This window comes from Sceloporus occidentalis, unplaced genomic scaffold (assembly GCF_023333645.1).
Source record: "Sceloporus occidentalis isolate IW3139 unplaced genomic scaffold, rSceOcc1.0.p SCAF_3, whole genome shotgun sequence".
NCBI classification, from domain to species: domain Eukaryota; kingdom Metazoa; phylum Chordata; class Lepidosauria; order Squamata; family Phrynosomatidae; genus Sceloporus; species Sceloporus occidentalis.
The window spans coordinates 234,490,844-235,067,559 of record NW_028316983.1 but is presented as its reverse complement, the minus strand read 5'-3'; the positions used below and the strand labels follow the sequence as shown (position 1 = coordinate 235,067,559).

The window sequence follows — 576,716 nt, the reverse complement described above, 5'->3', positions numbered from 1 at the left end:
AGAGATCCACCACTATTAGAATAGGGGTCAGCAATAAGACGCCCCTGAATCAAGTCCAGTCCTCTAAACTATATAAATTTCAACTGACCATCCCTGTTTCTCCCTCTTTTTCCTACTGTGCTTTCTGAAATGGCTCCATGGAACAAATGGGGTATGAAGAGAATACAGAGAGCAGCAAAGAAACAGCCCAAAGGAACAAATCTTTGTTTCTGTCATGGCTAATGGGGACCATGGAGAGGGAAATCAAGAAACTGGTAGTCATTCACCCATAAATCTGTCACCTCCAGAATGTTCTGGACTACATGGCAATTGGGGAAGTTGGGAACTGTACTCCAAAATGTATGTGAGGCACCAGGTCAGTGAAGGCTGATAATAATAATAATAATAATAATAATAATAAAAAATTATTTATTTATATCCCGCCCAATCACGAAGAATCCGGGCAGGTTACAGCAGTAAGAAAAATACATCACAATAACAATAGAATAAAAATAACATAACAAATTACAATAATAATAAATAGCAAGAAGAATGCATAGCAAATAACAACAATAATAAAAACTGCATAACAATTGACAGATAAATCAATACAACTCAAGATTAATCCCCAGAATACATAGCAAATAACAATAACAAAAATAACAACAAATCATAATAGCAATAATAGCAAAAACTGATAATGTCTAACTCCATCCTGGCAGCAGAAATACAATACAATGCAAAATGCAAGACAACAGTAACAACAAAAGACTGGTCCTTAATACTCCTTCAGGCATTAACTGATAATAACATTCCTCTCAGGCTGGAGCAGTCTTCTGGAGGACTGGGGAGCCGGCGTTAAGTTGCTGGCCTGGTGTCTCTCAGCCTCAGTAGCTGGTTTGGTATCTCTCAGCCATCGTTGCTGGCCTGGTGTCTCTCAGCCTCAGTAGCTGGTTTGGTATCTCTCAGCCATCATTGCTGGCCTGGTGTCTCTCAGCCTCAGTGGCTGGCCTGGTGTTTCTAGGGGTGGAGCAGCTTTATATAGTGCTGCTCCATGCCACGCCCTGGTCGCTGTGCCTCTGCTGCTGAGTCCTGGCAGATGTTAATGGAGACAGATACCTTCCCAGCCTGGCAGATGTTAATGGAGACAGGTACCTTCCCAGCCTGGTGTTTCTCAGCCTCGGTGGCTGGCCCTGTCAACATACAACCTTGTCCTCCTTGGAAGATTACTGTCTATTCATTCCTGCCTCCCCATCCCAAAAAAAGGAAAAGAAAAGATATCACTGAAAAAAGAGGACAGCAGGATTATTATTATTATTATTATTATTATTATTATTATTTCTATACTGCTTTTCCGCAGTGATCAAAGCGGTGTACATAGTAAAATTATTAAAACAACATAAAATTAAAACCACATTGCATTAATTACAATATACAATTAAAATCCAATTCATAGGTGTATGTAAGTGAGAGGGAGAAAGGGGGGATCGAACATAGCTTCAGTGAACATGGGTGAATGCTTGGTTAAAGAGAAAGCTTTTAAGTCTCTTTTTAAACAGGATACATACATCTGCAAAAGACTTTAAACACTGCTGATTTATATGTCAGGATGCTAGTATATTTTTATTGTAATTTATTTTTTCTTTCAGTTTTTACCAAAATCAGTGGCGCACTGAATCCATCCTTGGTTTTACTATGAACTTAGTAAGAGCTATTCTGGTGCTGAATTCTAGCCCCATATTAGGTTCAGCACCTTGGATAGCCCATTTCAAGTTCAGGCTAAAATCCAATGTAGAATCACTACCCCACAAACATGGAAGCCACCACAATTAAACACAAAACCCAAACAATATAAAATAAAGATCCAAAAAGTGGAATCCTTACCAAATGTACAGTGGACTCTCCATATTTGTGGCTTTGATTTTTGTAGACATGATTATTCACGAATTTAATATGTTCTCTCCAGGACTCTTTCAGTCCCCCCAGTGTGACTATAGCCAACCTTTGCCAGAAGGTGTGTTGGAGGATCTAGAGATTTCTAGAGAGAACACTTTGTTTGCAGGTTCTCTAGGCATTTGTTGGTCCTCCAACACAAGTTTATGATCAACTATCCAGGCAATAGATGGGTCAAATTCAAGCCTCCTGTTCTTTCTCTTTCTGAGTCTTTCTCTTTCAATTGCACTTAGCCGGGAGAACACTTAAAGGATGTCTTCAAATGTAGGACTCCTCTCTGTTAAGCAGACACATAGCTACGCTACCTCTTTCTCTTATTCACATGCAATTCTATTTTAGATTGTTTCTTTTGTGTATATGTCGGTCTTGGGAGTGGTGCAGATACCTTTCCTTTTTTGCTTAGGAATGCATCATGTACATTGAGAGGACTGCATAAATAATGAGTCATCCCATTTTAGTGATGAAGATGCCTGACTCAGATGCTTCTCCCTATTAGATATACGCTTGGTAGCAAACTCAGTTTCTCTCTGTGTATTGTGCAAAAGGCACTTTATTTCATGGGAACAAGAATGTGACACTTCACTCTAGAGCTTCTGTTTCAATAACAGTGCTTGGAGGAATTCTGTTGGGAAATTCTGTTAATGACAAACATGTGCTGAAGTGAGGCTTACACATCCATATGCCTGCATTTGGACAGGAAGCTATTCTGTCGGCCTTCGATCACCATCCAAAACCTACCTGGCAACGGTCAAGTCCTTTCACACTACACAGGCCCGGTACAGAGTGCCCAAAAAGAGCGGTCTGCCGGCACCCTGGTTTGCTCCACAAGGAAGCTGCACCGGACAAACTGCACGGTCCCCTCGTGGAGCAAAAAGAACCCGTGAAAAGCAGGTTCTTTTTGTGGCACCATAATGATGCCGCAGTGCGCCAATAGTGCACTCATGACATCATTATGGCACCGCAACATGCAGATGCTAGGCGTCTGTCGTGTCAAAATGGTGGTGCCCATGTGTATGTGCTAGGGTTGAGGCACATGTAGGCGCAGCACTCTCGGCCAACCCCTAGCATGTGACAAGGGCACCCTATAGCCCCATCTGGACCGGTCCACAGTTATAGCACTATGATTCTACTTTAACTGCCAAGGCAACATCCTCTGGAACCTTGGGGTTTGTGGTTTGGTGAGGGAGTAGAACTCTTTGCCTGGGAATTCTAAGTACCCCTCCCTCAACTGCAAATCTCAGGATTTCATGGGATGTTTCCATGAAAGAAATTTTTTCCAAAAAGAAAAAAAATTAAAGAAGAATAAAACCCTGTAATTGTGCAATGTGAAAGAGTCAGCAGTTTCAAGGATATTTTTCTCTGCAGTTCCTTTGCCATTGCTATGTACCACCATAAAATGTGCTTACACCAGTGAAACAGATTATTTCTCTAACATAAGTCACCAATATGCTGACCATCTTTAGCTTCTTCCTTTGGAGGATAAAAAAACCATTCCCTGCATCTGTAATTTGTTTCAAGACCACTGTGTAATTGGTCCTTCACCATTTGGAACTAAAATCCCCCCACCCAGCCTCAAACTGCAAAATGAGACTCATCTTTAATCGGCATCCTATTTCTTTATATCTTTCCCACAGCAGTTTATCTATCTGCATATCTATGATCTTTCCCTCATCTCATCAAAATATTATTGCTGAGGATGACCTACCTTTGATATCATTGCAAGCTGCCTCCCTTTGGCTGAGGACCCTTGCTGTACTGTTATTTATTTTTTTAGCAAATTCTAGTAATCAATAGTTCATTGTGGTTTATTATTCCTCCCCTCCCCCCCCCACATGTTCTTTTAGATGGCAATATTTGTTTCTCCTTCATTCTGCTGACTGATTACTTCTTGTTGCAATATTGCACAAGTTGGCAAATAGAAACACCCTGCTGACTTTCTCCATGCCATTCATTATTTTGTAGAGCTCTGTTGTTTCCCTCTCTAAAGCACATACCCTAATCTCTTCCTCTGTATTTGAAACTATGTTGCCATGGGTTCTTTCCACAGGTTTGTTTGCCACTTCCCAGTGTCTTATCTCTCTTTTTCTTTATTTTCCTTTTCCTTTTTCCTATTCTTTAACAAAGTTAATTTTTTGTGTTCTATTGAAGGCACAAGTCTAATCTCAGAAGCTAAGCAAGGTCAGACCTAGTTAGTACTGGACTAGGATGGGGGATCACCAGGAAATACTAGGTCCTGTGGGATATATTTATAGGAAGGGAATGGTAAACCAGCCCTGAGTATTCCTTGTCTTTAAAAAAAACTATAAAAGTAATGGGGTTGCCATAAATCAGCAGGTGAATTGAAGACACAGTACTACTTGTTGTTAAGTGTCCTAAAGGTGCTTCTGGATTATGGTGACCCTGTGAAAAGAAAATCTTACAAAGAAAAGCCTGTAATAGGTGCACCTTAGGGTTACCATAAGTCATAAACAACTTGAAGATACATAACAACAAAAAGTAGTATGCACCCTGGTGGTTCCTCCATCCAGGTACTAACCAGGCTTGACACTGCTTAGCTTTTGAGAACAGACTAGATTTGATGCCTCCAACAGAACACAAAACTTACTGCATTAACAGTAAACCTACCATGTGTTTTTCTTGGCAGGATTTGTTCACAGGGGTTTTGCCCCATTAAGGCATAGATAGTATGACTTGCCCAAAGGCAGCCAGTGGATTTCCATAGCTGAGAGGGGTTCATACTGTGACCTCCTAATGTCCTAATTAAAGACTCAAACCCCCATTCCATGGTGAATCTCTCATACTACTACTCTATACTTAGTCTCTACTAGAGTTAGATCCACCAACTCAGTTGTTTAATGGTGGATCAATAGTCAGCTGATAATAGTGGACACTATGCTTAATCTTACTCAAAAGGCCAAGAAAGTCTTAGAAGATGGCTGGAATCCTCTTGGCCTTTTTTGTACATGTAACCTCCCTTATACACATACAAGTTCCCTTATGAGAGCTACCATGGTGGTTTGAGCGTTGGACTATGAGAGCAGAATTGGAATCCCACTCAGCTATGTAGCCCACTGAGTGACCTTTGCCAAGTCACACTCTCTCAGTCTCAGAGGACAGCAATAGTAAACCCCCTCTGAAAAAACTTGCTAAAAAACACTGTGATAGGTTCGCAACATCTTGAAGGCTCACAACAAGAAGTTCAGCTCATAGTTGTGCATGTTGTGTAAGTAACTTCTACAAGAAATATTGTTGCACCTACAATTGTGTATTCTTGATACACTGGAATGGTGGAAACATCCCATTGTACATTGGGACAATAAGCAAGCACATTCACAGATATGCAATTGGTCATATAATGTTGCAATTCACCATTTATGAATGGCTCAACCACTACTTAACTATCTGAGTCTATATTTGCACTGTGCAAGCATGACGCAGGATCTTGGCTTTTGTCAAGATACAACATCAAAAAACCAAACTATGGAAAACAGTTTCTACCATTAGCAATATATTTGCATTATTGTTTCCCCACCCACCCAAGATATGTCGCTCAGACATATGTGTGTGGGTTTGCTGTTTTCCCCCTCCCTTGTACACAAGGCTGCTACTGCTGTAGCAGCATTTTCTTCTGGGAGCCCAAGTTTTTATCAACTTGGTGGTGTAGGTCTCTTCAAATGTTCTAGTCAAGACTACTTGAATTGACCGAGAGAGTCCATATCCTTTAACATTTTGCAGATGAAAATCAGGACATGTGTGGCCATGCAACATCAGAGGACAAAAGTTAGGAATGAAGAAGCACAGACAAACTAGGAAAGACGTGAAGCAGTTTGCTTTTTCCCGAGCCTGCTAGGAATGGCAAAATTCCACCACCTCATCTCCTCTCCCTTCTATTGAGTTAATTAACTGCAAACCACTTTTGTACTCTGAAATCAGTTTGCAACAACTGAAATAAGATAAGGAGAAAGGGAGAAGGTGGGAGAAGAAGAGAGAAACTGGGACATTTAAAAAGCAGCTGAAAAGTGGGAAGACAGAAGGTTGATCAGGACTGACCCTGCTAACTTGGGACAATTGAAGTATATGTGAGGATTGATGGGAGTTACAGTCTGGCAACCTCATCTGGAAAACTGCGTCCAGTTCTGGGCACAACCATTCAAGAGCGATATTGAGAAACTGGATTGATCAAGACTGCCAAATCAGTACAGTTGGAGGATATGAGAATCCAAAAGTGGCTAGTCTCATGATTCAATCCTGCCCATTACTTTCCACTTGGACTGACAGTAAGTACTCACACAGGATCCTTCCCCCAGTTCTACCTCCTACTTAAGGTGGCATGATCAGGACTCAAGCTTGGGACCTTCTACATAGGAAAATAAGGAAGAGTCCATCTCTTTCAACATTCAAGGGAAGCCCAAAAGGAGTACATGAATGCAACCATAGCCTACTGATTGTGGTCCCCAGTATGTGACACTAAGACATAATGTCTCTAAAGGGAATATATATCCAGCATGACTAGTAGCCACTAGCATATGTCGGCCAGCCTCTTATATCCTCTGTCACTGAGCTATTGGCCTTTCCCTTATGGAAAGGCTCTACTAAACTTTTGCTTTCTGGGAACTGAACAATATGAATAAGTGTGAGCTTGCGAACCTCCCAGCCTGCCCTTTCGATAGAGACTGCTCTCTGAAAAGCTTTCCAGCTGATGAGTATAAGGAACTTTTCTCAGATATATTCCTTTTTAATCTTCAGGAAATCATTACTGACAGCTGTGCTTGCATTTCTGCATCTTTCCATTCCTAGACAATAATTTTTGTTTACAGGGGTTATGAGCCATACACGCTTCATAAATTCTTATTGAAGTCCTAGTCACTGAATTTGGGTTTACAGTCCAGGAAGCAGTTGCAGTGAACTGAGTTGTGCTTTCTTTGAAGCCCAATCTGGGGTTTACTCATGAGTAGCCATGCCTGGAATTGAATTGTGCCTATATGCTTGGTGGGAAAATATCCCAACTGGTTAGAATTGGTAAGAGAGCTAATGTGGTATAGTGAGTTGAGTGCTGGACTAGGTTTCTGGGAGAAGAGGGTTAAATTCCTTGCTCAGCCATGGAAATCCATTGAGTGGCCTTGGAGCAAACCAGACTCTCTCAGCCTCAGAGGGAGACAATGAAAAAGTTTCTGAACAAATTTTGCCCCACCGCCCCAAAACATCCTTAGATTTGCTATAAGTAAGAAATGACTCAAAGGCACACAACAAGAAGAAGGATTGGTATCTGGCCACAACCATTTTGCTTTGGCCTCACCTATTCTGTCCTTGGCTCCAACCCACTTCTGGAATTCAGCCCCTGCAGGCCCTGTAAATGGAAACCCTGGGGCCAGATGCAAATCCCCAAGATTTCTTTCGTGGCCCACAGTTTCCTGACTGCTCCACCCACCTTTCGTCTGGCCAAAAAACGTACTGCACTGCCTTTTCTGCCTTTCCTGGCAGAAGTTACAGGGCCTGTTTGCACTATTTTAACATCGTAAAATACTCATTTTTAAAAAAACCAGAAGTGGACTTCCACCCATTTCTGGTTCTGCAGTTTTCTCTGGGGGCATTTTTAGGATTCCATACAGCCTTCACAGGACTGACCTGCTGTATTTATTCACCTTGGCTGTAAATGGTAAAGTTGTAGCCTGCTTTACCCAACAAACTATGTGGTTGTTTTTGTTCCTTTCTCCTCCTCTCTTTCCATGTGCCCTTAGCCCCAAGGATAGGGATGGGGAAAGTTTGACCCTATGTCCACACATGGCTTTCCAACACTGTTTTTCCAGCCCTTGGCTCCTCCACACTCCCCATAGTGAACTTTCTGTCATTCCTCAAAAGACTGAATTAACTCATGTGAAAGCCTCTAGGAGTTGGAATTCATCTTTTAAATAGGTAGCAGGGGTCTCTGTACTTCTTGATTTGTACCTTCATGTCTTTTCTGACTTAAGGTGACCCTAAAAGGAACCTATCACAGCATTTCCTGGGCAGGATTTGTCCAGAATGGTTTTGTCTTTGCCATCCTCAGAGGCTGAGAGGGTGTGAGTTTCCCATGGTCACCCAGTGGGTTTCCATGACTGAGTGAGGATTCAAATCCTAGTCTTACCTGCATGGAGCAAAAGTCCCATTTGCTCCCTGTCCTGGTGTCATCCCCTTTGGATGACACATGGCCCAACCCCCAGTTCTGGTGTGAGCAGTCTGGATGATGTCTGGCATGTTCCACACCAGAACCAGGATACACTCCTCTCCTAACATGAAGTAGAATATGTTTTCTGTTACTCAGAGTCTTCCACTGCCTCAGTGCAAGAACAGAGGCTGAAGTAAGAGGTAATAAGTGGAAGCCAGTGCAGATAACAGTCAAACCACTACACCATGCTAGTTTTCTCCTGTGCTATTAATCATAAAACAATATTCTTGTCCCTCCACATTCACTGGGTCTAGGGGCACAGGACCCCCGTGTATGTGGAAGAACTGCAAATAACAAAAACACTATGTTTTTACCTGAGAGAACACCTCTTTAGCAATCTCTAGTGCAGCTCTGTAGTCAACATCTGCCAGACATTGACCATAGAACTGCACTGGAAGAGCTTCAAATGCATAGTGGAGTGTTCTCTCTAAGAATCTCTAGGCCCTTCAGTGTGACTTTTGGTTAAAGTTGACCATAGAATTGCGCTGGAGGACTAGATATTTCTAAAGAGAACATATTAATAAAATCAGTGAATAATCAAAGCCCCAAAAATCAATACTGCAAATGTGGAGGAACAAGTGTACAACTGTTTTTCAAAACCAGAAATAGACTTCTGCCCACTTTTGGTTTTGTTTACTTCTATTGGGGAGCATGTTTGGCAATTTATGCACCCTTATGCCTTGAGCCTACCTTGTCCCACCCTAGGAGCAAACGACGTACACTACCTATATACATCTGCTTTTCTATCTGAAGCCATGAGGGATAGAAACCTTGGTTTTTAAATGCAAATGGCTTGTAGTACCTTTGAGACTAACTATGTAGAAGAAGTTGTAGCATATGTTTTTGTAGACTTGCTCTACTTCCTCAGGTGCATTTTTAAAACAGAGAACTCCGAGAAGACCATATTGCATGTCATTTGCCTGACTCCATGTTGGCACTAGAGTACCATGTGGTGCCTGTATTGTCCATTGGTGGAATGTTTCTTGCTCCATGGGAAATAAGGAAACCAGCTCAGTTTTGAAAGCATTTGAAAGAGACACTGGACTCTGAGCAAGTTGTCACACTCTGCTTACCACATAATTACAGCCAGCCAGTGTCGTAATCTGCCCTCAAATGGCACTTCATGGCCTTCATGTGAAACCATGTCTGTCTCTGTTTGCAACGTAGGTGGATCAGAAACTTTGCAACAGAGAAAAGTGAAGCCATAATTTGTGGTATTTCCCCCCCTTCCATTTTTAAAAAATGTCATTTGCTGTTTTACCCAGAAAAACCCTGATCCTAGCATATTAAGCCACCTCCCCCCCGCCCGGCCTCCTGCACCACCCTCTCCAGTCCTCATACACATCAAGGCCATAGTAGATAGCTTAGTATGCATTCATTTCTGCAATGCCATTTTGCATTTGGATGTAAGCAAATGAAGTGGAGTAATGTCCCCGTTAGGAAACACAGCAGCCTTTTGAAATGTCATCTTTCACATTAAGATAAGATAGTGATGACAGCTCTCAGAAAGAGGATGGTGAATTTTAATTGGAAAAACATTATGAAGAAAGAGGGTGTTAAAAAAACCTTCCCACAGAACCATGGCGCTGAATTCAACACCTTTTGAAAAACCAAGGCCCATACACACTACAGAATTGCAGCACTATTGTTCCACTTTTAACTTCCACAGTTCCATCCTGTGGAATTCTGGGATTAGCAGATTAGTGAGAGGCCGTTAGAATTCTCAGACAGAGTGTTTTAGTGACTCACCAAACTACAAATCCCAGGATTAAACCATGGCAGTGGGATAATAGTGCTATAATTCAGTAGTGTGAATGGGCCCATGGTATTTAAGAAATTACTCCACGCAGATTTTAAACCATGATTAGACCTTGAAAAAAGCAACTCTGGCTATACATATTGTATGATGACACCTCCAATCCATAGCTGCTGTGCCACCAAAGCATGGTTAAGCCATCCCTTTTCATAGACAAGGGATACCCTTCAATGCTCTCCCCATCAAGCTAATTCCTATGTGTGAAATATTGTTGCCAGAACAGTTATGTTATTGGCAGTCATGTGGTGTCAGTGTCCCATTGTCTTTCCCTAAAGCCCCTCTCCCTCACTATTCCCAAGCAACATGATTACCTTTGTTTTATTTCTTTTTTTATTTTATTTTTTAAAAAACCAACCTTTAAATTGTAGTAGCAGAGCTCTGGAATTCAACGAAAAAGTGAAAATAAAAATAAATAAATATTTTAAAAAATTAAACCCTGAAAGGCATGTTGGGTAGGGCATAGGGCAGACAGTCAGGGTTAAGGGTGAATCAGAAAGAGAGCGCAATGGTAACAGCAGCCCCAGTTGTGTGATTGTGAAGATGTGGATGGCTATTTCACAAACAGGTACAATTTTTTTTTTATGGACAAGTGCAATTGCAGAAAAAATGACCTTGTGAGGTAAAGGCCTTAGTTTGTCCACCTCTACCCCCAAGTCAAGTCTGCAAGGTTCATTTTCAAAAGATGACATGTGGTGTATTTTTTGTAAGAAAATGTTCTTTTAGTGTTATTTAGGTTGAGGAAGTAGCAAGCAAGAAAATACACAAACATGTAGTGCTAGGCCAAATGTACATTGCCAACTTTTACAACCACCAACTTTTAAAATACTTGCTGCCTAATCAAATCCAGATTGTGACTCATGTTCAAGGCTAGACAAACCAGTTTCAAAGGTCTACAGGTGATTCAGGTAAACTCCTGTTCTGAGTTTCTATATGTTAGTAGATGGAACCTTCACAAGGCAAACCAGAGGCTGTGGATAACAGGATAACATGGTCCATAACAACCCTCTGGATAGTGTTCTGATTTGCTTGGGGTGATATTACATGACTTTCTACTGCCCTATTTTAGGTCACAACCAGAGTTGGAGAATATTATGCTTGTCCTTCTTTGTGGCAACTTTGGAAATTCCAGCTCTGTGCAGTATCTGCCCTTTGTCACCGTTTTTTTCCTCATGGCATTTTTCAGGAGGTTTCAAAATAAAGTATTTATAAAAATAACTAAGCTTAATCCTAAATTTTGAAACTTTTTTATATTTTATATTTGATTACATACATTAATTGCTTTTATAATAATGTACTTTACCTGCATAATTTGTTATAATTGCTGGATAGTTTTATATTTTATTATTCCTTAGATTGTATGCCACAGGCAGAATTTAATATTTGAAATTGATTGCATCTGTAAAGCGCCGTGTAAATTTATGGTGCTATACAAATAAAAAATGATAATAATAATAATTACAATTGTATGAATCCCCCAGGCAATGGCCATGGTGGCTGTTGGGTTCTGGGACCTTTCATTCAACAAAGTAACTTTCCAAACTGCTGATCAAAAAAGCTAAGTGGCAGAAATTTGCTCATGTTTAGCAGGTTCAGTACATGAAACTATAATCTTCCCATCGCAGATCTAAAACCTTTAGCTTTACCTTCACTCTGGTTAAGTAGCAGCCCTTTAAAAACAGCTCCAACATTATGAATTCCATGCACAGATGGCCATTTCCAGGTATGAAACCATATGGCATCCATTGTCATGTCAGAAAACTTTCCTTGGGTGTGCTTTACATAGGAGACACATAAAGGAAAATACATATGTACCCAAACTTACACATGATAATCTAGTAATAGTTTCTGTTTTCCAGAGTTTGGCAAAATTACATTTTTTAATTACTGCAGCTCTCAAAATCCACATGGCAGCATGGCTGCTTGCCCTGTCAGGTGGGACATTCTCAGACATGTAATCTAAAGAATGTAGTTCTTCCAAGCTCTGGTGTCTCCCCAGTCTTTGATGTGATGGAACACCTTTCATCATGAATTTACTGATATTTGAGCCCATAACATGTTTTGGGGGCAGATATTGTTTTATAGTATATGTTATTTTCATTAGCCAAAATTCTAGATCAGCTACTTAGTTAAGCACTTAATTAAGTATAATATAAGTAGTTTCTCCTTTCCTGACCTCTGCAATCCTGACTTACTGAGCAGCAACTGCTACAAGCACTGACACCACATGACTGTTAATATTGGAACTGCAATGGCAGTGATGTTTCACACCTGAGGACTAATAGGAGTGAAGCATGATTGGGAGCTTATTGACAGGTTTTGCCTGTCAGTGAAAAGGGATGCCCTAACCCTGCTTTGGACACACAGCAGCTACTGGTAAGGGGCAACATTGTGTGATAAGTATCACCAAAGGAAATATTTTATAGCAGTAATTGCAGTTTAAAAGCCTTGTGTGATAATCTCCAACAAATCAGTTACAGATGTGTAATTCTAGCTTACTCAACCATTGTGAATTCCAGCCATTAGTTTTAAATTTTGTATATATTATCAGTAAGATTATAAGAGTATTTTCAAACACATTTAATTATCTGAACGAGGCTTGTGACATACACAGAACTTAACTTCAATCACTTACATGATAAATTTAACATGGCCTTCTTAGTCATGGCACCACACTTGTACTCTCTCCAGGGAAGTTCATCCAACGCCTGCATTTATGTCATTTAGATGCCAGGCAAAGACTTATTTTGTTTTCCCAAGCCTTTTGGTTTAAACTGGTTTATGGCTGTGAGACTGTTGAACTACTCCTTTAAAACTTTAGTACCTCTGGCTTACACACTAGCCATTATACCATCTGGGCCCTCAGTAAAGAGGGGTGCAATCAAAATGGTGAAAGGTCTGGAACACGTTGCCTACAAGGGAACTGGGTATGTTTAGCCTGGGGAAGTGAAAGTTAAGGGGTGGCATGATAGCCATGTTTAAATATTTGAATGGATGTTATACTGAGGATGGAGTACACTCATTTTCTGCTGCTCCAGAGACTAGGACCTGGAGCAATGGATGCAAGCTACAGGAAAAGAGATTCCACCTCAACATTAGGAGGAACTTCCTGACAGTAAGGGTTGTGCAACAGTAGAACACACTCCCTCGGGAATATGAAGGGATGTCATATTGAAGATGGAGTAAGCTTGGTTTCTGCTGCTCCAGAGACTAGGACACAGAGCAGTGGATTCAATCTACAGGAAGAGACATTCCACCTAAACATTAGAAAGAATTTTCTGACAGCAATAGCTGACAGTGGTATACACTGCCTCAAGGTGTAGTGGTGTCTCCTTCTTTGAAAGTTTTTAAACAGAGGCTGGATGGCCATCTGTCAGGAGTGCTTTGATTATATATTCATGCATGGTAGGGGTTAAACTGGATGGCCCTTGTGGTCTCTTCCAACGCTAGGATTCTATGATTCTGTTAAAGTTTTTACAAGCTTCCTTAAATTGTACTTCAGTTTTTGTATGCTACCCTGGGTACTTTTTTATTATTGGGTGGCATGCGGGTTCCTGGAATAAATAAAATAACTGGTGGAGAGAAGGGGAGATCTGGAACTTTGTATTGTAATGTTAATTTTTTTTGACACAGTGCAATCAGTTTAGGAATATAGAGAGCCTAGTAGTATATATATTCATGAAACTAGGTTTTGTCATCAGCTGTTCAACAAAAGTGCTGATCACTCAATGGGAAAAGTTGTGCAATGCATTCATTGCCCTAAAATTTTTAACTATAGTCTGCCAGTGGACAAGATTCAACATCAGGTTTGCATAGTATCAGTTGCCACACAAGGTTGCAAAGGTAATGCATGCTATGCAACTCTTGTATTGAATGGCAACACAGTGCAGTTGAACCAAGACACCAAATGTGGCAATTGAATGCACAACCAGCTCTACACCTGCATTTATGAGCATCCATCCACTTTGCACACCTATGTCTAATGTGCATCTGCTACTGCCTGCCCCACCTTACTACCAAGACTTAAGGGAATGCAGCCATTCATCACTGAACAAAATTGCCCAACTACTTATATAAGGGAACTTCCATATGCATTAGCTACCAATAGGATTCCAGTCATAGTGGGAGTCTACTTTTTTAAATAGTGCAAAAAGTAAATAAAAACAGGTGCCATCCATTTTCCACATTTGACAGTAAAACCATTATGAAACTTATACTGTATGTCTTTGTAGCAAAGATTAACATGATGATTATTTATTTTTCATGAAAACTGGTGTCAGCAATCAGCAGAGCCCTAATGGAGCTACAGTTTCAATTTCAGCTTACAGAACCAGAGCTGGGAAACATTGAGTTGCTCTTGTTGATGATTTACGTTACTACTCCCGTAATCATGCTCCCTGTGGGATTCTACGAGTTGTAACTCCCAAAAAAGTAACTTTCCCCAGCTCTGTGTGAGCTGAGGGAAGATCTGCACCATTGAAAAACTTACTTTGCAACACTGAAAACCCATAATTGAAAACCCTACTAGGAAGGACAGATGAGAACATGAAGGCAAGGGTTGGGTCAACAGGGAAAGTCCTATTTTCCTACATGTGAACTGGAAGGAGCTCAGGTGGTTATCAATGAACAGAGGTAATACCTACAGAGACCTAAATATCACAAGGGGAGAGGAATGCATCACTGTTCCAATGTACAGGTTTTAGCTGAAACTTTAAAAGAGTTATTGAAAGGGCTGACTCTATCTGGAGGTTCAACACGTTGGATAGCTCCTTTAACGTTTGGACTAAAACCCAGAGCAGATTCACTGTTCCACTGACGTAGGAGCTACTGTCCACCACTGAGCATTGCCTGATGCTCCTGCACAGTAAGAGGTTTCCCAATTACTGTATTGTCATTGTCTGCAGCTGCATTAAAAATAGCTCTTATGCAATGCAGGAGCTGATTCTGAAATTCTGACATTATTGGGTCTTCCCCTCTTAGTCACCCATGTTTCAACTCTTTTCCATGCTGCCAGGAGAACTTCAAGCAGAGAGGGGGAAGAATAAACCTGAAAGAGGAACCGAGGCAGGATTTGGAAACCCTATTACCGTGGGTCATCATTTCTTTGCAAAGACATGATGAGGAAAGCTCACAGCTGTTATTCTTTCTGTAAGAAGTGAAATATGCCCACTCAACAAAAAAGGAAGAACAGACTCTTTAATGTTCCCAATGTGTTTCAAGGAGGGGGGATCTTTTTGGTTTTCTTATGACTCAGGGAGGGCAAGTGATTAGTTGAAAGGGGTTCCATCAGCCATTCTATGCTAGCATTCTCCCAGAAGCAGAACAAATTTTTCTGGAATGAGGGATGCCCCTAACTTTGAAGTGTTTATAGCTCTGGAAGTTCTCCAAGGTCCAAGACTACTCTTTCTGAAATCCAGGGCAAAGGCATTCTGACCTTTGATATCACAAGAAAACTCCACAAGCTTTGAAATGAAATGCTTCTCTCTAACGTCCAAGGGGGAGAGGAAATGTTACGAGGAAATACCACTAGCTATTATGGAAATAACTGTTGCCTTGTGTTGGTGGAACTTCCCTGCTACACTAAGTGCCAATGTAAGCATTATTGTCTTCTCCTCATCAACTACTGGTAACACTGCTCTTACCTCCTGACTGATTTATTTAATTAATCTACTTACAGCACACCATTGATCTATTTGTAGAATCTTTGCTTACTCATATATAGGTCTACTCATAAGGAAGCACTCCAGCTCACCATGGCACTCTGCAGATTGGTGCTCCTATGAGGGAGCCAAGAGGTGATGGATATGAACAAGTAATTAGCAAGCCCCATCGGGATAGATAAGAAAAGTGTGGTGTGTGCGTGTGGTCAAGATCCCAGATCAGAGTTGTGTAGTGTATACTTCTGCATTGTTGTGCTACACAATCTTTTTCCTGCAGGATTGCTTTCTCTCATATAATCTGCCCCATACACTCAGGTCAAGGGACATTTACCCCACTCAGCCAGAAGTAGGTTGGCAACTGTCGCCCAGAGGACGTTTTCTTCATCAGCCCCTAGACTATGAAATGACCTGCCAAAAGAGATTCGAAAGCTGAGTACACTTGTCTGAATTTAAAACATTATTAAATACCAGTCTCTTCCTGCAGGCCTATCCAATTGATCTGAAAATGTGAATTTTAAATTGTGAATTTAAAACTATGGGTTGGTTGTTTTGATATATATTGGTCTTATTTGTTCTTTTAAATTGATGTTATGTGTTTTAGCCAGTTTATGCATTTTTAACTGATGTTGTGTTTTTGACAGATGCTATATGTTGTGTGTTGATCTGTTGTTGTTCTCTCCCTTAATCCATTCTTCTTCTTATTATTATTATTATTATTATTATTAGTGTCAAATGGTAGCACTGTGTAGTCAAATGCACAGCTGAATGAACAACTGAGTGCACAACCCAATGTGCATGGGGATGGCCAATGGCACTTCTTCTACAATCCTGAACTGAATGTTGATGTTCCACATTGGACCAACATTTCCAGCTGCTTCACAAAACTTTATCTTTTCCTCCCAAAACCCTGTGAGAAGATGTTGTTGACAGTAATAGCTGGAAGCTGCAACTCTTTGCAATTTTGTCCCCAGAGGGGCAGTACCAGTTAGATTCATTTATGCATCTTGCTCTTGAGTTCTAGAAAAGGGGATGTTGGGAATTCAGCATTTGATAATGCCACCAGCCTCATCTTTGATGTCTGAGGATTCTCTTGGTACTTCAGAGGAGAGCAGAACTTGATAAATTTACTTTTCTAGACAATCCAGAAAATTTTATATTGTGTTGGCAGAATGCAATGCTCCACCTGTACAATTCCTTGTCCTTCCCCACAAGCTGGATGTCACTGTTCAAGGGTTAGAATACATTGCCACAGCCACTTAGTAGCTGGGAGAGGTCTTCAAGCAACATCCAGCTGCAGTTCTACATCATCTCTCTCCTCTCAGATGTAAAATAGCAGTTGAATCCTGCTCAGGTGCATTTCTGCACGCACACACAAGTAAATAACCTTGACAGCACACTCCAATGCTTGAAAACTGCCTGCTGGGGGAAAGAGGACTGTTGGGCAAGGAGACACTGAATACTTTCTTTGACAACTTCCAGCAAAGGCATATACTCACAAAACCTCAGGTTATATAAGCAAGTGCCCATGCTGACAGGTGGATTCTGAGAGTTGTAGTTTTACCAAGTTTGAAGTGTTGGAAAATGCATTCTATTCTCTCTTCTTGGGATACTTTCACCTAACGTGACTACATTTATTAAAATCTGCAGTGGGAAGAGGAATTGGGAGGGAGAAGAAATGCTCCCAATAATATTTTCCCTAATCTTTAATTTTTTTACTATATGTTATTCTCTTTGGCCTCTGCTTTGGCAGCTGTTCCACTGCATTAGGAAGGAAGGAAGGAAGGAAGGAAGGAAGGAAGGAAGGAAGGAAGGAAGGAATCCAGGGATAAGCAGGATGATAACATAATAGTGACATATAGGCAATCAGGTTTACCAACATTAATATCATTAAGACAAAGTGAGAATAATGCCTCCTGCCTTCACTCTGAATGGGGAACACTTTATCCCATTTTGCCATCCCTTCCTGTCACTGCAAAACTAGGGAAGGGATATTTTTGCAAGATTTTCTTCACAACACATAAGACCCCTCCATTTTCACTCATTCTCGAAGATCTTGATTTAAAACAATCCTGTACAGTGATAAACCCATAATGGAATCCCATAATCCCAGACAGTATTAATCCCATAATGGAATATGGTGCAAAAATCAGATTGAACATCAAAAGCCATCTTTCTGCATTTTCAGCCAGGGACTTCCTGTTTATGGGAAGTCTTGTTCTTTAGCCAATAAATAACCCAAGCTCTACTATACAAAAAAATCCTTAGATACTGTTGGACTGAAGCTATGACTGAGGAAGATTTTAATCAGGGACTTCCATCCTAGCCAACCTAGCTCAACCTCTTGGCGACTGAGGTTTGAAAACAGATGCCTAGCTGAGCCTGGTGAGCAACAGTATGATTTAGACCCTGTGTGTTATGAGTAAATGAGCGTCAGTCTGCAGCATTTCTAGCAGCATCACAACTGCTAAATTCCATCTCAGAGGCATGTTTGACAGGGACATTAGGCGGACCTTCTCAGGGCTGGCTCAAAGGCTCAGAAACTTCCTTTTTATTCAGGTAGGGCTTCAAGCAAAGGACTTGAAGTTGAGAAAGGTGCTTTAAACAAATGAATGTTTTAATGTGTTTTGCTTTTTAATTCATTCATGTTTTACTAATATAATTTGGTGCTCTAACACTACAACTTTTGCATTTTATATTGCTGCCAATTTTTCATCTTGTTGTTAGCCACCTTCAGTCCCAGTTCTCAGAGAAAAATGGTATAACAGTTCAATCTATCGATAAATCTTGCAAGGTCTGATCAGACATCCTGTCTCCCTAAAAATAGTTAGGTATGGGGTAAACTATCTGATTGTTCTGGATCATTCTAGCACAGTACAGTGAAAGGTGCCAGAGCAGGAAATGGATAACCTGCTAGATAGCATGTGAAGAGCAAACTCCACATCTTGGGTTGATTCATTACTCCTTTGTGAACTTTATAGAATGATACCAGCACCAACTACACAAGATATACTGGTAGTGTTGGCACCACACTGGCTGGCAAACCTCCTAAGTGGGTTCTTTCATGCTGGTGAGTGGGACACTGAAAGATAGCATGTCCAACCTCCTTCTGCTAATTATCAGCAGTACCCCAGGCAGAAGCAGGGACCCCGTTGGGTCCTGTCACAACTCATTGGCACATGGCTGATTGCTGGCAGAAGGGGGCTGGATATGGCATTCTTCAGCACCTCACTCACCAGTGCTGCAGAACTCCATCCCTCAGTGTAGCTGGCAGGATTTCAAGGTGGGTTTCCGGAGCATTTGTGATCATGGCAATGGTACCACGATCATAAGTGTGAATAGGAAACAGGCCATAAGCCTAGCCTGCAACTTCATAGCTGACTAACATAATATCAATCAATGTTTTTAAAAAGCCAAGTATGAAGGTCAGTATAATTACACACAGACTTACATATTAATAGTAGGAGCACTGTTGTCAAAAACATTATTGTGTTTCTCAATATAGAGCAGTGTTGTGTCTTGCACTGTGTTTTGTTCACCACCAAGCTATGCAAACAGACATACTCTACAATATTTGCTACTATTGTCATGATAACAGAAGACAATCTAGTTATCTATTCTTGCATAAAAAGTATCGTCCACTTTTTCTCCACGATAGGAGAAAGATCAACATGAAACACCTGTTGCAGCATTTTGCATTCAGCAGTGGCTAGCCAGGTGCTTCTGGATAATTTATATGCAAGGAATCTGCAAATATACAACATTTTCTGGAATTCAATCATTTTTAAACCTGCAGAATTCCTGACAATATCTTAAATCACTGATAATGCTGCAATATGTAAAAGGTTTAAGGTGCAGGGATGCAAGGTTTTAAGCAGATGTCATCGTTGTCGTCATTGTCGTCAAATTCAAGAATGTGCCTCTTCAGATGTCAGGCTAAAATTGTGATCATCCCTTAGCAGCATAGGGCATGATGGGAGTTACAATTTAACTACATTTGGGGTGTCATACATCATCCATCTGTCATATAACAGATGTTAGTTGCAAAGCCTACATGGCTCATGTATGGATTAACTGAAGGACCCTATCTCCCTTCATGCTCCTGCCAATGTATTGAGATCTTTAGAGGCTTTTCTCTCTGCCCCACCAATCTCACTGGTACATCTGGAGGGAAAACATGAGAAAGCCTTCTTGATGACTGGTTCTAGGCTCTGGAACCTCCTTCCCAGGAAGAATAGACTGGCGCACTACTTGCTATCTTTCCAAAAACATATGACAGTCATTTTGTTTTTAAAAGTTTTTGAGGGCTATTTAAATAATAATTGTATATATATATGTTCATACATAGGTTTAGTTTACAATTTAAAGGAGAAGATAAAATAATGCTAAGAACTAGTTTTTACTGTAGGAAGACTAAGATTTTGTTTAGCCAAGAGTCTCTGAGAACAAAGGAAGTGACTACGAAGAGGCATTTTAGCTGACAATTAAAGGTTATGTTAGATAAGAAACCAAATACATATGGACAGTGTAATTACTATCATTAGGAATTAATTCAAGGTGCATGTAAATGTAACACACCTCTCTTAGTTCATGAGAAGACTATATATATATATATATATATATATATATATATATGATTATTTGTATTAAGTGTACACATGTTTCTACTGTATTCTTTTTTGCTGTATTTCAAAATTAATAAACAAATTTAAAAAAAGTTTTTCAGGGCTGATTGCTCAGGATGAAAAGGGGGACTTTCATAATGTTAAGTATGTGTATTTAAGTGTGTGTGTGTATATATATATATATGCCTTCAAGTTGCCTGTCAAAGTATGGCAACCCCTTGAATTTTTCATAGGGTTTTCTTAGGCAAGGAATACTCAGATGTGACTCTACTCTTAGCCAATGCATTCCCTTCCTAGTTGAAAAGAGTCTTTCTAATGCCAGTGTGCCTTTTCAGGGTGGGAGGTTTACTGAATTTCAGGTTAAGCGATGAGAAGAAGAAGCAGCCATTTTAGATATCTCTTGCTGTGTCTCCACTGTGCAAAAAAAGGAAAAGGACTGGGGATTGTCCCCTCTCAGGATTTAAGGATGCGGTATTCTCTGCTCATTTAGAAAATCCTCCTGGTTCCTACGCCTTCCTGAATGCCAAAAAGCCTCAGATGTTCTCTGAGCAGTTCACCATGTCTCAAAAAGGTTTAATGCAATCATGTATTTTAAACAGAAATCCGTAGTCGGTGTACAAATGCCCCCTGTGGAGGCAGTCAATGTCAAACCAGCCAGGTCAAAGGAAAAAAGGAAGAAAGAGGTAAGAGGTTGTGAAGTAACTGGTTTTCAAGAGAACATTGCCCCATTATCACACTGTAACATGTGGAGCACCCACCCACTCCATTATTTCCATTCACGGTTAGGTTGGCAAATCATTTTTAACAGGAAAGGCTGAAGAATTAAACAAACACTGGCAGCTAGTGGCTTCCTTGTGACTGTGGGGCTGCTCATCCACTCTGGGTTTTAATTTGAACTTTAAGGGAGCCAGGGAAGGTGCTGAAACTATGGTGAGAAAAGGGATCTATCAGTCTATCTGTCCATCCATCCATCCATCCATCTAGCTTATAAATCTTCCAGGGAGATTTCAGGCTTAATCTTTTCGAGGACCCAGTTGTTTGTCTTTTTGCCTGTCAATGGTGTCCTCAGCACTCTTCTCCAGCACCACATCTCAAATGAACCTATTTTCTTCTTGTCCACTTTCTTCACTTTCCAGCTCTCACATCCTGTGTATCACATTCTCCCAAAATGAGATTCAAGGCTGCCGTGGGATTCAAGGCAGCTTCCCCACATTGGATAATGAAGACTAAAACCTGGAAAGGATTTACTACCCTGTTAAAAAGAAGCCACCAGCCACTGCTGCTAGCAACACAAATGGCTTGCCAAGGTTGGATTTCACTGGTTAGAAGTAGTAAAGGGTGGCACCTCTCGTCAAACTCATAAGCCCCGCCCACTGACAGGTGCCCCGCCCCGGAAGTCCCGCCTTAACAGGAAGTCCCGCCTTAACCGGATATCCGGCCTCCTGCCGGAAGTCCCGCCCTCCCCGGATATCCGGCCTTCTGCCGGAAGTCCTGCCCTCCCCGGATATCCGGCCACGCCCCCCGCTTGTGGCCCCACCCCAGCATGAAACCCCGCCTGTAGGTGGAGCGTCTGAAGGGACTCATGTGACCATGATGATTCAAAAGGGCCAATCAGAAGACTGTTTTAGCAACGCTACAGGAAGCCTTTGGGCAAGCCCAGACATGTTCAGGGAAGACAGCATGGAGTCAACCACCGCTATTCCAAGCTCTGGCGGTTTTTCCAGGCCATCTGCAGCAAGAAAAAAGCAACCTGCAAGGAAGGCCGCCCCTAGATTCACCTCTTTCCCCCCGCTACTGCCAGGACCTATGGGTTTTTCCAAACCCCCGGTACCCTTGCTTAAGGAAGGCTGGGCAGAATTTACGAAGCCTCTCTCGCTAACTCCTGCAGACCTGAAAACCCGTGCTGGTAAGAAAAAGACCACCGTGAAGGATTCCCCCGTGTTTGTTTTTTCAGCAGGCCAAGAGGCTGGGGCTAAAACCATGAGCTCGCCGGACGGGGGTATAGATGGCCTTGATAATGGATCTGACCTAGAGTGTGATTGCGGTTGTGATCTGAAAGCACTTTTCCCGAAGAGGGAAAGACCTCTGATTTCTGATCCAGAAGAGCTAGATGGCAGTGTGTTTAGTAAAGCAGCCCCACAGAAGATTGAGAGCTCTGTGGGAGAGCCTGACACAGCTGGATCGGCTAACCAATCACTCCTTGATGACCTGATGGAGGCTGCCTTGGGGGACAACTCTGAAAAGACAGATGCAGTTTATGACAGCTTACCGGTAAGAGTTTTTTGTATTGAGTGGCTGTTTTTTTTTAAAGAAAGAGAGAGGTGGGGGGTGCATTGCATGCAGAGGTTTTTTACTAAAAGATGTTTTAAATGTTTTTGCCAACAGGAGGCTGGTGTGCATGAAAGTGACGTGAAGAATCTTCAGTTCGGAAACTCTCAGAATGTAAACATATCCTGTGTTTCATGTGTTTCCTTCAAGCCTGAAGATTAGATATGCTCTGTGTAATTTGCAATAAAAATGGTTTGATCTATACCTGCGTGTTCATATTTACAGCAGCTGACAAAATGTCAGAACATGAAAAAATCCTAAAGAAAATATACTACGACCCTGAAGAAGTTGGAAGCTTTGGCGGTGTTCATCCCCTCTTTCTAGAGGCCAAAAAGCAGAACAAAACCATCCGGAAGGGGGAGGTTGTTGGATGGCTTTCCAAACAGGACAGTTATACACTACATAGGCCAGCCAGGGTCCGTTTTAAAAGAAACAAGACTGTTGTATCTAAAGTGGATTCTCAATGGCAGGCTGATTTAGTTGACATGCAACAATTTTCTAAGTATAATCGGGGTTACAAGTACATTTTAACCGTGATAGATATCCTTTCAAAATATGCCTGGGCTGTGGCTCTGAAGGATAAGTCAGGTAGAGAAGTGTCAGGAGCCTTTAATACTATTTTCTCAGAAAATAACAGAAAACCTGTTAAGTTACAGACAGATCGTGGCTCCGAGTTCTTAAACAAGCCTGTAAGTAGCCTTTTAAAACAACATGGGGTATATCACTTTGTCACCAATAATGAAGTTAAAGCTGCAGTTGTGGAGCGGTTTAACAGAACTTTAAAAACAAAAATGTGGAGGTACTTCACAGCCAATAACACCTTCACCTATATTGATGCCCTCCCATTGTTTATAAAAAGTTATAATCATAGTTTTCACCGTACTATCAAAGCAAGGCCTGTTGATGTCAATGATTCCAATGACCTAGCAGTGTGGAAAACAGTTTATGGGACCCCTGTCAAAAGAAAACAGGAAGTGCCAGTGCTCAGAAAAGGAGACCACGTTAGGATTTCTAAAAGCAAGGGAATATTTGCTAAGGGCTATGAACAGAATTTTACTACAGAGGTATTCATTGTGGACCATGTCATCAGAAAAGCAGAAAGGCCTGTGTTTCTTCTGAAAGATTATGATGGTGAAACTGTGGTTGGCAGCTTTTATCCTGAAGAATTACAAAAGATTAACACTGCAGAGGACCAGGTATACAGGATTGAGAAAATTCTAGCTACAAAAGGGAAGGGTAGAAAGAAGCATTACCTAGTGAAATGGCTAGGATGGCCAAGCAAATTCAACAGTTGGGTTCTTGCTTCTGAAGTTGGCAAACCTGTGTAATAGCTGCTGGTGAAGAGGTGGAACAATGGGGGATGGTAGCTTTTATGTTGTACTTCCAAGTAATGCCTGTGCAGATGTTTTTCCAGAGAACACGATCTCAAGTTTTACTATCTCTGTCGCAAGACCTCTGGAGCTTCCTGGGGAGTGGGAGGTAGGCCTGGCCGAGATACAGTACCCTCATAGTTGGAACACTGTAACTTCTGATGTGTGGTTTGAAATTGCAAACGGGAAAAGGCGGTGGCGTTACCTTCTACAACGGGGCTATTATTCAAGTATCCCTGAACTACTTGCACACATGAACAGCCTTATAAAAACACACAATGATCCCCCAGAAGTGGTTCTGCGGTATGACCAAGTGTCCAGAAAGGTTTGGCTTGAAACAGATGGCACATACACACTGATGGTTGGTGCAGAATTATCCTACATATTAGGGCTGTTTCCCAACCATCATGTCAAAATCCTGCCTTTCGCAGCAGACATCACTGGGGGTTTCACCAGTTTATATGTTTACACAGATATTGTGGAGCACCAGATAGTTGGGGACGTCTATGTGCCTTTGCTACGCTGCGTACCTGTGCAAGGACAGAATAATGAGCGTGTCAATATTTGTTATGACAAGCCTCACTACATTCCTGTAAGCAAGCACCATGTTGACACCATCACTGTTGAGATAAAGACAGATCAGAACAAAAAAGTCCCATTTCGCTTTGGAAAGGTGATTGTGAAGCTTCACTTCCGGCCCAGGAGAACTCTGCATCTTTAAAAAAAAAAAAATGGTGATCGTAAAATCATATGGGGACCCAGCCCTTTACAGAAATTATTACAGAGCCCAGGCTGGAAATGGCCTTCCTGGATATCAGGGTGTCCCCCAAATGTATGGGGCAGGGCTTGGTGGGATTTTCAGAGGCCTTTTTCGAAAAGCTGTACCGCTTTTAAGAAGAGGCCTGGACATTATTAAACCTCACGCAAAAACAGCTTTTCGTAATATTGCCAAAGATGTTGCTGGCAAGGTGACTGAGGCAGTTCTAAATAGAGTGACACCTCCAAATCTGCAAGAAGGATCGGGCCTGATGTACATTAAAAGAAGGAAGGGGTTAAAAAGAAAAGCATCACAGGCGAGGCTGACAGGCCCTCCCCACCCCCTTAAAAGAAAAGTCCCACAAGAAAAGAAAACTCAGAAGCGGAGAGCTGTGCGAAAGCGACAGAGGGCTCTGGCTAAGAGGGACATCTTTTAAACCAGCATCATGGCCTTTATCCATTGTGGCTCTGAAGAGTGCACTAAATCTGAATTAGATTTATTCCACATTGGGCCTACTCAGACCAGTATTGAGAGAAGTGTGTTTATTGAGGTTCCCCCACTGACTGCTCTTACAGAATCTGCCCCACTTGACTTTTTCATTGCCGGGAATGGTGAGGACTATATGGATCTGAACAACACGCTCCTCTATTTGACCTGTAAAATAGTGAATGAAGATGGGTCAAACCTTGCAGAAGATGCCAAGGTAGGGCTGGTGAATTATCCAATAGCCTCCATTTTCAGTCAGGTTGATATTACTATAGCAGATCGTCTCGTCAGCCAGAGTAATAACTGTTATCCTTACCGATCATTCATTGAATCTGTGTTAAACTACAGCGATGACACTCTAGCAACTCAATTTTCTGCAGGCCTGTTTTATAAAGATACAGCTGGAGAGCATGAATCAGCTGAGCTGGATGGGGATAATGAAGGTTTTGTTAAAAGAGCAGCCCTGACGGCTGCAAGTAGAAAGATAGACTTGCTGGGCCATCTCCATGCTGACCTGTTTTTTCAAGAAAAGCTTTTGCTAAATGGCGTTGATGTGAAAATTAAACTCACCCGCAACAAAGATGCTTTCTGCTTAATGAGCGATGCTGCAGACAGGCAGTACAAACTGCAAATTCTATCAGCCTCCCTTTTTGTCAAAAAGGTGAGGGTGTCCCCTGGTGTCCGCCTGGGACACGCCGAAGGACTGTTGACTTCCAATGCCAAATATCCTGTGGATCGTGTGAGTATGAAAGTGTTCAGCATCCCGAGAGGCAGCCGCGTCTCTAATCAGGAGAACCTGTTTCTGGGACAATTACCTAAACAGGTGGTTATAGGCCTGGTGGACAATGATGCCTTTAGCGGTATTTACAACAAAAATCCGTTTAACTTTAAACATTATGATATTAATTTTGCGGCCCTTTACCTGGATGGAGAACAGAATCCAATGAAACCGTTTCAGCCCGATTTTCAAGAGGGAAACTGTGTGCGAGAGTATATGAGTTTGGTACAAACGGCGGGCAAGCATATGAAAGACAGGTCTCTTTTAATTAACCGTGAAGAATATGCAAGAGGTTACACACTTTTTGCATTTGACCTGACTCCAGATCAAGAAGGAGGTGACCACTACTCTTTGATTAAAACTGGAAACCTGAGGGCAGAGCTGCGTTTTGCCAGGCCCCTGCCAACCACGGTCAATATGGTTGTTTATGGAGTTTTTGACAATGTGATAGAAATAAATCAACGAAGAAATGTCTTGTTTGATTATATGTAACATGGATAGCCTGCAGTTAACCCGCATACTGACTTCTGACCCCTATACTCGGAAGAGTTTCTATGGAGTCTTCCCCTGTGACATGCTCCCCAGAAAGAAACTGCTGCAAAGGCCCCTGAGCTTGGTCATAAACACCCATCCTCACAACCTTCCAGGAGAACATTGGCTTGCTATATACTTGACAGAAGAAAAAAATGGCGAATTTTTTGACTCCTACGGACACCCTCCAGACCACCCTCTGTTTCCTAAAACAATCATGAATTTTTTAAGAAAAAATGGCTACAAAACTGTGTTTCAGGGTCATCCAGTACAAGCCCCAGACTCTGTGGTTTGTGGATATCATTGTGTGTTTTTTCTGCAACAGCGCGGCAAGGGGCTGACATTTAAAAATATTCAAGACCTATATTCTCACAATTTGGAAAAAAACGATGAGATGGTTGTACAGTTTGTGAAAAAGAAGAAGAACTTGCCCGGACTTGTCTCAGACATGTTCCAGACTACTCAGGGATGTGTATCCTGTAATGAATTTCACCACCGCATTTCCTAATAAACACACCCCCTCAGAGGGTTTTATTAAAACATAATCTGTGTCCTGGCTTTTATTTTCATTTTAAAAAAAACACTCACAGACTATCAAATAGTTTAAAAAGAAGACTTTTATTTCTATTTCTTTTTCTAAAAAATAGCGGCGTTATAAAGTGAGCCAGGTACAAGCAGCATGCCGTTGTTTTTTAAAAGATCTGTGTGACAGTACAGGTGTAAGTGACAAAGAATCTTCAGGGTTCTTTAAACGGTTCAAAAGTTCTCTATTGGCAGTGTTACCTACCACAGAAGTTGGAGCGTTTATTTCAGCCATGGCCCTCAAAAAAACATCCCAGCCTTTGGGGAGGCGTTTGGTTGGTAAAGCATGAGGCTGTATTATACTTTTGACTAAGTCCAATATATTAGATCCAGTTACAGATTCTCCTTTATACACAAAGACGCCCTTGTCATCCCACGAAGAAACATTTTTGTTTTGACTCATTTTGTTTAGTAACAATCTTGCATTATTTTTGTACCTGACAGGCAGATTGTCCAACACTTCTTGAATCATGCCATCAGGGGAGTTCATCACAACTTCTTCAGAAGGGGATTCGGGTAGAAACAAATTTAAACTTTGTTTCTCTGCCTCCTTCTGTTTTACATGAGTTAGATATTTTTGGAGTAAAGCATCATAACGTCTGGCTTTCTCATATTCAGTTAAGTCGGTCCTACGTAGAATTGCCTGCATTTCAGTATCTAAGGAAGAGATTGCTGTAGTTCTGATGTTTTCATCTTTAGAAGCTGGGCCCTTTAATTGTTCTAGCTGATGGCTGGGGACCAAATACATTTTTTCAGCATATTCCATCACTGTTTAGTTAAAAGGCCTGTTATTAGAGGAACTGCGAAACTTAGCAGTGGCCCCAAAAAGCCCCCAGACTGCTTCACAAGGTACTTCTTTTTTCTCAGGGACAATTTACTGTTACCCAGAGTTTTAATAAGGGTGCGTCTTTTTTTTAATACACGCACCTGCTGTGGGGATAAAGGAATGTTGCCTTTTAAAGTATTGAGGGCTATTTCTGAAATGGCTGCAACAAGGTCATCCGAAGCTGAACACAAAATGGCCTTTCTTTGACGAGGAGGCACTGTAATAAGCAGTTTTAAAAGTGCCAGGTTTCTCTTTACGCGACTGGACATGTTTCCCCATGGAGGAGCAGACAACAACAGAGCCCTGGATTGTTAAAACCGGGCCCTTTTGTGATGGGAATGGTTTTTCTTCATTATATATACCACAGGCAAATCTGGAGGGAAAAGGCAAGTTCTTAGCCTGTAAGAATCAGGGGTGTTAGCATTCAGATCCAGCACTAAATACCCATGAGGTTTGTTTGTAGCATCAGCAAACACCTCCATGAAGAAATTGACATTTCCCGGATACATCTGTCGAGCCAAAGTAGCAATTTGTAATTTGTCCCGAGGATTTTTAAAGAGCACCATATATTTAGCGTTAAGGCTGATGGTCCGGCTACTTTTTCCTTTGCAAAAAATATTTTGGGTAACGAAAAATACACTCAGATTCCTATGATGTACAAATTGGGTGAAAACCCGCTCAAGATCTCTATTTTCAGAACCATGAATCATCAAATCATCTATAACCAAAAGATTTACTTTATTGGGGGGTAACAGTTCATCATCATCAAATTTATCAGGCATCCCCTGTACAAACTGAATAATAGGGTATTTACATTGGAGTTCTTTGTACAAATGTTGCCAACAACTGTAACACCAGACAATATTTTCAGGCATTTCTGAGAACACACTACCAGCATGATCCAGCATACTTTTTATAAACAACGTCTTCCCACAGCCACTAGGTCCAGCGAGAATAGCTGAGAATGGGTGTTGCCAGCGTGTTTCCATTTTAGTAGCCATAAGGAAGTGTCCTAAATCCTTCAGTAATGACCCTTTTATCAAAAACAACTTTTTGTGTTTTTTTTGAGATTTCTAGTGTGAAGTGTCCAATGCTGCTTATTTCTTACAATACCTGGCTGCTGTACCACAATTTCATGAGGTGTGGAACCTTTCTTGTCTGAGACGTAGGAGAATACCAGGTCTTTGAGACTGTCAAAATTAATTTTTTCACAGTTAGCGCTGTTCAATGTAATCCCCTTGACCTTCATGCAGGCTGTGCCGTTAGACAACTTATAACCGTAGGTCTTAGGCCCTGCTGACACAAACTCTGTAATGGTCTGATCTGCAGGAACCTCACTTGTGAGATCCCCGAGAAAATCTCCGAGAGGAGGATCCCACTCTCCTTCCCGACTCACAAATATGACACTGTCTGTGTCATGGTACAAAACACGTCTCCCAAGCTTGTCTAAGAGTGCATAAAGTTCCAAACGTGCATAGGCCGTTGTAAAACAGGCAAGGAATTCGTTTTTTCTACCCGAGGTTGTCACCCGGTCGTCGGAATATTTCCAGGAGACACAAACAGCCTCATCGTCAACAAATTCAAACATTGAAACCTTGTAAGCATCAGAAAAAAGCAGCTGAAAGAATTCATCGGGGTCTCTCAACACCTGAGTGTGAGGGAGGTTTGTTCTCTGCCCAAACTTCCCCCACAAAGAATTTAAAAACAGCTTTGCAATCTGGCGCTTTGCAGGGTTCACAGCGATCTGATCTTTGCGCAAAAGCACCCCCTCCCTCATATGATATTCCTTTATATACTTGTTTTTGTCCTCATCGGTAACACACCAGTGAGGATAGCCTGAAGCTTCCTGCTTCTGTCGTAGGTGCATCTCGATGTATTTTGAAAACAACACAGAAGACCTGCGTGCAAAGTGCCATACCTCATAGATTTCCACAACCCTGTACCCCTTCTCTAGAGCCACATTTAACTCAACGGAGCACCACGTCCCCTTTAAGGCTCTTTGTTCATCTGTATGTTTGCACGGGTCCAACTGCCGCTGTTCTGCACAGGTTGAACACAGCACAAACATAAGTTTTCCAGAGATCCTGGAAGGCAAAACTGGAAAATAGAGTTTTCTGGGAGGAATAACTTTTGCCTTCACTATGCCAAAATAGTTTGTGACCGGTTCAAAGTCCTTATAAATGACTTTGGGATGCCCCAGAGGGTATTGTTTGGTTTTGTTAACATAAGGGTACAGGCTGGTGAAATCGTAGTATTTCACTGTCTCCCCACTTTTAGGTTTATAGTAGAGACAGATGGCATTTGTACGACCCCCAAAGAGAGCATCTCTGGGGTGTAGGGGTTCTGGAACGCGGGATGAAGCAAGAAACGTTTGGAGTTTCACATCTGTTTTTACCATATTATCCCATTCGTGTTGCCAAATCGTTCTCAAATCAAAACCCCGGCTTTTGAGTTCAGCTGCTTTTTTCTGTGTGGAATTGTAGAGAAATTCATAAGATTTCCCCACCACAGGGTTTTTCTCCTGGGGAGGATAACACAGGACACATCCACGATAAAAGCAACCATTAAATTCAAAGGCTATTTTCCTATTACCTACAGCGGCATACCCGTCAAGAAAATAATCTCCAACTTTAACCTCTCCACCATTTAAGGCATGCTGAATCTCAAGCTTTTCCTCATGTTCAATATACAAAAGCCATTGAATAGACGGTGTGGAGTATCGCTTAAACTGATTGTGGTAATTTACAAAACTTGGAATTGCAATGGTGTTTTCTTGCAGAAACTTAAATCTATACATCGCAAGAGAGACACTTGCAAGGGTGGGGAATTGGAGGGGGTCTATAGCAAACCACTCCTCATATTCTTTTTTCCCTTTCTTCCCTTTCTTCCCTTTCTCCACTAACTTCTTTTCTTTTGTCAGTTCTACAATTTCATGCCTGTACTTGGTACAGGCCTCTACTAAAATTTCAACATCCTTTTTGCAGTAAAACACAAGCTCTTTCTGCATGTCAAAGATTTTATCCTGATTCTCTGAATACCATGCTAAAAAGGCTTCCTTTTCACCAGGCATCATATATTTTACACCAAAATCTTCAGCTGAGGGCATTGGGCCTACATAATCCCAATGCTCAGGTGTGTTAAAGTAATGGGGAAAATACCCCTTATAGCTCTCAAAGCCTAGAGCTTTGGGTAGTTTAGAGAGGGCCATAGGGAGGTGACTCAGGGAGTCAATAAATTTTATATTCAATTTTTCCACTGTAACAGAAATCAGTTTCCCACCCTGAGCGATAATTTTTACATCAAGTTTTTCTTTCACCAGCTGATTCAGCACCAGGTAACCATCATAACCCTTAGAGTTATGTGCTAAGAATGTGCAGTCAGAAAACTGGCGATCTATAAATGTTGTAATAAAGTCAGATAAACATGTCTCCCCTTTAAATTCCCAACTTTTGCCAGCAAGGGGCCACTCATAATCTTCATCCTCATCATCGCTGTCATACTGCTTTTTAGCCCCTCTCTTATACCTCCGCTTTCTTTTGTTACCATTTTTAAAGCACTCTACAGTTTCCCCTGGAAATGCTTTTACAAAGCAGTAATTAGGGACATGTACACCAGTTGCTTGGTGACACTCGAAATCGTAAAATAGATACTGTACAGAAACCTCAGGGGTTTTTAGGGGCTGCATGAAGCATTTATGTTCATCATCTTTTGTGATGAACCCCCAACAGACTGTGCACTGCCGGCCTTTACACTCTTCCTCATCATGGTAACTTTTCTGGTAATGCGAGCATTTAGGACAATAGCTCCTGCTTTCACAGCGTACCTTTCCCTCTGAGACCAGCTGCCTGTGTATTTTTAAGCACTCTTTAGACCTACAATTCAGCTTACAGTCAAAACACCTAGCCTGTTGATCTACCACAACCGCACAATCTTTTCTCAAGCAGAGGCGACAGAAATATAAGCAGGTGTGATTGTTATGGTTATATAGGCTCTGGCAAAATATGCAAAAATTTCGTACCCCGAATAAGGCTTTTACATTGATTACCCCATAGAAGTGTTCGTCATGCAGAAGCAGCGTGTATGTTTTTTGATATTGAGGGCCTTGGGTTTTAAACAGACTCCACCCCTTCTTAGAATAATGTGCCACATGAATATTAATTTTTAAGTGGTTTTCAGCATGTGAAATATCACTTAAGGTCACTTTTTTCTGATCAGACCAGCCAAGCTCCTTATACAGTTGCCTGGCTGCTGTCAGCAGTTTTGCATCTGTGGGAATCTTTTCACTCATGACAGCAATCAGGCCACCGCCAAAACAGAGGTTAGTGCCTGTATAATTTAAATCAACCAAATGTTTTCTTTTTCTGGCAACTATTTCACTAGAGGGGATGGAGCCTATTGATCTATGCCCTCCGCCCCCTGGGGGTTTCACAATCGTAATTATGAGACGAAAACTGGAATGGGCACAGATTTCCATGTTGCTTTGCAACAGGTTACTCAACTGTGATAGAAAATCCTCAGCATTTAAAAGGTCCTTACTTTTTTTAACAGAATACAGAGGATTTCTTAGGCCATCAGCCTCCAGTCTAATTTGAACACAATCTCCCAGACTAATTCGCTGGTTAAGATCGTCTAGAATATTTTGTATTGAGTTGTGTAATGCGTGTATAGCTTGCGTGTACGATGTTACATGCTCTAAGTTTCTGAATCGGAACTCCTCACCAATACGCACTGTACGATACAACCTGTGGGTCCACTGCCATGAGCGTACACGCTCTGCATACACGGCAGGGGGGCCCTCATCATCTGGGGAGCCTGGGATGTTTGCAGGTAGGGGCTGGCTCTCATCCCTGGATGATTCAGAAGACTCCAAATCATTCTGAGGTTCTGCACTGGAATAAGAAGGCTGGTTATTATCAGAAACAGAGTCACAGGGGTTTTGGTTCTCAGCCCTGGATGGGTCAGAGGCCACGGAAGAAGGGGTGCTGGAACAAGAAGGCTGGTTATTATCAACACTATGTTTAGTGTTTTTTACCAGGCTCCTCGAGTTCAGGCCCCCTTTACATTTCCTATTATTTTTCCGAGTGTGGAGTACTTTTTTTGATCTGTTAATCAGGGTGGTTACTCTTCTTCTCCAGTACAGTTTACCATTGGCAGGTTTCTTCCAGTACCCCGCCACCCTGCACCATTTACCATTCCGGCCTTTCTTGATCCTTGGTTGTAGTTTACCTCTGCCTATCTGCCGATGTTCAAGGGACCTGTCCACCATGTACTCGTTATATTTTTTAATACTCTCGTAAAAAGCATCCATATGAGCTTGTGTTACTGGATTGTCCCACATATAATTCAAATGGGCTTCATAGCCCTTGGCCCGTCTAAGGATCGCGCAACCTTTCGCTACCATTTTCTGCATCTCCACAAAGCAGGCCGATAACGTTGCAGCTTTCTTTCTGCGGGCTTCAAAGCGTTGTAAGAGATTTCCGTCAATCACCATCACCTGCTCATTATTTTTTGGCTTCTTAGAAGCCTGGGGTGTAGCATCGTGGGGTTCTTCTCTGTTACGTTTCAGAGATTTGTCTAAAAGCAAACAAAATAAGAAGTATTATAGCTCACTCACTCACTCATTACCCCCCCAGCCCTTAAATACCACAACACACACACACACACACACACACTGTACCTCCACTTTTATTTGTTGTCACTGGAGTTTCAGGTGCCGCATTGCCTTCGTGGCTGCCTTCAGCAAACATCAATTCTGTAAAGAAAAGGCACTAATTTCAGAAAGAACAAACCCACAAAATAACACATTTAATGTTGTTAGCCCCCACCTCTAAATTATTTTTTTTTTGACCCACAAAGCAGTGCTAATATTGTTAAGCACAAATTTTACCTAATTCTTCATCTGTTGGGTGTGTCAGGTTTGGGGCCTGTGTTTTAGCCAGCCCTCCTGTGCCCTGTGCAGTCTCCTCTGAAGGAACGTTTTGGACCTGTTTTTCCATGGCTTGCAGGGGCTATGAAGTACCAGCTGTGCCTGATGAACACAAACATGTTGAGACATGCCCACTAAACCCACCCCTCGCATATCAGAAAACCCCACAGAATTATACTGTTGAGACTGAGCTGCCACATTTCTGCTTCTGACAAGAAATGGAGAGGCAGACATTCAGCATTGTTCATGTTTACTTAAATCTAGTATGTGACCAAGTTCCAGATGAACAAATAGATGAAAAAATATACCACACTTTACAAAAATTGGCCAATTCAACTCAGAAGCACGTGGAAGAAAAAATGGAACCCTTAATAACACAGTTGGAAATTCCAAATATTTCTCGTGCTTGTGAAATAATCCATTTAGTTATGAGGTCTCAATTTTCTGATGGAAAAATCAACTGGGGAAGAATTGTGATGACTCTCTTATTTGGAGGTTTTATTGCCAAAAAGCTGAAGACCAGAGGTGTGCCTCTCACAACAGGAAATGTACAGCAAATTACCAATTGCATTGCCGGCTATTTGATAATGGAGAAACACATCTGGATGAAGGAAAATGGCAGCTGGGTAAGTTTAACACATATTCTTTAGGAAACCCTATGGAACCAGTGATCAATTGAGAAAAATGTGTTGCCCTAACAGTTTTTTTCTTTTCATTATTTCAGGAAAACGGCTTAATAATGACGCATGAAGTTACACCCAGAAATATGAGAACAGCTGTTTTTAACCGTCTGTACAATATTTTATATCTAAAGTGGTTGTTATTTCCGGCATAAGCTCTTGTATGCTAATGTCCTATAACAAAGCTATCCACCCAATAAAATCTTTTGAAATTACCTAGTCACCATCAATTCCTAACCCCTACACACACACAAAGCAATGCTCAAAGCAATGGTAGTTAACAGGCTTATTTAAGAAAAACTGGCAAAAAAAAAGTTTTAAACAGAATAAAAAGATTTCCAAATGGGCACTTATTTGAGAAAAACCAAAAAAAAAGAGCTTTTAAAACAGGCACATTAGACAATTTAAAACCTAAAAAAGAACTTTTTGGGGGAAAATGGCAAAAAGAAGTTTTCCAAATAGGCTTATTTAACAATTAAATGAACTTTTAGCACCAACAAGCCAAAAGTTAACAATACAAAAGGCTGTAACTCTGCTGCGTATGAGTAATCAGCTCTTGACCATAAACCCATTAACACCTCTGGAGCTTTGTTTTCTACCCCCATCAAATCTTCCCCACAAAGTCTCCAGAATACTCTTAAAAAAAAAGCTTATAAAGCATTTTAAACCTTGTTTCACAAAAAGAGAGCTTTTTAAAATAATATTTGACAAAATTTTTAAAAATGTACCAAGCACATGTTTTGCATGTGGAAACAGGGGCCAGACTTTTTAATACACATCTTTCTTAATCCCATCAAACATACCCAGCAGTAAGCAAAGCAAAGTTTTTTTAAAAAAGGCTTCTAAAGCATTTTAAACCTTGTTTCATAAATACCAAAAAGAGCTTTGTTAAAAATATATATTTAACAAAAAAAAAAAATTTAAAACAGTGCTGAGCACATGTTTCCAAGTGAAACCATTTGCCAGACATTTTAAAAACCCGTATATCCTAATCCACACATTTCTACTTTCAGTAAGCTTTGAAAAGTATTTTTTAAAAAGGCTGCTAAAACATTTGTAGCACATGTAAAATTTCTTTCTAACAGAACTACATGCTAACAATTAAAAACATTTAACAGGAAAATGCATAAATACCAATGTTTTTATGGCCCAAAGCCCCAGATTTTAGATGAAGTCCATGGAAAAAGAGAAAGCCGCATGTTATGCTTGTAATTTTAAAGCTGCTCAGTTTTCCCCCCCAAATTAATGGACATTCATCAAATATTTATTCTTTAGTGAGGGAAAAGGCCCACAACAGCCCATTTTGAATAAAGTTTAAAAATGGGGAAAAGGCAATAGTTATAAAGGCCTTCTTTTAAAAAACAATGCTATGGAATATACAGGAAAAAACTTACCAAGAACCAGAGAGTCTCACACAGGTATGGCAGCCAGAAAAGGACAGACCCCCTTCGCTGCAGAACTTTTATACGTCAGGTAACCAGTCTGTGATTGGCTCTTGAGACCTGCCCCCACCCACCCCTAAGAAAAAGGGTAGGTTGGATCTATCCCCCCTCCCCCAAAAGGTGGTCCTTGGAGGTGGATCTATGACCCAAAGGTGGTCCTTGGGGGTGGATCTATGTCCCTCCACCCCCCCTAAGGTGGTCCTTGGGGGTGGATCTATGACCCAAAGGTGGTCCTTGGGGGTGGATCTATGTCCGTCCATCCCCCTAAGGTGGCCCCCCACCCCTAAGGTGTACATGTTGCAGGGCACATAGCCATGTGGTAAGCCACCCCCCTCCCCTTTTCTCTTTTTAAAAAACTTTTTGCAGAGGGCCCCACCAGGGAAATATAGTGTCTGTTTAAAACTTCAACCATGCTTTTTGTTTCTGTGTTTAGGAGACATTGGGAGGGGGCCTTGGGGGGTTGCAAAAAATGATTTTCAACCCTCTACATTATTTAAGAGCCATCCTGATTTCTGCTTTTTGTTTGAAGTGGGGGGGTTGGAGAGGTAGCTGTACAGCTTAATTGTAAGAATCTCTCCTTTGCTTTATTTCTGTTTTTAGGCTAAGGAGGGTCAGGAAGTTTGGAGGGTTTCTGTAAGAAGGCTTCCCCCCACCCCCTCTTCATTGTTTAATTTAAAGAGCCATCTCCACCCTCCACCCCTCCATTTTGTATCCCCCACACCACCAAAGCCTCATGTTTTCTAGGGAGATTGAGTGGTGCATGAATACTGATACCCCCCTCCCCCCATTGTAAATACTCATTATGAGCCAGCTCTAGAGTAGTCACTTTTTTGAAAAGAAAATCACAAACACCTTTTTTAAAATAAACTCTTTTTTATTTTATAACCTTTTAACAAACATTTTTTAAAAATATCAAAGCAGCCAACAGTTTTCAAACAAACTTCTAGTCAGTCTTTATGGATCAGATGGTCTGTTAATAGTTGTTAGAAATGTTTTATAAGATCTATTTTTAATCACTTTTAACACATGCTCCAAAATAGGCTTATCCCTGGGTTTCAAAATGTTATTTAATTCCTTCAGTGAATTTTCAGATCTCTCTACTTTAGTTACAAGTTGCAAGATTTGGTCTACAGTCTCATTTGTTATCAATAGGCCATTGAAACTGTAAGCTACAAGAATATATACGTGTAACACGTTTTTAAAATCTATTTGCCCACATAACCAGCTCAGTTTTCTACACAGATAACGTTTTGACCACAACAGACAGTCATGGGAATTTTGAGCAGGGGCAGAGATTACACAGCCAACACAGGATTCATAGCGATATTGCTGCAAACAATGGGTGATGATTCCATAACACACGGCTCTGATTGTTGACCGCATGAGAACTTTCAATTCTCTGGGAGAAAAATTTAATGGTTCTTTTGGAACATCTAGTCCAAGAATTTCAGCCATGACCACAGGGCTAGGTTGAGCTGTAGACATCTCGACGAAATCCTAAAAAAGAAAAAAGATAGATTACCTTTAAAATGCATTTTTAAAACACACACACTTAATACCAAAATCCCCTTCTAAAAGATGACTTACTGGAATATCATTCCAGCCTATGCTTGCAAACCTCCACAGAGCTATAGGTAATGTGTTGCCTCCACATGCTTCAGCACACTTCTCTGCAGAACTGCTACTGGCCTGAGGTTGCTAAAATATAAAGAAAATAGTCTTTTTTTTTTTTTTAGAGGAGAGGTGGGGAGCCGACTTTGTAAGGCTAGTCAAAACCCTTTAAAAATAAAAAAAACCCACTTTTTTACCTGCATTACAGCTGGTTCTGCTGAAACGGTATCCACCAGGCGGTTCCATGCTTTGCAAATCTCATCAGCTTCTTCGCTAGCCAGGTCAGCATAGGTAGAAAGCCCATCATCTGAACTATTGCTAGGATAACGCTTTCTGCTTTTTGGCTTCACATCCCCTGTTTCTTGCTCTGTAGAGTTTGCAGAAGTAGTGGGGGCCTCCATGTTGTCTTCTCTGAACATGTCTGGGCTTGCCCAAAGGCTTCCTGTAGCGTTGCTAAAACCGTCTTCTGATTGGCCCTTTTGAATCATCATGGTCACATGAGCCCCTTCAGACGCTCCACCTACAGGCGGGGTTTCATGCTGGGGTGGGGCCACAAGCGGGGGGCGTGGCCGGATATCCGGGGAGGGCAGGACTTCCGACAGAAGGCCGGATATCCGGGGAGGGCGGGACTTCCGGCAGGAGGCCGGATATCCGGTTAAGGCGGGACTTCCTGTTAAGGCGGGACTTCTGGGGCGGGGCACCTGTCAGTGGGCGGGGCTTATGAGTTTGACGAGAGGTGCCACCCTTTACTACTGTTAGAGCCCTGGAGCAACTCCACAGAAAGGGTGTCCTTTGTACAAGCGTGCAAGCTCCAAAGCTCATTACAGAACTCAGTTATAGCATTATGATTCCAATTTGACAGCCATGGTTCCATCCTATGGAATCCTGGGATTGGCAGTGTAGGAAGGGGCATTTCAAATTCTCAGCCAGAGAAGTCCAGTGCTCTACAAGACGACAAGCCCCAGGATTCCATAGGATGGAACAATAGTAGTTAAAGTGCACTAATAGAGCTGCAGTTCCTTAATGTGAATGAATCCCTTTGTTATTGTTGTTAACCATCCTTGAGTCAATCCTGATTCCTGGCTCATGGCAACCCTGTGGATGAGACATATCCAAGATTCCCTATCTTCCACAAATTTTTGTAGTTCATGTAGATTCATACCCATGACTTCCTTAATAGAGTCCATCCATCTAAGCATGTAGTCTTCCTTTCTTTCTGCTGTTCTCCAGCTTTCCTAGCATTATTATTTTTCCTAATGAGTGGTGTCTTCTCATGATGTGGCCAAAGAATGTAAATCTCAGTTTAATCATCTAGGCTTCCTGGGAGATTTCAGGCTTAATCTTTTCAAGGACCCATTTGTTTGCCCATAGTATCCTCAGCACTTTTCTCCAGCACCACATCTCAAATTAATTGATTTTCTTCCTGTCTGCTTTCTTCACTGTCCAGCTCGCACATCCCTACATGGTGATGGGGAATACAATGGCTTCTATGATTCAGACTTTAGTGCTTAGTTGTACAGTCGGCCCTCTGTTTTTGCAGGGGATCCATTCCGAGAGTCGCCGATATTCAAGCGCATTGAAATTAATGGAGGTCGTCTCTCCATGAATATTCAAGACCACGGATCTCAAGAACAGAGGAACGACTATATACTGTATTTTCTGGCGTATAAGACTACTTTTTAACCCAGGAAAATCTTCTCAAAAGTCGGGGGTCGTCTTATATGCCAGGTGTCATCTTATAGGGCAGGTGCTGAAACCTCTGAGCTGGACTGGAGAATCTGTGGTCGCTGCATATGGTGGGGGGAGCTCAAAAACAGCCGCGGCTGCATCTCCACCGTATGCAATGATCGTATGAAAGCAGCTACCGCTCTGATAGTCTTGGAGACAGGGAGGGCTGGGCAAGCAGGGAGAGCTGACTAATCCAAGCAGGCTTTGTATACAACAAGGTTTCCTGCTAAGTACCTGCATGTCATTTGAATTAAAAATTATCATATTGAAATCAAATCTGATGGTTTTTTAACTTGTATTTGGTGTGCTTTGGAAGAGGGGTAGTCTTAAACGGTGAGTATATTCCCAAACTCTATATTTTAACTGGAAAAGTTGGGGGTCGTCTTATACGGCCAGTCGCCTTATACACCGGAAAATACGGTATCTACTTTTTAGGATCTTTTCTAGTTCTTTCATTGCTTCCCCTCTTATTACTAGTCTTTTTTTTTTTATTTCTTGACTGCAGTTTCCTTCCTGGTCAAGATATGGGAATTCTTTTACTATTGCGGTTTCCTCACTGTTTAGGCTGAATGTATGAAGGTCCGTTGTGGTTATTGTTTTTGTTTTGTTTTATCTTCGTGGCACTTACAAGGACTTTTTATCCTCACTCTCCAAGACAGTCAAACTTAAACCAGTATTACCCAAAATGAAAAGCATCTCTTCAAGCAGTATGTTTATGTCATCCTAGAGCTAGTTAAGAAATTTTGGATTCCATAGGATTCAACAGCAAGCCAGCAGCTTCAAAAGTGATCAAGTGTGGGAAAGAGGAACAGCAGATTCAGCAGCAATCAAGTGAGGGAAAGAAGAATGCTAGCAATAACCTAAAATGATGGTTGAATTACAACTCTGGAGACCAGGGTTTGATTCTCAGCTCAGCCATGAAACTCACCGGGTGATCTTGGACATGTCACATGCTCTCAGCCTCAGGGCAACGCAGTGGCAAACTTTCTCTGAACAAATCTTGCCAGGAAAAACCTATTATAGGTTTGCCTTAGGGTCTCTATAAGTCGGAAACTACTTGAAGGCACACAACAGACACACATTACTTGTTTCCACATCTTCACATCAGTCATGAGTTCTTCTCCCCCCACCTCCATTTCCTCTTTGCACATTTCACATTTTGCCTATCTTGCCTTATGCATGTTTCCTTTGAAGACAACACCTATCACAAGGTGGGGGTATTTGCAACATTTTGTTGCAAGCTTCATTAGGTAACCTTGATTGTGTCTGATGGAACTATCTTGAGTAAACAGCATCTTGTGTACATGGCTACTTGCTCAAGAGGCCAAACGTTACATTACCAATTTGCACATGGAGTGTTTTAAAAATAAAAATAAAAAAACAAACAAACAAACAAACAACTGCCTTATCAGATAATGTCAGGTCAACCCACAGACTGAGTCTGTACTGAAAATCTAATCTGATTCCCATCCCTTCCAACATTTTATAGTTGAAAGGTAAGATGCATGTGACCAGGCAACATCAGAGTGAGGTCAAAAAGTCACAAAAGTATTAATGAGGGGAAACTGGCAAACTAGGAGATATTACAGGAGTTTGCTTTTGCCTGTGTGTACTGGGAAGGGCAAGATTTCACTCCACTCAACTCCTCTTCCTCCTCACTAAGTTAACTGAGTGTAAACCACTCCTGTACTTTGAACTTAGTTTGCAGCAAATGAAATAAGCTGAGGATCAAAGACAAAAGTGGGAGTGAAAAACTGAGACTTTTTAAAATCAGCTGAAAAAGTGGAATGATGGAGGGTTAATTAGGACTGTCCCTGATAAATCCCTGACAAATGGAGAGTATGGGTTCCTAAATAATAAACTGAGAACCACATGGTTATGATTTGGAACCCAAATCCTTCTAATAGTCCTCATGAGAGTAGACTTTTTCAAGCAGATGCTGAATAGTAATTTGATACATGCAAATCTCACTGATTCATTCAATCCACTTTGGTTGGAACTAGTAAATGGAATTAGGCTTAATTCTGGGCTTCTTAGTACCTCTTTAGGGAAATAGTACCTCTTTGGGGAAATAGTGACACACAGATCCAGCTGACTATGTAATTCGTCTACAAAGGGAACAAGTATGCAGAATCTCCATACCATTATACCAGACCCAGTGGCAACTTACACTAGCACACACCCCAGTCACCCTTCTCCACCAGCCAAGCAACCTTTGCTCTGGTGCAAGTGGAGGGCCCCAGCTGCCCAGCACCCTTTTATTGGACTGGTCTAGCTGCTGGGTGACCGTGACAAGGATGTAACCCACTTTCCCACTAGGCCAGCAGCCAGACCTGGAAGGCAGCTCCTTCCTACCAGTGGCAGCTAAAGGGGGTGGGCTATTCCTGCCAGCCAGCATGCTTTTTCAAGCCTGACATGACTGCTGGGTGAGCAAGGAAGGGAAGTGAAATGCTTCCCACCTGGCCAACAGACCTTAGAAGGGAACCCTTTCCCACCAGCAGCTGCTGTTGTGGGTGAGCTGCTCCTGTCACATGGCTGGTTTTTTTCCACTTGGCCACCAGACCGCCAGACCTGGAAATAGCTGCCAGGCACCACCTCCACCAGCGACCACAGCCGATGACTGCCCCACAGGGTGTTTACCCCTCTCTGATGAATCACCATGTGAGGTGCACACATCCCTTAGCCTCCTAGAAATGCTTCTGACCAGCTCTAATCTTAGAGTTTATCACTTTAACAAATAACCTGGTTTACCTATTCTGGCTTGAATTCAGGATCCAGGATGCCCCCAGATGTTATCATACCTAAATCGCCACCGATCTAGCTGGGATGCCACCACCCAGATGCATCCTGGGTCGAAGTCTCACTCTGCCGGACAAGTTTTGAAGTTGGAAGCTCCCCAACTGAAAAAGTGTTGGCTGAGTGAGGCTTTGACCCGGGATGCATCTGGGTGGTGGCATCCTGGCTAGATTGGTGGCGATTTAGGTATGATAACATCCAGGGGCATCCCAGATCCTGATTTCAAGCTGGAAGGGGTACAACAGCTTATTTGTTAATGCGATAAGCTTCCTAATTTCAGAAGCTGAGCAGAGTTAAGCTTGATTTATACTTGAATGACAGATCACCAGGTAATACCCAGGATCTACTGGAATGGCAAGAAAGGAATCTGACCTGAAATCAAGAGAGCCATGGCAGCCACTCACCACTGACATTACCAGGCTACAGGGACTGAAAATCTGACTCAGTTTCTTATCTGCCTATCTTCCTTATCTGATTTCTAAAAGAGCAGTCCAGAACCTTTTGAGGAAAAAGTCAGGTCAAGAAGTAAACAGCTCTAAAGCCTATGTTTGTGTCTTGAGGAGAGTTTTGAGAAGGCAGGTCTGCCTTTTCCATCACAGTGAAAAACAGTGGGGTTATGCCAGCACTTCCCACAACAAACACATGAAGCAAACACATGAAACTCAAGACACTTATGTGCTCCCACAAGTTAACCTCCAATGTCCTTGTATTCAGAAAACCCAGGGTAGTGAGAGCTGTTCTGGCTTTATCCCCACTCTTATACTCTCCAACTCTCCCAATTTGGCTGGGCCAGGCCTGATTTAATCCTTTATCATCCCACTTTTTCATCTGCTATTAAAATGTTCCAGTTTCCCTCTCACTTTCCCCCTTTGTCCTCAGCATACTTCCATTGGTGCAAACTGAGTTCAGAGTGCAAAGCAGGGAAGAAGGAGGAATTTTGCCCTTCTGTGTTGGCTTAGGCAAAAGCAAACTGCTGTAGCCTCTCCTAGCTTGTGTGCCTTTCCTCATTAATAACTTTTGCCATCTTAACCAAACTCTGGTATTGCTAGGCCACATGTGTCCTGGTTTTCATCTGTGAAATGTTGGAGGGCATATACTTTTGCAAGGCAGACAGGCCCCATTTCACAGGTTCCCTCAATAAGTTTGTCTCTGACCCCTTTCAGATCTCTAGTTTTTCACATATGTTCACTCTGCATGATCATAAAATAAGGTTTTAGTATTATATGGCTGTAGGCACTTCATAAATAATATTGTTTTGCACATATGAGCTCACACCTTTCCTTTTTCATGTTTATTAGTTTTCTCCAATATTCTAAGCCCAGGCATGTTCCATCATCATTTTGTCTGTTTTCTCTCTTCAAAGGCCTGTCTTGTTGCCAGAATTGTGCAGTTTGTTTATGTTCTGCTCATTAATCCTAACTAATAAAGTTATAGTATGCAAAGGCATTCTGTAGCATCTTTGTGACTAACTGAAAGAAAAAGACACGAGCTTTTCTAGAATTCAAAGATATAGCTGTGTCTTTGGATTCTAATAAAGTTACAATTACAGTGCTCAGAAGGGCAGCAAATCTTTCTGATTTGGATCCTTGCAAGAAAAAGAAGAAGTTAAGTTGTTTGGGCAAAATAATAGTTCGTACAAAAACAGTGGCTTACATATTAAAGATTTTGGTATAGTCTTGATAGCTAGAAATGTCTTAGGGGCAGATAGTGTTTGACAGTGTAAAACATATGAGTTCTTTGAATTTACAAAGCCCCTAATTCCCTTTCTGTATAAATTTTTCTTCATCAAGACAGGGCATTGTAGTCCACCATAGGCTCACCTCACTGCACAACCCATATATAGTTGGCCCTCCATATTTGCAGCTTTGAATTTTGCAAATTCAATTATTTGCGGTTTTGATTAACATATCTAGCGATCTCTAGGTTCTACAGTGCAACTCTGCCAGAAGTTGACCACAGAGTTGTGCTGGAGAACCTAGAAGTTTCTAGGGAAAACACTTATCTAGGCATTTGTAGGTCCTTCAGCATAATTCTGTGATCACCTTCTGACAGATGTTGAAGTTGCCCTGAAAGACCGGGAGATTCCTAGAGAGATGTTCTCTTAGTTATAAAGAATAATGTTGTTTTTTCATTTGTGGTTTTTCCACATTCATGGGAGTCCTTCACACCTAACCCCAGCAAATGTGATGGGACCACTGTAGTCCTAAAATATAGGCATTCTGCAACATTGTCACCTGAAGAGTTGTAAACAATGGTACAGATCATATTTGATGCTGGCACAGTATAAACATCCATCAGTGTACGTACTTAAGATGATAGTCCAGGAGGGCAAAGGTTGACCCTTTTCTCCTGTACAACAGCATCCATATAGGCCAACTAGGGGAAAAAGTGACTCCCTTTTGCATTATTCTCCTCTGAGGTGACTTTACCAACAGCTGCGGCACCTGCGCACCCTCTGGCCTCTGAGGCGTGCTTTCCCCCAGTCAGGTAAGAAGAGAGGCAGAAAGGGCGCACCCGGTTCCCTCTCTTTTTGTGCACGACGTGGCCATCTGTGTGTGTGTGTGTGTGTGTGTGTGTGTGTTATTTTGAGGCAAGGGTCGTGTTTGCGTGCCTCAGTGTGTTGCTTTTCCACAGGACCTTTCTCCCTCCTAAAAAAAGGACCCAGCCCACCTCACCTGCTGCAGGTGGCTCTGAGGAGCTGCTTTGGACACTTTTTACTCTTGTAAAAAAAGAAATACTTTAAACTTGTGTCAAAGATAATTTTATAGTTTTCAAACACAATTTAGATAGTAGGGAAATATATTTATGTTCCAATAACAGCATTTTTTTACTTCTATTGTTTTTAAGTTTAAGTAATAAAACCGATCTCAAATTACAATTAAAAAGACCAAACCTTTATTGCTATATAAATGGACAATAAGTGGGCTACTTATCTCACCTGTGCATGGCCAATGGGGATTATGACAGGGGGAACAAGCATGATCCCTTATCTCACACATTTTCTCATCCAGTTTTTGGAATGACTGGATAGGGTTAGTGATCATAATATACCACTAACATGGCTGCACTGATTCCCCAGCAAACTCAATATTTTGACTTAAAGAATAAAGGGCTAGAAAAACTTTTTTTTCCAAACAAAAGAAGAACAAACAAATGTTCCAAACAAATGTTGATTTGGAGATAGTTGGTTGGAGACCACATGAGTTCCATGGACCTTGGGCCAAAGTTAAAAAGGTAATGACCAAAGCCAAACTGGGATAGTGCCATTATCATTCCCTGCCACAGTCTCTCTCACCCATACATCTCTAGATTAATACATTTTATACAGCATTTTAAAAAGAACTAAAAAAAAAAGGGGGGGGAATAGATATATACACACAAATGCACAAAATTTAGTTTACTACAACAGAACGCCCCCTCCCCCTTAAAAAAGCCTCTTCTCTTTAAATGTGACCTATAACTATCACCTATCATCCCCTCAAACCCTTGTTACATTCTCTTATTAATCAAAATTAATCATTATCAATAATCTACATCTCCTTCATATACACAAATTAAATTTAACTTAACTCTAATTACTAAATATCAAACCCCATAGTATTGGTAACCCCTCCTGTTTGTTTCATATACTCCATATAAGGTTTCCATATTTTTTAAAAAATGATCCTTTGGGTTTCTTTTTATTAAATTTAATTTAATAAAAAATTAACACACATTAACTCTTGAAGCACCATCATCCTCAGCTCCCCCTTCTTCCTACTGGGGGACATAGACTGCTCTCACTTGAGAGCAGTTCCTGTCCTTATTAGATCATTGCCATCTGACACCATTTTAACTGCCATGGCTCAATGCTATGGAATTCTGGGATTTGGAGTTTGTTGTGGCACCAATGCACTCTTACAGAAAAGGCTAGATGTCTCACAAAACTACAGTTCCCAGAATTTCATAGCATTGAGCCATGGCAGTAAAGTGATGTCAACCGGGATTATTTCTGCAATGTGGACACAGCCTATGAGGCACAAATTGACCAACACTGATGGAACATCATGAAATCAACATAAATAAGAGACTGCCTTCTCATCACTGAGTCAGCAGAAAAAACCAGCTCATCCAGTGGTAAGGTTTTTCACCATGGATTTGCTCAGTCATCTGTACTGAAAGAATGCAAAGGTTGAAGAATTTTAGAGTTTTTTTTTCCTGCTATACTTTCTAATGTGTTGTAATGACTCAGGGCTTTACCAAGTGGTTAAACTTTGGGGGAAATTATCATCTGGATTAGCCATCTATGGCACTTGACATTAAGCAGCGCACTCCCCTGCATAACAGTTTTATGGTGAACATGATTTTTTAAGCCACGGGCTTGTTTTCCTTGTTTTCTTTGGTCATAATTTTCATTCTTGTAAGAGGCCTAATTTCTCCAAGGTTATACACATAAACACAAACACAGAGACCTAAAGTTTATTTAAAGTGTTTTTAAATGTTCACTACAATGTTGGTGCATTTTGATGAGTGTTATGGATGATCTTGGAAATAGTGAGCTACAAGTTATTTGGTTACCTCTGACTTGTTTCCCTTTCCTGTAATAAGGAGGTTATAAAGTTATATTGCAAAAGTAAAATAATCAGTGAGGAAAATATTACTTTTAAAGGTAATTATTAAGGACATTTTAGAGCCATTTTAGGGGCACTGTGAGTAGAATTTTTCAATCTGTATGCTTTTTTTAAAATCACTTCTACTTTTTTGTTAAAGCCAACAAAAATAATGAGTAACAAAAGTCTGTTGTAATAACGGCAGCAAATTAAGGTGGGATGGTCCAATAAGTTACATAACATATTTTTACTTTCTAAACCTTGGTTTACTGGTGGCATAAACTCCGCAGAAAGAAGAAAAAAGGCTTAAGGGTGGAATCTTGCTCCAGCCCATAATAAGCTCTAAAATTAACTGTTTTATGGGCAAATTCCTGTACTGTGTATGAGGGTTTATCATTGTGGTGGTTGTTATTAAAGTAAATTACTGTTAAAGTTACAGCTCTATGCATGCTGTGTGATGACTAGGTTGGGTGAGGTCTTGTATGTATGAGATTAATGTTGATTTTAAGGTGCGAAATTACACACAATCAATGGCTTTGTGTCTTTAAAAGCAACCCAATCTTCACATTTGTCAGAATTATTTCCCCCTAAGAGATAGCGTAGAATCCCAAGAGAGAAGGAAATGTTTTAAAGACCTATTTAAAGCAACACCATTATCTGCATGGATAAACATTTTAAGACTATGAGAACAATCAGAGTATCTATTTCCTTTCTTAAAAGAACCAGGAAATAGTGACAAAATACTGAAGTGATACATGGAGCGGCAGGTTCCTTATATCCAAAGATGTCAGCAACTATGGGGCTGAACAGGCTGCCCCTTTTAGCACCAGATTGGGGATGCAGCAACTACATGCCATGCCCCCGATCTGGCCTTTCCACGATGCAAAAAGGAGCCACAAAAAGTGGGTCCTTTTTGCGCTGCAGAAAGGGTGCCATAGCTGCCAGCACTGCCATTTTTGTCGCTCCTTTGGTGCTGCATCATCTGTATGCAGCACCAGAGGAGCACCGTGACACTGCCCGCCATGGGTTGGGGCGTGTGCCATCATGCCACCCTGGAGTTGGAGTTGGGGCATGCATCATGCAGACACCACACCCCCACTCCACCACGATGTCGGCCATTATGGTTGGTCTGTCGAGGCTCTAAGAGTGGAACAACTACCACAGAATAAGGCAGCTCTTCTGTAGTATTCTATACTGATTTGCTTCACCATACTTTTAAGTTTACATTACACAATTATAGTACAATGATTTCACTAACTGCTGTGGCAACATCCTATGGAATCCTGGAGTTTATCATTTGGTGACACAGTAGAACTCTCTGGTTAAGGTTGCCAAGTGAAGTAAGAGACAGAGCTCCTGTCCCTTTCATGGCTGCATAAAAGAGGGAATTTTAGTGGGTGTTGTTTGCATGAAAACACTTGATAAAATTCCTGCTTCTACACCAATAGTCCTACTTCATCTGACAACCTTCTCTCTGGCTGAATAGTAACTGCTCTTTCCTAAACTACAAATCCCAGGATTCTAGAGGATGTTGCCATGGCAGCTAAAGTAGAATCATAGCATTATTATAACTGCATACTGTGATAGGAAACCATAGACCTGGTACACACCGTCAGGACGCGAAGTCCTGGCGGCGATAGTAGGGCTCAGGACTGCGCACCAACTGCATGGTTCTGAGCCCTGCTACATGCGGCCAGCACCATTACAGCGCCACCCTGCCCACATGGTGTGTGTGTGCATGACGTGTGGGCATCGCAGCTCCCACATGTCATGCAAAGGAAGAGACGTTGTAAAGGCTGCAACATGGCCCTTACAACATCCCAAAAAGGAGCAGCTCTAGGTAGCTCCTTTTTTGTCTGCAGCATTGCCGGGGAGTTTGATTGCTACGGCAATGCTGCGGACCAAAAACGGGTACCTACAGACCTCCCTGAAAGAGGTGGTCTGTACTGCCCCTTAGTAAATTAATTCTCTCTGTCCTATGGGTCATCACAGTTGCTCCAACAGAGCAATATAGGGTTGACATAGTGGTGTCATATTCCATTTCCCCAAATCCATATGTCTAATTTGTATATTATGCCAATTATTCAAATTATTCAAATTCACTTCATTACACTCATGCCTCCACATTTGCAGCTTTTACTTTTGCGGATTTGATTATTCATGGATTTTATTAATGTGTTCTCTCTAGGAATATCTAGGTCCTCTAGTGCAACTCTATGGTCAACTTTAACCAATAGTCACACTGAAGGACCTAGAGAGAACACTCTGCTAGGCATTTGTAGCTCTTCCTGTGCAATTCTATGGTCAATGTCTGGCAGATGATGACCACAGAGTTACAATGGAGGACCTAGAGATTTCTAGAGGGGTGTTCTCTCAGGTAAAAACATAGTGTTTTTGTTATTTGCACTTTTCCACATTCACAGGGATCCTGTGCCCCTAACCCCAGCAAATGTGGAGGGACGAGTGTAATAATTGTATTTCTATTTTCTACTATATTTCAACCTTCACACCAGTTTTGCAATTATGACCGATTCGAGAGAGTCAGGATAGATTAATGTTTAAAGTGCAGGACTTTTGAACAAATTTCTGCTTGGTCATGGAATTTACCAAGTGACATTTGACCACCACTACCTCTCAGCAAACCTACCTTACAAAGTTGTTGAGGGTATTAATGGGGAGAGGGGGACCATGTAAAATGTCAATATACATTGCTAGTGGAGCACAAAGAAAAGAAAAACCACAGTGATGTTAATATTTTGTCATGTACAGACATTTTCAAAGGTATCCTCATCATATCACTCTTTATGTATTTGTCATAGGTTTTTCAGTATATCTCTGATGTACTATGATGAATAAGTCTCCCCCTACCCCAATAGCATGATCTCAGGGCCTGTCTCTTCTTCTCCAGGTCACAGGATGAAAAGAAAAGAAATTATCCATCCAATCTCCTGATGTGCCCCAATGCTGAAGTCTTCCCCTAAAGGACTGTGTTTGTAGCTTGGGGGTACTCCTCGATTCGTCGCTTCACCTGTCATCCCAGGTTGACGCGACAGCCAGGAGTGCCTGTTATCAGCTTCGGCTGATACGCCAGTTACGCCCCTTCCTGGAACAGGAAAACCTTGAAAAGGTTGTACACTCCCTGGTAACCTCTCGTCTCGATTTCTGCAATGCGCTCTACATGGGGCTACCCTTATGCCACGTTCAGAAGCTGCAACTGGTCCAAAACATGGCAGCCAGATTGGTGACTGGGAGTTCCAAGTTTGATTCTATCACACCCATTCTAAAATCCCTTCACTGGCTACCTATTAGCTTCCAGGCACAGTATAAGGTGTTGGTTATTACCTATAAAACCCTACATGGCCTGGGCCCAGCTTACCTGAGGAAATGCCTACTCCTGCACTCTCAAGTCCTCAGGGAAGAACCTTCTACAGTCACAGAGAATTAGACTGGTAACTACTTCCCAGAGGAAGTTTTCTGCTGCCGCTCCAAAAATCTGGAACAATCTGCTGGACGAGATCTGCCAACTAACATCTTTCAAGGTCTTTAAGAAGGCAATAAAAACAGATCTCTTCTGGCAGGTCTTCTCAAATTGATCCCCTAATTTCACTCTCCATGTGCCTAAATTGTTCTCTTCGGACTGATTCGAATGCCTTTGACATTATTGTTTTTCTCTTTTTATATGCTGTTACCTGCCTTTATCCAACACAGGGAGAGGCGGGTTATAAATAAATACTATTATTATTATTATTATTATTATTATTATTATTATTATTATTTGGAGTAGCTGCTATAGAAATATCTTCCTCACCCTCCTTTGCCTCATATCTTAAGACTTTGTGACTTGCTTGCTTGAATGAATTATAAACTTCCAGCAACTGTGGCTAATACTTATTGAATATGACACCACCAGGCCCTGCTGCTGGAACATTAACAGTGGGGCCTGGCTTCCCAGAATCACTTTCCTACTTCTCAGTTACAGCACTTTGATCCCACTTTAACTGCCAAGGCATCCTCTGAAATCCTGGGATTTGTAGTTTATGGAGGTATTGTGAATTCTCTGTCAGAGAGTTCTAGTGCTTCACTGAATAACAAATCTCAGGACTCCATATGAAGCAGGGATGGTCATGAAAGTGTTATTGTAGTGCTATAATTGTGTGATGTGAGAAAGGCCTAGATCTTATTTTGGGCTGTGCAATTTCAGGACCTGGGATACTCCAGCCCTGGCAGTCCTATTCACAGGATAGTTATAGCAGGAGCAAGTACATTTCTATACCACTTATTGGTGCACGTAAGCACTCCCTAAGCAGTTTACAGTGTGTAAGCTAATTGCCCCCAACAAGCTGTGTACTCATTTTAGCAACACTGGAAGGATACCAGGCTGAGTCGACCCTGAGCCCCTGGCTGGTATTGAAGTCACAACCTGTGGTTTATGAAAGGCTGCAGTACAGACATTTAACCACTGTGCCCCAGGGCTCTTCACCAAGATGAAAGAATGCTGGTGCTTCTCTCTTATTACTTAACATCATGTAATAGCATTCCTGTCACCTCCATTGCTCAGCGGGGGTTTGCTTAATCCTGGGAACAGGGTGACCAGATGTCCTAACTGCAAAGAAGGACAAGGCACTGTAAAATGTAGGACATTCTAGAAAAATGTAATCACTACTAAATAAAAGCTAAAGACACCCCTATAAAAATAAATCTATACTGTACTTCTCAGCTATGCTCAAAATGGAGGACATTTTGGAATTCCTCCTGGACAGGAGGTTGAAATGTAAGACATGTGTTGGAAAAGGAAGACATCTTTTCACCCTGTCCTGGGAAGCAAGTAGGTATATAATTTCAGTGCCCAAGCTGCCAAATGATGCCATGGTCTGGGACCACAGCCATACAGCGAGCTTTCAGAAATTGTCTCTCTGAGTCAAATTCATCCTCACAATCATGATCATTTCTTCCCGAAGGAATTTTCTCAAGCTGTGTGCAATATATACCATTATCATCATCCACGTGGCCTCCTTTTTGACAACTGCTTTCTGGGAACCAATACGCCCTGCCTTAATCTTCCTTGTAGTCACCCTCCTTGCCACAAGGAGAGTGAGCAATCTGTATGTTCAGTTTTCCAAAGAATAAAATAACATGATATTACCCAACCCACCAAAGACATCCCTGGTTGGGTGGAGGCACAATTGTGAGTCACAATGCAATGTCAAAAAAGTAAAAGATGTATCACTGCCAACCTCTTACTTTCATGAAGGGGTGAATAAGGATTTTTATTTTTATGTTTGTTACTGCCATTGGGTTGTGAGTTGAATTCCCAGATCTCCAGGCCTGCCTTGAGTTTCAGGCCCTAGTCCTTGTTCTCCAGTGTTCAGGATGAGGAGGAAGAATTTTGGCACATAATCCTAGTTGTAAAAGACCATAAGGGCCACCTAGTCCAACCTCCTGCCATGCAGGAACACACAATCAAAGCACTTCTGACAGGTGGCCATCCAGTTTCTGTTTGAAAACCTCCAAAGAAGGAGATTCCACCACATTATGAGGCAGTGTGTGCTACTATCAAACAGCTCTTACCATCCAGAGGTATTTCTTTTTCTATAGCTTTAATCCATTGCTCCAGGTCCTAATCTCTGGAGCAACAGAAATAATAATAATAAATAAATCGTTTATTTATAGCCCGCCTTTCCTTGAGATCAAGGCAGGTCATGGGAATAACAAACGATGAATATACACAATACTGTACAATAAAAAAACAGAATCAAGGATTAAAAACAGAATTAAAAACACAGATTAAAACCGTACAAAAAACTAGCCAAAGTGCAGATGCAGAAAGGAGGGGGGCGAAGAGGCGTTACAATAACTGGGGAAAGCTTATTCGAAGAGAAAAGTTTTGAGTCTCTTTTGAGTCAAAAAGCTTGCTCCATCCATCCTGAACATGACATCCCTTCAAATATTTCAACATGGCTATCGTGTCACCTCTTAACCTCCTCTTCCCCAGGCTAAACATACCCAGCTCCCTAAGTTGCTCCTCATAAGGCACGGTTGCAGACCTTTTACCATTTTGGTCACCCTCTTCTGGATACACTCCAGCTTGTCCACCTACTTCTTGAATTGTGATGCCCAGAACTGGACACAGTATTTCAGGTGAGGGTTGACTAAAGCAGAACAGAACACTGCCTTGAAGTGTGTATGTGAATGTTCTCCTTTCTTAAACCTGGGTTTTATTTTCTGTCTATATGAATGACACACTCTGACCCAACTCTGTTTGATGCTTAATCTATCATGCCAAATGACATAACCAGGGCCTGAGTTCCATGACATCGTCACTAGGGCTGCATCTGCACTGCAAAAATAATGCAGTTGGCAATAATGCCATTGGCAATGATCTTTGAGAACTCCTGGAGAACAGGAGAAGTCCCAGCAGACTGGAGGAGGGCAAACGTTGTTCCCATCTTCAAAAAGGGGAAAAAAGAGTATCCCAACAATTATTGTCCAGTTAGTCTGACATCGATACCAGGAAAGATTCTAGAGCAGATCATTAAAAAGAGAGTCTGTGAACATCTAGAAGGCAATTCCATAATCACAAAAAGTCAACACGGGTTTCAGAGAAAGAAGTCATGCCAGACAAACCTGATCTCTTTTTTTGATAAAATTACCAGCTTGTTAGATGAAGGGAATGCTGTGGATATCATATATCTTGATTTCAGTAAGGCTTTTGACAAAGTTTCCCATGACATTCTTGTTAACAAGCTTATAAAATGTGGGATAGACAAGGCAACTGTTACATGGATTTGTAATTGGTTGACTGACTGAACGCAAAGGGTGCTCAACAATGGCTCCTTTTCATCCTGGAGAGAAGTGACCAGTGGGGTCCCACAGGGTTCTGTCCTGGGCCCATTGCTATTCAACATCTTTATCAATGACTTGGATGACAGAATTGGAAGCATTCTTATCAAATTTGCAGATGACACCAAATTAGGAGGAGTAGCTAACACTCCAGAGGACAGGATCAACATTCAAGATGACCTGAATAAACTAGAAAGTTGGGCTACAGCTAACAAAATGAACTTCAACAGGGAGAAATGCAAGGTACTGCACTTAGGGCAGAAAAATAAAATGCACAGATATAGGATGGGAGACACATGGCTGAATGAGACTACGTGTGAAAGGGATCTGGGAGTCCAAGTAGACCACAAGCTGAACATGAGTGAACAGTGTGATGCGGCAGCTAAAAAGGCCAATGCAATTTTAGGCTGCATCAGTAAGAGTATTGTATCTAGATCAAGGGAAGTAATAGTGCCACTCTATTCTGCTTTGGTCAGGCCCCACCTGGAATATTGTGTCCAGTTCTGGGCGCCACAATTCAAAAAGGATGTTGAAAAACTGGAACGTGTCCAAAGGAGGGCAACTAAAATGGTGAAAGGTCTAGAAACCATGTCCTATGAGGAACGACTTAAGGAGCTGGGGATGTTTAGCCTGGAGAAGAGAAGGTTAAGAGGTGATATGATAGCCCTGTTTAAATACTTGAAGGGATGCCATACTGAGGAGGGAGCTGACTTGTTTTCACTTGCTCCAGAGACTAGGACCCGGAGCAATGGATGCAAGCTACAAGGAAAGAGATTCCACCTCAACATTAGGAAGAACTTCCTGACAGTAAGGGCTGTCCGACAGTGGAATACACTTCCTCGGAGTGTAGTGGAGTCTCCTTCCTTGGAGGTCTTTAAACAGAGGCTAGATGGCCATCTGTCGAAGATGATTTGATTTGGATTCCTGCATGGCAGGGGGTTAGACTGGATGGCCCTTGCAGTCTCTTCCAACTCTATGATTCTATGATTCTATGATTCTATGCAGTTTAATGCCACTTTAACTCTCTTTGGAAAGTACAAAATCTACTGCAGGGATTAGGTGTGTGCCTTAGCTGGTGAGTGACATCATGCTATGGAATCCTGGGATTTGTAGTTATGTGAACTATTTAGCCTTCTCTTCAGAGAACTCTGGTGCCCCCAACAAGCTACATATCCCACGATTCCATAGAACGGAACCATGTCCATTAAAGTGATGCCAAACTGCATTAATCCTGCAGTGCAGATGCAGCCTAGGTCTGGTTTTGGCCTAGAAATCTCAGAGCCTGATATGGTACTCACCTGGCAATTCTATTTTTTAGTCTTTCAAAAATTCAAAAAGTTCTTCATAAACTGGATAGAAAGAATTTGGAATTTTTAAAAACTGTGTTGGATTTTGCAAGTCATACATTTGCCTATCCAGGATTGGAATGCTTAGGACTTTAAAGGCTGGCTTTGAATCCTTGCCTACCCTCCATATCTATCATGTTAAACGGGGGTGAGTCATTATGGTGTAGTGGTTGAGCGTTGGGCTGCAACTCTGGAGACCAAGGTTCAGATCCCTTCTCGGTCATGGAAACCCACTGGATAATAATAATAATAATAATAATAATAATAATAATAATAAATAATTTAATTTATTTCTATACCGCTATTCCAGGGATCACAGCAGTGTACAACAGCAAGTAAAACATACATCATATCATAAAAATACAATTAACAATTAAAAACAATTAAAATCCTACAAAACAACCCCATACAAATGGCTGGATAGATGGAATCTGCCAATTACATTGCCAGGGGAGAAAAGATGACAACAGGCTCATGGGGGATGATCTTGAGCAAACCACACTCTCTCAGCCTCTGAGCAAGGCAAAGCAAAAATCCCTCTGAACAAATTTTGCCAAGAAAACCCTGTGATCAGGTCACCTTAAGGTTGTCGTAAGTCAGAAATGGCTTGAAGCACACAACAACAGATTAGGGTGGCTGCCTCTTTTCTTTTCTAGCAGACTTTTAATCTTTAAAAGTTAACCAACTTTTAAAGGTCACTCATCTTTTTTAAATATTATACTCCCTTTCCGATGAAATGGAGTAAACATTTAGCAATAAAAACAGGATCTAAAAGTTAAAGACAGGAAAAGGGGCTATTTTTATAAAAGATATTTGCATAACAAATGGAAAGGCAGGTGTAAGACAAACCTTTCACAAATACTGTGCCTATTTAATTTGGCAAGTGCAGGTGACCAGTTCCCTTTTTCTTAGAATCATAGAATCATACAATCATAGAGTTGGAAGAGACTTTCTTCTTTTCTCTTGTTTTTAGGGAAAGCTTGCCAAAATTTGCCAGAAAATGTATGTCTTCATAAATCTGAAACAAAAAAAAAAGATGTCTTTAAAAAAAAAATTCAATGTGAAATAAAATGAAATTGACCTATTTACATTTGTGTCATGGGTCCAAAATGGACCAGATGGAGAAAGCTTCATGGTATCAGAACTGTACCTTCTGGAGTTTTTGAATTTATTTTTTTTTAAATAAACTCCCTTTTTAAAGGTCACACATCAAAATGCACTGAAGTAAAATCCATTAAACGCTTCTCTTTTTGGGTGTTGCATATTTATTGCACTTGTTCTTTGAGCCATTGCAGATGGCTAAGGTAAGTGTTGGCAGAGCAAGCTCTTCCGCTTTCTTACAGTTAATGTCAGGAGGGATCTGCATACTGCAGCTGACTTTCCCACTGAAGTGGAGATATACATGCCAATCAAGCGAATGCTGATTCAGCCACCAGCCTTGTCCCCTCCCTCCACCCACACCCACCACCCAGTTCAGGTGGGCTGACTGCTCCCTTTATTTTTTAAAATAGCACCATGAATATTCATGCATTAATCATGTCATTTGTTGCTTTATTTTTTACTCCCTTTGGAAAGTGCAAGATCTACTGTAGGGATTAGGTGCATGCCTTTTAGCTGATGAGTGACATCATGAGGACCTAGAACTTGGAAGGTCATCTTGATGGGCTGTGCTCATGAAGAACAGATTGAGGTGATTTGGTACATGAAGCAAATCCAGAGAGAGAGCCTTCTTTGTACAGGTGTGCAAGCTCTGGTGTTGACTGTTAGCTTCAAGCTGTCAAGAATCATAGAATCCTGCAGTTGGGAGAGATTCCCCAAGGGCTATCTAGTTCAAACCCCTGCCATGCAGATAGACATAATCAAAGCACTCCTGATAGATGGCCATTCAGCCTCTGTTTAAAAACCTCCAAAGTAGGAAACACCACCACTCTCCAAGGCAGCGTGTTCCACTGTCAAATAGCAATTACCATCCAGAAGGTCTTCTTAATGTTTAGGTGGAATCTCTTTTCCTGTAGCTTGCATCCATTGTTCTGGGTTGCTCCTTTTTTCATGTGACATCCTTTCAAATATTTGAAAGTCCCAATTAGGCCTGAGGGAGGAGTGGCTTTGGACACCCCATCCCTCAGCTTGGCATGACCAAGGCCAGAGTCTCAAAGGCAAGAACACCAATGCGACAACCATTCCCATTCGTACCTGGAAAACAAGGCCAGAGAGGTTGATAGATTCTACGAATCCTTCAGTAGGATGAGGAAAGAGATTCAGACACCCTCCCTGCTGCTGCTTCTTCTTCTTTTTTTTTTTCCTTCTTTATTTATTTATTTATTTATTTATTTATTGGTCTATTCTTATCCTCTGGTATCATATTTTCTGTTAAAGAAATAATGCCCAGGAATATATCTATTGCATTAACTGAGGTGTACCTGCATTGCTAGACCCACAAAACCATCTCTTGTAAAGTGCCTTCCCAAGCACTCTACCTGACATCTTCATTAGAGGCATTTAGAGACTTCATTAGAGGCATTTAGTCCTTAGGATCATAGAGTCAGAGAGTTGGACGGAACCTCAGGGACCATATAGTCCAAGCCCCTGTCATACAGGAATCCACAGCTACAGTGCTTCAGAGATTTGCCATCCAAATTCTGTTTTAAAACTAACAATTAAGAAGAGTCCAGCACCTTTTTGAGGTGTTGTACTCCTTGATTTTGATTTTTGATTTTTGATCTTGCTATTTAAGTTTTATTGCTGACTCTAATATTATAAACACTGTAATAGTTTAGCATTATGGCCCGGATCCCATTGAATTCATTGTTGAGTGGCAAGCCAATACACAGCTGAACAGCAGCAAAAGCAAATTGTTCTGTCTGGATTCCTCTCTTCAAGGTCTACCTTATTTTCACAGCTTGTTTATTAGTTCTAGAGCCTCTTTCCACCTAAATATATGTCCACTTGATGCTACTTGTACAGTCTCTGGGGTTTTGATCTGCAGAGTATCTGGAGAGCCATCAGCACTGAGTAAATGCACAGTTGAATGAGATAGTTGTAGTAAAAATAATTTATTTATACCCTACTCTTCTGCCCACACACAGAGTGACTTCACAAGACACACATATACACACAAGTGTGTGTGTGTGAGTGAGTGAGTGAGTGAGAGAGAGAGAGAGAGAGAGAGAGAGAGAAGCAAAACTACATGTTTAAAACAGTACCAAAAATAAATTTTAAAACAGTGTGGGGGGGGGGGGGGACCTAGCAGCTGTAAAACATGATGCAACAGCAATTATCCCTGACACAAATGCTGCTCGCGTCAATTTCACACATGATGGTGTGCATATCTTTTCCTGGAGAGTCCCTCTATGCCCTGCCTTGTGCATGAAGCAGCCGTAAATTGAATACCGTTGTCAGTTGCACCATCAGACGTATCACCTGAGGACAGAAGCAGTCATCATTCTTCTGAAACCCTAACAGGCAATGAGTAATTCTTAATCCCTCAAACGGGCCCCGTACCTGCTTGCAAAATCAGGTTCTTTGGTATGAAAAAATGTGAGCTAAAATTGGCCACAAGTCATCCTGACATCTTTTTCCCCCTCTCTTTCGAGTTGGGGTAGGACTGAGAAATGCTTTCACCATAAGGTGATGTGTTGAGGCCTGAGGTAAGAACATGAGCATTATAACCAACAAAGCCTTTACACTTGATTACATTTATAGTTTCTCTGTGACTCATCTTAACTTTCTTGGATTTGTCATCACTCGATTATGCATTTATTTCTGAAACTTATGTGCCACTTTTCGGCATAGCACCATGAATCTGAACAGCTTTCTTCATCCTCATGGCCTCAGAATGTGGTGGACTACAACTCTTCTTTCAGTGCACATTGATTGTGCTAGGTGGGATTGATGGGGGCAAGAGTCCAAAACATTTGGAGGACTAATCTAAAAATGATTGAGATCCTACACTGCATGTGAATTTAATTGTGTGATGTTTTAATTTGACACAAGAGCTATGTAGCACAATCGGTGCATAACTCCACCTATGGATATTTACATTACATAACTCTTGAGTTGAATGGAAATGATGTGCAGCTGAATATATACCCAAATGTGCAAGCACATGCACATCAAATACACATTTATGTATGTGTCTGCATAAGAACTGCAACTGCATTCACAACTCCACTTTCACAACTTTGAACTGAATGCAAATAGAGTTCAAAGACATGGCCATGTTAATCTGGAAAATTAGCATGCAAAGGGATCTTGTAATACATTTGAGATTAATTGAAAGAAAGAAGCTGGTAGCATGAGCTTTTGTAGACTTGAGCCTACTTCCTCCTGCTATGCTGAGGACATGTTGGATTGCAGCCTGTCAGTCTGCACAGGTCAAATAAACCAGTCATTCTCCATCCTCTCAATGGGAACTCCAGACAGCACAGGTCCCAATCCCCAAGTCTGGTGCAAACAGTCCAGACAACATCCAGTCCGTTCAGTGCCAATCCACCCTTATAATGGTGTAAAATAACTCCCTGTTTGTTCTGGAGCCTCCTGGAAGATCTGGAGCCCTCCATTCCAACACCAGGTGACTATTCAAAACGCTTCCCACTGTGCTGCCCATCAAGGCTGCTTCCATGGTGAGTAACTCACTTCTAAGGTCAGAATGAGATGCCCATCATCCGTCACATGGATGGGTGCTTTGTTCTGACCTCAGAGTGAGCAATGCATGGCAGTGCTAGCTGTGCTGAGAAGCGCAGGAGGACATGTATGCAAACAGCTGCCCAGCATTGGAACAGACGGCTGAAATAATGTGGGGGTGTCATGGTGGCTCAAGGGTCAGGATACTCCAGGCTGGCCCCAGAGTATCCTGGCCAGTGCAGTGGCATCACTAGAGTTAGGATCATGCTAGTCCCCCCACCATCACAATTCCCATTGGCCCTGCACATGTGGAACATGACAGTGGTGTCACTAGGTTTGACATCACCCAATTCGGTAACTCAAGGTGTCACCCCCCACTTGACCTTCTCCCAGACCACACCATATGGAATCCTTAGTAATGTTGTTTGGTCTAATGTTCCTCATAAATCGTAATTCCCATATATCACTAAATATAATGTTAATAGTTGTAACATAAACAACTAGCAAAATTATTATTACCTTCCTATACAATATCATTCATGCAGCCAAAATGTATTTACATGTATACAGTTTCAAGTGGTTAAAGTGAAAATTTGGTAAGATGTAATGTTTTTAAAGAAAAATTTAAAATAATATTTTTAAAAAATTTTAAATTTTAAATTTTAGATAGTTTAAAAAAACCTGGAGACTCTCCTTTCTCCTCCCACTGAGCCTCACCACACTGACACCATCTGTTCAGCATTTTAAAGATATGTAGGGAACTGACACAGCCTGTTTCTGCCAAAAGGCAGATATATGGGGGGCAATAATAATGATAATGATAATGATAATAGGATTTATTTATATCTCGCCCAATCACTGGGAATCTGGGTGGCTTACAACAGTAGGGATAATACAAAGCAATAACAATAAACAATGTTTACAATGTGTTACCCCCTTCTAGGGTGTTACCTGCTACAGCCTGAACCCCCTGCAACCCCAGAGTGATGACAGAAATGCAGAATGCAGAAATCACACTAGTTAATGTGAAGACGTGGGTTTTAGGGTCTAACTACTTTAAAGGCAAGTCTAGTAGGGACATCTTTTCACCCTTCACTCAAAACTAAGCATGGGAGACTCGTTCATAGTGGGACACTGTCATGTGGTGTGAGCTGAGTGACTGATCTATGGTTTAACTTTTTGCTGTAGTCCCAGTTCATACTGGAATTATCTTCCCATGCCTGCATTGAGTATTGCTAAGAACACCAAAAGAAAGCACTTCCCACCATCAGATTGCACAATTCTTTACAGCAAAAGACCATGTTATTGAAGAGAAACTGAGCTGCTTCCTTAGGCAACAGGAGGGTCACTCCTCATGGTGACCAGGGCTATATTTGACTTCTTAAGCAATCTCAGCATTTGCATGCTAAATTCCCTGGCCAGTAGCCGAGAGCAATGTGTAATTCTTTAGGCACTCTGTTGTTGCTTAATCCTTTCCTAGTCTGAAATTTGTGCAACAGCAGCAACAACCAAAAAATCCAACAACAAAACCCAAGAAACCCACAACTCTACGCAATTGCTAATCATTTATCAAACACTAAACTTGGTTGTTATTGTTGTAACTGATGGCTGGAGACACTAGTTCCTGGAAACGAAGGCTTTCCTGTGATGCAAATGTGAAAGTAAGGAACAGGGACCAGTTCCTAGCATTTAATCTCTCTTTATTCTGGAGAGGCTAAAGTACAAAAAACAAAAGCATGTGTGCCATTCATATCCTCCACAGGGGTTATAAACCACTCAGAAAGAGAGTTGTACTAGTCAGTTTCAGGATAAAAATGAGTCTTGCAACACCTTAAATTACAGACTTTATGCAAGTTAACACCAGTTTAACCACCGTGGTTCCATCCTATGGAATCCTAGGGTTTGTAGTTTGGTGGGGCACCAGAGCTCTCAGACATAAAAGATCATATGTCTCCCAAAATTACAAATTCCAGAAATTCCATAACATTGAGCCATGGCAGTTAAAGCAATGTCAAACTGCATTAATTCCGTAGTGTAGATGCCACCTTAAACTACCCAATTTATTTTGACACAAGTTTTGTGGTGTTCAGCCCTGGGCAGATGCCTCTGAAGAAATGGGCCGCAGTCTATGGAAGGTTATGCTGAAATAAATAAGTTGGTCTTTACTGTGCCACAAGGTGCCTTCTTTTCATAGCCTACAAAGGTTGCCTTCAGTTTTTTCCAAGGCAGAATCCACCTTTAACTCCAACATACAAATTGGGATTCCTGTTTATCTCTTCTTTTAACTGAAAGATATATAACTCATTCTCCTTGTCTTGCTTTCCGTGTAACCTTTATTCTCCATCTATATATTTTTTTAATCTTATATAAAGCAATAAGTGATGGATGCTACTAGTATGGCCCACTATAACTAATGTATTACAAAATGAGTAGCAAGGAGATAAGTTATTAAAGCAAAATATTTCATAATTGCCTTTCTTCTCCAATTCCACAAATTTGCAAGTTGATCCCCAAGACTTTCACTTGGAATCATGTCTCCTAGATTTCAGTGGCATCTTTTCCCAAGTAAATGTTGGTGTCGCTTGCTGTTTGGGGCCAGGGAGGGGGGGTAGGTTGGCTAGTAGCCAAGGTACTAAAATTACTATTTAAAAATACCCCCAAATCACAAAATCACTCATATAAAAAATTCCACACATCTGTTAACAAAATTCCATTGGTCTTAATAAATGCCACTTGTGCCTTGTCTGACGTCAATTTAATAAATAGCAGCTCTTTTCATTGTCCTGGAGTCATTACCGGAATGCAAATAATTTCTCTTATGAAGGACCCTTCAGCACATGGCTTTCAGCAAGTCAGCAAGATATTTTGCTCTTACATGCCACATCAGTCAGCGAAGTAGCAAGGGAGATCTTCATCTTGATTGCATAAGAACAGAGACCTAAGTAATATGGACTCTTAAGGTCAAATTAGACATTAAGATGAATGTGTGTTCTCTACAATTAACCCATTTTCCCTCCCACAATGGGATTTCTTCATAGATATGTGCTGCACAAACTAGACTTGCAAATTAAGTCTGTGATTACCTATCAATGTCCGGTCATGAAACAAGCATTCTTGTTGCAAAAAACCCACATAAAAAACCCTCAGATGAAAACAAATCATGTGCTACAACAAACCGACATCTCTTACCACTTATGGGACCAACTCATCTAAATACATAGTAATTAATTAGATAATCTATTACCTACTTAAAACTGTAGATGGCATCCATTGAAATTTTGTTGATGTTTTTCTTTTTTTTTTTCTATTTAATTTTTTATTGAATGTTTTACAAACATTTACATAATGGTTCAGTTTTATTTTGCTCCCTAGTCCCCCACCTTCCCACCCTCCCTCTTAATATACATAGGGTAAATCCATATATCACTTCATGATCCATTTTACATAGTATGGATCCAAATCATATTGGTTATTCCCCTATATTTCTCTATATCCCCTCTCCCCAATACATTAACTTTTTTAATCAACATTTTCCATTTATTGGTCCAAGATTCAAAAATTCTATTGAAGTGTGCCTTCAAGTCATTTCCAACTTATGGTGAGCCTAAAGCAAACCTATCATGGAGTTTTCGAGGGCTGAGAGTGTGTGACTTAACCAAGGTCACCCAATTTTCCATGGCCCAGTGAGAAATCAAATCCTAAACTCCAGAGTTATAGTCCAACACCCAAGTCTTACCAATTTGATAGATCCTTCCAGAGTTTGCCCTCTGCTGTCATAGCCCTCAATAAAGCAAGATCACCTCCATATCATAATGAAGTGGAAGAACAGGACATTGTGGAGGTAATACCAAGTATCGCAATTAGCTTCACTGTTCCAGTTGGACTGAAAAGAGAGGATACTGTAATTTTGCACTGTACTAAAATTATATATACAGTACTGATACTAATACTTGGTGACACTGAGATTAAAGATGCTTCTCTGGTTATTCATCTGCTCCTTAACCAATTCACTGGTTGATTTAATTACTCTGAACTGGAATGTGCTAAGTGACTTTGTGGGGGTGGTTATGGTAAAACTGTTGACAGTGATTCGTTAACTGGGAAACAAACTGGATATGTAGACGGCCGCATCTCATGTTTTAATGTGGAACTTCCCAAATCATATGTAATACTGGGAGGGTGGTTGGTCTGATTTTTTTGTACCAAAAGAGATATGCATGTGAAAAACACAGAATGTTTTCTACCTCTGTTGTAAACCATTCCACAGTTTTTTTCTTGATCCAATATTTGGTTAATGTTTTATAATCTGCCCTGTACACTCAGGTCCTCTGGGGGACATTTACTTTATTTAGCCACCAACTAGGTTGGCAACAGGATTTCTTCTTCACCCACTCCTAGACTGTGGAATGACCTGCTGGGAGAGATTTGACAGCTGAATATATTGTCTGAATTTAAGACTGAATAAAAAATCCAGTCTCTTCCAGTAGACCTATCCAGATAATGTTTAAATTATGGATTTTAATTTATGAAATTTTAAATTTGGATTAATTATTTTGATGTATAGTTGTCTTACTTGTTCTTTTAAATTGATGTTGTGTGTTTCTAACTGAAGTTGCATGTTTTATATTAATCCTTTGTTCTTCTGGCTTCAATCCATGGGGAGAGGTGGGTTACAAATTTTCATATTATTATTAAAGAAACAAGGGCTGGCATCCAACTGCTTCACATACTCATTTGTAAACATGGCACTATTGCCATGAATGCAAATAAACCCAAAACCCAGCTTAAAAGCCAGCTAAGCACCCCAAGTGAAGAAGATCTGTGTTGCTAGTGAGCAGGACATTGCAGGAAGACACAACCACCATCCCTCCTAGGATCTCCATTGCTTGGGATGACTGGCTGGTTTTTAAAGTGGGCTTCAGGGATCAGATGGTCAAATAAAGCATAGCCATGACAACATGCAGTATTTTAACCATAAATTGTGTTGTCTACTGTCTTCTTGAAAAGGCAGACCCAGAAGACTAGTTCAAATCCGATACAAAACCACCAAAAATACAACATATTCCATAATTCAATACAAAACATAAACAAATTTCTATGTACTTAACAAGGTACCAATGCAGGACTTACTTGCAAAATATTCAAGATATGCCAGTCAGTCAAAGGTAAAACCTTCAAGCCCTAAATAAATATAGAAGGTAGATACAAATGCATAAAGCTACTATGAGGAATCTATCCTTCCATTCCATGCTACACCTATCAATTAAAACTATACAACAAAATAAAGATGACACAGGTCTAATTCTTACTCAATGGCAATCAGAGTTGCATACTCTATAGCACTGAAACTTTAGGTAATCCATTCCTTAAGATTTCTTCAACCCCTGGGCCAAGCCATTAATGCAAGGGCTTGCAGTACTAGCAAGCATAGCCAGTGGTGAGGAATGCTAGAAGTTGTAGTCTAATATCATCTGGAAGGCTACACGATTCTCACTTCTGAAATAAACCTACTCTACCAAGCCCTATAAGAGAAACAGAGGGCGATTTTTCAGCTTAGATGAGTAGTTAGTGAGAGCATTTGGTCTTCATACCCAGCTCTCCCAATTTGGTGGGGACTGTCCCAATTAATTCTCTGTCATCCAACTTTTTCATTTGCTTTTAAAATGTCCCTTTTTTCTCTTCCTCCCACTTAATTCCTTCTTAAAGCATTTGAAGTGCGATCAAACTACTACAGTTGTACAGTATGGATACACTCTTTGCTTGTCATGGTTGAAAAAGCACCAGTATTTACTTTGCTATAATTGTATATTTTCTATTTAAGAAGAGAAAGAAGTGCAACCTTTGGCACAATAATGCCACAAGAACTTGACTGGCTTTGGGAACAATGTACCTTAATTTGGGGAATGTGGGGAGATGTGCTACATGCTGTCTTAGGTAGGAAATTGTTTTAAGCCAGTTCTGCCGATAGACACAAAGGGGAGGGATGTCTGCCTGCATTTCACACATGAAAACCAGTACACTTGTGGCCAAACAACATCAGAGGGTGGTAAGGTGGCAAATATTGAGGAAAACCAAACAAGCTAGGAAAGGCTGCTACAGTTTGCTTTTGCCTGAGCCTACAGGGAAAGGCAAGATTCCATCTCCTCCTCTCTTCCTTCTATTTGAATTGACTGAGTGCAAATTACTTTTGCACTTTGAACTTAGGACATTATCACATGAGCCTTGTTCTCATAGCAATTGCGTTAATAAAGGAAAATGAAAACATACCAATTTGAAAGCTTTCCTTATCCCACATCTCCACAATAGCGTGATTGGGATTGTTTCTGCCACTGACAGTCTCTCACACTGTCTTCTGCACTCCTTCTTAACCCTGCCCTTTCCTGCCCTATGCCTTCCTTTACCCTGCCCTTTCAAGATGATGGTGATGATGATTTGTAATGTAATTTATCAGTTATGGCAATGGGGTTTGCTAAAAGAAAAGAAATAAACGAAAAGAAAAGAAAAGAAAGTGTGTGGGGGGGGGGAGAAAATTAGCCTGTTTAAGAAGAGTAAGGGGGAGGAAGAAAAGGAGACTAAAACTACATGACTGCTCAGTATTGGAACTACAGTACTTATCACACATCAGGGCTAATGGGACAGCCGTATCCACACTGCACAGTTATATTACTTTGATCACACTTTAGCCATCTTAGTTCCATCCTATAGAATCCTAGGATTTGTAATGTGATGGGGTATTTGGAATTTGCCTAGCGTGCGCCAGTGAATTATCACATACAGTATCTGGCAGAGAATTCCAAGTACTTCACAAATTTTCAGATCCCAAGATTCCCTAGTACAAAGCCTTGGCATCAAACTGCTATTAATGCTTACTATGGAATATCCTGATTCAGCCAGCTCTCAATTAAACCTAGGGAACAGAAGAGTGAGGGAAGAGGCCATCAGATGCCATGGCCTAAACCGTTCTGACCCTTGAGAGAAGAAACCTGAGTAGACATTTCTAAGGAAGCAGAAGAGACAGAATGCTGAAAGGGCAACAGGGAAGAGTGTTGGGAGAATGGGTTATTCATAGAATGATGGTAGGATTATTTAGTACCTATATCAAGCCAAGTGCAGTGTAGCCCCAGTGCAATATGGGCTTGTGGTATTAAAACAGGAGAAAATACTCTGAATACTCTTGTAAGGAAAACTTACATTTATTGTTTCAGAAAATTCATCTTGGGGTAGTAAAGGAGATAGATGAAAGAGGATTAAATAAGTTTCAGTATAAGAGCCCCCAAAATTGGCTCTCAGACATGGATCTAAGATATCCTGAGGTGGGAGCCTCATGGACACTCCCTTCCAAGACAAAAGGAGTCAAAGGACTAACTTTTGGAAGAATCACAGAATCAGAGTTGGAAGAGACCCCAAGGGCCATCCAGCCTAACCCCCTGCCATGCAGTAATTCACAATCAAAGCACTCCCAACAGATGGCCATCCCGACCCTATTTTAAAAAACCTCCAAAGAAAGAGACTCCGCCACTCTCCAAGGCAGCATATTCCACTGTGGAACAGCTCTTACTGTCAGGAAGTCCATCCTAATGTTTAGATGGAATCTCTTTTCCTGTAGCTTGCATCCACTGCTCTATGCCTTATAGTCTCCAGAACAACAGAAAACAAGCTTGTTCCATCATCAATATGCCATCCGTTCAAATATTTAAACATGGCTATCATATCATCACTTAACTGTCTCTTCTCCCTAAGCCTTTCCTCATAGGGCATGGTTCCAGACCTTTCACTCTTTTGGTCACTCTTCTCTGGGCAGGCTCCAGCTTCACATCCTTCTTGAATTGTGGTGCCCAGAACTGGACACAATATTCCACGTAAGGTCTGACCAAAACAGAACAGAGAGGTACTTCCTGTGATCTAGACACTATGATCCTATTGATCCAGGAAGAAGTGACCTCTCCAGGCAACAAGGAAGCAGCCAAAGGGCTTGAGTCAAAGGAGATTATCAGACGAGGGGGAAAACCAGAAGTAAAAAGCATACTTCTGACATAATCGCACGATCGTGTTCACCCAGGATTTATCCCATGAAGATCCAAGAATGCTCCCTGCTAAACTATTCCCAGGACTTTGCCATGAATGGTTTGCTGCTGGAGCATTCCTGGATCTTCATGGATGAGTCCTGGATGAGCACAACATTGTCTGAAAATCTTCAGTGCAATTGTATGATTATGCTGGGAGTAGGCCTTTTACTCCTGATAATCTTCAGAGAAAGAAACTGAGAGGTGAAACAAAAAGGCAGGGAGGCATGATGTCTAGAATTCACCCTCACTAACTATTTTATACAAGTGTTGGTGCTTCCAGCATGTGTATAAAGTAGTTATACGCTTTATGAAGAGGAAAAGCATTGGTTGGAGTGAGGCCCGTGTGGAAAAGAAATGTGGGAAAACCAATGAGCAGAAAGCTGTATGATGAGAAACTAGAGAGGCAAGGACACCTGATGGTTATACGTTGATTTGGAAGCAACCTGCCCGATCTTTAATCTGCAAGGCTATGGAGTCCTGGGGTTTGTAGCTTTGTGCTGTATTTAGCCCTCTGTGGCTGCATCTACACTGCAACTAATTCAATTTGACACCGCTTTAACTGCCATGGCTTCTGGGGTTTGTAGTGTAGTAAGATATTTAGCCCTCTCTGTCAGAGAGCTCTGGTGCCACAACAAACTACAAATCTCAGGATTCCATAGGATAGAATTGTAACTGTTAAAGCAATGTCAAACTGCATTATTTCTGTATTGTGGCAGCAGCCTCAGTCAGAGAGCTCTCATGCCACACCAAATTACAAATCTCAGGATTCTGTAGGAAAAGAGCCATGGAGGTAAAACAGTGTTGGACTGCTTCAATGGAGACACTCTGAGTTGTACTTTTTTATCCCACACAAGCTGGTGAACAGCCTAACAGAGTATACTTGAGAACTTCCCAAAAAGTGGTTTTGCCTCTTCTCTTGTTAGAAAATTATTGTTCTTCTGTCTTTCTGGGAAGTGCCTAAAGAACTCTAAGCCACCTGACCCAACAAATTTGGCCCATATCCTATGAGACATTGATAACATTTTAATGTCACAAGAAACACTAGGTTATCCTGTATCCAAATCCAGACATCCACGATTCCTCTCTCTCTCAGGCAAAGACCCAGGACATGCAAAGAATGCACTTGTCTTTCCATCTCCTCCATCTTGGAGTTGTGAGGAGTGTTACCTCTTGCTCTGTGAATTCTATTTATTTTGGTCTTCTCTGCATTGCTTGCCGTTGTTAGGAGCATGATTGCTTCACGTAGTTATGCTAATGTTTGCACTTCGTAGAACGTAATTGATACTCCTGCTGCTTCCACGCCAAATATGGAAGCAAAGTCCTGCGGATCAGGCTTGTTTTGCTCCTTCAATACTGTAAATAAAGGACAGAGTCAAGTTGTGTGTGTGTGTGTGTGTGTGTGTGTTTTTAATACACCTTCTTTTTAAAAAGTCAGTGCTCGTACCGTCATTTAAAAAAAACACTCGCCTCCATTCCTCTCCTCCTCCCCCTCGTTCCTTGAAAATTATGGGTATAGTATGTAGCCAGTGGGCCATAATTGAATTTCATGCTGTGAGCAAATTGTTTTCAGGTTGTGCAAAACCATAACCTTATAGCTTGCTCTTTTACAACATCAGGTTGCTGTATTTGGACATAAGGCTGGTCATCCAGTTGAAGTCCATAGAACCAACCTTTTAATCCAAGCCTAGGCAAAGTGTTTTAAAACTTTTTAATCCAAGCCTGGGCCCCCTACAACATTTCTGTATCCTGAGGGGAGCATTTTCACCACGTTTTTGTCCCCTCCTCCATATCATTTTACTCAGGAAAGGCCTTTTTAAAAAGAAAGACACTAACATGGACTGTGGTGACTCCAACATGGTAAAAATGCTCCCCATGCCCCCTTGAAAGCATGGAGGGAGATATATTTTTGCAGGGGGTACAGTGACAGGTGTCACCCTCCAGTGTCTTCTGGAGAGCTAATAGAGCCCTTTTACTTCCTATCACTGCTCTATCCATCACAGTAACTAGAGAGTGGTAGGTCTGCAGAGTGAGGCAATGTCCTCAGGAAGCAGACGGGGGTGTTGAGGGTTGCAGCCTTTGAATTGCAGTGAGTCGATAGACTCAAGTTGGACTCAAGTCACTTCAATGACTTGACTTGGACTCGACTCAGCAATAAATGACATACTGACTTGACTTTACTAACTCAACTCATGAATTGTACATTTTTAGTGACCAACTTACTGGCCTAACTTTATCCAGAAACAGCAAATGCATTAGGGAATAGGGTTGAGGGCTACTCAGCAGCCTCTCTCTGCTACAGATAGGAGGAGCCTTCTAAAGCTTTTGAAAAGCTTTAGAAGGATCCTTCCATTTCAAACCCTTTGCTTAATACATTTGCTGTTCCCACTTTGAGAAACATGCCCTGTCAACCCACGTCATGGGGACGAGTCTCCTCCTATTTGCAAAGGCTCCTCTGATTTGCAATGGCGACAGGCTGATGAGTAAGTAGACCTTATTTTTCTAAAATGCAATCTTGATAAATTGCCTATGATAATTTATTTTTTAACCTAACTTTGTGCCCATTGTCTTGATTTTCTAGTAACTGAAATTCTACCCCCCCTCTCTCTCTCTCTCTCTCTCTCTCACACACACACACACACACACACACACATCATCATCATCATCATCATCACTTCCTCTTTTTCTATTAAAGGTGACTTTATCTTGCAAGGACTTTGTGTCTCGGCTTGAAAGCAGAGCTGGAAAAGATACATTGCTAGACTATAGTTCACAGATTTCCCACAGCCTGCCCTACCAGCAGCTTTCTCAAATTCTGTGCTAGAGTACTGCTGCGCTGCTATTGAGAGCCAAAATAAAACACATCCTAAAGAAATCAGGACATGGAGGACATTGCTCCAGCGATTAGGATGGGAACTCAATATACAGAGCTGCCATTCAAGTGACAGGCCTGTGGTTTTTTTCCGTCTCTTTCCTGTCTCAGCTGTCAGCCATCTTGCACTGTAAACAAATGTAGAGAAATCAAACATTGTTTTCATGTGTGTGAACAAGCTCACAACAGACTAATGCAAAAATGTCAACAACTCTTCACAAAAGCTGTTTTGTTTTGTTTTGTTTTTTGTCTCCACATTATTATGGAGATGCACTACACTACCCATCTTGGAAGCAGCGATTCCTAATGTTCAGTCACCTGAGATGTTGCTGAACTAGAATGTCCATAATCCTCAGCCAGCTGGAGCACCAATGAAGCCACAAGGAGTATCAGGAAAAAGCAGGCGTTGTTGTTGTTGTTGTTGTTTCTTACCCATCTCTCCCCCTGGATCAAGTTCATCACATCTCTTTTCTGGTTCCTACAGTATATTCCAGCACTCCCACCACCTTCCATGTGGTGATCCCTTTGGCTTTAGGCAACATCCTTCATCCTGCCTTTGTCTCCTAACAACCAACATTAAAACTGAACTTGTCACCTCATTACCTTACACACAAGTTTTGCATTTCTATTGCTATTTTCTCACACATCCTGCTTATATAGGTCTGCCCCCTCCTCCACTCCATGCATCTCAGAAAAGAGACTCAAATCATCAAAAGCTCATGTTATCAGCTTTTCCCCTTCAGTTAGTCTCAAAGGTGGTACAAGAGCCCTTCACATACCTAGTTTATAGGATTAGTGACATCATAGTCTATCTTGAGATAAATTACAATTGTCCCTCCTTATCCACAGATTTTTTTATCCATGGATTCAAGCATCCATGGCTTGAAAAATATTCCAAAAAAGTATAAATTCCAAATAGCAAACCTTGATTTACCATTTTATATAAAGGACACCATTTTGCTCTGCTATTATATTTAATGGGACGTGAGCATCCACAGACTTTGTTATCCACCGGGGATCCTAGAACCAAACCCCAGCGGATAACAAGGTCCCACTGTACTTACTTGCTGAAATGATTATTAGCATTCAGAATGCCACACATTCCCCTCCCTCCAGTCTGAAAGTGATGAATTAAAAAAGAAATCCTGGATCATATCTGTCTCCTCAATCCAGTCTAACAACAGTCAGGCCTATAGGCCAAAATTCTTAGTTAGGGAGAACACAACTCCCTTCTTACAACAGATCCTCCGGCTGACAGGCTGTTTGGGGGCATATTTGAAAGTGTTGGTTATGATCCATAAAAGCCTATTTAAGGGGTTAGTAAACTATGGCCTGTGGACCATATGCAGCTCACAGGACTATTTATGTATCCTCCAGAGGTAAAATGCTCCAAAATGCCTCCAGAATGGCCACTAGGAGATGTGGACAGCATTTCCACCATGTTTGAAGCCCCCCTCGATCCCTCCAGAGGTCAACACAATTTTCTTTTTCTTCGTAATGCCACAAAACACCTACACAAATACCAGGAAGGGAAGAAACAGGGTGAGAATGCCCAAATGTCTTCTACAGGCATTGGGCGGGGGAGGGGGGTATTTGAATATTTATTTATTTGTTTGTTTGTTTGTTTGCAAAGCAGGCACAATGGGAGGTGCACCCTTCCACAGTTGCCCATCCCCTGCCCTATATGGCTCAGATGCAGATTAGCATCTCCCTATATGAGCCTGCCTATGTTCCAGGATCTGCCTGGGAAGCCCTTCTCTCTGTCCCATGACTCCCACTGGTGCATGTGGTGAGAATGTGGGAGACAAGACCTTTTCTATAGTTGTGCCCAGGTTCTGGAATTCCCTCCCTAGAGAGATTAAACTGGCACCCTCCTTGCTGTCTTTCCATGGGCAAGTGAAGTTTTGGCAGGCCTTAGTTTCAGGGGAATGGACCTTGCACAATGTGCTGTGTCATCAATTTGATGTTTTCTTTTTAACGGCTCTGTTTTAATGGATTTTAATTTTATTGGTAATTTAATTGCATTTTTAACTTTTGTGTGAGGAAATTTTTTAGCTATCTTTGTTTTAAAGCCATGAGGCATCGAGTCCTGAATTGGGAGAAAGGTGGGATATTAGTGGTAGTATCAGCAGCAGTAATAATTCCAACTAGAATAGACCCATTGAATCAGTGAGAATTTGTTAAGCAACAATTATGTCGATTCAGTTTCTCTTCTATAGTTAGGACTAACATCTGGATTTGGGTTAGAGTATGCCTGCAGGCATTCTTAATTCAAGTATATTTAAAAATATGTAATTGTACTACACCTACACACATATTGGTGGATTCATATTAGTGTTTTATGCAAACCTAAGTTCCCTTGCATGTACAGATGTGCTTTTTTTTTGGCCTTTGTATAACATCAGTATCCAGTTCACAGTTGCATATTGGACTTGATGAAGTGTAGCCATTTCACATGCTGTTGTGCATTCTTAGATGGCATGTAAACTATTTGCCAGTATGTTCAGTATACCACTGTCTTCAGTGGGGTTGTAGAACAGGCCACTTTGCATTCATCACTGCACAGTGGAACAATAAGCAGCCACAGTAGTAGACACACAATATATTTCAAAATGTTGCTATTCAGCAGAGGGGTGATATAGTAGAACCAACACTCAGCTACTGTATTGTATAAGTGTAGATTTACACTACACAACCGCAATGGAGAATGTTGCCTCACCATTCAGCGGTGGCTTCAGTGGGTTGACTCTTGTTGAGACTCACCAATAGGATCCCGACCATAATATTTAAATATTAGACTATTTTAAAACCCTGTAATATAGTTCTTGAGTTTGATTTTACTATTTTATATCTTCAGAAAGCAGGAACATCTTACTTACTTACTAACTTACCAATTAATTTATCTCATTTGCATGGCACTATTCTCCTGGAGTGGGACCCAAGGCAGCTCACACAAAGAATAGATTAAAAATCTAACAATATTTTTAAAAAATTAAAAATCATCACATTCATCGTCATCATGTCTCAGCTTGATTTCTAAAAGAGGACCCCAGGCAGATCTCTCTTGGGAAGGCATTGCACATGTTCAGCTCTATGGGGTCCACCTTGATTTTCTATGCAACACAGCTGATTTCTTGTGCTAGGAATACTTTCCAAAGTTGTGCATTCTTAGATGGTGCATAACTATTTGTCAGTGCCTTTAATATAGCACTTGATTTTGGTGGGTTACAGAAACAGCCACTGTTCATTCCCTGTTGCACAATCGGACAATAAGCAGACATATTGGCAGATACACAACTGGTTGCACAATGCTACTATTGAGCAGAAGGGTGGTGTAGCGCAATCACCACTTAGCTATGTGAGTATGGATTTGCACTGCACAAGCACAATGTAGGATCTTGGCCAATATAAATATATTACAATCCATAATTTATATTTTAGATAGATATCCATACATAATTTAACCTCATAATTTATGTTGTGGGTTTCCAAAACCTATCTCTTGTAAATTATCCCAATACCTTTGCAGCTTTGAAACTGGAAGACAGGAGCAACTTTACTTCTTAGTGAGCACCTGAGTAGAGTGTAACACTTTGCTTTTTCTTTACAAGTCAATGAGCTGAGGAAGGAAGGAAGGAAGGAAGGAAGGAAGGAAGGAAGGAAGGACGGACTTAGGCAATTTCAAGTGGTCCCAACATGAATGAACACAACTGTAAGCAATGTCCTTTGGGCATGCACTTGGTGCAGATATACTGGATGTGGTTTTCATGGAACTGGCTGTGTTTGTATATGTATGTTTAAATATAGATAGGAAAGGATATTCCTTTCTGTAATAGTTAAGGGGAAGCTTTTCTATCAGCCAACAATACACATGCAAATCACTCCTGCCTTTCCAGATCACACAATATATATAGCCAAGTCCTTTCCAGGCAAACATTCTCTGAAGATGCCAGCCACAGATGCTGGCGAAACATCAGAAAGAAACTCTGCTAGAACATGGCCACATAGCCCGAAAAACCCACAAAAAACTATTACAGAGCATTAATTGGGACTGTCCCTGCCCTATTTGGGACAGTTGGAGGGTATGAAACTATTGTTCCAGGAGTCTTTGGGAGAAAAGCCTAAAATGGGTAGTCATGCTGAAAAACCAATCACTTTTTTTTAATGCTTTTGCAGTTCCACTGGGTTGGATATCTCTCTGTTTATGTAAAAACACAAGGCTTTCACAATTTTAATAAACCCTGCCTTGAAGTTTACATTCAAAACATGACTTGTGCTTGGGTGTGGGTAACCTAATCAGACTACCTGGGTAGCCTGTATATGTATACAACACCAACCAAGATAACTTCAGGGAAGTAATTTGAGATAGGATGGCGTCGGACATCCACTTTGCAAGTTCATGGAAACTATGCTCGCTTGCCCCGTGTGGTAACACCCTTAGAATAGCAAATGAAAGGTGCAGTTAAGGTGAAGGAAGTCTTTCTGTTGTTTTGATCAGCTCCACTTCCTTCAGCCTTTTTCTTCTCAAGAGCCACCTTCCTAAAAGGAAACAGGCAGGAAAGACTGCTCAAACTCTTCCCAGAATGAGACCTTTTACACAAATCTTTCTTGCAACTATTACAGCCACATTTTTTATACATTCTTTCCAGGCTGATGGAACTAGGAGGGAAATAAACTGGAAGGATATGTTGTTTGAGCATTTTTGCCCCTTGTAAAGTCCATGCCATTTTGGTGAAGATGCTGACAGCATAACTTCCTTCCTCACAACTATTCAGTGGCAGGATAATAATATCTTCTTTCCCTGTTTGAGCTGAACTTTCCAGTGTTGACACATCAAAGATTAACAGAATTATTTATTACATGATCTCTAAGTATCTGAGTCTGAGATCTCATGTGAGTGGCAAAGCTATATGAGGATGCATATGTTTTAAGGTTGCTGTTGTTGTTGCTGCTGTTGTCGTGGGCCTTCAGGTCATTTTTTACTTATGGCAAACCTATTATGGGGTTTTCTTGGTGAGACTTGTTCAGCTGGGGTTCCATCTTTACCTTTCTCTGAGCATGAGATTGGTTGAGAAGGCTGGAATGGAGGATGTGTCCTGGAAAAGGAGGATAGTCTAGTCAGCTCAGCCTGGACTTACATTGACTCTAAGGTGAACCTATCACAGGGTTTTCTTAGCAAGGTTTCTTCAGAGGGGAGGTTGCCTTTGCCATCCTCTGAGGCTGAGAGAGTGTGACTTGCCCAAGATTACCCAGTGAGTTTCCATGGCTGAGCAGCAATTCAAACCCTGATCTCCAGTGTCATAGTCTAATGCTCCATGTAATGGGGTTAATATATTTCTGTGTGAATAAAAGCCATGATGTTAAATGCATATATACATATCAAATTGACATGGTTGGATGTGCAATCTGGCCTCTTTTGTCAACAGTAACTAGAATGGCTAGACTTGGTGGGAAGTAGGGTTGCCATCATCAGCCAAGACATAGACTCCTGAGGCCTGCCTTGAAAGAATAAGTTCTGGAGAGGAATTTTGGAATTATCCATGTGGAAATATAGTGAGCCCTTGGCATCCACTGAGGTTTGGTTCCAGGATCCCCTTTAGACACCAAAACCCATGGATGCTCAAGTCCCATTAAATACAATGGCATAGTAAAATGATGTCCTTTATATAAAATGGCAAAAATCAAGTTTTGCTTTTTTGGATAGTTTTAAACAATATATTTTGAAGTCATGGATGCAGAATCCATGGATATGGAGGGCCAACTGTACAGCTAAATAGACTGTCATCAGGTATAGTGTTCTGTTAGTATAAGCCATTGGTGTATGGACCCACAAGAACTGTGCACCAGGGCAGCAGCAGCCAAAAACACATCTCAGCATCCATTTCTTACCCAGAAAGCTGGGGTTCACAGGGGAGGCACCCACAATTTAATATGATTTAGGGGGAATTTTAATAGGTCAAATAAGAATACTTTGGCTGGGGCAATGTTCCGTCTTGGATGTTTGTTTTATTTTATTTAACTGTATTTCATTTGTATACGATCTTTCTCCCCGGAGGGATCCAAGGCAGCTCACAGAGAAAACATTTAAAATCTTTTCCCCTTTTGTACATCAGTTCTAAATCACACAGAACTCCAGAGGCAATTCCAAATAGGTTTTGTAGTTTATTAACAAAGTCATCAACACACACACACACACACACACACACACACACACACACACGAACTAAGCAAAGGTGGGAGAAGGTAAAAAGTGGAGGCCTTATTAATGGTAATACTGTATCTTGAAGCTTGGCTCCAATCTAGGGGTGTCCGGAATGGTAGTGGTACATATACTCAAAACCATGTCCAGAGGAAGCCATTTGGGGATGAATGGATCACCTCATTGCTAAATGGTTTTCCCAAGAAAGACAAATGTTTGGGCAATTGACATGAATATCTCAGACAAAGGAAAACTATTACTACTGGAGAAGAATCCTTTGTCTGTGTATGCACAGCCACCTTCTTGGGCCAGAATCCCATCATCATCATTCACAGACAAAGGCTTTATGCTGATGTCTTTGGGTGATCTCATTGTGGTGAGTGCTTTTGCTTCCTCTCATGCTGCAGCCATCCATATTTTCAAATATGGTATGGCCAGTTCTCCACAGTGTGGTTACCTTTCCAGGTGACCCACCTCGGCATCCCTTTTAATATTAAAGTGATATCACAATTGAGAGTGGTGAATGGGGGCCTGGACTTGGGTAACACACTCATATACAGCGTACCCCCATCCTACAGCAACCTTTAATAGGATCAGAAGGTTACACCAGCTCCAGACTACCAGTTGTGCACCCGACACATGCATGTTACGTCTTCAAGTGACCCTATCATAGAGTTTTCTAGCAAGATTTATACAGAGGATAAAGCAGAGGATGAAGTGCCTTCGTCTAAGGCTGAGAGAGTGTAACTTGCTAAAAGATCACCCTGTGGACTTTCATGACTGAACTGTGATTCAAGCCCTGGTCTCCTGGAGCCCTAGCACAACACAAGAACCGCTACTCCACACTGTCTCCTGTACACATGCATACTACAATCTAAAATAGTGGTGTACCACTGATGGTACAAATATCAAAAAGTTTGTTTAAAAAAACACCTGAAATCTTGTTCTTGCTTACTATGAATGAGCTTTGCTTGATTATTTCCTTGTTGTGTGGCTTTGAGGCATTTCTGACTTATGGCAACCCTAAGGCAACCTCAATCTTGGCAAGATTTCATAGAATCATAAGAGTTGGAGGGGGCCTCATGGCCCGTCAAGTCCAATCCCCTGCTCAGTGCAGGATCTTCCACGGATAGCTGTCCAGCTTGTTTTTTAAGATGTCCTGAGAAGGCTATCCCACCACCTCTGTAGGCAATTGGTTCCATTGCCAGACCATTATTACTGTCAAGAAGTTCCTTCTAATGTTCAGTTGAAATCTACCCTCCTGGAACTTCAAACCGTTAGACCTAGAATCACAGAATTGGAAGAGACCACAAAAGCCATCCAGTTCAGCCTCTTTCCATTCTACCCTCGAGCTACAAAGAACTGCCCACTCCTGTTCAGAGGAAGTTTGTCATTGCTCTCCTCTAAAAGTGTGTGACTTTCCCTACACCACCCAATGTGTTTTCATGGCTGAGCAGAGATTTGAATTCTGGTCTTCCAGACTCCTAGTCTAACATTCAAACCATGCTGTCTCCTAAAAATGACTTTCTACCGGCTCCTAAAAGAGAACTACAAAATTTGGAAATATGTTTTGTCATCTTAAAATGGGTCCAGTTAGACAGGACAACACAAAACGGTCATGATGCTAAAATTGAAATATATTAAATCATTGCAAATTTCATATTCTTTAATCCAGAAGTTGGACTACATGCCTATTAGGGAAGTTACCGCTCAACAGAATGTGGAAGATTGCACAGTTCCTACTCCTTCTTTAGTCTTATTTCCATAACTACCAAAGTAGGACCTTAGTCTTAGCTCAGCAGGTAAGAAGCCAGGTTGGGGGGTGGGGGGAGTAAGATTACATATATGAACTCTCCAGGATGTGCAACTCCCTGCATTACTTCACTCACTGACTGATCTAACCTGGCGTCACTCAGCAGTTAAAAGTGGTGTGATGTTTCTCACATGACCGTTGCCTCCAAGCATGCCAAACAACTTGCTTTCACAACAAGAGACTGGGCACCGGCTATAGCAGATACGGCCTTACCATCATTGAGAGGCACAGTCCACCCACAGGCACAGCTTGCATATTGTTTACTAATTGCATTTGACTACAGTTGTTGTGCAACTTTATGCAATAATGGGAATTTACCACCACTAGGTTGTTTTTATAAGAAGGCTTTTTTTTTTCTTTTATGAGTTTATTTTTTAACTAGAGTTATAAGCAATGATTTTTATTCAACTGCCAGTATTGAAGGGAGAGAAGAGTCAGGCACAGCTCCATCATGCCTAGGACCAGAAGGAGATGAAAGTCTCTCTCCAATGACAGTGGCAGTTGGGACACTGCCACCATCCTTGGAGAGAGAGAAGAAAAAAAAACAGCTCCACCATGCCTGGCCCCAGAAGCAGATAAGGCCCTGCCTTCATCCCAACTGTCACTGCTCTGGCCTTAGAGAAAAAGAAGGGACAGGCATGGCTCCATCATGCCTGGGCCCAGCGGCAGATGAAAGGCCCTCCATCTGTCCCAACCACCACTGCCCTGGCCTCAGAGGGAGAGAAGAAGAGGCTGTATCTGCTGGACATAATCCCCTCCCACAGTGCCACCCCTTTTCTTTGTGTGTCTTATTTAGATTGTAAACCTGAATGCAGGGAACTGCCAAATTAAAAATTTGTAAGCCACTCTGAGAGCCCTTGTGGCTGAAGAGGGAGAGAGGGTGGGCAGGCAGGCAGACAGGCAGCTGGAAAGAAAGACTTCCTTCTAAAAGTTCTCCCCCACACACGTGCTTTCAGAAATGAGAATGTCCATTTCCTATAGCGGCAGGCACTGCCATCCCCTACCCTATCTGAGTTGTTGGGCGGGTGTGCATTTTGCTCCTGCCTCATTACATTTGCTAAGTTGTGACAGAGATCTAGCCATCTTCCTTTGTGGCCTAGGAAGAATCTTGAGACAAAGGTGGGGTATATCAATTGTTAAGGAGCAGAAGACAAGGCAGACGTTTCTCCTTCTTGACTCTAAAAATAAATTGAAACGCCATCCATCCTTCAGTTTAAAAAGACAAAAAGCCAAGATGCTACATTGGCTTTAGTTAGCACAAATCCCCCATGCAGAGTTATGCATTGACTGAAGTGTGCAACCCTTGTATTGAATAACAATGATATGCATCTTAACCAAGTCACCAGCTGGGCAGTCAAAGGCACATGTGCATCCATACAAACTGACACTGTTTGTGCAACTTCACTTCTGCAATCCTGAAATGAATACAGCCTTTCCACATAAAAGTTATACAAGTGTAGCGAAATGGCTGAGATCTGCAATGCATAGCTTTATGATGATAGAACTATTTCAGTGACATACTATACAACCATGTCAAGTAAAGGGGGATGAGGCACAACGGCACATTACACAAATGTCCTGTTGTGCAGCAGATGCTCCCACCAGTTAACAGGGCACTGTATAAGTAGGGGGGCATTTTTCCAGGTGGGTGTTAGACACCCTTGACTTTCCACCACCTTCTGTTCTGGATCACCAGTACATGGCTCAGTTGGGGGGGTCATTGCTCCCACCATGCACTGTCATTGTGCAAGGACATGATGCCACAGTCTTCAGCACTGGAACCATTGCACAACAGCCACACTGTTTCTTTCACTTGTGTAATGAACTTGATAGTGCAGCTCTGACAATGCTCCCCTCCTTGGAATAGGAGCATTGCATAACACCACATTTCTAAACTGTACAATTATAAGTTGGTTTACAACATTGTAAATTCCCAACAGGATGCCAGCTGATAACTTTAAAGTGATGTCTGAATGGAGAGCCCTATTCCATACAGTCTAAATGCAAATAATGAGGAAATATCTCCATCCCAAAAGATAGCAGCTGAGAATATAGCCATATCACTCCAGACTGTCCTGCACAGTCCAATGCCTCTATTGAGGCTTTTTCAACACTGGCAATATGTTTGTGAAAGAATCTGCCTGACCTCATGCATTCCTACAGGAACAGTCCTTGGTTTTCTTTATGCTTCTGACATAAAGAACAACTTCAAACCCAATCTGGCCTTGTGGAATTTCCCAGATGGCCACAAACCTCACCATGATACCACCACCAAATAATTCCCTAGCTTTTGTATGGCTTTCTATCCATCCTCCCCTCCTTGCCACCAATTGGGATCTCTTCTTCTTGTCATCAGGAGGTTTAAGCTGAAATAGGCTGGCATTTTGGCCACATTCTTTTGGTTTTAATTTTAATGCCCCCCCTCCAAGAATTTCCCTAAAGCTGAACTTGGCCTTTGGGGTGAATGAGGATGCCACTCTTGTTCTAATGCTTGCTTCCCTTTCCCTTATGCATGCTGTAACAAAAGGCTCTCATGAGTCTCAGAACCAACTAGGGAAAGTTGGGATGGAATCAGTGCTGAAAAGTTTCAAATGTAAGGAGAATGAAAACATACAGCTATTAGGAGCCCTGGTGGTGCAGTGATTAAATGCTAGTACTGCAGCCACAAGGTTGTGAGTTCAATCTCAGGACTCCAAGATTGACTCAGCCTTCCAGCCTTTTGTAGGTCAGTAAAATGAGTGCCCAGCTTGTTGGAGGCAATTGGCTTACAGACTGTAAACCGCTTAGAGAGTGCTGAGTTGACTGATAAATGGTATAGAAATATAAAATGCTATTGCCAAATGCCATTACCACCATGTTTACCTCACCCATTTCATTTCAAATTTATGGCTCCCATGTCATTGGGGCAGTCAACTCACTTTGGGTTTTACTCCAAACTATAACAGAAGTATCCAAGCAGCTAACACTATTACCAAAATAGATTCAGCACACTGGATAGCTCCCTTAAATTCACTGCCCCATGGAAACCACCAACAATCAGTGAGCAAAGCCAGCTAAGCTGAAGGTTTCCACAGCCTGTTGCCATCTCTTCATAGTTTTTCTGCAATGGAAAGACTCAAACTCAAGGAGACAGAAATGAAGTCATTTGTTATGAAACCAGATTTATTAAACTTTTTGTACAGGAATTTTGTACAGGAATTTTACAACTTCATCATAACAATTTCCAAATATGTACATATTTACAAAACATCCAACATAGTGTTAAGCCAGCGTTCCACCTACCAATATATACAGATTCATCGGCAGGTCTGAAGAGAACCTTTACAAAAAACAAAACAAAACAAAAACCTCCAACTGTATCACAGATACAAATATATTAAAGCAATCACAAGAGCTTTAGTGCAATCAAGGTGAAAAATAAACTTTTACCTCTAATTCTCTTGATTATATCAAGTTAGTATTGCCAGCCATAATTCACATTTAAACGGCTCTTTGACATCTCGGGGTTTTAGGACACACACACAACACAGCCTTTTGAAAAAAAGAAACACTCCTATGGTAAAACATCATGTAGAAAGTAGATAGCAGATGAGGTATGCAAAGCTCTCTCAAGTACACAATGGCTCTGCCCTTCTGACAGAGATAGGCCAGGTGGTGTATCCTTAAAAAGAATTATTTTTCTTTTCTTTTTTCCCTCTTGTTACACATGCACTCAACCTTGCCAGCACATTCACCATGATATTAGTCCACAAGAATGCTTGTTTGCCTACTGCACACCCACTTTCAATCTGGGGCAAATAAGCAGAGAAATAAACAGAAAAAAGAAAGCCAAAAACATTTCCTCTGGCAACCTAGACAAACTTTTAAAACTGAATTTACCAGGACAAATGCTTATTTTCACTAACTGGAACAGCCACCTTTGTCAGGAAGCTCCCTACCTCATCCAGAAATCTGAGGCTTCTTTGGGTCTGTGGATTATCCAGCATGACTTTGAAACTCATCACAGCCCAGAGATACACAAAAGAAATTTCTACAGGTACATTATAATCAAACAGAAACATTTGGATATTTTTGTGGCTATCATAAGTTTTCCCCCCTAATTGTTATTATTTTGTACAAAAGATACAGAAAAGCTCTTTTTTTTTAGTCTCCAGATCCCAGAATCCCCATGCAAGTAAAGAGCTGCTGTCCAAAAATTAGATTCCCCCCTACAAATTCTGTAAAAAAGTGACACAATGCTTTGAAAAGCAAAGCCCACACAAAAAGGCCAAACCCATTTCAGTATATGTAACAAGATAAGGCTTATCTGTGCCTCTCAGGCTTGGAGGCCCCACCCCTGACTGATGGGTTTTGGCATTTGGGTACATGATGGTATTTTCTGAGCAACTACACCCAGCTCCACTGATGCAGGAGCCCAGCAAGTTCAAATAACAGGCCATATGGATCACTTGCTGGGGGGAGGGGGGAAGCTGTGCTTCAAACATAATGCTAGTTTGCAGAAGATTCACCCCTGAGACCAGACATAAGGTTTACACATGCATCCAACGAGGCCTTGTTCTTGCATCGACTCTATGACACACCCCAATACCATATTGCCCAGTATTTTCACAATACTGTGGACTAACAACAGTTCTGCAAGGGCTGGAACAAATAAAGGGGAATTACTATGGAACCTTATGAATACAATGTAAGCATCTCTCTAGCTCTGCCTTATTTAAAGATACCAGCAGAGGCCCATTCACACTGCAGAATTATAGTGCTACTATTCCACTTTAACGGCCATGGTTCTGTCCTACAGAATCCTGGGACAGGCAGTTTAAAGAAGGGCATTTAGAGTTATTTGCCAGAGAGCTCCAGTGCCTCACCAAACTACAAACCAGAATTTCAGAGGATGCTGGCATGACAGTTAAAATGGAATAACTGTATAATGTGAATGGCCCCCTGAAGATGCATGACTGAGGAGCAGGGGAGACAAGAGATCAGGTTGAAGCCTTGGACCTGTTAATCTCCATCTGCTTCAGCATCCCTTCATAGAGCAAGACTGACCTAAAAGATGTGCATCACTTTTGGGGGTTGTGCACACATGTATCAATTTTACTGCTAAAACAAGTGTAGCAAATGTTTCAGAGACAGTTGGCTGTTTTGCCTTTCGAAATGCATGACATCTTACAATAAGCATAGGGGCAATGATAAGGAAGAAGACCTGCAAAGGTCTACTAACTGCAACTGTAGTTAGCTTGGGAAGCATATCTTAAGAAATGAAGGAAAGAAACTTGATGAAAAGCTGTTCCAAATTCAGACATAGACCAGCCTGTTAGCTGGAATCACACAACCACACCAATGAAAGGTGGAATATTTCTTGTTCCACATTTCAGTCCAACTATACTAGATGGAATTTCAACAGACATGCTAAGGATTTGAGGATGGCAATAGATCTGTACTCCACTGAAGCCAATGGCAAAATTCCTGTTTGTTTCAAATGGTTCTGATCTCTCATTCAAAGTAATTTCAGAGCAACTGTAGAACAATAGTGAGATTTTGTCAGCTTAGAAACTATTTTTCCACATACATGCACAACTCTCAGAACCCTTCAGGCAGCATGGCCAATGGTAGCCCAAAGCCAGTCTAAAACCAATCACTCTACCAAGTTCTAAGGGTTCCTACATGTTGGAAGATCCAGTCTGAAGTCAAATATACAAGCACAGCTTTCTGAGAGAGAATACGATTAGCTTCTGGACTGTGACTATCACATGCCCCACCTGGCACCAGAAGTAGCATGCCTGTATTCTCTCTCTTACATCACCAGTAAGAGGATTCTGTAATCAAAGCCCAGCTGACAGCCTTGTCATTTTTTATGATGTACGAGAGACACAGGAGAACCCAGCTGGCTCTTCTGTAGCAGCTCTAACAGTATAAACCTGCTAAATGTAGCAAGACCATGTGAATCTGAAGACAAGATAAAGAGCCAAGTAACTCCCAAGCTGTTTTGTTCTAGAAAAGGAATTAAGGCTGCAGTTTTAGATTGCTAACTCCAAATGAGTAAATCTGTCTCCCATTGAAGTCCAGAATAGGCTACTGCCTTTTCTCCCCTTCAGAATTGAAGTTCAAATGTCCTAGGTCTAAAGATGCATACACACCCTTGTATGGGCAGGTCCATTTGCTCCAGACAGTTGTCCTAGAGCAATCCCATAGAGTTCAATGGGAAAGATTAATCCTAGGTTAAGCAGACTAGGTTAAGCAGACTAACCTTTTTCTCCCCCCCCCCCCCCCCCCAAAGGACTGGTTTGGTCAGACTGCAAACTTCCTTGGAAAGAAGAAGAAACAGACAGGAATTCTATTCATGAATTAAATGTGCTGAAGATAACAATTGCCATCCTGAGGACAGAAGGATTTTGGAAAGCTATGCGTTTACAATACAGAAAATGAATAGAACAAAAACAAATGTAAGGACTGTGTAGAAGGGTGAGGTGTCTCTTTCATTCTCCCCGAGGCAAAAATAAAAAATAAAAAATTCTGAGCTAACAAAAGAATGAACTGATATCGTCATCCTCTCTTAACTTCTCTGGAACAACCTGATCAAAGGCTCTTGTGTCCTGGTCAGCATAACCTGATTCCAAAACAGCATCAAACCAAGGATGGAGCAAAATTTCTGAGGCCGTTAGTCTTTCCGAGGGCTCCCGCCTGAGGAGGCTACGGATGAGGCACCGTGCTTTGGGAGAGACATGGTCAGGGATACAGAACTGTCCACGTCGGATTTTTGAAAATAGGGTTGTTGGGTCTGAGTCATGGAAGGGATAGCGTCCCACTAGGAGGGTATATAGCATTACACCTAAGCTCCAAACATCAGCTGACTTCCCTGAATAGGTCCCCGTTGTGTTTAAGATCTCTGGACTGACATATGCTGGGCAGCCATGCTTGTCTGACAATGCATCATCTTCCCCTTTGATGATGTGCGTGTCTTCCAAGCTTTCCAGTCTCAGCTGTGACCTGGAGAAGAGAAAAAGCCAACATATTAGTTACTATGTCATGCTAAGGAGCCACACAAAGAAGTCAATTTCACAAAAATACACAACCTAGAAATGCTACTTTTTTGGATTACAATTCCCAGAATGCCACAGCCAGCATTTGGTTAACATGAGAGCATGAGACCCAGTGTGGCATAGTGGTTTGAGTGCTGGACTACGATTCTGGAGACCAGGGTTTGATTCTCAGCTCGGCCATGAAACCAACTGGGTGACTTAGGGCAAGTCACATGTTCTCAGCCTCTGGGGAAGGCAATGGCAATCCTCCTCTGAACAAATTGTGCTACGAAAACCCCATGATAGGGTCATCATAAGTTACAAAAGACTTGGAGGCACACAATAACAAACAAATGACAAAGTAAAAGAGATACGTATAAGAAAAAAGAATTCTGTGGCACCTTGAAAGTTCACAAATTTACTATAGTATGAACTTTGGGGGAGTACAGCCCACTTCATCAGCAGTTGATGATACTACTGAGAAGCGTTATGAAATTTCAAGTGTTAAGAGTGAGCCATCACACATCAAATGCAAAAGGTGGAACTTCGGTTATCATTCACTGAATGACAACTCAAACCAAAGGCTTTTAAACTGAGACAGCTCACACCCTGAGCGGAGACTCACCCACTGACAAGGGATCAAGTGATGTACCTGTATGTGCCAGCTGGTATAAAAACCACCCCACTCAACTCAGTGAGGCAGCTGCTGGAAATAGCAGTTAATACAGCCTGGGTCACAATCTTACTCATACTTGTGTGGTGTATTTTTCTGGTCAGTGCTTAATTCCAGTGTAAATGAAGGGCTTTTTGTTTTTAGGATTTAGCATGCTTCACAAAGTCATGCTTTGATGACTGCAATAACTACTAATAACAAGGAGAGGAGGTAAAATAAAACACCACTGCAGACCGAGTATCTCTCACACATTTTTCAGGGGGTTCCATTCAGACATGCAACTGCTGGCAACTATCAAACAGGCCACAATGAAGCAACATACACAAAAACAGGAACCATCCCTTCAAGCTCCAGTACAACAAAGTCAGATTCATTGGGCAGAAAGTTTGGATTGAAACTGGTTTTGTCCTGGTGACGTCAAGCCTTAACTGGCTCGTGGATCACTGCCAAAACCCATGTCCCTTTTGTTCCTGTAACAGTCATACATACATTCCCTCCCCCCCCCCCCGCCCCCCAAATGCACAAACTTGCCTTGCAGGTTAAGCAGCTTTGGGTGAATATCCTATTCTAAAAGATTTATGCTATTGAGGAGTTATTAGTTTTTTTAAAAAAAAAACATTAGTCGATTAGATACTCCCAGTTCCTAACAGCTCTGTGGCCACTTTTCTTAGTACTTTATCAGCCAGTGAAATGCACTGCCTGCTTGCTGTCCTCAGGGTGACCTTCCTGTCCTAAAGCGAGATCTCTCCCAGCAACCCCCCCTCTCAAGTCATCAGTTGGTTCAGTAAATGGAAAATATGACTCAACCAACCCTGCCTGCCCTTCGCCTGGCGGAGGCAGCAGACAAACTCTGCACCTGTGCTTGCTAGGCTAACGTCTTGCCTGGCATTGCTTAACCCTCTGGTTACCAAATGCAATGCATACAACAACCAGCCCTGTGCAATGCCAAGTTTCCACATTAACAGCACCAGTTGCAATCTGCTATTTCAGCAACTGGGTTCAGTTTATCAGAGGCACACAAACAACCATTTCCCTTCAAAGAATTACTGTTGTTAATAGCTCTGCAGATCCTTTCCCCTACAATAAAAACCAAAAGTGCCAGTGGAAAAAAAGGGAGGGGGGGTAGGGGATGACTGTTTTGCTACAGGCTCCCACTTTGACTTCTACTAATACTGGATGTGATTCACACCTGAATGCCCTTCATAAGATTACTGAGTTACTGGTGACTTGTAGTTGAATGTGTGAATTGACTCTACTGAGAAAACATTTAGTAGAGGACACTGATCTTTGAGAAGCCAATCAGGGTCAGTTTCTGGTTAGCTCTTGGATAGAAGACCACCAATGAATGCCAGGTGCTGTAGTCTATCTTTCAGATGAAGGAACTGGCAAAACCACCTCTGAGAATTCCTTGCTTAAGAAAACCCTATGGAATTCAAGGGGTCGCAATAAGTTGACGGGCGACTTAAAAGCACATACACAGACAGAGTGGGTGAAAGGGGAAGCCATAGTTTGACTGTTCGATCATTTCAGTACCTGGAACCTTTCTGAAATTTCCACCATCAGCACTTCCAGTGTGGGCTCATCTTGAGTATCCCTTTGCACATGGGAGAATGGAAAGTTTGTTTTTAATCACAATCTGCTACTGATATGCACAAGTGATGGCCTTCTCCACAATCTGCAGACTCACTTCCTGGGGTAAACATCACCCCAAGCCACCCCCTTTATTACCTCAGCTTTTCACCTTCCCCTTTCCACTCCTATTTATTATAATAGGAGTTGCACCTCCATATCTATTTGTTTATACACCCAATTAAATATGGTCCAATTTTGGTTTAAACCCCCTCACATCTCAAAACTCCTTGTTCTACAACTTCCTATCACCAACTCAAGCATACTAGATGACATTTACTGGGAGCATCTGTACAAATTCAGCATTACACATACAAAACTCTCCTTGTGGTAGAATTCAAAAACATAGCCATGTTAGTCTGTAGAATCAGTATGTAGAGAGATCGTGTAGCATCTGAGACTAACTGAAAGAAAGAAGTTTGCAGCATGACCTTTCGTAGACTTAAGTCTACTTCCTCCAAATGCATCTGAGGAAGTAAACTTAAGTATACGAAAGCTTATGCTGCCAACTTCTTTCTTTCAGTTTGTCTCAAAGGTGCAACAAGATCTCTCTACATATCAAAACTCTCTTTGTTGGATCAGACCAGAAGATCAGCAAGGTCTAGATCCTGTTTTCAACAGTGACCAGCCAAATGCTTCCATGAAGCGAGCCACACAGAGCTGTCCCCTTCTGGCCTTCCTCCATAATTTATTTCCTGCCTCTGCTATTCAGAATTTCTAAATCTGTTAAGGGGGAGCAATGAAAAGCAAAGGAATTACACATAATTGCTAAGGCAGCAATGGAGGTGAATGTGAGGAAAACTCTACTACCTCTCCCAGTATTCCAGAGTACAAATTTTCTAATCTGTTTGGAGGCTACTGTGCAGACTGAGATGCAGATCAGTTAACACCCTGCTATGCTGGGAACCAATGAACTATGAGCACAATCCAGAACAACTGTGATATACATAGCCAACTGCTACGTTAATTACTGAAATTAAGTATAACAGGATGTTCCCCCCTGCCCCAAATTAAAAACATCAGCAAAGAGGTTAAAGTTTGCACAGTACAGCCTCCCTGTAATCCACAGGCAACTATGGTATCACTTCAAAGTAATGCGTGGATTGCAGGACTCAAGTGTAAAATTGTTTCTGCTGATGTCAGAAGCAGAACTCCTACAGAGTTCAAACGAGTTAGATTTTTCACACCTATTCAGGGCTGCCCACATGTAACCCAACCACAGTTATCTCATAGATGAGTTTTGCAAAATCCACGTTAACATTTTGCTGTCCTCCTCCTCTGCGCCTCTAATTATATACACACACACTTACTCAGTTCCTCTCATGTTTCATGCTTCTCACAGCAGCATTAACAGCTGACCCCTCCTTTGGCTCATAGACAGCCCAAACTCCATTGGTCTTATGGACAGTATAATTGCAGACATGTTCCAATAAAAGAAAGAAAAGTAGCCAGGCACTATTTACAGAAGGAGTGGGAATTATACAGCCCATAGAAGCAATGAGAACCTCCAGACCTTTCCCGAAGCTCCCACCACTGCAAAAAAGAAAATAAAAGAAGGGAACAGAATTACATCTGCAGAAGCTGCCATGGAGTGCAATTCTCAGTTAAAACAAAGTGCTCCCCATCCACAGCTTTGTGTCTTGAAAGGGTGGGAAATGGGATGACTGCATCCAAGACCTTCTTTGGCTGCGTACCCCCATAAGCAAGGTTGACACACACCCTTTGGTTTTACATGGTTAAGATGCTTCTTACAGGCCACCTGTTCAAATGATGACCTATGGAATTTGTAGTATGTTTGTCCAAAGAAAAGCACACCTTGAAAGCCAAGAGCCAGTCTCACAAGCATGTGTTTCCTCCCCTCTCCATCATGAACCCCTTTCACTCACCCCAAGAACAGAGATTTAAAGAACCTACCCTCCCACACACACATGTAGACAAATGCACACAATGAGGTTACTAAATAACCAACATACAGTGGCATGCTACAACTGTCACAACATGATTAATATTAACATTAGCATAATACAATGTGAATCCATGTTTCAGGAAAAGAGAGGGGAAATTGTGTTGGACTGAACTGGAATCAAGGCTTGTCCCAAGGTGTCTTTGGGAGTTAGCTTTGTTCTGCATTCAGAGCTAAATGATTCAGAACACATAGCTTGAAATATGAAGACCTGCATGTGGATTTTAGGAAACATTCAGCCCTTGTGAGATGAATGGCAAATACACACATTTGTTTATAGAACAAATTTCAAGTGCAGGTCATAAAGCTGGACACTCATTCCACCAAAAACACCACAGTCACATCCAATGTATGTGTTCCTTGGTGAATCAGTATCACTTTTATTTAGGTTCTGCTATACCAATCTCCAAATGAAACAGTTCTCACTTGAAGCCTATGCCCAAATATAATTATTCAAACATGTGATGCCTAATACTGCAGCAGCCTAACTTTGTTATCTAACTAGGACTGAAACCACACAGGACCAATGCAGTCTGCAAATCAGTTAAGCCAGTGTCCCCATGCTTGAGCCAATTAACCATCCAGATCCTCAACACAGTCAAGATGAGGTATTTTGTATCTGAAACCATGTAATTGCTAGGACTGTGAAGAACCTCCATTCATTTAATTCAGAGTATTCTACCTGCAAATTTAGCTTTCAATCCTGTTCCATATAAAACCTCTTCACTTGCAAATACAGCAGCTTAAGAACTACTTAATACAGGACAGCCTACCTGCTAATGGGTATCAGAGGAAGCACATCATGTACAATTCCCACAAGGCTTAGTTTAATCATGTGTATACATCCTGGACAGCCTGGATTGGACAAGCAAGTTCCCAGTTCATAAATGGTTGGAAAAACAAAACCAAGTACCATTTCTACATAAGACTGTTGTTTTTTTAAAATTTATTCCCTACACCTATACAGGTAATATGTGTAAAAACAGACATCTAAAGCTGGGACTCAACACACATAGACTTGTGTTGTTTTTTTTTGTTTGTTTGTTTTGTTTTTTTGTTTTGTTTTGTTTTGTTTTTGCAGCTTCTCCTATTTCCTTAAGGGGAAATTAAAAAAAAAAACAGAAATTCATCGTTTCAGAAGAGAAAGTAAGAGCAGCACCAATCAGGAGAACACCATCACTAAGGGCTCAAGAAGATCCAAAGAACCGCTCAAGTAGCGTGTGGTACAAAAGGGAATTTCAGCATGAAAACTGAATGGAATTTTCAAAAGCTGTTTGCAATGTAACATGGGTGTGTCTGTCTGTTCTTTGGTAAGCAAAGCCAAGTGTCCCACTGGGCACATGTACATTCTTGAGTATATTAGATTGTTTGGAGCCAAGCCAGAAGGAAAGCAGATGTTTATATAACATGAGTAATGGAGCCCAGCACAGAAGTAGCTGGGATTTGAACCAGGAAGTCCTAGTTCACATCTTGTGTCTGCCATAAACACAGCACATATCCTTTGTAATGCTACCCCACCCATGTCCCTAACTGCCTTATGGGTATGATACTATAAAATGACCATGATGCACACACATATTTTACATATCATATATCGATTATACTTATATTGTTATTTTTAGGGACTGTGCATACAAGAGGCGGCCGGGGGGGGGGGGGGGGGGGAGGATCCAAAACTCTACCAAACAAAACCTATGCAAGTCTAACATTGCAGCTAGCTTCTAAACTTGGCTGGTTTTTCTCCTATTCTAAAGGTGCATGCTTGCTAATATGGGAATCACGTGTGTCTTCCAGACGCTGTTGGACTGCAATTCCTAATGGTGAAGAAAGCTGGAAGTTGCAAACCAACAACATCTGGAGGCCCCTATGATTCCCACCCCAATTGATGCCATATAGAGCACCAACATGGTTTTCAAGAGAAGTTAGCCACTAGCAGCCCACAGGCCAAATCTGGGCTTGCAACTATCAACCCCAGTTGGATAAGTATCACGAGTGGGAAAAGAAACTTGGGAGATAACATGCAGATTTCCACTCTCCAACCTAGATCCACTTGTCAAAGTGGCATCTTGAACGAAGTTGTAAAGGTATTTCCCCGCAAAGCACACTTAGCAGAGGCCAATCCCAAATCCCTACTCACCTTTCTTCACTAGAGAAAACGAATTTCCTGAGTTTAAGGTCCCCCAGAACGATGGCCGACTGGTGGCAGTGAGCGACAGCTGAAACAATCTGCTTGAAGAGTCGGGCAGCCTCTTGCTCCGGCAGACGCTTGCAGCTCCTCACATAGGAATGCATGTCTCCAAAGTCCTTGTCAAAGAAGACATAGGCCTTGGTCTCGCCAAGAATTACTTCCACAATCCCAGTGATGTTTCTGTGGGACGGCAGCTGGATGTAAGGCCGAATTTTGTCCTGGTAGTGTTTGAGGGGAAAAACCTGGAAACAAGACCAAAAGGAAGAAGAGAAAAATTGAGATTAATCAATTTTTAATTGCAAGAAAAGAGAAGGAAAGACAGACTGGATGGTTTTGCTCACTTACAACCAGAGGTGTTTTTGGCCTTTTTTAATGTGCAGTTCGAAAGTTGACAAATTTGCAGCTGTAAAATTGGGGGTGATGAACGACACAGTAATTCATTATTTTTTATCCAGCCTTTCTTATGGAACAGGTGACTTACAACAAATTAAAGTACAGCTTAAACCTATTAGTTGTTGTTATTTGTGCTTTCAAGTCTTTTCTGATGTATGACAACTCTAAAGTGGGCCTATCACAGGGTTTCCTTGACCAGATTTGTTCAGAGGTGGCTTGCCCTTGCCTTCCTCTGAGGCTGAGAGTGTGTGACTTACCCAAGGCCTCCTAGTGGGTTTCCACAGCTAAGCAGGATTCAAACCTTGGTCTCCAGAGTTGTAGACCAACACTAAACCACTACACCACTCTGGCGCTCAGCAAAACAATTAATTTTTTTAAAAAACCATTTCATTAAGAACACTAAATTAAAATTATTTAAAATGCATTAAAACATAGTAAAAGAAAGATGAATGCATAATATTAAAAGACCTTCCCAGAAAAGGAAGTTAGGAGCCAAAGTAGTGCCTAAATAAAAAGATCTTTGCTAGCTGTAGGAAAGAACAGAGAGAGACCAACCAAGCCTCCCACGGGAGGGAATTCCACAACTTGGGAACAGCCAAGACGTTTCTCTTCCTTGTGCTCACTAAATCCACCTGTGATTATTAAGCCCTTAAATGACAGTGTTTGTCTTGCCAAAATGACAGTGTTTATCAGGCACTCATGGTGAAAACTGGAGGAGCCAAGTTTTGGAGAGGTGCAAATTTTGGCAAGATAGATTAGATGAGGCAGCAGGAATGGTTCTTGCAGGGGTGGAAGTGTCAGTGAGTGAAGAGGTACACTGTTGTAGGCACTACTGCAATGACCTGTTAACTGTAAACGTAAATGAATTGTTGCTGTATAGTTTTTGTTGTTGTTGTGTGCCTTCACGTTGTTTTTGACTATAGCGACACTAAGGTGAACCTATCATGGGGTTCTCTTAGCCAGTTTCTTCAGAGGTGTTTGCCATTGCCATCCTCTGAGGCTAAGAGAGTGTGACTTGCCTGGAGTCATCCAGTGGGTTTACATGTGGGGATTCAAACTCAAACAACTATACCATGGTGGCTCTCACACTGCTGTATAGTAGCGGAGAGTATCTGATTCCTGTGGTAAATCTGCCACAGATACAGGACATAAGCAAGGACCAAAGCATTCTTTATGTCCAGCCTTTCTTTATTTTTCTTCATTTTAGTGTGAGGGAATTGCTGCAGTTTCAACATCTGTTTTTAAAAGCCATGAATCCTTGTGAAAAGGTTTATAATAAACCAGTCTTAGGTATGTTTCATGAGAGTATCCATTAAATCATGGATCAAGAAGCTGCAAAACAGGAAGAATAAAGCACTGGCTAAAACATGGCAAATAAAATGTGAAAGGGGGCAGACATTTAAAGTTTTTAGCCTATAAACTGCCCTCCCATGCATTGTATTTAGAACCAGGGCTGGGAAGTATATACACTCAAGGGAGATGATATGTTGATTTACAGCTACCAGTCAGAACAGCTAAAATGTATCTCCATATACTGAGATAGTACAGTCAGCCCTCTATATTCACAGATTCAATCATCCACAGTTTGAAAATATTTTTAAAATATATAAATTCTAACATGAGGGGCAGGCCTCTTCCTCAATAATAATTTACTGTATCTCCATGTACAATGACCAAAGCTTGATTTTGTCATTTTATATAAAGGGCACCATCTTACTGTGCTATTGTATTTAATAGGACTTGCATATCTATGGAATAAATGCCCACAAAATCAGATACTTGGGACCAAAAGAAAGGCTTACATACCCCAGTCAGGACCAGACCAGAGGCATCTGACTGGCTACTGATGGAAACTGAATGGAAACTAGTCAGACCTTGGTCTGAGCCAATTCCTACATGCATCACCACCCTGGTTACTTTTCTCCAAAGCCAAGTGCATAAACATCACACCCTTTCACTCTACGTCAGCCTGGAATGCCTGCCAATTCCTGACTCCACGCTTAACATGATTACAGTGAGAAAACAAACCCACTGCCTCACTAGGCATGTGGCGCTTATGACATCCTCTCCCACCCCAGTGCCCGCTAGATGGAATCTGGGGTGATGGGAACTGTAGTCCAAACTGTAGTGAGGGCACTGGGGTGGAGAAGTCTGGTCTATCCTGGGTGGCACCTACCCATAGGATCCTCCAGGAAGAAAGGCAATGAGGAAAGCCCTGTTTACAAACACAGCTTATGCACATGTTGCTGTTGTTAACTGCCCTTGAGTAGATCTCAACCCATGGCAACCTTGTGAATGAGACATTTCCAAGACTCCCTGTCCTCCACTGCTCTGCTTTGTTCCTGTAAACTCATTCACCTGATCTCCTTAATAAAGTCCATCCATCTAGCATGCAGCCTTCCTCTCTTTCTACTCTCCTAGAATGACCACCAGGGATTCACTAACTATAGAGTTTCTCATACTGGGGTTAATTTTGGCATTAGAGAGAGATTAAAGCACATTTAAAGCATCCCATGAACAAAGCGAAAATAGAAGGTAATTGCACGAATGATCATCGCATGCAATTGTGCAAATAAAGTGATATCAGAAATGCATTATCGCTGAAATCCCAAAACTAAAAAGATATGTGATAATGCTTCTTTGTGACCACTTTATTGGCGGGTTTTGTGTGATGTCCTGTGAAATCATTTCATGTAATTACACAATTTTTACAGTATATTCCTGGGCTAAACTCCCAATCTCCTTTCTGTGATAAACTCCTATGTGAGTAAAGCACTTCTCAGGTAGGATATGGAAGAAAAGGAGCAGGGGGGAAATGGTCTATTTAAAGCCAGTGAAGCATTCGCCCTTTGAGTTTGTCTGGAATGATTCAGACCAAGGTGCTCCATTTCAGAGCGTGCCAAACCATTTAAGCAAGGGAAGAAGAGGATTAAAGAACTCTCATGTTTTATTCACCGAGGTTTTGCAAGACTCCAGTCATGTTCTCCTAATGACCTGCAAGGCTCTGCTAGGTTACTCACATCCTCGGCCTGACTGGAAGCCGTGACATACAGAGAATGTCACCATTCCCATTCATTCAGCCCAGCAACACTCCTACAGAGAAAACAAACGCAAGGCCCAATCATCCTCTCCTCTGTCTCACTGACTTTTGGCTCCTTGCCCTTCTCTCCCAGTGCATGTCTTTTTAAAGCCTCCATTTCTGGAAGTCTTGCAAATAAAAAGTCTACAAAAGTTACCATTCCATCACAGGTTTTTTTTTTAAGAGCAAGCAGACCTACAACTGTTCTCCAAAAGCATGTAGGACTGGCAAGAAACTATTCTATTGGAGCAAAATTTCCCCAGCAGACAGAAGAGCGGTCCTCCTAACCTGAAAGCCTGAAAGCAATATCCTTGCAGCCCTCTCTTTGAATGATCATCTCAACTCACAGTTGGGAAATTTAGCCTAGATTTGCAAGAAGTATCAAGTGAACTAAGGGTGACAAAGTGAACACTGACTTGGATCCCCTGGAAACCTTTGGCACAATCCTTTCACTAGCCAATGTATTGGGGGTATAGACAAACTCCTGCCTTGATTCATGGGGAGAGGTGGGTAAGAAATAATAATAATAATAATAATAATGAACTGGAAACCCCACAACCCCTAGCTAGTCAAATGGGAAAGGATTTGGGGAGTTGTAGTTCAAAAGGATTGGAAAGCCAACCTTTGGGTAAGTAAGCTTTAACTGAAAAACAGATATCCTTTGCCAAATTAGCTCTCTGGCCCTTCTCTCCCCTGCCTCCACCGGCTGCCCTGTGCCGAACTTTAGACTCTAAGTTCATCGGAGCAGAGAACTGCTATTTAGCAAAACATACTGGGTGCAACATAACACTTTTCAGATACACCTGAAGGGAAGGATCCCCACAATCCCAAAACTGATGTTCGCTGTTTTCAAGAGACTAGGGCTGCATGTGCATCTCGGGGAAAAAATGCAGTTTGGTGCCACTTTAACTGCCAGGGCTCAATGCTATGGAATCTGGGAATTGTAGTTTGTTGTGGCACCACAGCTACAAACTACAGTTCCCAGAATTCCATAGCATTGAGCCCTGACAGTTAAAGTGGTGTCGAACCAGACTATTCCTGCAGTGCAGATGCAACCTAGATGCAGCATTTTTAAAAAGAAGTAATGTCCCTAATTCCAAGTTTCACAGCTCCTGAAGAAGCTACACACAGAGCAAGCCAGCGCAGTTCTGAAATACATCCTGTGTCTTGCCATGGGTCCCCTGCAGGGAAAAAATGCACCCAAGAAGGCAGCCAAGTTTCTGAAAGCATGCCATGCAAAAGGGTGCAGTCAGTAGATGGCAGCATTATCCTTGGCCTCCCCAAAGAGTGCCCTCCCTGCTCTAAGAAGTAGGAAAACAGGCCAGGGGTGTGTGTGTGTGTGTGTGTGTGTGTGTGTGTGTGTGTGTGTGTGTGTAAGAGTGTGCTTTATTTGAAGAACTGAGGACACCTCATGGAAAACTTGGAAAGCTAGGCTAGTGGGAGCCAAGTCCTGCTTGCGTCTTTTCTGCAGAAGGAGAGCGGAAAACAACAGAGGATGACGGAAGAGGAGAGGGACTTCGCCCGTTGCTTGACTGGGGAGGGAGGGAGGGCTTTCAACCAGAAATTCAGTCCCTGGTTGCTCTAGGTAGGAAACCTACTCCTCACAATCGATTTTGCACACGACTGGGTCCAAAATAGATATGGGCATCTCTGTGTGTGTGTGTGTGTCCCTTCAGACCTGAAATTGGCACTGGAGAGAGCCGATAAGATAGATAGCTAGAGATACACGGAGATAACATAGAAGGATAGATAGATCTACCTATATATACATCTATACACTCCCCATGTCCATCAGGTTTTGCAGCCCTGAGATCCCTAGGGATGGATCCCGGGTCCCCTTCCAGGAGAAAGGCGGCATATTAAATAAATGCCCTCCAAGAGGCAATACGTTAACAAACAAACAAACAAACACCCTCCAAGAGGCAATCAATAAATCAATAAATCTCTTCCCAGATACAATAAATCGATGACCTCCAAGGCTGCGTCTGCACTGCAGAAACAATCCGGTTTGGCACCACTTTCACTGCCCCATGGCTCAATGCTATGGCAAAGCTCTAGTGCCCCAACAAAGGATATCTCCCAGAATTCCACAGGAATGAGCCATAGCAGTTAAAAGTGGTGTCAACCCGGATTATTTCTGCAGTGTGGACGCAGCCTGGCTTGCGCTTTAAAGACCAGATATGGCCCTTCTGCACTTTTTTACACAGAGGAGCCAAGTTTGGACAGATGCTGCTCCTTGGTGGCTTTTGGTGGCTGCACTTCAGAGCCAGCCTCGGACTAGGGCTCGGGGGAGACCAGGGTTCAAGTGCCCGCTCAGCCATGGCAAGTCACTGGCAAACCTCCTCGGAACAAGCCTTGCCCAGAAGGCCCCAGGAGAGGCTTGCCTTAGGGTCGCCAGAGGTCAGAAATGACCAGAAAACACACAACAACAACAACAACAACAACAACAACCACCGATATAGTGGAAATCCAGCGCGATGTTGTGTGTCTGAGCCTTGGACTAGGACCCGAGTTCGAGTCCTGACTCCGCCATAGAAACCCACTGGGTGACCTTGGGCAAGTGCCACTCTCTCAGCCTCCCAGGGAAGCCACGGCAAGCTCCTCTCGGAAGGAACCTTGCCCAGAAGGCCCCAGGAGAGCGTCCTCTTAGGAGCCTCCACCAGTCGGGAACCACCCCAAGGGCCTCCTGGCTCCCCCTGAGAAGGAAGGCCACAAGAGACCCCTCGGGAGGGGCCTTTCCCTGAAGTCGGAGGCAACCCAGGCACCCAAAGGGCCTCCTCCCCGGACCCTTGGGCGGGTCACACTCTCTCAGCCTCATCACCGGGAGGGAAGCCCTAACCAACTCCTCTCTCTCTCTCTCTCTCTCTCTCTCTAGGAAGCTTGCCAAGAAAACCCCGGGAGGGGAGTTCCCCGTCAGTCGGAAACAGCCCCAAGGCCTCCTTCCTCTTTCTCTGGGCTCACCTTGCAGCGCAGCTCCCGGCCGCTGTTGACCTCCAGGGCCTGGGAGAGGTGCTCCCGGTCGGGGAGAGGCAGCAGAAGGTATCCGGCCAGGAGGCTGGGTCCGGGTCCTGCTCCTCCGGGGCTGGAAAGGGAAGGAGCCCCGAGGGGGGAGCCGGGGGCGCTGAAGCAGTCCTGAGACGGAGGGGGAGCCGGGGGAGCAGGAGCCGCTCTTGCAGCCGCGCCGGGAGCCTCGACGGCGGCGGAGAGCCGGGCGCATTTGGCTGCGCTGGGGGCCTCCTCGACGGCGGGGGAAGCAGCAGCAGCGGCGGCGGCGGCGGCGGGAGCAGCGTGGCTGGCGTCCTGCAGGAGGAGGCGCTTGGCCGGGGGGGCCCTCCTGCGGAGGAGGCCCGAGGGGCTGCGGGGCTCCAGCTGGCGGCTCATGGGGCTTGGGGAGCCGCGGCGTCGGGGGAGAGGAGCCAAGGCGGGCCCTGAGAAGCCGGAGGGGGCTGCGGGGGATGGGGCTAAGGGGCTCTGGAGTCCTCCTTGCCTGCCTGCCCTAAGCCTCAGAGGGAGGAAGGCAAGGCTGGGGCCGAGCCGTCCAGGCTGAAGGCATCTCCGCTTTCTCCCCTTCCTTCCTTCCTTCCTTCTGAGCTGCCAGCCGCATCTGCCGCCGCTTCTGCCCAACTCCCGGGAGCTCATCAAAGTTCCCCCTGACGTCACAGGAAAGGGGCGGGGCCTCGACAGGGAGGGGGGAATGTGTGTGTGTGTGTGTGTGTCAGCCCTTGGCTCTGATTGGACGCTCCCCAAGCTCCATTCAGAAAGAGGATGGAGAGGGGAGGAGCCATTAGAAGATGGAACCCCTAAAGTCATTCCCAAATGCAGCTCTCTGTCAGATGCTTTGGACCGCAGCAGTTTCCTGATGACTGGGGCTCAGGAGTGGCATCACTAGGGTTGGAGTCACACACAAACACAAACACACAGCCCTCCTCCATTGACTTCCTCCCATTTCACTTTTCATTTCATTTATTACAGCAAATAGCCAGCATCACCCGCATGATAGGATCCTTAGTAATGGTTTTTGGGTACTAATGTCACTCATAAATCCTAATTCCTATCTTGGTTCTCCAGCTCCCAGAAGCCTCAGCCATCTTGGCCAACCATCGGGGCTTCTGAAAAGACCCATGTTTGAGTTTCCACAATGGTTTCCAAACTTTGCTGACTTCCAGGATTCCTGACCGTTGGCCAAGCTGGCTGGGGCTTCTGGGAACTGGAGTCCAAAACACCTGGCACACCCAAGTTTAAGAACCACCGCTTTAAGGGGTGTGTCTGTGTGACACCCAAACACCTGCACTTTGGCAGAAACTGGCTGTGGCGTTCACCTTAGGGGCATCAGGAGAGGAGTGCGGGGATGTCGTCTGCACCAGGTGGCACCCAAAGAGGAGGTGAAAGCATTGCTCTCAGACATTGCCTTTGGGCAGAAATGGGCCGTGGTGTTTGCCTCAGGGGCGGGTGTGGGGGTAACAGGCCAGGTGGCACCTAAAGGGCAGGTATGTGACACCACTGCTCCCCAAACACCTGCATTTTGCAGGACAAGGGATGTGGTGGTGGGGGGGGGGAGACGCCAGTTGACATCCTAAGGGGTTGTGTGCTCCAGAAACATTGACATTTTGGCAGGAAAAGGCTGTGGCGTTCTCCTCAGGGGTGTCACCAGGGCACCCTAAAAGGGAGGTGACAACGTTGCACCCCAAACATCTGCTTTTTGACAGAAAGCCTGTGGCATTCACCTCAGGACCATCATTGGCAGGGGAGGGGGGAATAACACCACTGCTCCCCAAACATCTGCCTTTAGGCAAACATGGTTTATGGCATTCACCTCAAGGGGTATGGGGGGTTCAGACTGCGCCAGGTGACTCTAAGGGGTTGTGTGATACCATTGCTCCCCAAACATCTGCATGTTAGCAGAAACAGGCTGTGGCATTCACCTCAGGAGCCTGAAAGTAATTTTATACTATGTTTTTGAACATGAAACAAAGTCTGTGTACACTACACTATCAGAAAGCAGCAGCATCACTATCTCAGCCACCCATGAAAAATGTTTTGGGGTTTTGGAATAGTTTGGATTTTGGAAATCCAGATAAGAGAGACTCAACCTATACTGGGGTTGCATTATAGCAACCATACAATTTCCCTGCTACAGTTGGCTCCATATCTGTGGATACTTTATTCACAGGTTCAAGTATCCACGACTTGTATATATCTATATATATATATCTATATAGATATAGATATTCCAAAAAGCAAACCTTGAATTTGCTATTTTATATAAGGGTGATCATTTCACTCCATTGTATTTAGTGGGACTTGAATATCCACAGAGTGTGGTATCCATGGGAGGTCCTGGGACCAAACCTCAGTGGATATCAAGAGACCACTGTACAACAGTTCCCTATGTGCCTGCCTTTTTCCAGGCACAATGCAAAGTGCTGGTTACAACTGATAAAGCCCTGTATTGCTTAGGCCCAGACTGGCACATTAAAATAATCCAGTCTGACACCACTTTAACTGCCATGGTTCCATCCTATGGAATCATGGGATTTGTAGTTTGTTGTGGCACCAGAGCTCTCAGACAAAGAAGGTTAAATGTATCACAGAAATATAGTTTCCAGAATCCCATAGTACTAAGCCATGGCAACTAAAGTGGTGTCAAACTGGATTATTTCTGCAGAGCAGGTGCAGCCTATATCTCCCTATATGAATTTGCCTGGCTCCTGAGACCCTCAGGAGAGAGAGACCCTTCTCTCAGTCCCAGGCACAGGTGGTAGGGACACAAGACAGGGCCTTCTCTATGGCTTCTCTGTGGGATGGCTTGCTTCTTTAGGTCATCAGTCCAGGGCTGCATCCACACTTCAAAAATAATTCAGCATGACACCACTTTAACTGCTGAGGCTCAATGCTATGGAAAACTTGGAACTGTAGTTTGTTGTGGCACCAGAGCTTTTCTGCACTTTGCTCTGCTCTGGTGCCCCAACAAACTACAGTTCTGACTTCCATAGCATTGAGTCAAGCCCGTTAAAGTGGTGCCACACTGCATTATTTCTGCAGTGTGGACGCAGCCAAAGACTTTCTTATGGTGACAGACTTTTGGAAGAGAAGGTTTGAAAAGAATGGGCTTTTAGGAGGCTTTCAAAAGGGTGCAGTATTGTTTTTTGGTGAGCTGTTTTTCACAGCTTCTTATCTTTTAAAGTTGATCTTGTTTTACTACTGTAAATAATTTAGTTCTGTTTTCATGTTCACCTTTTGAATATTTTTTTACCTCTACCATATTTATTTTAAATTGTAAGCTGCCTTGATGAGGATGATGAAGAGGATGAGGATGCAAACACACACAAACACACACAGTTTTCCGCAAGAGTGAGGCTTGGATAGCAAACAGCTCATCTGCTCCACAGAACATACATTTGGTTACCACAACTGGCATCAGCAATTAGTACCATCTGGCGAGCCTGAAGGCAGATTTTCTGCTCCCCAAGGTCACCATCTGCAAAGGCTGGGCTGTGTGAACACAGGTAGATTTGTTGAGAGATCTCAAACAGATCCATTCATGGCCCAGCAATGGCCTGCGTACATGCCATCAGCAGTTCTCAAGAGTATTTTAAGAAGCACATGAAACTCCTTGTGCTCGAAGGATGACTCATAGCATATCAGGCCCATTAATGCAGCTGAACATAAAAGGCCTGCATCTGCTCAAAAGGGATATCCCAGGGGTTCCATTTGCAGCGTTCGTACAAAGGTTGTGCAAATGCTTTTTCAGCAATTCCCCATGTTTCTCAAATGGCATAAACTGGGGGGGGGGGAGGTGTCTTCTTAGCCCCAGGGTGGGCAACTTTGGTGGGCCTGGAAGCCTATTTGATTGCAAACCCACCACTCCCAGACAGCATTAGCACTGTGTGTGGGATTTTCTCCTTTCTGTGTATGGAGGGGCAAATCAGCAAAGCCTTTGCTTGTATAGATCATGAAAAGCTATGAATCACTCTTAAGGAAACAGCTGTGCCACAGCATTTGACTGTCCTGATGTGCAACCTGTATCCAGGACAAGAGACTATTGTTAGGGCAGAATATGGAGAAACAGAATTGGTAAGGTGGTCGGACAGGGCTGCATTTTATCACCCTATTTGTTTAACCTGTACACCAAATTTATCATATGTGAAGCAGGAGTAGATCTGGAGGAAAGAGGGAGGCATGAAAATTGAGTGAAGATATAAGTAGCCTCAGGCATTAGAATTTGCACAGAAAGTTGGAGCGACATATATTCACAGATTCAGATTCAAGTGACTGTGTTGCAGAAACTTGGGATGGAATGGGGGGAAATCTCCCATGAAAGGGGCTCAGTTGCAGTCCTTTCCATTCAACCAATAGGCCACAATCTGCTGTGCTGATACAAGATGTGGGCAGCTGCTGTCACCATGTTGCTATTATTTGACAGGCTCTCCGTTTGTCATAGCTTCACCAAATGCTTTGTCTTGTTTGACCTCATAACCACCCAGTGAGTAATCCACAACTCCTATTTGTATGTTTACAGCACAAGCAAATGTGCTAGGAGAAGAGAGTACATATGCACACAGATCTCCCTGTCTTCTCTGACTTTGCGCATATGAATAAATCCAGGCAGCTCTCGCCTTTTCAGATGGAATGATGTTGGGTTATAAGCTCCCTCTAAGCGGATGTAGAACTGTTGAGTTTGGAGAAGGTTTGAAAGGACTGAGCCTGTAAGAGACCAGCAAGCTCTGGCCAAAGGGAGAAACATTTAGAAGACTTGTCATCACTGGCCACAGACATCTTCCTCCTTGCTTTTTTTCCCCTTTTGCCTTTGTGCATCACTCTGTCCTTCAGGCCACAGCAATCAGGAACTCACCAATAATTCCAGCCTGCAAGCATGAAAAAAGTCAGCCCAAGACATGTTGGTGCTTGTGATGAGGAGCAAGATAGCACCCCTCTCATTCTATGTATCAAAATTGACAGGATTGACAGTTGAATCTAATGTTCAAAGCTGAGAGTAGAAGAATGTCCTCCATCACATTGCCATCCTCTGAGGCTGAGAGAGTGTGATTTGCCCAAGGTCACCCAAAGCATTTCCATGGCAGGGATTCAGATCCTGGTCTCCACAGTCATAGGCCAACACTCAAAGCATTACACCACACTGGCTCTCTTAGAGGACTGTTTGTTGCTGTTGTTATTGCATGCCTTCAAGTTGTTTCCAATTTATGGCAACCCTAAGGCAAACCTATCATGGGGTTTTCTTGGCAAGTTTCTTCAGAGGGGGTTTGCCATTGCCATCCTCTGAGGCTGAGAGAATGTGACTTGCCCAAGGTCACTCAGGAGGTTTACATGGCCATGCAGGGATTCAGACCCTTGCCTACATCACAGTCCAGCTCTCAAACCACTACACCACAGTCCTACTAGAGGACTGTAGCCCATGTAAAATGAAACAGCAAGATTAAATGATAAAAATGAAATTACCTTTAGTGGTATGAGGATTTTGCAATGATGGGCCAAAGGACACAAACAAGGTTCATGAAAAGATGCTTGGTATGGAGAAAGTATATACTGAGAATCCCGCATCCCCTTCAAAAGGTTAGCATTCTGGGTCATCCAAAGAAACGGAATAACAGTAAGCTTCAGGAGAGACGAAAGAAAATTTGTTATAGCCCTTCGAAGTCTGAAAGTGGTAACTCTCCCAAGTAACTTCTCCAAATTCTATAAAATTCATGTACAAACAGGGTGACTAGATATCATAACTGCAAAGGAAGACAAGGCACCATGAAATGTAGGGACACTCGAGAAAAAAGCAGGACATTGCAAAATGAAAGCTAAAAACACTAATATAAATTCATGTTTCTTAGTAAAATTCAGAATGGAGGACATTTTGAAATTGAAGGTTGAAATGTAGGACTTCTGGTCAGCCTGTGCCCACAAGGCTTGCTTATTGACATTTAAATGGCTTTTAAAGCAAGGAGAACACACATACAACAGCAATAAATCCATCAAAGGTTATTTATGTCAGGGATGATGGGAGTTGTTGCACTTCACCTCAGGCTGTAACTCACCACCAGGTTAATGAAGCTGAGCTGACCAGTTTTGGCCAGTGATAATTGCTTTCTTCCAAAGCAGCAGAGTTTCTGAGAATAAGCAGAAGTCCCTGACAAACCTCTTCAGGCTTTCTCACTCTTCTTCCTCTGATGTCTCCAACACCATCAGGATTTGCTGACTCTTGTTGTTTTCACTCAAGACACCAAACGACTTTGTAGTCTTAAACAAAAGTACTATTTTATTCTACTATACACTATGTACAGTTACAATTCTTGCTCTCAGAATATGCCCAACTATCCTACCACAGTTCTACCAATCAACCACAACAATCCACAACAACCAGCATCACATTAACAAAACTGGCAATTATTATAGCTATTGTTAGGTGCCACCCACTGGGTGTGTACATTCACATGATTGGTTGACTTTGTTCACCCCAGACTCAAGTCCAACCCATGAATATGATCTGATTATCTTGTCCATGAAACAAGTCTCAGGTGTTGCCAATATTCATCCCAAAATTTGTCCTTGGCTCTCAAGACTTCCAAATTAGATCACCTTTTACACCTGTGTGATTTCTCTGTCTATACATGCTTAGTCATTTTGCTTCTCACATACATATTTTATTTCTATAACTGCATATCCCATGTTGCATTTCTTGACAATTTAGGCCTCTTCCACACTGAGCCATTTCCCAGTCATGCCTCCCTCCTGGGATTTATAGCTTCAGTAGAATTCTGTTGCCCTTCCAAATCAAGGGGGAATTGAATCCAAGGCAAGTCACGTGATGCAGATTCAAGCAAAGTGGAGTGAGTGCAAATTGTATTACCACACTGGTGGGATTCAACGATTCGAATCAGCACCCTTGCACATGCTCAGTGGGGGTCTGAACGCATTGTGACCTTGTATGTTTCTGGGGTGAAAAGGGGCACAAGTTCTTGTTCCTCGTTTCGCGTAATTGTATGATTGCATGAATATTTGCCTCGTGGATATTTCTTTGTCTTCTTCATCCCCCTTTTTAATTTTCCCTTCCATTTCAGCAATTTCAACACAGAGACTGACAGACAGACAGATATACATATCTGTATATTCACATTCACGCACATACACACATATATAAATTCCCAAAAAATGATTTGCCCTTAAAGTTGCCCTGAAAGTGAAAGGACCACTGAAAGGAAATGGGGGAAAATTACAGTACTGCATCATGGGAAATTTACAACTGGGGGGGGTGTGTGTGTGGTGGTGTACCAGAGCAGAAGCAAAGTTGCATTCCACACCAGACCAATTTGGAGTGAAATCAAAGTGAGCTTGGAAGCGATTTCTGTGAATTCACTTGTTACCGATTTCACCAAAATGAGGGGTCACTTTGGAATCACTGCAGAAGCACCACGGAAGGAGCCCCCATAGAAAATAATTGCATATGATAACACATCACGTTATTGCATGAATTTGCATCGTTGAACGCGCCACAGTCACATCGGATTTGAGCTGCAAAAAGCTGCAAAAACCTCTGTGTGATAGTGTGTTTCAACGGTGTGGTGTGAAAGAGTTATTACAGTGGGAACCTCCATATTCAGACACAGTATACCATTGCATCCCAGTTGCTAAAGAGCTACAGCAGAACACAGCTATGCCTTTATGTCCCCATTGTGAGATTCCTATGGGCACTTGCTTGGTCACTGCAGGAATGCGATTCTGATCTAGATAAGCTCCAGTTGGTTTTATCCTGCAAGGTATTTTTTCATGTCCTTAGAATGCAAAAGAAGAGATGGGAATATGGAGTGCACTGGATGATGCTGGACTGCAGTTCCCATCATCTTTGACCACTGACTATGTTGGCTGAAGTTACTGGGAGTTGCAGTGCCACAACATGTGGAGTGTAACATGTTCCCCATCCCTGCAGTACAATGAGCTAGCGTGGTGCAGTGGTTTGAGTGTAGACTAGGACTCTGGAGACCGGGGTTCAATTCCTAACTCAGCCATGAAACCCCACTGGGTGACCTTGGGCAAGTCACACTCTCTCAGCCTCAGGGGAAGGCAATGGCAAAACCTCCTCTTGCCAAGAAAGCCCCGCCTTAGGGTCGCCATGTCAGAAATGACTTGAAGGCACGCAACAACAACAACAACAACAACAACAAAAACAATACAATTACGGACCTTAGCTCAGGATGCGGCCCATCTGTTGATGACCATCCACCTTAAGCACTCTTAAAACTCAACTGGGGTGTTTTAGTGCAAATATGGGCCAGGCACGGATGTGAGAGCTGGACAATTAAGAAACAAGACAGGAAGAAAATCAGTTCATTTGAGATGTGGTGCTGGAGAGGCGTGCTGACAGCCAAAAAGACAAACAAGTGGATTCTAGAGCAGATCAAGCCAGAAATCTCCCTGGAAGCCAAGATGACAAAACTGAGGTTGTTGTACTTTGGCCACATGATGAGAAGGCACGACTCATTGGCAAAAACAATAATGCTAGAAAAGGTGGAGGGAAGTAGAAAGAAAGACTGTGTGATAGATGGATGAATAGGGAGATCACAGGTAGGACTTTGCAGGACCTAAGCAGAGCAGTGGAGGGGAGGGGATCATGGAAATGTCTCATTCATGGGGTCGCCATAAGTCAGGATCAACTTGAAGGCAGTTAACAAAAACAAATGGGGGAGGGCCAAAGGGCAGAAAAGTTCCTTTTGTCTGCTATACTATAGCAACTCCCAGAATCTCCCAGCCAGTATAAGCAACTGTGAATCGGGGGATAGAGTCGCATGGATGGGCCACTGAGACTCACCACGCATAGGTGGAGGCGGGAGTCATGTGAAAATGTTCTCACTCCTTCCGCCATATGGTCTTCTCCAAATCCAATTCCCCCCACAGCCATTTCACAAACTTCCCTAGAAGTGGGTGTTGAAGTTCCTACAGAATGAACTCCACTTGAGCAATGACTGTTTGGGTGTCAGCTGGCAAACATGTTGAGGGTGACAAAAACCCGTCTCTGTGCTTGGGTGGTAGTGAGGAAGCCTGACGGCAGAATACTACTAGCATGACTCACTGTGGGAAGAATTCAAAGACATGTGCAGAGGGAGGGGGGTGACAGTGGCGGGAGGAAAGAGACATATTCAATAGCAGTGCCGGAAAAGAAAATAAGATTTCCTCCCCCCACAAAAAAATGCTGCCTTGTCATTGTTTTTATGATGGCTTTAGACATCATTTTGGCATTTCAAATGTGGCATAATGAGGGCTGGGGTTCACCAAGAGGTAGACCTTTGTAACTTTAGTCAAGAGACTAGAAAAGTGATGAATCCTTGCCTTTTTCCCAGGAACTTGGGAAGAAAAGAGGCTTTCACACAGATGTGTCACAACTGCAGAATTACAAGGTGGTGAGAAAAATGCACCCAGTTGCACATTTCTTCCAAGGAAGGAAAAAATGCTGTTTATATGATGGGAAACAAAATAAACCCCTTACCCTTGTGTGTGTGTGTGTGTGTGTGTGTGTGTGTGTGTTTGTAGACACAAATAGCAAATTTGCCCTAGAAAAAGAAATGACCAGTTATGGTCATGGCTTACTAGCATTTCCAGTAGCAAAGATGTATTTGCAGACCACTTTGCAATGACACTTCATTCATAAAATTGTTATCAGTGTGTGCTGCAAAGGTTGCAAAGCTAACTCTGCCCAGGGTTTGCCAAAATAATTTCACGGGGACTTGGTTGTTGTGTGCTTCCCAGTCATTTCTGTCTTATGACGAACCTAATGTGAGCCTATCATGGGGTTTTGTTGGCAAGATTTGTTCAGAGGGGTTTGCCCTTGCCTTCCTTTGAGGCTGAGAGATTGTGGCTTGCTTGAGGTCCAGTGGAGAAATCCTGGTCTCCAGTCATAGTCCACCATTCAAACCACTACACCTGCTGGTTCTTTTGGAGAGAGGACTACTCATAAATCCCATGGCCAAGCTGGATGGGGGTTTCTGGGAGTTGAAGTCAAAAGAGTAACATTCCCCAGCTCTGACTCTGTTACATTCCTACTCACCACATCCCTGTTGTTATTAGTATCCTTCCATTTCTGAAGGTATGAACGCTCTCCCTCCACAAGGCATTTAAGGCCTTGCATTTTCAGACTATGAAGATGAACTTTATTGAAGGCAGATACAAGAATACCCCAGAAAAGAAAATGTCTCTGTATTTGTGGAAACCAAGTGGTTGAGGACACTGTATGTGTTACATTGATAAGTTACATGAAATTCCAAGAGATAGATACTTGGTAAGATGTTTAGAGCCTGTATCTAACTTTAATGGCAGGTTGCTCCCTAGTTGTATTAAGTTGGTGCTAGTTCATGTATCTAGATTTGAAAGGAAAGCAGCCCATCACAGAATTGCCCAGGGGAATAACAAAGGGTAATTGCTTTCTGTATGATACACACACACACACACCAAAGTGAGGGTCATCCAAGCTACTGTATTCCTCATCACCATGTACAGATGTGAGAGCTGAACAGTGAAGAAAGCCAATACAAAGAAAACCAACTCTTTTGAAATGTGGTGCTGAAGAAGAGTGCTGAGGATACCATGGACAGGCAAAAAGACAAATGGGTTCTATTACAGTTCAAGCCTGAATGCTCCCTGGAAGAAGACTGTGGGGCCATTCACATTACAATTTACCCCGGTTCTGAAATTGATTCTTGCACGTGAAGTTCATATTCACCCCGAATCCCCCACAAGCAAATCAGAGGCTTGCACACCCGTTCCGTGGCAAATGCCCCTTAGAGCGGGTTAAAAGAAATCGACGCAAATAGCGTTTCTTTTGAGAAACCCCAGGTTCTGTGGAATATGAACTTGCGCCTGATCATGACCGGGGCAAATTGAGGGAGGGATTTAGGTCAGAGGGTGGGCAAAGGGCAGGGCATTCCCTCCCATCATCAGAAGGGAGGGAGGAGGATGAGGAAGAGGAGGAAAGAGCCAAAAAAAAGGGAATCTGGATGTAAAGGGGTGACTTTTGGGCTGCAGAGGACTGTCAGAGAGAGGTGGGGGTGGAGAAAGTGATGAAGAAGGAGGAGGAAGAGGAGGAGAAGGATGAAGGAGCTGGGAGAAAGAGTCAATGGGCATCCCTGAGGAAGGAGAGGGTCTGAAGGAAGGAGGAGGAGGAGGAGGATTTCCAGGAGGAATTGGGTTGCGGGGTTACACTGGGGCATGTAGGGAAATCCAGCTGCAGCAGAAGCAGCCTCTTCTATTTCTGATAATTTCCCTTTGATGTGTATTTTTTTAAAAATTATTTTTGGCAAAAAATGTGCATGTTCTTGGCAATAGATAGATAGATAGTGAGCAGGAGCAAGGGTCATTTCAGGGCAGGTGGGGGGGGCAGAGCAAGACAAGCCTCTCCTATCCATCAGGGACCTTTTCCCTTTGATGTGTATTCTTTTAAAATTATTTTTCTCTGTCTTTTCTATGCGCATAGTCTTTCCTTTGGAATGACAGCTGGATTGTGAATGAATGTTACAAACCGAATATAATGTTGCAACTTGGCAAATTGATACAGCTTTTGCTAGGGCAGGTTTTTATTTCCTTTGGAATGACTGCTGGATGAATGTTACCAACTGAATGTAATGCTTCTCTTTCCAATTATGTAAATTGACAAACTGATACAGCTTTTGCTAGGAATTCAGGGGTAGCCTAGAGAGAGCAAAAAAAAAAAAAAAAAAATGCATCCTTTTCTGGCATTCCGAGGTGAGGAATTAATATTATTGACATTATTATTATGATTACCTGTGTATGAGGCATTCTGGGGTGGCAAGGAATGGGGGATACTGGATGCATTAACTTGCATTTGGGGGTTGAAAATGGGGCCAGGGGGAGATCATAACCTGCACCCTCCCCACACACACAAAGAGGTTTATTTGACAAAAGGTGCGCACTTTGGGGCATCTTGTGCATGGCTCTTTTAAAAAAAGGAGGGGGAAGGACCCTTCCAATGCCCCAGCAAATGTCACCTATGACGATTGCTTGATTGACAGCAGGCGCCCTCAAGTTAAACCCGATAAGGCATTCGGGTTAAAATGCCCCTCAGTCATAGTGGGCACTCGCTCATGGAGATATTTGGGGGAGGGGCATCCGGATCTACCCAGTTCCACCCACGTTAACTGGGCCAGTGGGAATGGGGCCTCAATTGAGGCTGTTGTACTTTGGCCACATCTTGAGAAGGCATGACTCATTAGGAAAGACAATGATGCTAGGAAAGGTGGAGGGCAGCAGAAGGAGAGGAAAGCCACATGCCAGATGAATGGATTGAATCATAGGCCATGGGCTGCAGGTCCTGAGTGGAGCAGTGGAGGGCAGGGGGTCTTGGAGATGTCTCATCCACAGGGTCGCCATGAGTTGAGGTTGACTTGGGGCCAGTTAACAACAACAAGGTGTGTAACTTCTTCAGAGTCATCCAGTTACTTTCCATGGCTGAGCAGGAATTCGAACCCTGGTCTCCCAGACCAGTAGTCCAAAACTCAAACCACTCCAGCACTCTGGCTTTCACGCCTTTCTTTCTTTACTTCAAAATATAGTAAGCCAGCCCTGCTCTGCATTCTGAGACCCTTACCATTCTTTCTGCCAAGTCCCACCCTGATATTGTGTGTTGCACCATTATTTAGGAATCCTCCCTATACAATCTTTTGTCCTCCACACTCCCTTCTCTCTGCTGTTGGAGGAAACATTTTGGGCAGATCCAGTGACAGGAAGCGGCTGCAATCCCCAGAGGGTGCATGACTGCTCCCATGCTCCATCGAAGGAGGCACCTCAGTTCTTAAGGCTGGAGGGCATCATTAGCCCCAGCGAAAGAGACGAGGGTTCGTGCCAACACACCAAAGGACTCCAGCCAAATGTCTCATGAACACCCAACTCCTGACTTTGCTCCTTTCCAATCTGAAGAGCATGAAAGCTCCCTTTGTTGTTGTTATAGGAAATTTGCAAACCAGAGAGCTAGGCTCTCAAACTCCCATTCAACCTTTTTCTCCACCCCCACCCCCCACCATTGCCCCAGAAGATGATTGCACAAATGAAAACACTTGAGTCAGTGTCTTTCAATTCCTCTCTCCTTGGTTTTTATTTTTGGGGGCAGGCAAATATTATTCATGCGCCATGAGTGAGTGCATGAGTTTTACTGGGGAAATGTTCTGTGCCCTCAAGAATCCCCAAACACATGTTTTCCATGATTTGCCCAAATTAAGATAATATATTGTATTTTTTATTGATAATGTATGTTTAACAATTATATTCTGCCTTTTGTCCCATTAGCTCAAGAAAAAGTTCATGATTCCTTTTCCCAGCACTTTCTGATTACAACAGACCTGTAGGGTAGTCACCTTGAAAGGGAATGCCTGGCCTAAGGTCACCTAGGCTGCCTCTGCACTGCTGAAATAATGTAATTTGACCCTGCTTTAACTACCATGGCTCAATGCTATGGAATCATGGGATTTGTAGTTTGTGTGACCCCAACACTCTCTGACAGAGGAGGCTAAATATCTCACAAAACTACCAATTCCAGAATTCCATTGCATTGAGCCATGGCAGTTAAGGCAGGGTCAAATTACATTATTTCTGTAGTGCAGATGAGGCCATTGACACCCCTAGATGAAAGTATATTATGTAAGAGAAAAGGGAAAGAATTGTGCTCAAACCCGGAAAGAAGCAGTCTATACCAACATACACGTCTAGAAAGGCCATTTGCTTTACTCTTTCTAAGGTAGCTTCATCTTTGTAGGACATTTTTGGGAGTCGTAGTCCAAAAGTAACTTTTCAAAGTTCTACAAAGGACTCAGTTTATTTAAACAAATACATCTGTAACCAGTTCAAAGGGGACAACTGGAGGTCTTACAGTTAAGCATGCACTATTTGTTATCGATGGATGGTGTGATTTTAATTTCCTCTTTTATTTTGGAAATTTGACCATCTGAGTTACTGTTGTTGTGATTTGTGTGTCAGATGATTATTATCAGTTCTTCCTGCACAGACATGTGATGATCTTATCAAGTATAATTTGAGGACATATGCTGTCTACAGGGTTCTTGGGGTTTTTTTTAAATCAAAAACCAACCAACGAAAATAAGTTACATTTTACTGATAGAATTTCATCAACAGAAAAAGGGGGGCACAGTGAGAATCTTCCAGTAACTCTGGCGTTTATCACACGGAGGTTTTTGGGGATTCTTGGAGCTCAGATCCGGGGTGACTGCGGGTCCACGATGCGGATTCACATCATAACGTGTTATTAGATGAGATTTCTTTCTATGGCCGCTCCTCAGCGTCCAGACCCCCACTGAGCATGTGTAAGGGTCCCAATTCGAATCGTTGAATCCACTTGGTATGCACTGGTGTGGTAATACAATTTGCACTCACTCCGCTTTGCATGAATCTGCATCACGTGACTTGCCTTGGATTCAATTCCCCCTCGATTTGGAAGGGCAAGCAGGTGTGATAAAACACTCACATTATGATGTGATTCGCATAGCTGAACTAGGAGTCACCCCGGATCTGAGCTGCAAAAAGCCCCGTGTGATATACTCCTCTGTTAAGGATGATGGCCATTACAGATCTGGTGTCCCATACTGTTGTTGTTGTTGTTGTTGTTGTTATTATTATTTATACAATACTATTAGTGAATCTGATGCTTTATATACTAAGGAGCTTACAGTAAACTTCAACAGTGGAGGAAGGAATAGTAAGGCAATGATAAGCACAAGCTTTAAAGAACCATGTCAATCATGTCAAGGAGTTCAGAATCAGAAGAAGGTGGAATCTCTTTCATTTCACTGTCTGCTCTCCAACATCTCAGGGAGAACTATGGTACTGCGGAAGCGTAAATACCATCACCACAATGCCCAAAAGCCTACACCATGCTACTGTAATGTAAATCTAACTCAACATTGTTAAGGGGTGGCTTTGGTACCCAGCCTTTTGCTGAACCTTGTGCAACCAATTGTGTATCTGCCAGTGTGTTTGCTTGTGGACCGAGGAATACACAATAGCCGTCCCTGCAATCCCAGGGAATCAAGTGTTACATTGAAAGCATGGATGAAGAGTTATGCACCATCCAAGAATGCATAACTGCACTTGCAGAACTCTAGCTACACAGGTATGAACTGAATATGAACATTACACAATGGCCAAAACTGTGTGCCAGTAGTGCATAAGAGATGCATAAAACACCAACAGGATTCCAGCCGTCATTTGCCTCTGTTTGATGGCTGGAGTTCCTTTATGCAAGCAGATGCCTTTTTTTTAGTTTGTATCATCCTGCATGGGGAACGCAAGGGACAATTCCCTCTAGGCAAAGGTCCCACAAAACAGCAACAGATTCCAGGCTAAGAGAAGAAGAATGATTCTTACAGGGAATTGAGTCAAAGGAGGCAGCAGATGGTGGGCATGTCTTCTCAGCAGCTAACCGAGAAAGTTACTGGAATCTAGTTCAGGTAGGAGTGAAGGCTATTAGCCTTCCATAAACTGCTTCTGAAAATAAATGTAGTGGAGGTAGTGATGAAGAAAGTATATAAAGATGGAGTAGGGAACCTGTGGCTTTCCAGATTTTGTTGTACTACAAAACACCAGATCCTGTCTGATTTCTGGAAGCTAAGCAGGGTCAGTCCTGGTTTGTATTTGGACTGCCAATGAATACTAGGAGCTGTTAGCTATATTTCAGAGGAAGAAACTGGCAAAACCACACATCTGTGTATTCTTTGCCTAAGACAACCCTAGAAACCATGCTGCCTTGAGCTGGTAGGAACTAGGATCTATAGGGCTATAGGTTTTCTACTTCTGCTGTAGGAGATGGAGGAAAAAGCTAGGATGGAAGAAGCTCCTAAGTGATAGCACCACAATAACAACAAGGAGGAACATAATCATGATCGCAAAGCACAATCATGGAAGGTAATCCTCCATCATCTCTCCTTCTGTAGTCTTGTGCAACCTGTTGGGGCTGTCTGGAAAGAGAGCCTTCAGAGTCCCTCTGGGGACAGGCGAATTGGCCCTCTTCAATCTTCCATATGACAGCAATGATCGTCAGCATTTGTCTTGATGGGTCACCAGTTGTGCAGGCCCGCAGCACAATGTGAAATGGCTTTAATAAAACAAACCCCCAAATCCTCTTGCCTAATTGCTTTCGTCTCTTGTTTATACATTGAGTTTGCCCTTTGGGTCTCACGCCTTCTTCAGGTGTTGCTTAAGTGGGGCCAGGGGATGAAGGAAAGGTAAAACAACTCCATATGTGGCAATAGTTTCCAGCTACCACACCGGACAATAGATGCAATGGCCCCTATGCTCCCCCCCAACCCTTTAAAATGCTGCACTACAACTTTTCTGGCATTCCTCCAGCACACCCTCACCATTCGTCATGCTCCAGAGAAGCTAGAAACACACACCTGCAATGTGGAGGGGCTTGCTCCCCCTGGGAGTTATACTTTAAGCATGTGTTGTGCAAGTATGAAGCAAGTGGACTTCATGTGGAAAACAGCTCTAAGAACAAGAACTGCGAGCAGTGAACATGCCAGCTGGTTACATCCAAAAGGGGACATTAGACATCAAGATTGGATCTGCTGGATTGGCTGGAACTGGCTACCATTTGGGTCCTCCCTTTGTAGAACTGCTTCCTTCAGCAGCCATTGAGTCTGACTAAAAACACAAGATGTGGAAACAAAGAGAGGCCTCCATTACCTCAAGTGGGTCCAATCACCATGCGATTCCTGTCTCTGTCATTGTCGGTTCCATCAGCTTATTCTATAACTTTCTGTAACTGTGGCTTCATCTGCACTGCAAAAGTAATGCAGCTCAACACCGCGTTAACTGTCTTGACTCTATCCTCTGGAATATTGTGATTTGTAGTTTCTTGTGGCACCAGAGCTCTCTGATAGAGGAGGCAAAATATCTCAAAAATTGCAAATCCGAGACTTCCATAGCACTGAGCCATGGCAGTGAAATAGGTATCAAACTACATCGTTTATGTAGTGCTGATACAGCCGAAAGCTCATTCTATAATTTCATTACGCTCTCTACTGAAAAGTTTGCTTTTCAGTATTTTCTTAGAATCATAGTGTTGGAAGAAACCACAGGGGCCATCCAGTCCAACCCCATTCTGCCATGCAGGAACTCTCAATCAAAGCATCCCCGACAGATGGCTGTCCAGCCTCTGTTTAAAGACCTCCAAGGAAGGAGACGCCACCACTTTCTGAGGGAACAATGTATTCCACTGTCGAACAGCCCTTACTGTCAGGAAGTTCCTCCTAATGCTGAGGTGGAATCTCTTTTCCTGAAGCTTGCATCCATTGTTCCGTGTTCTAGTCTCTGGAACAGCAGAAAACAAGCTTGCTCCATCCTCAATGTGACACTCCTTCAAATACTTAAACAGGGCTGTCATATCACCTCTTGACCATCTCTTCTCCAGGCTGAACATACCCAGCTCCCTAAGTCTCTCTTTATAAGGCATGGTTTCTAGACCCTTCACCATTTTGGTGGAGCTCCTTTGATACGCTCCAATTTGTGAACATCCTTTTTGAATTGTGGTGCCCAGAACTGGACACAGTATTCCAGTTGGGGCCTGACCAAGGCAAAATAGAGTGGCACTACTACTTCCTTTGATCTAGACACTATACTTGTACTGATGCAGTCTAGAATCGCATTGGCCTTTTTAGCTGCTGCATCACACTGTTAACTCATGTTCAACTTGTGGTCTACTAGGATTCCTAGATCCCTTTCACACGTAGTCTCATTCAGCCAGGTGTCCCCATCCTATATCTACGCATTCCATTTTTTTTCTATCTAAGGCAGTGTACAGACTGGCGCTTTGTGCCAGCCTGCACATGTACTAGGGTTACCTTAGGGTGTCCTTTCCAGACGCCCCGCAACCCTAGTATGTTGTAATGGTGGTGCCCATTCTACATGGGCACCGCCATTACAACGTTATGGCCACGCCGCCTCCAAATGGGGCGGCACGTACGTGACATCCTGGCGACATGGAAGGGCACCTTGGCGCCCTTTCCCTGGCACTGGAAGGAGCTCCATTTTGGAGCTCCTTCCTGGGTTTGTGTTGCTGGCGCAGCTTTTACATGGCTGCATCAGCGACACAAAAGAGAAAGGGGCCGAGCGGCCCCTTTCTCTTTTTCCCCGCTGCTGTCGGGTGTCCTTGGGGCATGAAGCCCCAAGGACACCCCTTTCCAGGCTGTGGGGAAGCGGCCTTTTGCTGCTTCCCCTCAGCCTCGAAAAGCGGCGGATTGGGGCCTCGGGGCTGCCGCTGTGGCAGCTGAGGCCCCAATCCATCGGGGAAAGGGGCGGTCTGTACACCGCCTAAGAGCAGTATCTTACATTTCTCCCTGTTGACGTTCATTTTGTTACTTTGGCTCAGTTTTCCAATCTGTTAAGGTTATTTTGAAGTTTGATCCTGTCCTCTTTTTCCTGCCTCATTCATTTCCCCCCATTTTTGTCTCTGGAATCCTACTGCAACACGCAAACCATTACAGCTTGCTGGTTTTGCACACCAAGGTTAATTCCTTTTTTATAAAGATTTGTGGTGGTGCTTAGAGAGCTCCAGTCTGTACTTAACATTTCAGATGTAGATTAAGTACTGGCAAGCCTTTGTTTTGGACTAAAACTCTCAATATTTTGGGCTACAACTTCCAAAGTCCTTTACCATTGGCCATGCCACCTGGGGATTCTGGGAGGTGAAGTCCAAAACCTCTAGAGGGCAGACAAGCAATGGGTGTGTCAGTCTTCTCCCTCCCTTCCTTATTCTCCATCTCACTTTCTCTAGAGAACAGCATCTACAATTAGGCTTTGCTTTGGGCTGCTTTTTTCAGTTTCTACCATTCTGTGGTTGGAATCACATGAGATATGTGGCTAGAACCTTCTATTATGAGCGTGTCCAAAGGAGGGTGACTAAAATGGTGAAGGGTCTGGAAACCATGTACTATGAGGAATGACTTAGGAAATTGGGGGTGTTTAGCCTGACGAAGAGAAGCTTAAGCGCTGATATGATAGCCCTGTTTAAATATTTGAAGGGATGTCATATTGAGGAGGGAACAAGCTTGTTTTCTGCTGCTCCAGAGACTAGGACCCGGAACAATGGATGTAAGCTCCAGCCTCCAGGAAAAGAGATTCCACCCCAACATTAGGAGGAACTTCCTGACAGTAAGGGCTGTTCGACAGTGGAACATACTCCCTTGGAGTGTAGTGGAGTCTCCTTCCTTAGAGGTCTTTAAGCAGAGGCTTGATGGCCATTTGTTGGGGATGCTTTGATTTAGATTTCCTGCATGGCAGGGGGTTGGACTGGATGGCCCTTGCAATCTCTTTCAACTCTACGATTCTATGAGACACAGTGGCTTAAGATACTTTGCTGCATCTAATGGATTTGAAATGTTATTGCATATCTTTTATTGACTTTTGTCCCCAGTCCCCACAAGAAGGGGAGAGGGCTCTCCCTGCATTGTGATCCCTCCAGACCATCTTAACTGACAAAAGAAGTAACACCTGAGACAAAATGTTGGCCTGTGACTCGTACTTCTGTATGATTTTTAACCTCTTTGCATGAGCCAGCATGGCATAGTGGTTTAAGATTTGGAGTATGACTCTGGAGATCAGGGTTCAATTCCCAGCTTGGCCATAAAATCCATTGGGTGACCTTAGGCAAGTCACACTCTCTCAGCCTCAGGGCAAGCCAATGTCAAACCCCCTCTGAACAAATCTTGCCAAGAAAATCCTGTGATGGATTTGGCTTAGGGTTGCCATACTTTGGAAACTACTTGAAGGCACACAACAACAACAACTGATCTTTAACCTCTTTGCCTGATGAAGAAGCCAATGAAGCTCTGAAAGCTTGCATGATGTGTATTTTGTGCTTTTTAGTTAAAGATGACTTTCGGCTATCTTTTGTGGGTTTTGTGGCTGAAACAGGCTATCTTTACCTCACCGATGTGGGAGAAGGGATAGAGTGTATGACTTGGACCAGGAGATGCAAGTTTGAATCCTTGCTGAGTCATATAGCTGGTTGGGCTGCAATCCTACTGTATATGCACTCATCTGGGAGGAAACCACCTTGAAATCAATAGAACTTGCTTCTAAATAGACATGCACAGGATTGAACTGTGATAAGACTCAGAAAAATTGCCCTTTTTCTTAGCCCAAATGACTTCTTAGGGGTGTTGACAATAATGCATATAGCATGGACCTCCTTGAGAAAAATTTGAGACAAAACTGTCATAAATAAAAAACTGAATTCTGGCTGAAGGATTCTGTGAACTGCAGTCCAAAAAAACACCCCCCCCCCCAAAAAAAAAAAAAACCCAACTTTTCTGATCTGGGCAGTAGATAGCTGGACCCATGGCTAGATGTTCCAGTGGGGTTTCATAATGCAAATCTTACATACAGATAGAACCTTACCATCTTGAACACTGTTTTCTGGGAGAAAGGCAGTATATACATTTAATAATATATATCTAGGTAACATGTGCTAGTATGGCCCTTCTAGATATTTCTGGACTGCAACTCCCAGCATTTTTACTCACTGGCTATGCCGGCTAGGACTGCGGGGAGTTGCAGTCCAGGTACATCCGGACAACTACCTGATTCCTATCCCCTGATTCAGGGAGGACCATGCAATGTAATGTGAAGAATGTTTTCAGCAGGAAAAAAGCTCCTTTTCTTGACTGTAACTCCCAGAATCCTGGGAGTCATAGTCAAAAACAGTTATTTTTTCAGAGCAAAAGGAGAAGAAGGTGAGGAAGAGAATGATGAAGAAGACAATTACAGTGGATCTTTCATTTTTATTTACAAAATGTGGGGTTTCAATGCAGGACAAAACATTTTAAAAGAAAAGGAAAACAAGGATCTTACACTTGTCAGTCTCTAAGGAGCAAGGAGGATACCTTCAGAGAGAGGTCAGACCTTCAACTTTGCCTGCAATTGGAATACTTGGAATAACAATCTGTTACACAAGCACCTGACAATCAGCAACATATCTCAAGTCATCTCTTCTAACATCACATTTTCTTTGTCGCAACATCCACTGGAGCCCTGATTGACTTCTACTGTGTTGACTGGCTGTGTTTACTCTGACTGTCAATTGTTCTTTTAAGGACTTCATCAGGCACCAGGTCAGATTTCTTGACTTGGCGGTTGTTGCACCCAACCGTGGGGCAGCTGTAAAGAAGGAAAAAGAGGTTCAAGCAGACAGAACTAACAACCATCCAAATCAACATAATGGGACTCCTCATTCTGTTGTTCTCTTGGATCCACAGCTGTCGTTCTGGCTAGCTATTTAGAAGGGATGTGAAATCAAACACAAACAGAAGTGTTAATCTCTCTATTTTTCCAGTACACACTCCACTAGCAAAACACAGTCAATGGAGCACATCCTGTTAGTGACATACACAAGTGTGTTTAAGTCCACCTACGTCCATGCATGTCTCTCTTTTTTTTTTGGTAGTTGCAGAGGTTGGCATTCTTTTCCACCCTCTGGAATTACCAAAGGCAATTGAGCAATTCACAGTTTTGCTGTGATAGTTGCTCTGAACAGCCATTCTGTAGCTGATGGAGAGCACAGGAGATTAGAGATATGTCTGGCTATGCTGCATAGTCACACGCACATCAATGAGATCACCCATCAATAATGGCAGATCTTGGTGGAAGTTGATACCAGTCTGCTTCTGGCCATGGGACATAGGCAGAAGGGCACAGGACATAGTCAGATTTCTTGACTTGGCAGTTGTTGCACCCAACTTTGGGGCAGCTGTACGGACGGGGAAAAAGAAGCTCTGGTGGACAAAACTAACGACCATCCAAATCAACACAATGGAGCTCCTCATTTTGCTGTTCTCTTGGATCCACAGCTGTGGAGCCAGATACGTCTTCAATCCCTCTCTCACTCTCCACTAGCTGCAAAATGGTCATTTCAGGGGGTTTACTGCAGCAAAACTGTGATCTTTATGGTAATGACTGGGGAACCTTAGCAGAAGATGCAGGATCTGAACTAATGTCTTATTCTCTAAAGCGTGTTGCACATCCTGAAATTCAGAAGTTATTTGTCGTATATACTCGACTATTAGTAGACTTCATGTATAAATTGAGGGCAGATTTTGAGGCCAGAATTATGGATTTTGATATGACCCATAGATAAGTTGAGGGTAAAACTTAGGTGTATGTAAGAAAGGATGTAAAGGATGAAGCAAAGGAAAACTAATGCCAGAAAACTTACAAAATTCCAGTAAGCATAATAGTTTGTGCTAATCCTAAAGGCTGGACAAAAGAGAAGGGAATGACGTAAAATCATGACTATGTGATGTGTGGGGAAGATGCCCAGGCAAAGGTGGGGCTAGGAAAACAGACAAATGTCAAAATGAATGAAAAGGCAAAGCAAAAAACATGGTGACTATGTTGGCAGTGATTATAGCCTTTAACTTTAATGTGATAACTTTGCCTGACTTTAAACCAGAAAAGCTACAAACATACACAAATGTCTTATTCAGATCCTTCAATGCCTGATTCCTCTGATGGGATGAACTAAGCTCCTGTCTTTCACCACTCCACTCAGAGAAGGGGTGGTTCTGTTTTTAATAAGGCACAATACTTACATTGACCCATAGATTAATCAACACATTTTTGTGTCAATTTTTTTAAACTAAAAGTCATAGAATCATAGAGTTGGAAGAGACCACAAGGGCTATCCAGTCCAATCCCCTGCCATGCAGGAACTCTCAATAAAAGCATCCCCGACAGATGGCCATCCAGCCAATGTTTGAAGATCTCCAAGGAGGGAGACTTCACTACACTTCGAGGGAGTTTGTTCCACTGTCGAACAGCCCTTACTGTCAGGAAGTTCCTCCTAACGTTGAGGTGGAATCTCTTTTCCTGGAGCTTGAATCCATTGCTCTGGGTCCTAGTCTCTGGAGCAGCAGAAAAAAAGCTTGTTCCCTCCTCAATATGACATCCCTTCACATATTTAAATAGAGCTATCATATCACCTCTTAACCTTCTCTTCTCCCTGCTAAACATCCCAAGCTCCTTAAGTCATTCTTCATAGGACATGGTTTCCAGATCCTTCGCCATTTTAGTTGCCCTCCTTTGGACACACTCCAGTTTCTCAATGTCCTTTTTGAATTGTGGTACCCAGAACTGCACAATATTCCAGGTGGGGTCTGACCAAAGCAAAATAGAGTTGCACTATTACTTCTCTTGATCTAGACACTATACCTTTATTGATGCAACCTAAAATTGCATTGGCCTTTTTAACTGCCGCATCATACTGTTGACTCATGTTCAACTTGTGGTCTACTTGGACTCCTAGATCCCTTTCACACATAGGCGCGTTACAGACGAGCCAATGAGACGCTGTCGTTACACGCAAGGGGCGGCGCTTCCTGACGCGCCTTGCCCCTCGCACGTAATGAGTATGTCAAAATGGCGGCAGTGCCACATACAGATGGGCGCTGTCATTTTGACATCGCGGACGCACAGCGTCCGGATGTCATGCACCAGAAGTGGCACTGCGAGTGTGCGCCTCGCACCTTGGGCTGCCACTTCCGGGGCACAGGAAGAAGCCCCATTTTGGCCCTTCTTTCTTTCTGCGCCCGGGACCCGCGCGGTTTGGCTGCTGCGGTTCCTGGACGCAGCAACCGGCAGCGGCACGAGACCGCCCATTTTGGGCGGTTTGTAACGTGCCATAGCTTCGTTCAGATAGGTGTCCCCCATTCTATATCTGTGCATTTCATTTTTCTGCCCTAAGTGGAGTACCTTACATTTCTCCATGTTGAATTTCATTTTGTTAGTTTTGGCCCAGATTTCTAGTCTATTCAGGTCATTTTGAATTTTAATCCTGTCCTCTGGAGTATTTGCTACTCCTCCTAATTTGGTGTCATCTGCAAATTTGATGAGTATGCCCCCAGTTCTGTCATCCAAGTCACTGATAAAGATGTTGAATAGCACTGGGCCCAGGACAGAGCCCTATGGGACCCCACTGGTCACTTTTCTCCAGGATGAAAAGGAGCCAATGTTGAGCACCCTTTGGGTTTGGCTGGACAACCAATTACAAATCCATGTAACAGTCGCCTTGTCTACCTCACATTTTACAAGCTTTTTTGCAAGAATGTCATGGAGAACCTTGCCAAAGGCCTTACTGAAATCAGGATATACTATATCAACAGCATTCCCTTCATCTACCAAGTTGTTAATTTTATCAAAGAAAGAGATAAGTATTGTGTGGCATTACTTGTTTCTCTGAAACCCATGCTGACTTTTGGTGATTATGGAATTGCCTTATAGATGTTCACAGACTCTCTGTTTAATGTTCTGCTCTAGAATCTTTCCTGGTATTGAGGTAAGACTAACTAACTGGACGATAATTGTTGGGATCCTCTTTTTTTCCCTTTTTGAAGATGGGGACAACATTTGCGCTCCTCCAGTCTGCTGATTTCTCCTGTTCTCCAGGAGTTCTCAAAGATTATTGCCAATGGCTCTGATATTACATTTGCCAGTTCTTTTAATACTCTTGGATGTAGTTCATCTGCTCTTGGAGACTTATATTCATTTAGATTAACCAGGTATTCCTATACTATCTGTTTACTTATTCTGTGCTGAATTTCCCCTATTCTTTCTTCTGCTCCAATTTCCTCAGGTTGAGCACCCTTTGCCTTTTCTGAAAACACAGAGGCAAAGAAGGGGTTGAGTAATTCTGCCTTTTCTCTGTCTTCTGTTAGCATTTTGCCATCTTCTCCACAGAGTGGCCCTACCATTTCCTTTTTCTTCCTTTTGCTGCAGACATATCCAGAAAAGCCCTTTTTATTGTTCTTATCCTCTCTAGCAAGCCTGAGTTCATCCTGTGCTTTAGCTTTTCTGACTTTATCCCTACACATGCTCACTATTTGTTTGAATTCCCCTTTGGTGATTTCCCCATTTTTCCATTTCTTATACATGTTCTGTTTAAAAGTTAGCCCAGTTGAAAGTTCCTTAGTCTTCCATCCTGGTTGTTTGAGACACCTCCCATTTTTCTTCCTCACTGGAACTGTTTGAAATTGTGCCTTCAGTATCTCCCTTTTGAGAAACTCCCATCCGTCCTGAACTCCCATCTCTTTTAGTATTCCTGACCATGGGATTAACCCCAGTATTTCTCTACATTTTCTCAAATCAGCTCTCCTAAAGTTTAGAATGCATGTCTGACTATGCCTGCCTTCTCTTTTCCATTGTATAACAAACTCCAGGAGAACATGGTCACTTCCACCTAAGGATCCCAACACTTGCACCCCATTAACCAAGTCATCCTTGTTGGTTAGGATCAGATCTAAAATAGCTGATCCCCTTGTTGCCTCTACCACCTTTTGGACAATGAAATTATCTTCGAGGCAAGTGAGGAATTTGCTAGACCTTGAGGATTTGGCTGAGTTTGGCTTCTAGCAAATATCAGGATAGTTGAAGTCACCCATCACTACTACATCTCTCCTTTCTGAGTGTGTGGTCATCTGTTCTAGAAAGATATCATCCAGTTCCTCAGTCTGACTTGGGGGTCTGTAGTAGACTCCCACCATAACATCCTTGTTGTTTCCCTCCCTTTTAATTTTTGTCCAGATGCTCTCCACCTGGCTTCCATGATTGATATCCTGGATCTCTTCACTGGTGTGAATATCTCTGACATATAGTACTATTCCTACTCCTTTCCTGTTTGGCCTATATCTCTTACAAAGGTTATACCCCTCTATTTCTACATTCCAGTTCTGAGACTCATCCCACCAGGTTTCAGTGATGCCTTTTATATTTGCTTTGTTGTACTAGGAGTTCCAGTTCATCTTGCTTATTTCCCATGCTCTGTGCATTAATGTAGAGACATCAAAGACCATGGGTCCTCTTTACTTGCTGCCTGTGCAAGTTTTTTTTGCCTCCCACTGTTGGGTCCTTGCACTATTTGTCTTGTTTCCTCTATGTCAGTTTGACTATTTTCTCCATCCCCTTTGCCTTCCATAATATTGTCTCCCTCCCCCATGTAACTCAGGTTAAAGGCCTCCTGACCAAATTCTTGAGACTGTTGGCAAAACATTTCTTCCAACTGCCTTACATAACTAACTTGGCCCTACATATCAATTAGACAGAATGGGCCCAGCATAATATACTTACCGGTCAGAATGATATACCTTTGTACATTTCTACAAAACTGCAAAAGTTAAAAGCCTTTCAAATCATGCTTTGAGGATCTGTGCTAGACACATGTAAGAATGTTTGGAAGGGTTTTCAGGCTTTTCACCATTTGTTTTATTTATTGTAAACTGCAATGCAGTCCCTTCTTTAATCCATATTAGAGGATCACAGCATTCTTTTTTTAAACGGAGAGAAGAGAACATTATGTATTTTATTGGGACTCTCTTTCCCTACAATCTGCTGGATGATGTGCTTTCATTATGACTTTTGTGGCTAGGTAGCACATACCTGTTTTGGGGAGACACACGGCAGGGAATGTAATTAGCTAAACAGGTGGGAATGAATGGCCTTGGGGAGAATGAGTGTACTGAGATAGATGAATGTTCCTGCTTCTAGATGTGTCTTAAGTGGAGCACAATTTGCCCATGGTGGTAATAATAGGTAATAGCGTTAGAGACTGCAATCTTTGCATATTGTTTGATGGCTTCAAAGAACTGTACAAATGATAACTTCTACTTTCTCTTCCCACAGATGCCTGCTTATGAGTTTGAAGAGACAGGGGAACAGATAAGACAATTTAAGTGGTTTGCCTTGAGCCACACTGAGAAACTGCAGCAAAGCAAATGCCATGGGAAATAATCAATTCTTAACATGAGCACAGAAAAACTCCAGCTCCATGCCTTCAACTGAGCCAGATCTGTATCTCTTCCCGCAGTGCAAGCAAACACTGCTCAAGCATAAAACTTGCTACACTGTACAGAATTTTCTTTCCTGAATCTGACAATTTTTCATTTAAAGAGTCCCAAGCTTCTAGCCCTCATGATCTGAGAAACAAGTAAATATGGCAAAATCTGAAAAAACCAAAAGAGAGGAAGTTTAAAACAGATCTTGGAAAATTAACTACAATTTCCAGAATCCCCCAACCAGTATGGCTATGCTCTAACTGACAGATAAAAGATAGACAAGCCATATAGTCAGAGGTTTTAACTGAGCCTTTTCCATGATTTTCTAAGCATTCCCCCCCCTCCAGGTTGTGCAAAGTAAGCCTGTATAGGGGGTAGAGCTTGGAAAAATCCCCTTTTTGGAATACTGTGCCTAGGATCTCCCAGCCATTTCTGGCCCCATTATCTCTGGCCATGCTGGATGTGAGATTCTGGAAATTATAGTCCAAAAAAGAAACTTTTTCAAGCTCTGGTTTAAGGAAAAAATATTTTCCATCATGGCTAGCAATATGGATTTAAATCCACTTTTCCACACCTCTTCCAGGCTTTCTCTTTCAGATCCCCTAATTTTGCTCCCAGTATTTCCATCTTTACATTTCACATCCTCCAAGGCTTCATCTTGTTCCCTCTTCATCTGCTGCCCTGGTCTGTCTTTTAAAAAAGCAAAATAGAATCCATATCACAGAAGTAGAATTATGCAAAGTAACTGCAGTATGCTCCAGCCACACAATCAGAATATGAGCAGTCCTTGGCTTATTTGTTTCCATTTGCAATCCAAACTATGCAGAAGACCTAGAGGCTGAGGATACATCATTGAAAATGGAGAGCAAATGCTGATTTTGACAGTCAAATAAGTCATTATTTGTCCTAGCCAAGAGTGATGAAGATGACTCGTAACATCAGTTACTATTTTGTGTGCATGGCCAGCAACAAAGCGTTTGGGAAAGAATCCAAGGGAGTAGATGCACAAATCCTCTCTAGGTAAAACATAAGGATCTGGCTCAGTCTTTTGTGCTGCTGTGTTGGCACACTGGTTTGTAAGATGCCATGCCAGACATCTGCTCTTTCCAGCTCAGTGTTGGCAATACTTAGTTTCTCTAACATTGCACAACAGTGCCACAGACCACTGTGACAGTGAGATGATGAGACCAGTGACACCTTTACACAACTTCTCCACAGACTATCAAAACTTGTGGGGAGGTTGCTGAATCCCATTGCTTGCTTTCTTAAGAGCACAAGCGGCAGGCTGAAAAATGCCAGACAACCCTAAAAAGGGCATGTTGGCATAAACAAGTGACACACTGAGAATTTCAGTTGCCATTTACATCGGGATCGGGCTGGAGAGAAGGAGCCTCCATCTGCTCACCAGGAAAGTCATTCCAGCTTTTAAAGCAAATTTAATGAATACTGGGGAAATGCCAAGGCATTTCATATTCAGGCTGCATCTACCCTGCAGAATTAATGCAATTTGGCATCACTTTAACTGCCACGGCCCAATGCTATGGAATTCTGAGATTTGTACTTTTGTGAGATATATAGCCTTCTCTGTCAGAGAGCTCTGGTGCCACAACAAAACTACAAATCCCAGGATTCCATAGAATGGAGCCATGGCAGTTCAAACAGTGTGGAACTGTGTTAATTCTATAGTGTGGCGCCAGCCTCATTTGCAAAAAATGACTCCCATTTTCTTCCCTTTCCTATTCCAAATCAAAAAAAGCTCTCCCTTGAGGAAAGGGAGTGGTGCAGTTAGAAGTCTGACCTTCAGTGAAAACAACTCATGGCATCCTGTTTCTTGCTAGGAGAATTATGGGACATGAAAGTTTGAAAACTAGACAATCCATTACAATCCTTGGTAAGAAACCACAATTATAGTGTCACTTACAGTGGCAGAGAAGAACATGTGGCCCAAGAGAGGCTGTGGTGTTGTAATTCCCACTATTTGTGCATGGGGACAGAGTCCCCCCTGCAACACAAGTTGGCCACCTCTGATTTTAGACCAAAGGAGAAGCCTTGCAGGGTAGACCACATCAAAAATGGAGCCACACATTTCAAATGGGCTGGGTAAAGATGCTGACACCCCATCCCATACCAGAGGTCACACCATTCCTCTCACTTATAGGGTTGCTACTGACCACGATAGCATTGGACTATAATAAGGAATAAGAAAATTGTTATTGAAATCTATAAAATTGCTTGTGCCACACACAACCATGAGAAACCTAAGATGAGTCTTGATGGATCAGACTCAAAGTCCCTTTAATTTAACATTCTGCTGAAACAGTGGCCAATCAGTTGCCTACAGGAAGCTTACTAGCAGAACATGAATGCAACTGCACCTTCCATTTGACGTTTCCCAGCGACTAATACAAAGAGGCACATTGCCTCTAATAAGAGCCAGTGTGGTACAATGGCTTGAGTGTTGCACCAGGTTCAAATCTCCCGCTCACTCATGGAAACTAAGCGAGTCACCTTGGGCAAGCTACACTCTCTCAGCCTCAGAGGAAGGCAATGGCAAACCTCCTCTGAATAAATTATGCCAAGAAAACCCTACAGCAGGTTTGCCGTAAATCAGTTTCATTGAACACCCATCATAACAACAACAACAGCATCAACAACAAAATCTGTTGTGAGTCACCTTGGGTCCAATTTGGGAGAAAGGTGGCATATAAATAGAATAAACAAACAAACAAACAAACAACAATGATTGCCTCTGATTCTGGAAGTGATACAGTCAGCCCTCCATAGCCATTAATTTTTATTTTATTTATTTATTTATTTATTTATTTATTTATTTATTTTTATATCCCGCTCTTTTCCCAGGACTGGGACTCAGAGCGGCTTCACAGCAATTAAAAAACAAACAAACAAACAAAAAGTACAATTAAAACATTTTAAAAATAAATAGATAAATGACATGCATTAAACAGAATGATGAAACTAGTCCAACATTCCTGCCTGTTCTTATAGTGATTCCTTAAATGCCTGTTTGAACAGGTAGGTCTTCACCTGCCGTCAGAAAGCCATCAAGGAGGGAGCCGTTCTTATCTCCATGGGCAGGGAGTTCCAGAGTCTAGGGGCAGCCACTGAGAAGGCCCTCTCTCGTGTCCCCACCAAATGTGTTTGTGAAGGTGTTGGGATGGAGAGAAGGGCTTCTCCAGAGGATTTCAGAGTCCGGGCAGGTTTATACCAGGAGAAACGGTCTGCCAAATAATGTGGACCTGAGCCATGTAGGGCTTTGTAGGATATAACCAGTACCTTGAATTGTGCCCGGGAACGAACTGGCAGCCAATGAAGCTGTTTCAACAGGGAATTTTTATTTTTATTTTTATCCACGGATTCAAGCATCCACAGTTTGAAAATATTTTAAAATATATAAATTCCAAAAAGCAAACCTTGATTTTGCCATTTTATACAAGTGACACCATCTTACTATGGCATTGTATTTAATGGGACTTGAGCATCCAAAGATTTTGGTCTCCATGGGGGATCCCGGAACCAAACCCCAGCGAATACCATAGACAGCCATCATGACTAATAGCCATTGATGATCCAAACCTCCATTAATTTATATAAGCTCCTTTTAAAGCTACATTTGCAGCCATCGTTACATCTTGTGGGAATGAGCCCCATAGTTTAACTAAGCATTATATGAAGTTCTTTCTTTTATTTGCTTTATAGTTCTGAATGGTGCATAGTGCAAAAAAAATAATAATAATGAGAAAAGAAATCAAACGTTTGTACTGTACCACAGTTAGAGAAGCACCGCTGACACCATTTGAGGCCCTTTCCCTCAAAAGAGACACATTCTGCCTGGGAAGGCATTTTGCTTGAGACTCAGCATTCAGAGATGGGAGTCAGCATTCATTATGCCTTTTCTTCTCTGCTGTGTCTCCTGCTTGTTGTGTTTGCCCTGGGCAAACTGTGGAGTCTCACAGTTTGGGTTTTTTCCCTCCCCCCCTCCTTTCCCTCCCAGTCTACAAAGAGGGTTAGGATAATTATTATTTATCTGGCACATGTTTTTGCCAGAATTAATTAATTCTGGTAAAGTGCCTTGAAAAGCCTCAAGTCAAAAGCGATCTGGATGACACAGAACCAGTGATGCTTCCTCAGCATGCAGATTATTCTCAGCTGTTCAAAACCTGCCAAGGAGGACGCTCAAAGGAGTTATTTACAGAGGACAAACAGGAGTCTGAGCTGAAAACAATCACAGGTTTAGAGAAATACACTGGACCAAAGTAAACAGACTCAGAATACATTTTGTTGTTGCTGTTGTGGTTGTTATGTGCCTTTACATTGATTCTAACTTACGCAAACCCCTTCCTAGGCTCTTCTTGTCAAGATTTGCCACTGCCTCCCTCTTAGGCTGAGAGAATGTCTTGCCAGGGTTATCCAGTGGGTTTCTGTGGTGGAGCTGGGATTCCAAAACTGGAGTCTTAGTCCAGTACTCAAACCACAGAAACCACACTGGCACTACAGTACTTTTATTTATAAAATATAAAATATTTTATTATATTTATAAAATATAAAATTTAAATACTTGCTGTCTGTCTGTCTGTCTGTCTGTCTGTCTATTGCAGGCACAGGTATTTAAATTTTACTGAGAATCTTGCCAATCTGGGAGATGTTCAGAGTTGTTATTCAGAAACAAACTTGGAACAGTTACTAAGGAAAGTTAAAGTGCAAAGGCAGTTTAATGCTGAACATTAAAAAAATAATGACTGCAGGGGATTTACATAAATTCAGTCCAGACAATGAAGAAATAGAAATAGTCAAAGATTTCTCATGCTTTGGCTCCATCATTGACCAGGACAGAGCTTGCAGTCAAAAAATAAGAAGATTAGGACTGGGAAGGGCAGTCCTATAAAAGAACTAGACAAAATTCTAAAGTGTAAAGATATAGAACTGAACACTTAGAACTGTCCAAGCCACAGTATTCCCTATTACCACGTATGGATATAAGAGCTGGAAATTGAAGGAAGAGGATAGGAAGAATATAAACTCATTTGAGATGTGGTGCTGGAGACGAGTGCTCAGGATACCATGGATGGCTAAAAAGACAAACAAATGGGTCCTAGAACAGATCAAGCCAGAACTCTGCCTGGAAGCCAAGATGATCAAACTGAGGCTGTCATACTTTGGCCTCGTCTGCTTATTTTCCTCCAAATTCTAGTTGAATGTTTTTATATTTTTACAGTCTTTAATGCTTTTATTCTATGATTGTTTAATCCTGTTTTAGAATGGGGGTGGGTATGGGGATTGTTTTCTTCTTGGATTTTATTGTAACTTTGATGTATTTTACTGTTGTAAACTGCCCGGATTCTCTGTTATAGGGCGGGCTAGAAATAAATCTTTATTATTATTATTATTATTATTATTATTATTATTATCATGAGAAGGCATGACACACTGGAAAAAACCAATAATGCTAGGAAAGGTGGAAGGTAGCAGAAAGAGAGGGAAGGCCATATATTAGATGGATAGAGTCAATCAAGGAAATTATGGCACTGAGCCTGCAAGAGCTGAGCAGAGCAGTTGAGGACAGGGGGGCTTGGAGGTTACTCATTCATGAGGTTGCTATGAGTCAAAGTCAACTAGAAGGCAGTTAACAACAACAACAATCTACTCCAGAAAAGTAGGTTTTCGAAGCTTTGACCTGTATACAGAGGAACACTGAAATCTCATGAGGAGCTAGTCTGCACAGCTTATAGGAAGAATGATGTGACTCTTACAAGCAGCAAAGACTGTTGTGTCACAGAGAAGGCTAACTTAAAATGTTGCTGCCCACTGATCTATCTCATCTGTTTTTATGTTATGTTAGACTGAAATTTAAGCAGAGTGAAGAATTCAGTCAAATGAAAATTCTAGGGATAGATATATCATTGTATTCTAAAGCTTGGAAGAATTACCGTTGGGACTATACAAATACATTTTAAAAAAGGTTACTCTTCCAAGCACTCCTCCATTATCAGTCTATGACCGTTATGTATATGTTCAATCCTAAACACTGTTTTCTGTGATTCTTTTAAAAAATGAACATTCTCATCTCCATTGCATGCATTAACCCTCAAATTGTGCATTTTTGTACACAACAGCTAAAGCTGAGAATTGCCATCAGAAAATTCAAAAAGTCAGCCTGCAAGGTAAATGGAACCCAGATCCAGGTATGAGTTGGAGGAAGACAAATTAGGAATTTCATTCACTTTAAAAATGAATGAAATTTATTTGGACTGACTAATTTAATTCCTAGTAAAGCTCAAAGGTGATGTAGTTCAGTTCAATCACTTGTTTATCACCACAATGAAGAACTAGGTTCAGGTACTACGACAAATCCAGAGCTTCAAAACATTACTTATAGGATTATAGATTTTTTCTGGAGCCATTCTGGCTTGACAGTTGAAATCCATAACTTTTCCAAGCTCACGAAATATCTTATCTTTGGTGTAAGCTGTTTTGGCCCAGGGGTGTAGCTATGGGGAGTAGCAAGCAAAATGAGGGCACTGACCTATATATGAATTATCCCCTCTGCAATGAAATTTTACATCATTTGCCAAATTTTCAGCATTGCATTAAATTAAAATTTCAGTTGAACATTTAGTAATAGAATTCAAAGACATAGCCATGTTAGTCTGGAAAAATCAGTATGCAAAGGGATTTTGTAGCACCTTTGAGACTAACTGAAAGAAAGAAGACGGTAGCATGTGCTTTTATAGAATTGAGCCTATTTCCTCAGACAAGTAGGCTCAAGTCAATGAAAGCTCATGCTACCAACTTCTTTTTTTCAGTTAGTTCATCTCAAAGATTCCTTTGGATACTGATTTAGTAATAAAGTTTAGGGATGCAAAGAGAAGACATTGGCAAAGTTAACAAAAGAGTGTGGTGTAGTGGATTGACTGCTGGACTAGGACTCCAGGAGACCAAGATTTGAATCCCATCTCAGCCATTGAAAGCCACTGGGTGACTTTTGGCAAATCATACTTCTCAGCCTCAGAGGATGGCCATGACAAACACCCTGTGAAGAAATTTTGCCAAGAAAACCCCATGCTAGGTCCCCCTTAGGTCACCATAAGTTGGATATGACTTGAAGACACACACACCACCAGCATCAACAGCAGCAACACTAAGGGAATGTGAGCACTGCAATGCTAGAAATTTGGATGATTTCATGGGGGAGGGGAGGGCTCTATTTTGGAAGGGCAATGGTTTCATTTTGTCCCTCTACCTTATGTGGCTACTTTCTTGTGTTGGCTGACTCAGAAATGAAAATTTGAATAATACTATTAACATCAAATAGTGGACACAAGAAGTGTGATTTCACACATAAGCAGCTTTCAGTGGGTCAGGGCTGGGCTGGGAGAAAGTGTTTCTCTGGAGGGAATTTCCTTATACAAGCCCATTTATTTGCTCCAGAGTAAATTTCGGAACGTTCCCAAAAACGAGTCAGAACACAGCCTTCTCCTAATCGGTGCAGTACAGATATTCTATCTGTATCCTCATTTGACTCACTTTAATTTTGTACTTGGTACTAATTACACCTCAAGACATACAATATAAGTTGCATCAGCTGCTGTGGCTGGACAGGAGGAAGACAGGATGAAAGGGGACATTATTGTATCAGCTAGCAAATAAATCAGACCCCTATCTTAGCTGTGTTTAAGGCCATCCTGATTTGATTCATCCTCACATGGTAAACCTTCAAAAATCTTCTCCTCAACATAAAATCATAGAATCTTAACAGCTGGAAGAGCCATCCAGTCTAATCTCCTACCATGATGGAAAACACAACTGAAGCACTCCTGAGAGATGTCCATTGAACCTCTGCTTAACCACCCTCTTATGCAGCCAATTCCACTACTGAATATTTCTTGCATTAATGAGGGAAATGTTCTGGTGGAATCTCTTTTCTTGTCAAGTGAATCAACTGGAACATGTTCCAGTCTTTGCAACAGCAGAAAACAAGCTTCTTTCATCTTCTGCATGGCATCCCTTTATAGACAGCTATCAGATCATTGACAGCCAACTGATTTAGTGATTAGTGTGTTGGATTACAACAGTAGAAATGGGATCTGAATTCACATTCAGCCATGGAAACCCACTGGGTGACCTTGGGCAAGTCACACTCTTTCAGCCTCAGAGGAAGATAATGGCAAACCTTCTGTGAACAAATCTTGCTAAGAAAAACTCATGAAAACCTCATCAAAATTGTTAGGGTTGCCATAAGTCAGAAATTGCTTGAAGGCACACAACAATATTTTAATACAACAAAGAAGCAAACTGTTGCCTTTTTGCATGCACAGATGAAGAACAGTAACACTGGATGGTTTGCTCATATTTTGCATGTGCTGTACTTAGCTTCATAAAAGAAAATGACATAGGTCTAAATCCTCTCGCTTGTCTCAGCTGGGGTAGATCTATTGAATCAATATGATTTACCTAAGTAGTGACTTACCACAGAGTAAATGATTTAATGGATCTGGTTGGGCTTACCAACAGGATTCAGGTCCATAATTCTGGGCCTAAACAGGAGGTTTATGCAAATTACAGTTTGCGCACACAGCAAAAAAAAAAAGAATGCAACAAAACAAACAGTTCTGGCATCTTCACTGCATACCAGACCTGAGATCTCTTGAGGAGACTGGAGAATCCTAAGCACCTGGTTTGCCATGTTTGCACAGCCAGGCTCAGCTCAGAATGTCAGCAACAGTAGTTCAAAAAGATAGCTTCACATCCTTATCCAAAATCTGGGGTTAAAATGCAGACAGATCAACAGGATGGAAGCTGTTAGCATGCCACGTGTTTTTTTGGTTTTCCAATTGCCTTTTCATGCTGGTACTCTAAATGACCTCTACTTCCTCAGAGTACCTCCTGAACATTTTCTTACACAACCATATGCTTTTTGTGTACTTTTTAACCCCAGCCAGCCATGCATGGTCACATGAAAACTATGTCCTAGCTAACTGTGCCATGTATAAACTGCACTGGTTCTGGTAATGAATGCTTGCTCTTCAGAAAAAGTATGTTATGCTTGTGTTCTTCTGAAGCTTTGAAATAAATAAATCAGACTTATGAAAAACCTGTAAGACACCTATAATGATCACGGAAAGAGAATTCTCACCAAACTTCTGGAAATAAACAAAAAGCAAAACCATATTTTGGCCAAAAAGGAGAATCTAGCTATAAGGCAGATACTTCAAAATAGCTGTTTCTCTCTTCAGTATCAAATGAAAGGGTAGAGTTATGTTGTACAAATTTTTGTCAGCCCAGAAGCCATTCCCATATATTGTGTACACAACCAGAAAAATTCAGGTACACATACAGTAGGAATACACAGCTTACTGAATCAGGGGATTGCACTAGGCATTTCATACCCTCAACATTTCTTGGCTGAAAACTGGGACATGTTTGGTGTTATCCAAAGAACAGGTGAGGCGATATTTCAGTGATATTTCAAATGCTGGGGAAATTAGCTTTTCAAGAGGCTTAGATAACCTTTGGACCATGTGTACTCCAGGTTCTTTATCGATTAAAGAAAGGTTTTATTTAGAAAAATGTAGAGTGAAATTCCCACTCCCCCCCCCCCCCCCCCACACACACACACAATATAGAAATTAAAACAAACACAGTATACAGAGCTAGCTGAAATGGAAACATGGAAGGGAATAGCAGAATTTTTAGGGGTTATAATTACCTGTACGAGGAGAAGACCGTGGAAAGCTGGAGTGGCTCAGACTGGGAGGTCTGAGGGTGACACAGAATATACACGGAGTGCAAGTGTGTATCCAGGCTGGGCTGTGCCAGCTGTATGCGCAGAACTTAGGTTTTGAAATTTATACCTTAAAACAAGCCCTAGGTGATGGGCTATCTGGTTGATGGTTTTAACTGTAGTGTACCAAAAACAGTGACTGGATCTGGATATCCTTGATGTGGATGGATGGAGACGTTTGGCTGGGGACACAACAGGGGAAGGCAGACAGAGAGACTGGCTATTTTAGATCTGATCCTATCCAACAGGGATGACCTAGTTAATGGCGTGCAAGTGGTGGGATCTTTAGATGGAAGTGACCATGTTCTCCTGGAGTTTGTTATACAATGGAAAGGAGAAGCCAGGCATAGTCAGACATGCATTCTAGACTTTAGGAAAGCTGATTTTAGTAAACTTAGAGAAATACTGAGGGTGATCCCATGGTCAAGAATACTATAAGAGAAGGGAGTTCAAGATGGATGGGAGTTTCTCAAAAAGGAGATATTGAAGGCACAAATTCAAACAGTTCCAATGAGGAAGAAAAATGGGAGGTGTCTCAAGAAACCAGGATGGAAGACTAAGGAACTTTCAACTGAGCTAAGTGTTAAATGGAACATGTATAAGAAATGGAAAAACGGAGAAATCACCAAAGAGGAAATCAAACAAATAGTGAGCATGTGTAGGGATAAAGTCAGAAAAGCTAAAGCACAAAATGAACTCAGGCTTGCCAGAGAGGTTAAGAAAAACAAAAAGGACTTTTGGGGGTATGTCCGCAGCAAAAGGAAGAAGAAGGAAATGGTAGGGCCACCACGTGGAGAAGATGGCAAAATGCTAACAGGGGACAGACAGAGAAAAGGCAGAATTACTCAACCTCTTCTCTGCTTCTGTGTTCTCAGAAAAGGAAAAGGGTGCTCAACCTCAGGAAAATGGAGCAGAGGACAGAACAGGGGAAATTCAGCACAGAATAAGCAAAGAGATAGTACAGGAATACCTGTTTAATCTAAACAAATATAAGCCTCCATGACCAGATGAACTACATCCAAGTGTATTAAAAGAAATGGCAAATGCAATGTTGGGGCCATTGGCAATAATCTTTGAAAATTCCTGGAGAACAGGAGAAATCCCAGCAGACTGGAGGAGGGCAAACGTTGTCCCCATCTTCAAAAAGGGGAAAAAAGAGGATCCCAACAATGATCATCCAGTTAGTCTGACATCAGTACCAGGGAAGATTCTAGAGCAGATCATTAAACAGAGAGTCTCTGAACATCTAGAAAGCTATGCCACAATCACAAAAAGTCAACATGGGTTTCAGAGAAAGAAGTCATGCCAAACAAATCTAATCTCTCTTTTTTTGTGTGATAAAATTACCAGCTTGATAGATGAAGGGAATGCTGTGGATATAATATAGCTTGATTTCATTAAGGCCTTTGACAGGGTTCCCCATAACATTCTTGCAAACAAACTAGTGAAATATGGGCTAGAACAATGTAACTGTTACATGGATTTGTAACTGGTTGATCAGCCGAACCCAAAGGGTGCTCAACAATGGCTCCTTTTCATCCTGGAGAAAAGTGACCAGTGGGATCTCACAGGGGTCTGACCTATTCAACATCTTTATCAATGACTTGGATGACAGAATTGGGGGTATACTTATCAAATTTGCAGATGACACCAAATTAGGCAAAGCAGCTAATACCCCAGAGCACAGGATCAAAATTCAAAATGACCTGAATAGACTAAAAAGCTGGGCCAAAGCTAACAAAATGAATTTCAACACGGAGAAATGCAAGGTACTGTACTTAGGGCAGAAAAATGAAATGAACAGATATAGGATGAGTGACACCTGGCTGAATGAGACTACGTGTGAAAGGGATCTATCTGGGAGCCCAAGCAGACCACAAATTGAACATGAGTCAACAATGCGATGCAGCAGCTAAAAAGGCCAATGTGATTTTAGGCTGCATCAATAGAAGTATAGTGTCTAGATCAAGGGAAGTAATAGTGCCACTCTATTCTGCGCTGGTCAGGCCCCACCTAGAATATTGTGTCCAGTTCTGGGCACCACAATTCAAAAAGGACATTGAGAAACTGGAGCATGTCCAAAGGAGGGTGACTAAAATGGTGAAGGGTCTGAAAGCCATGCCCTATGAGGAATGACTTAGGGAGCTGGGGATGTTTAGCCTGGAGAAAAGAAGGTTAAGAGGTGATAAGATAATCCTGTTATATACTTGAAGGGATATCATATTGAGGAGGGAGCTAGCTTGTTTTCTGCTGCTCCAGAGAACAGGACCCGGAGCAATGGATGCAAGCTGCAGGAAAAGAGATTCCACCTCAACATTAGGAGGAACTTCCTGACAGTAAGGGCTGTTCGACAGTGGAACAAACTCCCTTAGAGTGTAGTGGAGTCTCCTTCCTTAGAGGTCTTTAAATAGAGGCTGGATGGCCATCTGTCGGGGATGCTTTGGTTTAGATTTTCTGCATGGCAGGGAGTTGGATTGGATGGCCCTTGTGGTCTCTTCCAACTCTATGATTCTATGATTCTATGCAATTGTGCAGAATGCCCAAGGGGAGTTTGCACATGTGGAATCTTGAAGAGTTCCTTGACATGTGTAAAAGTCTGAATGTGCTATGTGCCTTTCTGTGTATATGTGTGTGTTAAGAAGGGTGGGGTAAACAAGTGACAGTTTCTCTCTCGGACCCACTGTAATGGGTGATTCTTGAAAACGTAGTCCATAAAGCAATTCTCCCAAGCATTGTTCTAGATTAAACAGAATCCTTTCTCCACACGCATGTGGTTACTTACCAGGCTTTCTTCTTACGTTGCTCTTTAGTTCGAATAAGTTCTAGTATGGCATCTTTTTCATAGGTGTGACCACAGACTTTATTCTTGACTGGTTTCCTCATCTCTTCCTGCAATAATTAATTAATTAAACTGTCCAAATGGAATGCTACAAAAGGGCTTATTACTATGGGTAGCTAACTTATTCATCCCTGTCAATGAATATAATGAATTACAATATAAGATAAGCATCGATAGAATCATGTACACAGACCTCTGCCCCAAAGAGCTTGCATTCTAGAGCAAGAGAAGAGAATACCAAGACTGAAGAGGCAAAGTGAAGAGGGCAAGATATGGGGCAGGGGTAAGATAAAGTTAGAAAAAACAAATGAGCATACTACTGTACATTCATAAGTGGCCATATCTTCTTTTCTTACACTTAATTATTAGCTCTGGCAAGAGTGGGAAGAGGGACAGGATACAGAAGGACTCCACTTTTAAAGGAGGGTTTTAAAGTGGGGGCAGAGAGGTACTGTTACTACCTTTTTTCCCAGAGGAAAATTCTAAAATACAGAAAATCTATGTATAGCCTCCTTAGCACTGCAGTTTCCATACGTAGAGGTTAAAGATGAGGACCCAATGTTAAAGATGAGGACCAGGATTTAGATATCTAGGTTAGCTGATCAGGCAGTTTTGTCTATCCCCCTTTCCTCAAGCACAAGCTTTTCCTTTTTGTAGGTGACTCTTGAATTTATAATGAAACTTGGCATGTTCCCAAACATACTTTCTAAACCCTGATTATACACTGGAATTTTAGAAATACTCCTGGGGGCTAATTTTAAAATTAGATTGTCCCCTCAGGTATGAAATGAGGGGACAATCTGTCCCTAGCAGCAGAGAAACATGGGGATGAACTTGCAACTTTTTCTATAAACTGGATGTATCTACATCATGCACAAATCTTCTGAGGATAAATATTATACCAGACCAAAAACTGGAGTGCTATTTATCTCCAAGATTTGGGTAAAATGGTTTCTCTCATGTTCTGGTGGCTAATAGTATTCATGTTGGGCCAGGTGTGTGTGAGAGAGCAGTGAACTGACTCCGGGTTTTAATATAACATTTAAAGGAGCTATCCAACGTGCTGAATTTATTTTGGAAATAAGATTTCAGCCTCTTCGGACAGTTCCTTCAAAATTTAGAAAAAAACTTTAGAATGGATTCACGAGCTCACTGATATGGGTACCACCATGTCCCACTGCTTTCATAGTTTAGGATGGTAAATCTCCACAATCTCCACAGTGACTATTTTATGTAAAATTATGTAATCTGTAGCGCTATACATGTCACTGGATGACAACTCCCATCATTCATGACCAGTGGTCATGCTTGCTAAAGTGGATAATATATGGAGAGCCACAGGGTCCCCACCCCTGCAAAGGATGAAAGCTCAAAAACTCAAGACACATTAGTGGAGGATGAAGGCTCAGAAACTCACGTCAAGTTTTGAACCTGTGACACACTGCATTTACTTATTCAGAATATGTCCAAGTAGTTATATGTGGAATAAACCAGGAATGAGCAGGAGGTAGACTTGGATGAGCAGCAGGGGTGAGCTGGAGAAGCCCACTAGTGGCCACTAGCCAGTTTCTGGGCATCCACCAATCACTTGCTGGTTGCTGGGATTCTTGTCTCAGGTAGCAGATGCAAGGAGGCACAGATTGTTTGGGAGCAACAACATCCTTCAGCTGTTCATCCTGACTCACTGCCTGAATAAGTGAATGCAGTGCCTTATGGCCTGTTCTGTGCCACCTCAGCTAGTCTGCTGCCTTTGGACATGGTATGGAATGCTATATAAGCCACTAACATCCAAATCAGATACAAGTCTAGTGGGCTTCTGAATACAGAATGGCAAAACACTACCTTTGTCTCATGGGGCAAAATGGCTTGGAACACCCTGGCAAAACTTTTGAAAACCCTTGAAGCTTTTAAGAGGACCTTGAAGACCTTCCTCTTCCGCCAGGCTTTTCCCCCATGATCCTTTTTTTTTCTTTTCTTTTTGACTGACTCTTCCCCCCTTTTAGTGATGTTTTAGGCATTTTATCTTGTCACTGGTATTCTTATTGTATTGCTGCTATTTGTATTGGGGGTTTTATGACGTTTTAACTGTTTTATATTGTATAATTGGGGGGTTGGAGGGGCCTTGTTGTTTTACACTGTTTTTATATTTTTGTACACCACTATGATCTCCAAGGAATAGCGGTATAAAAATTATATATATATATATATATATATATATATATATATATATATATATAAAATGTTCTTCTTATGGTTTTACACAAGACAGCATACTCAGGATCATTTACAACAGAATTATTGTGTTAAAGGGCTGAAAAATCCTGGATATACATACTTGACTTTCAGATATAAAGGATATTGATGGACCACCAACAATTTAATACCAAAAATCTAGACCAGAAAATATGTATTCTGTCCACCTCTATGCTCTATGTAATCATTCCTGGGTGCATCGTTCTGATCTCCAAAGCAAGTGACCCACCATGGCGGTGGCAGATGTGCTAGGCAGTTTGGTAAGATTCCTGTGCAGGCAGCTGCCACTGTGTGGAAATGGAGGCTGAGGTAACAGGGTTAGGTCAGGGCAGTTGTGGGGCCAGGATATTCCTGGCTGCTCCAGGAGTACCCTGGCCATGCAGAAAAGGCCTCAGAAAGTTGAAAAAAGATGACTTTATTATTAAAGCAGATTATCAGTTGATTAGTTGCCAGGCATAAACTTTGGAAACAGTCCTTTGGGAATCCTTGAATTCTAAAATTAAGAAATTTAAAGTTGTATTTCCTTGAAGAAGGTCAGAAAAATATTTTCAGCCTGAAATACACTGAACTATTTTTAAGAATTAAATCAACTCTTTTTCAATGCCCTGAGACTTTAATAAATTAATAAATTGTTCATTTATTAACCGCTTTCCCATTGATCAAAGCGGTGTACAGAAATTGTTAAAAACAGACAATAAAAACAGTAGAAACCACATCTTAAAAGTACATAATTAAAATAGATTAAATGCGACCAAAATTTAAAAACATCCAATGACATTATTAAAATCAAGAATCATAGATACTATACATCAATAGGGGAATATATTCTTAAACGGAATTAGGAGGGAAGGCCTGAAGGAAGAGATGAGTTTTTAAAGCCTTCTTAAAGGCTTCCACTGATCCACTAAGGCGGATCCCTTCAGGTAAGGCATTCCATAGAGAGGGCGCCACGGCCGGGTTTTGGCGGGTTACAGACAGTCGAAAAGCGGTGGCCTGCACCCGCCCGTTTCCCCGCCGGATCGGGGCCTCAGTGGCCAGAGCGGCAGCCGCTGAGGCCCCAATCTGCCACTTTCCAGGCCGCGGGGAAGTGGCAAAACGCCGCTTCCCTGCTGCCTGGAAAGGGGTGTCCTTGGGGCTCCAAGCCCCAAGGACACCCCGCGACGGCAGGGAGGAGGAGAAAGGGGCCGCTTGGCCCCTTTCTCCTCTGCGTCGCTGGGTGCAGCCGTCTGAAGGCTGCGCCCAGCGATGCAAAGCCAGGAAGGAGCTCCGAAACGGAGCTCCTTCTGGGGTTGGGGAAAGGGCGCCCTAGGCACCCTGACGCGGCCCCAATACGTCACAACCACGCCGCCTCGTTTCGAGGCGGCATGGTCGTGACGTAGTGATGGCAGTGGCCATGTGGAACAGCCACCGCCATTTTCTACGCACAGAGCACGTACTAGGTTTAGGGGCGTCCAGAAAGGATGCCCCTTTCTAACCCTAGTACGTGCTCATCGTGTACTTAAAGGTCCGTTTGTAACGGGCCTAAGTCTCTTTTTTTTACTCCTCATCTACTGGGAGTTTGCTTTGTAAAATGATTGATAAAACATTTAGTGGGAATGAAGATTAGTAATATACGTATGTCTCAGCCACATATATTTCATGCTGCAAAATATGAAGATAATAAGTTATGAGAAGTCATGACATCACCAATGATTATTCCCTTAGAGCTGGTTCCAGCGTGTGGGGCCTACCTGTGTGATGGGGCAGATGAAATTGATTTGACTCTGTGTCACTGCAATATCCTCATCAACCTGTTCAAGATCTGGGATCTGTTCTGGATCAGATTGGACACTAACTGCAATATAAAAAGATGGGGAAAAGGCCATTCAGCAAAGGTGTGGTTGCTATCATGAAATTAGTCAGTGCTGTTATAGAACACATTCCTGCCTGTTGGTCTAAATGCAGATTTCTCTTGTTCTACAGAGCCATCAAGAAACACAGTGAGCATGATTTAGATATGTGTCAGTTTGCCTGTTTCTGGACACATGAATCAATTTGTCTGTCTGATTTATATCCTACTTTCTTCCCAAAATTGAGGCTTACTCTGACGCTTGATAAGATTAACTAAAATGGTACAGAAACACCAAAAACAGTAATATTAAGACACAATTGATAATATGAAAATACAAATCAGTGTAGAGAAAAGTGGGATATAAACTGAAAACAAAACAAACAAATATATATGCAAATCCCATTGAGTCTGAATAGATCTTATAGATCAACAGTTTGATAAAGTTTCTGAACCAGCTTGTGTGCAAACTAGTTGAGATTTAACAATTGGATATAGGCCAGTGTTTCTCAAGTTATCTGATGTGTGGGACAAGCAATTTTTCTCCCAATATTCCAGGGACTGGTACCACATTTGTGCCCATTGGTTTCAACTGTTCCTTTATTTCCTGAAAACTCTCCAGGGACTAGCTACTGATATCTCACTGACTGACACTGGTTCACAAATCACCACTTGAAGTAGTACTAGTTTAGACCATGGTCATTCTGATAGCCTGGACTCAAGGTGCATAGGGTTTACGAAATCATAACAAATATTTTGAATTAAGCCTGTAAACGAAGTGAAAAGTGGTGAATCTGTTTAATGGAGGAACAGCATACTCATTGTAACCAGCCCCTGTCAACAGTATGGCCACAGCATTTTGCACCAGCTGAAGTTTAGGTTTCTAAACATTTTTCAAAATGAGCCCTACACAGATCACATTACAATGAGACAGATGGCACCAGCTCTACCTTCAAAAATCTTAGAAGTTGCCATATAGAAAGTGAAGCAGATTCATTCTCTGTTGCTTCAGAAGGCAACCCTGCAATCAGGAGGTAAATGTTGGAAAGAAACAGTTTTTCCGCTGCACATTAGTTGATAAATTCTAATACTGCAAACTGTTCGATATCTACTTCAGAAGGAGAGAGTTCTCTTTCACTGGAGGCATTTCAACTGAGATGGGATGACCATCTTGCAGGAAGGCTGGAGTTGCATACTGTATTGAGGAGGGGCTGTACTGGAAGATCTCTAAGATCCCTTTGTTGTGGTTGTTACATGCCACCAAATGGATTCCAACTGATGGTGGCCCCAACTTAGGGTTTTCTTGGCAAGATTTATTCTGACAAAGTTTGCTATCTGAGGCTAAGAGAATCTGAGTTGCCCAAGGCCAGCCAATGGGTTTCCATGGCCAAGAGGGGATTCAAACCCTGGTTTTTCAGAGTCCTGGACCAACACTCAAACTACTACACTATAGTTTTTTTGTGGGTTTTTTGGACTATGTGACCATGTTCCAGAAAACTACACTATGCTGGCTCTCTCTATAATACAAGAAATTGTATCCAAATGTTGTCATATTTAAAGGGGTTCCACTGAAGCTGATGGGATTTGAAGCTAACATGATTAGCTGACATCCCACTGATTTCAACAGAAAGGATCCAACTCTATAATATCATAATCAGGTGTTGAAAAGGGGAACAAAATCTGCCTTTCTTGTCTGTCTTCTAAATAGGTGATAGAGCTTCTGACCCAGCTTTTGTCCATACAGTACCAGCTGTTCACATGTTCACAGTTCTATCTGTGCAAATAATTCCACATAAAAACAAGGCAAAGCTCAAAAAGTTCCCTTTTTTTAGTAGGGCATGGTTGGGCAACATGTGCAGAGAGAGAAGCTTCAGCTCTGTCCTAAGTATAACACCATCCATATGTTACTGACATTATAATTAGTCCCTCTGGATTCATACACGGGGACCTTTTTGGCTGCTCACTATATGGAGGCAGCCCTAGATTAAACCAAAGATATCTGTGTCATCTCCCTTCCACAATTTTTATGATAATTTTATCCTCAGAATAGCTCCATATAATGCACTACTAAATGGAGCAATGGAAACTTCCAGGACTGTCACAGTAGGTCCTAAATAAAGGCACAAGAACCTACAAAGTATTCTGGCTATCAGCAGAACTGAAACACCATTCCCTTTCTTTTAGGTTTTATTGATACATTATTTTGTAAAAGTTTGTAAATGGTTATTCGTCCAGTAGCAAATTAAGAATTGAATCGGGTGGTCCACCAGAAAAGTTGGGTGGAAATCTGAGTCAACCCTTTCAGGGGTTCAATTATCAAAGAGCATGGAAAGTTTACTATTTGTGACCTCCCCTCCCTCCTTCCAATTGTCATCTTCTGGCCTTAGAGGGAGTGAAAGGACAGGCCCAACGCCATCGGGCCTGAAGAGGAAGAGCCCTCCCCTCCCTCCTTCCAACTGTCATCTTCTGGCCTGGGAAGGAGTAAAAGGACAGGTCCAACGCCATCGGGCCCAGCCTTGATTAAGAAAAAGAGCCCTTCCTCCAGTCCATCTGCCTTGGTCCAGGCCTCAGAGGGAGAGAAGAATGCTGGACCTGATCCCCTTCCCGACCACCATTCCCTTCTCCTTTTGTGTCGTGTCTTTTTAGATTGTAAGCCTGAGGGCAGGGAACCGTCTATTATCCCCTCTGTTGTAAGCTGCCCGGATTCCCAGTGATTGGGCGGCATATAAATAAATCCTATTATTATTTTTATTATTATTATCCAGCAGCATGACCAGCTTTGGGAATTACAGTCCAGAAAAGTAATGTTTTCAAGTCTATCACAAATAACAGCATGGGTAAAACAAAATCCACAGTCCAAAAAAAAAAAGTGATTCCTTTATTGGCCAACCAAAATGCACAAAACATATGCAAGCTTTTGAAGTTCCACTGGCTTCTTCATCAGGCATACAATATTTTAAAAAACATACAGGGGAAGAAAAGTGACAGTGTTAGAATCACAGGCCTGTTCATCAGAGGTAGGTCTTGAAAACTGAGGCTGAGATCATACATTGCTTCAGTATAGGTAAATATCTACCAGTGAAGTTATGCTACACAACTCCTACAGTGAATATCATTTTAGCTCAATCTATGTGGATCAGTGGTCAATGTGCATGACTGACAGTTGTACAACTTCAATAAACAATCCGCAAAGGCAATACACAGAGGCAATGTATATCCACAATGGTCCCAAATGCCCACCTCCACTTCCACCTCTGTCAGCTGGATATCACCATTTCTGCATTGTCCAAAAAAAAAAAAATCTCTCTGCAAACACAGTGCAACTTATACATGCGTATGAAACTAACAGGATGCCAGACAGAAAACCCTGTGTGCGTATGTGTGTGTTTCTAGCTACTTCTATGATCAAGCATACCTCAGTTAACAAAGTAGAGAGATCTTGTAGCACCTGTGAGACTAACTGAAAAAAGGAATTTGACAGCATGAGCTTTCGAAGACTTAAGTCTACTTTCTCAGGTGCATTCCCCAAATGCATCTGATGAAGTAGATTTAAGTCTATGAAGGCTCATGCTGCCAACTTCTTTTTTTCAGTGAGTCTCAAAGCCGCTACAAAATCTCTCTACATACTCTATCTCTCTTTACAGAATAACATGGCAATATCTTTGAATTCTACCTCACTTTTTTTTTTATTTATATACCGCTATTCCAAAGATCATAGCGGTGAACAGCAAGTAAGCTAATTAGCAAGAAAGCTAATTTGCCCCCAACAGTCTGGGTACTCATTTTAGCGACCTCAGAAGGATGCAAGCCCGAGTCGAGCTTGGGCCCTTTTGCTGGTCTTGAACTCGCAACCTTGTGGTTTTGAGTGAATGGCTGCAGTACAGGCATTTAACCACTGCGCCACCAGGGCTCCACTTAGCAAAGCCTTGGACAAAGCAGCTCCTTCTTACAGTCTTTTACACCAACTTCCCCATTTTTTGGTTGTCCTTTATCTAGCTGGAAGGTTGTGTTTTTTTAAACAGCATTGATACTGATAGGATGGTGGAGAACTGGAGAAACACAGATTTTTGGTGCTGATTTGCAGCAGAATGTCTGCACTAAACAATGCAATAAAACTCAAGCTGAAAAAGAATGATGTTCAATTCCAGTCAATCCCACTGTGCCTCAGTGTGCCTGCCTACAGCAAAGTAAACAGCAGCTGCCTCCAGAATTCTTTATTGATAGACATGAACAATATAAAGAAAAGGGAAAATAATGTATGCCTTCCTAACCAGAATGTTTTTTTTAAAGCAGATCTTTGGCCCCCAAAATGGAACATATAAGAAAAGTAGATGGTAGTGAAAGAAAGAAAAAACATCTCCTGATGCAGTTTAGATGTTTTCAAATAGTCTCTACAAGGTTCAGAATGTTTCTGTTTACTTATGACCAACTGGTTTCATTTTACATGTGCATATTCTTAGTTTGGAATAAAAAGTTTGCTGAAACATATTGAAATGGTCTTTTTGTTGTTGTTTTATAGGAACCTATCCCTATTTGTTCCATGTTATTTCTGTACCAAATTTTCTTTTAGAGAGATGTTGCCTATGAACATATCGACTTTGTTCACTGACATATACCTGCACTTACTTGTCAGTATGGTGTTGTAGGAGGGGGAGATTAGTGGGTCTTGAGCAAAGCCTCCCAGAAACTGGGCTCTGATATCCTATTTCCTGCTCTGCCAAAACCATGTTTACACTGAAAGCCTTTCTGGCTGAATTTTGTATTAAAATAAAGGGTTGTAATCCTGAACAGGTTACAGTCATTTGATGATTAAAGCCATTTCTATGGGGATGCCATGCTTTGTTGCTCCAGCCTAAGCCCATTCCATCTGTCAGGGAAGAAATGGCAAACAATAATGGCTTCTGCAGAACACAGCTTTGCAGGTGGAATAGGATGGAACAGTACCAAGTCTGTTATGCAACATCTTTCATTTGGAGAATCATCCTTCCTTCCCCTGGGTTGAATAAATCAATTTCTCTCATTTCCTCATAATCCAGTGTAGCCAAACACCTTTGAGACAGAAACTCTGACAGCTGCTGGCTAACCAAAAGTTTACAGAGAGAGTATTAAACAAAGCAAATAATACATAGCACGTGAAGATTCCAGGATACATTGAGGATTGTGGGTCTGTCAAGTGGAAAAAATGAAGCATGTGATAGCAGTGCAGGTGTCATCTTTCACAGAATTTCAGTTCTTGCTTTAAAACACATGGAGAGACTTGAATTCCAGTTGCATGAGCCACAAAGCTTACTGGTTTTCTCTCACTCTAACCAGAACTCAGTAAAATAGTTTTTTTGGCTCAGTTAACCTGGGCACTAAAGGGACCATAAGAACTATACTCCAAAAAAGTGACCTTTCCAAGCTCTGAGCATAATTTAACCCCACAGGGTTGTTGTTAGGATAACTGGGAAAGGAGGAAGGGGGAACCTTGTATGGCTCTTGGAGTAAGCATGAGATGAAAAAAATACTATATAAACAAAACAATGCAAATGATCCATATATTGAAGAACAAGACAACAGAATATGTGTGTTTGTATGTTGTCAACACCAGCTTCCATAGTGGCCAACAAAAACATTGCAGTTTGCCCCTTTTTAATTAATTAATTAATATCCTGCCTTCTCCCTGTATGGGTTTCAAAATCCTAAGCTGCTTTGAATCCCATTTAGTTTAGAGGGAAAAGTAGGATATAAATAAAACAAGTACAGTAGGCCCTTGGTATCCATTGGGGTTTGGTTCTAGGACCCTCATGGATACCAAAACCCATGGATGCTCAAGTCTTTTTATATACAATGGCATAGCGAAATGACATCCCTTATATAAATGGCAAAATCAAAGTTTGCTTTTTAGAATTTAGATCTTTTGGGAATATTTGCAAGCCATGGATGGTTGAATTCACGAATAAAGAATTTGTGAATACAGAGGGCTGGCTGTAAATAATAAAGTTGACATACAACCATTTACAAACACAGTAAGACTTTAACCTCTCCATTGATGCCCCCTTGTCATGGAGGAGAGGCTTGTGTACCCTAATGAAATGGTGAGCTATGCTGGCGGTGGTATAATAGCCTCCCATGCCAGACAGGTCACAACCGAAGGGTCTGACCAAGAGCGCCAAAGGGCAGGATGGGCTCTCTAGCCTAGGCAACCATCCTAGGAGAAGGAAAACTCTAATCCCAAACCCAGGAAGATGGTGCTCATCTAACCCTGTAAAGTCAACCATCTAAGAGAAGGAAACTCTAATCAAACCTACGACCCGAGGACCTCGCTGCCACTGTCCATGCTTGTCAAGGCCTCAGCAGACAAACCTCTGGTTTAAAGGGTGAGGCCAGTTCTGTGCACGCTGCACTCCACCAGAAAAATCCATTGCACAGGCTTGAAGGATACATCCAACTTCCGAAAAAGCCCTGTAGCGATAGGCAAGGGATGAAATGGCAGGTGTAAAGATGCACTGGAAGCTGCAGTCCCAACCTTGCATGCAGGCGGTTCAGGACTTTGGTCACTTGAGACTGACCCAGGGGATGACAGTCTTGTTCGGCAGCATCCTGAATGACCAAGCAGCTTTTTTAAAGGAGAGCACTGCTTGTTCCCTATAGAGAGGGGCCTAGAAAAGGTGGACTAACAACAACTCATTCCCATCTACCCGGTTGGCTAGCCATGGCCAATGGGCATCTTCAAACAAAGACAAAGAAACAAAGTCACACACCAGCCTCCAAAGGTGCAAATAGACTAACGCTTGCATGCTGGAACATCAGAACCATGCAAGATTCTGCAGATAGTGGACGTCCTGAGCGTCGTTCTGCTCTAATAGCCCATAAACTGTCATGACTTAACACTGACATCGCTGCTCTTAGTGAAGTTCGTCTCCACGATGAAGGCAGCCTTAAAGAGGACAGGTTGCTCACCTGTAACTGTGTTTCTTCGAGTGGTCATCTGCGAATTCACACAATGGGTTATTTCTGCGCATGCGCAGCAAACTCGGAAACTTCTAGAATCTCTGGGCAGAAAGTCATGTAACTTTCTGCAGGCTTTGCTACTTTTTTGGCGGTAGCCCCGCCCATCCCGTATAAAAGGCCCCTGGTGGCCCGCTCCTCTTCAGTTCCGAATGAGCCGCTAATCAGCGTGACAACAAGCGTAAATAATTGAGGAGACACTGAGGGGATGGATGGGCGGGATTGTGTGAATTCGCAGATGACCACTCGAAGAAACACAGTTACAGGTGAGCAACCTGTCCTTCTTCTTCGTGGTCTCTGCGAATCACACAATGGGTTAGACTAGCGAGCTGAAGTCAGTGGAGGAGGGAGTGTCAACAATTAACAAAATAGACAGGCAATAAAGTATGTAAACCAAACAACTGTGTTATTTATTAACAGCAGAACAAGTCAATGCATGGCAGAGAGTAACACTGCCCTCCCAAAGGCTGCATCCTGTCTGGCCCTAGCATCCAGCCTGTAATGCTTTATGAATGTCAACGGCTGGGACCAAACAGCAGCCCTGCACACATCCTCGAGTGAGATCCCCGTTAGGAAGGCTGAGGATGCTGCTACCGCCCTAGTTGAATGGGCTCTAACCCGACCAGGTAGGGGCTTACCGGCCAGTTCGTAACAGAGACGGATGGTGTTGGCCACCCACTTGGAAAATCTCTGTGGTGAAACCGGTAGCCCTCTTTTGGCTGCAGAGTAACACACAAAAAGTCTCTCTGAGCGCCTAGAGGCAGCTGTCCTGTCCAAGTAGAACGCCAGTGCCCTTCTAACATCTAGGGCATGGAGTTGGCGCTCAGAGTCCGTGGTCGGATTAGGAGCCAGAGTCGGTAAAACAATGTCCTGGTTAATATGAAAGGCAGACACCACCTTTGGCAAAAAGGAAATGTCCGTACGGAGGACCACTTTGTCCTTGTGAAAACGGAGAAAGGGTTGATCCACCCTAAGGGCACATAATTCACCAGCCCTACGAGCTGATGTGATAGCTACCAGGAAGGCTGTCTTCCACGTTAGGAGCCTTAAGTCAGTGGTAGCCAAGGGTTCAAAGGGTTTAGAGACTAAATAATTGAGAACAGTGTCTAAACTCCACTGAGGAGGGGGATCAAGAGCCGGTGGATGTAAGTTGTTAAATCCCTTAAGGAACCTCTTTATAAGTGGGTCTCGAAACAATGAAGGCTTGTCCTGCATCAAATAGTGGGACGAGATGGCAGACAGGTAACACTTTATGGAACTCAAAGAGAGGCCTGATTCAGTTAGTGTTAATAAAAAATCCAGGACTATAGGGATGGAGACACGGGATGGTGGGACCTCCTTGGCTTGTAAAAAGGAAAGGAACTTGTCCCACTTATAAGCATAGGCTCTCCGAGTAGACGGTCTTTGAGCTGCTCTGATTATGTCCTGTACTCCGGATGGAAGAGAGCTCAGGATCGAATCCTCCATGCCACCAATGGGAGGGACTGCATCTCGGGATGGTGGACTTGGCCGTTGTGAAGCGAGAGCAGATCGGGCCGGTACCTGAGGCGAAGGTGGTCTTGTGCTCTCTGTAGAAGGGGGCCGAACCACGGCTGTCTCGGCCACCACGGGGTGATGATTATCACATCTGATGAGTCCGTCCCTATCTTTGCCAGCACCCTGGTGATCAGTGGAAAGGGGGGAAAAACGTAAAGGAAGCAATCTGTCCATTGAAACTGGAACGCGTTTCCCAGAGCATCGGCTACACGGGCCCGTGAGCAGTATCTGGGAAGATGAGCATTTTCGGGGGACGCAAATAAGTCCACCTCTGGCGTGCCCCATCGGTGAAAAAGAAGGGAGACCACTTCTGGGTGTAGCCTCCATTCGTGGCATGTCGTCTGGGACCTGCTTAGCTGATCCGCAAGGCCGTTGTCGTCGCCTGGAAGGTGGATGCACTGGAGCAAAATCTTGTGTTGGATGCACCAGTCCCAAATACGGAGAGTGATCTTTAGGAGAGTCTCTGATTTGGTGCCCCCCTGTTTGTTGAGGTAATACATGGTGGTTGTGTTGTCTGTTAGGAGAAGCACCACCTTGTCGGAGAGAAGGCCTTGGAATGCCCTGAGAGCTTTTTCCACCGCCAGCATCTCCAACGCATTGATGTGGAGACCTGATTCCGTGGGGGCCCATTTGTCCTTGACAGTCAATCCCAATGTATGGGCGCCCCAACCCTGTAGAGACGCGTCCGTCGTCAGGGTAAGTTCTGGTTGTGGAAGGGCAAACGGCATGCCTGAACAGACGTTGTCTGGATGGAGCCACCAACGCAGTGAGTTCTGAACCTTCCTTGGAATGGTGAGCGTCTTGTCGGGACGGTCCTTTACGGGATCGAAGACGGAAAGGAACCAGGACTGTACCGGTCTGAGTCTTAGCCTTGCCCATCGCGTAACGAAGGTGGTCGACGCCAAGTGGCCCATTGCCACCTGTATCACACGGGCTGGAAGATGTCTGCGGCTGAGGCAAGCCCGTACCGCCGACGAAAGAGCTAGAAACCTGGATCGTGGAAGGAAGGCCATGGCCGTCTCCGAGTCCAGAGCTGTTCCTATGAACTCTATCTGCCTGGTCGGGTTCAGGTTTGACTTGTCCTGGTTGATCCGTAGACCCAGTGACAACAATAGGTTCTGGGCGAAGACCATATGGTGCGCCAAGTCCTCCTGTGACGGGGCGCTGAACAGCCAGTCGTCTAGGTAAGGAAAGACTACAATTCCGTTCTGGCGAAGGAAGGCGACAACAGGAGCCATGCATTTCGTAAAAACTCTTGGTGCTGAGGAAAGGCCAAAGGGAAGGACCTTGTACTGGTAGGCGTCCGATCCCACTGCGAAGGCAAGAAACCTGCGGTGGTCGTCCCTTATGCCGACATGGAAGTAGGCGTCCTTTAGGTCCAACGTGGCAAACCAGGCGTCCTTCTGCAAGAGTGGCAGAATAGAGGCAAGCGTTATCATTCTAAAGCGTCTATAAACCAAAAAGGAGTTTAATGCTCGTAAGTCCAAGATGGGTCTAAGCCCATCTGGCCTTTTAGGTACTATAAAATATTTGGAAAAAAAGCAGCGGTGTCTGTTGGAAGGATGGACAGGCTCAATGGCATCCTTGTCCAAGAGGGAGCGCACTTCGTCGAGGAGGGTGTCCGAGGGGACGGTGGTAATAACGGCTCCGGTGACGGGGAGCTCGGAAAACTCTAGGGCATAACCCTCTCGGACTATTTTGAGAACCCAAGAGTCAGAGGTAATAGTGGCCCAGGTGTTAATGAAGGGCCCTAAGGTGTTAGAGAGAGAGGGAACGAAGTGCGCAGAAGGGTATCAGAACCTCTTCTTGCCTCGCGTGTCTTTCTTTTTGTAGCCTTGCTGATAACGGCCTTGGGATGGTTGACGCCGATCCTGGTGTGATGGAGACCTGGGGCGTCCTGCTTGGTGGCTCTGGTCCTGAGGCTGGAACTGGCGCTCGGGCTGGTGGAACCGCTGTTGCCCATGGTGGAACCAACTCTTCTGACCCGAGTAGCGCTGTCTGGATGGTCTAGACGCGGAGGCCGACATGCCATGTTTCTTGGCAGCTGTCTTCATCCTGTAGCGGAAGTTCAGCTTCTCGTCGGTCTCTTTATTGAATAGGCCGGAATTGTCAAATGGCATATCCTCTATGGCAGATTTGGCCTGTGGGGTCAGGTCTGACGAGCGCAGCCAAGCATACCGTCGGAGGGCCACCGATCCAGAGAGTATCTTTGAGGCACAATCCGTAGAGTGACGTGCTGATATGATCTGTTGACCACCAACAAGATGGACCTCATTGCGGATGGCAGTCATAACTCTCTTTTTGTCATCTGGGAGCTCATTAATGACAGGATCCATTCTTTCCATCAACAGCTGGACGTAAGCTCCCATGCATGCTGCATAATTAGCAATTTTAATGTCCAGCGCAGCAGAGGCATAGAACTTCTTTGCCAGGCCGTCGATCTTCCTACTCTCCTTATCCACTGGGGAAGAAGAAGGCCGGGCGGCGAAGGAAGTCTGCGAACCTTCGACGATGGCTGAGTTAGGCTTGGGATGATTGAACAGCCACGAGGGTCCAGATGGAGTGACCCTGTAGAGGTTTTCGATCTTTCTGGAGGTGGAGGCAATGGTAGCCGGTGCATCCCAGGATCGTCTGGCAATCTTCTCTAAGGAAGGCAAGAAGGCCAGGGAAGGTGGTGCAGGGGCACAGCCGTGGATCCTGCGCTCTACTGGGTCGAGGGCGTCCTCCTCGGGGTGGGCGACCTCCAACTTCAAGGCGTCAGCCATCCTGATGACTCTATCCGAGAAGGAACGGACGTCGTCAGATGGTGATGGGGCATCTGGCTCACCGAAGGTCAGAGGTTGGTCCTCTAGGATCTGAAGCGACGGGGAAGCTGAACGGGAGCGTGATGTGGAGCGAGATCTGCTCTCCGTACGGTCTACAGGAGAGATTTCTCTACTAAGAGAGCGGCGTCTTCCACGACCTTCCCTACTGGGAGACGGACGCCTGTCCCGGTCCGAAGTTCCAGAGTGAGAGGCTCTAAGTAGTGGAGAGCGAGGCCTCACTCCCCTTTGGCTAGGGACATTACGACGCAGGTGGTCAACGTCCACCGGCAACAAATATTGTCCAGTGTGGCGGTCGTACATCAAGTCCGGGTAGGTGTCAAAAAGATCACTGTCCGGTGGTTCTCCATCCAGTGGGGAACGATCACGGCGGTCCCTATCCAGGGCCTCGTCTGCCTCAGTTCCCAGAACGCCTCGGTCTCTCCGGAGTGGTGAAACTCTGTCTCGCACAGGACGGTCCGGTGATCGAGGGAGTTGAGTCTGTCTCCGTGGGGAACGGGACCGTGAGCGAGGGGGTTGCCTCTGTCTCTGTGGAGACGGTGGGACATCCGAGTCTGGGATCTCACCCTCAGACTCGGAGGAGTCGCCTAGTTGGACTATGTCCAAATCCTTTTGATGGACAGCCAAGTTGGAGGAGATGAGCACCCTCGGTTCCAAGGGTGGAGGCGCCGAAACAGAAACGGACTCCGGTATAGGAGTTGGTACAGGCCGCGGTTCTGCCGGGGGCACTGAAATGGTGCTTGGGGGCCCCTTGCGTCTGGTCTTCGGTGGAGGGGAGGCCGACCTGGCCCTCCTCGATTCTCGCCCTTCCTTGGCCTTAGAGGGCTTTGGCTTGTCTCCGTGAGCCCTCTTGGGAGCCTTGTCGGCCTTGGCCTTGGAAGTGTCCGACGTGGACGCTTGGGCTTCGGCCGGGGCGGGATGAAAAACCTTGTCATACAGGGAGGCCTTAAGCTTCTGATCCCTGTTCTTTAAGGCTTGGGCGGTCATCGCCTTGCAATGTCTGCAGGACCCCGTGATGTGGCCCTCGCCAAGGCAGAGGACGCATTTGTCATGCCCATCGGACATTGGAATCTTGACCCCACATTTGGTGCACTGCTTAAAGGAAGCCATTGGGGCAAGGACCTGCGTTACCCGCGTTGAGGAAATAGAGTCGACGGTGTAGAAATCGTGACCGAAGAATAGTGAAGTCCAGTCCAAGTCGATAGCCAGTAATGGTCAGTCAGTATAGAGATCCTACAAGCTGCTGGAGCGAAGTTCCTCGAGCTGCAAACGCGGCGGAATGAAGGAACTGAAGAGGAGCGGGCCACCAGGGGCCTTTTATACGGGATGGGCGGGGCTACCGCCAAAAAAGTAGCAAAGCCTGCAGAAAGTTACATGACTTTCTGCCCAGAGATTCTAGAAGTTTCCGAGTTTGCTGCGCATGCGCAGAAATAACCCATTGTGTGATTCGCAGAGACCACGAAGAAGAAACATGGTGCCGGCTACACACTCTACTGGTCTGGCAAGCCCAAAACTGAAAAACATCTTTCAGGTGTAGGCTTTATGATCAAAAACTCCATTGCCTCCAAACTTGAAACCTTGCCAACAGGACACTCTGACTGCATTATCTCCTTACGCCTCCCACATGTTGTTCTCTTCAGTATATATGCCCCAACTATGCAAGCCGACCCTGTGGAGAAAGACAAATTCTACTCAGACCTACCCCACCTTATACAAAAAGTCCCTGCAGAAGACAAAATCATTATCCTTGGTGACTTCAATGCCAGAGTAGGAAAGAACTTGGAAGTCTGGACAAGTGTTTTAGGTAAGCATGGTGTTGGAAACTGTAATGATAACGGATGCCTCCTGCTAGAGTTTTGTGCAGAACAGCAGCTGACTATTACAAACACCATCTTTCAGCAGAAAGATAGCGTGAAGACAACCTGGATGCATCCCCGATCCAAACACTGGCACCTCATTGACTATATCCTAGTGTGCCAGAGAAATATTCGTGATGTCCGTCATACCCGAGTGATGCCCAGTGCAGAATGTCAAACAGATCATCACCTCATAAGATGTAAACTAAATCTTCATTTTAAGTTTCAACCTAAGAGGGGTGGCATCCTAAAGAGGAGACTCCAAGTCAACAATCTTCATCAAGCTGCAATGAGAGACAACTTCCAGGCAAATTTGCAAACAAAACTTGAAGACCATCCTGTAGACTCTTCTCCTACAGTGCTTTGGCAACATATCAAAAACAGCATCATGCAATCTGCGCAAGAATCCTTAGGATTCTCCCTCAAGAAAAATCAAGACTGGTTTGATGAAAACAACCAAGAGATCCAGGAGCTGTTGGCAAAGAATAGAACTGCTCACCAGGCACACCTCGCCCAGCCATCCTGCCAAGTCAAAAAAGCAGCCTGTCGCCTCACATGTAGTCAACTCCAACAAAAACTCAGAGACATTCAGAACAAGTGGTTGGGTCAACTTAACAGAAAAGACACAATGTTGTGCAGATCTGGGTCATTCCAGAAGATTTTACAAAGCTCTTAAAGCAGTGTTTGGACCTACATATCATATCTACTAATCACAGATAAAGCTTCCATTCTGAACCGATGGGCTGAACATTTCCAAAGCCTCTTTAGTGCCAACTGAGTAGTCCAAGACTCAGCTATTCAACATATGACACAACAACCGATGAAAAATGAATTGGACATAGCTCCCACTTTGGAAGAGACTCTTATGGCCATACAACAAATGAAAAATGGCAAGGCAGACAGGATTGATGGAATTCCACCTGAAGCTTGGAAACACAGAGGTCATGTACTCCATGCTAAACTCCACGAGCTCCTTCTGAGTTGCTGGGAAAAGGGTGAACTGCCATCAGATCTCCAAGATGCAGTCATCATCACCCTGTAAAAGAAAAAATTAGCAAAATCGGATTGCTCAAACTATTGAGGTATAACACTGCTCTCCATTGCTGGAAAAATCCTTGCAAAGCTACTCCTGAACAGATTAGTTCCTGCTATTGCAGAAGAACTTATCTCTGAAAGCCAATGCAGCTTTAGAGTTAATAGGAGCACTATAGATATGGTATTTGCCCTTAGACAACTGCAAGAGAAATGTAGAGATCAGAACGAAGGACTCTATGGCGCGTTACAGATGGCCCAGAAGGGGCCGTCTCGCACCACCGCTGGATGCAGCGTCCGGGAACCACAGCAGTCAAATGGCACGGTTCCCGGACGCTGCGAAGAAGGAGCGTGAAAATCGCGCTCCTTCTTGCTCCCCGGAAGAGACGCCGCGAGCCACTAGTCGCGCACTCGCAGCATCATTTCCGGGGCGCGACGTGCGGACGCAGAGCATCCATTACATCAAGATGGTGGCGGCCGTGTGGAACGGCCGCCGCTATTTGTTACAGACAGAGTCCGTAACAGGAGTAGGGGTGTCTAGAAGAGACGCCCCTTTTTTAAACTGGGACGTCCTGAGGACGTCCTACATGGCAGTATGTAAACCGCCTATGTAACATTTGTCGACCTCACCAAAGCCTCCGACACTGTGAGTAGAAAAGGTCTGTGGCAAATCCTGGAATGACTAGGATGCCCCCCTCCCCCCAAATTCCTCAAAATGATCATCCTGCTACATGAAGGCCAGCAAAGTCAAGTCAGATATTGCGATGCTCTCTCGGAGCCCTTTCTAATAACTAATGGTGTGAAACAAGGTTGTGTTCTCACTCCAACCCTATTTACAATCTTCTTCAGCACGATGCTCCAAAGGGCTACAGCAGATCTCGAAGAAGAAGACGGCATTTATATACGCTACTGTACTGATGGTAGCCTGTTTTACTTAAGCCGTCTGAGGGCTCGCACTAAGACTCTAACTTATCTAGTCTGTGAGTTGCTTTTTGCTGATGATGCTGCCCTCGTTGCCCATACAGAAGCAGCTCTGCAGCGCCTAACATCCTGCTTTGCAACAGCTGCAGAGCTCTTTGGACTGTAAGCCAGCCTGAAGAAAACGGAAGTTCTCTACCAGCCGGCACCTCAGGAAGAACACTACCATCCCCACATCACTGTAGGCAAATCTGTGCTTATGTCCGTTCAGCAGTTCACCTACCTGGGAAGCATCATTGCCTCAGACGCCAAGATTGATAAAGAGATCGATCACAGACTAGCAAAGGCATATAGTGCATTCAGAAGGCTTCACAAAAGAGTCTGGAGTAACAAACACTTGAGGCGAAGCACAAAAATCAGTGTGTATAGAGCCATTGTACTGTCTATTCTCCTTTATGGGTCTGAAACATGGGTCACCTATCGCCAACACCTACGACTCCTTGAACACTTTCATCAGTGCTGTTTACGCACAATTCTAAATATACACTGGACTGACTATGTGACAAATGTTGCTGTCCTTGAGCAAGGAGGGACCACCAGCAATGAGGCCATGCTATTGAGGATGCAGCTGCACTGGGCAGGACACATTTCTAGGATGAAGGACCATCGCCTCCCAAAAATAGTATTCTATGGTGAACTCGCCATGGGTCAGCGTAAGAGGGGCGCTCCAAAGAAGAGATACAAGGACTCCCTGAAACAACATTTCAGGCTCGGCCAAATTGATCACCAACAATGGTCCGCCCTGGCCTCGCATCGGTAGGCATGGAGACGCACTATCCATGATGCTGCATGATGCTGCTGAACGAGTCTCGAAGAGAAACGACAACGCAGAAAGAACCACAACCCGGAAACATCACCCAAGGAGACTCTCTGCTGTGCTTTCTGCAACCGGACTTGTTTATCTCAGATTGGCCTTTTTAGTCATCAACGCGCTTGTAGAAAGCTTGGGATGAGTCCTTCCTGAATCTTTGTTCACGAAGTAAAGCCAGAGAGAGAGAAGACTTTAAAAAAATCTATTAATACAAAAGTTAAAACACAACTAAAGTAGACTTCTATCTAGAAACCGCAAGATAAAAATGCAAGTTAAAAGCAGTTTTAAGAACCCATTTAAACACAATAAAACTCTACGCCCCCATTAAAATCTCCATCTGCGGCAACATATAAAAAAACTAAAGGCCACTCTAGAATAAAAATATCTTTACCTGCCAGTAGAAAGACATCAGGGAGGGGACGAACTGCATTTCCCAAGGAAAGGAATGTATACAACTTGGGAGCAGCCACCAAGAAAGCAGTCTCCCATGTCCTCATCAAATGTGCCAGTGGCGAGACCAAGAGAGAGTCCTACCCCACAGATCTTAAAGCTTGGGTTTTAAGGGAGATAAGTTTTTTGCAGACAGTCTGGACCAAAGCCATGTAGGGCTTTAAAGGACATAACAAGCACTTTGAATTCTGCCCAAGAATGGATCAGCAACCAGTGGACCTATTTCAGCAAGGGACTTATATGGTACTTATAACCTCCTTAAGTCAGCAACCTGAATTCCAATAAAGGTTTCAATTAAATTGGAACAAGAAATAGGGTTTCACTAGCTGACCTTGACTGAAATCTTCTTGGGTCTTTACACAAGCATAATCACAACACCACCACAGATAGATAGATAGATAGATAGATAGATAGATAGATAGATAGACAGACAGACTGCTGTTTTTGTGTGCCTTCAAGTATTTTCTAATTTATGGCGACTTTAAGTAGAACTTTTACAGGGTTTTCTTGGCAAAGTTTGTTCAGAGGGGGTTTGTCACTTCTCTCCTTTGTCACTGTAATCATATATATAGTCTGCCTTGAGTCCCTTCTGGGATAAAGGTGGCATACAAGTGAAGTAAATAAATAAATAATATTATGCTAGTCTAACTAGCGGTGACTTTCCAGAGATTCAGACAAGATTCTTTCCTAATACTTTATGGAGATCTGTGGTATTTCTTCATGGTGGTGCTATCCATTTACTGAACAGGTCTGACTAGAGACATGAAGGCCCAGGTAAAAACTAGAAAAGGTGGGTGGGGAGGCTTTCTCCCCCCCCCCCCAAGCCTTTTCTCCAGAAAAAAATTTAAAAGGAAGATTTTTGGATATTTCCTTTTAGTTTGATGAATAAATGTTTAAGGCAAGATATTCTTATATTTGCTTCCCCAAACAGGAAGACTTTTATGTAAAACAATGTACAGTGTTTGATCAATGCAATTCCTGGTATTCTTTTCTCAGTTTTTTCTATGGGAATAAAAGCTGTATGTCTGCTTGACGCTACGGAACATCAGAGGAGACAAAGTCATGTTCTCTCTTTTACTAATATTGATAGTTTCTTCTGCTCTTATTGCTTTTGCCTGCTTCAAAGTTGCAAAACCAAAGAGATTTAGGACCTTGCAGCTCCATTTCTAGTAAAAGTTTAAACAGGGAAATCAGTTTGTAACAATTATTTTACTGAACTGTACTTTTAGTGTCAAACATGGTAATGTTATGCCAAACAAGATTGTACTATTGTATCAGTTGATATAATATTATTTATTCTGATGGAAGTTGACCATACAGTCATGCTGGAAGACCTTCAGATGCCTAGATAACCTCTCACCTCTCTAGGCATCTGGATGTCCTCCAGCACAACTCTGTGGTCAGCTTCTGCCAAAAATATACCATTTGCTGTTAACCACGGCTTCACTTATCAATGATAACACTGGGAATGGGTCCCCTATGGATAGGGAGTCATACTATAGTTGATGTATTTATTGCATATTCATTTTCTGAAGACCTCAAAGCAGCCATGTCTTTTTGATTAGCAGCACTCAGAGCTATCCATTTGGAAGAATCCTCTAATTTGAGTGACAACATGAGTAAAACACATTAAATCAATGAACACTTCATCCCTCCCACACATCTAGAGGTGAGCTCAGGGTTTTGCCAGACAGCAGGTACAGAGTTTCAGGCAGCCTTCATTAGAAGATATGTCAAGCCTTCTGTTTCTGTGTGAGTGTGTTTTAAAAATCACCTTATCATTTGGAAAAAAAAAACTTGTTTATAGTTATAGGACAGTCATCCCATTGCTTCAAACAAGAGCCTGCATACGAAATATGAATCAACTTGTCTTCCTGGGAAACGAATCATAATGGGGAAGTCTGCTATGCAATGGGCTATGAATGAAAGGGAAAGGCCTGACTTTTTATTACCTAGTTTCTACAGTGTAGGTGTGATCACTGGCAGAGAGAAAAATGTCCTAGAGGCAGCTACATAAAAATAGCTGGGAGAGGGAACATCTGCCTAGGGAAAAAAACAAACGCCTACGCCACAAAGGGCTGCCACTTTTTTTTTCTGTCAGAAGCTGGTCAACAGGCAGAAATTCAACAGGTAGAGCATCGTTCACTCTTTTTATTTTCATGGTAGGAAAAGAGGATTTCTACCTATCTGGGGAGTTACCTATAAAGTCGTCGTGGACAACTGTGTAAGGACAAGAGGCCAGTTCTCCCCCTCCCCTCAACCTTTGGGCTAGCACAAATACCCCCATTTTCCTCTCAAAATAGCATCAGGAAGTGACTACAGTCATCCCTCCACATTTGCAGGGGTTAGGGGCACAACACCCCCACAAATGTGGAAAAAACACACATAACTCTCCCTTTCCATGAGCAAGGCAGTAAACGGGATGAGGGTGCAGAGAACAGGAGCAGGAGTGCATGCTCCTCTTCTTCCTCCACCCATGTCCCTTTAACTGGCTCCATGCCCCTTTCTTGGGGGTGGATGGATGCCAGGGAAGACAGGCACCCATCTGTCTGGGAAAGAGGACATAGATCCACCCTTCCCAAGCCCCTTTCTTGGGTGGAAGGATACAGGATTAGTGCGCACATTCTTCTCAGCTGCTCCCTCTTGAATGTCAAAGCCACGAATGCGGAGGGACAACTGTAGATTACTATTGCACAGAAGGCAATACTGGCCTTCAATACAATAGCAAAACATTAAGGAGTAGAGTTCTGTCTGTCAGGGTGGGGGGTGGGGGTGGAGACAAAGGGCCACACAACAAAAATGGGATCAGTTTTCCTGTTCGTGGTTAAAGGTTCTTTTTAAAAGTAGACAAAATGGAATATGTAGATACCAGAAGGTGTTTGCAACTGTTCAATTGCAATTTTATTTGGAAACATTTTGGTCGCGTAATTTTGCTCTCTTTTGCAATTCTTTATGTTCCCACACAACGAAATGATTCAACGAGACAGAAAGTGTGAATTGGTCATACCAGAACTAGTTAGGAAATGAGCCATATGAGATACAGGGTTTCTCCAAGACCAAAATATGCTAAGTGAAAATCAGAGCTGCTAACTAAAACATCAGTTACAGTAGGCCCTTCACATCTACTGGGGTTATAGGATATAGGACCCCCGGTGAAAGTGGAAAGCCACAAATACAACACCACTATTTTTTTATCTCTCTGGGAATTTCTAGGACCTCCTGAATAACTCTGTGGTCATCCACTAGACACTGACCACAGAATTGCACTGGAGAATCTACAAACGCCTAGAGAAGTTGGCCATAGAATCACTCTGGAGGATCTAGAGATTCCTAGAGAGAGCATATTAATCAAATCTGCAAAAGTCAAAGACGCAAATGTGGAGGGCAGACTACATATGCTTACATTGCTCCAGAAAGCTCTGAGCCCTCATATCAGTACAGTTACAAGAAAATTCACAAAGAACAGATTCCCCCTAAACATTAGGAACAGACTGATAATAAGACCCAACCAACAGAGGAATAGACTGCCCTGGAGGTTGGTGGACTCTGTTTCTTGGAGGACTTTTAAACAGAGCTTGGATGCCCAACTCTATTCAGCTGCATAATTAACTGTGGATTTCTGCATCAACAAGAAGCTGGCCTAGGTGGCCCTTGAGGTACCTCCCAACTCTATGATTCTAGACTCTAGAAGTTAACTGAATTCTAGAACAGCTTCATACTAGCATCCCTTACATCCTGAGCCATTTGGGAATAGGAATGAAATTACTTTCACAATTCTGTTCAGCATGTGTCAAGCTGACCTAGTGAATAAGTGTGGTAAAAGCAGTGAAACAATGTCAAACAGAGCTCCTCCCTTGTGTCAGCATAGATGTGCATGATACATTACCTTCAAGATCAGACTTGTAATTCCTTACATTGGTTGCCTCAGGTGAGTAAGAATCATGTAGAAGTGACCAGGGGAGGCAGCTGTGTTTTGTGCCACCAATAACTAATACAGATATGATTGTGGTCAAATATTTTTGTGAGTCAGTAACTTGGGTGAATGCTCAAGTCTTGAGTGCCAAGAGTTAGCTCATAACAGAAAATAGATTCCCCTGCTATTAACATGTACATTTCATTATCAGAAAACACAACGTTGGTCAATATTTAAAAGCAATTTAAAATAGGATCAACACATTCATGGAGAAATTGACTATTAATAGTGGAACTAGGAAAAGTTACTTGTTGAGATAAAAACCACCTCCAGTCCCACAGCTAGCATCGCTATGCCAACTGGGAGATTCTGGGAGTTGTATTTAGAAGATGGGGAAAAAACTTATTCAAGGTCTATGAATTAAGCTGGCCTCATAACTATATTTTAAACTCTCTGTGCATGTGTGTGCGCCGTCAAGTTTCCTGTCAACCATCCAATTACTAACCAGGGCTGTCCCTGCCAAGATCAGATTGGATCTGATGCTTTTAAGGTATTTATGCCCTCCTATATTTTAAAAGTAATTTTAATTCAGTATTTTTAAAAACCTAAAAAAAAGGCGTACCAAGCAATTCTTCTGAACGCTTAGCTCAACTTCTGGAGTTGCACAGTGGAAAATACCACTAAATAGCATCTCATTCCCCTGCTGCTCTTTGTTCTACAAGTTCCTATTCACTAAACATCACCATTGATCCCATAGCTCTTTAAAAGTGAAGGAAACATTTGGACACAACAATTTTCACACTACAACAAATCTCCAGCTTTGATATCAGAGCGTATGTTAGGGAAGATAGATTGTTTTTACAATGTAATATTGGAAACAATCATAATGAGCATCTAAGAATGCTTTGTGGTTTCTTCTGAATACTGTATGCCAAGTAAGGTTCCTAGTTGATCCAAAACATTGCCAAATTCATTGTGAAACAGTTGGGGTATACCTTTTAATATCAGAAGACACAGTGGTAAACAATAATCTAAACAATTTGACAACAATTAACAAATTTATGGAGGATTTGTCTATTAATAGCTGACTTTGGAAAAGTTTTTTTTTTTTGGGGGGGGGGGACAAAAAACACCCAAATTCCTCCTTGGAAGTGACATGTGTTTGACTTGAAAACCAGTCTCATAATTTCAGGAGATGTGTGTTTATTTAAATGAAATACTACATCACAATCTATTTTTGTAACTTTATGGATCTGCAACTATGTTGCAGAAATGTAGTGAAACCCTATTAATGAATTGTGAAGATGTGTATCCAGGCACCAGAAAGAATTTTCCAATGTGCATCAGGCACTTCAGATGCTCTTCGGACACCTCTAATGCACATCGGGCACTTCTGATGTGTATTGGGCACACCTGTTGTGCTCTGGAACTTCCTAGCCAGTGTCCGAATACATACTGGAAGTGCTGTGATGTGTATCAGTGCACATTGTACCTCAGGGTGATGGCGCATCAGTCACTCCACTGGTTATCATTGTGCAACAGACACCCATTACTGTAATGTCACAGATAAATATGGATGCTACGAAACTACTCAATTCTATTTTGTGTGCACCAGTCCAATTACAAAGAAACAACTCCTGCACTGATTTCCTGCCTAGTTTTTTAGCAATAGCAATAGCAAGTACATTTCTATACTGCTTATCAGTGCACTCCCTAAATGTGTAAGCTAATTGCCCCCAATAAGTTGGGTACTTGTTTTAGCAACCTACATAAGGATGCCAGGCTGAATTGACCCTGGAGCCCTGGGATCAAACTCACAATCTTGTGGCTATGAACGGTTGCTGTACAGGCATTTAACCACTGTGCCACCATTGCTCCCTTTTGGCTGCAGACCTATTTTTTGCTCATGTTACTCTGAAAAAAAAAACTATGGTAGAGTAAAATAACCACCATTACAACCATCATGATAATCACTTGGAGCCTTATTTCATGAGAAAAGAAAGCCAAAATGCAGTGGGAGAGTAGTGGTTTTCTCCATGCCTCTTTGCACGGCGTCAGAGCACTTCTGTTCTCTTCCTGAGGGAGATGGTCATAAAAGCGTGCCTTTTCTCAGGCTGACAAAATCTGTTTGTCAAAAGGCATGCTTTTACAACTGTCTCCCTCAGGAAGAGAACAGAAGCGCTTCAACAGTATGTGGAGGGTCACAGAGATAGCCACTACTCTCCTTCTTAGTTTGGGCTCTATTTTCTCATGTAACGAGGCTATTGGAAAAGTTGCTTTTTTGGAATTCAGTTCTAGAATTCAAAATATCTGTGCTATACATGAGACTGCACTTGAAAACTGGTCAGAGGTTCAGAAGTTACAGTTGTTACAAAATGGGGCAACCAGATGTCTGCTAGTATCACAAAGTTATACAAGTGATGTAAGACAAAGGGAACAAATTTGCCTAAACAGAAATCTTTTTTATTTAAAGCATTTTGATTTTAAAAAATCTCAAATTTTATACCATTCTAATCACTTAAAGCTTTTTTTTAAAAAAAAATAGACAATAGAAAAGCATCCTGTATAACAAGCAAAGGTAATCAATGACTTTTAAAAAAGAATTTCCCAAGCTCTCATATACATGTACACATCAAAGGCTAATTTTTTGGTCCTGTGCAGAGCGGCCTTAAAGTCTGGGTTGGGGGCGGAGTTGGGGCGTTGCATCTATATGTTGCATGCCCCGGCTTTGCCCCCAGGGCAGTGTGATGCTACATACTGCATGGCGCACAGCGTCATGGAGCTCCTCTGGTGCTGCATCCGCACGACGCAGCACCAAAGGAATACCATAAAGCCACAGTGCTGCGGTTATTGCGCCCTCGATAGGCTAGATCAGGGCTGCAGTATGAGGTTGCCGCGGCCCCGATGTGGCTGTAAATCAGGCGGCTAGACTCCGCTACTTTGGGGATGTCTACCCAGCCCCTTTGTGAACCTTAAAGCCGTATCACCTTGCCTTCTTTGTAACCTAATGAACTTCCAAAGACCTTGTTAGACTGCAGTATCAAAAACAGCAGTCTTGTGACACCTTAAATTTAAGACTAGCAGATTTTTTTTATGGCATAAGCTTTTGTGGACTGAAGTTCAGTCTATCAGATAGAGAGAAGAAAAAAATAAGGCTGATAAGGTGGACTCCACCCTGGCAAAGTTTTTTATGTTGTTGTTGTGTGCCTTCAATGCAATTCTGGCTTATGGCAACCCTACCATAAGGTTTTCTTGATAGGATTTATGGTTTGCCATTGTCTTCTTCTAAGAGAGAGGATGTGTGACTTGCCCAAAGTAACCCAGTGGAGTACCATGGCTAAGGAGGGGATTCAAACTTTGGTCTCCTAAATTCCTAGTCCAATACTCAAACCACTATACTACAATGTGCAGACGTTGTTGTTGTTATTGTTGTTGTTGTGTTCCTTCAAGTTGTTCCTAACTTATGGTGATCCTATCATGGGGTTTTCTTGGTAAGACTGCAGCATAATAAATCTGTTAGACTGTAATTCTCTTGCAGCTTTACACTAGTGCAGCTGTGGATGACTGTGTCAGACCTAAGGGCCAATATTCTGCTTCTGGGATCTTTTGAGGGCCACATGGATTGGAAAAAAGGAGAGGAAAAAAACAGGACGTGGCTAGAAATCCACTTTTGGTTTTGAAAAAAAGAATTTTTAATAAGTCTTAAATGAGTGCAGGAGGCTGCTGAGGCATACTTAAAAGGTCAATTGATGCTCCTTGTGGTTTCCAGCAGACATAATTCACCCTTTCAGTGCCAGAAAAGGGGGAGTCTATGGGGGACAAAGGACATAGAAATATTGGTGGGGGGGGTCTGCATTTCGTACCAGAACTTCTCTTTGCTCACCCCTGAGCTAGCACAACCACTTTTTCTGATGTTGTGTAAGGTAGTTCCATGTACCTTCTTACACAACAGTTTTGCCAATGCGAGCAATGGCTATTGGATGGTAACTGAGCACAATTTCATTTCTTGACTCAAATTGCCAATGACAAACCAAGGCAATGGTTCCCAAACTTTGCTCCTCCAGATGTTTTAGATTTCAGCTCCCAGAATTCTCAATGGTTGGCAAGCTGACTGGGGCTTGTGGGAGTTGAAGTCCAAAATACCTGGAGGACTAAAGTTTGGTTACCACTGAACCAAAGAATAAACTAGAAGGCTGGCTCATACCAGTACCAAGCTGGTTGCCTTCATCCTCCCTGACCTCCATCTAAGAATGTTAATGGAACTTTACACTCTGTCAGCTACAAATAGGCCTTAGTCTATAAGGTGCCAAAATGCTCTGTTCTTTAAGCCAATTAAGCATCTGCCCTGATTTTTTAACCTTCATTTCACGATGAACGGTGGGAGGAGGTGAATCTGAAGACTCGTCCTAGAATACGAAGCCCTGCTACAAATTTCTTTTTCATATCCAGAGAGTCAAGCACAGAGAGTAAAAACCGAGATTTCTAGACAGTGCTTGCTCCAAGGTGAACAGAGATAGAGGGACCTTTGTTCTCTAATCCACCTGAAAAGAACAGAAGCCCATTTTTATAGAGCTATACACCAATATTTGGATTTGCAGAAGTGAATCACCTATTTGGACTACTCACAGATAAAGGAGTGAAATTTAAAAATAAACTTTACACCAGGGACCACACCCCTCTGAACAATTAAGGTTTCACAATGCAAATGTACAGTGAGCAATGATGGACATAGCTGCTCCTCCTAAAGCAGTAAACAGCCCTTAGAGTGAAAGAACTTATAGGTGATTATTCAGGGCAGTTCAGTCAGAGGTCAGTGTCCCAAGGATGTGAGATAGTCTTGGTTCTTTTCAACCTTTGCCATCAAAGTAATCACAATGTGATTCAGGCAGCAGTTGCCCAGGTAGAAAAGTAGCCTTGTGTTGGGGAAATGGGCCATGGGTTTTTCCATTCAGAGTCTAGGTCCCAGCCTGTTTTTTTTTCCCCTTTTTAATAGAGGAGTATGCAAAAAATGCAAATGATTACTATCAGAAGACTGGAACAAATGGGAGAGGGTAAGAAGGAAAGAATTAACAAAGGAACACAGAGAGGGAAGGGACATAAATACAATGGCAACTGATGGAAACCAAACAATAGATATCAATGAGAAAGTCTCTCAATCCTACGTTTTGGGAGTTTTTTCCATCATACAAAACCAAGTATCTCTTAATGCTGAAGCAAGATCAATAACTCCAAAGAACACCTCTTAATAGGTTCATTCATGATATCAGCATATGCAACAAAAAGGTATCAACATCAACCATCAACAATACCGAAAGCATTAATACTAAACTGCAGTGTTATGTTGCATCAATGTAAATAAATAGTGGTAAACAGCCAACGCATTTCAAAACCTCACATGTGCTTAACACCTAACCTGAAATCATATTTTTAAAAATTATGGTTAAGTCTTAAATTATTTCAGTATTATATCAGAATATTATGTAGTCAGCCAGCATGGCATAGTGGTTTGAATGTTGTCCTAGGAGCCTGGGAGACCAGGATTCAAATCCTCACTCAGCCATCAATAAACTAGGTGATCGTGGGCAACTCTCTCAACCTCAGAGGAAGGCAAGGACAACCTTCTCTGAACATATTCTGCCAAGAAAAACCTATGATAGGTTCACCTTAGGGTTGCTATAAGTCAGAAATGACTTGAATGCACACAACATCAACATCATATAAAGTACTGTTGGGTCAAAGTTTTTGGCCCATACATTTTCATTGATCGCTTGGCAAGGCCAGTGCAAACTTATTAAGAAAGTGATTGTTTTATACTGCAAAGGAATTTATCTCTTGAAGGGTTGTTTTTGTTGCTGTTGTGTGCTGTCAAGTCATTTCTGACTTATGGCAGCCCAAAGGTGAACCTATCATGGGGTTTTCTTGGCAAGATTTGTTCAGAGCGGGATTTGCCTTTGCCTCCCTCTGAGGTTGAGAGAGTATGACTTGCCTAAGGTCACCCAGTGGGCTTCCATGTTGAGCAGGGATTCAAACCCTGGTCTCCAGACCAGGGTTCAACACTCAAACTACTATACCACACTGGCTTTCTTTGAAGGGATGAGGGGCTTACTATTATTTATATTCCCCCTTCTTTGACTGGGAGAGAAAGGCCCAATTCAGATGGGAACTTTGTGGCGTGGCGGTGGTGATACTAGGGTTAGGGACCACGCACCAACTGCATGGTCCCTAACCCCAGTATGGACTGGTGGCGTACTAATAGTGGCATGCCGTGTATACGGGTGCCGCCATTGCAACATAAGCGCTACACAGTGTCCGCATAGCATGTGCATTGCTTACGTCGCAAGTGCACCAGTGGCACACTAGTGACATCACTCCAGTGCTATAAAAAGAACCCAGAAATACACACGGTTTGGCAGCTGCGGCTTCTCTCCAGAGGGAAATAAGCAGCCGGCAGGCCACCCTTTTAGGGCAGTCTGTACTGTGCCAAAGATAACTCTTTGCTGTTAGTTCAGACAATGGTGGAGCCATTCAATCATTCCAGTAGCTTTCATAATTTCTGCATACTGGCCAAATAAGAATGGCACTATTTCACTCCCAGAGATGATGGTGGGAGTAAGGAAATACAGTGCTCCCCATTCTCTTCTTCATGACCATAAGGATTTACTTTCACTTTTGAAACAACCATAATTGGTGACCTCCATGTCAGTCAGTAGGGCAGTAAACATGCTCTGGGTTTTAGCCTGAATTTGAAGAAGCTATCCCAGGTGTTAGACCTATTTTGGGCATAGAACACACTAAAATTTAAAGTTTCCTTTAATGTTCAGCATTTTCAATAGCATCTTTAAAATCTGGACTAAAACCCGGAGCACATTTTCTGCCCCACCACCATGAAAAGCATAATCTGCCACTGACCAGTTTACTGCTAGGTCTGAATGCAGGGAGCCTGTGGGTTGTTCAGAATGTGATTAGTTACATCAAGCAAATAATCAAAAGCTTGTCATAGTCCTTATCAGATACTAAATAGTTCCAGATTTATTCAAACTTAATGTGTGGCAACCATTAAAGGAAAATGTCTTCTAAAGTTACCCTATCAATGATATGTAACTCTCAGGAGATTATCACACGAGGGCCAATTCAGCAATAATCATGGCAATGAAAGCAAAAAGCAACAGTAGCGCTATAGTGCTCAATAGTTTCACACGTTCGCTTTCGTATGATTCTAAAACTTAAAAGCCAAAGAATAGCGTGATTAGTTTTTTTGCAGATACCCGTGTATGAACCATTAGTACATTGACACTGATCATTTTGCCCATGCATCCTTGCCACCCACAGTCCCTTTAAACCTGGGTTGCTTCCTGAAGTCCCTTTGAAGTTTAAAGACCCTGGTTGTTTGTTTATTACAGTTCCTTTTTAAATGTGCTAAATGTGTTGTAAAGGTGCTGCGTCTCAAAAATAAGCTTCACAAAAATCGGCTTTTGCTTTTGCTTTAACAAACCTCCACCTCCATTCCCCCTCATATTTATTTTCCCCCAGCTAAATGGAAGGGAAGGGGAGGGGGATCAAGGCAGTGACAGAAAATACATAAGAGGTAAGACTGTAACTAAAAGGGACATTTAAACAGGTGTTTAAAATTGAAAGTGTTCAGGCCCTTTAAAGTCTAAAGATCCTGGCTTGCTTCCCACAGTCCCTTTAAGGTTTAAAGATGCCAGGTTGCTTCCTGTGGTCCCTTTAAATTTTAAAGATCCTGGGTTGCTTCCTGTAGCCCACTGAAATTTTAAAGATCCCACATTGCTTCCCCAATAGTGTGAATGAAATGTGACTAGCTTTCACACACTCTCAATGGTTTGTTGCTTGAGCATTGCTTGTTATTCCCGGGAGAAGTCTCGATTCAGGGCAGCAGCATCTGAAAATCATCCGTGCAATCATGTGATTATCCTGGCATTTTGCCTTTTCCTTCCCTCTCCCCCCCCCCCCCCCCCATGTGATAATTTCCACAGTTGGCATCTTATCTATTGACTTACTTTCTAGGAGATATTTGGCAGTACATGCATAACAGTTCTTTTCTTATATATGTTTCGATCACGTCCTGAGATGCTAACGTTTGGATAGATAGTTATTCTAAGAAAGTACAGGATATGATATGCTGCTTGAACCTAAAAGAGTATTACTATGTTGTTTTAATAATTATGTTTATCTTACAGATAAAGATTGAGTAACAAAAACTGTTAGCCCTCACAAAGATAGTTCCTGTGGCCTTTTGGAAAAACATTTCAGCACCATCCTTTGCAGACCGGTTTAAGATGATTTGGAATACTGCCTTTATTATTATATTGACCTATTTCACAAGATGTTATCTTAGACAACAGATTCGTGGAAAAATTGGATACTCTTTATTGTGTTTTGGAACAGTACGTTTTACGATAACATTCAGCCTTATCTCGGTTTTTCCTCCAAGTTTCACATGCACACTGTATGTGTATGTATCATTGTAGACATTAAGATTCTATGAAATAAAAAAAGATACAAGAATGCATGTGGGTCAAACAGTTTTAAAAAGACAATGATAACAGAAGCAAGGATGTTTAAGGCCTAGTTTGGAAAATGGGTGGGATCAGAGAATAAATCAAGAGTAGGAAAAACAGTGCGCCCGTGTCATATGCAGGCGCATTATACACTGCTTTCAGCATATGCTGAAAGCAGCTGTGGAAGAAGCGGCACCGTGTGCCGGAAGGAGCAATAGCATGCGTGCAAGCATGAGCCTCATTACTTCTTTTTTATTATTATTAATTTTTATTAACTTTTGAAACATATATAAAAATATTTATCATTCAGACAAAATATCACATATCATACAAAACATTGTTACAAACAGTAGATACAATAACAAAAACATATTATTCACATTCTCCATTCGTTACTTCCAAACTATCAAGCTAACTTTTGTTGTTATTGCATTTACTCTTAGATTATCTGTTAATAAATGTATATTTATTGTTCAACTTATACTTATCTTTACAAACCAATTATTTACTCATGCAGGCCTCATTTAAGTTAGATAGATAATACAAAATCGCTTTAAATGAATTAAACTGAACATCATTGGAGTTTATACCTCTCCTCATATTTCTGATTTCCAACTGATACAAATCTTTGGACAAAACAAGCCCCATTACTTCTAATGGGGCTCAAGTATACACAGAATTTCTTTTACGCGGGGGTCTGGAACGGATTCCCCCATGTAAAAGAAGAGACCACTGTATAAGGCATTCCAAATATTTATGTACTGCAACTCCCATTAGCCCTAACAAATGACCATATCTGTGAGAGATGTAACCCAACAACATCCAGAGCAGGATTGGCCAACTTCAAGGAGTCTGAGAGGGTCAAATCCTCCTGGTAACCTGCCTTAGGCTGTGCCCCTGCCAGTACCATTGCACCACCAAAGTTTAATTGCTGTTCCTTTCACACAGCACAGTTATAGTGCTATGATTTCACTTTAACTTCCATGACCCCATCCTAGGGAATACTGGGATCTGTGGTTTAGTAACCAGGGCTTTCTTGCCAAGAATTCTAAATACTCTTCCTTACACTAAAAATCCTAGGATTCCATAGTAGTAAAAGTGAGATCATAGCACCATAAATGTAGATTGTAAGAAAGCCTCAGTTCTAAGCACTACAGCAGGGGTAGGCAACCTTTTTGAGCCAGGGGCCGGGTTGCTGTCCCTCAGACAACTGGGGGGCCGAAGCAAAAAATAATAATAATAATAATTAAATATATATATATTTTTAAAAAAATTAAATATATAAATAAACCAGGACAAATGTAGGACAAAATTTTCAAATGGAAGACACTTTTTTTTAAAAAATGGAGGACACGTGAAAAAATTTGCTGATTTTTTAAAAAAATGTTAATATAAATGCATGTTTCTGAGGCTTCTATAGACAATTGCCTCCCAAAGGCCCCGGCGGCAATCGGTGGCAGGACCGGGTTGGGGCCGGTCCCAAGGCCTTGCCGGACCGCATCCGGCCCGTGGGCCGCAGGTTGCCTACCCCTGCACTACAGTTTCAAGAACTGCAACCGCAAGCTGAAATGTGTCTACAGTAGTGGTTCCCAAATTTTGATCATCCAATTTTTAGGACTTCAGCTCCCAGAATTCCTGATTGTTGGCCAAGGGGTTCTGGGAACTGAAGTCCAAAACATCTGGGGGAACCATTGTTTTGGAACCACTGGTCTAGAGGAAGGCAACCAAGAAGGCAAAAGTTCTGGAAGCTGAGCTCTATTAGGAATGGTTGAGGAAGCAGCAGCCCTATTTACTGGGACTACTGAGATTCAGTTTCCTGGACAGAAAATGGTTTGAGATTTGGTTCAGAATTTTCTGATGTTTGAGTCTGAAGAAGACCTTAAGAGTACACCTAGGTCAAAGCATGACAGGCTTTTCTACTAATAAACAACCATCCTTTGAGCATCCTGAGATGTGTTTCTTACTCCTTTTGTGATTTTCATTGGACACTCCTCAGTTTTTGCTTCTTTTACAACAGAAGCACATTACCTGCATCAGAGAGAAGTAGACCCAGCGACCTTTGGGGGCCTTTCCAGTGCCATAAGTCTGTGGATTTCTGTAAATTTTGTTTAAAGCCACCTAATCTGATGACCATTACCACTTCTTGTCATAGTCATGAAATTAAATTCTTTTAAACATCTCAGGTAGCCACAGACACTAAATATTCATTGGAATAGGTTGGAGTGAGAACACCAGAAGATGCACAGGAAGACAAAATGGATGTTACTGGGTGCTGTTCACTCGTAATATTGGAACCAACAACTATCCACACTCTCTGCACAAAAGATAAGCAACCTGACCTGCCAGTTGTTGTTTGACTGTCTCCCTCATCACTCTTAGCCTGTGTAATGAATGACACAAGTGTGCAGTTCAAAAACATCAGGAAGGCTACAACTTGCTCATCACTGCTCTACTCCCTTCCCCAACCTTCTCTCATAATTCTAGAAAGTAAAGTTGCTAATGTATATCAGGTGACAGTGTCTCCTCTAGCCTAGTCTTTGCTGCACTTATGCCAATTTCAGTGAATAATTACTTATTTAATTTTCATCCTATCTCTCCTCTAATGAGCTCCAGGTGGCATACATGAGTCTCTTCTCCACTTTTTGTTTCACAACAATTTTGTGAGGTAGTTCATATGGAAAGGTTACTTCATGAGTTTCATGACCAAGTGGTGATTTGAGCATAGATTTTCTTAGTTTGAGTCCAACAGTCTACTCCCTATAACATTCCAGCGCTCACTGGATGGTCCACAGTTCTAGTAAGAAAAAGGTTGTATCTCTGCCTAAATCTATGGTTTAAAAAACTAATTGTATGCCTAGTAAACACATAAAGAAAACTGTAGAGCACTGAACAACCCTACTAATCTAACCTAACAACTTAAACTTAAATGAATATAATTGCCAGTCAGAGCCAGTCATAAGTAACATCCAACAGAAATGAAAGGAAATAGTTTTAATGAGTTGGAAACCTCAGGGGATTATGTTTCTAATGATTTTCTATGTCTGCATGTTTGCAATTATTATGGGAGGCATAAGCAACCACATCACACAGTATCAGCACCATGTTAATTTGTTTGCCCCATCTTGCCTACTGCTATGCATATCAACGGAAAAAAATGCCATGACACAAGAGAGATTGGTTACTTGCGACTTTTGGTATTTCAATGGCCATCTGTACATTCACACAGGGTACAGATATAAACTCACATGTGTGATGGACAGACACTTTGAAGAAGAATGCTTTCTGTAGGAAAATTTTGGACATATCTGGATTACGTACAGAAATACCTTTTACTAAAGGTAAAGGTAGTACCTTGACATGAATGTCTACTCGTAAGCTACTGTACTGGGCGGTGCTCATCTCCGTTATTAATCCAAAGAGCCAATGTTGTTTAAGGACTACTCTGGTGGTCATGTGGCCGGCATGGCTGCACCGAACACTACTACCTTCAATCTGAAGTGGTAACTATTTATCTACTTGCATTTGCATGCTTTCGAACTGCTAGGTTGGCAGAACCTGGGACTAGCGATGGAAACTCACTCCATCATGCAGCACTTGGGCCTCAAATTGCCAACTTTCCAATCTTCTGATCATCAGAATTGGTGTCTTAACCACTAAGCCAATGCTTATTACTTTTGTCCAAGGGAACAAAAGTTTGACTTCTATGGGAAAGAAGCAAGAATGGCCAACAGAGAATCTCTAACATCTGTTTCAGGAATGTGGTGGCTGGAAAAAAAGCATTTAATACTCCTAATAATAATCATGTTCATTATCATCCTAAAACTACAATCCTTAGAGTAGTTTGGGAGAAATCACTGCAGTTAACATTTGCAAAAAAATGTTAAAGAAATTTCCAATATCTTATATGTGGAAAACATCAGTGATAGATTTCTAGTGAATAAATCATTTGAAGAAGGACTCCTTGTGTCGCTCCATCCTAGAGATGTAGCATCCAATTATGAAAAAAAATTAAAATAAAGGCACAAGATCCATTTAAGGAAGGGGAAAAAAGCACCCAGCAGAATCTGTAGGCTTTGCAGGGAATGGACAGCAGTACATATTCCAAAGAGATTTAAAGCGTGGATCAGCAGTAAAACCGTTGAGTCACAATGAGGCCACTTTGTATATAGGGAGACTGTTTTTTTCAGTGAAAAACTTCCTCCTAACAAGGTGCTTTTGCTACTCACATAAGCACTCACTCTCTCCCATTTCCCCACACCCAACGATGTTAAGAAATAGAAAGCCAAGTCATCAGCAAGTCAGCAGTGTTCCCTAAGAGGCACTATTATATGGGATTACACATTCCTGGATGACTACACACTTGCCCAAGGTTTATGTAGTACACATGGTCATTAAAACTGATAGCTTAGCCATCACTGCCAAAGACAATCAGGCATTACAAGGAAAAGGTTGCACTAGCTCCAGAAAAACTCTTGGCTTTCTGAAGATGGAGTAACTCCACCAGACTATGACAGTATTCTGAAGTATTTCAAGAACTGCTTAAGAGCCGGGGCTGGAGAAATTCATAGATTGCCTGATGCCACCTGAATAAACAGTGGGGATCAGAGAGAAGGATATGAAAGGGCAGAAGAGCCAGTACACAAACATCTTTCCAAAGACCTAATTGTGAAGCCAAACACTGTGCTAAAAAAAAGCAGTGGTTCTCTGCTATGGCTGCAAACTATTGCACAGTGTACAAATTTATCAAATTTTCATTTGGGGTTAAGTTGGGGATGGAGAAGGGTTATACAGATCACATATGGCCTAATTCTTGTAGAAGGTGCCAAATACCTTTGAAATGTAAGACTCCATCAGGGCTAGCCTGAAGAAAGAGGCTTCTCCCTCCTTATCTTCCAGCCTGTGAGGGAGAGAATAGGCTGGCCCAGCTCCATCAGGGCTAGCCTGAAGATAGAGCGCCCTCCCTCCATTATTATTATTATTATTATTATTATTATTATTATTATTAAGCTTTATTTATATAGCGCTGTAAATTTACACAGCACTGAACATACGATCTTTTAATTAGACGGTTCCCTGCCCTCAGGCTTACAATCTAAGAAGACACGACACAAAAGGAGAAGGGAATGGTTGTGGGGAAGGGGATCAGTTCATCTTTCCCTCTGAGGCCTGGACCAAGGCAGATGGACTGGAGGGAAGGCTCTGTTTCTTAAGGATAGGCCCGATGGCACTGGGGATGCCTGGTGGGATTGGCCTACCTTCTCTTCCCTCAGAGGCCAGGATGGAGCCAGATGCCTTCTGGGAAGGGCTCAGTGTCTTTGGGGAGGCCAGGTGGGATTGGCTTACCTTCTCTTCCCTCATCCTTCAGCCTGTGAGGGAGAGAATAGGCTGGCCCAGCTCCATCAGGGCTAGCCTGAAGAAGAAGAGCCCTCCCTCCAGTCCATCTGCCTTGGTCCAGGCCTCAGAGGGAGAGAAGAATGCTGGACCTCATCCTCCCTGCCCTCACCATTCCCTTCTCCTTTTGTGTCATGTCTTTTAGATTGTAAGCCTGAGGGCAAGGAACCGTCTATTATCCCTTCTGTTGTAAGCCACCCGGATTCCCAGTGATTGGGCAGTATAAAAATAAATCCTATTATTATTGTTGTTGTTATTATTATTAAATAACAACAACAATTACTACTATTATTTTTTATCCTTCTCTTTCTATACATTGAAAAGGGGAAAACAATCAATTAGACACATAATACTAGTTAAAAGAACACACAGAACCAAAACATATTAAAAACAATAAATGCAATATACAGGTTAAAGACAGAAGGTCTGTTTGAATAAGATCTTTGTCTGCTAATAAAAAGAGACCAGAGAAAGGGCGAAGCAAGTTCCATAGTTTAGAAGAAGTCATAGGCCCTATTCACACTGAGCTATTTGCCCTGGATGTAACTGGACAGATTCGGGGAGCCCCCTCCCGAATCTCTCCATAAGCAAGTGCCCACGACAAATCAGGGGCATTTTAACCCGAATGCCCTCTTAGAGAAATTGAGTTGAAAATGAAGTTGCTTAGCTGTCAACCAAATTATTTCCGCAATCATCATAGGTGACGTTTGCAGCACTCATTGGGGCATCGGAAGTGTGCTTCCCCCCTCCTTTTTTTAAAAAGAGCCAGGCTCCAGAATGCGCAGATTCTGTCAAATTAAAAACCTTGTGTGTGTGTGTGTGTGTGTGTGTGTGTGTGTGTTGTGGGCATTTGGGTCAGTGCAGGTTATGATCTTCCCTTGGCCCCATTTTCAACCCCAAAATGCAAGCTCTGCATCCTGTATCCCCCTTCCTTGCCACCCCAGAATGCCTCATACACATGTAATAAATAAATAAATAAATAAATAAATAAATAAATAAATAAATAAATTCCTCACCTCAGAATGCCAGAAAAGGATGCGAGGCCATGCATTCTTTTTTGCTTTCCCTAGGCTACCCCTGAATTACTTAGAGACAGTAGCAAAAACATGTATCAATTTGCCAATTTGCCAAATTGGAAAGAGAAACATTGTAACATTTGCATTGTAGCATTCATTCGCAGAGGAAAAAAAGTTTTTTGCAAAGTACTCTTTGCAACATTTCCCCTTTCCTGGAAGCGAGGAGATAAAAGGGAAAGTGAACAAGCAGCTAGCCACATTCTATCTATCTATCTATCTATCTATCTATCTATCTAAAGCAAAAAGCATGCACATTTTTTGCCAAAAATAATTTTTAAAAATATTTTTAAAAAGGGGGGGGGGAGGTGCCTGATGGGAGCTCCGTTCATGCCCTGCCTCTGACCTGAATTGACCCTTTTCCTCCTGCTTACATTCTCTTCAGAGGAGGCTTGCCATTGCCTTCCACTGAGGCTGAGAGAGAGAGTGACCTGTCAGTTCCAACTAAAGTAGATCCATGGAATCAACTGGAAATAAAAGGGAAATATAGCACAGACATTCTGACTGTAGCATCCACATATAACACAAATAATAATAATAATAATAATAATAATAATAATAATAATGGCTCTTAAGTTCCAGGAGCAAGAGGAAATGAAAGTAGCACAAGCAAGCACACACACATTCTATGTCACCAAAAAAATCATGCGCATAGATTGTCAAAAATAAAAAGAGATAGGTGCTTCTTCCTCAGCCTGATTTCCCTACATCCCTCCTCCGGCTTGGCTCCGCATCCCAATTTCCCTTGGCAATCTTCCTCCTCCTCCTTCCTTCCAACTCTCCCCTCCCTCTGAGCTCCCCTGGCTCCTTCATCCTCCTCCTCCTGCTCCATTATAGAATGCTCTCCATGGCCCCCTTCTTCCCCCATCTCCTCCTCTTCCTCTTCTGTCACTTTCTCCAGCCCCCCCTGCCCTCCCTCTGACAGCCCTTTGTAGCCCCCATCAGTCACCCTGATTTCCCCTTTTAGCCTCCTGTCATCCTGCCTCCTGTCAGATTCCCCTTTTTGCATCCAGGCCCTTTCCTCCTCCTCCGATGAAGGGGAGGGAATGCTCTGCCCTCTGACCTAAATCCCTCCCTGAATTTGCCCCAATCATGATCGGGGGCAAGTTCATATTCAGCAGAACCCGGTTTTTTTCAAAAGAAACGGCAAATGCTCCGCGCTAAGGGGCATTTGACACGAAACGGGTGTGCAAGCCTCTGATTCACTTGGGGGGGGGGGAGTTCAAGGTGAATATGAACTTCACATGCAAGAATCGACTCCTGATCTGGGGTAAAAGGTAGTCTGAATGGGCCCATAGAGAATGCTCTCTTCCATGTCTTCACCAGATAAGCCTGGAGAGAAGGCCTTCCTCCAACGATTGTAAGTCTTGGGCAAGCTCATGGGGGCTTTTAAATAGTCTGGACCTATGCTGTACAAGCCTTTTATAGGTAATAACCAGCAATTTGAATTGTTCTTGGAAACAGACTGGTCAGCACTCCAGCATTAGCATTTTGTTTCCACTAAAGTTTCCAAAAAGAAACCATGCAGAGTGCATTATAGCAATCCAAACAGGATGTAATCACACTATGTATTACTGTGTCAAAATTTGACATCTCCAGGAATGGGTACAACTAGCACACAACTTTTAATTGTGCAAGTGCACAATTTATCGGATTTATAAGATGATCTGGCCAAAAAATGGCACAAAATAAGATTGTATGGAATATCTGTGCTCTGCAATCCTACTGGAGAGGCCATTCTTCTTGATAAAATTACTCATTTTCAAGGTATTCACTTTCAGAAATGGTCCTATTTCAATATGCCACTTATGCTTTACAAGAATCACATTTGAATGAAATGAAGTTATGGTCCGTAAGGGATTGACATACTTTGGACTGCCTTGGTGGATAACCCATTCTGGAAACCGTCTCTGTTGGCTCTTCTAGATCTCTCAGTGCCTTCCAATAACATCAACCATAGTTTCTTTTTGGGCCACTTCACTGGGGTGGGACTTGGAGGCGCTGTTTTACAGCGGCTCTGTTCTTTTCTGGAGGGGAAAGATATATAGGTGGTGCTGGAAGATTCCTGTTCGATTCCTTGGCCACTGTGGAGTGTTTCAAAGTTCTTTGCTGCTTCCCATAATAATTAATATATACTTGAAACTGCTGGGAGAGGCTGCCTGGAGGTTTGGGGGCCAGATGTCACCAGTATGCTGATGACATCCAGCTCTATTACTCATTTCCATCTAATTCTATGAAAGCTGTTTCTCTGCTAAACTAACACAAATTGAACAAGTTGAAACTTAATCCAGATAAGAGAAGAGATGCTCCTGGTAATCCGAAAGGAAGAGAAATAATGATTCAGTTTGGGCTGGATGAAATTACACTCTCTCAGAAGATGTAGGTTCATAATTCATAGTGGTGCTTCTGGATTCAGTTCTGGCACTGGAGGCTGAGGTTCCTGGGTGGCCAGGAATGGATTTGCACAACTAAAGCTAGTGCAATAGCTGTGCCTATTCCTGGAAATGTCTGATAAGGCCATGGTGACACATGCCTTAGTTACATCCCATTTGAATTACTTTAATGTGCTCAGTGTGAGACTGCCATTGAAAAGTGCTGACAAAATTCAGTTGGGCCAAAGAATAGGAGACAAAATGTTAATTGGGTCTCACTGCAGGAAGCACACAACTCTTTTTGCAACAGCTCCACTGGCTGGTGGTTTGCTTTTGGGCACAATTTAAAGTGCTGCTTATGACCTATAAAACTATGAGTGTGCTTGGGCTCTAAGATATTCAGGAGAAGCCTTTCTCTCACTTTTACCACCGTTTCAGGTTCATTTGATAGGAATTTTAGAGGTCTTCTTGGTGGCTCCTCCCAGACTTTGGAGTTTATCAGACAAGGGAAATTGGAAGTATAATCCAATGGCAATCTGAACGCAATCATGGGGTTTAACGTTATTGCGTGATAACCTACTACATGCAAATTCGGGCAATGGGAAGTCAGTCCGAACCAATCATGTGGTTTCATGTTATTGCATGATAGACTGGCACATGCAAATTCGGGCAATGGCATGCTATTTTCAGGCAATGGGAAGCCAGTTCGAACGCAATGCGCTCTCGATTGGATTTCTGCAATGCGCTCTACATGGGGCAACCCTTGTACCATACCCGGAAGCTACAAATGGTACAGAACATGGCAGCCAGTCATATTACACCTGTACTTAAAGATCTGCACTGGCTGCCTATTCGCTTCTGGGCGCAATACAAGGTGTTGGTTATAACCTATAAAGCCCTACATGGCTTGGGCCCAGGATACCTAGAGGACCGCCTCTCCCCATACAATCCGCCCCGCACCCTCAGAACATCTGGGCAGCAGCTACTGAGGGTCCACATCAAGGAGGTCATTTACCATCATCGCCCCGACCCTCTGGAATATGCTGCCCATTGAGCTCCGCTCGGCCACCTCCCTGGCCCAGTTCAGGAAGGAATTAAAGACCTTCCTGTTCCAGTTAGCATTCCCGGACACAAGTCCCAGTTAGTCTCCCCCCCCCTCTCTGACAGCAGTGGCAGGCTGGCCAGAATGGGGTTTTTTAATGTGGGTTTTTAATTGTATTTTTATTATGACTGTTGATATGCTGTACACCGCCCTGATTATAAGAAGGGCGGTATAAAAATAAAACTTTTATTATTTATTATTATTATTCACATAATTGTGCTAAACTAGAGACTTTAAGTGAATGCATTCTAGCCCCACTTTCTTTTCATTCAAATTTAAGAGAAATTCCTCCCATTTGATAAACTCCTTTGAAACACTCTCCACAGGGAAGTGAGGATGGCTCCCTTGTTGTTCTAATAAGAATTTTTCTGTTCCAACAGGCTTTAAGAAATTGCCTGTGAGAGCTTTTTAATGGTGTGCTGTGGATGCTGTGTTTTGCTGATTTGTATCTTTTGTCTATTACTGGATCTATTTTAAAGGGTTTTAATTCTGTTTAATTGTGTTTTAATAACTTTAAAATATGTTTTTTTTCTTCTCCTTTTGTAACATTTTAATATTGCATTTGTTTTCATTTCTGTAAGCTGCTTTGGGTCCTGATATTGGAGAAAAGGCTGGATAGAAATTAATACAACAACAAAATACCACATCATTTAAAAAGTAATTTTGGTCCATAAAATGGTCATTCTGCATTGCTTTTTAAACAGTTTTTAATTTGTTGTCATTTGGGTGAAAATTTTTTTTAAAAAAAATTCATTACTGTTCCTTGAATAAATTGCTGTTAGTGTAGTCAGTCCTACTGCTCAATTTTAAAGAGGAAGCATTGTGGTTTTAAGTGGATAATTATTTTGTTTGCCATAAGTAAATGATTGCAATGGAATCCTGCACATTGCCTTTGTATCCTGAAACACAGACAGTAAAATCAAGTAATAAATACAATAAAGTAACAAACTGGCATTTCTTTCACAGTATTTTATACCAATGATTTGTTTTATGACTTTGATGTAGTATATACTCCCTGGAAAACATTGTTTGAAGTGAAGAAACTGGGATACTAAAAAAAGAAGGAAAAAAACAACCATAGCAATTTGTGGCTGCAAGTTTTAACTGATAAGAAAACACATTTTTTCTTAATGAAGAGATGGCCATCTTCCTCTGCCATGGGGAAGGCACAGATCTTTTACAGGGAAGCTACTCTGGGTACAAATATGCCCCTCCAGTGGCCCTGGAGTTTCTAGACCAGTGATTCCCAAACTTTGCCCCTCCAGATGTTTTGGACTTCAGTTCCAAGAATTCCTGACAGTTAGTCATGCTGGCTGGGGCTTCTGAGAGCTGAAGTCCAAAACACCTGGAAGACCAAAGTTTGGGAACTATTCCAGACCAAAGAAGTTCCTCTATTTATTTATTTATTTTGCCAGTGGATGCCATTTGTGTCAGAAAATGGGATACTGATTTTATCTCCTTCCAGAATAAGGTGCAATCTCTAATGTCCCAATGGAAGGGCCATCTGGTAGCCTGTTAGCAGCAGAACATGGGGAAAGCATTTCTCTTAGGACTTTATCATACAGGGACAATGGGAACTATAAACGGTGCTTATCCTGTGAAATTTGCACATTCGTGATTAAGCTTTTCACATGACATTGCGATCAAAGTGCCATTATCCAAGGAATATCCTGTGAAAATCGTACGATGGCAATAAAGGTTTTCATACAACATCATGATGAAAAGCAGTTAAAGTACCATTATCCCGGGAATAATCAAGCAATAAACAGCAACCAATCATTCACGGGAAAATGCGGTGAATGATTTGTTTCTGTTTATTGCCTGTTTATTCCCGGGATAATAGGTCTTTTATCGCACTGTGTATGAAAATGTTCATCGCGTTTTAATCACAATTGCATGATTTTCATGGGATAATCACCATTTAAACTACCCTCCGTCTGATAAAGTCCTTAGTCTTTTCAGCAATGCCTGTGTCCGCAATGCAGAAATAATTCAGGTGGCTACCACTTTATCTCTCATAGTTCAATGCTGTGGAATTATGGGAATTGTAGTTTGTTGTGACACTACAGCTCTCTGACAGAGAAGGCTAAATGTTCACAAAACTACAATTTCCAGAATCGCATAGCTCTGAGCCACGGAAGTTAAAGTGGTGTCCACCTGGATTATTTTTGCAGTGTGGATGCAACCCTAGTCTAGCACTCTTTCCTAGTGAAAACATTTCTGAGAGTGATATGGTCTCAGTCAAAGTTGGGAAACCGCTTTCAGGCTGAGGGTCAAATTCAATTTCAGGAATGTTTTTGGAGGCCAACGTTACAGATGTAAGTGTTGCAAAATACAAAAGGGTGAGATTTTTAAAAAAACAAACCAAAAACCAACAACCCAGAAATGTATTTTAGCTTAAAGGTCTCAGTCCCAGTAACTAAAGCTTTGGGGAAGCATGGTTAGAATGGAAGTAATCCATACAAAATCTGGGGAAACTCTTAAGAGATGCTTTCATGGAGAACGGAGTGGCCACCTGAAGAACCTCAGAAGGGCTGCATTGAGATCACAGGAAGGCATGATTCAGGCTCCCCTTTTTGGTTAAGGCCAGAAATTCCTGCATCCTATCTGATTGATATCTCTTCTAGTGAGAAACAAGAGCTAATTTTCTAGTGGTGGTTGGTTTCCACGAGAGAAGCGGCACTGTACAAGGGCTGGGTAGATAAAGGGTGGGAAGAGAAGTCTGCATTTTGCCAGGGTTGGTTGGCTTAAAACATGGTTTCAACCAAATGACTTACTTTTTTTAAAAACCACTCCTTTTTCATATATATTTTTGAAATACTGTACTATACTCCATGTATAGGATTAATCTGAAATCAAGGGATGGCAAATACGTTGATCAATAAGCAAGATAGTATGTGGCTTTCAGGCTCCTGCATTTCAAAACCTTCCTTCACTATGTGCAACTGCCCTTCATTGCTTTTAGAGAACCTCCTTCTAGGTACTGATGGATCCACTGGAACATCCTATCTAAAGCCAAGTACTATCAGAGATCTTTGCTTGATAAAGTTGGCTGGAAACCAGATCTCAACTTGCTAGAAACCTTTGGAACCAAACCCTGAGACTCTCTTGGCTAATACTGTACTTCCCACACTGGCAAAAGGCAGAAAACCCATGAAACCTATCCAGTCCTGTCCTGAATCCTATCCAATGAAATACAGATCTATAGGGATTAATAGGGGCTACATAGTAAGGTTGGCTGGTTTAAATGAAGTTGGTTTAAACCAAATTATTTTTAAAAAATACTCCTGGTTTTTAAAATTAATTATTGATACTTTTTTTAAAAAAATCAGGCTAAAAAATCAGACTGGAATGACGATGACAGAATTTAAACATTTTAATTTTCACTGTTTATGAGCAGTTGTTCATTGTTAGACCAGTATCCAGTTATAAGTTGCTTCTTTTTAATCTCTTTATTTTATAGTGCAAGAAATGGTTTCAGAAACAAATCCTTCAGATAACTTAATTTCAGCCTAAACAACTTGTTAGGAGAAGAGCAACATGGAAGAAGTAAATTTCTGGGAAAGATTTTATAGAAGGGTAAGTGCAGTTGATCTCACCTAATTTCCCAAAAGGCACCAGGTCCTGTCTGATCTTGGAAGCTAAGCAGGATTAGCCCTGCTTAGTACTTGGATGGGAAATTCCCAATGAGTGTTGTAGGCTGTATTCCAGGGGAAGAAACTGGCAAAGACACCTCTGAGTATTCCTTGCCTAAGAAAACCCTATGAAATTCATGGAGTTGAGGCCGGCGGTGTGGACATTAACTTTAATCACACTGGGGCAATAAACTTCCTATTTTTGGTGGATATCAGGGTTGCCATAAGTACACACACACACACACACACACACACACACACACACACAGAGTTGGTAGTTCTTTGCTGGACAGTGAAGAAAGTGGAGAGAAAGAAAGTCAACTCATTTGAGAAGTGGTGCTGGAGAAGAATGCTGAGGATACCACGGATGGCCAAAAAGACAACCAAATGGATCCTTGAGAAGAACAAGCCTGAATTCTCCCTGGAAGCCAAGGTGATCAAGTTGAGGCTGTCATACTTTGGCCACTTCATGAGAAAGCACAACTCATTAGAAAAGACAATAGTGCCAGGAAAGGTTGAGGGTAGTAGAAAGAGAGAAACACCACATGCCAGATGGCTAGACTCTATTAGGGAAGTCATAGGTATGAATTTACAGGACCTAAGCAGAGCAGTGGTGGATAGGGGATCTTGGAGATGTCTCATCCAAAGATTCGCCATGAGTTGGGACTCAGGTGTGGTTAACAACAACAACAGTTCTCTACTGTTTGTCACATCCTTCTGGCAGTGTCTCAAAGGGATGCCAAAAATCACAGGAATTGAGGGCAATAAAACAGGAACCTTACACTGTGCATTACAGTACATTGCTTATTAAATCCCCCCCCCCCATCAGTCCTCTTGCTCACACTATCTGTGCTAGACGTACTCTTGTTATCCCCTCCTTTTTCCTTGAAGCTTTGGTTCCATAATTGGTTGAATTCTTGACTATCTTGTGTTTGAAATGCTTCAGGGCAAAGGGAAGTTCCACACACTTAGAGGTGTTTTTTTAAATAAAAAAACTGTAACACCACTTTTATGACACCATATAAATTATCATATTGGCACTCTGAACACACAGAAAAGATTCCCAAGAGATCTAGCTTCAGCACATATGCAACACCATCTCAGGCTAATGGGTTCTTTAGCAATAAATAAATAAATTACGGGAAAGAACGTTAATTTAAAAGAGATTGCTTAAGATTTTGAGGTGGAGGTGGCATTGTACATTCAGAAATGGTAAGGAAAGGGTGGAGGTGGAGAGGAGGAGAGAACTGAAAATGTATGCCTGTACACAGAAACTTGTCAAAAGATAGTATCAAGGATGTGATGGGTGGTGGGAACCCAAGGCACTTACTCCCCCCCCCCTCCAATCTGCCACGCTGGAGGGGGGGAAATCACACCCAAGAAAGCTATGCTTGATTATGAGATGAAATGTGCAAATTGTTCTATCGCTTGGATCATGTAGTCAGAATAGGAATGGGGAAAACCCCAGTACAAAAGTCACTTCAAGGAATATGTGTCCATTCCATGGCAATATTCCGCAGGTCCCAGCCCCAGTCTCTTGACCTACAAAATGGGTCCAAATCATCTTGGTTCACCTTACAAGGTGGAAGCAAGAATGGCTGAATACATGAGCTATGAAGAGTGCTCTAGAAACTGAAAATGTGATGTGCACAGGGTTGCCAGGTCAGGATTTTTCCTGGTCCTAAGGTTTCCAGCCCCCGGTGATGGAGGAAACGAACTACCTACGTAAATACAAAGACCCTCTGGAGAGTCTTTTCATGTTGCAGCAAGAAATCAATTAAGCTCTGCAAACTAGAGCAAACTGCTGCTTTAACAGCTAAGAACACAGTGCTTCCCTTTTGCTTGCAGCTGAGCCCACCAAAAATAGAGAATACACACCCTTGTCTCCTGCACAGAGATAGACTCATAGAGTTGGAAGAGGGCCATCCAGTCCAAATCCCTGCCATCCAGGAATACACCATCAAAACATTCCTGACAAATGGCCTTGGAAACCTCCAAAGGAGGAGACTCTGCCACACTCCAAGGCAGCATGTTCCATTGTCAAACAGCTTTTACAACTTAGATGAACCATGAAAACTGGAAACTTGTGGCTGGATCTTGAGATCTGGCAACCCTAGATATACAGATGTTGAACGACAACCACAACTGTTTTAAAGAATGTAGCCTCTGTTCTATACCAAAAAAGGTGGATGGAAGTGGAAAGAGTAATTCAGAGTAAACATCAGCAACAATCACAAAGAATTTAGAGTCCTACTAGATCAGCAGTCTGCATTTGCAGACAAATATTGTTGGGTTACAACTCCCATGAGTACTAACCAGTGAAGACAATGTTGCGATATTACAGGAGGTGCTGTTCAAAAACATCTGGAGGGGCAGATTTGCCTACCCTTGCAGTTGCCCAACATTTTTCTGATGGCAAAGTGGGCCTTTGTGAAGTGGAGACACCAACATCTGTGAGGGGAGCCAGAGCTTCTGTCCGTGAATGAGCATCTTTCATTTTGTCAGCAGCAAAGTGTTAACACATCCGCACCCTGCCCCTTGTGATAATTAACAAAGATGGGGCCATCTGTGATTTATATTATGCAAGCCTTGCAGTTCCCTGGGAATATTCCCACAAAGATTCTGTAACATGCTATAGTCGATTTCACTCTAAGGAACCATTCTGACTCAGCCGACAATGAGAGGAATGGCTTCTTATGTTTGGTCTACAGCGTGGTTCCAACACTACGCCTCTAAAATCAAGATTAAGACAGAGCAAACTAAATAACAAGAGATGGAGACAAATGTCCTCACTATGTGGGAAAGATGATAGAAAGGAGTTGAGGGCCAGGGAACCTGGGAATGTGTAATGGGCCCATTCATACTACACAAATATAGCACTATATCCCACCTTAATCGCTATGGCAACCTTTCATGGAATCTTGGGATTGGTAGTTTAGGGAGAGGTATTTAGAATTCTCAGCCACAGAAACCTAGTGCCTCACTAAACTACAAGTCCCAGGATTCCACAGAATGTTGCCATGGCACTTGAAGTGGATGATAGCACTTTATTTGTGTAGAATCATAGAATTATAGATTTGGAAGAGCCCGCAAGGGCCATCCAGTCCAACATCCTACCATGCAAGAAAGCACAATCAGACCACTTCTAACAGATGGCCATCCAGGCTCTGTTTAAAAATCTCCAAAGAAGGACACCCCACCACCCTTTGAGGGAGCATGTTCCACTGTAGAACAGCTCTGGAACAGAAAACAAACTTGTTCCATCTCCAGTAAGACATCCTTTCAAATATTTAAACATGGCTATCTTATCAGCACTTAACTGTCTCTTCCCCAGGCTAAACATACCCTTCTCCCCAAATTGCTCCTCATAAGACATGCTTTCCAAACCTTTCACCATTTTGGTTGTCCTCCTCTGGACACACTCCTGCTTGTCAACATCCTTTTTGAATTGTGGTACTCAAAAGTGGACACAGCATCCCAGATGAGGCCTGACCAAAGCAGAATAACAGAGCGGTACTATTACTTTCCTAGATCTAGACATGATACAACTATTGATGCAGCCTAGAATTGCACTGGCTTTTTTAGCTTCCAGGTCACACTGCTGACTCATGTTCAACTTGTGGCCTACTAGGATTCCTAGATCCCTTTCACATGTACTGTTGTCAAGCCTGTTTAATATGAATGGGCCTATAGTATGTGCCCCACATCCTCCTTCACCATTTCCAACAGTCTCTTCTGTTTAGAGGATGATTTTCTGAAGAGAATAATGTCCATGGAATTTCTTCATGCCAATTTTCCAGGAGTCCAAAGAGAGCCTTCACTAAGAGAAGGGGCTTGGTGCTCCTTCCTGCATGTTTCCTGAACATAGAGTAGCCCTGCCCAGTGTTTCCCTGAACATTCATATGGCTAAAATTGGAGGTAGGGATGTGAGTATGTACATAAGGCCTGTCTCTCAATATCCCTGAGTACTGAGAAGTAGGTTAAACCTTTGCATGTTGAGTACAAAGGTTGGATGAAGGATCAGTAACCACATTCAGCTGAATGTGGTTGCAAAGCTCCTGTACCCTGAGTTCCCACTCAAGGAAGATTTGTTACCATGTTCGGATGAAAACCATTACAGAGCTCTCTCTAGACCTTTGTGCTCGTTGTTCAAAGGACAAATGTGCTTCTGGGTTATCAGGGACATTTGGGTTGGAGTTTACATGGCACTTGTGTCTCTGTCCTCAGTTTTAGCTCTATGTACATTCAACCTAATGCCTGAGCAGAGGGCTCATGTGTTTGCCTGGAGTGGACTACAGTGACTACAGTTGATGTTCCAGTTATATACCACTGCATCAGGACACTGTATTATTTTCAGTACTCTCTCCTACGTATAACACATTGCATTCATATATTTAAGTTACTGCCTAGGTGCTGATAGAGCAATGTGCCTTCCATCACTAGCTATTTTGGAATGTCACCGTTCTTTTCGCTAACAACCCCTTCTTGTATCAAAAATAAGCATGCTATACCTACCCCTATTCCATTTTTGAGGGTCTGATGAAATGATTGTATGCAACACCAATGAAGAAATGGCCCATGGTTTTGTGTGTGTGTATGTGTGCATGTTTTTTTTAAGTCACACTTGGGAATTTTAATGTAATACACAATGTCCCAGTTCATATTACTAACACTCTGAGGGCACAGTGAAGCAATCAGAGGTCTGTTTTTACCATAAGCCCACTGTAATATGGGTCGAAGTCAACTCGTATATCCCTATCGAGAAAGTGTTTTAGTGGAGTCCACTCTGAATACTTCAATTAACTTGCCTGACTATTATGGTAATAACTATGATTGACTACAAAATCTATTGAAAATGTCCAGTTATCAGCCCAACATTTTTATGAAGCTTTCTACATTTACAGTTCCTTGCTTCCATGAAGGGGTCTCTCAGTTAGGAAACCACTTCACTTCATTTTGAATCAGACAAAGTGGACTAAAGTCCATGAAAGTTTACACTAGAAATTTCTTCTTCCTTGTTAGTCTCAAGAAGTGCAACTGGATTTCTTTATGTCTTTACATGCTAAAATACACAAACATGGCTGTCTCTTTGAATTTTAATTTAGTGCCACTCAAAGCCCAACTAGACATAGAGATAATGCTGTCTTCCTCTTTTCCTGCTGCCTTCTACCTTGCCAAGTATTATATTACCTTTTCTAGTGAGTCATGTTTTTGCATGATAAATGAAGGCATTGCACCCAGAAATAAGAATTCTGCTTTCCTATGAAGTGTTCCTTTAGTCTTCAAATTTCTAGCATCGCAGTTTAGCATTCAGAAATATAAGTCAGGAATCTCCCTCTGCCCCAAGATATGGTAGAGTCTTGCAAATCCCCAATGAACTTAAACATGTGTACACTTGTGTGTGTACTTTTTCATGCATGTTAGTTTGTATACTGCAAGACTCAGCTGGGTGCATCTACTGCTGCATGAGTAAATTTATTCTCAACATTGACACATGTGCTGACACCATACTGCCATTCAACTATTCATCAGAGTACATCAAATTTCATAATCTTGGCTTTTGAAAGTAATATATTTGAAGGAAATTCAAGTGGATAGTTCTCGCCAAGATTTCAGAGAAATCATGGCACACTACACCTTACCAGCAGTTCGGATGATTATAGCAGAATGATTTGCACAATATGTATTTACTTCCTAGTCACTGTGTGGGCAGAATTCTTATTTGGGGTGGCACTGACTCAAGACAGCTTGCAATTAAGCAGGATAATCACAGTTACAAACATCAACTGAATAAAAACATGGGAAACTAATTAAAACACAATTTGAAAACATACCAATAAAAGAAAATACAGTTGGACCTCCATATCCACAGATTCATCCATCCACAGATGCAACCATCCATGGCTTGAAAATATTCCAAAATCATCATTATCATCCAAAAGCAAACCTTGATTTTATCTTTTTATATAAGGGACACTTTTTTTTTTACTATCTCATTGTATATAATGGCACTTGAGCATCCACAGATTTTGATACTCATGGGGGTGGTCCTGGAATCAAACCCCAGTGGATACTAATGGCCCAAAGTACAGCATTCCCTTCCCCCAAAGTGAGGGCAATTTCAAAAAGCTGTCAGAAAATAAGGAGGGAGGGAGCCAGCCTTGGCTGTGGTATGTGTGGCTTGAGGACCGGCTGTGGCCCTTTGGGCTTCAAAGTGCAGCCCCTAGAGCCCACATTGAGACCCCCAGAACCAACAATTTTATTTTGTTCATCCCCCAAATGGCTGAAAATAAGTCAAAACTACTGAAAAGCAACACAAAAGAGTAGTCTCCCTTGTTTCCCCCTTTTCTCCCAACCTTGAAAAAAAAATAAAAATCAAGCAAAATTTTGAAACCAGAACTGATGTGATGGTATTTCCAGTTGTGTTGGGCATGGTAGTGTGGCCTGCTGTAGGGTATAAGGTCCGAAAATGGCACCTACAGTAACTGTTCCAGAGCCTTGGAGCATCCACCAAGAAGGCCTTGTAATTATGTTGCATAATGCACACTAAGCCTAATTCAGATCACTTGAGATACAGCAAACACATGCCACAACTCTGAACATACCTAATGATACATGGCCACTAGGATGCCCAGTTTTGGAAGGCTGATGGAGATTATCACCTCATTTCAAAGAGAGCACATCAACACTATCACAACTCCACTGTTGATCCCTTGAAGCTGGCCAAAACACAGTTTTATAGAAAATGAAGTTTGACTTATCTGTAGCCAACGAGAAACAAAGTTGTGTAACAGGAGGGGATTTCACAAGTTAATTGGTAGGAAAAAAAACTGCTGAGAGTCATTAGCACTTGGGAAATTGCACTTCAGGAAAGTGAAACCTTATAATCAAAACATTTTACAATTTGGACTGAAATACTTTAAAAAATGAAAAAAGGTCTGTGTTCAGACAGGCCTTAGGAGTTTCCCCTTCCTTAAAAAGAAGAGGAGAGGGGGAGAGGAAAAGAAAAAGTAGAAGATGAAGTCTCAGTATTGCATGGGTGGGTGGGTGGGTCTCCCTGTGAGATGAATCAGACTTTTCATTCAGTTTTATAAGAAGCCTTGCTTCAAGCAGGGACTATAATTACCTTCTGTTGCAAATCGGATGTGCAGTAATTACAGAGTGGTTAGAATCCAATACAATTTATGGAACTCAGCTAATGATGTGGTGATTATGCTAGTCTTCTCTTTGTGCTTGCACAGGTCAAAATCTAGGTCTCTCTTCCTCTATTTCATACTTTGTGGACACATGTTTATAAGTACACAAACCAATACTAGTAGCTTACTAGTATTTATTTATCAGTATAAACCACATATCAAGAAAATCCCATGATAGGTTCACTTTATGGTCACCATAAATCAAGAATGACTTCAAGACCCAAACAACAACAATATTGTCACCATTTGGGTATATGTCTGTCCCAAATCTCCGATCATTGAGTGTCAGAGGATGACCACAAATCTTAGAATTATGATAGAAAGAGAATGTTTCTCTCGATCCACATTACCTATACTGCATATAATTTTATGCATTTCCACCATGTTTCCTTCTTGGTGAAATTTCCTCCTGTCCCCAAATTTATAGTATTTAGAAATATTCCTGTTTGGCAGGGCAATTTCCTTATTTTGCCTCCCATGCCCGTAGCTATGTCCCTGCTTTGGAGCAACAGCCCTGAGACACAATTAAATTATTATTAATCCAATAATTTGCACTAATACATTTTTTTACCCCAAATTATTGGATGTGGGGAAGGGGGAGTGAGATGGGGAAATGTAGCCTTGGTAATCCCCTGGACTGGTTGGTCAGGGAAGACCAAACTTCCCATAACACTGCCTTCTTCCTGCACATTGCTTCTGTAAGCTGCAAGGAAAGGAAGGCAGCTGCAACACTTGCCCTCCTTTAGAGGTTTCGTAAGGCTGCGCCTGTGACATACTAGTGATTCATATGCTGACATGAGTAAGAACTTTAAAAGAAATCTGAGTCTGCTTATAGATTTGATAAAATAAGGATGAATGTGAGCTCCACAGTCCCTTCACAGTCTCCAAATGAAATGGTCTGGAGAGTGTGTGATTCTGTTCAGATTGTTCCCCAATTAGCTAATTTCATTGCTAATTTGTCTCCTCCTCTTGCTCCTTCTAACATGCCCAGAAAACCATTTCCATGCATCTTCATCAGGCCAGCTGCTTCTCCCCCTTTCAAATCCAAAAAACCTTTTCCTAGAATAGTGTTTATTTATAAAGGATGGATACCTGGATCTTAAACAATACAAAGACAAGTACGTTACAGACCGCCCCTTTGGGGCGGCCTGTAGGCGCACCTTTCCCCGCCGGATCGGGGCCTCAGTGGCCAGAGCGGCAGCCGCTGAAGCCCCGATCCGCCGCTTTCCGGGCTGCGTGGAAGCGGCAAAAGGCCCCTTCCCAGCAGCCTGGAAAGGGGTGTCCTTGGGGCTTCAAGCCCCAAGGACACTCCGCGGCGGCGGGGAGAAGGAGAAAGGGGCCGCTTGGCCCCTTTCTCCTTTGGTCCACTGAGTGCAGCCATCTGAAGGCTGCGCCCAGTGGACCAAACCAGGAAGGAGCTCCGAAACGGAGCTCCTTCTGGGGTCGCGGAAAGGGCGCCCTAGGCGCCCTGCCACGACCCCAATACGTCACAACCGCGCCGCCTTGTTTGGAGGCGGCGCAGCTGTGACGTATCGATGACGGCAGCCGTGTGGAACGGCCACTGCCATTTTGTGCGCGCATAGCGCACACTAGGGTTAGGGCGGTGCGGAAGCACCGCCCCGCCTTAACCCTAGTACGCGCTCTGCGCGTACTTTCCTGCCCGTGTGTAACAGGCCATAAAAAGACCACCTCTAAATTAGGCTAGAGCCAGTGTGGTGTAGTGGTTTGAGTGTTGGACTATGATCCTGGAGACCAGGATTTGAATCGCCACTTGGCCTTGGAAACCCACTGGGTGACCTTGGGCAAGTCACACACTCTCAGCCTCATAGGAAGGGGAAAGCAAACCTGCTCCAATCAAATATTACCAAGAAAATGCCATGATAGGGTTGTCTTAGGGTTGCCATACATCAGAGATTACTTGAAGGCATACAACAACAACAACAACAACAACAACAACAACATTATGCTGCTGAAAAAAAGAAAGCAGGACAAGTAAAATTCATGGCAATGACAGCAGATTTGAAGGCCTAATCAGCTCAAAAACAGCTCCTGAAAGAAAAACTCTTTAACTATAGAGGTATATATTTCACATTAGGCTCTGATTGGTGAATCTAGTTCTCATTAAATAAATAAAAAGTAGACTCCACAAGTCTGCTCGCTCCTTTGCTAAAAGACAGTAGCTTCATCTTCTCTAGCTTTTCTGCCCTAAAGAACAGCAGTAGGATCTTATAGATCCTTCTCAAAAGAGGTTATAAAAAAAAGCCTGAAAGAGGACTGGGAGGCAGACTCTTAAAGAAGACCAAAATAGATGTTTTGGGAACTATGGAGTCTGTCCCATTTCAGGGGGAGCTCTGGAATCCTAGATACCCACACCCAGGACTCATGATTCCAACTATCTGTGAATAGAAGAGGATAATGTATTAGCCAGTTACATTAGGGACTTTTTATCATTTTACTGACTTGGTTGAAGATGATCTAGGCTAATCTGAAACTTCTGACTTTCGTGAGTGTGCATGAAGGGAAGATGGCCCTTCATTAAGAAAGATGCCTTTTGCTAATGAAGATTTCTTGCTGAGAATAAAGTATTTCCTTTTCGCTCTTCACTTTTCTCTCGCACAGTCCTTTCACATACTTTTTGCTTGGTTTCATCTTCTCACCAGGGCTGGGAGAAGAGGAAAGTCTCTGCACTGTCAAGGGTGGAAAGCTCAGTACAGAATACTAGCAACATCCCCCTGTGTTGATGTACAAGGGGGAATGTACAAATGAATGGGTGGTGACAGTTAGGGCCCATTCCCACTACCTAAAGCCTCAAATCCAAAATCAAGTTAGGCCCCAGTTCCCACTGAAAATTGATTCATATCCTCATCTGATCAATTCCAGTTGGAAAAAATGGGATAAATGCAAAAAAGCCAGGGTATTTCGTTAGCAGTTTTTTGTGGTCCCTTTGGTAAGAATCGATCCCAACCCGCGTCCAACATGTAGGAATGTCAGATTGGGATCGATTCTTTTCAGAAGGAGGTGTGTGAGTCATCCATCCAGAGATGTCACACGCACCCCCAGTGCTGCCGTTTCGGGTCCTTTTTTGTAAATTAAAGCTAATCGCATAAGCAATAGATCATCTTAGCAGCTGGGCCTATCTATCACTTATGTGATTACTTTTGGGAAAAAGGGAAAAAAGGACCCAACCCTCCCCCCATCCTCCTTCTCTTTTTCCCAGCTCCCTTTCTTCCTATCGCTGGTGCTTCTGTCCCTTTCTTCTTTCCCTCCCCTCCCCTCCCCTCCCCTCCCTTCCCTCCCTTCCCCATCCCTTCCCCTTCTTCTTCTTTTTCTTCCTACTTTTTCTGCTGGGCATCTGCCGCTTCCCCGGGACTGGCGGGGCTGCTGGCGCTTTAGTCGGGCACCCACCGCTTCCCCGGGGCTGGCAGTGCTTCTGGTGCTGCTGCTGCTGCACTGCCACTGCTTGCCCCGTGCTGGCTGGCATGGCAGCAGCGCCAGCAGCCCTGCCAGCCCTGGGGAAATGTCGGAGGCCTGGCAGAGGAAGTAGGAAGAAGAAGAAGGTAGGATGGGGGAAGAAGAAGAAAGGGGGAGGGAGGGGTGAGGGAGGGGGGAAAGAAAGGGAGAGAGTGGGTCCAGTGGAGGGCCATTTGTCTTCCCCAGCTCCAATGGGAATGACAAGCATGCCCTCCCAAAGAATCAATTCCAAAGAGGCCCCATTTTCATAGTGGGAACATGGGGCCTTTTGGAATCAATTACAATAGTGAGGAAGACTCAAATCAGGATGCGGGTTATTCCTTCAATGGGAATGGGCCCTTAGATAGGTGGACTCTGGAAGTCCCATTCTGCTTAGCAGGAGGAGGAGGAGGGAACCTCAGAAACATCACAGGCATGTCGTGTGGGTATGTGATGTGGAAACCACATAGAGCTTAACCAGGTTTGGGTCAGGAAGAATGGGAGACTACATGGCAGCAATATGAGCACTATCTAGAGTTCTACTATTAGGGGGTGGCAAATGGAATATAAAAAGGAACAGCAACTACACCTCTGGGTTCAGTCTCTCCCTGCACTTATTTCTGTGTAACACTCTGAAAATGACAAAACAGGAAAATTTAAAATGATTGATGATGATGACTATGAAGATGTCAATGCTAGTCCTGATGATTATACATTTATTCCATTTTTATGTCCCAGTGAACATTAAAGATGGTTTGAAAAATAACATACAATTAAACATTTTGGAACAAGACTTGTCATCTCTTTTTTAAAGTCATCTCTTTCTTTTTTTTTAAGTCAGCAAAGTGTTCTCAAAAAGTCTGGAATAATGTAAAATGCTAACCAATTTCCTAAAGGCTGAGAGACAATGGCCAAAATCTTCTTGGTGAATTACAATGTCATAAATCGAATGTATGCCACTGCAACTCGTTTTTCCAAAATTCTTTAACGGCCATTCAACAGTTAAAATCTCCCTCCAAATTCACCCTTGAAGTGATGCAGCCCCCACACGCAACATAGCCATTTCCATGTTGCTTGAAAATCAGGGTGGTCTGGCTATTTTCTTTTTGCTGGATGTGCAGCTAAAAACTCTGGAAGACCACCTGAAGTCCTTGTCAATGCCTGTTGCAGCATGTGCAGCTAAAAAAAAATATAGACATTTCTCTGCTAATCCTCTCACTTACAACAACATGGAAATGTCCATGATTTGTGTGTGGGGGGGGCGGGGGGGGGGGGACTACATGACTTAAATGGTGGGTTTGAGGGGGAAGCACCAGGAAATGTAGCTATGGAGACTGTGGACACATCTACACTGCAGAACAATTGCAGTTTGACATCACTTTAACTTTTATGCCATCCTATAAAATCCTGGGATTTGTACCTTATGTGACACACCATCATTCGTTGGCAGAGAAAGCTAAAGACCATGTAAAACTATAAACCCCAGAATACCATAGGATCTCCACCACAGCTCTTAAAGTAGTGTCAAAGTGAATTATTTGTAGAGTGTAGATGCACCCTACATGGCTTATATGTGCTTCCCTATGCAGTATTTCAGCCTGTGTTGAAAAATACCTTTTATACAGAGAATCCCTTGGAAAAAGTATATACACAATTTCATTTACACATCAGCTTAACAGAGGTTATAGATGAATAATTTAATTGAATAAGTCTCTAAACCACTCAAGCTTGCTTGAACACCATGAACTCTTTTAAAATTATTTATGACTGTGGTACCATTAGCACAGTCACAACAGCTTACAGGAAGAGAATCAATTTGAAGTATGGTGCTGGAGGAGAGGAACTATGGGGCTGGAGGTGCCTGTGGATACCCTGGACTGTCAAAAGACAAATAAATGGGTCCAAGATTAAATCAAACCTGTACTGTCCCTAGAAGCCAAGATGATTAGAATCACAGAAATGAATCATAGAGCTGGAAGAGTCCCCAGGGGCATGTAGTCCAAGCCCTGACATGCAGGAATACACAATCAAAGCACCCTCGACAGATGGCCATCCAGCCTCTGTTTAAAAACCTCAGAAGGAGCCTCCACCACACTCCGAGGCATTGTATTCCACTGTCAAACAGCTCTTATTGTCATGAAGTTTGTCCTAATGTTGAGATGGAATCCCTTTTTCTGTAGTTTGGCTGAATTGAGACTGTTGTACTTTGACCATAATGTGAGAAGACATGACTCACTAGAAAAGACAATGATGCTAGGAAAAGTAGAAGCAGTACAAAATTCACAACACAGCAATTCATAACAACAAACCATTAATTCATTGAGATTACTTCATTTCATTTTAAAATTTCCTTTCTGATTAAACATTCAGTTTTCCGTTTTTCTTTCCCTTTTCCCCCTTTTCACTCTGGCAGAGTAAAACCACAACCAGACACTTAAGCATCTGGTTTCAGAGAACCATCTGCATCGTAAATGTCCTCATTTTCTGGGTAAAATAGTGAAGCCATCTGCTAGTATCTGCCATGTGTCCCTTCCAGAAAACATGGGGGAAATCCAAGATTCTTCTGTTAAGCACCCAAAGGCTGTCCAATTGCTGCTTACAGAAAGCACCATATTTTACAGGAATGAAAAGGGAAATCCCCAGGTTGTCTTTTTAAAAAAAAGCATTGAATCATCCACCTATACAACACATATCTAGATAAGTTATTGCAATATAAAAGCCCATAAATTTTGTTGGGGGGATGCTGTGATCCAAATTAACCATAGCAGCATGATCTGTATAATAGTGATACTAGAAAAATCCTCTTGTGTAAAGAAGAGCTCCGGAAACTGCTGAGTGGCCAACTTTTAGCAATGAAGAAATATCCTAGTTTTAAAATCCCCACAAAACTAAGCTGTTATCAAGCATTCTGTGTGCAATTAGTTTGTACGCCACCCTTTCATCAAATATAAGGAAGGCTGGCTTTTAAAATGCTTTGATAAGAAAACAGCACATGAAATAACAATAATTACAGTTCTTAAGAATACCTTGAAGCAGGAATAAGCCTTTGTTTTCATTTTCCGAAAGCTGCATTGTACTGAGTCAGTTGCAATTCCAAAAGGAACACAACAAGCAGGGTTAAGCTACTTAATTGATCTAAGGCAAGGGCAGACAACTGTAGGAGGATAGGGGGCTGTATTAGTCACCAAGGGAACTTTGGAGAATTGCAGTTTTTTAAAATCACGTTGTTTGTTGTTGTTGTTGTTGTTGAAAACACCATCTTTTTTCCATTTTTGTCATGTTTTGAGAAAATGGGAAATGGCCTAGGGTCATTTTCTTGACCTCTGGGTCCCCATGAAGGCTATAAAATGGTACCAGGAGATAGCTTGTGGCTCATGAGCTGCATTTTGCCAACCTTGAGTAACATGTTTTAGCTACATTTAAAGGATATTTAAAGATATTTAGAAGTTTCTTGATGGGGCTTATTCAAACTTTCTGTCATTCTTGTACCAATCGTACTTTGTTGTTTTTTTAATAACAAAAAGTGCCAAAAAAATAACAAGAAACTCTCCCATGGTGGGTGGCCATTGCTGTGGCAATGCCCTCCATTTAAGTGCCCTCCCTTTCAAGGCCATATTGGTACTGATGCTGCTGTCAATCCAGTGCTAAGCAAGAACAGGGCCATTTTCTGGGGCATGATTGATTTCATCTAAATATTCACATGTGAGTGTTTTTAAATTGTTTTTAACTGCTTTAAAACAGTCCTGTTTTAAGCATTAAATGATTTAATATGCTTTTAGCATTAAAATTATTTTTATTTGTTTAAACCAAGGGTGGGCAAAGTGATCCAAAATGTCCCAAAATGATCTCTAAGGGAGTGCAGAGGACATTTGCATATGTTTGGAGCCCTCCCCCCAACCCCTAGAAATCAAAACAAACATTTGCGATTTAAAAAAATAAAATCGAAAATGCCTCATTATGTTCCCAAATGCCCTCTAGTGGTCCCCCAAATACCCAAAAATATTCTCCCATGTCCTATAAAGGGTGTCTCAGGGGGAAAATGTAATTTTCTTTTTTTGCAGAGGCATGTGAGTCCTTCTAAGTTCAACTGGAGGGCTAATACAGCCCCTCTAGTCTTCCCCAATTGCCCATCCCTGATTTAAACTGTTCTGTTTAATTTTATTGTATGTCTCCCTAAGATCCTTGGATATAGGGAAGGGTATAAATATTGTCTATGTTGTCTAGGATTGCTGGTTGTTGCAGTTCAACAACATTTTGGGGATCACACAACTGCCATCCCAGAATGTCATCAGCCATCCATTTGCTATGACCTGCGAAGCGCTTGACATTTTCCCACTGCTGCAATCTCAAACTTGGAGAAGTTTATCCATTCTCTATTAAACTACTATACACAGCCAGAGAGCTCTTTTCATCTTGGAGTGTTATAAACAGACCTGCTTTACAACCATTGTGAAATGAGGGGAAAACATCAGCATTTCAGCATCGTTTTCAAAAATGCAAAAAATATTATGAAGTCTTTGGTATGGATGCAAAAGATGAGATAGTGAAGAAAGCTGACAGGGAGAAAATCAACACATTTGAAACTTGATGTCAGAGGAGAGTTTTATGGATACTGTGGACCATCTAAAAGAGAAATAAAATGGGTTCTAGAGAAAATCAGGTTTTCACTTTCACTAAAAGCCAAAATGAATGGCTGTGGTGCTTCAGACATATGAGATGAAGTGATTCACGAGAAAAAAACGATAATGCTTGGCAAAGTGATAAGCAGTAGGAAAAGAGAGAGACCATGCTATATAGATGAATAGACTCTACAAAGAAAGCCAAGGACTTTAGTTTGCAAGCCCTGAGCTGGGCAGATGATGATCAGGCTCTCAGAGATCTTTCTTTCACAGGATCATCATAAGCTGAAATCAACTTGATAGCAAATAATAACTTAGTAAAAGTGCTTGATGATTACATTACAAAAGTGCTTGACCACACCACCATTACAGATTCCCACTACAAATTCTTGGAAATAGGCTTTGAAATGTTTTCTGCACCTCCAGAAAAAAAGTCTGATTCCAAGAATTTGCAAAATGGCATGTTTACATTAAGCAAAACAGGATGAGTAAATGGCACATGATGAAGCATTTGACTACTCTGCTTGCCTCAGAGTTAAAGGAAAGAAAGTCATTGCCATTGTAATATTTCAAGGCAACAATATTGCTTCCTATTTGCATTTCTTCTGCATTGTGCAGAAAGTCTGAGCAAATGTATGTGCAACAATGTCAATTGCCCAACAACCATGACATGATTAAAAACTTACTATTTTGGACTACAGTGACTAAGTTGTCTGGGGGGCTCTGTGAGTTTTAGCTGAGGGGGGAAAAAACCCCAAACCTTTCCAAACTCTAATATATTATTACTGCTTCTTCCAGTCTTCTTTTTTCTCCTTCTCTTCCTACTAATGGGTCACATTTGCCCATATGAGTTCTGTGGGAAAGATGCTTTTTGTGGTTCCACTATCATCACAGATACATCTGGAAGGGATGTGTGACAGCGCTTTCTTGGTGGCTGCTTCAAGTTGCTGGAAAGCTAGATGATCCCTCCTTGTTTTCTTTCTGTCAGCAAGACTTTTTAATTATGCCAGAATTTCAAGAGCAGAATGTTTTTAAAGAAAGGGCTTTTAACAGAGTCTCGATTTACTGTATGTCTGGGTTGTGTTCCTCGACTTGCTATGTAAAACTTAAAACGGGGAATGCCAGTTCCACGGGGAGACCATTGGAGACCAAGGGGATGGGGAAAGACATGGTGGAAAAGTAAATGGAGAACAAAAATGTCCTTGTTTTACTTTAATGTACCTAAGCTTGATGGCTGTAGAGAATGCAGACAAAAAATTCATGGAAAAGGTAGGTTTTGTGCAGCAGATGATATATATGAAAAAGACAAGAAATGAAAAATCTTAACATAGGAGCTTCAGGCTTTAAGTCATATGATTTTGATACATCTCGCCCACCACAGTGGAGAGGAAGAGGCACCATCTGTCTGACTCCATCCTACCAATGCACTGGTACTTGAAATAACTTTTACATTGTATAGCCTTAACACAAGACAGATATCTAGTGAAGATTAAGCATTGTGATGCTCACTTTAGGAAAGAGATGGACACTGTGTAGCCTTTCTGATTCTGCCCATTACAATTCCCAGGAGTCTTAGAGCCTCTACAGACCAACGTTACATGCTGGTGTGGGGGCAGCATGGGGGAGTGGTGTATGCATGCCAGCCACCCCCACGCTGCCTCCACACCAGTGTCACACCACGTGGCGAACTGCACGGTGGGGGCATCATGCCAAATGAGTGCTGAAAAGCTGCTGCTAGGACGCCCTTTCCTCACAGCCAATGTTAGAATTTGTTTGGGTGCCCAGTTTGCATTGGTTGTGAGGGGATGCTGAACCACACCAGCAAAAGGACTGAAATGCTCCTGTGTATCACTTGCCACATCATTTACCACCAATAATCTAATTCAGTCCCCATTGCTGGATATCTGGGGACCCCTGGTTGCCACATAGCCTGAGGTTGATGGAGGAGAGACTTTGAAGGGTCATAAAGTGTACATCTTCCATGAGAACTGCACAGCCCTGCACAAACATAATACAATTGGCCCTCTGTATCCACAGATTTTTACATCCATAGCGTCAACCATCCATGGTTTGAAAATGTTAATATATACAAAAAAGACATCAGACTCAAAATCCCTGCCCTTTATCATTTTTATAATATCTTAATTAATATTCTTAGAGGTAAAATGTCCCTAACAAACAAGCTTCAAAATATTGCTTTTAGGAACTGTTATTGTTGCGTACCTTCAAGTTGTTTCCGACTTATGATGACCCCAAAACGAATGTATCATGGGGTTTTCTTGGCAAGATTCATTCAGAGGAGATTTGCCATTGCCTTCCCCTAAGGCTGGGAGCATGTGATTTGTCCAAGGTCACCCAGTGAGTTTCCATGGACGAGTGTAGAATCGAACCCTGGTCTCCAGAATCACAGTCCAACACTCACACCACTACACCATACTAGTGCATATCTATTTACTTACAAGAACATAAATAAGTGTTTTCAACATATCATAAAAATACTATGAAGGTACTGTCAACTGGTTCTTGTCAGTTCTTCTCAGTGGACAACTGACAAGATGTTTGTATTGATGTGCAAAAATTCTGATCCAATATCAGTCATATTTAGAGCAACTAAGGATCTCAGGTGAGGGTGCACATGCTCCATCCACATTAAATGTACACGTCAAAGACACTGATGAGCATACTGGTGTGCATCTGGCTATATCTCAAAGAAAACTAGGGATAACAAAAATGTGCACAAAAAGTGTGAAAAACTGAAGCAGCTGTTCACTGAAAGTCAGATGTTAACTGCTCTTTTGCAATATGGATGGTGTTTTTCCCTTGGAATATGTGCAAGATGGAAGATGTAGCAAGTGAAAGAAACAGAATCTCACTTCACTGAATAACGTTCCCTGTGCTTCATCACTCTCGACTCCTCCAAATTAGGTAATAGAGATTTAAGATGCCAAGAAAGTTGTCAGACTTCTTAGATTAAGTTCATTATCATTTTCCCTTCTCAGGAAATGTATGATTGAGTGATTAGATGTGGGGCAACCTTATTAAGGAGTGCACCTTTTGATGGATGTCATGTGTAAGTATTAAGTTAAATCACTCATGTGGCCAGATTTAAAAATAGATTTCTTACAAGGAAGCATAACTGAATTCTGCTGCCTCCAATGAGTTTGGACAGTTGAAGCTGAACTGACGAAAAATGGGTCTCTTCACTTCTCTAAAAAAAGGCCCTTTCACCCTTTCATACTGTATAAGTCTAACACTGTGATTCCATTTTAACTGCCATGGTTCTATCCCATGGATTCCTGATATTTGCAGTTTAGGAAAAAGATGTGTCAAATTCCCAGCCAGAGAGCTCTAGGGTTTCACCAAACTATAAACTGCAGGACCCCCCAATATGCAGTCATGGCAGTTAAAGCAGAATCATAGTGCTATTACTTGGTATTATGAACAAGACCCCAATGATAGAAAACCCTGTTTATTAGATACTCTGTTTGCTTGTTGGATTACTTTTGTGAAGAAGTACAGTCAGGTTAGAATCGTCCAAGGGTCACCATAAGTTGGAAATGACTTCCAAGGGTATTTCCTATTACCCCATTACCATATGTAGATGTGAGATCTGGACAGTGAAGAAAGATAGGAAGCAGATAGAAAGAAAATTAATTTATTTGTGGTGCTGGAGAAGAATGCCAAGGATACAAAGGATGGCCAAGAAGACAAACAAATGGGTCCTAGAACAAATCAAGCCTGAACTCTGGGAAAGATTTTAAAGAACAAGGGTAAGTGGAGCTGATCTGGCTTAAATTTCCTAAAGTCTTGTCTGATCTTGGAAACTAAGCAGGATCAGCCTGGTCAGTATGTACTTGGATGGGAGACTGCCAATAAATACCAGGGCTGTATTTAAGAGAAGGAACCAACAAAGTCACAACAACAACATAAATGGATCCAATAGTAAATCAAGCCTAAACTCCCCCTAGAAGCCCAAATGACTAAAGTGAGGCTATTGCACTTTGGACATATCATGAGAAAACACAAGTCATTCGAAAAGTCAATGATGCTTAGTAAAGGTGAAATAGTGGATTGACCCAATCAAGGAAGTCATGACTCTGCTTTTTCAAGAAAAGGAAAAAGGGAATATAAGTTCTGAATCACAAACTAATCTAAAGCAAACAAATTGTAACAGATTTATTATTACTAATCTTAATAGTTATTGATTGTAACAGATTAGAACTTTCTAATAGTTATTTATTACATATCTATTTATTCATTTCCAAACCTTGCATTTTCAAAATCTGATCAGAACTGATATCAGGAACAATTCAAGCTCTCTCATTTACAGGATAACCATACGTCAAAACAAACTTGAAGGCAATTAACAACAACAAAACCAATCCTTAAAACAGTATCACAAAGTAGGTCTCATTTTGCCCATGTTGTAGATTGGGTGCCTCTAGCTCAGTGGTTTCCAAACATTGGTCCTCCACATGTTTTGAACTTAAGCTCCCAGAAGCACCAGCCAGCTTGGTGAACAGTCAGGAATTCTAGGAGCTGAAGTCCAAAACATGTGAAGAACCATAGTTTGGGAACCACTGCTCTGGCTGAAAGACAACTTGGCCTTACTGAAGGCTGCTTAGTGAGTTCCTTGCAAGATGAGATTTGAACCCAGGACTCTGTTTCTTAGCCACTATCCTTCTCCAGTTCTCATCTGGGAATATAATTTGAGAACCCTTTCTTAGAAAGAAATACTCCTAACTGCGATAATAGAGGACATCTGGATAACCATTCTATCATCCATAAATGGATGATATTGCTGGAAATACACAGAGAATTTATTGCTTTGAAATGAAGTAAGCATGGTGTCTTAAGTTTGTTTTAGCGATACTGTATGTATGTGTTGCTTAATATATTACTGTTTAAGAACTTAAAAAGAAAAAAAATTGTCATAGAGACCTTGTTGAAGTCAGTTAATCTGTGCAAACAAAACTGAGAGATCATAAAAAAAAAAACCTTTCTGTTCTTGTAGACGAAGTGTGTGAAGATGCAGGGATGAGGTTTTCAGAGGGGCTTTCCATTATTATTATTATTATTAACCTTTATTTATAAAGCGCTGTAAATTTACACAGCTCTGTACATACAATCTTTTAGTTAAACAGTTCCCTGCCCTCAGGCTTACAATCTAAGAAGACACGACACAAAAGGAGAAGGGAATGGTGGTGGGGAATGGGATCAGGTCCAGCAGTTCTTCTCCACCTCCAAGGCCTGGACCAAGGCAGATGGACTGGAGGAAGTGCTTGGCTTCTTAATTAATGGTTAAAAGGAGGCTTCCTGGGTCAGAGAGGGGCTAGCCTCTGGGAATGCTTCTCTAAACAATATAGTCTTTAACTCAGTTTTGAAACTGGGTAGAGAAGTGATGAGGTGTGCATGTGGGGGAAGAAGGTTCCAGGAGTAAGGGACAGCAAGCGAGAAGGGACGAATTCGGGAGGGGGCAGTGGTAGTCCTACACTGTGACAGGAGACCTTGACTACAAGAGTGGAGGGTGCGAGTAGGAATGTAAGGAGAAAGAAGGTCAGATAAGTAAGGAGGGGCCAATCCATGGAGGGCTTTGAAAGTCAATAATAAAAGCTCGTACCGGATGCGGAAGGGGAAGGGGAGCCAATGAAGGGAGGATAAAAGAGGTGAAACATGGTCAAAGCGGCGAGCGGGTGTGACAATACGGGCAGCTGAATACTGGACAGAGATTAGTGGAAGAAAGCACAGAATATTCATCATTTGCATTATAATGGACTAAATTTCAACGAAGAGAAAAGGTAAAATATATGGTTGGTTCTGTGGAATTATGAAGCTGTAATTCTAAGATGTGCAATTTAATAAAATAAGCCTACAGTTCCTTATTAGAAAGTGTAGCCATTTTCAGTACTATATATGCTCATGTATGTCTATAATTTTAATAAAAAAATTGACCCCCAAAAACCTGAGTTGACTTATCCATGAGTCAATGTAAATACTGGAGCTCAACAGCCATTCTCAATTTTCTTATGACAAGAGGAGGCCAATTATATATCAGCAGCACTCAAACTGTTCAAAGCCAAATCGGTTGCATAACTACTTTATGGATGCCAGCTGGGACCCCTTCCCAACTATGCACCACTAGAACTTGTGCAATCCAAATTTCTAAGATCAGCATTTCAAGCTCCAAATCTAATGCAATTCTGAGACTGGAGCCAGGCTTTATGAAAATGGAGATCAGGGTCTGGGTGACTATACTCAGCTACTGGCTCAGACTATCCTTCTTTCCCACTGGCCTTGCTGCACTTAACCTGACTGATGAATTCCAGTCTACATGGAAACAGACAGTGATTACTTAAAATTTCTTCACTGGGTTTCTCTCAAGATCCTTTGAAAAGGCTAAAGCAATCATCAAACAATGGGTGATCGATGTAGAGCAACAGCTAGACAAAGCTAGCGCCCCAACTTTTATTGTTAGTGACTCCAACAGATACCTGGCATCATCTAGGGCATACTTAGCAAAAGTTGAAGTACCTAAACACCAGCAAGCCTTTACTTTGGTATGATGCCATGCCCGCCCCCTAGCTTTTCTTGAAGGCCGATATAAGAAGATCACCTTTTCAGACAGACTATGCTCCTATGACTTTGGCCAAACAGAGACAACAGAGCACATATTAGTGAAGTGCTCATACTAAAGGGACATCAGACTCAGCCTTATCCCACCTCTATTGTATAAACATCAAGGACACACCAGTCAATTTTACATTTCTTTCCTGTTTTTGGACACCAATCCGGATATAACATATAACATTGCCAGATTCCGTGCAGCTGCGTTTAAAATACGTCAGGCAATGACCTCTGCAGTAGGCTAGTATTAATCTTGCCCTGCCACACTGGATTTTAAAAGGATATTCTAAATACTGTTTTTAACCTGTGTTTTCCCCTTGTTTTTACCATTTACTTCTTTTATTCTGTATCCCCCTTTTACTTGTGCTGGTCTATGACCATAATAAAGAAGAACTTTTAACTTGGAAAAAAAAATCTAAGTACTTTAACTTTTTTTTAAAGGAACCAACCCCTGGTGAAAGGCAGCAGTGTAATGTGTCCTGGAAGTACTGACCCCCAACTATTTTCTTATCCATCCAACATTTAGGCTGAACACAACCAGGTTCTTTGGCATTGTTTTCCTTTGCTTCATCCTTTAGATCTTTTGTTACATACTGCTAAGTTTATCCTCGATTTATCCACTATCTAAATCTGTAATTTTGCCCTCAAAACCTGCCTTCAGCTAATACATGAGGTCAACGTATAGTTAAGGATATATCGTATTTTCTTTCTTCTGTGCTTACTACTTAGAACTGGAAATAATAATACTGTAGAATCACAGAGTTGGAAGACACCACAAGGGCCATCCATGCAGGAAGACAAAATCAAAGCACTCCCAGCAAATGGCCATCTGGCTTCCAAAGAAAATTTATTTACTGTTCTGCAATTCTAAAGAATAGGATCTAGAGCAATGGAGATATATATATATAGAGAGATGGATAGTTGGAAGAATGCAAGAGAAAGGACTAAAAAATTCACTAAATGTCAAAACCTCCGGGAAAATTATTGGAAAATGGAACACAGATGGTACTTAATGCCGAGTAAGATAACAAAAATTTACAAAACAGGCCCGGGTCTATGTTGGAAATGTGAAAAGGCACCAGGAACTTGGTTCCATGTTTGGTGGAAATGCCCAAAACTAAAGTTGTACTGGAAAAACATACACAGAGAAACTGAAAGCATTTTTCAACTGAATTTTGAAATGAGACCAGAAATATATTTACTGAATATGTTAGATAAAGCTCCTGCGCAAATCAAAACTAAACATGAGAGAACAATACTATATTTAATAACTGCCACCAGAATTATATTAGCTCAATATTGGAAAAGCCAAATAATACCTGATTTGGATCTTTGGTGGGTAAAAATCCATGAATTTCGAGAGATGGACATTCTCACTGGCCGTTTATCTAATAAAGATGCTACACTAATAGAGGAAGAGTGGGACCAGATAATGAAAAATAGCAGGTTAGAGACATAAGAATGCAGACACGATAACCTATAAGCAACTTATTTGTAATATAACATTTAAGAAATTGTACGATTTGGGGGAATATACTTCGAGGTAACAGGAAGTAAAAAGAGAAACTGATATAAAAAAAGAGAATATTGAAATGTATGGGTATAGTGTTTGGGAATTGTTTTTAAAGTGACTTTGGAAGTACTGATCTGTGAACTTCAATATATTTTCTGATACTATGTAGTAACTTGAAGCTTTTTTATTGTTTTTGTATATAAAATGCTTTTATAAATAAAAAACTGGAAATAATAATACTGTAGAATCACAGAGTTGGAAGACACCACAAGGGCCATCCATGCAGGAAGACAAAATCAAAGCACTCCCAGCAAATGGCCATCTGGCTTCCAAAGAAAATTTATTTACTCTTCTGCAGTTCTAAAGAATAGGATCCAGAGCAATGGATTCAAACTACAGATAAAGAGATTCCAGCTAAACAACAGGAAGAACTTTCTGACAGTAGGAGCTGTTTGACAATGGAACACACTCCCTTGAAATGTGGTAGAGTCTCCTTCTTTGGAGGTTTTAAAGCAGAGGGTGGATTGAAAATCTTCAGGAGCAGCAATTCGCCTTTTAAATTGATTGCAGAGATGGAAAGTAAAATGTAATACAACATTTGGAACTTTATGGCTAGTTTCAGAGCAGTGACAGCAACTGGTTGTCTTAAAATATACAATTTTATCCAGTTTGAGACTGTGTTAATTTCCCTGGCTCAATGCTAGAGAATTCTGGGAATTGTAGTTTTGTGTGACATTTAACCTTCTCTGACAGAGAGCTCTGGTGTCACAATATACTACAATTCCCCAGGATTCACTAGGACAGAGCCAGGGCAGTTAAAGAGGTCTCAAACTGGATTATTTCTGCAGTTTGTTTTGGACCTTAGAACAGCCTTCTCCAACCTGGTTCTTCCAGATATATTGTATTACAATTTATATCTTGAGTATCAGCTTCACGCCACATGATTGACACATCTACAGCTCAGTATTTCTCTCACTTCCTAGAATCTTATAGATGTGGCAATTAGTGTGGAGATTTTTACAAAAAAAGTTTTGTGTGGGTAGCATCATACTGGAATTAGCAGGTCTGCAAACAGCAGCCATTTTTAGAGCTATGTTTCTATGAGGTTTTTATGGTGTTGGGGTGAAGATCCTGCAGCTTTTTCAATTCCACTTAAATCTGTTGCAATGACTACACTTAGCATCTCATTGGTGTTTAGGTACTGGAGCAGTTGGAGAGCCTGACACACATGCTTAACTTGTTAAGTCAGCCACTATGTTATTGTACATCAGGCCATGTCCAGTCCAAAGGCTGACGAGACTTTTTAAACAGACACCTCCCAAGAGTTGCATTCAGACATCTCATTGATTCTGTTGATAGCCAATGATAAATGTGCTCTGTGACATTTTGCTGACATCACCCTATTAAGGGACTAAAATGATGCAACGTTTGGTCCTCACACAATAAAATTTATTAGTGTACAAACAGTGTGGGAAGAATGGGCAGAGAAGAGGTGCATGCACAGGAATAGTCCTGCTGGTTCAGATCAGTCAACTCATAAGACCACAAGTAGGGCATTGGGCTACAGTTCCCAAAATAACTGGCCACTGGCCAGATTGGATAAAGCTGTTGGATGAAGCTGCTGAACTCCAACAATATCTAGAGAACAAAGTTTGGGAAACACTGTTCTTGTTTTATCTTCCCCCACACGTTACCCTCCAAATAGGCTTCACTACATGTCCTACCATTCTCAGCCAACCAAGTCATGGGTCAGACATACTAATCACTCCAACACATTGGCTTTCAGATAAAGTCTGAGAATCAACATGTTACATTTAATTAAAATGCCTGAAAAATTAGGTTTGGACCCAGACTTGGTATTGTTTAGACTCTAAATTTTGAGCTGCAGATTTAATTATTCAGGGGTTCCCCAAAATGCAAAAATTATTTCAAGGGTTCCTTCATGTTCCTTCAAGGCTCTGAAAATAATAATAATAATAATAATAATAATAATAATAATAATTTATATTTCCCACTTCTCACTGTGGATCGAGGCAGGATTACATCTGATAAAGGTTGCTCTAAACATTATTATTATTAAATCTGCAGCTCAAAGATTTTCTCAGTCATGGTTTTATGTGGAACTTCAATTACCTCTTTTGGTACTTAGATGAAATATTCTAGTAAACACATTGAAATCAGTGGGATTCCAGTTCACCACACCAAACATAAGTCTCATTGATTTCTGTGGGTCTACTCTAGGAGTAATTCCAGATCCAGTCCTTACAAATAAAAATAGATAAACACAGAACACTCAACTCATAAAGGTAAAAATTATTTTCTAAGCTTGGACTAAGACATAAACCAACACTGTCAGATTTGACATGAAAAATGTAGATTTATGCTTGCAGAGCATGTTTCAGAAACCTGGAACACATTAGGTGAGGGCTGGTGATAATACAGATTTTCCAGGATCACCTTCTTTTCCTTAATAAAGCCAGTGGAGCTTTGAAAGCTTGTGAAATATATCTTTTGCTTTTCGGTTGGTATCACTGTTTTGTGGAGTTTGGATGGTATTGTACTTTTTTGCTATATGGCCAACACAGCTAACCCTGGATATGTTTCATAACATGTTTATTAGAGCTTAAACATTGTTCATAAATACTCTAACATACCCTAAAAGCACAAATTCCCATCTGATCTTGGAAGCTAAGCAGGGTCAGCTCTGGTTACTACTTGGATGGGAGACAGTTAATGAATAACAGGTGCTGTAGGTTATATTTCATAGAATCACAGAGTTGGAAGAGACCGCAAGGGCCATCCAGACCAACCCCCTGCCATGTAGGAACTCAGTCAAAGCATACCTGACAGATGGCCATCCAGCATCTGCTTAAAAACCTCTAAGGAAGGAGACTCCACTACACTCCAAGGGAGTTTGTTTCACTTTTGAACAGCCCTTACTGTCAGGAAGATCCTCCTAATGTTGAGGTGAAATCTCTTTTCCTGTAGCTTGCACCCATTGTTCCTGGTCCTGTTCTCTGGAGCAGCAGAAAACAAGCTTGCTCCCTCCTCAATATTACATCCCTTCAAATATTTAAAAAGGGCTATCACATCACCTCTTAATCTTCTCTTCTCTAGACTAAACATCCCCAGCTCCCTGAGTCTTTCTTCATAGGGCATGGTTTCCAGATCCTTCACCATTTTAGTCGCCTTCCTTTGGACACGCTCCAGTTTCTCAATGTCCTTTTTGAATTGTGGCGCCCAGAACTGGACATAATATTCAAGGTGGGGCCTGACCAGAGCAGAATAGTGGCACTATTACTTCCCTTGATCTAGACACTATACTTTTATTGATGCAGCCTAAAATTGCATTGGCCTTTTTAGCTGCCGCATCGCACTGTTGACTCATGTTCAATTTGTGGTCTACTTGGATTCCTCGACCCCTTTCACGCGTAGTTTCATTCAGCCAGGTGTACCCAATCCTATATCTGTGCATTTCATTTTTCCGCCCTAAGTGCAGTACCTTACATTTTTCTCTGTTGAAGTTCATTTTGTTAGCTTTGGCCCAACTTTCTAGTCTATTCAGGTCATTTTGAATTTTAATCCTGTCCTCTGGGGTGTTAGCTACTCCCCCTAGTTTGGTGTCATCTGCAAATTTGATAAGTATGCTCCAAATTCTGTCATCCAAGTCATTGATAAAGATGTGGAATAGCACTGGGCCCAGGACAGAACCCTGTGGGACCCCACTGGTCACTTCTCTCCAGGATGAAAAGGAGTCATTGTTGAGCACCCTTTGGGTTCGGCCGGTCAACCAATTACAAATCCATGTAACTATTACTTTGTCTAGTCCACATTTCACAAGCTTGTTTGCAAGAATGTCATTGGGAACTTTGTCAAAAGCCTTACTGAAATCAAGATATACTATATCCACAGCATTCCATTCATCTACCAAGCTGGTAATTTATTCAAGAAAGAGATAAGATTTGTCTTGCATGACTTCTTTCTCTGAAACCCATATTTCAAAGGAAGGAACTGGCAAAACCACCTGTGAGTATTCCTTGTCTAAGAAAACCCTATCAAATAAGTCTACAGGCAACCTGAAGGCACAAACATTGTTAACAGCAAAGACATCTAAACAAGAGGTACTAAACTGTTAACATTTACAAGGCTGAAAAAAGATGATTATTTATGTTTCTGCAAAATATATACAAAAACATACACTGAATTTTAAAATTTAAACAATGTAATGTCAGAAGTAATCCCAGAACATTAAAAAATTTAAAATATCTGTGGTAAATGAAGCTTAGTCCAGCCATCAAGCCTTCCTAAATAAAATCCTTTTTAATGTGCTGGCAAAACAAATATAAAGATGGAACTTGGCCCCACTCCCAAGGTAAGGAGGAGAATGCTAACATCAGCACTGCAATCCTGACCCTCTTGGGTCTAATTAGGAAGAAGAAGGCATGCAGCACAAGGCCCCCGCTGCTGATCTGAAGCTAGGAAGTACCAATGAGAAGAGGTACTTGCAAAGAGTTTTGCAAAGCCCCTGCAGAGTACTTTTTTAAAAGATAAGTACCTTGAGCTACGGTAGGTCTGACACAATTAACAGTGTCCAAAGCAGGTGCATTTAAATCAACATTACATGTTATATCTATCTATTTATTTATCTAGCTATCAACTTTGCAGCATATATTTCAAAAAATTAAAAAGAGTTACAGTAGAATCTACAACAAGATTGTTAACTCCGTGTATTGGGAGAAACGCAGGATATAAGAAAATAGTACAATTTTGTACAATATTGCCAAAATCCGACCATATCTCTCCGCCTCTACTGCCAAGATCCTGGTCCATGCCCTAGTGATCTCACGACTTGATTACTGTAACGTCCTCCTGGCTGGGCTTCCTCTTTCTCACCTCCATCCTTTAATCTCTGTCCAGCATTCAGCTGCACGCATTATCACTTCCACCCACCGCTCTGACCACATCTCTCCTGTGTTGGCATCCCTTCACTGGCTCCCTCTCCCTTTCCGCATTCAGTATAAGCTCCTGCTGTCGACATTCAAAGCCCTCCATGGACTGGCCCCTCCTTACTTATCAGACCTTCTTTCTCCTCACCTTCCCACTCGGGCCCTCCGTTCTGGTAGTCAAGGGTTCCTGTCTCAGCCCAGGATTTCCTCTGCCCCATCCCGGATTCGCCCCTTTTCACTTGCTGCCCCTCACTCCTGGAACCTTCTTCCCCCACAAGCAAGATCCATCACTTCTTTAACTAGCTTCAAAACGGAGTTGAAAACCATCCTGTTCAGAGAAGCCTTCCCAGGCATTGCATAATTGTCGCTTACTATCTGATGTTCTTTTGTTGCCTGTTTATCGAACCATTTCCTGTATTGCTATTTACTGTATTTGTATTATCCTACTTGAGAGTATGTATTTTCCCTGGATGAAGATTAACCTTCCATTTTGAAGCCAAGCCCTCCCTCCAGTCCATCTGCCTTGGTCCAGGCCTCGGAGGTAGAGAGGAACTGCTGGACCTCTTACCCTTTCCCTCCACCACTCCCTTCTCCTTCTGTGTCATGTCTTTTTAGATTGTAAGCCCAAGGGCAGGGAACCGTCTAACTAAAAAGATTATATGTACAGCGCTGTGTAAATTTACAGTGCTTCATAAATAAAGGTTAATAATAATAATAATAATAATAATAATAAGATTGTCAGGACCCACATTTTTCCAGACTAATACAAGAACTAGAGCTAAACAATGAAGCATAGCCCATAAAAACCCAAAGAGATGTAAAGATGTGTATTTGGCATCACATTTGGGTTTTGTACCAAATTTGGACTGTGAAAAATACATTAAAATAGTATGTGCATGTGTGTTAAACTGATGACTGCAACAGAACAAGTATAGAAAAGACTTATGAAAAAGCACAAACAAAATGGACAGACTGCAAATAGACAGATCCATTTCTCCTTACAGGTGACTTTCTTATCACTTGAAGCTTCTCAACTATCTTCAAGTAGAATTTCATCTAAACTACATTGCAGATAATGACACATTTACACTGTACTTTCTCAAAGAATTACTGTTTATGTAGCCGAAGACAGACATATTGGCAGGAATGGGAGATTCCCCAGTTTTGCAGTAGTAACTTGGACTATGACTCTGGAAACCAGGGTTTGAGTGCCCACTTGGCCATGGACAACTACTGGATGACCTTGGACAAGTCACATTCTCTCAACCTCAGAGGAAGGCAAAGGCAAACCCCATCTGAACAAATCTTGCCAAAAATCCTCTTAGAGTCACCATAAGTTAGAAATTACTTGATGGCACATAACAACAGTATATTGGATGTTAAAAATTGTGAAAACTCTGTATTTTAATCAATGCTTATATATCTTTACAAAAACTGCCTTATTTAAAGGTGTGCAAATTTTGATATTTTATCAGCGTTCAGTGTAAAAATTGAGAGAAGCAAATGTTATAAGGGTAAATTTTGCTGATACCAGCAAATGGCTGGATCATTAACTTCCAAAATACACTAGTGCAAGAAAAATTAGAAATAGCTGATGAGGGGAAAACCTAAAATAATTTAATTTCCTAGTCTTGAGTGGTACATCATTACTCTGATTTGATCTCAACATGAAATGCGGACTGTGCAAACTTATCAGCTAGGGAAAATGTTTTATAACATATGCAACACATGAAGTTTTCCGATGGGAATGGCATGGCTGAGAGATGCCTAAGTCTTAAAAACTCTTATTGCATTACCTCTGTAGAAATCTTTTGAAACACAGAGACAAAGTCTGCGCCAGCTGCTTCATCTCAGTGGCATAACGCGAGAGAAGCATCTCAACTTTCTCATGGTTGGAAGCAAACCATCAATGTGCCCTATTGGCAATGTCCTCCACTTGTTTCTTCATACCCAGGTAATGAATTTGCAGGTCCTGATTGGGAAAGAACCACACTGATTCATATCAGCAACATGTTAATGGGCTTTTGCTCTACGTATAGTATTAATCTGAAATCAAGGGATAGCAAACATGTTGAGCAATAAGCAAGATAGTAAGTGGCCTTCAGGCTCCTGCATTTCAAAACCTTCCTTCACTATGTGCAACTGCCCTTCATTGCTTTTAGAGAACCTCCTTCTAGGTACTGTGGATCCACTGGAATATCCTACCTGTAGCCAAGTACTATCAGAGATCTTCTGCTTGATAAAAATGGCTAGCAACCAGACCTCTACTTGCTAGAAGCCTCTGGAACAAACCCTGAGCATCTCTTGGCCAAACAATTCCAAAATGTAGAACACCCATGAAACCTATTCAGTCCAGTCTTGAATCTTTTCCAATGAAACTGTAGGGATTTATAAGAGCTACAAAGCAAGGTTGACTGGCTTAAACCAGATTGGTTTAAACCAAATGATTTTAAAAAATAATCTTGGTTTTTTCAAATTGAATATTCACACACACACACACACACACACACAAAATCTGGCCATTGTTACTATTTTCCAACCCTCATATTGGAACAACAATTACTGTTTCAATTTAGACATTTTAACTTTAACAGTTTATTAGCAGTTGTTCATTGTTAGACCAATATCCAGTTCAGTTGCTTCTTTTTAATCACTTCATTTTATAGTTCAAAAAATATTGAGGCTGATGCAAGCTTGTTTTTTGCTACTGCAGAGACTTGGACATAGAGTCATGGATTCAAGCTATAGGAAAAGAGATTTCACCTAAACATTAGGAAGAATGGCCTGACAGTAAGAACTGTTCAACAGTGAAACAAGCTGCTTCAGAGAGTGGTGGAGTCTCCTTTCACAAATACTCATCTTCTCCTATAGCAAGGATTCAGAGAAGAGAGAAAGAGAGATATTGAGACAGGAGAATTTGTTGTTGTTGTTATGTGCCTTCAGGTCGATTCCAACTTATGGTGATCCTATCATAGAGTTTCTTCTCAATGTCTCCCAGTAAGTTTCCATGGCCAAGTAGGAATTCAAACTATGGTCTCCTGGAGTCCTAGTCCAACACTCAAATCACTATACCACACTGGGTCAGGAAAGGAGGATAGATAAATCTATTGCCTTTGACTGCACATTATTAGAATGAATCAGGCATTTTCATATAGTGATTTCTCCACAGACCTAAAATCTAGTGGAGACATAATGCTGTCAGTCATGAAATCAAGTAAGCTGGGCTTCCCCTGCCTAGAAACATTTTTTTCTTGGACATTATATATTGTTGTTTTTTAAAAACAACAACAAAAACAACCACTGCATTTTGTCCAAAATACGTACAACTTTTGGAGCAAAAAATGATCCTCTCCCTCTCTTTAACAGGATAAATAAATATCTCATGGTGGTGTGCAATTTGTTTTTCAATTCTTTCTCTTGAATAAGAAAATTTGCAACTATTTTACATCCCCATGATTTATTTCCTTCTAATGCTACAATAGGCTTTTTAAAATGAACATTTTAAGTAAAGGTTTGCTGTTCAGATGGAGATTAATGGAGAGAAACCATAGGCTGACTGTAGGAGAATAGTCTAGAAAATAGGAATGGGGGCAATGCGTTGTCATGCTCTCTTCCATGTAGGTTCTGCATTTTCTTAAAGAGTGCTTCATGGTGACGCAATGAATTTTGACATTGTTCCACTTGTCAAGTCAGATGCTTTCCTGGGTGCTTTGGAAGTTTTCTTGGTCCTCATTTGAAAACAGAACCATGTGATAAAACCTGGATGCCAAATCTGTTCATGGAATCTCTTTACCCCAGGACAAGCCCTTTCTTGACTTGCAGCATGTTTCTCAGGGATGAGCTGTAAAATATTCACACAGCCTGAAGCAGTTTCACACTTGCTCAAAGCAACTGGCAAATTAGAGATCTGTGAAATATCAGAATGAGTAGATGATCTCTCTCCTTCTCCCCAACAGGAAAGCCAATGTTGTGGAAGGGGAATTATTATTATTATTAACCTTTATTTATGAAGCGCTGTAAATTTACACAGCGCTGTACATACAATCTTTTTAGTTAGATGGTTCCCTGCCCTCAGGCTTACCATCTAAAAAGACATGACACAGAAGGAGAAGGGAGTGGTGGAGGGAAAGGGTAAGAGGTCCAGCAGTTCCTCTCTACCTCCGAGGCCTGGACCAAGGCAGATGGACTGGAGGGAGGGCTTGGCTTCATAATGGATGGTTAATCTTCTTCCAGGGAAAATACATACTCTCAAGTAGGATAATACAAATACAGTAAATAGCAATACAGGAAATGGTTTGATAAACAGGCAACAAAAGAACATCAAATAGTAAGTGACAATTATGCAATGCCTGGGAAGGCTTCTCTGAACAGGATGGTTTTCAACTCCGTTTTGAAGCTGGTTAAAGAAGTGATGGCTCTTGTTTGTGGGGGAAGAAGGTTCCAGGAGTGAGGGGCAGCAAGTGAAAAGGGGCGAATCCAGGATGGGGCAGAGGAAATCCTGGGCTGAGACAGCAGAGCTTGACTACCAGAACGGAGGCCCCTAGTGGGAAGGTGAGGAGAAAGAAGATCTGATAAGTAAGGAGGGGCCAGTCCATGGAGGGCTTTAAATGTCAACAGCAGGAGCTTGTACTGAATACGGAAAGGGAGGGGGAGCCAGTGAAGGCATGCCGACACAGGAGAGATGTGGTCAGAGCGGTGGGTGGAAGTGCAGCTATCAGAGAGGAAGAGGGGAAGCCTGTTAAGATTCACAGAAACATAGGATTGGAAGGGATTTCAAGGATCCTGTCATGCACAATTGAAACACTCCTGACCATCAACTTCCAGTGAAGTTCTAATGAAGCACTTATTGTCAGGAGGTCCTTCCTAATGTTTATGTGGAATCTTTTTTCTTGCAATTTCAATCCAATTTCAGGTTCAGGTCTTTACTCTCTGGAGCAGCAGAAAACACACTTGCTCCATCTTCTACATGACATTCCTTCACATATTTAAAGATAATTATGTCACCTCTCAATCTTCTATTCTTCAAGATAAACATACCCAGCTTCCTAAGCTGTTCTTCCTATGGACTGGTTTCCAGATCTTTTACCATGTTGGTTACCTTCTTGTAAACAAATACCACCTTGTAATAGCCTTCTTTGGCTGTGGTGCCCAGAACATGGCACAGCTCTCCAGGTAAGATCTGACAAAAATAGAGCAGAGTGCATTATTATTACTGCTTCTGATTCTGCTGAACTCTTTAGGAAAGCCATTTATTGTGTTCTGTGGTGAAGGGTTTATATCTCCATGGTAGAGGACATGCATTGCATGAAAAGATCTTACACTTGAGCCTAAAGATACACTTATAAACATTTTGGAAAACCCTCCACATGGGGGCCTGGAGAGCTTCCACCAGGAACATAGGATGCTTGTTTAGGCTTTATGAAGCCATAACACAATCTCATGTAAAACATCTTCATAGACAATAAATGCACTGAGTAAGAGCTTGAAAAAGTCCCCCCACCTCCATCCCAGACTTTAGCTTCTAAACAGCAAGGCCACCATGAGCTGTAAAAGTAAAACATTTCAATGTTCTGCATGGAAAACAGAAGTGAGGACAAAGATCTTCCATAAAATAGTTAGCTGAAGTGAGTTGTATAGTTTTCTGCTGTTGCTCAAAATTCCAGGTTTGCTCCCTGCCTCCTTTTTCTGTCCTCTCCCATCTTGCCAGAGATGCAAAGATTGCAAAGCAGGGACATACTAGTCCATCAGCTCAATATAAGGAGGTTGTGAGAAGAACATTAGTATTACCTTACTGGCTGAGATCAAAAAGTTGGTTTCTAACAGAAGCTTTCAGCGATGTCATGGAAGGGATAGATTTCTCTTGTGTCTGTCCCCATCACCTGCTTCTGAGGAGTGTACTCAAAAGCTTAAAAAGCTCAAAATTGATTTTTCTATTTCTGGATGCCTCTGGAATTATGGTTTTGTGATACAACAGATTTCAGCAACCTACCCCCACTATCTCCTCTACTGAAGCCAGAAATGTACCTCTGGTCACTCTCATGTTTGACATTGTTTCCTTGGTCGGGTCATGAAGGCAAAAAATTGTCCCCCTTGCTTGTTTGCCTACCCATGCAAGGTGTTTGCTCTATCACTGCGCTTCCTCTGGACAATTAACAACAATGACACATGGAACACTTTTGCCAAATTACAAACCAACATAATCCAATAGCTACTGAGAAGAATCTCCAAAAATATGCAAATAACAAAGATTGCCAAGCTTGTCAGTGGTAGATGCATAACAAGCCTATATGGGATACATAATATGTTATATATATATGTATATTACCTTATTTCACCTAACATGTTCTAGTTTACATAATGCGATAAAAATGCTTCCTCAATTACTCAACAAGAAAGACATTTACTTTGCTACTTATCTGTTTCTGTTGTGGCTTTTGTTTAGCTAACAAATATGAGGCCCAGAGGATTAATAAACCAGGGTGGAGAGTGCTGGCAATGATAAATTGAACACTCTTATTACCTTGTCAAGAACTGGACTTCAAACACTAGTCTTACTGTTTTATCTCTTTCTCTCTTTTTTTAATCATGCAAAGATAACATTTTGCCCAGGAATGCTTATAAACTGGAATAATTTCCATTCTATTTACATAGCCATTTAAACGTGGACTAAGAAGCTGCATGCCACAGGTATTAAATGACCTAACGCATGAACAAAGAACAAATGCACATGGCCTGACAACTACATGACCAGATACTGGGGAAATTATCCAATCTGCCAGCACCCACATGATTTGGTCATTTAAACATTACTCAAGCCATGTAGAAATCATTTGGGGAAAATCAGTCCCCATGGACTAAGGCAGTGTTTAAAGGATTCCCTTCAGAAGCGGGGTACAATCCATGGAAATACATGCCAGACAAAACTTGTGGGCCTTTAAGGTATCACAAGACTCCTTTTTTCTGCTTCATGTACACACACACACACACACACACACACCATGCACAACTCGTACTTTGGAGTTCTTTTGGCATTTATTAATATCTTCGATACTAAACATGATAAATGTGAAGTCTACAATTATCTGTCCTGTTCTTTGTTGGCTGCCCAGAACTAATTTTGCATGTGCTTCTTAGAAGCAGCTGGTGATTACTTTTAAAAAATTCATAAGTATATTAATTTCATATATAATCTATGCATATAGCATGTTCACTAGTATGCAGTGTAAATGTGATCTATTCAACTGAACTAAACCTCTTGCTGCTGGCACAGTCTATCCAACCTGTCTAGCTAAAAAAAATCAGTGGTTGGGCATGGGCACATACACATATATCACATGCAATTGCTACTTTGTCCCTTTGGCAAGTCGGGTTCTTTATGGCACAATCACATCAAAGAACTGGCAAAGGATTGTTCTGACTGACACTCTGTAAGAAACAAGCAGCCCTCCTACAGTAAACATGAATGCATAACTGTGAATGAGCTGCAAGGTGTGAGCAGATGCATATTCAGATAAATATTTCATGGAGTTTAAAATGTGTCCATTTTGGCAGACAGGTTAGATATATTTAATATATTAAAATATATTTAAAAGTAATCCACAGATGACAGAGCGGAATGCTTGAACAAGGCAACCACTGCAGGTTATAGAATGGAATGAGGAACATCCATCAATCACTTAAAAGGAAGTAGGAGCTTTCCAGTTTGTCTATGGATGTACATGTAACAATAAAAAAGCACTTTCAGTGACAAAAATGAAGCATGCCCTTCCACTTAAGACTATTCAGGATCTTTATGAAATTCAGAACAGATAGCTCAAGGTTACACAGAAACATATGAAGCTGCTTTATTGAATGTGTTTAGGGTGTGGTTATGGTGATACTACAGTTCTCCCACAATAGTATATAGAAATTTTAGAGGGAGTGGAACATTAAGGCTGTGACAGAGAATATTAAGATCACTGCAAGATATTGGTTGAGATACTGGCTGAGATCCTATGCCAGGATTGAGTAATGTAAACCTATGCATGTGGAGTTATCGGTTAATGATGCTTTGCAATCCCCATATTGAATGGCAACAGTGCACAGCTGAACTGCACAACCAAATATGTAGGTGCCTCCATGTGAAATGCACATGTACACACAATGTGCATCATGAACAATGACACTTCATGCACAACTCCTCTTCTGCAATCTTGAGCTGTTCTGCATCAGGGAAAAATGTTCAGCCCCTTCTGCAAAAGAATTTATGCTTGCGTAAGACACCAAAAAGAATCCAGAGAAGATATTTTCCCTGCCAAGTTCACAGAATATATTTGCGGCTGATTGAGGATTTGTAGCTTTACAAGGTCTTTAGCCTTCTCTGCCTCACAAAACTACAAATCCCAGGACTGTGTAGGATGGAGCCATGGAAACTAATGTTTTGTCACATTATTTCTACAGTGTAGATGCAACCTTTTGTTTACATTACCCTCTCTTTTAGTTCCACTCACTTGATCCCAGTACTATCACCACCCAACCAAATCTGATTGGCTTCACAGCATTATGAATATCCCAGTAGGACCTGCCTAGGACAGGAATTTCAGAGACCCTATGCAAATCCTCAATGCTCCTGCTCCTCTTTGTTCTTCTTGCAACTTTAAATGCAATTAATTATCAGCATAGTTGGATGCTGTGTGCCTTTCTTGTAATGAAAAGACTTATATTCCATGATTGGAAAGGTAAGCACTCACCATCCATCATTCAACAGCCAAGAGGATCTTCTTGTTTTACTGTATTTAGCTGGACATATGCTCAGTTTATAGTAACTTACATGCCTAGCCCACGATTATAACCTACATTGTTTTATTCTTCTCCCCTTTCCTTCGTTCTTTCCCCACTCTCTTTTCTTTCCCCTTTTGATATTTACAGTCAAAAGCTCAATGCTGTTTGATTTCAACAGTTAAGAATTAAGCACTTAAAACAATTAAACATTTCAAAAATGGCTATATATTCTCTCCAAGTGGGCATGCAACAAGAAGAAACAGTGACTTCCTGATAGTTTAAAACTAGATAGAGCAGACTAAGCCCAAAGAGAGCAGCAACTGAAAAGGGAGGGCAAAACTAATAAACAGGAAAAGGAGAAGGAACAATGGTAGGATGGGAACCTGTAGTGATCACTGCAAAATTTGGATCTTGCATAAGGCATTTTTTATGTCAGAGTTCGGCATCTGCTGAGGGTTGGGGTCTACCCTGCTCCTACCTTGGGAACATGGAGGGCTGTATCCCTAACCACTCAACCTTGAATTCTTCTTTCCATTTTTGCCTCCCAATAGTCAAAAGCACCCATGAGCATCTGAAGAACACATCTGGTCATGTTGCTACATTTTGGAGTACAGGTTAAGTCTCCATTACCCGGAATTACAAAATATTCCAAAATCTAAAACTGTACACTTGGATGGTGGAGATAGTGACAGCTCTGCTTTTGGATGGGTTGATGTACACAGATTTTGTTTCATGCCTAAATTTTAAAAAAGTATATATAAAATTACCTCCAGTGTATAGCGAGCCAACATTGCATAGTGGGTTTAGTGTTGGAGTGTGACTCTGGAAACCAGGGTTCAATTCCCAGTTTGGCCATGAAACCCACTGGGATACTTTGGGGAAGTCACACCCTCTCAGCCCCAGAAGATGGCAATGGCAAACCCCCTCTGAAGAAACTTGCCAAGAAAACCCCGTGATAGGTTCATCTTAGGGTTGCCAGAAGTCGGAAACTACTTGGAAGGTACACATAAACGAATTTCATGTTTAGCCTTGGGTCCCATCTACAAGAAATCTCATTATGTATGTGGAAATAATCCAAATTCTGAAAAACTCACATTTCTAAAACATATCCGAAGCATTTTGGATAAGGTAGACTCATCCTGTATTTCATAGTCCTTCTCCTTTTTTCAAGGACCACATAGGCCTCCCTTTCTGCAAGGCTGCATCCACATGGCAGAAATAATCCAGTTTGACATCACTTTAACTGGACTATTTCTGCTGTGTGCATGCAGTCTCAGACTTTTTTCAAACCAGAAAGTGGTTTCTGCTCTTAAGAAAGACCAGAGGAAGGCCTCTACAGGCCTAAAAAGGTGATGGTCCCATGTCCCAAAATGACCAATAGCATGCCCCTAGGAATGCTCCTTATTCCTGTTTTGGGGCAAATCTCGCCCTTCAACATTTTGGAAGAGTTGGGAGGATATGGGAGCTGCATGCAGCTCATGGGGCATATTTTGCTTGCTTCTGTTGACCTGATAATATTCTGGCATCCAGGCTTTTTTTACAGAACAGTTCTAAGAGACTTCCGCCAAGTTTGATGGGTTTTAGTGATTGTCAAGAACACTTAGGTTTGTGCTTTTCACAGATATTCCAAGACTCCTATTTGCCAGGCATTCTTTATGAAAGGTCAGCTAAGGTAAAATTAAACTATGGCCAATCCTGTTGGGCAAGTTAACTGTTACTTAGTTCACTTGATCTGAGGTCAGTTTTGCTACAAGGACTCTTCTCATTTACATCAATGTACAAGGCAGGACAATGTTGTCCATTGTATCTGTGTGAGGTATTCATGCCCGCCCCACCCCCCTCATACCACAGCTTCACAAACTGTACAACACCTACTATGGCTATCAGATATGCATCCCATTTTAGGATTTCAAGCCTCAACTAAATGCTTCCATTGTTCCTAACAGGAGCAAAACTTTCAGGGGTCATATAAAATGTGTCCTTAAAAGTCCTTCTGCAGAATAATTGAGGAAGGGGGAGCAGCGCTTTTCTCTGTAATTAAAAACAAAAACAAAAAACCCATTCACACTCCATTTGTAATTTATCTGGGAAAAAGAAGTAATGTTGTGGGCTGGGGGAATAATAGAAGAATAGTCACTTTTTATTAATGCATTCTCTTTCTTTCAACATACAACTAAGTTGTGTGTGTGTACTCACTCCATAAAATGATGTAGCATTGCATGTCATTTGCATAATGCGCCTTACACATTTTGAGATTTTCTTCTCATTTGGTATCTCACTGGGAGGCAGATGAGTTTTAGGGACTTAAGTCCCATCTGCAAATTACAAGAACTATTTGCTGTGCCAGTGGTCATGCTATCTGGGGCAGTCTGGAAACTGTAGTCCAAAACAGCAATTTTTCTACACTAATTCTTTGATTTCTAAAACTTCAGGAGGCATTGACAGAAATTTTCGTAATCTCCAACTGTCCCAATTTGGCAGGGACAGTCCTGATTAATTGGTCAATATTTTTGGCCAGATAACTGGGAATAGGAGAGTCAGCATGAAGTAGTGGTTTGAGTGTTGGGACTGTGACTCTGGAGACCAGGGTTCGAATCCCTGCTAACCTTCAGCAAGCCACACACACTCAGCCTCAGAGGATGGCAATGGCAAACCCCCTCTGAAGAAACTTGCCAAGAAAACCCTGTGATAGGTTCACGTTAGGGTCACCACAAGTCGGAAACAACTTGAAAATACACAACACCACCAACAACAACAACAGTTCGGAATGTAGGCCATGACAGGATGGGGCAGCCCTCCAATCACTATACTTTCCAACTGCTATATTCTGCAACTTTTCCAATTTGGCACTGACATTCAATTAATCCTCTGTCGTCCTTTTTTTTCCAGCTACTTTTAAAATGTCCCAGTTTCTCTCTTACTTTTCCCTTTTGTCCCCATGATAGGGTCACTGTAAGTCGAAAACTACTTGAAGTCACACACAACAAGAAAAACTTCACCTTGGTTCAACTGCTACAAACTGAGTTCAAAGAGCAAAAGTAGCTTGTACACAATTAACTCACCAAAAGGGAGAGGATAGAAGGAATTTTGCCCTTCGCTTTAAGCGCAGGCAAAAGGAAGTGCAGGAAAGGAGGAGGAATAGCACTATATGTCAGAGATATTTACACCAGTGAAGAGATCCAGGACATCAGTACTGGCAACCAGCTGGAGAGGATCTGGATAAAAATTAAAGGGGAGGGAAACAACAAGGATGTTATGGTGAGAGTCTACTACAGACCCCCCCAGTCAGATGGAGGAATTGGATGATGCCTTTATAGAACAGATGATTGTATGTACAGCGCTGTGTAAATTTACAGCGCTTTATAAATAAAGGTTAATAATAATAATTATAATAATGAATACACACTCAGAAAGGAGAGATGTAGTATTGATGGGTAACTTCAACTATCCTGATATTTGCTGGAAGTCAAATTCAGCCAAATCGTCAAGATCTAGCAAATTCCTCACTTGCCTGGAAGACAATTTCATGGTCCAAAAGGTGGAAGAGGCAACAAGGGGGCCAGCTATTTTAGATCAGATCCTAACCAACAAGGATGACTTGGTTAATGGGGTGCAAGTGGTGGGATCATTAGGTGGAAGTGACCATGTTCTCCAGGAGTTTGTTATACAGTGGAAAGGAGAAGCCAGGCATAGTCAGACACGCATTCCAGACTTTAGGAGAGCAGGTTTCAATAAAGTTAGAGAAATACTGGGGGTGATCCCATGGTCAGGAATACTAAAAGAGATGGGAGTTCAGGACGGATGGGAGTTTCTCAAAAGGGAGATACTGAAGGCACAATGTCAAACAGGTCCAGTGAGAAAGAAAAAAATGGGAGATGTCTAAAGAAACCAGGATGGATGACTAAGGAACTTTCAACTGAACTAAGTTTTAAACGGAACATGTATAAGAAATGGCAAAAGGGGGAAATCACAAAAAAGGAATTCAGACAAATAGCGAGCACATGTAGGGGTAAAATCAGAAAAGCTAAAGCACAGAATGAACTCAGGCTTGCTAGAGAGGTTAAAAACAATAAAAAGGGCTTTTATGGATATGTCTGCAGCAAAAGGAAGAAGAAGGAAATAGTAGGGCCACTACGTGGAGAAGATGGCAAAATGCTAACAGGGGACAGAGAAAAGGCAGAATTACTCAACACCTTCTTTGCCTCAGCCTTCTCAGAAAAGGAAAAGGGTGCTCAACCTGAGCATAATGGAGCAGAGGACAGAAAAGAGGAATTTCAGCACAGAATAACTAAGGAGACAGTACAGGAATATCTGGTTAATCCAAACGAATATAAGTCTCCAGGACCAGATGAACTACATCCAAGGGTATTAAAAGAACTGGCAAATGTAATATTGGAGTCACTGGCAATAATCTTTGAAAACTCCTGGAGAACAGGAAGTCCCAGTAGACTGGAGGAGGGCAAACATTGTCCCCATCTTTAAAAAGGGAAAAAAAGAGAATCCCAACAATTATCATCCAGTTAGTCTTACCTCAATACCAGGAAAGATTCTAGAGCAGATCATTAAACAGAGAGTCTGTGAACATCTAGAAAGCAATTCCAAAATCACAAAAACTCAACATGGGTTTCAGAGAAACAAGTCATGCGAGACAAACCTGATCTCCTTCTTTGATAAAATTACCAGCTTGGTAGATGAAGGGAATGCTGTGGATATAGTATATCTTGATTTCAGTAAAGCTTTTGACAAGGTTTCCCATGACATTCTTGAAAACAAGCTTGTAAAATGTGGGCTAGACAAGGCAACTGTTACATGGATTTGTAATTGGTTGACTGGCCGAAGCCAAAGGGTGCTCAACAATGGCTTCTTTTCAGCCTGGATAGAAATGACCAGTGGGGTCCCACAGGGCTCTGTCCTGGGCCCAGTGCTATTCAACATCTTTATCAATGACTTGGATGACAGAATTGGGGGCATATTCATCAAATTTGCAGATGACACCAAATTAGGAGGAGTAGCTAATACCCCAGAGGACAGGATCAAAATTCAAAATGCCCTGAATACACTAGAAAGCTGGGCCAAAACTAACAAAATGAAATTCAACAGGGAGAAATGTAAGGTACTACACTTGGGCAGAAAAATGAAATGCACAGATATACGATGGGGAACACCTGGCTGAATGAGACTTCATGTGAAAGGGATCTAGGAGTCCAAGTAGACCACAAGTTGAACATGAGTCAACAGTGTGATGCGGCAGCTAAAAAGGCCAATGCAATTTTAGGCTGCATCAATAAAAGTAGTGTCTAGATCAAGAAAAGTAATAGTGCCACTGTATTCTGCTTTGGTCAGGCCCCACCTGGAATATTGTGTCCAGTTCTGGGCACCACAATTCAAAAAGGACATTGAGAAACTGGAACGTGTCCAAGGGAGGGTGACTAAAATGGTGAAAGGTCTGGAAGCCATGCCCTACGAGGAACGACTTAGGGAGCTGGAGATGTTTAGCCTGGAAAAAAGAAGGTTAAGAGGTGATATGATAGCCCTGTTATATACTTGAAGGGATGTGCTATTGAGGAGGGAGCAAGCTTGTTTTCTGTAGCTCCAGAGAACAGGACCCGGAGCAATGGATGCAAGCTGCAGGAAAAGAGATTCTACCTCAACATTAAGAGGAACTTCCTGACAGTAAGGGCTGTTTGACAGTGGAACACAGTTCCTCGGAGTGTAGTGAATACTATGTTACTTTCCGTCACATAACCACCATTCTGCATCAGCTGAAACATCTTCACCATCTTCTAGAACATATCTACCTAGGAGTGTAGTGGAGTCTCCTTCCTTAGAGGTCTTTAAGCAGAGGCTGGATGGCCATCTGTCGGGTATGCTTTGATTGGGATTTCCTGCATGGCAGGGGGTTGGACTGGATGGTCCTTGTGGTCTCTTCCAACTCTACAATTCTATGATTCTATGAAAAGCACAACTAGGACACATGTGGCCAAGCAATACTGGAGTGTGGTCAAGATGACACTTATTAAACAGTTCCAAAAGACCTATTAAAACAAAAAGGTTTTCACCTACTGCCAGAAAGGACATCATGTAAGGGTGCAATCTAGCATCTCTAGGAAGGAAGTTCTAGAGCCTGGAAGAAGCCACCAAGTAGACCTTCTCCTCTGTCTCCACCACACATACCCATGAGAGTAGTCAGACCAAGAGTATTTCTGCAAAATCACATTGCCAAGCCTTGTATTGAGCCCACTGAACATCTCCACAGCATGCTAGCTTTTTACATATAGCTCAGCCCTTTGAAAGTTTAGGGCAAGGGTCATGATCTGCATCTTTTTAGATGCTATTACAGTTTATTCCACTCCCACAACTGTATAAATATGCTTTATATCCTGAGGCTTTAATATCATTCTGTACTGCATTTGAAGAAGTAGGGTTTTTTATTCATGAAAGCTCATGCTAAAATAAAAACCAGTTACTCTTAAAGGTGCTGCCACTCACATTCCCTTTTTCCCCTCCCGCCCCTTCCTCTTTTTTCCAACTTCAGAACAGTATTTCTAAAACACTGAACTCCTCTTTCTGACATTGTAAGAATATATGATGAACTTGAGGAACAAATTAAGAAGGGATGTGACATATTCCAGGGTTGCTTTCCAAACTGTTAGGTATTCAGTGTTGTTCTTTTAAAGCTAGCTTTAAATGTAATTATTTCCTTCTTGAAAATTACTTCATTGTATACCAGAGCTCTCCATTAAAGCTCATTTGGACTCACTCCAATTGTCATTACTCCAGCCTGCAAGACAGAAAGGCACCTCAACAGTGATAAAAACTAAACACATTCTTAGTACAGTTACATCTCTCTGATATTGTTAACAGCATACAAAAGCAGCGACCAGAAAGTGGGATGATGATGTGGAGGGAGGAAGACATGGTTCTGAGACAGCTCTTTGATGTGTAGGTAATCTCATTGTAAATTATCTAGTGAAATCGTCTCCCGGCGTAAATGTTTTAAAAAGTGGAGCCTCCACACTGATTCACTCTGTGCAGATTAGGCATTCTCCAAGGAATGATGAGTGTCCTCCTAACAGTTTTTGGAGAGCCAAGAAGCATTCTGTGGCCTCTTCTAGATCCATTCCCTCTTTTTTTCTGCCAGACATCACCCACCTTTTGGCAATGGGCTTGTGCTGGAAGGAGAGTTTGGAAAAAAATCTCCCTTTTTGAACTACCAGAATATCCTCGCCAGCATGCTGATTGGGAGATTCTTCAAATCATAGTCCAAAAGCTAAGACACTTTCTTTGTTCATTCTCAAAACAGCTGAAAATCCCGTTGCTTCCAATCAAAACATGGTAGCATGGTGCAACCTGTAGAGGGATGGAGGCATCATAACTGGCCCTCCATCTACACGAGGCACATTAAGTGCCCCCATCCAGGTGCTCACTATTTTACTGCCTCTCTCTTGTTAGATTTTAGATTACTTGAGAAGAACATATCTTTTTCTTCTTTTTCATTCTCCTCCTCCTCCTCTGTAACTCCTGTTACCTTCGAGAACAGATTTGGTCTACTGTTTTGTTTCAAAGGGCTGGATATAGTTATGAGCCATTGGTCTGAAGCACATTTTGGTAGTGTATATGGTTTGAGTCCACACAAAGAAACATAAATACACACAGACTCCCTAACCATTCTCTCTCACACTCTCACAATGATCTGCATCCCCAAACAACCTACTTCCACCACTTACCCCACATGCACATACTTATCCACATACATTTCTGTTGCTATCACAACACACAGGTATGCCCATCCAATTAGCACTAGAAAGCAGGAAAAGAGCACATGACAGATTTGCCTTCCTAATAGGGTTATCTTAAATCTCCCCCAATATTTACACGTTTTTCCCCCTCACAGAACCCTCAATTGGCTACAGGAACCAATTATTGGTGGTTCCACCAATGCGTACAGCTCTAAGCTGTGAGCTGGCTCCACATTTGTGGAACACTCTGCCTTTGCACCTCTGGCTGGAGGGGGAGCTCACTTGCCTAAGGTAGACAAGATGGGCAGTGACTGATAAGGAGTTTGTTTTTAGCATATTAGTGCATTATTTTAGTATTTTATAATTTTATAGTGTTTTGTTTTGTCATCCGTTTTTTAATATACATGTTTGATGTCCCACCCTTTTCTTTTCAGGTGATTCTGGGGATAATCATCTGAGCAGCATGGAGGGGCACTGAAGGCCACAATGAAATCAGTCAATAATCACATCTAGCCTTGCAGGTGGCCCTATGTGCTGTATCATCACATGTGTCTTCCATTTCCTGGAAATCACAGGCCATGCACCAAGACATTAAAACCATATCTAGGATTTATGATCCTGTGCAGAAAGAACTTATGTATCCAAACTGGGCATCATCAATAGATGCAACCCTGACAAAGTGCATACTGTTCAACACTTATTAAATGTGTGTACAGTGCTATAGAAAATCCTTTACTATTAATATCATTGAAACCTACAGCCAGAGAACTAGATTTTTTTTTCTTCCAGTTCTTCAAAACTGCCTGAATTGAATCACATTGCAGCCCAAGCCAGCCTACTCCTTTCCAGCTTGTTGTGCATAGTTTTGTGGTTAAAAGAAAAGAAGAGAACAAAGAGATTTCTGTATATCTTCTTCTCTATGTCGAAAAGACAAGCTGGAATTATTATGAGCAAGAAGATTCTTACAATTCTTTTAAATATGAGTTCAGTTTAGGCTCTGTGTATATTCATCCCCTGGCAATTTGCAAGAAAATGGAACATGTGACTGTATCCTGCTGTCACATTCTAATTAGGATATGGCAGCCCCATTATATTTGGATGAATGGATTGCTATCACATTGTTTGTGCTTGAGGGGGAAAATCTGTACAATTAGGAGAACATCTGCATTAGACACACAGATGTATCATGACAAAGAATTCCAAGAAGAGAACAAAATTTTTCAAACTCCTACACCAAAGGATAATTCTTCCAAAGAGAAAGTTGTTTTGTTTTTTTAAATCTAGAAATACTAAGGCCATGGCCAAAGGTGAGCAACTGTGATGGGTTCAAGGACCTTTTTTTTTCTGCCTGTAACACTTTGGAGCCCACATGCACTGCCAAACATGACAAAAAACCTGGAGGTCGGCACTTGTGGTTTTGAAAAGTGTGTATTTTAGTTTAACAGAGAACGAGGACCTGCAACATATTTAAAGGGCAAACTGTTCCTCGTAGAGGCTTTCAGGAGGGGATATTCATCCCTCCCACCTCCCAAGGGGGTCCAGGGAATATGAACAACTTGAGGGCTGTGGAAACATTTGGGGGAGATCCTCATGTGACTTGCCCACCCTACCTTTTGGGTAAGTCTTCTGTGTTGCTTTCTGAAGAACAGAATAGGGTCACCTCCTTTCTTCTTTGCACGTGTTGGATTTGACTGCTACAATATACTCTATGGCCTGTTACAGACAGCCAAAATAAAGCTGCTTCGAGTCACAGTGGAAGTATGGTGTTTCAATGATCCATGCGTCCTAAGAGTCCACAAGTCGCACCAAAGCCACGCTCCAGCCCTAAGGAGTGGAGCGTGGCTTTGGTGCGACTTGTGGACTCTTAGGACGCATGGATCATTGAAACACCATACCTCCACTGTGACTCGAAGCAGCTTTATTTTGGCTGTCTGTAACAGGCCTATGTGAAACTAAAAGATATGTTCTAGAAGATGGTGAAGATGTTTCAGCTGATGCAGAATGGTGGTTATGTGACGGAAAGTAACATAGTATTCACTACACCTTGGAGTGTAGTGAATACTATGTTACTTTCCGTCACATAACCACCATTCTGCATCAGCTGAAACATCTTCACCATCTTCTAGAACAAATCTACCTCGGAGTGTAGTGGAGTCTCCTTCCTTGGAGGTCTTTAAACAGAGGCTGGATGATAATCTGTCAGTGATGCATGGCAGGGGGTTTGACTGGATGGCCCTTGTGGTCTCTTCCAACTCTATGATTCTATGATTGTGTGTCACCTACAGCTGTTCCAAACTTACATTCATGTTTCTAACTTTAACCACCAAAGCAGCCTTTGTTAACCCATCACCTTCCAGACATGCTAGAGTACAACTCCAATTATCCTCAACCAGCCCAGGTACTGGGAGTGAGGGACACTATAGTCTCTAATACATCTGGGAGGTGCTGAGTTGGGATAGATTGTTTTGATGCCTTGTATAGCCTGGGACCCTCATAGCTCAAGATCAATCTCTACTTTTCTGTTGAGGTGCAATCACTCTATGTCATCTTTACAATAAATGTTCACAGCTCACTCTTCTCTTGAACCAACACAGCAACCATGACCTGTGCCACAATGAGCAGCTTTAAGCACCTGAATCTATTTCCCTGCAAATCTTCTTTATCTGACCCAGTCCAGTGAATATTTTGTCACTCTAAATTGGAGATGTGTCATGTCAGTCAGATGTCAGACTGCTCTAAAAGTACATGGAACACATCTGTGGCAAGTTGACCAATTCTACACTTAGAGTGAAACAATAGACACAATTATAAGAGTGTAGCATGTTGTTGTTGGATGATTTTATTGGCTTTTAGTCTTTTGTAAGACTCCCTGAGTAATGCATTGGCACACACTGGAAGTAATGCCTTTGAAGAGTAAGATACACACTTCTAATAATTAAATCAATATCACTACCATTGTCATTATTAATAATAATGATGATGCTAATGATGTTAGCCAAGCACCACATCCCACAAGCACATATCCTTTGATAATATGGCTATGGTTATTTTGAGGTGCTTTTTTTTAAATCCACTTTTCAATTTCATCTTGAATATATATGAACAAAGGAATGTAAGGACATGCCTTCTCCCAGGACAGAGTATCTGTTTAGAATAGCTTCTCCAGACTCCCTTAACCTGGAACCCTGCAGATGTGAGGGATTAAAACTCCCAATAACCCCAACCATTAGCTATACTTGCTTTGCTTGATGGGACTTGTAGTTCAAGAATTTAGGAGGGCAGCAGGTTGGGAAAAGTCAAGTCACTGTGACTGGCTATACTCTGCAAGGTCTTGGGCACAGAATGATCTTTCCATTCACTTGTTAGTAGTGTTTTTAAATGGATAAATAAGGGACCGAATCTTTTTTACAGCGATGAGGAAAATTTAACCTTCTATGTACTATGGAACTTCACCCCCTATCATTCCTCACTTTGGGCTTTATCAATTACTGTTGATGGGAGGTGCAGTCCAACAGCATCTGGCAGAATACATGTAAGAGCTTGGAAAATTATTTTTCATTATGATGATATGATGAAACCATTCATAACTGAGCAATGAGGTCTCAAAGTATAATCCTACCAGTGCTCAATTGCAGAAAGTCATTACCACCATCATCATCTTAAAACTAACTTTCCAAACTCTAGGACCCACATGTCTCCCATCCCTGATGTATAGCAATCTTGCTCCACATTGCTGAAATCTTTTTGCTGATGGCTTCCAGGTCAGTGGGGTGATGAATTCACTCCACAACATGGTCCAAAAATAAGCTACCTAAGGAGATGATTCCTATCCCTGAAATACATCCATCATCTTGAATAACTCCTTTCAAGTTTAGCTTAAGACTTGGAACATATTTATTGCCCCATAGACACTGGAGTCACCAGCCAGCACTACTCTTTGACAAAACTTTGAAGTTTTAAGGCTATGTATATAGTCTTATTTTTTAATGTTTTAGTATTTTTAACTGTTTTAATATGTACTGTTTTAAGTGCTTTTATCTTTTTGATTGCATTTTATTCTTTTAACGTGTGATGTTTTAATATTGTACTAGTTGAATTCTATTTTAATGTGCATTTTTGTATGTTTTTAATTGTACTGTAAGCCACTGTGTGTCCCAATTTGAGGGGAGGGGAAAGTGGGATATAAATAATAATAATAATAATAATAATAATAATAAATCAGAAAATATGTCCCTGAAATAATACAAGAAGTGTAGTATTTCCCCAAAAAGAAAACAAGACAATGAGTGAAGCCTCACGTGCTTAATTCTAGCATGCAAGGTTATAGTAAAAGTTGCAGGAGCTGGGCCAGTTAAAAGAACACAACAAATAATTCCTAGGACATCCATAGGTGAATAATGGCAGTGGTCATGAAGAATTATGTACACATAAATGCCATAATTTAAAGCTTCAAAACAACCTACTGCATTCTCATATATTCCTGGCTTCTTAGATGAAATACTTATATTTGCATCAACCCCTTCATTCACGTAGTGCAGTCTGAAAATGAGACGTGTGTGTAATTATTTTATGTTCATAAAATAATTATTTAAAAAAGAAAAGACAAGACAAGGGGGTGGGGAAGGTGGAAGAGAGAGGCATGCCAGTTCTTTTGAAAGAAAGCCAAGCTTTGGACAACATATAATGAAAGTTCAAACAAAAGCTAATTTAGTTTAATGAACTAACCATGGAGGTATTGTGAAAGGATTGTGCAATGAATGCTTAGCTAATTATTGTGAGATCAAATAACCGTTGCCATCGTTACCACACTGTGTTTTCCACAACCACTTTTATCTCTTCCATAAATCGAGGTGACGCAACTGGTATAAAAAGTTTACTGTAACATGACTATTATGTCGTGGAAGACATTTGGCTACGGATGACCTGTGATTATGATTATGTTCCCATATTTGTCAGAGGATAACAGAGACCTGGATCTGTTTGACTTGACAATGATAGAGCTGCTTCTTCATCTGTTAGTACAGCTATTTTTAGCACACTCATTTCTATTCTTGGGGTAGGTAAATATGGTCTCAGGATGTCCACATCCCCCAGTCCCACTCCCTAAATCTCATCCCTCCCTCAATCCTATCCTCAGCATTCAGCAAAAGATGTTTTAATTCCCTTCTCCACAGTGTAAATAGCTTGGGTGCCAGAGCTTGGAAAAGCTGCATCTTGGATTATAACTCCCAGTATCCCCAACCTGCAGTGTCATGCTGGCTGGGGATTTCTGGAAGTTATAATCCAAAAATCAACTTTCCCAAACCCTGAAAAGGAAACATATTCAGGGGTGGCCATGTAAGCCATACAGCAAAGTACAGTAACATCCAAAATCCACATAACAATGATATCTTTTTTTGGCCAACCAAAATGCACAAAATACATGATCCAAGCTTTCTTCACTAGACAGAGGTGTTTAAAAAACCCATACAGGATTTTTTTAAAAAATAAATAAAATGACAATCTTAGTAACAGGGGAAGGGGCCTGCTTGCTTAGATATCCCTCCACAGAATGACACAACACCTTGAAAAAATGCAGGTCTGCAACAAACATTATTATTTTATTATTGTTTTTTTTTCATGTATGATTTTTTAAACAGCTTTGCCTGATGAAGATGTCACTAGAGCTTTGAAAGCTTGCATAATGTATTTCGTGCGTTTTGGTTTGCCAAATAAAGTTATTACTGTTTTGTAGATTTAAACTCTGAAGAGGTTAGGGATAGATGAATCCATTTCTTTCATTAGCTAAAATATTTGTTTTCTTTTCAAGTATGAATCCCTCCTATCCTGTTTCCACATCAGTGTGAGAGTGGGAGTGTGTATACGTGGGTAGCTGGCTCCCTCTCATTCTCTCTCTCTCTCTTGGGCTGCATTGGCACTGTAGAAATAATCCAGTTTGAGATCATGGCTTCATCCTATGGAATCCTGGGATCTGTAGTTTGTTGTGGCACCAGAGCTCTTTGTCAGAGAAGGCTGAATATCTCACAAAACTGCAGATCCCATAATTCCACAGAATTGGACCACAACGGTTAAAGTGGTGCTAAACTGCATTATTTTTCCAGTGCAGGTGCAACCTTGGTCCCAGAACCCAAGGTCTGGCCCCTCTACTCTGGTCTTCAGAAGGAAGAATCTCAGAGAAAGAATGCCATATTGATAAGTATGTGCACATATATTTTCATCATATGTTAGATATTGTATTTTGTATTTGCATGGAATATTTAGTGCAATTGTGATAGATATTTAAATATATCATGCCTAAAGACATCGCCAGGGGGTGTCTCTTGTCATGTGTAACATTGCAAGAAGGTTAAGTCATCCCAGGTTCTCAGGTTTTGGCCCCAAAATTTCAGGACTGGAGATACTAGCAACCTGACAGGCCACCCTCAACACACACATGGAGAGTTGCTGGGCAAAGGAGAAGAGTATAAATTTCTAATTCCATGGGTGGAAGTAGTGGAGGTACGTCTTTGGTTCCTGGCCAACAAAACAGAAAAGGTTATTGAATCCCTTCCTTCTTCAACATATATAAGAGAGGCTTTGGTACAGTTCTCCCATTGTACAACTTCTACTTCTCAAATGAGATTCAAAATACAGGCAAATAGGAGCAAACAGCTTCCCTGCCAAAGATTCTATTTATATGGTGGATAAAAGATTGAAGTGTCTTAATGTACTTCAGCTCATGCAGAAATAAGTCATGGTTAAGCCAATGCTGACAGATCTTTCAGCTTTCTTTAGTCCAGCATTGGGCTGAATTATATTGTTAAATTTTATCCATTAAGATTTTATAATCTTTTTAAAAAACCAAAAATTTCAAAGACAAGTACAACCAAAATTTAAAAGCAGGTATGGTTGGCCCTCCACATTTTCAGCTTTGACTTTTACAGATTTGATTATTTGTGGTTTTGATTAATATGTCCTCTCTAGGAATCTTTGGGTCTTCCTGCGCAATGCTGCCAGAAGTTAACCATAGAGTTGTGTTGCAGAACCTAGATGTTCCTGGTGAAAACACTTCTCTAGGCATTTGTAAGTCCTCTAGCATGGTTGAATGGTCAATTTCTGGCAGATCCTGGCCACAGAATTGCACTGGAGGACCTGGAGATTCCTAGAGAGGTGTTCTCTTAGATAAAAAGTACAGTGTTTTTTATTTGCATTTTTTCCACATTCACGGGGGTCCTTCATACCGAACCACAGCGAATGTGGAGGGACCACTGTAACAGAACAGTAAAAAATAAAGTATAATTACTTAAACAGAAACACAAGTAAAACATTGGACTGTACCTACCCAAGTCTACTCAAAGCCAATAATCAAGATTGAAAGTGAAGGAGTAAATAATTTTGCCCCCAATCACTCTCTCTAAGGGGCATGACTGGTCAGTTCTCATAATTTTCAGGAGCCCCTTACCTGATTTAAGGGCTGTACAGACAGCCCTACTGGAGCGGCTCTATGCTACCCCTGGAAATGCTGGGTTGGCCATGCCCTCAACCCGGTGTAAAAAGAGGCCGCAAAATGCAGCTCCTATTTGCGCTGTCAAAGGGGCACCATAAGTGCCCTAGTATGGCGTTATGACACCCCTCGTGTGCAGCGCTGTTTGGATGCTGTGCACGAGGGACGTCATCACTGTCCTTGCAGATCATATATAGCTCTCCTCCTTCTACAATTAAAATCTTAATTGGAAGAGAGCCTATATTTAATACAGAAGGGTAGTTTTCACCCCCTGTGGTGGGAATTTGTTGTTGTGTGCCATCAAGTCATTTCTAACTTATAGCAAGCCTTAGGCAATCCTACCATAGGGTTTTCTTGGCAAGTTTCTTCAGAGGGAGGTTGCCATTGTTATGATAGGCATGCATACTATCAAGGGCAAATCAAACCCAAATAACAGTTTAATATACCAACCCTAGAAGATCGGGCAGCCAACCTCTACAGGTCCAGGTGCTACAACCCCATGAAATTGGAGGATTTCACCCTGAACCTTTTGAGAAACCTCAATATACTCTGCAGCATTTCACAGATGAAAACTAGGGCATGTGTGGTCAAGCAAGAGTATGGTCAAGATGGCAAAAGTTATTCATGAAGAAGAAAACACAAGCTAGGAGAGGCCTTAGCAGTTAGCTTTTGCATCCTGGAGGGGAGGGAGATTCTGCCCTCCTCCTCTCCTTGTTGCCGAGTTAATTTATTGCAAACTATTATTGGACTTGGAACTCAGTTTGCATCAATTGACATAATCCCAGGTTAAAGGGGGAAAGAGGGAGGAGGAGAGAGAAACTGGGATGTTTTAAAAGCTACTGAAAATGTCAGAGATTGGGTCTGTCCCTGCCAAACTGGGACAGTTGGAAGTTATGCCCCAGGACCCCTCTCCCCTCCAAACAGCCAGCTGAACTCCATGGGGATGTTTATTGACCATCATATGCCACTTCTATCTCTGGACCTTCTTTAGCATCCTTGGGAACTAAGCCTGTACAGACTGGCATTTTGTGCCAGCCTGCAGGCGAACTAGGACTAAGGTAGGGCTGAACATTCACACTCAGATGGTGCCCAGGCTGCACAAGTAGGGCTTTGATAGTATGCATGCCTATCATGACAATGGCGACCTCCCCCTGAAGTAACCTGCCAAGAAAACCCTATGATACGGTTGCCTAAGGCTTGCTATAAGTCAGAAATGACTTGACGGCACACAACAACAACAAATTCCCACCACAGGGGGTGAAAACAACCCTTCTGTATTAAATATAGGCTCTCTTCCAATTGTGATTTTAATCGTAGAAGGATTGTCTGCAAGGATTTTTGTTAGGCTTCTTTTAGACTGCAAGAGTTGGACAGTTTTCCCATACTTGTTGCCAATCTTCCTTTACAAATTATATTTGCAGGTTTGTTTCCCAATCATAGGTGTAAGCCAGGGGTAGGCAACCTGCGGCCTGTGGGCCGGATGCGGCCCAGCAAGGCCTTGGGACCGGCCCCAGCCCGGTCCTGCCGCCGATTGCCGCCGGAACCTTTGGCCTCTCACGTGAGGGCGTGGGGCCTTTGGCCTATCAGGAGGAGGTGGGCAAGGGGGGCAATTGTCTATAGAAGCCTCTGAAACATGCATTTATATTAACATTTTTTAAAAAAATCAGCCAATTTGTTAGCATGTCCTCCATTTTTTTAAAAAAAGTGTCCTCCATTTGAATTTTTTGTCCTACATTTGAGCCGGTTTATTTATTTATTTAATTTTTAAAAAAATTATTTAATTATTTATTTTTTGGCTTCGGCCCCCCAGTTGTCTGAGGGACAGCAACCTGGCCCCCGGCTCAAAAAGGTTGCCTACCTCTGGTGTAAGCTAACTTGTTATATTTCCCTAAGGACTTGTCGACATACAAAGATGCAGGAAATGCCTAGGCAGCAGGCTCCTAGAACTCGCCATAGTTCTAGAGATTCAGGCCTCAATACTGAAATTGAACTTTTGATGTACAGGTGTTGTTTTTAGAAACTGCTTCCATTGCAAATAAGGCGACCACTTTACATTGCAGGTCTAGGTGCTTGCCTTTGAAGCCTTTACATATGTGTTAGCACATTTAAGAACAATAGCAAAAGTTATGGAGAATTATCTTCCCAAGATTTCTTAAAGGTGACAAGATGGCTTCCTAATTTTTAGACACATAAACTGGTGTAAGGAAAGAATTTATAGTTTATAAAGTGTCACAGTTAGGTAAGCAGTGAACAAATCAGATTCTGCAAACTTCCTTCTAGCACTCATGGTTGTTCTCTTCCTCCTTAAATCAGTGATTTTGTTCTGATTTGCCAATATGGTGCAATATGTTCTTAACCGCAGTGCATGATAGGATAATGACAAAACATGCTTTGTTTGTTTCAGACAACTCTAGTCATGGTAAAAGATGCAATGTGCATGCAGTGGTATAATGTGAGAAGGGTTAAGGGAAGGAGGATAAAACAGTTTAAAAATTTTGGTTTCAATACGCAAATGGTTTAATAGGAAATAACGTTAAAGTATATATAGTTACAGTATGTTTAGATTTTAAAGATAACAAAATGAAGTATTACTGGGTGCATGATATCATCAAAAATATACATATTGTTAAGAAAAGGATAAAATTTTAGTTATAATATGTAGATAGACTAGAAGAAAACATGGTTAAGGGATAGTATATTAAAATGAATGAATGATGTCTTGGTGTTGTATGAGCTTAGAAAAACTGATCCTGTTCTTAACAATATGTATATTTTTGATGAAATATACTGGAAACAGATAAGTTGTTGGATTTAATTAGATAATTTTTAGTATGTTTTCTAAAGACTGAACCCTTGTTTACTAAACAGATAGGAATGATTTTTGGTGTGTGTGTTTGTGTGAATGTACAATCATAGAAAGGATGATCAGAAGCCCCCCCCCCTCACTTTCTTTTCTTTTTTCTTCTTTTCCTAATTTCTGCAGTTTTTGTGTAGTGTAATTTTTTTAAAAAAAGAATTTCATAAAAGCATTTTTTAAAAAAGGATAATGACAAAATAAGATATATGTCAGGCGGGTCCCTGTTAAAAATTAGCAGCTTACCATGATACAGATAAAGGTACCTGCATCATTTTGTAAAGTGGAGGTGCCTTTTAAAGAAAGGCAAACACTCCATGCCACAGTTGCTCCTTTAAAATAACCCAGACCTCTGTATTTTACAGCACTTTTGGATAACAAAGCTGCAGTACAAAAGGCTGAAAAAGCTAAAATAATTTAGGTTCAGAATATAGAACAAAAGAAATGTTAAAAATCAATATGAAGGAAGGTAGATAATTATAGGCTAGCAGACTCTGCTTGCACTTGGCTGTTATTTTTTCTCCTTAAAGGCAGAGGGATGGATCATAAAGTCTACCTGGAGGCCTTGCTCTTAGTTCTGCAATACCTCCCCCATTTCCAGATATGTGGTTGGCTGGTTGTTCAGTGCTGACAGAAAGCCTCTGAACAATACTGAGAGGCCCATATAAGTTTCAAAGATCCAAAGTTAAGTTGTGCCATTTCAAATAAGAGCTTGGAAAAGTTGCTTTTTTGGACTACAACCCCAAAACCCCACAGCCATATATGGCAACAGGCAGCTCGACTAATGTGCAAAAGAGACTGCAGCATGAAACTGCATGGCAGAATTAAGGCATCTTAACATTGTCAAACAGACATGGTCTGTCAGAGGGTTCTGGTGCCACAACAAACTACACACCCCCATAGCACTGAACCATGGCAGTTAAAGCATCAAAGTCAAACTGCAGTATAGATTTTTAAAGACTGAAGATTAGAGAAGAGTGAAAGACTCTCTTTCCAACCAGAGCTGTTTGCTAGGATGTAAATTTAATGATCACGATCCATCTCTGTTGACAAGAAGTCCAGCTAGAATCCAGAGAACTGCTCATCGCTTCAGACGACCACATCTGATTCATTCCTGATGTGGCAAAAACATTTATCCAGTTCTCTGGAGGAAAGGAGAGGTGAGGTAAAGTACCCAGCTGTGACAAGCTTTAATGGCTGGCTGGAATGTCTTCGAAATAAAAGGGAAGGAGGCTAAAACCTCCCACACACAATTAAATCTCGACTGCCAGAAGTACTCCTGGGAACTTTTCAACAGGCAGTTGCCTGCACAGTGATTCAGGAAGCTGGTCTGGGCCTCTTCTAGGGTTATGGTGGGAAACCAGACATAGCGGAGAACCCCAAAGCCACACATCGTGTGGAAAAAGAAAATGATGTTTCCTGTGCAAAACACAGAGCAATCGTGTGAATGATTAGTTCCTGGTTATTCCCTGGTTATTCCTGGAATAAGCTCTCTCTAATCACAATCTGTGTGATCATCTTAGCCATGAATGTGCTATTAGTGTTCTTAAAACGTTGATATATCAGAATTCAGCAATAAATGATTACAAAACGATTTCAAAACAGTTGAATTTCTGAATTCTGATATATCAACGTTTTAAGAACACTAACAGCCTCATGTGAAAATCTTTTGGAATCGTCTATCTGTTATGACGATTCCACTACACTTTGGGATGATAAAGGAACTCTATAACGATGTTGTGTGAAAATCTTCATTATTTCAAAGATGTTACTCTCAGAAGCCTTTGGGCTAGATTATGCTGAAGCATAGTGCTTGTTCGAATGTAAGCATCATCAGTCCAATAAGCCAGTGAATGTCATGAAATTACAGATGTACAGTGGGCCCTTGCTTTACGTGGCGATCTGTTCCGGCCCCCCTCCCCCTGTAAAGCAAAAAACGCATATGCTTGAGCCCCATTATATCCAATGGGGCTCATGCTCAATGCGCGGCCATGCGTGCCATTCATGAGCCCCATTGGATATAATGGGGCTCATGCAAGCACACCAGGCACTCGTCCGTTTCCTGGGCGGCTTCAGCATATGCTGAAAGCTGCCTATAAGGAGCCTGCGTATGGCACGGGCTCACTGTACTAGGATTTTTCCTTATTTTTCGCCGCCCTAATCTAACTTTCGAACCACTATAGCCACCCCGTGTTATACACCATGAAATAAATCACACTGGCCCATTACAGACAGGCAGGAAAGTACGCGCAGAGCACGTACTAGGGTTAGAAAGGGGCGGTGCTTCTGCACCCCCCTAACCCTAGTGCGCGTTCTGCGCGCACAAAATGACAGCAGCCATTCCACACGGCCGCCGCCATGAGGACGTCACGACCGCGCCGCCTCTATACGGGGCGGTGCAGAAGTGACGACCTCGCTCTGCGCCAGGGTGCCTAGTGTGCCCTTAGCGCGGAGCAGGAAGGAGCTCCGTTTTGGAGCTCCTTCCTGGTTTGGTCTGCTGGGCGCAGCCTTCAGACGGCTGCGCCCAGCAGACCAAAGGAGAAAGGGGCCCTTTCTCCTCCTCCCCGCCACCGCGGGGTGTCCTTGGGGCTTCAAGCCCCAAGGACACCCCTTTCCAGGCTGCGGGGAAGGGGCCTTTTGCCGCTTCCCCGCAGCCTGAAAAGTGGCAGATCAGGGCCTCAGTGGCTGCCGCTCTAGACACTGAGGCCCCGATACACCGGGGAAAGGTGCGGGTGCAGCCCGCCCCAAACGGGCGGTCTGTAACCTGCCATTAGCTCTCAATTAAAATGTGAATCCCATCTAGAAGAAGGGGAGGGGAGGTGTCAATAATTTGACCTTGTACTATATCACAATATACAATATCACTTGTCTGAGATGGAAATTACAACCTCACCAGCTGTGACTGGGATTCTCTTGGTATCTTACGCATGCATAAATGCACACAGAAAAGCTGTTGGACACTTTTGTCTGATGTGAAACACCGGATTTCAGCTCAGTATTAGAAAAGAGGTTATACATGTGTTCAGTTGCTCAGTGTCATCATTCAACATAAGCATTGCACTGAAGTAGTAATGAGCAACTCCACATGCAGAGATTTATACAACATAACCCCAATGTAGGCCTATATAGGATAAATTATCCCCAGTTTGATTTCCTATACATATGTATGTGTGGCTGACTGTTACTAAGGCCCAGTACAAATTTGCACCAAAACAGAAAGGATTCAGTAGCAGGGTAATCCAAATTCTATAACAGGATGAGTTATATTTTGCTACCTGTTACATAAAGTTGCATGATCCTTCTAACCTGGCTGAATTAAGCCATTTGTAACACTTCACATAACTTGCATTTGCACTGTAGAAATAATGCAGTTTGACACCATATTTACTGCCATAGCTCCAGTCTACAGAATCCTGGGAATTGTAGTTTGGTGAGGCACTGTTTGGCAGAGAAGGCTAAAGACACTGTAAACTATAAATCCCAGGATTCCATAGGATGACTCTATAGCACTTAAAGTGGAGTCAAACTGCTTTATTCCTACATGCACCCTAGGTGTGCTTCTCTTTGCAGAAGAAGGTGTAAAGAAGAAATTTCAGATGGCTATAACCTCACTACTGGAAATTGTAATTTTATGAATAATTCTGCTGAATCAGATCAAATATCCACTGACTCCAGGTTCTTACTTTTCATGGAGGTCAAACAAAGCTTCCAACTATAATTAAGTCACAAAGGCAATACTTTTATTCTGGTGTTCCTCCTGAGATATTCAAACTAAGCAGGTCCTGTAGCTTCTGAAATTTCAACAGGCATTGTCCATATAGTTTGGAGCATATTTTCTTTTAAAGGTTTAGAAACTTGCTTCTCGACATAAAATTCTCAGGATGCTGGAACAGATCTGAAATCCTGTTGTTTTTTTTTTCTTTTCCTGTGCTACCACAAAATAATGGCATGCCAACAAGCCCAGACTAGTTCTCCCACATACGATATAAAATGGAAAGTATTTTTTAGAGTGGTATATTAAAATCGTCTTTGAAAGACTTTAATGTTATTTGGCTTCACCTGATTAGCTTTTAACCAAAACTAGATGTTTTTGCTGACCTATTTGCAAAACTACCCAAACACTAATCCGCAAATCCCACAGTTATGCAACTTTTGGAGAGATTAAGCATTTGTCATGAGAAAGTCTGCATTTCTTTAAGCTCAATAAAGTTGTATGGTTTAAATCAAATTCATTGATTAAATTACATTCATGAAAAGCCCTGGCTCCTGTCACTGCCAAAGGATCATACTTTGCAATGTCTGTGATATAAACTTTTGCTAAAAACTGTGGTCTTTTCTGGAAGAAAATTTCCCTTTGAAGTTTCAAAGTTTCCACAAAAGTATTATGACAAGATATTTAGAGCGTCCAAGATGTCTGAGTATTCTCTCTCTCTCTCTCCCTAGCTGCTGCCATACTGCAAAATAAAGCAATTTGACACCACTTTAACACTTCATGGCACAATGCTATGGAATTCTGGGATTTGTAGTTTGTTATGGCACCAGAGCTCTCTGACACGGAATGCTAAATATTACACAAAACTATAAACCCTAGCATTCCATAGCATTGAGTCGTGGCAGTTAAAGAGGTGTCAAACTACTTTATTTCTGCAGTGTAGCAGCAGCCCCCATCTCTCTCTCTCTCTCTCTCTCTCTCTCCCTCCCTTCATTTTAGATTATGAAAATATGAATGTTAAGCTTCAGAAATGCAAAAAAAGGTTATAAGCAGGAGATGACTATTTTACATTGGTGAGAAGCCACCAGAGCATTTCCTAACCTGGCACATTCCAGATGTAACAACCATCATGTTGGCTGGAGACAACAGGAGTTGTAGCCCATGGAGGAATAGGAGAAAGCTGGTTAAGACAGTAGCCTGGTGGTTCCCATTTTTTAGTCCTTCAAGTGTTTTGGACTTCAGTTCCCAGAATTTCCTGAGCCATCTGGAAACTGAAGACCAAACCACTTGGAGGACCAAAGTTTTTGGAACTTTGTGAGTAGCCTGAACTATGGAGGTCTATTTCCCCACATGAACTGCATCCCTCACAGTCAAGGATTCAGAGACACAGCTGTGCTAATTTGGAATATCAGTGTGCAAAAGGCTCAGACACAAACCGAGCAGAAGATATTGAAGAATAAGTTTTTGTTTATTTGGTCTACTTTCTTAGATGCATGAATTGGGCACCAGCATTTAAAGAAGTATCAAGTCTACGAAAGTTGCTATGCTATGACGTCTTTTGCTCATTTAGTGTCAAAGGTACTACTTTGCATACAGTCAAGAGTCATCATTCTTAAAATCTGGATTACTGTTTCTTAAAAGTATTTGGGATGGGAGGAATTCTGTAGGCATTATGAATGAAACTGTACATGCATCATTTATCGCATCTTCATTAAAACTAAGTATGTCTCACAGGGGCCAGATAAAATCATTTTGGGGCCTCATGTAGTTGCCTGTTGACCATCCCTGATTTATGCAAAAGAGGTGGGATGCGGCAAATTTAAGTGGATGAGATGATGCCGAAAAGCTGCAAGGAAAGAAAGTTGTAATAGTAGGTTGACGATTTTTAGCCCATCAGGGCATCTATATCATAACTCAGCATCTGACTGAGACTGCATTTTCCTGTTACCTAGCAGTGAACAAGCAGGTTTGCAATGAGGATGAAATATATGGTGGAGTTTTTTTTTCTTTTTCTTTCTTAAGGTATTAGGAGTTTGACATGAGGAAAAGCTGGAGAGGGTGCGTCAAAGGGGGAGGCATTTTATACTGCAAGCATGCAATAAGAGAAGGCAAATGGCAACCTCTGTAATAGAAAGTAACAGGTCCAGCTGAGAAATGACACCGGACAACGTACCTGTAACTTATTTTGGAGTTAGAAAGTGAGGCCTGGGGTTTGATCAGAGCTAGGAAAACTTACTTTCTCAGAACTACAGATCCAGCACCAAGTTTGACATTCTGAAAGGTAACAAAATAATGGGACAACAGGAAGAAGGTACAGTCCCCCCAAAGCAAAGCTTAGGGGGTGCAGGCCAAAAAAAACCCCAGACAAATCTGTTCTGCAAAAGTAGGAAATGGCCAAGGGCCTACCACCATGGTTTTTGTCTAGAAATCTGCTGCCTGCAGTGGCTGCCTCACTCTACCTAAGTGTAGGGCCAACCCTTCCTATATTCATACAAGCATGTAATTCTTTCTGTTTCTCTCTGGAAACCAAGCTGCTCTTGCCAACTAAGTCTTAGCAGACATCAGCTTGGAAGACAGTGTTTTGGTGGTGCCATCATGCCTATGGATTGTTTCTTCCAGGGAGGCTCAGCAGGCATCTTACATTGTTGTCTTTCTGGTGTCAAATACATTTATTTCCACTGACCTCTATATACTCTTATATAGAGCCATAGTGGTTTGAATGCTGGACTGTGACTCTGGAGACCACGGTCTAAATCACCGCTCAAACATGGAAACCCATTGGATGACCTTGGGCAAGTCACATTCCCTTAGCCTTAGAGGAAATGGCAAACCTTTTCTGAACAAATCTTGCCCAGAAAATCCGTATGACAGGTTCACCTTAGAGTCGCCATAAGTTGGAAACAACCTGAAGGCACACAGCAATCAACAATTTATGGCCTAATCTGAATTTGGTTTTCCTATACTGTGCAGTTGAATCAGTTTCTAGCTATTTGACAAAGAGTGACATATGTTTACACAATATAGTTTGTTGCATTCACATGTCACATTTTTTTCCAGTGCATTCTTCACATAACATGCAATGTTAATAATAATAAATGTCAAAATGTCACTGGTCTTTATGTTGCCCTGAAAGGTTACAGGATAGAAGCTTTTACAGTGGAACCTTGTTATCCACTCGAGTTTGGTTCCAGGACACACACACACACACACACACACACACACACGTGGATAACAAAATCTGTGGGTGCTCATATCCCATTAAATATAACGGCATAACAAAATGGTGCCCCTTATATCAAATGGCAAAATCAAGGTTTGCTTTTTGGAATTTATACTTTTGGGGAGTATTTTCAAGCAGTGGATGCTTGAATCCATGAATAAAAAAATCTATGGATAAGGAGGGCGGATTGTATTTGTTCTTTTAAAAATCCACCAGCACCCAGTGGGCTAGAGCTGGGCTCCTAAGAACTTCACTTCTGCTTTTGTGTCACTGATGACTATCACAATTCTAGAAGGAAATGTGATCATTCCCCTAAATGGAAAAAACACTTTAAAAAAAAAGAATGAGTGACTAATATCATAACCCAAGCATTACTTCCTTCTTCAACCAGGTTACTACATTTTCTTTGTAGGACACTGGAGTCACTTTCATTTTCAACTGTTGATTTCCCCAAGAGTTAAATCTATCAGAAGAGTTTGAATGAAAGAAGGAAGTTGAGTTCCATCTCAGTAAGGCTACACTGTCATTTCACGACAATGGCCAGTACAAAATATCTCACAACTGCTTATTATAAAAGCAATTTCACACATGTCCATGTCTCACAACAGTATCAGTTCCATGATGGAAAAATATATGGATTTGGTAATATCATGGTCTGTGCCTCAAACAGGGCAAGTGTGGAATTTTTTAAAAAGGGAGCAGTAGAAATTTGAACTCTTATTAATTTAGTTCTGCTTTCCTCCCTGCTCAGTTTCTCATATTTCCTGTGCACTGAGACAAAAGACCAGCATGCCTTCCAACTCTCCTAGTTAACCAGGACAGTCCCAGTTAGTCATCTGCCCCACTTTATTAGCTGCTTTAAAATGTCCCAGTTTTCTTTCCTACTCCCACCTTTCCTTTTCATCCTCAGCTTACTTCGATCGCCATAAATTAAGTTCAAGATGTGAAATAAATTTGCACTCAGTTAACACAGTAGTTGACAGTGGAGAGGACGTATTGTCAAACTCAGTAGACACATACCAGGATTTCTCTGCTTAAAATAGAATTTTTTCTTCCACATTAATATGTTTTGCCATTTTTTATTTTATTTTTTTGCCATGGAATGTGCAAGAAACCTCTGTAACATCACCAACACTCAGCATGACCTACCTTATGGGGTTGTTGTGAAGAATAAATAGAAAAGTCCATATGTACAAGCTTTCCTACCATTCAGTAGGGATGATAATAACATAGAATTGATAGATATCACTCCCTATCATTTACATCCAGGAGATTCTGTCTCTTCATGCCATGGTCAAAGGAACATTTTGGTAAGTTATATTTATGTACCAAAATGGTACTGCAAAGAAGGATATTTGCCAGACTGTCAAACTTATTTTAAAATGTCCTATGAGGAACGATTTAGGGAGCTGGGGATGTTTAGCCTGGAGAAAAGAAGGTTAAGAGGTGATATGATAGCGCTGTTTAAATATTTGAAGAGATGTCATATTGAGGAGGGAACAAGCTTGTTTTCTCCTGCTCCAGAGAACAGAACAATGGATGCAAGCTGCAGGAAAAGAGATTCCACCTCAACATTAGGAGGAACTTCCTGACAATAAGGGCTGTTCGACAGTGGAATGCACACCCTCAGAGGGTGATAGAGTCTCCTTCCTTGGAGATCTTTAAACAGAGGCTGGATGGCCATCTGTCAGGGATGCTTTGATTTGGATTTCCTGCATGGCAAGGGGTTGGACTGGATGGCCCTAGTGGTCTTTTCCAACTGTAGGATTCTATGATTCTATGATTCTATGTTGTTAGCCACCTTGAGACCCATTATTAGGAGAAAGGCGGAATATAAATTAACAACAGCAGCAGCAAAAACAATTTATTCTGGTAAACAGTCTGTTCACCAATTCTTGCTTTTAGTCTACTTAGCATTCATTTTTAAAATGTTTATTATCTTATTGTTCTGAAATTCTGCCTTATCTATATTTGACAGAGACATGGGAAAGTAAATAAAGCTGTCCCTTCCACAGATTCCTTATCTATAGATTCAGTCATCCATGGCTTGAAAATACTTTTAAAATGTGTAAAAATATGATTTTGCCATTTTATATACTATATCATTGTGTATAATGGGACTCGAGCATCCATGGATTTTGGTATTCATGAGGGGCCCTGCACCAAATCCTTGTAGATAACAAGGTCCCACTGAAAAAAATATTGGCTAAATCTTCATAAAAGTAGATATTTGGGTTGCTGATGCAGGCAAGTGAGTCACAGGCAGGAAAAAGTGACAACCCTTGCCATCATGTTAGATAAAATGCAATTACATTTTGTTAAGATTTATGCACTTGATTAACATTTGAATTACTGTAAAAGCAAAATCTGTAGAGGGGAGAAGTTGAGAAGTTTCTCTCAAGATCAAAGTTCATGCTTTTGTCTATTACCTGCCACCTGCCAATGTGGATATTCTGTAGTAGTAGTAGCAGCAGCAGCAGTAGTAGCACCACACCACCACCACTATTATTGATTTGGATCTGTTTACAAATTTGTCCCATTATTAACTATCAGAGACAATAGCCTAGTCATCTCCTTGGTTTATGTTTAATGAAAATGATGCTCCTGGTCATATCAGGCAGACTTTTTAAAAAGACAATGACTGAATGGATCTGTATATCTCTGTCTCTATCTACACACACTGAGATAGACTTTTTCAAATATAGCAGAGATTAACTCAGAAGTGGGGTTCAGTTTCTTTCCGGTTGTTGTTGTTAACTGCTCTTGAGTCGACTCCAAGTCATGGTGACCCTCTGGATGAGGCATCTCCAAGACTCCCTATCTTCTACTGCTCCACTCCAGTTTTACTAATGCCAGTGACCTCTCTGATTGTGTCTATCCATCTGGCATGTGGTCTTTCTTTTTGCTACCACCACCTTTCCCAGCATTATTGCCTTTTCTGATGAATCTTGCTTTTTCATGATGTGGCCAAAATACACCAGCCTTAAATTGATCATCTTCGTTTCTAGAGAGATTTCTGATTTTATCTGCTCAAGTACCCATTTCTTTGTCTTCTTAGCTATCCGTGGTATGCTCAGCATTCTTCTCCAGCACCACATCTCAAATGAGTTTTTCTTTTTTCTGCTTTCTTCACTGTCCAGCTCTCACAACCATATCCTTATTCTAAGGTGGTGTTCTACCTATGCCATGAAGCCACCCCCAGTGCAACCTGCAGATGCTCTGAGGCTGGAACTTATTTTCCCTCTGGTTCAGCTGACCTGCTTGAATGGCTGTTGGGCAAAGAGGGAGGAAGGACCCAGGATGTTGTTCCAGTGACCTTACTAATGATCTAGGCTGCTGCTGCACAGCAGAATTAATGCAGTTTAACACCACTTTAGCTGTCATTGCTCCACCCCATGGACTCCTGGAATTTGTAGTTTCTTGTGGCACCAGTGAAGGCGAAATATCTCACAGAACTACAAATTCCAGAATTCCATCACACTGAGCCATGACAGTGGTGTCAGGTAGTTCCAAACTGCATTAGTTCAATCAATAATGTTATTATGGTCACAGACCAACACAAACTGTAAGATTCACAGTCTTTTCCTTCTCCCTTCTGGCTTCTAGTTCTGTTCCAAAATACTGTTAGCCACAAAGCTGCTTCTTCACCAGCCTCTCACTTCCTCTGCATTTTAGGTGTAGCATTCCAGCCACACCGGATTCCAGTAGCCCTTGTCTGACTTTGCGAGTAGGCCAAAATTAGGCTATTGCCTAAGAGCACTATTTCCCTTTGGACAGGATCAGCATCAACACCTGGCCATTGCTGACACTCATCCTGGACACCCCCTTTCCCTTCAATATAAAATTATAAACTCTACAGTTCAAGGAGTGCCAGACACTTGAGTCAAAATGTCACTGCAGTTTCCCAGGGATGCAAAGCCAGGAGTGTTCTGGGAAATTAAAATGGCAGCTACGCAGCTACCAATTTTAAATTCCTAGTGACACAAAGTCAGAAGTATAATGGGAAATTAGTATAGTAACTTAGATCCATGCTGCTACTTGGAATAGTGGACTGCTATTTAGAGAGAGGAATGGTGATTCCTCTCTCTAAAAAATTTCTCTCTCTTTTCCCACCTCCCAGTTATGGACACTGCTCCCATATTTCAAGGTCGAGCACTTATGGGTCTTCAAGCATGTTTGGACTGCAACCCCATAATCCTCACTGCTGGCTGTGTACTAGGTTAGATGGGAGCTGTAGGGCACAAATGGCTGGAGAACCAGAGTTGCCTGCCCTCTTCTTTGATGAGATTGGGTTTCTCAACTTTTATAGTGAGCATGACCAAAAAACAAAGCATATGCTTTCCCTCTCACAACTGATTGAAACTCCCGAGATTAAACTGGTTATGACTATTTTTTTTTAACCAGGAGGCAAACCTTGTTATCAAGCTATGTCTTTACTGAATTCTACTCTCTCTTCAACTCTTGACAGCTTTGCCCCAGTATCTATGCGCGTGTCCTCCTCTTCCTCTACGACTAGGCCTCAGCCCTGGATCACTCCCACTGTTAGATTTCTTCGGTCCTGCTCCCGAGCAGCCGAACGTCTCTGGAGAAAGTCCAGGGAGTGGGCTGACTTTATCCATTTTAAGTTCGTTCTTTTATCCTTTTCACACGCCCTGTCGATGGCAAAACAAGACTACTTCAAATCATTGATCTGCGCTAACGAGAGGCGCCCGCAGCGCTTGTTCTCCTGTTTCAACACACTGTTAAAACCCTCTCCTCCCTCCGTCTCTCCACTATTTTCTCCCTCCGACTTCGCCAACTACTTCATTACAAAGATCACTACCATTCGTTCTGAGTTAACTCTTCTTGATTTGGCTCCCACCACTAATCTCCTCGCCCCTCCTACTAATAAACTCTCTGTGTTTCCTCCTGTTTCTTTGGAAGAACTCTCTTCGCTGCTGAACTCATCCAAACCTACCACCTGTTCTCTTGACCCACTTCCTTCTCGTCTTCTAATCTCTATAGCCCCCTCTTTGTTACCCTCCCTCCTCTATATCTTTAATCTCTCTCTCTCTTCGGGTTCCTTCCCCTCAGTCTTCAAACATGCCTTAGTTTCCCCTATCCTGAAAAAACCCTCTCTCGACCCCTCTTCCTTGGCTAGCTATCGTCCAATCTCTCTTCTTCCTTTTCTCTCCAAGGTGTTGGAACGAGTCGTCTATTCACGCTGTCTTGAGTTTCTTGAAACCAACTCCATTCTGGATCCCTTCCAGTCTGGTTTCCGCCCACGGCACTCCACAGAGACGGCCCTTACTAAGATCTCAAATGACCTTTTGCGGGCCAAGGCGAATGGCCTTTATTCTATCCTTGTCCTACTCGATCTGTCTGCGGCCTTCGACACCGTGGACCACTGTCTCCTAATAGATGTACTCTCTGACCTTGGTTTCTCGGGCCTTGTTCTCGATTGGTTCACATCTTACTTGTCAGATCGATCTTTTTCAGTGGTCTCGGGTGGTCAGACCTCGTCTTCTGTCCCCTTATCTGTTGGAGTTCCTCAGGGCTCTGTTTTGGGTCCCCTTCTGTTCTCTTTATACACACTCTCCCTTGGCAAACTTATCAGTTCTTTTGGTTTCTCCTACCATCTGTACGCCGATGATACCCAGCTGTACCTTTCCACCCCTAATCTTTCACCAGAGCTAGAGCAGCAAGTGTCATCCTGTTTAACAGCTGTCTCCCACTGGATGCACCATCGGCGTCTGAAGCTCAGTATGTCCAAGACCGAGCTTCTTGTTTTCCCTCCTAAGCCCACCCTTCACTATTCCTTTTCTATTTCCGTCAATAACATCTCGATCCAGCCGGTCCAGGAAGCCCGCAGTCTCGGTTTCATCTTTGACTCCTCTTTGTCATTTATCCCTCAGATCCAGACTACAGCCAAAGTCTGTAGATTTTTTCTCTATAATATCGCCAAAATCCGTCCATATCTCTCAGCTTCTACCGCAAAGACACTGGTCCATGCCCTAGTGGTCTCACGATTAGACTACTGTAACCTCCTCCTGGCAGGGCTTCCTCTCTCTCACCTCCACCCATTAATTTCTGTTCAGCATTCAGCTGCACGCATTATTTCACTCGCTCGCCGTTATGATCATGTCTCCCCTCTGTTGTCTTCCCTTCACTGGCTCCCTCTTCCTTTCCGCATCAGGTACAAACTTTTGCTACTCACCTTTAAAGCCCTGCATGGGCTGGCCCCTCTTTATTTAACTGATCTTCTCTCTCCCTACATCCCTACTCGCACTCTCCGCTCTGGTAGCCAAAATCTCCTCTCTCAACCCAGGATCTCCTCTGCCCCGTCCCGGATCCGTCCCTTCTCTCTAGCTGCCCCTCATTCCTGGAACCTTCTTCCTCTGCATGCACGGCTCATCACTTCCCTAACCAGCTTTAAAGCTGAGCTGAAAACCATATTGTTTAGGGAAGCGTTCTCAGGGAATTTGTGATCGTCATCTGGCTGTCTGACAATATTTGAAGTGATGTGATTTGTTTTATATTTGATGTTTTTAATCTGTTTTTTCCTTTCTATATGGTAATTTTATCTATTCCTCTTTTAATTGTTATTATCTTAGAATGTACGCCTTGGGCAGGCTTTTATTTACTCCTAATTTTACCGACTTTGTACAGCGCTGTGTATAATTACAGCGCTATAGAAATAAAGTTTAATAATAATAATAATAATAATAATCAAAAGAGAGAACGTCATTCAGTTCAGTTGCAAACACAATGCAATGGCATGCAAAACATCAGTGGCTTTTCCCCATTATCAAGTTGGTGATTCCTGTTTTCGAAGTGTTGTTAACCTTGACTGTCAAATCCCAAGAAAGTTGGCTTTCTTGTTGAACTGCACTGTGAATGTATGTAGAGAGATCTTTGAGACTAACTGAAAGAAAGAAATTGGCAGCATGAGCTTTCATAGATTTCAGTCTGCTTCCTCAGATGCATTTGGTACATGTAAGGTAATTGGAATAATGAACAAGCTTTTCAAATGCATCTGAGGAAGTAGACTGAAATTTTAAAAAGCTCATGCTGCCAATTTCTTTCTTTCAGTTAGTCTCAAAGGTGCTACAAGATCTCTCTACGTACTGATTCTACAGACTAACAGGCTATATCTTTTAATTCTGTACTCTGATTTTAATAACACACAAGGAGTCCTCTATTCAAAAGACACAGCTGTGCTGGACAGGAGCAGTCTTGGGTTTGCTGTTTACTGACTGATTCTTTGAAAAGGAAGAGTTAGAAGGATGGTGGCATGAATGAAAGAAGATCATTTGTTGTGGAAAAGGAACTTTTTGCAGTTCCTCTTCCACACTTCTGGCAGACACTAAGCAACTATACTTAGCATCTATAACATTCACACCATAAAGTTCTGGAGAGATTCGGATTAAAAAATGAATTAGTTCACAAGTTGACTTCAAATGAATTGCCCTGTTGACCAGACCAAATAGTCTTATTGAGTCCAGAGCTCAGTAAAATTACTTTTTGGGATGAGAAAAAAGTGACTTTTGGAGGGGGGGTGGGGTGGAGCACAAGCAGAAATGTTGGCTGGGGAATCATAAGAGTTGCCATCCAACAAAGTAGGTTTTCCAAGCTTCTGAACAAATCCAGCTATTTGTTTCTGACAACAACTGTACAGATACTGTAGACAGCTCACAAAGTTGGGCATGAAGGCAAAAACATGTCCTAGTCCTTTCCTCCCAAGGTCTGGTCTGGCATACAGAGGTGTACGACCTCTCATCCCTTTTAACTGTGACAGCTATGGCTAGCTTTCATGAAAGTTTCTCACCCCTTTTCTATCTAAACTAGTAGCTATCATCACATTTCACGGCAGTGAATTTAATTTGTTAATTATAGATAGTGCTTTTCTTTAAAATTATTTTAATATTTTTAATAATCATCTTTATTAATGTGTTATATAATTTTAAAAAGTCTCATAAAAACATCAATTTACATCTCAAACAAAAAAGAAAAACAACAACCAACCACCAAAAATGCTACAAAAGCCACACTATCATAAATACTGTACTATACTAACTATATATTATAACCAAGACTATTTAAAATGACTTCCTGCTTCCTACCCTTTGACCTATTATTAACTATTATTAAGGCAGCAAGTAAAGGGAACACATGGTCTTAAATGTCTCTACACTAATGCACAGAGCATGAGGAATAAGCAAAATGAACTCAAACTCCTAGTACAACAAAGTAAATATCACATAATAGGCATCACTGAAACCTGGTGGGATGAGTCTCATGATTGGAATGTAGAAATAGAGGGGTATAACATTTTTAAGAGAAATAGGCCGAACAGGAAAGGAGGAGGAATAGCCTTATATGTCAGGGACATTTACACCAGTGAAGAGATCCAGGACATCGATCCTGGAAGCCAGAAGGAGAGTGTCTGGATAAAAATTAAAGTGGAGGGAAACAACAAGGATTTTATTGTAGGAGTCTACTACAGACCTCCAATTCAGATGGAGGAATTGGATGACGCCTTTCTGGAACGGATGACCACACACTCAGAAAGGAGAGATGTAGTAGTGATGGGTGACTTCAACTATCCTGATATTTGCTGGAAGACAAATTCAGCCAAATCCTCAAGGTCTAGCAAATTCCTCACTTGCCTCGAAGATAATTTCATTGTCCAAAAGGTGGTAGAGGCAACAAGGGGATCAGCTATTTTAGATCTGATCCTAACCAACAAGGATGACTTGGTTAATGGAGTGGAAGTGGTGGGATCCTTAGGTGGAAGTGACCATGTTCTCCTAGAGTTTGTTATACAATGGAAAGGAGAAGCCAGGCATAGTCAGACACGCATTCCAGACTTTAGGAGAGCTGATTTCAGTAAACTTAGAGAAATACTGGGGGTGATCTCATGGTCAGGAATACTAAAAGAGAAGGGAGTTCAGGGCGGATGGGAGTTTCTTAAAAGGGAGATACTGAAGGCACAATTTCAAACAGTTCCAGTGAGGAAGAAAAATGGGAGGTGTCTCAAGAAACCAGGATGGAAGTAAGGAACTTTCAACTGGGCTAACTTTTAAACAGAACATGTATAAGAAATGGAAAAATAGGGAAACCACCAAAGAGGAATTCAAACAAATAGTGAGCATGCGTAGGGATAAAGTCAGAAAAGCTAAAGCGCAGAATGAACTCAGGCTTGCTGGAGAGGATAAGAACAATAAAAAGGGCTTTTTGGGATATGTCTGCAGCAAAAGGAAGAAAAAGGAAATGGTAGGGCCACTCCGTGGAGAAGATGGCAAAATGCTAACAGGAGACAGAGAAAAGGCAGAATTACTCAACACCTTCTTTGGCTCAGTGTTCTCAGAAAAGGAAAAGGATGCTCAACCTGAGGAAAATGGAACAGAGTACAGAATAGGGGAAATTCAGCACAGAATAAGTAAAGAGATTGTACAGGAATACCTGGTTAATCTAAATGAATATAAGTCTCCAGGACTAAAAGAGCTGGCAAATGTAAAATCAGAATCACTGGCAATAATCTTTGAGAAGTCCCAGTAGACTGGAGGAGGACAAGCGTTGTCCCCATCTTCAAAAAGGGAAAAAAAGAGGATTCCAACAATTTAGAGCAGATCATTAAACAGAGAGTCTGTGAACATTTAGAAAGCAATGCCATAATCATAAAAAGTCAACACGGGTTTCAGAGAAAGAAGTCATGCCAGACAAATCTTACCTCTTTCTTTGATAAAATTACCAGCTTGGTAGATGAAAGGAATGCTTTCATATATAGTATATCTTGATTTCAGTAAGGCCTTTGACAAGGTTCCCCATGACATTCTTGCAAACAAGCTTACAAAATGTGGGATAGACAAGGTAACTGTTACATGGTTTTGTAATTGGTTGACTGGATGAACCCAAAGGGTGCTCAACAATGGCTCTTTTTCATCCTGGAGAGAAGTGACCAGTGGAGTCCCACAGGGCTCTGTCCTGGGCCCAGTGCTATTCAACATCTTTATCAATGATTTGGATGATAGAATTGAGAGCATATTCATCAAATTTGCAGATGACACCAAATTAGGAGGAGTAGCTAATACTCCAGAGGACAGGATCAAAATTCAAAATGACCTGAATAGACTAGAAAGCTGGGTCACAGCTAACAAAATGAAATTCAACAGGGAGAAATGTAAGGTACTGCACTTATGGCGGAAAAATGAAATCCACAGATATAGGATGGGGGACACCTGGCTGAATGAAACTACATGTGAAAGGGATCTAGGAGTCCAAGTAGACATGAGTCAGTGCAATGCGGCAGCTAAAAAGGCCAATGCAATTTTAGGCTGTATCAATAAAAGTATATTGTCTAGATCAAGGGAAGTAATAGCCCCACTCTGTTCTGCTCTGGTCAAGCCTCACCTGGAATATTGTGTCCAGTTCTGGGCACCACAATTCAAAAAGGATGTGGAGAAACTGGAGCGTGTGCAAAGGAGGGCGGCCAAAATGGTGAAGGGTCTGGAAACCATGCCCTATGAGGAATACTCAGGGAGCTGGGGATGTTTAGTCTGGAGAAGAGAAGGTTAAGAGTTGATATGATAGCCCTGTTTAAATATTTGAAGGGATGTCATGTTGAGGAGGGAGCAAGCTTGTTTTCTGCTGCTCCAGAGACTAGGACCCTGAGCAATGGGTGCAAGCTACAGGAAAAGAGATTCCACCTCAACATTAGGAGGAATTTCCTGACAGTAAGGGCTGTTCGACAGTGGAATACACTCCCTCAGAGTGTAGTGGAGTCTCCTTCCTTGGAGGTCTTTAAGCAGAGCCTGGATGGCCATCTGTCAGGTATGCTTTGACTGAGAGTTCCTGCATGAGAGGGGGGTTGGACTGGATGACTCTTGTGGTCTCTTCCAACTCTATGATTCTAACTTGTTTATTACAGTTATTTTATTTAGCAATGAACAGAAGTGCATATTAAGCCTAAATTATGTAAGGTAATTGGCATAATGAACAAGGTTCTCAAGTTATGAGAACCTGCCAGATCAATCTCTCACTCTCTCTTTCACTCTCTGATGGTGTATGGGGGTATGAGGGAGAGAGAGTGGTGAGTTGTCCCTTTTGTGAGGTCCACATTCATGGGGTTTTCCATTACAGCAATGTTTTCAAATATACAGCACTGTATATTTCCTTGAACATACTGAGTGATAGCCACTCAGTTAGATGAGAGAAAATAAAAGCATATACTGTATTCCAGATTGCATTAATTTGCATTATTCAATAGAATTCAAGCAGATGAACCTAAGAACTGAGCAAGTACCTATTAAGACGAGAGGAAAATTCTCCAGAGTGTCATGGCCAGCCAAGAGCCGGTCTCAGAAGATGAGGAGGAGGATGTAGCTCCTCTAGTGCAAGGGGAAATTGAGGCTACACCAGGTGCTAATCCTGCTCTGCCAGATCCCAGCTGCGATCTCCCAGCCCAAGAGGAAGAGGCTCAGCCAGGTCCTAGTGCTGGAGGGATTCCTCCTGAGGCTCAGCAGCCTAGTGGTGACTTGGGGGAAGAGCCAAGCCTGGAGGTGCCTTCCTTTAAGCAACACAGGGCTGAGAGTGCTTACGTGCGTCGGTCCAGGAGAATTGCTGAGAGACAATTGGCAAACAAGCCTCAGCTGGCACCAAGAAGAGAGTTTCCTACTTAACCACCTGGGAGACACCAACTCAATGCCAGAGTTTATTGCATGATCCTTTGGTGTGATTGCTGCCTGCACTGGCTCCCTGTATCTTGACTTTGGAACGGACTGGACTATTGCTGCCCTCTGGCTGACCTGACCCTGGACTGGACTGACTATCGTGATCCCTGTTATCCTGACTTCGGCTTTGGTTTTCGGTTTGCTCTTTCTCTCACTCTCTGCAAGGTTTGTGGACTATTTCCAGCTGCATAGCTAATTACCTTCTTGAGCCATCCTTATCAGTGTATGTTTGTGTGTGCTGGCTGCAGTCCAGGACACAGAGAGAATGTTTGTACATGTGTGTCATACCTCATCCCATGGGTATAAGGGATTTGATACATGGAAGTCAGATACAGAAAGTCCAGTGATTTCAAATGATAGCTTCCCCCCCACACACACACGCACACAACTGACCTGAGCAGCATGTGGCCAATACAGTTGATGAAGAACTTCAGCAATCCTCATGGAGATGAGGGACACCAAGGGGATAACCCCATCATCTGTAGAGCAAAGGAGCCAATGTATCTTTAAAAAGGAAAAGTTAATCAATCATTCCCCTGGCATCTCAGGGTCAGGCAACTAGAAATCCTACAGCAGCAGCTGGGTTTTCTGTTGTTCCTAACTGCTGTATCTTTCTGTCTTTTGTGTGTTCCCTGTTTATGAATTTTCCTATATTCTTGACTGGCTTATGTTTCTCATATCTTTAATTGTTACCTGTAGGCCACGATAGTGTCGAGGTGTTCTGTGCTTTCAAGTCATTTCTGACTTACGGCAACCCTATGGCAACCCTATCATGGGGTTTTCTGGTACTGAGAGTGTGTGACTCACCCAATGGGTTTTCATAGCTAAAGGATGGAATTGAACTCTGAGCAACAGAGTCATAGTCCAACACTCAAACCACCACACAATATTGGCTCAGTGTAGGTGAAAAGAGTGACAATCCACCAACCCCTCAGATGACTGAAGCTCACTATCAATACTCAAGTTGTTCCTCCTCAAACCACAGGAAATCCCCAGTTGGAGTGGTTAAATAAGAAGACATTTTGTCAAGATACTGGATTAAATCAACATCTTGATCTACTGCACACATCTAAGGAAGATACACATCTCCCTTCTCTTTCTTTGAGAAAGTCCTGTAATCTTCTTTTATTCCTAAACTCTTTCAACCCTAATCAAGCCATCTCTGCAATCTGGGTGCAGCTTGGATGAAATTTCATCATTTCATGCTACCTAAGGATCTCAGTACTGGGAATTTGGGAACACAATCAAGACTGCACTTGGTCAAGATTAAAAATCTGGGTGAATCAGAAGGCTGTGTCTTAAGGGCTAACTGCCATAATACATGGGAAATGAACATCTCTATTGAATATTCTGGATTTTTCCTTAAAGCAATTGGAGGGAGCACAAAATCTGATCACCATCCATTCCAAGCTGCCTCACAAGACAGTAAGAAAATTACTGTATTCTTATATTTGTCTCCAAGAGGAAAGAACAGCTTGGGACAGGTGATTTCAATGAAAAATAAGCGGGAAGGGTAATCCCCGTTTCTCCATTGCTATTGCTCTCTGATCAAACTTGAGTCCTCAGTGATGACTTTTAAGTAAATAGCATAGAAGGTCATAAGCAAAGTTTGGAAAAGTTTTCAGTCTACAACTCCTGCATTTTCTGGCCAGTATAGTCATATCCTGATCAAATGACCTGCATTTTTCCAGCCAACATGGCTATGCAACGTGGCCATACACATTGGAGGATTCTGGAGGTTATACTCCAAAACTTTTTTTTTATGTTAACTTTGTAAAGTTTTAAAAGAGCTTTCCAGAAAGCAGAACCTCATCTTTAATACACATCCCTTGGTCCACCACAGATACTCAAAGCTAATACTTTGGGTACATAAGGCCAACTGTACCATGTTTATTTACAAATATACCAGAAGGATGTGGCAGAAATTTTAATACAAGTCAGCCAGTTTATTTGATCCAAAGCCAGGAGGACATTAGTATATAGCCTACAGAATTCAAGACAAACTCTGTTTCAGAAGAAAGAAAACAGTCTCCCTTCTCTGCTGTTAAGGTCACTGTACTGCAATGTGACACAGTAAGCAATTGTGCAACTAAGCCCTCCAGAACCTGATTGCAACTTTGGAATGTGACCGTTCTTGTGCAATGGTGTTTGTCACCATCATATGAAGGAAAAAAAGCCATTGGGAAATAAATCTCTTGTTTACCTGCCGGTTGCTGATAACAATCAACTGATTATTTTACTGTAGTAGATTTCTAAACCGAAGGACCTAGGCTTAAACTGCTAATATGCCACATGCTCTTCTTTAATATATCCTAATGAAGCAGTTTTGGACTGTTGCTCTAGTTCCCAGGCTTTGTGCTGAACCATACTGGTGTGCCACGAGAAGATGATGTGTGAGTAAAACCACTGTACAAGGTTGTCATGCTGGATTGCCATCTCCCATCCTATACTGAGTGAGGAAACCTCACGAAGTATGGGCATTGCTATCTCCCTCCCCACTTTCATGTGCACCAATCTAATAGCAGTGACACCATCTCAGGACAAAAAAAAAAAAAAGGAATTAACCAACAGAGGAAAATATTGACCCAGCTCAGGATTTGCTAAATATACTACTATTGAATTGCTGCTTTATGGGTTTTCCTATCTTGTAATTAACTTTCCCAGTTCTAATCCCATCTTCCTAATGCTACCCTAAATGGTAGTCTATTTTTTTTTTAAAAAAAAACCCTCCTATTCTTAGATAGGATTGCCCTGCTAATCTTCACTGCTCTGTTAAATCTATCTTCTTCATCATCATCATCACCATCATTTCCCCCTCCCTGAAATATCTGGCAATTATTAATAACACAAGCATAACTATGATAATTTTAAAGATGAGGGACGATTCCACTACCTCACAATGCAAAAGAAATTAAAATGTGGCACTAGTTAATAAGACAGCCAGCACAGTTTGAGTGTTGGACTATGACTCTGGTGACCTGGGTTTGAATCCCTACTCAGCCAAGGAAACCCATTGGGTGACCGTGAGCAAGTCACACTCTCTCAGCTTTAGAGGAACTCAAAGGCAAACTCCCTCTGAACAAATCTTGCCAAGAAAACCCTACGACAGGGTCACCTTAGGGTCACCATAAGTCAGAAATGATTTGAAGGCCCACAACAACTACTACTTAATGGGAGCAATCCATTAAATCAGTATTCAGAAAACTTCCCATTTGCTTGGGAAAGTTTCCTTGCCTAATAACATCTGTTAAAATCAGTGCTTGCAAAGCGTTAAAAATCAAACTGGGAATAATCTGGCCTTTTCTATTCAAAGCAGAGCTTGGAAAACTTTTTTATTTGTACTACAAAACCTACATGTTGTTAAAAGCAGTACTAGTGAGGGAGTTTTTAAAAGATCTGGGAAAAGGTTTGGCTTTTTCTGTTCTGCTACATTTATATATATGTGTGTGTGTGTGTGTGTGTGAATTTATATTTTTATATATACACTTGAGCAGCAAGATAGAGGGAGGTAATTCTACTTGCATTATCTTGACCCATTTCTGTCTGGGCTCAAGCGTGTTTTGGGGACAGAATCAGGGTTTTTTTTACCCTGATGGATGACTCTTTATGAAAAGAGAGGCAAAGGAAATGCAAACTGTTTGATTTTGCTTACTCTCTCAGCTTTTTGATAACATTTACCATGATATCCTTTTGTGATCTGGTTGTTACAAGCCCTGTTTTACCATGATTTTGCTTCTACTTGCAGGGAGAGCTTCAAACATTAGCACTCTGGTATCTCTGCTGTGGGCTACAATGAGATAATATCTTGTCCCTTCTGCTACATAACATTGATATGAACCCATTAAGAGATATAGGAGAAGGTGCTATAAATATTCTGGTGATACATAGCTCTATTTCTCTGTAACATTAGAATAAGGAGAGAATACAGAGACCAGTGGTGTCCCTAGGGTTGGTGTCACCCAATGCGATCACTCACGGGAGTGGGGGGGGGGGGGAATTATGGTGGTGGGACTTTCAGTGTGCAACTTTCATTGTGCGCAGGAGCTTGAGCGCGCAGCTGGAGATGCTGCACGTACCACAGTGAGCAGTCCCTGCACTCCCCCAGGAAGCAGGCCCACGATTGCGGGGAGCCCTGTAAACCAGGCCTGTGGTCACGGGGAAACACCACTGGGGGCAGGAGATCAGCCAGGTGTCACCCCCTCTTCTGGGATGTCACTCGGTGCTGTCCGCACCCTCCGCACCCCCTCCCCCAGTGACACTACTGGCAAAGACTACAATGCTGAGAAGATGCTGAGCTGTGCACATATTACACTAGTGCTGAAATGGACTGGCTACCTCTTCATTACCCAGCCAGGTTTAAGGTCTTGATATTGACATTTGAAACCTTAAGCAATTTGGGACTCAGGCATTTCAAATTGATTTCACCAATATCTGTTATTGTTGTATGCCTTCAAGTTGTTTCAGACTACAGGCATCCCTAAAGTGGGGGGTTTCTTGGCAAGATTTGTTCAGAGGGGGTTTGCCACTGCCATCCTCTAAGGCTGAGAGAGTGTGACTTGCCCAAGGTCACCCAGTGGGTTTCAGTGGCCAAGCAGAGATTTGAAATCTAGTCTCCATAGTGCTAGTCCAGCTCTCATTCCATGAATAAAGACCCAAGAAATTTCCTAAAATCACAAGAAAAAGCCTGCAGATTGTCTTCTAGCAGCAACCTGGAATTGGGGGTTCTCCATTCTGGCCTCCACTTTTTGGAACATCCTCCCTATGGTAGTCAGGAGGTACCAAAGGTGGCATGCTTTAGGTCAGGGACAGCAACTTTTAGAAGAGAGGGAGATTGCAACCAGAGTAAATCAAAGCTGTCTGACCTTCATTCTACAATCTAGATGGACAAAGAAATTTGGTTTTGCCCACACGACAGTATCCTTAAATTCCACAATGGAAAATGCAAAGTGGTAGCCGTGTAATTATGGGAGATTGAAAAAGATGCGTTAGATCTGCCATCCATTGTGTTTGAATTGCCTCAGATGAAGAGTAACCTGATACTATCAATATGAAGTACAGTCGGCCCTTCTTATACACGGATTTTTTATACACGGATTCAAGCATACATGGTTTGAAAATGTTCCAAAAAAGTATAAATTTACCTTGATTTTCCATTTTTTATAAGGGACGCCATTTTGCTATGTCATTATATTTAATGGGACTTGAGTATACATGGATTTTGTTATACACGGGGGATCTTGGAACCAAACCCCAGCGTATAACAAGGGTCCACTGTAAGAAGGAAAGTGATTCCAGTTGGTGCTACATTGCCAGCACCACAACCCTCTGCAGAACCACTAAACAAGTTTTGGCAACTCTTACTTCCCCACAAAGAGCTAGACCATCTTAGGTGTGCGGGGCTGTCACCAGGTTCTTGGAGGCCCTGAGTGGTGCCACAGCTCCAGTCTTATTTGACACTTAAGCAGTCTGTAACCATTCTTAAAAGGGAAAGAAAAATCAATTAGCTGTGTTCAAGGGTTGATTACAGAGTTGTAACAAGCTCAAATAATCATCCAGTTCATGTTAGAAGAAGCATTCTCAGGCCAATAACCAAACTGACCCTGAGCAGCCCCACTGGAGGGCATGTGCCAGCAGAAGACAAAGGGCAGGGCTTGGGAAGGTTAGCACTGAAATTCACAGAATGCCCTACTTTTTTTTAAAAAAGTAATGTTTCCCAGCTCTGGAGAGGACCAAGCCTCCATGTGAATATTTCTCCTCACTGCTAACTTCCACCCTATCACAATGAACTTACCCTTCATTTATTTTCTCTCTCTCTCTCTCTCTCTCTCTCTCACACACACACACACACACACACACAGAAAGAATCAGCCTAAAATGCTCTATGCCTCTCTAATCATTAATGGCTATAATGCTCCCCACTTCTAATGGCAATGTACTACAGAGAAGTAAATAAATATGAAATATGTATATTCTATGACACTGAAGGATACAGAATCATAGAGTGGGAAGAGACCTCAAGGGCCATCCGTCTAACCCCCCCTTGACATGCAGGAAAACACAATCAAAGCATCCCCAATAAATGGCTATCTAGCGTCAGTTTAAAGATCTCTAAGGAAGGAGACTCCACTCCACTCCAAGGGAATGTGTTCCACTGTCAAACAGCTCTCACTGTCAGGGAGTTCCTCCCAATGTTTCGGTGGAATCTCTTTTCCTGTAGCTAGAATCCACTACTCCATGTCCAGTCTCTCGAGCAGGAGAAAATAAGCTTGCTCCATCCTCAATATGACATCCCTCCACATACTGAAACATGGATATCATGTCACCCCTTAAACTCCTCTTCCCCAGGTTAACATACCCTCTCTCCTCATAGGGCATGGTTACCAGTCGTTTTGGTCACTCTCCTCTAGACACACTCCACATTGTTAATATCCCTCTTGAACTGTGGTTCCCAGAACTGGACACAATATACATTTTATATAATGACAATGGCAACGGCAACATTGTATAACTCAAGTAACTACACTATTAAACCAACGGTGGGGAACCTTTGGACTTCTCTTTTGGACTACAGCCCCCAAAATAAATAAAGCCCTTTACCACTGTCCATACCAGGTCCTCTTGATGGCCAAAGTTTTGCCATTATTACATTATTACACTCGTCCCTCCATATTCGCTAGGGTTAGGGGCACAAGACCGCCATGAATATGGAAAAACCGCAAATAACAAAAACACCATGTTTTTACCTGAAAGAACACCTCTCTAGGAATCTCTAGGTCCTCCAGCGCAACTCTGTGGTCAACGTCCAACAGACACTGACCATAGAACTGCATTGAAGGAGCTACACAGGCCTAGTAGAGTAGTCTGTCTAGGAACCTCTAGGTCTTCTAGTGCAACTTGTAGTTAAAGTTGACCACAGAGTTGCACTGGAGGACCTAGATATTCCTAGATAGAACATATTAATCAAATCCGTGAATAATCAAATCTGCAAATATCAACGCTGCAAATATGGAGGGATGAGTGTACTTTCCTTTTATCACTTCCAAGTGAGAAGATGTCCCAGGCTAAGGCCAACAGTTCCCAAGGTCACCAGGCACACTTTTACACTACACAATTATAGTGCTCTGATCCTGCTGTAACTGACAAAAGTGTATCCTATGAGATTCTGATTTTTTTTTTAGTTTGGTGAGGCACTAGATTTCTCTGGCTGGGAGATCTAAAGGTCCTTCTCTAAACTGCAAATCCCAGGACTCCATGGGATGTTGCCATTAAAGTGGAATCAGAGTGCTATAAGGACTTCACATGAGTTTGGTATCTCCCCAGTCCAAGTCTATTTCTGAAACTATTTGACTCCTGTCCGACTGCTGAACTTTTCTTGCATTTGCAAGGCTCATGATCTTTGGAATAGCGGTATATAAATAAAACATATTATTATTATTATTATCCTAATATTAACTTATATCTATCTTCTACTTTTTTAAAATTAATTGCATTTTAAAAAAATGCTCAAAAAGTGACGTTTGAAGCCACTGTTTCTTGCCCTCTCCTCATCAGTCCCCTATAACATTTTGAAAATCTGTCAGCAACACCCCCTTACCTTCATTAATTCTATGACAAAGAAACTTGTGGCATCTTTTAAAAAACACAGCCCAATGATACTGCCCTGGTCATGCTGAGTGTTTCCTTACCCTCCTCCACACTGCTAGCAGCCACTGAGGAAACTGGCAAGAAGAAATCACAACTTGAGAGGTGAGCAAAGGTGATGGTGATGGTGGGAGTCATTTTCTGAGATGGTTTGCTATGAGGAGGCTGTTTTTGGCAGCATCACCATGGTGACCACAATGTGTATTCTAGCCCTCACACAATGGAGACGGGAAGAAGGCAAACTAACCACTGTTCCACCTACGTATGGAGTAAATGAACCACCATCTGCTTCATCTTGGTGTGGGTGTCATGTGTAGCTCATTCCTTTCTTGCTACATGAATGAAGACAGTTGATAAATGAAGATAGGCTTACATAAGCAATGTGATGTGGTAGCCAAGACTTGAGGTGGTACCACTTTTGCTGGGAGTGGTGGTATCTTGAATTTGGAATTCCTTGGGAGTAGCTAACTTTCCCAATAGCAAGAAGGTTCCTAGGCGAGAACCTTTCTCCCTCTCTTGTCCTTTCATGAAGGAGAAAATGAAGTATGAAATGGTCTAATGCTATCCCCCTGCCTCCATAAAAAAGCCTGGGGAATGCACCCTAACCAAAGTTCATGTAGACCACCACCATGGCAATTTTAGAATATGGAAACTAAACAGAATGGACTGCTGTAAGAATGGACTTTTTCTTGTAAAAGGAAAATGAGTAGTTTTATGGAAAGAAGATCTCCATTTCATTTGGCTCTAAGATCCAAATTAGATCTTTTTTGTGATTTTTTAAAAAAGCTATAGAAAAAAAACCAATATTTTCTGTACTTACCTTAGATTATGACCCACTACATTCAGCAAGCATTACTTTCTACAGATATGCTTACAATTACATGGTTAAAATATCAGGAGAAAGAACAAAATTTGACAAATTGGGTTCAATGTTTTCCATATTTTTCTGACAGGTACTATGTTTTTCACTATGCACTACAAACAACTCAACTTTCAGGCATTAGTGCAAAACCAAGATGACATCTTAAAAGCCACTTGATACCACAACAGTAACAAATACAAACAACCAAAAAGAATTCACAAAGTGTTTAAAAGAAGTCTAGAACAGTTATCACTAGCAAGTGTCTCTAGATAGAGTTTGACAAAATAATTTTCTTGGACTGCAATATCCAGAATCCCTACCAGCATGGTTATTAGCCAGGCTGGTTTTGGGATTCTGGGATTTGTTGTCCAAAAAGCAACATTTCCAAATTTTGCTTCTGTCCAAGGATGCCAAGTGTTGATACAGAATCTGGATGTCCTCAGTTTTCATCAATTAATCACATAAAATTTAGAATGGGCAATCTACCTAACTAATTCCAATGGAAATAAGAAGCAAACAGGATCCTGGCATGTGATAGTGTACATTCACTACCTTAGTTTGAGCTCAACTGTACCTTTGTTTTCCCATTTCACAAATCTGATCGTGAAATTACCTAGGAGCTAATCAATACTTAATATCCCACTGTCATCCACAAAATCTCCTAGCCCACCTAACCCTCTTCTCCATCATTCCCCCATGCTTATCTGCAAGTTGGGATTTACATGTGAAATGCCAAATACAATACTGGCCATTGGTTTTATCTCACTGTTAGAGCCTGACTACCTGTATTTCTTCCTGTAAACAACACTTCTTCTTCCGAACTAGTTCCAAAATGCAGAACTTTCCAGACTTCTGTGAGTCTAGCTTTCCGATCACAAAGAGGTTCTGGCTCAGTAAAATATACACATTTTTGCTGTTGTGGTATGCTTTCAAGTCATTTCCAACTTATGGCAACCCTAGAATGAATCTGTTATGGGATTTTCTTGGCAAGATTTGTTTAGGGAGAGCTTGCCACAGACTTCTTCTGAGGCTAAGAGAATGTGACTTCCCCAAGATTACCCAGTGGGTTCCCATGGCTAAGCAGGAATTCAAACCATGGTCCCCAGAGTAATAGTCCAAAGCTCAAACAACCAAACACACACATACACACTTTATATGATGTGTGCTTTGATATATTGTGGCTCCTTCCCTCATCCTTCCCTGTGAGCTGACAACTCACTGCCCTATTTTCCCTCTTCTCTTGTCTGCCCGATTTATGATGCACTCTATTTGTATTGTTTTCAGAAATTTGAGATTTACAATCCCACTCTTCTTCCACAACCCCACCCCACCTTCCCAAGGGGAAAAAAAAAAGAGATTCTTAGCCTCTTTTTCATCACAAAAGAAAGAAAGAAGAATGTGTTCTTTGGACAGCATCCTCCAAGCGATGTGAAAGCACTTTAAAAGCAACAGGTTACATAACCTGGATAAAATGTCATGAAGTTTAACTCCATAATGCAATCAGCTTCTTCCTGGAGCCAAAAGCTGAATTCAGGGAACCTGTGCTTTCCAGAATTGGGGAGGGGGAAAAAAGAATGTCTTTTTGTGTGTATGTCTTTCACCATTCTCTGATTCATTTGACTTTGAAAGCAAAACAAACACACTGCTGGGTTTCATACAGTATTGCACAAGACAGAAATTTGCAAGAATGAGACATGTTCACAGTTCCTAGAAAAAAAAAGTTGCAGCAATGCAGGCTGCCAAATTGTTTGGTGTCAACCTTCAGGCAGCATAGGAGGCTAAGCAGTAAAATGAGTCATGGTGAGTCACTCCAAAGCTATTTTTTGCTTTGAAAGTATTGCCAGGCAGAGGGTTAATATTCAAGCCAGTGTAAATTTAGCAATGGCAGGAAAAACAAGAGTTTCCATGGTTGCTCCTCAACAATGTTTATAGTGCATATGTGCAACCAATAAGCAAAGGAGGCTAAGCCAAATAAATCAGAGAGACACACTTCTTTTTTCTTTTCTTTTTTTCATTTACAAACCAAATTTTGATACATTGGGGTTTATGACTCACGCTCAGCTACTACTTTCTCTACTTTCTCCAATTCTGGCAAACAAATTAAAAGTGCAGCAATCATCAATGTACCACTCATGATCCATCGGAGGGTAACATTAAAGTACTGTAAATACCATGCTTTTCACCACTGTATGGGATATTGCTTTTTCCATCCTCTCTTTTGGCTGGACAAAACAAGGTGACCTTGCCAGCCTTCCACATCAGTTATTCGGCCAAGGATGGAACTGGGACCAATTATGTTTATTGAGTGATCAGTTCAGCTATCAGAGAGGCTAGTAACAGGCTGCATGAACTTGCCCTTACAGATAAGCTGTTGGAAGTAGGCCTTTCTTATCGTGTAAATGAATTGACCAGGAGTAGAAGGACATTTTATCACTTATTTACATTAATCTGTTCTCAGTCTTGGCCTTCTCTCCAGTGTGCCAGCCATTCTGTCAGCTACGTTGGTTGGTTCATTTTAAATACATTTTTAAAGCTTGCTCCTCACCCAAATATGCTTCCACAGCAATTTATAAATATCAGAAAAAGAGACAGTCTGTACCCGCAGGCTTGCAATCCAAAAAGGAGCAACATAAAGGAGATAAAGAAGAAGGGGGGGGGGAATGGGGGAGCAAATTCAACAACTAGGATTTTTGGTTTCAAGGTCCAGCCACTAATAAGTTCAGCTCAGGGGAAGTAAGTTCAGCAGGTCATCAAGCTGGATGTAAGCATAATGGGAAGGCCACTGTTTCCTATCTCTCTCTGCTGGTCAAAGCAGTTGAACTAGTAGTTAGAAGGAGGAGAGATACCAGCTAGACTCTCCAGGCACAATGAGAGTCAAGCTAGATTTCCTCACCCCAGATTTGGGATCTGCCTGGACTCCTCCAGGAAGTGGGCACTAGATCAAGTCTGAAAATGTTTCCATATTCATGGGAAGCCATGGCTCTACTCAGATTCTGGTGTGCATGGAATTCTCCCCATGCCCCATATTTTGCAATCGTGTAAGCAAATACATTTATAAAACCATCTACAGGAGACCTACTTGGTATAATAAGCACATGTCTATCAGTAATTATGCTCAACATTCTGTAGTACAGTGGAGCCTTGCCTTACGCGGGGATCCGTTCCAGACCCCCCCCCCCCCCGGGCATAAGGCAAATACAGTCACTAGAATGGGGCTTGTGCTTGTGGCAGTGCGGCACACACGCTAATGGATTGCAGCATGGCTTCCACGTAAACCACGTATGTCACACCCACCTATGGAACAGGCGCCCTGTATAGAGTCCAATCATACACTGAGAAAGAAATTCCAGAGTTGCAAGTGGGATTCAGGAAAGGAAGAGGCACTAGGGGCCACACTGCAAACATACGATGCTTAATGGAGCGCACCAAGGAATTCCAGAAAAAAAATCAGCATGTGTTTTATAGCAAAGCATTTTATAGCAAAGAATTTGACTGTATAGATCCCGAAAAGCTAAGGAATTCTCTCAAAGACATGGGGGTGCCAGTACATTTGATAGTCCTGAAGAGAAATCTGTACTAAGGACAAGAGACTTCCATGAGAACAGAATACGGAGAAATAGATTGGTTCCCAATAGGCAAGGCTTTATTCTATCTCCCCATTTGTTCAATTTATATGCTAAAAATATCATAATAAAAGCAGGGTAGACTCTGAAGAAGGAAGAGTGAAGATACGAGGAAGGAACGTCAACAACCTAAGATACGCGGATGATACCATAATACTGGCAGGAGACATAACAGACTTGGAACGGTCACTAAGGAAGGTCAAAGATGAAAGTGCAAAGGCAGGCTTAATGCTTAAAATGAAGAAAACAAAAACAATGAACACAGAAGAAATACGTAAATTCAAACTAGACAATGAGAAAATCAAAACAGTGAAAGAATTCCCATACCTAAGATCAATCATTGATCAGAATGGTGACTGCAGTTAAGAATAAGAAGACTAGGACTGGAGAGGGCAGCTATGAAAGAACTAGAGAAGTTCCTAAGGAGCAAAAACATAAAATTGAGCACTAAAATTAGAATTGTCCAAGCCATTGTATTCCCCATCACCATGTATGGATGCGAGGGCGGGAAAGTAAACAAAACAGAAGAAAATAAACTTTTGAAAGCAATTTTCCCAATATACACCATTTTAAAGGGCCATTTTCACTAACATGCACACTTTTATGTTAATTTTTCATAATATATCCAATTGGAACAGAGTTTTCACCAGAGAACTGCACCTCAAACCTCAAAGAAGTGAGAATTGTGAAGGATAACTGAGTTTCACTTCATACAGTCAGTTTGTTTCATAGTGCAAAGTTAAGTAAGTTTGGATTAAAATGTAAACTAAGCACATTTCTGTCCCAACCCCAGTCTGAGTTGCCAAGAATACTCATAAGGAACACGATCCACAGTACAGGAATTATACTGACTTCTGCTTGCTCCTAAAGGTCATTCCAAATATCTTTACCACAACACTACCCATCAGTGCATGGGTGGATAATAGAGAAAACTCAAAGGGTAATTAAGGAGTAGCGAGATTACCAGAACCACACTAGATTGCCAAACAATTACACATGATTACAACTGCCTGTTAAAGGAACAATTTCTTGTTTTGCATTTTAATGCACTCCTTTTATTCATTAGACTTAAGTTGCTATAATTATTAGTTGCAGCCTTGAGTGAGATAAAGTAATCAAACTGCTATTACTTATTGCTTCTCTGACTGTGGGAAGAAGATTCTTACACGACTGCTTCACAGTCTAGACGTACATTAAGAAAGGCAAAGAGAATAGGAATTTCTTCCTTCTCATCTCTTAAACTATCCAAATACAGGACAAGTAATGGGCACCCAATTCCTGGAAATTCACCATAGTCTGAGCCTCAGACACAAAGACTTTACTAGACATAGGCAAAGTTTAGGCAAGTCTTGCCATTTTTTGCAACCCCTTGATCCCTCCAGACTCCCTTTATCTGCCTTCCTGCAAAGGTACAATTGTTTTCTTGGACGTTTCCACCTGCAGGGATTCACCTTTAAATAAGTTGCAGGACCCCCATGGTTTAACATCAAAAAAAATTCCTCAAAAGAGTTGAAGAAAAGTGGACTTCCGGCTTTTGTTTTGGGTTTCTTGCACATTTGGCAACTGTGAGTATGACAGGTGTAACTTCTAGGAGGGGTTGCACATGTTTATAGGCATTAATGCACGTTTTCAATTGTTCTAAGCTTTTTAATGGAATCAAAAACTACCTCTATTCTTGTGACTGCAGATTTATTAGGTCTTTTATCTGCTGTTTTAGAATGTCATGCTGCCACTGAACATTTGCCATGCCAGCTAGGGAAACATCAATAGAAGTATAGTGTCTAAATCAAGAGAAGTAATAGTGCCACTCTATTCTGCTTTGGTCAGGCCTCACCTGGAATACTGTGTCCAGTTCTGGGCACCACAATTCAAAAAGGACATTGAGAAACTAGAGCGGGAGGGCAACTAAAATGGTGAAGGGTCTGGAAACCATGCCCTATGAGGAATGACTTAGGGAGCTGGGGATGTTTAGCCTGGAGAAGAGACGGTTAAGAGGTGATATAATAGCCCTGTTTAAATATTTGAAGGGATGTCATGTTGAGGAGGGAGCAAGCTTGTTTTCTGCTGCTCCAGAGACTAGAATGCGGAACAATGGATGCAAACTGCAGGAAAAGAGATTTCACCTCAACATTAGGAGGAACCTCCTGACAGTAAGGGCTGTTCGACAGTGGAACAAACTCCCTCGGAGTGTAGTGGAGTCTCCTTCCTTAGAGGTCTTCAAACATAGGCTGGATGGACATCTGTCGGGGATGCTTTGATTTAGATTTCCTGCATGGCAGGGGGTTGGACTGGATGGCCCTTGCGGTCTCTTCCAACTCTATGATTCTATGAATATGGGCACTGCAGTTGAATCTGTTGGGCCATACTTTGCCCACCAAAGATGTTGTTGTACAGTTGGTCTTGTTATTCGCTGGAGTTTGGTTCCAGGAGCACTCCCCCCCAATCTGTAGATGCTCAAGTCCCATTCAATCCAATGGCATAACAAAAATGGCTTCTCTTATAAAAAAATGGAAAATCAAGGTTTGCTATTTCGAATTTATGCTTTTTCTGAATATTTTCAAGATGTGGATGTTTGAATCAGTGGATTAAAAAATCTGTGGATAAGGAGGGCTGACTGTACTTAAAATCCCATCATTCCCAGGAACACAGCCAACAGGTATGATGGCAGATGCATATCAAAAACCACCATTTCTACACTTCTGCTTTAGAATGTTAATTGTTCTTGCTGTCCAGACTCAAAATAATTTAAATATAAATGCCATTCAGACTGGGTGTGGAATATTTTAGGGGTAGGTATACAAACTAATGAAGTCCTTAAAGCTGCAGATCTCTGGTTGTTTTGAGAGACATGATTTTAAAAATTTTCAGAATGCCAGCATAAAAAATCGAAATGCATCTTCCAGCATCTGTTCATACACCTATTACTCATCTGAAATGTGTACAAGGATTCTGGTGAACGCAGACAAGTCTGATCACAAGACATAATGATTTTGTAACACAACTAAGTTGCACAAATGAATTACTTATACAGTCAAGAAATATGGGAACAAGATGATCTGATGAAGAAAGGGGAAAAAATGTTGCTGAACGCTACCAAGATCATCTGCAGTTGCTTAACCACTAAGCCTCAGCAAGTGTAACATTCAGCTGAAAGGATTGCAAAGTCTTTTCTCTGCCTAATGACATACAGTCACCCAGTCACAACCTTGCAGGTCAAGGGGCTAGAGGCCCCCTGCATTCCAGTGAAATAGATTTGCTCTGTGTAACCATGTCTGGCCTAACAGTGCCATTGTTTTGAAGAAACCTGTCCCAACAGTTCCAACTTGAAAAGCAATGAGGGAAGGACATGGTTGTTTTGGAAAGTGAGGACGAACAATAAAGCTGAAAAATGTCGGAAGGCTTTGATTAACCCAGAGACTTCAGGCCTGTTCACTCATTCAGAAAGCACATTCAGAAATCACAGACCCATAGAATTATAAAACTGGAAGGAGCATCCAAGAGAAATCCACTACTAATGCACTCCTGAGGGATGCTTATCCAAAATTTAAAAACATCCCATGAGGGAGAGTCCACCAACTTCCAGGACAGTCTGTTCCACTGTCAAACAGCTATGACTATCAAGATATTTTAAATGTTTAGGTGGAATCTCTTTAAATGGGGGAGAAAGCGGTCTAGTTCTGTCCCCTTCTGTCTACGCTTCCATCATTCCAGTTCCTTCACATGGAAAGACAGGTTTGTACAGCAAATTTTCCCCCAGCCTTGTTTTCCATATATTTGGGAACCTGAGTTTCCCAATCATGTGGTATCTGTTCATACACACAAGAAAGTGTCCTGTGCAAACAAAACACATCCCTCTCCATATGAAGAGACAGCAAGGGTGCTGGAGAAAGAGTGGGATGGGGTTATTGTACTCCATCCCTTCACATGTTGATGCAACATGCTTCCAGATGAGTGAGAATATATATAGTTATGCACAGTCAACAGCAGTGACAAATCCTGAACCTAGCTTCACAATTAGGATCAGGAGACGCAAGTCGCTTGACTGGTCAACTGACCAAAATGTATTGAATGCTAGCAATTATTGTGAAACGTATCACGAACTGTTAAGGCTGTCCTTTTGTTAGTGTTCCTCTTGCTTTCACAATAAAGCATGCAATCTTCAATAGTTCTTCACTAGCCATGGCAGGAGCCAGAGAGCATTTTGCATCTTAACCCTGCAGAATCACACACATCCAAACAAACTGATTCTATCTTCATAAGTGATAAAGAGGGAAGACCTTAGACCCTATTCATCACTCCCACTTCTTGTAATGACCATTTCTGTACCACTGGCATCTCTGAAAAGGAACCTCCTGAAGCAGACTTGAACTGAAGTCATCACAGCAGGGAATGTCTAGGGTTGACAGACAACCAGAATTTTAACAATGGATTGCTGACCACAGAAATGGTGCTCATAATGTGAGCTGAAAAGGTTTTAGGCTACAAATGCACAAACAACTGCACATGGTGTGGCCACATGGAATTCCACCCACACCCAGAGGATCACAGAGGTGGGCCTGCCAGATTTTTCAAGGGAGCGTTTGTAAAGATAGTGTTTTGCTTTCCTAGATGTGCAGATGAGCAAGTCAGCCCCAAGGTAGAAGCTGACTACCACCCCTATATTAAAGGTCTGTTTGTCATTTCAGGCTAGGGTACATCTTGCACAGTACAGCATCACTGGTGTCACTCTCAGTCTAAGAAGACCATCAGAGGCATAGGACAAGAGGCTCCACAGAGTCTAAGTGGTTAAGGAAGTATTCGTTTTAACAAAAGTACTTTGCACATGTGCAAGACAGCATTATTTTTAATGACTGCTATAAGAAGTGCTGGTGCTTGACTCACAACAGAATGGCTTTCCTTTAGCCATTTTCTGGTAGGCTGAAGCTCTTGGCCATTTACTAGGACTTAAGTAAGATGACCTAAAACCAGTCCTGCCTTAATGTGTTATAGATAGAACAGAAAAGCTGTTATTATCAAGAAAAGGAACAGTAACTAATATCCAATCAAGAGACTTCATCCAAATTACTTAAGTCACCATACATTGTCAAAGACAATTAGCTGTAGGTGTCAATCTTTTTGTAGACAAAAGCTGGCCCATCTTATACATGTCCCAAGTGCCTAGCAGCCAGGATCTACATCATGCCCATTGCATCTGCTGGAGATGGTGCTCTGTGGGCTGGTGTGATGTTTTTGATACAGAATACTGAAGTGTTTGGATACAGTGTTCTGCATTATGAATTAATGCTTTAAGCAATGGTCAGTATTTGACCATGGACTGACCATGATCTTTGGAGCAGGGAGTGGACAGACACGCCAAATTCCACCCCTCTGTACTACATGATGCTATTCCCCAGTATCTGTTATGTAAAGCTAGACTTATTTATAACAAAGTGTGAATGGTCAATTGTTCATGAGGTGGTATCCTGTATCTACCTGTACTACCAAAGTGGTGGTTCCTGTAAATTAAATAAGGCAGCTGGGGTGAAGCAGCGGATGCCATTTTGAATATTTTTCCATGACCACATGTTACAAGCAGAGGTATCATGCCTATTAAAAATGTGTGCACTCATTTCTTCAGCACAGGCCCACAAAACCAACTGAACACAAACCATAACTGCAGGCAGGTCAACAACTTCTTTATAAGCAAGGCAAATGACAGTAGAAATTTGTAGAAATGTTAGAAAATGCCAAGAGGGCAAGGCCCTTGGTTCTACCAAAGAGTTGCTGAGTGGCTTTAGGGGAACAGATTAAAATCTTTGAGGCAGATGTATCACCTGTCAAGTGGGGATAATGTTAGTTATCTCACCCAACTTTACTGGGTGTTGAGAGAATTAATTAGATGTACTGTCAAACATAGGGTGGCTGCTTGTTGCTGCCTGTTCACTAGTCCTTATCACACTGAGATACCCATATACTAGATGCTAGAGTGCTAGAGTGGTTAAGCTAAAAATCAAGATGTCTGTGCTTGAAAATCAATCTCTTTCTCAAATTCACTCTCAAAGCAAGATGGGGGGAATAATTCTGACTTTTCTAATAACCTTCCCAGTATGCTCAAAGGGTTATTAGAAAAGGTTACGAAGATCTAACATATAAGGAGCTACATGAACAAAATAAATTAACCACAACTGTCTCCCTGTTGTCCCTCCGCCAGCAGGTAAAGATCTTTTTATTCATACAGGTCTGTTAACAATTTGCTAGATCTAAAATTTGGACTTAAAATGGACATACTGGGCTTTTATACATTTTAACGTATTAATTTGCTGTTGATTGTTTTAAATTAAGATATATTTTTATATTTCTAATTTATTCTGTTGCATTAGGCATTTTACTAAGATGTAAAGATCTGATGGTATGCCAATAAAATGAATGGATAAATAAATAATTTTCCACTGTAGTTTTTAAACTGCTTTTTTATTATTTTTAATTGTATGTTTTAAATTTTTTTAAAAAATATTGATGATTTCAGTGTTCACATTTTGTACATTTTAATTATATTTCATTTGTTTTAACTTATAAGTCATCTTGAGTCCTAGCATTGGGGGGAAAGTCAGGATATAAACAACGATGATGATGATGACAATGATGATAGCGATAATGACAGTGCTGCATCCCTTTAATCAAATTGTCTAGATTTATTTTAAACTAAATTAAAATGTAATTGTCATTTTACAACACAAAGTCTATGCACATCGGCTCAAAAGGAAGTATAACTGATGTCATGAGACCATACTCCAAAAGAAGTTTAGGACTGTAGTAAGAGAACCAAAGGTTCATTTGCCATGTCACCAGTGGATTTCACATCATTTGTTCTGCAATAAGCACAACATCAAGAAGAGCCCTATACTTTTTCTGTGCCTGGAGAAACCTGACAATCCTCTATAAAGCTATAAAGCCTTGACTTCACATTGGATCTTCTATAAAGCTTAGACCACCTTGAAAAGCACAGCAACCGGTTGCAATTTGCAAGACTTTAACAGATTTCTTGTTGCAGCTAGCAAAGACTCTCCAGAGGGACTATGCATTTATTTTCTCCTCCCTTCCTAGTTGTTGTAGCACCGTCCCTCACTTTCTGCTTTGTTCTGCACCCACCTTCTGGATGGAAGCAAACATGTAAATGAGAAGGAATAATCCCTTCATTTCATTTTGATTTGGGAACAGACTTTTTAGCTTGATTTCCAACCAGAAGAATATATTTTCTCTGTGTGTCTATGAATGACAAGCTCTGAGCATCTGTGGTTGGTACTTAATGCATAACGTTTAATGGCATCACCAGGAACTGTGCCTAGGTCACATGTTTAAGCCTGCAAACCCTCTGGGTTTGGAATGGCAATCCTAATGAAGACACCTGGAAAGTCAGACAACCTTGTGATGTTTTTGGAGTATCTGAACTTTAGCACAATGGGAACCAACTCCCATCTTTCTCCAGTATAAGTATGGAAATTTTAGTTAAAAGATTTACTCCCAAAACCTGAGTCAACTTACTGACAGGTCAATGTAAGTACTGTACTTTAACTCCCATCAAAATAAATAAATAAATAAATAAATAAATAAACGAACCATACCCTTCTCTGAGTGGAGTGGTAGAAGGCGAGAGCTTAGCTTATTTAGCTCTACTGCCATAACCTATTTTAAAAACAGTTTGTAGTTACAGTTGTAGCTTTCACACAAATATGTCAAACACATGTAAGAAACATTAGTACAGTGATGGCGAACCTTTTTAGGTTCGCATGCCAGGGGGCGGTGCTTCTGCCCCCTGGGATGGGGCTGCATGCTGGGGTGGGGCTTCTGGCCCAGGGGGTGTGGCTTCCACTCTCTGTGGGTGGAGCTTCCACCCTCTGGGCGGGGCTCCTCCCCTGCCTTTTTTCCGGCCCCCAGCTGACAGCTGGGGGTCAGCAAAGGCCCATGAGGGGGCGGAGCCATGGGTACGGCCCCAGTCCTCCTCTTCTCAGACCTGTCTTCATCCCAAAGGGCTCTCTAAAGCCCTTTGGGGGCGAGGAAAGGCAAAAGGGGAAGAAGAGGAATGGCAGGGCCCCTTCCTCCCTCCCCACGGAACTTTCCCTGCCCTCTAGGAGCCCCGTTTGGGGCACTTGGAAGGCAAGGAAAGGTAAGTGGGAGAGGAGGGAGATGGGGAGGGCCTCTGCCTCCCTGCCCACGGACCTTTCCCTGCCCTTTAGGAGCCCCGTTTGGGGTACTTGGAGGGCAGGGAAAGGTAAGTGGGGGAGGAGGGAGATGGGGAGGGCACCTTCCTCCCTCCCCACCGAGCTTTTCCTGCTTCCAGCTGTCTCTGCAGACAGCTTTAGGCAGGCAAAGCTCCCTGGGGAGGCGGCACTGGCGCGCGCCGGTTGCTCCTCCTCTCCCCGCCCTTTTCCCAGCCTTTAGCTCTCTTGAAGAGGCAGCTGGGAGCTGTGAGAAGGCTTCAAGGAGGAGCCAGAGGCGCATTCCTCTGGCTCCTTCTCCGGAGCGCCCTTTTCTGGCTTCCAGCTGTCTCCGAGAGACAGAGGGAGGCCAGGAAAAGGCAGGGAGGAAGAGGAACGGGCACGCGCGTGCCTCTTCCGCCTTCTCCCTCTCCCCGTGCCCGAGAAAGTGGCCCAAAGTGCCACTTCCAGCACGCGTGCAGTGGGTTCGCCATCACTGCATTAGTATAAGAGCACCTGTCAAATGGTGAATATATAGACAGATAGACACATACATAGATATTCCATTTGTGTTCAGTTCACAGTTCAGTTCTGCCTCTACCTTTGGCAAAATGTCAAAGTCCTGATTTAAACTTTGCTTTCTGAATATTTCCAAAGCGGATATTTATTCCCCCTGCAGCAAGGGCAGAAACATTCCATTACAAATGCAGTCTTATTACCCTGCATGCACTACAATCCAGAGCCTTTGTTGCTGTGAGAAAATGAAGACTGCCAAATTAATATTGCATCCCTTAATGATCTATTTCCCCATCAGCATCAAGTTCTTTTGAGATAGTGTGTCTTTGCAACTTATGCTGATGGGCAAATTAGGAGGGAGCAGAAGAGCCGACAGAGACAGATTTGCTTTAAAAGTGCCCTTACTATGAATAACGAAAACTGTTTCATGCTTTTTGCTTAGTAGGAGAGAAACAAGCTAGTGTCAATACTGATCCCTATATGGTTCATTTTTATAACTGAATCAATCTCACACATGCACTCAAAATACTTTATCCTCTCTTTATAACCCTTACTTGTACCAGATTATACCAGAATTAATTAAAAAAAACCCTTTATCCTCTCCTCCAAAAATGTGTAATAGTTAAGGAGCCAGCTTCCGAACCACTCTGAGGTAAAACTGTTACGATGGAAATAAGAGTACAGAGGTTGAACTTAGAGTAGGCACATACAGCTTTTGATCTAGCCAATGCACACCCTCCAACTGTCCTGATTTGGTGGGAACAGTCCCACTTACTCCTCGATCGTACCACTTTTTCAACAGCCTTAAAATGTCCCAGTTTCTCTCTACTTCTTCCACTTCCCTACTTAATACTCAGCTTACTTCAGTTGGTGCAAACTGGGTTCAAAGTGCAAAAGTAGTTTGCATTCAGTTAATTCATCAGTGGGGAGAGAAGAGGAGAGGATGGATCTTTCTTTTTTCAGTAGGCTCAAGCAAAAGCAAACTACAGTAGGGCCTCACTATCCATGGGCTTGCCATCTGCAGATTTAAGCATCCATGGATGGCAAGCCTCATTTTCACCAATGGTGACACATGCACACAGCTGCATGTACATCACACCGCAGTAGACACAACGAGACTTGAGTATGCATTTTTTTCGTATCTGCGGGGCAGGGGGCGGAACAGATCCCCCACCGATACAAATGTCTGACTGTATTTCAACCTCTCCTAGCTTGTGCATTCTTCCTCATCTATAAACTTGGCGATCTTGGTCACACTCTGATGCTGATTGGCCACATGTGTTCCAGTTTTCATCAGTAAAATGTCAAAGGGTATGATATTGTGGCTTGCCAGGAAACTAACTAACTAACTAACTAACTAACTAACTAACTAAGGAAATCCTGAACAAAATGGCCCCATATGGTTAATTTACCTTCAGAGAATAGAGTTCTTCATTAAATTATCACTCCTTGCCCACACACCTTATTTAGGTTTCATATAGCTATTTTAGAAAAAGCTTCCTTCCAATTCCTTCCAGAGAGTGAAGCTGCCATACCAGCAGCTTTTTCAAACTTTTATGACCTCCCATATATATGGCTGGTGGGTTGCATTTGGCTTGATTGGTCAGAAATTGCACACGCCTGACCTAACGCCAGCGTGGTGTAGATGTTTGAGCATTGGAGTATGACTCAGGAGATCATGATTTAAATCTTTGGTCAGTCATGGAAACCCACTAGTGTTCCTGGGCAAGTCACACACACTAAGCTTTAGGTGAAGGCAAAGGCAACCCCGCCCTGAACAAATCTTGCCAAGAAAACCCCATTTATATATTTGCCTTAAGGCCGCTATAAGGTCAGAAATGACCTGAACTTACACGACGATGACAAGCTAAGGACATGCCATTATTAAGAATTAGAGGGAGTGTACAGGCTCAAATTGCTTTTTAGAATTTATAACTTTTTGGAATATTTTCAAGATGTGAATTATTGAATCTGTGGATAAAGAGTCTGTGGAAATAGAGAGCTGACTGTATATACTTATAAATCTATGATTGCATTTTAACTGCCATGGTAACATCCTCTGGAATCCTGGGAATTGTAGTTTACAAAGAGATCTTTAGAATTCCTAGCCAGAGAACTTTACTGCATCACCAGTCTACAAACCCCAGCATGCCACAGGAGGCAGCTATGGCAGCTAAAGTGGATTCAACTCCCAACTGTGTAATTTGAAATAGCCCTCAGTCACATGTCTATTAACCTATGGTACAGAGGATTAGTTTTCATATGCTTTTGAGAAAGAATCTTTCAGTGCTCCTCCAGTAATACTTTTCAGTGGAGTTAATTCATATGAGTCAAGGGATGAGAAATCAAGCACTGTTCATACACATGTGTGAATCTGTTCTTCAATTTAAGGGCTACATTTCTCTTAGGGTGTATCTACCCCACATAAACAATGCAATTTGACACCACTTTAACTGCCATGGCTCCATCCTACAGAATCCTGGGATTTGTAGATTTGTGAGGCACCATGCAGCTTTGGATTCTAACACTAAGATCCTTTAACAGCACGGCGGCTACTCATAATTTTCATTTCATGTACTGAATACCCCATCTTTCAGTGTCAGACATAAACTAACAACTTCTGTCAGTTTTCTGTAGGGTTGTCATGGAAATCTTCAACGAACTGAGGAATTGTAGTTTGACAAAGATGCTGTGAATTCTCTATTACAGATCCCCAGTTCTCCACCCACAGACAGAACAACAGTTCCAAGGATTCCCTGGTGAGAGGAAATTACTATTAATGTAGTCTGTCAGACAGATGTATGCTGAAAAAAATCCAAAGTATTAGATTTGAACAGAAATGTTTATACACAGTTTTCAGTTCCCATTCTTCAGCTCAACAGGAATATGAAGCATTGAATGCAGTGGTGTTTCAGTCACATTATTACTAGTCCACAAAAAAAAAATCTACCATATATAATCGACTACAGTAAAAGTTGACCTCATGAATAAGTCAAGGGTTGGCTTTGGGGCCAAAATTAGGGATTTTGATATGACCCATGGATAGGTCGAGGGTAAAGGGGGTATATAACAAAGGATGTAAAGGATGAAGTAAAGGAAAACGATGCCAAAGAACTTACAAAATTCCAGCAGGCATAATTGTTTGTGGTCATCCTAAAGGCTGGAAGAATGAAAGAGTAGGGGGGGGGGTCAATGCTTCTTTTAGGTACTCTCAGGATGGACTATGTGCTTGCCTTTTGCCATTCTTTTAGGTGCTCTCAGGGTGGACTATGTGCTTGCCTTTTGCCATTCACTCAGAAAATGGGATGGTTCCTATTTGTAATAAGTATAGTACTTACCTATTTCCATACTTATATATCGGAAAAGTCACATGCTGTCAGCTTCAGGAGAAAGGAATGGCAAACCTCCTCTGAACATAGGTTTTTGTGGGATTTTCGGGCTATGTGGTTGTGTTCTGGAATTGTTTATTCTTGACGTTTCACTAGCATCTGTGGCTGGCATCTTCAGAGAATTCTCTGATTCATGGTAACACAGCCCAAAAACCCCCACCAAAAGCTATGGATTCTGGCTGTGAAAACCTCCAACTTCATACACCTCTGAACAAATCTTGCCAAGAAAACTCCATGGTGGCCTGAGGGTCACCATAAGTCAGAAATAACTTGAAGTCACACCACCACCACCACAACAAATACATATACTTATGAACTTATATGCAATGACCCATGGATAAGTCAACCCAGGTTTTTGGGGTCAATTGTTTCACTAAAATTTACTTACACATGAGTATATGCAATATGCATCCCTAATTAGCAATCCCACAAACACAGTGAGACACTGATCAGTGGTAAGAATGAGCTCCACCCTTACAAGTGCTGCCATTTCATTAATGACCAGCCACAACTCCAAGAGTACTTCAGAGAATTCCAATAATCTCAGTCCTCCAAAAGCCCAGCCATGTGACCAAAACCTGAAAGGTGTGCATTCCTTCTGCAGATCATGGAGGGGTGGAAAACAGGCCTAGTTTTAGTTATGACAGCCTTCAGCTTTTCAAGTTATAAACATCTAGACATTTAAACATAATGGCCAAGCATTTATCATTCTACAATGGATGAAAATGATACTGGCAGGAGGTGAACAGCTCATTGCTGTCATTCCTAAGATGCAGCAACAGGACTTTTAGAGTCTAGAATCCTGCAACAGTTTTGGAACCCAGTCAGAGGTCATGTAGCATCATGAGTAAACTAAGTTTCCAGTGCTAGAGATAATGGCATCCTAGATATGCTTCTTGTCATGACTCACCATAAGATATCAAGATTGTACAACAGTCAGAGGTACAGGAGGGCAGGGATCCTGCATGATTAAGAGTTGTATAAAGGGAAGAATTTAAGTCAATGCAATTTTTCTCACTACAGTAGGGATTCCCAAATGTTGGTCCTCCAGGTGTTTGGAATTCCAGAGTAATGGCCAAGCTGGCTGGGTGCTACAAGATCCCTTTGCATACTGATATTGCAGACTTACACAGCTATGTCTCTGAATTCTACCCAAAATTTAGCAAGACACGCTGATTGAAATCCCCTCTTCATTCCTTTTAATATTTATACAGGAGCCCAGCCCTTATTTACCCATGGTCCCTCAATAAAAGCAAGCACGTCAGTGGATCCATTGATTTAAGATGTAGATTTAAGAACTTGTAATGAAATGCAGTGACTTCACACCTCCAGCACAGGGCACACCATGGGAAGAATAATAAAAAGCTCTCACGGTGGCAATATGAGCTATGATCTTCAAATTCAGCAATATCTAAACAGGTCTCATTGATTACAAAATGGTGTGCAAGATATGGAGGATTGCAACCTACACCTTTAAACAATGATGGTGCTGAAATAATCACAAAATAATTTGTGATTATTGGTCTTAGTACAGGAATTTCTGCCCAGGCTGCTCTCTTGCATTGAAAAGCAAGCTCCATTTTTTCCCATAGGAAATAATCTTCAAGCCAGTGGTGCTGCCTCAGATCCTGACACCCAGAATGCTATCAGAGACCCTGAAAATTTGATTCCCTTAGGTAACCTTAGACCTTAGAATAGAAATGAGGTTGTCTGAAAGCTACAGATCCTAGGACTGCTTATACCTGGGATACTGCTGAACACGCTGCAAGGTATCTGTGGAGGGAGAAAGGACTTGCAGGGAGGGCTTCAAGGAGATCCCTACTCAACATTACTGCCAAGAAAGCAGAAAGACAAAGGGGTAGAATGGCAATTGGAGGAGAAATTCCAGTTCCATTGCACTATAATGTATCTCATTTGATTCCACTGTACAACTACACTACACAGATTCACCCACCCTTTTTCTTGGCACCTCACCATTATGATTCCTAGTCTGCTGCCATAAAGGAGAATGAATGCAGCTTAACATCACTTTAATTGTCATTGCTTTATCCTATGGAATCATGGGATTTGTAGTTTATTGTGCATCCAGAGCATCCTGACAGAGAAGCTAAATATCTTACAAAACTACAAATCTCAAAATTCCACTGTGTGGAGCCATGACAATTAAAGTGATGTCAAACTGCATTAATCCGTCAGGAGTCCTGATGGCGCAATGGTTAAATGCCTGTACTGCAGCCACTCACTCAAAACCATAAGGTTGTGAGTTCAAGACCAGCAAAAAGGGTTCAAGCTTGACTCAGCTTGCATCCTTCCGAAGTCCCTAAAATGAGTACCCAGATTGTTGGAGGCAAATTAGCTTACACTTGTAAACCACTTAAACACTGCTTAGGGGCAGTATGAAGCTGTATATAAATGAAGCTTGTTTATAGATGCAGCGTAGATGTGGACACACACATAGCTTGCTTGTTTGTTTGGAGAAGATTTAGGTACACCATTGCCCTTCTTTCTAGAAAGCAGAATAAAGAGTGAAAGCAGAACCCACAGATTAATTGCCATCACCAAATCTGGCGAAGTTACATATCATTCATCTCTAAATGAATGATTCTCATAATCACATACACAATGCCTTTCCTATAAATTGTCAACTTGTTCTTTAAGGAATTCTTAAACTACCAATTGAAAAACCATTGATAAAATCTAAAAATTAGGTAGGGGATGGAAGACAAAACAAATTATTTTATGAAAGCACTGGCCTATTTATTACTGACATGGTCTGAACCACAGCTTGCTATGACAACTAAAATGCTTTTTTCCAAGATTACAGACTTTCCCCTACTGTGAAAAGAGGATAACGATTTTAGAAAGCTTATGTATGCAGACAGAGCCAAAGCCAGATGTCTTGCCTGCAACTTCGCTGTTCATTTCTACTCCCAGCTAAGAATAGCAAAGCAGCAATTCATAAATTACAAAAGTTATGTTTTCATTATAAGCCATGGGGGGGGTGACAACATGAGGGCATTGGCCCGTTACAGACCGCCCAAAAGGGGCGTTCTTGGGCCGCTGCCGGTTGCAGCGCAGGGAAGCCGCTGCAGCCAAACCGCGCGACTCCCCCGCGCTGTAAAAAAGGAGCGCGAAAATCGCGCTCCTTCCGGCAACCCAGAAGAGACGTCGCAAGTGCCAAAGCGCGCACTCGCGAAGTCTCTTCCGGGTTTGGACGTCCAGACGCATAGCGTCCGTTACGTCAAGACGGCCGCACCCATCTGTATAGGGCGCCGCCATCTTGACGTACGGAATACACGCGAGGGGCGAGGGGCATCCGGAAGCGCCGACCCTCACGCGTATTCACGGCACGACGACAGTGCCGCTTAGGCCCGTCTATAATGCGCCATTGTCCCCCCAGTAAGAATTCTGACATGCCAAAAATTACCCCCCTTCAGTCCGCAAATTTCTCACACTGCAGTAATTTAAATCTTCAGTTGACCATCCAGAAATATAGTTTAGGAATCCAAAACAAAGAGACAGACAAAGGCCCTAAAGCCTGGGCCCAAAAGTAGGGCTTGAAAGGGCTCTACTTTCGACACCCATGCACCATATTGGCACGTGCCTATCCATACGGGGCACGCCATGATGACGCATGGGTGCCCGAGCGCCCAAATGGTACTGGCCAGAAAGGGCATCATCATGGCATGCAAGCGCCACTATGGTGCCCCTTCAAAGAAGCTGCCTATAGCAGATTCTTTTTAGGGAGCGGGTCAGAGCCGCAGCGTGCGGCTGTTGTGGCACCGACCAGGGGCAAAGGTGAGCTGCTTTTAGCCACCTGTCTGTATAGCCCCAAAGTTACCAAGAGAATGCAAATACAGCAAATAGAAGAGTTCTAAATGTGAAAGATTTTTCAATGTCTGACTCTCTGCAATGCTAGAAATTTGAGAAATGAAAGAAAATTTAAGGGGAGGTAGAATTTTTGGGGGCAATATCCTCATTTTGTTGCTCCCAGTAAAAAAAACCTTGGCAGTACCACAAATCTCCCAGTCACTATGAGAAGCTGAAATACAAAAATGTGCTGGTAACTCACAGTATTATAGGGTTTGCAGAAGTGAACTAGATTAGGTAAACTGTTCTGAAAACTTTCACATAATCAGGAAACCCTTTCTACATCAAACATTCTAATGAAGGACCCCCAATCGGCTGCAAAAAACCAGCTACACATTCTACAGCAGGTATAGACAACCTGGTTATCTCCAGATGGTTTTGGCTACATCGCCCATAACACCATGCATGTGGCCAATGGCCAAGAAAAATAGGCTATGGTCCAAGACATCAGGAGGAAACCAGGATTCTGACTCTAGTTGTCAGGTTTTCTAGCCCAAGTTCTAAGATGCATAAATAACTCATTGTAATATGGTTAAAGCTGTTTGACCTCTCCACTGACCCTCACAAACTAGTAATAGAGATGGTAAACAGATCTGTATTAGCCAAGATTTCTTATGAATTTATGCAATCTGTAGTTTGCAAGACTATTGCCGAACATGTGCATGTATCTTTCAGTTTCCCATCATCAGGAGAAAATCATGTGAATAACATTCTTTTCTTTTTCTTCTTTGAATTCTATGCAAATAAATGTTTACAACAACAATAAAGACCAGGCCTTTGAAAAATGTACACAAACTTACTTTAGCCTATGATAGAAATAGGTGAAAACGTACAGTTTAAGAAAAAATAAAGTATGTACATGAAGAAAAGTGCATAGTATAATACAAACAAATTTCTTTTTATGAAGGCAGCAAAGTCTTGCATGCACTACAATATGGGAAGTGGACAAAATGCTAGTGGAATTGTAAACGAATGCACTGAAAATGAAATATTTTTTTCACATTCCTAACTGATAATGCACAATATATCATGCTCAAACCATGCTATGGCTATGTACACTGAAGGAAATTTAATTACAATGGACAAGCTGTGTTTCACAGATTTCTCATCCATCACTGTCAGCCCTCTTAATGAAGAGCCCCTTGATAATTTTCCAAAGAACCCTGCAGTTTCCCGGAGCACAAGTTGAAAATTACTGAATTAGGCCATAGGGATTTTAATATGTTGCATTGTTACACAGTTCATGTTCACAAGCTGTAAACCTGGGAACAGACACTGTAAGCATTTTCCAACAATACAGTTCCATGATTAAAGCAAAGGTCTCCTTTGGATTGCAACACATCCTGGGTTGTGAAACTGGAACAATTTGTTAGAGTGACAAAATGAAAACAGCTTACCTAATCCTTTTAAAAAGATCCTATCAAAAAGAGAATACAGCATATGTATAAAATAAAAATAAAAAGAATGCACCTACAAACATTAAAAAAAGGATGTGAAGCAAGATTTACATTATATATGCATGCAAATAAGACCGGCACCGTGAGAGAGAGTCAAGAAAATCGCTGCTAATTACTTAATGCTGTGCATTTAAGTGCACCAAATGTTCCCTTTCAATGAGTCCTGTAAGAGAAATGGAAATCATGGCTTGATCCCCAATTGTTGTCTTTTGTGCTGAAAACAATCCATGAACAAATTAAAATAAAACTGTGCTTCTGTAGAATATGTTTAAGACTGTCTGTTCATTCAGACCAGGGTATCATAGGAATGTTTCTGGCACAGAGTTTACATACATATTGAAATGGATGAAAAATACAGACCAGCGCAATACTGACAGAGAACAAAACCCTAATTGAAACTTTGGCAGCATGCTGCTTCCCCTTAGCTCTAGGGGTGCACCTAGGGTTGGACCTCAGGGCCAAAGACCAGGAACAGGGGTTGGGGCGTGTGTGGGATGACTATCCAGAGAACAACAAGGTTGACACTGGAACCAGTCTGTGTGCCAGCAGCTGGATTAGCAGAAGTATGCAGGGAGGCACCATGGCTGATGCCAGTCACTGCAGTATCTTATACTTTTAGAACATGTTGTAGTCAAGGAGTCAACCAGCCAGCCACCTGCATGTCTACAGATGCTCATTTTTAAAAAGACATTAGCCTTTTCTGCAACAAAATGGTATTCATTCCCTAGTACATGCACTTATCATCAGGCCATTGGAAGCAAACTCTATTTTATATCCATAGCAATGATGTTTAAATGAGTCTGAAATGTGAAATTGAATGAATGAATGAATGAACAAATTGATTTATTTTGGTCACAGACCAGACCAGACCAGAAATGTGAAATTTCAAGTGCACATGTTATTTCTTTCTTTTCTTTTTAGAATCAGCATTTATTTGATCTAAATATAAGGAATGTAGAATCAGCTTTAATGCATGGAATGGCAGGTAAGACAGGATGAAAAATGTTTATTGTATGCTTTTCAGCTGAATCAATAGTACACATTAGTCTCTAAAAGGGTGAGAGCTTAAGTCCAGAGCCTAAAATAAGCTTGGGATGGTATGGTTTTATTGTATTACAACTGCCAGAATCCCCTAAACAGCATAGCCAGCTCCAATAACTGAGGCACATTTCAGTCAAAGAAGTAGACCATTCCTTCTTGTTGTCACAAGGCATGAAGTTGAGATTCATGACCAGAAGTGGCAAAAAAAAAATTGTTTTACTCCTTGATCCATACTTCTTCAGACAGTGGTTTTACAAATGGTCTGCCAGGAGACCCATATTTTGTTTGTTTGCTTGCTTATTTGTCTGCTGGAAACTTATCTGGTTTTCACTGAAGAGAAAAAGATCAGGCATACTGACCATGCTTCCCTGAAAGACCACTGTTCACCACTGCCAATGACTGTCCCTGGCTACTGCAGCACTATGAGAATATGCCATGCTAACCAGGGGATGTTAAGAGTTGTAGTCCAAAGCAATTACTTTTGCAGGTTTGGGGGTGGTTAGGTGATTTCCAGTTGTGCTGAGAATCCTGAATGGACAAACGTTTTCTCAACTTCTATAGTACAAGACAAGAGGTATGAGAGGAGATGAGCTGTTTTGTACTTGTACTGAACTTTAAAAGAAAAAGCAAAGACTTACATTGAGCCTTCATCTTCCTGAGCTGATCCTTAAAAAGGACAAACTTCTCATTTCTTTGCAAATCATGGTCATTGTTTAGGCTTTCCAGGGCTTTAAACTTCTCTTCAACAACCAGTTTTAAATCTGGAATCATTTCCGGCTTCTCTTTCTTGATCTGCAAAATGAGCACACAAATAAAACAAAACAATATAATTTGTTGCAACTCTATTGTGCATCACACCACACCGTCTTTCTAAGCCCACTGTCATGGAAAGAAGGTAAAGTAATGATAAATTTATAGAAGCCTTCACCTAGTATCCATCTCCATCAAACAGCCGTTAAATTTGGTTTCACTGGGGTTCACGGGGGTTTGGTTCCAGGATCCTCCATGGGTACCAAAATCTGTGGATATTCAAGTCCCATTATATACAGTGGAGTAGTAAAATGGTGCCCCTTATTTAAAAATGTCAAAATCAAGATTTGTGCTTTTATTTTTAGTTTCGAGCCATGGATGGTGGGATCCATAGATGCAGAATCCATGAATACGAAGGGCTGACTGTACGCACTGCAGTTTTTCTTAAACTCAGATTACTCTACAGTGTCACTGACATGATCCCACCTGGAACAGAGAATTCTGCAAGGAAGACAGTAAAAAAAAAAGACTACTCATTTTAAATGAAATGAATAGCTTTAGTGTAGCAGGCATAGGCATATTTTAAGGTCATTTAAGGTCAGAGAAGAAATGAGAAGACATCACCAGAAACGAAGTATCTTCTACAACCATTTACAAACTGGCTATATCAAGCCAATTTACCAAGTCACAAAAAAGCAGGAAGCATTCTTCGAAAAATTAAATTTCTCTGCTATATGAATCCACTAGCTGATGGCCCTTAGAATGCAGACATTCACAGCAGCCCTGATTCCCTCTCACTCTCTGCCAATATGTGGACATGACTATAAGAGAGATAGAAAGACCCTCAATGCATGGTCTCCTATAGAGCCTGAACAGACAGGCCAAAACAAAGCTGCTTCGGGTCACTTTGGAGGTATGCTGTTTAAATTATGCATGCATCCTAAGAAGCCGGAAGCATGTGTCATTTAAACAGCATACCTCCAAAGTGACCCGAAGCAGCTTTATTTTGGCCTGTCTGTTTGGGCCCATAGTTTGCAGGTGTAGGAATGTCTCAAAATCATCCATTCACCCCAGGAAAAATGTTCCCATCTTCTTTGGCTTATTCATCTCCTCCCTGAAGAATATATGTTAAGAAGATGTCTCAACACATTTTGAAAGACAGTGCTCCAAAATCCTTTAAAGGCTCAACAAGTCCAGAGGGTTCATCCCACAACACAGCTTTCCTCCTCTGCTATCCCACACAAGACACCAGGCCAACCTATCCCTGCTTTTTGAACTTGTCTTTTATTAGTTGAGATTTAAATTTAATAAGTACACTGATATGGTCAGGTGAAAATCAGAAATACTAATTCTTTGCTCCACAATTCCAAGAAATTCTGAACTGGAATTTAGTTAGTTCATGAAATCCTCCTTGAGAGATTCTGGGAGCTTTCATTTTAAACATTTAATTTTTCAGGTTCTGTGATTTGGCAGAAGCATTCTTTAAATGACCAGAAGGGAGGGAAGGAGAGGTAGCCATGTGAACAAAAACTAAGAATCTTGGGGCATCTTAAAGCCTGGCAAGTTTTACTTGCCATAGGTTTTTGTGGATTCCAGCCCACTCCATCAGGTACATGGCCCATGCATGCTACAGAATAGAATCTTAAGAGTTGGAAAGGGACCACAAATCCACCCCTGCCATGTAAGAATATACAATTAAAGCACTCCTAAGAGATGTCCACCCAACCTCTATTTGAAGACCTCCAAATAAGGAGAGTTCACTACCATCCTAGGCAGTCCATTCTACTGTCAAAAAGCTCTTACAGTAAAGTTCTTCCTAATGTTTAGGTGGAATATATTTTCTTGTCATTGTAATTGCCATGCCATGCACTGGATTGAAAGACTGGGTTCTTCAACTGGGTGACAGCTTTAGCTAACACTAACTCCAGGAAGGTTAGTGCTGTGGACCACAAACAGTCTCCCAAGACCATATCTGACAGTTAACTGGATGTTGTTTCTCAAAAAATAATCTGCAAGAAACTGGAAGGAAGGTTCCTGCATTCACAGTTTTCTCCATGAGCTATACCTGGTTGTATTCCAAACACATATTGTTTCAGCTGTTACTACATAAATAAACACACACCCTCAAATAATCTCCTGATAGCAACCAATCATTTCTGAAATAATGACAGCACTTTGTCGACAGAGCTTCTACAATAATGGGTGCTCCCAGCCAATCATTTAGGTGGTTGTAATTACAGTTGCACTCCTGAGGTCACATTAAAGAGGTCTGGCAAATGCGTTTGCATTGCCACGTGCCAAAGCTGGCCATTTTACCTGGATTATTAGCCAAAGGTAAAGGAGCAGTTCGAAATGAGGAATACAAGCAGGATTTCCAACAAAAAGGCTCCTGTTTACCCTGCAGAAGTGTGCAAAGAGCTGGATCTCAGTGAGGAGGCATGAAGTTAGGAAGAACACCAAGCCTCTTTTATGAGTTCAATCATACATGGGTTAATGGAAGTGTAGAAATATGAGAGATGGAAAGCTGGGTAAGTGAAGTGATCATATCCTTGTGGAAGGATATTCAGATATTCAAATTTGTTTTTGGTTCTTTCTTCCTGCTGGAGGTACTCGCTGAGGATAAAGTACTGAGACCTACCTGAAAGGGGTCTGAAAGACTCACTAGTGGTACCTCAGGCCACAGAGAAACACGTCTGCTGCCACAGCTAGGATGCTCTTGGTCAGAATTCTAATATACTGCCTGAACTGCCAATCCCAGGATTCCACAGGACCCATGACATTTAAAGTGGAATCGTAAGTGCTATGGCCATGTATTGTGAAAGGGTTCCTTGCTGAGGAAGGCTGTTCTATATTATCTGGAAGTTTCGGCTAAGATTATACATGTTTGAAAGCCACCTCTCATTATGCAAACTACCCTGAGAATGTTTTGATGAAATGTACTACATAATAAATATATGTGACACACAAGTGGGACCTGCAGCAAAATGTTGCACTCTATCTTCACCTTGGACCCTTCCACATTACACAATTATAGTACTATGATTCTACTTTTAATTGGCATGGCTACATCCTATGGAATCCTGAGGTTTATAGTTTGGGAAGACCTCCGACTGAGGATTCTAAATACCCCCTTCCCAACTGGCTAATCCCAGGATTCCACAGGATGCAGCCATGACAGTTAAAGTAGAATCATAAAGCTATAATTGTGCAGTGTGGAAGCGCTCCTTGTCACAGAAACACTGTACAGCCCCTGTACTGTGGGACTGGTATCTGCAGTTTTACTTACCATGTCTGAAAAAATAAGTTGGCTCTAGGCATTTTCTAAGTCCTCTACAGTATGCTTCTGGTGGAAGAGGCACACTACAGGACTTAGAAATGCCTAGAGAGGTATCATCACTAGGAATCTCTAGGTATTCTAGTGCAACTCTACGGTAAGCTTCCACCAGACATCATTCATTTCAACAAGGTTTGCTATGATACGCAGTTTTGCATTTCATTGGAAGTCTAGAAACGTATCCCCCATGGATACAAGAGTTGTACTGTACTCTGTTTTGTGGCTTTTGGTAGTGTACCTCTATTCTGCTTTGGTCAAAAGCAATTCTTTTCAGGTACTTCTCACACTAGTCAGCCATAAAAGCTTTGTCTGCCTTCATTAAGTTGTCTTTAACAATGAAGATGTATTTGTGTTGACCTCAAAAACAGGTCCTCTGAATACTAGATGTGGAAAGTGCCACATGTAACCCAGAACTCAACTATAAATTATCTAACTTATCCTTTTAAGAGGGCCAGTTTAGGTGTTCCATATTATGACGTGTCTTCCTACACAGGTGAGAACCATCATGAGATTCATAAATTACCACTTCACACATTCTTATTTGAGTTTAGGAACTGACTCCCCTAACTACAAAAACCTGCCCAACATGTTGTGTAGGACATATATCATAGTTCATGGAACCTCTTGACTTAGCTTCCTCCCATACAGAATTATGATGAAAGCAAAATGTGTCAAGAACCACCAACACAGGGGGAAGGGAAACTTCATGTGTGATTACGGTTGGCCCTCCACGTTCATGAGGGTAGGGCACAGGACCCCGGTGAAAATGGAGGGGGGGGGGAATCCAGAATATAGTATGTAATGATGGAGATGGCCACAAGGCCCAGCCGCTAGGCACATGCTCCTCATGCTTACAAAGTAGGAGGCAAGTAGGCTCCCGGAGAGAGGGGAACAAGCAGAATGCACACCTGGTGGCCTGGCACTACCACTGTTACCATACCCCTACTGAAGCCAAAGACTGTTGCATGTACATTCATACAACTGCCACAAGCTTCAGAAGGTCGAAACACACAGAATGCTTGCCTGGCGGCCACCTGCCACCTCTCCTCCTGAGGCCTTATGCTGTTATATGAAGACGCACACAACAGCCTCAAATCTCAAGATGGGGGGACGACAAAGGCTGGCTGCCACATATACACTCCTTGTGCTCCATAGTCCATGGGGACAGGAACACAGAAAGAGCCAAAATTTGCAAGGCCTTAACTCAGACAACTCACCTATCTCTATGGGCTATGGTACCCAAGTGATGTACCACTTCCATCCTGGAAAACAGGAGGAAAGTGTCCGGGGTAGAGCAAATTCACAAACCAAATCCATCCACAGAGGTTAAACAAGTGAATGTGGAGGGCCAACTGTATATCATAAGAAGAAAGAATGCCTGGAAGGAAAATTCAGGAGAAGAAAGAAATAATTTGACATCTTTATCAACCATGGAAGATTAAAGTAAGAAGAGAATCTGTCAGCAGCTTTCAACCAGAAGAAATGCCAGAAAGATAAGAAGGAGTAGTTGTTCATAGTTTCTACTAATGCAAGAAAACATGCTTTACATTTCAAGAAAGTAGGAGTAAAACCAAAGTATATGTTCAGGAATATTGTGTAGTACAACCTTTCTAGGCAGGGAACTCCCATGTCTGCAAGTTTTCCACGCATTAAAAAAAACAACTCTTCTAGTTATGGAAAGAAAACTGATCAGAAAAAGAAAGTTTCTGACCTAGCTTTCTCCCTCTATGTAGTGATTTTGTTTTCAGGGGATATATTCAAACATTTGATCCCTCACCATGCTCCACCTGAAGGCTACACTAAGTGCCATCCTGGGAGGGTACAGATATGAACAATGGCAATATTATCTTAATTCAAAGGTGAATTCAACAAGGAAGCAAGTTCAGTTCAGCAAGAGTACAAATTACACAGGGTACAAATTACCCTGAACAGAATGAATGAATATATATGGCTTGTTTTAGTCTTCTCCCTCCCATTTCTTTCCCTTTAAATATCTCCCTTCTGCTTTTTACCTCCTCATTTCGTTTACTCATCACTGTATAAAAGGTCATTTATTGATGTTTTGAACCACTTCTGGAGTACCAGAAGGTGGGTTATAAAGAAATACCATTAAAATTCTAAACAGTCATCCAGAAGGAATTTTTCTATTGTGCCGTTTTGCTTTGTTTAAACCCTATTTCCTCCCAATAATAGGACACAAAGCTGTTTACAAGATAGAAAGAAATACAAGTAAATGTACATGTCAACTGCTGTTTTAAATGGCATTAATGTGTAGAATTAAAACCACTTAAATCACTTTATCCAAAGGGTAAAAGTAGTACAGCAGACTAAGAAAAGTTCTTTTCTTGTAAACTAGTCAGTGTCCTCAAGTTTATTCAAAGTTTGTTTGCTTTTTTAATTTTTGTACAAGTCATCTCATTGTTAGATAGACGGATGGGGCTCACATAAGATAGGAGAGTACATAGAATACAAATTATTTTTCAAGGGAAAGCTGGCAAGCCTTTCTCCTGGTGTCAGTTTTCTATTAGGTGATTTTGGCCAGATAAATAATAAGTCCAGTTTTAGAATGCTGTGATCTGCTTTTAGAGATCACAGAGTATCAATGCTCCACATCTCACTTGTTTCCTGACCCATGACTTCAAGTTGGGCAAACCTCTGGAAATCAAACTATCCTTTGTTAGCAAAAACAGACAGATAGGAAATCAAAAGGTACAAATAAAAATAAAATTCAAAGACATAGTTGTGTTAGTCTAGAAAATCAGTATGCAAAGGGATCTCGCAGCACCTTTGAGAGTAACTAAAATAGTCACATTGCTTCAAGTCACATAAGATAAAAGGACCATGTTTATGGCACTTCCTTCAGCCAAGAAACAACAAGTCTATAAGTCAATCAACACCTCAATGGCATTGGCCAATCTACTGAAGAGTAACACATCATTTTGAAATGGGGGTGGAGGCACTGAGTTTCCAGAACACCCTGCAAATGATATACTAGCACAAGCAGGGAGCGGTCAAAACACATGTGAACAGTTGGGTCAATCCCCCAAACTTGTTTACCTCAACAGCAGCAATGACAATGACAGTACCAAGAGAGAGACAGTACTAATATTGAACAAGGATGCTCTCAGCTGTCATATTAACCAAAAATTACTGTTGTTACTCATCAGTCCTTTTACCCAGGACTTTTCAGCATACCAAGCACTCTCCAATATTTAGCCACTGTGTCTTCCAGGACACCTAACTAAAATTTCTACTCTACAGGTCTGTAGTTCAAACAACTATTTGTTTCTGCTTCAGAAACAAATTACCTCATGTCTCACCTGTCCTTGCAGCTAACATCATATCGAAGAAAAACATAATATTCCAAGATACTTTACTCCTGAAGATAATACAGCTTGAGTGTTCCTTATCCAAAACGCTTGAGACCAGGAGTATTTGGGATTTTATTTTATTGGATTTTACAATATTTACATATTTGCATATACATAGACACAACTGTGTTGGTCTGGAAAATCATTATGCAAAACGATCTTCCTCAGATGCATTTGAGAAAGTAGATAAAGTATATGAAAGCTCATGCTACCAACCTCTCTTTTTCAGTTAGTCTCTATGCACTATGCATCTCTCATGGGCAGCAAAACTGGGTGTGTGTGGATGTACATTCTGGTGGGTTTTGGAGTGGGGACAAAAGAGAGGGTTTGCTATCCCTATGCTCCCAAAAATCAACACTTTTTTCATGGATGTCAGAGACAGAGACACCTTTGCTTTCTGATAGTTCAATGTACACAAACTTTGTTTCATGCACAAAATTATTTAAAATATGAGGATTAAAATTACCTCCAATCTATGTGTATGAAGTGTATATGAAACATGTATGAATTGCATATTTAGACTAGGGTTCCATCTTCATGATAACTTGTTATGTATACAGTGGACCCTTGGTATCTGCTGGGTTTTGGTTCCATTACCCCTCCCCATGGATACCAAAATCCCTGGATACTCAAGTCCCATTAAATACAATGGCACAGTAAGATGGTGTCCCTTGCATAAAATGGCAAAATCAAGGTTTGCTTTTTTGGAATTTATCTTTTTTAAAAATATTTTCAAACTGTGCATGCTTGAATCTGTGGATAAAATATCTCTGGACATGAAGGGCTGACTGTATGCAAATATTTCCAAATCCAAAATACTTCTGGTCCCAAGTTATTTCAGAAAACTAAGATTCAGGGCTGAAACAGATGACCCTTTTGCATTGCCTTCAGGGAGGCTTGGGAGCATGGTGTTTACATGCCACACACTCCTAAGCCACCCAGAAGCTGCCTGGCCATTCACACAGGGACAGCTTCATGATGTTCCGACAGTGCAACATTTACACGCTACGTGCCACTGGAGTGTCATGAAGCCAGCTTCCGGATCTGGCATGGGTGCAAAGCCGGATTTTTGCTGCTCCTTTTTCAGGCACCTTCAAGGTGGATTGGGGCTGCAGCATGCAGTTGCCGCAGCCTGAATCTGCCATCTAAAGGGGTGGCTTCAAGTCGCCCCTTCCACCTGTCTATTTCACCCGTGAAACTGTACTGGGAAGGCAACCATAAAGGCCAACCAATCAGATCATTCTCTAGCCCAACTGTTCCCAAACTTTGATCCTCCAGATGTTTTGGACTTCAGGTCTCAGAATTCCTGACTGTTGTTCAAACTAGATAAGGCTTCTGGTAGTTGAAGTCCAAAACACCTGGAGGACCAAAGTTTGGGAATCACTGCTCTTGCCCGTAACTGGATTTCAGATTATCCTATAACCTTGATGAGAAAATTGTACAAGAATACTTCCTCTTGGATGAGAATAAAGCTGAGCTCCAGTTTCAAACTAGGGAGGAGAGGAGCATCCCACAGCTATCAAAAACCTGGGAAATACTAGCACACACTGTTCATGCACACGTGGGTGGGTTTGCAGACAAATTACAATAAGAATGACTCTAGGAAGATCAATGTTTCAGTACTGTATAAGCTTCCTGACTACAAGGGGTAGGAGTGGAAAGTAAGATCCTGCAAAGATCAGGAAGACTGAGTTGTCACATATTTATAATGTAAAGGCACATATTTGTAAAGGCACATATTTGTAATGTTGCTAGTGCACACCTGAATCACTACTTTAATGTCTTGCTTGAATCAAATGATAATCTGGAGCTCAGGAAACACTTCCACTATGTGAGAACAGATGGCAAAGCTGAAGGATTTGCCCAGATATATCATAAAATCCCCATTCTCTGAAGTTCATACATACAGACACTGGGGGGGGAAATGATTTAAATCTAAGGAACCTTTTTGGCACAAGCTATCTGAGTAGACAGCCCACAAAGCCCCTTCTAGCAATACTTTCAGAGAAGAGTGGGATGCATGTGGACCTCCAGATCCTCTTGAATTGTAGCCCCCATCAGCATTAGCCAGAACAACCAAGAGTGAGGTATAATAGGAATTGTAGTTGAGTAATGTTACAATTTCCTCTGCCTGTTCTATAGCTATATGGACATGCATTTAATAGCCAAAATTCCATTCAGAGCATTAAAATTGGCCCATGAGATGGCCACACTAGCCAAACTCGACAGAAAGTATGCTACTTCAGATTACACATGAAATCATGCAGCACCATCTCCATTTGCACTGGAGAAATAATGCAGTTTGACACCACTTTAACTGCCAGGGTGAAGTGCTATGGAATTCTGGAATTTGTAGTTTGTTGTGGCACCAGAGCTCTCTGACAGGGAAGGCGAAATAGGTCACAAAACTACAAACCCCAGAATTCCATAGCACTGAGTCATTGCAGTTAAAGTGGTGTCAAACTGTAGTATTTCTGCTGTGCAGATGCAGCCATAGCCAAGGTTAAAAATGTTCCCAATATGGTTAAAACAAACCCCTGGTTATTTTTGATAGACAGGACTGGAGGCAGATGGAAATGCCCAGCAATTCTCTGTTCATTTGAAAACACCGGGGGGGGGGGGGGGGGGTTGCATGTCTGTGAGAGAAAGATGTCTTAATGTATGTAGCTGACTCACTTTGTACAAACACATGTACAACTGCTTATGGTTGCTTATCATGCTTTGTGATAAAAATTGATGTACTGTGCCTACCACAAGATTGCCCTCTTGTGCTTTATAAAGCTGTGAGTCATAACTGGGTTACTCAGAGCAATTTACAGTTTCATGACAGGGCGGAGATTTTTGACCAAAAGGATAACCAATTCTTTTAAAGTAAATAAGGAAAGCAGGATTTCTTGCTTATGGGAGACCTTCTCATGGCAGGGATGGGCATAGTACAACCTTCAGATCTGCTACTGTGCACCCCTCCTTTAACACCCTCCAGCCTGCCTTTTTCCTGTCTAAAAAAAGGGAGGGTGAATTGCCTTTTCCCAAAACCTGCAGGAATTACAATGTCCCTTTCAAGTCAGATTCAGTCCCCTTGCACTATTATACTTCAAAAAGTCCTTATTTTTCGAAACCAGAAGTGGGATTTCAGCCACTCCAAATTTTTATGGCAATGTTGGCATTCCATCCAGCCCCAAGAAGTTCATGTTGCAGAAACCTGACCCTCTAATGTACCACTGGCTTAAGACTTGGTCAAGAAAATGTGACCCTCCGATATTGGTCTGCAGCTCTCCCACAAATGCAGTGGGAGAGCAGTGAATGGTGAGGGATCATAGGAGCTGCATCTGGAGGGATATACATTCTCTATCTTCTAAAGGGATCTAGGAGTCCAAGTAGACCACATGTTGAACATGAGTCAACAGTGCAATGCAACAGCTAACAAGGCCAATGCAAGTTTAGGCTGCATCAATAGAAGTATAGTGTCTAGATCAAGAGAAGTAACAGTGCCACTGTATTCTGCTTTGGTCAGGCCCCACCTGGAATATTGTGTCCAGTTCTGGGCACCACAATTTAACAAGGATGTGGAGAAACTGGAGCATGTCCAAAGGAGGCCAACTAAAATGGTGAAGGGTCTGGAAACCATGTCCTATGAGGAACGACTTAGGGAGATGGGGATGTTTAGCCTGGAGAAAAGAAGGTTAAGAGGTGACATGATAGCCCTGTTTAAATATTTGATGGGATGTCATACTGAGAAGAGAGCAAGCTTGTTTTCTGCTGCTCCAGAGAACAGAACCCGGAACAATGGATGCACGCTACAAGAAAAGAGATTTCACCTCAACATTAGGAGGAACTTCCTGACAGTAATTGCTATTCGACAGTGGAACAATCTCCCTCAGAGTGTAGTGGAGTCTCCTTCCCTGGAGGTCTTTAAACAGAGGCTGGGTGGCCCTCTGTCAGGGATGCTTTGATTGAGAGTTCCTGCATGGCAGGGGGTTGGACTGGATGGCCCTTGTGGTCTCTTCCAACTCTATGATTCTAGGGCAGGATACAAACCGCCATATAGTACGTATTCTATACGTACTAGGGTTAGGAAGGGGCGGTGCTTCCGCACCCCCCTAACCCTAGTACGTATAGAATACGTACAATATGGCGGCGCCCCTTCCACATGGGGGCCGCTATGTTTACGTACTGGACGCATAGCGTCCAGACGTGTCGTGGCGCCTATGATGTCGCGAATGCACCAGCGGCGCCTCGCGACGTCATAAAGGCGCTGCAAAAAGAAGCTCCGAAATGGAGCTTCTTTTTTGCTCCGCGCGGGAGCCGCGCAGTTTGGTTGCTGCAGCTCCCGCGTGTTGCAAATGGCGCTGGCGGGAGACCGCCGCAAAGCGGCGGTCTGTATCCCTCCTATGATTCTATCAACGGTCTACAGCAGAGCTGGAGAAGATGCAGCCTGTGAACCATATGTAGGCCTCAAAGCCATAGTGAGATCCCCAAATGCCCCCTGTACCTCACATGACTCCCTCCCAGCTGTTTCACATAAGCAAAAATGATTTGCATTCACTTCTTTTTCCCAATTTCCTGGGCCCAACATAGCCTGGGTGGCAAAAAAACATGGCAAAATTGCCTCCATGTGCCTAAAATAGTGGTTACCAACCTACACCTGTTTTGGACTTCAGGTCTAAGAAACCCCAGCCAGTCAGGATTGATGAGAACTGAAGTCCAAATCATCTGAAGGACCAAAGTTTGGGAACTGCACACACAAAACCTGGGGATGTTGGTGGGGCCTTCTCTGGTCCAGTGAAGGGTGTTTGAGGCTCCAGACCATGGGCAGATTCCTTCTCTAGTTTAACTAAAGAATGGGATACGTTGGTGGTGGTGTTGTTGTTCTAATATCTTATCCACCTTTCTCCATGGATAATACAGAGCGACACACACTTTAGGTTAAATGACAGTATTCCACAAGAAGAGTTACACTACACACAATTAAATGGGTCAATGCACTATAATATGTGTGTGTGTGTGTGTGTGTGTGTGTGTGTGTGTGTGTGTGTGTATGGTTTATGTATATTGCATTCAGTATTTTGATTTATAGCGAGGAAACTGGTCATACCTTTTATAGTTATAACTGATAATGCTGCCACTATTATCAAAATCTGTCATAATCTTCCATCTCCTATTTTTATTTAACTTTTCTGTCATGACACAGTCGTCCTTCTGGTTATAATCTCAACATACAACTTTGAGAGCATGCAGGAAGATTACAGCAACAACAACGACAAATAAAGCCATTCTCAAAAAAAGAGTGAGGCATGGAAGTGGATATAACCCACAAGGCAACTCCGTGAAGTGATTCCATCTTGAAACTGCACAGCCAAAGAAACCTTCACTTGTGCTGCTGTTGAAAAACAGCAATTTTGGCTAAATTTATTAAAAGGAATAAAAAAAGGTAGCCACAATTAACACTGTTACATTGCTCCAGGATGTGTGGGTGTGTAAGAGGAACTTGTAATGTAAGTCTCCTATTCCAAGGTAAAAAAAAAAATTCAAACTGCATAATCCTGAGCCAATGTTAATTCACTAGCATTAATGTTAATTCAGTAGTCTCTCCTCCCCCAAGATCATACAAATGTACTACCAACAACTTACAAATACACCATCTGAAGTAATCCCATGATACGATATATCAAACCTGGTAGTATCTTAAAGGCTAACGAATTTATTATAGCATGGGCTTCTCTGGATGATAGCAAGAAAACTCATACAATAGTATGAGTCTTAAAGGTCCCAGGGGACAGTTGTATTTTCTGCTACAGAAAGAGGAATCATCTTCATGCTTCCAAGCGTGCTAAGAGTGCCTTCCTGACGGCACCACATCTAATTAGTTGAACTTATGTGTCTGTCACATTCGTTGGAATCACTGCTTGGCCATGGAAAGCCACTGAATGATCTTTGGCAAATCACACTGTCTGTTGGACGAAACAGCAAAAATCCCTCTGAAGAAATCTTGTCAAGAAACCCCTTTGGGTTGCGGTAAGGCAGCTATATCTTGAACACACACAACAACATGTGCCTGTCACACCCTGGCTAAACACAGCAAATAAGATATATTTGCTTGTTACATTTGCATCTCATTTTTCCTCCAGTGAGATCAAGGAAGAATACTGTATATACTCATGTATAAGTCTAGAAATTTTTGTCAAAAAATTGACCACAAAATGCTGGCTCAACTTATCCATGAGTCAATGTAAGTAGTATATTTTAACTCTTCTCCTTCTCTGAGTAAAGTGGCAAAAGATAACAGCTTAGTTCATCCTGTGAGCGTGCAAAAGAAGCACCAACCCCCTCCTACTCTTTCCACCATGATGCTGCTTCTGGTCTTTTTGAATGCTTCGGTGAGGAAATGGCAGTAGTGGCACCTCTTTGGTGCTTCTCCTTAAAACAGTGCCAAGAGGAATCGGGCTTAGAAGGATCTGAATAAGGCATTTCTGTATGAAGACAGTAAACTTCATCCTTTACATCCTTTGTTGCATGCCCCTAAATTTTATCCTTATCTTATCCACAAATCATATCAAAATCCATAATTTTGGCTCCCAAACTTGCCATCGACTTAAACATGAGGTTGACTTACAATAGAGTATATACGGTATACTCTACTATATTCACACATTTTATCCACACAACAACCCATACAGCAACAAGAGAGGAAGAGTGAGGTGATTTCCAGTGGCATGTCCAGGAGCTGGTTGAGTCTCAGCTGAAACACAGGGTGTGTCTACATTGTAGAAATAATGAAGTCTGACACCACCATAATGGCCATAGTTCCACCCTACAGAATCCTGCAGACTGTAGTTTTGTGGGGCATCAATGCTATTTGCATAGAAGGCTAAAGACCTTATAAAAGTACAAATTCCAGAATTCCATTGGATGGAGCTACAGCACTTAAAGTGGTGTCAAACTGCATTATTTCTAGTGTAGATACACTGGCAGATGGCTCCTGAGAGTGCTAGCTAAATAGAGAAAAGTGAATATTTGCTATTCGTCATTGGTGATGACAGACAAAAACCCTGTCTCTCTTTATTATTTGAAAGATAATGAGTCCAGGAGAGAGGTGTGTTTATGCATAAGACACATACACTGACTTTCTAAACCAAATGAGGAGGCTATTTATAGCCATATTTCATACTACAGTACTTGGTACACGAAACCCAATAATCATTGATGACATTCATGCTCACTGGTTCCTGCTTGTTGAAAAGGAATAATTTCCTTTTCTTTACAAATGTTCACCATAATAACTCTTTTTCTAGAGCCTTATAATATGATACTTATGTCACCTTATTACCCATTATCATCTGCTTTTGGAAAACGAGTAGGGTCAGGCTTAGTCAGTACCTAGAAAGGAGAAATCATGGAACACCAGAGATCTCCAGATATTGCTGGGGGTGAAAATCCTGCTTGAAAATATGCAAAGCCAATGCTACCTGTCAGAATTGACAATATTAGGCTAAGCAAATTGATGACCAAACTCAGCACAAGTCAACTTGTCCCCCCATTCTGTAGGCTTGGGTTCACTTTTCCCATGAGAAATAAACTCTCCAGCTTGTTCTCAAAACACATAGACCATGGGTGGCAATGGTTAGACGTTAATATATCAAATGTAATAAGAACTCTATTAAGGAAGTTGTTTTGGTTCCAGCTAGCTAAAACCAGAACTCTTCACTTTTCCTTTGCCACGTCATTTCAAAGAGTGAATATGATTACTCAGGCTGCTGCACATTTCAGAAGCACACAAACACCTACACAGCAACATGCTTCTGGAGGAACTTGTGGGAAACACATCCTGCTAGCCTACCTGGAACCATACTGACCACAGAACTATGAGGAATTAATGTGCAACTTAAGTTCCCCTCCTTTCTTTCTCTCATGCTTGTTCCTTCAGGGGAAAAACCAGCATACTTCATAGGCCAATTCCCACTTCTGTGTAAAAAATTCACCATCACAATATGTTCTGCATTTAACTACAGCTACATAAAATCAGCTCACCATGGTGGTGAGCTTTCTTTGATGGTGGGACTGTATGATCCTGTGAGGCAAGGTACTATGCTGCTGATAGCATACCTACTGGTAGGGTCTCCCATAGCAGACAGAGTTTTGCTAAAGAGCCGTACTAAATGTGCCAAACAACTGCTGTACTTGGCAGCAGCAGCAGTGGTGGTGGTGGTGGTGGTGGTGGCAGGAAACACTGGTGGAGGATCTCAAGAGGCTATAGCAGTGGCACCATAGCTAATGCTTGTTAGTATACACAAAAAGAGGCATGGCAAACTGCTTTTCAATGTATTTCACCATGAAAACCCTATGATGAGACAATCTAAAAAGAAACAAGATAAAATGTCAGAAAATGAGACTCTTGGGTTGGAAGAGACTTAACAAGGTACTAGGGTAAGAGCAGAGGACAATAATAAATAGTGCTGCACCTGATGACACAACTGGATTCAAGCTGTTGAAATGCTCAGAGGTGAAAGGTAAGTCCAAAGCTGCACAACATATATATGTGAGAAGCTTGAATCAGGGAAAGATAGACATAGTAAGATAAGAAATGGAACATACAAACTTTGAAATATTTGGTGTGAGTGAGTAAATTATTATTATTATTATTATTATTATTATTACTATTATTATTATTATTATTATTATTTCATTTTCTTATATTCTGCCTTTCTCCAAATATAGGAACTCAAGGCAGTGAAGAGCAGATTTAAACCAATTTAAAAACAATGCCACATTAAAATGTATAAAAATAAAATTTAAAAAACAAGTAAACAATTTTAAGAGTTAAAACAGTTATGAGTTAAAACAGAATATGTTAAAAAAAGAAACTTTAAAATTTAATTAGCACAACAATCCCAACCCTTATCAGTTTGCAAAGGTCTGCTGACACAAGAACGTCTTTACCTGCCGCCAGAAGGACAGCAGGAATGGAGTCATCCTGGCCTCTCTAGGGAGGGCATTCCAAAGCATGCACTATAACGAAACTACTGATTGTGCAGATCATGAAATTAGAATTAGACTCAGAGGAAGGAGGTGTGAAAATTGGAGGAAGGAACACCAACAATTTAAGATATGCAGATGATACCATACTACTAGGGGAAAACAGCAAAGACTTGAAACCATTACTGAAGTCAAGCAAGATAGTACAAAGACAAGTTTATAGTTGAACATTAAGAAAACAAGAATAATGACCACATATTATTTACATAATATTAAAGCAGAAGATGAAGATATTGAAATGGATACTGAAATAGTAAAAGATTTTCCATACCTTGGATCAGTCATTAATCATATTGGAAACTGCAATCAAGAAATCAGAAGAAGTCTAGGACTTGACAGGGCAGCCATGAAGGAACTAAAGAAGATTCAGAAATGTAAAGATATACCATTGAATACTAAAGTTAGGATCATCCATGCCATTGTATTTGTAATTTCTATATATGGTTGTGAAAACTGGAGAGTGAAGAAAGCTGATAGGAAGAAAATCAACTCATTTGAAATATTGTGCTGAAGGAGAGTTCTACTGATACCATGGATACTGCTAAAAAGAGAAATAAATGGGTATTAGAACAAATCAGGCCTGAAATCTTCCAGAAGCCAAGATGGCTAAACTGAGATTGTCATACTTTGGCTATATCATGGGAAGAAATTAATCAGTAGAAAAGAGAATGATGCTTGGCAAAGTATGATGCAGTAGAGACTGTTATGCTTTAGACATATCATGAGAAGACATGACTCACAGGAAAAGACAATGATGCTTGGCAAGGTGGAGGGAGTAGGAAAAGAGGAAAATTGCATTCCAGATGGTTGGACTCAATCATGGAAACAACAAGCCTGAATATGCAAGTCCTGAGCAGTGCTATTGATGATAGGATGACTTGAAGGTCTCTCATTCATAGGATCTCTGTAAGTTGATGTTGACTTGAGGGCAGCTAACAATAGAAAATCAGTACAAATTTAAGAAGAAAAGTGGAATGTTGCTTCTGAAAGCCCAGATTTATCAGGATGCAAGCTGACATAGACCAAAATACTATATTTCAGAGGCAGAACTATGGTAGATCTGTCCTCTAAACTCCCTCTTGATTCACTGTTTCCTCCCTCCCTCCTTGCACTTAGTCACTGAAGAAAAAAAGAAGACTACGTAATAGCATATCATGCCTAAAAAGATTGGCTCACAAATAAAAAAAGAAGTTGGCAGCATGAGCTTTCGTAGACATATGTCTACATCCTCAGATGTATTACTGAGATGTAATAATGCATCTGAGGAATTAGATTAAGTCCACCAAAACTCATGCTGCCATCTTCTTTCTTTCAATTACTGTAGTTCCAAAGGTGCTACAAGATCTCTCTACATACTGATTCTACAGACTAACACAGCTATATCTTTGAAATCAAATTAAAGTTCAACCCACCCCCTCTGTGAGGTTGATAAGTCCCTATCCTAAGAACCTCACAGAGGGGGTGGGTTGAACTTTAATTTGATTTCAAAGATATAGCTGTGTTAGTCTGGGAGACACATCCAAAAAGAGACAGTATGGAACAGTGGTTTGAGTGTTGGACTGGGACTCTAGGAGACTAGGGTTTAAATTCTGACTCAGCCATGAAAAGGTTGACTTTGGAGAGGTCACATTCTCTCTGATTCAGAGGAAGGCAAATGCAAACCTTATGGCAAAGTTGCCAGATGTAGGAGTTGACTTGAAGAAACAGAACAAATAGTAACTTTTTCTCACTCATAAAGAATTGCTAGGAAGGATAAAAATGGGAAAGGCAGATAGCCATGAACCGCAGCCTTATAAATAGGCCCACAAAAGTAATGAGCCTGCAGAGTTGGTAGGGAGGGACAAAGAACTCTATTTCTCCTGCAGAGATCTATTATATTTCTACACTGGGCATGGAAAAGCGGATTTCCTTCCTCTCACAGACCTTCTGATTTATACATTAGGTACAGAGGCGTGACAGAATGCTCCATCCTTTCCTCTGCATATAATGACAAGTGTTTACCTGCATATAATTCCTTTTTGCCTGTGACAATCACGCAAGTACTTAAACAGTAAGTTGATGCACACCATATCTTTAGCTCCCTGGAAGATGGATATATGTAAAACAGGAGGTACATATGGTGACAGAAAGCCGGCATGACATAGTGATTTGAGTGTTGGACTATGACTCTGGAGACCAGGGTTTGAATCTCTGCTTGGCCATGAAAACCCACTGGGTGATCTTGGGCAAGTCACATACTCTCACCCTCAGAGGATGGCAATGGCAAACCCACTCTGAAGAAGCTTGCCAAGAAAACCCTGTGCTAGAGTCACCTTGGGGTCACCATAAGTCAAAAACCTGAAAGCACACAACAAGAACATACAGTCATAGACCTCGACAAATTATAAATCCCAGGATTTCACAGGACAGAGCCATGCTAGCTGAGGTGGTATGAAACTGCTGTTATTATATAGAGTATATAATTCAAACTGCAGGAAAAGGGACTCCACCTAAACATTAGGAATAATTTCCAGATGATAAGATCTGTGAGTATGGTGGAGTCACCTTCTTTTGAGATTTTTAAACAAAGGCTGGATGGCCATCTGTCAGGAGTGCTTTGATTGTGTGTGCTTGCATGGAAGGGATTGGACTGGATGACCCTTGAGGTTTCTTCCAACTCTGTGATAAAGTGGATACACTGTATGAACCTATTATAATTGATGAAGCAGCAAGCTGGGAAAGACCCTTACTGGAAACCTTAGACTCAACTCTATGATAGTATGTATGCAATAAATATTAGCATACCCTATCAACTTATATCTGGGACAAACTGTTCCCCATCCAAGGGTCTAGTTGCCATGCAACTCCCATCCTGCCACCACCAGAGGGGCTAAATGAAGAGAAGTAAGTGACTTTCTGACGTCAGGTACTCAGTGGTCGGTTACAAACTGGCACTTGGGACGTCCACAGGACGTCCCATTTTAAAAAAGGGGCGTCTCTTCTAGACGCCTCTGGGTCTAATACGGACTCTGTCCGTACAATATGGCACCGGCCGTTCCACACGGCCGGCGCCATCTTTACGTATCGGACGCTGTGCGTCCGAACGTGTTGCGGCGCCTGTGACGTCGCGAGTGCGCCAGCGGCACCTCGCGACGTCACAGAGGCGCCGCAGAAAGAAGCTCCATTTTGGAGCTTCTTTTTTGCTCCGCAAGGGAGCCACGCGGTGTGGCTGCGACGGCTCCCTTACGGAGTAAACGGCGGCGGCGGCAGACCGCCTCAAAGCAGCGGTCTATAACCCGCCAGTGATAGCAGTTTCAGCCAAGGGGGGAGTTTCATCATTATTAGACACACATCCATTTGTGTTGCAGAGATACTCATTTTGAGACTTCCTTAAAAAGATATTAATTTTAAAGGGTGGAGATAAAGTCTAATACAAAGCTTGTCATTCTGATAGTACCTGCTTGATCTAGTCAGTGAGATTCCATGTTCCTTTTAGTCATCTCCATCATGATGCCTCCAATACTGAATCATTTTTTTTTTTAAAGCTGGACAGGTTGAGGCAGCCTTATCAAGTTTTTCAGCAAAGTAAGACAAACAACTGCCCTATATATTATGCTATAATGAGTTAAGAAATGAATATATATCTAGGCTTTTATACAGTTTGACATACCAAAATAATGTTCAGATAGATGGTCAGCTAAAAATGCAAGAACTTAAAAACCACCACAATGGTCAAATGTCAAGGTGACGGGAGGATCTGGAGACTGTAGTAAAAACTGTGTAGCTTTAGAAAGCTTTAGAGGTTCCCAGACTTTGTAACATAAGGCAAGAAAGAAAGAAAAGTAGTTGATACCTCCTATGCCAGTGGGGTGCTGAATTCCCTCTGGGTTTTGTTTTGTTTCTTGAACCTTAGAGAAGCTAAACATGGTATGAGCCTATTTTGAGGGTAGGATTCAACATCCTGGGTTGCATCTGCACTGTAGAAATAATCCAGTTTGACACCACTTTAACTGCCCCATCCCATAGAATCCTGGGATTTGTTGTTTGTTGTGACACCAGAGCACTCTGACAGAGAAGGCTAAATATCTTACAAAACTAGAAATCCCAGAATTCCATAGCACTGAGCCATGGCAGTTAAAGTGGTGTCAAAGTGCATTATTCCTGCAGTGCAGATGCAGCTTTAGACAGTTCAATTAAAGCACAGGCAAAAAGTCAAGATGTATGAAGTAGTATAATAACAGTTCAGGGAGAGATGCACAGTGTGTATATAATACTGGGAAGTGGGATCAGAATAAACTTTGATATATTAGAAAGTACTGATGATGACAAATGTACTGTTAACTATAACTATCAACAAAACTCCCAGTGTGGATGGAGGCATTAGTGGATAGCCGGCGGGCAAGGATGTTTCTGTTTAAGCAGGCATTTCATATATAAGTACCAGGGCTTTTCATTGGTTATATTTTATTTATCTTTTAAACTTTTGGTTGTTTAAAAGATTTTAATGTGTTTTATGCTGTGATTTTAATTGTTTTTCAATTTTATTGTAAACATTTTTAATTTTTTATTTCTGGAAGCCACCTTGGTCCCGCTCTGGGAGAAAGGCAGCTTCATAAATGAAATAATAATAATAATAGTGGTGCTTCCCCACTACCTTTGTTTATCCAGGTGCAGAGAGGAAATTTTGCAGAGGTGGTATAGTGGTTTGAGTGTTGGACTAGGACTCGGGGCCAAAGTTCAAATCTCCACGTGGCTTTGGAAACCCACTAGGTGACCTTTAGACTCTCAGACTAAGGCTTAATCTGCACTGCAGAAATAATGCAATTTGACACCACATTAACTTCCAAATTCTGGGATTTGTAATTTTGTGAGTTATTTAGCCTTTGCTATCAGAGAGCTCTGGTGCCACAATTTACCACAAATCCCAGGATTCCATAGCATTGATAAATGACAGTTAAAGCAGTATCAAACTGTATTATTTCTGCAGTACAGATGATTAGTTTTTTGTGGGTTTTTCAGGCTACGTGACCATGTTCTAGAAGAGTTTCTTCCTGACGTTTCGCCAGCATCTGTGGCTGGCATCTTCAGAGAATGCTTGCCTGGAAAAAACTGGGTGTATATATACTGTGTGAGCCTGGGAATGCAGGAGTGATTTGCATGTGTATTGTTCTGTTGCTGATGGCAGGCCTCAGGCTGGGAGGCTAATGCAAAAGACATAGCCTGTCATTGTAGCTTCCTACTAGTAAGAAAAAATGGCAAACAATATATTCCTTAAAAGTATTCAAAAATCAAGCAGACATACTTATTGTTTGGGGGGCTAGGAAAGAATCCTATGTACTGTTATTTTAGTATATATATTTCCCAAGGATACCTTGGGAAATTGTAATGTCACTTACCTGGGGCAAGTCAAAAAGTCTCCTCTTGCAATCTCTAATTTATTTATATTTGGATAACCATTATTTCACTAGGAGGAGAAAAAAAGCGAAATCATGGGAGCAAAGCAAATTTGCTAGTTGAGTCACACATGGCCTTTCTGAATCATCTGAGAACCAAATCCTTGAAATGACTCATCTTTGTTAACTTAAATCAGGCTGCAAAGTTTCTGCTCCAAAAAGAAGAAGAAGAAAAATAGCTCACGCCAACCAAAAGCACTGATTAGAGCACCTTTGCTTACGCCTGCTTCTTCAAGGACTAGCTTAAACTTCCCTCCGTTGAGTTATTATGAAGTTGGTTTTGGTCCCCATGTGCAAAACAAAACAAGGGGTTGGAAAATTAGAAGCGAAAAGGATAGTTAATCAGTAGAGCAGCTGGAGTTCTGCTTGTTCAAAGGCAGCTCCACCAAAGCCAGAAATCACCTCAGGGGTTAACATCTGATCCAGGAGACTGGAGACTAAGCACCACAATCCATAAGGTGGCCGGAGGCAGGGAAAGACAGTTGAGCAACAGCTTCCCAGACGATTGGGAAATGCCAAAAGAGGCACATTTGGGGAAGCCGACCCACACATATGACACACTACGCAAGCATACTGAGTCTGCATGGAGTGGTAATATATACCACAGATGTGTCAAGTCCAACAGGAACTAAGTTCAGAAACTCAGGCTTCAGTGGTAGAAACTCAGTAAACCTTTATTCAATAACTATAGATCCAGTCTGAGCCAGATTGGCATAGTGTTTTGAGTGTTGGACTACAACTCTGGAGACCAGAGATTCCCTGATTTAGCCATGAAACCCACTGGGTGACCATGGGCAAGTAACACACTCTCACTTTCAAAGGAAGGCAATGGCAAACCTCTTCTGAAAAAGTATTGCCAAGAAAAACCTTAGGGCTGACATAATTTGGAAATGACTTGAATCCACACAACAACAATACGTAGTAGATCCAGTCCAAAGATGTTTATTGTCAGAACTAAGCAGCAAGTGTTAACATTGCCTAATTAAACTACACACATATCCAAATGCATGGCAGGCTCAATTGTCATTCATTACAATTAATAAACACATTTTCCCCTCTCATTCTCATTTCACCTCTTCTTTGATGTGACTGCTAGATTATCTCACAGGTATGACCTTGAAGAGGCCTGAATCATGCCTGACTCCCCTCCAGAATTATCTCACCACCTGTAGTTGAAATCACCATGTCTCCGTAATAGCTTTCTACTATATCACATAACCTTCCCAATATTTTATGGCAGGAAAGATGCCTTTGCAATTCCTGACATAATGTCTCCATATTGATAGCAATATGGCAGCCAGCCTGCAGGGCCAGTATTGCAGCTTACGAAAGCCACCAAGGTACACAGGTCAGAACAGTGGCCACTCAAACATGGTTTGCAATTAAATGCTTATGCTTATTGTACTTATCTGTGTGCAGTTTGCTCTGAAAGTTAACTAAGCAAAATTAGATCAACCTGTGGTTTGTCAATAGAACACTTGGTGAAGCAAGGATGCCTCTTGAAACTATACAGCTGTTGTATAGTTTACAGTTGTTGTTGTTGTTGTATAGTTGTTTGTTATTGTTGTATAGTTGCTGTTTGTTGTTGTTGTTTTTAAATATCGTTATAGATACAAAAACTGGGGAAGAAAAGATGGGGGAAATGCAGGGGAAGGGAAAACAATGGGCGAAATTTAAGATTACTGTATAAAGCTATGTTGTTATTGTTGAGGGCCTCCAGGTGTTTCCAATTTATGGACACCCTAAAGCAAAACTATCATGTTTTTTTTCTTTTTTTGCAAGGTGTGAACAGATGGCCAGTGCCTTCCTCTGAGGCATAGGAAGTGTGACTTGTTCAAGATTACCCAGTGGGTTTCCATGATCAAGCAGGGGCGAGTCACACACCGCCCAAAAGTACGTGCTTGGCATGTACTAGGGTTAGGAAGGTGCGTCCTTTCCGGACACCCCTAACCCTAGTACATTCTGAGCATGTACAAAATAGCGCCCCCTATTCTACATGGGCACTGCCATTTTGATGTAGCAGACACTTAGCGTCCGCACGTTGTGGCGCAGAAATGACACTGCAAGTGCACCATTGGCACCTTGCGCCATCATAACCGCACTGCAAAAAGAACTTGCTTTTTGCAGGTTCTTTTTGCTGTGCCAGGGAATCGCGCAGTTTGCCCGCTGCGGTTCCCTGGCGCAGCAAACACGGGAGCCAGCAAAGCGCCCTTTTGGGGCGCTCTGTAAAGCGCCAGGGATTCAAACCATGGTCTCCAGTATCATAGTCCAATATTCAAACTACCATACCACACTAGTTCTCTTCTAAGGCTATAGTAGGTCAATATATCAATATTGACGTTGTTGTTGGGGGCCTTAAAGTTTTTACCAATTTACCCTAAGGTAAACCTGTCACATGGTTACCAGGCAATATTTGCTCAGAGAGGATATTCCACTGTCTTCCTTTGAAAGTGAAAGACTTGCCCACGATCACCCAATGCGTTCCCATAGCTGAGTGAGGATTTGAATCCTAAGTGCAACATAACCGCTACATTACCCTGTCTCTCATATATCAGTACAGTATAAGCGGACATTTACACAGTTGAGCTTCACATAAGTTTGTTGATAAATTTAGACTTCAAGCTCTTTGGGACATAGCCACAGCCACTCTGTTTTAGTTTGTTGTTTTTGTTATGTCCTGTCAAGTCTTTTCTGATTTATGAAAATCCTATGAACTTCCAAGAGATCCTGTTATTAATAGCCCTACTCAGGTCTTGTAGACTCAGGGCTGTGGCTTCCCTTATTGACTCAGTCCAGCCGTACTGAGGTCATCTTCTCATCCTGTCCTCAACTTGCATTATATTTTTCAATTAATCATGTCTTCTCAGGGTATCTTCAAGGTATGATAGCCTTGTGAAAGCTGGTTTGAAAGTTGGACAGGAAGAAAATCAACCCATTTGAAATGCTGGTGCTAGAAGAGAATTCTGTGACTATCATGGACTGCTAAAAAGACAAATGAACAGAACCTAGAGCAAATCAGGACTGAGCTCCCACTAGAAGCCAGGATAAGTAAATTGAAATTGTCTTATGTCGGACATACTATGAGATGCTAGAAAAATGATAACAATGGAAAAATAGAAAGCAGTATGAAAAGAGAAAGACCACATTACAGATGGATTAACTCAATCAAAGAATGACAGCCCCAAGTGTGCAAGACCTGAGCAGGGCAGTTGATGACCACGGCTTCTGAAGGTCTCCAATTCATAAGGTTGCCATAAATCAAAGTCAGCTTGATGGCAAATAGCAACAAATGATAGCCTCAGTTTAGTCATTTTGGCTTGTAATGAAAGTTCAGATTTGATTTGCTCTAGGATCCATGTATTTTTATTTTTGGCTGCCTGTCATATCTATAAAACTATCTTCCAGCACAACATCTCACCATTTTCATTATTACTTCTGAAAAGGACATCACATCTCAATGCTTCTATATTTGAAATTAGAATGAAAAATAACATTTAGCAGCTTGAGTCTCTAAAGGCTATTGAAGTCTACCTGGGTCACATGCTTTTGGCTTCCTGATTCACAAGTGTAGTGATCCTAGAGATGAATCCTATTGTTAGTCCTAACTAGAGTAGACCATTAAATCAATGGATTTACCTGTGTTTTGTCCACCATTCAACAATTGATTTAACAGCTCAGATATAACTGGGACTAACCAATAGGATTCTGACTGCATCTGCACTGAATAAATAATCCAGTTTGACACCACATTAACTGCCATGGGTCAATGCTATGAAATTCTTGGATTTGTAGTGTGATGCGGCACCAGAGTGGAAATTCATCTTAGCTGAAGTGTTCAGGTACTGACTACGGAGGACAGAGAGTTCAAAATACCATTTAAGCTCTTCTAAAAATATCAATACTTTAGTGATTCAAAGAACTTTTTACCAAACCAAACAGAAAAGGGAAATGAAGAGGTGAGAAAGAAGCAGAGAATCAGTGTAATCTCTCTCTCTCTCTCTCTCTCTCTCTCACACACACACACACACACACACACACAGTCATATGCATGTAGAACTACTGGAAACTAATTCATAACCGTTCTCGTGGGGTCCAACTGAAAACCAAGTGACGATGAGAATTTGGAAGTACTTTTCTTTTCTTTTGATTATAGTTCCCAGAATCCCCCAGTGAGCATGGCCAGTGGCTGTCTTCCATTCATCCATCATATTCTCAGCTAGATGCCATACCTCTGTGAGCCCAAAACAGACATATATCTTGATTTCTGGGCAGGAGCTGCACCCACTATTGTGCCTTAGACATTTCATTTTATATTAAAACAATGCTGTCAACACCAGAAGTCTAGTAATACTAACAGCTGTTGCTTATCAGAAGCTCTGCTTTGTTTCGACAGCAGATCAGAAGAATCAGAGAATTCTGTCTCTGTTGAATCTCTTTGTCAGAAAAACGAACAGGCTGCCAAACTAGTTTATCTAGAAATGAATGTTTTCTTAAAAGTCTGGAAATGTACTAAATGAAGAGACTGGATCATTTTGAAATGCCCTAGTGCTGTTCAGTCACTGTTAAGCAGGGAATGCACTAATGATGGAGTTCAGGGGATGGCAGACAAGGTGTAAGAAGTAAAAATGCCAGCAATCTCTCAGAAGTCTTTTGCTGCCTCCTCCCCGCAGAATATACCTGCATGGATGCATATAGAGTTACCATTGTCTATAGGCTTTCTATTGTGAAAGTAGGATGAAGGGAAGATGGTGGAAATACAGTAGTAGGAATACTAGAGGCCCAGTTTGAACACTGCTAGGAGAAAGACGGTGTGACAGCATGAAGAATAGAAGAAATATCCACTTTTTCCCAAAGCCCTTTTCTCCTAGAAAAATGGGAACTCTTCAAAACTGAGGGGGGAAACAGATTACGCATTTTAAAAAATCTATATAAATAAAAATGTAAATGTTCGTTTGTTCAAAATCTTAAATATCTGAAAGTTCTTCACCGATTGCTTTGAAATTTTGACACAACGTTCCATTTGAATACATGCATGCTTTTATATACATATACCTACTATTATGTAAATGTCACACCTGTGACAGGTAAAAATATGTTTTTAAAAACAGCACCATCTGTTGGATGTAACAGCAACACAGGAGGAGGAGCTAGACTGCAAAATTTATCCTCCTCATACCATCTTAAGGACAGAAACAATAAAATGCAGGCATATTACTAGCATCTCCAATTTTTCACCAATTTGGCTTGTAACATCTTGCCTGATGAAGAAGCCAGTGGGGCTTCAAAAGTTTGCAACAAGTATAGTGTGCATTTCAGTTGGCCAACAAAGGTATCATAGTTCAGTGAATTTTTGTTTGAATTTGCTAAATGACCAACACAGCTACCCCTGCATATTTTCTGGATTGAAATTTAATTCAGACCAGATGAAAATGCTCCTAGTCAGCTGAAAAGCAGGGGAGAATAGGGATTCAGCCTGTGCTGGATGAGATTACATTTTCCCTGAAGATGCAGATCTGCAGCATCAATGTACTCCTATGAGCCTTGAAGCTAAGGTTCTGTGCTGGCCATGAGTGAATTTATACATTTAAGGCTTGAGTGAAGTTGTGCTCATTCCTTGAGATGTCAGATCTGGCCACAAAGACACATGCTTTATTGAAATCCGGGATGACTTACACACTCTACATAGGGCAGTCTTTAAAAAGTGTTCAGAAACTTCAGCTGGTCCAAAGGGCTACTCCACATTGCTAACTAGGGCTGGCTACAGTAAACACAAGGGTGGCCTAAATATCCTTAAACACCAGATCCCATCTGATCTTGGAAGCTAAGCAGGTTAGGAATGGGAAACTATCAACAAATACCAGTTGCTTGCTGTAGACTATATTTCAAAGAAAGAAACTGGCAAAACCACCTCTGAGTCTTCTTTGCCTAAGAAAACCCTATGTTGGCATGTGAGAAAGCACTGGCAAAAGACGGGGGCTATTCAGTCGAGAAGGGAGTCCACAGGGGCAAAGGAGGAGCTATTATAAATCTTTGCAGGATTATAAATTGTTTGAAGGAAATCAATGAACTTTTCTCAAGGTCACCATAAAATTGATGGGCTACAATTCATGACAAGCAAACAAAAATATGGCTGAACACCATGCATAATGTATTCCTGCAATTCATTTGTCACAAAAGTAGTGATGGCCATCACTTCCAGGTTTAGTTGCTTTGGTTTTTAAAGATTAAGAAATTCACTAGCAACAGGCATTAGTCACAACAGGCAAAATGGAGATTCTACAAACTATTAAGTCATGTCTTACTTGTGAGAAGTCCTACCAAAATCACAACAAATTTCATGGCTGCAAATTAGAGCCTGGAGAAGTCAGTTATTTAGAATATAGTTTCAAGAATCCTCCAGCCACTGGCCATGCTTGCTGATGGATTCTGGGAGATGTAATCCAAAAGGTAATATTTCTAAGCTGTGATGTGCATGAAAAGCTACAGTACATTTAGGACCTAGTAGTGGAATGCACATTGCTTTCCTGCACACTGAAAAATATTGCAAACTTTGACATGAACAATGCAGTTCCAAAAGACACAGAAGACCCTCACTTGGTCATACCAAAGGTCTGTATAGTATACTATTCTGTTATATACTACTATTGCCTACCCATTTTTTTTCCGCTATCCTCTGTCTAGTTGGATTTCTTTTAGCAAATTGGTATTGGGAGGATGGTGAAGGATGGATGGAGAAACACAAACTCTCAGTAACACGTTGCAGCAGCATGTCTACAGTAAACAACACAAAAAAGCTTGAGCTAGGAAAGAATAGGTTTTTATTTTAACTCATTTTATTGGAGCTGTATATACCTGCCTACAATAGTCAAGACAAACAGCAGCTGTCTCAAGAATCACTTATGAAGCATTGTGATAGAAAAAGAAAATTCAGATTAGCAAGCCTCACTGGTTACCTGCAGCACAAAACTGTATACCATAATGGAAATCATAAAAATTGAGGATGGTGGAAGAAAGAAATCATCCGTGGATGGATTTTGGAAGAAATCTTCAACTGGTCTTTAGAAGGTTCAGAATGTTTTTATATACTTATGCAAGGCTTACCTGACATGATTGTTTCATTTCACATGTGCAGATTGTTAATTTAATTAGCTATGTTGAACTGCTCTTTAGTTCTGGATGCAGGAACACATAGGTGTGTTACAGACCTCCCCTTAGGGGTGGCCTGTTACAGGCCCTTTCCCCGCTGTATTGGGGCCTCAGCTGCCACAGCGGCAGCCTCTGAGGCCCCGATCTGCCGCTTTCCAGGCCGCGGGGAAGCGGCAAAAGGCCGCTTCCCTGCAGTCTGGAAAGGGGTGTCCTTGGGGCTTCATGCCCCAAGGACACCCGATGGCAGCGGGGAGTAGGAGAAAGGGGCCACTCAGCCTCTTTCTCCTTTGTGTCCCTGGCGCAGCCGTCTAAAGGCTGCGCCAGTGACGCAAACCGCAGAACAAGCTCCGTTTCGGAGCTCCTTCTCGTGCCGTGGAAAGGGAGCTCTAGGCACCCTCACATGGCCTGACGACGTCACCACCGCGGCGCCTCATTTAGAGACGGCGCGGTGGTGACGTAGTCATGGCGGCGCCCATCTGTATAGGGCGCCGCCATTTTGTACGGACTTGGACCGTACTAGGGTTAGGAGCATCAAGAAGTGACGCCCCTTTCTAACCCTAGTACGCGCTTGTCACGTACTAGGGTGCCCGTTTGTAACGGGCCATACTATTCTTTTCTTGTTATCTGTACTGCTGGTACCAAATTTTCAGTTAAAGAAATAATGCCTGGGAACACACCCCAGGGTTTGCTGCATGAGCCAAAAGGCTTGGGTTTCCCTGGCTTCACAGCATCCTGTTTAGACAATGCAAGCCAAAACCCCGGGGCCTGCCAGACCGGACATGGATCCAGAAGATCTGACCTGATCCCTGGGCAAGAAGGGCTTAATGTGGGGCAATTTGACCCTTGGTTTGCCATGGAGTTTACTCTCTTGCAGCAATGATGGATTAAGAGGTGTACTGCAGTAGCAATCCCGGTGCAGGGACGGGTGTGTACTAGAACCACAATGGCATGGGCTCAGTCCATGTTATCCTGGCCCATCTGCTAAGCCCCTCTTTCATTAACGGAGGTATACCTATATCAGTATTCGCAGCGATTACTATAAATGTATCCCCTTACATTAGTACTTGCATGGCAGGACCATAGCTAAATAAGGAGCCATATTCTATTTCTGCATGGCTTTCGTTCAGACCTGATGCTTTTCTGATTTCCCAAAAATGACTGAGGAAGCATTACCCATAGGAACAGCTGACATATGTACTTGCACTGCTATGCTGCTGACCTATCAAGCCAGCAGTGCAAGCCACAGGGAGGCAGGGATGGAACCAGATAAAAATGTACACACACCTTGATATATTGTATGAAGATTGATGGACAGGAAATTTACATATAGGTCTCAGGCTTCACAACCCAAAATAAATGCAAACAGAGAAGAAAACAGACCTGAAAGGAAAACGGTGCTATAATTATGGTGCTATAATTATGGCAGAAACTGGGGAACAATAAGAGTGAATCTGATAACTCTATTATTTACAGAAGATTGTGAGAAAGCCAGTGTTAAAACTGTTGCTGGATTTTTCTCCAGGAAAAAAGACTTGTGCAACTCTGAAGATAATTGGGGAAACTGCTTTCCAATTAAATATAATTAAACAATTGCTCTGAAATTTAGCAGAGTCAAATATTTGTTATTTTTAAATTTTTTTTCTTTAAAAAAAAAACGCACACACTTTTATCCATCCCTCAAGGAGAATATGTGAGTTATTTCCATCTCAGGATACAAGCAAGCTAGAAAGTTCAATCAGGTCCAATGCTGTGGTACAAAGGGATAGGCCAGGGGCGTTAAATTAAAACCACACAAACCAGACCACAAGAGTAGGAGTTGCTTTACATGTGATTCCTAGAAACTGGCTTGCTTAGGAATTCTCAAGAGACAGCATGGTGTAGTGGTTTGAGTGGTGGACTATGATGGAGACTGGGGTTCAAATTCCTGCTTGGCCATGGAACCCCCCTGAGTGACCTTGGGTAAGTCATACACTCTCAGCCTCAGTGGAAGGCAAAGGCAAACTTCTCTCTGAACAAGTCTTGCCAAGAAAACCCCTCCTTAGGATCGCCACAGGATTCACCTTAGGATTGCCATAAAGCAGCAATTCCTTGAAGGCACACAACAGCAACAAACAAAGGAATTCTACCAACAATTAATTAAATTAAAAGCATGGTTTACTGGCCCTTAACAACAAACCAAACATCTCACTGGAAGAACAGACATAAATTCCCTGCAGATCAATTCCTAATTCTCAACCATTTCTGTTTAGAATGAGGATATAGTGTATATACTCCCGTATAAGTCTAGAAATTTTAGTCAAAAAATTAACCCAATAAACCTGGGTCAACTTATCCACAGGTAAGTGTAAGTACTTACTTTAACTCTTATTTTTTAATAGTAATAGTAATAGTAATAAAAATTTATTCGGTCATTGACCAGTATATTATTTTTAAAAGAAGAAGAAGAAGAAGAAGAAGAAGAAGAAGAAGAAGAAGCAGCAGCAGCAGCAGCAGCAGCATCATCATCATCATCCCCTGGTGAAAGGCAAAGTGTAATCTGTCCTGGAAGCAATGACCCCTCTCTACTCTCTCATCTATCCAGCCTTTACGGTGAGCACAAACAGGGTGCCTTCTGGAATTTTGTAAGTTCTTTGGCATTGTTTCCCTTTGCTTTGCACACCTATATTTTACCCTTGATTTATCCTTTGGTCATATCAAAATACACAAGTTTGGTCCTAAAAGCTGCTATCATTTTATACATGAGTTCAACTTATAGTCAAGTGTATATGGTAATCTCCTTCTGGCTGCACTTGATGACTTGAAATAGGATGCCTCGATTGAGATACAGTTTCTTAATTACTTTGCAAACATTTTCAACAACTATCTGATGAGATCCAGCAAGAGTGGCAACAAGGGGAACCACAATGAGTAACACATGCAAGTTATTATGCCAAGACACTTAAAAATAAGATCTTAATGATTACAGTCTTATCACAAGATCCTACCTTTAAGAGAACCTTGCAATGGTTGTCTGTGCATGTGTTTGTGTGTTCCCTTTCTGGCTACAGCTCTTGCTGCCGTAACTCTTACTAGGCCTAACACAGTAGCACTGCATGGAAGATGTTCATCTTTAAAGACAGGCATGCAATTAATGATCCCAAAAGTAACAGGCAGATAAGAATGATACAGTCTAATTATTCCTTCATGAGCAATCACATAGTCATCATCTATAAATCAAAACTGCAAAAGCACCTTCCCGTTTGCTGAAGAAGCCAGAAAGCTGTTTTCACTAATCATGAATGATCAAGAAATATCACTATACATTTTCAGAGCCCACTTCCAAAATACGAGGCAGCAAAAAAGTCACAGACTGTAGGTTGAGAAGGAGTAGGCATAATCAAAGATGAGGCTGAAGCTAAATATATCATCCATCATGCACACACACAGCACTTATAAATGGCACCCATTTTTAAAGAGGAAATGGCAGAGCTTGAAAAGAATACTTTTTTGTACAATTCCCAGAAGCCTGCAACCAGCATAGCCAGTGGCCATGCTGGCTGGGGAGTTCTGGGAGTTGTGGTTGAAACTCCTGTCCTTAGACCCTCAACGTGGCTTCCAGATTAAACACATATATAAAATTTGTTATTCTTAACTGCCTTTGAGTCAATATTGACTCATGGCAACCTGTGAATGAGGCATCTCCAGGACTTCCTATCCTGCACGGCTCTGCTTAGTTCCTGCAAATTCATACCTATCATTGCCTTAATAAAGTCCATACATCTAGCATGTGGCCTTCCTCTCTTTATACTACCCTCCACTTTTTCCAGCATTATTGTTTTTTCCCATTAGTCTTGCTTTCTCATGATGTGGCCAAAGTGTGACAGCCTCAGTCTAGTCCTCTTGACTTCCAAGGAGATTTCAAGCTTGATCTGTTCTAGGACCCATTTATTTGTATTTTTGGCTTAGTATCCTCAGCACTTGTCTCCAGCACCACATCTCAAATGAATTTAATTTCTTCTTATCCATTTTCTTAGCTATCCAGCACTCGCATCCATACATGGTGATGAGGAATACAATGGCTAGTATGATTCTAACTCTTGTGCTAAACTGTATAACTTGGATCTTTAGGATCTTTTCTAGTTCTAAATATAAAGGAAGATTTTAATAATGAAACACTTAAAATAATTTAAATGGTTTTTAAAAAGCAAACACATGTAAAACATTAATTAAATCATTTAGGAAAGCAAAAGGAGAAAGAAAATAAAAGACTAGAGTTGGTATAAAAATATGTTACTAGAACAGGAGTTCAAAACAGGCTGAAGTTCCATTGAAGTTAAAGGGTCTATCATCTCAGGAGGTGGATAAACTTTTCTTCATGGGCTTCCGCAGTTTTGGTGCTGTGACTCAGAAGTCCCACTCTCATCAAGTATATTATCAAGCACAATACTTTGTTAGAGGGACACACCATAATGCCTATGTTTGAAGAAAGAGATGAAATAAAAAGAAATTAGATGTGAAAGTGGAGGAAAAGGCCAGAAAGCTCAAATTTCCTCACTCTGAAAGTCTCCTTTTCCAATCTCCTTCATTCTCTGCCAGGTGGTAGGAAATGGATACTAGTGCTTTCTTGTTAAAGAGCCACAGCCCTACCAAAAAGTCTTTTAAATCTCTTGGGCCACCATAGTTGGTTCAATACCAGTGCTGGGAGAAATAGCAGTTGTTGGTTGTCTAGCGTCACAAGACTGGCAAAGCAAACATCTCCACCATGGTGAAAGTGTGGTGTGAAATCACCAACACAGTTGTTGAAGCAACTACTTCCACATTTTGACCTCCTTGTAACAAGCACTGGGGAAAAAGTAATGGGAAAATTGTGGAATTTGAGGTGTCACACTACACAGTGCTGTGTTCTGGACTTTGACTGAGCCAAAATTTTTCTAAAGAGTTTAAGGGTGCTCTGGACAGGGAAGTGAGGCTGTAGTTTCCCCACCACCAAAATAATAATAATAATAACAACAACAACAACCCCCAGATATTTTCCAAACACTCCTCTATACACACACACACACACACACACACACACACACTTACTTTATACAGTCATATTTTATCAACTAATTATGCAGTGACTGCCTCAGGTTGTCATGAAGCAAGGTTGCTAAAGTCCTGTTACATCTAATTATTATGGCAACCATATTTATAAAAGTAGTTAGTATGAGTCTAAATGGCTGAAGGGCAGATCAGAAAAGTTGAACAGCCTGAAATTTTCAGGTCAGATTATTATTTCTTTAAAAAAAAAGAAAAGAAGATAAATGATGGCACCTCTGATCCTCTATCTCCAAGCCTGTCTCCCTTTCCATGCCACAAAAAATCCTGACTCATCTGATTGTGATCTTGCACCTCAGCTTTCTTCCAAGATCATTTCCTTACTTCAATATCTCCTTCTCCTAAATTGCTTTATCTGAATTATCCTTTTTCCACCTTTTTTTTCCTTACTGCAGATTTAGCCTATCCCTCTACAAAGCCATGTAGGAATTACTTGGCAGTTCATCATGCTCACCGGGCAGGTGTACGAAGAGCCCCATACAGCCATTTTCTGAAAACAGAAAATTGAAAATTTCTCATTTAGAGCCTGAGTTTGACAATCACATTTTGGGAAATCTAATGCTTGTATGAAATTACTCCATATATTTACTTTAGTGGAAAGAGCAATTCAATACAAACAGAAAGAATGCACTTCAGGTTAGGAAGAGATGGGTAGGAGGGAAGGAAATTGAAGTGAAAGTATTTAGAAAGGTTAAAGGAGAAAGTTAGGGTTTGAAACAAGGTAAGGGGAGGGATGAACACTCTTCTTGGAATTTAATTCCATTTGGAGGCGAATGTATATGTTTTGTATGCATGTTTGTTTATGTATAATTATAAATATATGTTTATGTATATGTAAATCTATATTTTGGAGATTTGTATATATTGTGTACTGTTTTTTAAATAATAAAATTTTAAAAAAAAGAATGCACTTCAGGAGCTTCCTTTGAAGAAGTGCATGGGAAGACTGATTAATTAGCTTCAACAGCCAAAATCTTCTGATCAATTAAATATATAAAGAGTTCAATATTACATGTTATACTTAGCTGTGTCTTTTTTTCTAGAACTACTTGGAATCAGATGAAAAACGGTGTTCAGCAAGCAGTAGCCAATTACCAACTGAACCATCCTAAGAATCAGTGCATTGTAGTGGCCAGTGGGCTAAATGTCACCTTTAGGACCCTTACTTATTGCCTCTGAGAGCCCCTCAGACATTTCCCCAGAGACCTTGGATTCCCCCAGCACAATGTTTTTAGGTTAATTTTCCAAGAGAGTTATAGTGTAGGAGACACTTGAGAGCGTGTCTCACTGTGACATGCTGGTGGCAGGCTGCAGTGGCACACAGTGAAAAAGAGTGAAAGTTTTGGAGAGAATTTTGGCAGTCCCACGTTGACACCGTCTCACCCTCCTTGAACAACTCTCGCACCCAGTCTGGGAATCCCACCCACCATTTGAGAACCACTACCATAAACAGATTGAGTGCATGTAACAAAATGGCTCTGCACTGTATAAAGGAAAAGTGCCATATTAGCAAAGAGACCTAAAGCAAAGTATCTTAAAGCAAGGTATGCCTGTGAAGGAACTTCCTGGGCCTATAATAGCACAGGGCGCCAAAAGCCTAGGAAAATTGCACCCTTGCAAAATTGCACAGTCGGGTTCATTTAAAACATACCCAAGCACACTAGAATATGTGGTACGTTTTAAATCAATCTAGCTGGGGTACAGCAAAGAGGCTGCCTGCCAGGGTCCTGTAGGGGTGGGGTAGGAGTACATACAGCTCCCCAACCCCTGGTTGATGCAAATCTTTGGCCCAGGAGTTTGTTTGATTTTTAAAGCACATCATGTCAGCAGCATTTTCAGAATTTCATTTCATTAGACTGTGCCCACATAAGAAAGGAGTCCCTGAAACTGTGACTCATGTATTTCTCTACTGCACTTATGTTAGATTATAAGACATTGTTTTATTCGTCCTCTTCTGGTCAGTTTACCAAGGGCTCGGAGAAGATACTGGTAGTGCAGTGTCTATCAGATAATATAACAATAGCAATAACATGTCTATACTGCTTTCTAGTGTGTTAGACAGTTGCTCCAACAAGCTGGGTACTTATTTTACCGACCTAGAAAAGGATGGAAGGCTGTCAGCCTGGAGCTCTCTGGAATCAAACTCACAACATTGTGGCTGTAGTACCAGCATTTAGCCACTGAACCACCAGGGATCTTTTAATATTCTTTATATTACTAAGCAAGTGGCTAGTTTGGTTTTTTTTTTAATGCTATGTGTATTTTGTATTAAAGAGAGCCAGTGTGGTGTAGTGGTTTGAGAGTTGTACTATAGCTCTGGAGATCAGGGTTTGGTTTCTTGCTTAGCCATGGAAACCCTCTGGATGACTTTGGGCGAGTCACACACATTCAGCCCCCAAAAACCCCATGATAGGTCTGCCATAGGATTACAATAAGTCAGAAACAAGTTGAAGACACACAGCAACAACAAACATGTGTATTAAACCTCAAGTGTAGCTGGATATATTGCACCCATATTTTCTTATTACATTCAGCCCTCCACATCCACATATTCTTTATCTACAGATTCAAGCACCCATGGTTTGAAAATATACCGTTGTATATAAATGGGATTTGAGCTTCCATAGATTTTGATATCCACTGGGGGTCCTGGAACCAAACCCTAGCAGATACCAAGGGCCCACGGTACTTTCCATTATATTATGTTTGGTGCTTTTATTTGAATAGGTCATATGACCACCATATACTTTATATAATAATAATAATAATAATAATAATAATAATAATAATAACAACAACAACAACTTTATTTCTAGCCCGCCTTTCCATAGATCAAGGCGGGTTACAGGCAATGATATACAATACCATAAAAACAGCAATAAAATGAATTAAAAATTACAAACAACTTCCAAAGCTAGCTCAAGTACAAATGCAGTGAAGGGAGAGCAGAAATTACATTGAATTAGGGGAAAGCTTGCTGAAAAAGGAAGGTTTTTAGCCCCTTCCTGAATAGGTCAAGGGAGGCGGCCGAGCAGAGCTCGCTGGGAAGAGAGTTCCAGAGCTGTGGGGCCGAGATGGAAAACGCCCTCTGTGCTGTTGTAGAATATTTTGCATCTGGAACTCTCAACAGTTGCTTCCCGGCTGACCTGAGTGTGCAGGGCGGATTATATGGAGAGAGGCGGTCCTCCAAGTACCCTGGGCCCAAGCCATTTAGGGCTTTATAGGTAATAACCAACACCTTGCATTGCGCCCGGAAGCGAATGGGCAGCCAATGTAGGTCTTTAAGTACGGGTGTTATGTGACTGGCCCTGGAGGATCCAGTGACCAGTCTTGCTGCCATGCTCTGAACCAATTGTAGCTTCCGAGTATGGTACAAGGGTTGCCCCATGTAGAGCGCATTACAGAAATCCAACCGAGAGGTCACCAGAGCATGTACCACCGTTTCAAGGTCCCCCCGGCCTAGGTAGGGTCACAGTTGGCGTATCAGCCAAAGCTGATAACAGGTGCTCCTGACCGTCGCATCCACCTGAGATGTAAGGTGGAGCAACGAGTCGAGGAGCACCTCCAAACTGCGAACTGAGTCCTTCAAGGGGAGCGTGACCCCATTCAGAACAGGTGGACAGACATCCATCCCTGGGCCCGGGGAACCTATCACGAGCACTTCCGTTTTCTCTGGGTTCAAACTGAGTCTGTTTTCCCTCATCCAGCCCATTACCGACTCCAGACAGGCATCTAGAGGAGAGATGCCATCCTTGGTCACTGCATCAGTCGGAGACACAGAGAAACATATTTGGGTGTCATCAGCGTACTGATAACACCGCGCCCCGTGTCTCCGAATGATCTCTCCCAGCGGTTTCATGTAAATGTTGAATAGCATGGGGGACAGAATGGCTCCTTGAGGGACACCAGATGTAAGGGCCCTCTTATCGGAGCACACGTCCCCCAGCTGCACCATCTGGAATCGACCCGAGAGGTAGGAACGGAACCACTGGAGCGCAGTGCCCCCAATTCCTAACTCCCTCAGGCGTTCCAGAAGGATACCATGGTCAATGGTATCGAAAGCCGCTGAGATGTCTAAGAGCACTAACAGGGACACGCTACCCCTGTCCATGCCCAGACGGAGATCATCGACCAGGGCGACCATGGCAGTCTCAACTCCATAGCCCGCCCGGAAGCCGGTTTGAAATGGGTCTAGAAAATCAGTATCATCCAAGACAGATTGAAGCTGGATTGCAACTGCCCTCTCGATCACCTTCCCCAAGAAAGGTAGCAGCGAAACAGGCCGATAATTATTATGTATCAGGGGGGCTAGGGAGGGCTTTTTTAACAGTGGTTTAACTATGGCCAATTTCAAGCTGGATGGAAAGCGCCCTTCCCTGAATGAAGCATTAATTATGCGGTGCAACATAGTAGTTACAACCGCCACCCCCCAAGCCGTTAGCCACGAGGGACAGGGATCGAGAGAGCAAGTTGTCTTCCTAACACTTCTAAGGATCTTGTCCACTTCCTCAGTACTTACAGACTCAAAATGATCCAGTACAATAGAGTCCACGGAGGCTCTGGAGACCTCTATTCTGGTTCCTGAACAAATACTGGCGTTGAGATCAGCCCTTATCCGAGAGGTTTTATCCACGAAGAAGTTGTTAAATTCGTCGCAGCAGGCCTTGGATGGTTCCAAAATAGAGTTCAAGGAGGAGGGCAGCTGAGTAAGCTTCCTCACTACCCTAAACAGCTCTGCCGGACACAACTCCGCGGACGCGATATGCGCAGCATAGAACGAGTTCTTTGCTGCGCTTATCGCCACTCCATAGTCCTCCAAAAGAGAGTCTAGGAGTGCCTTGTCGGCTAAGTCCTGATGTCTCCGCCATTTGCGCTCTAGTCGTCGCAGAACCCGCTTCGTTGCCCGGAGGTCTTCCGCGTACCAGGGCTGTTTTTTGGAAGCAGGCCTGAGAAGATGCTTGGGAGCGATACTGTGTATAGCTCTGGAGAGATCAGTGTCCCAGGTGTTAGTCAGGGCATCAATAGAATCGCCGTCAGTTCCAACCGTATACCCCTCTAGGGCTTCTTGGAACCTTTTGGGTTCCATCAGCCTTCGAGGGTGGACCATCCTATAATGGGTCCGCCACCCCCGGGAGGGATCTGGGTAGATGCCTTGATTTTAACCTCTACCAGGAAATGATCCGTCCATGACAAGGCGGAAATATTTGATACTTCCGCCCACGGAATCTCCATGTCCGTGCAAAAGACCATATCAAGCGTATTACCAGCAGAATGCGTAGGCCCCATGACCAGTTGAGACAGGCCTATGGCAGTCATGGTAGCCATGAACTCCCGAGCCGCACCTGTTGGACTATGGCTGGCCATGAAGGGTATGTTGAGGTCCCCCAGGACAAGAAGCCTAGGGGACTCCAACACCAGCTCTGAGACCAGCTGTGTCAGCTCGGCCAGGGAGTCTGTTAGCGTATGGTTCCTGGTTAAGGAAAGGGTGTTCTTATGAATCAAGACAACTCCCCCCCCCGCCCACCTAACCTGGTCTGGTCCTTAACTGAGTACCCGGCAGGAAGGGCCTGTGCCCACACAGCATCCCCTTCAGGCCCAAGCCAGGTCTCAGTAATGCAAAGCCAGGTCACAGCCCTTATCATCCAAAAGATCATACAATATGTGGGTCTTATTTTTTTATGGACCTGGCATTGCACAGGAGCAGAGACAGGGTTTGTGGTACGGTTGGACTGACCCTCAGATCTCTTTGGTTAGGAGAGTGGATGGAAGGAGAGATAGATATTAAGCATCGATCTTGCCTTCCCTTACAACACGATTCCACTCTCCTACCGCCATACCTCCCCCTGCCCCACACTACTCCATTAGGAGCCCCACTCATACCAAGGACATCACCCGCCACCTCCCCAACCAAAGCACTCCCCATATCCATAACTTCTCCCCTCTCCCCACAGTGCAGAATGGCAGCAGAGAAGAGATACAGCAATCATTCTCTGCTGCTATATCGCTAGCAGGGACTTGCCTCTATCGTCCTTCACAGAAACTGCACAGGTGCGCAGTTGCTGGGATGTAGAGTCCGTAGGCGGCTTCTCTGGGTCGGTGCGCAGATGCGCAAGCTTACACCCGAACCCAGAGAGCCGCCCGGCAAACAGCAACCACAGCAACAGCAGTCCTTTGGAGGAAAACGGGGGCGGGACGAAGGAGGAGACCAAACAAGCTGGCTTTAAGCGCACCGCTGCCACCGGCGCGCCCCTCTCTCCGCCTTCCCCCAGCTGTTCCAACTTCTCTGCAGTCCTGGCTGGCTGGAAATGCTGGGATGTAGAGTCCGTAGGCGGCTTCTCTGGGTCGGTGCGCAGATGCGCAAGCTTACACCCGAACCCAGAGAGCCACCCGGCAAACAGCAACCACAGCAACAGCAGTCCTTTGGAGGAAAACGGGGGTGGGACTGGAGCCCATCTGCAAGGGATCCCAACAGCCTAATTTAACTATAGTTATTGTTAAACAACTGGGAGTCAAAGTCTTATGCTGATCAAACCATAAATTCACCTGTAGATCCCAATCTGCCTTCAATTAATTGATAGAGGTTCTCACATAAAGAACTATCTCTTCTTTAAGATAATGTCTGCCAAGATAAAAGTGTGCATTCTCTATAGCAGTTCAATTCAAAGTAGGAGTTCAAGGGCCAGTGCCAGATTCATCTGTTGCTAGTCACTGAAGAATTTCCAGGAAAGAAAGAAGCAGTTATAGCCAATGGGCACAAATGTGATGCCAGTCTCTGGCACACTAGGAGAAAAAGGATACTAGTCCCCCACATCAGATAACTTAAAAAGCACTAGTCTACAGTGTAGTGTGGTTTAGTGGTTTGAGTTCTGGACTATAACTCTGGAGAATAGGGTTTGAATGCCCCCCTCTCAGCCATGGAAACCCACTGGGTGACCTTGGACAAGTCACAATCTCTCAGCCTCAGAGGATGACAAAGGCACCCCTCCCCAAAAATCTGGCCAAGAAAACCCTGTGATAGGGTTGCTATCAATTGGAAACGACTTGAAGGCACAAAGCAACAACAGAGTAGTCTGCAAAACAGATGCTCTTTGGGAACTATTGGTTTATTCTTATGCATGTATATGCATGATGTAATCAATCAATTAACCAGAACAATTAGCTTTCAAGTGATTTCTTTAAGTTGGCTGCCAGCCCTAAAAAGTTCCCATGTGTGGGAGTTTCATGGGAGCCTCGCTGAACACACAGCTATAGGCATGGGTGCAAGATTATATCTGTGTTTGGGCCATATTTCCTAGCTATGTTTAGCTAAGCTTGGGACCAGCATTCCATACTCCAATCAACAGTAATACCCAAATGAGTAAACAGCCAAAGGCCAGCTCCCAAAGGCTAAATTCGCTAAAACCAAATTAGCAATGGGTGAGCTCACTCCTTCCTGCCCCAGCTCTCTTTGTAACTCATTCACACACACACATTTTTTGCAGCATTCTCAGAAAGAAGGTTTTGAATCCGAGCGTTTCTTGAAGGTTCAGAAGGAAGGGGAACTGACACCTGCCTCTTCCTTTTTCCTAAGATGAATTACAGAGGAAGGATGATTTTTAACAGGATGGCAGCTGAACAAACTGTGATATCTTTGAAATTTTCCTCCACCACAGTAATTCGCTCCAAAGGAAAAATCTGATTTGCAGTCCATTGGTTTGAAACCGCACTCAGCCGTGGAAACCCATGGGCAAGTCACACACTCTCAGCCTTAGAGGAAGGCAATGGAAAATGTCCTCTCAATAAATCTTGCAGGAAAACCCTACCATAAATAGGAGTTGAATGGAAGGCACATAGCAACAACTAAGGGCCAGTCTGTTGCTGATAATTATGAGTGCCCTCTAGTCATTTCCAACTTATGGAGACCCTAAGGCAAACCTATCATGGGGTTTTCTTGGCAAGTTTCTTCAGAGGAGGTTTGCCATGGCCATTTTCTGAGGCTGAGAGAGTGCAACTATACAATGAAAATTATGGAAGAATGGACATTCAAAATGTTGGACCTTATGGAGATGGACAAACTCTCGAGAGGAATAAGAAATGATCCTTCACACAAGTATAAAGAAGACTGGGGGAAAATACTACACTATTTTCAAGGAAAATGGGGGGAAATAATTTCTATGGGGGTTGAATAAGAAGAATGTGTAATTTAAGCAGAAGGAACTTATTAATTATAATATTAATTTGAATTGCTTTTCAGCTTATAATTAGTTATTATTATAATTATTAACCTTTATTTATAAAGCGCTGTAAATTTACACAGCGCTGTACATACAATCTTTTTAATTGGACGGTTCCCTGCCCTCAGGCTTACAATCTAAAAAGACACGACACAAAAGGAGTGCTGGTGGGGAAGGGGCCTCTCTAGTAGGATAATACATATAAAATACATAGCAATATAGGAAATGATTCAATAAAACAAGCAACAAAAGAACATCAAATAGCAAGTGACAATTATGCAATGCCTGGGAACGCTGCCCTGAACAGGATGGTCTTCAACTCCGTTTTGAAGTTGGTTAAAGAAGTGATGGCTCTTGTTCGCGGGGGAAGAAGGTTCCAGGAGTGAGGGGCAGCGAGTGAAAAGGGGCGAATCTGAGATGGGGCAGAGGAAATCCTGGGCTGGGACAGCAGACCTTGACTACCAGAACGGAGGGCCCGAGTGGGAAGGTGAGGAGAAATAATGTCTGATAAGTAAGGAGGGGCCAGTCCATGGAGGGCTTTAAATGTCGACAGCAGGAGCTTATACTGAATGCGGAAAGGGAGGGGGAGCCAGTGAAGGGATGCCAACACAGGAGAGATATGGTCACAGCGGTGGGCGGATGTGATAATGCGTGCAGCTGAATGCTGGACAGAAATTAAAGGACAGAGGTGAGAAAGAGGAAGCCCTGCCAGAAGGATGTTACAGTAATCAAGTCGTGAAATCACTAGGGCATGGACCAGGATCTTGGCAGTAGAGGCGGAGAGATATGGTCAGATTTTAGCAATATTGTACAAAAAGAATCTACACGCCTTGGCTGTGGTCTGGATCTGAGGGATACACGACAGAGAAAAGTCAAAGATAAAACCAAGACTGCGGGCTTGCTGGACTGGTTGAATAGAAAGGTTGTCCATAGAGACAGAAAAGGAGTGTTGAAGGGTGGGCTTAGGAGGAAAGACAAGAAGCTCCGTCTTGGGCATGTTGAGCTTCAAACGCCGATGGCGCATCCACTGTGAGACAGCTGTGAGGCAAGACGAAACTTGCTGTTCAAGCCTTGGAGAAAGGTCAGGGGTGGAAAGATACAACTGGGTGTCATCAGCATACAGATGGTAGGAAAAACCAAAAGAGCTGATGAGTTTACCTAAGGACAGTGTGTAGAGAGAAAACAGAAGGGAACTCAGAACAGAGCCCTGGGGAACTCCAACAGATAAGGGAACAGGCGAAGAAGTCTGACCACCTGCAACCACTGCAAAAGATCTGTCTGACAAATAAGATCTAAACCAGTCAAGGACAGAGTCTGAGAACCCAAGGTCAGAGAGTATGTCAATTAGGAGACAGTGATCAACGGTGTCAAAGGCTGCAGACAAATCGAGAAGGATGAGAACAGAGTAAAGGCCATTAGCCTTGGCCTGTAAAAGGTCATTGGAGATCTTAGTGAGAGCTGTCTCTGTGGAATGGCTTGGGCGGAAACCAGACTGAAAGGGATCGAGGATGGAGTTGGCTTCAAGAAACTCAAGACAGCGAGAATAAACAACCCGTTCCAAAACTTTAGAAAGAATGGGAAGAAGAGAAATCGGACGATAGCTAGACAAAGAGGAGGGGTCAAGGGAAGGTTTTTTCAGAATTGGGGAAATGAGAGCATGTTTGAAGTCCGAAGGGAAGGAGCCTGTAGAGAGAGAGAGATTGAAGATATGGAGAAGCGAGGGGAGAAAAGAGGGAGCAATAGAGATTAGAAGACGAGTAGGAATTGGATCAACAGAACAGGTTGCAGGTTTGCAAGAGTTCAGAAGTGAAGAGAGTTCATCCAAAGAAGCAGGAGGAAACACAAAATTTTTTAGGGGAGGGCAAAAGAACATTATGAGCAGAAGAGGAATCAGGAGAGACAATCTCAGAGCGAATGATGGTAATCTTAGAGACGAAATAATTAGCAAAGTCATTAGGAGAGAATGATGAAGAGACAGGAGGAGAGGGAGGTTTAAGCAACGAGTTGAAGATGGAGAACAAACGCTGCGGGCGCCTCTCATTGGCAGAGATCAATGAATTGTAATAAGTTTGTTTAGCCATAGACAGGGCACGTGAGAAGGAAGAAAGAACAAATTTGAAATGAATAAAATCAGCCCACTCTTTGGACTTTCTCCAAAGACGTTCAGCAACTTCTAAGGTCTCTCAAACAATATATTAATACAATTTCAGAAAGTAGATAAAGAAAGAAAGGAAGAAGCTCTATAATCAATAATAGATAATCGGAAAGAATCTATAGAAAATAAACCAAATCATCAGTTAGGAAGTAACATATGGATTTATAATTGGAGTAAGTGTTTTTTGTTTTTGTTTGTTTGGTTGGTTGGTCTGTTTTGCGAGTATATGTATTTGAACACTGTAGATACGTAATTTTTTAATTGTATTTTAAATCTTTAATAAATAAAATTTTTAAAAAAGAAAGAAAATTATCCTGGTAAAATGCAAGTAAAATGTGATTTAGCCATACATGATTTGAATGTATTCGCTCTATTATGAAAGGAGCAGAAGAACAAAAAAGTCTTCGAACTCCAAAGAAAAAGCAGTCAAACTTCTTAAAGTAGTATCCACAAGGATGCATATTATCGATTGTGTGAAAGTGTTCTTCAAATGCTTTTGTATGGCAGAGGGTGGGTAGATGGGCAGGCAGATGGATGGATGGGTATTACTGCTAACAGATTTCTTTGGTCTTAGGAGCATATCGGGTTTGCCTATTCTCCTTGGCGTTTTACAACATTTTTATTTTCTGAGTGGAACTAGTGGCATCCCCACTCCTGCTGTCACCTGGTGTAGCCAAAAGGGCATGCTTACCCTTATGTTTCACTGTGGCAGCAGCTTCATTCTGAGGAGGAGACTACTGCTGTGGCAAAACAGGCACTTTTCCTTCACTAAGACAGTGGTCTCCTCCTGAGGAGGAAGCCACTGCTATGGCAAAGTGGAGGGGTGAACTAGCCTTTTTCCTTCATTGTGATGGCAGCCTCCTTCTGTAGCTGTATCCTTTGCATCCATCTAGGGACACCATTGACTGGAACTACCCATTTGAAACTGGTATTCCATATCCACTTTTTTCCTTCCATTCCAAAAAGCAATTCACATTTAAATAGTTAAAGGTTCCATGCTATGGAGGAAATACACAAATGGTCTTTCGTTTCTTCACATTGGCAGGAAGGGGACAGGAGCTCTCCAACCAGTGGCATCTTCCCCCTCCTCCAGTTATTAACTCTTTCTCCTCTCACCAGGAGAACGAAGGATTAATAATATTAAAAGCCTGCCTCCTTTCTTCCAGGTTTCAAGGATTACTTCTGCTTTGGTCAGGTTTCACCTGGAATATTGTGTCCTGTTCTGGGCACCACCATTTAAAAGGGATGTGGACAAGCTGGAGCATGTCCAGAGGAGGGTGACCAAAACACTGAAAGGTCTGGAAACCATGCCCTATGAGGAATGACTTAGGAAGCTGGGTATGTTTAGCTTGGAGAAGAGAAGGTTAAGAGGTGATGTGATAGCCCCGCTTAAGTATTTGAATGGATGTCATGTTGAGGATGGAGTAAGCCTATTTTCTGCAGCTCCAGAGAGCAATGGATTCACACTACAGGAAAAGATATTCCGTCTCAACATTAGGAAGAACTTCCTGACAGTAAGAGCTGCCTTGAAGTGTCATGGAGTCTCCTTCATTAAAGGTTTTTAAACAAGCTGGATGGCCATCTGTCAGAGATGCTTTGATTCTGTACTCGTACATGGCAGGGGATTGGATTTGATGGTGCTTGTGCTCTCTTCCAACTCTATGATTCCAAGTGTGAGGAGTGTGAAGAGAGATGAATTAAACTTCTGTTTTCAGGAAATTTTGCAACATACAATAACCAAATGGATCAAAATACTAAGTGACTGAAGAAAAATACAATGCTCACCGGTTGGGAGGTCAAGGAATAGGTTACAATGGATGCCAAAATACATATGTCTGTGAACTTTGAATGACAGAGGAAAGCAAACCCCCTATGAACAAATCTTGTCAAGAAAAAGGTTGTCTTAGTGTCACCAGAAGTCGAAAATGACGTGGCAGTAGAAAGACTGAGCAACTGTTCCAAACAAAGCTATCTCATGCCTGATTATCAGATAAATACAGAACCCTGTACTTTCTAGTTAGTCAGCAAAACCAGCTCATATTTGATAAGACACAACCTCAGAACCAAAGTTTGTTTTTATTCTCAAGATTTCCACAGGAGGACTGAAAGGTAGATGAAAGTTAACTGCGTATTTTTACCATGCAGTCCCCAGCTTCTCTTGCCTTCTGATTCACTGCAGTGACTTCACTGTAAATCACCACGTTGTCCAATGTCTGAGTCCTGCTGAACCTCAGTGTAAGGATGCTAGCCACACTACATATTGCAAAGATATCCTTTATCTTGCTTTTGCTTACCTCCCAGAAGCCAAAGAAAATGGTAACTCAACAGTATCTTATTATACATAAAAGGCAAGTAGCATGTTCAAAAGGCCATGTTCTACCACCTGCTGGACTCAAAGGAAAACTGCAATGAAGTCCAAAGAGACTTACACAATTTTTGCCACCCTGTTCCTTCTGTGTGATGACAGCAACAAGAACTAAGATAAAGCAATCTTGCACAATTGTTTAAGGTATCTAGTTGAAGTTGGTATGGGAAAATGATTTAGAGGACTGGATTTTGGAACAGGATATATAAGTAAGTGAATGAATTTGATGGAGTTACAAAAGATAATAAAAAGAAAAATATGTAGTATAGTATCATAAGTTAATAGAGAAGTTTTTATTAGAAGAAGATCGGCTGGGTAAAACTACATATTATTAAGTTGTTAGAATTAATGTAATTAATGCAATATGGATTAGGTTGTTGCAATAGAATGGAGATTTGGTAAATGATACTAGAAGTGAGATTGAGACAACTATGTGATTATTGGATAAACAGATGTTTATGTAATAACAGAATGGATTCACAGGTAGAAATCTGAAAGGTAACACAATAGAGGAAGTAGAATAAGCAGAGAATTACAGCCAAGGACTGGCAAGTGGGAAGTCCATTGTATAACCCTCTATTTCCTGTTTGTGTGTGCTTTGTTTTGTTTAATGTATGTTAGCTATGTTTTTACAGTATAAAATTTGAATGTCTAATAATGATTTTTTTTACAATAAAAAAGATAAAGCAGTCTTGCAAATGTATGAACAGAGCATGATGAAATAGCTGCTGGAGTGAGGAGAGAAGTAGGAGTTATACTAGGCAACAAGGCAACACTGGCTAGATGCTTGGCCAAAATAGTCACCACTCCTGTCATCTCACTCTACTTGTGAAAAATAATTGAAAAAACACGAAGCTGTCTCTGCCAAACAGAAATTCAAAAGCTTTTTCATCTGGAGCAGAAAACTGGGGATGGGGGCTAGGTCTGACGTAAAAATGGTTGTCCAAAATTCTCTACTCTGTGAAGTCAAAGGCTTTCATGGCCGGCATCCATAGTTTTTTGTGGGTTTTTCGGGCTATGTGGCCATGTTCTAGAAGAGTTTCTTCCTGACGTTTCACCTCCCACCCTGAGGCCTGCCATTAGCAACAGAACAATACACATGCAAATCACTCCTGCCTTTCCAGGTTATACAATATATATGTATACCCAACTCCTTTCCAGGCAAGCATTCTCAGAAGATGCCATCCACAGATGCTGGCGAAACATCAGGAAGAAACTCTTCAAGAACATGGCCACATAGCCCGAAAAACCCACAAAAAACTATCCTCCACTCTGTTTGCAAAAGAAGAAGCAGATGATTTTGCTAGGTATTTTCCACTGATGCATGTGTGGGAGAGGGACTCACCAACAGATTGGGAGAAGACAGATATATTTTCAGGAAGAAAAATCTCTTCTCAAAAGTGTTGGCCCAACTCTTAAAAAAACAAGCAAACAAATAAACCATTACCAATAACCTTATTGCATATTAGTGCATATTGCAATGAACCTTCCAAGTTACCTGGAGGCAATTTATCATAAATATTACCAAATGGGTAATGTTTACTAGGCCTCTTTGTTTATCTGAAGGAAAGGCACTTTCCCATGCAAATTATAACTGAATCATAAGCTAAAAGGTAAAATAAGGGCACCACCATAAACATGCTAACTTGAGAATTAAACTCTGTCCATATTAATAAGACTTTTTGCATAGGAATATATTCAGAATCTGAGAGTAAATATTAATATATCAAATTCTGCCCTTCAGAAATCTAATATATGGGCCATGGCTCACCAACATGCCCCACAGAAGTGCACTTTGACCCTTCTGTGTCTGATATTCACTCATTCATTCATTCATTTATTTGCACTGACACAACTGCAATTTATACTCACCCAAATAAGCCAAAGAAATTGTTAGCTGCATCCTACACACGTATTCCAAGGCTGTATCTAAAGTATCCTATGCATACTTTTTTAGGAACAAATCTTATTAAACTAAGGCATTTTTCCCTAGTAAAGATGTACAAAGGATTATACTGCCAATGTGTGCACCCCTTACAACAGCATTAGTATATGCATTGTATTTGCTATACCTGATCTATTGCTCCTAGACCAAGAGATCAGTTTCACACTTGGCAGGAGGAGCATTCAGTAATGAAGAGCAAGATATTGAATTATGTTGCCAAAAAAAAGAGAGCATTTGCTGTAATTATTCAGTACCTTGCATAAGGGGATCTGACTATGTGTCCTATTCATAAACAGAAAGAGGACAGGAGGGGAGGAACCTAATAGTTATTGTTATCAGTTACCTTTTCTAATGCACAACAACATAAGATTTTTATAAGACTGTCATATATATTTACAGAACACAAGACAGATAGCGAAGGCTCATATGAATGAAAATGCATACATGTCAGAACTGAAAACACATAAATTAAGACTTTTAAAGTCGGTAGATTGGGTGATCACAGGAGCCAACGTGGCATACTAGTTTGAATATTAGTTTATTCTCTGGAGACCAGGGTTCAATTCCCAGCTCAGCCATGAAACTACTGGGTTACACTGGGCAAGCCACATGCTCGCAGCCTCAGGGGAAGGCAATGGCAAGCCTCCTCTGCACAAACCTTGCCAACAAAATGCCATGGTAGGTTTGCCTTAGAGTCGTCATAAATGACTTAAAGGCACACATCATCAACAACAGATTTCATGATTATGCAAGATCTCTATCTGTAGAAATGTTAAGAGGATATGAGGGGTATTTTGTTTACTGAAGGTCAACATAGTGTCTACAACTCCTCTGGATCTATAACATAATATAGCTGTGTTTTAGGTATAGGGGACAGTACTCAATTATTTCATTACCAGGAGACAAGATAAGGACTACTGAGCTGCATGGCTTAAAGGGGAGACTCAAACATATTAATGGAGGGCAAATGTATCAAAAGCTTTTAACCATGACAGCAAAATGGCCCCTCTAAGTTCAGAGGCAATATATCTCCAGATACGAAATGCTGGAAATGTACGACAGGTTCTTGGATTGGCCTGACCTTGGGTCTCATCCAACAAGTGTCTTTTTGTGGTCACTGACTACCATTTATTGCAACTCCTTTGCTTCTTCTCCAGTGCTGTGAGGCAATATTTATGTTTATATTCAAATTGAGAAAAAGAGAGGGCGGGAAGTCTCCTTTTTAAAAATAACTATTCACAGCCACTAAAAAAGATGCATATGCTTCTTGGATAACCACAGTCCATTTTACTCAAATGTCATCTTGACATTTGTAGACCACAAATTGAATAACTGTCACAGTTATCTTCTCTTCTTAGGCTATGTAGACTTTCAGTCTGCCTCTCCTCTCACCTCTTTCACAAATATCCAATTTGTCAATTGCATTAGTTACCACTGAATAATAGCTTTTTTTAAGTCCTCCTTCTCCATATAAATACAAGTTCAACTATACTTGAACATTTGAATTCGTGCCCAAACAGATCATATATGCACACACCAAAAGCTCATTTGGGCTTGGTACTCTAGTCAGAGATGGGCAACCCTTCTCAACCTAGGTGCCAAATTCCATTCTGAAGAGGGTCTGAAATGCTGTATTTCAGCAGTGGGTAGAGCCAAAGATAGAGGGTAGGGCTAAGAGTAGAATATGGAGGGAGGGCAAAGCAAAGTAAGCTGGACCAGTTGGCTAAATTCTTGTCAACTTGGATGTGTTCTTACTAACTAGAGAAAGCACAACCTAATTCTATTTTATGCCTACATAGACGTAAGATCATGAAAAAACTCCCCTTCCTGCAAAGCTCCGTTCTGCGCATAGCATATAAAGGCTAAGGACCTTCAAATATTCCCTTATTTACAATCACTGACCCAAGATAATAGCAGGAAAAAATACACATTACACAAATTTTGGCCATATTGGGAGAAGAAAGGACTCACTAGAAAAGACTATAATGCTTGGTAAATCAGAGAGCAATAGGAAAAGAGGAACACCGCATTCCAGATGAATAGACTCAATCCAAGAAACCACGATCATGAATCTGCAGGAGGTGAGCAGGGTGGTTGAGGTGACTTGGAGGCCTTTCTTCCTTCATAGAGTCGCTACAGGTCAAAACCTGTTGGTTAAACCATACTAAAGTATACCCATTTAAACAATTTTTAAATGGTGAGCTTACCTATAGTAAAATGCCACTGATTTAGTGGCTCTCTTCTAGTTGGAACTAAAGCCAGGTCAAATTAGCGCTGGGTAGCACTCTCTACTAAAATTTCTACTTGGTCACTGTGATGCTATAATGGGATAATTCAAATTTACTCGAGCTACTGAGTAAGAGCCAGATAGAGACATCTTAATTTAAAAATAAATCATAATACGGGAATCTCCATCTGTACTCACCATTTCATTAACCAACTGGTGTGAATTAAACCAACATTGCAAGGACAGTAAGGGCAATTTTTGCTACTCCTCCAGCACAGTGTACAATGTAGGGATGTTTTTGCAGCCTTTGATCTTTCTAAAGTTCTCAGATGTCCCTTCTTCTATTTCCAAGGGTGTGTGTGTGAGAGTTGCCTCTCCTGGAATCCACTGGAGCATCATTTCATCTTTTCAATAGACTAAAAGGCCTTTCTGCATGTTTTTAAACATAAAAGTAACTGTTTTTGCAAACTTCCTGCAACTTCTGGTTTTCTGTTCTTGGTTTTTGGCAATTGTGGCAGCCCATGCAACCCCCACACAGTCCAGGGGGGAAGAAGAAAATGGCCCCATGACTCACTCTAATTGCTCACCCCTGCTGAAATGCATAGAAGCCCTTTAATAACAGGGTGCTGTAAGACTGATTTGTGATTCAAGATCAGCCTCTCTCTACCCTGCACCCTCCAGATGTTTTAGCCTCCAAATCCCACATTCCTCACCATTAGCTGTGTTGGGTGGAGCTGATGGGGACTGTAGTCCAAAACATCTGAAGGGCACCAGACTGAGGATGCACCTATACTTCAGAAATAATGCAGTTTACCTTTTAGAGCTGCAGGTCCATTCTATGAAATCCTGGGATCTGTAGTTTTACAAGGTCATTAGCCTCCTTTGCCAAAGTGTGCAAAAACTACAAACCCCAGGACTCTGTAGAATGGAGCCAGGGCAAATAAAGTGATGTCAAACTGCATTACTTCTACAGTGCAGATGCATCCTAAGGAAGGATGGGCCAGGTTTTGCCCTGAATTCAAAGAACCCCTCTGGGTAACCACCAAGGTCTTGCATTCAACCCCATTTAGCCTGTGATAACCTCTCAGGCTCCTTTTGAAATGCTGTCTGAGTTCAAAAAGGAGTTTGCTCTCCAGCAGAGAATGGCCAATATTCTTGTAAATCCAAATCCAATCACTCCAGTGGGCATGAAGCATAAGCCACATGGCCAACATATCCAAACAATCAGAAGTGGGCTGAATTCCAGAACAGCTACTCACAGGAAAACAAATGAGTATGTCAGGGTGGGTACACCATATGGCTTGTCTCCTCTTTATTTCTTAACCTAAAGGCAGTTAGGAATGAAATAGCCTTTTTTTTAAAAAAGAGCTTTCATTAGCCAAAATGTTTGTCCCATAACAGAGGCTGTATTGATACGGAATGATTATGTCAAAACACATCCCTGGAACAAAAGGTTAAAGTCCTCTACCAATATTTCATTTCCATAGGGATTTAAGTCATAATAAAACAAAGAGGTGACTCAGAAGCTAACACAAATGTACTAACATGCATTACTCATTTGAGCAGACAATGTGCTGAGGGTTTACTGAAAATATGTTTGAGAGGGAAAATAAAAATACAATACACCCGCCTGAGCTGTCGAAATTACATGGTGATGTATGTTTCTCCTCTACACAATTACCAATATTGACACTTCACCATTTTTTAAAGTGACTGAGGGTCACTCCAGGTCCTCTAAGATTGTGGTTTGCAAAGTATGTTCCAAAGAACCCAGGGCCTTATTGTAAGCTTATGGAAGAGTCTGCAGTAAGAAATCAATTATGGCAGTTCATGTTCTCCTTCAAGAAGAGCCCAGTGTCAGGATCATTCACAAACTTCTGTAGCTTCAAAAGTTCCAGTCACTAATATCTGCCCTGAGCCCTTTTCAAAGAAGTTGGGTGCAAGCACTCAAATCAGTACCAGCTGAGCAGCAGAGTCATCTGCCATCTTCATTTTCTACAATACCCCTGACTTAATGTCATGCTAGTACACTATGGAAAATTTAAATGGCAATTCGTAGACTCAGCTTTCCAAAACTGATGAGAGTGCTAGTACAGTCAGCCCTCTGTATCCATGGATTTTTTTATTCATGGATTCAAGCATCCACAGCTTGAAAATATATAACTTCCAAAAAGCAAGCCCTGATTTTGCTTTATATAAGGGAACCATTTTACTATTCTGTTGTATTTAATGGAACTTGAGCATCCACAGATTTTGCTATTGCCGGGAGGTCCTGGAACCAAGCCCCAGAGGATACCAAGAGCTCACTATACTGCCTTGTAGTTTGTGTGCCTTCAAATCATTTTTGACTAAAGTGAGCTTGTCTGGGGTATTCTGAAAGGAGCTCTGGTGGCGCAGTGGTTAAATGGCTGTACTGCAGCCACTCACTCAAAGCCATAAGGTTGCAAGCTCAAAACCAGCGAAAGGGGCTCAAGCTTGACTTAGGCTTGCATCTATTAAATATGTGTCAACCTTGCAAAGGTCCTTTACTACAGCGACTCCGAGATTGTGGAACAGCCTCCCAGAGGAGATTTGCTTGAAAACCTCCCTGGAGTCATTTAGAAAGGCAGTTAAAACGGAACTTTTCCGTCGAGCATACCCCCCTGATATGACATGACCAAGAATTTTCTGCCGCCTTATGTCTGTTGAATTTATTAATTGTTTAATTGTTGATGTTTTTAATGAATTAATGGTTTTAATGGTTTACATGTGTATGAATTTTATTGTATGTTTGTATAATTTCAAATAGTCTGTAACCCCGCTTCGATTCATTGGGAGAGGCAGGGAAACATAAATAAATAAATAAATAAATAAATAAATAAATAAATAATCCTCCTTCTGAGGTTGCTAAAATGAGTACCAGATTGTTGGGGGCAATTAGCTTACAGTTGTAAACCACTTAAACACTGTTAGTTCAGTATGAAGCAGTATATAAATGAAGCTGTTTGTTTTGTTTGAGTGTGTGTGTGTGTGATGTGCACAAGGTTACCCAGTGGGTTTCCATAGCAGGGGGGAATCAAACCCTGAACTCCAGAGTCATAGTCCAACACTCAAAACTACTACATCACACTGCCTCCCTTTCATACATAATCCACATAGCATTTTAAAAAAAATCAAATCCACCACTTGCCCAGTACTATAAAGAATATAAAGAATATTATTACCAGTTTCTCCTGTGAGCCTGCTGGTAAACTGACTAGAAGAGGGTGAATAAAATGACGTCATATAATCTAATACACAGTACAGAAGTACACGAGGCACAATTTCAGGGACTCCTGTCTTACACGGGCACAGTGGTTTTGCCACTGCCATCCTCTGACACTGAGAGAGTGTGACTCGCCCAAGATCACCCAGTGGGTTTCCACAGCTGTGCAAGGAATCAAACTATGGTCTTCTGAGTCACAGTCCAGCAGTCAAACCACTACACTACACTGGCATACACTGGCATATATACTGGTAATACTGCTACCACCACTAGATAAATCTACCATGAAAATTTATATATCCTTTGGCTTGACTGAACTTCCTCTGGTGAGCTAACAGTGGCCCTCAAAAAAGATCAGAGACAGAAAATAAATGCAAAACAATCTATATTCAATCAGATTTTTAAAAAACCCATGCAGACTCATCAGCAACGAGGTAAGACAGCAGTGTAAATGGAAAAGTCAATAGATATATTGATTGATGGAAAGTGTGTGAAAATGTAAATATAGAAACAATAGAAAATTAATATAAAGAACAAAAGAGTATCATGGGAATACACAAAGCAATTTACAGAAAAATAATGCACTAAAAGAAATGACTAAACAACTATTAATAAATTATATATAGATTTCTTTTAAAGCTTCCATCAGTCCACAATAATAAACATTAACTGCACTCCCAACTGTATACTAGTTTATCCTAAGAAAAAGGGTTGGCATGGAAAGAAAAAAAATCTCAAGCAGAAGAGACAGAGTCATGCATACCTTCCAACTGTCTCAATTTAATCACACTGTCTCTATTAATCCTATGTCACCCCACCTTTCAGCTATTTTTAAAATGTCCCTGTTTCTTTTTATCCTCCCTTTACTTCAACTGCTGCAAACTGAGTTCAAAGTACAAAAGTAGTTTGCATGCCATTAATTCTATAGGGGAAGAAAAAGGGAAGGTGTAAAACTGTGCCCTTCCCAGCAGGCTCAGACAAAAAGAAACTGCTGCATCCTCTCTTAGCTTGTGTGTTCTTCCTCATTTTTGCCATCTTGACCACACACTGATGTTGCCTGGCCACGTGTCCTAGTTTTCATCTCTGTGGACTACTTTGGATTTTGAAATTCTGGATAAGGGAGATACAACTTGTATGTAGAATGTCCTTTGTGTGGGATGTTTGTTTGTTTTAAATTAATGTCTCAAAGTAATGTTTTAATTGGATTATTGAATACTTTTTAAAGTTTTGTAATTCATATTATTTTAGCCATTTTGCTTTAATCTGTATTGTAAACTGCTTTGAGTCCCATTTGGGGAGAAATTTGGAATAGAAATCAAATCAATAAATTCTCCTTAGCTTCATAACCTGAATAGCCATCAAGGGACAAGAATCAGCAGGATGTAGGGCTCTCTGTTCTACAATCTTCAGCAACTTCCTGTTCTCAGCCAAGTCACTGAAAAATCATTACAAACATGTGTTGAGGGCTTCTATGTGACCTTGTACAGACAGCCACATTTGTCCTTTTAGTCATTTTCATATTCTCCCAGAGGATGTAGCAGAAATGGTCAAAGCTCTTAACCGTGAAGAGCCACAAACAAAAATATCTTCCCATGATAAAGAGTAACAGAGGCCGCAGGTGATATCGTTCCCACTTAGGCTGCTCTATGCTGAGACACACTACATCCTAGGGCTGGGTATAAGGACACAAGCTGAATAAAAAGGCTTTCAGTGTTCAATATTTCCCAGATGCCATTATTGACAGCTCCTAAAGGGCAGGGAAGGGGTTTAATTTTTTTCACTCAGTAATCTAAATTCTGCAGCAAGAAAATGCTGGATTGTGCAATCTGTATGCATCAGGAAGAAGCAGAAAGAAAAAAAGCAACTGACTGATCACTAGACTATTTCCAGTAGATTACCCAACATTTTTGACTCCCAGTTATTGATAATGCACAAAGCTTCTTCCCACTCCCACTAAATTAAATGGCTAGAATTCTGATCAGTAGAAACTGAGATGTAGATCTGGCTTTGTATATGCAGGTCAGCCCAGTGAGGATGACTGGGCATAGCAAATAAAATGGTTCCCCAATTCCCAGCAATCATTGTTTTAAATTTGTAACCTGAAATGCTTTGCTGTGTTTTATGTCACTTGGTATTCTAATTGAAAACAAAAATATAGGCTCCATATGTGTAGAGAAACCTCTTATGTCCTTCAATGTATTCTACAATTTTTACTTATTTTCCTAGAATCTTATCACATGAGAAAACAAAGCGTAAATGGAGAGTAGCAGCTTTCTCCATGCCTTACTGCATGACATCGTAGTGCTTCAGTTCTCTTCCTAGGGAGACGGTTATAAAAGCGTGTCTTTTGTTGAACAGATTTTTCCAGCTAGACAAAAGACATGCTTTTAAGACCATCTCCCTCAGAAAGAAAACTGAAGCACTGTGGCGTTGTGTGGTAAGGCATGGAAAAACTCGCTAATCTCCAGCTCAGTTTCCACTTTGTTTTCTCATACAATAAGGCTTCTAGTTATTTTTTATTTCTTTTGCTGGACAGTCTTCAAGGGCAAACAAGCAGCTGTTGGAGCTATCCCACAACTACTGGAAATGTTATTCAGCCAACTCTCTCTGAGTTCTGGAATATCAGCGAACAGCATCACCAACATGTTTTGAAATGGTACCTTATGGGCTCAGTGAATTTTGATGGAATTTGTTTAGGAAAAATCTCCAACAAACTGTTATTCCTGGCTCCATTTTAGAAATGTGGAACAAATGCTGAAATATCAGAATGCAAACATCAGCTTGCACAGCCGGGTTTTTCTCTCTCACTTAAAACAGAAAAAAGGAGCACGTAGGCTATTAATAGACGGTAAGTACAGGAAAGGATTTTACCTATTTCAGGCTTTTAGCACTTCAAAATGCAGACAAACTAGCTTTGGAAAATGAAACTAATCAAAGTTTTAGCTCACAAAAGGACTTGAATTCTTTTCAAACAAGCTTATTGCCCAAATGCTGGAAGGATTTCCAACTTTCCACAACTTTCCACAATTACTATAACTGGAGGATTTCTTTAAAATTATGTTTGCTTCCTGGGCAGAAAAAAAAAGCCACAACAAAGAGGACTGCAATTGTGCTCCTCTCCTATTTGCCATAATTACGATTAGGATGCAAACCATCCTACATGTTGGCTACATTTTGCACTCTACAAAACATCAAAGACAGGATATTGTTGGAATGAAAGAATAACCCCTCCAGCTTCTCAAGAGAACATGGCCTTCTGAGTGTCAGAGTGCACCTGGGGTCCTGCAATGTCTCAGCCAGCTACGTACATTAAAAATGCTAAAGCAGACATGAAAATAGTCCTTCCCTGAACACTCTTCCTCCTCCTCTTCCTCTTTCAAGATCTTCTACTGACAAAATGGAGAGTTAAGCTTCTCAGGGCAGGGACCTGCCTAGTTGACTTATTTGTACATCGTTATGTATATCGATAATGTGATAGATAGGCAGCTAGAGAGATAAGCAGAGCTATATATCTAAGCCAGTTCCCAGAACTGTATTACACGGAAGCATGGCTAAGAAATGCAATTCACAAAGGGACCGAACCTCCTAGGGAGGAGAGGTCATTTTCAGTGTGTGGATTCACTAGGAACACCATATTTATCAAGCCCCAATAAGGTCTAAGAGGGCAATCCCTGCAGATCCTCAGAGGGCCACAGTTCCTACACCACTCACAAAGCTGCCACTACAAATCAGCAGAGCAATCTGTTTGTAGGTACTCAGAAAGGCTTGGAAGGCTGCAAAACAGAGGCTAGTGGCTGGTCAGGGCCTTTCCCATCCCAGTCTCTATACAAAGTTAACATGTACGACTGAGTAGGGTTGTCAGTTCAGGATTGTGCCAGGCCAAAACCTAGGGTGACCCCTAGTAATGTCATTAAGTGTTTTATATTACATATCAATCATAGTTTGTCCTATCTTGTCACACGCAGGCATAGACAGAACATATTTTTCCTGTTTGAAAATTAATACAGAAATCTTTAGCAACGGGACTGCTTCAAAATCAAGGTGAAATTTATTTCACTTACTTAAAGAACATTTAATCTAGCTAACATTTCTAGCCAAAAGGGCAGAGGGTGAGACCTGGTTCAACAGTAACTTGACAGGAAGGAGGAAGCTAATTAAATACATACACAGATCCTCTTGAGAGTCTGTGCAAACTGCAACAAGAAATAGCATATGCCTTGAAAATTTTTGCAAACTCTTATCCTAGAAGAGCTGGAGATTTGCACACAGCCCTTTCCTCTGTCCTGGACTGAGCTGAAGATTTTTCACCCTTGTCTCCTGCTTGAAGATGACCTACAAAAACTGGAGACTCAGGGCAAGGTAACCCTACACCCAATCCCCATTTCTAAGTTGAAAGAAGCAAAGCACCCTTGGCCTGCTCCCTTTATCTGCCTAAGGCAGTTGCGGTAACCATGTGGCACTCCAGATACTGTTGCGCTACAAGTTCTAGCATACCTAGGCAGCAGAGCCAACAGTGAAGAATGCTAGAAGTAGTTATATGTTGTATAAGGGCTACATGATTCCCTTTCCAGCCCCTTGTGTTAAATAGGATGTGAAACAAGAGATGTGAAGGAGGAAAACAGGAGAAAGAATTGGAAACTTCTCTCCTTCTCTGTCTGCCACTTGCAAGTCATCATCATCACCTCTAAGTCAAGAGTTTTATATACAGGGATAGAGTGGTGGGTGAATTTAAGCTTGTTTTCCCCTTCCAGACTATCACCATACATGTAGTATGGATGACTCACTCAAGTACATGTAGGCAATCTGGCAATTAAATTTTGTTGTGGGCTGCACTACTTTTTCTGGCCTTATTTGCAAAGCTGTGCTTACACAAAGATTATGAAATGGAGAATCAGTACAGTAGGTTCTGATTTGGGGTTTATTGCTGCATTTTAGCTTCCATATCAACATATTTCCTTCCAACTTGTTACTGTCGAACATCTGACCATAAGCACTTCAGCAAAGCTATGTATGGGTGGGTTTATCTAAGTTTATTCAAAGCATAACATAACCCTCCTTTGATTGGCACTGTAGGGAAATATTATTATACTAGTGGTACAATTTTGTCTCTAATTTTCTTCTGGGGCACAATAATCTCTTCTTGCAGGCATTAAAACAACCTCCTCCATTTTGTTAATTTCCTTCCTCTCTTGCAGTTCTTCTGTTTTGCTTTAGAGTATACAAGAGTGATTGCTATCAGGATTATTATTATATAATAAATGTTGATGAGAAGGAAGGCATTCCAATATCTGTATTTCCCACAAGAAGTTAATTCTACATCTGAAACCAGCACCTCTCCCAAGCTGCTATCCAATCATCTGCAAGCTAGCCTCCTGAATCACTCCAATTCATTCCACCCGGCATCATCCCTAAAATGCTGCAAGGAACCATGTGGCTGCAACCAAATGCTCCTCTGCAACATACTCTGTGCACAGTCCATTCCTTCAGACTTGTGGACTGTGCACCCTGTTTTAATACTCTCCAACTGTCCCAATTTCACAGGAACAGTCCTGATTAATCCTGTGCTCTCCCACTTTTTAAGCTGCTTTAAAAATATCTCTGTTTCTCTCTTCTCCTTCCTCTTTTCCTTTATGTCCTTGGTGTCCTTCAATTGCTGCAAACTGAGTTCACACTGCAAAAATAATTTGCACTCAGTTAACACATCAGATGAGAAATGAGAGGAAGGATTATTTCCCTTCCCAGTAGGTTCAGGCAAAAGTAACTGATGCCGACTATACTAGCTTGTTTCTTCTTCCTTTTCAATAGCTTTCATCATCTTGACCATACAATGATATTGCTTGGACACACATCCCCCAGGTTTCATCTGTGAAATTTTAGAGGGTATGAAACAATCCTTGGATTCTTTCATGGCAGGAAATTAAACACGCTGAATCAACACATCCTTGGAGAAAACTATCCCTTGTCAGTTAAGAGAATCGAAACCACTTAGGTTTTCTAATAGCAAATCACAGCATGTTCTCAAAGATGTTCTCCTCCAATCCATGCTGCAAAGCTCTATCACTTCTCCGTACCAGTGAAACAATCTCAACTCATGGTGACCCTGTGAATAAGACACCTTCAAGCCCCCATCCTTAACTGCTCTGCTCAGTTCCTGCAGATTCATGGCCGTGTCCTCCTTGACTGAGTCCATCCATCCATATGATATGTGGTCTTCCTCTCCTTCTGTTGTCCTCCACCTTTCCTAGCATTCTTGTTTTTTCCAGTGAGTCATCTCTTCTCATGATGTGATTGAAGTATGGATACCGTAATTTAGTCATCTTGGTTTCCAGTGAAAGTTCAGGCTTGATCTATTCTAAGATCCACTTGTTTGTTTTTTGGCCAAACAAAAAACCAAACAAAACTGCAAGTGGATCTAAGGAAATACTAGTCATCATATTTGGTCTTTCCCATCTAAGAAGCCAGGTAGCCATTTTTAAATAAAAATCTCTGTTTTCCAGGTCTGTCTTGACTTGCTTTACTTTGGCAACATTATATAAGAAAGAGGAACTGATTTTTCTTTCTAATGCTAAACTAAAGGATCACTTCATTGTCTAAGACCCTGACCGTAACAACAAGCAGGAGGAGTTGAATTTGTAATGGTGGGCGAGGGAGCAATACAGTAACTGGAAAAGAGAAGTGGCAGAAGGTAAGTCATCTTACAGGTGAGCAAAATGCAGCACAGAAGGGAGTTTTCATTCCTGATCAAATAAAGGATTTCCCACAGTATGTTGCTGGAAATACCAATGAAATCCAACAGCTCATTTCTTACTCACTGAGCTGCTGAATCAATCAAAAGAGGATGTTGGTATGGTTCACCTGCTTGTTTGCTCCGATGGCAGCTTAAATCAACAACAGGTTCACTTTCAAAGCCACCCAATTGTATGCTTCGCTGACAATCTTTCATTTTCAACAGACAGTTTTATTGTTTTATAAGTGGCAAGGGTAAAGGATTATTTGAGGTCATAGGGGGGAAATTTCTTTTACTTAATCTCCAGAAAGATTATCTCAGGATGACTTATTCAATATTCACTAGCTGGCTGAAAACATCCATCGTTGCAGTTTATAAAACTACTAAAAATGGTTCCATTGAAATAGTCAAAATGACAGGATTGAAAGGAGAGCAGCCCCACATCAAACAACCCAGGGATCTCAATCATTACAGTCTGCCCTTGCCTTACACAGGGGATCGGTTAAGGACCCCCCCCCCCCCCACGTAAGGCAAAAAGCACGTATGCTCGAGCCCCATTAGCAGCCGTGCGTGTGCACCCATTCTCCCGATCCCCCAGCGGCTGAAAGCCAACTATAATGAGCCCGTGTATGGCATGGACTCACTGTATAAAGTATGTCAGGACCACTGATGTCCAACGCATTGCACCTTTTGCTTTTGCTAATAACAGTACTCAATACAAATAAGGAAGTAAAGTTGAAGGCTTTCATGGCCGGCATCCATAATTTTTTGTGGGGTTTTTGGGCTATGTGGCCATAGAAAATCATAGAATCCTAGAGTTGGAAGAGACCCCAAGGGCCATCCAGTCCAACCCCATTCTGCCATGCAGGAACTCTCAATCAAAGCATACCTGACAGATGGCCCTCCAGCCTCTGTTTAGAAGTGGGTGGCAGAGGCCATGCTCCCTCTGGTGAGGACATGAAGCCATTCTGCTTTTTTTGTGGGATGCTCCGTGGCAGCCAAAAAGACCATTTTAGAGTTGGAAGCCCCAGCCCCTGCTGGGCCCTGTATAGCTTCCTTTACAGCTATGGGGCCAAAATGGTGACTGTACATGGCAGAGGAGGAGTCCTTTGCCTCCTTTCACACCATCTCATTATAAGAATCAAAGTTCTAGAAGAGTTTATTCCTGACATTTTGCCTGAAACATCAGGAATAAATTCTTCTAGAACATGGCCACATAGCCTGAAAAACCCACAAAAAACTAATAATAAGGAAGTTCTCCACCAGAGTCTTTGCTGAAAGCTGTGTAACAAGTGCACTAAAGGCTCCCCTCAAGCCCTTGCTTCTGGATTGTGGCTCCCATCTAAGGAGCCAGGCTCACTGGTGGATATGATGGTTGGAAGGGTGATGGGAGTTGTGGTTACAATTATCTTGAGGGCCACAGTTGCCCATCTCAGCAGTATAAGGTGGGAGAAGGCTTCAGGTCTCCCTTTTTCTCTCTCCCCCCAGAAGAACTCTTCCCTTGTCTTTTCCTATAAGCTGTCCTTTATTATAAGCTCTTCATAACAGTGGAGGAGATGCATCAATCTCTTGAGACGATCTGCTGAGACAGCCCTATCTCATATTCATGTGTGTGTGTGTGTGTGTGTGTGTGTACTGTCAAGATGCCTGTTGATTTACAGAAATCCCACGAATTTCATAGGGTTTTCTTAGGCAAGAAATTCTCTGCCTTCTGACTCTCTGTCTTCAGTTCCCCTGTTGCTTCCATTTTATAAAAGTTAAAAATGCAACTGTCTAGGGCTGGAACCATGTCTTTGTGTAATCTATGTAGCACCATGCATACTGAGAGCAGAACCAACACTATTACTGTGTTGCTGTTGATTATAATTTGTTTGTAATAATATTATTATTTTATTGTAATAATATTATTAATATTGTATTGTGTGGAATCTTGGGATTTGCAGTTTTACAAGGTCTTTAGCATTTTCTGCCAAAGTGTGCTACTGCCTCACCAAACTACAGATCACAGGATTCTGTAGCATGGAACCATGACAGTTAAAGTGGGGTCAAACTGCATTATTTATACAGTGTAGATGCACCCTTTGCCTATGTTGTTCTGGAAGCTTGCTTGCTTGCTTGCTTGCTTCCTTCCTTCCTTTCCCCTAAGTAATTGGATAAGTATGCTTTAAGTTAAAAAAAATAATTACCTGATTTACAGTCTCTTCAACTGCTTTGACATAGTGGTTCACTTCCCTACTCATTGCAGCACATTCCAACATCACCTTTTCCATTTCATTAACCTCTTCCATGTCATCTGAAAAAGTAAACCATTACAGAAATCTTTACATGTGTTCTTTCAGACAACTGGGACTCTAAGGGAGACAGATGCATGCCAGACACAGGTCAAAAGTTAAACAAGGAACTGCAGGGAAAAACTAATAGCTCTAAATAGGTAATTCAAACAGTATTATAAAAAGAGAATCCATTAACTTGCTTATTTACCTGCCATCTGCAAGAGGTTGTTTTTTTCTGTTACTGGTCTGGTGGGTCTACTGTGAATCATCAGTCGCTATTAATGCATTAGTGCTACACCTTACAGGTGCTTGAGCTTTTTTTAAAAGTTAGAATGTCCCACTACCCAAACCTGACCTGCTGCACAGTTCTTCTTTCTTTAAATGGAAATTGTTTCTTTAAATTACTGTTCTCTTTCTCTAACCCAAACACCAAGCAGCATAGGATGTGCACATTTTCTCAGAAAGACTAACAGCCCACCAGGAAGCCTCCTAGACGCAGTAACAGTATAATTTCCAAGCACCATTGGTGCTTCCAGGAGGCTTACAGAAGCACTACAGGTTGAATATCCCTTATCAAAAATGCTTCAAAATCTAAAACTTTTTGAGTGTCAAAATGACACATCAAGATTTCAGTTCTGTGATATTTTGGATTTGGATTCTGGAATACAAATAGAGCAATACATAACTGTACTGTTTTTGTGAGTCTTGAGAGAGACGTGAGAGATGTGAGGATGTAGAGAGATGCAGCTGGAGAGAGACACGAGAATCTGTGAAATGACAGAAGTCCAAGTGTAGTGCTTGGCACAAATCCATGCCTTCCGCCATTTCACAAATCACTTGTCTCTTTCCAGCCACTGAGAGATTGTGATTTGCCCAAGATTACCCAGTGTCCATGGCTGAGAAGGGATTCATCCCCAGATCTCTCAGAATAGTAGTCCAATACTCAAACCATTAAAACACACTGGCATTCCTTTTAGTATATCCCTGAATGCTAATTGGGGAACAGAAGCAGGGCATGCCACTTGTGGGATTCTGACTGAACATGTAGTTATTCATTGTGTGAACAAACCACAGTATTAGATAGCTCTTTTCTGTGCTCCAGCAAGGTTTTTCTTAGGTTAAGCCTGTTATGCTTTGGCCCAAAGGAAGAACAAACTGTCAGATGTTCCTAGTCAAGTACAGGAGTACTACCAACTGATGTGGACTGCCAGTACACTGCATTAACTAGTGAGTGACCAAGTCATATGGAAAATAATCCATCTTCTGTTGTCCAGCTGGAAGGGAAGCAAGTGGGCTTAAAGATGTCCACCTCCACCAGGAACAGATCTTTATGTAAAGCTAATGGATGTTATTCATTCAAGACAATGCCACCCTTCAATACTTTCCTTAACAACTGGGACACGGCCTATTACATACTTACTGTTAGTTATTTATGGACATGAAAACATAAGAGCTAGGTTGAATCAGACCAAGGCCTGCTTAATCCAACACAGCAAATCAGTTGGAGCAGAATATGGTTAAACAGAGTGGTTCCCAATTACTAAGAGGGTCAGGCAAGCCTGCATTTTATCACCCTACTTGTTCAACTTATATGCAGGGGAAAAAATCATATGAAGAGCAGATTTAGACTTAGAACAAAGAGGAGTGGAGGAAGGAACACTAACAATCTAAGATATGTGGATGGCACCATATTACTAGAGGAAAACATCACAGACTTGGAACAATTACTAAGGAAGGTTAAGGAAGAAACTGCAAAGTCAGGCTTGCTGCTGAACATAAAGAAAACAAAAATAAAGACCATGGAGGATCTACACAACAAGGAAATCAAAATAGTTTTTTAAAAAATCATACCTTGGATCAAACATTGATCAGAAAGGAGACTGCAGTCAAGAGATAAGAAGAAGCCTAGGAATGGGAAGGGCAGCGATGAAAGAACTAAACAAGATCTTAAAGCGCAAAGCTATTTGATTGTGCACTAAAGTTAGAATCATCCAAGCCATAGTATTCCACATCACATTGTATGAATGTGAGAGCTGCACAGTGAAGAAAGCAGATAAAAAGAAAATCAGCTCATTTGAGATATGGTGCTGGAGAAGACTGCTCAGGATACTCTGGACAGCCCAAAAGTCAAACAATGGGTCACTGAACAGATCAATCCTGAAATACCCCTAGCAGCCAAGATGATCAAATTGAGGCTGTATTACTTTGGCCACATCACAAGAAAACACAACTCATTAGAAAAGATAATAATGCTAGGAAAAGTAGAAGGTAGTAGAGAGGAAGACACACGGCAGGTGGATAATCTTAATTACGGACTTGAATCTACCAGACCTAAGCAGAGCAGTACAAAGGAGGGAGGGAAAGCTGCAAGGGAAGAGAAGCATAAGGGGGCTTGGCAATGTCTCATCCACAGACTCTCCAAGAGTCGAGGTCAACTCGGGGCAGTCAGCAACACGAAACAACAAGGGCATCATTGCCACTGCACCTTCTCTTTTTGCACTCCCTCACAAAGATACACAAAACATATTCTCATATTAGAGGTGATATGTGGCCGTCCTGACAAGGAAGCACGACTGTGGCCAAAAGCTGGTCAGAGACCAAAAGTTCCCTCCCTTCTCCATCATCAAAGGTCAGTCAATGGAATGGACAGAAAGGAGTACCACCATATGGGATGCATCAACCTCCTGAACTATTGAGGAGGGGAGAAAACACATAAATTCTTCTTTCCATTTATGTTTCTGAAGCTAGCATGTTTGTTCTCCATTCCAGAGTAAAAACACCTGAATAAGAATCACAGGCTACAAAAAAAAAAAAAAGGCACCTGTGAAGAATGGATAGTCAAACATTTTTTCCTCCTCAAGAGTTTTTGCACATTTTCCAATGGTTTTCTACATTTAAATAATTTTGTTTGTTCAAAAAAACACTGTATTTTGGGCAAACTATTTCTTTTGCACAAAATACTTTGTTTGGTGCAGAAAATACTATATTTCAATGTGTACACAGCTACTGTACTTGTTAAACTAATTGTCTGTTTCACATTGCAAAGTGGTGGAAAGGATTTTACCCCACTTCTGAAGCAGATCAATTGGGAATATATAAGTACCTTTTCAGGAAAGCCAGTGTGGTGTAGTAGTTCCAGTGTTAGACTAGAACTAGTCCCTATGGGAGAGTAAGGGACAAAACAGACAGCTGTAAAGGGGATGCATGACACTGCCCCTTTGAGCAACAAACTGAGGGCGCAGCAACCACATGCCATGCCCCCAATTGGTGTTTTTCTAGCCCAAAAAGAAGTAGCAAAATACAGATCCTTTTTGAGGCAAAAAAGGCAAACTTTCTGCCACTGCCATGGCTTTTCACCATTTCTGCAGTGCAGTGCATGTAAACGCTATGCCGCAGAAATACCATGACACTGCCCACTCAGTTGGGCAGTATGATGCCAGCTTGGGGGTGCTATTGGGGAGTGTGCCAAGCATATGCCACACCCCCACACAACCCCAAAGCCAGCATTTTTTGCCAGTCTGTTTTGGCCCTAAGTTCAAATCTCCACTTGACCATGGAAGCACACGGGGTGACCTTGGGAAAATCACACTTGCTCAGCCTCAGAGAAAAGCAATGGTAACCCCCTCTGAACAAATCTTGCCAAGAAAACCCTGTGAGGGTCAGTAGTTTTCAATCTGTGGGTTGCGACCCCTTTGGGGGTCGAACAACCCTTTCGCAGGGGTCGCCTATGACCATCAGAAAATATATATTTCAGATGGCCTTAGGAACCGAGACACCGGTCCTCTATGGTTGGAGGTCACCACTGCCATATGTCATAACAACAAAGTAATTTCATTCTTCATAGATTCTAATGTGCAGAAGATCCCAAAATTAATTTACAATGTGCTTATGCTAATTGAAGTTATCCTTCCATAAAAAGCCATTCACATTTATTTTCCATCTTTTAAATCCCCTTCCCCAATTATTCCTTACAACAACCCTGTAAGGTTGTCTGGCTCAGGAGATCATCTAGGTTTCATGTTAAAACGAGCTTTGAACCATATACTCCCCATTTCCCCTACATCACATCATACCAACTCTGACTAATAATGCCTTTTATTCAGAAACACAAGTTAACTTCCTCAACATTATCAATCACATTTAGCTCATATCCTTTACGCATACAACCACCACTCTACTTTATTTGACAGCATACATGGAGAAGAAACATTTTGTCATACAGGATGACAGGTGTTTTCCAGGTTCTTCAAAATGTAGGTTCTATTTTTATATGTTTTGCAATCAAAAGCCATTTCACAGCTCTTGGGCAACTTTGGCTAATGTATTACTCAGAGAGTCACTTCCCTGATTTTATGCAACAAAGACTGTGAGAGAGATGGAGTATGTATGTGTAAGTGTGTGTGCGTAATTTCAGTTACCAACACCTAGTCATTAGGCAATCAGGATATTTTGTGCATAAGTTGTATTTAGTGACTCATAACATTGCCTGAGAAATATTTAATAGAAACATAAATGCCCTCTCCTCTTGAGCTACAGATGAAACTATAATTATCCCCCATTTTTATAAATGCCAGCTAGTATAAAAATCAAAAACTGCATTTTCTAACTCACAGAAAAGAGTGGAGATGTGCTTGAATTAAAAATGTCCTTCAAAGCTGCAGCCTTTTGCCCACAGAAATTAAGCAAATCTAAACTTGTGCTTCAAAAGATAAAGTGTTGGACCCTTTAAAAATCCATCTATCAATCTCTTAAAGCAAAAGATGGCAATGAATCATAGAATCATAGAGTTGGAAGAGACCACAAGGGCCATCCAATCCAACTAAAGACCTCCAAGGAAGGAGACTCCACTACACTCCGAGGGAGTGTGTTCCACTGTCGAACAGCCCTTACTGTCAGGAAGTTTTCCTAATGTTGAGGTGGAATCTCTTTTCCTGTAGCTTGCATCCATTGTTCTGGGTCCTGTTCTCTGGAGCAGCAGAAAACAAGCTTGCTCCCTCCTCAATATGACATCCTTTCAAATATTTAAACAGGGCTATCATATCACCTCTTAACCTTCTCTTCTCCAGGCTAAATATCCCCAGCTCCTTGAGTCGTTCCTCATAGGACATGGTTTCCAGACCTTTCACCATTTTAGTCGCCCTCCTCTGGACACACTCCAGTTTCTCAATGTCCTTTTTGAATTGTGGGGCCCAGAACTGGACACAATATTCCAGGTGTGGCCTGACCAGAGCAGAATACAGTGGCACTATTATGAGTGAATCTCCAGATGTTGAGGAACTGCCATATCCATCAACCCTATTAGCCAACAGAACCAAAGAAGTGGATCATCTCAAGTGACATGAATGGTTCACTCATGTTCTCAGCAGGGCACATCATATGAGCCTCATTCTCACCACAATCACATCAGTAAAAGGAAACTGATACATACTGGTTCTGGAGCATTCATTAATGTACATTTCTTCAATAATGAGACTGGAGCTGGTTCCTCCCTCCATGATACCTCATGCTCTCTTCCTCCTTAATCTTGCTTTCCTGTCCTATGCCATACCCAGTGTGCCTTTGGGTTTTTAATTATTTTTATTTTGATCTCTATTTGTAACACCATTTGGCAATTTTGGCAATGTGATTTAGCAAAAAAAAAAAAAAAGGGGGGGGGGAGGAAAAGAAAAGAAATGGGAGTGCAGAGAGAAAAACAGCCTGCATGGGAATAGCAGAGGGACTAATATCAGAACTACGGCTGGAGGAATGTATCACACCTGAGAAATAATGGCACAGCAGCGCAATTGGGAGCTCATTGACAGGCTTTCCCCTTCAATGAAAAGAGACACTCTACCAATACCTCAAAGGCAAAGCAGTGATGACACAGAGACAATGTCATGCAATAAGTATTGCCAAAGCCACTATCCTCTAACTTTAATATCTGTTTTAAAGCCTTGTGTGATAATCTCCTAATTTCTAACAAACCTCCAGAAGTGATGGAATACAACCTGCATAATGGCTGGGAGATAATGGCCTGTTACAGACTGCCAAAATAAATCTGCTTCGGGTCTCTTTGGAGGTATGCTATTTAAATGATGCATGCATCCTAAGAATCTGGAAGCTGCACCAAAGCTGCACTCCTGTGCTTAGGAATGGAGTGTGGCTTGGGCGCGACCTCTGGACTCTTAGGACCCATGCATCATTTAAATAGCATACCTCCAAAGAGACCCGAAGCAGATTTATTTTGGCAGTCTGTAACAGGGCAATGGGAACAAAACTGAATGATATAGGATTGGGCAAAGACTGTTCTAAACTGACTTCCCACCATTCTTCCTAATAATCTTTTTTTCACAGAAACAGGTAAACTGGTATATATAAATAATATGAAGTTCTAAAGTTATTAATACATCCTACTGGTTTTGCAATCAATTTTTCTCTATCTCTTTTGCACAGGAGAACAGAATCCACAACAGAGACAAGATCCTGGCAGGATGCTTATGCCTTAAAATTCCTTCCTAACAAGGCTATGATGGTTGGTAGTGCAAGATGCCACATACAGAAGCTCAGTGCATCATGTGTTTAGACAAGCTCTATTTCATTTACTGCTTATCCTGCTTGCATAATGCTGACCTTAGAAAGTCAACCTCCCAGTTGAATTATCTTAACTATAGAAATGGATCTCCCAAAATGGATTTTAGTTATAATAGTAAAGTTTTTTTACTTTTCTTCTTGAGCTTATTTCCATGTTCCTATTGTTGCACATGTTTTGAAGTCATTAATTGCCTTGAGCACTATGTTATTTTAGTAAAAGAGCAGAAGAAAAGTAGAAGAATAAATAAAATGAAAAGAAAAAATACAACTTAATATCTGAATGCTTTCTTTGAAGAGCTACATCATATCAGCTGCTCTACTTATATATCATGTATGGGTCCTTCTGGTCATTTCCAATTCTGGAAAAAGGCCCCACTTTGGTTTGCATCATGTGCCATTCACTTACCCTATTTTGCTTGATGTAAACATGGCATTTTGCAAATTCTTGGAACCTGACTTTCCTTTTGGGGGCACAGAAAACATTTCAAAACCTCTTTCCAAGAATCTGCAATTTTTATTCATATTGTTGGCTTTAACTTATGGTATTACTATGAATGATAGATCTCCATGATCCTCAGTTATCAGCTATCCTTCTCAGTCTTGCAAACTCTGGGCCATGGCTTCCCCTGTTGATTCAATCCATCTGTACTGTGAACTTAGTCTAGTCTTACTGCCTTCCACTTCCCCTGGAATTATTGTCTTTTCATCATCTCATGATATGTTCTAAGTATGACAGCCTCAGTTTACTCATCTTGGCTTCTAGCAAAATATTGCTCTTGGGCTCATTTATTACTCTTTTTGATAGTTCATTGTTTCTATAGTACTCTCTACCAGCACATTTCAAATGAGTTCATTCTCCTCCTGTCAGCATTATTCACTATTCACCTTTCATAATCACATATTACTGGAAATACTATGGCATGAATTATTCTTTGGTATTTAATGATACATCTTTACACTTGCTTCTGTATCTGCCCTAAAAGTACTGTTATCCAGTTTCACTGGGCAACAGAATGCTCTAGTATTGTTAGAAATATAGGGATCCCTCCATGGAATTCATAATCATGTGTGTGTTTGTGTATTGTGTATGTATGTATTTAAGTAGTTTCTGAATTATAGTGACCCTAAGGTGAGCCTATCATGGAGTTTTCTTGACAAGATTTGTTCAGAGGAGGTTTGCCATTGCCTTCCTCTGAGACTGAGAGCAAGGTCACCCAGTGGGTTTCATGGTGAGGTAAGAATCAAACTCTGGTCTCCAACACTCAAACCACTATGTCATACAGTCCTTTTATAACCCTCCATCCTATCTCAGTCAGTGGAAGCTGGTGGTGTCCACATCAAGCAATGTGGTAAATATGCCCTAGACTTTAGGCCAAAATTTCAAGGATGATGAACTTGGCTAATTAACTCACTTGTAGGAATCAATAACATTTCTTTTAGATTTTTTAAAGTCTCTAATGTATTTTGTTTAATTTGGTTTTAGAAATAAAACCTTCTAATTACAACATTATTACAACAAAACAAAGCATGAGGAATAAAAAAAATTCCTTTCTTATTTCAGTGTTTAAATTCTTATTAAAGCAGCCTCTCTGTGGTCCACTGTTGCTTACACATGACCTTGCTTCACTATTCATCATCTACAAATGTTTACCCATTGATACTCATTTTTAAATGATTTCTGACAGCACCAGAAGCTTATTTTGAGTGCACATCCCAACCTGAGGTGCCATTCATATTTGAAATTAGAAGCATGGAAGCAGATCATATTGAGATTGGCTTGTGCCAAAACGTAGCAAAGGAATGGAAACCTTAATAGCAGTATAAGCAAGAGATGGAGGAGATGCTAGAATCAGTCACACATACCCCAAACATAGACAGGTGTATTCCAGTTAATTAAGCAGATGTGTTCCTAGGCTTTACCTCTTTAACAAAATAGTTTGTACCAGAGGCAGAAATACCATGGAAAGAATAGAGATAGGTTCCTAAAATTGTGGGGAAAAGGCAGGATAGAAGTGTAATAAATAAATAAAATAAACAATAAATACATCACAAAAAAGAGAGCTGCTCAATCTGTTTCAGCAAACATTTTATTCAAAACTAATTGCATAAAAACCTTCACAAACCTTCACCAACCTACATCTCTAAAACTATATATAAAGGAGAAGAAACGGCAAATGCTCAGCATGACCTGGGATACTCAACGATATTGGGTAAAAGTCTTTCAGCACAATAAGCAATAAATTAATTCTTGCAGATCTTTGACAGCTACTTTTGACAAAGAGAAAGAGAGAGGAACAAACAAACAGGCGGGATGCAACAGAGCCAAGAAGGATATTAACTAATTACCGCTTATGCCGCGTTCTTCCGGTCTCAAAATTCCACCCACAATGGCTCGGTTGCTAATTTCAAAATGATGCACACCAGAGTCCTTATGGCTGTCTTAATTTCTAGGTGTGCATGTTTGTGGCTTTAGATGATGCAGGATAAGCATTAAATTGATCCTACCCATCAAAGATTAGCATCACCCTGAAGAACTAACTGCAGTTCAGGGACAGTAAGCTTTACACAATAAATACTCTCAACCCAGCGTACTCAGTATATTTGGTTCTCCTTTGCTGGATACAAAAAAGGGAAAGGACACACTCAACCACGCTTCCCTTAATTTGCTTTAATATGCTTCCAAAAACTTTCAGGTATTTTTAAATTTGCATTTATAATTCTCAAAGGGTGAGGCATAAGCAAGGCAATGCATATGCGACGATTCCATAACCATAACATTCAAACATGGAATTTGTAGAAAGTCACACACTTAAGTAGAGAGAGCATCTGTGTTTTCATTTGTTCAAAGGCATATTTTCAGTTTTCAGCATTAGAAAAATCTGGCTCAAAATTGCACAGTTAACACCTAAGGGACTGAAAATGGAAAGCATATTTCCATGAGAATTCTATACACTTCTGAATAACAAACATACTGAAATGTGAACTCAGAAGGCTACATGCTATACCAATTGTGCCAGATCTTGTCAATATCATTACAGTTTTATAAATATAAAGGCGGGATACAAACCGCCATATAGTACGTATAGGATACGTACTAGGGTTAGGAAGGGGCGGTACTTCCGCACCCCCCTAACCCTAGTACGTATCCTATACGTACAAGATGGCAGCGCCCCTTCCACATGGGCGCCGCCATCTTTACGTACTGGACGCATAGCGTCCAGACGTGTCGCGTCCTTTGTGACGTAGTGAGTGTGCCCCTGGCGCCTCGCTACATCGCAAACGCGACTCCAAAAGAAGCTCCATTTTGGAGCTTCTTTTTTGCTCCGCGCGGGAGCCGCGCGGTTTGGCTGCTGCAGCTCCCGCGCGAAGCAAACGGCGGCGGCGGGGAAGCACCGCAAAGCGGCGGTTTGTATCCCGCCAAAGTATCAATCAACCTTGTTCTGCTCCCTTGCTTGTGTCACAAACTAACCTGGATTAGTAGCAGGAACTGAAATACAAAGAAACCTGTTTTTACAGCAGGATTATGTTAACTTTATGGGCAAACCTTCTATCACTTTAGCATTCAAAAAATCCTGGGGATTTAAGTTTGGCAAGGAATTTAAGAATCCCAGGGATATAGGTTTGGCAAAAGTGTTCTGTTAAAGATTCCTGGAGAGCCACTACTGGCCAGAGTACACAATGGTGCGGTACAAACTGCCTGCAGAAGGCGGGCTGGAACCGCCTCTCTTTGCTGTGTAGTGTTACCGCAGCAACCAAATGGTGCAGTACTGCTGCGCAGCAAAAAAAGGAGCACTCAGAAGCAGCTCCTGTTTGCTGCGCAGCTGTGATGCCACAAGTGGTGCAATGACATCGCAGGTGCACCACGCCATTTGGACATGTCAGGCGTGTGATGTCACTGACATGTGCGACATGTGGGCAGGGTTGTGCAATCATGGCGGCCCCCACACATACTAGGGCTTGACAATGTGCGGTTGGTGGACACTACTGAACCCTAGTTTTGGCCCCAGGCCAATATTAAGGCCAACAGAGTCTGAAATGCTATACGGTCACCTCCTATCTTCCTAGTCTCCCAATTACAGTTTCTGGGGTTCACTTGGGAGACAATATGCTATTTAAACCAGTCCAAGTATATGGCATCAATATGTTCCTTTACTATTTTTTTCAAATATAAATTCATATTCTTATCTTCACATACATGGTTTGAACTATTCTAACTTTAGTGTTCAGTTGTGTATCACTCTTTAGGAACTTGCCAAGTTCTTCCATACTTGCTCTTCCCATTCCTAATCTTATTCTCATTTCCTAACTGCAGTCTCCATTTATATCAATGTTTCATCCAAGGTACTGGATCAATTCATCGTTGTCTAGATTGCATTGTCTAGGTTGCATTTATGTAGTGTGGTCATTATTTCTGTTTTCTTTACGTTCAGCATTAAGCCTGCCTTTGCACTTACTTCTTATAGCTTCCTTAACAATTGTTCCAAATCTATTATGTTTACCAGTAGTATGGTGTCATCCGCATATCTTAATTGTTGATGTTCCTTTCTCCGATCTTCATTCCTCCTTCTTCTGAGTCTAAACCTGTTTTTCTTATGATATTTTCTGCATACAGGTTGAATAAAATACATCAACAAAATTCTAAAAGTTAGAAATTTGAGAGGAGGGGAAAGTCTTTGCCTGGCATGGAAAAAGAAATCAGTGCAGACCCTAAATGAGCCAGTGGAGAGCATTCCAAAAGCAAGATGTCACCACTGAAAAGACTGTCTTAACTAGCCAATTACCACTCATCAAATGATAGAAGGGCTTCCAATGAGATCTATAAAGTATGGACAGGCAGACATGGAGACTGGCAACTCCAGGTACCCCTTTCCCATGTTGCCTGAGGGGAGGGAATGGAGTGCTGCTATTCAAGAAAGTACACCTGTTAACAAAGATGTTTATCACACTATACTCTTAAAGTGCTACTATTCCACTTTGACTCCTCTAGCTGCCTCCTGTTGCATTCTGGGATTGGCAGTTTTAAGGAGGGGTATTTAGAATTCTCAGGCAGATAAATACCCCTCCTTAAAACTGCAAATCCCAGAATGCAACAGGAGGCAGCTAGAGGAGTCAAAGTGGAATAGTAGCACTTTAAGAGTATAGTGTGATAAACATCAAAGAAGGCATTACTTCTTTTTCAGAAGATGTGGTACCAGACACAAAAATAAAATGAAAAGAATAAGGTTAGGTTCCTGTAGCACAAAAAAGAAGAGAACTTCAACATGGTTCAGCAAACGTTTTGTCCTGAACTAACATGAACTAACATTTTGCAATGTAAAATTAAAAAAACAAGTTTAAGCAATCTTTGCTGAGTCAACAAAAATAGACCACCAGAGGCTTCTTCCAAAATGCATCCATGTCGGCTGGTTGATTTTCCTTCCACTGGCCTCCACTTGATCTATGTTTTTTTTAACAGGCTGGTGAAGCAGGCATATTTGCTCTTTCCTTTTCTCTTTGTTTTGCTTAGTAAGGGATTCTGGAAGCAGCTGGTGTTTACCTTGCCTGTTGTAGGCAGGAACACGGATATATAGTAGGTTCAGCTAGAGTGGGATCCCATTCTTTTTCAGCTTAAGGTTTGTTTAATTGATTACTGTAGACACACTGCAAGTCTGTTTGTCCAGCCCTCTTTCATCCTCTTCTCTATGCTGATGTTGTTAAAAAAATCAAACTCTACAGTAGATACAGCCCAGGAGGAAAGTAAGTACTGTTTACTGCAGACCCACTGATGCAACCTGACACCAAAAGTCTGTGTTTCTCTAGCCCTCTTTTCCTAATAGTAATGCTACTAAAAAAATAACTTCTAGCTATACAAAGGAGGGGGGACTTGGTGGGCATAAAACACTTTTTAAAAAGGAGCTTTCTTATCAAAGTGAGGTATGTCTGTAATTTTTCCAAGCTCTTTTCTAATTTCAATTAACAATTTAGCAACGGTATTCTGACCAATTTCCCAACCATCATAAAATGAGGTCCTCTTATAATAGGACTACTATACTAGAACTCTTTTAGAAATAATTTAATTTGAACACTGTAACACATTACCACCTAAACTGAACACAGTTATTAAACAAACAAGCAAATCAGCACATCTTAAGGAAGTAAAGGCTTTTTGTTATGAAACATAAGGTTCCTATGTTTCAAATATATCTCAGATCAGCCTGGACGGTTCAAAGCTACATTTCAGGATGGCACTTATGAAAATCATTTCTGTGTATTATTCATTTATTTACATTGGCTCCAGTTCAACAAGATCACATGCCCCAGAGAATGTCCGCAGGCAAGAGTGAGGAGCTTTCATTCACTTTTTTCTCCAGCAGCCACAAAGCAAGAGATTTGCAAGATGATGGTTCGTGCTAACATCTGTGATATTAAAAACTATTATTCTTCTGTATTAAGGCTGAACAGGTGAGTCCTCCAATGATACCCAGATGCTTTTATCAATCAGCTTCATGCAGATCTCATTATTAGCTGATTTAAGAATATACCTTAGAGGCTGTTGGGTCAGAGCAAAGGTACAGCATATGCAGCAGTCTGTTCTGCAGTTGCCTGTACAAAGCCCACAAGCCGGTTATGAGAGCAATAGCATCTTCAGCCAGTGATTGCTACTCCAAAGTCTATTCTTAAGATGAGATGAGTATATACTTCAGTTAGGAGTTGTCTACATGGACCAAAAGGCCTATGTTCCACCAAGCCTCACGCCATGCAGTTCAGATTACACAGGCCAAACCCCTGGGGCCAGGATTGAATCCAGTGGATCCAGCATGATCCTGGGGTAAACAGCTTTTCCCCCAGGTCAATTTGAGGCCTGGTTTGCAGCCAGATGCATCACTAAATCACAAATTACATCTCTATTATAAAATGCTCCTAATATTTCTTGGTCATTTCTTGTGTGTGACTTAAAGTGAAGAATAAGCAATGCAGAACTGAGCTACAGAGGGAAGTCTACCTCTGGGATCATTCTGAAGTCCCATCCTCCTTTCTTAATTGGCTATATTGGAATAGGAGAAGTGCCAGGTTGCATTATAGCCATAAAGCAACCCTACTGTATATAGCAAGGCAGGTGTCTTAAAGGAATTGTAGAGCCATTCAGCCAGATGACTTGGGAATCTATAACATGAACAGTCAGCCCTACCATTAGGCAGAAGGATGTGGCCACCTCGAGCAGCTTGTTTCAGAGGCCATGAAAAGACAATGACTTGTTTGTACTTTACCATTATTGTACAGGCTGAATCTCCCTTATTCAAAATGCTTGGGACCAGAAAAGTTTTGGATTTATTTATTTATTATTTTGGAATATTTGCATATACATCATCAAAAAAAAAAAAGGGGGGGGGACTGAAGGATGGAAAGGGAATGAAAAAAAAGTGAGAAGAGAGAATATGAGAGCAGAGACAGTAGGAAAAAAAAGAAGGCAATGCTGGCCTAGAACAACACGGTTATTATCTAGAGTTACTTACCGTAAGTCCAGCAATATGTTAAGCGACTAAAGAAGCCAATAGGATTTCATTCAAGGTATCATATAATTCCAGCATTGGCCTAACTCCTCCAGTTCAGGAACCCATCATTCCAGTAAAGAGTGAGCATCTCTCATACCCCTCTTCAACTGAACTCATGTTCCACCTTCCTCACAGAACAGGGGAAGCTGCCTTGCTCCATGTCAAACTGAGTGTCATCTACTTTAGCTAGCCATGATTTTCCAAAAAGAACTATTTCCAGGTCATCTGCTAGCCGGACCCTTTTTAACAAGGATGCCAGAGACTGAATCGGAGCCATTCAGCATGCAAGCCCTGTGCTCCACCACCCAGACCTTGAGAAAGCTTTTTTTTAAAACTATAGCTCCCAGAATGCCACAGTGATGCTTGCTGTGGCACACTGGGAGTCATAGTCCCCCCAAAAGAGGAACTTTCACAAGATCTATGACTATTTGTCTGGAGTCCGGCAGCTCCTGACTCCATTCTGACACACTCATAAATATCCAGTCCATGTCTTAAAGTCAAGAAAGAAAATGGTGCCTCATCAAACTTGATGTCTTTCCAGCACAGACTACTTAGCACCTTGCAGGCCAAGGCGGCTGAGCATTTTTGTGGGGTTTTCAGGCTATATGGCCATGTTCTAGAAGAGTTTATTTCTGATGTTTCACCAGCATCTGTGGCTGGCATCTTCTGAAGATGCCAGTCATAGATGCTGGCAAAACGTCAGGAATAAACTCTTCTAGAACATGGCCACATTGCTTGAAAAACCCACAAAAATCTATGGATGCCGACCATGAAAGCCTTCAACTTCATGCGGTTGAAAGTATTTTGCTGTCAGGTGTCTCTTCCCACCTCCATTAAGGCTCCCAAGTAGCCCTGAAACTAATGAGACTGAATGGAGTATCCTTTTTAATATATTACTCAGCTCCCACCTGCTGTCACAGAAGGACCAATTCAGAAGTAACAAGGTCAAGTCTTCTCTTTCTCTGTGTGTCTTTTTTTTTACCCAGGGGATGCCTTGAAACTAGTGAGAGCAGGTGAAGTAGGCCCTTTATTATGTCACTTCACACCCACACATTGTTGCAGGAGGAAATGGGTTTAGGTTTGAGAGAAGTGCAGTTTTCCATTGCTGAATGCAAAACCAAGCACCCCAAGCACATTACTGATTCTTCAACTCATTTAATGCTGTATAAACCTGCAAGCAGCATGATACCTCATAGTGTGAGAAGTATATAGGAGCCATGGACAATATATCTGTCACCTGCTCAGTTTGCCAGAAGAAAAGCAGAACATGGAAAAGTCAAGTGTGGCCAGAGGATAAATAACCTACACTTCTTTGGATTTTATGTATGTTTTTAATATTTTCAAGCTGTGGATGATTGAATCCAAGGATATGGAGGGCTGATTGTAGTTGTTAAATATAAGCTGCCTTTTCCATAATGGAATAAGCCCTTTCTGTAAGTTCAGAACATGCATAGTGGGGAACAGGTTTAGTCCTTGCCGTAGGGACATTTGTTGGCCCAGAGGATTGCAATGGGTGACTAGTCCAAGGCCATCCAATCAGTTTTGTGGCTGACAAAATATTGACCTGGGAGTACTCTGGTTTCCATACCATTTGGAGCAGCAGAGCTGTGGTCTGGAGTGTCTCTTTTTAGCACACTGTTCCTAAGTTCTCCACTGGCTCTCCTGAACATTGTGAGCTATAAAGGCTTCCTGTTCCAGCTAGGACTTTGCTTGGACAATGATATAGTCTTTCCTTATTCTCACCTTGGATCTCCTCCTTCAACCCTTAGCTCCAGGGGTCACCTTCATGGAGAGCTTGGAAAAAGTCCTTTTGAGGACTACAGTTCCTAAATTCCCCCAGCCAACCTAGCCAATGCAGTATTCTGGGAAATGCAGTCCAAAAAATATCATTATCAACTCATTCCACGGTTGCCTATGGGTCTGCTCGAACAGCTTCCCCTCTGACATTTCACAGATGAAAACACTGACATGTGTAGGCAATGTCAGAGCGTGGTCAAGGTGGCAAAACCTATTACTGAGAAAGAGCATATAAACTAGGAGAGGCTGCAGCAGTTTGCTTTTGCCCAGGTCTTTTGGGAAGGTCAAGATTCAGCCCCCTCCTCTCCTCTTTCCTGAGTTAAGTGAGTATAACTTACTTTTCCACTTTGAACTCGGTCTGCATCAATGGAAGTAAACTTATAACAAAGGAGAAATGTGGCAGGAGGACAGAGAAACTGGGGCATTTTAAAAGCAGCTTAAAAAGTGGGATGGTAGAGAATTAACCAGGACTTTTCCTGCCAGATCAGGAGAATTGGAAGGCATGTAAGTGATGGAAAACAAGTAAGGCAACTTTGGACTTGTCTACATTACCTGTATACCCCAAATTCCTCTCAGGCTAGCTGCAGGTTGTTTACACTACACAGCCCCAAAACCCCGAACTGGATGCGGGCTGTTTGCACAACACCCAGACCCGATTCAGGGTTTCAATAATAATAATAATATTTATTTATATTTTCCCGCCTCTCCCAGGTGGATCAAGATTACAACCCAACAGTAACAATAAAATACAAGAATAAAACCTCTCTTCCAGTAGGTTGTTCCATAGTTTAGGAGCCACTGAGGTAAAGGTTCTTTGGGAAGTTGAGATGGAAGAATCCATCCCTTGTCCCATATTAAAAAGACTTACATTTTGCTCCGGGTTTTCCAGAAATGTGCTACAATCAGAGCTGAATCACAATATCTAGAGAAACAGATGTTTTAAGGCATTGTAAACTGACAGAGTTGTAACATACATAGTATTGACATAAATGTGCATTAATATAAAATTCCTGTGATATCTTTTTTTTAAACTTTCTTTTTATCAATCAGACTTATTTCCTATTTTTTAAAAAATATAAATGGTTTCCTGTTACTGTGCAACAATGCTGCAATCCTGACCTAAAGTTGCAATCTCAAACTTCTATTTCAGCTCATCTGAAAGAAGAATCTGGAAATAATATCCACAATGACTATTACATTTTATCAACCATCTCTCCTTATTTTACAACAGAGTAAAACAAAAACATACCTACTCAACAATATCATTAAATGATTATTTTTGGAGCTGGCTAGAGAGAGCCAACGTGGTGTAGTGGTTTGAGCATTGGACTACAATTCTGGCTACCATGGTTCAAATCTCGGCTTGGCCATGGAAACCCACTGGTTGACCCTGGGTAAGTCATACTCTCTCAGATTCAGGTGATGGCAAGGGCAAACCCCCCTGAACAAATTCTGCCAAGAAAACCCTATGATAGGTTCACCTTAAAGTTGCCATAAGTCTGAAATGAATTGAAAGCACACAAGAACAGGTAAATAATTAGGATGGTTTCTGATCCAAGCAGATGGAAATGGCACCATCGTGTGGTGAAACGATGACAATTAAGGGAGGGAATTGAGAACAGCCTCATGTTGAACTCCCAAATCGTACAGCGACCACAGACCTTGAGAAACCAGAAAGTTTCTTTGCCACACAGTCTAGCTTGTCCATTTCTCTCTGCTTCACAAACAGAAGGAAACAGAACTAAACCCAAAGGAAGACATATGCTTCCTGTCATTTTATATCTACATATGTAGGCCCGTCTTGGCAAATTTATAACCCATGTCTAGGAACTTGCTGGATCAAATCCAGCCCTCTCAGCCAGCACTAAATTTTAATATTGCTTGCCTAAGAAAACACTATGAAATCCATAGGGTTGCCATAAATTGAGAAGAGAATTTGAAGGTTTGAAATGTTTTGTGTTTTTTGTGGGGGGGGGGGGGTTGTTGTTGTTGTTAACTTATGCAAGACTAACTTGACCTGGTGTTTCATTTCACATGTGCATACTGTTAATTTCAAATGGAAAATTTACTGAATGTAAACTACATGTATTTTATGTGATGCAGGTACCGGTCCCTTTTCTTTCCATGTTATTTCTACATCTCATACAAAATTTCTGTTAGTGAACTATAGGCTGAGTATTTCTTATTTGAAATGCTTTGGACCAGAAGTATTCTGGATTTTGGAGTTTTTCAGATTTTGCAAAATTTATGTATACATATATCTTGGAGATGGGACCCAAGTCTAAACATGAAATTCATTTATGTTTCATATACTTATATACATAGCCTGAAGGTGATGATATACACAATACTTTAAATAAATTTGTGCATGAAATAAAGTTTGTGTACATTGAAATATCAGAAAGCACAGGTGCCACTATCTCAGCCACCTGTGTGGACAATTTTGGATCTTGAAATATTTCAGATTTTGGAACTCTGGATAATGGACATTCAACATGTAATGCCCAGGAACACATCTATTTTGTTAACTGAGGTATAACTGTAACTTGCATAACTTGTACTAAGTGATTTCAATTATATTACAGAACCATGAACTTCCTTTGGCTGTTAGCTAGAAAATATTTTTTTCTATAGTGCCTTGTTTTTATTAACACACTTCCTAAATAAAAACTATTAATAACTACATTAAGGACCACTGAAAATATAGAAATTATCTATCATTCATCTAATCAGCATGTACTAATAGGAACTCTTCAAGCATTTAATGTAATTACCTTGAAATTTTAAATGGAGCATGTATAACAAATGGAAAAAGGAAAAATCATCAAAGAGGAATTACTTTATTCTTTTCATAAACTGCACTACAAGTGTGATGGAAAAGTGGCATAAAATACTTAAATTAATAAGTAAGAATTAAATTCTATCAAGCATTAAAATTATGATATACCTCAAAGTAAATGTATATCCAGCACCTTGTAATGAAAGCTTGTGAAATGACTGACGGGGAGGATTCTAATTTTTCAGATGGGAAACTGGGGTATTATGAATTTTAGGCAACTTCCCCTCAGGATACAAAAATGAGTCACTGGCAGAACCAGAATAAGAACAATGCAAGATCAATGTGATCTGCAAGATGAGCAAATAGGTCAACTGTCTTTTTTTTCTTTTTTTTTTCTTTTTTTTATTTATTTGCATACAACGTTTTAAAAGCACACACCATGAGAGGAAATGAGTAAAAAACAAATGTCTCCTGTATCTTAAACATAGTATTATCCTACATTGGGAGGTTCCAGCTATTAAGAATAATGTTGATTTTGTTAAATAATAAAAGTATTAACTAAGAGTTTGATCCAATCCAGGCATGCCAGCAATGAAAATGTGCTCACACATTCCTGCTAGAGGAAGGTGGGAGATCTTTGTCAGTACACTGGGCCCTCTGCATTGGCCAGCTAGCCATCTGTCTGGTTAAAAAATAATAAATGTAAGCTGCCCTGAGAGCCATTAGGGCTGAAGGGCGGGATATAAATACCTAAATAAATAAATAAATAAATAAATAAATAAATAAATAAAATCTGTGGACTTCATGGAATTTAATAACATCAAACATGGTGCTGACAGATTGTATTGCTATCTTTGGAAAACTGAAAGAAAGAAGTGGGTACCATGAGCTTTCGTAGACTTGAGTCTACCTCCTCAGTAGGTTCAAGTCTACAAAAGCTCATGCTACCAACTTCTTTCTTTCAAGATCCCTTTGCATACTGATTTTCCAAACTAACACGGATATGTCTTTAAATTCTACAACCTTGGAAAAGTTAGTTTTTGGATTGCTACTCTATAATCTGTATGATTAAAAAAAATCTGTATGATTTAAAAAAAATTTCCAGGCTGATTAAATAGCTCTCTTTAAAAAAAAAAATAGTACTCAGATTCGTGAAAGTAGTTCTATCAGTAGCATTAGCCCTGATAATTTAGAGAACCTTCACATTCTCCAGATGAATAGTTCTAAACCTTGGGAAGTAATTTTTAAAGTAACTAATTCCTGGCAGTTTTTTCATTCACTGATGTTACTTAGTCCAATGTTTGTTTGCTATATATTATATTATATTATATTATATTATATTATATTATATTATATATATCAAACAAACTTTGGAATAAGTAGCAGGTAGATGCCCTTACTTATGTTGGGCTAGTCTTTTCTTAGAACAAACTTGGAAAGGTCAAAGATGAAAGTGCAAAGGCAGGATTAATGCTGAACATAAAGAAAACAAAAATAATGACCACAGAAGAAATACATAAATTCAATCTGGACAATGAAGAAATTGAAATTGTCAAAGAATTCCCATATCTAGGCTCAAACATTGACCAGAGTAGAGACGGCAGTCAAGAAATAAGAAGACCAGGAACAGGTTGAGCAACTATGAAAGAATTAGAAAAGATCCTGAAGAGCAAAAATATACAACAGAGCATTAAAGTCAGAATCATGGAGACAATAGTATTCCCCATCACCATGTACAGATGCTAGAGCTGGAGAGTGAAGGAATCAGAAAGAAATCAAATCAAATCATTTGAGATGTGGTGCTGGAGAAGAACACTTAGGACAGGCAAAAACAAATGAGTCCTTTAACAGATCAAACCAAAACTCTCCTTGGAAGCCAAGAGGATCCAGTTGAGGTTGTCGTACTTTAGCCACGTAATGAGAAGACATGGATCACTAGAAAAAACAATAATGCTAGAAAAGGAAGAGGGAAAAAGAAGGAGGGGAAGACTGCAAGCAAGATGGAGGGACTCAATCAGGGGTGCCATAGGCATTGGTTTGCAGGGACTGACCAGAGCAGGGGAGGATAGGGAATCGTGGAGGTGTTTCATCCACAGGTTTGCTGTAAGTCGGGGCCAAATCAAGGGCAGGTAACAACAACATCTTTTCATCTACAGTTTCCTGCTCATTGCAGATACGAGAAACATGTTAAAAGCAATACAGTGGGACCTTGTTATCTGCTGGGCTTTGGTTCCAGGATCCCCCTTGGATAACAAAATTTGTGGATGCTCAAGTCCCATTAAATATAATGGCAGAGCAAAATGGTGTCCCTTATATAAAATGTAAAATCAAGGTTTGGAATTTAGACTTTTAAACAATATTTTCAAGCCGTGGATGCTTGAGTCCATGGATAAAAAAAATCTGTAGATAAGGAGGGCTGGCTGTATTTTTGCCCTACCCTATATCTCAAGGTGACATACAATTCAGTTTTACTCACTGCATTGTTTGTTGTATCACACGTTACATTTTGGTTACTTTTCACTAATATTATTGGGGGGAAATTCATAAGAGAATTGCCTAAAGGTTGAATAACAGAATGGCATAAAGGTGAGAGCCAGGGTGGCATAATGGATTGAGTGCAGGATTAGGACTCCAGGAGACAGAGTCTGAACCTCCACTCAGCCATGGAAAGCCACTGAAAGACTTTGGGCAAGTCACACACTCTCTCAGCTTAAGAGGAAGGCAATGGCAAGCCTTTTCTGAATAGCTCTTGCCAGGTAAATTCTAGGTCTGGGTCACCATAAATCAGTTGACTTGAAAGCATGTAACAGAAACAATATACAAGCTGAAATGTTCTCACCAAAGTGTATCTAAAAATGTTTGCAGTCCTTCCATTCCTTTTGAAATGTCACTTTGTTATGATCTCAGCAACAAAAAAAGTAACTAATTAGAAGTAGCTTTGTTCCTTCAAGCACAGCTCTGAATGCCAGATACTGAGGACAAGCAAAGAGAGAAGTCTTGACTTCTTAAATACTTTAGTGCTTAGCTTATAACAACCCCATTGCTGAACTGCCATTGAACCAGATGGAAATTTCATTCAGTTCAAATTTCTGCAAAAGCTGCTGCAGTCATAGAATCATAGAGCTGTAAGAGACCACAAGGGCCATCCAATCCAACCCCCTGCCATGCAGGAAATCACAATCAAAGCATCCCCATTGACAGATGGCCATCTAGCCTCTGTTTAAAGACATCCAAAGAAGGAGACTCTACTACATGCCGAGGGTGTGTGTTCCACTGTCGAACAGCCCTTACTGTCAGGAAGTTCCTCCTAATGTTGAGATGGAATCTCTTTTCCTGTAGTTTGCATTGCTCCGGGTCCTAGTCTCTGGAGCAGCAGAAAACAAGCTTGCTCCCTCCTCAATATGGCATCCCTTCAAATATTTAAACAGGGCTATCGTATCACCTCTTAACCTTCTCTTCTCCAGGCCAAACAACTGCAGCTCCCTAAGTCATTCCTCATAGGGCATGGTTTCCAGATCCTTGACCATTTTAGTTGCCCTCCTTTGGACATGCTCCAGTTTCTCAATATCTTTTTTGAATTGTGGTGCCCAGAACTGGACACAGTATTCCAGGTAGGGTCTGACCAAAGCAGAATAGAGTGGCACTATTACTTCCTTTGATCTAGACACTATACTTTTATTGATCATTGTGGGTTGCAGAAAAAAGACAGAAAAAGGCCAAAAAATTACAGTTAAAGTCTGCCCTCATATGGGTACAATATGCCCTTTCTATAAGCAGTTAGAGCAAGTATGATGACTAAGAAAAGGAGGAAGCATAATATTGAAGTCCTTCAACTCCAAAATGAGCACACACACAAAGCTGTGTTTACTTTTAAACCAGTTAATTTGTTCCAGCCTGTCTAGTTTCTTAAAACTTGCTGAGTATTTTCCATTCAGAAAGAGGGGCAGGTTTAAATAAGAGAGTTTAAGCAATCATTTTCACACACAATAAGACCACTGCCTTGACATGTCCAAGATGGTATAGTCAAATGAGGAACCTGGGGGTATGGAATTCCCCCTTGCACGATTAATCACTATGTAAAGCAGCATTGGGAATCATGCAAGCTTCCAGATGTTCTTGACCCACAACTTCCAGCATCCCCCACCATTGCCTATGCTTGCTAGGGCTACTGGGAGCTTCAGTCCCACAAGATTTGGGAGAGCCACACAATTCCCACACCCTGCATTATATCAATGAAGTCATCTTAACCTTTCCATCATATCTCCACAAAATCCATATGCCTACTCTATATGTTCTATGGAAAGAAGTCAGATCTCCACAAGAAGCATATTGCAAAATGGCACCTCCTCCACATGTCACATACAGAGGCCAGGTGGGCCAACAGGTGAAGATAGGGTAGCCAGAGTAAAAACTGGAGAGGGCCCCTGTACTTTTAATGGTTGTGCCAAAGAGGGAATTTCAGGAGATTTTGCTTGATACCTGGTCCTGTGACAAGTTACACCTGTTGCAATTTCCTCTGCAGCATATCCATCAAAGATACAGGAGCCATCTCCAGTTTCCACTTTGGCAACCCTAGGTGAAATTTATTTCAAGAAAAATGAGATATATACTCTGGTGTTGTTGTGGACAAAATGTTGGGGTTTTTTTCTTTTTGCTTTATTTTTTTTTTAATTTTATTAAGTTTTATCATACAACAAACTTATAAACAATAGAAATAACAGACCTTGGGAATGAACAAAAAGAATTTCTACCCAATAATATATTCTTTAAAAGTTGTAAAAAGATCCAGAAAGGGAAATCATAGATCATTTTGCCACAGTTGGTGGTCAGTGTGCAAGACGTCCTTCCAAAAAAACAGCTTGGTGCGCAGGTGAAGCAAAATGAGATATATTGTGGACAAAACGTTAAGTTGTGCTGCTGTTAATAACATATATATATATATATATTTCCCGCCTCTCCCAAGGATGGAAGCAGGATTACATCATTAAAATAACACAATAGAATTCCAGAAGAACAATCTCTAAAATACTAATACTGAATTACACACTCCTATTAGTTCCTTAAAATCCAATAATCAAATAGTTATTCAGTCATAATCAGGGATGGAGCATTAACCATAATCTTTTATGGTGGATCAGACCACCGGAAGGGATCTGTCTTAAATGCCTTCTTAAAGGCATCTAAGGTGGTAAATAAGACAGATCTCTTCCACAATTTAGGGCCTGCAGCAGTGAATGCTCTATGGGAAGTTGTGGTTAATCTGGTATTATAATATTCCAACAAATTCTTCCCAGATGTCCTGAATATCATGTAGGGAGAGGCATTCCTGCAAGTAACTCGGGCCCGAACCATGTAGGGCTTTAAAGGTAATATCCAGCACCTTGTACTGCACCCAGAAGCTGATTGGCAGCCAGTGAAGAGATTTCAACACTGGTATTATGTGGTCAAACCTAGATGTGCTGGTGACTAATCTGGCTGCAGCATTTTGAACCAACTGAAGCTTCCAAACTTGATACAAGGGTAGCCCCATGTAGAGTGCATTACAGAAATCTAGATGAAGCCAAGATGATTAAACTGTCATATTTTTGGCCATATTATGAGGAGGCATGAAAAGGCAATCATGCTAAGAGGTAGAAGGCAGCAGAAGGAGAGGAAGACGACATGTCAGATGGTTAGACTCAATGAAAGAGGTCATGGGCCTGAAGCTACAAGCCATAAGCAGAGCACTAGAGGACGGGGGGCTCAGAGATGTCTCATCCAGAGGGTCACCATTAGTCAAGACCAACTCGAGGGCAGCTAACAACATTCTCAGGAAGAGAGCTCTAATGCCTCCCCAAATTACAAATCCCAGAATTTCACAGGATGCAATTATGTCAGTGAACATGGAAATACAACACAGAGGTGGGTTACACACCGCCATATAGTACGTATTGTATACGTACTAGGGTTAGGAAGGGGCGGTGCTTCCGCACCCCCCTAACCCTAGTACGTATACAATACATACAAGATGGCGGCACCCCTTCCACATGGGCGCCGCCATCTTTACGTACTGGACGCATAGCATCCAGACGTGTCGCGGCGCCTATGACGTCGCGAATGCGCCAGCGGCGCCTCGCGACATCATAGAGGCGCCGCAAAAAGAAGCTCCGAAATGGAGCTTCTTTTTTGCTCCGCGTGGGAACTGCGCGGTTTAGCTGGTACGGCTCCCTCGCGGAACAAATGGCGCCGGCGGGGGAAAGCCGCAAAGTGGCAGTTTGTATCCCGCCTATAAATGTGCTTTGAAAAGGTTCTCCAGTATTTGCCATCTGAGATAACTGACTCAATTGCCCTCATGCAGGGGTGTGAAACTGTAAGGGATTAAGAGATTGCATTGCTACCTCCCCCCAGGGAACTTGAAAGTCTGCATTCCCCGTTGTTGATCCCCTACTCCTAATTTTTTTGCTCCCAAATGTGCCCTAGGCTGTGTGGGGGTCAATTCTAATACATTTGTGGGCCTCTCTGGACCAGGATAGGCCCTCATTTTCAACAAGAAGTCACCCAGAAGCCAAGTGAACTTGCTTTCCCCCTACTTCCACCACCTGTGGGTGCATCTACACTGTAGAAATAGCAGAACCTGATACCACTATAAATGCTGTAGCTCCATCCTATGGGATCCTGAAGTTGTAGTTTTACAAGGTCTCTAGCCTTCTTTGCCAAAGAGTGCTTATGCCTCACATAACTACAAATCTCAGGATTCTGTAGGATAGAACCGAGGCAATTAATAATAATAATTTATATTCCACTTTTCGCAGAGGAATCAAAGCGGATTACAACAGTTTAAGAATAAAACATCATACAGTTAAAAAATTAAAGTTGTGTCAAACTGCATTGTTTTTACAGTGCATATGCACCCAAAACATGTGATATGAAACCCTATACAACCAAGGATCCACATGACAAGGGGAGTCTATGGGTGGACAACACTCTCATTTCTACAGATATGCCTCCAAACAGCAGAAAGGTAGAGTCGCAGTGGCAACAAGCATGGTCCCACTTCCTACACACACTATTCTTAACCACAAAAGAAGAGACATCATGCAGGATTATCAACTCCACAGAAACCTTCATCCAAAAACCAAGATACTTATTATGTTCAGAGGCTGGCTGGATTTCATTTTAAACAGAAACTAGACCTTTTACATTTTAAGTACTTTTAAATATTTAGCTATTTTTCCATCATAAAAGTCCCCCAAACCAGGTTACCACAAAATAGTTAACCATGTAACACCATCATAACACTGGGTATAATTTACTACAAGTTAGCTGCTGATGCCCTACAATCGCTAAGAGAGAGGAATGCAATCTAGATTTTACCACAATACAAACACATAACATAAGGCAAACCGCAGGACACCTCCTCAAGGAAGATTTAATATTTAATATTTAATATTTCAGCATGCTTTTAGTGTGTTATCCTACAGCTATTTTTAAAAATTCTACTTTTATCAAAACAGCATGAAATGTCTTCCGTGTTCTTTCTAGATTCACAAGATAATTGTATATACAATAAAATTCAACGTAACATACACTCAGCATAATCTGTAAGATTATATTTAGTTCCTTCCCAACAAAAGCTATTTTCAATGGTGTTGATTTATTGTTGTGTGATACTGTATTTAATAGAATCTAGAGGTGAAAAAGACTGCACAGACCATCAAATCTAACTCCCCACTTCATAGAAATGTACAGCTAGAGTATTTTCAAGAAATGGCCATCCAACTTCTGTTTAAAGATCTTCAAAGAAGGAGAGCCCATCCCCTTCTGAGGCAGTCTATTCCATTGTTGAACGGCTATCTTAAATATGATTTCTCATGGATATAAATCTACTTAGATGACTGAAAATTAAAATGGTACAGTCTAAATAAACTAAACAAAGAAATCACCACTACTACCCACTACTTTAATAAATTAGTAAACAAGTAATTATAAAATAACAGATAGCTATTGTCAAGAACTGATGGACAGATTTTTAAAAAAGGAGGGGGGGAATAGATGTTACAAGTAGTATTTATCTTGGAGAGGATCAATTATTTCTCAGTATGGCTGCTCTTTAATCCTTATGAAGACCTCACTGTAAACGTGGGATTTAACAACTCTTTATACTACTGCCATCTCTCTTTCCAAATGGGCTGACTTCTTAAATTGTGAATCACTCAAAAACACATCAAAGGAACATGAAAATGCCTTTACAAGTGGGTTTTTCATAACACAATTACATTATGCACCTCTCTGTAGGAACCAATTTGATTCAGGTTGCAGTTCTAAACATACTTATAGAATCACAGAATTGGGAGAGACCAGAAGGGCCATTCAGTCCAATTCCCCTGCCATGCAGGAATACACAATGAAAGCAAGATCTTACTGCAGGTAAGCCCCATCAAAGACAGATTTGCTCCCAAGTGATGAACTAAAACAGTGATGTTTGAATCCTAGTCAGCTTGATTTTGAATCGGTGTCAAAATCTGGTTTCCCCTGAACAAGTTCTGTATTTCCTCCTGATGCTATTTGGGCTTTGTTACATTGGCTTTAAAAATTCATCTGATTTTTCTCCAAGATTTAGTTGGGGAGGAAAGTAATGCAACTGTTGAGATGTAATTGGACTGCAAGTCCCATCATTCCTAGCCAGCATAGCCAATGGTGAGGAATGTTGGGAGTTGTAGTCAAACAACATCTGGAGGGCCACATAATCCCCCACCCACTTTAGATACTAAACATCCCTACTTTGAAAGAAATAATGAAATTTGTAACATCTGAGTAACTTTGAAAGAAATAATGTTATGCTCATATTGCTTTCCAAAAAAAACATGAGTTAGGCAAATCCACATTGTGGATGAATTACAGCTTTGGGCAACATTACTACTGAATACAAGTGATATTCAATATCACTTTAATATAACTCAATATAATATTGCTCAGGAATTCATGATTTCCATAAAGATTCACTGTAAAAGCAGCCGACGTGCAAGACTATCAACAACAAAAAATCTTCCTTTAATAGCAACCTTTCAAAGAGATGTTTTCTAATGAGAAAGCTGGTGGAAGGGGAAACCCCAATATTGAAAGTCAGCTCACTTTCTCCAGACTATCTCAGGTTAATGACACAAAAGCAAAAGGTCACCTAGGACTTTCAGAAGGCAAATCAGAGGATGAAGAGACTGGAGCAATGTTTACTTCATCCACCATAGTTTCCAAACTGGGAAGGGGGATTACTATCTGCCTTTTTGTATTCCAACCTGATACATACAATACACAAAGGGTGCTTAACACAGAATGAACTTCATATGGACCCTGCTGATCTTACCCAGCTGTTAACCCAAGGATGTTCTTATTTTTGGCTTGATTCCTGAAAAGACAGCTCCTCTAAGACTCTTCTAATGATGCCTAAGTAGTAAAACCTGCCATGCATTTTTGGCAAGAATATGCAAGTTTTCAAGTTTTACAAAACCCTTTCTCAGGCCACATGAAAAGGCTGGTGTTAAGCCTGGGGTTACACATTAAAAATAAAGTAAGCAGAATATATGCCAAGCATCCACAGAGTGAATCTAAAATTCCTGAAGCAGAATTCCACACAAAGTACATAGGAAGCTGTTCAAATCAAGTCAGATAATTGGTTCATTTTGTCTAGCAATGGCTATGCTGACAGGCAGTGACCATCGAGAGTTTCAGGAAAGGTGAAGTTGAAAGCTTTCACAGCCGGCATCCATAGTTTTTTGTGGGTTTTTCGGGCTATGTGGCCATGTTCTAGAAGAGTTTATTCCTGACATTTCACCAGCAGCTGTGGCTGGCATCAGAAATAAACTCTTCCAGAACATGGTCACATAGCCTGAAAAACCCACAAACAAACCATTTCAGGAAAGGATTTTTGGAACTCAAGGGCTATTCAAACCGGCCTGAAAGGCCAGCCTGTGGGTGGAGTCACAGCACAGCGTCCTGACGAAGCAGACCCTAACTCCACCCCAGGGTGCCATGATGGCACACATGCCACTCCAGATGGCATGCACCATCATGATGCACCTCCGGCACTGAATCCTGATGACGCAGCACTGAAGGGGTGCCATACAGCTGCACAGCCATGGCTATGGTGCCCTTTGGAAGGTGCAAAAAGGAACCACTTTTTGTGGCTCTTTTTTGCGCCCTCCAGAGGCTGTATTGGGGCTGTGGCATGAGGTTGCTGCAGCCCTGATCCAGCCAGGAAAGGGGTGGCCTGTATAGTCCCTCAATTTGGAAATGCAAAGGATTGAAAAAGGATGTCTTTGCAGGTAAAGCATCTGCTCTACCACTGAGACAAAGGCTTCCCCAACTTACTTTCACACCCCTTTCCTGGCTTTAACCTCCCCATTCTCCCAAGAAACAATCTCCTCCAGACAGTCAGGGGATTGTCCAGAGGAGTGGTGAAATGGCCTTCAGGGCAAATCAATGAATGCCATGGGTCCTTGGTATCCACTACAATTATTCAGTCTGTTGGTCCTTGGTATCCACTGGGTTTGATTCCAGGTCCTCCCATCCGTGGATGCTCAAGTTCCATTAAATACAATGGCATAGTAAAATGGTGTCCCTTGTAAGAGGCAATGTAGGGCGGTTTCAGTATTGGACTATGACTCTGGAGATCAGGGTTCAATTCCCTCCTCTACCATGAAACCCACTGGGTGACCTTGGGCAAATCACATGATCTCAGCCTCAGGGGAAGGCAATGGCAAACCTCCTCTGAATGAATCTTAACAAGAAAACACCATGATACCCGCCTTAGGTCAGAAACAACTTGAAGACAATCAACAACAACAGCAACAACACATAAAAAGGCAAAATCAAGGCTTGCTTTTTGAAATTTATACATTTTTAAGTTATTTTCAAGCTGTGAATGCTTGAATCTGTGGATAAAGAACTCTTGGATATAGAGGGTCAACTGTATTCCCTCCTTCCCAATCTCATTCCAAATACTCAATGTAAGGACACCTCCACAACATTCTCACTCCATTCACAAACTTGAGGAGCCTTCTGTTCATAAACTGACACTAGATACAACTATATCCCTAGAAACAGGTCTGCTGAACTTCCAGGCAGAGCAGGAATGGGAAGAGTCCAAAAATTACTTTCTTCCAGGGTCTGCTTGCAACTGAGCAAGCTCAGCACAGAGCACTAGAGATGCTAGAGCCCCAGTAGAGAAAATGGTATCAGTTTGGATTAGCATTGGTATAGCCCTACATCTCTGTCTGGGCATCAACAGGGGAAGTGTGGCCCTGCTGGTGCTCTTGGACCTCTCAGCAGCCTTCGATACCATTGACCATGGTATCCTTCTGGAACACTTGAGAGAGCTGGGAATCGGGGGCACTGTACTCCAGTGGTTCCGTTCCTACCTCTCAGGCAGGTTCCAGATGTGATGCTGGGAGACAGTTACTCCTCTAAAAGAGAATTAAAATCTGAGATCCTTCAGGGCGCCATTATGTCTCCTATGCTGTTTAACATTTACATGAAGCCGCTGGGCGAGATCATGCGGAGACATGGGGCGGGGTGTTATCAGTATGCTGATGACACCCCAATTTGTTTCTCCATGTCTCGGACTGCTGTAGTGACTAAGAATGGCATCTGTCCTCTGAATGACTGTCTGAAGTCGGTAATGGACTGGATGAGAGAAAATAGACTTAAGATGAATCTGAACAAAATGGAGGTACTCTTCATAGGTAACCCTAATCCAGGTATGGAGATACATTCACCAGTCCTGGACAGGGTCACACTTCCCCTAAAGGACTGTGTTCGCAGCTTGGGAGTTCTCCTAGATTCGTCTCTTCAGCTGACTTCTCAAATAGATGTGACGGTCAGGAGTACCTGCTATCAACTTCGGCTGATACGCCAGCTGCGACTCTACCTGGAGCTGGGGGACCTAGAAATGGTTGTACAGTCATCCCTCCATATTTGCAGCTTTGATATTTGCGGATTTGATTATTCGCGGATTTCATTAATATGTTCTCTCTAGGAATATCTAGGTCCTCCAGTGCAACTCTGTGGTCAACTTTAACTAAAACTTGCACTGAAAGACCATTTGTAGCTACTCCAGTGCCATTCTATGGTCAGTGTATGTTGGACATTGACCACAGAGTTGCACTGGAGGACCTAGAGATTCCTAGAGAGGTGTCCTCTCAGGTAAAAACAGTGTTTTTGCTATTTGCGGTTTTTCCATATTCACGGGGGTCTTGTTCCCCTAACCCTAGCAAATATGGAGGGACAACTGTACATGCACTGGTAACCTCTCATCTCGATTTCTGCAATGCACTCTACATGGGGCTACCCTTGTGCCAGGTTCAGAAGCTTCAACTGGTTCAAAACATGGCAGTTAGACTGGTCATGAGACAATCTAAATTCGGCCGAATAATACCTATCCTAAAATCTCTACATTGGCTGCCTATTAGCTTCTGGGCACTGTACAAGGTGTTGGTTATCATCTTTAAAGCCCTACATGGCTTGGGTCCAGTTTACTTGAGGGAACATCTCCTCCCATATAATCCTTCCCACACACTCAGGTCCTCTGGGAAGAATCTCATGCAACCAAAGAAAACCAGGTTGGTTGCGACTTCCCAGAGGACCTTCTCAGCTACTGCTCCAAAAATTTGGAATGACCTGCCAGAGCAGATCTGCCATATTACATCTCTTAAGGCTTTTAAGAAAGTGATTAAGACGGATCTCTTCCAGCAGGCCTTCCCAGACTGATCTCCTACTAGAGTAGGATTACCGCCCACCCAAAAAGTACCCTGCTCCCACTGTTATTTTAAAATGTTTTATACTATTGTTCTGTGTTAATGGTAGTTTTATTTATTTTAATTGAGGAAGGGGGAGTGTTGGGGGATTGAGGGAATATTTTGATAACTTGTTTATATAAATTGTATTTGATTTCTGTTGTTGTATTTGATTTTTGTCGATCCTCCTGAGAGGTGGGATATAAATAATAATAATAATAATAATAATAATAATAATAATAGCAAAAGACTGGGAACTCTGGATAATTTGCAAGAACTTCTAACTCGCAATTATTTAACAACAGCAATGACAAAATGAGCCCCACCCCTCCATCATTCCAAAATATACTGCTAAAATGGACAAAGCTTGGGTTTACACTGAGTGAATTTCTCTACAGAAGACCTGTGAGTTTCATCCAGTTTTGGTACTCTATGCCAAATAAATTCCTGAGTTCTAAATTCTTAAATACGGAGCACATGTCTTTTAAACCAGGCTCCAGTTGTTGGATTCCATCACGCTAGTAAGAAACTAAGCCAATCCCATAAGACTGAAGACTGCTTTAAATAATACTTTGGGCCCTATGATCCTCAGCTCTTTAGCCTCTGGTATTTATTCAGCCCCTCTTTCAGGCTGGAATCTTGCTTCTATTTCAACCGTACTGAATTGTAAAATGTCCAACAGGGACCTAACAGCCAAACTCCTAATCAAAGTAAGCTGCAGACATTCCAGAGATTGCTGTAACAGGTGAATGATTAACTGTATATGATTTGCAACATGAACTCTCAGCTGCCATCTCTTGGTTTCTTTTCCTCATAATCAGTAAAACAACAATACTGAAAAATCAGCTCATATGTGTATTACAGAAAATGTTTCTTAAAAAATAATCTACATCACAAAACTAGTTTGGGTGCAACCTTGTATTATTCCTTTTTAGGAATAATAGTACAACCGTATACATCAGGGGCCTAACTATCTTAACGGCATCAGATCCCATCTGATCTTGAAAGCTAAGAGGGTCAGCCCTGGTTAAGTACTGGGATGGGAGATCACTGTAGGCTATATTTCAGAGGGAGGAACTGGCAAAACCAACTCTGAGTACCCCTTGCCTATGAAAATCCTTGGAAATAAATTCATGGGGTTACCATAAGTCAACAGATAACTTGAAGGCACACACGCACATCAGGATATGTAGAGAGCCTGCATGGTGTACTGGTTAAACTAGAATGTTAGACCAGGAATCTGGAAGACAAGGGCTCAGATTTCTTCTCAGCTATCAAAACCCACTGAGTGACCCTAGGCAAGTCAATTCTCTCAGCCTTTGTTGTTAATTGCTGTCATAGCAGCTTTGATTCATGGTGACCCTATGAATGAAAGACATCCAAGACACATTGTCATTAACAGCCCTGCTCAGATTTGCAGTCTCATTGCTGTAGCTTCCTTGGTTAGAATCACAGAGGCACTTTACAGACTGTCCAGACTGTCCAAAAAGGGCGGTCTGCCGGCACCGTCATTTGCTGCGCGGAGGAACCCCAGCAGCCAAACCGCGCGACTCCTCTGCACAACAAAAAAGAAGCTGCAAAATGCAGCTTCTTCTTGCGGCGCCTTTATGACGCCACTTGCAGCGTCATAATGGTGCCGAGATGTACGGACGCTAAGCGTCTGCTACGTCAAAATGGCGGCGCCCATGCAGAACGGCTGCCACCATTTTGTACGCACTCGGCACATACTAGGGTTAGGGGCATCCAGAAAGGACGTGCGGAATGGGCCAGAGTTGGAAGAGAGACCACAAAGGCCATCTAGTCCAACCCCTTGCCATGCAGGAAATCTAAATCAAAGCATCCCCGACAGATGGCCATCCAGCCTCTGTTTGAAGACCTCCAAGGAAGGAGACTCCACCACACTCCAAGGGAGTTTGTTCCACTGTTGAACAGCCCTTACTGTCAGGAAGTTCTCCACATCCTTTTTGAATTGTGGTGTCCAGAACTAGATACAGTATTCCAGGTGAGGCCTGACCACAGCAGAATAGAGTGGCACTATTACTTCCCTTGATGTAGACACTATACTTCTATTGATGCAGCCTAAAATCGCATTGGCCTTGTTAGCTGCCGCATTGCACTGTTGACTCATGTTCAACTTGTGGTCTACTTGGACTCACAGATCCCTTGCACACGTAGTTTCATTCAGCCAGGTCTCCCCCATCCTATATCTGTGCATTTCATTTTTCCGCCCTAAGTGCAGTACCTTACATTTCTCCCTATTGACTTTCATTTTGCTAGCTTTGGCCCAGCTTTCTAGTCTATTCAGGTCATTTTGAATTATGATCCTGTCCTCTGGGGTATTAGCTACTCCCCCTAATTTGGTGTCATCTGCAAATTTGATAAGTATGCCCCCAATTTCTCTCCAGGATGAAAAGGAGCCATTGTTGAGCACCTTTTGGGTTCGGCCAGTCAACCAATTGCCAAGAAGACCCTAGGATGGAGTTGTGATAATTCAGATTCAACTTGGCTGAGGGAATGTGCCCAAGAACACCCAGTTGGTTTCCTTGACTGAGCACAGATTCAAAGGCCTAAAATGCATGGGCCAAATAAGGAGGCTTCTGGCTGCTTTGGGGACATGACATTCAAATGACACACACACACACAAAATGGCCAGAAGCCGCTTAGTGCCACGATCCAGTCCTTTGGATCGGATCAAAAAAGAGTGGATTAAATCCAACTTCAGGAGCACGCCATCCAGTTGTCGCGGTCCCTGCCCAATCGTGGCCAGAGTGGCCTCCAGCTGCTCCATCTAGACTGTCTATTCTGGGCCACACTCTGATACCCCAGAATCCTAGTCCAACACTCAACCCTCTACATTTGTAGATCCATAAAATTATATTGTGGGATGTGCCTAAGTTTACCTTGAGGCTGTTTTGATCCCTCACTATTACTGAAACTGAAAAAAGAAAATATTTTTTTAGAAACACCATAAAGTGTAATGTTCTGCATTTGAACTAGTAAAATTATTTCATATTGTTTGGGACCTCAGATACCTATGGGTTTGATGAGGCTGTGATAATAATATAGAGATTTATTTGATAAACTGATTCAAAAGCAAATAATGTATCAGGTTGATAATTCGTGTGATGGAAACAAGTTCTAAAGTCCTGAAGTATTTGGAACCAAATCTCTTGGATGAATGTATGTTTGTGGATATTAGTTTGAGCATGGGCTCCCTCTGCTGTTCTATTAGAGTAGGTACTCTGTGGTTTCTTTATCTTCTCTAGCAATTAATGAAATTTGTACAGTAATTTAAAGAATTGTCTCAATTATATTATGTGAGATTTTCAGAGTTTGGACAAAGGGGTTAAGAACACCAAATCTGGTAAATGAATTCAACAGTAGACCATACTGGAATGAGATAGATGCTCTCATTGTCAGCCTAGTGAATTTCCTCAAGTAACCATTTTCACAGGTGACTCTCAGAAGAAGTTACTTTTTCAAATTACAATGCCAAAAATCATTCAGCCATGATTGAGCCTGGGAACTATAGTACAAAAAAGGTATCCCCACCCCACTCCATGAATCTACTGGCTGAGGATTCCAGGATCTGTTACTAGAAAAAAGTAACTTTTCTCCAACCTCTTTCCTTGATTTCCCCTCACATCCAAGCATGCTATCAAGAGAGCTGTGTACAGGGTATCTTTACCCTGGAAAACTGTCTCTGGGCTGAACCAAAACACTAAGGCAGCCATATCCTTATGGAGCTTTAGGGGGGTCAGCAAATGTGAAACCCATGCTTAACACAACCTGTGCTAAGTCTGGGCACACACTGTACTTGCTGTGAGGCTGGTTCACTCTCTTTTCAACCCTGATTTTTCACAGCAGATGGACATTTTTCTATATCTTCAGAAACTTTGCAAATGACCCAGAAAATATCCATTTTCACTGTGGATATTTTACTGTCATGTTTGATCCTCATCAGACCAGAGCAGAAGATAGTCAAGCTTTCGTGAAGCGCTTGTGTTAATATTTTATTAAATATCATGGTGATTAATGGATATAGATGATGGTTTGGCATCAGAGCAAAAACCTATTACCACATTCTGTCTTCTATGGGGAAATTATTATCCATGGTGAACAATGCCAAAAGCCTCAAATTTTTTTAGATACATGTATGTTCCCTGTCCTGGGATAAAGCCAGGGTGGGGTGGCATAATGTAAGCTTTTAATCATTTCTTTGGAACTGCACACAAGTGGACTCTCTTCAATTACTCCTGTGGCTTCTGCAGGCCCTGAGTTGCATCAGACCTGATGAAGGGATGTCACACAAAAGGGAATGAATGCCAATGAGTATCAGTTTGTTTTTGTTTATTTAACTTTTATTCCCCATTAAAATTATTTTGGACTTTTACAGTGTGAAGGATTTTATGTACCTCAAGTGGTAATGATACCAATGAAATCAATTCCAGTTCCAGCTTGTAACACAACAAAATGTGACAATGTCAAGGGGGTGGATACAGTGGTCCCTTGGTATGCATTGTGTTTTGGTTTCAGGACCCCTCGTAGATACCAAAATCTGTGGATAGTCAAATCTCATTATTTACAATAGTGAATACAATTTACAATGATAAAATGGTGTCCCTTCTTCAAGTCATGGATGGTTAAATCCATGGATGGATGAAGAATCTGTAGATATGGAGGGCCAACAGTGCATCTATCAGGCACCATTCATACAGTAACATGACCCTTTCAAGCCCATCATAAACTGTCCTGACATCTGCGAATAATGTGCATTCTGATGAGCATTCCCTCTGCATATACCAGAGTGAAGCAGGAGTCTGAAGATGGGAAAAAACAGGCAGTGGAAAGTGCTAAGTGTGACCCAACCTAAATTTAAATTTTGCAACACAAAAGAAAACACAGTTATGATCACACTCGTATTTAAATCTGCTTTGTTGTTAAAAATTACAAAATTACCTCAGAGGAAAGGGAGAATGCAATTTTCATTCTGGCATGATTTATGCAGGCAGGGAGATGACACATCGCCCTTGACTCTTTCCCACACACTCAGCAAGGTGAGTAGTTCTCACTAGACCACAGATGGATAGCGTTTATTTCTTGCCCTGAGCCATGTTTGCATTCATAGAAACTTATGGGAAGCCTTGAGAAATGACTGCAGAGAGAACAAAACTAATTCTTTAAAAATGAGAGAGAAAGGAAGAGAGAGACTCACTGTGATTTTGCACAAGGTCCAGAGCAACGTTTGTAGTGATGTCCATTCCAGTAATTATGTAGGACTGGCATTGTTTCAGAGACGAAAGGCATGTGTCCAGGCCACTGAAGGAGATCACAGGATGACCAGGCATTCTCATCTAATGTCCTGGAAAATATATTCACTTTATTTATTTATTTATTTATTTATTTATTTTAGTGATATTTTATTTTATTGATATCCCACTTTTTTTCCTGACACAGGAACCAAGGTGGTTTACAAGCAGACTAAAACAACCTGATGATAAAAAAGAATTTAATATATTTATTTAAAACATATGTTATCATAACATATATTTAATGGTTAAAATACAACTAACTGTAACAAGTGTAAAAATAATTCATTCATTAATATCCTACCTTTCCCCCAATATGGGATCTATATTAGACCATTAGTATTAGATTAAAACAAATCAGAGTTAAAGCAATACAAAACAGTGAATTAATTATAAACAATTATACTTCTAGAATTAATTATCTCCATATTCACAGATTTTTTTGTTGATTTGATTATTCATGCATTTGATTAATATGTTTTCTCTAGGAATATCTAGATCCTCCAGTGCAACTCTATGGTCACTGGAGGACCTGGAGGTTCCTAGGGAGAGCAATTCTCTAGGGATTTGTATGTCCTCCAGCATGAGTCTATGGTCAACATCCAGTAGATGTTGACCATAGAGTTGCGCCAGAAGACCTAAATATTACTAGAGGTGTAAAAAAAAAAACACTATTTTTTTTAATTTGGAAAACATGAAGGGGTAGCTGTGTTGACCATTTTGTAAATTCAAACAAAAAATTATCACACAGTGATACCTTTATTGGCCAGCCGAAATGCACAATATACCTGTTGCAAGCTTTCAAAGCTCCATGGCTTCTTCATCAGGCAAGATGTTACAAAGCAAAAAGGAGAAAAATTGGAGATGTTAGTAACATGCCTGCATTTGGTTGTTTCTGTCCTTAGTTAAGATGGTATGAAGAAGCCAACACAGCTAGCCCTGCATATTTTCTGGATTGTGAGATACCACATTGTAGCTGCAGCAGAGGAACCCTAAACCCCTAGGAGAAGGGCAATGGCAAACCTGCTCTGAACAAATATTGCCAAGAAAACCACATGATAGGATTGTCTTAAGTTGGAAACATAGGCCTGTTACAGACTGCCAAAATAAAGCTGCTTCGGGTCTCTTTGGAGGTATGCCGTTTAAATGATGCATGCATCCTAAAAATCCAGAAGCTGCACCAAAGCTGCACTCCAGTGCTTAGGAATGGAGTGTGGCTTTGGTGCGACCTCCGGACTCTTAGGACCCATGCATCATTTAAATAGCATACCTCCAAAGAGACCCGAAGCAGCTTTATTTTGGCAGTCTGTAACAGGCCTTAGGGTCGTAAAATGTTGGAAATAACTTGAAGGCACACAACAACAAGGTGATCAATATATTATATTGACAACTAAAAAGATACAAACATATCTACTCATCTCTACCAATAACTGTTGCCCCTGTAAGTAAAATGAGGCACACAGAAGCCCACATTGCTGAGAGAGTCCCCAATGCAACATGAAATGTGAAATTCAAGAGTACAATTATCTATCATACTTCTTGGATGTGGGATGCCTGCCTTCAGAAGCATTCAGAAGACTCTCCGTTTGTTTGTTTCACATTTAATCTTGCTTTTCACAAGCTGTCAGCTTTGGATTCCTAACAAGCTCAGTGTTTATGCTCTGCTGATACAATCTGTGATGATGTTTCAAAATAACACTGTATTTAAAAACAATGACTGTAATAAGCTTTATGTTTTCTAATCAGTTTATTAAACGGAGATGTTAAGCAACTTTCCATTGCTACTTGAAGCTTTTCTCCTCTTCTGTTTTAAGATGCTCTGAAACCCTCTGGATTTGACTATGAAATAGTCAATAAAGACCGAATGGACCATGAATGTTGAGTAAGAGGTGCTGAGAGGGTGATCAATTCAGTAGTATTTTTCCAGTCGGTTACAGCAACAGGTGAAAAGGTATTACATTAAACTGGCCTACTCTCTGGGCAACAAAAGAACTCTTTGGACATAAATCAAGCCTACTATGAAAAGTGAACAGAAAGAAAATGAACTCTCAGCTATATAACTGGAGGAAATTTTAAGTAGTTCTAATGCAACTTGAAATATACACATTTGGCTACAAATGGTAAGCAAGAAATGACTGCTAGTTAGCGTACTTTATTATGTTAAATGTGCTATGAACATTAAGATACACTGGCTGCATCCACATTGAAGACATAATCCAGTTTGACTCTACTTTCACTGCCATGGCTCAATGCTATGGAAATCTGTGAATTGTAGTTTTTTGTAGCATCAAAACTGTCTGACAGTGAAGACTATATCTCGCACAAAACTACAAACCCCAAAATTCCATAGCATTGAACAGGAGCAGTTAAAGCAGTGTCAAACCGGATAATTGCTGCAGTGCGGATACAGCCTTTGTCTACTTAAAACTACAGAAAGCATTTGACCAAATAACTAATCAGAACTACCCACCTTTTCCATCCTGCCTCAAGTCTGGGATTTGGTTCCAGGACCCCCATAGATACCAAAATCCCTGGATGCTCAAGTCTCATTGTATATAATGGAGTAGTAAAATGGTGGCCCTCGTATAGAACAGCAAAATCAAAGTTTGTTTTTTGGCATTTTTGTGTTGTTGTTGTTGTTAATATTATTATTATTATTTGTGTATGAATATTTGTGAACTGTGGTTGGCTGAATCCATGGATGCAGAATTCATGGATATGGGGGGCCCACTATATTTCAGTCAATAAAGCAGATATATTCCTAGGGATTGCTTCTTTAACAGAAAACAGGTACCGGAGGTAGAGATAACATGGGAAGAATAGGGATGGACTCCTTCACCACTAAAAAGAAGTGTAGTTCAACTTATTTTTTTTAAATTCAAAATGCAGATGTGAAGAAAATCCCATAGGGTCCTGCCATAGAAAACCTGTCTTAGGGTTGCCATAAGGCAGAAATGACATGGAAGGCACAAAGCAACAACAGGAGCTCTGTGGACAGGCCACACAGCATGCTGCCGCTGTGACACACTGGCCATCCTGTCCATAGAGCTCCTGCAGGTTCAGAAGACATAGCTCCAGGGATAGGCCAGCTGTACTGATGTGGCCTTGGCCAAGCTGGCTCAAGCAAATGATGCCACATCGGGTGCAGCGTGGAGCATGTGGCTGCCATTGTGGCCAATATGGGGGCATTTCTGGAGCACAATGCTCTTGACTGGCCTTGGACCTATAGGCAGTGTAGATAAGACACAAAAGAGATGTAGGAATGGAACTTAGAATCATATTATCATAGAGTAGGAAGAGACCACAAGGGCCATGCAGGAACTCACAATCAAAGCACCTCTGACAGATGGCCATCCAGCCTCTGTTTAAAGACCAAGAAGGAGACTACACCACTTTCCGAAGGAGTGTCTTCCACTGATGCAGCCTAAAGTCACATTGCCCTTTTTAGCTGCCGCATCACATTGTTGACTCATGTTCAACTTATGGTATACTAGGATTCCTAGATCCTTTTCACATGTAGTCTCATTCAGCCAAGTTTCCTTCATCCCATATCTATGCATTTCATTTTTCCACCCTAAGTGGAGTACTTTACATTTGTCCTTGTTGAAATTCATATTGTTAGTTTTGCTCCATCTTCAGTTTGACATCCCTTCAAATATTTAAACAGGGCTATCATATCACCTCTTAATTGCATCTTCTCCAGGCTGAACATGTTCCCTAAGTCTCTCCTTATAGGACATGTTTCTGAGACCTTTCACCATTTTGGCCCTCCTCTGGACACACTTCAGATTCTCAACATCCTTTTTGAATTGTGGTGCCCAGAACTGGACACAGGTGAGGTCTGACCAAAGCAGAATAGATTGGTACTATTACTTCCCTTGATCTAGACACTATACTACTATTGATGCAAGCAAGAATCGCGTTGGCTTTCTTGGCCGCCACATCACACTGCTGACCCATGTCCAGCTTGTTTCACTGCTTCCTGTACTGACCCTCTGCCTGTAGTTCCTCTGTTGCTTTCCCTCTGTAAAAGTTCAAAATGTAAGCTTCTAGGGCTAGAAACATGTCCTCATGTAATAATAATAATAATAATAATAATAATAATAATAATAATAGTTGTTGTTATTAATATTATTATTATTTTTACCCACATCCCCATGGAGTGAGGAGGGGAACGACAACAATTAAAACACACACCTCATCAGTTAAAATACTGTACAAAATAAGACAAATAAGATATATACACATTAAAACAATTCACATTTAAAATTCAATTTTAAAAATGTGATGTGTGTAACACCATGTGCACAGAGAGCTGAACCAGCACTATTACTGTATTACAATTTTACAAATTGATTACAATTTGTTATTTTGTGTGTGTGTGTGTGTCTGTGTCTGTGGTATCTGACATGTTGACATTGTTGTGTGCTTTCAAATAGCCTGTCGCCTTATGGAGATCCCAAGAGTTTCATATGTTTTTCTTAAACAAGGAAAACTCAGAGGTGAACTGTACCAGTTCCTTCCCCTGAAATATAGCCTACAGCACTTGGTATTCATTGGTGGTCTCCCATTCAAGTACTAACCAGAGCTGACCCTGCTTCACTTGTAAGATCAGACAGGATCTGGTGCCTTTATGGTATCTAACATGTTAATGTTGTTGTGTGCCTTCAGTTGCAGCCCAAAGGTGGTCCTATCACTGGGTTTTCTTGGCAAGATATTTTCATAGGAGTTTGTGCTACTGCTTTCCTCTGAGGGTGAGAGAATGCGATTTGCCCAAGGTCACCCAGTGGGTTTCCATGGCCCAGCAATATTCGAACCCTGGACTAACAATCAAACCACTACACCACGCTGGCTCTCCACATGTTAATTGTGAACTGTTAATTTTGCTAATATTAGTATTGTTAAGTCAATGTTAATATTAAATAATATATTTAAATAATATATAAATGAGATGGGGACACATTTGCTTTCTGATGGTTCAAAAAACTTTAGTTTTCTGCAGGCTTTCTGAGTTATGTGGCCACGTTCTGGAAGAATTTACTCATGACGTTTTGCCTGCATCTGTCGGTGGCATCTTCAGAGAATGCTGGCATGGGAGTGAATGGGGTATATTTATATACACACACACACTGTGTATACTCATGTATAAGTTTAGAAATGTCTGTCAAAAAAAAATGACCATAAAAAACTGGGTAGACTTATCCCCAAGTCAGTGTAAGTAGTGTATTTTAACTCTTCTCCTTCTCTAGAGTGGCAAAATGTATGAACTTAGTTCATCCTGGAAGCATGCAAAAGAGGTACGAACCCTCTCCTACTCTTTCCAGCATGCTGCTGCTTCTGGCCTTTTTGAATGTTTCTGTGAGAAAACGGCAGTATTGGCTCCTCTTTGGTGCTTCCCCTCAATTTAAGAAAAATGGAGGACCTTAAATGTCCTACATTTTGGGCTAAATTTTATCCTAAGATTGTCCTATATTTTGGTCTCAATTTTATCCTACATTTTGTCCCGGTTTTTAGTAGAGAATTATGGCAACCCTACGTGTGAGGGGCAGCGCTTCCAGATGCCCCTCGCACATGATGAGGGCGTCAAAATGGCAGCGCCCTGTATAGTGGGTGCTATTTTGACGCAATGGACGCTTAGCATCCACACATTGCGACGTCATTGTGATGTTGCGAGTGTGCCATTGGCACACTGCGGCATCACAATGGCACCACAAAAAGAACCCATTTTGCTGGTTCTTTTTGCTGCGTGAGGAAGCAGCACAGTTTGTCCGCTGCAGCTTTCTCGCACGGCAAAACAAGGCATGGGCAGACCGCCCTTTTTGTGCAGTCTGTACCCCACCTTTGTCCTTTACATCCTTTGTTGCATGCCCCTAAATTTTATCCTCAGCTTATCCATGAGTCATATCAAAATCCATAATTTTGGTCCCCATGCTTGCCCTTGACTTATAGTGGAGTACATATGGTACTTGTGTGACTCTTGGTTGGGAGGAAGTGATTTACATGTTAATCTGTGTGTTGGTCTGTTGTTGAATCGGAGGATGTGTGTAGTGGATGTGTGTCTATTTAATTAGCAATCCATTGTCTGCGGAGACAACCCCTGACCCTGAGTAGAGTTCATTTGCATGCGCTGAGACTTGATTTTGGTGTTTTCCCCCCACATATGTATTTCCATGTCACCATTCTCTGGAGATGCCAGCCACAGACGCAGGCGAAACGTCAGGAATAAATGCTTCTGGAACTGGTCTCTTCCACTCTGAGAACTGATCATTTGGATTCAACACAGAAATAAATGTAGATGTATCTATGTGAAACCAATAAAAATAAAATTGAGAGTTTAGACTTTGCATAGGCCCCACAATAAAAGACCGGAATGTTTTTTTATAATACACACACCACACACATATTCCCTTGTGAAGAGCGTTTGGACTCCAGGCCCCAGATAAAAAGATGGTTACCTTTTTTTTAACCTTACATAACCCTTTTAAATAATGTGCCAAGAATACAAAGTTATTTTTTTAGTTTAGGATAAAAGAATAGCTAGCACTAAAGTTGTAACAATTTTTGGGAGTACAAGCCTCAAAGCAAGAGGTGTTGGGTACTTTTCACACGGAGGCACTTACTGCACTGAAATCGTTGGCTAAACGCTTCAGAAGCACCGAGGTGGGAAAGCCGGTTGCGCTTCTGAAGCGTCATTGAGGCGTCCCACTCCTCTCCCGTCAACAAAGCGTTCACGGAGCAGCATTTCTTTTATAACAGGAACTTGTGAAATTAAAGAAATGGCTGCTCCGTAAATGTTTTGTCGACAGGAGAGGCGAGGGGACGCCATCCCCCCCCCTTTTTTTTTTATTTGTGGGATTATTGGGAAGTCATACTCTCTCAGCTTCAGAAGAAAGCAAAGGCAAACCTCCTCTGAATAAACCTTGCCAAGAAAAACCTGTGGTGACTTGGGGTCGCCATACGTCAGAAATGAGTTGAAGGCCCACAGCAACAAAACAAGGCTGTTGTTGTTGTCATTGTCATCGTTGTGTGTCTTCAAATCACTTTTTACTTATCGTGACCCTATTCAGGGTTTTCTTGCCAAGTTTCTCCAAAGGGTTCTCTTCTTCTTTTTTTGCCATGTCCAGGATGACCGTCCTCCTTTTCCAGGACGCATCCTACATTTCAGCCTCCGGTCCAAGAGGAATTTCAAAACGTCCTCCATTCTGAGCGTGACTAAGAAGCATGAATTTATTTCTATAGCAGTGTTTCTTAGCTTTTGTTTGGCCCGTTTTTTATTGAACGTCTTACAATTCTGGAAATTGTCATCTGTCGTGGCACCAGAGCTTTCTGAGAGGGAAGGCTAAATGTCTCACAAAACTACAACTCCCAGCATTCCATAGCACTGAACCAACCAAAGCAGTGTCAGCCTGGGTTATTTCTGCAGTGTGGATGCAACTAAGGCAAAGTTTACCACAAAGGCTGCATCTGCACTCCAGAAATAATCCAGGTTAACTGATTTTTTTTTTTTCTGTCAGAGAGAGCTCTGATGCCAAAAAACAAACTACAATTCCCAGGATTCCCTAGCACTGAGCCAGGACAGTTAAAGCAGTCTCAAACTGGATCATTCCTGCAGTGTGTTTTAGAGCCATGGCAGTTAAAGTGGTGTCAAAGAGTGCGTTATTTCTGCAGTGTGGACACAGACACTTCCCTAAATTTAATGGTGGCCCTTTCAGAATTGTTTTTTTTTTGTGGACTTCATTTCCCAGAAGCCTCAGCCATGTTGGCCAATAGTGTGGGATTCTGGGAGCTGAAGTCCCCCAAAATAAATCTCCTTTAAAAGAGCACACAGTTTTGGAGACCTAACTAAAAGGCTGCATCCTCATTGGAGAAATAACCCGCTTTAGTACCACTTTAACTATTTGTCTAGCTCTTTGCTATGGAATTTTGGGAGTTGGAGTTTGTTGTGGGGCCCAGAGCGCCCCACAACAAACTCCAACTCCCAAAATTCCATAGCAAAGAGCCATAATAGAGTTAAAGCGGTACCAAAGCGGGTTATTTCTCCAATGTGGATGCAACCAAAGTCTATGCAAGAGCAGCAGCAGGAGGAGAAGGGTCTTACCTTGTGGCCCTTTGGGTCTTTTTTGATTTCCCTTTAACTCTCCCCCCCAATTGATATTAGCAGCAGTGGCCCATTTGCTACAGACGCAGACAGCCAAGGAAGGAAGCAGAGGGAAGGAGGAGGAGCAGGGAAAGGGGCTGGGGCTTCATGGGCATCATCATCATCATCCGGCGCCCATCCACATGACATGCTCCTCATGTGACAGAAGGAGGAGGAGGAGGCTGGCCCAAGGATCCCAGGCCCACCATGGCTGCCTCTGGGCTCTGCCCCAGCCTCTGCTGCTCCCCTCCGGGGGCCATGCCCACGCCAGTAAGGCCCCCCTGCTTCTCCTGCTTCTTTCCTAGGGATGGGGAAATGGGTTTGTGGGGGAAGGAAGGAAGGAAGGAAGGAAGGAAGGAAGGAAGGAAGGAGAAAGAGGGAGAGGAAGAAAGAGGGAGAGAAAGAAGGGGAGAGGGGGAAAGAAAGAGAGAGAGGAAAGGAAGGAAGGAGGTAAAAAGAAAAAAAAGCGAGAGAAGGAAAGAGAGAGACAGAGAAAGAGAAAAAAGAGAAAGAAAGAAGGAAGGAAGGAAAGAGAGAGAGAGAAATTGAAAGAAAGAGAGAGAAGGAACTGTTTCATCTTTCCCTCCCTGGTCCAAAACACACTGTAGAAGTAATCCAGTTTGAGACCGTTTTAACTGCCCTGGCTCAGTGCTAGGAAATCCTGGGAACTGGTTTATTGTGTGGCCCCAGAGTTTCTCTGGCAGAGAAGGCTAAATGTCTCACAAAACTACAGTTCCCAGAATTCCCTAGCATTGAGCCAGGGCAGTGACAGCGGTCTCAATTCCTGCAGTGAGTTTCGGCACCTCCTTGCAGAAGGGGAGCATTTGCACTGTCAAGATCATGCAATTTGACGCCGCTTTAACTGCCATGTCTCAGTGCTGTGCAGTTCTGGGTTATGTAGGTTTTGTGAGGCATGTTTAGCCTTCTGTCTCTGCCAGGGTGCATCTCCACTGCACACAATGTGTACACTGTACACAATATCTCATAAAACTGCAGTTCTGGGAGTTGTAGGTTTGTGAGGTATGTAGCCTTCTGTCTCAGGGTGCATCTACAATTTAGACATAATGCAGTTTGACACTGCTTTAGCTGCCACGGCTCCGTGCTGAGTTCACCGACAAGCAGTATACAATTGTAAATGTTATTGCTATTGCTATGCAGTTCTGGGATTTGTAGGTTTTGTGAGGTGATTGTGATTATGATTATTTTCTTATATCCCACCTTTCTCCCTATACAGCCTTTTGTCTCTCCCAGGGTGCATCTACACTGTAGGGATCATGCAGTTTGACGCCACTTTAACTGCCATGGGGATAGGAAGGGAAAAATATTGGGCAAAACTAGGCCGGAACTGAAAGTGGAAGGCAGAAGTGCGTCAGGCCTGCAGAGTCTGATTGGGGAAGTACTAACAACCATGAGGATGTATCTTCAAGGCACACATGCTTAAAACAGGTTTGAAATCGTGCAGCCCACCAGATGTTTTTGGACTGCAAATCCCAACATTCCTCACCACCTGGCTGGGGCTGCTGGGAACTGCAGTCCAACAATATCTGAAGGCGAGAATCAGTGTGTCATAGCAGTTTGAGCATTGGGCTGTGGCTCTGGAGAACAGGGTTCGAATCACAGCTCAGCTATGTAAATCCACTTGGGCAAGTCACACTCTCTCAGCCAGCCTCAGAGGATAGCAGTGGCAAACCCACTCTGAAGAAACTTGCCACAAAACCCCATAATAGGTTCGGAAACGACTTGAAAGCAGCACAACAACAAACGTCCTGGCTTTATTTTACTGCTTCTTGAAGGAGCCAGTGGAGCTCTGAAAGCTTGCATCATGGATTTTGTCCATTTTCTTTGGCCCCATAAAGGTATCACATGTTTGGGGGGGGGGGGTTGGATTTTGGATTCGTCTTCACAGTAACGCTGCCAAATAGCTCACTGTTCTACTCATTTTAAAGATATGAAAACTGAAGCCGAGAACAAATTACCACTTTTTATTTATTTAGTGAATTTATATCCCGCCTTTCTCCCAAAAATGAGATTCAAAGTGGCCAAAGGAGCAACATAGCTAGAAATCCGACACCTAGATGGCAAGCAGCAGCCAAGTGTATTGGTTCCACGTAGAACACTTTATCCCAAAGACAGCTGCCTTTTGGATTCTTGGAGTTAACGTTATTTTTCAGGCACTTTATTTTTCAGGCAATAGTCTGGGATCTAGCTGTATATTTTGATTCCTGCTTAATGTTGGATCAGGCTCCATTTGTGAATTTGTGGGAAATGGAGCTTCCCACTTATAGGACACAATCCCTCGTATGCAACATACAGACAGGCATTTGTGCTTGTGTATATTGTACCTGCCACATACACAGTCAAGAAAAGAAGCTTTTGCACTGATGATATCCCACAAAGTATATCTGTTTCTTACAGCCTTAAAACATTTTTCACACATGTGTGGAAGTGCAGGTATCAGCAAGTACCTAATAAAATTGCAGTTGTTGTTGTTGCTTTTGTATATCTTCAAGTCATTTCTGACTTATGAGGATCCTGTGGTGGATCTATCACAGGGTTTTCTTTGCAAGATTTATTCAGAGAGGGTTGATTTTGCCTTCCTCTGAGGCTGAGAGAGTGTGACTTGCCCAAGGTGGTTTCCATGACCAAGCAGGGATTTGTACCCTGTTCTCCTGAGTGATGGTCCAGTGATCAAACTACTACACCAAACCTAAGCCTACTAACAGTCCAGTTGCCTACCTGCTTTATCCAGAATTTAGAAAAAGTTACTTCCAGTGTTTCCTAGCCAGCATGGTCCCTGGACACATTGGTGGGGGGTTCCTAAGAATGTCAGCTGAAAAAAGTAACTTTTCAAATCTCTGTTTCTATCCAACGCTCTATTTACTTTTCAGTGGATGCCCTAAACATGTTTTGTACAGAAGAATGGATTACTGTTACATCCCCAACTTAAGAAGTACATGTTTTTGTTTATATTAATGGTGGGGAATCTTCAGTCAAATGTATAGATGAAAACTTCTTTTAAGAATATTAAAATTGTGATATTCAGAACTAGTCTTTTTTTTCCTTTTTTTTTCTTAAAGTAAAAACTAGTTGGCAAAAACCAAATATGTTGTAGAAAGAGAAATCAAGAATACAGAGTGTCAAAATATATTCTGTTCTTGATGATTTTCAGATATGTTAATAGAGGAGTCAGCAATGCATCTCTCATCAGATAACTCAAAGAGTGAAAAAACAGACTTGAACTCAAAAAGGCACTTTTGAACCCTTGCCATCCCTTCACCATGCTGGACTTCCTAGCTGAAAATAATCATTGTGGGCAGGCAGTTCTGAGGATTGTCTCTTGTGGAAATGCAATCATTGCAGAATTTCTGAGACTGTCAGAATTCATTCCAAGTGTGTTCCGACGCAAAGACAAAGCTGACCAACAGAAATATGGTGATATCATATTTGATTTCAGCTATTTCAAGGTAAGAATTCTTTAAACTTTTTTCCGCTATAGTGAATTGGTGTTGTTTTTATTATGATTGAAATGAACCATTATTGAAAGAGTCATCAATTAAAAATATTTAGTCTTGATTGCTTAGTTTATTAATTTTCTCTGTTTCTAATGTTCATGCTTCTGTCGCAAACTATACCATTTATGTGCAAGAAAGAGAGAAAGCTAAGAGATACCCAAACATTTTGTACATTCTACTCTCAACCACTGAATGCGGTGGCTGGATTCCTGTTGGTTTCTTATGTACTCAGGAGTTATGTACTCATACTGTGGGAACTCATACTATAATGGCTGCACCCACTTCAGGCTTGTGGAAATAGAATTTCACATGCGGTAGATACTATTGCACATGAAGGAGCATTTCATACTGATCTGCATGTGAATTTGGTTTTTTGCTCAATTGCACATTTGAGGTCAATGTTCACATTATGCCTTTAAGATTCCAAACATAATAACTTTGGGGTGAAACAGAGTATTTTTTTGCACTGCCGTCCAGGCAGCTTCAGAGTGCAGCATTTTGATGCCATACACTCTGAAGCTGCCCAAAAGCCAGCTTCACGCCACCTGGCTACGCACATGGCAGCCCACATGGCATTTAGACACCGCACACCACAAGAGTGCCATAAAGCCAGGACAGGGCAGGAAAAGCCATCTTTCTGCCAGCACAAAATGGAGCAGCATTTTGCCACTTCTTTTTGGGCTGGCAAAAAGGCAGATTGGGTTGGGGCCATTGCGTATGGTTGCTGCAGCCCCAATCCAGCTGTTCCACCCCTGTGTTCCCATTTATAGGGGCTGGTTGTGGGGGAACAGATTTTGTTAAAATATTTTTTTCCTTTCCCCAGGGGTCTGAGGCATGCGAAGGAAAATTGGAAGCCAAACCCGACCTCCTGGATCTAGATGATGAATTTCGTGAAAACAACATTGAAATCTTGACAAGATTTTATCAGGCTTTCCAAAGCGTCCATAAATATATAGTTGATTTAAACAGGTAACTGATATCTAATGTAATCACATCAGAAATTGAAGTGGTCCTTCTTAACAGTCTGTTTGCCAAAGCATTCCATGTTTGATTTCACATCCCAGTGTGCTTGCATAGTGCCATCAATTATGAATATAAAATCCCAATACAAATGAGGGCAATTAAAAGAATTGCAATCATTAAAACAAAACTAACATTGGATGCATCTATACTGTAGAAATAATGCAGTTTGATACTACTTTAACTGGCATGACTCCATCCTAGAGAATCCTGGGTTTGGTGGTTTTGTGAGGCACCAGTACTCTGGCACAGAAGGTTAAAGACAGCATAAAACTATAAATCCCAAGGTTCAGTAGGATGAAGCTATAGCACATGGTACCAAATTACATTATTTCTACAGTGTAGATGCACCCAGAGAAGAGAAGGACTGAGGAATAAATCAGTTTAATTTTGTGGTCCCCCCAAAAAATAACTTTTACCAAGCTTTGCTGCTTTCAGGAGGAGAGAGTGCTGGAGGAATAGAATTTTTTTCTAAAGGCAGAATGCTGATAGATTAAGAGGAAGGGAGGAATGATTGAATGGAGTATCCAGCCCTATATATAGCAACATTTTGTTGGCGCTCCCCCTTGTTTTTGTTTTGTTTTTTCCTAAAGAGCTTTCAGTTCTTACATCTACAAACCTATCAACAGGAAAGTTCTTGCAAGTGCTGGATTCTAGCTGTTTCTTCTGATGCTATCAACAAGCACAGAAATCTTTAATTCTGCAGAGGTCTTGCAAAGCATTCAGCTTTTGGTGTACGACTCAGATGTATTGTATATTCTGTTTTGTTTTTCATGTCCAGATAAATAGAAAAGATTCATTACCCATTGCAGGAAAACCTCCCCAGCCTCGACTTTTCCAGATATTAAATTATTATTTTGTTTCATACCTAGATATCTGGATGACCTCAATGAAGGAGTTTATATCCAGCAAACCCTAGAAACTGTTCTCCTTAATGAGGATGGGAAACAGCTATTGGTAAGCTTGTGGGCTTCTGTACAAAAATCTACTGTCTTAGACCACAGTCATATGTATGCTTATTTAGAGCTAAGCTATATTGAACTCAGTAGGCCTTACTTACTAGGTGTCATGTTATTCTACAGAGGTAAACTGTGTTCAAAATGGTTGAGAGTAACAACCTCGACAGACTGGTGATAAAGGCCAGCATCGGGGTGGAGTGGGGGCATGGCATCCACACAGCACATGCCCTGACTCCGCCTCCATGGCAGCATGACACTGCATGCCCCACCACATGGCAGGTGGCATCACGGCACTTCTCTGGCACTGCGTCCAGATGATTTGTTATTGGTGAAGGAAAAAAAGAATGACAATATTCCTTTTACAGGGGCGAAAAATAATACCTGGTAGTGTCATTGCTTTTTGCCATGTAATAAATGCCTCTAGTATCATTGTATGTACAGCGCTGTGCAAATCTACAGCGCTATATAAATAAAGCATAATAATAATAATTGTGAAGATCTTTTTTTAAAATGGGTGACATTTTCTTGCCTTTTTTAAAGATGGATTTTCCCTCCAAAAGGAGTTAAAGAGTAATCGGAAAACTTCTTTCACAATGTTTATGGTGTTGAGTTGCTTGAAAGGAAGGGGGTTTTAATAAAGAGTTCCTCCACAAAATACTTTGTAAAAGTAACTTTCAAAGCTGCACCTGAAGTTGGCCTTCTAAAAGTTTCCTTACATGCTGAGATGCAGCAGGTAGCTTCCTGTACTTGTTGGTTCAACTTCTGAACTTGAACACCACAATTCTTTCAGGAACATCCAAAGGAGGCCAGGGGGCATTACAAAAATGCCTGGATGGCACTAGTAGGTCACTGCCTATATGTTGCCCACCTTCTTTTTAATTTGTCACCTGCTCTATGGAAGTTCTATGGAACTGGAGGGTAGACTATAAAACCAAATAAATAATAACTGTGAAACACACTTCTCTTCTGAATTAAAAATAAGGGGTAAAACTAGGGTTCTGTTACTTAAACTTAGAAGAGTTGCCCACCTTCAGTGGAACCCATCACATATATTTTTGGGCATACGATGAAAAGAAAGCAAATCTAGAAGAGAGACACAACTGACAAACTGTTGTTGTGTGCCTTCAAGTCATTTCCAACATATGGTGACCCTAAGGTGAATATCACAGGGTTTACTGGGGCTTATATTATGTGACTTGTCCAAGTCACCGAGTGGGTTTCAATGGCCAAGCAGGGATTCGAACCCTGCTCTCCAGAGTCGTAGTCCAACACTCAAACCACTACACCATATGGCTCCTTTTCAGCTGAGATGCTTTGCTGCATCTCTTTGTCAGGAGTCCCCACTTGCCTCCAGTGTAAAGATTTGGCTGAATGAACTGCTTGTGGCAGAAGCTGATTAAAAAGAAACAAGATCAGACCTACAAAACCCATGTACAGATGTAACACACACCTTTCATCTTTGAAAGGGTTCTTTGATTCCACCTGGACAACCATTATTTTCCCATGTCACGCTGACTCATTTGCAGCATGCTAGTCAGCACCAGGACACAGTCTGAGAAGGACTGGTTTATTCTGTTATTGTATAAATATTAATTATATGCTTGGAGGCCCCAGAGCAACTGACAAAACACAAAAAACAATTAAGTGCAAAAATAAAATCATAACTTGAAAAGGGGCCACCCATCTTCACAGAGCTCAGAGACTGACAAAAGCATGACTGTTAAACTGTTCTGTTTAATCTTCTTGAAGGTTGTTCTTCTTTGTTTCCATAGTGTGAAGCCCTCTATTTGTATGGTGTCATGCTGCTGGTTATTGATCAGAAAATTGAAGGCGAGGTCAGGGAGAGAATGCTCGTTTCCTACTATAGATACAGGTATTCTCACTCTTGAATAGTGTTTCGATTGAAAATGTTGTCTTGACTTTCTAGTGTTAGTTGTTATTGTCAAGTTGTGTTGGTGTTTGTTTTTATGTCTTTTCTCTCCCTGATGAATGGCCATCAAAGCTGTATAGAAAAGATTAAAATACATTCTACAAACAAGGTAAAACTGCAAATAAATTGAAAGATAATAATAAGTATTGGCTCCCAAATTAAAGTGAAAAGTGAAGGATTAAGAGCTGGCAAAGAAGTATTACCTAGAAGATGAAAGAAACCAAAAAATTAGTTGTTATAACAAAGCCAACAGAAAATAGCAGTCTGATTAGCACAACAAAGAGAAAGAGGTGGTGTGGGAAAGGAAAGAGGAATGTGTTTATTAGTTAACAAATAAGAATTAATCACATCTGATGTTTGAATTGTGTGTAGTTTAATTCTGTGGCTGTAATGTTTGCTGGTCAGTTTTGACAATGAAAGTCAGATCTATAGTTTTCTTAATAAAGGTTTCAGAATTTTTACTATTGAGCCTGAGTTTCTGAACTTTGGTATCCCTCTGGATTTGACACCAAAACAGCTCACAAGAAGAATAAATTAAAACCTAACAAAAACATTTTTAAAGAGACTTAAAATCTATCACATTAAAACAGTATAAAATCATTGAGGCATATGAAAGTTACAAATAGAGCACACACACCCCATAAGAACCCACCCTGCGAGCAATTACCAGTACACATTGAAAGCCTGCTTGAACAAAAAGGTGTTTGCCTATCAGTGAAAGGAGAACACCCTAGAGTCCTATGGAAGGAAATTCCAGAGAGTGAGAGCAGCCACTGAGAAAGATCTCAGTATTCATAAGAAGGCAAGATTTCAAATAGAGAGTTCTTGGATCACTTTTTTCCTCCCTGCTACTATGGTACATTGAATTCATTTTAAACTACATCAGGGCAGGATCTCATTCATATTACACAGTTAGTGCTATATTCCACTTTAACTGCAGTAGCAACATGTTGTGAAAGTGAGTTTAGTGAGAGTTATGTAGAATTCTTAGCCAGAGTTCCCCAGTGCTTAACCAAAGAGGTTGAGTCTCCCTTATCTGGTATTCCAAAATACTAAAAAAAACAACAACACTTTTGGCTGAGAGTGACACCTTTGTTTTCTGACAGTTCAGTGTACACAAAATTTGTTTCATGGACAAAGGTATTTAAAATATAGTAAAAATTACCTTCAGGGTATGTGTATAAGGTGCATATGAAACATAAGTGAATTTTTTGTTTAAACTTAGTCCCATTTCCAAGATATTGCATTATGTTTGTATGTACAAATATGGGTATTCAAAAATAAAATCAAAAATCAAAATCCCAAACACTTCTGCTCACAAGCATTTCAGATAAAAGATACTCGACCTGTAAAAATTCTGAATTCAAGTATAATTGTGTGGTATAAATAGGCTCCAGGTGTTATTAAGAATTTTTGTGATACCTCTTGCTTTCAGATTTCTTGCTTTTCTTGACCAAGGCCTTGTGTCTGAATTTTTCTTCTCAATGTATTGTACAGTGCTGCTCGCTCTGCTGATTCCAACATTGATGACATCTGTAAGCTGTTTCGGAGCACAGGATATTCAAGCCAGCCTGGAGCAAAGAGGCCTCCCAATTATCCTGAGAGTTACTTCAGCAGGGTGCCCATAAATGAAACCTTCATCAGCATGGTTATTGGTCGTTTGAGGTCAGATGACATATATAACCAGGTAAGTTAAAGAATATCTGTACCTAGCATCAAAGGCTGATCAGAATGGAGACTGCAGTCAAGAAATTAGAAGAAGAATAGGAATGGGAAGGGCAGCAATTAAAGAACCAGACATGATCTTAAAGGGTAAAGATACAAATCTGAACACCAAAGTGAGAATTGTCCAAGTCATTGTATTCCCTATCACCATCTATGGATGCAAAATCTGGACAATGAAGAAAGCTGATAAGCAAATCAACTTATTTGAAATGTGGTGCTCGAGAAGAATGCTGAGGATACTGTGGATAGCCAAAAAGACAAAACTAATGAGTCCTTAACAGATCAAACCTGAAAAATATCCTTGGAAGCCTAGATGATCAAACCAGGGCTGTCGTATTTTGGTCATATGAGAAGACACCGTTCATTAGAAAAAATAACAATGCTAAGAAAGGTAGAGTGTAGTTGAAAGAGAAGAAGATCACACATCAGATGGCTAGACTTAATCAGGAAGATTGAGGGCCTGAATTGACAGGACTTAAGCAGAGAAGTGGAGGATGGGGGGGGGGGGGCTTAGAGATGTCTCATCCGTCGGATCACCATGAGTTGGGGGTCAACTCAAAGGTAGTTAACAGCAAGTCATGGCAGCGTTGCTGGATAAAGAAGGAAAATGGGTGTCTTGGCCTAACCTGTGCCATACTGCTGTATTGTTAGGTTTCCTTTTATATGCTTACTCTTTGTGACCAAATATTTTCCATACAGCACTTAACCATTGCTTCCCTCTTTTTACAGGTTTCTGCATATCCATTACCAGAACACCGCAGCACTGCTCTTGCTACACAAGCAGCCATGTTGTATGTGACACTTTATTTTGATGCATCCATTCTTCACACCCAGCAAGCAAAAATGAGAGAAATAGTGGATAAATATTTTCCAGACAACTGGGTAAAACTATTATTATTACTGCTATTAATACCATTGTTATCCAGTTTCACAGTATACCAGATATTACAAGTAGACTTTTGGACCATAAGTGATACAAATTCTGTCCAAATACAAATCCAGGAATCAGTGAGGTATCATCAGATAAGAGTGGGAAGGGGGAAGAAACGCACGTGCAAAATGTGTCAGGACATTTTCTACTTCAGTTCAATACTAATACTAATTATGATGAGGATAATAATGGTGCTGTTCATAACAACAACAACAATAAGAAACTGGTATTTGTCGTAGTATAGTAGTAACACCAACTAGAAATTGAGAGTTATTGCCTGTTGGAAAAGTGGCATGCTAGACAAACTAGTAATAGACCAACATTTCCTTCCTACATACTTGTGTAAAAGTTCTTCCTCACTACTGACTTTGACATCATCATCACCACCCTCATTACTTGTCAATACCAGCTCCAATGGAAGCAAGTTGTGGCACATGTGCTCTGTGCCAGATAGTGGGCAGAACTGGAGCTTCACTATTGAGCATGCCAGATTGTGAAAAGGACTTTTGTTTGCCCGGGGGGAGGGGGGTCACCATTGTTCATAACCAGTGTCATTGGGGGGGGGGGGGGCTCTTTCCTCTCCCTCCTAGTCTGGCCATAGTACTGCCATGTGTCTTTTACAGTGGTGCATGGAGGTTGTTCGAACTGGCTTGTGTTACTCACAGGAGGGAACAAGAAAGACCACACTAATAAGAAATCTTGTTGAAGGCTAGAACCAGTCAAGTGATACTGCCGCTTCCCCACCCAGTCTGTTAATGCTTATGCAGTGGGCCCTCCATATCACTGGGGGTTCAGTTTCCAGGGGGGGCTGAAACACAAATGATCACACCCCATATTATTCAATGGCAACTACATGAACATGCACGCTTAATCTTCCATTTACATTGCCGACATTGAATAATATGGGATGTGTTGATCCATGGGCAGTCAGATTCGTAGATTGGGAGTCCAACGATAAGGAGGACCTACTGTACTTCATGTTTACTGATGTTTGAGTCCTAGAGTCTTTTTAGGTTGAGGAACATGTAGCCCTCCATATGTTGAACTGCAGCTCCTGTTTCGTAGCCAATGAGAGTTGCAGTTCACCAACATCTAGAAAGCCATGTATTTCTCACCTGTAATTTAGACTTAACTTCATTGAGACTGGTATAGATATTGTTATTGTGTGCCTTCAAATCACTTCCAACTTATGTTGACCCTATTACAGGATTTTCTTTGCAGGTTTTTTCAGAGGGGGGGTTGCCTTTACCTCTGAGGCTGAGCGTGTAACTTGCCCAGGGTCACCCAGTAAGTTTCCATGGTCCATCAGGGATTCAAACCCTAGTCTCCAGAGTCCTGGTCCAACCCTTAAACCACTACACCACACTGGCTCTCGGTATAGATGTTCAATTAGCTAAACATTGTTAGGAGATCAGATAGTGTTGCTGTTCCACTAGTCTACTTTTACTTGTGATTTTATTGTCTTCAGAAGACCTATGGGTGCATAATGGTGAGTGCTGACTTCTGTTGCATGCTTCTGTTTGTGGTGTGTTAATAGCCTCATTTCCCTGTAAACCTCTGAATGCCCTGGTATGATTTTTTTTTTGTAAGTTGCTTTGAGTCGCATTTAGGGAGAATGTCAGGATATTAATTAATTAATTAATTAATTAAATGATAAGAACATGGTTTCTACTTCTCTTTGCAGGTTATTAGCATTTATATGGGGATCTCTGTCAATCTAGCAGAAGCTTGGGAACCTTACAAAGCAGCAAAAACTGCTCTGAACTACACATTGGATCTTTCCAATGTCAAGGAACAGGTAGGCAACATTCATGTGGTAATTTAAGCAAAGTAGGAGTTTATGAGAAATAGTATTTCTTGTAAGCATCCTGACATCTGATGTTTCTAGTTTAATATATAACTTTGTTAGGGCTACTTGCTGTACATATCTACATCAGGGTTGGCAACTTCTGGGTCTCCAGATATTGTTGGACTGCAGCACCTGTGATCCCGCACCATTGTATCTTCAACCTAGGGCTCTTGGGACTTCAAGTCCAGCAATATCTGGAAGGCCACATGTTCCTCATTCTAGTCCTAAATCATCTTGTGACCTGTAGGCCACATGCAGCTCTTGGGAGGAGTCCAATATACCCCTTGGAACCTCCTGACCCATAAAATAAAACCCTAGCAACTTTGCTGTTCAGTTGGCTAAAATCTCTCTCTTTTAGCCAAAAAAATCACCCAATCCCTGGAGCCAGTTCTGCTGTATAACACTATGGTTGGGACACCTGGAAACAGTAAAAAAGCTTCAAGTTCCATCCAAAAGTGGCCAAGAGTGACAAAATGTCACTTACACTCAACCAAACTAATAACTATGGTAGTGCAGTGCAACACTCTGGGCCCTGTTAGGAGCTGAAAGTGGTTCTTCAAGCCCCAGAATGTGTCGTTCCCTGATGTAGACTGTCAAGTGTAAAAGTCATGTGTATGAATGGGGATACTCATACACATGACTGTTACACTTGCATACACACTGGAAAGCTTCAGCCAGTCAGGTTTCTCATTTATTTTCTATTTCAAGCTCCTGAATGAAGCAAATTTGTCAAAGCCAATGTTGAATCTGCACATTAAAGCAGAAATAATGTACAGGGTGAAGGATTTTAAAAAAATAGAATGGATTGGGGGTGGTGAAAAGAAGAGCTGGCCCCTTTATGATTTGGAAATTAACATTCTTGCCAAATCACATTGAGCAATTCTATTATGTAAGATTAAACCAGCTGCCCCCAATGCAATAACTTCCAGATATGTTAGACTACGGTTCCCATCTTCCCCTGGTATCTGACTGTAAATGGTGGAGACCTGTAATCCAGATCATCTGGAGCACACTGAGTTGGAGATAGCTAGTATAAAGAGAACTAACAACTATAACAAAACACTCTCTCTCTCTCTCTCTCTCTCTCTCTCTCTATATATATATATATATATATATATATATATATCTTTGCCTGATGAAGAAATGTGTGTTTTGAAAGTGTGCACACAAGAAAAAGTTGCATTTTTTTGGCTAGCTTAATAAAACTATTGCCACAATATAGACGTTGGAATTGATCTTATGGTCAGTGTGGCTACCCCTTTATTTGAATGTGTTGCACATACGCCATGTTAAAAAAAATGATATGCTCCAGGTTGGAAATGTTTAAACTCTTGTGATTGAGGTATGTCCCTATAGCCTTTCTTTTCTTTTTTTTAAAATATTTTTATTACACAAAAATATGATATATACAATATACAAATATGAATACCGAACAAATACAAATACAAACATATTACACAACAAAGCACGGATACATTAAACATACATGCTTATTCGTTACCGTTTAAAATTCTCTTCAAGTACTTCCAGCACCCATTATGGTACTTAGCTATCTTAACATATACTGTATTCCACCACATCCAGCTTGAATTTCTTAGCTTTTGTTATCCTGCCTATCTATTCAAGGATAGAAGCAGAGTATAACTCAGTTCAAGTTGGCATCTCTCAGAGTAATAAAGGCCTATAATCTAACTTCATCCAGAACAATCAATATATTGAGACGCCGTGCCATATCTATGGTATCTTAAGCCCACAATATATATCCAGACATTTCCATCTCTTATTTACTATCTTCATATCTTTGTTCAATATTAAAGAGGATATAAGCAACTTTAGGCCTATTTCATTGACCAACGTGGACTATAAGATATATACAAGCATACTGGCCGATAGAATAAGGAGGACACTAGCTAACCATATCCATGAGGATCAATGCAGGTTTTTGCCCAATCGCCATGGAAAGGACAACCTAAGAATTGTGCTGAATATAATTGAACATTGTGAAACCAATTGTAGTAAGAAGCTGGCTTTGTTATTGGTGGACCAAGAGAAGGCCTTTGATAGGATACACTGGAGTTTTCTGAAAGAATTACTAAAACAGATGAATTTGGGCAACAATCTCTTAACATGGATATCTGCTATATATGGTCATCAAAGAGCGCAGCTCTTAGTTAATGGCGAGAAAACAGATTATTTTAACATCGAGCGTGGAACGAGACAGGGTTGCCCTTTGTCACCACTTCTGTTTATAGCAGCATTTGAAGTTCTAATGAACAATATTAGGTTCAACGATGACATCAAGGGAATATGTATTAGAAAACACTCTTTTAAAGCAAGAGCATTTGCGGACGATCTTATTTGCTTTCTAGAGGATCCAATTCATACTATGCCAGCTTTAAATAGCACAATGCAGACGTTTACAGAATTTTCTGGGTTGAAGGTCAATCAGAGCAAGTCCGAATTAATAACTAAAAACATGGATAAATCAGAACAATTAGAACTAAGCAAAATTTCAGGTTACAAAGTTGTTAGCAAGGCCAAGTATTTAGGAATTTATTTAACTAGCAAGAACATTGATTTGTTTCAGAATAATTATGGTAAGCTATGGAGAGATGTTAAAAAAGATATGATAACGTGGTCGAAGTTACACCTCTCCTTTTATGGGAGAATAGCGACCTTGAAAATGAATATCCTTCCTCGGATTCTATATTTGTTTCTAAACCTTCCGGTGCTCGCTGATAGAAAATATTTTGCCTTATGGCAAAAAGAGTTTTCTAAATTTCTTTGGGAGGGAAAACGGGCTAGAGTGAGATGGAAATTACTAACCAATGAAGTTCTTCAAGGAGGATGTGCGTTGCCTAATTTTGAACTGTATTATTTTGCTTCATGTTTATGCTGGATTGAAAACTGGGTCAAGTTACAGAATGAAAGGCTGATGGCTTTGGAATGTGTAGATCTGAGGTTTGGAATTCATGCCTATCTTTGGTATGACAAAGTTAAAGAACATAAGGGATTTAAACACCATTTTTTGAGGAACGCCCTCCTTTTTGTTTGGGACAAGGTTAAGGATATTTTCTATACTGGCTTACCTCAATGGGTGTCTACTCAAAAAGCCCTCTTTAGAAGAACTAGAGATTATAAGAATCCATGGTTGACATATAAAGATCTGATCTTTTGGAGACCTGATAATATTGTGTCATTGAAGCAGAGGGAAGCTATCATTGTAGATAGTCATGAAATTGACTGGTATTTGTATTTCCAACTTGCAGATAGATTTAAAATAATAATAAATAAATGTTTTATTTGTATACCGCCCTTCCGTAAGATCAGGGCGGTTCACAACATTTAAAAATACATAAAAATTCCAATAAAGCAATATTAAAATTACAACACAGTACAAAGATAAAACAACAACAAATGCCCCCGGGTTAGCCAACCATTGCCTGTGCAGCCTTTACGGCGGGGGGGCCTATGAGGACTTAATCGGGGAATGCGATGTTAAACAGGTGAGTCTTCAACTCCCGTTTGAATTGGGCCAGGGAGGTGACTGAGCGGAGCTCTATGGGCAGCGTGTTCCAAAGGGCCGGGGCGGCGATGGAGAAAGACCTCCTAGAAGTGGAGGATAACCTCGCCCTGGGAACCCTAAGGAGTTGCTGCCCAGATGTTCTGAGGGTGCGAGGCGGAATGTATGGGGAGAGGCGGTCCTTCAGGTATCCTGGGCCCAAGCCATTTAGGACTTTATAGGTCATTACCAGCACCTTGTATTGCGCCCGGAAGCGAATGGGCAGCCAATGGAGGTTTTTTAAAACCGGTGTTATATGGCTGGCCCTGGACGTGCCAGTGACCAGCCTTGCAGCCATGTTCTGCACCAATTGAAGCTTCCGGGTTTGGTACAAGGGCTGTCCCATGTAGAGTCCATTGCAGAAATCCAATCTCGAGGTTACCAGGGCATGTACCACAGTTTCAAGGTCCCTCTGGGCCAGGTATGGGCGCAGCTGGCGAATAAGCCGAAGCTGATAACAGGTGCTCTTGACCGTCGCATCCACCTGAGCAGTCAGGTGAAGCGACGAGTCAAGAAGCACCCCCAGACTGCGCACGGAGTCCTTCACAGGGAGCGTGACCCCGTTCAGGACAGGTGGAACCACCGCCATTCCTGGGCCAGGGGAACCTATCACAAGTACCTCCGTTTTCTCTGGATTCAGCTTGAGTCGGTTTTCCCTCATCCAGCCCATTACTGACTCCAGACAGGCCACGAGAGGAGAGACGCCATCCTCAGTCACTGCATCAGTCGGAGACATAGAGAAGATTATTTGGGTGTCATCAGCGTACTGATAACCCCGCGCCCCATGTCTCCGGATGATCTCTCCCAGCGGTTTCATGTAAATGTTAAATAGCATGGGAGACAGAATGGCTCCTTGAGGGACCCCAGTTATAAGGGCCCGCTCATCGGAGCACACGTCTCCCAGCTGCACCATCTGGGACCTCCCGGAGAGGTAGGACCGGAACCACTGGAGCGCAGTGCCCCCGATTCCCACCTCTGCCAGGCGTCCCAGAAGGATACCATGGTCTATGGTATCGAAAGCCGCTGAGATGTCCAAGAGCACCAACAGGGACACGCTTCCCCTGTCGATGCCCAGACGGAGATCATCGACCAAGGCGACCATGGCCGTCTCAACCCCATAACCTGCCCGAAAGCCAGTTTGAAATGGGTCCAGATAATCCGTTTCATCCAAGACCCCCTGAAGCTGGATTGCAACCGCCCTCTCGATCACCTTCCCTAGAAATGGCAGCAGTGAAACAGGCCGGTAATTATTATACACCAGGGGGTCGAGGGAGGGCTTTTTTAACAAAGGTTTTACTACGGCCAATTTAAGGGCAGATGGAAATTGCCCTTCCCTCAGAGATGTATTAATTATCCGGCGTAACAATAAAGTTACAGCCGGTCCCCCCTGGGCTGCTAGCCACGAGGGACAGGGATCGAGAGAGAAGGTTGTCTTCCGAACACTTCCGAGGATCTTGTCCACATCCTCGGTACTAACCGACTCAAACCGATCCAGCTTAACTAAGTCCACGGAGGCCCTGGACGCCTCTACATTAGGTTCTGCCTGAATGCCAGCGTTAAGACCTTCGCTTATACGAGAAGTTTTATCCACGAAGAAGTCATTAAATAAGTCGCAGCAGGCCTTAGAAGGTTCAAGGATCTGGTTCAGGGCAGGAGGGAGCTGAGTGAGCTCCCTGACTACCCTGAACAACTCTGCTGGACGCGACTCCGCGGACGCGATACGAGCACCATAGAACGAATTCTTTGCTGCTTGTATCGCCTCTCCATAGTCCTCTAACCGTTGGGCTAGGAGAGTCTTGTCGTGTAAGCGAAGGTGTTTCCGCCAACGATACTCTAGCCGTCGCAGCTCCCGCTTCCTTGCCCGGAGATCTTCCGTATACCAGGGCTTGCGTTTGGAAGTGGGTCTGAGAGGGCGCTTGGGAGCGATACTGTGTATAGCCCTTGAGAGACCGGTATTCCAGATACCAGTCAGGGCATCAACAGAATCGCCGTCACTTCCAACCATGTGTCCCTCTAGGGCTTCCTGGAACCTTTTGGGTTCCATCAGCCTTCGAGGGTGGACCATCCTAATAGGTCCACCACCCCCGGGAGGGATCTGGGTAGAGACCTTGATTTTCACCTCAACCAGGAAGTGATCCGTCCATGGCAAGGGGGAAATATCAAATATTTCCGCCCACAGATTTTCCACATCCGAACAGAAGACCAAATCGAGAGTATTACCCGCACAATGCGTAGGACCCTGAATTAGCTGGGACAGGCCCATGGCAGCCATGGTGTCCATGAATTCGCGAGCCGCACCGGGTGGAACATAGCTGGCCGTGAGAGAGATGTTGAAGTCGCCCAGGACAAGTAGCCTGGGCGTCTCCAGCATCAGCTCAGCGACCAGCTGTGTCAGCTCGTTAAGGGAGTCCGTTAGCGCACGGGGTGGCCGATACACCAACAGAATCCCTAGACTGTCCCTAGCTTTAAGGGTCAGGTAAATACACTCGATATAGGACGTCTGTCTTATGTGGTTCCTAGTGAGGGACACGGTGTTCCTATGTCTTAGAGTAGACTTAAAGTTGAAAGGTTTCAATAAGGAAAATAATGAACTGGATAAGGTTCTGTTGGATAAAGGGAAGGGGCATCTCTCACAATATTACAAAATCTTAAAAGAGAGACAGTTGGAGGATGAATCTGTCAAACACTCGATGGTTAGGTGGTCACAGGACCTACAGAGACCTATTGATTTAGAACACTGGGAGGAGTCTTGGAAGGATACAAAAAGATTTACAGTTTGTCAAAACTATAAGGAGAATTATACTAAAATGCTTTTCAGATGGTATATGACGCCTGTAAAGATTAACAAAATCTATAAAACTGCAAGTAACGCCTGCTGGAGATGTGGGAAGCAGGAGGGCTCTTTTTTCCACCTTTGGTGGGATTGTGAGATGGCCAGAAAGTTTTGGGGGAATATACATAGATTAATGCTAAACATTCTCCAGGTAGATATACCATTGGATCCTCGTATTTTTTTGTTAAATATGATTTGTATACTGGATGACCCGAGGATAAGAGAGATGTCGTTCTTAATTCTTTATATGGTAACATTGGGTCGAATTATCTATGCACAATATTGGAAAAGGAAGGAAATCCCTGAGGAAGATGTTTGGTTAATTAAACTGAGAGAAGCTAAGGAAATGGATATGTTGACAGAGAGCTTGAGGAATATAGCCTTTCTTTTCTACTGGTGCTCCAATTTTTGTCTCCAAAGGCCAGCCGGTCTGCTGCTGTCACAGAACGTGTTCACACCCAGGTACAGCAGTTTCTTAAGGAAGGCTGCTTGAGAGAGGAACTGGTGCTGGACAATATACCCAAGCTGCTGAACTGCTTAAGAGACTGCAATGTGGCAATCCGATGGCTGATGCTTCATACAGCTGACTTGGGTAATGTTTTGCCTTGGTTTAACTCATTTAGGAAGTGTATTCCTTACCATTACTGAGTGGAAAGTCTTTTGACACCATATGAACTGCAGCCCGGTTTCATGAAAGCTTATGCCAAATAAAACTTGATAGTTTTTAAGGTGCCCCAAAGCAATATCTGTGCTCATTCATGATAATTCTTTAAAATATGTACTCTTTCTCTGGAGAAAACATTTGTTGGTCCCTTCCTCTATTTTCCCCTAGGTTATGATCCAAATAACAAGCGTCTTCGGCAGATAAAGGACCAAGTCTTAACAGATTCAAAGTACAATCCCAAGATACTTTTCCAGCTTCTCCTGGATACAGCACAATTTGAATTCATATTGAAAGAGGTAAGATACCATTGCCAATTTGGCATACGCAGAAATATGCACATGCATAAGAAAGAAGTCTGAAGAGTGCAAAAGCTTTCTTTGAAATTTCTCTACTATGTTCACTTGCACTTGCAAAAGAAGCAAGACAGGTTTTCTGCTAAAGTGCATTGCTTTTTCAGCAAATGGTGGAAAGAAGCTTCAAAGAACTTTCCAACTCCACATTCTCTTCCATCTTCAGCACAGATTTGCTATTCTGTTGATAGTAGACCAGTGATCCTTACTGCTATATCAGTAAGGATCAATCCATATTAAAGTATATCATTGATATTGCTGCAATTTTCCACTTACATTTACAGTAGGCTGTTCTGATTTAAACTAAGAAGGCCCTGCCTTTTCATTAGATGTTTAAGCAGATGTTATTGGAAAAGCAAGCAAAATGGGAAAGCTACAGAAAAGAAGGATCAGAAAGGATGGCTGAACTGGCAGATGTCTTTTCAGGTGTTAAGCCTCTAACAAGAGTAGAGAAAAATGGTACGTTGACAAACACAAGCAGTAAGCAGGCTTTTTGTTTTTGATTGCTTTTCTTCAACTCTTTGTTATTCATTGCTTTCGGGCTTGTCTACCCATAAGTGTATTATGCGAATCGCACATTAGCATCAATGCTTAATTGTCTTCACTTTCCTGCACAATTTTGCCTCTGTTTGCCCTCCCTCTGCCTAAAATGCTCAGCCATGCAAATTCATGTAAAGTGGACAAACGACCACACAGTCAATAATATGCATCCTCAGGGATATGCCAGTAAAAACCATGATTCCTTTTTCTGTAGTTTGACGAGTTTCCCCCACCATTGCAAAAAGTCCGAATTCCTCTGAATTGTGTGTGGAGGTATTGCATTCTATTTGAATAGAATTAGTATTTTAATCATGTAGACAAACCCTGTCTTTAGCTCTTACTTTGTAGAGATAAGACTATAAGAAGCTTCTTTATAGTGTGTTGGATCACTGGTATGCCATACGTTTTGACTGTGCATCAGCAGCCCAATGCTCTAACCTGTTTTTTTAAAAATATGTTTTCATTGTAGTGTGATTTTTTTATTTAATTATTTCTTATTTGAATTGCTATGACTTGGAGACTTTGTAAAAAGAAAGTAGATTATTGTTATTATTTTGTGTTTCAGTATGAAGTAAATATTTTATAAATAAATACCAGATGAACCTATAATAAATAAATAAATAAATAAATAACAAGTAAATACTTTGCATGCAAGACTGAAGCATTTGTTTCACTTTAAGAGGGGAGGCATTCTCTCTTGTTTAGACATTAATTAATTTGGGAAGTGATGATTTGTTCACTGCGTTGGCAAATTGGACTTTTTTTATTGCAAAGTTTTGTGAAACCTTCACGTATTAGCATGCATGCACAAAAAAATCCATCCCAAACCTAATCATTTTTGTTCTCTTCAAAATTATCAACAATATTTGAAAACCTATAGTTTGTGAAATGGATCCTGCCTTTGAATTTAAATGGCTAAACAAATTTAAAAATTTAAAACATCTTCCTTTTTTTTCCCTGCCAAAACAGAAAATCTTCAAGCTTGGTTCAGAGAAATCTCCAAACAAATAATGTCTCTAAATTATGAAGACTCCACTGCTGCAGGCAGGAAGACAGTGCAACTAATACAAGCTTTGGAAGAGGTAAGACAGGCAAGGTTAGGGATGTCTCTACTGCTGTCCTACTCTGAAATGTAACGTAATTGTGACCTTTTCCTCCCAAAGTAACTGTACTGATTGTAATTTGTTTATTCCAAATGCTGGTTTATTACATTATTGCATTTATATCTTGCCTAATGTTCTGAGCTGAAACTGGCTATAATTCAAGATTACATACTTCAAGACTTCATTTGGTACTGAACACTGAGAACCATCACTGCTGTAAGATAAGCTTTATTGGTGGTAAATGATGCACCGGGTGGTGGTCTACAGCAGAGAATGCATTCTTGTTCTTTAGAAGGTTCATTATCCACTCATAGCAGTCATTGGAATTGGACCTATAAAAACTAATTCTCATAATTGACACTCCACATCCCTGTGGGTGATAATGGGGTCCCTAAACTGAAGTTATACTCTACCCCTGTGCCCAGGTGAAGGACATGATCAATTGACTGCCATGGTTTATATACTGCAGAAGTGAAGCAAGGAAGTTAAATATTTGCAGATATTTTATCTATTGTAATAGCAGTGACAACTGCACTAGCAGATTGCTAACTCCCCACCCACTCAATGTTCCCAGCCTTCCTTCCCAATATTATTTAGCAGGACCTATTGCATACAAGAGAGCCAGTGTGTTGTAGTGGTCTGAGCATTGGACCGTGTCTGTGAAAACCAGGGTTTGAATCCCTGCTCAAATATGAAAGGGAAGTCACACACTCTCAGTCTCAGATGATGGTGGGTGGGTTCCTTCAGAGGGAAATCTGCCAAGAAAACCCTCTGATAGGGTCTCCATAAGTCAAAAATTACTTGGAAGCACATTATTATTATTATTATTATTATTATTATTATTACAGCACTGTACATTCAATCAATAAAATAGGTAAAAATAGATAAAAATAAGTGCCTATGGTGTACATTCTACAAAATAATAAAATAATACATATTAGTACAAAGGAGGCAACAAATTAAAAACATCAAATAATTAACATGCAATGCCTGGGAACAACAATGAATTGCATTCAAAGTAACCCTTTCTGAGCCACCATACATTTTTTAATGTTGGCCATGATGCTATGAAGCACCCTAAAACCCATTTACATAGAGTGAGAGGCCATGCTCACGGCACCTTTTCTCCATAGAGCTTAAGGTAGTGTGTATGCTTCTCTTCGCGCGTGCACACACATCCCAATTTTCCTCAGAACAACCCTACCATATAAATTAGGCTGAGAGACATTGAATGGGCCAGGATCACTCAGTGATTGTCTTTACAGGGTAAGTAGCTGAACATGGTCTCCACCTAGCTTTCATGGCTCCATATCTCCAACACTTGGATGATATTAAACACATGGAAAGACAGATTATTATTAAACTGATGTTCATTTACCATCATGCTTTAGAAGTTCAATTTGAGTTCCCCTTATTTGGAATTCCAAAATCTGAAATATTCCAAAAACCAAAACTTTTTTCCATGGCTTGCTGAGATAGTGCCACCTTTGCATTCTGATGGCTCAGTGTGCACAAACTTTGTTTCATGGACAAAATTATTAAAAATACAGTATAAACGTACCTTCAGACTATATGTATAAGATGTATATGAAACATAAATGAAATTTGTGTTTAGACTTGCGTGTATGTATATGCAAATAAAAGTATTCCAAATTAAAAAAAATCCAAATTCAAAACACCTCTGATCCCACACATTTCAGATGAGAGAAATTCAACATGTGTCAACTGCAGTCTTTCTTGCAGCAGACTCATTATTTCATTACATGCTAAAGATATTCCCCCTTCTATACAGTCATACTGCAAAACACACCATCATGAAATGGGTATGTGAATAATAAGACAATCAGATTCAAAGGAAGATTGAATGTGTTTCTATGCTAAAGATTTTGACAGTTTGCCTTCTAGCATTATTCCCGTGCCAGAAATAAACATTGTTTTTTAGTCACACCTTTAGAGCCTAATAGATTTTATTCAAATGTGCACAAGTGTGTTGTTTTAAATTGTTCTAATTGGGATTTAAACAGTCTTGTTTTAACTTGTCAAGTTGCTTAATGTGCTTTTCTCTTGTTTAAAATTTTGGGATAACTATGATTTAAAACCTCTTTTCCTTGTCTTGGTGGGTTGTGTTTTAATTGTTGAAAGGTTCAAGAATTTCACCAACTGGAGTCCAACCTGCAAGTTTGTCAGTTTCTTGCTGATTCTCGGAAGTTTCTTCATCAAATGATCCGCACCATCAACATTAAGGAAGAGGTTTTGATCACCATGCAGATTGTTGGTGATCTTTCCTATGCCTGGCAGCTAATCGACAGGTACAGTTATTAAAGGTGTTATGTTGGTCAATTGCTTTCACGGAACACTTCTGTTCCATGGCTGTGCTAACTAGGTGATTCTGTGAGCCATAGTCCAAAAGAATAAGATTTTCAAGCTCTGTTTGGTTCTAGCTCTCCATTCCCTGAGACATTTGGAGCATCAAAAAAAGTAGGCCTGCTGGTCAGGGGGAAACATCCTAGGCTGAGTTTCTTGCTGATCCTCTGGTTTTGAGTGTATACTCTCTCCATGGAAACTATGACTTCAGTTGCTAGCTGAGATAATTTCTCCCTCCCTTTTCTGTCTTCCAGTTTCACATCTATCATGCAGGAAAGTATCAGGGCTAATCCATCTATGGTAACCAAACTCAGAGCCACATTTTTAAAGGTGAGTAGGGCCATAAAATTGACATGAACCAGGTGTTTTTACACAATCCAGTGCATGATACTGAACACCTCAGCTTGGAATCAAGAACCTGACAATTATATTGTTATATAATTGCAGTCAAATTGGAGTTCATTCTTCTCTTCAAAATGGCAGATGGGTTTTAAGCACTAGATTCTCCAAGACTTTTTCTCATTGCCCCAAATCCATTTTAGACTGAAATTCTGATCCTTCTGGAACTCAGCCCAATCCAAAACGAATACAATTCAATCCTGAGTGTCAACAGGCACAGTCCTTGACATTTCTTCCATCTTCCTGCAATTGCTGACAGACATGCTGGTAGGGAATATTTTGGGAGCTATAGTGCAAAAAAAAAAAAAAGAAACTTCCTCAAGCTTTTGTCTGTGGGGAAGTGACCTAGGCCCCTGTTCATTTACATAGCCCTTGGCATGCTTACCTATCTCACTGCTTAGGAACCTAAATCCTTCTATGTTTTGCTTTTAGCTGGCTTCAGCTCTTGATATGCCACTGCTTCGTATCAATCAAGCAAACAGCCCTGATCTTCTCAGTGTATCACAGTATTATTCTGGAGAACTGGTGTCCTATGTGAGAAAGGTAAGACACTCCTTTAATCCTGCTCCAGATGTGTTAATTTGCCTAATTTTTAAATATCCGCTTTCAAGAGATCTGCTATGGATTGAATCAATCTTCTTGCTTTTGATTTTAAAAAAAAAGGTTTTGCAGATCATCCCAGAAAGCATGTTTACCTCCCTCCTTAAGATTATAAAGCTGCAGACACATGACATCATTGAAGTTCCTACTCGCCTGGACAAAGACAAACTGCGGGATTATGCCCAGCTTGGGCCACGATATGAGGTGAATTTTGATTTTAAAAATTGGAAGGGGGGCATGGTAGGGATAATGATGAACATAGATGCCAACTAGCACAAGGTAGCTTCCTCCCCCCCCTTCCCAAATAGGATGGTGAGATGGTGACTGATCCCTTGATAGAACCTCTGTTTATAGCTAGTAGGTTGTATCCAGCTCAATAGGCCACAAATTTGCAGAAGTGTCTCCTAAAGCAAGTGAGAGGTGTACCTATTTTGTAAAATGCAATGATTGTGTGGAAAGGGAAATTTCTTTAGCAATGGGCTGTATTGACCTTAATTGTTTCTACTTTTTAACAGCTAGCCTATCATTCCTTTTTCAAAGGTTGCTAAGCTAACCCATGCCATTTCAATTTTCACGGAGGGCATCCTGATGATGAAAACAACACTGGTCGGGATCATTAAGGTAATGGTTTCCATCACAAAAGTTTCTTAGTGGCCATTCCCAGTTTTTGAAACTCCCTCCTTGTTCCTTCAACTAGCAAATAAAAGCATTCCTACTCTGTTAGGCTTTTAGTTCTTGATTGAAATGGGCTTTTAATGGTGTACCATTTGTGGAATTTTTATAGTTTGTCTTTTAGTGAATTTTAAATGGTTTAAACTCTACAAATGGTTGAACTGTTTAATTTTAGTAGATAGATGGTTTAATTTTATATCTATATTTTTAACTGGTGTTTTTAATCTGCCGTTGTGTGCCTTCAAGTCATTTCCATCTTATGGTGACCCTAAGGCTTTTTTTGGCAAAATATGTTGGGGGGGGGTGTGCCTTGCCTTCCTCTGAGGCTGAGAGAGTGTGATTTACCCAAGATCACCCAGTGGATTTCCATCGCTTAATGAGGATTTGAATCCTAGTCCCCATCACTGTAGTCCAGGGTCCAAACCACTATACAATGCTGACTTTCTTTTAATCTGTAGTGCTTTTAATAATTTATAAACACCCTGGTATGCTATTATTGGGGGGAATGGGAATCCTGGGAATTGTGGCACCAGAACACTCTGACTGACAAAGAAGACTAAATGTCTCACAAAACTACAGTTCCTAGCATTCCATAACATTATTGAGCTGTGGCGGTTAAGGCGACGTCAAACTGGATTATTATTTCCTCTATGCAGATGCAGCTTCAGTTAAATTCTGTTTTGTTTTATTTGAACCTTTCAGAATTGCAAATTTGGTGTTACTCTTTTAATTTAGATTTTACGTATTGGCGTGGATTGTTTTGTCGCGGTTTTGTATCGGTTTTACACTTTTATTTACAATTATGTGGGAATAGTCGTCTTAATGAAACTTTAAGGTTTGCATTTTTAACATATTCTGTTTTAACTTTTAAAATGGTTTCATTGGGTTTTTTAATTTTATATTTATACATTTTAATGCTGTATTGTTTTTAAATTGTATTGTTTTAAATCTGCTGTTCTCCAGCTTGATTCCCTATATTGGGAGAAAGGCAGTATATAAGAAAATAATAACAATAATCTTCCAAAATGAAGTCCTGACCAAATGCAGACCATAGGTTACAATTATGTGAGGCAGAGTGGTGGAATTGTCGCACTCATACTTGGAGAATGAGGGTTAGGCTTTGTACAATGTGACTTCTCTGTTGTATGTTTTCTTCCTACTTAGGTGGATCCAAAGCAGCTACTAGAAGATGGAATAAGGAAGGAGTTGGTGAAACGTGTGGCTCTGGCTCTGCACAGAGGACTCACCTTCAACCCCAAAGCCAAGGTATTAAGAGTCTTTCTCAAACACTCCTCATTTTCTTCTGCTTCCAAGCATATATATATTTGGAGTAAGCCAACTGTCATACAATGCTGTTACCTTATATCCAGTTATACTAAAAAATAGAAATGATGCCCAGCATTATCTGGGATGATATTTGATGATTTTGCTTGTGATTTGAATGAAACTGAAGTTTGATTGGTAACACTTACTGTCCTTAAAATATGCTTCATATGACGCTCCATGCAAAATGGACCAACTCAGGTATTCCCCCTCCAAAAAATGGCATAGTTTATTCATTAGTCCTGAATCTGACTCCCTCTTGCCAAAAAAAACCCCTAAGATGTTAGTGTGAGTCAAAGTACACAGTTTATAAATGTGCATTGTAGGACAAAAATAAAGACATCCAAAGTATATGTTTGGGACCCAATGTGGTTTATGGATTGAGTCCAAAACATTGCAACACTCTTTGCTTTGTTATTGTATTATATTTGTTTGTATTCCACCTTTTTCCCAGTTTGGAAGAACTCCAGGTGGCTTGCAAACAGTTAAACGTAGTTAGAAATTAACAGCATTTGGCCCCATTAGAGGATGCACTAAGCCAGGAATTCTGTGTGACAGCTGATCATTCACCACTACCCCTGGACTTTCTGTAGAGTCTCATCATGGCCATTCCCTGTCTAGTGGAGTGAGAGGATGGAGGAGCATCTGGCTATGACCCTATAATCAGGTGCAAAATGATTAGATGATCTGCTGCAGTTCACCAGGATCCTCCAGAGGTCTCAGCAAGTGATGTAATCATTCTGCACATGATTATGATTATTATTATTATTAGTAGTAGTAGTAGTAGTAGTAGTATTTATTGTATTTATACGTTATGCTTTAGAAATGCTCTCAGAGCGGCTTACAAATTATTAGACAGACTACGGTGACAGGTGCTTCTCAAATCTTCCCACACACTTCACCAGGCATGAAATGGGGAAGGGGGGCTGCAGAAACTATGAAGTAAGATAGTGGAGAGCTTGGTCAGTGCAGAGGGAGGAAGAGAATTGCAACATCAGCAATGATAAAACAATACATACACAAGTATGACAGGTGGACCTACTGTATGCTACTAACAGGATGCCAGCTCAAGTCTCATGACTCTGTGGTCAAGCATGTAGATTTGTATAGCACAGGAGTGGGCATTTGGGTCTGACAATTACCTTTCTGCACCTGCATCCTCTCAGTCGGGTTACACATAACTGCCAGTAATTCTTTTTTAAAAAAAACTGGAAGTAGCCAGATGTCCAATTTTTTTGGAGGGGGGGGGATAAAAATAAATATTAAACAGCCCTCATGAACCCTGCAAAGTGCATTGCTGCTCCTGAGGGATTCCAGCCTTTTTTGGCCAAAGAAAGGAAAGTCTGAGGAATCTGGAAGAGTCATGGGCCAGAAAAATAGCTTCAGTTCCCCAATTTCTCCACCCCTGGTACAGAAGCTTAAAAACAGTATAGATAATGGACCTTCCTTCCATCTTTCCTTTGTATTTTCTTTTACCATTTAAACTTTTTTGTCAGGCCACATGCAGCTGCCTAAAAATGAAATTGCCTCCATTATAAAAATGCTACATTAATTTCCCCCTTTCTCATATAGACAGTTTTTAGTATTTTCCATCTTTGTCACTAAGTGCAAAAATTGTTGAGTAGCTCTGAGATTTTGTTCACTGCCTTTCTGATATCATTATTGATCTTCCTTGTTTTCATAGCCCAGTGAACTCATGCCCAAGTTAAAAGACATGGCAGCAACCATGGATGGATTCCATCGTTCCTTTGAGTACATCCAGGATTATGTCAACATTTACGGTTTAAAAATCTGGCAAGAAGAAGTGTCACGAATTATCAATTACAATGTGGAGCAGGAGTGCAATAACTTCTTAAGGACAAAGGTACAAAATAGTCTAGCTAAGTTCTTAGTTCTGTGACCCCAGTCAAATTATCATTAAGGATAGAATACAGGGATAGAGGTATTTCTACAATCATTTTATATCCATCTGTGATTTAGGATTCCCAGTGTATGTGCTTTGCTTATTTGTGCTTTTTTAACCAAGGTTGGCAAACACGGTTTTGGGGAAGGGAAAATGCTGCAATATTTCAAGAATGTAAAACAGAGGTCAGGCAGAAGGGAAGAAGAAAAATTCTGGTTTTGGACTTTGCAGCTGAAGTTATACTTCATGACTCTCTAAAGTGGTGGCAACAAGTTATCTTACATAGACTTGAGTTCTAAATATGTGACTGATGGCATGAATATTCAGCAGATATAAACCAAATTAGGAGGAATAGCTAATACTCCAGAGGACAGGATCAACATTCAAAATTATCTGAATAGACTAGAAAGCTGGGCCAAAGCTAACAAAATGAAATTCAACACAGAGAAATGTAAGGTACTGAACTTAGGGCAAAAAAAATGAAATGCACAGATATAGGATGGGGGACACCTGGCTGAATGAAACTACATGTGAAAGGGATCTGGGAGTCCAAGTAAACCACAAGTTGAACATGAGTCAACAGTGCGATGCGGCAGCTAAAAAGGCCAATGCAATTTTAGGCTGCATCAATAAAAGTATAGTGTCTAGATCAAGAGAAGTAATAGTGCCACTGTATTCTGCTTTGGTCAAGCCCCACCTGGAATATTGTGTCCTGTTCTGGGCACCACAATTCAAAAAGGACATTGAGAAACTGGAGCGTGTCCAAAGGATGGCGACTAAAATGGTGACAGATCTGGAAACCATGCCCTATGAGGAACGACTCAGGGAGCTGAGGATGTTTAGCCTGGAGAAGAGAAGGTTAAGAGGTGATATGATAGCCCTGTTTAAATATTTGAAAGGATGTCATATTGAGGAGGGAGCATGCTTGTTTTCTGCTGCTCCAGAGAACAGGACCCGGAACAATGGATGCAAGGTACAGGAAAAGAGATTCCACCTCAACATTAGGAAGAACTTTCTGACAGTAAGAGCTGTTCGACAGTAGAACACACTCCCTCGGAGTGTAGTGGAGTCTCCTTCCTTGGAGGTCTTTAAGCAGAGGCTAGATGGCCATCTATTGGGGATGCTTTGATTGGATTTCCTGCATGGCAGGGGGTTGGACTGGATGGCCCGTGCAGTCTTTTCCAACTCTATGATTCTATGAAATGAAAAGGAGGCCCCAGTTAGGCCAGAGTCTAAAATAACCTGGATGTGTTCTCGTTGAGAAAGTGTGGGATAACCATTAGATAGTGTATCCAGGAACAGCCATGTTGGCCATTCAGGAAAGTACAATTAGATCCCAAATCCACAAAATATTTAAACCTTTATTGGACCAACCAAAATGCACAAAGATATGATGCAAACCTCTACTGGTTTCTTCATCAGACAAAGAAATATGATTTTAACATCATTGCCTGATATAGAAGCCAGTGGAGCTTTGAAAGCTTGCATAATATATTTTGTGCATTTTGGTTGGTCCAGTAAAGATACCTCAGTTTTGTGGATTTGGGTTCTAATTGTAATTGGACAGTTTATGTGTCTCGTCTTTTCCAGACTTATAAAGGCCCATGGAAAGTGTCTTGCTCAATGATCTAAACCTTAAACAAAATATTTTAGTTCAAGATAATGCTCAAAATTATTTGATGACATTGTATTTCAGATTCAAGATTGGCAAAGTATATACCAGTCCACCCATATCCCAATACCAAAATTTGCACCAGTGGATGAATCTGTTACATTTATTGGTCGTCTCTGCCGAGAGATTCTGAGGATCACTGATCCAAAGTGAGTGTTGTACATGACTTAACATCTTCTTACCCATTGGGCTATATATGAAGTCATAGTCTTTGGTAACTGTGTAATAATTAGGGCTGTGAGAAATATGTATTCACAAAAACAAATGCAAAATGTATTTTCCCTGGAAGAAGATTAACCATCCATTATGAAGCCAAGCCCTCCCTCCAGTCCATCTGCCTTGGTCCAGGCCTTGGAGGTAGAGAGGAACTGCTGGACCTCTTACCCTTTCCCTCCACCACTCCCTTCTCCTTCTGTGTCATGTCTTTTTAGATTGTAAGCCCGAGGGCAGGGAACCATCTAACTAAAAAGATTGTATGTACAGCGCTGTGTAAATTTACAGCGCTTCATAAATAAAGGTTAATAATAATAATAATAATAATAATAATAATAATAAATGAGAGGGGCAAGAAGTGGAGGTTTGTCACAACATCGTCATGAAAACTTCCTGTATTATCTCTTGCAAACTATTTGCCAGATAATTCTCAGCTGTCTTTTTCCATCACTTTTTCATTTTGTTAAAGAGCTTCCTCCTGAAGTAGTCCCAGACATTTAGGGATCATAGAATAATTATTGTTACATCATACCTTTGTACAACCAATCAGATTAAAGTATGTAATTGAAAAACAAAATCAAAATGAGGACAGTGCTTCTTTGCCCTTAGTCTGAATGAGAGAGAAAAAATTCTCCCCCTTTTGCACTCATGTCCCTCTCAAAACAATGGCAGGATACAGACCGCCCAAATGGGCGCTCTGCCGCTGCCCTCGTTTGTTGCACGAGGGAGTCGCAGTGGACAAACTGCATGGCTCCCTCGCACAACAAAAAGAAGCCGCAAAAAGTGGCATCTTTCTGCGGCACCATTATGACGCCGCAAGATGCCAATGGCGCACTTGCACCATCATGAAGGCGCCACAACGTTAAGACGTTAGGCATCCGTCACGTCAAAATGGTGGCGCCCATGTGTATAGGGCGCCGCCATTTTTACGCCCCCGTCATGTGTGAGGGGCGTTTGAAAGCGCCGTCCCTCGCACGTGATGAGGGCGCCTCACAGCGCCCGTTTAAATAGGGCCAATGCCAACAGCAAAGGAGGACATGTTTTATAAGAGATGAGGTTTGACACAACACAGAGCTCAGCCCTTGTATTAACTTACTTGATCTTGGTCAGAGTTTACCCCAAGTTAATATCAAATCTCCTGAATGAAAGTCCCTGTTGTTCAGATGCCATCTTTAACTAGTGTTTGTATCTATCAATTCCCCACACATTTCCTATTAGAGTTGCATGTTATATTGACCAACTGAATACCTGGTATGATATGAAAACGCATCAAGAAGTATCCAGCAGCCGCCTCTTTTCTGAGATCCAGGACACTTTGGGCACCTTTGGCCTGAATGGTTTAGACAGGCTTCTCTGCTTCATGATTGTGAAGGAACTTCAGGTATGTGGTATTTGTAATGCAGAAGTATGGAGAGAATAGATTAGGATCTATTGGTAGATATCTCTGTGACTTTGCAGTAGGTCTCTTGCAGTTGTCTGTCAGTGGGAGATTGGGATGGTGGGCAACATCAGAACTGGACAAAGGTGGCTTGTGGCAACAACAACTGACTATCATGGGGGTGGGCAACTGAGTAGGGGGCAATTTCCCCCCACCCTGTACAAGTGATCATGTACAGGATCACTCCAGTTCAGAAATCCAAGCTCTACTAGTAAAACAAGAAAAACAAAGATGTTCACAACAGACTTATGTTGTCAGGATTGAGACATGAGCAGTTACACAATACAGAGGTCTCTTGGTATCCTTTGGGATTTGGTTTCAGCATCCCCTATAGATACCAAAATCCGTGGATGCTGACTTCCCACTATATACAGTAGTAGAGTAAAGTGATATCTCTTATATAAGATGGCAAAGTCAAGGTTTGCTTTTTTGGAATAAGATTTTTGAATATTTTCAAGCTGAGGATGGTTGAATCCATGGATGCAGAATTTGTGGATATGGAGGGCAGATTGTATAATTAAGGCACAGAGCAATTCAAACTTGGAACGGGCTTACACCCCATTCACACATACAACTAAACATTTTCATACAGTTGGCCCTCTGTATCCATGTTTTTTTATCTGCTGATCCAGTCATCAACAGCTTGAAAAATGTTTTAAAAGTAAATAAATTTCAATAAGCAAAGCTTGATTTTGCCATTTTATATAAGGGGCACACACTATTTTATTATGTCATTGTATGCAATGGAATTTGAGCACCCACAGATTTTGATATCCACAGGTGTTCCCAGAGCCTAAGGCTTACTGCAGATACCAAGGGCCCACTGTATTAACTCATTCCCAGGGTAGTTGTGAGAGACCTACTTCCAACTCCATACCAGCCGTTCTCATGGGACTAGCCTTGATGTTCCTAGCACAGTCTACTCTCCGCATATTTGCTTAATAACTCCAAGCAGTGTAGGCACCAGTATTACCATTCACTCATGGTAGCACATCCCATCATCCAGTATTAAAATGCAATAATCACATAAAGCATATCTCTGTAAGCAATGGCAGGAAATCTTAGGGATTCAGATCCTGACACACATTATAAAATATATAAATGAAAACAAATTCTCGATCTAGAAGCATTTAAAGGATCATATATATAAATGAAAACAAATTCTCTATCTAGAAGCATTTAAAGGATCATTGTTTTCATTTGTCCATGCAGCATGTCTGGGAAAGTTTATCATTATTGGTCCCATTTTACCAGCTATAGTACTATGTCTGTGCTTTGTATAAGGTCTCTATGTAAGAAAGAGACAGTGGCTGCTAATACATGTTTTTGTCCTGAGCTGGTGTGATCAGTTTTTCTGAAGGTGAACACCACCAATGTGCTCATCTGCATTTGTGTTTATTTCTAGACATTCCTCAGCATGTTTCAGAAAATAGTCATGCATGATAGAGGAGTACATGAGGCATTGAAATCCCTTATGAAGTCTGTCAGCCCTCTCAAAGGAATTGTGGGTAAGATTCTTAAATCAGAGTTCCAAGTTGGAAAACACAGTTTCAGAGGGCAAGTTACCCAGCATGCAAGTGGCTTACAATAGTTGTGCAAGTAAGTGTTTAAAATAAGAAAGGATTTGTAGGACAAAAACAAAAGCTTCCAAATACAAACAGCATGGAGACCATTTTTCTGGCAAGGATCACATTTCCTTGAGGAGAATCTGCCAGGACCCATTTGTTGGCATGTGTGGGCTGTTCGACAGTGGAACAAACTCCCTCGGAGTGTAGTGGCGTCTCCTTCCTTGGAGGTCTTCAAACAGAGACTGGATGGCCATCCGTCAATGGGGATGCTTTGATTGTGATTTCCTGCACGGCAGGGGTTGGACTGGATGGCCCTTGCAGTCTCTTTCAACTCTACGATTCTATGATTCTATGAAACTAATGGTGGGTGAGATTATAGCCAAAAATGGGCAGGGCCATCTTTCTTTTCTCTCTTTCTCGCTTTCTGCTAACTCCCTCTCCCTCCCCAGTGACTACCAGGGAAGGAACATATCTCTCTTGCCTGAGCCCTGAATTGATAGTTTGCAGAGGGCTCTTGAAATGATGCTCAGCATTGCAAATTGTCCACACCTGTTTTAAAGGCTGTGCATTGTTTTGAGCACAAGGAACAGGAAATACAGTCATCCTGTGCTTCCTGCCCTTAGTCATAATAGGCTAGAATCATGTTTAGAACTGGCAGACAAGCTCTGCCAGCATGACTCATTGAGGTTGCAAAGAGGATGGAGCTGGTCACTCTGGGTGGTGTGGTGCCAGAGTATCTGGCCAGGAGTGCTATGGACTGTTGAACCTCTGGGGAGTCACTTAACTGTACAGGTTTTGGAGACTTCCATACACAAGCCCATCCAAAGGACACATAATCAGCAACTGCTATATGACAGAGCCCCTAAAGTATTTTGGTATAAGTTTGCACATGTTTTACAAACGGGCCAAGATCATGGAGTGTAATGTAAAAGTTCTGTAGGCAAAACAGTTCCAGCTCCCCTCTTACCACCCCTAGGACACACCATTGTATAGTGCCCCCCTTCATGGTCATTCAGTGGCAGGTGGAGAGTAGAGGATGGGATCATAGACACATCTGGCTATGTTCCAGTAACCAAACGCAAAAGGGTGATATCATCCAAAGTGATCCACCCAGGTCCTCTAGACTCCTTGGTGAGTGATGTCATCATAGCCAGATAGTTTTCTGATTCTCCCCCTTCACTCCCAGTCAGCCACTGAACAGCCATGGAGTGGATCATATCATATTGAAATTGTGAACCCTAATGTTGGTTGTTGCAGAGGAAAGAAGGGAGTGCCAGGCATTCCTCCTATATTTGCATATGTCTCATAACAGGATACTGATCGGAGATTGTTATTAGGGAGGAGTAGACATACCACACGCAAGGCCAACCTTAAAATGCATTCTTAACAGGGTCAAACCTATAAAGAGTTACTTAAATAAATAATGTTGGAAATATCATTTGTAGAACCTCTTTATTATTCTGTGGTTTTTCTGTTACAGCCAATTGTGCCAAGGTGTATTCTACTGCAGTTGCCAAAACTCAGAAGATATGGGCTGCTTACCTTGATGCAATCATGAAGGTACTTGGGCTTGAACTACCCTTTTGACTAATATCTTCAACTACATCTTCCTCTAGGCAACTGTGGCTTCCTTTGTGATAACTATATTGCAAAAATTGAGCTAGATCCAGATTCAGTCTACAAGTCTACTAGACTCGTAGACATTGATAGGACAAGTTAATGGTGACTAAGTGGAGTCACATTAATTTTGGTGGATATTCTTAAGCATGACTGAATCTGGACCCTACCAACAGAGTTGAAAGCCATAGGATGGGTGAAAGCACAAGAGATGCTTCTGAGTGCATCCATAGTACCCCTCCCCTTGAACACTATCTCATTACTACCAGTCCATACAGATCCAGGATAAATGCCTAACAGGTGACATCAGTCAGCTAGTCTCTCCAGTTATTGTTTGTATCTTGCTGTTATCGTAGAACAGGGACAAGCAAAGTGCAGTTCATGACACAAATGTGCTCTGCAAGACCTGCCAGCCTTCCTTCAATTAGTTTTTTTTTTTTCTTTTTCTTTTTTTAGAAAAGTTCACTAAAAATGCCCCCCAGACCTTCTTAAGGTATGGAGGGGCAATTTTACATTTTCCTCCTGGGTATTTTAGTCAAGTTTAAGTTTAATTCCTGGTTTAATGGAGGTCTCTCCTGGGCCTAAAACAGCCTAGGGCAGCTAGAAACATGGAAAAGTAGAAAAATAAATTTGAAAAGAAAGTTTAAAAAAAAAATCTGCAGGAGGTAGTTTTCCCAGGTGTCAGAAAGTGGCAGCAGCCTAATCCCAGGCTGTATGCCATCCCTGTCATAGAACAGGGAAAGTTTTACAACATAAGATCAGGTACTGAATTTCTGCCATATCAACAGATCACACCACCTTCACCGCTCTGCTCCTCTCGAAACAGGGTTCAACACTGCTGAAGGAAGTGATGTGGAATTGCTTTTCCCAGACACACATGGAAAGATTAGTAGGCTATCCTGGTGAACCAAGGATCCAACATTATTTAGAGAAAGAAATACATTTCTGGGCATGCTCTCTTGACAGAGCAGAATGTGAATAGAATGAGAGTCCTGAGACAGGAATTTGTTTTCTTTAACATAGTTTGTCAAGTTTGTCACAAATCACTGTTGTAAAGCACGTTTTCTGGGAAAATTCCCATCAAACTAACCAATTCAGTAGACATTTTGACTATAGTCTGGGCATCAACTGGCCATGTGCAGCCTCTTTAAGGTAAACAATTATTCCCTTGCTAAGTAACTCATTCCCCAGTCCCTTGGACTCATAGGGGGTGAGATATACCATGTAATCTTCGCTGTGGCAGAAATTTTTTGAGGCCAAGACACACAAGGTAAAAGACATGAAAGCCATGGTAGTTTCCCCTTCAGAATGAGGTGCTGCCACATGGACCTTGGCTTCTGACATCAACATCATAGTTTGAAATCAGCTTCACAGAATGAGGTTGCTGCACTGTCCCATTCCCCCCCTCCCAATGTATGGGTGTGGTATACCAACTATTTACACTTCTAAATGACAAAACTGGAGGCTTGAACTGTGCCTGGAAGACAGAAGTGTCATCAGTGCTGACTAGGTTTGCATTTTCATTCTCATACATGAGAACATATGAGAACAAACAGTCTTCTGGATGAGATTGTGAGTGTTTTTCTGCATTTTTCGGTGTTTGTTTCTTTCCATTTTGGGACTCTTTTTGCCAATACTTGGTTTGCTCACATCTCCCCAAAAATGTATTTTGTTCAGAAAGCAGTGGGTTTTTTTGTACAGAAGATAAAAGCAAGCCCAAGATGTGCAAGTCATTTAGCCTTCACGTAGAGCTGCAAAATGTGATGATTTTTCAACTTTTTGATCAAGGATGAGAAAGTCTGTAAATATTATTTTCATCCTTATTTCTGATGTACAAATAACAGTTCCCTAACACCACTAATAGGTGTTGCTAATATTCTGTGAAATTATTCAAAACATCCCATCAGTGTTCTATACCCAACCCTTCCTGTTGGAGTTTCAGTGAGATAGTTAGGATTCCCAGTGAGGATGCCTAAGGATGAGATCCCATGCACATTTATATAGAGTGAAATCTTACTATGCTCAGTTGAATTAACCTCTGAACCAACATGCATAGGATTAGAGCTAGAGTTTACTTCTTATGGAAGTAAATTGAATGATCTGTAAAAGTATTGAATTAGATCAGCAGATAAAAAGTCTAGGAAGTTTGTCTTGGTGTTGTGAATGTTTGTGTGAATAATCTGAATTCAGTTTTCATATAAAGTCTTGATTTTTGATGTTTGTTTATTTTATTATGTTTAGTTATACTGCTCATAGAAAGAAAGAAAGAAAGAAAGAAAGAAAGAAAGAAAGAAACTAGAGCTTCAAAAAGTTCTTTCTTATGAACTAAAACTCACCAAATCTTCCAAACAACAGGCCACTGGCCATATTGATTAGGGAGATGCTGGGAACTTTAATCCAACTTTTTCAAGCATTGATAGGGGTTATGAATCTGTGTTTTTAACTGGTCATTGTTAAAATAACAGGATACCTTATACAACAAAGCATATTTATTGTTGATAGCTCCCTTTTTTCTTTTCTTAATTTTTTGGCAGGTTGGACAGATGCAGATTTTAAGACGCCAAATAGCCAATGAGCTGAATTATTCCTGCAGATTTGACTCCAAACATTTAGCAGCAGCTTTAGAGAACCTGAATAAGTAAGAATTGAGTCAACACTCTAAAAAAAAAAATCAGCTTGTGTCACCAGGATAACAATGAATTGTTACGTTTTCGATGTGCATCAACAGGTGACAATTTAGGAATTGTGACATCCAGTGTTTAATTGATTCAGAAAACTGGCTTGATGTAACTGAGTCACAAAATGCAAATTAGGATGAAGCAAGATCCTGTCAGATCATAATTCCGCAATGTGTGCAAAATGAGATAGAAAGTGATTTCCTACCCACCTGCTGTGTGGGACTGGAGAAAATACTTGACTAATTTGAGGAGTGCCCCATAATCTATCCTCATATTTTTGTTAACCAAGTTGAATGTCTGCCATGTCACTACCTCCTAACACCAGGATAAATTTATTTTTTGTTCAAAGACATAGCCATGTTAGTCTGGAAAACCAGTATGCAAAGGGATCTTGCCACACCTTTGAGACTACCTGAAAGTCAGAAGTTAGTAGCATGAGCTTTTGTAGACTTGAGCCTACTTTCTCAAATGCATTTCCTCAAGTCTACGAAAGCTCCTGCTACTAACTTCTATCTTTCAGATAGTCTCAAAGGTGTGGCAAGATCCCTTATTTTTGGTTGTTTATTTTCCAATTTTATATTTTGTATTTAAGTCTAATAACAGGTGGGATCATCTATCAGGGTCATATAGTGTAGGGTCACATGTAGCATTATCCTCAATTGTGCGGCACAGCCCTTGCATTCAGTGGCAGAGTTGGGCAACATGGAAAGTGATACCACATGGGCAACTTGGCTTCACCAACCTCAAAATGAATGCAGGTATTTTGCATTGGGCTAAAATGTCTATCCCCTGCACTAGCAAATTTCCATCCTCTTCCATAGGAGAGCTTATACATGCATAAGATATTAGGAGTCCAGCCACTATTTCAGCATCTTAAAGTGATGGGCAGAGGGAAAAGTAGAAGGTAAGAATTGGATTTTCAATGGTGCAATAAGATATTTTTAGTTGTTGGTCTTTGGTGGGGGGTGCACTCTTTGGAAACTGCTTGCCAAGAAAACCCCATGATAGGGTCTTAGGGTCACCATAGGTTGGAAACAACTTGAAGACTAATAACAACAACAAAAGGGTAGGAGAAATTTCTCCTGCCCTTTTGTTGTTCATTGGCTGTTTCTCCTGCTCCCAGCAAAGACCAACAACTAAAAATGTCTGTTCAAAATCCAGTTATTACCTTCTTCTACCTCTTCCCCTGCCCATCACTTTAAGATGCTGAAATAGTGGCTGGACTCCTAATATCTTCATCATCATCATCATCATCTGGATTTTGCATGGGATGGAGTTTCAGAGCCTGGGAGCAGCTACTTAGTAGGTGATGGCACTAAAATAAAGTTCTCCCACAAGAGATATTTAAAATTAGGTCTACTTATATAAGGAGATGTTTTTGGTTTTGTTTTTTGATGGTTTGTTTGTTTTTTGCAGGTGGGAATTTTGGAATACTGTGGGTCCTTGGTATCTGCTGGGGTTTGTTTTCAGTACCCTGCGTGGATACCAAAATCAGTGGCGGGATACAAACCGCCATATAGTACATATAGGATACGTACTAGGGTTAGGAAGGGGCGGTGCTTCCGCACCCCCCTAACCCTAGTACGTATCCTATACGTACAAGATGGTGGCGCCCCTTCCACATGGGCACCGCCATCTTTACGTACTGGACGCATAGCATCCAGACGTGTCGCAGCGCCTATGACGTCGCGAATGCGCCAGTGGCGCTTCGCGACGTCATCAGTGCGCCGCAAGAAGAAGCTCTGAAATGGAGCTTCTTTTTTGCTCCGCGCGGGAGCCGCACGGTTTGGCTGCTGCAGCTCCCGCGCGGAACAAACGGCGGCGGCGGGGAAGCGCCGCGAAGCGGCGGTTTGTATCCCGCCTATGGATGCTCAAGTCCCATTATATACAGTGGCATAGTAAAATAGTGTCTCTTATATAAAATGACAAAATCAAGGTTTCCTTTTGGAATTTTTTTTAAATTCAAGCTATGGATGGTTAAAACCATGGGTGAAGAAGCTGTGGATACAGAAGGCCAATGGTATTTTTAATACGATTTTATTGTGCTGTGCTTTTTTTAGGTTTTGGATTTTTGGAGTGTTTTGAAATTCTGGATAAGGTATTCAAAGTGTACAGTCTTTTAGATAGTCTGGACCCAAGCTGCATAGGGCTTTAAAAGTCATAACCAGCACTTCTGCCATGTATCACATACATGTTTTCAAGAAGTAAGGGGCGAAACCTTGAGGTTTGAAGTTTTTTTAACAGTTGAAATCTTAAGATGTTGGTCTCTGCATTTGTGCAGTGTGATCTGGATGATAGTATAGTACAGTGCATCTGCATCCTATGTGGGGCTTACGCTGAAAGCTGCGTGACAAGCAGGGAATGTTGTGCGTGTGCCACCGCAGCCAAACTCCATTAGTTTCAATGGGGCTCAAGTATACGTGGAATTTGCCTTACGCGGGGGTGGTGGTGTTCAGAACAGATCCCTGCATAAGCCAAGGGCACACTGTAATAGTAATGGTTTAAGGGATCTACCGAAGTGCTAGCAAAGGAAATGTCAAAGTGCCTAACCTATTTGGGGGGGTTTTGTTTGTTGCTGTGTGCCTTCAAGTCATTTCTGACTTAAGGCAACCTTAAGGTGAGCCTATCATGGGTTTTTCTTGGCAACATTAGTTCAGAAAGAGTTTGCCATTGCCTTCCCCTGAGGCTGAGAGCATGTGACTTATCCAATGGTTTCATGGCCAAGCTGGGAATTGAATTATGGTTTCCAGAGTCATCATCGTCCAATACTAGATAGGATTCCTTTAAAGTTCAGACAGATCACAGCTACCAACATGGAAGCCACCACCAGCCACAACTGGGCCTTACTTAGCCTTCTGATGAACTGTGATTACTGAAATTTGGTCTACTTTTTCTGTTGTACTTCTAGAGCAATCCTTGCTGACATAGAAGCTCATTATCAAGATCCATCTCTGCCTTGCCCTAAAGAGGATAACACCCTTCTGTATGAGATCACAGCATATCTGGAGGCTGCTGGCATTCACAATCCATTGAATAAGGTAAGGTGAAGCTATTTCCCTCCATTATGAAATTATAATTCATTGGGAAGGTGCATTCTCCACCCTTGCTTTATGAGATTGTGACTTCAGGTTCTCTGAGTTCTGGTTGTCATGTAGCCAAAACAGTGCCATCCACACTCCAAAGGGAGGTATCAGCAGACTTTAGAAGCACAACAGTTGTCTTTTTCACAATACACAATTGTAGCACATAAGTGTCTTAATTTAAAAAGAGCTATCTTGTGGAATGTTGTAGTTTGGAGGGATGCTGTTGCTCTCTGGTAGAAAATTCTAAATATCTTATGAAACTAACAATCTTATGATTTCATAGGAAGGAGCCATTTCATTTAAAGTGACTGTGTAGCATTTGATAGAAACTCAAATGTCTTTTGCAGGGAGGAGATGCAAGGAAGAAAAATCACAGTGGAAAGTGAACGTGCTCAGTGACTCTTGAGAGCTGGGGATGAAAAATGAATGGCCTTTATTAATGGCAGATCTTGTATTTTTCCCGCCTTTTCTTTAGCAGCTGGAATACTCCCTCCATCTTGCAGTCTTCTCTGTGCATTTAAAAACCATCTCAGAGAATGGCAAAATCCTCTGGAGCCTTTTCTATTGTGGTTGTAGCAGGAAGAAGTTCTAAATTTCCCTGGCTTTGGATATCAAATTGTACTGCTGGATCTTGGCCATTGTTTTGTTTTGTTTTTTTAAATGCTTGTATTTTCAAACCTTTTTTGAAATGTTATTATATGATTATTAGTAGATGTTTTAACACCCTTGAAGCTAACTATGCAAAACAGATTAAGCTTTCATAGACTAGGTCTACTTCTTCAGATGCATGGGCCTAAGGAAGTAGACCTAGTCTAAGAAACCTTACGCTAAGGCCTATTTTGTGAAGTTAGTCTTAAAGATGCTGCAAGATCCCTTTGCATACTGAAATTCCAACACAGCTGTCTCTCAGTTCTAGTAGATGTTATGTGTGCTAAATATCAGCATAAAAAGTAATGGTTGTGTAATAGAAATTTGGTTGAAGGCGGAACATTTCAAGTTTTCAAGATTCACTAGGTTTTCTACTGCCTCAGTAAAATATTTTAAGGTGCAGTATATTAAGGTGATTAGGGTTAATAGAGACTTAAAAGATGGTTCAGCTTTGATTAAATCATATGTAAATTTAATCCTTTTGGAAACAGTTTAGAGGATGTAGCACAGAGTCCATTCAGAATTTTCAACATCTTTTTAACTTTGACTTAATAGATAATGAAAAAATCCAAACTAGAGGAAGTTCAAAGAAATTGTCATCGTCTCAAGCCTTCCTCGAGTGACAAGAAAAAGGGCCTTTTTAATAGTGGTCCCTTGCTTATGAAATGTCCTTTCTTGAAAGAAGCAGTGGATGCCTATATTATTTCTCTTCCGGCCTCCTCAGGTCTTTGAAACGCTACTGTAAACTTTTTTTTCCATTAAAAATTGAGGCAGAGAATGATTTTATTCATTTATATTCCACCTTTTCCCCCCAGTTCTGAGACTGAAAGTGGCTTACAAATGATTAAGAATGGTTACAGACTAAAAATTATGCAAAAACATCAGAACATGTACACATGTGTGTGTGTTTTGTTTAAAAAGTCTTTCTTCCTTCTACTCCTTAATTTTAAAATGATTGTTTTAGAAAAACAATGATACAATATTTCATGTAGTTTATTATTTGATTTTGATTATGTTTCAGGTTCTGTAAGCTGCCCAGAAAACTTTGCTTACCAAGCCAACTATTACTTCTATAGATAAATGAATATATATGGTGATTTTTTCACCCTCTCTTCTTGATTTATCTTGTTTCCTTTTTAGATCTACATAACGACAAAGCGATTGCCATATTTCCCTATTGTGAATTTTCTCTTCCTGATTTCCCAGTTGCCAAAACTTCAGTACAGTAAAAATTTAGGTATGATGTATCCCTTTTCTAACTTTTGACATTAAACACACTCCACTTACCCAAGAGCTTGAATTATATACCATTACCATTGAAGTTCTTTCCCGGCATGATTGTTCCATTTTAACTGTCTGCTGGCAAGTCAGATGAAGAAAAAGACAAACAGGGCTACCAACAGACATGCTTGTTTGTAACTCTTCCCCAAGTTTGGCTTCATCTGTGCTTTTGGCCTACAGCTCCAATCAACCCCAGCCAACTTGGCTAGTTTTCGGAGGTATTTGGAGTTGATGGGCAAAAATAATTTGATGGAGAAGGATGACTTCTCTAGATTTATGCAGAAGGGTGTATAAGGATCTTCTTTCGTCATAGTTAAAATGTTTGTATGGGTGCAGTATGGTTATAAAGCTCCATCCATCAATAATTCAAGAAAGCCCACTTACTGGCCTAAATCCATTTTGTAGTTCCAACTAAATAAACCCATTGAATTGATGGGAATTACATAAATGTAGATGTGCAATGTTTCCAGTTATTCAGTGGATCTGCTCTTGCTTTTTATTGCTAACAGTTGGCTTTGCATTTGGTTCTGCCAGCAAAACAGATTGGAACAGAGATGTCAATGGAACATAAGACTATGTGAACAAATCTTTATTTCAGGTGACGATGGGTATCGGTCATTGCTCCTTTGTCCAAAATTGTAGGTGTAATCTAAAACTAGAAACACTTAGCAGAGACTCATTCAGTCTCCAATCACCATTTTGAAGCTGGGTCTAAAGCATAGAGTTCCCAACTACAGTTCCTGCCTAAATTTGAGGATGGTCTCTTTCTTCCCCCATTCTCTCCTTTGTGTACCATTCAACCAGATGTAGTCGGATTGGAAGCGAGGGTAGGCAACACAATGTCCTGGCACATGTGGAAAGCAGACACAACCTTAGGCAAGAAAGTAATGTCTGTCCGAAGGACCACCTTGTCCTTGTGAAACCTCAGGAAGGGCTGGTCCCTCCACAAGGCACAGAGTTCGCCTGCACGGCGGGCAGAGGTGATGGCCACAAGAAAAGCGGTTTTCCAAGTCAGTAGTCTCAAGTCCACTGTGGCCATTGGTTCAAAGGGCTTGGATTGGAGCGCAGCCAGCACCACCTCCAAGCTCCAAGCCAGGGCCGGAACCGACACAGGAGGGTGCAGGTTGGCACATCCCTTCAGGAACCCCTTCACCAAGGGGTCCCTAAAGAAGGAAGCCCTACCCTCAAACTGGTACCTGGAACAAATGGCAGAGAGGTAGCACTTGATGGATGTGAGGCACAACCCCTCATCCAACAGCGCCATCAAGAACTCCAGCACCACTGGAGTGGAAACTTGAGCAGGAGACAAGCCCTTTCGATCAAGGAAGAGGCTAAACCTCCTCCACTTCAGGGCATAGGATCGCTGGGTGGATGGCTTCTGCGCAGCCAGGATCACCGTCCTCACCGCGTCCGGCAGTGAGGCTAGGGCTGGATTCTCCAGGCCACCAGCGGCAGGCTCTCGATGTCCGCGTGCAGAATCCGGCCATCCTGGATTGACAGCAGGTCCGGACGGAAGTCGAGGCGGAGGAAGCATCTCTTGGAGAGATGGAGAAGGGATGCGAACCAGGGCTGTCTCGGCCACCACGGCGTGATCAGGATCGCATCCGAATGGTCCGTTGTCATCTTGGACACAACCCTGATGACGAGAGGGAAGGGAGGGAAGGCATAGAGCAGCTCTCCTGACCAAGGGAAGGCGAACGCGTCTCCGAGGGATCCGACCATTCGCCTCCTGGAGCAGAACTGGGGACAGTGGCTGTTCCGTTCGGTCGCGAAGAGGTCAACTTGGGGGGTTCCCCACCGATCGAACAGGTTGCTGACCATCTCCGGATGGAGTCTCCACTCGTGGCACACCGAAGGGGACCTGCTCAGGTGGTCCGCCAACTCGTTGTCTTCTCCTGGAAAGTGAATCGCCTGGAGGAGCACCTGTCTCTGGATGCACCAGTCCCAAATGCAAAGAGTAATCTCGAGCAGAGTCTTGGATCTGGTGCCTCCCTGTTTGTTGATGTAATACATCACGGTGGTGTTGTCCGTCCTCAGGAGGACCACCTTGCCTGCGACAGCAAATTCGAATGCCCTCAAAGCCTTCTCGACAGCGAGCATCTCCAAAGCATTGATGTGGAGATGCTTGTCCTGGGCCGACCACTTACCCTTGACAACCAGGTCGAGCAGGTGGGCGCCCCAGCCCTCCAGGGAAGCATCGGTTGTCAAAGTCAATTGAGGCTGAGGTTGATGGAAGGGCATCCCGATGCAGACGTTGTGGCTGTCCAGCCACCATCTGAGTAAAGCAGCCACCGGTCTCGGTACCATGAGCCACTTGGACGGAGGGTCCTCCATCGGAGAGAAGACTGAGAGGAACCAGGACTGCAGTGGTCGGAGGCCCACGGTGTCACGAACGTCATTGACGCCATGTGTCCCAGAGCCACTTGGACGTCCCTGGCCCTCACCCTTCTGTGAGAGATGCAAGGCCTCAGCGCTGCAACCAACGCCTGGAAACGGTCCGGAGGGAGAAAGGCGGAGCATCTTTCGGAGTCGAGGATGGCCCCGATGAACTTGGCCTGTCTGGTCGGGGTGAAGTGTGATTTCTCTTCGTTGACGACCAGGCCGAGGGAGTCCAAAGGGTGCAAGGCGAATGAGATTGCCTCTCAGAGCTCCTGCTGTGAGTCGGCGACAAACAGCCAGTCGTCCAGGTAAGGGAAGACTCTGTAGCCCTTCTGATGAAGGTACGCCACCACTGGTGCCATGCACTTCGTGAAGACCCTCGGAGCCGCGGCAAGGCCAAAGGGGAGCACGTTGTAGTGGTACGCGGTGGAGCCAATGGCGAAGGCGAGGAATCTCCGGTGGGACTCCCGAATTCCAATGTGGAAGTAGGCATCCTTCAAGTCGACCGTCGCGAACCACAGGCCCTGGTGGAGAAGCGGCAGAATAGAAGCCAAGGTTACCATCCGGAACCAGCGGTATTCAAGGAAAAGGTTCAACTCCCTCAAGTCCAAGATGGGTCTGATGCCCCCATCTGCCTTCGGTACCATGAAGTACCTGGAGAAAAAGGCCCTGGAGCATTGCTCGGGCAGTAAAGGGGAGATTGCCCCCTTGTCCAGCAAAGTGCGCACTTCGTCGAGAAGGGTGTCCGAGGGGTGAGTGGACATGAAGGATCTGGTTGGAGGGAGCTCTTGGAACTCAAGGGCATAACCCCTATGGACGATGTTGAGAACCCACGAGTCCGTTGTAATGGAGGCCCAGGTGGTGACAAAGGGCCTTAAAATGTCCAAAAAGAAAAGGGAAGGAGAGACGAAGCGCGTTGCAACCCTTCAGGCTCTCTTCTTCCCCTTGTCGGTATCCTGCCGGCGGGACTTTCGGTACCGAGGAGGAAAGTTTTGGCGGCCAGAGGAGGAGGAAGACTGAGAGGGGTAACGGCGCCTCTGGGGTCCCTGTTGTTGGGGCTGACGGTCCTGCTGGAAGGTCCCCTGCGACTGACCTTGGGGCTGCCACGGGCGCTGCCTCTTCCTGAAGGGCGAGATGGAGGAGGACAACATCCCGTGCTTCTTCGCCGCCGCCTTCATCCTGAACTTTCTGTTCAGGCGTTCGTCGGTCTCGGCATGGAAGAGGCCAGACCCATCCAATGGCATGTCCTCAATGGCCGCCCTCACACTGGAGTTGAGGTCAGACCCTCGGAGCCACGCATGCCAGCGGAGAGCCATCGACGCCGACATGGTCCGTCCAACACAGTCTGCCATGTTCCTGGAGGCGGTGATGAGCCAGCTGCCGATGGAGTGGGCCTCATCTCGGATCTCGACGAGACGCCTCTGAACCTCGTCCGGGACATCGGACGAGCGGCGAGATTCCCTCCATGAGGGTCTGGATGTAGGCCCCCATGCAAGCGTTGTAGTTGATGGCCTTAACCGCGAGGGCTGCAGCAGAGTAGGCCTTCTTGGCCAGGCCATCAACTTTCTTCGCCTCTCTGTCCACTGGCGAGGTCGCCTGCTTGGGGACGAAGCCTTGCTGAGCCCCCTCCACAATCGCTGAGTTCGGCTTTGGATGATCGGTCAGCCACGCACAGCTTGAAAGGGCGATCCGATAAAGGGACTCAATCCTCCGCGACGGCCCCACCAGGGAAGCAGGAGCATCCCAAGACCTGCAGACAATGGTCTCGAGGGACGGCAACAACGGGATGGAAGGCGGCGTGGGAACCTGACCATGGATGCGGCGCTCCACCGGATCCCAGGCCTGCTTGTCGGGGAAGGAGAGCTCGATGTCCAGGGCCCTGGCCATCTTGATGATGTGCTCGTTGAACGAACGCACATCATCAGTCGGCGAAGACGGCTCAGGGTGATGCATCCGCTGAGGGGACGCCTGAATGGAAGTGTCATCCTCGCCAGAAGGATCCACCGCCAGTGACAAAGGCTCCTCATCAGAGTCGGAACTTGATGAGAGCTGCACATCAGGCGCCCGGACTCGAGACACAGGACGGGCTGGAATCTGGAGGGCAGGCAACTCTGTCTCGGGGCGAGCAGCAGAACACGACAGGACATCAGGTTTCGATGCCACCGAATGCGAAGTCTGGGGCTTCTCCTTCCGAGGGGTTACAGGATGCAGATTCAGCTGGGTGAACTTGCGGAAGGCGGTCTCCTTCGGTACCGACATGTAATACCTTCCTGTCTCCGAGTCGTAAAACATGTCGGTGCCCTCGTCCAGCGGCTGGTCATCGTCGTCACCAGGCTCGTTGTCTTCCGAATGGAGGGAGAGAGGGGGAGACTGCTCCCTCACGACTCCGACGGCCTACGCATCGGGGTGGGCGAAGTCGACAGTGGCTGGCAACGGGGTGTCCAGGAGAGGAGCCGCATGCGAGGCAGAGGATCCATCCGGGCGAGAAGAGGCGGGCGCAGGAGAGCGAGCCTTCTTGGTCGGGGAGCGAGTCTTCTTCTCCGGAGCACGAGACTTGTGAGAAGAGCGCTCCTTCCCCTTCGAGGAAGTTGAAGCCCCACTCTGGCCATGGCTGGATTTCGACTTCTTCGCGCCTGAGTCCCCCAGGGTCTCCTTGGAGTGCCGCTTCTTGGACAGGCAAGGCGTCTCGTCAAGGGGAAAGAAGGGGTTGTCCGGCAAGTCGGAGAGGGCTACCGCTGCCGCCGTGGAAGGCTTGGGTGACTTGCCCTTGTCAGCCAGCTCGGAGGCGTGTCGGGACGGCTTCGACTTGGAGGGTGGCACCGGTACGGCCAAGGCTTCCGCCTCCGAACGGTCCCTCGGTCGCGAGCCCTCCGGGGACAGCTTCCTCCCTCAGACCCCGAAGTTTTCTGGGGGCGCTTGGAGGGCTTGTCGGTGGCACTGGGTTTCTGGGAACCACGGGCCACATCAGTGGTGGAAGAAAACTGCTGTCGGCGGGGCAGACACCACACTAGACACGCTGGCCCGGGAAGAAGAGGCCGGCAGCACAGCAGAGGGGGCCGATGACGGACGAGAGCCACTCTCCTGGACCTTTCCCTGAGCGATGGCCAAAGTCAACCGGGACTCACGGTTCTTTCGAGCCTGCGAGGAGAGCGACTTGCAAAGGGGACAAGCCTTCGGGTCGTGGTCCTTGCCCAAGCAGAGGAGGCAGGAGGAGTGAGGGTCTTGAACGGGCACCTTGCCCCCGCAAACGTCGCACTTCTTGAAGGGTGCAGACATCCTTCCGAAGTCGTCAAGTTGAAAGGAGAATCCAAAACGAGGTCAATCAAGCCGAAAAGTCCAAAGTTACCGGGGCGGGAGAAAGAGAATGGTCAAGAGACGGTCCGAGGTCAAAAGTGAAAGTGATTCCAAGCAAGCAAGAGTGAGTGAAAGTTCCCTGAAGCAGCTAGCGCGGTGGAAAAAAGGAACTGGGGAAAAGAGCGGGAAGGCAGGGGCCTTATAACGGGTGGGCGGATTTACTGCCAAAAAGTTTCTATATGTTGCAAAGTAAACTTTGCCCAGTGATTCCAGAAGTTTCCGAACAGCACTGCGCAGGCACAGTGAAACCCATTTGTATGATTCGGAGAGACCACGATGAAGAAATATATATTTGCTCACAGCCGTGCTTTTTATCTTTGTTTCTTATCTAGGAAGCAATCTTTCTCCCTATTATGTCTGTAGACATAGCATTTATTCCATACCAAATGGATTTACTACCAGCAAAATCAGTGTAGGCCAATGTGCATAATAAATTGCATATTGTGAAAGCACAAGGCAAGCACAAACAGCTCTGAGTGGTCTTGGCATGATATCAAAGGAGACTTTGTAACCAACTGTGAGGCTTTTGTTGTGAAAGCCTCCCCCAAATGTGTTGAACTGTAACTCTCATCATCTTGGGGCCCTCCAGACAAGTTGGATTATAATGCCAACCTTCTGAAGATGGTGGGAAGTGTAATTCAAAACATCCAAAGAGCACAAAGTTGGAGAAAGTTGATTTCAAAGTCACTGGCCAGATCTTGGGCAGTTTGCTGGGTGCTGTCAGGATCTGCCATGATTGATAGCTTCCATGTTGCTTTGCAGCATTCCAGATAGTGGTGACTGAAATTTATTATGTTAAGCTGCCTGACAGGTGATACTTTATTGGGGCACTGCCAATAATTCCAGCAATGGGCCCAGTGGTGTTATTCAGTATAGTTAACAACCAGCCCGTCTCCTGCTCTGGAAGATCCAGTACTTCCCTGGCACTGACCTTCTTTGCCCTCCGTCTTCCTCATGCATTCCAGTCTCTTCTTCCTCCACTTCACTATTTGTGACTCCCCTTTAACCTCCCCAGCCTCTGCATCCTTGAACAATTTTCACAAATGACCCCAGTGCAAACCAGCTGCATGATATCACTTACCAAGCCATATGCCAAAGATTTGTGATGCTTCCCTGCTTCCATTAGGAAGTCTTATTTGACGACAACTGATGCCAGAGGGATTCATCAGAAGATGTTTTGCTGGCAAGCAGAATCTGTAACTGACATCACCCCTTATCTACTATACTAGTTTCTGTGTTCTTTTTCCTTTGCAAATAGGCAGAGCACATACGAGACCTTTCACATAAAGCAAGAGTGTACCACTAATATTTCCATTCTCTCTTCCTGTTAGTCTTCTGAAAATGCTATTTGGGGTATTATAAAGGTACAGATGGGCAAATTAGTATTTAAATGGAGAATCATGTGCCTCTCCATGGTACCATTTTATTAGAAAATTTGCCTGTGCATGAGGGGCCAGTTCCTCCTACCCCTTGATGTAGAAGCTTCCTTTAAATCACCTTGTAGGCTTACCACTGCCAGACAGTACGACATTCATTTTGCCCAGCATCTTACTGTAAAAAAGTGGGGTTTTCTTCATGTTGCTTTGGTTGACATAGAAAGAAATCCTTCTTCTATCCCCATCCACTATGGATCCATAGAAAGAATGGATTACTGCTTTGCTGTTGTTCAAGTCATTTCCAACTTAAGGCAACCCTACATCAAATCTATCACAAGGTTTTCTTGGCAAGATTTGTTTGGGGGGGTTGCCTTTCCCTTTTTCTGAGTCTGGGAGAGTGTTACTTGTCCAGGGTCACCCAGTGGGATTCCATGAGAGTTAGGAATTTAAACCCTGATCTATTATTATTATTATTATTATTATTATTATTATTATTATTATTAAGCTTTATTTATATAGGGCTGTAAATTTACACAGCACTGTACATAAAATCATTTAATTAGACGGTTCCCTGCCTTCATGCTTACAATCTAAGAAGTCACGACACAAAAGGAGAAGGGAATGGTTGAGGGGAAGGGGATCAGGTCCAGCATTCTTCTCTCCCTCTGAGGCCTGGACCAAGGCAGATGGACAGATGGAGGGCTCTGTATCTTAAGGATAGGCCTGATGGCTTTGGCCCACCCTCTCTCCCCTTCACAGGCCAAGATGGAGTCAGATGCCTTGTGGGAAGGGTTGAGTTCCTTTCTCTCCCTCTCAGAGGCCAGGATGGAGTCAGATGCCTTGTGGGAAGGGTTCAGTTCTCTTAAAAGATCTCTTAAAAGGAGCTCTGATGGCACAGTGGTTAAATGCTGGTACTATAGCCACAAGGTTGTGAGTTTGATCCCAGCCTTCCATCCTTTTGTTGGTCAGTAAAATGAGTACCCAGCTTATTGGAGGCATTTGGCTTACAGATTGTAAACCGCTTTGAGAGTGCTGAGTTCACCAAAAAGCAGTAATGTAAATGCTATTGCTGTTGCTAGGGCTGTAGTACAGCATTGAAATTAATACACCACACTAGATCTCAGTAGATTGCTGCCTATAAATAGATAAATGTCATTCCCAAAGTGGTTACTTTTCCAAGCTGAGAAAATTTGTTCTGTTTTGTTTTCCTTCAGGGATGGTTTGCAAGAAGCCAGCAGATCCCATTGACTGGCCTCCTCTGGTGCTCGGACTGCTCACTCTGCTGAAACAGTTCCATTCGCGATACACTGAGCAGTTTCTGGCTCTGATTGGCCAGTTTATTCGTTCAACGATGGAACAGTGCACAAGGTAGCTATTTTCCCCTTCCTTAAGAGTGCTTAAGGTCTTTGCAGACTTGCAAGTTGCCTTGATGTTACCATTAGCACGGGCCATTCCATCATTCTGAATTGCAGGATTGTACAAGAACATGGTCTCCTCCAGATGTTTGGGATGTCACTCACATAATCCCTGATCATGTGGGCATACTGACTGTGGCTGACCTAATTTGTAATCAGAACCATCTGGAGCACACACCATGGCTGCAATTCTGCATCATGAGAATAAGTCTGCCACCTAACTATGTCTACCAGTGCTACCACCCCCACAAATAAAATCTTTGAAAGGAAGTAGCCCCCCAATATGTTGATTTGCATGTTGCTGGAGAGGGGGAGATCAGTGCAGATACACCACCTATTTTCCTGATAATGTCCTTCCACTAAATGCAGTTAAACACATATAGGTACTTTCTTTTTTTAGGTCAACCATTTTAAATAACTGTTTTTGGAGATTGACAAAATATTTGCACAACTAAATAAGCAGTTGTTAACCAATTCAGAGTTGTAGTTTTGTGACTCTCTATAGCCAGAAGGTCCCAGAAATGCCAGCAGATGTTGTGGGTGCCCTGCTTTTCTTAGAAGACTATGTTCGTTATACAAAGCTACCACGAAGGGTGAGTAAATAGTATAAATAATTTAAACAATCGCATATTAAAAGCAGTGATTAATTTAAACAAGATAAAAACATACTACACAATTCAAGCAAGTCAAGAGCTTTAAAGACTATGAGTTAAAGCCATGTTTTGACTAGCCATGAAAAACCTACACTGGCATCATCCAAAGAAGGTCCCCTACTGTGTTCTTCCCCATTGTATTGCCTATTTGTGTGACACAGACAATAGAGGCCAAACTTCTAAAGCATATAGGAATTCTTGGAATAAATGTCTGCTCCTTATCCAAGCTTTTTACGTATTTTTTTGGTTACCCTTAGTTTAGTTTGGAGAAAGGACATAGCCCAATGATCAGTTTCTGGCATTTAATCTCTAATAAAAGATCTTTAATCATCTGAGAGAAACCTCATCTTGAGCACTTGGAGAGCCAACGGGCAGTATTAGGTGTTTGGTTAACAGTATGAGGCTGATCCTTTCATGCATCTCAGACATCCCATTGTGAATAAAGATTCTCATCTGGTCCATATTCTGAATTGAATTAAGTCAAAAATCTTACCTCATTTGAGTGGCCATTTTTCATGCATTATTCAACATGGAACACATACAGTCTTCTCATGCTGCTTAATGTATAAAACGTACACAGGTTGAGGCTCCCTTATCCAGAATTCCAAAATCCAATACATTACAAAACCCAAAGATTTTTTCATGGGTGGCTGTGACAGTGACCGCTTTCCTGATGGCTCAGTGTACACAAACTTTGTTTCATGCACAAGATTATTGAATATATTACATTCAAAATTACCTTTAGGCTATGTGTGTATGGTGTGTATGAAACATAAATGAATTTTGTGTTTAGACCAGGGTCCAAGATGCAAAACACCTCTGGTCCCAAGCATTTCTGGTAAGAGAGGCTTAACCCATATTGCATCCCTTTACTATTCTGCATTTGAAGTGTTTGTTTTTTTTTCAGGTTGTCGAAGCCCATGTACCTAATTTCATTTTTGATGAATTCCGAACAGTTATCTAAACTCCCAAGGAATCCATGACCCTAGCTGGAAGTAGAGGAACAAGAGTTGAAAGAGAACATAAAAATCAAGAAAGAAGCTAGCACTTCACAACTTCTGACTAGCAGAGAATACATATTGGTGCATGAACATAGCATAATTCACACTAACCTCTTGCAGCTAACCCTGCTGCAAAATTATGCTATTTTTCCCAGTTGAGTACTTGATACTAGCAATTTCTGTTTAACCCGTAAAGTTATACATAATCTTTCATGTACAAAAATTTATCTTTATGTTCTTAAGAGAGCAATATGTGGACATAAAATAGCATTTTTGTATAGGAATAAAAATGATACTAAAATGAGAAGGCTTGGGTTGTTTCACAGATTTTCATACACATCAAGTGTGTTCATTTACCCTACATCATGGTAAAATACCAAAGACCTGGAACAACTACTGATGAAGGTTAAGGATGTGTAAAGGCAGAATTACCATTGAATATTAAGAAAACAAAAATGTCCATAGGTTTAAAGTGGTTGAAGAAGACATCAAAATCATTAAAGTTTCTATTCCTTGGCTCGGTCATTAATCAGAATTGAGACTGTTGTCAAGAAAAGTAAATTCTGAACAAATGGTATCAAATTGCTTTAATTCTGCGGTATGGCTATGCCCTAAATTCTCATTGATTTCAGTGACTCTACTCTGAAGTATAACTACATCTGGAATATAACTGTTCATGTATAAGGAGTCGATAAGGCTATGTATAACTTGCAATGTAAATATTTAAAATACTTACAAATGTCATCTCTAAATAACTTCAGCAGTCTCCCTTTAAGGATATGCCAGTGGACTCTACCCTAAACTACCAAATCAATTGAAATTTTTCCTATTTAGCCACAAATGTTCTCCAGCATCCATATTTGGTCATGACTACCCAAGTCTCCAGCACTGGAGAGAGAGAGATTAACCATCCATATGATGCATGGCAGAATTCACAAACTCTGGCATTGTCAAAATCTGTTTAAAACTGTTTAAAATCAATGTCGAATTATTTGATCACAGTTCATTTTTCAGGACTTGGATCAAGATTGAAATAGGGTGAGGAGGGTTCCCCAAAGTTGTGTCATGTTAAATGCATGGATCATGACAAATATCCGTTCTGGTTGTCCTCTTGGAAAAATATACAAAGGGGCTTATGTTGCTACAGCTTCATGCCAAAGTAGCCAAAGAGCCCACTGGCTGTATCATCTGGCACTGTAGCAAGGATTAGGGGACAAAATCTCTCTTCACTGCCAGAAAACTACTAGCCCTTGTTAAGGAGACATTTTGTGAATTGGTCTACTGAGCAGCTCAGTCATTGGGAGTACCACCCCTTGAAGCGGAAGTGTTTTGAAAACATTTGGTATGACGATGTGATTTCATTTCATCAGTTCTATTTAATCAGTTTAATCCATTCTATTTAATGATCATTTCCCTCAGCTTCTGGGACTTTTGTTTAAAAAACGATGACTGGTCTGAGATATCAAATTAAGAGACATCAGTGCAGCAGGCAAACAAATGTGTCTGTTGCATGCAACAATGATTTTATGACTCTTGGAGACAGTTTAGGTTTTACCTCCACATATCACAATGATGCTTGGTCACAGGTCCTTTGGCTGGTCCTATTTATAATACAGCCAGCAGTGTTTTAGTTCATGTAAACGTAACCACGTTTGTGGGGTTTTGTTGCTGTTTTTAAATGCAAAAATACCTTAGCCACAAGATGGTAGTGCCCAAAGATCTATAATGAAAATGTGTGTGTGTGCGCTCAGCTTCACAATGTCAACATATGGCCACCCCATGAATTTCATAGGGTTTTCTTAGGCAAGGAATACTCAAGAGGTGGTTTACCGATTCTTTCCTCTGAAATACAGTTTACAGCAGATGGGATCTGGCACCTTTAGGGTATTTATGAAAAGTTTGGGGACTCCCAATATCCACACCAGCTATAGCTTTTACATTATTTGCATATTACCAAAGGATCTGTTGGACATGTTGAGTTAATCTAAACGAAGAACAAACATAGTACAGTAATACTGTTCTTGGACAATACCTCTTCGTATAGCAAGTGGGTAGAAATTATAACCAAATGATATTCCAAGCACATATAAACTCCATGAGGAATACTGCGATCTATCCATCTACCTACGAGGCCAGTAACAAAAAACATCTTGCTGTGTAGTACTATGCTCTAGCAACAATTTTGTGTAAATAGACCAGGCTTTAGCACCGGCTGGTCCACACAGCTGCCTATTTATTTAAATTGTGTGAGAACAGTGTAATCTATAAATGAAGCAGCAGAAAGAACTGGGAGTGCAGCTTCTGAAGAAGATATTTCTGAAATCACAGAAAACACTGCATTCATCTGTAGCACAAGTTACTTTCAGGCAGAGTAAAATGCCTCTGGCCTACCATCCTTTTTTATATTACCCAGCTAACAACCTAAACTGAAATCCCACTATATTTAAACAGGCATACTCCTGTGACAGTAAAATTGCAGGATCTGTCATTATGTTCCACTGGTTTATAATTTTTCTCATCTGGGGTGAACTCAAAATTACTTCTTCCCAGGGAAGGGAAGGGTATCTTTTGAGTGTAGCAACTAGCACTCTAAGAAATTCTATATGAGCTGGAAAAGTACTTTAAGAGCTGGGTAAGGAATCCCCAAATTTACTGTACCTGAATACTGTAGAGATTTGGGCCTCTGCCACAAGGCAGATGGGTTTTGGAGTCCTTGTTAGCATCATGTTCAAACGTTAAGAGTTGGCCAGTGACATGAACAGGTTCACTTTTATTAGTGACCTCGTTTGGATACTTTTTGCATTTGCTTTGCAGTTTGAGGCTGGGGAAAAGGCAGGAAGGCAGAGAACGGACATGGGAATGAATTTTTTAATGTTGCTAACTTGCTTCCGCAGTTCTGATAGCAGCAGGGAGAAGTGTCATGTTTGCACTTTGGGTTTTTTTTATCCTGCACTATATAACCCTTGGAAGCCCATCTTCCACCAGTCTGGGCCTGTAGGGGAAGTGTACCCTACTCCAGGTGCCTCATATATATCAGAGATGGGCATCTGATTTGACTGCTGGCGAAGGGATAAATGGGTAGAATTTGTTCGGCTGTAAGGGGATGCTGTGTACCATACGCTGATTCGCTTACCATCGATAAAGCTTATACTATAGCAGTAACATGTGTCAGTGTTTGGCACTAAAAAAAAAAGGAGATTCCTGGAACTACACCTAGTTCTAGAGCAAGACATGTAGCAATACTGTTTTAGTAAAAGTGGGAAACATGGACCTCTCCAAAAGTCCTTGTGCTGCAACTTCCATCCAATGGGGAGGATCAACCTAACCCCCTGAAGAACCATCCAGCCCACATCCCTGCTTTATAAATCCCTCTGCAGCCTTTTTGCCTCAATAAACCCTTCTCGACTACTAAAGCACTCAATGGCATACCTCATCTCCTCACACCCACAAAAACACTGAAATCAAGAATGCACATAATCATACTACAGAAAGTAAAAAAAGAGGCATGGAATTGCAATGAAACATAACAGGTTTAAATTTTATCTGAGAAAACAGTAAAGGGAAGTTTCACATCAAAAAAAATGTCAACAAGGGAATGTACAGGTAACAGTTGCATGTTTAAATGGTTCGAGCTGCCCTGTCTTTGTTCTGTAAGCTATTATAATTAATGGAGCACTCCCAGCTATCCTGTAAAGATCAACACTTAGTTGCTATCTTTCTGAATCATTAATAGTGGTCATTGTAAACATCTACCTCGTTCAAAAACTTCATTTGTCTAAGAAATTCATACCTATATATATTTTTGTTCATGTATAACATGCACACATTCATCTCCTTTTTTAGGGTTGCCAAGTTGAAAAATGGGATAGAGCTCCTGCATTTTTAACAGATTCTGGATCAAAAGAGATACTATCAAGTTTCCTCATATCTAGCTATAGCAAGCCTCCTTCCTCACACTCACACAAATCACCCTGTAGCTGCTGTAGACTCGGTTTACTGGAGAACTAGTGGGTGCCACAGAAACATCTGCCTGTTCTTCTAGCTGACAGCAGTGCTGGGCCTATTCACACCATACACACACCACTCTCCACAAGCCAGGGGAACAGCTGTGTAGCTAAAGGTGTTGTGGGAGAAGACGCATCATACATCTATCTGACAGAACTTTGCAGTACTTCTTTCTGATCCAGGATCTGTTAACAACTGAAGCTACAGGAACCCAGTCTTGTATGCAGCCTGTCAACCCTATATCTACTTCTAACAGCTCAATCATTCACTCAAGACAGTAGCAAGAACCTGTGGTCTACCAAATTTTGTTGGATTCCAGCTCACATCTGTCTCAGTCATTGTAGGCAGTAGTCACAAATGACAGGAGCTCCAATCTAACAATATCTCAACTGCCATAGCCTCCCCATTCCTGCCTTAATACTAGCAAGAGACCCAGCAGGATGCCTGAACCAAAATTATTCAGTTTATTCAAGGCTGCTGCATTAAAGCAGTTTGACACTGCTTTATCTGGCATGGCTCCATGCTATGGAATCCTGGGATATGTAGATTGTTGTGGCACCAGAGCTCTGTTAGAGAAAGCTAAATATCTCACAAAACTACAGATCACAGACTTCCATAGCACTGAGCCTTGGCAGTTAAAGCAGTGCCAAACTGCATTAATTCTGGAATGTAGATGCAGCTGAGGCCGTTTGCAGAATCAAACAAACCTAAACAACAGTCTGGTTCTCAGTGAGATTTTGAAGTCTGCATATAGGCTGCACCAGGTCAGACTGCAGGTGAGGTCAAACATGATTGAATGGTCCTCTATATAAAAATGGATAATCCCTGACAACACAAAACTAGATTCCAAGGAGAAGGGTTCTAGCTTATTCCCTCGCCCAAAATTCTAAGTTTTCCATGTGCAGGGTGAACAAGGCATATTTCTGATTTGGTTAGGTGTATAGAACAGCATTCAATCATATCAATACCTACCTGCAGCCATAAACAGTACAGCACAGAAACAATGTTGGGTCCAGAAGATGGGAGTCCAAAAATGAACCTTGCCAAGATCTGAGAGACATGTTTACCATCTCAGTGAGAACTAAACCAATCCTCCACAGATATATTCTATTCTATACTGGCACAGTCTCCCCTGCAACAGAGCTTAATTTAACATCTAGCCCCTGGCCCCAGGAGTTAGAGGGAGAAGAGGAGGATAGCTTGATACTGCCAGAAAAAAATATTGTTATTAGCAACTTATTCTGGGGATTCCTCTTCAGAAAGGACCCTGCACTACCTCCCACTCTCTCCTATAGAACAGGGCCGTCTTTACACAGATGTCCATTTCTTGTAAGGATTATACACCAGCCTGTATACCAGGCATCACCAACGACAAGGAAATCCCTTGTCCACACCTAATTTCTCTGTATAAAGATATACAACTTCAAGTCACAAAATAAAGCCACACTGGGTTTTTTTTTCTCAAAGAGTCTGATCTTTTTTAAAAAAAACATAGAGATAGGACAAAACCATTTCATATCCACAAGGGAAGCAGCAAAGAGTCTAATGCTGTTCCTCATCCTGTAGATTTGTTTCTTCCGGTTTAATAGACGAGGTACTTCATTTCAGAATATATGAGTGGGAATATGACTGAGCACGCCCTGTACAGCACAGCAAGGCTACTGAAAACCGCACGCGGCTTGGTGATCCAGGATTCTGATTTGAAGCAGAAATAAACAGCATAGAGGGCGACGGCAAAGAAGTGGCCTATCAGAACAATAGGCTTAGGTGACAGGCTGTAGGAAAGAATTGAGAGAGGAGGGAGAAAAAGTGAGAAATATGACCCCACCATTAGCACACTATTAGAAATTACAAGACAGCCATCCACTGAAATTTCTAGGCAACAACGTCTTTTGAAATGCAGTCCTAGACTTTGTGCCGTTTTCTTTCTAAATAGGGGACAGACAAAGTGAGCCCTGTGGCCATTGAGCCCCAAAGTCCCCATACACCCCACCCAAATTCATAACCCATGCACTCTGCATAACCACTACAAAAAAACGCAGTCTTTCTCCTCCAAGACCACCCTACTCCTAAGTACCCCAAATGCCCCCTAAAGGTAGTGGTAGTAGGGAGGGCAAAAAATTGCTGATATAAAAACTGGAAGTGATACAATGTTGCTTCCAGTCATATCAGGCACATGGTTAAGGGCTACAGAAACGTGCAGGGGTGAAAACTGTCCCTTTCCGCCCACCCCTGCTCTAAATGTTCCTGTAGAAGGCATGGACTAACCCTGGTAAGATAGATCTTCTTACTCATCACTTCTTTCTGCACCAGCTGTTCTAGTTTAGGTGCTTTAAAAGGGGAGACCACCACTCAGTATTTAAGGGCAAATATTTTAAATGCAGAGGTCCCAGATTCAATCTCTGCTATTTCCAGTTAAAAAAGAAGACATAGTAAATGATGTGAAAAACATGGTTTTTTGTGGGTTTTTCGGGCTATGTGGCCATGCTCTAGAAGAGTTTATTCCTGATGTTTCACCTGCATCTGTGGCTGGCATCTTCAGGGAATGCTGACCTGGAAGAGAGTGGGTTATTATATACTGTGTGATCCTGTGTAAGGAGAAGTGATTCCCGTGTTAATCTGTCTATTGTTCTGTTGTTGATGGCAGGGCCTCAGGTTGTGAGGATATGCAAAAGAGGATTAGTGTCTGCTAACTGGTGATTATTGTCTGCTGGGAAAGCTCCTGTCCCTGGGTGGTTTCTCATATGAATTTTCTGAGTGCTGATTTTGCTATTTTGCAGGACTGGTAGCCAAACTTCCTTTACTTTAAGGGTTTCTTCTTTTCTGTTGAAATTGTCCAAGTGTTTGTGAATTTCAATGACTTCCCTGTGCATTCTGACCTGATAGCTGTTGGTATGGTTCAGAATTTCAGTGTCAGAATTTGGTCCCTATGTAGACTTGTCCACAGCTGAACTTTCCCTATTCTGTCTGTGACCCCTTTGATGTATGGTAAAAATACCTTCCCTTTGGGTGGTTGCTTGTCTTCACTCTTCTGGGTTTGTGGTGAGGAAACACAACCTCCAAATGTTTTACAAACAGACCAAGAAAATCCAGCAAATGCTACGCTAAGCGAAGGACAGGAGAGACTCTCTCACAGCCACAGGAGTTTACCACATACCATGCAGCTGCAGACAAGTCTACGTAGGGACCACCAAACACAGTGTCCAAACACAAATCAAGGAACATAAGAGACACTGCATGCTGGGACACCCAGAAAAATCAGCAGTAGCAGAACACATTATAAACCATCCTGAGCACAAAATGCTGTTTGAAAACACCAAAATTCTGGACCATGCTAATAACTATCACGTCAGAATGCACAGGGAATCTATTGAAATCTACAAACACTTGGACAATTTCAACAGGAAATAAGAAACCCTTAAAGTAAACAAAGTTTGGCTACCAGTCCTACAAAATAGCAAAATCAGCACTCAACAAATGCAAATGAGAAATCACCCAGGGTCAGGAGCGTTTCCAGCAGACAATGATCACCAATTAGCAGATACTAATTCTCTTTTGCATATCCTCCCAACCTGAGGCCCTGCCATCAACAACAAACCAATACAAAGATTAACATGGGAATCACTCCTCCTTACCCAGCATCACACAGTGTGTGTGTGTGTGTGTGTGTGTGTGTGTGTGTTCTCTCTCTCTCTCTCTCTTTTCCAGGTCAGCATTCTCTGAAGATGCCAGCCACAGATGCTGGCGAAACGTCAGGAATAAACTCTTCTAGAACATGGCCACATAGCCTGAAAAACCCACAAAAAATTTGGATGCCAGCGATGAAAGCCTTCGATTTCACAGATGTGAAAGATTTTTCTATGACTAAGGCCCAGGACAGCCTCCACCACAGGCATCAGAGGACAAAAAGCAGGGACATCTGATATTCTCTCTGTCAGTAGAGCAACAAATCCACTCCAGATTTTAATCTGAACCTTAAGGAGTTATCCAGGATACATCCCCCAAATGGGTTAAGCATTTTGGACAGATCTTTTAAGGTTTGGGTTGAACTTAAGAGTAGAAATGCAGTCCCACTGACATGGGGGCCATCAGACAATATGGATAATTATTCTGAGCTAGTATGAGGTGCCTTCTTATGTTCCTAAGTAATGATATGTAACTTCAAAACATTTTTGAAAGTCTGGCACATGGTTTGGCTCACTTATATTAATAACCTAAGAATCATACTTTGAAGCATTCCCTGAGCTTGATGCCCACTGCCCTCTACTCTACACTAATTAAATGGGCTCACTGAAGGTCACTTGGGTTCCACACTCAAAAAGGGAAATTTGAGCCAAGTTAACTATTGCCTATTCCTAACAACTTGAAAAAAATTGTAGATGTTTCTCCAACTTACACTGAAAGTAATCCAACTGGACCAGAGACACACTCGCCACCCAGCTTGAAGTAAAGGAAGCAGGCTCTCCTTAACTGATGCAAAGAATCTGCCAAACAAATGAAATGGGACACGCCTTTACAAAGAAGCCAAGCAAAGAAATGAAGAGTGATCTTGCATCATGTAGGGCAACGTAACCCAAATGTTTATAATATTTACAATGAATACTGTGTATTTGGTTGCCATCAAACAAAAAGAGTGTATTATTATCCTGCCAGCAGTCTCTAAACAGATGAACTAGGGCATGAGGACTTCCCACATAATGACACCTACCCCCCTAGTAAATTATTCTACCAATTGGATGTGGAAATCACACCAAAGGAACACTGCTTTTGACAGCATTCCCACAGCAATCAAAAAGAGTATCCTAGTTCTAAATATCAAGTCATATACCCATCAGGGTACAACTAAAGCAACATGTAGTTGGTGGGTAGGATTCTGTCATGCCAGTTGACCTTGCACCACTTAAACCAGACTGATATTTGTGGGCTAAGGCAAACTCACAATAGCAAACTGGAGGTACCCAAAATACAGAACTCCTTCTTAATAAAAGTCACACTGGCTCCATTCTGTTTAAGTTTCCAGGAGGCAGTTAAGACTCTGTTGTTACACTCAGGGGCAGCTGCTCTGGCTGTTTTAACTGTCTATAGTCTTAAAATGATTTCTAAGGAGTGATTTTTCATCTATTGTCTATCACCTCAGGTACTCTGGTGGGTTGAGAAGTGATAGAAAAACACTTTAAACACACTAACAAACTATGCTTACGAAGATGCATTTTTGGGCAACACACTTACCATCTGTTGCAGCAAATAATTCATAAAGAGCCTGTGCAAGAACATTCACCACAAAGGAGTGGGATTTTCTTCGTGTCCAGTAAAAAGTACTTTTGGCCTGCAAAAGATAAGCAGTCAGTTTCTGGCATTAAGATACAATAAACCATTGCTATCTAAAAGGTTCCACCAGATCATTATGTTTTAATATGGTTCAGCAAATTACCAGCACTCCCAAGTAACAAAGAAATGTGCTATGAGAAAAGGTTTCAACAAGGGCTGGCCCATGAGATGATTCATCCCATCAATTAGCCACACTACATCTATAGAAACATGACACTGGATCAGACGATTGGTACATCTAACCTAATTGTTGTCTACACTGCCATGTTCTCAGGCAGAGATCCTTCCCACCATCAGCTGCCTGACAATTTGACTTGAATGCCAGGGGTTTCTCTACCAGTGAACTATGGGTACTTCTCCATTATATATTCCTTTACAATCAAGAAGAAATAAATTTCACATTCTTAAAGTGTATTCAGTTTAAATCAAGTTTATGTACAGTATATCAGTCACTGTAGCATATTATTTCAAGAACTACTACAACATCCACTGACTCTACCTTCTACTACTATGATGTCAAAATGTCCTGAAGTTCTACATTGTCAAAAAAAGAAGAAAAAAAGCAAAGGTAGGAGTTGCAGATTAGTCTTGTTCAAGTGTAGTGTTGGAGGAGGGGGCCTCGTAAATTAGTCTTCTGACATCTTAAATATTTAGCATGGTATAAACCAGCCTTTCTACGCTGGAGGAGGACTGAGACGTTACCTCCTACAAGGCTAATGATAATAGTCTGACTCCTTTAGGCCAGGGGTAGGCAACCTTTTTGAGCCGGGGGGCCAGGTTGCTGTCCCTCAGACAACTGGGGGGCCGAAGCCGGCAGTGGAGCTTCCACCCTCCGGGGGGGGCGGAGCCGCATGCCAGGGGTGGGGCATCCACCCTCCAGGGGCGGAGCCACATAACAGGGGTGGAGCGTCCACCCCCGGGGCGGAGCCGCATGCTGGGGGTGGGGCTTCCACCCTCCAGGGCAGAGCCACATAACAGGGGTGGAGCTTCCACCCTCCAGGGGCGGAGCTTCCACAGAAGCATCATCATAATCATCACTACCACCACCTCCACTGCTATCATTGTTACAGCAGACCTTTCAGCAATAAATGCACCAAAAATACACAGAAATGCACTTTGGAAAGTCACACTCCTCCTCCTCTTTCTCATTGAGAGGGGATTTTGCACATAGAACACCAAGGGCAAGTGAAAATAATAATAATAATAATAATAATAATAATAATAATCAGTTACAAGCATGGAAACTACTAAAATGCAATTCAAAATAAAAGGCAGGAAACATGCACTCTTTCAACCCAGAAAAGCCACAAAGTACTACTGAGAGGGCATTTTGCAAAGAACACCAGGGCAATTAAATAATAATATTAATATTAAAGTTACAAGCATGGAGATTACTAAAATGCAATTCAAAATAAAAGGCAGCAAGCAAAGAAAAGCCACAAAGTACTACTGAGGGGGCATTTTGCAAAGAACACCCACCTAACCCCCTCCCCCAATGAACCAACCTGTGGCTGCAGCTGCTGCTCTGGCTCCGTTTCTCCCTGGCTTTGCCCTCCTTCTGCTGCCTCCTCCTCCTCCTTTCCCTGCTCTTAGGGAGGAGGAGGGCGGAGGGCGAGGTGGAGCCTGCTGCAGGCCCACTGCAGCCCCTGGAGCCCTGTTGGAGTGCTCTAGGGGTTGCAACGGGCCTGCTACATGGGCGCCGCCATTTTGTTTTTCAAAATGGTGGCGAAATCTCGTATGACCTTTGCCATCCTGAGGTCTCGCGAGATTTCGGCCGCCATTTTGAAAAACAAAATGGCGCCCGGAGCGGCAAAAAAATGGGGGAAATCGGCGGCAATCGGCGGCAGGAGTGCTCGGGGGCCGCTTGGAAGGCCTTGGCGGGCCGGATCCAGCCCGCGGGCCGCAGGTTGCCTACCCCTGCTTTAGGCTATCTCAGATAATTATCATTCCAACTAGTAATAATAATGCTTATTTATAATGCCCTTTTTCACCAAAGGGAGGAATGTCAAACATATATAATCAAAATTAGATGTTAAAATACAACACTATAAAATCCCAAAACACTAAAATGTTAAAATTATATAGTAATATATTAAAAACAAACTCCTTATCAGCCACTACCCATCTCAGCCTCTTTAGGCAAACTCAGCAACTCAATCTGATGGACATATGCTGGAGCAGGATATTCCACTGCCATCCTGACTGAATGGTTCAATCTGAAAGGGAGGTTCTGGCATAATTTGCAGATAAATTCTGCTGGTGATGCAATAACTCAGTCGAGTGACTCTAACAACAGGATGCTCAATTTATCATCCTGAGTTAAGCACGATGCAGCAATAATGCTTGGGGAGAGATGAAATAGATATTAGTTGTCTTTAACAAAAATCCCCCAAAGTGCTTGTAATCAAATTAGTTTTCAAAGGTACAGCCCTTCCAAAAATTAAGGGGTAGCCATGTTGACCATAAAACTAATGAAAAGTAAAAAAAAAAAACAATAAATGCACTTTTATTAGGACAGCCAGAAAGTGCAAAAAAACAAAAAACCCTTTATGCTAGCTTTCAAAGCATATTAGCTTCTTCATCAGGCAAATATGTTAAGATCATTTAGGGCAATGGTTCCCAACCTGTGGTTCAGGACCCCTTTGGGGGTCGAACAACCTTTTCACAGGGGTCACCTAAGACCATCGGAAAACACATATTTGCATGTAGCAATGAAAATAATTGTATGGTTGGGGGTCACCACAACATGAGGAACTGTATTAAAGGGTCGCTGCATTGGGAAGGTTGAGAACCACTGATTTAGCAGAAAGTTGGCTACCTTGAGATAGACCTATGGACCTAAATCCATTTAGTCCCAACTATTTATTTATTTAATTCATTTATATAAATCCTATTATTATTATTACCACCATATTTTCTGGCGTATAAGGCGACTGGGGGTATAAGACGACCCCCAAGTCACCCGCTGGCCGCGCCCCTGGCCTCCTATGAGGGGGTCGTGAGCCGGCTGGAGAGGCTTCTGTGGCAGACTTCTGAAGCCGCTGGAGGATCGGAGTATTCTGGGCGGCGGCGGCAGCAGCAAGAATTAAGGGGCCGGCTCTTTTCCACGGCCCGGCCGGCTCGGGAGCCGCTTCCTTGCCACCTTTTGGAGAAACAATGGTGGCGAGAGAGCCCAGCCGTGGATCCTCCCTCAGGCCTCCAGAGAGGCCCCCTCCAGCCGGCGTGAGTGCCTGCTGGCTGGGAGAGGACCCAGCAAGGACCCCAGAGACAGAGAGGTGGCTATGACATTCACCTGTCTCTGGAGTCAAAATCCGGTGCATAAGGCAGACCTAAAGAGTTGCCTTATACGCCGGAAAATACGGTATTATATCCCACCTTTCTCCCCGAAGGGACCCAAGACAGCTCACAGATAAAAGCTTTAAATTATTATAAAATTCAAACAATTAAAATGTCTATAAATAAAAACACATAAAAATACACAATATAAAATCACATCAAATATACTCATGATACAAACAGACGAAAAACCCACCTGCTCCATAAAACAACCCTGTTATGCATTATGTACAGAAAGCCTGCCGGCATAAACGTTTTTTACTTGGTGGCGAAAGGCCAGCAGGGAGGGGGCCAGCCTAGCCTCCCAAGGAAGGGCATTCCAGAGGGTAGGATCAACCATCGAGAAGACTCTCTCATGTCCTCATCAGGTGAGCCTGTGATCTTGATGCGAACGAGAGAAAGCCTTCTCGTACAGATCCTAAGGCTCTTGCAGGTTCATATGGGCAGAGCCATGGAATCAATGGAACATATCCATGTTTTCTGCTCTAGATGGGAGTGACAGTTGGATTTAGGCCATGATGAATAAACACATGACAGAACAAAAATCACCAGGAACTCCTGCATGAATTGCTGGAAATGCCCAAACGGAGGTATTTTAACATGAAAAGCTCCTTAATGCATGACTAATGTCAGTGCATCAGAAATATTATCATTATGAAGTGCTAGTAGCTTCAACTAGTCAAATTTGGCAAACATGTGCAAGAGCAGACTAATAGCAGATACTGGGTGTTGGTTCTATTTTATTTATAATATGCTCATAACATTAACAGGTGCAAGCCCTACCATTAGATTTCTCAATAGATGACTAGGTGTGGCCCAACTTTTATGCGGGAAGACATTCTGAGCAATAAGCTGATGTAGTTCTGCGGCTGTCAGTAGCATGTCTCCATAAATTGGTTCTAGCAAATCATATGTTCCCACAGCTTCTCTCAGGTGTACAAGAATTAAACTACATAGGTAACTACAATGGGGGAATAGTGAATATTACAGTTGAGTTTCAAATAAGGACCCAGTTAACCTATATACTGTATGCCATCAGAAGCCTGGTATGTATATGTGTTCACAAACACACATACACAGAACAAACACAAAACAAATATTAAAACTTGATTAGTGGGACTACATTTTAGTATTTATTGTATGCACTCAGATATTGTATGGTGTATCTGCTCTGACTGCCTTATGGTAGAAGAGCGGGATATAAATAAAAGTTTTATTTATTATTATTCATCCCCCATTGGAGAAAAATAATATAAAAGGGCATATTTCTTAACAGGAAAAAAGATGTCATAGAATCATAGAATCATAGAATCGTAGAGTTGGAAGAGACCACAAGGGCCATCCAGTCCAAGCCCCTGCCATGCAGGAAATCACAATCAAAGCATCCCCATTGACAGATGGCCATCTAGCCTCTGTTCAAAGACATCCAAAGAAGGAGACTCTACTACATGCCGAGGGTGTGTGTTCCACTGTCGAACAGCCCTTACTGTCAGGAAGTTCCTCCTAATGTTGAGATGGAATCTCTTTTCCTGTAGTTTGCATTGCTCCGGGTCCTAGTCTCTGGAGCAGCAGAAAACAAGCTTGCTCCCTCCTCAATATGACATCCCTTCAAATATTTAAACAGGGCTATCATATCACCTCTTAACCTTCTCTTCTCCAGGCTAAACATCCCCAGCTCTCTAAGTCGTTCCTCATAGGGCATGGTTTCCAGACCTTTCACCATTTTAGTCGCTCTCCTTTGGACATGCTCAAGTTTCTCAATGTCCTTTTTTAATTGTGGTGCCCAGAACTGGACACAGTATTCCAGGTGGGGCCTGACCAGAGCAGAATAGAGTGGCACTATTACTTCCCTGGATCTAGACACTATACTTCTATTGATGCAGCCTAAAATCGCATTGGCCTTGTTAGCTGCCACATCACACTGTTGACTCATGTTCAACTTGTGGTCTACTTGGACTCCTAGATCCCTGTTGAATTTCATTTTGTTAGCTTTGGCCCAGTTTTGTAATCTGTTCAGGTCATTTTGAATCTTGATCCTGTCCTCTGGAGTATTAGCTATTCCTCCTAATTTGGTGTCATCTGCAAATTTGATAAGTATTCCCCCAATTTTGTCCTCCAAGTCATTGATAAAGATGTTGAATAGAACTGGCCCGAGGACAGAGCCTTGTGGGACCCCACTGGTCACTTCTCTCCAGGATGAAAAGAAGCCATTGTTGAGCACCCTTTGCATTCGGTCGGTCAGCCAGTTATAAATCCATGTAACAGTTGCCTTGTCTAGCCCACATTTTACAAGCTTGTTTGCAAGAATATCATGGGGAACTTTGTCAAAGGCCTTACTGAAATCAAGATATACTATATCCACAGCATTCCTTTCATCTAACAAGCTGGTAATTTTATCAAAAAAAGAGATCAGGTTTGTCTGGCATGACTTATTTCTCTGAAACCCATGTTGACTTTTTGTGATTATGGTTCCCAGAGTGTCAGGCCAGGAACCAACAAACAGCAGCAATACTTCAAATAGTTAAGGGCTGGATTTAGTATAACTATATATTTACAAGGGAAAGGGGAATAGAAAGAACACAAGGAACACAAAACAATGGTAACTGTAGGAATACATACATAAGCAGAAACAAGAAAACTTTCCTAGACTTTGCTAAATGACAGCATGGACCTCACAAAATTGCCACAGATCAGGACTCCATGATACTGAGAGAACTAACTATGAGATTCTTTACCCACATTTCAGCTGGTGCCATCAAAACAAGAAAACAAATTATGTTTAGCTGGTCTTTTAGAACTAATTCATTCCAATTGCCAAATCCTACATCTGCTTATGTAGACTCCCACCTCAACAAGAGAGGCAGGAGAGCAACTCTCAGTGACCATTTATTGAAAAATACTGTTCTTCCCTTTTTCCCCCCTCTCTATTGGGTTTTTTAAAATTAACGTACAGCATTTTGGAATTCTTTTCGTTGAAGGGCAATTTATAAATTTCAAATAAAAATTTGACAGTAAGGGCTGTTCGGCAGTGGAATGCACTTCCTCGGAAGGTGATAGAGTCTCCTTCCTTGGAGGTCTTTAAACAGAGGCTGGATGGCCATCTGTCAGGGATGCTTTGATTTGGATTTCCTGCATGGCAGGGGGTTGGACTGGATGGCCCTAGTGGTCTCTTCCAACTCTACGATTCTATGATTCTATGATTCTATGATTCTATAAACGAAAAAGCAGCTGCCTAAAGCAATGTAAAAATAAACCCAACCTGAAAAGGGAGCCAAAATACCAAAGAGTTGAGAGGGAAAGCCAGAATCCTGTCCTACCTGCAGAAGAGCAGAGTCCTCATAAAGATCTGGAACAGCCTGCAACAAATGCCTCCATATCTTGATGTCATTCAAAACAACACTCATTCCTCCACCTGTTAGGGGATGCCTCATGTTGTAAGCATCTCCCAGGAGAAGCACTCCTAAAAAGGAAAGAATCAGCCACAATTAACTCTAATTCCAATCACAAAGAAACAGCTGAAAGTTAGCTTACAAATCCCTAACTACTTGGGCACAATTACCAAAGGATATGGAGAGGAGGGGTGTATAGCATGGTGCCTGTTTCTGTAATATGTATGTATTTGTAAACCCTCATATGTTTCAGTTCTGCATGTGTATATACAGGTGGCCCTCTGCATTTCCAGCATTGACTTTTGTGAATATGATTATTCAAAGATTTGATTAATATGTCCTCTCTAGGAATTTCTAGGTTCTCCAGTGCAACTCTGTGGTCAACATATGGCAGAAGTTGACTATAGAGTCACACTGGAGGGCCTAGAGATTCCAAGAGAAAACACTTCTCTTGGCACTTCTGCTGGATGTTGACCACACAGTTGCATTGGAGGATCTACAGATTCCTAGAAAGCTGTTCTCTGTTTAAAAAAATAGTGGTGTTTTTATTTGTGTTTTTTCCATTTTTATTTTATTTTTTATTTTTTTAAGATCCTGTGTCCCTAACCCCAGCGAATGTGGAGGGTCCACTGTATTTATTAATACTCATTAATCAGTACAGCATTTTTAATCCCACAGAAGCCTCATGCCATTTCTCAGTAAACATGGAGAGAAACAGAAGAGGCAGGCAATCAAGTCACCACTATAAGAGCAGTGAATTCACCTGTGATTTAACTACCGCTCCTCCTATAGCTGCTCTGAGTTGGTGCCAAAATATGGTACAGGACTGGCAGAATACCCCATTCGATCCAGAACAGTTAAAAGGGGAGCAGCTGTAAAATCAAGAGTTGCTTTATTCACCCTATAGCAGCAATCCACCAGCAGTTCCTGGACAGAAGTGATATAAAATTAACTCTGGCAATTGTCAAAACATTATCCCCTTGTCAAAACAATGGAATTTTCAATGGGATCAGGATATACTCTTCAGAGGAAGGTAAAGGCAAACCTCTTCTGAACAAATCTTGCCAAGAAAACTCCATTATAGGTTCACATTAGGGTCTCTGTAAATCAGAAACAATTTGAAGGCATACAACAACAACAGGATATACAAGAAATGTACATAAAGCCCACGACTAACTCTGTATAATCTTTTTTATCCTGATTCAGGAAGCTCAAGGTAAGTCTGATTAATATTCTGATTAATATTAAATTGGAATTAATATTCAAATTTACCTGTCAAAATGAGCACTGAATACCCCTCAAGAAACATCTAAATGTCATCTTTATTTGTCATTTTCTGAAAAATGACACTTCTCATGTAACAGATAAAACTGTCAAAAAATTAGGCTTGCTACACAAATTTTTATGAGGTCCTCTGTCCATGCCCCACCCTGGACTTCCTAAGAAGTTTTGTTCATTGTTAAACGAAGAAATGTTAATAAAATGTCAACACTCATCACATTCTAGATATTAATTGCAATATCCATCAGAATAAGTGATACGTTTAAATCATATGGTTTCTAGACAACAGAAAGTGAGAGAAGATCTAATTAATTTTAGAAGGAAATTACTCTACCACAGTATATGAGAAATACAACAACATCTTTGGCTGAGATCCAAAGAACTACACAAGCAAATCTGCACACATACGAGATATCTGGTTTTCTATCTTTCACACACACGGCCATCCTCTTTGAAACAGAGAAGTCTTTCAAAAGAAGTCTGTGTTATGGCATGGGAAGCACAGTATTTTCTGCTCTTCGAAGAAAAAGAAATCAAAAGTCCCATTGGGTATGCCTAAACCCTTGGATAAGCTTGTCCTTATGTCTCCAAATTTTACAGGGGGTTTTCTGCTCACAGACCTGCTTTGTTTACAGGAGAAGGAGGCAAGAAACTTGCAGGCATGGTCCTCAAACGATCATTCTGTACAGCTATTAGGAAAGGTTCCTGCAGATGTTCTGCAAAAATGACAAAACAACAAAACAAAACAGTATCACAGTTATTTCCAAAGTGATTTTATTTTGATCAAGACTAAGAAGATAAACCACCTTGAACAGGCATGGTAGACTGCAGTTCTGATAAACTCAAGCCAGTATAGCCAATAATGAAGAATACTAGAAACAACAATCCAACACCATCTGGAGGGACACACTTTGCCCACCCCTGACCCAGAATCACAATGAACCACAAATTACATGGGAGATGAAAGATGACTTGGTGGCTCATCCCCATATCTCTGATAAACCAGAGATGGGTCACTGGGGCAATATTACCTTAGACCATTTAGTTGGCTCTCTTTCCTTACAGGTTATTGTCTCTCTACAAAAAGTAAAATACACCATAATAGTTATGATAGATACTTTAAGGAGTATCACAGAATATTCAAAGTAAGGCTGTCCAGGATTTTAAAAGGGTGTGCCTGTAACAGTTATTACACAGAAACAAGAATACACCATAAACATCTGGTGAACATATTTAACCAACCTAAATGAGAGTTCTCCCAAATCACAGTAGCAACAACAATAACAACAACAACATGTATTTATAATGCTCTTTCTACCAAAGGGCAGTACATCAAAGCATATACAATAAAAGAAATGTTTCTCACTACTTCTAAAGAGGACCCCAGATGAAACTGCTCAAAACCATCCCACTTTCTTTTGGCTGACTGCTAGACACCCGGAGGTGCTCACTGGGCCCCCAAAACTGAGAGGGAAGTCACACATCAGCAACACCTCTGCTAGAAATATGCCACTTTCCTAATATATCAACAGGCTGTTGCACAAGATTTCTCCTTAATAATAAATTTATTTTATTTTTTATTTGTATGCCGCCCTTCCTTCGATCAGGGCGGCTCACAACAGTAAAACAGACAATATTAAAATACATATCAATAAAAATACCATAAAAATACAATAAAACATCCAATACATCATAAACAGCTTAAATCCAACAAATAGAAAAAAAAAGTCAAAAGAAAACCCCATGACCCAACCTCATGGCCACGAAAAGAGGAGGGAGGCCCGCAGGATAACTATTTGGGGAATGCCTGTTGAAACAGGAAGGTTTTTAAGTCCTTCCTGAATTGGGCCAGGGTGGTAGACGAGCGGAGCTCTATGGGCAGCTCATTCCAAAGGGCTGGGGCAGCTGTGGAAAACGTCCTCCGCGAAGTGGAGGCTAACCTAGCCCCAGGCACCTTCAGTAGCTGCTGCCCAGTCGATCTGAGGGTGCGAGGCGGAATATACGGGGAGAGGCGGTCCTTTAGGTATCCTGGGCCCAAGCCATTTAGGGCTTTATAGGTAATTACCAACGCCTTATATTGAGCTCGGAAACGGATGGGCAGCCAATGGAGGTCCTTTAAGACCGGTGTTATATGGCTGGTCCTGGAAGCGCCAGTGACCAGCCGAGCAGCCATGTTCTGCACCATCTGGAGTTTCCGAGTTTGGTATAAGGGTTGCCCCATGTAGAGTACGTTGCAGAAATCCAATCTTGAAGTTACCAGAGCGTGTACAACAGTTTCTAGGTCCCTCTGGTCCAGGTATGGGCGCAGCTGGCGAATCAGCCGAAGCTGATGACAGGTGCTCCTGACCGTCGCATTCACCTGAGCAGTCAGGTGAAGCGACGAATCAAGGAGCACCCCCAGACTGCGCACGGAGTCCTTCACAGGGAGCGTGACCCCGTTCAGGACAGGTGGAACCACCGCCATCCCCGGACCAGAAGAACCTACCACAAGTACCTCCGTTTTCTCTGGATTCAGCTTGAGTCGGTTCTCCCTCATCCAGCCCATTACTGACTCCAGACAGGCCACGAGAGGAGAGACGCCATCCCCAGTCACTGCATCAGTCGGAGACATAGAGAAGATTATTTGGGTGTCATCAGCGTACTGATAACCCCGCGCCCCATGTCTCCGGATGATCTCTCCCAGCGGTTTCATGTAAATGTTAAATAGCATGGGAGACAGAATGGCTCCTTGAGGGACCCCAGTTTTAAGGGGCCTCTCGTTGGAGCACACGTCTCCCAGCTGCACCATCTGGGACCTCCCGGAGAGGTAGGAGCGGAACCACTGGAGCGCAGTGCCCCCAATTCCCACCTCTGCCAGAAGGATACCATGGTCTATGGTATCAAAAGCCGCTGAGATGTCCAAGAGCACCAACAGGGACACGCTTCCCCTGTCGATGCCCAGACGGAGATCATCGACCAAGGCGACCATGGCCGTCTCAACCCCGTAACCCGCCCGGAAGCCAGTTTGAAATGGGTCCAGATAATCCGTTTCATCCAAGACCGCCTGAAGCTGGATAGCAACCGCCCTCTCGATCACCTTTCCCAAAAATGGTAGCAGCGAAACGGGCCGATAATTATTATGTACCAGGGGGTCGAGGGAGGGCTTTTTTAGGATCGGTTTTACGATGGCCAATTTAAGATCCGATGGAAATTGCCCATCCCTCAAAGATGAATTAATTATCCGGCGTAACAATAATGTTACCGCCGGTCCCCCCTGGGCTGCTAACCACGAGGGACAGGGATCAAGAGAACAGGTCGTTTTCCGAACACTTCCGAGGATATTGTCCACATCCTCGGTACTCACCAACTCAAACTGATCCAGTTTAACATAGTCCACGGAGGCTCTGGACACTTCTACTCTAGGTTCTGCTATAACGTCGGCGTTCAGACTTTCGCTTATACGAGAGGTTTTATCCGCAAAAAAGTCGTTAAACAAGTCGCAGCAGGCCTTAGAAGGTTCAAGGATCTGGTTCGGGGTGGGAGGGAGCTGAGTTAGCTCCCTGACCACCCTGAACAACTCTGCCGGACGCGACTCAGCGGACGCAATACGAGCACCATAGAACGAGTTCTTTGTTGCTCGTATTGCCTCTCCATAGTCCTTTAATAATTGGTCTAGGAGAGTCTTGTCGTGTAAGCGAAGGTGTTTGCGCCAACGGTACTCTAGCCGTCGCAGAACCCGCTTCCTCGCCCGGAGATCTTCCGTATACCAGGGCTTACGCTTGGAAGCGGGCCTGAGAGGGCGCTTGGGAGCGATCCTGTGTATAGCCCTAGAAAGACCGGTATTCCAGATACCGGTGAGGGCGTCAACAGAGTCGCCGTCATTTCCAACCGTGAGTCCCTCTAAGGCTTCCTGGAACCTCTCAGGTTCCATCAGCCTTCGAGGGTGGACCATCCTAACAGGTCCGCCACCCCCGGGGGGGATCTGGGTAGAGGCCTTGAGTTTCACCTCTACCAGGAAATGATCCGTCCATGACAGGGGGGAAACATTATCTATTTCCGCCCACGGATTCTCCGCCTCCGAACAGAAGACCAAATCGAGGGTATTACCCGCACAATGCGTAGGACCCTGTATCAGCTGGGACAGGCCCATGGCCGCCATGGTCTCCATGAATTCCCGAGCCGCACCAGATGGAACATGGCTGGCCGTGAGGGAGATGTTGAAGTCGCCCAGGACAAGAAGCCTGGGCGTCTCCAGCATCAGCTCAGCGACCAGCTGTGTCAGCTCGTTAAGGGAGTCCGCTAATGCACGGGGTGGCCGATACACTAACAGAATCCCTAGACTGTCCCTAGCCTTTAGGGTCAGGTAAATACACTCGATATAGGAAGTCTGTCGGATGTGGTTCCTGGAGAGGGGCACGGTGTTCCTATGTACCAAGGCCACTCCCCCCCCCCGCCCACCTAACCTGCGCTGGTCCTTCACCGAGTACCCAGCAGGCAGGGCCTGAGCCCACACAGCGTCTCCTTCAGGCCCCAGCCAGGTCTCGGTAATGCAAGCCAGGTCACACTTCGAGTCCTCCAACAGATCTTGGAGGATGTGGGACTTGTTGTTAAGGGACCTGGCATTGCACAGGAGCAGCGACAGGGTTTGTGGCACGGTTGGAGAGACCCTCAGGTCCTTCAGGTTGGGAGGGGGACAGGAAGGTGAGATAGATATGACGCATCTATCACGCCTTCCCCTGGAACGCAAGTCCCTTCTCCCACCGCCATACCTCCCCCTGCCCCACACAACCTCTATAGGAGCTCCGCCCCCCAAGGTGTTATCCCTGGCCCAGGCATCCCCCGCATCCCTATCCTCCCCCCACCCCTCTATGGCTACTAGAGGAGCAGAGGTTGGCCACTACAGGCATCCTCTGCTCCCAGGGCCAGTCAAAGCCTCCCACACTAGCGCTGCGCAACTGCGCAGGTGCGCAGTTGCGGTGCTCCTCAGTCCGTGGGCGGTCCTCCCGAGGCGGTGCGCAGATGCGCACCTCCGACACCCCGGGAGGAACCGCCCGGCAGAAGAGCAGTCCCAGCGGCGACGGCGGCGGTCTGGCGTGGAGGGCAGAAGGGGGCGTGTCAGAGAGGGCCCGGTCGCCCGGCTTTATCTCCGCCGCTCTCACCTGGCGGAGTTCCTCCCTGGCTTCCTTAAGAAATGCATTTTAAGAAATTCAGGAACAAACCACATCAGAAGGTACTCATTATCGTAAAAATGTAACACCAATAAACCAGTCAAAGGTAACAGCATATCAGAATATTGTACTTTTGCCTTTATTGCTTTGTGAGAACTGAAAGGAAGGGATGAGGAACTAGAGTATATCCTTATGTTCTTGTGAAATCATGCTTGTTTTAGAAAATATACATGCAACTTAATCTCTTCAAAAGAAGACAATACATTTCCAAACCCACTATTGGCTACAGGAAAGATTAGGCTGCATCACTACTTTCAAAGGTACTTGGATAGCAAGAGATTATATTTTACCATTCCCCTCACTCTTCCAAATCTCAGCTATCCTTTTCACTGGAACAATCTGGGCCAGAAATATGAAAGTTTACTAGCTGGTGACAGGCACACAATATCCTTTCTATGACAAGACAGTAATGCTGCTTTTTGACTCTCTCTGTACATGCATCTCAGTTTATTTTCAAGCTCCAGGCTTTAACTATTTTCATGCTTCACATGTTAGTGTTATTTTTTACTGGAAGATGTTCTAAGTCAGAATGATATTGATTGGTAACATTTGCTTCCCACAAGCAGTGGTTTCTTTGTTCCAGGAAAAGCTGGGGCTCCTCCATGAGTAGACTGTTAAGAAGAGACAAGCCTCTAGCCTCCACCATGGTTGATCTGCTGTGCATTGACTCAACTCACATACAAACACATGGATGGCATTCAGACATTCAGGTAGATGTATCTTTTCCCCAACAGTCAACAGGCAACTTGATGGCACATGCACAGAGAAAATAGTAGCCAGAGTGGGGATGGGGGGGATTTACATAAGAAAATGGCATGAGGCAAAAAGAATTAAACACTGCTTCCCTACTGCTGCTCCCCACTCTGGGTCGGGGGATGTTCCTTGGTTGGTTCTGAATTAAAATTCTCCCAGTCTCTCATCAAATTAGGTCATTATGGAAACCTTTACAAGTTTCATTCCACAGTTCCTCCAACAAGCTATCTGGAGTCCCACGGAGCTGTCCAAGGTCTAACAAATCCTGTTTCTGATTGGATATAGCTGTCCTTCCAACTGAAAGCTGCTTTGGTGAATTATTCCTAAGATTCTGAAAAGTTTAGTTAGCTAATGTTTTGTTTGGTCATTTTATTATAAAAAGCATTAGGTGTTTCTGAGCATATGTGTTTGGTCCATTAGCAAATATATTCAACTGAAAATTGGAGTTGATTTGGTTGTCTGCATCTAACCTAGAATGTAGTCTCACTCATGGACCAGTCTGCTATTTAAAGACAGAAAATGACAAGATACCCAACCTTCTCCAACCAAATATGTAAGCTTGATTTTCCTAAGGAATGAATTATTAAAAATATGAGTAGTGGCAGTCTATCACTGAGGAAGAGTCCTTGGCAGTGTGCTCTACCTCACAAGTTTGGAAGCACAAACATGCACAAATCTAGCACCTAATTCTTACCACAGTACTGCCAGTCAATAGACATAGTCTTACCTGGTAGCTGGGGATAAATCTTTTCAGCCATATATTCCTTAAGGTTCTTTGGCATTTCACCTCGAATGTCAACAAGGACTCTGGTTTCATTGGAAGAAATCTGGTAGACAAGTACTGGACTAGGATTTCCCAAAACAAGTTCAGCATGGTTGGTTTTAAATTGAGGTGAATTCTTTGTAAAAAGAAGAGGGAAAAATCAAAGATTCTTTATGACTGCCTTTTCCCAATATATTGCCATCAATTCATCGAGCAGCTTTCTGTGAAATACTGGCACAATAGCTCATTTCCCTATTTGTACAATGGAAGCAACAGTAACTGTGTGACTGTTGTGAGGATGAATAAGTATCATAAGAGTATTTAAAATTCTACAGGGATGATAGTAACATTATCACCTTAACTGGGACCATTCTAAAATAGTCATTGTGATTATCTGCTTTAAGTCTCTAAAATGGATAAAGACAGTTAATTGCCTTTTAGATAAATCAGCTTTTTAGGGAATGCTTACCTTCAAAATGCATCCTACAAAATGAGACGGAACTTTAACTTTACTAGAGATGAAATTTTTCCTAAATTTGGAAAAAAGACCATCAGCCACAACTGTAAGGGGTGCATGAAGCTCCTACAACACAAAAGCATTAGAACAAAAAGAAATAAATAATGTGAAACAGTGCCACACAGTCTCTCCTGAAAATAGTCCACACCCACCAAAGTTTTCTACATCATTTCAAAAGTTTGACTATGTATCAAAACTATGTTTCGAGGAATTTCTGAGCAACCCTTTATCATGGTCTCTTTAACAAGAAGAGACCTCTACTCTCAGTAATGTGATTCTAATGCCCCAGTCCATACCATTTGCTGGTCCCAACAACATATCAGTCTAACATGTGGATGTTGACAACCTGATGTACACTCAGTACATGCACAACCATAACCAGAGTTTGCATACCAATCAGTTAAAACATATGTAGTTCCTACACAAGTGTGGGATTGGACTGATATCTGCTACCATATATTCATATTGTATTTGATATTCAAAGCCTCCCACCTTCTGTTTTCAGTCTTCTCTGAAACCTGAAGTTTCTAACCCTGCTTGCTGAAAGACAGAGAATTCTACATATTTCAGTCAAATGTTTATTGTTTGATGTCTAATGCAAAATCAAATTTTGCATTAAGTCAGACTGGAACAATAAACAGAATACTGTATTACTTTTTACAGAAGAGAGGCTATGTGGTTCTCTTGCAAAAGCAAATCATTTTATTTAAGTACATTCTTAACCCTAAATGTGATGAAACAACAAGTTGAGAAACTGAGACATATTCTGGAAAATTAATGCATAACTTTTATAATGACAGGACTAATTAGCGCTGTTATGAAAGATGTTTTAATTAATTTGAAGATGAGTCAGTAATTATAAAAGGTACACATCTGATACTTTAGAAATGGTATGCTCATTTGGCAAGCTAATAACTATTCTCCTAAGTGTACAGTTCATGCAACTATACAGATAAACAGATAAAACTAACAACTGATTCATATAGCAGGCTAGTATCAGAAATTTGGAGAAATGTACATTGTCTTTCATTGCAGTGTAACTTTTGACTGCAGATATCCTTGAGGAACTTGTGAAAAGTGGAACAGCTGAATAAAACAAATTAATAAAGAGCAATAATTAGGCAGCATGCTCCGAGAGATGATATGTGAGTGAAAAAAGAAAATCTATGAATATTTGCAGAAAATTTAGTTTTGACTCATTTATTCTAAATCAAATGTTTCTTAGCTCTCTACACCTTCTCATACAATAGCTCCCATGCATACTGTATACTGAGGGGCTATCCCACCCAAGAATGCTGCTCTCTTTTTCTCTCAAGTTCTCAGGCATCACAGAGAAGCAAACTCTTGAGATAGCTGAAGATACAGTGGCAATTCAATCCTTTTTCTTTGCCATTTCTTTCAACAGCAATACCCAAGGGGCAAAACAGACCTTTGCGCCGTCGTCCAGGTGGCTTCAGAATGTGGAGTTTTGATGCCGCATGCTCTGAAGCCACCTGGAAGCGAGCTTAAGGCTGCCCACATGTGGGCTGGCTTCCAGGTGCTGAAAGCTGGCTTCTATCCGTGGCGGGGCAGAAAAGCCAGCTTTTTGCTGACACAAAAAGGAGCAGCTATTTGCTGCTTCTTTTTGGGCTGGAAAAAAGGCGGATTGGGGCTGCAGTGTGTGGTTGCCACAGCCCAATCCAGCTTCCCTTTGGGGCAGTCGTTTCACCCATAATATTGTACAATTCACTCACACAAACCTAGAATATCTGTGCCTATTCTACAGCATAACATTTTAAACATACAATTATGGAGGAATTATGGAGTTAATAACCATTTGGTTATACTAACAAAGCCATGCCTTAATTTGGCACAAGACTGACTACATCAGAAAAACTATAATATTTAAACAGCTGTCCAGAAAATCATGAGCCTCACCTTTGTGTCTCCAGTTTCCTTGTCTTTATACACAATTCCGACTACAGAGTCATCTTCTTCAAGCAACTGCACCACTGTCCCTTCAATGAATTTTGTGCTGGAAGAAAACACAATTTAAAAAAAAACATATATATCTGTATAAACACACACAAAATACTATGGTTCATATCTCATAAGGCTGTTACTCAATTAAGCATTTCTGTCTTGAAGAGGGATGCACAACAGCAACAGAGGTGGGAGTCAACTTTTCTCCCCATAGCAGGCTATGCTATCACATTTTTGCTGAAAATTGGGTGATAATATTTAAAAACCTTGGTTAAATCAGGTTGGTTCGGGACAATTTTCAGCAATTTTTGGAGGGCTTATGGAAGATCAAGGAGGGGGGGGGGGGTTGTGCACATTATGCTGTTCCAGGAAGCATTTTGGATCATTTAAAGGGCATTATTTCTCCCTGTGTGCACACACAAACACAAATTAAATATGGGCAGTGTCTTGGGGTCTTAGAGAGATCAAGAGACTACAAAATGGAGTTGGGGACACCTGCAGTCTGCAGGCCACATATTTCTTGGCTTCAGCCTAGAAGGAAAGCAACTAACTACAGCTAGTGCAAATATTTCCCTAAACAGCAATGCAGGACTGTCCCCATGCCGCAGGGGAGAAAAGAGAGCAATATCTCATTTCATACTCTACCACACCTTACTCAAAATTCTAGAAGGGCAAACAATATTAGCAGCACATTTTCTCTGCTCCAGTGTAGCCTTCTGTCTATACAATGAGATGCAAAGAGGTAGGGAATCTACCTCCACAAGTCCATATTTTAATTTACATTTATTTTATTTCCCGTCTTTCTCCCAGCATGGGATTCAAGGCAACACACAACATTCTAACAACACAATACAGTACAACTAAAAATTCATCATACAAAGGTTAAAACACAAACTAAACTTTGTTTTTAAAAACACAAGTTAAAAATAAGTATAAAAAGATGTTTAATACATAATAAAATAATACATAATAAAATGTCTGTGCACTAGTATATCTTTTCTTAATGCTGGCACAGGAACACTCTACATGGCTACTATAATCGGCTTTATTTACAGTTCAGTAGCTTAAATTGGCAACTGATTTGAAGTGTATAAATATACTTGTGTTGTGGTTCTATAGATCTAAGTGATTATCAGCAGAAGCACCACACGAATCACTCAGCACATGGAGCATGCAGATTCTGAGGTGCCAGAATGAAAGTCAAGCTGGACAGATGTTCTGGTTCATCTATTCTGGTCAGGTATTGCTGAATGGAAAATGCATGAGCATTTTTACTGTTACAGTAACACAGCCTCCACTGTAATCAGATCAATACATATCTCACAATATACCATTTAAGTACATGGTGCATAAGGTCAGTTTAAATATTTAACAGCTGAAGAACATGAGAAGCAGGGGCAGATGGGAAATCCAAGGAAGCAAAACACAGATGTAAAATCTGGCAAACCAAATCAAAAAAGCATTTGGGGAGATACAGACATCTCAAAAAGGGCAGTTTAGAGCCACCCTTTTTAGGCTGGATTATGGCCAGGGCAAACAGATTCCTGGCCCCAGTGCAGCCAGATTCTGTCCCAAAAGGAGCAGATAAGATCAGTTCCTTTTTGGGGTGGAAAAAAGGCACCCCTTCCCCCATAGAGCCAGCTTTTCCTTGCAAAAAGCCAGGTCTGGGGAAAGTGGAACCCCCCAAAAGTGGGAGAGATGCAGAACAGCATGTAATTGCCAATCTGGCTTCTCTCCCGCTTGGGGTGTGGCACATCTAAACGCCACTCTCCCAAGCCAAGCCCAAGCAGGATCAAACAGGCTATCAGTTTCAGCCCATAGATGCACATTTGAGATAATTTGGTGGCCGTTAATTTTTTACATTTATATAAAGGAACATCCCCTCACTGCCCACCAGCCTCGCAACTTAAATATTGGAAAAATCCATTTTAATCATCTCAAAATGACTCAGTGTACTTAGAAATATGCCCCAGCTACTATGAGTTTATATCCCTTGATTTATCTTTACTGCTCATCTTGCACATGCTCATGGCATGTGCAGGAGCACACCTCCATTGAAGTCAGTGGGATTTGAGGCTCCGGGGTTTTTCCCCAAATGCAGGGGGGCAGAACATACTCCCCCCATGTATACAAAGGGCCCACTCTAGTTTACTGTAAAAAAAACAAAACCAAGAAAGTATTCCACTTCTTCAAAAGAAACCAGACATTCCTTACAATATATAAAGTTCATAGTACAGCAAACATTTCCGTCAGAACAGAATTTGAAGAAACAGAATGGTTCCCAATTGGCAAAGGGCTCAGGCAAGGTGGCATCCTCTCGACCTATCTGTTCGCCTTATATGCTGAAAACATCATCACTTTATATGCTGAAAACAGTTTAAACTAATTTTCAAATATGCTAGCTAAACCTACTACATACTGTTCCACAAAGTGACTGTTATATTTACATAAACTGAGGTATCTGTATTTAAAAACCAAGAATGTTCATACTTCAGTCTATAAAATAAAATGACAGACACAATGGGGAAGATAAGATAAGTTGTAGAGGTTTTATGGGCAGCAGATATTTTAAAAAACAAGATTTTGAAAAAGTGAAAGTTCTTAAAAATGTAAATTTTGCAAAATGCAAGAATGCTGTACTGGCCATGTGTTCCTAACTTCTAGCCTTTAATTACCCATTTCCTGAAAGTTCACCATCCATATAGCTTCCTAGAAACTCTTTTCTCTGCTTCGTTGGGAGACTGTCCCAGTATAGTATGCATTTAATGTGTTTAAAATGTTTATTTTAAGGAATGTTGTCTGCAAGCAACACTGAAATAATACGTGTGAAACATATATGTAACATAACATCCAAAATCTACAAAAGTGGTACTTTTATTGGATCAGCTAAAATGCATAAAATATATGACTAACAATGTCAATTTTTCTCCTGCATTATTTTAACAGCTTTGCATGATGAAGAAGCCAGTGGAGCTTTGAAAGCTTGCAAGATATATTTTATGCATTTAGTTGCTCCCATAAAGGTATCGCTATTTTGTGGATTTGGGGTGTTATTGTACTTTGCTATATGGCCAACACAGCTATCTCTGGATAGGTTTCCGTTTATGTAACATGCAAGCTTCAGTTTAATAAATCCAGTTCTTAGTTCCCACTATAGTTGACCCACTAAACCAATAGTGGGGTGCAAAACATGATGGAAATCCCCCCTCGCATCTCTGGGGGCATTTTGAGACACACAAAAAAAGTAACATTTTTGCAAAAAAAATTCTGGAGGCTGGGGGACTTCAAGTGTGGTGGAAATATCTTCCAAATTTCCAGAGGGCCCAGTGTAGGCCGTACTTTGCCTAACCCTACTTAAAACATTAACCAATAAAAACTCTGAAAATGCATCCACACATCACATCCAGTTTGACCCTGGCTCAGTGAAAGCCAAAATGTTTTGAAGATTGGAAGCACAAGTTTCAGGTGGAAATGAGTTTTGACACTTATTCCACTTTTCCTTCAGTTGGGGAAAGTACTTCCTGATATTGCTATTGCACAACCAGAGATAACATCAAGTTGTTTTTTAACTGCTGTGAAGTCATCTTCAACTTATGGTGACCCCATGAATGAGAGGCCTTCAAATCACCCTATGATCAACAGGCCTGCTCAGGTCTTGCAGACTCAGAGCTGTAAGGAAGCTTCCTTGATTTGAGTCTATCCATCTGAAATGTGGTCTTCCTCTTTTCCTATTGCCTTCTATCATACCAAACACGATTTTCTTTTCTAGTGAGTCATGTCTTCTCATGATATGGTCAAAGTCTGACAGTCTCAATTCACAAACCACCATCAATCTCACACAGTGGCAACTTTCAAAAGAGGAAACATCCATCCTGGCCAAAGAAAACAACTTTGCAGTAACCACCACCAGAATCCCAGTTGAATACATCATTGCCCAGGTTGAATTTGCCCTCCACCATCTCCCAGCAGAGGAAGCGGAAGAGATAAGAGAAACAGCAAGGATTCTGAGCAAGGCAAAACCGCCTCCCAGCAACATAATCAAAAGAGAAAGAAAAGCCATCAAGGACTCAATTCGGACCCAGAAATCATCATGCTCCTAGCAGACAAAGGCAATGCCAAAGTAATCATGGAAACAGAACAATACGAACAAAAAATCAAGGAACTCCTGGATCCTGCAATATACAAAAAAGTGAAACAAGACCCAATCAACAAAATCACCGCCATATCTTTTTCCATTTTCCTGTAGGTAAGGCTGTCAATTTTGTCCCAGTCTTGGGTATTAATCTTTTGATTGATGCTGAGGTGGAGTGATAGCAGTTCCTTGTCTGTGTTAGCCAGTACAGTCCTTGTTTACTCAAGGACCCATTTGTCTTTTTAGCAGTCCATGGTATTTGTAGAATTCTTCTCCAGAATCACATTTAAAATGAATAAATTTTCTTCCTATCAGCTTTATCCACTGTCCAATTTTCAGAACCATACACAGAAATGGGAAATGTGATGCATGGATCATCCTAACGTAAGTACTCAATGATATATCAAGTTACTATCAGTTTAAATACAGTGCGGCCTTATCATCAGCGGACTTGCTATCAGTGGATTCAAGCATCTGTGGATGGCAAGCCCGCATTGTCCCCAATGCCAAGCATTTTTGCCTAAAGGTTACTAACCCTGGAATTTGACATATTGAGGAAGAGTGAAAGGAAAGATATAGGGAGCAAACGTTCAGCAACAAAAGGTCAATGGTGGGGGGAAAATCAGGATGGTGAAAGCTGAGAAAATTAAGACTGTTCCTTAAAAATGAAGTCATCTCAAGGAAATGTTGCCTCCCTTCGTATGTGTGTGTTATGGAAATACTCGTTTAACAGAACAATACCTGCTGCCACTGGTCACGTTTGGGTGGCATGGTAAATCAGATTGTATGAGCTCTAACATTCAAAATATCTTGCTAAGAATGTGCGAGTAAGCAGGTCAGGGTGACCTAAGGCAAGACTGAATGTGGCTTGAAAGCACTGCTTCAAGAACACTCCATCTCCTCATTCCTGGCTCTCTGTTATAACTTTGTACATGTATACCTGTGTTGAGAGAAACTACTACATTCTTGCTTTCACTCTCTCTCACCTGTCTTTCCAGCTTCACTCTTTTACTGAGCAAGTGCAGAATGCTGGAAGAAACTGCAAAAGTGTGGAAGCTCTGATGAAGTGAACAGATTAACAACATATATTTATCACCTAAACCTCAACATTATTGTTGTTGCTGTATGCCTTCAAGTCAACATAAGTGCCGTTTAATAACAAATAATATGTTGCAAAAAACATAGCTGCTGTTTTTGAGATACTGAAGGGTTCTGAAACAGGTTGCAGTTTAATACAGTGCGCCCTTACTTTACGTGGGGGATCCGTTCCGGACTCACCCGCGTAAAGCAAATACCGCCTATCTCGAGCTCCATTTAAATGAATAGGGCTTGTGCATGCGGCGGCATGATGGTGCAATGCACACGCACTCCACAGGCGCATACTCCATTCATACCTATAGGATGTGCTGCCCCTTCTCCCTGCGTGGCTTTCAGCGTGCCTGCGTATGACACGGGCGCACTGTAATAATAAAAAAAGCTCTCGCCTATGTTACAAAGGTCTATCTTTAATATTTGCTTTTTTATTCCCAAAGGCAGTAGCACACAGCACCAAAAATAGCTTTTAAAAACAGCACACATATTTTTAGCTTCTAGCTTTACCACTTAAAACTATCCCTTGCTCAATAAACAGCTTTTAAAAAAATTATCATCCTATTGTTTATTAAATTTCAAACTTATTGCATGTTTTGGAGCTCAAACCATGATTTGGGTCTGCATTTGCTTACCTCATCATGAACTATATAGCTATTTATTGAATGGACATCAGTTCCTTTCACAGAATAAGGCAAACACAAAACCAGATTTTGGAATGACTGAGCCCAGTATTAGGAAAGAATAAAATAAAGATTTTAGGAAAACAACAAAGTATACCATAAATATTCATTTATCAATGAAGGTTAAAATAAAACCTAATAAAATTTCCACAAAGTGGAGCCAGTAAACATGTATACATTCTCCTCCAGACCACTCATCCAAAGTTTGCCTGACCCATACTAATGAAGATATACAAGTCGGCCCTTCTTATACATGGATTTTTTATACACAGATTCAAGCATCCACAGTTTGAAAATGTTCAAAAAAAGTATAAATTTCAAATATCAAACCTTGATTTTCCATTTTTTATAAGGGACACCATTTTGCTATGTCATTATATTTAATGGGACTTGAGCATCCACGGATTTTGTTATACACGGGGGATCTTGGAACCAAACCCCAGCATATAATAAGGGTCCACTGTACAAACATTTTTGTATGTCTAAAACAACTTTACGCATACAGCTAAAGATACGCTTTGCGCAGGCCAATATTAACAAGGGGGATCTACAAATCTTTCACAAGTCTAAAATAGCTTAGCATGCATTGCTACAGATGAAGATCTTGTAGAAGCCAAATGTGTCTCAACACACTCTGTCTTCATCAACAGATAATCAAAGACAAGAATAAACCAGCCATTCATAGGTGTCAGAATAATGAAGCACTTTCCATATCTAATCCTTCCTTCCCATCAGAAACAAAAGGTGAATCTACAGGTTTGCATAGATTCTATCCTTAAGGGAAACCACCTTCTTTTTGGAGACAAAATAGTGTCTCCAAAAGCTCCTATATATGCTAAAGAGACACTGATAAATAATACTATGTAAAAGCTTCTGCCATTGTTTTAGTATTGTGCCATCTGTAAAGGAGCAGATAACCCGGTCCTGTAATGCTGACTTACGATTATCACTTTAAGCCTTATCATTTTTTAAATAGCCATTCTTACTTAGGTTCTGCCATGGCTGCTCTTCGGAGGCCCATAATGAAACGCCCATGATGGAATGCTTTTCCACTTTGTACTTGGCCATCTGCTGTCGAAGGGTAAGGAATTTCAACCTCTGATTTGCTTTCCAGGTCATGTATTACATAACCATTTATTGTGTGACAGTCAATTCCTTCCACGGCCTCTGCAAAATAAGGATCAGTATATTGGCAAAAGAAAGAATAAAGGAAATATATATTTTGTGATGAAATGGGCCTTTATTATGGAATCCCTGATACTTTACATTTAGGAAAATGAAGATTAGGATTATTCACCAGAAAAGAAGAATCCATGTCTCTCTCTGTGTGTGTACTGTTATTCATTCAATCTTTGGGAATATTTCATTTGATTATATTATTTTTGTTATATAGTAGCATATTTATGTTTATCATTTTGTGCTGGTATCAAAAGTAATCTAATAAAAATATTTTTAAAATTAAAATAAAGGATGTGCCTCCCCTGCCCCCCCCCCCCAACCCAAAGATGAATGAAATGAAACTGTCACTCCCATGAGATGACACAAATGCCTTGCTTCAGGTGGAAGAGCTGTAAACCACGCCATCCTGCTTCCACACTACTGGAGTTACTACATGCACAGTATACCTCCCATTGGAGCTGGACACTGCCCCACAAGTGCTACAGAGCAAATGCTGCAGCAGGGAAGCAGCTGTTGGGGCTTCCCAGAGCCAGATATATAACACAGAGTCAGGCATCATGGATGAGGTGACTTTGCCAACCACCTGTGCTAAAGGATTTATGGTTCTCTGAGGACTCCGTGTCTACAATGCCTAGGCTCAGAGAAGTAGCAACTAGGTTTAAATCCAAGTGTTTGGAACAATGATCCCAAAATTCATCCATTAATTCTGAAGGATGAGAATCTAGAACTGTATCATTTTCTTCAATCCCACATGAAGAGAAAAAGATGAATTGAGTCCCTAGTATATCATACAAGTGTCTTTAATGCATACTGGGCTCCATTCAGTTTGCATAACTACATCAAGGGCAGCTTTCAATTGAGGAAGCACTGGTGGCATGTGTGGCTTATCTTTGTGCTTCCTATTTATGTGCTCTCTGTGTAATGGCAGAAGTGGTAAATCAGATTATCACCTGAAACAGGTGGATGATGGCTTGCTGCAGGGGTTGTGAAAGTATAACCTTTGGGCTGCATATGGTTCTCCCAATGCTGTTTTGAGGTCCCCATGACCTTCCAGGATTGCCCAAAAAGGTTTATTTTCAAAGACAAATGTTAGAGAGCTATTTTGCTACACATACCCAATCCACTTTAGGCTCCAACTGACTTTCTGTCCTTAAAAAAGGTCTCTCTTGGACTAACAGTAGTCCAGGATGCAAAATATAATGAAATTTCCTCCCTTCCACAAATCTATCAGTGTGAGGGAACATTTTGGGCTCCGTTTTTAAAAACTCTTTTTTAAAAATTGTGGGCATGACCAATATGCCTTCCAACACATTGGCAGTTGCCCACCATGGCCTGCTGATTTACAAAACCTTGTGAATTCTGCTGATCTCACAAATATGTGTTTCTTTAAAACAAAGTAGTGAACCTCTTTAGTAACTTCCTCAAGATTTTTTTGTCAAACTTTCCAGTATGTGAAATTCATCAAGTCAATTATGTGATCTTATCTGACAATAGGCACTTCTGAAGCAATATTAGGCAATATATGTGAAATCTGGGATTGGCCCAGAGAAGAGTCGTGTATCTACTCCACAATCTGAGAATACCAGCAGCTAGCATTGCTGAAGCAATGTAGGCCAGCATGCAAATCTGAATAGGAGATTACTGACTGCTACATGTAGAGTGATACATACCTACACACACGCACACAGATACATATATATTTTAATAATGTCCAAGTTCTTCTGATTCATTTACTAAATACCTATAGTAGTCTTTCAGGCCAAAAAAAGCTACAACAAATACCATGGGTTGCAAAGATATAACTATATGCTTTATCTTATAACCTCACAAAAGGTAATATTCATATTATGGGATGCCCCAAAATATTCCAAAGGAACTAGGATGAAGCCAGTGAGAGCTGTTAGACAGGAGAATAGACTAGCTCAGAAGGTACTGTATTTTCTGGCGTATAAGACTACTTTTTAACCCAGGAAAATCTTCTCAAAAGTTGGGGGTCGTCTTATACGCCGGGTGTCGTCTTATAGAGCAGGCGCTGAAACTTTCGAGCTGGACTGGAGTATCTGCGGTCACCGCATATGGTGGAGGGAGCTCAAAACGGCCACGCCCGCATCCCCGCTGTATGTGCCGACCGTATGAAAGCAGCAAGGGTGGCACTTGTACAAGTACGGTAGAAGAAAATCCATTCACAAGGATTCGTGGAAAGAAGTGACTTAACGCGGTCCTGATGACGAGGTGAGGGGGCGCCTCACTGGGAAGGTGTAAGTGAAGGGCGGAGCAAGCTGCAGGCATCCAGCACTCCTGAGGTATGGAAAAAAGAGCCATGTTTCCGCTACTGCTCTGATAGTCTTGGAGACAGGGAGGGCTGGGCAGGTAAGGAGAGCTGACCAATCCAAGCAGGCTTTGTATACAAGTTTTCCTGCTAAGTATCTGCATGTCATAAGCATTTGAATTAAAATTACCATATTGAAATCAAATCTGATGTTTTTTTAATTTTTATTTGGTGTGCGTAAGAAGAGGGGTAGTCTTATATGGTGAGCATATGCCAAACTCTATATTTTAACTGGAAATGTTGGGGGTCGTCTTATACACTGGAAAATATGGTAATGGACTTTCTTTCTTTGGAGATTATGAAACAGAGGTTGGATAGATGCCTATCACAAATGTTTCAGTTGTGGATGGCTGGAAGGGTTTTTTAATAGATGACCCTTGAAGTCTACAAACTTTCTGAGTCACATTTTATTTCTTTAATTCTGGATGTAGAAGCCTTCCATGATTTGCTGTGTTCTCTCTCTGTGTGTGGCCCTTTCTTTTTCTAAAGTGAATATAACCCATGAGGAAATTAGAGACCAATTGTAGGTAACCCAGCCTATAAACCAGCATTCACAAAGAGCATATAAGCAACAACAAAAAAACACACATAAAACATTTATAATAAAATTAATAGCTAAAATAGACTTCAGACTGTCCAGTGATTTTTTTAAAGGGGGGCAAAGATTATGCCAGCACAAAAATTTTGAATCAAAGATTTATGTTTGATCAATAGTAACATACCTTCTAGGCCCAAGTCTTTCAAAGCATTATATCCCCCAGGCTGCAACAGTTCTCCAACTATCCTATCTGGTTCATTCAGATCCCTTTCAATTACAGTCACTTTTCTTCCGTCTCTTGCCAGCACTGCTGCCAAAGCAGAGCCAAGCACACCAGACCCCACAATGATAACCTCTGGATCATACTGAGGAGTAAGGGTTGAGGCTGTAGCAGTCTCACTTGTGGTCTCAGCTGAGATATTGACTCCTCTTCTAACCTGTGTAAAGATTAAGTCAAAAGCAAGTCAAAAAGGATGCATGTAGGCTGTTGTGATGGCAACTAGTTCACAGCATATAGATTCATCACATTTAGAGGTATTTGGTGCAAATTTAATAACTTAGATCACACAGTACCACATAAGCACAGCACACCAAGGGAAGAATCCTGAGTACATAGTAAGCACATAGCATAGGCAAAACTAAAAGATTGGTCTTAAATACAGTCAGAAAAAGAAACCAGAGTATACCGCACAATAATTTTTTTAAAAAATCAAATTCATGTTAAAACTTTTAGCAACTAAGAGGTTTAACTGTATCTCCTGTGGCTTGAACAGGGAAAACATACTGTATTTAAAAATCATACTACATTTGCAAATCAGCTCACCTATGCAAGTATGCCTTTTCTTATAGTCCAACAGCTTTTGGGGGAATGATACACTTTCCTCTGATCCATCTAAATATACATTTACAGACACACTCAACCATAAGCACATATACTTAAGGTGCAAGGTCAGCCTTGCATAAAAAGGAGGGAGGAGCAGGGGGAAAGGGAATGTAGCAGCACCTTTAATACTAACTTGTTTTTAATTTGGCATGAGCTTTTGTGGATACTTATATCCACGTAAGATCATGCAAAAATATAAACCAGATAGTCTTAAAGGTGCTGTTACATTCCTTTTTTCCCCTGCACCCTCCCTTCTTCCTTTTTATACTGCAAGAATCTAGTATAGATGCTTTTTCAAAACTACTGCAATCCAAGGATGAAGCTCTGTGTCTGATGAAGGAGTCTTCTGTCAATTTTGTAGTCAACATAGTAACCCAGGTGTTAGTCATTAAAGGTGCCACAAGACTTAATAGACTAAAACAGCTAAACCTCTAGAAAGTGTAATAGTATGTGTGTAAGTCCTGAATATATCTACCACATATTTTGCCTAAAATAATTGCATAACACTTCCAAGTTTCCAGACTCTTCAGTACTCCCAGCCAAGAATGCAAAGTGAGAACAATAAAAAACATTCTGAAATCACAGATGATGCTGATTAACTTTGTTTACATGCCACCTTTTTCCCAAGACAGGGAATCAAGCAGCTGACAAATTTAATTACTACAATATCAAAAGTAAAGAAGTAAGTAACATTCTGACATCACAACCTGATGAGACAAGGGTTGGGACACTGTTGGTGTCCTTTTCTGGTGTAACTAAGCTAGCATAGGCAATGGAAACATGAAGAAAAAAGGTTACAAGCAAAGCAGCTTTGAATGAAGAAAGGCACTGGAGAAAATAGGTGTACAGTGGTAGCATATTTATTTTTTCATTTCAAGGATTTAGACCCCGCCTTTCTCCCACAATGAGATTCAAGGAGTGTGTGTGTACACATGTGTACACACACACACACACACACACACACACAGAGAGAGGTAGGGCATAAAAGGTAGGGTATAAATGAAGTTAATCATCATCATCTGTGATGTCAGAATGTTCTTTACTAGCATCACTTTGCATTATTAGCTTACACTCTTGAAGACGCACACACACACACTGTCTGCCTTTCTTTACCAATACTGCACAACCTTAGAAATAAATAATAAATAAATAAACATTTTATTTGTATACCGCCTTTCCATAAGATCAGGGCGGTTTACAGCAGTTAAAAATACACAATATACAGGCTAAAACCATATCAAAAATTACATAAACAAAACAAGACAAAGAAACAAAACAAAAACAGAAAGAGTGCAGTCACTATAGAATATCATCAGAATTTTAGCCAAGTTCTCCATAGCAGATGATAAACAAGCCCACTAGGCAGCTTCAAAAGAACTGGTGGGCTTTGCTGGAGGGTTAGTTGGTTTTTTGCCCCAAGCCTTTTCATTCCTGTCATTTCTATCCTGAGGTTGTAGAACTGCTTTTCAGGTAATTGTAGAGAAAACATCAACCACTGTGATTTGTCAACTATTATTGCTATAATTATATATTGGTGTTTGTCAAACCAGTAGCTTAAGAGCCCTGAAATTCTACTGAGGATCTCTAATTGCCTTACAGGCATTGCCCCTTATCAGTTCTGTACTAAGCATTGCCCTCAAACTATACCCGCATAATGGCTATTAAAAAAAATAAACTGGTAAGTGCAAGAATTCCCAGATCTATCCCTGCTGTCGTCAATAAGAATAGAGAAGGTGACAGATGCTTTGGAAAGGCCTTTGACTGACACTCTGGAGAACTGCTGTCAGAATAGACATGCAACTGGGTAGTCTGACACTATTGATTGAAATTGAAATTTTCTATGGAGGACAAGCTTGAAAGAGATGGAGCCAATAGCCAATAACATCTTGGACAGCCTGAAGGAAGAGGCCCCTCCCTCCTCAACTGTCATCTCGGCCTCAGAGGGAGCCATCAGGCAGACCAGCAACATCTTGGACTGCCTGAAGGAAGAGGCCCCTCCCTCCTCAACTGTCATCTCGGCCTCAGAGGGAGCCATCAGGCAGACCAGCAACATCTTGGACTGCCTGAAGGAAGAGGCCCCTCCCTCCTCAACTGTCATCTCGGCCTCAGAGGGAGAGATCAGGCAGACCAGCAACATCTTGGACTGCCTGAAGGAAGAGGCCCCTCCCTCCTAAACTGTCATCTTGGCCTCAGAGGGAGCCATCAGGCAGACCCAGCAACATCAGGGACTACCTGAAGGAAGAGGCCCCTCCCTCCTCAACTGTCATCTCGGCCTCAGAGGGAGCCATCAGGCAGACCAGCAACATCTTGGACTGCCTGAAGGAAGAGGCCCCTCCCTCCTCAACTGTCATCTCGGCCTCAGAGGGAGAGATCAGGCAGACCAGCAACATCTTGGACTGCCTGAAGGAAGAGGCCCCTCCCTCCTAAACTGTCATCTTGGCCTCAGAGGGAGCCATCAGGCAGACCCAGCAACATCAGGGACTACCTGAAGGAAGAGGCCCCTCCCTCCTCAACTGTCATCTCGGCCTCAGAGGGAGCCATCAGGCAGACCCAGCAACATCAGGGACTACCTGAAGGAAGAGGCCCCTCCCTCCTCAACTGTCATCTCGGCCTCAGAGGGAGCCATCAGGCAGACCCAGCAACATCTTGGACTGCCTGAAGGAAGAGGCCCCTCCCTCCTCAACTGTCATCTCGGCCTCAGAGGGAGCCATCAGGCAGACCCAGCAACATCTTGGACTGCCTGAAGGAAGAGGCCCCTCCCTCCTCAACTGTCATCTCGGCCTCAGAGGGAGCCATCAGGCAGACCAGCAACATCTTGGACTGCCTGAAGGAAGAGGCCCCTCCCTCTTCAACTGTCATCTCGGCCTCAGAGGGAGCCATCAGGCAGACCAGCAACATCTTGGACTGCCTGAAGGAAGAGGCCCCTCCCTCCTAAACTGTCATCTCGGCCTCAGAGGGAGCCATCAGGCAGACCCAGCAACATCAGGGACTGCCTGAAGGAAGAGGCCCCTCCCTCCTCAACTGTCATCTCGGCCTCAGAGGGAGCCATCAGGCAGACCAGCAACATCTTGGACTGCCTGAAGGAAGAGGCCCCTCCCTCTTCAACTGTCATCTCGGCCTCAGAGGGAGCCATCAGGCAGACCAGCAACATCTTGGACTGCCTGAAGGAAGAGGCCCCTCCCTCCTAAACTGTCATCTCGGCCTCAGAGGGAGAGATCAGGCAGACCAGCAACATCTTGGACTGCCTGAAGGAAGAGGCCCCTCCCTCCTCAACTGTCATCTCGGCCTCAGAGGGAGCCATCAGGCAGACCCAGCAACATCAGGGACTGCCTGAAGGAAGAGGCCCCTCCCTCCTCAACTGTCATCTCGGCCTCAGAGGGAGAGATCAGGCAGACCAGCAACATCTTGGACTGCCTGAAGGAAGAGGCCCCTCCCTCCTCAACTGTCATCTCGGCCTCAGAGGGAGTCATCAGGCAGACCCAGCAACATCAGGAACAGCCTGAAGGAAGAGGCCTCTCCCTCCTCAACTGTCATCTCGGCCTCAGAGGGAGTCATCAGGCAGACCAGCAACATCAGGGACAGCCTGAAGGATGAGACTTCTCCCTCCTTTAACTCTATTTTGTATTTTTTACGATTTTACTGTACACCGCTATGATCATCGCGGAATAGCGGTCTATAAATAAAACATATTATTATTATTATTATTATTATTATTATAGCTGTCAAATGATATTGAAACCTGAGTCTCCCTTAATCCAAAATTATTGGGACCAGAAGAGTTTGGAATTTTTCAGTTTTTCAGATTTGCAAATATTTGCACATACATAGAGATATCTTAGCGATGGGACCCAAGTCTAAACATGAAATTCATTTATATAGCCTAAAGGTAATTTTATACACAGTATTTTTAATAAGTCTGCGCATGAAACAAAGTTTGTGTGCACTGAATCATCAGAAAGCAAAGGTATCACTACCTCAGCCATTGTGAGGAAAATTTTGGATTTTGGAATATCTCAGATTTTGGAATTCTGGATAGGGAAGACTCAACCTGTAATAGTATCTCAGGAAGAAGCAGAAGCAGTGAAATCCAAGGCCTGGAGAGTGGCCATTTTTCATCCCCTAGGCAACATACATGGGTCACTTTTGTCTACTATGATTTCCATTAAAATGGAGTTGCTAATGGTCAGATCCCCAGCCCTCTAACTCTGTAATTGGTTTAAAACCAGACACACACAATATCTAAAATGGCAAGCTAGTGATCTGGCACTGACTGGAACTGGTGGTAGCTCTTCAGGGTTTGTGCTGTGTTAGTCTTCTGTTATTTTACCAGTATTTCCAAGGAGAGAAGAGCAATTTCTCCCCAGTCCTACACTTTTGGGTTGTTTTTTTTTTTCTTTCAATATAATGGTTCAAACATGCATAGAGTCCAACATGCACCTTGAAGACTGGAAAGCAACTGAGAGATTTCAGAGTCATGTACACATACAAAATATTAGTTCCATGTCTTTTCCACATCATGCAGAATGCCTAGCAGTTTGTCCTCTCCATTCTAAATTGTATATACAATGCTTCTTTACTTTCCCCCAAATCACTAAATGGAAACCATTTTAAATAATCTATTTGCTCAGACAGAGGTCTTTAAATAACACAATAACTAGTAAAATAGCTTGCGCAATGAGATGTGCAAAAGTGGAATAAATATTCATTTTGATGCTTTTGTGAAGATGACAATATGTAACAGAAGGTTTGTGTTAGCAAAATGATACACTTGGATTAAATGCTATCATTGCTCTGTAATGAAAGCTGGGGGGAATGTGATTCCTCCCTGAAGTGCATCAACTATTTAAATGAAACTTATTTAGCTCTTAAGTGGGGGGAAATGGTCCTAAAATGGCACAGAAAGTTGAAACATTCCCTACCCTCAGGCTTCAAATCTAAAATACATGACACAAAATGAAAAGGAACTAGTAGGTGACAAGGAAAAAGAACCTGTTGACTGATTCACAGATAACTTAGCTGCTATTATAGTGCTAAATCATTTCCTTGTAAAATGCATATCACTAAAGAGACAGGGAGGGGATGATGACACAAACACTACACATTCCCTTTCGGATGTAGCATGCTCTGCTGTGCCCTGTGCACACATATATTACACCAGGGCCTCATTCACACTATGATTTAACCTGGTTTGCAAAACAGGTTATAGGTGCCTCATTTACACTCGAGTTGATTACACCTGCAAATGTGTTTGGGTTGAATTGACACAAGCTCACCTGAACGAGTTCTTTAGAATATTGATCTTTTATTGTGTCTTTTGAGAAGTGAGTTACCACAAATGTGACTGTGCTGCCGATCACATTCGTGGCACCCAGGGGAAAGAGGCGTGGAACATAACCAAAGGTCTTGCCAAGCATTCTTTTTCCCCTCTCAGCATTCTCAGCTCAGTGGGGTTCTTAGTGATTTCAAATTTTCCACAATGTCAAGTGCTCCCTTTAAATGACCGTGCAGCTGTTTTCCGCTTCTGCCAGTGAACTGGTTCCCTTTTCCCTGTGGACCAGAGGTTGGGGAAGTTGGGAGGGTTCCTTGGGGGCCTAGTGCTTCTGCACACTGTCGCATTTGTGTGGGTTCATGGGGGGGGGGGGGGGAGTTATGGGTGCTATATGGGGAATTCTTCCATGCATGCCAGGGAAGAATCCGCCCAGGGCACTCAGGGATCCATGCATGCTGGGGAAGAATTCCCCCATGGCACCCATAACTCCCCACACTCATGAACCCATGCAAATGCAACAGTGCACTGAAGCTGTCAAAGTGTCTTTTTAAAAAACACGCCACACCACAAAGAGACCCATGAACCACGAGCGCTGAGATGGAAAAAAGAATGGCAGTTTGGCAAGACCTTTGGGATGGGTATGCTCCATCCCTCGGCCCATTGCCCTCTCTCCCAAGTGCTGGCTCCAATGGCCATTTTCAATTGGTAACAAACTGAAATGTGAACTTTAATGCAACCGCACAGCTTCAATCATGGCAAGGAGTAGTATGAACATCTATTCAGTGTCGAATCACTCCATTGATTCGAAACAATCCAGTGCAAAAATTGGTTTATCACGTAGTGTGAAATGAGGCCCAGGATTATAAATCTGAATGAGAATCTCCCCCATAGCCTTGGATGAGGTGGGTTATATCAGGAAGTGTAGTCACAACCACTATTATCATCAAGTCCCCTTGCCAGGTTATTTTAGGTAGTACCTGGAGTAGTTCCTTCTCCCCTGCATGTGTCCTAGATAAAACATTCTCTGTGAGCAAGTTTCAAAAGACTGTGTGAGACCTCAGAAAACCAGTGATCAGGCAGGCCCATCTCCATCAGGGCTAGCCTGAAGAAGAAGAGCCCTCCCTCCAGTCTATTTGCCTTGGTCCAGGCCTTAGAGGGAGAGAATAACCACTGGAACTCATTCCCCTCCCCACCACCATTCCCTTTTCCTTTTGTGTCGTGTCTTTTAGATTGTAAGCCTGAGGGCTGGGAACCGTCTAATTAAAAATAGTAATTGTAAGCCGCTCTGAGAGCCATTAGGGCTGAAGGGTGGGGTATAAATACCATAAATAAATAATAATGTTGTCTGAAAGGGGGGGAAACTTGTAATTGAAAACAAAACAATTAAAAAGTATTCCTCTAAAGACCTACAGATTCACTTTAGGTTTGCCATAGGTCAGAAATGACTTGAAGGTACACAACAGAAACACAACAATATGTATAAAAACTTTTGTTAGCCAAATTCATAAATAAAAGGATGCTTGGCCCTAATATTTTTATTTTTTCATGCACTTGGTTGAGGGTTTTTTTATGAGTGAGCTTATTCCTATTGTGTTCTCCACCTTACACCTAAGTATGTCCCTTTTGTTGTCACTGTGGAGTATTCTCTTCCACCCTCCAAAAAGTCAAAAGCCTGACCTCAACAAGGACTCACTGGTCTAAGACACACTGCAGAAATCATCCAATTTGAGACTGCTTTTACTGCCCTGACTCAGTGCTAGGGAATCCTGGGAATTGTAGTTTGTGGTGGAACCAGAGTTCTCTAACAGAGAAGGCTCAATGTCTCACAAAACTACAGTTCCCAGAAGTCCTTTGCATTGAGCCAGTGCAGTTAAAGTGGTCTCAAACTGGATGATTTCTGCAGTGTGTTTTGAACCAGTGTTGTGAAATTCTAGGATTTGTAGTTTGTGGTGGCACCAGATTTACCTTTTAGGGGCTGTGCGCACAGCAGAAATAATCCGGTTTGACACCACTTTAACAAACTGGATTATTTTTGTAGTGTGTTTTGGGCCACTGTTGCACTGAGATAGTCCCCCATTCCATGACCCTTTCATAGCTGGCAGAGAGTGAACAGAAGTGTCTAGGGCCCCACAAAGCAATGGCAGTGGAGGGACATATTGCAGTACAGCAGTGAATCTGGTGACAGGGGAGCTGAACCAGAGTCCCAAACACAGAACTCTTCCACTATACATGACTATGTAGAATCTCATCCTAAGGAGTAAGAACACATTGAACACATTTTTATTTAAATACCACGTTTTCCGATATAGGTATTCAAGACTACACAAGTACAGATGTATAGTGAGGATGTATGTGGATATGCAATTGCAGTGGATGGGGGGGGGGGGGGTTAAATTCCCTACTCCATCACCATGCTATATACTTTTGAGCCAAAAATCACCCTCAGGTGTGACTGGAAATCTCTTTCCAATCGAAAGTGGATTACATAATAAAAAATTTGTTAATAGCAGCACATGCTGTACGATGGCCCTTGTTATCCAGGACCGCCCCCCTCCCCCCCCCCATGGATAGCAAAATCCATGGATGCTCAAGTCCCATTAAATACGATGGCATAGCAAAATGGGGTCCCTTATATAAAATGGCAAAATTAAGGTTTGGTATTTGGAATTTAAGATTTTTTTTTAATATTTTCAAGCCGTGGATGCTTGAATCCGTGGATCAAAGATCCATTGAGAAGGAGGGCCGACTGTAATAGAATTGGAATGGAAAAAACAAACAATGGGGGGATTGGTCACATTATATTGCAAAATATATTTTATTTGATTATTTAAGGGGAGAGAAAAGGAACATATAATGGTCAAATAAAGGAAATGATCCAGTGGGACAAATGGGGTTGTTGGATTGAGAAAGTTTATGCTGAAAAGGGGCACAACAGCTAGTAATAAGATATTCCACATTATGGATATTGGGTGCTAATTTACTTGGTTATAGCCATCAGAGAGGGAGGAGGGAGGGGAAAGTGGAGCTGAAAAGTATGTGATGTAATAATAGTAATATTATCATAAAGCACACAAAAAAAGGAAATCTCTTTCCAATCATGATTTCTGGATATTTCAAGTGCTTGGGACAATAGACGTGGCTACAAGTAAAACTGCCACCAAGGGATGTCTTCAGGACTGGCAGCCTGGTCAGTTTACCTGAAAAAATAGGGGTGTTGGAAGGAAGCCCTAAACAGCCTATGGCCCATATGCTCTCCATCACTGATGTACAGGATGGATCACTTTACATACATTCTTATGCAACAAGGCAAGAGAGAAACATGATTGCTATCTATGAAGAGCTGCATTTTACCTACATATGAAGGATACAGAAAGAGAACCTCTAATTTTCTCTTGCAAGGCTGACTAGAGGGTGTGGGGAATTTGAAATGCCAAGATTACACATACATGTGTGGGGAAACAACCATTCCAAGCTCTCAAAATGTTTGTTTGAAAGGTGTATGGAACAGGACTGGGCAATTATTCAGGAGCTCATTGGATGACCTCAGACTAGTCACTTATTCTGAGCCTGCCCAGCCTCACAGGGAGGATACAAGAGGATAAAGTAAGGGGGACAGTGCCTTGCACACTGTAGGATTTGTTTCCAAGTAAATATGTACCTGCTGGAAGAAAGGCAAGACAAAATAAAACTCTGAAACAAATAGAATCATAGAATCATTGAGTTGGAAGAGACCCCAAGGACCATCCAGTCCAACCCCATTCTGCCATGCAGGAACTCACAATCATAGCACCCTTGACAGGTGGCCATCCAGCCTCTGTTTAAAGACTTCAAAAGGAGGAGAGTCCACCACACTGTGAGGGAGTGTTTTACACTGGCAAATAGCTCTTACTGTCAAGAAGTTCCTCCTGACATTTAGGTGGACTCTTTCCCTGTCGTTTGAATCCACTGTTCCATGTCCAATTTCCTGAGCAGCAGAAAACAAGCCTTTTCCATCCTCAATATGACATCCTTTCAAATATTTAAACAGGGCTATCATATCATCTCTTAACTGTATCTCCCTTAGTCTCTCCTCATAGGGCATAGTTTCCAGTCCCTTCACCATTTTAGTAATAATAATAATAAAATTTATTTATGTTTCCCCGCCTCTCCCGGTGGATCGAAGCGGGGTTACAGACTAAAAAAGGACAAAGTGTTTACATAAAAATACAATTAAAAGCAGCTGAAAACAATAAAATATACAACATCATACAGTAACAATAGCATCAACAAACAAGGCAGGGATCATACACAGATAGGACAAGTCATTCATATCAGGGGGGTATTCATATCAGGTGGGGTATGGTCGGCTAAAAAGCTCGGTTTTAATCACTTTTCTGAATGTTTCTAACAAGGTCGCCAAGCGAATCTCCTCAGGAAGACTGTTCCAGTGTCTCAGAGCCATTGTTGAAAATGCTCTTTGCGAAGTAGCAACATACTTAGAGGTTGCTATCTCCAATAGGTTTTACCCGATGTTCTAAGAGTGCGGGACGGATTATATAGGGAGATGCGGTCCCGTAAGTAACTCAGGCCCAAGCCATGTAGGGCTTTATAGGTAATAACAAACACCTTGTACTGTGCCCGGAAGCAGATAGGGAGCCAGTGAAGATCTTTTAAGATAGGTGTAATATGGTCAAACCTTGATGAACCAGTGACCAATCTGGCTGCCATATTTTGCACTAACTGAAGCTTCCGAACTTGGTACAAGCCCCATGTAAAGCGCGTTACAGAAATCTAGACGAGAGGTTACCAGAGCGTGTACCACCGTTTCAAGGTCCCTTCGGTCTAGGTAGGGTTGCAGTTGGCATATCAACCGAAGTTGATAGCAAGCACTTCTGGCCGTCGCATCTACCTGAGATGTCAATTGCAGGGACGAGTCCAGAAGTACTCCTAAACTGCGAACTTCGTCCTTCAGGGGAAGTGTGACCCCATTTAGGACAGGTTGGCAAATTTCCTTCCTTAGACCCAAGGAACCTATCACAAGTATTTCCCTTTTCTCTGGATTCAATCTGAGTTTGTTTTCCCTCATACAGCCCATTATCGACTCCAGGCAGGCATTCAGAGGAGAGATTATTATTATTAACCTTTATTTATAAAGCGCTGTAAATTTACACAGCGCTGTACATATAATATTTTTAATTAGACAGTTCCCTGCCCTCAGGCTTACAATCTAAAAAGACAGGACACAAAAGGAGAAGGGAGTGGTGGTGGGGAAGGGGATCAGGTCCAGCAGTCTTCTCTACCTCCGAGACCTGGACCAAAGCAGATGGACTGGAGGGAGGGCTTGGCTTCTTGGAGCTAGCCTGCCTCTCTCTCCCTCAAGATGGCGGCTGAAGGGAAGGCTCGTCTTCTTCCAGGCAGGCCTGGTGGAGCTAGCCTGCCTCTCTCTCCCTCAAGCTGGAGGATGAAGGGAGGGCTCGTCTTCTTCCAGGCAGGCCTGGTGGAGCTAGCCTGCCTCTCTCTCCCTCAAGCTGGAAGATGAAGGGAGGGTTTGTCTTCTCCCAGGCAGGCCTGCTGGAGCTAGCCTGCCTCTCTCTCGTGCCATCCTTAGTCACTGCATCAGTTGGAAACATAGAGAAACATATTTGGGTGTCATCAGCGTACTGATAACACCACGGCCCATGTCTCCGGATGATCTCTCCCAGCGGTTTCATGTAAATGTTGAACAGCATGGGGAACAGAATAGCTCCTTGAGGGACACCAGATGTCAGTTCCCTCTTAGAGGAACAAGTGTCCCCCAGCTTCATCATCTGGAATCTGCCTGAGAGGTAGGATCAGAACCACTGGAGCGCAGTGCCCCCGAAGCCCAGCTCCCCCAGGCACTCCAGAAGGATACCATGGTCAATGGTATCGAAAGCCGCTGAGATGTCCAAGAGCACCAACAAGGTCACACTTTCCCTGTCGATGCCCAGACGGAGATCATCGACTAAGGCGACCATGGCAGTCTCAACTCCGTATCCCGGCCTGAAGTCAGTTTGAAATGGGTCCAGATAATCAGTTTCATCCAAGACAGCTTGGAGTTGGAAGGCAACCGCTCTCTCGATCACCTTGCCCAAGAATGGCAACAGGGAGACCGGTCTATAATTGTTTCTCACCAGGGGGTCCAGGGAGGGGTTTTTCAGCAGCGGTTTAACCACTGCTAATTTCAATTTAGATGGAAATTTTCCCTCCCGGAATGATGCATTGCTTATGAATCGTAACAATGTAGTTACGGCATCTCCTCCCTGGGCGGTCAACCACAAAGGACAGGGATCGAGAGAGCACGTTGTCTTCTTTACACATCCAAGGAGCTTATCCACTTCATCGGTATTTACAAACTCAAAGTGATCCAGCTTAATGGAGTACACGGAAGCTCTGGATACCTCTTCTATTGTTTCTGTTTTAATGCCAGTGTCGAGATCAGCCCTTATCCGAGAGATTTTATCTGCGAAGAAGTTATTAAAGTCGTCACAGTAGGCTTTTGTTGGTTCTAATATAGGGTTCGGGGTGGGAGGTAGCTGGGTCAACTCCCTCACCACCCTGAACAGCTCTGCAGGATGAGACTCTGCAGGCGCAATACATGCAGCATAGAAAGAGTTCTTTGCTGCACTTATTGCCACTCCATAGGACTTCAAAAGACTCTGATGGAGTGTCTTGTCAGACAGGCGCTGATGTCTCCGCCAGGAGTGCTCTAGTCGTTGAGCGTCCCGCTTCATTTCCCGAAGATCTTCCATGTACCAGGCTTTTCTGTTAGGAGCGGGCCAGAAAGGATGCTTGGGAGCGATGCTGTCTATAGCCCTGGTAAGGTCGTTGTCCCAGGTATCCATCAGGGCATCAACAGAATCGCCGTCAGATCCTACCATAAATCCTTCTAAGGCTTCTTGGAACCTTTTGGGTTCCATCTGCCTTCGAGAGCAGACCATTCTAATAGGTCCTCCACCCCCAGGGGGGAGTTGGGTGATTGCCTTCAGTCGTACCTTGACCAGGAAGTGGTCCATCCATGACAGAGCAGAGGCCCCAAGAACCTCTGCCCACGGACTTCCCTGATCTGTACTAAAGACCACATCGAGCGTATTACCTGCACAATGTGTCAGACCTGAGACTAATTGGGAGAGGCCCATGGCAGTCATGGAAGCCATGAACTCCCGAGCTGCACCTGTTAGTTCTTGTGAGACAGCCTCGAAGGGGATGCTGAGGTCCCCCAGAACGAGAAGCCTGGGAGACTCCAACACCAGCTCCGAGACCAGCTGTGTCAGCTCGGCCAGGGAGTCTGTTAGGCCACGGGGTGGACGGTAGACCAACAGGATCCCCAGACTGTCCCTAGCCTTCAAGGTCACGTAAATACATTCAATGTGGTCTGTTTTCCGGACAGGTTCCCCAGTAAGAGTGCTTTTATGGACTAAGGCAACCCCTCCCCCCTGCCCACACTCTCTGACCTGCTCCTTAACGGTATACCCGGCTGGAAGGGCCTGGGCCCAGACTGCATTACTCTCGGCCCCCAGCCAGATTTCTGTGATGCAAGCCAGGTCGGGTTTATTTTCCTCTAAAAGATCTTGAATTGTGTGGGCTTTGTTCTTAATCGACCTGGCATTGCACAGGAGCAGAGAGAGAGACTGTGGTATGGTTGGACTGACCCTCGGTTCTCTAGGGTTAGCAGGGTGGACGGAAGGCAGGACAGGTATTCCACCCTCCTACCGCTGTATCTCCCCATGCCCTGCATTACATCTATAGGAGCTCCCTGAGCAGAATCCGAGTTGTCATAACACCCCCCTTCCCAGTTGCACCCTCCTTGAGTAGTCCTTCTTTGGACACGCTCTAGTTTCTCAACATCCTTTTTTAATTGTGGGGCCCAGAAGTGGACACAGTATTCCAGGTGAGGGCTGACCAAAGTAGAAGATAATGACACTATCACTTTCCTAGATGTAGACACTATACTTCTAGTGATGCAGCCTAGAATCACATTGACCTTTCTAGCTGCCACATCACACTGTTGACTCATGATTAACTTATCGTCTATGACTCCCAGATCCCTTTCACATGTATTGCTGTCAAGCCAGGTGTTCCCCATCCTATATCTGTGCATTTCATTTTTTTTCACCCTAAGTGTAGTACAGGGGTCGGCAACCTCCGGCCCGCGGGCCGGATCTGGCCCCCGGAGGCCTTCGTTGCGGCCCCTGGGGGTGGTTGCCGCCTCCGGCGGGCGAAAAAATAACGGCGCCCAGAGCAGCAAAAAGCCACGCTGGGCACTGCCATTTTTCGCCCAAAATGGCGCTGAGGTCGCGCGAGAGTTCGGCGCCATTTTTTCGCCCAAAATGGCGGCGCCCAGAGGCGAAGTCTCGCGCGACCTCAAACAAGGTTGCGCGAGACTTCGGCCTCCAGGAGGGCTCCGATGGCCGCATCGGGCCTCTGGAAGGCCCGCTGAAGCCGTCGGAGCCCTGTTCCGGGAGGGAAAATTTCCATCTAAATTGAAATTAGCAGTGGTTAAACCGCTGCTGAAAAACCCCTCCCTGGACCCCCTGGTGAGAAACAATTATAGACCGGTCTCCCTGTTGCCATTCTTGGGCAAGGTGATCGAGAGAGCGGTTGCCTTCCAACTCCAAGCTGTCTTGGATGAAACTGATTATCTAGACTCATTTCAAACTGGCTTCAGGGCGGGATACGGAGCCAGGGCAGTTAAAGGGGTCTCAAACCAGATTATTTCTGCAGTGTGTTTTGGACCACAGTGTGCTTCCTTGAAATTAAGGATATGTTCCATTATGAAAAATCCAGAATGTTAGTAACAAGTCTTTCTGAAAGGAGCAAGCTGGCTATTTTGAAATGTCAGAAAGAGAATACATGAATGAACCTACCTTCCTGGATTTGGGCTGTAGCACCTCTGGGGATCCAGTTTGGGATTTAGTCCAAAAAAAGCCAATGAGCGGTATGGTAGCAAGGAACTTGGAAAGCATCCCACAATGTGCTTGCCTATGTTTTTGCTGCTTGAGCCCCCACGCCCGATACCGATGGGAGAGAAGTAGACCAAAAGAGAAGAACACAACCATGGAGATTAGCACCTCTTTGTTGGCGTAACTCAACAAATCTCCACATTTCTTATAGACATAGATGAAAGATGCGATGCCGAGGAAAGTCCACATTATGAAGGATGCGTTGTCTTGTCTTGGTCACCAATAGGTTTTCTTTTACAACTCTTATTGTAAAATAATGCCTCCTGAGTAGTACGTTTCTTCACCCAAACACAAGGTTGATAAAACGCTTTAAGAAATTACAAAGCCCTCATTTCAAACACGAGGTGTAAAGAAATAAAAAAGAGTAGTACAAAGTCAAAGCACTTGCCAAACTGCAAGACTTTCAGAACAAAACTCCCTCTAGTCATAAAAAGAAGTTTCTCAGCTTAGGCACCAGGAAAAAATTGCAGGCATGCATTTTAAGGTCAACATGTATCTCTGGAAATGATATCATTTGTTTTAGTCTGTTCACCAGTCGGTTGATTTGTGCCAGTACTCATCTTCTTAGGACTCTTAACTTTTCATTGAGTAACAGGAGGTGCCCTGAAAAACAAAATGATTCTGAGTACAGTGTATGTTTAAGAGAGTCATATATCAAGATTGCATCAAGACAATAGCAGTGCGGCTCTTAATCATGCTGGTAATGTTCACTATGTATCTTTTAGAGACTCCCTTTACCTAGGGAAAAAAGAGAGAGAGCAATTGTGATCATGCCCTGCTTTTCCAAGGGCATCTGGTTGATCTTTTTAGGAAACAGAATGTTTGACTAGACAAGTTGCCCCAGGAAAACAGGTTTTGTAAGGCAAGGTTCTTCCATTTGACATTTGTTTGTTTAAAATATGTATAGCCTCACTTCTTTAGCTGGAAGAGCTCTCAGAGCAACTTTTACATCAACCAAAAATGAGGCCAACTATAGCTGGCATCTTTTGAGCCACTCTTAATGCCTTATGGGAGAAAAGTCATATATAAATCAAATTAAATAATAAATATAAATAAAATCATGTTGGTTATTCCCATCTAAGGAAATCACATTCAGTCCACTGCTGAACAGTGAACGAACATGTAGGTCGATTCCATTTATTAAATGGGTCTAATCTAGGGTGCTTCTACAATGGAGAAATAATGCAGTTTGACACCACTTTAACAGCCCTGGCTCCATCCTACACAATCCTGGGACTGATAGTTTTGTGAGGCACCAAAAGCACTCTTTGGCAGAGAAGGATAGAGAGACCTTGTAAAACTACAAATCCCAGGATTCAATAAGCTGGAGCTATAGCACTTAAAGGTGGTGTCAAACTGCATTATTTCTATAGTGTAGATGATCAGCAAGGTATAACGGCTTGAGCATTGGAGTACAAACTCTTAAGACCAAGGTTCAAATCCTGGCTCTGCCATGGCAACCCACTAGATAACACTGGGCAAGTCACGCTCTCTCAACCTCAGAGGATGGCAATGGCAAACCCCCTCCGAAGAAGCCTGCCAAGAAAACCCCATCATAGCATCCCCTTAAGGTCGCCTTAAGTCAGAAGCAACAGATGATAATCATGGTCTTTATTTCTTACCTGCCTCTGTCCATGGATGGAGGAGGAGACACCCCTAGTCAGGACAATACGGTTTACCATATATACTTGACTACAAGTCGACCTCATTTACAAGTTGAGGGCAGGTTTTGGGGACAAGATTGTAGGTTTTTATTATTGTTGTTGTTGTTGTTGTTATTATTATTTCTTACCCGCTCCTCCCCATGGATCAAGGCAGAGAACAACAACAATTAACAGACACACCACATAATAAGTAATAATAATAATAATAATAAGCTTTACTTTTTACCCCGCCTCTCTGTCAGAAAGACAGTCATCATTTAAAACACATCATCAGTTAAAATACGCATCAATTTAAAAGGACACACATACAGTTTTAAAAGATGAGAAATAGACTTATTGAAACAACCTGCATCTAAAATGCCTCATTTGATTTTTAAAAAATTAAATTTTAAATATGAAAAAAACCCAAAAGGAAAAGACACGGTCAAACAATCTACATTTTTAAAAAAGCCATTATGTAAAATTCACAATTTAAAAAACACAGGCAAATAAAGGTTCATATATACATACATGGGAGGCTGAAGGGTTTTATTTCAATGGCTTTGGCTCTACTCTTCTTTCTTGAAACAAGGAAAGGTGACCAGGCTGAATTGGTTTGTTTTGGTTTTCCCCTGGCAAGGAAATACGAATTCAGTCTTCTTTGGGGATGCTTAGGGCTGTCTCACCTGGAGCCAGGGCTTTCCCTTGCTGCCTGGTTTCTCAGCCTCAGCTAAGAGATGGAGGAGCAACAGAGAGATGCTCTCACCTCAGGCGCCAAGCCAAGACTGGAAGGAGGGGGGCGACGTCAGAGTGCCATTCGAGAAGTGGGCGGGGTTTATGCTAATAACCCCGCTCGCTCCTCCTCCTCCTCCCCGCCTTTGCTCTGGCGCCGGCGCGCGCCTCTCAACTCATCCCCTTCCTGGCCAATCCGAGGCGCTATGCTGAGATGGTCTTATGGCGCTCGGGCCAATGGGAAGAGGAGAGAGGCGGGGTTTTAGGGACCGCGGGAGCCTAGTGTGATGTGACGTATGACGCGCGCGGTTGATTCTTTGTTTGACTGACGGATGACTGCTATCAGAAGGGAGGTGGGAGGGGCGACGGCTTCTTGTTGCCATAGTGAGGCTGGAGGCTGGGATGGTAGCGATGGCAACGGGGGTCCAGGGCGAGGTCCTCATTGGCGCATGCGCAGTAAGAGTAGTGAGGGCCTATAGAAGAGTGGTCCCCAGACTTTTGTTCTTTGGACTTCAACTCCCAGAAGCCTCGGCCATTTTGGTCAACAGTCAGGAATTCTGGGAGCTGGAGTCCAAATCACCTGGAGAACTAAAGTTTGGGAAAGACGGGAATAAAAAGTGGGGAAGATGCGTATAAAAGAGTAAAAAATGGCTTCTGTTACGGGGCGAGAGTGTCATTTTGAAACATCCCCTCCTCAGGTAATTCCCTCAGCCGAAGGTTTGCCATCGCCTTCCCTTAACGGCTGAGGGAATTACCTGAGGAGAATTCAAGGGAGCGGGGCTTAGCCAATCAGCACCGTCCGTGCATCTCCGCGAACCAATCAGGGCTGAGAAGAATGAAGGGGGCGTGGCGTGGCTCGGCGCCCATTACTGCGTCCGCCGCGGGGGACCAGCCGCCGTTGCCATGGCGACCCCGAAGCGAGTAGAGCTAGGCCTTGTGGCCCAAGAGGCCGCGGCCCTCGCCGCCGTCGTCCGCGGCTCTCTGGGTCCCGAAGGGGGGCAAGTGCTGCTGAGCCGCCCGACTGGGGAGATGCTTCTGTCGCGGGACGGGCAGCGGGTGCTTCAGGCCCTCAACCTGGAGTCCCCGACGGCCAGGTAAAGCCACCTAAAACTACAACTCCCAGAATGCCACAGCGGTGGGTCTCAAACGCCATTATTTCTGTACTGTAAGAAAAGTCGAAGCAATCTGTGGCAGGAAAAAAAGGGAGACGATGGAGCACATCTGAGGCCGTTTTTGGACGCAGAATGCCAAATAATGCCATGATTATCAGTAATCGTAGTAATAGCGCTCCAAAACACACTGCGGAAATAACGACCCAGTCTGAGGCGGCTTTAGCAGCCCTGGCTCAGTGCTAAGGAATCCTGGGAACTGTAGTCCATTGTGGCCCCAGAGAAGGCTAAATGCCTCACAGAACTACAGTTCCCAGGCGCTGGAAGACACGCGGAAGGCTCTTGGAGAACGATGAACGGCCTCGTGAGGGAGAGGATTGGCAGCAGATGAGCATTGAAAGCAGGAACTTCTTGGCTGGAGATGTTGGGAGACCAGGTCGAAAGAACGCTTGGGAAACGCTGTCATTCTGTTGATAGGGCTGCAATCGCCAGAGCCTTGTGGGCACAAAATGGGAGGCAGAGGAAACCCCAGGTCAAGGAGGCCCACAAACACCCAGGTCTTGGCCATAGAGCAAATCCAGAGGCACCCAAACCATGGCACCTTCCTCTCTTGGGCCTCTCCTTCCCGGTTCCTTGATTTCTCCGGAGCCACTTGGAAGCCGTCTAAGTCAGTAGCTGCCACTGAATTGTATGAAGAAGAATCGTACTGTTTTCTTTACATCGCTAGCATTTTTGTGTTCTTCCACAAAAGAGATTGCGTAAATACAGCTTGAGCCTCCCTTGCCAGAAATGCTTGGGTCCAGAGGCGTTTGGGGATTTGGGGATGTTTTATTTTATTTCGTTTTGTTCTGTTTTTATTTTGGGGTTTTGGAATACCTGCATTTGCAGAAACGTCTTGGAGATGGGACCCAACTCAGAGCAGAAGATTCGTTGACAGTTCACATACATACGCCTTTTACACAACGCCTGGAGGTAATTTTATACAGTGTTTTGTACACTGAACCGTCAGGAAGCGAAGGCGTCTCTGTCGCAGCCACACATGAAATAGAAAGGTTTGGGGGCTTTGGAATATTTCAGAAGTCCAGCTAAAGGAGACTCAGCCTCTGCTATCAAAGTAATTGAATCTTCTGGATAAGGAGAACTAAGGCTTCAGCACTTCGCATACACGCCCCAATTGGGTCAAAAAGACCAGTCACCCAAAATTTCACTAACTCCAGCCGATTTCTGGCCTGTTGCAAAGCTGCAACTAAATGGTTTTAAATGGTCTCTAACCAACTGTTAGACAACTATCATAATGAACTAGACTGAAGATTATTTTAAACCACAATTCCTTATTTACACAACAACAAACCAAGAATCCGCTAAACAAAACTGACAGTCAGTTTATATAATTCCTTCTCCTCAGCATTGCAGATAGAAGGGAGAAGTAATGACCGTTGTGTCTGATATGGGCTCATTCCTTCCAAATAATAGTTGATTATTACATGTGACAAGAACGCTGAGCTTAGTATAAACAGGAAGGTTATCAAGGGATTGGCTGCTGTTCTTTTCTGCTGGACAGTTGCAAAAACCAATATTTAAAATCAACTATTTTGTAACTGAATGTTTTTGTCTTTCACAGAATGATGATATCTTGCATTTCCACGCACTGCGATCTGATTGGAGATGGCGCTAAAACGTTTATTATCCTACTCTCAGCTTTACTCCAAGGGCTCGAAAAACTTGGCGAAAAAAGTAGTGCCTCCTTTTGTGAGAGTATCCAAGGAAGAGGTAAATACAAAGAAAAATGTTACAGAATGAAGCAAATTTCTCGGTCTCTTACCGTGATCCAAGCAGACATCCTGGACCACATAGTGACTCAGGAACTTGGAAAGCATTGTCTAACTGTCTTTACTGTTTCTGATACAGAAGTAAATAGGAGGACATTGGGGTTGGTACTAGAACCCTATTTCGGTGGAAATGTAGGATATAATAGGCAGAAATTTCTTAGCCAGTTGGCCTGTGACTTCTTCTTCAAAATTACAGCTGATAAAGATAGGAAAGAAGTACTGCCTTTGGTAGATGAATATTTTCCTGAGCTGCATACTTCTGTGACAGGGCTGCCTGTTTCAAGTTCACAGATCCTAGATGGTCTTCTTCTTCCTAGAGACTTTGCTGTATACTGTCCTGCAGATGGTGACAGAAAGGTTATTGTAATAACGGAGCCTATCCACTCTACTTTTTCTGAGTTGGGTGTAGAAGTTGCCATAAACGGTGAAAATCAATACAAGGTATCTGAACTCTGGATTATGAAAAGGACAGAAGCTCTAATGAAGCACATGCAGGACAACAGCATCAGAATACTATTGTCAAGTGTAAAACAACAGGAGACTGTTCATTACTGTGCAAAAAACAGTGGCATGTGTATTGTAGAGTGTCTGTCAGCAGAGGAAATCTCCCTTATATGCAGAATCACCAACATTTCCCCGTTTAGGCCATCTCTAGGCAATATTTGCAATGAAATCACTGAAACTGCAGTAGCAAACTTTTGCCAGCCATTACAAATTGGTACCAAAAGATTTGTTCACATTAACTTTGCAAGAACCTGTGCCCTTCGGCCCTGTAGTGTGGTTTTCTGTGGACCAGTACATGGGCTTACTGAGCAGCATGCTTGTGCTTTTCACGGAGCATTCAAAATGCTACAACATATGTTTACAGCCATCCATCCGACGGAGCATCGTAATTCAAAACCTGACAATCATAATCTTTCAAACGCTGTGGATAATCATCAGCAGAGCCCAGCTGTGCAGCAGCACTTTGTGGGAATGCACAGTGATTGCAGTAATGATAAAGCCATCACCAAGGAACTGGTGCCTTATGAGCTAAAAATGGAAACGCTTTCTGAAAATGAAGATGGTTTACTGACATCGTCCCAAAACGGCAAATATACAAAAGAAATGTTGCGAGTGGCTGAGAATGAATTTCTGGAAGATGACCAGCTTATTTATACCCAAGTAAAGGAAAGGATCAACTTGAGTAATGTACCTGGGCAACTGTTCATTGAAGAAAGTTGTACCAGCAACCCAGGTTATGATGTTTCATTTAGATGTGAAGTGAATAATAAAAGTTATATTCAGAGTAACTCTTATGTAAAGACGGGATCAATTGTGCCAGTAGGCGGAGTCTTTGAAATCCTATTGCATTATTATTTGTCTTGCTATGCAAAGGATTGCCATTCACCAAAGATGATATCTGAGCTTTGTACTCTGATTGCTGATGTATTGCTCATTGTTCCAAAAACACTCTGTAGGACACAGAAGAGGAGTGCTTTCCCTCAGCTCTGTCTTGAAGTCACCACTGCCCTCAGGAATAACCAGCAGCTTCTGCCAAATCAAAAATACTTAGAATCAGTCTCCTGTAAATATCAGTTAATAGTTTCTGTTCTTCATTGTGCAGCTGCACTCCTTAGCATTGATCTGATTATTGGCATTAAAAGGTTACCTCGAAAGCCTGAAGAGAGTAACTCAGACGCTGAAACGTAAAGGTGGGCTTCCTTTAGGCAGGTCATCCATGTATGCTTAATGATTGCTAGGGCTAGGCATTGTAACTAGATTTTTCTTGGTCCTGAATTATTGCAGTGCATTTCTTGAGTTTTCTTGGATTTCCCAAAATTTCTTACTAAAAATTAGATGTAAATTTAAATAAGAAAATGTAAGGCACCGAGACTGCAACTCTTTGCTTACCAGGCCCTTGAGCTCAACAAGACTTATTCTTGAGTATAAATGTATTGGATTGAACTGTAAGAGGTACTTTGACTTTTTGTTGTTTTTTTTAAAAAAGTTCTTAAGTGTTGCTTATTAGCCTCTTATACTAAAGCTGGACTACACAGAGTCTGCCTGGTTAAGATACATTTCATACAAGGAGAATCTCATCACATGAGAGCTCAGTTCTTGAGATTTCTAGAAGCTCCACAACCAAGAGAGGGGGAAGGCTGAAGGGGATAGACATCACAGAAATATGACTATATGTACCTCCTTCTCAGTGGCTTTCAACTCTTAGCAAAAGTAGTTACTAGGAAGAGAAGGGGCTACATCTAGAGCAGAGTCAGGAATTCTCAGGACCAAAGCAGATGGCCTGGAAGAAGTGGCCTCTGGCTGCTCCAGCCGGACCAATTCCACAGCAACAGCATGGCCTGTTCCTGTAGCGGGCGGCCTGCATGGTCTCAAACTGGCAGCCAGCTCTTGCCAGCTTGGTGCGGCACCAGTTCAGCTTCCAGCCGCTTTGGGGCGTACATCATCTAAACACCACACTCCCAAAGCAGCCGGAAGCCACTTTATTTGGCCCATCTGTTTCAGGCCACAGGCTCAGGACTCATTTCTCTGAGGGACCCATGTGTGCTTTTGGCTTTTCCATGCTGCAAAGTTTAATCTACAAAATATAACTTTGCTCACTGGTAAATAACTGTTTTTATTTGTTTATTTATTGTTCATAAATAAAATCCTGCTTTAAGTGCTGAATGTTAATTTTTTTCATATTTTTTGTCTATTATATTTGGATGAAATCGTAAATGTCAGTATTTTTACTTGTATTTGCAAAAGTAGTGTTAATAATTACTAATTTATTTTTCAGAAAAGCTGCTTGACAGAAGATTATAATGAATTTGTTCTCTAAATAAATGCTTATAGAAAACTCTGTTACATTAAAAAAAAAAAAGCCCTCGTGTGAATATAAGGTTACATTACATTGCACCATGAGACAACAGGTGAGAGAGAGAATGAGCCTATGAAAATTGTTAGTGAATTGTTCCAGTAATTTATTAGTATACCTGAACTTTTTGCCTGTAAGTTTATATGATTTCTAGAACTATTCTGGGAAATTTTCAATTATATATATATTTTTTATTAAGAGTTCACTGGTATCTCAGTTCCAGCTGCCTAATTTATCTTGTCTTTATGCATAACATTGCTGATTAACTTTTTGAAACATTTCAAAGACATAGCCGCCTTTGAGACTTAGGGCTGAAGCAGATGGCCTGGAAGGAGCAGCCAGAGTGACCGCCTGCTCCCAAAGTGGCCCACTTTTATTTGGGCCGGGTTTTTCCCCATTAGCACAGAGTGGCTTCTGGCCACTTCGGGGGCATGCGTCATGTAAACACCACACCCCCAAAGCAGCTGGAAGCTGCCTTATTTGGCCCGTGTTTTTTGGACCATAGACTCAGAGTTACTACAATATCCGTTTATGTTTGTGAAACAATGCTTTGTTTTTTAAATGCAAAACTACATTTAAAACTTTCTTCTCCCACCTTTACTATGCCATATAAACAGCCTAATTTGGCATATTACTTTCCTCATTTTTCAACAACTATGTTCTCTGAAGTTTTCCAGTACATCAGGCAAACTCTGAACTAATCAGTGAAATGGGGGAAGCAATCTTTAATGGATTAATTACTTTTTTAAAGTGCATTGTGCATCTTGATAGTGTTAGAGTACCTAAGAAAATGAAAATAATTTCAAAATATGAAGTTTATTAAGAATTATGAATCTGAGAAAAGGGGAACATCTTATTTTGAAGGGATTAAAATAAACAATGTGCTTAGTTGGTTATCAGTAGTTAGAGTCTATCTTGTAATGTAATGGTCCTAAAACTCAGAGACTAAACTAACTGGAAATGTTGTTGTTGTTGTTAACTGCCTTCATGTCGATCTTGACCCATGGCGACCCTATGGATGAGATATCTCTAGCCAAGCAAAGTGGGAATATATGAAACCTCTATTTATCTAGTTAAAGTGTCTTTGTATGCCTAAGTATAGGAAGGAGAAAGATAAACCAGATTTTGATCCAAGACAGGGATATTCTTTGTGAGTAAATTCCAAGGGTAATGTAGGTGATGAAGTGAAAAGTTAGTTTTAAGCTTCTGGAAGGTCACAGATTGAAATAAGGAAAAGAAAGGTTTCAGGAGGCAGAGATAAATCCTATTCAAAAGAGAAATGCAAAGTTAAGTGATCTGATAGCAGGTTTTATACAGAATCCAAATTCATGTGCTTATATTTCGAAGGAAGAATATAGAAGAGGAATGCTATCTCACAGGCTGTTTTGAATGCCAAAAAGCATAGTTGCTCCCCTTTACCACCACGTTCTAATAGAGCCAGAACAAAATATGTCTGGAAAGACCTTCTGTCTTTATCACTGAAAATTCAGGCACTTGTTTGTAAAAGGTGAGCATAGTAGGCTCAAATACCCCTGAAATGTCCAAACCTTAGTAGAAGACACAAAAACTTGATAACAAACAAAACAGACAAGTTCCAACTTCTTAGCTGTCCAGAAAGAGCAAGTGAGTAGAGGAGATAAATTCATTTTTAGTCTACTGCAGACCAAGAATATAATGCATGGGAGCCAATAGGCTGTTTATGAATGAGAAAAAGTTCATTTGAAGTTCTATGTTTCGAATGCTTATCATTTTTTAATAAATATGCCAGTCAGGAATAGCACTGACTTTGTCCTGTGACAAGTTTTAATGGAAGGAGGAAAGACTGTCCTGATTAACACTTGGTTGAATACATTCTTGGTCAAATACTTCATAGGTTTGAGTCTGAAATGCATTGCATTTCTTAATAGGTGATACGAACAAAGAAAGATGTTAAGGGTCTGGAGATAGTTTTTGTTCCTTATTTAACGGTCTTGTGTTCTCAGGTTTTCCAGTGCTTCAAGCAAACACTTGGGCTCTAAAATAATCAGGAGAGGAGTACATCTTAAAGGGATCAAACAACAAACATCTACCTTACATTATTGTGTGCCCTAGCATCTACATCTTTATAAATTATGTAAAGTTATAGTAGACACACTATTAAAGAAAAATGTCTTGCCACTTTGATAAAAAAAATTGATTCAGTTCATCAGTCTATCATAGATTAAGTTTGTGTTTTGTTTATTTTTTAATAAGGTCATGAAAATACCTATTCCTTATTTAATAGCAGTAATCAAGGGATGTTGTTATTGACTTTGTTTGCCTCTGTTTTCTCTTATTACTTGTAACATTATGGTCATTTCTTTCCTCAGCTGTAAGGCCGTATATTTGTACTTGACGCTTTCAAAAGTAGAATCATACGCTTGACTATGCAGAACTATGTTCCATGGAGAGCAGTGAGACTTGCTCTTAAGTAAATGTGTATAGGAGTGCAGTCTAAATACACTGTCATTCAGAACAGTGTTTATTCACCTCAGGAAAAAAGAAAGAGAAATTGCCCATTTTCTTGGCTCCAAAATGAACACACATATAATTGTAAACGAGAATTTTTGATTTCTGTAACCCAAGTGCCTTGAAGAAAATGGCAGTCAAACAAGAAAAACATGGTTTTCTTTTTTCATAATTTCTGGAAGAAGAAAAAACTTTCAGAGAAGTATTGTGAAATGTGATTTCCTCATAAAATCCCACTTTGGGTAACAGATTCACATTTACCATTCTGCAAAATAACAGTGTTCCCCCTCCTGCATTTTTTGTTGTACTTCCTCTTACTGTAAGAATGTAAGGCAGCCTGCATGTGATGTTCACTTGACTGTCATGAAATGTGTGCTGGCACAGGTAATATAGAAACATACTTGTCTGCACAAGTAATATGCCAGCAGCATAACAGCGGATATTGGGCAACAGCTATTCTGAGATGTGAATCTTCCCCACCCACCCCAAGATTGTGACTGTGGGCCTGATGGACAATGAATATGCTTTAATAGCATCTTCAAGTATTATATTTGTACCTATAAATATAGACGTGATGTTACGGGCTAGTTGCTGATTTGGGATTAATATTTTGCAAAATTTAAGTCACTAAAGCTTGAATAGTGTGCTGTAAAATTTAAAAGTAATATTAAAAGTATAAAGCAAAAATCTTTATATGTAATACCAAGAGCTTTGGCACTGGCAGATTCCAGGTGAGAAGCCAACCTTGCTGTAAATAAAATGATAAGCCTGAAAGATAATATAAACAAGTGATCAGCTTATTTAAAAAAACCAACTGTGAAGGGTCATTGTGCTGCATTAAAATGTTGTTGGCTGATGCAATCTGACTGAAAGCAGCCAAGAACCACAGGCCTCCAAGTGTTATAGCACAATCTCTGGATAAAGAAATATACGCTGGGGTTTGGTTCCAGAAACCCCTGTGGATACCAAAATCCATGGATGCTGAAATCTCATTATATACAATGGCTGGCTCCAGAGAGCCAGGAGCCAGACTGACTCCAGCATCAGTCTACTATGTGCAAAGACAGGGGTAGGCAACCCTTTTGAGCCGGGGGCCGGGTTGCTGTCCCTCAGACAACTGGGGGGCCGAAGCCAAAAAATAAATAATTAAATATTTTTTTAAAAAATTAATTAAATAAATAAACCGGGACAAATGTAGGACAAAATTTTCAAATGGAGGGCACTTTTAAATAAAAAATGGAGGACGCGTGAAAAAATTTGCTGATTTTAAAAAAAATGATAATATAAATGCATGTTTCTGAGGCTTCTATAGACAATTGCCCCACCATGCCCCTCGTGCGAGACGCCAAAGGCCCCGGCGGCAATCGGCGGCAGGACCAGGCTGGGGCCGGTCCCAAGGCCTTGCCGGGCCGCATCCGGCCCGCGGGCCGCAGGTTGCCTACCCCTGTGCAAAGACATCTGTTCATAACAACTCAGATGCCAGTACTGCTGTTTCTAGCTGGTAAGACCCACACCATGCCAGTAAGAGAAAACCTCATTTCTCAAATAGGCTAGATGTAGTTGTTCCCTAATCATATGTGTGCCCATTATGATGCCTCTTATGGATGTTGCTAGATAATAACAATGCTCAGGGCATTGGCTCAACTATCAATGAACCTGTGTCTATCCTTCACACATGGTATATGAGTTATGCCAATATTGTGTAAGATGCCTTGCCTGCAATATAATGTAATGAGAGAACTGAGTCAGAAACTTATTTGGGGGAGAAGCTAGCACCCATTACTTCTCTATATAGCTGCAGCCCCAGTCCCTAGAACTCAGCAAACAGGATCTCAGCTAACAGGCAAAGGCCAACAGACATAGACACAACTACCCTGATGTCATACATTATTGAAATAGCCAGTCAATTTCGTTTTTCAAATACACAGAACATTTTAATTCACAGGGTTTGTGCCAGTTTCCATTACCTTTGCAAATTTTTTCATTTCTCCTTCTGAATGGATAATGGTGCCCTCTAGCGTGTATACACTGAGGTACAGATAACGTGATGTAGTTTTACCTGCTAGGATCTGCTGAGTGGGCTGCTAAGTGCAGAGAAGCAATGGTTACAAGCTGGCCACACGAATACAAAATACACATTTGTTGAGATAAGAACATGTCCATGTTCATGCCAGTAATGAAATGAAAGTGTGTGTGTGTGTGTGTGTGTGGATAATTTAAACTCTGTTTTATTTGTGGTTTTATTAGTGGATATTATTATTATTATTTAGGGTTCCCATTTCCACTTCTTTGCCTGATGCACACAAATTTAGCAGGAAAGATTTTAATGACTTGGAGATAAAGTTTCAACATGGCTACATGGCTTGGGCCCGAGTTACTTGAAGAGAACGCCTCTCCCTACACAATCCGCCCCGCACTCTCAGAACAACAGGGAAGTATTTACTTGAACATCCCAAAGTGAGGCTAACAACTACTCACCAAAGAGCATTTTTAGCTACGGTCCCCACACACTGGAACAATCTTCCGGAAGATATCCGACTTATTTGTACTCTGGATGCCTTTAAGAAGGCATTGAAAACTTACCTCTTTCGATTAGCATACCCTCCTGACTCCTTATAAAGAATAATAAATAAATAAATAAATAAATAAATAAATCTTTCATTTGTATACCACCTTTCCTCCAGATCAAAGCAGTTCACATATCATAGCTATAACATATTACAATACAATGGAATACAATACATCAAAAATTTCATACAGATTAAAAACCTTAAAAACAATATATCAAACAGTCACGCTATCAGTTTTGGCTAGGCATCCTGGTCTTATTGAGGTGTTATATCTCTAGATAGAGTTGGAAGGATATGCTAACTGAAAAAGATGGGTTTTCAGTGCCTTTTTAAAGGCTTCCGATGTGGGACTGAGTCTGATCTCTTCCGGGAGTGCATTCCAATAGGATTGAGCTATTGCCATGTAGGCTCTCTGGTGAGTTGATGTCAATCTCACTCTGGGGTGTTCTAGTAAATATTTTCCCGTTGTTCTGAGAGTTCGGGGCGGATTATGTAGGGAGAGGCGTTCCTTCAAGTAACTCGGGCCCAAGCCATATAGGGCTTTATAGGTAATGACCAACACTTTGTATTGCGCCCGGAAGCTAATTGGCAGCCAGTGGAGAGATCTTAGTACAGGTGTTATATGGTCAGATCTTGAAGTTCCCGCGACCAATCTGGCTGCAGCATTTTGAACCAATTGAAGCTTCCGAACCTGGTACAAAGGTAGCCCCATGTAGAGCGCAATACAGAAATCCAAGCAAGAGGTTACCAGTGCGTGTACTACTGTTTCAAGGTCTTTTCGGTCCAGACAGGGATGCAGTTGGCGTATCAGCCAAAGCTGGTACCAAGCACTCCTGGCCATCGCATCTACTTGAGATGATAACTGCAGGGATGAGTCCAGGAGTTCTCCCAAACTGCAAACGTTATCCTTTAGGGGGAGTGTGACCCCGTCAAGGATAGGATGACAAATTTCCCTGTCTGGACTTGGGGTACTTATCACGAGTACCTCTGTTTTCTCTGGATTCAGCTTGAGTTTGTTTTCCCTCATCCAGCCCATTACTGACCTCAGGCAGGCTATCCTTAGTCACTGTATCAGTCGGAGCCATGGAGAGATAGATCTGGGTGTCATCAGCGTACTGATAACATGGTGCTCCATGGTTCCGGATGATCTCTCCCAGCGGCTTCATGTAAATGTTAAACAGCATGGGGGATAGAATGGCACCTTGAGGGACGCCAGATGTAAGCTCTCTTTTTCGAGAGCAGCTGTCCCCCAGCCTCACCATCTGGAACCTTCCCGAGAGGTAGGATCGGAACCACTGGAGCGCAGTGCCCCCAATACCTAACTCTCTCAGGCGTTCCAGAAGGATACCATGGTCGATGGTATCGAAGGCCACAGAGATGTCCAAGAGCACCAACAGGGTTACGTTTCCCCTGTCGATGCCCAGACGGAGATTATCAACTAAGGTGACCATGGCAGTCTCGACTCCGTGTCCCGCTCTGAAGCCAGTTTGAAATGGGTCCAGATAATCAGTTTCATCCAAAACTGCTTGGAGTTGAAAGGCGACTGCCCTCTCAATCACCTTGCCCAAGTATGGTAATAAAGAGACCGGTCTATAATTACACATCAACAGGGAATCAAGGGAGGGTTTCTTTAAAAGTGGTTTGACTATTGCCTGTTTTAAGGCTGATGGAAATTTACCCTCCCGAAGAGATGTGTTTACTATAAGATGTAATGCTATTTTTATAACATCTCCTCCCTGAATGGTCAGCCAAGAAGGGCAAGGATCGAGAGGACAAGTCATCCTTTTCACCCGAACAAGGAGCTTGTCCACGTCCTCGGTATTGACAAACTCAAAACGATCCAGAATAACCTTGTTTCCAGAGTCACTAGATGCCTCTGCTATAGGTTCTGTCAAAAAACCGGCATCAAGATCAGCCCTTATCTGAGAGATTTTATCAGCAAAAAAGTCATTAAAAGCATCACAACAAGCTGTAGTTGGCTCTAATAAAGGGTTCAGGGTGGCCGGGGGTTGAGTTAATTCCCTAACCACCCTGAACAGCTCTGCTGGACGAGACTCTGCTGATGCAATCCATGTTAAGGAAAATGCAACATGGGATATACAGTAGAAGAAATAAAACATGTATGTGAAAGTCACAGTGACTAAGCAAAAGCAATTAAGAAGCCACACAGGTGAAAAAGCTAATGTGATTTAGAAGTCCTGAATGTCAAGGACAGAATTGTAGAATGTACAATTGGAAGCACCTGAGATTCATTAAGTGTACAAGGTGAAATGATGGGTATGGGTTGAACTATGTGAGCCAATCAAAATGGATGTACACGCCCACTGGGTGGAAACTGACTAGTGGGTGGTGTTTGACAATGGCTATAATAATTGCTATGTTTGCCAATATATTGTGTGGGTAGTTTGGAGATATAGTTGGAGTATTGGAGATTGTAGAGATTGTGATTTGTAGGGCATATAGTATTATGTATATAGTAGAATAAAGTAGATCTTTTATATAAGACTACTGAGTTGTCTGGTGTCTTGAGTGAAGACACAAGAGCCAGCAGGATCCTGGAGAAGTTTGAAGACTTCTGAGGAAGAAGAGTGAGAAGGCTTGGAGAGTTTGCCAGGGTCTTCAGCCTATTCTCTGAAACTCTGCAGCTTTGGAGAAAAGCACTAATCACTGATCAAAGCTGATCAGCTCCGCTGCATAACAAGGTGGTGAGTTAGAGCCAGAGGTGAAGAGCTACAACTCCCATCATCCCTGACAATCCGTGCAGCACAGAACGAGTTCTTTGCTGCATCGATTGCCACTCCGTAGGAGCGTAACATCTCATGGAGTTTCTTGTCAGATAAGTTCTGATGTTTCCGCCAGTGGCGCTCTAGTCGTTGCACAGCCCGCTTCATCTGGTGAAGATCTTTAGTATACCAGGATCTTTTATTTGGAGTGGGCAGGTACGGACGCTTGGGAGCAATACTGTCTATTGCCCCGGTGAGGTTCGTATTCCAATTCTCAACCAGGGTTTCGGCAGAATTGCCATTGTTTCCAAACATAGCACCCTCTAGGGCTTCTTGGAACCTTTTGGGTTCCATCAGCTTTTGAGGGCGGATCATTTTAATGGGTCCTCCACCCCCAAGGGGTTTTTGGGTTGTGGCTTTCAGTCCTACCTTGACCAGAGAATGATCCGTCCATGACAGGGGGTAAATATCATTTATTTCCACCCACGGATGTTCACGGTCCGTGCTGAAGACCACATCGAGTCTATTACCAGCACAATGTGTAGGACCTGAGACCAATTGGGACAGGCCCATGGCTGTCATGGAGTCCATGAGCAGCCGAGCCACACCTGTTAGATGTGATGAACCGGCCTCGAAGGGAATGTTGAGGTCCCACAGAACAAGGGGCCTAGGGGATTCCAACACCAGCTCCGAGACCAGCTGTGTCAGCTCGGCCAGGGAGTCTGTTAGGCTACGGGGTGGACGGTAGACCAACAGAATCCCCAGACTGTCCTTGGCCTTCAGAGTCAGGTAAATGCACTCGATGTGTCTCAGTTTTGGAACCGGATTCCTGGTCAAGATGATGTGGCTTTTATGGACCATGGCCACGCCTCCCCCTCGCCCACTTTCCCTAACCTGCTCATTCACCGTATACCCAGCTGGGAGGGCTTTTGCCCAGGTCACACAGCTATCCTCCCCCAGCCAGGTTTCTGTGATGCAAGCCAGGTCAGCATCCTGTTCTTCCAGTAGATTGTATATAATATGGGATTAATTTTTCACCGATCTGGCATTGCATAGGAGCAAAGTAAGGGTCAGTGGTATGTTTGGGGCAATCCTCGGTTCTTTCAGGTTAACAGGGTGACTGGAAGACGAGATAGATATTAAGCATCTTTCTCGTCTTCCTTTAACTTTGCTGTTCAGCCTGTTAACGCCATATACTTCCCTAACAGAAGTTTACCTCAAGATGTTAATTAGGATCAGCATATTGCATGTTTTTAGATAGAAGATTGTTTTTATATTCTGTTTTTAAGAACTGTTGTTAGAATTATTTGTAATTGTATTTGCATTGTAGTGTATCGCTGCTCTCTATATTTTGACTCTAATCCCACTTTGATCCACTGGGAGAAGCGGGAAAATATAAATAAAATGTATTATTATTATTATTATTATTATTATTATTATTAAATGAATATGGATAAATTTCTAAAGACCTAGGGGAGGAAAAACTGACTACTTGGATTCTTAATTTCAGGCTACAGATAAGGCACAACATCAGAGACATTTATGGGGTTTTTTAATCAATAGAAAGAGAACGCCACATAAATTAGCATTCATAAATGATATATTTCAATCAAAATGCTGGCACAGATGTGGAGCTAAGGGAATTTACATACATATGTGGTGGAAATGCCCATTTGTTCAAGAATTTTGGACAGAGGTTAAGAAACAGATAAATATAATAATAGGGATAGAGATACAATTAAGCAAAGAAAATTGTCTAGCTCTCAATTTAGGGGAATTAAAATTAAATAGTAATCAAAGATATGTAATAAAACAATTTCTAAAAGCTGCTCATGCAGTGATTGCTTATGGATGGAAAAACAAATCAAATTGGAATAAGTCTTATTTGTTTAAATATATAAAAGAATACATATTATTTGATTTCCTTAGGGAAAGAAAACTTAAATATATTGGGGAAAGTAATAAAGAATCATGGAAAGATAAATGGGAAATGGTGATTAAGAAAGTGGACGATAAAATGGGGTATGAAGAAGTAAAAAATATAATTAATGATATTTTCCACATCTCCGATAATGATTGTTAACTTGATTGGAATGTATTTCCCTCAATGCTGTTTTTGGGAGGGGGAGAGGGGAGAAAAGCATATTATGAAATGTGGATTGTATAATTTGTAATATGTACAGTGTAATAAATAATTTGAATTTTTAAAAAAAGAAAGAGGAAAACATGTTTTATTTATAGCTTTACAAGACCCCTCAACTTTGTAGTTTTGTTTTAATCATAGCTTGAAATACAACTTTCAACCTATGCATGTACTGTATATTTGGTAATAAGTGCTAGTGAATGAAGTAGCATTTACAGGAATTATATATAGTGGGCCCTTGGTATTCACCGAGGTTTGGTTCCAGTACCCCTGTGGATACCAAAATCCATGGCTGCTGAAGTCCCACTCAGTACAGTGGCACAGTAAAATAGTGTCTCTTATATAAAATGGCAAAATGATACACATTGCATTTGAACTGGCTCTCCATTGCCCGAAAATAGCATGCCATTGCCCGAATTTGTGTGTGGCAGTCTATCATGCAATAATGTGAAACCACATGATTGCATTCGGACTGACTTCCCATTGCCCGAATTTGTGTGTAGTGGGTTATCACACAATAACGTTAAACCCCATGATTGCATTCAGACTGCCATTGGATTATACTTCCAATTCCCCTTGTCTGATAAACTCCTATGATCATCCGGAGAGGGCCTTCTCTCTATCCCACCAGCCTTTCAGGCTCAGTCGCTGCTCCCAAGCTTTGGAAGTCCCTCCCTAGAGAGGCCAGGATGGCTCCATCCTTGCTACCCTTTCAGCAGCAGGTAAAGACATTCTTATGCTGTCAGTTCTTCTCAAACTGCTAAGGGCTGGCATTTAAATATTGTGTGTTTTAAATTTTAAGGTTTCTGTTTTTAACCTGTTATATTTTAATTCATAACTTTTAACTTTTGAAACTGTTTAATTGCTTTTAAATTGTTATTTTACTATTTAATACTATTGATTTTTATTGTATTAATAGTATTATTAATACTATTATTAATGATAGTATTATTAATACTATTTAATTTTGTATTGTTTTTAAATTGTATTTTTAAAATATTTGCTGTTAGCCATTTTGAGTCCCTATGTTAGGAGAAGGGTGGGATATAGTAATAGTAGTAGTAGTAGTAGTCGTCGTCATCATCATCATCATCATCATCTCGCATGGATAAGAGAGTCTTATGTAACCTTAGCTAAGGTAGACTGTGATAGAGGATTCTGGCAAACATTTATTTCAAGAATAATATCTATTTAAGAAATCAGGGCTTTGCTAGATTATGCCATGCTTATGAAGTGCTTTTGAAGTTATCATCAGAAGAATAATTAATGGGTATTATATAAGAACTGAATCAAATTAAGGACCTCTGAAGAAAGAAAGCTAACACAGTATAACGCAGGCACTTCATCTTCTAAGGAAAATGACAGCTCTTCACACACACACACCCTTTTCACCTCTTAGATCTAAAGAAAATGTGGGGCTGGGGGGGGGGGGGGAATGAGTGCCCTCCCTGGGTGATGCCAAATCTCTATAAAGTGTATTTTGGTGTAGGGAGGAGTACAATAGACTGGATCCTTTTCTGCTTGCAGAGGCCTTGCAAGATGACTTGTATAATAGAAACAGAACTAAAGCCCCTTCCTATTTTTAGCCAAAAGGTTAATTAAATAAAAAGTAGGAGAGGTATGCCTATTTCCTAGGACTGAGCAACTGAATGTGCTATCTTATTTATTCCGTTTGTGAGTTGCCCTGTGGTCAAGGGTGACGTACATCATGAAAGAGCAGGATAAAACTGATAATAATGGAACTTAAATAATGAAACAGTCATTTAGAACATTATTTAAAAGCACAAGATAAAGAACAGTAAAAATATGAGAGAAAAGATAGTTGCCATGGTTTCTGCAGGACCACAAAATGCAAGTGTGTGCACCATCTTGTCATGTTGTAATACTTTTCAGCTTGTTCAATGTATGCATATGGACAAGGTGCTTGGAACACAGCTACAGACATTTGATGCCACTTTAACTGTTATGGCTCCATCCTGGGATTTGCAGCTCACTGAGGTACTTAGAATTCTCTGTTGGAGGGCTCTTGTCTGCTCTCCCAAACTACAAACACATTAGAATTCCCTCCAAAGAATTATAAGTATCTCACCAAACTACAATAAACCATGCTTTGTTCAGACTTTCTGAAATGTCACTTTGCTGATTTTAATCTGGTAATTTGTCTACGTTCTGTTTTTCCCATTGCATTGTATTACAGCTGCATTCCGCTACACTTTGTACATGGCTGAATTTCAATTTGTTATTCTCAGTTTCATTCTATCACTTTGCTGCTCCATGATCTCTTAGCTGAAGAGCAAGACATACATTTTATAATAACTGCATAAATAGGCCTTCATTATTCAGCTGTCTGTTGGCTTGAACTTCTGTCTCTAAAGATCTAATAAAATATATTTACTTTGGCTATTTTTGGATCACCTAATTGCAAAGGTTCTCTAGGCAGCTTACAATATAAACTTCATTGGAATGGCCTATTTTCAAACATCTTATCTCCTATTGGTAAAGTACAAATAGTACTGCTATACTAAGAAAAGGGATTACTTAGCACCATTAGTCAAAATCCTGTTTCCTATTAGGCAGGATTTCGGTTATAAAAATGAGTATTCTGCCAAGGTTGATTTTTTTGTTTATGAACTTGCTTATAGTGACGAATAATGGGATTTTTTCAGAATGGAACAAAGAATTAGGAAGATTTGTTTGGAGAGGGGAAAAAGCCAGATTTAAATGGAATATATTTTTAAAAAGATATCAATAAGGGTGGTGGTGCCTTACCAGATATAAGACTGTATTCTCAAGCATGTGCGATGCTGTGGATCCAAAACTGGATAAAACTGGATGAAAAAGAGGTATTAGAACTAGAAGCGGTAAAGCTAAAATATGGTTGGCATCAGGGACGTAGCCGGGGGGGGGGGGGGTCTGTGGGGTCCAGACCCCCCCCCCCCCTTCCATTAGAAAAATGAATGGCACGTGCTGCTGCACCACTGCGCCCAAGCCACATTATAATGGTGGCACTTAGTCTGGACCCCCCCCTTCCTAAAATCCTGGCTCCATCCCTGTTGGCATGCATATATAGGATATGGTAAAGATAGAGATGATAAAGAATTTAAAAAACATGTGATAAGGCAGCCACTGATAAAAACAGGGAATGTAATTAAGGAAAAAATGTACAATGGTATACCACAATGGATCTCAACACAGGAGGCTTTTTTCAGACAAGGATATAATACAGAAAACTGGATAAGGTATAAAGAATTATTGATATTAGAACCACAAGGCGAGAATAGAATAAGATCTAGAGAAGAAATAGAAGAATTAGGAAGGAAAATACCTTGGTGGGAATATCATCAGATCAAATCCAAGTGTAAGGAAGACATGAGAAAAGGGAAAATTGAAACACAACAAAATCCCACAGATAAAATTATCTGGGGTAAAGACACAGGGAAAGTATCAAAAATATATAAAATATTGATACAAAGACAATTAGAAACAGAGACAGTAACTGATGCCAAGGTAAAATGGGCACAGGAATTAGGCCATGTTATTTTGTTTGAGAACTGGGAAAGGGCTTGGGAACAATCCAGCAGATTCACAACGTCACAAGATCTAAAAGAAAACTATCTTAAAACCATTAACCGATGGTATTGTACACCCTTAAGGTTAGCAAAAAATTATAATTTACCAGACAAAAATTGCTGGAAATGCCATATAAAAATTGGGTCATATCACCATGTTTGGTGGTCATGCCCAGAAATAAAAAGATATTGGGTAGAAATACACAAAGCAATGGAACGGATCCTGAATATAAAATTCCCAAATACCCCTGAATCCTACCTCCTTAATATGATGCATGATTTGCAAGTAGATATAGAAAAGAGCCATTGGAGAATGGTGCTGTATCTAACAACAGCAGCACGAATCACCTTAGCAAAATATTGGAAATTAGAAAAGATACCTAAAATAGAGGAATGGATTGGAAAAATATTAGAATTAAAAGAAATGGACAAAATAACGATTTGGAAAAAAAACCTTAGATAATTGGGAGAAAGAATGGGAGCCTGTGTTAAAATATTTGAAAGATATTTGGGGATTAACAATATATATGTGAAAATAAGTGCTATAAAGGGAGCAGATAGAAGGAAAATAAGAGGAAGGAAAAGAAGAATAAGGCAAAAATAAGAAAACAACTCTGAACTAAGAAAGATATGTATGTAAAGTTGCCTTTTATATTGTATTATTTATGTATCTTTTTTTGAGAAGGATAAACTTTATATGGAAAATGAGTAATTCGGAAGCCAAGAAGATAAGAATGAAGAATGAAGATAAAAAGAGATGAAGACATGAAGATAATAAATAAGAGAATAATTTATATGTAAATATTATGTAATGAATCAAGTGAATGAAAATAAATAAAGATTATGCTTAAAAAAATAAATTCCTTTTTCCGTGTTTGCAAATTACAGATTGAACGCCTCATCTCTCTCACATTCTGCTGAACAGAATAGACAAGGAATAAGGAGCCTACAGCCTTTCAGATGTTGCTGGACTACAGTTCCAAGCATCCATCATCATTTGGCATTCTGATAAGAATTGAAATCCAACAACATCTGGAAAGCAACACATCTCCTACATTTGCAATACAGTATGGAAGCCTTCATCTTCCGATTGCATTTAATGGGGATTGTAGTCCAAAACATCTGGAGGACACTAGATTATTAAAGACTGAGGTAAGGACAGTGGTGACTGGAATATTCTCAAATAATAATAATTGCTGCATATTCTCTCTGTATAATTTGGCTCTGAAGATCCTGTTTCACCTGAACCCTTTGAAAGGCTTTATTTACAGGTATTGTTGCTATGGAGTTTATCACACTGGGGCTAATTTTGGCATTAAAGAGAGATTAAAGCACATTTAAAGCATCCTGCAAATAAAGCAAAAATGGCAAGTAGTTATGTGAATAATTATCACATGCAATTGCGCAAATAAAGTGATATCGGAAATGGATTGTCTCTGAAATCTGGAAAGTAAAAAGTTGTGTATTAATGCTTCTTTGTGACCACTTTAATGGTGGGTTTTGTGCAACTTCAAGTGAAAACATTTTGTGTAATTAGGCGATTTTTTTCCAGGATATTCACAGAATAAACTCCCAGTCTCCTTCGTGTGATAAACTCCTATGTTTGTTCAAGTCAGCTCCAAGGATATTAGCCGCAGGAGAAGCCTGGATTGCCTACCGGCTGCATACGGAAGAATGCAATAAGAACATTTTTGAAGTTAAATGTACGTGTATCCCAACAGGAAAAAGACAAGATAAGGCACATGTGATAATTTCCTGTCAAAGAATAACCAAGGTCTATTTATACGGTTATTATTGGCAGCCCTATCATAAGGTTTCCTTAGCAAGATTCATGCAAAGCTGGTTTGCCATTGTGCTCTAATAAGACTGAAAACTGGGTTATTTCTCCAGTGTGGATGCAGCCTGTGATTACTCAAGGGATCTGAAACATTTCAACAGGAACTTAAACTTGAGTGTGCATGAACTAGCCAGCAGGTGGTGCTGCTTCCATGTTCCATCCGAAGCTCCAGGTGATGTTGGCTGAAGGTGGTGGAAGAAGGGAGCCAGTTCATTGAAACTTGAAAGGTCCTCCTAGCAAAACTCATGAACGAATTAATCGGGAAATTAATTGAACTATTTCTTTTAAAAAAAAATTAAAGCAAACCTTTTTAACTGGGTTTAAAATCAGAACTGTGTATCTGTTAAAAGTGGGCTTGTAAACATTAGAGATCCAACCACTTTGCATTTGTTACTTCACTTATCGTTAAAACAACCTGCAAAGTAAAATTGTCTCTTTATTGTAGATGCCCTCTGGATGCCGTTCCAACAGCTACAGCCAGCATAGCTAGTTGTAAGGGATGCTGGGAGTTGCAGTCCAATGTCTGGAAAGCTGCATGATTCCCACCTGTGTTGCAGATTGGGGAATGAAGTTGAGGTAGTGGTTTAGACATTCCTCATGTGAGTTTGCATTGTAGCCCAGTGCCTTTCAGATGTGCTGAACAGCAACTTCCATCATCCCCACCCAGTGTGATGAAACTGAACAAGATGGTGGATGCCATGGTCCAATATATCTGAAGGTAAGATTGCTGTGGGTGATGTGAGAGACATTCTCCGCCAGCACCAGTGTGCCAGGGACCAGTGCCATATTTGTGCCCATTGCTGTGGCTGGCAGCAGTCCAGGGACCACCAATATGAATAGCACTGGTCAAATACTTCCAGGAGAGTCTGGTTTTAGGGATGGTTGTCCTAGCCACTGTAGGAAATAGCAACAAACAGGAAGTAGTATCTATCCATAGGTATGGGGTGCAAGGAGGAACAAAACAACCAAATCTCTAGTAAGGATGAAAAGAGATCCCTAATGTGTTTTAAAAACATTTCACGAGACTCTTTTTAAGATAGCAAGTTAGAAGGCAGTGGCAATGATGTTTTAGAGGGCATAGAGTAGCAACCGCTACCAGCTAGAAATTTCCTGAAATCATAAGAAGGTAATGGACAAAGCTCCCCTTTGCAGAATAATTACTTTTAAGAGTTGTGCCATGCATGTAGATCAAACAGACTGTATATTAGCAGAGAAGGGCTAGAGAGTGAGACTGTTCTCTCTTGGAAAATATAAAGGTCTACAATTACCCAAATTTGCATCAGACCCCAAACAAATTGAAAGATCTCATTGAAATGAGAGAACAAAGAAAATAATTAGGACCCTATCTCCTGGGATTAAAGGAGCAGCTTACCTTTCCCAAATTCAGTGCTAATTCAGGAAGCAACCAGTACCTATCACACCTAAACCACCACCAAATCACTATCCGGGTCCTTCCTGGATGCAGCCCAGGTCGTCTAAGCCACTTCTGTGGCCTTTTTATGAAAACAAACACTTCTGACTTTAAAAATGGCCACCAAAGCGACTTAGACAACCTGGGCTGCATCCGTGACGGACCCGGGCAGTGATTCGGCAGCAATTTATGTGTGATAGGCACTGGTTGCCTCCTGAATTAGTACAGTGGACCCTTGTTATATGCTGGGGTTTGGTTCCAAGATCCCCCGCATATAACAAAATCTGTGTATACTCAAGTCCCATTAAATATAATGACATAGCAAAATGGTGTCCCGTAAAAAAATGGAAAATCAAGGTTTGATATTTGAATTTATACTTTTTTTGATCATTTTCAAATCATGTATGCTTGAATCCGTGTATAAGAAGTACCAACTGTACTGAATTTGGGAAAGGTAAACCACTCTTTTAACACCATGCAATAGGGTCTTTAGTCAACATGAAAGATGTCCTTAGGTTGCTATCCTATTGGTGATTTATGCTCATGAAAGTGCAGATTGCATGTCACTAGATTTTATTTTGGCTAGAGTGCAGAGAGCTATTCCTTTGCCCTTGCAAAGGTAAAAACCTCCCACACAACCAACAGGGCAAGGAACCATCTAATTAAAAATAATAATAACTGTAAGTTGGTCTGAGAGCCTTTAGGGCTGAAGAGCAGGGTATAAATATCATAAAATAAATAAATAAATAAATAAATAAATAAGCAAGCAAGCAAGCAAGCAAGCAAGCAAGCAAGCACTGAGATGGGCTGCTGGTCCTGTGCCTTCTCACCAAAGGAAAGGGGATGGAGGTGGTAGGCAGTTCAGACATTGTAGATCTGGCTGCTCTGGGCTCCTGAGGGAAAGAAAAGGCAGATGCACTGCATTTGAGATCACACCTGATTTCATCCCCCTGACCAAGCAGAGACCAGCTGCTCTTCTATGGTATGTATTGTCCTCAGATTATTTCACTTGCTGCAAACTGAGTTCAACATGCAAAAATAACTAAACTAGCACAGGAGAAAGGAGAGGAGAGGCAGAATCCTACTCTTCCCAGTAGGCTCAGACAAAAACTGCTACAGCTTATCTTAGCTTGTGTGTTCTTCTTCATTAATAACCTTTGCCATTTGACCACACTCAGATGTTGCTTACTCAGGCGGGTTATAGACCGCCGCTTTGCGGCGGTCTCCCGCCAGCGCCATTTGCTCCGTGAGGGAGCCGCAGCAGCCACACCGCACGGCTCCCACGCGGAGCAAAAAAGAAGCTCCATTTTGGAGCTTCTTTTTGCGGCGCCTCTATGACGTCGCGAGGCGCCTGGGGCGGACTCGCGACGTCATAGACGCTGCGCGACGTCCGGACGCACAGCGTCCGATACATAAAGATGGCGGCGCCCATATGAACAGGGCGCCGCCATCTTGTACGTATTCTATACGTACTAGGGTTAGGGGGTGCGGAAGCACCGCCCCTTCCTAACCCTAGTACGTATAGAATACGTACTAAATGGCGGTGTGTAGCCCGCCTCATATGTGTCTTTGTTTTCATCTGTGAAATGTTAGAAGATACAGTATGAACTTGTCCCAAGATCTTTCTGGGAACACAAACTCCTAAACTCATTTTAAACAATAACGTTAATGAATAGTCTGAAAGGTGGTTCCAGCTCTCTTTAAACAATGCTTTTATTTATTTATTCCAATTTACACTTTACATTAAATTGCCTGCAAAGAGCATTTCTGGACAACCATTTCCAGCATCCCCCAACCATACTATAGTATAGTTACCATAATAGCTGGGGAAGTCTAAGGCTGCCTCCACACTGCAGAAAGAATCCAGTTTAATACCACTTTAACTGCCATGGCTCGGTGCTATGGAATTCTGGGAATTGTAGTTGGTTGTAACACCAGAGGGACAGAGCAATCAGAGGTTGGAGAAGCTGGTGTTTGTTTTTAAACTACAGTTTCCAGAAATATGTGGCTGACTTGGGGACTCTGGGAACTGCAGTCCAAAAAGACAACTTCTCCAAGCTCTGAGGTTAAAATATACATGGCTCCCAGCCTCCATTGCCCATATCCAGCTCCCCCACCTCTAGAGATGCAAAGACTGGGGAGATCACAGATATCCTGCATCACGTGCTGTTTGACCTTCAGCTTCATGGATAAGCACTAATGTGAACCGACATCTCCGAGCCAAACACTGCCATCTACTCCCCAACCCTGGCTCTCCTTCTCTGCATTGAAGCCCACAAATGTCTGTGGAGGATGCTTCAGAATTCATTCCCCCCTTCCTTCCCCAACAGCAATTACAGTGGATGCTTGGCAGAAACTCTCAGCCAAAAGAGCTGAATGAGCTGAATGAGGCATCCTTTAGCTCAAAGGCACAAGGAAGCATTCAAATCAAGGCTCTAGCAACAAGAATTACCCAGGAGGGAAGCAGATTTTTTTCTTCTTTTCTTTCAAACAAAACTGTCTGTGACTGAGGTTTTCGTTAAGCCCTTATAAAACTTTAAATATGATGAATAAATAACCAGGTTTCTCAAGCAGAGATGAGCCCAACGCTGCTGCTGTGACCCATGCATGAACTTTCCCCCCATCCTTTCCTCCCAATGGTTTATTTAAAGCTGCAGCAAGTTACAGCGCAGATGTTAAGTAGCAGGAAAAATGGACTGTTTTAGATGAGCGACATGGCTTTGTTTATTTATTTATTTTAAACATGTGTTAATCCATGCAGATAATTCTGCTCTCCCGTGTGAAATGCTAATGCAAACGGAGGCTAAAGCAGTCTCAACAAGCTTACTTAGGCTCTGATCCTACATATAGGGAATGGAGAATCTCCAGCCAACAGGCCTACTATAGTCCATGGGGTGTCCTGGTCTGGCCCACAGCTTCTTGCTAGCCTTATCACCATTTTCTAATCAGTTAGCCCAGTGGTTATCAAATTGTGGGGCAAAAACCCCAGGGAGGGGGAATTGCAAGAATTGGAGGCCCTGGGCCTTCCTCCTCCTCTGCTTACCAATTTTTTTTCCCTCCTGGAGGGGAAGAAAAGGACAAGGAGGTTTCTTGGAGCCTCTGCCTGAGGGAGATGGAGAAGAAGAACTCATAGATTCATAGAGATGGAAGGACCTCAAGGGTCATCCAGTCCAGCCCCTTGCCATGCAGGGATACACAGTCAAAGCACTCCCGACAGATGGCCATCCAGCCTCTGTTTAAAAACCTCCAAAGGAGATTCCACCACTCTTCGAGGCAGCGTATTCCACTGGTGAACAGCTCTTAGTGTCAGGAAGTTCTTCCTAATGTTATGATGAACTTTGTTTTCCTGTAGTTTGAATCCACTGCTCTGGGCCCGATTCTCTGGAACTGCAGAAAACAAATGCTCCGTCTTCAGTATGCAAGGAGTTCTTGCACCACCTTCGAAACTAACTGAAAGCTAGAAGTTGTTAGCAGGAGCTTTTGTAGACTTGAGCCTACTTCCTCAGATGCATTTAGTGGAGATGTCCTTTCAGTATGGCATCCTTTCAAATATTTAAATAGGGTTATCATATCACCCCTTAACTGTCTCTGCTCCAGGCTAAACATACCCAGCTCCCTAAGTTGCTTCTCACAAGGCATGGTTTCCAGACTTTTCAGTATTTTGGTTGCCCTCTTTTAGACATGCTCCAGTTGTCAATGTCCAACAGCTTGTCAACATCCTATTTCCTTATAAAACGTTAAAATACAATCAGCCCTCCATTTCCATGCATTCTGTATCCATGGAGTCAAGAATCCATGGCTTGAAAATATTCAAAAAATATATACACTCCAGAAACCAAACCTTGATTTTGCTATTTTATATAAGGCATTTTATATAATGGCATTTTACTATTCCATTGTATATAATGGTAATTGAGCATCTATGAATTTTGGGTTCCATGGAAGGTCTTGGAAGCAAATCCCAGAAGATACCAAGTGCCCACTGTATGGATATATATGAATATGTGAACAAGAATATGCACACTAAACAAAATACTTTTATTCATATACTACATCAAGGGCAGAGGGGAGGTTTGACATCTACATATAGATGTAAAGGGAGTCACAAGGGTAAAAGGTTTGAGAACCACTGAGTTAGCCTTATCTGCAAGCTTTTCCTTCCAACACTGAAATGAACTATTTAAAAATAAGAAATCTCCATTGGTAACACTGGAAACTTTTAGGGCTTAATTGCAGATGGAAGGGCATTTTATTTAATTGCTGGGGAGGGAAGGGATAAATTAACTCTTCCTCTACTACAATGAGGCTTTAAAGGCATTCATTGGTGTAGGCATGTAAATTCCCACTTGTCTCTCGAGGAAGAAGAAAGAAGAAGAAGAAAGTGTTTCTTCTGGCTGGGCGAGATAACAAAAGAGTTTTCTGCACATTTTCACAAAGTATTCTCATGTGCAATGCAAATTTTCACATAAAGTCACTGCCTTTTCTATGGACTTTTGAAAAGCATGAACACATGGATTTGTTGTTTGTGTCATTTTAATCAATCCATCCATTCCTCAGTTTACAAAGCCTCTGACACTGAAGGTTTGTTTTTTGCAAAGTCTTTTGATGCCTGCCCAGCCCCCATTTTTGTTCTTTGTTCTCTACCTGGAAGATTTTTACAAACATCAACATTGATGAAGGAGGGCTGGTGAAACATAGATTTTTTGGGTAGGCTTGCAGCAGTATATCTGCAGCAAAGAACACAATAAACAGAGCTTGAGCTGAGAATGAGCAGGATGCTACTCTACCTGTTCCTACCATAGCCACATGGGCCTATATAAACAGGGCTATATAAATAGACAAGGCAAATAGCTGTAAGCCAGTGTGGCATAGTGGTTTGAACATTGGACTATGACTCTGGAGACCAGGTTCAAATCCCCGCTTAGCCATGGTAAACCCACTGAGTGACCTTGGGCAAGTTACAGTCTCTCAGCCTCAGGGGAAGGCCTCTGAAGAAAGTTGCAAACATCCTCTGAAGAAACCTGCCAAGAAAACCCTATGATAGGGCCGCCTTATGGCTACCATAAGTCAGAAACAACTAGACAGCACACAACAACAAATGGGATCTGCCTCCAGCATCCCGTACTGACAATGTGGGAAGAACAAAACAGAAAGAAAAGGGGAGAACAGATAAGCCTGCTTCATCAGCTCTCTCCAGTATGGAGAGCACAAAAAAAAAAAAAGAAGAAGAAGAAGAAGAAGGGCTGATGAAAGAAAATGTAACTTCTGGATGCTTTCAAATGGGCGAATAGAGGCTCCTTCTCTCTTCCAGAGGGAGTCTGTGGAGACACAGAAGAGCCTCAGATGCAAGGGGTTTAGGATGAATAGAGGCTCCTTCTCTCTTCCAGAGAATAGATTTGGGAGGAATAGAGGCTCCCTTCTCCCATTCCTAGAGGGGAAAAGCTCCTCAGTGACTGTAACGTCAAGCGCTAAGGCGCTTGATTGACAGCTGCTTTTAAAAAAAGAGATCCCGGAAGGGCAATGGGAACAAGGAGCAAAATAACCGGCTTCAAATTACCACAGGGAAAATACCAATGGAAACGAAAACAGGAGTAAAAAAAAAATGGGTCTGTTTGTACCCATTTTTAATGGGAATGATAGGTCAGATTTGAGTCAGAGATTTTCACACAACATTGTTATATCGTTCCAAAGTGTAGTGGAATCGTCATAACAGATAGACGATTCCAAAAGATTTTCACATGAGGCTGTTAGACGTTCTTAAAACATTGATATATCAGAATTCAGCAATTCAACTGTTTTGAAATCATTTTGTAATCATTTGTTGCTGAATTCTGATATATCAACATTTTAAGAACACTACCAGCCTCATGTGAAAATCTTTTGGAATCGTCTATCTGTTATGACAATTCCACTACACTTTGGGACAATAAAGGAAAGATATAATGATATCATGTGAAAATCTTCACTATCCGAGTCAGAATCCAAGTCAGAATTGCAGCGATATACGTCGCGTTATATGCCCAGTGGGAATGGCCCCTGTATTTACTCATAGATGGTTTGAGCATACCTGCCTCCAATGAAAGCTCTTATATAGGCTAAAGGAGAGGTAGCACTATCAGGGCTCAGTTTTGGGACTCTATGGCTTGGGGAACAATACCAAGCAAGTTAGCAGCAGATGATTTGCTGACACATGCAACCAAGCAAAATGAAATGCCACATGACCAGCCAAGGTGCCACTAGCCTGCCCTTTTCTTTTGAATCTTTTCTCCAGAGCAAGAGAAATAATAATAATGATAATGATAATGATAATAATAATAATAATAATAATAATAATACAGTGCGCCCGCGCCATATGCGGGCGCGCCATATGCAGCCTTCAGCATACGCGCTCAAGCCACGGCGCGCGCACGGGGCAGAAGGGCCGGCGCGTCCCATTCAATTGAATGGGCGCACGCGCCCATTGCGCCCCACGCGCGCCTGCGCCGCCGTGCCGCCGCGCACGAGCCCCATTGTTTCCAATGGGGCTCGAGCATAGGCGGAATTCGCCTTACGCGGAGGGATCCGGAATGGATCCCCCGCGTAAGGCGAGGACGGACTGTAATAATAATGTTTATTTATATACCGCTTTTCCAAATTAGATCAAAGCTTGGCCAGTCAGATGACACTTTTGGGGGCATGGGGCCAATGAGGGTACCAAAGCTCAGATCACTTTTTGTGTCAAGAAACTTGGTGGACATACAATAATGTGCAATCTAGACCTTTCCAGGTGTTGGGAAAGTTCTTATTGCAGCATCCAAACTCCCTGAGTAATTCCCCAAGCAGCCCAAAAAGAGAACATTTTCCAGGTTATCAGCCTTTCCCAGATTGACTGAATGTGCAGAAAGGCAAGAAACATTTATGTTGTGAGTGGCGCTTTACAGAGCGCCCAAAAATGGCTCTCTGCCAGCGCCCGTGTTTGCTGCATGAGGGAGCTGCAGCAGACAAACCGCGTGGCTCCCCCGTGCAGCAAAAAGAACCCGCAAAAAGTGGGTTCTTGCAGTGCAGTTGTGACACCGCAAGGTGCCAATGGCGCACTTGTGGCGTCACAACTGCACCGCGACATGCAGACGCTAAGCGTCCGTCATGTCAAAATGGCGGCACCCATGTGTATAGGGCACCGCCATTTTGATGCCCTTGTCACGTGCAAGGGGCGTCTAAAAGCGCTGCCCCTCGCACGTGACAATGGCGCCTCTATGGCCCCGTCTATTATGCGGTTACTGGTGGGATGGGCTTTACCACAATGATAACTGGTGGCAGGGTGTGTTTGCAGAACACATGGATCCATCATGTCCGTGTGTGCATGCACACACACACACACACACACACACACACACACACATGCATACACACTGTCTTATTTGCACACCAGTTCAGGATGTGGCTGAATTTACCCTTACAATTAATTCTGAATCCCAAGGATCATTTCTAGCAAGTTTCCAAACTTACTATTGAGTACATATGCTTAAATTCAAGGTAGCAGGATGCGTCTCTGTCTTGATTAAATGCTGGAATAAATTACTGCCTAGATATCCGTCATAGCAGCCAAATTATCATTAAGGTCATCTCTTTGGGGTGCAGAAATGGAGAGGTGAGGCTTTACATCCATTCCTATTTACATCATGCACAGCACTGTTATGTGATGTGAGAATGAAAAGATCCAAAGGATAATGGATTGCTGCTGCATTTTTCCTGTTTTTTTAAAAAAAGAACTACATTACTCATTTCCTCTATTTTAAAGCAACTTTTCTTTCATCTTTCCCAGATTCTCTGAGGATTTATTCCTCCCCACTATGGATGCAAAGAAAAGTAAAAGCCTCCACACTATCACTTCAGCAAGGCACATTCTTCAGATGTCTCTCTGAACTGCACTGTCATGCGCTCTGAGCAAAGCTTCTAACAGGCAAGGCACAGAACAGAGAAGAAAACCCCATGCCAGCCCACAAAGGACTTTGCTAATGCTACATAACCTACTTTTTGCTGGGGAATACTTTGTTACGATAGCAACAGCAGCACGCGATATTATTGGCGAGTGCTAGGTCAGCCGTAGGAACCCGAGGGCTGTTTCTGTCCTAGGCCTTCCCATGTTTTCATACAATTTAATATAGCAGGATGAGGGACAATTCAATATGATGCACACAGCTGGTGGAGGTGTAATAACAGCTTCAGAAAAAAGCAGTGGAGCATGATAGTTTTCAGCCAGATGTGTGCATCTGTTCTCACTGTTTCCCATAGAAACACTGATTTGAGGCACACAGTCACAACAAATGCTCAAACTGTTACTTCTGTGCTGATTAACCAAAAGCCAAAAGACAGTGGATGACCACTGGGCAAGCTTGCGATACCTCAATAAAGTTTGGAGGACTTGTGGCTCCCTCAGATCCTGTGGACTCCAGCTTCCATTAATACCCAAATGGTCAGGGAAGAGAGACCTTATGGTGCAAAACATCTGAAGAGCTACAGATTGTCCATTCCTGACCTAGATTTTTCTATGAAATGTATTATTTGGCTGTCATCCTGTTGGTAATATATGCAGGTGTAAGTCCAACTTTTTCTCAGTCTGGGAATCAAGATGGCTTACAACAATTAAAATAAACATAGCTAAACAATATACCAACTACAAACATTAAAAATCATTCACTGCCTCATTCATGCAATGACCCTTGACTATTGAACTCACCATTTCCCACCTCCTCAGGGGTGTTAAATGCCCAGAGAAGGCAGGGCACAGCCTCACAATCCAGCTATTTTCTTATAACTGATCATAAGAGGATGATACAATTAAAAGGTATAGCCGTGTTGGTCTGTAGAATCAGTATGTAGAGAGATCTTGTAGCACCTTTGCGACCAATTGAAAGAGAGAAGTTGGCAGCATAAGCTTTTGTAGACTTCAGTCTACTTCCTCAGAGCTTCAAAGGTGGGATGATGAGTCTTTGCATGAAGTTTCACTCCTGTCTTTAGGAATCTGGGGTATGCTGCTTCAACTGATAGAGCTGTCCAGGACATTTTTCAGACCCTTCCATCCAAGATTTCCCAGGTTTTGGGGGACAAATGGCAAGCCTATATGCAGATCAAATGGAATGGAGCATCTATAGAACTTTACATTCCATCAATTAATGCAGGAAGGGAGGAGAAGTGGGGACAGGTTTTTTTTTTCCCGTCCCAGTAGGCTCAAGCAAAAGCAAACTGCTGCAGTATCTCTTAGTTGTGAGTTTTTTCTCATTAGTGATCATACTCTGATGTTGCTTGGCCACACATGTCCTGGATTTTATCTGGGAAATATTGGAGGGTATTCCTGATTCTGCAAACCAACCTGAAACCCATAACCATGCTGCCAATGTCTTACCTATCTTGTTTTTCCAAAGCCTGTATCAGTTGATTACAGTTTAGAAATATCCAGCACGCTGGTTGCTGGATTCTGGAAGCTGTTGGCTTCAAAAAGCAACTTCCAAGCTTTGCATGTGACCCATTTAAAGCTTACAGCCTTGGCAAATATTGCTAGGAATTAAGATTCAAGTAGGGGAACACAATATAGAGAAGCTACAGCCTAACCAGGAATTTAGGGAAGGCCCATTCCATCAGAGCAATGGCATCCAGCCTTCCAGCAGTAATTAGCAGATCTTGCAGGGAAGTTCAGAAACAGGTCAGAATGGCCACACCATCTTCTGTATATTTATAACATTTTGAAAAGGCTATTTATGTTTATGAGCCTCAAAATAGCCTGTGGCAATGAATTCCACCGACCGATTACATTTTGTGTGAGGATCTTTTCCAGCCTATTTCTCACACACATCAGGCTCATGATAAAACATTAAAATAGCATGATCCTAATTGATTCATGGGCCAGATTAATGAGTTGCAACCTCACCACCTGAGCAGTGAGTTTAATTCCCTCTGTCAGTTCCAAACAGTGTTTTACTTGTCTTCAAATGCTCTGTCTTGTTAGGTCAATTTCAGCGGTGATTTGTCAAGCGTTATTAATCCATCAGTCCGATCAGGTCTGGATGTCAACTACACCGATTACTTCACAGCAGTTGAGTATCTGAAGACGGCATTTTCTCTTCATCGAGAGAAGCTTAAATGGAGGCCAGAAGAATCAGACCAAAGCACAGAGAGCAGAATGTAGGGCAGACCTGTAGGTCATGGTGGAGGGGGTTCCTAGAGCCCCAAGTCCCACATGCCAAAGGCCATGTAGAAAAGATAGAAAGGGACACAGAGAAAGGGACATTTATCTAAAGATGCCCATGTCTGGGTGCCTCTTCACATACTAAGCCCAGGGACAGTTCCAATCTCACAACTGAATTCAGTCCTTTCAAGCAAAGATCAATTCTTAGCTCCCTGCCCCACAAGTTGTCTTTATTTCAATAATAATAATAATAATAATAATAATATGTATTTCTTACCCACCTCTCCCCATGGATCAGGGTGAGAAACAACAACAGGCCAACACATATGCACAGTTATATCAGGTATATTTCTTCATGTGGAACTACATTTCTTATTGTTTTGTGTATTCATGTCATTTCTGACTTATGGTGACCCTAAGGCAAACCTATCATGGAGTTTTCTTGGAAAGATTTATTCCAAAGAGGTTTGCCATTGGGTCAAACACAGAGCTTAGAAGTATGGTTAGCCTACTTTAGGGTCCCCTTAAGTTAGAAATGAACAACAATATGTTTTAACTGATGCATATTTTTAAAAAAGAGATAGTACCAATTTTTTTCCATATTTCCAGACCATCCTGTTGTTTTAATATAAATGTCAATTTTGTCCCATTTTCAAGAAAAATGCCCTGTTATGTTACAAAAACAGTTTGAAGATTCTTGTTTGAAATTATGGTTGTCAAAGAAGTTTTATGAGAAGGTGCTGAAAGACCGAAATTTGCTGTGTAAGATTACTTCATTGGAGAAATATTCATGATACAATCGTGAAATACAGCCCCCCTCTATGTCTACCTAAATGTTTGGATGAGTTCTGTTACTGAAGAATAATTGTTATCTCAGTATATTTATATAATAAAACTTTTGTTATCATCTTACTTTTTCATGAATAATACATAACCCCGTCCCAATTTTGCCATCCCAATATCCTGTTTTTGTCTCAAGGAAATATGGTCAGTCGGCCCTAAAGCCCATCCCTATCATGGGGTTTTCTTGACAAGAGTTGTTCAGAGAGGGTTTGTCATTGCTTTCCTCTGAGGCTAAGAGAGTGTGACTTGCCCAAGGTCATCCACAGGGTTTCCATGGCTGAGCATAGATTCGAATCCTGGTCTCCCATATTCCTAGTCCAATATTTCAATCACTACACCATGCTAGCTCTCTCTTCTTTGTTTCAGTGCACTAAAAAAATCTTTTCTATCATTTCTAATGTTAGAAGCCCTCTCAGATCTATTATAGATCAACCAAGAGCTTCCAGCTGATCTTCCAACTGATCTTCTGCCACAGAGGTTTCCAAAAGTGTCAAGCTAGGGAATCTTTCAAGGAAAGGTATGAAGGTGATAATGCATCTTTTGACTTTTTTTTCTTTTTTGGATAACAAATAATGATTTGTCATTGATTCTAAAGCATTTATGTGAGGGGTTCTTAGGTCAATTTGGGACCTTTAAAAGGAAGGAAGACCAGGGATCACCACCAAAAATTCTTGTACTTCATAGAAGACAATCTATATCTAAAGTTTTGTGATATATAGAGCAGGACTCTAGTAGCAGGTCTGAATGCCTGGCAGTGAAGAGGGGTGGAATTCAGTGTATTTCTGAATAAAGAAATATGCATATCAATTTATGTTTCAACTTAGACTTTGAAAATGGAAATGAATCTGTAAAAATGCACCGTGGCTTTCTCTTAACTGTACACTGCACATCAGTTTGAAGGCCCATACTAAGCAGAAAATGCAATTCATGTAAACTCTAAAGAAATGTATGGATTATTGTCCATGGGTAACAGGAAGGCAGAAATGGGAAACGATACAGTCAGAGACAGACAACGCACAGTGAAGTTCATCTGTATAAGATAATGCATTCTTTGTTGACCCATATTCTTTTTCCAAGAGAAAGAACCTTACATAAGCAACCAGTGGAGCAAAAGGGGCTATTGGCTGTTGCCTGCTAAAGTAATCCCATTCAAAAAACATGTCCCTTGGGTCAGAATTTAATTGCTTTCCGAAAAACCGTTACGTTGTATGGAATTGCCCTGTAGGCCATTCCAAACATGTCATACTTCAAAGGAATAAAATAATAAAGGTTTTCTGCTGTCTGTTTTGAAAGTCTTTTGCTGTAGTGTGTGTGTATGTGTACGTGTAACCTCACAGCTGCTTAGTCCACACAGCTTGCATGGGGCTGCCCTTGAATAGCACCCAGAAACTTCCCCAGTACAGAAAGCTTGCACCAAGTTGTTTTGCTGCTTTGAATGGATCAATTGGAGCACATCACACTGATCTTTCTTGATCTGTGATGGTCACCTTGGTGGTTTTTTTCAGGATTCAGTTCAAAGTGCTTGTTATTTCCATTTCTGCCCTAAACTTGGGGGAAGAGGATGACTTTGGAGGGTCCAAGGGGTGCATCCTCCCCATTTTTCATACCTACACGCACTAGGTGCCAAAGGCTAGAGCTGCTCGCTCTTCTTCCAAACCTTTTCTTTTTTAAAAAAAATTCTCTATACTCAGGACAAGAGGCAACTGTAAAGACAGAATATGGGGAAATGGAATGGTTTCCAAATGACGAAAGGTTCAGGCAAGTCTGCATCTAATTACCCTTTCTCTTTAATTTATACACAGAACATATAACATGGGGAACAGAATTTGATTTGGAGGAAAGAGGCATGAAAACTGGAGGAAGGAACATCAACAATTTAAGATGGGCAGATGATACCATATGGCTAGCAGAAAAGAGCGAAGGCTTGGAATAACTATTGAGGAAAGTGAAGGAAGAAAGTATACTTCAACTATGGGGGTAGGGGCTATTTTTTACAAAGTTCTGAAAGAACTAGAAAAGATGCCAGTGAGTAAAGATATAGAACTAAGCATGAAAGTTAGAATTGTACAAGCCATTGTATTCTTCATTACCATGTATGGATGTGAGGGCTGGACAATTAAGAAAACAGATAAAAAGAAAATAAATTTATTTGAGATGTAGTCCTGGAGAATAGGATACTGTGGATAGCCAAAAGAACCAATGTATGGGTCCTAGTAGAGATCAAGCCTGAAATCTTCCTTGAGGCCAAGATGATTAAATTGAGGGTGTTACACTTTGGCCATGTCATGAGAAGAAACGACGCATTAGAAAACACAATAATGCTAGAAAGGTGGAGGGAAATAGAAAGAGAGGAAGACTGCATGCTAGATGGATGGACTCTATCAAGGAGGTCATGGGTATGAAGTTGCAAGAATTAAAAAGAATAGTGGAAGAAAGGGAATCTTGAAGATGTCTCATCCACAGTGTCACCATGGATCGAGAATTAACCTGAGGGTGATTAACAACAACAAATAATTCAACTTATGGTGAACTTGTGAATGAGAGAGCCAGAGTGGTGTAGTAGTTTGGGCACTGAACTGGAATAGATCATGGTTCAAACTTCCAATTGGCTATGGAAACCCGTTGGGTGACCATGGGCAAGTCACATTCTCTCAGCCTCAGAGGATGGCAACAGCAAACCCCTCTGAACAAATCTTGCCATGAAAACCCCATGATAGGGCTGGCATAATTTGGAAACAACTTGAAGGTATACAACGTACAACAACATGAATGAGCACCTCCAAGAGATGCTTAAGTCTTGCCAATTCAAGGTAATGGCTTCTTTGATGTGTATGCACGCATATAAGCTATAATGTCATATAGCTATGTATGTTCCATTAAACAAGCAGTTGTCCTTTTTTGGCCATTGTCCAGTGGACATGTTCAGTGCATGTCTGCATAAGACAAGTTCCACAAGTATAAGTATTTCACCTGGGCCTTAAACCTACTGTTCATCCAAACTAGATTGCAGTCACTGAGTCAGTTGAATTTGGCTGTGAATGAAAAGGTCTACTATGATCAGGACTAACTAAATGGATTCCAATCATACAGCTGTGCATCCTTGGAAGGTGCATCAGTGCCTTGATTGCAGAAACATCCACCATGGAATCCCCATTGCACTGTGAGACAATAAGCAGGCTCAATAGCAGATAGGTAATGAATTACACCATATCAATAGAAGAAGGTGGTGCAGCAGAGCTACCATTTAACTATGTGAGTTTAGATTTACATTGTTGTGGTTGTTAACCGCACTCGACCTCAACCCTGTGGATGGGGAATCTCCAAGACCCCTTGTCCTCCACTACTCTGCTCAGGTCCTTCCTGTAAATTAGGAGCCCTAGTGGCACAGTGGTTAAATGCTGGTACTGCAACCACTTGCTCACAGCCACAAGGTTGTGAGTTCGATTCCAGCCTGGGGCTCCAGGGTCAACTCAGCCTGGCATCTTTCCGAGGTCGCTAAAATGAATACCCAGCTTGATGGGAGCAATTAGCTTACATGTTGTAAACCACTTAGAGATGACTTAATTCAGTATGAAGCATATAGCAATATAGCTGCTTTTGCTGTAAATTCAGGCTCTTCACTTCCCTAATTGAGTCTATCCATTTGGCCTGCGGTCTTCCTCTTTCTACTGCTTTCCATCTTTATTGTCTTTTCTAGTGATTCATGCCTTCTCATAATGTGGCCAAATTACAATAGCCTCAGTTTTGTCATCTTGACATCACACAAGCACAACTTAGGATCTTAGGCAGTACCTTAGAAAATCAGAGAACTGTACCTCCAGGAGGCACAGTTCTTAGGTAAAACCAAGCAAGAGCCCCACAGTTTAAAAAACCCCTTCCCACTTTTCATGTAACTCGAAACTAAGCAAGTGAGGCAAATCTATTCCAGTGACAGCTAGTGGGTCCCATGTCTGTGGGATGGTGAATCCAGCTCAAGTTTTGGATAGCTGTAAAGGAATTAACCTAGTGGCTGAACCTATTTGGAGGCAGATGGTTTAGTGCCTTGGATAACCCCTTTACAGTGTGAATTGAAACCTGGAATTGATTTATTGCCCCACTGAAGAGGGATGTATCAACTAACACTGAACTATCCACACCAGTCCATAATTAATTGTAAGTAATTCTCTCACTCCTCTCCCATCCTTTTCTCTCTGCATTGGTCATTTATCTTATTTTGTTACAGCTGTCATTTGAGGAAGAGATAAACATTATAGAAATCTTAGAAATTACACCACAGTTATTGCTTTTTAAATAGTATACACCCGTTGGCACTGAAGAATATAACCTCCATTGTGCTCTTGGGTTTCTATAGGGCTCGTCTGTGTCCCACTTCTCTCTTTGTGGGATTGTAGCAGTTATGTCAACTTTCATTTTGCATTTATAGAAGATTCCTTCATCCTGGATGAACAGAGACTGCCTTGAAGACTGACATTAAAAAGAAAGATGACCTCACTCACTGCTAAAATAGAGAGTCAGTATAACGGAAATCTGCAGTGCTTTTCATGGCAGCAAATTGACTATGTGCGCTCAAAAAGGATTCCATTAAGAAGTATTAGAAGCTGGATTTACACCCAGATTGTCATTTGGGATTAGCCCCTGCAAACTGAAAAAATAAAATACCTATGTTTTTCAAACAGGGTTATCCTAGTCAGGGCATATAGCTCTTAGATAATACCATAAACTGGGAAAGGAATAAGGAAGGAAAAGGGTAAAAATGTGTTCCCTTAAGGTATCTGCCTCACCCTGCCAAATGGTAAGAACAGTCCTGACTACACATCTGCACAGTTTATGACCCTCCAAGCCAAATGCAGCACCAACCCATATATTGATAACAATCCCTCATGGCTCATTATAGCATATATTTCCTCATGTGGAACTACACTTCTTGTTGTGTACCTTCAAATCATTTCTGACCTATGGTGACCCTAAGGCAAACCTACCATGGAGTTTTCCTGTCGAGATTGGTCCAGAGCAGGTTTTCCATAGCCTTTCCCTGAGGCTAAGAGCAAGTGACTTGCCTAAGGTAAGATCACCTAATAGGTTTCATGGCCACATGGGAAATCGAACCCTGGTCTCCAGAGTCATAGTCCAACACTCAAACCACTATGCCACACTGGATTTCTACTACACGGGGGCATTTACCACTTCCTGGACCACCTGCAGAACCATTGAATCCTCTCCTCTGAGACATTTCATGCCTGATGGAGAGTGAGGAGGGAGTCGCACAGAAGAATCAGGCTATGTCCCAGACGCAAAGTAATCACATTATCTGCTGAGGTCTGCCAGGGTTCTCTGGAGGTTTCAGTGCCTGGCTACAGGGACATAGCCGGATATTTCTCTGATCACTCCTGCTTTCCACCAAATATAGAATGGTAGTGAGAGAGCTTCAGTATTTCTACAATAGTTTGGGGCTTTAGGAAGACCCCTGATGGCGCAGTGGTTAAATGCCTGTACTACAGCCATTTACTCAAAACCACAAGGTTGCGAGTTCAAGACCAGCAAAAGGGCCCAAGCTCGACTCAGGCTTGCATCCTTCCAAGATCGCTAAAATGAGTACCCAGACTGTTGGGGGCAAATTAGCTTACTTGCTAATTAGCTTACTTGCTGTTCACCGCTATGATCTTTGGAATAGCAGTATATAAATAAAACAAATTATTATTAAATTATTATTATTATTATTAATTGCTGAAGAGAAAGAAGGGAATAGCAACCTCAGCAGTGACCAGACATACGGTTAACTTTTGCTTGTTTATGCCACAAATGGGATATTAGCCATTGTGCAAGGCCACATGTTTGCCTTAATAGACCCAGATAATGGCCAAAAAAAGAGAAAAGAGAAAGACATGAACTTCCTGGATTGTTACACAGTGTGTTTGGCTTTATGAGCACCAACTGTGAGCAGATTGCAGCCACAATCTAGAAAATGGCACAACTAGGTGAATGTGTCCAGCCTGAGTTTCTTAAATAAAAAGCTGTTTGTAAAACTTAAGAAAATTTGAGATTCAGAATGGATGATGTACAGCATGACTGACTGATACACAACCTTTGAGATCACCCAACATAACACTTTGGATTGGGACCTAAAACTTCACAATCCCTTCTTCTACATAGCCAACAGGTGAATATTTCTGACTTGGAATTTGGAGTATTCTGCTTACTTCATCAGGGTGATATTTCTGCAGCCTTAGAAAGAAACTGGCTGTGTGCCATCCTGGCTTTCATTCAACCAATTTTCTACAAGTGCTTTTATAGATTTATTTATTATCATTTTTATGGCTATAATTATGTGTAGAATCAAGAGTCACGATGAGCAGTTTCCACAGGATAAAACATACTCTTGAAAAATGTTTAAACTGAGTGAATACCCAGTGCTTTCTCTCCTGTTTGTTTTCCACATCTGTTGCTGAGGAAGGGCAACCACTTCATGAGTGAGAACATGCTTTAACACAAAAGTTCCCAGCAGTGGCAGCTAGTGTTTTCCATGTCAGTAGGTCAGTGTGTCTGCTCTAGGTTTTAGGCTGAATGCCAGAGGCATTATCCAGTGTACTGAAACATTCTTTGGGAAATAGCATTCAGTGCCTTGAATAGTTCTTTTGAAGTCTGGATTAAAACCTAGAGTGGACTCTCTGCCCCACTGACATGGTAGCTACCATGGGCCACAGGTTCATAGGTTCTCTTTCTGAAGGTAAGTAAAAAAACAAACAAACATTGTTTGAAACCTTAGAGAGACAATGTAAAGTGTAAAGTAAGCCGTAAAAAGACCCCAGACTGGATGGACAAATGAGTTGTCTTAACATAATGCTATGTTTCAACATCAGTTCTCTCTCAGTTGCTACCTTTTCTTCTTTCCTAGACTAGTGACAACTCCCAAAGGTGATTCTACCAAATCATAGAGCATGTCATCATATACTGTGGGAAGACACTGGCCAAGCTCTTGCTTCAGGATTGTGCCATGTAAATATATGCATGCAGAGGAGCACATGAATTGTGCAAAATATCTCTTGTGTTGAATGGCAACATTGTTCAAATGAATCAAGATACTGAATTAATAACCAAATGCACCATGCACATCCACATGTAATGAGTACTGACATGTGCTATCCCACTTCTGCAACCCTGAAGTGAATGTAGACTTTCACATGGATAAAAATGTCCAGTTGCTTCAACAGAGTAATGTATGTGTATGTAACTCTATAACTCTATGATTTTAAAACACAAACAGTATCTTAGTCCTTATGATGCTGCTGGTCATATTTAAATACATGATGATAAAGGTAGGGGCAGTAAGAACAAGTGAGATATATTTGCTTAAGCAAATAAGCAAATATATTTCTGAAAACTGAATGTGGGGGAACCATGTGTAATGAGTACTGACATGTGGTATTCCACTTCTGCAACCTTGAAATGGATGAAGTGAATGTGGGCTTTCACTTGGACACAAATGTCCAATTGCTTCCAAGGAGTAATTTGTGTGTGTGTGACTCTATGATTCTATGATTCGAAGATACAAACAGTGTTTTAGCTATTATGATGCTACAGGGCTGGTCATACTGTGAGTGAAGTAGGTTTTGAGAATAGCAATAATGATTGTGATAAACAAGGTCTAGCTTCACCTCTTAGCTCTGTTTTTTTTTCCAAGCCAAAGTCCCATCTTAATTAGACTGAAGCAATTGCACCCTTTTGAAGTCATATATCAGTGATACTTTTGCTAAAACTGTGGGGGGGGGGGGGTTCCAACAGGCTTACATGTTTATACTGTATTCCCAAGAGGTTGTTGGATTCCTTGGCATCAACTCCCTTTGGAATGTTTCCAAATGATGTTTTTATTTCTCAAATATTTGAGGCTCAAGGCACTAATCAAACAAACCATTAATCAATTAGTATATTTGTCACAAAATGAAACTCAGATTTATTTCACCATTGTCTCTGCTGAATTTCAGTTCAAGTATATGCCTCACACTTAATCTAGGCAATGTGACTAATCCCAACAAACCTTGGGGAGGTTAGGAAAAGGGTATGCTCCAGTTCACAGAACTTGTTTTTTTCCAGTAGAAGTCCCAGAATGTCCAGCTTACATAGGCAATATCCATACTAACTGAGGGATTCTGAGGAGCTTTACTAAAGATAGACAGATAGATAGTCAGACAGATAGAGATATACAGTGGACCCTTGTTATACGCTGGGGTTTGGTTCCAAGATCCCCTGTGTATAACAAAATCTGTGTATGTTCAAGTCACGTTAAATATAATGACATAGCAAAATAGTGTCCCTTATAAAAATGGAAAATCAAGGTTTGATGTTTGAAATTTATACTTTTTTGGAAAGTTTGCAAACTGTGGATGCTCAAATCCGTGTATAAAAAATTTGTGTATAAGAAGGACCGACTGTATATTTTCCACCAAATCAGTTTTGACTTTACGGTAGCCCTATGAAAGAAAGACCTGCAATAGCTCAAGGCATCAACAGCCCTGCTCAAGTCTTTCAAATTCAGGGTTGTGGCTTCCTTGATTTAGTCTATACATCTCTAATACAATCTTTTCCAACTGCCTTCCACTTTCCTGAGCATTATAGTGTTTTCTAATGAATCATGTTGTCTCATGATATGTCCAAAGTATAATATCCTTAGTCATTTTGGCTTCCAGGGAGAGTTCAGTCTTAATTTGTTCTCAAACTCATAATTTGCTCTCACCACCACTTGCACTACATTTCAAATGAGATGTGTTGGCATCCCTTCACTGGCTCCCCTCCCTTTCCGCATTCAGTACAAGCTCCTGCTGTCGACATTTAAAGCCCTTCATGGGCTGGCCCCTCCTTACTTATCAGACCTTTTTTCTCCTCACCTTCCCACTAGGGCCCTCCGTTCTGGTAGTCAAGGTCTGCTGTCTCAGCCCAGGATTTCCTCTGCCCCATCTCGGATTCGCCCCTTTTCACTTGCTGCCCCTCACTCCTGGAACCTTCTTCCCCTGCGAGCAAGAGCCATCACTTCTTTAACCAGCTTCAAAACGGAGTTGAAGACCATCCTGTTCAGAGAAGCGTTTCCAGGCATTGCATAATTGTCACTTGCTATTTGATGTTCTTTTGGTGGGTTACAGACCGCCTGTTTGGGGCGGGCTGCACCCGCCCCTTTCCCCGGTGTATCGGGGCCTCAGCGGCTAGACCGGCAGCTGCTGAGGCCCCAATCCGCCGCTTTCCAGGCTGCGGGGAAGTGGCAAAAGGCTTCAAGCCCCAAGGACACCCCGTGGCGGCGGGGAGGAGGAGAAAGGGGTCGCTTGGCCCCTTTCTCCTTTGGTCCACTGGGCGCAGCCATGTGAAGGCTGCGCCCAGCGGACCAAACCAGGAAGGAGCTCCGTTTCGGAGCTCCTTCCTGCTCCGCGCTAAGGGCGCACTAAGCGCCCTGGCGCGGAGCGAGGACGTCACGTCCAAGCCGCCCCGTATAGAGGCGCCGCAGTCGTGACGTCCTCATGGTGGCGGCCATGTGGAATGGCCGCTGCCATTTTGTGCACGCAGAGAAGCACCGCCCCTTTCTAACCCTAGTACGTGCTCTGCGCGTACTTTCCTGCCCGTTTGTAATGGGCCTAGGTTGCCTATTTTATTGAATCATTCCCTGTATTGCTATGTATTTTATATGTATTATCCTACTAGAGAGGCAGTAGGCAGTAACTCCAACAGGCCTCCCTGTAAGAAGTTTACCCATCCATTAAGAAGCCAAGCCCTCCCTCCAGTCCATCTGCCTTGGTCCAGGCCTCGGAGGTATAGAAGAACTGCTGGCCCTTATCCCCTTCCCCACCACCACTCCCTTCTCCTTTGTGTTGTGTCTTTTTAGATTGTAAGCCTGAGGGCAGGGAACTGCCTAATTAAAAGATTGTATGTACAGCGCTGTGTAAATTTACAGCGCTTTATAAATAAAGGTTAATCATCATCATCATCATCATCATCAAGATTATTTTCTTCCTGTCACTTTTCTTCATAACCATACATAGAAATTGGAAATACTATGGCATGGATGAATCTGACCGAGAATCATAGAGACCTCAATAGAAGAAGACTCCACCACACTCTGAAGCACTGTCGAATAGCACTTATTGTCAGGCTCTTATTGTTCTTCCTAATGTTGATGCTGAATCTCTTTGGCTGTAGTTTGAATCTTTTGCTCCAGGTCCTATTCCCTGGCACTACAGAAAACCAACTTGCTCCAGTATGATATCTTTCACATATTTAAACAGGAATATCTTTGGTCTTATTCCCTGGCTTTGTCTTTCACTCCTGCCTTCTAATATATTCTTCAGTCTATACTTGCTCTCCAGTCTTGACTTCTGGCTTCTATCATTCAGTTCCCAGCTCATCTCTCAGCTTCTGGCTCCTAGTTCCTGGCTCCTGTGATGCCACTACCTACAGCTCTGAAAATATTCCATGTTTCCTGTTGAGTTTGCAAAAATTTCTGGCTTTGTTTATGGAAAATTGTCTTTGTCACTACATCCATTGCACTCTGTGGGGGATATGTTCAGTTTTCACAACAAGACACCCTTGATGAGGAAAATGGCAGCGAATATGTTATGCTGTTTGTACAAAAGATTTGTACTTCTCTGGGGAGGTTTTGTTTCTGTTTTTGTTTGGTTTTTTATTATTTGCTTCAGAAGAACTGTAACATTCATCCACTAATTTTGCTTTTGTGTTTAGATGCTGCTGTTTTGTTTTTAAAAGGTTTTTTTTTTACAGTTAATCTAATTTAATCCATTTAGACATTTGAGGGCTGCTGCCCTTTCTGTTCCTTCCAATATTCAATGATATTTCAGCAACATTGGCCTGACATCCTCTCTAGCTGTGTTGCTGCTAAATGTGTGTCCAAAATAAATGAAAACTCTCATCCATGACATGATAACGGATGAAGAGGCTGACTTGATCTACAGTACCAAGACACTATAGAGGAGGTTAGCTGACTGAACCCAGCTTTTCCCACCTAGGCAGTGTAGCACCAGCAGATCTTAAAGTACTGCAATCAGCCACAGAGTTTCTACCTTATTAACTTGGAAGCACATACTCCTAGGATACAGAAAAAGAAATACCACCTAAACATTAGGAAGAACTTCCTGATAGTAACAGCTGTTTGACAGTGGAATATGCTGCCTCTGAGTGCAGTAGAGTCTCGCTCTTTGGAGGTTTTTAGACAGAAGCTGGATGGCCATCTGTCAGGAGTGCTTTAACTGTGTCTTCATGCATGGTAGGTGGTTGAACGGAATGGCCCTTGAGGTCTCTTCCAACTCTGTGATTCTATGGTGAGACAGAAGACTTGTTTCTGATGTTGGGCCAAGAAGACAGACCATGGGTCTTGTTCAAGTTTGGCCCCCTCTTCTTCCTATCCATCCTCCTGCCAGAGTTACTAGAGATGGTCTCAAGTATAGTGTTGGAATGGTTCAAGATGGTAACACTATGGGTGGGTATGTTAGTGGTGTGTGTGTGTGCGTGTGTGTGTGCGCACGCCTTCAAATCACCTGTTGATGTATAGGGACCCCATGAATTTCATTGGATTTGATTAGAGGTGGTTTTGCCAGTTCACCACCCCAAAAGATGCGAGGATCCATTCCAGTCTAATGCAGAACATGTGGCTTGGGCTAGCTCTGGTATGGCAGGAACAGACTTAGGGTGTTCTGATGCTGCTGAACGCATTTCAGTAGATAAGTCTCACCACCAATAACTTTCTCACTTTAATAGACTGGAGGCCACTGAAATTAGCCACGATCCTTTTGAAAGTGATGCTACACATTTTGATTCCGAAAGTTCTATGCGTTAAGGAATTTGCATGCTTATATCTTGGAAAACAGCATCCCGGATTTCAAATTCAAGTGTCAAGCTCCATGGCCATCTGTTGCAGCTGCTCAAATACCACATCTAAAAATACCCCTAAAAGCTTTACATTGAGAGAAGCAAAAAAACTTGATGCAGACCCAAAGGAAACTTGATGCAGACCCAAAGGAAAAGAAAGAATGTCACAGCTTTGGGGGATAAATACAGCCAAGGGAGGAGGGAAAGCATTCATAATCATAGCAGAGATATTTTCAAAGGAACGATGATTACTTCTTTTTCACAGCAGTTTCCCTCACATGCTCCTCTGTTATGGAATAATTAAGAAGAAAATGGTGCCAAACATCTGCCCATGTGCTAACTACCATAGTATGTTCATGATGGAAATGAAACAAAGAAAATGATGGCTATGACATGGTGAAGGCCAAGGTACTGAAGAAGCAGCAGAAAACAGTATGCATACATACGGTTATATAGGAAATTATCACATCAGGTAGGATAGTAGCATCCATAGCCGAACCTTATCGCACAATATCATAACTGATCTGTAGCTACCATGTGTTCAAACCATTACAGTGGCACACTTTTTTATCAATGGGCAAAACCCATCCTTAGCTCTAAATGTCCCTATTATAGCACAGCTGCACGGATGCAAAAAGACTCTTCACTTCAGTTCTGGCATTACAGCATTCACATGGCAGGACGGGATTTGATTCTCCACTTCTCTTCCCGCTCGCTATTCCAAAACAGGCTAACTCCATTGCTTTTTAATTATTTTCATCTTTGCTGTGTTTGCACACTTACAGCAAAATGATAAAATTAAAATTAAAAGAAATAGCCGTATTACTCTGGAAAATCAGTATTCAAAGGGATTGAATTGAAAGAACAAAGTTGGTAGCATGAGCTTTCCTACAGGAAAGGATCTGAGGAATTAGGTGCAAGTCTACAAAAGCTCATGCTGCCAATTTCTTTCTTTCAGTATGTAGAGAGATTTTGTAGCACCTTTGAAACTAACTGAAAGAAAGAAGTTGAAACAAATAAGAAGGAAGAGGTTCCTGAGAAAGTAGACTGAAGTCTACGAAAATTCATGCTGCCAACTTCTTTCTTTTAGTTACTCTCAAAGGTGCTACAAGATCTTTCTACATAATGATTCCACAGACTAACACGGCTATATCTTTTAATTCTTTTTTTTTTTCCAGTTAGTCTCAATGATGCTACAAGATCCCTTTCCATACAAAATAAAAATTAGTTATGCAGATATAAGTTGGCCCTATATTGGCCCGTGGAACTATGTTAATATTCTTGATTTTCTGTCAACCTCTTCTACATGCCTCTACAAGTGATTGTTTAGTGTCTTTTCCACTCAGTTATTCTAAGTGGACTGCAACACTACACTTTGATATGAGAAATTATATGTGCTTTTAAGTATGTAATCTGATGTCTAGACTATTGTTAGCATCTTTTCACTCAAGCATTGTGTTGTTCGCACCTTTTCTCTCTCTGTGATTTGTCTGCTATTAACTGTGTAGGATGTTTCTGAATATGCACTGTACACAGAGCTTGGGAAAGGGGGTTCTTCTTTTTACTGTACTATAACTGGGGGATTCTGACATCCAAAAAAGTAACTCTTTTTGAACTGAAAATGCAAAGCATGTGGCAGCACCTGCAAATCAACAATGGCTGAATCCACACTACAGAAATAATCCAGTTTGACACCACGTTAACTGCCATCACTCAGTGCTATGGAATCCTGTTAACTGTAGTAAGTTGTGGTACCAGAGAAGGCTCTAGTACAGAGAAGGCTAAACATCTCTAACAAAGGCTACATAGATCACAAAACTACAATTCCCAGAATTCCATAACACTGAACCATGGCAGTTAAAGTGGTGTCAAATGGGATTATTTCTGCAGTGCAGATGCAGCCATAGAATGCACTATTATAACTGAGAATTACACTTCTCCTGAGATCAGACCATAATATGGGAAAGTGAATAATATGAGCAACAACATTTAAGTTTATATTCTGTGGGCAGAGACAGACCTTTGGAAAGTTATTGTTAAGGACAATTAGTTACAGTAATAAATAATAATAATAAAACATTTATATTATTATTATTATTATTATTATTATTATTATTATTATAGTTTATTTCTATAGTGCTGTAAATGTACACAGCGCTTTACATAAAAATAACCAAATCAATAACCCACCTCTCTGTCAATGATGTGATGTTTAAAAAAGTAGTTACTTTTGCAGATGAGATTTTTTGAAAAGCATTATTTTCTTTCATGTTATTCAAAAGTAATCTGCCAGGCTACTGAAATCTTCAGGAGAGGCCTTTGTCTCAGTTCTACCACCTTCACAAGGATGTCTGATAGGAACATAAGATGGTACCTTCATGGTAGCTGCTCAGAAGCTTTGGAACTTCCTTCCTAGGAAATCTAGAAAGGGTGTCCTTCCATCAGCAGCAAAGATTTTTTATTATTATTACCCTGACAACTGAATGTTTTTAAAGAAAAGGCTTTTAATAGGTTGCCATACTGTTTAAAAAAGCCAGTGTGGCATAGTGGTTTAAGCGTTGGACTATAACACTGGAGGCCAGGGTTTGATTCTTCACTAAGCCATGAAACCCACTGGACAACCTTGGGTAAGTCACATGCTCTCAGGAGAAGGCAATGGCAAACCTCCTTTCAACAAATCTTGCTAAGAAAATCCCATTATAAGTTCGTCTAAGGTTGTGCCTTCAAGTTGGAAATGACTCGAAGGCACACAACAATCACCATTTTTAAACTGCTCTTTATCATTTCTAATTGTTTTTGATAAGTTTAATTCTGTTTTAATGTTGATCTGCTGTATGTTTTAACTATGCCATATTTGTTTTAATTTGTCAGCCTCCTTGAGACCTGGTTTAGGAAAAGAGGCATAATACAAATATTGTCCTATCACAGAAAAGCGGGATATAAATAAAAGTTTTATTTATTTATTTATAATGATGATGAAATTCAGTAGTGTCATTAGCGGGGTGTGGGGGGTATGGACCACACTGGGTGACACCACCAAAGGGGAGTGACACCCTGGTGCTGGTCGCCACTGATGACATTGATGATGATGATCACCACCACCACCATCATCATTGTCATCATGGTTGTCATCACTGACACAACATATGAATGAAATTTGTGGTACAATGCCTTACTGATTCCTACATTTCTGGGTAGAATCCAGATTGAGTATGATCCAAACCTCCAGTCGGTAACACCTGGTAGACTGTGAAACCAAGAGTATAATAGATTGTTACTTCTAAAATAAAGCTGAAATTGTCAGAAGGGTCTAAAAATGGGATGCTTGCATGAAACAACCAGATAAAGCAAGCCAAACCACAAATGCTACACAACACAATAGCAAGAGAGTCCCTCCCTTGATTTATGTAAGTCCTCAGATTGCAAAGTGTAGGGATTTTCCCTGGCAGCTGGAAACTATCTGTACTATCAGTCTGTAAATTGCATGTACTTGCTTAGGATGTAATTTGTTACAGTTACCAGGGGCCTAGTCCTTCAAACTCAGTGGAATTTGTTTCTAAATGCATACGTATTGTATTTACCCATGTACAAGTCTCAAAATTTTAGTCAAAAAATCGACCACCAAAAACCTGTGTCCACATCCATGGGTCAACATAACTCTTATATATAAAAAAGGAACCATCCCCCTTCTCTGAGTAAAGTGGTGAGAGGTGAGATCTTAGTCTGTCCTGGGAACACCTAAAAAAAGCACCGACCCCCTCTACCCTCTCCGCCGCAGTGCCACTTCTGGCTTGTTTGAATGTCTGGGTGGTGAAATAGCAACATGCATTGACATCATTTTCCTTTCCTTCCTTTACATTATTTGTTGCATGCCCCTAGGTTTTACCCTTGACTTATACACGGGTCATATTAAAATCCATAATTTTGGCCCCAAAACTTGCCCTCAACTTATATACATAAGGTCAACTTATAGTCAAGTATATATGATATATACTTGCACTGTTGACTGTGCATAATTATTTCAGATCATTTCACTGTGATCACCAAATTTGCCTACATCTCAGAGACAAATGTGGCCGCCACTCTCTATGGCACATAGGAATATGCCAGATCAGCCCTGTTAGATTGGAGGCCAAAAAGTCCTCTTCCTTTCCTGAAGTAACAGGGAGGCAACAATAGAGCACAACTTGCCATGATTCAGTGGCAGCCAGTAGGCAGTGGTTACTGCAAAACAGAACTGCAGGGAGTACATATTTCTTAAGTGTGTGATGCCTACCCTTACTTTAATGGCAAAAATGACAATTTCGGTCATGTCTGAAATAATTCAAAACAATTATTGTTTTCACCTGTCATATTCTGAGTATTTGGCTGCAAAACACCTGAAACAAAGAAGTGCCCATTACAATCTCCTCAGAGGAGCAATAGATCTCTAAGGTCTTGAGCAGACATATTTTCCAGCCCAGTTGCATGTCATCCTTTGGGCAGACATGACACAGATTGAACCTGAAATCCTCTCTGCTCCCTGACATATGTTCCCTTGCCTTTCCAGCCACTGCTGAGAAAGCTATTTGTTGTAAAGCTGCCATTCTGAACATCACACAAATCAAACCCTTATCTCTCGGACATTCCCAGAATCCTTTGCATAAACATTAATTTCTTTTCGCTGGGACTGGGGTTGCTTTTTTAAAAACAAATGTCTTTAAAAAAAAAAAGCAATGGCAACAACCAACTGCATCATTGCACTTGACTTGACCTGTGCAGAATGAGGCAATCCCATAAGCCGAAAGCCAACAGAAGCTTGGACTAATGGGAAGGAAACAGGAAATGTCATTCAAAGTACTAACTCTGAAAAGGAGGCTGCAATCCATTACTATACCAAAGCTTTGGCATCTGCTGGAAAATGGCAAAGGGTGCCATTGTTTTAATGCTAAACACATGCACTTGGAGTTGTCTGCATACAGATGTTTAGAGCATTTAGATGCAAATTGGAGTTTAGGAACGATACATGGCCATATGGAAATGCTTAATCTGCATGGCTACACAGGTATGGGACACATGCTTGGAGGAACGCAAATACACACTGTCAGCTTTGAGACAGTGGCCTTTAGTCAAGGATTGTTAGCACTGTCTAGACAAAACAAGGAAACCGTAGAACTTCACCACTGACTGAAATCCTGCCCCATTACAATGCCCTCCCTCTACTTCCCAGGGCTCCTTGAAAGAAAAAATGCATTCCTCTTGTACCCCTAAGTAGGTCATAATCCCACAGGCAAAGTAGAATTGAAGATGAGCTGTGTTGCATGGTGAGATGGTTCTTTAAAGGCAGACCAGCTAAACCTCAGTTACCCGAAACTCATAGTTAAAAACTGTGTCTCTCTGTAATTAGTGTTCGCTTTCATAAGCACTTCTCTTATTATGCAGGGAGAAGCAGACTGTCTAACAACAGAAGGCAATTGTACTTGCCTTTAGCGGTTTGTATGGTAAGAAATGCAAATTGAGACAAACGGAGGCTGGGTGAGTCAAAGGCCTCTCCTCTGGCCTGAGACAAGACTGGGAAGGGTTTACTCTCTTGAGATGCAGCAATGGTGTGTCTGTCAAGACTTGAGCTCATAGAACTTCATGAACCTGTGATACATAGGACCTTATCACACGTGGGGGGTTTGCAGCTCAGATCTTCAGTCACTCCTGTCTAGCAATGCAAATTCACATTAAAACATGATGTTTTACCACACCTGGTTGCCTTTCCATTGTCCTTCTGAATTGAGGGGGAAGCAAAGTCAGTTCTATTCCAAGCAAGTCATGTGATGCGGATTCAAACGAAGGGGAGTGAGTGCACATTGTATTACCACACTGGAGGGTTCAACGATTCAAATCAGCACCCTTGCACATGCTCAGTGGGGCTCTGGACGCTGCCCTCCTTCCCTGCCGCATCCTTAGCTGTCATCCTTCATTGGGGTGAAGAATCAGTCAGGAGATGATGGGATAGATCGCTGGGGGTCCCTGGGGCCAGGATTGGGATGAAGGAGAAGGCAGAGGATGATGGGATAGCTTGCTAGGGGTCCCTGGGGCCAGGATTGGGATGCAGGAGAAGGCAGGGGATGATGGGATAGCTCGCTGGGAGTCCCTGGGGCCAGGATTGGGGTGCAGGAGAAGGCAGGGGATGATGGGAATGATGGGATGGGTTTCAGGGTGGCAGAAGGGGCGAGATGGCATGAAGGAGGAGGAGGGGGATGATGGAGCAGGACGCAGGGGGCCAAGGGGGATGACATCGGAGTGGTTTTCCACACCAAACCAATTTGCAGTGCAATCAAAGCAAATTCTGTGAAGTAACTTTTTTCCGGTTTTACCAAAATGAGGGGTCACTTTGGAATCACTGTGGAAGAAGCTCCCATAGAAAGGAATGGCGCCTGATAACACATTCACTTTACGACATGAATGTGCATCGTTGGAAGTGCAGTCACATCAGAACTGACCTGCAAAAGCTCCAAAAATCTCCATTTGATAAACCTCATAATCAGAAATTCATCCTACAGTCATTTCCATTTCCCACTAAGTTCTTCAAAAAGGAGGGAAGTCCACAGAATTGGGATGTGTGTGTGTGTGTGTGTGTGTGTGTGTGTGTGTGAATTTTTACAGTAATTCATTCCCATTATACATTATAATGTGATTCATTCCAAGGAAGTAATTCAGTGTGGTTGTAAAAGTAACTTGTTGCAACACTCTTTGCATTACTTGTTTTCTCATCACTTTCATGAGCGAAGAGTTTAGGATTGATTTGAAAATGGCATAAAAATTGAAAAATGCCTTTCAATTCCCTATAAAACACCTTTAATGCCTTGAAAAATGTGAAAAGTAAGTCAGGCTGCGTCTACGCCACAGATTAAGGCAGTTTGACATCACTTTAACTGAGCCAACTGCTTTCCAAACAAGAAGCCCACTTCAGGAAGGAACTGGCATTCACAATCACTCCTCCTCCCTCTTCCTGAAGTGTGGGGTTGCTGTGCACACATTCACAAAACAGGCTCGCACAAGCAAACACTGGCACCAACTGACTCCTGAGGACGGCTGCTGTGTGAATGTGCACACAGCAGCCACCTTCAGGAAGTTATTGGTGGCCATGATCCCTGCAAAGCGGGAGGGGAAAGGAGAGAGGAGCTGAATCTTGTCAATTCACACCACTTTATTGCCTGAGAAGCAGACCTACAGCAGGAGGGACCTATGAAGGCAAGCCTCCTCTGAAAAAATCTTGCCAAGAAGGCCCCATGATAGAGTCACCTTAAGGTTGTTGTAAATTGGAAATGACTTGAAGACAGTAAAAATTGTCCCCATATCTCTAGTATAGTTGACAGTCCCTGTTCTAAGGATATACTGCTTCAAAAGTCTCTTGTTATTCTTTAAAGCTGTGACCCTGTCTGAATATACAACTGTTGCAACCTTACAACCATTTTCCTTGAGAAATAGCACCCAGCAGCATCCTGGTGTGCACACTTTTCTTCTAGGTGTACAGAATCCAAAGGCATAAGATACATATGGGTGTGATGAATTGCATAAACCCAGTGTTGACTTGGAAGCAAACCTAACCAGGGTCAAACTAGAAGTGACAGGATTTCCTAGATGAGGCTTTTCATATACATAAAATAATCCCTGGAGTGGGAATTAGATTTTGAAACAACAGCAATCTGTTTTCCCCCTTTAAACTCCCCCCATGCCATCCCTGTGATTTAACTTACACATGTGCACACAAACAGATGTACAGATTCCACTATCAAGCATGCAGTGGAGATGGGCAAATATAGACTGCGATCCTGTTGGCTGCATGAATTTCTCCCATGGAAGTGATTGGAATGGATATGCAAAAATACAGAGAAGATAGCTTTGGAGCCAAGGAAGCTTGGAGTTCCTGAAAACAACATTTTGCAAGAGGGCAAGACCAACTGAGGACTCCAGCTAAGCTCTGAAATGTTTGGAATGTTGTAGCAGAAGAGTACAGAAAGAGCAAGGACATTTAGAAGATGCATTTTATGAGTTTTGTTTTGTTTTGCTTTTTAAAATATTATTTATTGCTTTGCTTCTCTTTCTTCTTATCTCTCGCCCTCAGTAATGGGGAGAGGAATGTATCAGACAGAGTCAAAAAGAACAGGCATCCTGGTATATCTAAAAGCATAGGTATAAAGTGTTGTTTTCAGTGCAAAAAACCCATGTGCAAATTTTGCACAGAATATGCCCCACACTACAGTCCATTATTTTCCCCACTAGGGTTTCCTGACCTTTTACAAATACATTTTTTCTATAATTGCCCACATATTTTCAAATATTTTTTCCATCCCTCACCTCTGTCTCTGATTTGCTGAAAGCCAACCAGAAGCAGTGTTAGAGCAAGGTTAAACAACATTCTGAACTTCTGGACCTAAAGTGCTGTACAACCCAATTTAATTTATTTATTATTAAAATTTATTTTTGTTGTGTGCCTTCAAGTCATTTTCAACTTATGGTGACTCTAAGGTGAAGCTATCATGTGGTTTTCATGGCAAGATTTGTTCAAAGGAGGTTTGCCTTTGCCTTCCTCTGAGACTGAGAAAGTGTGACTTGACTTGCCGAAAGTCACCCAGAAGGTTTCATTACTGAGCTGGGCTTCGAACTCTGGTCTCCTGAGTCCTAGTCCAGCACTCAAACAACTATACCATACTGGCTCTCAAAACATTGATATCCCACCTTATATCTAAAGATCTCAGGGTAGTCCCCAATAAAACCAATTTAACCAATTTAGAACAGTATAAAACAGTAAAAAGAATTGAGCAGACTAAAAACATATTAAACAATTTGACATATGAGGGTGTTTGTGCTGTCAAACCAGGACTGTGTGAGGGTGAGAAAATGATATATTTGTTTTCCTCTATTTGATACACTCTGCTAACTCAGGCAGTTGCCTCACTCCACCCAGTAGTAGAGCCAGTAACAAGTTTCATGGATCCAAACTGGAAAAAACTCTTTCCCCCATCCTTTATGATCAAGAGCACATCACCAAGGTCCCAAATTAAACCTTGTTCTGACATTGTACCGCTCGCGTCTTTTACATGTGTATGCTGTTTGGGATGTTTTGTGCACTGCCGTGCTGCTGTAACCCACTTTGATCTGGAAAGGAAAAGCGGGATACAAATAAACAGTATTATTATTATTATTATTATTATTATTATTATTATTATTATTATTATTATTCAGGTAAGCTTCCCCCCACTTTAGTGAAACTATTTTCCTATTGTGAAAACTGTAACTGAGGGGAAACCATATAAGGTTTGTCCCTTTCCCTGTTTTCTGGTTACTCATCCATTGCACTTTTCTGGCCTTTGGGGCTGAGAAGAACATCACCTATGGGCAGCTGAATCTTCATGATTACGACAGCACCCTGGTAGAATCATTACTCATCAGTGAGTGTGTGTAACAGCGTGAGAGTTTGTGCCAATATCCAGGTTTCATCTCTTGAGTTTGCTTTTACAAACCAGAAAGTCCAGGAAGTTTGCTTTTTGTATACTAGTTAAACAAAATACATAAGGAGGAAAAGATGAGAACCTTGTATCAGCTTAAAGGCAAACACGTTTACTTCATTACGCAAAGCAATAGCAAGTACATTTCTATACTGCTTATCAGTGAACTAGCACTCCCTGAGCAGTTTACAATGGGTAAGCCAATTGCCCCCAACAAGTTGGGTACTCATTTTACCCACCTACAAAAGGATGGAAGGCTGAGTGGACTTTGGAGCCCTCCTCTGGGATCAAACTTACAACGTTGTGGCTGAAGTACCAGCATTTAACCACTGTGCCACCAGGGCTCTTGTTGCACCTTTGAGACTAACTGTGAGAAAGAAGCTGTAGCACAATCTTTTGCAGACTTAGGCCCATTCTGCACAGGCATTTAAGTATGTACTGTGTACATACTTGTCATGGCCAGACAAGAGCTGGACTCAGAGGATGAGGAGGAGGATGTAGCTCCTCCAGTGCAAGGGGAAATTGAGGCTACACCAGGTACTAATCCTGCTCTGCCAGATCCCAGCCCTGATCTCCCAGCCCCAGAGGAGGAGGCTCAGCCAGGGCCTAGTGCTGGTGGGATTCCTCTTGTGGTGCAACAGCCTAGTGGTGACTCTGGGGAGGAATCATGCCTGGAGGTTCCTTCCTTTAGGCAATGCGGGACTGAGAGTGCTTGCGTGCGTAGATCCAGGAGGATTGCTGAGAGACAATTAGCAAATCAGCCTCAGCTGGCACGGGGGAGAGCGTCTCCTACTTAATGAGCAGGGAGACGCCAACTCAGTGCCAGAGTTTATTGCATGATCCTTTGGTGTGATTGCTGCCTGCACTGGCTCTGTGTATCTGGACTCCTTGTCGCCTTGACGCTTGACTTCAGAATGAACTGGACTTCTGCTACCTTCTGGCTGACTTGACTCTGGACTGGACTGACTACCGTGACCTCTGTTATCCTGACTTCGGCTTTGGCTTTCGGATTGCTCTCTCTCTCTCACTCCATGCAAAGTTTGTGGACTATTCCTCAGCTGCATAATTAATTACCTTTCTGAGCCATCCGTATCGGCATGTGTTGTGTGTGCTGGCCGCAGTCCAGCACAGTACTAGGGTTGCCCGGGGGCATCTCTTCCAGACACCCCCAACCCTAGTACATACACAGTACGTACAAAATGGCGGTGCCCATCCTACATGGGCGCCACCATTAGGACGTCACGATTGCGCCGCCTCCAAACGAGGTGGTGCGGATGTGACGTCCTGGCGCCCTTTCCGTGGTGCAGGAAGGAGCTCCAAAATGGAGCTCCTTCCTGGTTTTGGCTGTGCCAGTGACACAAAAGAGAAAGGGGCCGAGCGGCCCCTTTCTCTTTTGCCCGCTGCTGTCAGGGTGTCCTTGGGGCTTGAAGCCCCAAGGACACCCCTTTCCAGGCTGCAGGAAGCGGCCTTTTGCTGCTTCCCGCGACCTGGAAAAGCGGCGGATCGGGGCCTCAGGGTTGCCGCTGTGGCAGCTGAGGCCCTGATCCGTCGGGGAAAGGGGCGGGTACAGGCCGCCCCTTTGGGTGGTCTGTAACACGCCTTAGTCTACTTCGTCAAATGCAATAGGCCCAGACAATGCTTCAATGTCTTTCACACAGTTAGTCTCAAAGGTTCTTCAAGATCTCTTTGTATACTAACATTCCAGAAGATTATTGCATGTCTATTTTCACCCAATCTGGGCACAGGCTGGGCATGGGCTTGAACAGGTGAAAACAGATCTTCTCAAATGCCTTTTTCCTGATCCAGACTCCTGGCATACTTTGCGAACCTACGATACTTTCCCGTCCTTTGAAAAGTATGCCAGGAGTCTGGATAAGGTGTATGATGCGGCTGAGTTGGGCAAAAAAGCATGTAATAAGATCCATTTCCACCCATTCAAGCCCATGTCCAGCCCATACCTGGATCAGACGAAAATGGATGTGCGATAATGCCTCCAGACTAACATGGCAATGGCTGCATCTGCAGAAATAATGCAGTTTGATACGGCTTTAATTACCATAACTCAGATAGGCTGGCTGGAATGGGTTAGGCACTTGTACTGTCTGAAATGTCCCTAAGATGGCTAAACTCCCCTTATGCTAGTATAACCTCCTTGTGTTGGCTGATCCCAGAGACCAGCTGGCATAAGGGTTGAGATCAGCCAGCTAAAGTGACAAAAAGGTGGTGGAGAAGGGGTGAAGTGGAATAGGAGCTGGGTTATACCACATCCAGACTTTGCTCAGCCCCAAGATACAGTCCCTATGCCAATACAAAGTCCAGGTGCAGTTAGGGTTGGCCTAAGTTATTTCCAACACATGGAAACTAATGGGTATCTTGGTTCAACTAAAACATGCAGGCCAAGCCAAGGAGGAAACAATTAGTTGAGATTTTGGGATAGTTCAGGCAAGAGTAATAAATCAGCAGCACTCAGAATGTGTCTTTGCCTGTGGGAGTCCATCTAGAGAAACATGTTGGTCAAGCCAGTCCAGTTCAGGAAAACAAGCAAGCAGTGTGGTCAACTCAAAACAGTTCAGTGGTTGAAGAAGCCAGGAAGAGTTGTCAGGAAGTCAGAGGACTGAGTTGCAGGAGTCCAGAGACAGGAATGTTGGCCAGGAAGTAAACAAGTTACTTCCAGCCCTAGACATAGGCAGACTCAGCCCTTAAATGGGTTGGCACCAGCTGACTCTAACCAAAGCTTCTCCTTTAAGCCTGATTGAGCATCATTGTTCTGCTCTTTGCTCTATGCACCAAGTCCCTGGACTTGGGGTGAGTCCTGCCTTTTGACCCTCTTCTGGTTGAGGCTGCTCTTCAATGGGAAGACCTACCTGAGTCCACTGGCATCACTAGGATTGATGTCAGGGGGTGAACTGCCTTGCCTTTCCCCCTGCCTGGCCAGACCACCACTCCCCCAAGACCCCCAGAGTCCCACATGGTGGATGCTACATGGGGCTGCCAAGGTGGCACTGCCCCAGCAGCTGCTGGTACTGAGGGGGCCAGCACTGTGGCCACCAGAGCACCTGTTTAGGGTATTGTATGCCTGCTGGACAAGCAGGAACCTTGCCCACTAGCTGTGCTAGTCCCACTGGGTGTACCACTCCACCGGATGACACCCCCTCTGGGATGTCACCCAGTTTGCTCTGTACCCCTCATGTCCTCCCACTGATACCACTGCCTGGATCTTTTCTTCAGCCTCTCCTTCAGGCACCTCATCTAGATCCAGATCCTGGCCAATGACACTGGGAGTTCCACCAAAATAAAGTTCCTGGGTCCCAATCCATCAGTCAGAGACAGACCTATCCTGGAAGGACCAAGGTTTGGATTTAGCACAGCCTCAGCCAGTCTAATGCCTCTGCCAGCTCTTGGCGGACTTGCGGAGTTAAGATTGCACTGTTAGTAAGTTACTTAAAATTTTTACGTACCATCCTTCAGCTGAGGTTCAAGAGCAGTTCATCAAAGGAAGATTAAACACCTAAATAAAATAGAACAATATGTTACAAGAGGGAAATGCAATAAAATACAGTCAAATGTCTAGGGAAATACAAATGTATTTGCCTAGCAATGAAAGGGTAACAATTTTGGGATGAGATGACCTTCTATAGGAAGTCAATTTTGCAAAAAACAGTGTTGCCACTAAGAAAGCTCTCTCTTTTAATATGCTGTGCTTGCAGTAATATAAACGATCAGTGAGTCATTCTTCAAGGTGTCACATGATTTTTTGGCCTAAATCCTATTGTCTAGTCCTAACAAAAGTGAATGCATTGAATCAATGTAATTTAGCTTAATGTTCACTTGTCAATTGATTCAATGGGTCTGGTCTAGTTGACTAACTGTTAGGATTTAGGTCCTGGTGAGTTTTGCTACCAAATACTATTTTGGCTCTTTATATTATTTTATGTGTAAGAATTTTATCCCCACCCCATCCCCTATCATATTGTTGCTAGATGGAAGATAACCTACAATAAGAAGATAAAGCAATTCAAGAAAAAATGGTACTATGAACCCCCTCCTCTACAAAGCCACAGATAAAACAATAAAACTATATGGTGACTATAACTGAGCTGAAAAGGGAAGGTGCTTTGAAACTCACTGCCAGCCTGTGGTCCAACTAGTGCCAGTACAGGGGCCATTACTTTTCCAGCATCTTGCCCTACCACTCCAAAATGAAAATGGAAGTAACTGTCATTTCCAGTGTGGTTAGGGTTGCGATAATTGTCCACTAAATCCGTGGACAAAATGTAGGACAAAATCTAGACCAAACTGTAGGACAACTGCAGGACAAAACTCAGCCCTAAATGTAGGATATTTAAGGTCCTCCATTTGCAGTTGTCCTACAGTTTGGTCTATATTTTGTCCTACATTTTGTCCTGGGTTTTAGTGGACAATTATGGCAACCCTAAGTGTGGTTGATACTTAGGGCTTGTCTACATGGGCTATTTCCTCTAAATTCTACCCAGACTTGCTGCATCTTGTTTACATGATGCAGGGTAAAAACCCCAAATTGGGCTGTCTTCATGACATTTGCACCTGATTCAGCCTTTCTTCCCCTTAACCCGAATTTCAAATCCTTACCTTGTGCTCCAGGTTTTGAGTTCTCTCTGCAACTATGATGGGTGGCTGCCTTCCCACATGGTCCCTGCAAGATGCCCGGTGCCAGCACTGTAGGTACAAATCGCTATGAGGTAGAACAAGAGCCTAAGCATTGATAACATGGATGGGCGCCTTGTTGTGAACTCAGCAGTGGCAGCAGGCAACAGAGCTTGGAAACATTACTCTTTTGGCTGCAATGCCCAGAACACCCTAGCCAACCAGGGGACTTTAAAGGTGTCTTTAAAAATGTCTAAAAAATACCTTTTTCAAAGCCCAGGTTCTTTGTAAAAAAAATACAATTAAAATACTGATTTAACATTACTGCTAGAACAATCAATCATTACTGCCTAGAACAATCAATGTGTATTACAAACATAAAGTAAAGAATATCAGTCTTAATGCGAGTCTTGTATGTTGATCCACCTTACAGATTTTCCTTTGTTCTTTTGCATGGCTTTGCCTTGAGGAGTGATAATAAGGAATTGTGAAAGCTGGTGTCATAATAATTTTACCAAGACTCTTACATGAGGCTTTTTCTTTTCTTTTTTCTTTCTCCTGTTTTTCATTTTGGTAAGGGCTCTTGATGTTCTTTGATTTATTCTCCCTCACACCATTGCTTCTGAATTGAACACCAATACTGACTGACAGATTTAATTGGGTTGATATGATCTTGCGTTCCTCGGGAAGAGTATATTGTGAGCTGATTCACACATTACCTTTTGCTTTTAAGTATGCATCTAAAAAGTTTTAAAGTACAATTGAAATGTAAAATATGAACCAATGAATGTTGAGACATAGTCTAAAAACCCCAAGGACACCAGATCCCATCTGATCTTGGAAGCTAAGCAGTGTTGGCCAAGGTTAGAACTTGGTTGGGGACAGCCAATAAATACCAGGTGCTGTAGGCTAGATTTCAGAGATCGCAACTGACTAAACCACCTCTAAGCATCCGTTGCTTTAAAAACCCTATGAAATTCATTGGATTGTCATAAGTCGTCAGGAGACATGAAGACATGCCTTACCCTGCCATGTTTCCAGAACTAGACAGAATCTGGTGCCCTCTGGGTATTTAAGCAGACCTCCATCATATTGCTTTTCTTTCAGCCCCTCCAGCTTGCAATTTTGCATCTGGTTCTCACCAGTGGACCTTAGAGTTATAGTAAAACATACCCCACAGACATCACTCACAAGGTGCGGGGAGTACGAACCACACCAGGTGACACCATTAGAGGAATGTCCCCACATCACCCCTGACATCACCCCATCTTACTCCTTAATGACACCACAAAGTCCCACTCCTTGTGACATTAAGGGGAAGTAGTTCCTGAGTCTCAGTTTTGGCTCTGAAATATCAGGGCCCAGGAAAGCCCAAACCTGGGAACCCTAGGCACAACTGCCTTGTCTTCTGCTGCATCGGTAGAATTAAAATTATATGGCTGTTTTCCAACTTTGGACTGTGCAACCATGAAGTTGGGGAGCAGTAGACCAACTGCCTATAGTGATTTTTAAAGTTGGCTGCATTCCCACAAAGCACCAGAATACACTTGTATACCCCTCCCTCCCAAAACCCCTACTTTGTACATCCCATGCCACCACAATCAAGAAAGGCAGATCACTTGCAGGAGAAGCCTCCATACTTTCAATGGGGTGGCAAGAAACTTGGCAGGGGACAGATTGGGTGTTGGTAAGAGGCCAAAGCCATATTGCCTCCAGCTTTCCCTCCAGCCTGCCTGGCCCCACAGTTTTTAAGGGCAAGAAATCCTCCAGGGATGGTGCTGGTAGTGATGGGGAACCAGTCCTGCAATTGGGTTACCTACTGTTGAATCTCTCCAGGACAATAAAGAGGGGTCGGTCACCCCCTCCTTTTGGCCTGGAGGGTTTCATTTTTTATTATTATGGACTCTCTCCTGTTCCACCATTGTGGCTTTGGAAAGAGGTCCCCATTATAGCTCAGGGGCTAGGCCCGGTAAAACAGATGCTATCAACCACAGCCATCAGCACAGGAGCCAGAGGGAAAGGGATGAAATACCTCCCTTAAGAGAAGGAGCACAAAAGAAGGCAAGAGAGCTGGAGAGACCAAAGGGCTGGAGGAATGTGTGGGTCTTTCTTCCAAGGGCCCCTCCTCCATGTGAGGTTGGAGGGTAAGTCCAGACTACCCTTTCCTCATTGAGGGTTAGACTAAATGACCTCTGCATGCCCCTTCGAACTTGTACAATTCCATTTATTTCACTTGAGACATTTGTCTTCCACCCTATATCAGAGATCTCAGACTGGTCTGCAATAAAATCAATTTAAGCAAGTTAATCTCAAATGAAACCAAGGAAAGAGAGGAGGGAATAAGCAGTGGAACAGACTGCCTTGGAGGGTGGTGGGTCTCCATCTCTGGAGGTCTTTAAGCAGAGATTGGATGGGCATCCTTTGGGAGCGCTGTAATTGTGGATTCCTCCACTGGACAAAGTGGATTGGACTAGATTTTATGAACTATTATTTTATGAACCTATTGGCACCTTTAAGATGAAGTAATTTATCTTATCAGGAGTTTTCATGTATTGCAATTCACTTCTGCAAGTGCATTCAGAAACTACAAGATTGAAGACTACTACATTGACGCAGCTGAAGAAATGAATTGAAATCTACTGAAGTTCAGGCTAAAATAAACCATTTAGTCTTACAGGTGTTGCTAGAGTCCTTCCCACACAGAGAGACATTCTCCTTCTCTTTTTTTTAAATAGTGTAATAGATGAACATGACTATCTCTTTGATTAAAATTAAAACAAGTAAAAGATAAACAGCTTAAAAATTATTAAAGAAGGTAACAAGTGAGAACAGGTTAAAACAGTTTTCAAAAAGCCATGAACAAGTGAAATAAAATCATTAGTCCCCTGAAGGCTTGATTTAAAAACCACATTTTAATTTGATGCTCAAATTATTCTGAGTCCTGCTGTTTTCATTGGAGTTTACTCAGCAGTAAATAGGTTTAGGAAAGGGGCCTTAAAACCACTCTTTCTCTCATTCCTCTATCATAGATAGATGTTGCTGTTGTTGTTGTTGTTAACTGTCCTTGACTCTACTTTGACTCATGGTCACCTTTTGGATGAGACATCTCCAAGCCTATTGCTTTGCTTATAATAAATAATAATAATAATAATAAATCGTTTATTTATAGCCCGCCTTTCCTTGAGATCAAGGCGGGTTACAGCATCATGGCAACAACAAACGACAAACAAAAACAATACAATATTAAACATTAAAACCAAGGAATTAAAACACAGATTAAAAACCGTACAAAAACTAGCCAAAGTGCAGGTGCAAGAGGAGGGGGGGAAGAAGCCTGGGGGAAAGCTTGTTCGAAGAGAAAGGTTTTGAGTCTCTTCCTAAATTGGTCGAGGGAGGGGGTCGAATGGAGCTCTTCGGGAAGCGAGTTCCATAACTGCGGGGCTGAGGTTGAAAACGCCCTCTGTGCAGTCGTAGAGTGTTTCGAAGGACGAACCCTCAGAAGTTGCTTCCTGGCTGACCTGAGTGTGCGGGGCGGATTATATGGGGAGAGGCAGTCCTCCAAGTACCCTGGGCCCAAGCCATTTAGGGCTTTATAGGTTATAACCAACACCTTGTATTGCGCCCGGAAGCGAATAGGCAGCCAATGTAGATCTTGCAGAACAGGTGTTATATGGCTGGACCTGGAACATCCAGTGACCAGTCTGGCTGCCATGTTCTGCACTAATTGAAGTTTCCGGGTTTGGTACAACGGTTGCCCCATGTAGAGCGCATTACAGAAATCCAACCGAGAGTGTTTCAAGGTCCCCCCAGCCCAGGTAGGGTCGCAGCTGGCGTATCAATCGAAGCTGATAACAGATGCTCCTGACTGTCGCATCCACCTGAGATGTAAGGTGAAGCGACGAGTCCAGGAGCACCCGCAGACTGTGAACAGAGTCCTTCAGGGGAAGTGTGACCCCATTTAGGACAGGTGGACAAATCTCCAAACCAGGACCCGGGAATCCTATCACAAGTACTTCCGTTTTCTCTGGATTCAGTCTGAGTCTGTTTTCCCCCATCCAGCCCATTACTGACTCCAGACAGGCGTCTAGAGGAGAGATGCCATCCCTGGTCACTGCATCAGTCGGAGACACAGAGAAACATATTTGGGTGTCATCAGTGTACTGATAACACCGCGCCCCGTGTCTCCGGAGGATCTCTCCGAGCGGTTTCATGTAAATGTTAAATAGCATGGGGGACTGAATGGCTCCTTGAGGGACACCAGATGTAAGGGCCCTCTTATCAGAGCACACGTCCCCCAGCTGCACCAACTGGAATCGACCCGAGAGGTAGGAAAGGAACCACTGGAGCGCAGTGCCCCTGATTCCCAACTCCCTCAGGCATTCCAGAAGGATACCATGGTCAATGGTATCGAAAGCCACTGAGATGTCTAAGAGCACTAACAGGGACACCCTGTCCATGCCCAGACGGAGATCATCGACCAAGGCGACCATGGCAGTCTCAACTCCATAGCCCGCCCGAAAGCCAGTTTAAAATGGGTCTAGAAAATCAGTATCATCCAAGACCGATTGAAGCTGAATGGCAACCGCCCTCTCGATCACCTTCCCCAAGAAAGGCAGCAGTGAAATAGGCTGATAATTGTTATAAATCAGGGGGTCTAGGGAGGGCTTTTTTTATCAGCGGTTTTACAATGGCCAATTTTAAGCTGGATGGAAAACGCCCTTCCCTGAAAGATGAATTAATTATGCGGCGTAACATAGTAGTTACAGCCGCGCCCCCCTGAGCTGCTAGCCAAGAGGGACAGGGATCAAAAGAGCAGGTCGTCTTCCTAACACTGCTAAGGATCTTGTCCACTTCCTCAGTACTCACAGACTTGAACTGATCCAGTACAATAGAGTCCACGGAAGCTCTGGAGTCCTCTGTTCTGGATTCTGTAGAAATACTGGCGTCGAGATCAGCCCTTATCCGAGAGGTTTTATCCACCAAGAAGTTGTTAAATTCGTCACAGCAGGCTTTGGATGGTTCCAGAATAGAGTTCAGGGAGGAGGGCAGCTGAGTAAGCTCCCTCACTACCCTGAACAGCTCTGCTGGACGAGACTCTGCAGACGCGATACGCGCAGAAAAGAACGAATTCTTTGCTGCGCTTATCGCCACTCCATAGTCCTCGAAAAGAGAGTCTAGGAGTGCCTTGTCGGTTAAGTCCTGGTGTCTTCGCCATTTGTGCTCTAGTCATCGCAGAACCTGCTTCCTTGCCCGGAGATCTTCCGTATACCAGGGCTGTTTTTTGGAAGCAGGCCTGAGAGGACGCTTGGGAGCGATACTGTGTATAGCCCTGGAGAGATAAGTATCCCAGGTGTTTGTCAGGGCATCAACAGAGTCGCCGTCAGTGCCAACCATATACCCCTCTAGGGCTTCTTGGAACCTTTTGGGTTCCATCAGCCTTCGAGGGTGGACCATTCTAATAGGTCTGCCACCCCCAGGGGGGGGGAGCTGGGTAGATGCCTTGAATTTAGCCTCAACCAGGAAATGGTCCATCCATGACAGGGCAGAAATGTTGGTTACTTCCGCCCACGGAATCTCCATGTCCGTGCAAAAAACCATATCAAGTGTATTACCAGAGGAATACGTAGGCCCAGAGACCAATTGAGATAGGCCCATGGCAGTCATGGTAGCCATGAACTCCCGAGCTGCACCGGATGGACCTTGGCTGGGCTCGAAGGGGATGTTGAGGTCCCCCAGGACAAGAAGCCTCGGAGACTCCAACACCAGCTCCGAGACCAGCTGTGTCAGCTCGGCCGGGGAGTCTGTTAGCGCACGGGGTGACCAACAGAATCCCTAAACTATCTCTGGCCTTCAGGGTCAGGGAAATACACTCGATATGGGTAGTTTGCCGGACATGGTCCCTGGTTAAGGAAAGGGTGTTCTTATGAATCAAGGCAACCCCCCCACCCACCCACCCACCCACCTAACCTGGTCTGGTCCTTAACTGAGTACCCGGCAGGCAGGGCCTGAGCTCACACAGCTTCACTTTCAGGCCCAAGCCAGGTCTCAGTAATGCAAGCCAGGTCGCAGCTCTTATCTTCCAATAGATCGTAGATTATGTGGGTCTTGTTTTTTACGGACCTGGCATTGCACAGGAGCAGAGACAAGGTTTGTGGTATGGTTGGGCTGACCCTCAGATGTCTTTGGTTAGGAGCGTGGATGGAAGGAGATATTAAGCATCGATCTCGCCTTCCCTTCCGAACTGACTCCACTCTCCTACTGCTATATCTCCCCCTGCCCCACACAACTCCAATTGGAGCTCAGCTCACCTCAAAACCATCACCCAGCATCTCCCCCAGCTGCAAGCTTCCCACACCCAGAGACTATTCCCCCCCCCAAACAGCCCAGCAGCAGGGAATAGATACTGCTCAATGATTCCTCTGTTGCTACACAGCTAGCAAACGCTAGCTTTAAGTGTGTCCCTGCTACCGACACGCCCCTCTCTCCGCCTTCCCCCAGCTGTTCCCGGGCTCTCGTCAGTCCGGCTGAAGACGCTGTTGCAAAGATGTAAAAGTCCGAAGGCGGCTTCTCTGGGCCGGTGCGCAGATACGCAGACTTACGCCCGAACCCAGAGCCGCCCTGCAAACAGCAACACAGCAGCAGCAGTCCTTCAGAGGCACACAAAACGGGGGTGGGACGAAGGAGGAGTCCAGCAGGCTGGCTTTAAGTGTGTCCCTGCTACCGACAGGCCCCTCTCTCCGCCTTCCCCCAGCTGTTCCCGGGCTCTCGTCAGTCCGGCTGAAGACGCTGTTGCAAAGATGTAAAAGTCCGAAGGCGGCTTCCCTGGGCCAGTGCGCAGATGCGCAGACTTACACCCAAACCCAGAGAGCCGCCCGGCAAACAGCAACACAGCAGCAGCAGTCCTTCAGAGGCACACAAAACGGGGGTGGGACAAAGGAGGAGTCCAGCAGGCTGGCTTTAAGTGTGTCCCTGCTACCGACACGCCCCTCTCTCCGCCTTCCCCCAGCTGTTCCCGGGCTCTCGTCAGTCCGGCTGAAGACGCTGTTGCAAAGATGTAAAAGTCCGACGGCGGCTTCTCTGGGCCGGTGCACAGATGAGCAGACTTACACCCGAACCCAGAGAGCCGCCCGGCAAACAGCAACACAGCAGCAGCAGTCCTTCAGAGGCACACAAAACGGGGGTGGGACGAAGGAGGAGTCCAGCAGGCTGGCTTTAAGTGTGTCCCTGCTACCGACACGCCCCTCTCTCCGCCTTCCCCCAGCTGTTCCCGGGCTCTCGTCAGTCCGGCTGAAGACGCTGTTGCAAAGATGTAAAAGTCCGAAGGCGGCTTCTCTGGCCCGGTGCGCAGATGCGCAGACTTACACCCGAACCCAGAGAGCCGCCCAGCAAACAGCAACACAGCAGCAGCAGTCCTTCAGAGGCACACAAAACGGGGGTAGGAAGAAGGAGGAGTCCAGCAGGCTGGCTTTAAGTGTGTCCCTGCTACCGACACGCCCCTCTCTCCGCCTTCCCCCAGCTGTTCCCGGGCTCTCGTCAGTCCGGCTGAAGACGCTGTTGCAAAGATGTAAAAGTCCGAAGGCGGCTTCTCTGGGCCGGTGCGCAGATACGCAGACTTACACCCGAACCCAGAGAGCCGCCCGGCAAACAGCAACACAGCAGCAGCAGTCCTTCAGAGGCACACAAAACGGGGGTGGGACAAAGGAGGAGTCCAGCAGGCTGGCTTTAAGTGTGTCCCTGCTACCGACACGCCCCTCTCTCCGCCTTCCCCCAGCTGTTCCCGGGCTCTCGTCAGTCCGGCTGAAGACGCTGTTGCAAAAATGTAAACGTCCGAAGGCGGCTTCTCTGGGCCGGTGCACAGATGAGCAGACTTACACCCGAACCCAGAGAGCCGCCCGGCAAACAGCAACACAGCAGCAGCAGTCCTTCAGAGGCACACAAAACGGGGGTGGGACGAAGGAGAAGTCCAGCAGGCTGGCTTTAAGTGTGTCCCTGCTACCGACACGCCCCTCTCTCCGCCTTCCCCCAGCTGTTCCCGGGCTCTCGTCAGTCCGGCTGAAGACGCTGTTGCAAAGATGTAAAAGTCCGAAGGCGGCTTCTCTGGGCCGGTGCGCAGATGCGCAGACTTACACCCGAACCCAGAGAGCCGCCCGGCAAACAGTAACACAGCAGCAGCAGTCCTTCAGAGGCACACAAAACGGGGGTGTGTCTTAGGTCTTGGAGTTTATCCATCTGGTGTGCAGTCTTCCTGTCTTTCTAATGCTTTCTACCTTTTCTAGCATTATTGGTTTTTCCAGTTATTAATGCCTTCTAATGATGTGGCCAAAGTACAACAGCTTCAATTTACTCAGCTTGGCTTCTGGGGAGAGTTCAGGCTTGATCTGCTCAAGGACCCATTTGTTTATCTTTTTGGCCATACACAGTATTCTTAGCACTCTTCTCCAGCACCACATCTCAAATTAATTTATTTTCTGTTTATCTACTTTCTTTCCTCTCCAGTGTTCACATCCATACATGGTGATGGGGAATACAATGGATTGGATGATTCCAACATTAGTGCTCAGTTATATATCTTTACTCTTTAGGATTTTGTCTAGTTCTTTCAAAGCTGTCCTCACTATTCCTAGTCTTCTTCTGCTTTCTTGACTACAGTCTCTGTTCTGATCAATGTTTGATCCAAGGTACAAGAAATCTTTAATTATTTTGATAGATAGATAGTTTAAAAACAAACAGCCAGCACTTGTGACAAATTTCTTTTGGATCCCAGAAGGATAAAGCATATAACTAAGTATACATATATTAATGCGATTAACAAGCAGAACTTAATAAAATAAATTCTGAAAAAGCCAAAACATTTTGCTAATTTATTACATTTTATTTGTTAATTGCATTAATTTATACATATTTCCTATATATGGCATAGCGTCTTGAGTGTTAGACTACAGCTTTGGAGACCAGGGTTTGAGTCAACTTGGCCATGAAACCCACTGGGTGATCTCAGCCAAGTCACATGCTCTCAGCTCAGGGGAAGGTAATGGCAAAGCTCTTCTGAAGAAATCTTGCCAAGAAAACACCATGATAGGTTTGAAAAGTCAGAAACATAAGTCAGAAACAACTTGAAAGCACACAACAACAACAACAATAACAACAACAACAAAGCTAGATAGAGTGATTCAATTAGAAAAGCTACAGGGGGTGCAATCCAGAAATGCTCTTTCACATTAATGGCCAAGGAGCCTGTGTAAGAGAATGTTCTCTTGATTCTGTTCTATTCTGTATAAGATTCTATGATACTGTAATTAATTATTTCTTGAGTTTTAACTGTATATAATGTCAAATTACTTGTGGTGTGCCTTTACATTGTTTCCCTCAGGATAGCTGGCGCAAGGCAACACTATCATGAAGTTTACTTGGCAAGATTTGTTCAGAAGAGGTTTGTCTTTGCCTTCTTCTAGGGCTGAGAGAGTGTGATTTGCCCAAGGTAAATCAGGTAAGCGTGTTGTGTCTGTCAGTATCCAGCCAGCTACATGAGACAGTCAAGGCTGATCTTGCAATATTATCAATTGAAAGTGAGGCCCTCTACAGATGGCCAAAAGCACCGTCATGGGGCCGATTTTAGGCCTCTGGAAGTCTGGGCATCCATACGCACCCAGTACTTCCAGAGGAGCCAGTGCACCATCTTGCCAGTGCCCCGCCCACACAGGGCGTGCGATGATGACATGTGGGCATCCACGCGCCCAAACAGAAGTGGTGGCATCAATGTGCATGAGTGCCATTATGGTGCTTCTAAAAAGAAGCCGCTCTAGGCGACTTCTTTTTGGGGTGCATATCTGTCCCACACTGTGGGATTGGTGCGGTGCCACGAGGGGCAAATACAGGCGCTATGGAGGCACCCGTCTGTATCGCCTTGAGTTGGCAAAAGGCATTGAGTTCAATGAAGTGATTCACACATTCACAGCTTTGAAGACCAGAAAAGGAAAGTTGTCAAGATGTTCACTAAATATCGAAATACGTTTGTATTTGTCCCTGGTTTTTGTTATTGTTGTTGTTTTGGTATTATTTCATTTATGAATATATTTGCATATGCATTTATCTCCAACTTCTACATTATTTGCATCATAATTGATCATGCAAAACAAATCCATTAATGTATCTCATGTAACAATAAAGTTTAATGTTAAAATTAACATAATTTTGATGTAGTTTTAAAACATCTTTACTCTGAATTCTGTTGTTTTCTTACCAAATTTTCATTTAACCACATGAAGCCAGGTAAATGTAAATACATGAATGCTGTGCATATCATATAGTAATTTAAAGGTGTGATTTTGATTTTGCTCATTGTTTATGTCACTACTATGACTGTTACATTCAGTCATATACGGGAATTACGATTTACAAGTAATGTCAATACAAAAATAATTGCTAAGAATTCTGACTGATAAAGGAAGAGGTCCATAGGAATGACATGATGAGTTATTACACCAGCTGACACCAACCCTAGTGATGCCAGTGATACATCCATATTAGATCCCACACAGCTTGAAGTCTACCTGTATAGGCTTTTCAACACTTTGCATATTCCTCAGAAGAAAGACTGGCTCTGTTTGTGAGATTTATTTCCACAAATTTGCATAGGTTTACAGCCTAAGGTAAAGCAGAATCATTCTGTGTGTATTCTGAGTAGACACACGGAAGATTGTATTGTGAAACTGAGTCTGAAGTGTATCTTAATTTATATGTGCTGTAGCTCCCTACCCATCAAAAATTAGCAGGGTCTATACAGTTTTACTTTATTTTATCTGACTGTTTCTCAAATAGCTCTGGAAATTATATGCCCATTCCATGTTTTCTTTGGATATCTAATGTGGTATCTAATGTGGGGAAAACTATCAGCCATATTGATATCAGTCGCTGTTTTTGTCTAGCAGACTTATACATACCTTAATCTTTTATCTGTTCCCTGTGCATATCGCCATGCCAAGGCATTATCAAAAAGCCAACCCAGCTATTTTGAAAGTGGTGAAGAGTATTAAAGCTAGGGGCATTTCTCTCCTGTTTTGCTATTTAATTACACTTTCGTTTTTGTCTCATAATTCTCTGGAGGCTATGCACTTCAAATCCCTTGTAGAAAACACAGCTGGGAAGCTTGTGGCATTCCAGATCTTTTTGGGACTGCAGTTCCCATCTACATTAACCAGCATATCCAGTAGTGATGAATCATGAAGCCTGCAGTCCAAAAACATCCAGATATAGCTGCAATTTCCCATCGCTGCCTTTGAAGTTTTAAATTAAAGTTTAAAATGGAAGATTTACATACCCTTCAACATTTCACAGATGAAAAGGGGGACGCGTGTGAGCCCAACAACATCAGAGTATGTCCAAGGTGGCAAAAGTTATAATAATAAGGACAAAGCTCAGTGAGGCTGCAGCGGTTTATTTTTGCCTGAGTCTACAGGGAAGGAAAAGATTCCGCCCTGTCCTCTCCCCACTCTTGAGTGAATTGGGTGCCAATTACTTTTGCATTGTGAACCCAGTTTATATCAATAGAAGTAACCCAAGGACAAAGGTAGAAAGTGGGAGCAAGAGAGAAAAACTGGGATGTTTTTAAAAGAGCTGAAAAAGTGGGTTGAGAAAGGATCAGTCAGGACAGGACAGTTCCTGGCAAACTAGAACAGATGGAGGATATGGGTTTACAAAATGGTGAGACACAGGAACAAGGCACATCAATTGAAGATATTCTTCATCAACAGAAAGGAAGAACAAATCAGCAGCGAAGAAAGATTCCAGTGGTCTAGACTCACGAGAGACTGATGACCTGAGTTCAGTATAGGAGTATGACTCTTACACATCTCTTTTGTTGTTCTGTGCCTTCAAGTCATTTCTGACTTATGGTGACCCTAAGGTGAATCTATCATGGAGTTTTCATGGCAGGTTTGTTTCTTCTGAGGTGGGTTGCCACTGCCATCTTCTGAGGCTGAGAGAGTGTAACTTGTCCAAGGTCACCCAGTGAGTTTCTGTGGCTGAGCTGGGATTCAAATCCTGGCCTCCAGAGTCATAGTCCAATAGTCAAACCACTACACCTAGATATTGACAAACTGCAAGTGCCAACATTTTTTATCATTCACTATTCTGGCTAGGTCTGCTAGGAGATGCAGTTTAACAACATCAGCAGAGACACATAATTCCTATTCTTGATCCACTGGCTAATCCCACATTTTGGGACAGCTAGAGTCCTATCTGAAATCAGCAAGAGCTTAGTAAGTCAACTCTCACACCATTCATTTAAAGGATCTGCTCCTGTTGGAAGTTAACAACTGGACTTAGCCCTGTGACTCTATGAACCAGGCTTAGCATTGGGTGTGATCCTAACTTACTCATAAAGCCATTGTGCTTTATCTGCCTTTGCAGCATTTTCATTTGTCTTGATAAACTTTTCTTCTCTGTTTCATGTACCTTTGTGGCTTTAGTATCCCAGCCTTTCACCTTTTTGGTTCATTTTCATATCATCTGCTGCTGTTATAGAAACACACCTGGCCTTTCTCTTGATTTGGCTATCTTTCATCTGATTTCTTAAGCTAACAGCTGAATGAGCAAATTCCTGGAAGACTCAAGATACTACAGGATATGGTGAAACTGATTCATTTTTCTTAAACCATGAGTCAGAACTGAACCAATATAATCTCTTTTCACCCTGCCCCAAACATTGAGACAATACAGAGAGATAATAGTCAGTCATCCTTTTTAAACGAACAAGTTCTTACTGACCCTAGTTACCAGGAACAGTCCTCACTTTCTGGGACGTTAATAATAAATCACATTTTTTTGTCTACAAAATGTAGTGGCAAGGGTGTTGGTCTGGGAGTTAGGAAATCCAGATTCTACTGCCTACTTAGCCATTAATTTCACCGAGTGATCTTCAGACTGTCAATCCCTTTCAGAAGTTGGCAATGTTACATTCTCTGGGCTGTAACTCCCAAAACTCCCAAACCAGAATAGAATAGAATGTTTATTACAGTCATTGACCAACACAGAATAAAAGAAAGATAAAAACACAGATTGAAAACAATATTTAAAGTATACTTTCAGGTTACACATTCTATTGTATTCCTAAACCAGAATTCTGAGAGTTTTAATTCACAAAAATGACCCCACCAGCATCTGACCCTGACTTTTTGTTGTTGTGTGCCATCAAGCTGTTTCCAACTTGTGGTGACTATAAAGTGAACCTATGGGGGTTTCTTGGCAAGGTTTGTTCAGAGGGGTTTTTGCCTTTGCCTTTTGCTGAAACTGAGAGAGTGTGACTTTCCCAAAGTCACCTAGTGGCTTTCCATAGCCAAGTGAGGATCTGAATCCTGGTCACCAGAGTCATAGTTCAACCCTCAAATCACTACACCATGCTGGCTCTCTAACAGGATTGTTGTCAGGCTCAAGTAGGAATGAGAAGGGCCATATATGACATTTTGAGCTCCTTTGAGCAAAGGGGGCATATAAATGTCACCAAACAATGACAACAGTTTGGGGAATGCCTCGTGAAAATGGAACTAGCATGACTTATGTTAGAACTTTATGGAGTGAGAATAGAAGAACACAGTCTGGGACTGTGAGTTTTGGATTTTCTCAGGTTTGGGGTTTC

At 42.0% G+C, this 576,716-nt stretch overlaps 6 protein-coding genes across 16 annotated transcripts; 3 read left to right on the top strand and 3 right to left on the bottom strand.

Annotated features, from left to right (window-relative positions):
• Positions 1-22,212: 22,212 nt before the first annotated feature.
• Positions 22,213-26,443, top strand: LOC149317636 (uncharacterized protein F54H12.2-like). Its single transcript, XM_089518393.1, has 2 exons — positions 22,213-22,503; positions 25,208-26,443. Exons 1-2 carry the CDS (start codon positions 22,213-22,215, stop codon positions 26,441-26,443), a joined length of 1,527 nt encoding a protein of 508 aa, XP_089374519.1.
• Positions 26,444-81,562: 55,119 nt separating this feature from the next.
• Positions 81,563-98,937, bottom strand: LOC149317635 (tribbles homolog 1-like). Of its 2 annotated transcripts, none has more exons than XM_089517957.1 (3): positions 98,324-98,937; positions 91,840-92,132; positions 81,563-85,405 (listed from the first exon to the last, which is right to left on the bottom strand). In XM_089517957.1, exons 1-3 carry the CDS (start codon positions 98,741-98,743, stop codon positions 84,937-84,939), a joined length of 1,182 nt encoding a protein of 393 aa, XP_089374083.1. In that variant the 5' UTR covers positions 98,744-98,937; the 3' UTR covers positions 81,563-84,936. The 2 variants fall into 2 exon arrangements, with proteins under 2 accessions (XP_089374083.1, XP_089374084.1); XM_089517958.1 differs by lacking the exon at positions 98,324-98,937 and adding an exon at positions 92,236-92,253.
• A 20,206-nt stretch (positions 98,938-119,143) lies between these two features.
• LOC149317634 (E3 SUMO-protein ligase NSE2-like) lies at positions 119,144-397,104 on the bottom strand. 2 transcript variants are annotated; one of them, XM_089517956.1, is made up of 8 exons: positions 396,948-397,104; positions 389,638-389,667; positions 388,756-388,902; positions 352,009-352,115; positions 289,440-289,593; positions 141,824-141,927; positions 137,784-137,890; positions 119,144-119,539 (listed from the first exon to the last, which is right to left on the bottom strand). In XM_089517956.1, exons 3-8 carry the CDS (start codon positions 388,892-388,894, stop codon positions 119,425-119,427), a joined length of 726 nt encoding a protein of 241 aa, XP_089374082.1. In that variant the 5' UTR covers positions 388,895-388,902; positions 389,638-389,667; positions 396,948-397,104; the 3' UTR covers positions 119,144-119,424. The 2 variants fall into 2 exon arrangements, with proteins under 2 accessions (XP_089374082.1, XP_089374081.1); XM_089517955.1 differs by lacking the exon at positions 389,638-389,667 and having other exon boundaries at positions 396,948-397,103.
• On the top strand, positions 397,040-450,076 carry LOC149317633 (WASH complex subunit 5). Of its 4 annotated transcripts, none has more exons than XM_089517951.1 (29): positions 397,040-397,256; positions 400,156-400,450; positions 401,322-401,467; positions 402,391-402,475; positions 404,250-404,350; positions 405,905-406,094; positions 406,862-407,014; positions 408,748-408,861; positions 415,728-415,899; positions 416,140-416,267; positions 416,651-416,780; positions 417,831-417,943; positions 420,107-420,273; positions 420,583-420,658; positions 421,160-421,270; positions 421,391-421,531; positions 421,868-421,948; positions 423,164-423,265; positions 425,007-425,186; positions 426,922-427,046; positions 428,329-428,491; positions 429,954-430,056; positions 431,597-431,676; positions 434,268-434,371; positions 437,320-437,449; positions 439,283-439,379; positions 447,747-447,900; positions 448,429-448,540; positions 449,508-450,076. In XM_089517951.1, the coding sequence occupies exons 2-29, from the start codon at positions 400,265-400,267 to the stop codon at positions 449,562-449,564; spliced, it is 3,501 nt and encodes a 1,166-aa protein (XP_089374077.1). In that variant the 5' UTR covers positions 397,040-397,256; positions 400,156-400,264; the 3' UTR covers positions 449,565-450,076. The 4 variants fall into 4 exon arrangements, with proteins under 4 accessions (XP_089374077.1, XP_089374080.1, XP_089374078.1 ...); XM_089517954.1 differs by having other exon boundaries at positions 397,043-397,256; positions 448,453-448,540; positions 449,508-450,073; XM_089517952.1 differs by lacking the exon at positions 397,040-397,256 and adding an exon at positions 397,400-398,006.
• A 4,730-nt stretch (positions 450,077-454,806) lies between these two features.
• Positions 454,807-503,704, bottom strand: LOC149317632 (squalene monooxygenase-like). Its single transcript, XM_089517950.1, has 12 exons — positions 503,379-503,704; positions 501,109-501,807; positions 486,277-486,529; positions 483,033-483,213; positions 476,098-476,194; positions 474,133-474,246; positions 473,628-473,799; positions 467,561-467,656; positions 465,588-465,730; positions 458,836-458,932; positions 458,003-458,090; positions 454,807-455,381 (listed from the first exon to the last, which is right to left on the bottom strand). Exons 2-12 carry the CDS (start codon positions 501,391-501,393, stop codon positions 455,189-455,191), a joined length of 1,719 nt encoding a protein of 572 aa, XP_089374076.1. The 5' UTR covers positions 501,394-501,807; positions 503,379-503,704; the 3' UTR covers positions 454,807-455,188.
• A 711-nt stretch (positions 503,705-504,415) lies between these two features.
• Positions 504,416-511,606, top strand: BBS10 (Bardet-Biedl syndrome 10). Of its 6 annotated transcripts, none has more exons than XM_089517947.1 (4): positions 504,416-504,673; positions 506,310-506,458; positions 509,297-509,429; positions 511,357-511,606. In XM_089517947.1, the coding sequence occupies exons 1-3, from the start codon at positions 504,483-504,485 to the stop codon at positions 509,320-509,322; spliced, it is 366 nt and encodes a 121-aa protein (XP_089374073.1). In that variant the 5' UTR covers positions 504,416-504,482; the 3' UTR covers positions 509,323-509,429; positions 511,357-511,606. The 6 variants fall into 6 exon arrangements, with proteins under 6 accessions (XP_089374073.1, XP_089374074.1, XP_089374070.1 ...); XM_089517944.1 differs by having other exon boundaries at positions 504,433-504,673; positions 506,310-508,211; positions 511,357-511,601; XM_089517948.1 differs by lacking the exons at positions 509,297-509,429; positions 511,357-511,606 and adding an exon at positions 505,577-505,660 and having other exon boundaries at positions 506,310-506,377.
• The last annotated feature ends 65,110 nt before the right edge of the window (positions 511,607-576,716 follow it).

What these genes read in the sequence shown, in the direction of transcription:
- LOC149317634 (XM_089517956.1), bottom strand. Translation starts at nt 388,894, where the DNA reads ATGAGAATGCCTGGTCATCCTGTGATCTCCTTCAGTGGCCTGGACACA. An exon ending in GGACCTTGTGCAAAATCACA is followed by an intron (nt 352,116 to 388,755) that starts GTGAGTCTCTCT and finishes TTACTTTTTCAG; the next exon opens with ATGACATGGAAGAGGTTAAT. An exon ending in TCATCTGCCCCATCACACAG is followed by an intron (nt 137,891 to 141,823) that starts GTAGGCCCCACA and finishes TAATTATTGCAG; the next exon opens with GAAGAGATGAGGAAACCAGT.
- LOC149317636 (XM_089518393.1), top strand. Translation starts at nt 22,213, where the DNA reads ATGAGCTCGCCGGACGGGGGTATAGATGGCCTTGATAATGGATCTGAC. An exon ending in CAGTTTATGACAGCTTACCG is followed by an intron (nt 22,504 to 25,207) that starts GTAAGAGTTTTT and finishes GGGCCTACTCAG; the next exon opens with ACCAGTATTGAGAGAAGTGT.
- LOC149317633 (XM_089517951.1), top strand. Translation starts at nt 400,265, where the DNA reads ATGCTGGACTTCCTAGCTGAAAATAATCATTGTGGGCAGGCAGTTCTG. An exon ending in GCCTGGCAGCTAATCGACAG is followed by an intron (nt 420,274 to 420,582) that starts GTACAGTTATTA and finishes TCTGTCTTCCAG; the next exon opens with TTTCACATCTATCATGCAGG. An exon ending in CACTGGTCGGGATCATTAAG is followed by an intron (nt 421,949 to 423,163) that starts GTAATGGTTTCC and finishes CTTCCTACTTAG; the next exon opens with GTGGATCCAAAGCAGCTACT.
- LOC149317635 (XM_089517957.1), bottom strand. Translation starts at nt 98,743, where the DNA reads ATGAGCCGCCAGCTGGAGCCCCGCAGCCCCTCGGGCCTCCTCCGCAGG. An exon ending in GCCGGGAGCTGCGCTGCAAG is followed by an intron (nt 92,133 to 98,323) that starts GTGAGCCCAGAG and finishes TCTTGTTTCCAG; the next exon opens with GTTTTTCCCCTCAAACACTA. An exon ending in GTTTTCTCTAGTGAAGAAAG is followed by an intron (nt 85,406 to 91,839) that starts GTGAGTAGGGAT and finishes TCTCTTCTCCAG; the next exon opens with GTCACAGCTGAGACTGGAAA.
- LOC149317632 (XM_089517950.1), bottom strand. Translation starts at nt 501,393, where the DNA reads ATGTGGACTTTCCTCGGCATCGCATCTTTCATCTATGTCTATAAGAAA. An exon ending in TACAGCCCAAATCCAGGAAG is followed by an intron (nt 486,530 to 501,108) that starts GTAGGTTCATTC and finishes ATCTTTACACAG; the next exon opens with GTTAGAAGAGGAGTCAATAT. An exon ending in GCAGCCATGGCAGAACCTAA is followed by an intron (nt 476,195 to 483,032) that starts GTAAGAATGGCT and finishes GTTTTCTTCCAG; the next exon opens with CACAAAATTCATTGAAGGGA.
- BBS10 (XM_089517945.1), top strand. Translation starts at nt 504,483, where the DNA reads ATGGCGACCCCGAAGCGAGTAGAGCTAGGCCTTGTGGCCCAAGAGGCC. An exon ending in CTGGAGTCCCCGACGGCCAG is followed by an intron (nt 504,674 to 506,309) that starts GTAAAGCCACCT and finishes TGTCTTTCACAG; the next exon opens with AATGATGATATCTTGCATTT.